This window comes from Brienomyrus brachyistius, chromosome 7 (assembly GCF_023856365.1).
Source record: "Brienomyrus brachyistius isolate T26 chromosome 7, BBRACH_0.4, whole genome shotgun sequence".
In the NCBI taxonomy this organism is placed as follows: Eukaryota; Metazoa; Chordata; class Actinopteri; order Osteoglossiformes; family Mormyridae; genus Brienomyrus; species Brienomyrus brachyistius.
Genome location: NC_064539.1, coordinates 17,758,553 through 18,335,268, shown reverse-complemented (window position 1 = coordinate 18,335,268; position 576,716 = coordinate 17,758,553). Strand labels below are relative to the sequence as shown.

At 43.1% G+C, this 576,716-nt stretch overlaps 26 protein-coding genes and 2 long non-coding RNA genes across 63 annotated transcripts; 14 read left to right on the top strand and 14 right to left on the bottom strand.

Annotated features, from left to right (window-relative positions):
• Positions 1-25,017: 25,017 nt before the first annotated feature.
• Positions 25,018-27,351, top strand: LOC125746774 (uncharacterized). Its single transcript, XR_007399048.1, has 2 exons — positions 25,018-25,261; positions 25,466-27,351. It is a non-coding gene; the product is annotated as an uncharacterized LOC125746774 (long non-coding RNA).
• Positions 27,352-31,725: 4,374 nt separating this feature from the next.
• On the bottom strand, positions 31,726-57,266 carry tmem38b (transmembrane protein 38B). Of its 2 annotated transcripts, XM_049021220.1 has the most exons (7): positions 56,853-56,940; positions 39,044-39,064; positions 36,721-36,877; positions 35,946-36,130; positions 35,161-35,248; positions 33,853-33,970; positions 31,726-32,482 (listed from the first exon to the last, which is right to left on the bottom strand). In XM_049021220.1, exons 3-7 carry the CDS (start codon positions 36,825-36,827, stop codon positions 32,168-32,170), a joined length of 813 nt encoding a protein of 270 aa, XP_048877177.1. In that variant the 5' UTR covers positions 36,828-36,877; positions 39,044-39,064; positions 56,853-56,940; the 3' UTR covers positions 31,726-32,167. The 2 variants fall into 2 exon arrangements, with proteins under 2 accessions (XP_048877177.1, XP_048877176.1); XM_049021219.1 differs by lacking the exon at positions 39,044-39,064 and having other exon boundaries at positions 56,853-57,266.
• A 39,667-nt stretch (positions 57,267-96,933) lies between these two features.
• On the top strand, positions 96,934-117,941 carry LOC125746472 (inactive tyrosine-protein kinase PRAG1). Of its 7 annotated transcripts, XM_049020480.1 has the most exons (7): positions 96,934-97,123; positions 101,383-101,740; positions 103,138-103,482; positions 103,597-104,684; positions 109,846-110,006; positions 113,505-114,223; positions 115,319-117,941. In XM_049020480.1, exons 2-7 carry the CDS (start codon positions 101,492-101,494, stop codon positions 116,354-116,356), a joined length of 3,600 nt encoding a protein of 1,199 aa, XP_048876437.1. In that variant the 5' UTR covers positions 96,934-97,123; positions 101,383-101,491; the 3' UTR covers positions 116,357-117,941. The 7 variants fall into 7 exon arrangements, with proteins under 7 accessions (XP_048876437.1, XP_048876431.1, XP_048876430.1 ...); XM_049020474.1 differs by having other exon boundaries at positions 101,386-101,740; positions 103,138-104,684; XM_049020473.1 differs by having other exon boundaries at positions 103,138-104,684.
• Positions 117,942-121,858: 3,917 nt separating this feature from the next.
• Positions 121,859-125,393, top strand: oaz1b (ornithine decarboxylase antizyme 1b). Its single transcript, XM_049018956.1, is given in 6 exon segments — positions 121,859-122,076; positions 123,375-123,426; positions 123,428-123,514; positions 123,639-123,811; positions 123,943-124,028; positions 124,219-125,393. Coding segments are annotated over 6 exon segments (654 nt in total). The 5' UTR covers positions 121,859-121,951; the 3' UTR covers positions 124,350-125,393.
• A 1,192-nt stretch (positions 125,394-126,585) lies between these two features.
• On the bottom strand, positions 126,586-176,382 carry LOC125745772 (E3 ubiquitin-protein ligase UHRF2-like). Of its 2 annotated transcripts, none has more exons than XM_049018955.1 (16): positions 176,362-176,382; positions 162,227-162,481; positions 153,052-153,335; positions 142,989-143,207; positions 141,593-141,702; positions 139,798-139,984; positions 138,986-139,109; positions 135,592-135,699; positions 134,959-135,063; positions 133,526-133,632; positions 132,990-133,152; positions 130,590-130,727; positions 129,601-129,808; positions 128,852-128,997; positions 128,428-128,526; positions 126,586-127,709 (listed from the first exon to the last, which is right to left on the bottom strand). In XM_049018955.1, exons 2-16 carry the CDS (start codon positions 162,479-162,481, stop codon positions 127,563-127,565), a joined length of 2,400 nt encoding a protein of 799 aa, XP_048874912.1. In that variant the 5' UTR covers positions 176,362-176,382; the 3' UTR covers positions 126,586-127,562. The 2 variants fall into 2 exon arrangements, with proteins under 2 accessions (XP_048874912.1, XP_048874911.1); XM_049018954.1 differs by lacking the exon at positions 176,362-176,382 and adding an exon at positions 175,618-175,932.
• A 1,869-nt stretch (positions 176,383-178,251) lies between these two features.
• Positions 178,252-193,253, top strand: LOC125746739 (uncharacterized protein KIAA2026). Of its 3 annotated transcripts, none has more exons than XM_049021114.1 (8): positions 178,252-179,899; positions 181,649-181,849; positions 182,788-184,280; positions 185,499-185,578; positions 186,715-186,804; positions 187,497-187,612; positions 187,807-187,997; positions 188,885-193,253. In XM_049021114.1, exons 1-8 carry the CDS (start codon positions 179,283-179,285, stop codon positions 192,436-192,438), a joined length of 6,342 nt encoding a protein of 2,113 aa, XP_048877071.1. In that variant the 5' UTR covers positions 178,252-179,282; the 3' UTR covers positions 192,439-193,253. The 3 variants fall into 3 exon arrangements, with proteins under 3 accessions (XP_048877071.1, XP_048877070.1, XP_048877072.1); XM_049021113.1 differs by having other exon boundaries at positions 186,715-186,849; XM_049021115.1 differs by lacking the exon at positions 188,885-193,253 and having other exon boundaries at positions 186,715-186,808; positions 187,807-187,942.
• A 396-nt stretch (positions 193,254-193,649) lies between these two features.
• Positions 193,650-196,879, bottom strand: mlana (melan-A). Of its 4 annotated transcripts, none has more exons than XM_049021122.1 (5): positions 196,799-196,879; positions 195,415-195,505; positions 195,091-195,187; positions 194,791-194,907; positions 193,650-194,033 (listed from the first exon to the last, which is right to left on the bottom strand). In XM_049021122.1, the coding sequence occupies exons 2-5, from the start codon at positions 195,480-195,482 to the stop codon at positions 193,965-193,967; spliced, it is 351 nt and encodes a 116-aa protein (XP_048877079.1). In that variant the 5' UTR covers positions 195,483-195,505; positions 196,799-196,879; the 3' UTR covers positions 193,650-193,964. The 4 variants fall into 4 exon arrangements, with proteins under 4 accessions (XP_048877079.1, XP_048877080.1, XP_048877077.1 ...); XM_049021123.1 differs by lacking the exon at positions 196,799-196,879 and adding an exon at positions 196,208-196,228; XM_049021120.1 differs by lacking the exon at positions 196,799-196,879 and adding an exon at positions 195,979-196,122.
• A 421-nt stretch (positions 196,880-197,300) lies between these two features.
• On the top strand, positions 197,301-213,626 carry LOC125746741 (endoplasmic reticulum metallopeptidase 1). 2 transcript variants are annotated; one of them, XM_049021118.1, is made up of 15 exons: positions 197,301-197,620; positions 198,654-198,958; positions 202,018-202,145; positions 203,548-203,653; positions 203,831-203,977; positions 204,358-204,450; positions 204,684-204,896; positions 205,081-205,301; positions 208,062-208,236; positions 208,630-208,820; positions 208,956-209,108; positions 209,403-209,605; positions 209,797-209,912; positions 210,070-210,233; positions 210,457-213,626. In XM_049021118.1, the coding sequence occupies exons 1-15, from the start codon at positions 197,349-197,351 to the stop codon at positions 210,631-210,633; spliced, it is 2,664 nt and encodes an 887-aa protein (XP_048877075.1). In that variant the 5' UTR covers positions 197,301-197,348; the 3' UTR covers positions 210,634-213,626. The 2 variants fall into 2 exon arrangements, 1 of the variants encoding a protein (XP_048877075.1); XR_007399041.1 differs by lacking the exon at positions 210,457-213,626 and having other exon boundaries at positions 209,403-209,531; positions 210,070-210,206.
• Positions 213,627-214,267: 641 nt separating this feature from the next.
• Positions 214,268-273,933, bottom strand: ric1 (RIC1 homolog, RAB6A GEF complex partner 1). Of its 2 annotated transcripts, none has more exons than XM_049021116.1 (26): positions 273,316-273,933; positions 256,529-256,636; positions 238,833-238,912; positions 233,040-233,150; positions 231,652-231,794; positions 230,899-231,035; positions 229,366-229,457; positions 229,076-229,164; positions 228,645-228,789; positions 227,942-227,990; positions 227,490-227,633; positions 227,190-227,387; positions 226,872-226,910; positions 226,580-226,690; positions 226,299-226,388; positions 225,857-226,017; positions 225,213-225,351; positions 224,930-225,046; positions 223,949-224,668; positions 223,244-223,402; positions 222,376-222,512; positions 221,443-221,738; positions 220,489-220,686; positions 220,012-220,189; positions 219,654-219,842; positions 214,268-217,945 (listed from the first exon to the last, which is right to left on the bottom strand). In XM_049021116.1, exons 1-26 carry the CDS (start codon positions 273,454-273,456, stop codon positions 217,660-217,662), a joined length of 4,257 nt encoding a protein of 1,418 aa, XP_048877073.1. In that variant the 5' UTR covers positions 273,457-273,933; the 3' UTR covers positions 214,268-217,659. The 2 variants fall into 2 exon arrangements, with proteins under 2 accessions (XP_048877073.1, XP_048877074.1); XM_049021117.1 differs by having other exon boundaries at positions 224,969-225,046.
• Positions 273,934-281,571: 7,638 nt separating this feature from the next.
• si:ch211-241b2.5 (uncharacterized) lies at positions 281,572-290,850 on the bottom strand. The gene is made up of 8 exons (XM_049021015.1): positions 290,717-290,850; positions 290,029-290,088; positions 289,277-289,627; positions 288,610-288,882; positions 286,600-286,713; positions 285,750-285,815; positions 283,666-283,795; positions 281,572-282,471 (listed from the first exon to the last, which is right to left on the bottom strand). The coding sequence occupies exons 2-8, from the start codon at positions 290,075-290,077 to the stop codon at positions 281,982-281,984; spliced, it is 1,473 nt and encodes a 490-aa protein (XP_048876972.1). The 5' UTR covers positions 290,078-290,088; positions 290,717-290,850; the 3' UTR covers positions 281,572-281,981.
• Positions 290,851-296,367: 5,517 nt separating this feature from the next.
• plgrkt (plasminogen receptor, C-terminal lysine transmembrane protein) lies at positions 296,368-303,241 on the top strand. Of its 2 annotated transcripts, none has more exons than XM_049019506.1 (5): positions 296,368-296,507; positions 297,426-297,512; positions 301,377-301,507; positions 301,932-302,041; positions 302,476-303,241. In XM_049019506.1, the coding sequence occupies exons 2-5, from the start codon at positions 297,432-297,434 to the stop codon at positions 302,595-302,597; spliced, it is 444 nt and encodes a 147-aa protein (XP_048875463.1). In that variant the 5' UTR covers positions 296,368-296,507; positions 297,426-297,431; the 3' UTR covers positions 302,598-303,241. The 2 variants fall into 2 exon arrangements, with proteins under 2 accessions (XP_048875463.1, XP_048875464.1); XM_049019507.1 differs by lacking the exon at positions 296,368-296,507 and adding an exon at positions 296,835-297,130.
• Positions 303,242-303,368: 127 nt separating this feature from the next.
• On the top strand, positions 303,369-305,904 carry rln1 (relaxin 1). The gene is made up of 2 exons (XM_049019505.1): positions 303,369-303,975; positions 305,154-305,904. Exons 1-2 carry the CDS (start codon positions 303,720-303,722, stop codon positions 305,486-305,488), a joined length of 591 nt encoding a protein of 196 aa, XP_048875462.1. The 5' UTR covers positions 303,369-303,719; the 3' UTR covers positions 305,489-305,904.
• Positions 305,905-306,062: 158 nt separating this feature from the next.
• Positions 306,063-343,578, bottom strand: LOC125746009 (tyrosine-protein kinase JAK2-like). 4 transcript variants are annotated; one of them, XM_049019502.1, is made up of 25 exons: positions 343,077-343,578; positions 331,021-331,135; positions 328,414-328,634; positions 324,854-324,977; positions 324,460-324,577; positions 322,067-322,212; positions 321,198-321,495; positions 320,469-320,588; positions 320,020-320,177; positions 319,291-319,402; positions 318,141-318,327; positions 316,619-316,743; positions 315,482-315,616; positions 315,119-315,206; positions 314,278-314,405; positions 313,930-314,068; positions 313,378-313,529; positions 313,075-313,225; positions 312,665-312,798; positions 311,989-312,178; positions 310,266-310,390; positions 309,117-309,289; positions 308,867-308,984; positions 308,515-308,628; positions 306,063-308,380 (listed from the first exon to the last, which is right to left on the bottom strand). In XM_049019502.1, the coding sequence occupies exons 3-25, from the start codon at positions 328,604-328,606 to the stop codon at positions 308,273-308,275; spliced, it is 3,336 nt and encodes a 1,111-aa protein (XP_048875459.1). In that variant the 5' UTR covers positions 328,607-328,634; positions 331,021-331,135; positions 343,077-343,578; the 3' UTR covers positions 306,063-308,272. The 4 variants fall into 4 exon arrangements, with proteins under 4 accessions (XP_048875459.1, XP_048875458.1, XP_048875460.1 ...); XM_049019501.1 differs by lacking the exon at positions 331,021-331,135; XM_049019503.1 differs by lacking the exon at positions 331,021-331,135 and having other exon boundaries at positions 343,278-343,578.
• A 2,280-nt stretch (positions 343,579-345,858) lies between these two features.
• rcl1 (RNA terminal phosphate cyclase-like 1) lies at positions 345,859-358,052 on the bottom strand. 3 transcript variants are annotated; one of them, XM_049018717.1, is made up of 11 exons: positions 357,974-358,040; positions 356,746-356,883; positions 354,821-354,996; positions 353,782-353,853; positions 353,163-353,338; positions 352,706-352,780; positions 352,067-352,191; positions 351,763-351,888; positions 351,407-351,563; positions 347,296-347,399; positions 345,859-346,185 (listed from the first exon to the last, which is right to left on the bottom strand). In XM_049018717.1, the coding sequence occupies exons 2-11, from the start codon at positions 356,772-356,774 to the stop codon at positions 346,032-346,034; spliced, it is 1,194 nt and encodes a 397-aa protein (XP_048874674.1). In that variant the 5' UTR covers positions 356,775-356,883; positions 357,974-358,040; the 3' UTR covers positions 345,859-346,031. The 3 variants fall into 3 exon arrangements, with proteins under 3 accessions (XP_048874674.1, XP_048874673.1, XP_048874675.1); XM_049018716.1 differs by lacking the exon at positions 357,974-358,040 and adding an exon at positions 357,177-357,388; XM_049018718.1 differs by lacking the exon at positions 356,746-356,883 and having other exon boundaries at positions 357,974-358,052.
• ak3 (adenylate kinase 3) lies at positions 358,017-365,426 on the top strand. Its single transcript, XM_049018720.1, has 5 exons — positions 358,017-358,405; positions 360,174-360,293; positions 361,168-361,340; positions 363,127-363,245; positions 363,926-365,426. Exons 1-5 carry the CDS (start codon positions 358,258-358,260, stop codon positions 364,044-364,046), a joined length of 681 nt encoding a protein of 226 aa, XP_048874677.1. The 5' UTR covers positions 358,017-358,257; the 3' UTR covers positions 364,047-365,426.
• A 1,108-nt stretch (positions 365,427-366,534) lies between these two features.
• Positions 366,535-375,556, bottom strand: cdc37l1 (cell division cycle 37-like 1). Its single transcript, XM_049018719.1, is given in 9 exon segments — positions 366,535-367,516; positions 369,744-369,815; positions 370,222-370,377; positions 371,156-371,278; positions 372,435-372,550; positions 372,760-372,853; positions 373,323-373,337; positions 373,339-373,608; positions 374,476-375,556. Coding segments are annotated over 8 exon segments (948 nt in total). The 5' UTR covers positions 373,594-373,608; positions 374,476-375,556; the 3' UTR covers positions 366,535-367,399.
• On the top strand, positions 375,532-413,398 carry exd3 (exonuclease 3'-5' domain containing 3). Of its 3 annotated transcripts, XM_049018714.1 has the most exons (21): positions 375,586-375,626; positions 379,092-379,335; positions 379,968-380,035; positions 381,524-381,588; positions 381,680-382,027; positions 382,679-382,732; positions 383,842-383,981; positions 385,449-385,555; positions 386,049-386,122; positions 386,245-386,283; positions 386,525-386,691; positions 387,653-387,800; positions 388,634-388,832; positions 389,341-389,450; positions 389,966-390,149; positions 390,630-390,793; positions 393,434-393,625; positions 394,331-394,384; positions 394,596-394,727; positions 411,743-411,809; positions 412,545-413,398. In XM_049018714.1, the coding sequence occupies exons 3-21, from the start codon at positions 380,011-380,013 to the stop codon at positions 412,895-412,897; spliced, it is 2,622 nt and encodes an 873-aa protein (XP_048874671.1). In that variant the 5' UTR covers positions 375,586-375,626; positions 379,092-379,335; positions 379,968-380,010; the 3' UTR covers positions 412,898-413,398. The 3 variants fall into 3 exon arrangements, with proteins under 3 accessions (XP_048874669.1, XP_048874671.1, XP_048874670.1); XM_049018712.1 differs by lacking the exon at positions 379,092-379,335 and having other exon boundaries at positions 375,532-375,626; XM_049018713.1 differs by lacking the exon at positions 379,092-379,335 and having other exon boundaries at positions 375,606-375,762.
• A 3,016-nt stretch (positions 413,399-416,414) lies between these two features.
• Positions 416,415-422,375, top strand: nrarpa (NOTCH regulated ankyrin repeat protein a). The gene is made up of 3 exons (XM_049020654.1): positions 416,415-417,507; positions 418,547-418,631; positions 418,759-422,375. Exon 3 carries the CDS (start codon positions 419,328-419,330, stop codon positions 419,664-419,666), a length of 339 nt encoding a protein of 112 aa, XP_048876611.1. The 5' UTR covers positions 416,415-417,507; positions 418,547-418,631; positions 418,759-419,327; the 3' UTR covers positions 419,667-422,375.
• A 14,923-nt stretch (positions 422,376-437,298) lies between these two features.
• LOC125746295 (uncharacterized) lies at positions 437,299-442,466 on the top strand. Of its 2 annotated transcripts, none has more exons than XR_007398916.1 (3): positions 437,299-437,703; positions 438,881-440,665; positions 441,230-442,466. It is a non-coding gene; the product is annotated as an uncharacterized LOC125746295 (long non-coding RNA). The 2 variants fall into 2 exon arrangements; XR_007398915.1 differs by having other exon boundaries at positions 437,424-437,703; positions 438,881-438,975.
• A 132-nt stretch (positions 442,467-442,598) lies between these two features.
• LOC125746293 (alpha-1-microglobulin/bikunin precursor) lies at positions 442,599-447,332 on the bottom strand. The gene is made up of 10 exons (XM_049020103.1): positions 447,146-447,332; positions 446,335-446,477; positions 445,988-446,064; positions 445,168-445,284; positions 444,690-444,791; positions 444,555-444,598; positions 444,385-444,460; positions 444,116-444,283; positions 443,549-443,722; positions 442,599-442,731 (listed from the first exon to the last, which is right to left on the bottom strand). Exons 1-10 carry the CDS (start codon positions 447,260-447,262, stop codon positions 442,703-442,705), a joined length of 1,047 nt encoding a protein of 348 aa, XP_048876060.1. The 5' UTR covers positions 447,263-447,332; the 3' UTR covers positions 442,599-442,702.
• Positions 447,333-448,944: 1,612 nt separating this feature from the next.
• On the bottom strand, positions 448,945-452,064 carry ptgdsa (prostaglandin D2 synthase a). The gene is made up of 7 exons (XM_049020105.1): positions 451,884-452,064; positions 450,728-450,867; positions 450,564-450,640; positions 450,310-450,420; positions 449,619-449,720; positions 449,472-449,502; positions 448,945-449,367 (listed from the first exon to the last, which is right to left on the bottom strand). Exons 1-6 carry the CDS (start codon positions 451,974-451,976, stop codon positions 449,483-449,485), a joined length of 543 nt encoding a protein of 180 aa, XP_048876062.1. The 5' UTR covers positions 451,977-452,064; the 3' UTR covers positions 448,945-449,367; positions 449,472-449,482.
• Positions 452,065-456,729: 4,665 nt separating this feature from the next.
• slc27a4 (solute carrier family 27 member 4) lies at positions 456,730-471,090 on the bottom strand. Its single transcript, XM_049019154.1, has 13 exons — positions 470,617-471,090; positions 469,036-469,197; positions 467,820-468,214; positions 466,740-466,898; positions 465,519-465,588; positions 465,337-465,428; positions 464,522-464,631; positions 464,221-464,430; positions 462,942-463,068; positions 462,670-462,807; positions 461,245-461,409; positions 460,656-460,802; positions 456,730-460,534 (listed from the first exon to the last, which is right to left on the bottom strand). Exons 2-13 carry the CDS (start codon positions 469,194-469,196, stop codon positions 460,377-460,379), a joined length of 1,932 nt encoding a protein of 643 aa, XP_048875111.1. The 5' UTR covers position 469,197; positions 470,617-471,090; the 3' UTR covers positions 456,730-460,376.
• An 889-nt stretch (positions 471,091-471,979) lies between these two features.
• swi5 (SWI5 homologous recombination repair protein) lies at positions 471,980-475,229 on the bottom strand. The gene is made up of 5 exons (XM_049019158.1): positions 475,017-475,229; positions 474,554-474,602; positions 473,754-473,875; positions 473,551-473,645; positions 471,980-472,443 (listed from the first exon to the last, which is right to left on the bottom strand). Exons 1-5 carry the CDS (start codon positions 475,088-475,090, stop codon positions 472,379-472,381), a joined length of 405 nt encoding a protein of 134 aa, XP_048875115.1. The 5' UTR covers positions 475,091-475,229; the 3' UTR covers positions 471,980-472,378.
• A 2,912-nt stretch (positions 475,230-478,141) lies between these two features.
• On the top strand, positions 478,142-495,531 carry LOC125745892 (ADAMTS-like protein 2). Of its 3 annotated transcripts, XM_049019150.1 has the most exons (19): positions 478,142-479,721; positions 481,957-482,047; positions 482,579-482,715; positions 482,886-482,961; positions 483,065-483,167; positions 483,396-483,541; positions 483,743-483,866; positions 484,135-484,215; positions 485,286-485,461; positions 486,454-486,724; positions 487,777-488,125; positions 491,192-491,283; positions 491,412-491,538; positions 491,690-491,903; positions 492,062-492,217; positions 493,149-493,319; positions 494,365-494,541; positions 494,652-494,796; positions 494,880-495,531. In XM_049019150.1, the coding sequence occupies exons 2-19, from the start codon at positions 481,958-481,960 to the stop codon at positions 494,996-494,998; spliced, it is 2,754 nt and encodes a 917-aa protein (XP_048875107.1). In that variant the 5' UTR covers positions 478,142-479,721; position 481,957; the 3' UTR covers positions 494,999-495,531. The 3 variants fall into 3 exon arrangements, with proteins under 3 accessions (XP_048875107.1, XP_048875109.1, XP_048875110.1); XM_049019152.1 differs by lacking the exon at positions 478,142-479,721 and having other exon boundaries at positions 482,890-482,961; XM_049019153.1 differs by lacking the exons at positions 478,142-479,721; positions 481,957-482,047 and having other exon boundaries at positions 482,069-482,715; positions 482,890-482,961.
• Positions 495,532-496,422: 891 nt separating this feature from the next.
• fam163ba (family with sequence similarity 163 member B, genome duplicate a) lies at positions 496,423-514,463 on the bottom strand. 3 transcript variants are annotated; one of them, XM_049019155.1, is made up of 3 exons: positions 513,196-514,463; positions 502,104-502,219; positions 496,423-499,296 (listed from the first exon to the last, which is right to left on the bottom strand). In XM_049019155.1, the coding sequence occupies exons 2-3, from the start codon at positions 502,194-502,196 to the stop codon at positions 498,895-498,897; spliced, it is 495 nt and encodes a 164-aa protein (XP_048875112.1). In that variant the 5' UTR covers positions 502,197-502,219; positions 513,196-514,463; the 3' UTR covers positions 496,423-498,894. The 3 variants fall into 3 exon arrangements, with proteins under 3 accessions (XP_048875112.1, XP_048875113.1, XP_048875114.1); XM_049019156.1 differs by lacking the exon at positions 513,196-514,463 and adding an exon at positions 502,569-509,215; XM_049019157.1 differs by lacking the exons at positions 502,104-502,219; positions 513,196-514,463 and adding an exon at positions 500,466-502,093.
• Positions 514,464-517,334: 2,871 nt separating this feature from the next.
• dbh (dopamine beta-hydroxylase (dopamine beta-monooxygenase)) lies at positions 517,335-529,321 on the top strand. Of its 2 annotated transcripts, XM_049018556.1 has the most exons (12): positions 517,335-517,845; positions 521,811-521,957; positions 522,784-523,041; positions 523,159-523,335; positions 525,626-525,728; positions 525,818-525,984; positions 526,154-526,297; positions 527,175-527,213; positions 527,438-527,497; positions 528,027-528,154; positions 528,369-528,528; positions 529,034-529,321. In XM_049018556.1, the coding sequence occupies exons 1-12, from the start codon at positions 517,522-517,524 to the stop codon at positions 529,163-529,165; spliced, it is 1,839 nt and encodes a 612-aa protein (XP_048874513.1). In that variant the 5' UTR covers positions 517,335-517,521; the 3' UTR covers positions 529,166-529,321. The 2 variants fall into 2 exon arrangements, with proteins under 2 accessions (XP_048874513.1, XP_048874512.1); XM_049018555.1 differs by lacking the exon at positions 529,034-529,321 and having other exon boundaries at positions 528,369-528,944.
• A 525-nt stretch (positions 529,322-529,846) lies between these two features.
• Positions 529,847-566,594, bottom strand: sardh (sarcosine dehydrogenase). Of its 5 annotated transcripts, none has more exons than XM_049019383.1 (21): positions 566,347-566,594; positions 563,834-564,168; positions 562,020-562,198; positions 561,474-561,653; positions 560,514-560,637; positions 560,233-560,333; positions 558,981-559,085; positions 555,400-555,529; positions 552,640-552,726; positions 549,342-549,432; positions 547,136-547,277; positions 544,869-544,952; positions 544,556-544,669; positions 541,510-541,648; positions 540,853-540,969; positions 539,441-539,588; positions 536,807-536,900; positions 534,038-534,200; positions 533,425-533,593; positions 533,202-533,337; positions 529,847-531,320 (listed from the first exon to the last, which is right to left on the bottom strand). In XM_049019383.1, exons 2-21 carry the CDS (start codon positions 564,153-564,155, stop codon positions 531,195-531,197), a joined length of 2,751 nt encoding a protein of 916 aa, XP_048875340.1. In that variant the 5' UTR covers positions 564,156-564,168; positions 566,347-566,594; the 3' UTR covers positions 529,847-531,194. The 5 variants fall into 5 exon arrangements, with proteins under 5 accessions (XP_048875340.1, XP_048875337.1, XP_048875338.1 ...); XM_049019380.1 differs by lacking the exon at positions 566,347-566,594 and adding an exon at positions 565,964-566,328; XM_049019381.1 differs by lacking the exon at positions 566,347-566,594 and adding an exon at positions 565,902-565,946.
• Positions 566,595-567,967: 1,373 nt separating this feature from the next.
• Positions 567,968-573,680, top strand: LOC125746904 (uncharacterized). Of its 3 annotated transcripts, none has more exons than XR_007399086.1 (3): positions 567,968-568,645; positions 569,312-572,404; positions 573,528-573,680. XR_007399086.1 is itself a non-coding variant. In XM_049021519.1 (2 exons), exons 1-2 carry the CDS (start codon positions 568,613-568,615, stop codon positions 570,200-570,202), a joined length of 924 nt encoding a protein of 307 aa, XP_048877476.1. In that variant the 5' UTR covers positions 567,968-568,612; the 3' UTR covers positions 570,203-572,564. The 3 variants fall into 3 exon arrangements, 1 of the variants encoding a protein (XP_048877476.1); XR_007399087.1 differs by lacking the exon at positions 573,528-573,680 and adding an exon at positions 572,576-572,723 and having other exon boundaries at positions 569,312-571,996; XM_049021519.1 differs by lacking the exon at positions 573,528-573,680 and having other exon boundaries at positions 569,312-572,564.
• Positions 573,681-576,716: the final 3,036 nt, after the last annotated feature.

Genomic DNA, 576,716 nt, shown 5'->3' with positions numbered 1-576,716 from the left:
TGAGAAAAATAGTCATTTTCACAATAAATAATACGATTCACATTTGAAAAAAGATAAAGGAAGCCTTTCCATAATAAATTGGTTCCAATCTTTTATCACATGTACTGCTTTGGGCAGAAAAATCTGAGTATGTAGCTAATGGTCATTGGGGCATACAATACACAAATTGAAGGAAAATGGGGAAAAAAATGGAATATACATTAAAATCAGTTGTTAGAATGAATTTTGGTATATGCCATATGAAAAATGCAACTGGCTAATATGGATGGGATGTCAGTCCATTGCACAGCACACATACATTAGATGCAGTGTAGATTTGTATTCTTATGTGAGCATAATACAATGACATTCTTATCTGCGTGCTTCCTGCAGACCATGGTGCAAAATTAATGCAATACCAGTGTAGCAGTAATGACAGACAGCAAATAATAGAAAATAACCATATACATTTGCAAGAAGTGCATTGGGGTAGAATCAGAATGAAAATAGAGTGTCACATTGTCAATTGTTACAGAGGTTTGTTTGGAATTAGTTTTTGCTAAGAAGCCTAAATTGCCTGTAGGTAAAAAATGTCCCTGAACATTGTGGTCTGAGTGCTCATTGTCCTATATCACATGACAGAAGGAAATAGGGAGAAAAGTGGCTGTTCATGGAGCCTGGAGTCCTTAATTATGCAGTATGCAGTTTCTAAGCCAGCGAGTTATGTATTTGTCTTGGGCTGCTGTCAGGTGTGTGTCAGTAATGCTATGAGCGGTCTGCACCATCCATTGCAGTTCTTTGTGGTCCTCTGCCAAGCAGCTGCTCTACCAAGATATTATGCAACTGCAGAGAAAAGATTCCATAGAGCATCTGAAAAAAATGGTTAACCCTGCTGGTGGCATCTAGACCTTCTTTAGATATACAAGGGGGTAGAGCGTACTGGTGGCCATTGAGGTCTCATGTGAACACGTGAGGTTGTCAGTGATGGCCACCCAAGGTAATGTGAAATACATGTGATATGGAGGACTCTATGGACTTGTGGCAACATACATACTGAAGGGGGTCCAGGTTCTTCAGGGTGGTGCATTAATAAGGCCCAGCACCAGCCTCTCAAAGCCCTTCACTACTGTGGCAGCAAATGCTACCAGGTCTGCATATTACTTCTTTCTGGTCTTTTCAAAACAGGTGCAGACAATGGAGAGACTGAAATGCAAGTAAAAACAGCCGCTAAATGTTCGCTGGAATTTTTACAATGCCAGATGGAACATACGAACAGCTGAATGTCCACTGGATATAAGAAGTCCATACAACCTTATTAAAAGTACAGATCCTTACAACATGGCAGAGACCATGACAATTTATGTCTTGCCATCCTTAATGTGACCTTGCATCCACCGAAAATCAAGCAAGACGCGAATATACAATTAGTTGGAAAGATAATCAAAATGGGGATTAAGCAGTTACAATAATGGATGGATGGATGGATGAATAATCAAAATGCCCTGGGTGTGTAAGTGTGGGTTTAATCACGAGGGCGATTGCTGTGTTTAGAGATGTCCAATGACATTTAAAATGTCCAACGGTAAGTAGCATACACCTGTCACCAATGTGTGATTCTAACTATCCTATCAGTTCCTTTTATAATATTTCTTTGCAACTTTTGTGGTTGTATGCTACTGGAGTGGCCATGGTTGGCACAGAGCTGACAAGCCATCTACAGCCTTGTTAAAAGCCACCCATCAGGAGAGGGCTATGGTAGAGCCTATCACAGACATTGGATGTACCCTATGTAGAAAAAGTATCTGGACATCAGCTTGTCCATTATCTCCCTGAATCAAAGAGTATTAATATGAAGTTGACTAACCCTTAGCTGCTGTAATAGCCTGCACTCTTCTGCGAAGGCTTTCCATTAGATGCTGGGACATTGCCGGTGGGATTTGCTGCCATTCCTGTTGGGTATTGATGCTGGGTGATCAGGTCCCTTTCTGTGAGCTTGTGGCCCCCACCTTGCAGCTGGACTTGCTCCCAGATGTTCACACTTCACAATCACTTCACTCGCGGTTGACCAGGGCAGCTCTAGCAGGACAACAATGTGGAGAATCGACCAGTGGTGTCCAGTAACAGTGCTGGGCTGACTAACCTCTTCTGCTGCTATTGCTTGATGCTGGAGGTTGCCTGACTGTCTGCTTAATTATACACCTGTATGTCAGCAGTAGGTGTGGCTTATGTGGCCCATTCCTGTAATTACTACCCGTGTCCCAATACTTTTGTCCATAAACTCTATCACTGAGCACTGTGAACAGTCACCGATAAGTGGATTAAGTGGGGCACCACAGGCACTTTGCTAAAACCTGGACGACCCTTCGATGTGGATGAAAGGACATGGATAAAACTTACAGAGTATCTACTTGCACCCGGGTGCAAATAGGAACTGCCCATCTGTTCAGCTATTTATATCTGGCCAACTCAGGCCCCGCCCCCTGGCTCCACAAAAGAACGTAAAACTGTATTGTTTGCTTGGCTACACATCACTAGAACAGCCAAAGGTGGCAAAGTTGTATACAAATATGAAAGGTATAATAATAATAATAATGATAATAATAATGATAATAATAATAATAATAATAAAGCATTATTAAATATTGACACCCGGGTGCAAATAGCCATGTTTGCTTGGCTTATCATTGTTAGCTACTGACACCTAGGTGCAAATAGCATCCACCTGCTAAAAACATCCGGGGGCAAATAGCCACATTAGCTATTCCACCCAGGGTGCAATGTTAGCTACTGACACCTAGGTGCAAATATCATTGTTAGCTACTGACACCTAGGTGCAAATAGCATCCACCTGCTAAAAACATCCGGGTGCAAATAGCCAGAAATAGCATGTGCCTAAGGGCCCGTCCACACTAATACATTTTCATTTAGAAACACACAAATTTTCATCTGATTGAGCCTTCCGTCCACACCACCACTTTTATTCCCAGAAATGGAAAAAAAATCACTGCATTCTAACAACTAATCTTTCGGTAAACACATTAGTGTGGACTCCAATAAATGTAAACGTTTTGGTACGCCTCCATCAGTGAGCTCCGATTGGTTTGTACCTTTCCTGATTAGCTCTCTTTGTTTCAATGTCTCTTTTCCTAATTGGTTATTCTTCACGGTAATGAAGAATACTCTGCCTTTCTTTTCACGGTAGTAAGCCACATGTGAACATGGAGGATGTACAGCACTTTCGCTGTCTGGAATATAAGTTTTGCTTACTCGTGTGCAGCTGAATTGTGTTTTGTGTACATTATGTGCTGTTTATAACTATTGTGGAGCTCAAAATGGGACTGTACTTGAGCCAAGTTTAAGTGCAGCTCTAGCTTATGATAAATACGTCCAGCCATCAAACATTAGAGTGCACTGAAACTGAGAGGAGGAGAGTGAGACGTGTAGTGACTGAATTTCTGGATCCCTATGTTGTTGCTGTGACGACTCCTTTTATATACAGCTTTGTGTTTGAGACGCTACAGTACTGTGATGTTTCGCTTTTGCTAAATAAAAAAACGTGCATTTACTCTAAACACATGTTTATGTTTGGGATTAATCAACATTCAAGCGTTTATAAAAACTGAACTTCATTACTAATCTAAGTCAAAATATATACTTTGCAACGTCTAGAATTACAAAAAAAAAATGTTTTTTAAAAATATATTATAAAAAGCTTTGCTTAAGTGTGCAAATGAAAAATGTCAGAAATATATACATTAACCCCCACTGTTATGGCTAGTTCATTTTACACGGAGAAGTGTGAACGCAGAAGTTTTTTTTTCAACACTAGTGATAACGGTCGGGCAGATGCAGATCTTTTCTTTTGAAAACTACCATAAAAATAATTACATATTAGTAAGGACATAGCCTACAGGGACGGATTATGGGTTGTGTGGCCCCTGGGCAAAACGTTCGCGAGGGCCCCCCCACCACCACCAGCACCACCACCACAACCACCACAATTCAAGGGCCCTTGGCAGCCAAACGCCCTCCCTATAGGGTCAGGGGCCCTTGTAGGCAGAGGATCAAAGAATGTAGGCCCTCTAAAATAGACAAACGAAAATACATTGTTGATAAGCGTTGCAAATTGTTTTGGGCTAGGGGCCCCACGGGCCCCCTGCACCCCAAGGGCCCCTGGGCAGCGGCCCCGCTGGCCCGGTCTGTAATCCATCCCTGGTAGCCTAAAACTTACCAGGGAGGCTATCAAGAGATCTACAGCAACATTAAAGGGGTTGCAGAAATTTCTACCAAGTACTGCTCCCTCCTTGCATGTGACTCTTATTCTGCACATCTGGGCTATGTGGTAAGGTGGCTAAAGCCATTTGTCACATGATACAACATCCAAGTCCCTGTACATTTTGAAGTACAATACATTCAATCACCCCAAACCATGTAGTCTGATGAGCCTCAAGTTGGCCTTCTGGCCTTCACTCTTGGAGATGTTTGGTGCATAACCAGCAAAGCTCATCTTCCAAAGAGCAGCAGGCTGACTGGGAAGCATGGCGGTGGTTGCATCGCACTGTGGGGGTGCTTCTCTTCAGCTTGGACAGAGACTCCACTCAGTATAGACAGGATAATGAGTAGCTCCAAATATCAAGAGATTTTGGGGAAAAAAAATCCCTACTGACAGAAGGATAAAAATGAAGAGGCATTTCACTTTCCAACACGATAATGACCCAAAGCACACATCCAAGTCAGCCCAGGAATGGCTTCAGAAAAGGAAGATCAAAGTGGGAATGGCCCAGTCAGAGCCTAGACTTCAATCCCCAGAAAACCTGTGGAATGACCTAAAGCAGGCTGTGTACTGGAGATCCCCTGGCAATTTGAAGGAGCTTGACATTTTTTGCAAGGAAGAGTGAGATAAAATAACAAAGCCCAGGTGTGAAAAATAGATAGAGACTTACTCCCAAAGATGTACTGCAGTAATAAATGCAAAAGGTACTTCCTCAAAGTATTAGTTTGGTGGAGGCATAACTCCACTGCGCAGCTTTTAATAACATTATAATTTCATTGGTCGCAAAGTCACATTAAAGATTAAAGTCAAAGACATACAATTTTAACAAAGGTATGTAGAGTTTTTTATATTCATTTTTCCTAAAGCATAACTAAAGATATAACTAAGAAATAACTGATCAATATGATGTGATTTTGTCTGATACAGGACTACAGTCTTCATTGGGTATATGGCAGCTAATTGAGCTCAGTAAGGTGTGAATTCATCAAGAAAAATATGACAAATGTGTTAATTAATAAAGTGATTGCAAAACCCAAAAATATCGTCCAGCCCAAAATATATACAACGGTACCTTGGTACACAAACTTAATTAGTTCCAGAAGGCTTGTACAGTTTGATTTGGTCGAGGTTCAAGTCGAATTTCCCAATAAGAAATAAAATAAATGAATTTAATCCGTTCTAAACCCCAAAATGATTGCCTATTTAAACCTTCCTACCTGACTAATGATAAACAGCATTAACAATCAATAGAAAACTAATACACACATGAAAAAGTACACATAAAAAGCAATAAACATGAAATAAATGACAATTTTTGAGCATTTGTATTGAGGTGAGCTGATGGCGTACTGGAAGCGGCAGGTGGAGAGGAGGAGGGACTGGGTGTTATGCTTTGGAATAGGAGAAACATCTCGGTCTGAACAAGTTTTAGCAGGTTTGTTTTGTTTTGTCGTGTTAAGAGTTTTTGGTCCAGTTGCCACTAGATTTTTCTCCGAATTGGTAGCGTTAAACAGGTCTCAACCCATTCAAGTTCTAACAGGAACGGTTGAGTTCCAAGAAATCTGTCGAAGTACAAATGGAAAGAAATTTGACAGACCCTTTCCACGTCGAAAGCTGGTCGAGTTAAGAGGCGTTCGAATGCCAGGGTTGTACTATATCTGTTTGTGTAAAATTTTTTGAGAAGGGGGGGGCTCTGTCACTATTGAGGGTGAACACACCCCCCCCTCTCCATTTCCCCTATTGCTTTGCTCAACAGCACAAAATAAGAGGAAACTGAACAGGCATGCTCCTCACCGTTATGTCACCTTCTGCCTGCAGAAATCACTGTAGAGAAGTTAATTGCTTACCGTAGCTTCTACAGTATGGCCACCACCTACCTATTTGCATTTCAGGGTCAGGGATGTTTCATTTTGGTCATTACTTCTGATCCCCTCTACAAAGGCTTCAACAGGAATGAAGGGATTTGGCAGAATGAATCAATCATGAAATGAGGCAATGTGACTGTGTCACCTGACATGTACCACGATAAAAAGTTTTCAGTCATCCAGGTCTTTACATCGTTAAAGCAATTAAGATAACTGAAATGTACATTTGGGTGTCGGCAACCTAGTAGTGATAATTAATATTATGTTTTCTCATTATATTACCTAATGGCAGCATGTATAGAGAAAATAATAATGGACCAAGCACTGATCCCTGTGGTACTCCATATTTGAAACATGACATAGATGCTGGAGTATAATTATTTGACTCTTGAAAATATTGATATTGATTAGTCAAATAGGATTTAAACCACTTGAATACCCTTCCACCCAACCCGACATGAGATTTAAGTCTTTGTAATAGAGTAAGATGGTCAACCTTTCAAAGGCTGCACTAGGTCCAAAAGCGTTAGCACAGTCACATTGTCTGCATAAGTTGCCATTGCCATTTCATTTACAACTTTAGCTGAGGCAGTTTCACTGCTGTATCCCGGGCAGAAGCCCGACTGGAATCTGTCCTGTATGTTGTCAGTCTCCAAGTATGTCTGTAGTTGAGCAGCGACTATCTTCTCCAGAACTTTGGACAAGAATGGTACATTAAAGATAGATCTGTAATTGCTCTGCTCCTGTGGTTCTAAGCCTGGTTTCTTCAGTAGTGGTCCGATTACAAATTGGTCAGGAACATCACCTTAGGATAGGGACAGATTCATTATGGCAGTTCGTTTTTCGCCAGAACTCCTATGGATTCTTTAAGAAGTTCAAAAGCATTAAGGGTGTGTACGCGTTCTGTTCGCATCGGACTTATTTGTGAGCCATTTGAACGTGATTGAAGTCTAATGTGTGCCATTTTATCGTACAAGAGGTCCATAAAATATTCACTACCGAAATTACTCAGTAGCAGAGGTTCAGCCCTATTTGTTAGACAAGTTATTGTCTTGAAAAGGTAGTGAGGGTTATTTCTATTGCTATCAGTAAGGTTAGAGTGATAGGCTGAACTCGCCCTGTAAAGTGCTTGCTTGCTTGTGGCAGGCTGTCAGACTATGCAGACTTGAAACCCGTAGATTTCCATTTGTGCTCTAATCTGCGGCACTGCTGTTTGTAAGAGTGTGTGTAAACATTAACCGATGGAGAATATCTGGCGGTTCTGACAATGTTATTTTTTAACGGTGCCATTTTGTATTGATGATATATATTTAATATATGCATATAATTTATGTACCTGGATAAGGGTCCAGCTGGTGTCATGAAGAACTAAAAAGAACCAACAACAACATTGAGTTTTTCTTCTTAAGGCGAATGTGATGCAGAGACTTTCCCCATGGATTTATCAGGTTGTGACCCACTGACATACGATTCACTAATATCAGCAGCCATCCCCTGGCTCGTGGAAAAGCACCACTGGCATGGAATAACGGAATAGCTGTCCTGGTCATAACGACGCAGAGCTTATTGATAGTCTTTCAATAAGCCCCTACATCTGCCAGAGAACATTCAACAGATTTTGCACCATCTTTTTTCATAATGCTTTCATCTGAGATGCAGAGATAGTGGTCCCAGGGCATATATAAATATATATATATATATATACACAACTGATCCTCGAGATTTACACTCACTGATGACTTTACTAGGAACACCTCTACTCCTGCTTATTCATACAATTATCTAATCAGCCAATCATGCAGCATCATCTAAGTGATTTTAACCGTGGCATGCTAGTTAGTGGCAGGCGGGCTGTGTGTTTTTTGTTTCTTTAACCGCTGATCTCCTGGGATTTTTATGCACAACAGACTCTATAATTTACTCAGAATGGTGCAAAAAACAAAAGAAAACATCCCTTGAGTGGCAGTTCTGCAGCGAGCAAGGTCAGAGGAGAATGGCCAGGGTGGTTCAAGCTGACAGGAAGGCTACGGTAACGGAGGTAACCACTGTACGGCTGTGGTGAACAGAAAAGCGTCTCAGAATGCACAATACGTTGAACCTTGAGGCGGATGGACTGCAGCAGCAGAAGACCATGTCGGGTTCCACTCCCGTCAGCCAAAAACATAAAACTGAGGCTGCAGTGGGTGCAGGCTCACCAAAACTGAACAGATGAAGACTGGAAAACGACGTAGCACACAGATGCTAGGGTCAGACTCTGGTGTCAACAGCATGAATCCATGGACACAACCTGCCTAATGATTTTCTGATGAGATTTCTAACCACTTATGCTAGTTGCTAAGAGCATTCAGCAAATGTTATAAATGTAAGAATTGGAAAAAATGGAAGCCCTACCCAATATTACCATAGTATTCATAATGAAGTGCTCAGTGAGTGTATTTTATAGGGTTTGAAAGTATTGGAATATACACTCCCTGGCCATTTTTTAGGTACAACTGCTCGTTGAAACAAATATCTAATCAGCCAATCATGTCAGAAGCACAGTGTATAAAATCATGCAGAATCGGTTCAGGTCTACATCCGACAAAAGAATGTGGAAAAAAGGTGATCTGAGGGACTTTGAATGTGACGTGGTTGTTGGTGCCAGACGGGCTGGTAATGAGTATTTTAGAAGCTGCTGATCTACTGGAATTTTCACGCAGTACCATCTCTAGGGATTACAGACAAAAGCATCCAATGAGCAGCGGATCTCTGGGCAAAATTGCCTTGTTGATGGCAGAGGTCAGAGATGAATGGCCTCAAGCTGATAGAAAGGCAACAGTAATTCAAGTAATCACTCGTTGCAACCAAAGTATGCAGAAGAGTGTCTCTGAACGCACTACATGTAGAGCCTTGAAGCAGATAGGCTACAGCAGCAGTAGACCACACCGCTAAGAACAGTGTCGGCTAAAAACAGGATATTGAGGCTACAGTGGGTATGGACTCACCATAACTGGACAATGGAAGACTGGAAAAACGTTGCCTGGCCAGAAGAGTCTCGATTTCTGCTGCGACATTCAGATGGTAAGGTCAGAACTTGGCATCAACAACATGAAAGCATGGATCCATCCTGCCTTGTATTCCGGGTGGTGGTGGTGTTTAGTGTGAGGGATTTTTTTCTTGGCCCACTTTGGACTCCTTAGTACTAAATGAGAATCATTTAAATGCCACAGCCTACCTGAGTATTGTTGCTGACCATGTCCATCCCTTTATGAGCACAGTGTTACCCAGCTTCTAATGGCTACTTCCAGCAGACTAACACACTATGTCACCAAGCCCATATCACCTCAGGCTGGTTTCTTGAACATGACAATGAGTTCACTGTGCTCATATGGCCTCCACCGTCACCAGATCGCAATCCAGTACAGTACCTATGGGATGTGGTGGAACAGTAGAGTCACATCATGAAAGTGCGGCCATCACATCTCCAGCAGGTGTGTGATGCTATCATGTCATCCTGGACCACAGTCTCTGAAGAATGTTTCAAGCACCTTGTTGAATCTATGCCATGAATAATTAACGCGGTTCTGAAGGCAAAAAGGGGTCCAACCAGGTACTAGCGAGACGTATCTAATAAAGTGGCCAGTGAGTGTATTTGTATTCAGCATCATTGTCATAAATCTTCTGAAGAATATGTATTAAATAAACCAGCACACCTTATGCTCTACATCCCCTCCAGAGGGCCAAACCTTGTGCTCGATGCTTCCTGGGGCAGGTTCACTGTGACCCTGTACTGTAGTGTTTCCCATCCTGGTTCTCGGGGACCCCCAGTCAGTCCACGTTTTTTCTACTGGGAGCTGGGAGGGAGCAAAAACGTGAACCATCTGGGGATCCTTGAGGACCGGGTAGGGAAACACTGATGTATTTGATAGTTAGAAGATGGATGGTTGAGTGGTAGCTACTTTTTATGTATCTGTGAGTCATTTGCAGGCTACTTATTTTAAAATAGGTTTGAAAAGTGGTTAATGTCCCAGTCCAAAAATAAAAATGGGATCCCAGAATTTACTTTGCAGCAATTAATAGACAAACAATTTTCTGCCTTCTGCCTTTTTCCTGTATTTCTTTCTTCCAAGCGGCGAATTGTTTTTCCACTTGAAGGAACTCAACGCGGTAAATTATCTTCAGAAGCATGCAATGTTATAAGCTATTAAAGGTTCTCTGGTTGCAACCATTGTTCCTCTCATTCTGAAAATGTGTATTGACAAAACGACGAATCTGGATCAAAAAGTAGCAACATTAAAATGCATAGTGTTTAACTCAAATAATCAAATCCATAGATTAAAATAACGCAGTACAATTTCAGCACATTACCGAAGAGGTAGCCAAACCCAGCTGGTAAATCAGATTAGTACTGCAGTCATACTGTTTTGTTGACAGTAGCTTAATATATTCAAAATGGCATTTCAGCATAAATCATAAACATACCTGATGAGAAATTTTATCATGGTGCATCATCAGGAGAAATGATTGCAAATCACTGATATGGCCCGCTAGCAGAATAACATGCTGAGTGTAAGTAAGCTTGGAGTTGGCTGAGATGAAACACCACTGCTCTTCATTCAAGGTGACCCTGTAATATTTCCATGCATCTCAGTCTTGGTTTTTAAAGCTGAAAAATACAACTTTCAGCTTTAGAATTGTGTATTTGAAGTTGTTGATACGGACAAGATGGTAATTGCAGCTTAAGCAAATTGCTGTCGTTGTCAAAATTGTATTCCTGTCCCAAAACATAACTCAACCATAAAATTGCTATAAATATTTAGCAGCTGGAAGACAATAGCCATTTTTGTCACTTTTTTTTGCAAATGTAAATATTAAAGAGGACTCTGCTGTTTGACTAACATAGTTTTCAGGTTGTGATAATGCTAGTTATCTCAGCAAATCTTTTTAAATGAACTGATTCTTTTAACATGCATTTTGAATGATAAAATAAATGTTTTATTGCTCTGATTGACCTATGGCTTAAAATTAAACGTGCAGGACAAAAACTACAGAGGATACAAACAATGAATGACTTTTCCTGTGCAGCAAAAGCATGAGGTCAAAGCTACTTTGATTTACGAATCATAAGGTGAACGTCCTCTACCGGCTCTGCCGGATACCTTCTCTAAGTCCTATGAAGAAGCAGTGGAAAGACTTCAGAGCTGCCATTACATCCCCGAGCAACTGGAGAGACTCACATTCCAATCAGATTTTATTTTGAAGTACAACTGCAAAGTAAATTATGTCTCAAAATGACAAACGTGAAATATGCTCATGCGTGTTTTCGTAAATAAAGGATAACTTGAATGGTTGCATAGAAAGTAGTATATTAACGTCAACCTAGAGTGGACCTGTATCATCTAGAGTTACCAATCAACTAGAGGGTGCAATAAATATGAGGTTTGTAGTCTGGCTACTTTCAGATTAGTTTTAGGTTTGTTGCTGTGGTTAATTGTGTGTTTAAGATGGAGAAAACAGTAAAACAATTTAAGGATAAGTCTCTTATTCCATTCCTTGGACACACCTGCAGCTAGGTGGTTTTGAAGCTGACTTGCTGCCTGTGAGATGCTTTGTCTGTGTGTGTGGTGCGTTTGCTGGCCATCAGTATGTTCTTTGTTTTCGGTTTCCTTCATCAAAAAACAAGCGACTAGGGTAACTTTGTGCCTTTATTTACTCGTAAATTGGCCATTCATTTGGAAACATTAAAATCAGATTTCTGTGAAGGCAGTCCCTGCATGCAGCAAGAAATAACAGGAAGTTCAGATCAACAGAACACCACCTTCAGCTAATATAAAGGCATGTAATTGTATATTCTGTATATTCTGTGTTTGTCTGAATGTTCACATTCAGTTAACTCCATGCGTGCTCAAACACATCACCACACCTTGACAAGCACAGCAATTGTTGAATGCTGTCATCTTTATAATATAAAGCATCACACATGCTTTATAACAAGAATATTCTTACCACAATGTGCAATAAAAATATCAGATATGTATAAAATATATTACAATGTATTATCAAACAGATCATATGTGTGTGTGTGTGTGTGTATGTAAAAATTCAATTTCATCTAACCAAAAATCATACCACTGCAACACATCAAGTCAGTTTAAATCTAGACAACACAGCTACAAAGAGTGGGCTTTACTTTAAAAAGAAAAAAAAAACCTTACTGAGAACATTTATTTGGCCACGTTGGTTCTGTTTGGAAAGTCCTTTCATTTGAACATTGATTTATTCCTTCTCCTGGTGTCTGACTGGCAAACCTTGGGATCAACATTCTTTTCTCAGTAAAGGACCTTGAAGTCTGCAGCAGAACTGCCCCCAGACTGTAATTGACCTCTTTTCTCAGAAACAACTATGATAAACGATTCATTGTTGCAAAACGCTGAGTCATGCACATCTTTATGCTGTCAATGAAGCAAATAATGTTACCAAAATGTGATTGTCCATTTAAATCAGGCAGGAATGTGCGTGATGGACTAAATACCACAGGACACCAAAGTGTGCCTTCAAATTCCGTATAAGGGATTTTATTTATGGCTTACAGCTTGGTTCTTTGGTCAAAGCTGCTTTATTTTCATCTTTTTCCCCCACATTTTCCAGATGCAATAATTATGTACATTCTGTCTGTGCAAGATTGAACGGGGATTACTCATCTGCTTCGAATGGAGTGCTTCAGAGCTGCATATATTTTGCAGCTGACTTAATGAGAAAGGAAGGCTTTGTTGTTGTGAATTTCTCTATTCACAGAAGGTGCCTCTATAAGGGTACTCAAACTGCTTTCCCAGTGAAGAGGAATGACATCTAATACCTAAGGCACTTTCTTATCTCCAGTCTGTCAAAAACAGACACGATGATCATTCAGAGGGGCTTTAGTCCAAGGAAAACCTCAGCCAATAGGATTTATCTGGCTTTTTTTTCTCTCAGAATCCATACAGTCATTTTCATGCAGTCTTTTTTCTAATGTAACCCTGACATATTCCTGACATTGCTAAATACTTGGTTGCTGCTACAGAAGTGCTGCTAGGAGATGAAAGGAGAAGTAATAAACATGCACAGTCAGAATTAAGGCCAGTCCCTCTTGATGGATCTGGCAATGATCAGGCTTACCACATAAATAATGTGCCTGGGCAGACATTAGTCTGCTTTTGTCCTTCAAAACTATACCAAGTTGCGGAAATGCGTAACTATGGAATATGTTTCCTTATCATCTTCTGCCAAATGTTCTTGACATGGAATGTTACTTTTTTGAGGCCTTAATCATCTCCAGTGTAAAGTGCACATATTGTAGAGTATTGGCCGCAACACGCTGATCTCTTCAATGCTTTGATCACTATGTAATCACTGCCTGTCAGTAAACTGAAAATATGACCATAATATAGCCCACGCCTCCCTACACATTCTCTCCCCATCTACAAAAATCGTCATTAAAAGCCCAGCTTTAATACAATTTCCCCCTCCTTAATATTACTCAGACACAGGTGTTGGTTCCTTCTACTCTCATGTGGGAAGGGAAAACCCCAAGATGGTGGCACTCCTTGATAGCAGGACATCCAGAACCTTTATCACTTTCCAGATTGCTTGTCAGTATGCTGTTCCTCTTGAGCCTTTCCCCTTTCTACTGGTTGTCCATGGAGTGGATAGTAAAAGGTTATCCAAATGGAACATCACCCACCGCACAGTTCTACTTCTCCTGAGGATGGGATTGGTGCATCAGGATAACATTCAGCTGCTGGTGCTGTCATCCTTCCATGGCCCACTCTTCCTGGGGTATCCCTGGTTACGGGAGCATAATCTCCACTTAGGTTAGGTCTTCAGCAAGCTTGCCTCCTGGTCTCTTCAATGCTTTGATCACTATGTAACCACTGCCTGTCTGGTGTCCTCCGTAGAGTGTTCCCCATCTTCCCCCCTTCGGGAGGATACAACTTACATCCCAGCAGAATACGCAGATTACAACAATGTGTTCAACAAACTCAAAGCCTTCACGTTGCCTCCTCATCTGTCCTCCGACTATAGCATGCCTGAAGGATGCCCCACTTGCAAAAGGTTGCCTGTTCTCCTTCTCTCGACCAGAGGAGGAAGTGGTGGCTGAGTATGTAACAGAGGCTCTGGCACAATGTGTCATGCATCCTTGCATGGTATCCATCTCCTCAGGGTTCTTTTTCATCAAGAAGGCAGATCCCAGCCTCTGACTGTGCATAGACTACCGGGTGCTGAATGACATCAAAGTTAAAAGGAGAGAGCCACAGCCTGCATCTTCACGAAGCTCAGCCGTCAAAGTGCCTACAACCTGATCCGAATCTAGAGAGGGGACAAGTGGAGGACCTCATTTATCATGAACACAGGACAATGTGAATACCATGTTATGCTTTACAGGCTTGGCAGCAGCCCAACAATTTCCCATTTCTTCATGAACGAGGTCCTGGCTGGCCTTGTTAACAATTGTGTAATCATTTACGTTGATGACATTCTGATCTATTCCACATCCCCAATGCAACACTTGCACAATATAACTTGCTCACTTTATTACTGTCTTCATACTTAACATATGCGAGCCGGATCACCCTCAGAGAAACGCGCCGCATGGCTGTAGTGCCGTGACTGGCTCTTCCTCACAATGCAGGTAAGTGCCAGTTGTCACATTGAAGTCACCTACGACCAGAGGAGTATCACTTCATGGGCACCCATTAACCACCAAGCGAAGTTGCGAATAAAATGTCTCCCTCGATGAAACATCTCTCACTGTGGTCGGAGCACACATTGAAACAACAGACAAGACACCCAAGGAATGCTTTAGCCGGAGTCTCGTAATACGCTTATTGAAAGGAGTGACATCAGGCACCATCAGAAAGAGCCGATCCGCCAGAGCAACAGCTGCCCCCTGAATATGGCAGCCATCAGACTGACCAGACCAAAAGCAGGTATTCCCACCTACAGAGACCTGGCTCTGCGTACCCCAGAGATTGTCGCTGCCGAAATGTGGAGCTTACAAAAGCTCCCCCAACAGCAGAGAAAGGAGGTCATCTTGCAGGAGAGACAAGTTCCGGCCATCCTGGCGGTGCTGCTACCACAAGGCTGATCTCCAATCAGTACTAGTGGCCTGGGTGGGACAAGGAGGTAGAGTAATTCTTGGCTGTTTGTCCCCAGTGTACCCAGATGAAGCCTTCAGCCTCTGCCCATGCCAGCCCATCCTCATTCCCTAGGTTTCATTCCCGACCTACCCTCATCCCAGGAAGACAGTGACCTGACCGTTGTTGACATATTTTCCAAAGCATGTCAGCTGGTTCCTTTGCTAAAAGCTGCCTTCCCCTCTCAAGCTTGCTAATGTGTTGTTTGACTGGGTCCTTCGATATTATGGGCTTCCAGAGGCCATCGTCTCCGTTTGGGGTTCACAGTCAACCTCACAAGTGTGTAGAGCCTTTTGTGCCCATCTTACCATCTTAGTGAACCTCTTGTCCAGCTCTCACCCGCTGTGCAATGGAAGCCTGCTCTGCACCTCCCCAAAAAAATCCTTAAAGTCTAACTTTTATATATAACTTTAAAAAATAAATTTTGCAGAGCTCCATGCAATAAATTTCACTGATCAATTACTGAACTGCTACTGATAAAATTTGCTTAGCAGTGGGCTAGCAATGAAAAAAAATGATAAACTTTACTTTCGAAAACTAAGAAAATCATCTTGTCGCCCCATAGTTTGCGAATCACTACCTGTTTAATGTTCACGGAAAGTTTGCAAAAACCAATATAATATGTTTAGATGGCAGCTTTCTTTTTTGCCCTCAGCTGCCCCATCACTGCTCTTTCTGTCCTCTGCTGCCCCTATTGCTGCTCTTTCTGTCCTCTGCTGCCCCCTATTGCTCCTCTTTCCATCCTCTGCTGCCCCCTATTGCTGCTCTTTCTGTCCTCTGCTGCCCCCTATTGCTGTTCTTTCTGTCCTCTGCTGTCCCCTATTGCTGGTCTTTCTGTCCTCTGCTGCCACCTATTGCTGCTCTTTCTGTCCTCTGCTGCCACCTATTGCTGCTCTTTCTGTCCTCTACTGCCCCCATCGCTGTTCTTTCTGTCCTCTTCTGCCCCCTGTTGCTGCTCTTTCTGTCCTGTGCTGCCCCCTATCGCTGTTCTTTCTGTCCTCTTCTGCCCCCTGTTGCTGCTCTTTCTGTCCTCTGCTGCCCCCTATCGCTGTTCTTTCTGTCCCCTTCTGCCCCCTATTGCTGCTCTTTCTGTCCTCTGCTGCCCCCTATCGCTGTTCTTTCTGTACTCTTCTGCCCCCTGTTGCTGCTCTTTCTGTCCTCTGCTGCCCCCTATCGCTGTTCTTTCTGTCCTCTTCTGCCCCCTGTTGCTGCTCTTTCTGTCCTCTGCTGCCCCCTATCGCTGTTCTTTCTGTCCTCTGCTGCCCCCTGTTAATGCTCTTTCCATCCACTGCTGCCCCCTGTTGCTGCTCTTTCCATCCACTGCTGCCCCAATCGCTGCTGTTTCTGTCCTCTACTGCCCCATCACTGCTTTTTTTCTCTGCTGCCCCTATCGCTGTAGTTTTTGTCCTCTGCTGCCCCCATCGCTGTAGTTTCTGTCCTCTGCTGCCCCCATCGCTGTAGTTTATGTTCTCTGCTGCCCTCTATTGCTGCTCTTTCTGTCCTCTGCTGCCCCCATCGCTGTAGTTTCTGTCCTCTGCTGCCCCCATCGCTGTAGTTTCTGTCCTCTGCTGCCCCCATCACTGTAGTTTCTGTCCTCTGTTGCCCCCATCGCTGTAGTTTCTGTCCTCTGCTGCCCCCTATCACTGCTGTTTCGATTTTGTTTTCTTCAGGTCTATTAGGTGTAGATATTCAAGTGTAGATTTTCATTCAAATAATGTTTTTGTGAACTGGTGCAAAGATCCATCATAGATGAAATACAGTAAATAATAATATAAGTTTAATAAAAATAAAGTTGTCGTGATCAAAAAGTTGTTTCAATTTTCATGCAATTTATATTAAAATTTGAACAGACCCAGATCTTCACCCACACGATGATTTTGCAAAGCTTGAAAAAGATCTGTGAAACATTTTCTGAGTTTTATAGAGTTGAGAAAGCACAGCATCCTAACTCATGGAGCCGTACACTCTGCCTTTGCAGCAGGTTAGGATTAGGGTTAGGGTCAGGGGTCAGGGTTAGATTATGTTCCTGTAGCTGAAAGGTCATGGCAAAATAAGGATGCCACCACTGAGCAAGGCCCTTAACCCAAAGTGGGGGTGATATATATCCCGACATCACACATATGCAATAGTCACATCATGAAAGAATATAATGTAAGATATTTTAACATATATTTTATGTTTGTTTGTTTGGGAAGGAGGGAGTGCCGATATTGGGGGCAGTGAACACTATAGCTCTGACATACATTATGTGGTGGATGATGCTTTGTATTACCAGTTTCAACATTTCTTATCTAGCAAAACTAGGCTGAATAAATCAGTAATTCTAAAACTGTGATCAAGTATGGAAAACCTTTTGTCTATTTGACTATTCCCAGAAAAAAATTGTTGATTGTACTTGCCTGGAGACCGGCATACAATTACAAATATAGCAAGACTTTTTAAAACAGAAAGCTTGATTATCTTTCACCAAATAAGACTTCTTTACTAAAAATGAATACTTTTGACTCAATACTGGAATTCTGTGGAGTAATTAACTATGCTTTGAAAGCATGTCTTATATTTAGGGTGTTTTGTATAATTGTAATAATGGTGACATATTATTCATTTGTAAATTACTTTATATAATGTGAATTTTGAAGGGTTTGATTTCTTAATGGCAAAGAGATAATTAAGGTGCGAGTTAACCATGTAGTTAGTTGACTGGAATTTTTAAATTGATCTCTCGGAAGACATCTGAGCTTGAAGCAGCAAACACTGAATGTGTGCTAATTAGTTTCTTTGATAAGAATATACAGCTAACTATTGTTCTTAATTTGGCACAAAAAGTACTTTTCCAACAGCTGAAAGAACAATAATAATTTTTAAAAACTACATGGTGAGAAAAAAAATATCATCTTCCCTTCTTTCCCTTGGCTACCATTGTTGGCGCCGCACGTTTCCCTGTCTGCTTCTCATTGGTCCTGGTTCCTGCTGAGTCACAGCTACATATCTGCCTAACCTCTTCATTGCTGTCTGCTTCTCATTGGTCCTGGTTCCTGCTGAGTCACAGCTACATATCTGCCTAACCTCTTCATTGCTGTCTGCTTTACACTCGGTCCCTGACTAGACTTCCTACTCTCAATCTCTTTCTTTCAGTCTGACTACTTCTCTTTTTGCTCCTGGGTAGAGCCCTAAAGAGCTAAATCATTGTTCCGCCTCAGAATACATCATGTTGTATTCATGTAGTAGAAGCTCTTGGTGAGTCCCTGTACTTAATTTACTCAGCTGGAAATTGTATTCTAACAATAAGAATTATAAATATATTTAATTTTCTGCGTACTGTATACAAATGTTGATTCGGTCCAGCAGGAACAAGTTCAACTCAACTCACTCAACTGTAGGTAGTTCTAGATTTAACTACAAAAGATTCATTGCTCCTATTTACTCATTCACGTTCTCAGAACGAGTCATAGGGATTATTTCTCCTAACCAACTATTTTTCTCCAAATTCAAGTGTCTTTTCTACTTGATAAAGTTTTATACCAGTTGTTATGTATCATGCGACATCCATCCCTGTGTACTTCTACCTGTCATAGTCTGTTTAGAGGCAGAAATATTTTACACCAGCCTTTGTCCACGGTGCACAGCTTAACTACCACCACTGTCTCACTTACCCGAAACCTGCTTGTTGTTGTTATTGAACAATTCAATTGTTATCGTTTTTTTGCATACAGATGAGCTCTGGTATTAATCAGTACATAATTTAGTAATGCTTGCGATCACCCAAATATTCTGGACCGCAAAGAGAATCTTGTTTTTGCCCGTGTTGTTATGCTGTCATATGGGTCCAACAATATGGAGATCTTAATACTGATGGCTGTTCTTCAGTGTCTGCAGTACTATATGCAAGGTATTCCATGAACAGCTGTGATGCCACCTCACCTTATCATTGGGCGTTTCTCAAAACAAAGAATGCGAAGATCATACTTGCAGTCTTCACACGACCGGTCTCACTAACCTGCCTCCCAAGAGCAAACTTGGGGCGCAATGAATCATGGGATTGGTCTCATTCGGCAAGGATGCAACTGATGTAGCCTTGAGGGGAGGAGCAAGAGCAACATCCAGGGACTTTTCTGTTCTTAGTATTGGAACTAGTGTTCGGCAGTGGAAGATGACAGGTATGCGGGAACGCAAGTACGGAAAAGCAGGCATATTGAGAGACACCCAGCTGCACTACATGCCCTACTACTTGCATATTGCAAAGTCTCACGCTTTGGAGGTTTATTTGAATGACGTCTTTAAGGCTGGAATCATACCCATGCGTACTTTGCCAAAGGCAGCCATATTTTTCCTTGACAACAAGTGAGATACGAGAGCCAGGCTATACAGACTGCAGGGCATTAAATGCTGTCACTATTAACTGGCGTCTTCTACTATTTATTCTGTCAGCTCAACTAAAGTCCACTCTATTGCATATGTCTATAGTGCTTACAATCTAGCTGCAGCCAGCAAGACAGAATATTACATTGCACTCCTACAGCAGCCAAAATCATGTTTTTGGGTGTGTTAAACCAGTTTGACCGGGTATATCTAGATGCTTAACATATACTGTACACACATACACCAAGATCAAAAAGATTGGGGTCATTTGCAAAATTACTTATTTACTCATCAAGTTAATCATAAATACAGTGTAACCATTGTTAATATTGTAAATGACTCTCGTAGTTGGAAATGGCTGATTTTTAATGTAATATCTACCTTGGTGAACAGAGGGCCACATTTAGGAGCCATCAGGCTAATTTCAGTGGCACATTGTGTTTGCTAATCCAAGATTCATTTTAAAAGTCAAATTTGATCATTAGAAATCCCTTTTGAAATTATGTTCGCACAGCTGAAAACTGTGGTGCCGATTAAAGAAGCAATAAAATTGCCATTCTTTAGATTAGTTGAGGGTCTGGAGCATCAGCGATTGCAGGTTTGACTGAAAGCTCAATGCGGCCAGAAACAAAGAACTTTCTTCTAAGACTCATCAGTCTATTCCTGTTCTGAGAAATGAAAGCTATTCCTTGGGACATTCCTAAGTGACCCCAATCTTTTGAATGGTGGTGTATATTCCCTCTCCATGGAGATGGATGTTCAGCACGTCTGTAAGGTCTGAGAATATGCTGTACATAAAATTAAAGAGCTCAGAGTTATGACTCTCTTTTCAAGGAGAATAAATCTCTTCACCTAAATTATTTTCGCCATGTATTCAGAATTCCAGACCGCAAGAAACAGGTCCAGACACAGTGATAGAGCATGTTCAGTTCATGTTCAGAAAAAACAGGATTTCAAAATCCAGACCAGGATTTTGTTGCAACCAGCCGACTCAGCATAAAGACTTATATTCACAGAGTACTCGGTTGGTAGAAACAAAATCTTGGTCTGGATTTGTACTTTCTGAACCTGACTTTTACACCACTGGTGTATTGTAACCAAATTACAGAAACCAAACACAACAAAGATTATTGACTTAGAGGCTGCTTGTTTTTCGTGATGAATTCATATGTGAGCATGCGTTTTTCTGGTCTGCGATGTACCTTGGATTTCACAATATCCACCTCCCTGGGGAATGTGGCAAGACTCTGTAATGACTTGCAAAGCTACTGACTCACTTTATGGTGTTCAGTGGTCTTCCTTTGTGGTTTGCTAGACTTAGTCAGTGTACAAATATTACTTTATGATTTTTCACATGGAATACCTCAAGCCCACAGTCATATTATTAATAGCATTAGGGTTCTAAAAGGCGTCTAAAACATAACTGGAATCAGTGTTGGATATAGCTTTGTGTTATTTGAAACAGAAAGGGATGCTATCCCCTATCGCCTTGCACTTCCTCTGTACTTCCCCAGAGCCCAGATCTTTATGTTTACAGGTACGTACTCTGCCTCTTAGCAATACTGTTGCCACCTAATCAGTGAAAGGTCAGCTGGTGTAATGGAATGTCCATGGAAGAAGGATCTGGTTCCAGCAATTTCAAATCAAATTTGAAATCCATTATTTCATCATCATTACATAGTCATACAAAGAGTTATTACAGTATAACAATGCCTACTGTGCAGTGAGAGGAATATATACGTCTTCATGTTTTATTGATGGTTTTGTGGATTCCATAGGTTTTTCTATACATAAAAACAAATCTGTTGTGATGAGTTCATTTTGCTTAGACTGTTTTGATTTGGAATTCTTCCTTATTTAGCAAGTCATAATCCTTCTAACAATCTATTGATGTAGCTTCCCTTTCAGAGATGTTACAAATCCATAGTAATCTAAACAGCAGGTGAAAATGGATCTTATTAAAGAAATACTATGACTAAATTTATCATATTGATCTTATGTAACTGCAGAAATACGTATGACTGCCAACCAGTCTGACTAAGAATAACTGTGTAACGCTCTTTGGACAATAGCAAAAGAGGTCTAGGTTAATTGCACTCTGAATTCCTGTGTCCCGTCTTCTTAGATCTGCTGTTCTGTTTTAGCTGGCCGAATCTTTGAAAGATAAAGCCAGCATCTCTAGTACGTTTTGGGATTAAACATACAGACATTCCAGGGCTACTGTAAGCTGTAAAATGCTCGTAACAGATGGTTGGTGGAGCAAGTCTGCACAATGGATAGGTCTGCGGTTCTCATGGTAACACTATCTGCCAAGCCTGAAGGATTCCATTTTGTCCAGGATACGTAAGCTCCACTCATTCTCTCTCTCTCTCTCTCTCTCTCTCTCTCTCTCTCTCTCTCTCTCTCTCTCTCTCTCTCCCTCTCTCTCTCTCTCTCTCACAGACACACACACACACACTCATTCTGAGATTTTATGAACACTCAAAAGAGGCTTGTGTGTGTGGATTACAAGGATAGCAAGTCCAGTATTGTGTTCAGAATGAAAGTCTACTCATCACTTAAGACAATAGAGTACAACACAATGATCATGGAAAACTGGCTGTAGGTGGGACCTGCTGTCAAATTTAGTGCACGGTAAATATTTGTCATTCCCACTGCCTGGATACACCAAGATAAGAAGCCTCTATGTATTGAAATACATGCAAACAAAATTTCAATTTATCAGAAAGGCAGCCAGTCCAGTCGCGCACTGTTGAAGGTGAGACATTTCTTTTCATCTGAAGGTATTGTAAATGGAATGAGGCTGGTTGTATTGCTGTATTACTCTGGGATAAAGTATCAGTGCTGGTAATCTTCGTGGGATTAATGGCTTCTTTTTTATCTGCTGCGGCTGTTCTGCTCAGATGTCTCGAGCCCCCTACCAGAATACTAATGACAGATCCAGCTCGCTTGAAATGAGGGAGGCGCGCCCCTCTGCTTTTGTGTGGTACATGGCATCCCAGTCACCTGTTTTGCATAGCCGAATGGGAGTATCCATGGCAAACACTGACATGAGAGTCCCCCAGGGTCCTACCTATCAGAGCGAGAGAGAGCGCACCATGTGACATTTCAGGGAAAGTGGTCCACCTCTCAAGACAGAGCAACCTGGTGGTTAAATAAATTGTGGTCACACGCATTGTGCTGGTGTCTGATGAGCTTCCACTTGGTTTTTTTTTTTTTGTCTACCCCAGTTGGAGAATAACGCTTCCTGATTTTAAAGAATCTCTATGTAAGGCTCCACCAAAGCCACATCTATCTAACCAATTCTATATATTTTTCCGTTTACTCTGGGGGTATTTTTTTTCCTACAAACAGCAATTTAAGGAAAGTCAAATATCAAGGGAACTCCAAGCTTGCTGTTGTCGTAGCCCGATCTTGCGAGTCGCAGCGTAAGCTCCGTTTTTAACGTTCTCCTTGTAGCTCTTCCTTACCTCTTACAAGTCGGATCTTGAATAGCCCCAGTCAGTGGGCTGCTTTGGCATTCTGTGGCGTAGCTTTGAAAGGAGGTGGTGTGCATCGCTGCCTCCCTGTCAGGTTGGCCTGATATGACCCAGTCAGTCTCCCCTTTATCTACAGATCCACTGCCTCATATTGTCTGCAGAGATCTGTCACAGTAATGAATCAATATTGACAACTAAAGGTACTTAAATGGCGGGAGTCGAATTGGTTTGATACATATAAATGGGCAGATAGAGAACGATTACGTACTCTTTGTAACACTCCCCTGGTCACCACCTGTACAAACTGTTGTCTCCAAACCTGCAGCTTGTCTTAACACCACATTATTTCAGGTAGGAAAAACCTATTACAGACTTACAATATGCCAGCCCACCCTGGGTGAGAGATAAGCACACACACCATCTTCTTACTCAATGTTCCCCGCGTCAGTCACTGCTCTGTGCCGACATCATCATGCTCCTCATTACAGTTACACAGCATGATAAGCAGAGTGGACATTTTTGTACACATTTCTGCTGTGGAAGCCACACTGAAGGCGCCTATTCAAAAATGCTTTTGACTGAGTTCACAATATACCCTAATCAGAGCCTTGGAATTCGGAGAATCCTCCAATCCTGCAGAAGGACAAAAGTGAAGCAGCAGAGAGCAAACAAAAAAAAGATGACTGGATATTTAACCATCAAGAATTTCAGGGCAAAAAAAAACATTAAATACCACTAACTGACACCCCCATGTTTGGCATTTAACACTCTGAAACAAATATTTTCTTGGTATTAAATGAAGCATATCCGCAGGGGTAAAATCTTATATCCTATTGTATGAAACTCACAGCACATGATTAGTTTTTCCAGCATCGAGAAACACAAAGATCCCGCACTGAAGGGGACGTACAGTGAAGTGCTGGGCATCCTCTGTGTTTTTAATGGACTCGGCTTTTGTTAGCAATGTGACACACAATGTCTGTGGGCAGCTACCATTTACACAGCAGGAATGGGGGTCTCCACATCAACCCTGCAGCTGCTAGCTGTCTGAGGATCTGGCAAACAGTGGAGAGAGACCCCACGCCCTCAAGTGGACAGCACCTGTACCTGCATCTTCAAGCCTGCCGAACTGCGGTCTGTCTTCACAGTATCCATAAAGAGGTTCTCACAATTCGCCTGACATTGAATTATCCCCTTGAGACATTTTTGTATTACTAGACCACTGTCTTCTCTAAACCACAGCTGAAATTTAATTATGACTTACATGTTATTTTTGAAAATTTTCACTTTTTGCAAATGCTTCTAGCCAAATACTTTCTATTCATACTGCTCAATATCAGCGTATGTCAACAAATTTAGGTTAAATAATTACCATTGGATTTTGTTTCTGGTTCTCTGTGCCATTAACATCCCATTATAAATTATTCTGGTTACTGTTGTAATTGCCCAAGTAATCATTAACGTGGTCAAAGTCTTAATCCATAGCAAGACATACTTTCTAGGTATCAGTTCCTTAGAAAGGGGTTTACAGAGGGCAATCTAAGCCTTTCCAGCAAGACTGAACAGTATTATTATTATGAGGCCCAGAGGTGAGATCACTAAGCCTCACTTCTGGCCATTAAAATAATCTGTTATCCTGCTAGCAGACAGCATTGTAGCACTGGCAACAACAGAGCTGCCGCCCCCATTTGACCCAACCAGAACATCAGGAAGTTTACCAAATTCATCAGTGCCAGCTTGTGAGTATTGTGAGGTCAGGCGAAGTGTTACCATGGAGACTGATCACCAGCCCTGTACCTACAAATGCCTCAGGTAATCTAACCCATCTGACCCTAATTGGATGGATCTCCTCTTGGTTTAAACAGGATCATTTAAGTGGCTTCAGCTCTGGCATGTGTGTGTTTGATCTTTGGAAAAAAAAATCTCTGTTTGACACTCATCTGCCTGCCCAGAATCCTAGATAGTACAGATGAAATAGTCTGTTAAACAATAACTAAGCTGAAGTTAATGATTATACAGCTTATTTTAAAACATCCAATAGCTTCTAGGACTATAACTGTAATTTACATGGAGCAGAAAGGATATCTGATAAATACTGGTGTGTATGACCCCAGGCTAAACAGCCTGCGTGCAGAGAGTAGGGGGACCGGGAGGGTAAGTCAGGTGACCGGGCTCATTTATGCAGATAAGTTCCACCTCGCCTGTTTTTTTCTAAATAGTAAATTCCATCAAACCCTGACGGCATCCTGATTCACATTATAGGTTTACGAAAATTATTTAATTAGTAAGGCAAACGTATGTTTTAACATTTATTTATTAAGTCTGCTCTCCTCTTACTGTTTTTTTGTGTCACTTTAGGTATTTTGTCGGACAAATAAGCAGTTTTGTGTATCGCTTGCAACCCTATCTGGAAGAACATAATGTAAGTCAAGGTGCACAGTGAGGCATGCACGCACACACACTAACCAGATAATGACAAATCAGTCAACAAAATGTATTCATAATAATGGAATTTGGAATTAACAAATGAATGTCACAATTGTTTTTGACAATAAAATGGGAAATTTTTATGAAACATAAAATAGTTAATCACCTAGCAATTCAAACATTGGGTGTTTTTCAATATGTGTACTTGACAGTACTTGTGTAATAGAAAATATATAATAACCGGTCTGATAATTCAAATGGCCTGTCTGGGTTTACCTCTGAAACCCCAAAAGTGCATGTGAGAGGTCATAGAGGTGTTAAGCCGGTTAAATAAATTATTCCTTGGTCCTCAAGGACAGTGGTGATCCATCTGCATCATTCAGAAGTACAAGCATAATCCTTTTTTCTAAAGGTACCTCTTATCTTTCTATGATTTAAAAATTCTAAATTGAAAGTCAATCATAGGTGACAGAATTGGTCTTTGAGGACAAAAACCAATATCAAGATAGATGCACTTCAATCTAAAAACTGATACATGTCAGATTTAAAGTCAAACTGAAACACAACCTTTCACTAATATTTTCTCTTCAAGTAACTGAAAAAGATGCTCAAAAAGAAAATTTGTGAATACCTGTGGTGGCTGCAATGAAAATGTCACAGTCAGCTGCTATGGTCACAGCTTTTTGCGGACATTTTTGTTCTGGTAGTTTAACTTGGATAAGACGGCACGTTCGTTTTACGGTGTAGAAATTTCAGGAGGCAGAGAAGTTACTGTAGATACTAAACCAAGGAATGAGTCAGTGTAAGTCTCCGCTTACTGCTGAGAAGCTCAGTTCCACTTAGGACTAATAGCCATAAAGAGTGGTATGCTGTACCTGTAAGAACAGAACACTTTCAAAATGTATCGCTGCGAGAGAACTGGAGAGCGGCTGTTTTGCGGCGGAGGAGGAATGAAAGAGCGTGGGTGGGCGGTCAGCCTCCGCGACTGCTGAGAATAATGCTGTGCTAAGTGCATAATGGAACCAAAGCGTATTTCTCAGCAAAATAAACTGCAAGCACTCTGTCTGGCTCCTGGCTTAACCAAATGTAGTTAACTCTTCTTAAAGAGTGGTGGGTCTCACGCCAGGGCGTATGAAAGCCTGTTGCCTTGGGGGAATCTGGTGGCCTGCCTCTGGTTTGCTCTGTGTCTATACGCCCGCAGTCAAGTGACCGGTCATCTCTACTTTGCCCTGGAAATCGAGACCAGGCCCCCCATGACCCTGCGCTGCATGCGCAGTTAAAAAAGACCCAGTGTACTTTGCTGATTTGGCCTCCAATCTGTCATATTTGAAGCATCACTTGTAAAGTCTATATTTAACTGACGTTTGGGAAAATGGTAACATAACATCTCTTCCCTGTACTGACTCGATTGAAACCTTACTGTCTACACATTTCAGGGTCTCCTCTATTTGTTTTTATTACATTTTCTTGTGAAAGAGTCCCATTTGATTTTCCGGTTTGCCGTCTACAGTATATTGTGCCGGCTTCATTCCTGCTCATTCTCTATACCCCCGTTGTCATGCCCCGCATCCCTTCCCCCTCATTCTCTCCCAGTTGCTTGTTTAATTTTACCTCTCGTTACAGTCCTCGTGTGGATCACTCCAGGTGCCTCTCATCTGCTCCCTCGTCAGTGATGTATGAAGTCCCTCCCTGTCTCGAGCTCCCCAGTCCAGTCATTGATGTTTCTGCCAGCATGCGCCCCCCCCAGTGTGCCCTGTGCCCGATCCTCCCTACCCCGATTTGGCCCCTCATGGTCCTTTAATAAAGCCCTTTTGGTTATGCTTATGCTTGTGTTTGTGATGTATAGATCATTGTACATGATAAATCTGCCTAGGTAATGAATATAAAAATCACACAGAAAACCGTATACATATCATCCTTGCTTTATGATTGAAAAGCCAGTTGTTCAATTAATGAAGTCATTGCCTCTAGTTCGTCAGGCACCGTTACCTATTAGTTAATATTTTGTTCTCTTTTTGTTACTGTAGTAACATCCACCAGTGTTTTGTTTTTTGCTTTATATTACTGGATGGATGACTTTAAGCGAGGATAATTAAGTGATGCATGTGGAAATAATTTTTAATATTCTTCTCCCCTGAGATGATAAGTGTCATGATGGTCACACCAACATGGAAACAAACCAAAAATGAGGGCAGCCAGCTTCTCCTGCTCTTCTCAGAGCAGGAGCAAATAATCCCCTTTTAGTGAAGTAATTGTGATGCTTGGATTTACATACTAGTGGTTGCGACAGTTTGCTGGATTCAGTTACACTTTCCTTACTTCTACTGACTAGTTAATTCCTGCCTTATCAGCAGTATCAGGCTGTATAAAGCTATGAATTGCTTACAGCAAGGCCAGGACAGTGACATTGCCCATCTATATGCAGATGAACGCTACAACTTTGTGTAATGCTATTCTGTCAGAATACCTGTACTGTACAAATACCCGAAAATATCAGCATTTGGCTCACAAAATGACTGACAGAATTATAATCATAACTCAAAAAGTCATAGCTTACTCAAGACATCATAAATAGGTTCATTTTCTGCTGTTCATGTAGTTTCATTGGCCTGGAAGATCCAGGCTGGAAAGGTGGGTGATTTAAAGGATCTGTCTTTGATCAAGGCCGTTAAATTGGCAAAAGAAGCTGGTTTGGGAAATGAAGACAGATGGGAAATGTCGTGATGGGTTCCCTCACTGAGCTTATAGCGGTTGTTAGCAACCAGTCTGTCCCTGTTTCATCTAAGCACCAGCTTCAATGGTTTCATCACTGAATAATCAGGAAGACATAGCCCTTAATTTATAAGGGAGTCAGTTTGAAGTCTCCAAAGTATACATAGTATTTTTGTGTCTGAATTTTGGGAGTGCAGAGTCGAGGAATTGCAGTGGTATTATTAGTAAAAACTTTTGGTAAGATGTGTCTACAAGACCTGGGGCAAAATACTGATTCTATTGATTTTACATTTCATTCCTCAATATTACTAGTTATGCAGGGTTTTTTCAGAACTGTAGGAGACTGAAAGGGCAGCTAATAAAAGTCGAAATAATAGTTACAATGGACTGACAGATAATGTAATAACTGAATTTAAATGAACAGATCTGAGAAACTCATACTGTACTTCCAGCCATCTTGGAGAGGCACAGATTTTCAGCAAAACAAAGTATTCTGACTTGCTTGACACGTGTTTTAGTCCAAGGGTCAAGAATTTGTTCAGCTTGTTTTTTTTAATTATTATTCATACACATTAATAAGGGTGGTGCAGTGGTCCAGTGGCTAGCACTGTTAGTAAATGTGTTACCTTACAGGTCCTCGACTACAGTTCTGTGTGTGAAGTTTACATATCCTCTCTGTTTCCTCCCTGTACTCTGGTTTCCCCCCATGGTCCAAGAGTATGCTGAGCTTCACTGGAGCTACCAAATCGTGTGTGTGACTGCTCCATGGCATGGGGTTGGCACCCCATCCCGAGCTGTTCCCTGCTTGGACCTATAGCCCTCCCCCTCCCGCCCTGTGACTTTGATTACAAAAAGTAGAAGTAGTGATTAGAAAAAGTAGACAGAAAATGGATGAATGGATGGAAGTGTCAATAACCCAGAGGCTGAATCATTAATTAGTACATTGATAAACAAAAAGTTCTGGGAGAGGATCTCACTGCCGTTAGGGTGGAACATAGCATTTGTTCGGGATAGAGGTTAACCTCCATTCTCTCTTTGATAAGCGGCTACATGGATAATATCATGCACCAAATATAGCAGAAAAGTGCCGTCTCTCCATCGGCTGTGGTACTTTGTTCAAGGGTTGAAAACAGCCACTTCCTCATATTATATTTTGAGCTGGAAGACAACAGGGCCTGTCTTACACCATAGCTACCATCGCTAGCTTTGCGATCGTGGTGTAACTATGCAGCCTACTGAGGAAGACGAGACAGACCGATGGAGAAAAAGAACAGTTCAAGTGCTATGGTCCCATGCAATTATCTGACTAGCAGGACAGGGTAGAGGAGAATCAAAATGCCAGCCATAAAACAGGAAGGATTATAGTGAATGTGACATATTTCTAATTCACATGATAAGGGTGACATTTTGCAGCTAAAATATTTATTACCTGACCTAAAAAGGAGAATGTTGCTTTACCACATCGTGCTATTCAAACCTGACAATGTGCATTACGATGTTTTCCCACGTAACTTCCTCGCTTGTTTATGGGGTACTCTGGGTGTTGCCATTTATGGGAGAAATCACATTAATCTGGCTGGTGCCATACAGTTCTGACTTTTTGTTAGAGTTTCTACTAGAGTCAGAGTGTGGAATAATCTCATACTGCATAGGAGAGTCTATCCTAATCACCGACAGCTGGCAGGCAGCAAACAGGGACAGATCTGTTACAAAGCTTGATGCTTCAACTAATGAATCCAGCCTGAGCCTGAAAGACAGCATGTAGCTGCAGGGATAAATCATGATTTGCTGCACTGTAGTATTCAGAGCCTGGGAACTTTGTTATATTATACATTATATTAAAAATATTCACATTATAAGTTATATAAAAGGGGCGGCACTGTGGCCTGACACCTCTGGGACCCGGGTTCGAGTCTCCAACATGGCTCCACGTGTGTAGGTCGCATGTTCTCCCCATATCGTGGTGGGGTTTCCTTCAGGTGCTCTGGCTCCCCCTACAGTCCAAAAACATACTAGGGTTAATTGGAGACAAACTTGCCCATAGGTGTGTCTGTGAGTGAATGGTGTGTGAATGCGCCCTGCGATGGGCTGGCCCCCCATCCTGGGTTCTTCCCTGTCTTGCACTCATAGCCTCCACAATAGGTTCTGGACCCCCTGTGACCTTGAATAGGACAAGTTAAGTAGTTACAGAAAATGGATAGAGGGAAACGCATTAATTATACTGTAGCAATGTTTTTTCCTCCAGGAAATGATATTTGAGATAACCCTAACCATACCCCTATGACGACCTTTACCCCCCCACCCCTAACCTTAATTACAAGTAACCAAACAAAATACAGGACTTTTGGCTTTTTCTGTTTTTTGATTGCAATCACAGATTTTTGTAAAATTGAAGTTATTCTTGTGGGGAAAATGGTCCCAACAACATCAAAATAACAGGTTTATAATCACAATTTTATTTAAGGAAGCACTTCTTTACACAGCGTGTGGTTAGAATATGGAATAGTCCTCCTGCTAGTGTAGCGCAAGATAAAACCCTGGCTTCCTTTAAATCAGAGCTAGATAAAATTTTAACAACTCTGAGCTATTAGTTAAGTTCTCCCCGAACGAGCTTATGGGCCAAATGGCCTCCTCTCATTTGTAAATTTCTCATGTTCTTATATAGACTGCATGCCCCCCCAGCCTTGGAGGTGTGACATGTGCCAGGTCCTCCCTCTGATACCATGCTGTCTTTTGTAGCCTCCTAGCTACATTTAAAACCACGAATGAGTAATATTACATGCTAAATATCAATGAGTAGTGGGTAATTTGTGGAAGCAACATTTATATTCAACATTTATATGCCACCATGTTCGCATTCATGTCAAGTTCTTAACACCTGATTGGAGTTCACTACTCGTGATATTTTGTGTAATTGTTGGCTAGATACCGAAAGCAAGGAGGAAATTGTTTGTTCTTTGTTGATATGACTGATGTGCAGGGTAGTGCTGAACTTCTAAAATCCCTACCTGCAGTTTTCACTTTTCCTAATATAACAGGAAGGAATTCAATAGACATTCATTTGCACACAGACCGGAAAATCCCCATTCAACCCTTGCGCATTACGAAATTAAATATTTCCGCAGCTATGTAGTACTTTTGGGGCGGCATGGTGGTGCAGTGGTTAGCACTGTTGCCTCACACCTCTGGGACCCGGGTTCGAGTCTCCGCCTGGGTCACATGTGTGCGGAGTTTGCATGTTCTCCCCATGTCGTCGTGGGGTTTCCTCCAGGTACTCCGGTTTCCCCCCACAGTCCAAAAACATGCTGAGGCGTGTGTGAGTGAATGGTGTGTGAGTGTGCCCTGCGATGGGCTGACCCCCCATCCTGGGTTGTTCCCTGCTTCGTGCCCATTGCTTCCGGGATAGGCTCCGGACCCCCAGCGACCCGGTAGGATAAGCGGTTTGGAAAATGGATGGATGGATGGATGGATGGATGTAGTACTTTTTTGGAAATATTTAATACAGAGAGCACAAAATGCTTCCACATTCATTGGTCACGATAAATTAATAAAACATTTCACCCATCTCTAGTGAAGCAAAATGAAAGTGTAACATAATGATTCTAAGTACCCATTAAAAATGAGCTAGTATGAGTACAATCAACCAGGAGCGAAAATAAAAATGAAACGTCTTTTTCTATTACATATAACAAATGCAAAGACAAATGTAGTATTTTAAAATGTAAAATTCTGTCATTAAATAACTAGATTAACAGATAAAAACCTGCCACACAAGACATTCCCAGTTCTGCACCTGAAAACCAGTGTTTAGAAAATGACCATCAACCTCAATAAATATGAAAATATACCTCTCATATAATGAATCATGCTACATTCAGCTTGCATTAAGGAGAACGTGGAAAAAGTTGCGGAGGGTGTTCATTAATCAGTCTTTATCCACCCTGCAGCTGTCTGCTGAACATCCCCGGCCGCCGGCTGCAGTGAATGCGCTACGGCCGCTTCCGCAGAAGGGGCTGCGTTTTGTTCCGCGTCGCAGCACACAGAGTCATTGTGCCTCAGAGTGGCAGGTTTGATGGCTTCCGCGGCTGCAGCACAGGTCTCCGAGGGCGACGTGACAGACACACCGGCCTCATTTGCAGAGGGGGGATGTGTCGACTCCGTCCCGAAGAGCACACGATAAATGGCCGTCTCCACGGGGGCGAACGGGGAAGCCGGGGCAGTCAGCATCATCCTCACCTAGTGAAAGGTACGAGGGGAAGAAACTCAGACCAAGTAAATCACACATAATGAAGAAAGACTTTTCACTGTGACAGCATCCTTGGTATATGCTGCAAATATATCAGTGGCCCGGTGTGAAAGGCGCGAGATTCATCTCCGGTCTTGTGCCTCTGCGTGTGTCTGCCTGCTTGTCCATGTTTATGCTTGTTTCTCAGCGGTGACTATGGAGGCAATATGCAGGAGCAATAGGCGCTCAAACAAGAAGGTTTTGCGACAGGATCAATTACGGCTATTTATCCATCATTTAACAAGTACAGATATGTGGGAACCCAGCCAGCAGAAGTGGGAAACCAGGCGCCACACACATAAAATGGGCAAGATAGTATTTATTACTGGATATATTTTTGTTGCAAATGCAGATATTTAGAAGTTACTGGAAACAAAATCCCAGAAATCCTTTGCCAGCCCTAAGAGGATGGGCTCCCCCTTTGAGGCTGGTTCCTCCCAATGGTTTCTTCCTTCTGGGGCAATTTTTCTTGCCACTGTCACCACTGGCTTGCTCACTGGGGGCTTTGGCCAGGGAAAATGCGCTATATACTGTAAATACATCTAAATTGAATTGAATTGATAGTTATTATAATAGTTCTATCTTAGACATATAATAAACTAAGTCAGATCGTTGACTTGCTGTGTACCGTTTTATTTGGCACTACTTAAGAACCATCAAAAAGTTATTCATACTTATATCTTTCTATTAAATAGAAACGGTTAGCTTTCTGTTTTTATATATGTTCCAGAGGTGATGGATGATGTGAATGTTTTTCTCTGCTTTCCTGCTGAAGATATGTTTTTGGAAAATATAAATGTCGCAATGCTTAAAATCTTAATCAAACATATGGTTCTACAGTCTGCTTTGTGGAGATATGACTGGGATGCCAGTGCAGTTAGGTTAGCAGCCCTGTGTCGCCTACGATGGATGGATGGATGGATGGATGGCAGACTGATAATAAATTTGGAACATCAGCTATAAAACTGTAAAATCAAATATCGCTATAACCTTTTAGTTCAGTTGAAGGCCCAACCTTTACTTTCAAAATATATTTCAACATGCCAGCTAAAGAGCAGGTATAACTCACAGCAAACATCAATACAAAGAAGCTATCATCTTAACATTTAAAATTGCAGATATTTACTAAAAAGTGTTTCACTGAGAATAATTTTCTGACCTTGCGTTTATTTTAAAAATTATATATACCTACATGAACATGGACCTGTTAGATCACTACAGTATTTGAACAGAGTCTAAATGCAACAGGAAATATAGAGAGCTGTAGAGTATGTGTCTGTGGCAGAGCCGTGAACCTCGCACATGGGCAGAGGTGACTGACCTTGTTGATGACTAGGAAGAGAGTATAGAGAAACATCAGCTGATGCTTTTGCACTGGGAGGATGTGACTCTGCTGCAGTGTGAAGACGACTGCTCCTATCAAGGTGACCTTAGTGGCACTGCAGACGCAAAAACACAGAGGTCAGCCTTGCCTTCGCAAGAATCAAATATATTCAGCTATATTTTCAATTACCATTCAGTTACCTTCTCAAGAAAGACAAATAACAGAGGAAAACGCATCTAATCATGTTTGATTAGTACCACAGAAATCGTTATGTACTGTAGCCAAAAATATCTCTATATGTGTGTTTTTTAAATCACTGGTGAATGCATTCCCCTCACGAGATCATAATGCAACTGACGTCCAGAGCAAATATAAAGGATTGGAATCAGGGCTGGAATTTTTTATTGTTCGGTATCGATTACAGCAGCCCGATCGTAAGCCCGATCTGTTTCATTTCCCACGTCCGCATAGTTTACGTCAGCTTCACGGATTGTAAAGTTCCGTCACACGCTACAGTATATCTGTGGCTTGAAACTACAAACCATTGCAACATCGGCCGTGTGGAAATTCTTCGAATTGGAAACTCAAATAAGAAATGCTTGCAATGCCATCCTTTCAAGAAGAGGCAGTAACTGAGCTTTGTAAATACAGCACATCTAGTTAGGCACTTGCAGAAACATTATAAAATGAATACTGTGAAGCGTACTCAGATGAAGAATGTACGTGTATGTATACTCAAATATTAATTGAAAGATTCAATCTGAATCAGCAGATAAAAATATTGGATTGGATTGGATTGGATTGGAGACCAAAAAAGTGGATCAGGACATCCCTACATAATACAGTTGATATAATATATAATGAATTACTTCATTGTACTTCATTATGAATTAAGATCTATACAAGTACTGTACCATTATGTAAAATGTGTAAATATTCAAGTAATATGCATAAATACATAGTAATCTAAAGGAGATGTACAATCTCAGTAATCCAAATTAGTATCCAAATACTGTGTTATTGTAAAATTTTATTTTTGAATTTTGACAAGAAAAAACAGAATAATGGTACAGAAATGGTAAATTGTTTTTTTTTTAATTCATGTTCTATTTGCCTCACTTATACCATCATTTGGACAAAAGTGTTTGTTAAATGAACAAATCTAAATAGATGTAAATGTAAATAATGCATAAGTTAGCTAACTTTATAGGTACTGATAAAATATAGAGAATTACTGAACATCTTTTTATTGAAAATCAGTCGCTTGTGTTTCAGGTTATATGTTTGTTTTTATAACTGACTCACTATGACATTTTGAGAAGCTCATTGGTCTCGGGCCTCCATACTCCACGAACCAACTGCTCAAAGTTACTGATCAGCCCATGGCCTGACCCTGGAAATGGAAGAAGACAGCATAGATGGGGTCTTCACAGTCAAAACGTCACCTACATCTCACCTGCTACCTGTGTTTGTTCACTGCCCACATTGAGACTTGTGCAGGCAAGGATCATTCTCAAAATTAATTTTAAAACCCAATGTAAGAGTATGAAATATGGGTTCATAAGACTGCTTTTTTTTTATTTATTTCAATTTCATTTTCAGACTTAAAACTAAATTAACTTTCTTTAAACGTATATGTAATAGCTTTCTTTATTCAAAATAACATTTTTTCCTGCTAGATCATCAATGATAATAAAAAGTCTTCATAATACTTCATATCTCCATACGATCAAAGGTGCTTCAATAATACTCCAAATAACTATTTGAATGCCACCTGACTGGTGTCATACGGCACTGAAGCACTGTTCCATATCAGAGAACAGCAACGTAGTGTACTGCAGTACACATACCAATAATCTATAACACCATTGTACATATACCAATAATGTAGTACATCGTCGTACATATACCAATAATGTAGTACACCATTGTACATATACCAATAATGTAGTACATCGTCGTACATATACCAATAATGTAGTACACCGTTGTACATATACCAATAATGTAGTAAACCGTTGTACGTATACTAATAATGTAGTACACCGTTATACATATAGCAATAATGTAGTACACTGTAGTATCCATACCTTTGGCCCAGCCAACAGCAATCATTACTAGCAAGCTATTCTGATACTTTTTCTGGGCTTGTACAACCCCTCCCAGAACCTTCCATGTACGAGTGACCTCCTTCATCCCGGACAAAACTAATCGCACAGGTAGGAGGGAAGCACAGCTGTAGACTAGATCCTGGGGGCAGTAGAACATCAAGTACCTGAAAAACCAAAATGAAATAGATGAATGACGGATAATGGGGCCTTTTACATACAAGAATAAATGGATTAAATTTTAAATATAATAGTACTACTATAATCTTTTAAGACTGTATCAGTAGGTAGTGCCATTTCATAAACATTCTCCTAAAATTTACATTTGAAGGGCCTGAAATTCACGTTGACAACTAAAACAGCTCAATTCAGCTATTACAATCAGAAGCACGACCATAATAGAACCGTGATAACCAGCATGACAGTACAGATATAATATCATTAAATTCATTAACTAAATGGAAACAGGAACATATACAGAAACCTTATTATTTTACCTTAGGAAATACGTAAATAGGTTCTCTTCTCTAAATGTAAAGAATACAACAGCTACCTTGTATTTTGCCAAGCTAGAGGATTAACGTTTCTCTGTGCTGGAGTTAGACATCCTTTCATTATGAGAGAGCTGTTCTCTCACATTATTGTTAAGCACAAAATCTTTGCTTGGCTACTAAATAATTCTGCCCCAACAGTAAAGTGTCCTATTTGAATTCTGTAATGCAAACTGATCACAATAAATAGAGATGAAGCAGAGTACCAGATCAGGGAGGCCACCAACACATGGCTGTTGTCGGAAAATGGTTCTACAGGTGGTTCTGCGAGCAGCACTGCAGAGAGAATGGCCCCTCCGAAGCAGTAGAGCATGGAGCTGAACCAACATGCAACGGGGCTGCGACATGCCACCTCCACTGCCCCTGCAAGCGAGCGGCCGCTGTGTCAGTCATGAGCATCGCTATCTCAATCAGCTTCCATAACACCCATCATCCAGTGCATGAACAGGCAATTCAGCACTGGCTCGCATAGCGGATATAGGCAGATGAGTATAAGTGATGCCGACATACTCAACAAGTATAGTAAGTTATAGTAAGTAGCTTCCAGGTGTCATATTTTATTTAATCTTAATACAATCAATACATCCATCATTCATCCAGTACACAATCAAACGGCCAATTAATACAAATAAGTTTAGTAATTACTGAGTAAACCAGAGTTTCAAGGTTAATGCTTCCAGAAATGTTAAAAGTTATTTGTTAATTTGTAGTGGATATTAAAAAGCAGACAGAAAAATTAGCCTTAAGCTGCCTAATAAGAATGAAGTAAATGTTTAGTGGCACAAATTACACACAAATGCTGAGTAAATGCATGTTTAGGTCTACAAATAATGTAATCAATTCTATTTTTCCAAGAAATGTAAACTATTATTTTTCTACAGAGAAGCATAAACAAAAAGAACAAAAAAAGATGGGGGAAAAAGTAATGTTCTTAAAGAATGTGAATACAGAGGTCCAGCTCAGAATGACAGCATGAGAGCGCAGCTTTGGTTTACTGCAAGCACACAGAAAGCCCATCGCTTCTTCCTGCTTTCATTTATTGTATACTTACAGTACTACTAACGGCCATTGATTATATCAAATTTTCTAATTATGCATCATTTTCTATCACACAGTTAATAATATATTGAGTTAATGATTATGTATGTGTGTCTAGCTGAAAAGGAAATACTTCTATAGCCTGGATTCATTTACTATAGTGTAAAACAGCTAACCACAACCTAAAGTAGTCCCATGGCTGAAATTATTTTTCAGTGAAAATGCCCGGAAATACATTAGCAAACACAAAAGAGATTTTTTTCTTCTAAACCTAAAGTGCCTGGAAATCACATACGTCGCCCTCACATATGTTGCCGTCTGCTCTCCTATAGCGTTCGGGTCGCATGAGTTTCTGTCACACACAGACACAGGGCCTGATTTTGCCAATACATAAGAGACTGTGTTATTTCCAGAGAACAAGCCACAATAGAATACTTAACCTGAATCGTGTCCTCTGCCACTTTGCATTAAGGCAATGTGTCAGTATACAGCTGCCACACTGCCTTCTCCATACCTACATTACTTTACCCCTAAGTTACTAGTATAATACAGAAATTAGGTTATAAAAGCTCTCTCGGTCGGATTTGCTTTGCCAATTGCCACCAACAAGTAGGGAAATTATTTAAATAGCATAATTGAATTTAATTAATATAATGATATTAGTAAAAGCCCCACCCACAGTGTTTCAAAGCCTTATTTTTCCATCACCAAATCAAAGCTCTACAAAAACAAGATGAAAATCCAAGGCAGTAAGATCCATCTAGATTTATATCTAAAATTCACCCGCTGAACAAAAATTGGTGCTTGACAATTTCAAATAAAAAAATTAAACTTCTGAAAGGAATTATTATTGTACAATCACTGAGACGATAAAAAAGAATAAAAGCACGTCAACATGCAATTCAAGAAAGGATCCATTTTATAACACTCATTATATATATCTCTCAGTTGTGATTCCCATAATACTCAATATTCCATCATGAATTTTGTATTCCAGCTGCATAAAATAACGTACCACTTTCTGTTTTCTTTGCCATTTTCTGTTACGATCCACATTTGTACGATAAACAGATCAGGCAACACAGTAACATTAACGACATCAAACACAGTATAGCTGCAGTAGACACTGCGGATGGACACTGCCACAGAACCACCAATCCGAAAAGAAAAAATAATGAATGAATACGCAAATTCTGCATCACGCCGTTTTACCTATTTAAAACCATTTAAAGCAATAATAAAAACGTGCTGTGACTTGCGAATCAAGTCCATGTCCAATATCCAAGTATATGTCAAAGATACTGAATTTATTGAAGCTTTTTTAAACTAAACTCTGTGATGACAGGAGAAGTTTGAAATAAACTTCTCAGTGCCACAAACACTTGCATAAAGCATGCATCTGACAATGGACAAAAGCTATATTCTGTAAAAGAATCAGTGATAATGAAAACATTGTACAGGAGGGAGTGAGTGGGAGAACATATAACATACCTGTCTAGCAGATGGAATAACCTGAAATATTGTTAAAAGCAATGTATTAATAATCAGAGATGTGTTAAATTAGTCGTAATATTGAAATCCATTCACTCTTTTTAACAAAGCACTTCAGTTCATTTGTTTACAGACAAACCCGTGAATATAATGACTAGGAAACAGCTCTTGGTATAAGAGAAAAAGTTTGTGGAAGTAGCTAGATTTCTGAATGTTCCTAAAAAGTAAGGTGATCTTCATTTAAGTCATAATAATGCAGCCTTGCTTAATAAACAATACTACACCTGCCATTTCACACGTTGCTGAATGAAGTGATTAAACAACCAAGACCACTGATGGAAAAAGAATATCAACCCTTATATTTAGTAACTAGTGGAACTTCACTGGTAATAAGCTCAACCAAATGTGTTCTGTAGCTGCCACTCAAACCCGTGGGCTGTTTAGGAAGTATTGTGGCCCTTTACTCTACACAAAACTATTTCAGTTCTTGTATATTTTTGGGAAGTCATGCTTCAATGGCCTGCTTCAGGTCATGTCACAACATTTCAGTGGGATTGAGGTCATGAGAATATTCTGTATTTTTTTTTGAGAACATCATCTTTCCTTGGTGGTAACCTCCCACAAACTCTACTCTTCAGTGTTGTCTTACGAAAGACCCATAAAGAAACATGTCATCAAGTATAAGACATAGCAGCAGATTAGCTGTCACTGTCTTGTGTTTTGTCACTTACTTGAGATTTCCACTGCATGCACTCGCACTGATCTTCCTCGCACACCCACTTCCAGGAAGAGTAGCAGCACTCCTGAACTTCTTCCTTTTGTAAACTATTTGCCTGACTGTGGACTGACGGAGACCTGAATCTTTGCCAGTTCTGTTGTAACCTTTTCATAATCTTACGAGCTCCAACAACTCTTTGCCCTGCGAAATCTCTTAATTCCAAATATGGCAACATAAAATGTTTTGCTTTGGTTTGTTGAATAATGCGTGCTGAATTATTTCATACATATTCTGATCTAGATGAAGATCAAATCACATTTTAGAAGTCATTCATACAAGAATCCTAGTTCCGCATCCTTTTTTTATTACAACTGTATCCAGTATCATATCCTGTCCAGTACCCTAACAGTATCAGTATACAGTATTACTGAAAGTAAAGCAGTACTCAATACATGTCTACTGCAGTGTATTAAAGGAATGAACATATAAAACAATTTACCACTATACTGATACTAAGGCACATGATGTTAGGTACACATACGTTACTCACAATTAACTGTAAAGGCTACAGCACTTTTACAAGCAAACTAAAGTTATCCGATACATTTAAAATATTGTCAAACAGTTTTCAGGATTCAAAGTACACATACAAAATAGGCAAAATAAAAGTACATGTTTGCAAACATATATGTACATATGCACACATTCAGTCTGTATTCTCACAGATCATTAGCATTTCTGAGTTATTTCCGGTGAAACTTTATTAAAGTGCAGCAAAAATGTATATTGTTTATGCTATACTTCAACTGTGTCTCCTGTCTTCATATATTTAAACACAATGGCAAATTAATTTTTATTGAGCAAAATAATCATAAGCTTATCTTCATCTTTCACTGGTGTTATCTTTACACAGCTGGCGGCCAATTGCACTGTTCATTTTGAGATACGGCATATCGGTCACTAACAATTATTTTCTCTTTCTGAGGTTTCATTATAATGACAGTAAATAATCTTGGAAAAAAAAGACGGAGGGTAACTTTGCAGCTGAACATGTATCCAAAATAGGCTATGACACTACTGAAGAAATAAAGCAAACCTTACTGACTCGCGGAAAGAAAATTTTGGGACACCAGGGAACATCAGAAATAACAAGTAAATATTTGAATTTACAGGCTTGAACAAAGAAACACAGACACAGATCAGGCAGCTCTTAGGGTGTCGGTACACAGGGCAACTTGCTGACAAATGTTGCTCAGACACATTCCCAATGATGTTGGGCAACAAAAATGTCAACTTGAAAATTGACAGTGGGCAACTTTTTGCAATCATCCAGTTCCAGATGAGTTGCCCTTTGTCTCACCTGGTTGGCTGTTGCCTGACAACATTGTTCAAAAAGTTGCCCTATGTATCTTCACCTTTATAAGCATAAGAGTCAATAAATGTTGACCTTAAAACAATATATGGTAAAAATGGACACTGTACTCCATTACATTATCCATTCATTCCCAACAGCATCCACCTGCAGAAGCCAGAGGGACCCGGATAAATGAAAGCCTGCAGTCACACTGAGGCTCCAGGCTGGTCTGCACTTCTACAGATGGAGATCCCTGATGGCAACCGGTCTGGCGGAAGAGCAAAATCAATACTGCCAAGTCATGTGACCACTTGGCATGTGACCAGAAGCACTAGTCATAAAATGCAAAGGTTTCTGGGAAAACAGACGCCGAAACATACAAGACGTTTGTGGCCATCTGCCTTTGTTGGAGATGTTTGCGATCTAAAGTCAATTATTGCTGAGTAGCAGTGCTTATTCTCATATCTTGGTTTATATTTTTTATTAAACTATAGGTTTCCTCCGGGTACTCCGGTTTCCCCCCACAGTCCAAAGCATGCTGAGGCTAATTGGAGTTGCTAAATTGCCCGTAGGTGTGCATGTGTGAGTGAATGGTGTGTGAGTGTGCCCTGCGATGGGCTGGCCCCATATCCTGGGTTGTTCCCTGCCTCGTGCCCATTGCTTCCAGGATAGGCTCCGGACCCCCCGCGACCCAGTAGGATAAGCGGTTTGGAAAATGGATGGATGGATGGATGGATGGATGGAGATTAACTATAAGGCGTGCTTCAGGTGATTCACTGTGCATTCATGAATGTATACATTTAGTTATCTGTATATATTTTAGACCTGAAACAAGTGCTGAGTCACTATCTACCTTAACAAATGAGAGATTTACAATGTTCTAAATATATATATATATATATATATATATAAACACTGTGTATCTAATTACACACCAGGAAACAAAAACAAATGGATCACACCATACTGCAGCAGTAAAGAATGGGCTAAAATTAAGATTTAGTCCATTACTCTCCTCAGTAGACTGTAATACCTTCAATTATGTATTTAATGTGCACTCTTGGATTAACATATCACGGTCTATTAAACTTCACTAAAATGGGAGGATTTTGTGTGAAATTACTTTTAGTGGGACTGTGAGGTAGAAGCTTGTAGTGGAAGATTCAAAGTTGAAGGCTACCAATGCAAGGCTCTTATGTTGAACTCCTGCAGTAATATATTCATTTGCAGAATATCTCCAAAGGCTGTGTGATTATTTCCATCATCATCATCAACATTACATACATTATTATAAACAAATCAAAATACAGAAAACACATAAACAGAAAGAAACCTACTGGATTTATTTAAAAAAAAGATACTGTAAAATATATTAAATATAAAATAAATATAGCTGCTATATACAGTTTAACTTGTGCATTACCAAGGAACGGAGTACAATTTAGTTCAACGGAACCAAGTTTTGTAAAGAAAATATTACAACCTAATAATGCTGTACTACAGTTGTAAAATAATTTAGGAAAAGCGCTACTATTTGAGCGTATATCACATAATAAAGCATTTATCTATCGTTCTCCATATCTTTCTTTGCCAAGAGCAAAAAAGCAAAGCTCCCATTGACTGTCTTAGAACAGCCATAATGTAACAGAATATTGGATACAATGTTAACTTGAAAGAGCCACACAATGATCAACAAACAATGCAGGCTATTGTGGTGTCTCTAAAATAGCTTTCAGCGGAGCTGCTGTAAGCGGCAGGAGAATGAGCGGTTTGCGGCGAAAGGTCACATGTGCAGTAAATATCCACCTGCTGCCACCATCATTATCCGGATGACAGTCACACTTCAGCTGAGTGTTTCGTCCTCCACGCTGACTCACAATGAAAAATAATTTCAATCTAGGTCATGGATGTCCCCTGGTTCCGTGATAATGTGCTTGTACTACAAAAGTAATAAGGAAGATATAGAAAACTCTGGGAGCGGCATGGTGGTGCAGTGGTTAGCAATGTATGGGGTGGCATGGTGGTGCAGTGGTTAGCACTGTTGCCTCACACCTCTGGGACCCGGGTTCGAGCATCCGCCTGGGTCACATGTGTGGAGTTTGCATGTTCTCCCCATGTCGTCGTGGGGTTTCCTCCGGGTACTCCGGTTTCCCCCCTCAGTCCAAAAACATGCTGAGGCTAATTGGACTTGCTAAATTGCCCGTAGGTGTGCATGCGTGAGTGAATGGTGTGTGAGTGTGCCCTGCGATGGGCTGGCCCCCCATCCTGGGTTGTTCCCTGCCTCGTGCCCATTGCTTCCGGGATAGGCTCCGGACCCCCCGCGACCCAGTAGGATAAGCGGTTTGGAGGATGGATGGATGGATGGATGGATGGATGGATGGATAGAAAACTCTGGAAAAAGGGATTTTATTAGAGGTGCATGGATCTGATAATCCCGCTGTGACATCATGCGCATAGCCTTTGATGAAGGGGGTGCGTAAGAACAGAGGGTGGAGACGTGGGGGGTGAAAATATTATATTTATATAGTTATATATTTATATTTATGTCGATCTCATGTGTTTTTTTTAATAACCAGAACTTATTTTGTAGAAAAGAATACACAATTCTGAACTGTAGGCCTACGTGTGAAAACAATTTTAACCATTACAAGCACCAGTGTACTTTAATACAGGCCATTTTAATAATAGTTAGTTTGTAGTAATGTTCTGTTTTACTGGCAGCTCTTTTAAATAACATAGCATTTCTGCAAATGCGTTAGCTGACATGACACTTTAACTGTGCTGTAGCTGCAGTAATAGAAACTTGTAGCGATTTTAAAATACAGTGCTGTGTATAGCGTTAAATTAATGCCAAAAGTCGCGCGCATGCGCTCGCGAGCAGAAAATCCATGCTCTCTACATGCTCGCGATTGCACAGCACTCACTCGCTCGCTCGCTCGGCGTTAAATTAGTGCCAAAAGTCGAACCACGCGAGTGTGTGCGCTCGCGAGCTGAAAACCCATCCCCTCTACGCGCTCGCGTCTGCACAGCACTCGCTCGCTCGACAGGAAGAATTTTGACACTTTGGAGGCGGGAACAGTGGCTAATGGCTCTGCTTCTTTGTTTTTTTTTTAATATTGACTACGATTGGCTATTTGCTTTGGTAGAAGATGAAGATAATTGACCAGTGGATGTGGGATTCACACTGTCATGATGTCGGAGCAAGTAAGTCTTACACTGAGTCCACATCTTTCAGAGATTCTGTTTTCATATTCCACGTTAAGGATTGGAATCGTGTGTGTCTTAATTAAAGCAGAGCTTGAAATTCAATGCGGTATAGCTGGTATCTCGTGCAATATTATTTATTCACAGTCTGCTATCATAATTTGGGAATTTCCCGCTTCGTCTTACCGTATATAAAAGAATGGGCCAATGTACGGTAAATTGCATTGTGAATAACATTTCTTAATACAACATCACAAAGCCAATTTAATACATTCAAATCCTGGGAAGAGCGCTCCTCAGATATTAGTTCTCGGGTTAGTGTTAGCAGACTATAGGCGAAACCACCTTAAGTGCTATCTGTTAATGTTTATTAAATTAGCATTAGAATGGAGAGGTTTTTAATATCTTTTGTCCTTGTAGCTGCTAAATACACTCATTATTAAAGCCATAAAATTGTCTGCCTGCTACATTGGAATCTCCACTGAGTAAGTGTTTTTGATGGATTTTATTTAACTTTATTTGACTCTGGTCCTTAGATCTAATGTCATACTTCTTCACTTATATTGTTTGTGAAAAGGTTTACCACGATCAAACAGAGCAGCCACTACATCATCATACATGAACAAGCACCTCACAAAACAAAAACATTTCATTTTCATAATTAAAACTTTTGAATGGTAGGCCTAGTGTGTGGATGAGAGACAAGATCTTGACACCTCATTAACTATAATTTGTTCTGTGAACAGCTCAGATACCACCTTCTCGAAAGTCTTCTGCATAAAATAGAAATGGGATTCAGCGCGACTCCACTAAATTTGGATTACCTGGAGTTCCTTTGTCATCAGGAGCTGTATCTTCTGCAGGCCCTGTCTAATCACATTGAAGTACCTCCTGCTATCACCCTTGCTTTGCAAGAGCTCTTTGACCTTGTGAGGGCACATCTGGAACGTCCAGCCCCATGTGTCACACAGGAAGTCACTGCCACCAAAGGACGACCCAAGATTTTGATTGAAGAACAACGTTTGAAAGAAATGCTCCATACTCAACTTCCTGTGCCTTGCATAGCCACACTGATGGGTGTTTCAAGAAGAACAATCTTAAGAAGAATGAAAGATTATGAGCTCTGTGTTAGGGACACATATAATTCCATCAGTGATGAGGAACGTGACAATTTGGTTTCTTCTGTCAAGAATGATCTACCAAAATGCAGGCTACAGGATGGTCAGAGGAGGCTGCAGTCAATGGGCTACAGGGTTCGGTGGAGAAGAGTTGCAGCCTCCATGCATAGGGTTGATTCCATGGACATCATATCAAGGTTGTCAAGTCTTGGCTGTGCTGTACGCAGAATGTACTCTGTACCAGGGCCCTTGTCTCTGTTACACGTGGACACAAACCACAAGTTGATGCGGTTTGTATTAACATCAAATTTATTTGAAGTTTGTTCATCTTCAGCCCTGGGTGGATTGGTGTGAGGTGGTGGTGGGGCTTTGCAGAAGATTTCCTGCCGATCAACACTGGCAGCTTATATCTATGTGTCATGGAGGTCTCGGGACTCACAGATATTCAGAGACGTGTGGATAGTTTACCAGTGTTTTTCAGCAGGAAATAGTTATTACTACAAATTGTCACCCTCCCCCCCCCCACAGAAACTGGATCTGGCTATAGTGGGAAAATCTTTTTTTTATTATTTGTGAGAACTTGAAAGCCCTTAAATTGCTTTCAGCAAGGTAAACAAAACTTGGAAAAAATATATGTTCATTCACCAACAGTTTCTAATCTGGGGTCTAAAGTGGTCAGGCTTGCTAGTGTATTTGGTTATTTGTGTATCCTAGCCTATTGCAGTGTATATTTCCTGTATATTTTGCATGTTAAAATGTTGTTTGTTATGTCAGTGCTTAATAATATCATGTAGTCTTCATGAACTTTGTTTTAACCCGACTTAATGGCTTTCTTCATCTTGGCCAGGGACTGCATTTGAAAAGTAGCCACTTGACTAAAATTGGCACGTTTTCAGAAATGCTAGCAACAATAGTGATAATGAACACCCCTCTAACTGACTCTTAGTTGGTTTAGAAAAAAAGACTTTTAAGAGAAAAGAAAGCCTTCCTTTGGTTTTGCATTTTTCTCTTTTTTGTTAGCTGTGCACAACATATCAGAAGAATACATTACAATTAAATTAGTTAAGAAATAGCAGATTGCTTATATACAATATTAAGGTGATAACAACAACCCTCACTGTCTCTAGGTGCTGGTTCAGACAGGGCATTCTGCAGCAGGGACATCCTGGGACATACTTTGATTTGCATCCTGCAAATCTCCCTATCACAACAGCCCACATAAGAGAATAACATTAGTGTATGATTCAGTAGGGCTAGTCCAGGTCTGGAACGTAGTTGGGCCAGATTTTCAAACCAAGAAATTTAGCTGGGCCAGACATTTTCAGCGGCCCAGTAAGCAGCAGGTAATGGCATTTTAAACAAACACAGATCAAGGTACATTATTTTAAAAAGCTACAACTGAACAGAATCTGAGAGCAATATTTATTTCCACTTCTGAAATAAGGAAAATATTTTGGTCGTATCTGACCTAGACACATCTCAAAGTGCATAAAAGAAAAAAAAAATGCCTATTAGATGTCAAACTGCCAGACATAAAGAAAAAGGGAAAAATCGGCCATAATCATCATCCGCTTATACTGTAGTGATCCATTTCACCCATACAGGCATGATCACCATAAGCGGTTTCCACATTATTGTCGAGGTGACTATTCACTTTACCTCTGCTTTCTCCGACATCTTCCTGATTCTGCCGCCAACAAGGGGCTCATAGGGTGGAGACTGAGGGTGTTAAACAGACCAATCTTACTTTTGTCACTGAATGCAACAAATAATGTTGTATTTATCTGTCAAAAGTCCAGCACCAGGAAAAGCAACAGAGCAACAATAGAAACTGCAATAATAATGGAAGTGCGCCGCCCTACAGGGAAGGAGGAGTGATGGGAGTCCAGGTGGTGGCTAAGCGTGCGTGGGGAGAGGCGTCGTACTGTGAGGCTTCATGAACTTCCGATGGGGCAGTGCTGTCATACAGCGGGGAGCCTGAGAGGGGCATGTGGCCGCATGCGAGAGCCCTGGGTAATGAGTTGTAGAGCTGCGCAGGAACTGAGAGCCCAAGCTGTTGGACATTCCACTGGACTGGGAGACTGGAGTGAGCGAGGAGGAGCTCATTGACCACAAACTGGGATACTGGCTGTGTGTGAGCAATGGGGTGGAGATTAAGAAAAGACATTAAATCAGCATGCAGTGTTGCCTAGAAACAACAACAAATATACTACAGTGTAACTGTAATAAAACAATATTAAAATAATGCCTATTTTTGATTCATTTTACTTGTAGAGTGCAAAGTACAAAGGAAAACAAAGAGTAACTATGGCGAAATAAATCAAAGCATGTCCCAGAATGCAGTGATGGGCCTGAATGGATCAGGACAGAAGAAGGTGAAAGACCTGTTAACGAGGTGAGATGATGCAGACACAGGCGAGGATGTGGGTATAGGCGAGAACAAGAGGGAAGACGGGGGCCCGAGACTCAGCATGGGGGCAGGTGGGGGAGGGGAGGCATGGGCTGACCTGGAGCTGCTCCCGGAGGTGCCACTATGACTCATGGGTAACATGCCGGAATGGGACGGCACCCGTAGGCTGGACCAGTTGTCATGAGACGGCAACATAGACAGACAGGTAGACGAGCTGTCTGAATAAGCAGCTGCAAGTATAACGCAATAAATCAAGCAGGTATGTGGTGGGCAGTGTTACAGCGTCCTTAATATGGTCAGTACAGAAAAGGCATGTCATCATGTTATGTATATACTGCATCCAGTTACTTAATGCCTAACTTTAATACATTGATTGATTTGTCTCAACTTTCCTTTCAGACAGATGTAAAGTCCTTTCTGTTTTTGTTCTGTGGAGTTTTTTTTGAACAGCATATGGCTGAATTCTGTTAAACCTCAGACTGAAGAAATAAAGCTGATTCTGATTCAGTCAGAGGGTAATCGTCGATGTGCTGTACTATCGTGGTGACCCACACAGAGAGCTTAGGACCATGATTTCAGTGTGCGCTTGTGTGAGGGGACAGGCAGGGCGGCTGCTCACTGGGTGATGCATTCCTGTGGGTATAGGGGCTGGGATAGGGTGCGGAGCGGTTACTCCTCAAGGAGGAGTAACCAGCCCGTGTTCTGTTGGATCCCACAGAAAGGAAATGGGAATCCCATTTGGATCGGATGCTGACAGATGCTGACAGTTGAAAAAAAACTCATGTCTGTGTGTAATGAAAGAATATCAATAAATGTTTCCGAAAGGGGATGACTCATTTGGTAATTATTTACGGCTTATGTTATGGCTGCCAATGTACAGTCTTTACTGAAGTCTGACTTCTTTCAGGTCACCTCTCTATGCAATGTGCAATACTTACATAGATGGTAAATGTTTACCTGCTTGTACAGGTGGTTGATTAGGTAATTAGTGTAAGTGTGTGTGTGTGTGTGTGTGTGTGTGTGTGTGTGTGTGTGTCCAATCGCATGTATGTCCAAGGTCTATAGTAAATAATGATCAAGAGATGCCCGAAAGTGGATGAAAGAGGACATTAGTGGGTGTATCACTTAGTGTAACGGGTGCAGGAAAATGAGCAGGACTGCTAGCCATATAATGACCCACTGTCCTTATCTAGCTCTTAATACAGTATGCATACAGTGATGTATATACAATGGACAGCTACTATAAGCAGATAGCACAGTACAGGTGCTTAATCTGTATGCTATTTCCATCCATCCATCCATCCATTTTCCAAACCGCTTATCCTACTGGGTCGCGGGGGGTCCGGAGCCTATCCCGGAAGCAATGGGCACGAGGCAGGGAATAACCCAGGATGGGGGGCCAGCCCATCGCAGGGCACACTTACACACCATTCACTCACACATGCACACCTACGGGCAATTTAGCAACTCCAATTAGCCTCAGCATGTTTTTGGACTGTGGGGGGAAACCGGAGTACCTGGAGGAAACCCCACGACGACATGGGGAGAACATGCAAACTCCACACACATGTGGCCCAGGCGGAGACTCGAACCCGGGTCCCAGAGGTGTGAAGCAACAGTGCTAACCACTGCACCACCATGCCGCCCCCTGTATGCTATTTCATTGTATAAAAAGAAACTTACTGTACTGTACAATAAAGTATTTCACCACTGCTTCTTCCTCAGCTCCCACTGTTTGCTAGCACATGCATCTTTTAATTTCTTAGTGCAATCTGTGCTTTATTTTTTTCGTGAAATGTAAGTGCAGTATCGGTTCATGCTCGGAATTGGCAGAATAGCCACATGTCCACAGGCTTTTGAACAAGACTTGAAAACCCTGGGGGCCTCAAGGTAGCAGTCTCTTCACTGTGACCCCCAAGCTCTTGCCTTTATGGAGAGCAAGATGGGGCAAATTATTAATCCTATGGGGCCTCAGCAGAATTACAAACCAGTACAAGGAAAATAGTTGTTAATTTTACATACTACCTTCTGCTGGCCTTATGAGAATATTCAGATTATCATTTTTCCCCATAATTGCAATTTTAACATTAAATTGATGATTTTCCCACGGTCCTGTGGCGCTTTATATGGTAATTATTGATGAAAACTTTTGTGGAAAGTGAAAAAATATTAAAATTGCTTTATTGCGTAAAAAAACTATTTTTGTTTATTAAAATTATGTTTTTTCGCTCTTTATACTGCCGTCTTGTGGCAAAATTTAAATACTGCAGTTTGAAAACAATTGAATGATTTCTTCCCGAAATTGCAGTACCTATTTTTGACCACAAGATGGCAGCAAGAAAATAGAAAAAATATTTTCCCACGGTGTACTGGCAGCTTTGTGTGATAATTGTTTGTATTAAAAATACACTCGACCAAGTCAAACTATTTTAATGAAGAATTAACATCTAAAATGGGCAAAAAAAACACAACCTGCTAGTAGACCGTGGGAAAATAATTTTTAACTTTTCTTGCTGCCATCTCGTGGTCAAACGTAGGTACTGCAATTTCGGGAAGAAATCATTTAATTGTTTTCAAACTGCAGTATTTAAATTTTGCCACAAGACGGCAATATAAAGAGCGAAAAAACATAATTTTACTAAACAAAAATAGTTTTTTTTTACGCAATAAAGCAATTTTAATATTATTTCACTTTCCAAAAAAGTTTTCATCAATAATTACAATATAAAGCGCCACAGGACCGTGGGAAATCATCAATTTAATGTTAAAATTGCAATTATGGGGAAAAATGATAATCTGAATATTCTCATAAGGCCAGCAGAAGGTAGTATGTAAAATTAACAACTATTTTCCTTATACTGGTTTGTAATTCTGCTGAGGCCCCATAGGATTAATAATTTGCCCCATCTTGCTCTCCATAAAGGCAAGAGCTTGGGGGTCACAGTGAAGAGACTGCTACCTTGAGGCCCCCAGGGTTTTCAAGTCTTGTTCAAAAGCCTGTGGACATGTGGCTATTCTGCCAATTCCGAGCACGAACCGATACTGCACTTACATTTCACGGAAAAAATAAAGCACAGATTGCACAAAGAAATCAAAAGATGCATGTGCTAGCAAATAGTGGGAGCTGTGGAAGAAGCAGTGGTGAAATACTTCATTGTACAGTACAGTGAGTTTCTTTTTATACAATGAAATAGCATACAGGGGGCGGCATGGTGGTGCAGTGGTTAGCACTGTTGCTTCACACCTCTGGGACCCAGGTTCGAGTCTCCGCCTGGGTCACATGTGTGTGGAGTTTGCATGTTCTCCTCATGTCGTCGTGGGGTTTCCTCCGGGTACTCCGGTTTCCCCCCACAGTCCAAAAACATGCTGAGGCTAATTGGAGTTGCTAAATTGCCCGTAGGTGTGCATGTGTGAGTGAATGGTGTGTGAGTGTGCCCTGCGATGTGCTGGCCCCCCATCCTGGGTTGTTCCCTGCTTCGTGCCCATTGCTTCCGGGATAGGCTCCGGACCCCCCGCGACCCAGTAGGATAAGCGGTTTGGACAATGGATGGATGGATGGATGGAAATAGCATACAGATTAAGCACCTGTACTGTGCTATCTGCTTATAGTAGCTGTCCATTGTATATACATCACTGTATGCATACTGTATTAAGAGCTAGATAAGGACAGTGGGTCATTATATGGCTAGCAGTCCTGCTCATTTTCCTGCACCCGTTACACTAAGTGATACACCCACTAATGTCCTCTTTCATCCACTTTCGGGCATCTCTTGATCAGTGTATATTATTTACTATAGACCTTGGACATACATGCGATTGGACACACACACACACACACACACACACACACTTACACTAATTACCTAATCAACCACCTGTGCAAGCAGGTAAACATATACCATCTATGTAAGTATTGCACATTGCATAGAGAGGTGACCTGAAAGAAGTCAGACTTCAGTAAAGACTGTACATTGGCAGCCATAACATAAGCCGTAAATAATTACCAAATGAGTCATCCCCTTTCGGAAACATTTATTGATATTCTTTCATTACACACAGACATGAGTTTTTTTTCAACTGTCAGCATCCGATCCAAATGGGATTCCCATTTCCTTTCTGTGGGATCCAACAGAACACGGGCTGACCATCAGTCAACATGCTTTCAACCGTGCAGGACAGGACCCAGTCCAGGCCAAACCTCACGGTGCTGGTGTTGATAAAAAAATGTAAGGAACATGCAGCTGCAGCTCACACACAAACACAGTCCACAGCATCCAGAAAAAGGTCAGGCCTTTTTCTTCTTTAGCTGACTCCGCCCAGACCGCGCCCCCTTTCTGGGCACCTCGCACTATGCCTTTGAACTGGCCCTGCAGCTTGGCCCATTTCCTGTTTCCCAATGTAAGTCATAAGATTCACCTGTAAATGATATTTTGAATCGGAACGATATTTATTACTGTTGTTTAGATTAAATATATAACTGTTTAATGATTGAATATAACTTGATATTGTTGTGTTGTTTAGTTTGAGGTTCTAGTTTCTGTCTTTATCCGCTTTCGTTTCAGTAGGCAGCTGGTTCATCCCAGGCTCAGGGTTTCTCTGCTCTTCATCAAACCCACACCCCCAGTTTGGGAGCACCCTCTCCCTCTCCTCCCCCCACGGCTGTGACTGTTACTCCTCCTTGAGGAGTAACCACTCCGCACCCTATCCCAGCCCCTATACCCACAGGAGTGCATCACCCAGTTAGCAGCCGCCCTGTCTGTCCCCTCACACAAGCGCACACTAAAATCATGGTCCTAAGCTCTCTGTGTGGGTCACCACGATAGTACAGCACATCGACGATTCCCCTCTGACTGAATCAGAATCAGCTTTATTTGACCAAGTATGTTCACACATATTGGAAATAGTCAGACATTTAATCAAAATAATTAAGACAAGACATAAACATACAGTTCTGTTGATATGCGACGCATATAACCTCTGCATTCACAGCACTGCTTCAGTTACCGATTAAAGAGCAAATTTCCAAAACTCACTCAGTCCGATAACCTAAAGTAATAAGTCATAATCCTCTTCATACATTGCAGTAATGGGAATGAAATCTCACTCAGTGTTTATGTAATCGAGCGATGGAATTTTGTGAAATTTCGAAAAGTCCACAGAAATCTTCTGAAAAACATTCCTGCAGACTGAGTTTTTGATATTTCTTTTTCAATTAACACAATTTTCTTCAGTCCGAGGTTTAACAGAATTCAGCCATATGCTGTTAAAAAAAACTCCACAGAACAAAAACAGAAAGGACTTTACATCTGTCTGAAAGGAAAGTTGACACAGGCTACAGCAGTGAACAAATCAATCAATGTATTAAAGTTAGGCATTAAGTAACTGGAGGCAGTATATACATAACATGATGACATGCCTTTTCTGTACTGACCATATTAAGGACGCTGTAACACTGCCCACCACATACCTGCTTCATTTATTGTGTTATACTTGCAGCTGCTTATTCAGACAGCTCGTCTACCTGTCTGTCCATGTTGCCGTCCCATGACAACTGGTCCAGCCTACAGGTGCCGTCCCATTCCGGCATGTTACCCATGAGTCATAGTGGCACCTCCGGGAGCAGCTCCAGGTCAGCCCATGCCTCCCCTCCCCCACCTGCCCCCATGCTGAGTCTCGGGCCCCCGTCTTCCCTCTTGTTCTCGCCTATACCCACATCCTGGCCTGTGTCTGCATCGTCTCACCTCGTTAACAGGTCTTTCGCCTTCTTCTGTCCTGATCCATTCAGGCCCATCACTGCATTCTGGGACATGCTTTGATTTATTTCGCCATAGTTACTCTTTGTTTTCCTTTGTACTTTGCACTCTACAAGTAAAATGAATCAAAAATAGGCATTATTTTGATATTGTTTTAGTACAGTGACACTGTAGTATATTTGTTGTTGTTTCCAGGCAACACTGCATGCTGATTTAACGTCTTTCCTTAATCTCCACCCCATTGCTCACACACAGCCAGTATCCCAGTTTGTGGTCAATGAGCTCCTCCTCGCTCACCCCAGTCTCCCAGTCCAGTGGAATGTCCAACAGCTTGGGCTCTCAGTTCCTGCGCAGCTCTACAACTCATTACCCAGGGCTCTCGCACCCGGCCACAGTGCCCCTCTCAGGCTCCCCCCTGTATGACAGCACTGCCCCATCGGAAGTTCATAAAGCCTCACAGTATGACGCCTCTCCCCACGTGCGCTTAGCCACCACCTGGACTCCCATCACTCCTCCTTCCCTGTAGGGCGGCGCACTTCCATTATTATTGCAGTTTCTATCATCGCTCTGTTGCTTTTCCTGGTGCTGGACTTTTGACAGATAAATACAACATTATTTGTTGCATTCAGTGACAAAAGTAAGATTGGTCTGTTTAACACCCTCAGTCTCCACCCTATGAGCCCCTTGTTGGCGGCAGAATCAGGAAGATGTCGGAGAAAGCAGAGGTAAAGTGAATAGTCACCTATAATGTGGAAACCGCTTATGGTGATCATGCCTGTGTGGGTGAAATGGATCACTACAGTATAAGCGGATGATGATTATAGCCGATTTTTCCCTTTTTCTTTATGTCTGGCAGTTTGACATCTAATAGGCATTTTTTTTCTTTTTATGCACTTTGAGGTGTGTCTAGGTCAGATACGACCAAAATGTTTTTCTTATTTCAGAAGTGGAAAAAATATTGCTTTCAGATTCTGTTCAGTTGTAGCTTTTTAAAATAATGTACCTTGATTTGTGTTTGTTTAAAATGCCATTACCTGCTGCTTACTGGGCCGCTGAATGTCTGGCCCAGCTAAATATCTTGGTTTGAAAATCTGGCCCAACTACTTTCCAGTAGCCCTACTGAATCATACACTAATGTTATTCTCTTATGTGGGCTGTTGTGATAGGGAGATTTGCAGAATGCAAATCAAAGCATGTCCCAGGATGTCCTTGCTGCAGAATGCCCTGTCTGAACCAGCACCTAGAGACAGTGAGGGTTGTTGTTATCACCTTAATATTGTATATAAGCAATCTGTTATTTCTTAACTAATTTAATTGTAATGTATTCTTCTGATATGTTGTGCACAGCTAACAAAAAAGAGAAAAATGCAAAACCAATGGAAGGCTTTCTTTTCTCTTAAAAGTCTTTTTTCTAAACCAACTGAGAGTCAGTTAGAGGGGTGTTCATTATCAGTATTGTTGCTGGCATTACTGAAAATGTGCCAATTTTACTCAAGTGGCTACTTTTCAAATGCAGTCCCTGGCCAAGATGAAGAAAGCCATCTAGTCAGGTTAAAACAAAGTTCATGAAGACTACATGATATTATTAAGCACTGACATAACAAACAACATTGTAACATGCAAAATATACAGGAAATATACACTGCAATAGGCTAGGATAGACAAATAACCAAATACACTAGCAAGCCTGACCACTTTAGACCCCAGATTAGAAACTGCTGGTGAATGAACATATATTTTTTCCAAGTTTTGTTTACTTTGCTGAAAGCAATTTAAGGGCTTTCAAGTTCTCACAAATAATAAAAAAAAGATTTTCCCACTATAGCCAGATCCAGTTTCTGTGGGGGGGGGGGGGTGACAATTTGTAGTAATAACTATTTCCTGCTGAAAAACACTGGTAAACTATCCACATGTCTCTGAATATCTGTGAGTCCCGAGATCTCCATGACACATAGATATAAGTTGCCAGTGTTGATCGGCAGGAAATCTTCTGCAAAGCCCCACCACCACCTCACACCAATCCACCCAGGGCTGAAGATGAACAAACTTCAAATAAATTTGATGTTAATATAAACTGGATCAACTTGTGATTTGTGTCCACGTGTACCAGAGACAAGGGCCCTGGTACAGAGTACATTCTGCGTACAACACAGCCAAGACTTGACAACCTTGATATGATGTCCATGGAATCAACCCTATGCATGGAGGCTGCAACTCTTCTCCACCGAACCCTGTAGCCCATTGACTGCAGCCTCCCTCTGACCATCCTGTAGCCTGCATTTGGTAGATCATTCTTGACAGAAGAAACCAAATTGTCAAGTTCCTCAACACTGATGGAATTATATGTGTCCCTAACACAGAGCTCATACTCTTTCATTCTTCTTAAGATTGTTCTTCTTGAAACACCCATCAGTGTGGCTATGCAAGGCCCAGGAAGTTGAGTATGGAGCATTTCTTTCAAACGTTGTTCTTCAATCAAAATCTTGGGTCGTCCTTTGGTGGCAGTGACTTCCTGTGTGACACATGGTGCTGGACGTTCCAGATGTGCCCTCACAAGGTCAAAGAGCTCTTGCAAAGCAAGGGTGATAGCAGGAGGTACTTCAATGTGATTAGACAGGGCCTGCAGAAGATACAGCTCCTGATGACAAAGGAACTCCAGGTAATCATGACAGTGTGAATCCCACATCCACTGGTCAGTTATCTTCATCTTCTACCAAAGCAAATAGCCAATCGTAGTCAATATTTAAAAAAAAAACAATCAAAGAAGCGGAGCCATTAGCCACTGTTCCCGCCTCCAAAGTGTCAAAATTCTTCCAGTCGAGCGAGCGAGTGCTATGCAGACGCGAGCGCGTAGAGGGGATGGGTTTTCAGCATCGAGCGCACACACGCTCGTGGTTCGACTTTTGGCACTAATTTAACGCCGAGTGAGCGAGCGAGTGAGTGCTGTGCAATCGCGAGCGCGTAGAGAGCATGGATTTTCTGCTCTCTGCGCACTAATTTGGCACTAATTTAACGCCATAGCTGTGGATTCGTCGTTTAACTAACAAATGTAACAAATGTCCCATATGAAGTCTATTATATCATATACGCCTGGGGAAACATAAATTAATTGAGATAACTATCATTAGTCAGATAATCATCATCTCTCTTAATTGTCATGCATGTGCAAAAAATACTCACACAAAAGAATGATAGGTAGTCAAAGACCACAACCTGACAAGTATGTTTAATAATAACTTTAACGTGGCTTACCTGGCTGTTCCTTTAGAGACATGACTGACACGATATAATGTGCCGATTCAAACAGCGGATACATGGACATCTGCGACATGACCAGGGCAAGTTCGTCCAAATTCAAAAATGACAACAGCTCCATTCTTCATTAAGCTCCAAATACTATCTTGCTATTGTTTTTTCTTTCTTCTTTTTTTCCCATTAAGTTTTCACAGCAGCCGTGCAGCCGTCATTCAGGTAGATTACCGTAAAAACACTCGCCTCCCGCTAACAGCTGTATTTAGCGTCTGGGTGGTAACAGAGGTTGACAGCTGCCCCGCAGCCGTCTCCGCTTACAGCCGATTGTCTCCGATTGCAGCCGGACAGCCGAAGCCCCTTCGGCCGGGGAATAAACGCAGCGTGTCCGCAGGATGTGCTCCGCCAAGATGGCGGCCGAGCGCCTCTCATTGGGCGACGCCTGCCTTGCGCAGACGGATCGCTAAACCGGGGCCCCCTTCATGTTATAGCACGTGCGCATATTTATCATACCTATAGACGCTATTTTATTAAATATGACGTGGAGTTGTATTGACAATTTTGATGCCACGTAACACAACATAGGAATCACCACATTAAGGGAAATTTTAACCAAAATCGAGACCGAATGAATTTATTTAAATAAGATATGCAGAAATGCTGATGATTCCGGAAGGACCTTAGCAATTACTGTTGTTTTTCTGTCAATTGTTTGCAAGCCTCGGCAACCACAAACCAGGCAGCCATACAATACATATTGCCATTATTAATGACGTTGTATGCATCAAAAAAAAAATCACTTCTTAAGCGTCATTACTTCTTAATTGTAATACAACAATGTTTTAATGACAGCGTAAGGAATGTTGACTGACGAAATATTTTCAAAACATTATTTTATTATTTTCAAACTGGGCGCAAGGTGCAAGCAGTCCAATGCCAAAATGAGTCCAGTCTGAATATTTCAGGCAGTAACTGTTTGACTCATAACTTAAGGTAAATACACGGTAGATTTAAAAAGGTTTTACAACTATCCTTAGTTTAGATCTGCTCTTCCAAATAGTCCTTCTTCTGTCAAGGAACATTGTATATTTTCTTATACAAACTCAATGGTTGTAAAAGATTCATTTTGTACAAAAAAGTGGATTAAAACGATCCCACAGCAGCTAATGGATGTATATGGTTGGGAGATATCTTACTAAATAAGTTCTTGTGAGGACAAAAAGTGGTAATATAGCAGACTATAAATAGTGTTGTTGTACATCTGTGTTGGAAATAATATCGTATTTCTATGGAACCCTTTTCAGTAAATCATAATCACTGTACATAATTCAGGATAATTCATAATTTAGGATATTTTACATTGTTACGGTTCTCTAAGCGTTGGTGTTTACACATTTTCAGGTTTTCCTCAGTGAGTAGCGCTGTGTCTTCAGGTTTCCATAGATACTGCTTTACTGTTTGATTCCATTGGTTGGCTCTCTGAGTGACATTTTTGGGTTAGTCCTGGTTTCCTTAGGCCAAACACATATGCATTCAGTTATGTATTTAATGTGCACTCCTAGACTAACATATCATTTATTACATATGCCTCTAAATTGCTATGTTATTTTTCCTTCCTGGTGACCCTGCACTTCCTACCACAAGGTCCAGGCTGCTTGTGAATTGGATAAGTGGTTCTGGAAGGTGAATGATGTTAAGCTTACCTGACTAAAGGACAGTGGGTTTGGCTAAGAGATACCAACTCGATTTTGCACAGCTGCATGCTAATGGCAGGATGTACATTTAAACGAGTACTCAGAAATGGATCTCTTGATGGCCTCTGGGGGGCGGCGTGTGGCTCAGTGGGTTAGGACTGACCGGAAGATCACCTGGTCAAATCGTGTGGTCGGAAGAATAGTCAAATTAGTGCCGTGTCCTTAACCAAAAAAGTGCTTTGGAATGCGGGATAAACGCCTGAGCCCCACACACTGCACTTCTCGGCTGAATGTGTGTGTGTCCAGAGCTGTGGGACATGCCATGGGCTGGTTAGTGGGATTTAAACTTATCTTGGATAATTACATTCTGTTCTGCATTTTTAAGATCCAAAAAATCCAAGTCCAGCATTCTTAGTAGTGTTTCACATGCAATGTCAGTCCTTCACAGAAGAGTTTTTCTGCGTCTTGTAATGCTGTACTGTGGCCAATAGGTGGCAACAAAAGGATATAGAGTATATTTATGATGCGTTTAAAGTCACAGTGTTTGGGTTATCAATCCATCTTCCAAGCCGCTTTTTCCTACTGGGTCGCAGGGGGTCCGGAGCCTATCCTGGAAGCAATGGGCACGAGGCAGGGAACAACCCAGGATGGGGAGCCAGCCGATCGCAGGGCACACTCACACACCATTCACTCACACATGCACACCTACGGGCAATTTAGCAACTCCAATTATCCTCAGCAACATTTGTCAGCAAGTTGCCCTGTGTACCGACACCCTAAGAGCTGCATGATCTGTGTCTGTGTTTCTTTGTTCAAGCCTGTAAATTCAAATATTTACTTGTTATTTCTGATGTTCCCTGGTGTCCCAAAATTTTAGTTCCGCGAGTCAGTAAGGTTTGCTTTATTTCTTCAGTAGTGTCATAGCCTATTTTGGATACATGTTCAGCTGCAAAGTTACCCTCCGTCTTTTTTTCCACTAAACATCTGGTCAGCAGTAGCCACTGACACAAATACTGTCCCCTAGGTGGCAATGTTTCAACTAACAATCTGATAGAGAACATACTGATATCTCATAGGCCATGATTCATTCAATTTCGACTCTTCTGTTTCCTACTTTAAAGGACTTCTAATTTTTCTGTTTAACTTCGCATCTGCAGAACTAATTATTTTGATAATAACCAAAATATTGATGCATAATTTTTATTCGCTCCGGGTAATCTTGTAGGATTTATCATATTTATATAAAATGTCCAGTAAAGTATGGCCCTGAAATATTGTTAATAATTGAAAATAACTGGTTTCCAACAGCTATACCTTTCCAAATATACAGAATATCTGAAAATGTAAACAAAAGCACTGAAAACAATGCAGTTTTTAATATACAACGAAGCTGGCATATGGTAGGGAGTGTGACTCCCAGCCGTATCCCTGTGCATTCTAAGATAGACGGGGAAGTAAAGTCTTGTTGGAGATAATTTTGTGGAATAAAGTCAAATTTAGCAGCACAAACCCTAATACCAACACTAAGCCTAACGCTAAACTTAATCCGATCTCTAACCCAATCTCTAACCCTAATGGCAAACCTAACCCTAGCAAAAAAATTCTCCCTAACCTGATATCAACCCTAACCCTAACTTTATACCTATTAGCAAGCCTAGCCCTAGTATTAATCCTAATATTAACCCTAACCCTAATCCTAGCTTCAACCTGTAAGTCAACCTAACCCTAGCTTTAACTATAAAGACAACCATAGCTGTAAGCCTTAAAACTAGCCCAAATGCTAAAAGGAACTCTAACCCCAATCCTAGCCTTAACCCTAAAGTTAACCTCAACTCTAAAAGTAGCCCTAATGCTAATGGAATCCTTAAAATAATCTCTTGTCCTAACTCAACAGACCAACGCTAATCGTTTCCATAGCCATAACCCGAGGACCAGCCTTAATTCTTACCCTAGTCTTACCCCTAAATCCAACTCCAACTTTAACCATAGGAACTCCAGTTAATCCATATGCAGGTCTTTCCGAAAGGAAACTAACACAATGGTATGATTCCTGTTAAGTATCCATTAAGCAATGGATAGTATCCATTAAGCAATGATGATCTGATATTTCCACTTCTTGTACACTGAAAGGTAAGATACATGCGGCAAAGATAAAAATGAATAAGAGAGGTTAAATGAATCATGGTATCACACAGCTTCCTGCTGGGACTTGTCAGTTCATTTACTGGAGAATGTTCAACAATTTTGTGAACCTCTACCAACTTTTTTTTTGTTATTCCCAAAAAAAAACTGAATAGCAAATTTAATGAATACGGTTATTAAAGCTAATGATAGTTCAGATGCTGGTATTTATACAACCTTGTGATGACAAATATGTTTTAGAGTGTTTAACTAGTACTACCGCTTGCTGCCCGGGATTTCTTTATACTAAAACACAAAAGAACATTTTTTTAGCCTAAAACATTTATATGACTTTAACCACAAGTGTTTTTTTTTAATATAGATGAAAATTATTTTTTTGAACTTCATAGGCATATAAGAACTATTTTTAGCAATAATACAGAAAATAAACATTAACATCTGCTAAAGATGTTCTGTCTTGCTTGATCAGTATAAGTGGGGTCCTTTTTAAAAAATACTCCACATGCATATGAAACAGCTGGAGTTTTGGTTGAGCCTTTCACACCACAAGAAAGCTACTGCACACTCCTGCGTCTTAATCGGTCCCAGGCTTGTTAAATTCCAAATGCTGAGTAAACTGCAGATAACTACAAAAATTTGTTACCAAAAAAAGCCGTTTTTAAAACTGTGAAACCATATATTTCATACATAAATAAAAGTCTAGCAATGTGTTTTATCTCCACACACTGTTCGATTACTGGCCTGTGTAAACTGAGACATACCAGAAGTACTGACATTCTGATTTCCGGTCGGGTTAATGTTTACCAAATATGATTTCTGAAATATTACAAATTAGTGTAGGTGTGCAGGAAAATGGCATTTCTTCAGAAAATGGCAAATGAATGGTTTTCATGTAAATTTAGAAAGAGGAATGATGTCCCTCTTGTAAATGGGCCATTACTGGTTTTTCCAAGTACCAAGGTGCTCATCTGATAGTGGGATATTTATCTCTCCCTGGCGCCCCTCCCTGACTGGCTTTCTTGTACTCCCTCAGGCATTTTCTACTGGTCTGATAAACCTGCTCTATACTCTGTAAGTATCAAAGGTTGAGCATACTGAAGCTACGCGAGGTCACGCTCTCCGGCTTCAAGAAGAAAGTGAATTTCGGAGCATCCATCTAATGACCTGAGTCCCGGGGAGCAGCAAGAGGCGGATTATTCCTGCTCCCATAAACATCATGAAGGGACAGACACGAGTGATTAAACACCGTACAGCTCAGAAGCAGCAAGTTGAGAGAGTGGAAAACTGTATTTGTGTCTAGAAAAATTGTCGGTCCAAGTTCCAAGGGACCCGAAACTAAGAAGGAACCCGATTGGGGTCCAATCCACCTAAATCACATGGTATTAAAGTGTCGCATAAGTAAAGCAGTATAGAATGAAAATGATGTGCATATTCAAAAATGACATATTGCTTTGTAATATGTTTAAAATGGTGCCTCAGTTTTTTTAGGCCCTGATAATTGATTTAAAATGTACAAGACTCGAACGCCACAGATAAGCCTTAAATGCGTTCCCATTAAGCAGTGTTCTTATTCATATTTAAGAAGGGTACAAATACAGGGCTTATTCTATTCTCACACCTATTGATCATTATCAGCTGCCTAACATCTCTGTCGCAAATCCTGACCAACTCAGGGCAAAACAATGCTGTATTTGTTTAATAATGGTCAAGCAAATGTGTTGGGTTTAATTTGGGAATTCCGAGTGATTCAAATCCAAGGTTGTGTTGCTTGTGTAGGGCGGAGAGAGCAGGGTGGGCAAAAACCCGGATAAACCCTCCCCTGAATGTGCTCCTTTGAAAGTGTCTTTGCCCCAGGCTGCTGAGAGCTGGGAAGGAACACTGCATTCTTTGCACTCTTACCCATTGGTTGCATTCTATCCTTTTCATTTTTTTGGGGGGTGGGGGGTGGGGTGGGGGGTAGTACTGGTTGGATTCTGGTCAAATTTAGATACTGCTATCAGAGACACATTAATTCGGGCGCTGCTATTTTCTTTGAAAACATAACTGGGGGCTGGCGTGCATCGATATGAGCCAGTGCGTTGTAAGTTCCTCTAACTGCTATCTTCGCCTTATTTGCAATATGGCCAGAGCAAGGGTCAGTTTAAATTTCATTCAGAAAGGAGAAACTACTGTGCATGATTCACTGCAACGCAGGAAGTTTCTTTCTTTGTTTAAAACTTGGCATTTGAGAAGCTGAAATGTTTCCATGCAGCCACTTCTCTGGTCCTGGGCCATGCGACGCCTGGAGCCCCAGAAGTCCAGGACGCATATTCCTCAGCTTCAGATAAAGTATTCAGCTACTTAAACATCATTTTAAAAATAATGTCTTACATTACACAGTTTCAAGTGTGAAATTTGAGTGTAGTTTTTGATGCAGATGTTCCAAAACAGTGTGATCTCAAAGTAAAAAAGTTATTGACTTCACATTATTATTATTATAATTATTGTTTTTCTAATTTATCTTATAAAATTGTCCATTTTTACCTCGGATGTCAATGATATAAATGAAACAAAGCTCCTAGATTGAAATTCTAAAAGTGTATTATGTATCACTTGCTCAAGTTAATGTTTCAAAATAGACGTCACCCTATACTATCCATACTCGGGTGCTTAAATGTTCGTTCCCACAGAGAAGGGAAGGTTCGCTGTCTATTTCTGCACACAAATCACCTGCTAGGCTGAATGATGACATGTCAATATGGAAGTGATGGCAGCCTAATGTCAGGACCTGCAGCTTACCGCCCGCAGTAAATCTGTCCCCAGGAGCACTGGCTGAGCTTCCCTTTTAGCCCGATGCTGCCATATCAAAGCATATCTTCAGTTGTGAAAATGAAATTGGACCAGGGGTTGCAGGGGAGGAGGAATCCCCACATAGACACGTGTTTGTGTCTGTGAGTGTGACATGGAGGGGGGGTTCTCACGCCTCAACGCAGGAAAGACGCCTTGATTTATACGTTGCAGGTGGCTGCAGTGACTCGAGAAGTAAGGCTGCACTTTGTCATTTGTCTTCTCGGGGAATTTATATCATTGCCCTCCCTATACGGTCTTGAAAGATTAACAAAAAACGCCATTCTTGTATACCTTAGACTGTCTTAATCTATGCAGAATCGCTTATAGACACTACTTAGAGATCTTTCAAAGTTTTTTAATTTTCTTTTTCTTTAGTTTTTTTCTACACTCTCATTTGTACCTACCCTCCTCATACACAAAATACTTTATTAACCAGTTGAATATTTTATTCAACTATTACCAATTGTCTTAGAAATGGTATAAATTGCCTTTCATTTTGAATTTTAATCAGAAATCAAAACTTAATATTACACTGAAACAATTGTTCTCTGCCATAGGAAGCAAAACTTAACAAGCTTTGCAGTTTTACTAGGGTTCCTTTTCAACGTTACTTAGTATCTGTTTTAAAAATCAGCCTAGAATTTACCCCCCCCCCCCCCCCCCCTTTATTTGCATGAGCTTTGCATGCACTCTCCGAGCCAATTATAATAATCATTTTCCTTGCTGTTTGACTAATGCTGCGTTCCATTTACCTCAGAGGTCTCAACTAGGAATGACGTCACACACAAGTTAACAACGTTCCAGCACAGGAAAGTGAGAAAGGCATTTAACAAAACCAGGGACCTGTTTCAGAAAGCAAGATTTTTCGCTTACACAGATAACTTGTCGGATTTAATTTACCGCAGTTTAAATGGCCTTTATCTTCACTTAAATTTGACCCAGACTGCCTTAAATCCGAGAAGTTAAGTAAGAAATCCTGTTTACTGAAACTGGCCCCAGTTCCAGCCCAGTTAATTGTTCACCATCGTTAACAATATCAGTGGATAACAACGCAATGTGTAGTATTTTGCCCATAAAAACACCGTAGCAACAGATAGCGGTCGGACAGTACTGTGTGTGTGACCCATTTAATGAGTCACACATAAGAAGAAGAAGTGCTAATAAAGAGTATAAAGTTACAGCTTTAACTTCTGTTGATAAAGGGCGCAGCCATCTTGGATTCTGAGCATGGGGTCGTGTCGATTTCTCCAAGTTCAAGAGTCATAATTCTGACTTCGTAGGGAGTTCTAATTGAAATTTCCGACTAAGAACTCGGAATTTCCGAGTTACGAGTTCAAATGGAAAGCAACATTACTGATAGACACTGTGGCATTGTTTGTGAGAAATTTAACGGAAATGAGTGAGGAAGAGAAAAGCAAACAAGAAGTGTTCACCAAAAGACATTCATCTTCTGCTGTGTGGAAATATTTTGGATTCCACAGAGATGGTATTTTGTAAAAGCAAATGTGTTTGTTGGCACAATTGGCAGCAATACCACCAAAGTATCTGACAGACTATTGGAAGATAATAAGAAGTTCTGTTGCGCTTTAGTTAATTTTGGGTACATTTTCCAACTCCTTTTTCATTTTATAAATATCACAGTATTTGTCACCAAAACTTCAAATATCACAATCTAAACCTTTTCTAGTGTCATTCAGCCCTACTGAATACACAAAATACATTCACAAAAAGTTAATGTTATATAGTTATTATGTACGTATGATTTATCATGTAAGATGATGCAGCTATACGATGGGGTTATCCTTCATTTTAGCAGCAACTGTCTTGAGATATAAAAGTGGAAAGTTATTCAAAATGATTAAAAGTGAAGCAATGACAAAGATAGGTTAGTCTACTCCGAGAGGCTGAAGGACACGTAGCTTAAACTGTAGTTATCCATGAGTAACCTCATATAATTAGGCGAGTCCCTCAAATCTGAAAGCTTAATAGTTTCAGTCCTTCCTGGAATGCTGTCATACAAGTCCTGAATTGTGCATAATGGGATAATAGACCGTCCTTCAATAAGCAAACCTTCTGGTCCTTTGAGGAATGTAGGAGATGGAGACCTACTTTGACCTTTGAGCTCCAGAACTTCACATAAAGCTCCAGCAATGTTTAGGTCAAGTGATATAGGCCATGGGAGACCTGTGACTTTCTGCTCTTATTGCACTGACACCCCCGGCGCGACTTTTGCATGTTAAATATATAAATACTGAGTGACCTAAGCAGATGTTTATTTATTCATTAAGTTTATTTGACTCGTGCCAAATTAGGCTGCCAATAAAGATAGCTCTGGCGGGTTTTAATGTCAAAAAATTGTGGAGAGACGACACGACACGAACGCCACAGAGAGACTGTTAGTGAAGGACATATGATACATAGTTCAAGAAAATCCTGAAAAATAATTTAAAAAAAGAAAATATATAGCTAAACACTGCTGCATGGTGTTTTTTCATAAGTGCCTTTACCCAATTATATTTAATGTCTACTATCAAACTACTACTGTGTTTACAAATTACAAGTACAAATTTCATACAAAATTAATGACTCAATAAGTATGACATAATCAAAGCTGAAGCAGAAGATAAATGCCAGAGTGGACTATTGCGACGTTAAGTGGTCAAAGCACTAATGTGATAACTGTTGACGTGTGTTTGCATGCATTTTACAGCTCATATTTTCCTAGGGGGAAACAACTTTTCCCATCGCCGATAAAGAATCTGAGGGAGGCTCTCTTACACAAGAATGGCACTGCTAAATGGCCCTTTCTCCTCACTTCCAAGACCATTAAATCACACTGGCGGTAAACACAGCAGATGATTTAAACAGATGTCGTCAAAAAAGGGTTAAGCACCTTATATCCCTGCAGTGAGGTTTGTTTATTTCCTCTTTAAAGGACCCTCACTAGCCAATTTAAGGACAAAAGTCCTCTTCAAATGCCTCACCTCTCACTCCACTTGTTTCTATACCTGTAAAACAAGAACAATATTGGATGAGTTGAACTCATGCAGAGGGGAAATAAATTAGGCAGACTCCGCCTTCATCTACACATTTATAACATTATACGGTAAAATTGCTAGAAACTAACCTTTTAGAAGGTAACAGATTATATGATAGTATTTTAGCCTGAAAGTGTGATTCTCAACCCCAGACAGTCCATGTTTTTGCTCTCTTCCAGCTCCCTGCCAGACAATCCACATTTTCACTCCCTCAGTGAGCTGGGAAGGACCAAAAACATGGACTGTCTGGGTGTGCCCAAGGGCCGGGTTGAGGAACAAGTATTTCATAATGGCCTCCATATCTCAGTAGAATGTAGTTGTCAAGCAGCAATGAGTAAGTAAGTATACAAATGACATTCTGATACGCAAACAGAACTGAAAATGGGGACCTTATAGGTGACTAATTTATATTATCTGAATCCACCTAAAACCTCAGCCCCTGCAAAGTCAGTGCCCACGGGACATTGCAGTGATTCTCAGGATATTTAGGTATCAGATTTCAGGAAACTCTCTCTTGTGGGTCACGGTGTTCAGTGTTATCTTTCTTTAAAATGAAAACTTATTTCGGCTGACGCTTGTTGATGCCTCTGAGTCCCAAAAGGGATTTCCTGGGTAGAGAGGATGAGTGCAGAAAAAATAAATAGAATTAGGTCATGATTTATCTTTCTTTCTAGGAATAAATGAATGTAACTCTGAGGATACATGCAGTGTTATTACGGCTTTGCCCTTGAAGATTAACGGTACCGCTTTACAATAAGACTATCCTTATAGCGGGTTTATAGATGATTCATAATCAGGTTATTAATTAGGTTATAACACTTTGTAAATCATTAATTGACATTATTGAATAATAAGCTAGTTATAATAGACGTTTGTTATTAATGAGTTATTGCCATTTATGTGACAAAAGGGAGCATAAATATAACATTTAAACCTTATTTACTTGAAGGTTCTTTATGGTTCTTTACTAACGTTATGTTCAAGAATTAATTATAAATATAGCATCACCCTAATAAGGGAGCTGGATCCAATCTGATACAAAACAAGGCACGGGGCTGGGGCTCACCCTGGACACGGTGCCAGTCCATTACAGGGCACGGGGCTGGGGTTCACCCTGGACGGGATGCCAGTCCATCACAGGGCACAGGGCTGGGGTTCACCCTGTATGGGATGCCAGTCAATCACAGGGCACAGGGCTGGGGTTCACCCTGGACAGGATGCCAGTCAATAACAGGGCACGGGGCTGGGGTTCACCCTGTATGGGATGCCAGTCAATCACAGGGCACAGGGCTGGGGTTCACCCTGTATGGGATGCCAGTCAATCACAGGGCACGGGGCTGGGGTTCACCCTGGACAGGATGCCAGTCAATAACATGGCCCGGGGCTGGGGTTCACCCTGGACAGGATGCCAGTCCATCACGGGGCACGGGGCTGGGGTTCACCCTGTATGGGATGCCAGTCCATCACGGGGCACAGGGCTGGGGTTCACCCTGGACGGGATGCCAGTCCATCACAGGGCACAGGGCTGGGGTTCACCCTGGACGGGATGCCAGTCCATCACAGGGCACACGCACACACACACACACACATATTATCATTCTCTATGGGTAATTTCGGCAGCAGTCATTGGGAGGAAAACCACAAAACACATGGAAAACATGCAAATTCTATACAGACAGAGAGAAGGAGGGATTTGAACCCCCAACCCTGGATATGTCAGCCACTGCGCTGCCCATAAACACAACAAGTTATATTTAACATCTCCGATGTTTGTGTCAGAAAGTCTAAAGTAAAACTGAACTCACTGAGTCTACAGACAGACAGACAGACAGGCCTTACCAGCTAATGACAGCATGACTGTTATTGTACAAGCTAATGTATTATTATTTGTCTGCAATATACTTTTATTATTTTAATCTTTATTTTATTGTACGGAGAAATTTGTTGGCCACTAGCTGTGTGCCAGAAGGCTGCGATATACAGTAAGTACATCAATATATACATAATGGAAGGTTCCAAAGATACTCCACACTGTAATAATATAGTACACTCAGTACTGGTAGCTACCAAATGACACCAAAGTCCAATTTAATTAGATTTAAAGGATTAAAGGGAAAAAAGTATTAAGAGATACAATCTAAGACCACAAAAAGAAGTTTATGCGATACCTTAAAGGTCTTACTCTTTGGTCTGTGAATTAGTATGATTAACAATATCAGATGCTGCACCGAGTCCAAAACACATGCGGTATCAAGAAACAAAAGACTGCATTAGTGTTTTGTGGACAAAATGTAGCTGGAGTTAGTTTTATTGATATAAACAGACAGAAAAGTACAAGTTGAGTGGGAATATATGGAGAAACTCAGCTAGCTGTCAATAGCTGCTCAGAAAGGACTGGAGGAGGGTCACCAGGCAAGTGGGCTGAAAGCTACCTTTAGGTTCGTCACAAGAAGAGTTACACTGGTACAACCACTGAAGTGAAATGTCAATGTGAATTTAGTGATGAGTTGTGATCTTGAAACTACGAACGGCTTTACGATGTGTTATGGAATTTCTATACAAAGATTAACATGGTTTCTGAAAATGATGCGACAAGTGAAAAGCAAATTTGTAAGACGGAAGACCTAAAAACAAGAGAACAGGAGCTATTGAAGTGATCCGATGATGGTAAGTTTTACATCACATTCGACTACAAAGTTATCAAACATAAACGTGGAAAGATCTTTCTGCAAACGTATTTTTGGTTTATGTTTTGTCTTTCAGTCTGAAGTTATTTTGGTGAATCTGATTTGCGAGGGGGACACTGTGGTGCAGGCCAACAGAAAGGGGCAGGGATCCAGTCGTGCCTGTAACCAGAGGTTTTACTGGATGCACGGGAGCGAAAGTACAGGCAGGGCAAGTGGAAGAGAGGAGTCGAGGTCGAAAAGCCGAGAGGTCTGTCCTACGAGGAGACACAAGACACGAGAACACGGGGTGCGGGAAGCAAGAGGCGCCGGTCTCAGCGGGGAAGACGGTTCAGGTACGGGAACGGGTCTGGGGAGAGGAAGAGGAAGAGGAATGGTAAGTACACGGGGAAAACAGAGCAGGGAGGAAGCAATGGGAAGACGAAGGACGATAGATCGCTCAGTAAGGCACACTCGCATGGCTCAATGCTTCGCACCGTCTCGCTCGTGCCCGGTGCCTATAACTGTTCCCCTATCAGTCTCATGTGAAACACCTGGCGAGTCCCGCCTATGGGGCGTGGTCGAGGCGGAGCCCCCGGCAGAGTCCGTCAGTGTGGGCGTGACAGACACAAAACTAAACTGTTAAAAAATCATACAACCACTAAAATAGCTGCTCCTGGCAGCAGTTTCTCCAACAACCAAGAGACCAGACACCCATGATTTCAGAGAGACAGCCTGGGAGTTTCTGGGCAGGTTTTATGGCGGCTCGTCATTGGAGGGGCTCGTCTGGGTTGCCTAGTCATAGCATGATGCACCTTCACTCGCACACCGAATGTCTAAATGTCAGGTATCGGACAGCATTTAGATGGTTCTGAAAATTTTGCTTAATTTACACACTTCAGTTAAAATATTTTATTGATCCTATGCACTTTGGTTAATTTTATATAGCTTAATTCACACCCTTCAATTAATTTTTTACTGACCTTATATAGTTCAGTTCATTTCAGAAAACTTTCCTTGACACACTAGAATAAACGTTTTTTAATGACCTTATACACTTCAGCATAGTCTTTACACAATGTCGTTCAATGTTTAATAAGGTTAGTATCCCTTTTCCAAACTCTAGGACTCTTCTGTGATGCAGTGTCTCCTAATCCGGTCCTTAGGACTTACAGTCAGTCCACTGGCTCCTTCCCAGCTCCCGGCCAGACAGTCCTACTGGGATCTGGGAGGGAGCAAAAACGTGGACTGTCTCTGGGTCACCGAAGGACTGGACTGGGAAACAGTGCTACATCTGCAGCTGCTACCCTTGCAGTACATCGTGAGAGACCGTGGTGTAGGTCATGCTGGGAGATTGATAAGGGCTGGAATGGGTGGCCCGCGACCCAGTAAAATAAGCGGTTTGGAAAATGGATGAATGGATGGATGGATGGATGGATGGATGGAATGGGTGGCTGTAATGAGTAGTGCCATTAGAGACAGGAAGGAAAATTGCTACTTTAGGACTGAGTCACCATTTCCATGGTACAGCTTGGTATGGGGGTGGCATGGTGGCTACCATTGTTGCCTCACATCTCTGTGACCTGAGGTTCGAGTCTCCACCAAGGCTTGTGTGGTGTTTGCATGTTGTCCCTGTATCATCGTGGGATTTCCGCCAGTTTCCCAGCAAACGCGTGCCGAGGTTAAGTGCAGCTGTCAGATTGTGCATGGTGTGTGTGCCCTCCCATGGGCTGCCATGCCATCCTGGGCTGTTTCCTGGATGCAGAACAGCAGAGGTTTTCTAACCCTGGGTTTGGTGTTCAGTAGGAATAGAGAGCTGGTGAGAGTGAGCATTTCCTGCGCTCTGCCAGGTCAAAGTAGGGCTGGTGATTCAAATCTTGTCCCATCACTGTGTGTGTAAAGTTTACATTTTTTTGCCTATCTTGGCATCACTGTCTTCCCACAATCTATAAACTTCCGAATTCACTCAAAACTCCAATTTGTTTTTGAATGTATGTGTGTTGGATGTACTAAATTCTCTGGGGGGTCCTATGCTGATATGGGTGGGGGAGCCCCTAAGTGGGCCATTTTAGTTATTTAAAATGGAATTTAGATGGAATTTAAAATGATGGAATATCAATAATATGCTAATCAAATGCCAGGATGCCAGTGGGAAAACTTAGCGATCAGGGTGGGGGCGAGAATGCTGTCATAAATATTCACTGATCGGGGGGAGGGATTGGCCAATTTTAAGATATATTATTTTATTATAGGCTATAATATTTTAATCAAAAGTGTTATATAAATCGTTTGAGTTGAGTGAACATTCGATCTATATGTTTTCTTACAAAAAAACAATGGAGACCAGCAAGGGGCCCCCTAGAGCATGGGGCCCGGGGCCACTCACTCCTGCTCCACCCCCCCAAGTCCCACCCCTGGTGTCCAGCAATAAACAGAAACCTCATGCAGGACCCTGCCTGTTAATCTCCAAGCTCACTGCCATAAAGTTCCAATCATCATCATCCTAAAATGTATAAAAATGAAAATGCGTGACTTTAGTAATATCTCCCAGATGGAATTAGGGTAGCCACTGAGCAGAACTGAGGTTACAAGACTACACCCAATGTTATCTATGAGCCTCCTGCTCACACTGCTTTTGGAAGGAAACCAGGTTTCAGGGTAGCTCACCTACTCAACTTCTTTCGTGCCAAATGTCAGCTGATTCATTTCCCTGGAAGGCTGGCTTACGTTCCATCCATCCATCTGTCCTCCAGTCACTCATCATAGTCAGCGTCCATGGTATTCTGCGCTAAGTCACAGTAACTCTTCACAGCTTGGTGGTTTACGTTAAACATTATAATCTAGTTGGGCTAAACCCTCACCATAGGTAAGAGTAAGTCGTCGAGTTAGCACCTGACAGGTCATCAAAGCACAATAAGCCACATTTAAACCATCTGAATTCATTTGTCTTTTCTAGGTAGGATAAAATCACTGTTACAGAAGTCTAACGATAAAGCTTAATTATTCTGAAGCTCACGAAAATGCCCTTGACTACCGAATACATTCAGCCCGCATCGTATGTGTTTTTTGATAGTGCGGTTTAGAATAATCACAACTCTGTTAGGTACCATATTGTACTGTGTGTGTGTGCAGTTTTTCCCTAAACAATGCATTAAATCAAGTACTGTACTGTTGTTACGTATAATTTACATTGTATGGGTACATTTCTGTAATCTATGCACGATTTGAAGACCCTTTTATATAAGGGTCTTGAACATACGAGGTTTTGGAGTGTCGTGCTGGGTTGTGGAACCAATTGCTTGTGGAAGCATAAGATGCAAGAGCACTGTACCCAGGAGCAGAATTTAGCAGAATTTTCTTGGCAGCTGGTCTTATGTACCAGGTGCCACGACAGGCAGGTCAGTGCGTCTCAAAGGGAGCACGAAATCCAGGGGCAGTGATTCAAGCACCATCTGGAGCTCGGCAGTTGACCCACACAGAACAGTGACGGCAGTAAAACCCACAGCACCTGGGCACCCATCACCCGCAGGCACTAAGCTCTACCTCTTCAGCACAGGTGGCTGTTGGGGGGGGTCCAAGCAGTGACGCTGGGCTCCTGTACATCACCAGATGTGTCTCAGCTCCTCTATAACCCGGTGTCCAAATAAAAACCCAGTTAAATCAAGCTAATTAGAGGTCCTCCATGCATGAAAATTATAATACTGCAGAATACTAAAAGTCAATGCAGTTCATCAGAGTTAAAAACATCCTCAAAAATACTGATTCTAAGTGCTACACAGGGCTGATGAGCCATCTGTGAAAAAGAACCTCAGCAGGTTTACACAGCTGGTGGCAAAGGATGACTCAGCCATGGCTACGTCGACACCAGCCCAATGAGGTCATGATAAGAAGGAAAATTTATTGCAGCATATTGCACTGCTTAAAGGGTGAATAAAACGTAAGCTCTGTACTATATGTGGTTGACCAAAAAAGTCGATCAGAGGAGCAACTGTCTGCATTAGACTAGTGTGATCCTTTTTATGAGGCAAGTCTTCATCAAGTTAGCTTGTAAAGAAGGACGGAGAGCAGCAATTATAGGATCATGTGGTGCCGAGTGCCTAGACAATCCCAAATATACAGCCCTACTTGCTGAAACTTGTCTCATCAATTTCGATTTCTGATGTCATTAACACCCACTGTTTTATTGCGTATGAAAACTATTCAACTACTATGTTTTGAAATAACCTTACATTCAAACCAAAAAAAATGCCCAAAAAACAAACTCAAAACTTACAATAGGTATTAAATGCAAGTGAGATAACATATTTTGGACGTCTTCAGCCCTTATCTGAAGCTGCCAATTGTGTCACAGCTTAATCGCTGTAGATTTATATGCCGATTTGCATATATAGCAAATCTACAGTGTATGGACAAAAGTACTGGGACGCCTGGTCATTACACCTACAGTGACTTTTTTGACATCTCATTCTAAATCCTTAGGCATCAACATGGAGTTGGTCCCCTCTTTGCATCTATAGCAGCTGCCACTCTTCTGGGGAGGCTTTCCACAAGATTTTGGAGCAGGTCTGTGGGACTTTTTGCCCCTTCAGCCAGAAGAGCTTTTCTGATGTTAGACGTGAAGGTTTGGCTCACATTCTCTGTTCTGGTTCATCCCAAAGGTGTTTGATGGGGTTGAGGTCAGGGCTCTGTGCCAGTCAAATTCTTCCACACCAAACTCACCCAAGCCTGTCTTTATCCATCCATGCATCCATCCATCCATCCATTTTCCAAACCCTACTGGGTCACGGGGGGGTCCGGAGCCTATCCCAGAAGCTATGGGCACGAGGCAGGGAACAACCCAGGATGGGGGGCCAGCCCATCGCAGAGCATGTCTTTATGGACCTGGCTTTTTGCACTTTAAAAAGGCTATAGAAGACTGTTCCCCCGATATTGGAAGCATAGAATTGTCCAAAATGTCTTGGTGTGCTGAAGCATTAAGAACTGCCTTCACTGGAACTAAGGGGCCTAGCCCGACCCCTGAAAAACACTCCCATACCATTATTCCTCTTCCACCAAACTTTACAGTTGGCACAATGCAGTCAGGCAGGTAACATTCTCTTGGCTAAAATATAGTCTGCATCTGGATTCATCAATCAGACTGCCAGACAGAGAAGTGTGATTCGTCCCACCGCAGAACACGTTTCCACCGCCCCAGAGCCCAGTGGCGATGTGCTTTATACCACTCCATCCAACACTTGGCATCGTGCTTGGTGACGTGAGGCTTGCATGTAGTTGCTCGGCCATGGAAGCCCATTCCATGAAGCTCCTGGTGCAGTTTTTGTGCTGCGGTTAATGCCAGAGGAAGTTTGGAACTCTGTAGTTATTGAGTCAACAGATCACTGGTGAATTTTCCACATTATGCGCCTCTGCACGGTGACCCCACTCTATGACTTTACGTGGTCGGCCACTTCCGCTTCGCAATAACACCGTAATCACAAGGTGATTAAAAGGTGTGTCCCAATACTGCCCATGTGGTGTACATGCTATTCTTTATTCACTGTGCTTTATTTGTTTATGTTTATTCACTAAAGTTAGATCCATACACAATGTAAAGAGCCGCTATACCATCCACCTACACATTCAGTTTATTATTATTGCTAATTATTTTGGTAACTCAGGCTTGTATGTTGTTGGCCAAACCATTCATCTTCTAGCCACTCACTGTCTTTGGACCATGAGAGGAAGCTGGAGGTCCCTGCACAGCACAGGAAAACCACGTACACCGAACTAACACTGAGCAGACGTGGGATCAAGCCCCCAACCCAGGACGTGTGAGGTAATGGCGCTGCGCTCCAAGCCATCTTAAATTCTACTTTGAAATAAATCATACAATGGCACTTTTTATAATGACCCCTCTACAGACAATATGATTTATCGTTAGTCATCATTACGTGTTTTTCTAGAATGAAATCTCAGACGCATCATAATTTGTAATGCAGGACTTTCAGCTGAGAATTACATAGAGAATTACGAGCTCCGGCATTACGGTGTTGATGGAATGTTTGTTGTTTTTGAGGACAAAATTAAATGTGGATCCAAAACAACCCAATAGCTCATTGGCTTTTTCAAGCTGCCTCAACCTGTATTTGAGAATATCAGCGGATAAACAAAGGATTTACAAACAATAAATTACTACGGTGGAAGTGGTCATTAGGAAGGAATGCAACTCGGATCCATTTTTAACTAGATGATGTTTTCCGATGCTTATCATTAAATGAAACAATTTAGTAAGAAACCAGTGTTCTAAGAATGAGCCTTGAATGAGCGATTGGGAGCGACGGTATTCCCGGGCAGGAAGTTGAACATTTACATCTTCCTATTCCTCTCTCCTTCTGCTGAAAACAGGATGAAGACATAATAAGGGTAAAGCTGTCAGGAACCTGCCATACTGGAGAAGAAAATACATCAGCGTAAGATAAGAATTAGCCTTTAGAAAGAGCCGCAAATTCAAGGTTGAGTCAAACTGTGCCCTTGAACAAGAACCAAGAAATGCTACACATGAGCAGCACAATGAACTTGTAATGCACTGTGTATGCGGCTGAAAACTGAAAAGGGACACTTTTCCAGCCTGCTATACTGAATCTACTTGATTTATATATTTTTTTTTATAGTTTCTCCAAAAATACTAAAATGTCTCTGAATATTTTACGGAGGAGTTTGGAAATGGAGAGTACTGGAGTAATGGAGAGTACTGGAGTAATAGAGAGTACCGGAGTAATGGAGAGTACCGGAGTAATGGAGAGTATTGGAGTAAAGAAGAGTAGGGGAGTAATGGAGAGTAGCGGAGTAATGGAGAGTACCGGAGTAATGGAGAGTCCTGGAGTAATGGAGAGTACCGGAGTAATGGAGAGTACCGGTAGGACTGCATGCGTGCTCCAGTGCCTCAAGGTTGGCTGAACCAGCAGAGTTTGTCACATGTTCTGTCCACGTGTTCAGAATAACAAAACGTGAGACATGCTTTTTTGCATTTAGTAAAAATAAATATTGAAAATATAACGTCATAACAATCATAATCCTGTGTTCTTCACTACCGGGCCCCAGTCGACTGATATGAAAAAAATTATTGTGAAAAATATTTTACCATGTCGATTGGCTGTATGCGGAGCCCTGCTGTCATGACCTGCTCGTCGGCTCCTCATGTGTGCCACGCACCCTGCTTACCCACGTGTGCTTCCCTGATTGTATCCAGCCCCGTCTGATTATGTTGCTCAGTCCTGTCCTATTTAAGTCCTGGTCTTGCTTGTCTCCCCTGTCTGTCATTGATGTTACCTGGTGTTTGTCGACCCGTGATCCCAAATAAACCCCAGTTTGCCCCGTTTTCCGCCTGCCTGCTCGTTCCTGATCGCTCGCGCTGTCTCTGATCTTCCGTCTGGCGTTTCGCGTGACAGAATGACAGACCTTAAAAAGACAAAGAGGAAGCAGAGGAGAGGAAAGCCCCTGCCTGAGCCCATCAGCCTGGGCACATGCTCCCTCGCCAACTCCTGGTCTCTCGCGGAGGACGAGAGAGAGGAGCTCGTTCGGGGCTCTGACTCTGAACCGCTCCATATGGGAGCTTACTTCCTGGCGAGGCTCGGGGCTTCCAGCGACGACGAGGAGGGCACTCCCTTCTCGTTCCCGGAGCTGTAGCCGATCGCTCTGGATCAACTACCGCCCCTGAAATGGTATGATTACCGGCCCTAACATCTGGCGAATTGGGGAGGTATCAGGGCTGTTAGGGACTCGATCCCTCGAGTGCCCCGGGGTCCCGAAGAGGACCGCGCCCGTCTCCCCTTCCCGGGACTTGCCAGTCTCGCCTCCAGCGAATGTCCCTCTACAGGCGCTCCCGTTGCCCTTGCCAGAAGAAGTGACAACTCTGGCAAACAAATTCTTCACCCTCCAAGGGCTCTATGTGAGGGTGATGGACGACACAGCGGCGCCAGAGGGACCTGAGGCTGAGCAGCTCATCACTCGACTAAACAGAGGCTTCGACACTTTCACTCCAGCCTCTGGTTGGGCGGCGCTCGAGAGCCTCACCGGGGACCTACAGCAGTTACTCCGGTTCTGGAGGGCTGCGGACCCCGCGCCGGAGCCACCGCCCCTGCCTGCGGGACCCGCTTCCGAGCATTCGCGGTCACGGCCGTCTGCGCTATACGCACAGACACCACCTCTGCAATCTGCGCAGCCGGGACAGCCGCCTTCGCTGTCCGCCACGCTTGTGCAGCTTCCTCTGCCCACGGCTGTGGACTTCGTGCTGCCGCCCAGACCCGCGGTCCCTCAGCACGTACAGCCTGCAGCTCCCGGGCCGGCGCCCCCTCCACGACCTGCCTGTGTGACTATGCCCCCTGTGACTCCTACGCCCTCATTCCGGCGGACTCGACCCCGACCGAAGGTCGTAATGTCTGTGTCCCGTAAAGGGAGGGGACACAGACGCACGGCTGGGGTCCCGCCCGCCCTGCCCCCTGGCTCGCCCTCCCTCGCCTGCACTAGGGCTCGGTTGGCGCCCGCGGGTCCTGGCCCTCCGGGTCGGACGTCGCCTGCGGGTCCCCCTCCGTGGCCTCGTCGCCCTGCCTCGCTCCCCCCCTCCAGTGCCTGGTCGGTCGCCTGCGGGCTCCCGGGCGGCGGCTCCTCCGTCGCCTGCGGGTCCACCCGCTCCTGCGCGTCGGAGGACGTTGCCGCCTGCTGCGGCTCCCCCCCTCTCCTTGCCCTCGCCAGGGTCCCCTCCTGCTCCCTCGTCCCCTTCGCTGGTCCCTCGCCCTGCCTCCTCTGCCCCTCCGAGGTCCCCTTCTGCTCCGGCCTCCCGGCCGCCTGTGGCCCCTCCGGCTGCCTCCCGTCGCCCGCTGGGGCTCCCTCGGGCTCCCCTTTCTTCCCCCTCCTTCTCTCCCTGCTCTCCTGCCCTAGTCCCTCCTTTGTTTGCTCCTCCTGCCTTTGTCCCTCCTGTGTTTCCTCCGCCTTTTGCTCCTCGTCCCCCGGTGTTCCCTCCGTTCACTCCTGCTCCTTTTGTCCCGCCTGTTCCCTCTGTTTCGCCCTTTCTAGTCTGTCTCTCGGCGTTCCCTGCCCTTTGTCACGTCCTGTCTTACGTCTTGTCCCTTGCCTTGTTCTGCGTCTCCGTCTTGTTCCCGGTCCTTCATTGATGGTTCTGTTTTTTTGGTTCCAGGTCCCGGTTCCCGTGTCCCGTCTGTCGCCTCCTCCCTGGCGTGCCCGGTGCAGCGCGCCTTTGGGGGGGGGGTTCTGTCATGACCTGCTCGTCGGCTCCTCATGTGTGCCACGCCCCCTGCTTACCCACGTGTGCTTCCCTGATTGTATCCAGCCCCGTCTGATTATGTTGCTCAGTCCTGTCCTATTTAAGTCCTGGTCTTGCTTGTCTCCCCTGTCTGTCATTGATGTTACCTGGTGTTTGTCGACCCGTGATCCCAAATAAACCCCAGTTTGCCTCGTTTTCCGCCTGCCTGCTCGTTCCTGATCGCTCGCGCTGTCTGAGCGATCTTCCGTCCGGCGTTTCGCGTGACACCTGCTCATGACCTAAAGATAAAATATAGATATTTTATATCTATATTAGATAAAGTATATATATATATATATACACACTGTTTCATGGTCACGTTTTACTAATTTGGTTCCACAATGTATTAAATCATTGCCATGTTTCACTCAATCGTTCCCTTCTTTTAGTTAAATTGTGGCCACGTTTTATTAATTCATTCTCACAATATATTACTAAATATGTCAATGGTAATTATAACTTTTTGAAAAGACAGAATATTTAACAGCATAAACAGAATTAGAACATGCTTTAACGTTATGTCTGCAGTAAATTCAACTATGATATACGTCTGAAAAAATCCAAAACCATCATTTCATATGTTACAGCGTCATTGCTGGTGAGAGTTCTACATTTCACAATGTCGTATTCATTCTCTAGATTAAAATGGATTTTCTTTCTTTGTGTCACTGTGTAAAACAGTGAATGAAAGGAGCGCTTGCTTTGATGATCCTATGAGTAAACTGAGTGTTAGTAAGCAGAGAAGATTCTTCATTAATGGATTCACCCAAGAGAAAGGGCACATTGAAATGGCACTGACTGCCTATGGATTAGAGATTGAGGAATTGTAGTAGCATTTACTCATACTTCACAATGGAGAAAACACCTTGTTTCGCGAGTCATAATTCAACTGCTCTGTGACACAGATGCCTCACGCAGGCCTGCTGGTGTAAACAAAGACTTTCCCGAATTTCCATTACCTTCCAGCAGATTCCTGCATATTACAGACTGCAGAGAGAGAACGAGGCACACAAGCAGGTCACATTCCTCAGGAGTGACACCACGACTTCTCTTAGGGCTTCCCTGACGACCCTCAGCACCAATGAAGTGAAAGCCAGCCTTTGAGAAGTGATACCATGGAAACGCCTGCACTGATTCACACAATGTAAACTTCCTGTTTTATTCTGTAAAGAAGTCACAAAGGTGAGGGAATACTCACAGTCACATTGCTAATTGGCATCTGCCTGAATGTACTGTGCCAGAAATTGTTACGCATAACTACACACACATAACACATTGTTGAAACTGATTAATAACGTAAATGGTATCTATAACCAAGTCTCGGTTTTTAAATTTCAGTTTAAAAAATTTCAGCATGGCAAAGACATTATCTGCTGTGCTCATATATTTTTGTTAAATGTTAAATTGTGTGACAGACATTCTTCACGCCAGACACAGAAATTCACAATCGGTTTCCTTCATCCATTTTCAGTCATGATGCTTTTTCATTCATTCTAAAGGTGTTTTTCTTGAACACGGCCTGTCTGCAGCTCAGAGTGTTTGCCGGCATTTGCAGGGATACGGGCAGAAGGAGCCCATAACCGTGTCTCAGTTGGTAGTTCGTAACTTCTTAGGATGGGGGTTTAAATCCTTCCTCTTCTCTGTGTAGGAGGAATTCGCATGCACCCCCCCCCCATATTATGGGGGTTTCCAGACAAAAGGCATGCCGTTAGAATTACTGGCGTCTGTAAATTGTCTGCAGTGTACTTGTCTTGTGAGAGTCTGTTCTCCAATCCTGGCCATCCACCTGTATTTTGACAACCTGTCCAGGACAAGTGGAGGGATGAACAGAAGCTACTGAAGTTCTGGGGCGAAGATCCCCTGCATTTTTTCAAATGCAATTTCTGCAAACAGCTGCCACTTGTGTGGGACAGATCATCAAAATAATCCCAGCACGACTCTCCAAAACAGGCCCCCACACTTTCGAGACATTCTGCTCCACATTCAGCGCAAGACATTTCCTGAGAGGCCACTAACCACACGTTCCCATGCTCTCACTCCCACTGCAGTGTAAATACTCTCAGACAGACACTTTAATCTCCCTGCATCTTGATTACGTGCGAGAGAATACTGCAGCCTTTCCATCTTCAGGTTATGGACAATAAGCATACAAGTCAGAGGCAAATCATTACCAGTTTCCAGTTCCTCAAGTAAAACTGGTACTGGGAACTGGTCATGGTATCATGGTGGTCTGGTCCTGCAGAGTCTTGTCCCTTCGCTGCATAACCCAGCCCAAGGACATGTTTTAGCAATAGTTGAGTCTTGGCTTTCATTTGTCATAGTGTCCCATATTTTCCATGGGCTTATTGCAAAGGAAATGTGCAACTCACCTTCCAAGAAGGATGCTTGTAATCTTAAGGTATTATATGCTTTACAGCACAATAAGCTTTGGAGCAGTCATGCTTCGCGAGACTCACACTATAGAACAGTTATAACACGCCAGTGTTTCCCAACCCGGTCCTCAGGATCCCACAGACGGTCCACATTTTTGCTCCCTCCCAGCTCCAAAAACCAAGTATGCAGGTCACACTGCCCTGAGGCAACACCAATACAGTGCACTCAGACTTGGGCACAGATTCCACTCTTTATGTTTATAACCTAATGGGATAATCAACCCTTTTCCTTCTAACCTCCGTGACTTATTACACATTATCATATAAATATATTTATAATATAAACGCTTGGTCACCTGCATTCTGTCACTGTCAAATGGAGGCCATGGATACAAGAGACAGACGAAAAGGTCTGGACAAGCAATAATTATCAAAGAATTATACTTTCAACAATTAACTGTTTATTGTCATATTTATTAGTCTGTCATTATTGCTATTAGCGACTGACTAACTTCTACCTATCAGAGAAATGTTGGCATTCATTGGGTCGCATCACTGTATCATCTACTGACCGTTCAGTGGTCTGAAAATTATGGTGCTCGACCACGTGCAAGTGCTGTGTCATGATGTTTCGGAAATGAAGAATTCACTAGGGAGAAGTGCGATGACTTCATGTTTATTTTACGGCTCCTGTTCAAATATTCTGAGCTGGATAAAATCTAGCGCAAAAATGGCTGTCTAGAAAGAAAAGTAAAATCTTCTTTGGCGTTTTTGATTATACCAATTCCAAAAGACAGACATGCAACACTAACATTATTCAGTGTAGTTTGGCACCATCTTCTTCTCTGTGATGAAAGACTGAGACTGCATGGTGCCCCCCCCCCCCCTAACAGTGGGCGTGGCCCTGTCGCATTCCAGGGGCTCCTCTGTTTGACCTGGCTCTGGCCCCTCTGAGCTTTGATTTCCTTTTCAAAGGCCTGAAACGGTGCTGTTGTCATTGTAACACCTTTCTTTGTGCTTCCATCAGCTGTCAGTGTTACACCTCATGAACTGAGGTGTCGTCCCGTGTTTAACTTCCTACTCCTTCACTGGCGCCATCAACACACACCGCAGATGTACAAGACACATCCAGCTTTGGATTTTAAATATCTCTGCATGTAAAAGAAATATTCAATGAAGTCATCTGTGAGTGTATAAATAATATTTTGCAGGCGTGTGTGGAAGGGGGGGGGGGGCGTGTGTGTGTATATATATGTGTGCGTGTGTGTGTGTGCGTGTGTGTGTGTGTGTGCGTGTGTGTGTGTGTGTATGTGTGCGTGTGTGTGTGTGTGTGTGTATGTGTGCGTGTGTGTGTGTGTGCGTGTGTGTGTATGTGTGCGTGTGTGTGTGTGTGTGTGTGTGTGTATGTGTGCGTGTGTGTGTGTGTGTGTGTGTGTGTGTGTGTGTGTGTGCGTGTGTGTGTGTGTGTGCGTGTGTGTGTGTGTGTATGTGTGCGTGTGTGTGTGTGTGTGTGTATGTGTGCGTGTGTGTGTGTGTGCGTGTGTGTGTATGTGTGCGTGTGTGTGTGTGTGTGTGTGTGTGTATGTGTGCGTGTGTGTGTGTGTGTGTGTGTTTGCGCGCCCCCTACATCAGACTGCCATGAGATAAGCTCCAGCTTCCCAGAAGGTTCGAATCCCATGACCAGCAGAGTAATAAAGTCTCCGTGTACCCCTGAGCGCGCCCCCTTCCCCCCGCCCCATTCCACAGACGCTCTCTAAAGCTGCTCTGTTACCCCAAGCTCGTTGTCCTCCTGCGTATGTCTCTTTAAACAGAGCTGTGCGCTTAATAAATAAGTGTAGTGTGAAATGCAACGCCGAGGCATATTTAGCTTGCCTAATTTTAAAACAACACTTTCTAAGTAACGAAAGCAGGTCAGTTCATGAAGTACGTGGAGAGGGACCAAGCAGCGTGTACAGTTTTATTAAGCATACTGTCCCTTCATCCATCCATTCATCTTCCAGACACAGATCCCAGGGGGAATCGCAGGGGATTCTGGGGCCTATTCCGGGCAGTGCAGGGCACACCCTAGGTGGTATGTTAAGTATAATTCCCTAAAGGAAACTTATGCAGCCCTTCCACCCCCATGGGGAAAATGGTGTCATGAGCAGGAATGCGCTGTGTTCCTTAGATACGGTCAGTGACCTTTTTGTCACGATGTGTCCCGTTGTAATTCTCCCCTGAGTCATTTTTCCTGGACATTGAACAGCATCCACAAGCCATATATAGGAACAAAGGGATCGCATTAGCGATTAGCCTGCCACAAAGCAGCAGGGCGGTCAATAAAGGCAGGTTTTACTGGAGGGGTACAAAACGTTCATGATTATCAAGCACTGCACATTGCTCCATCATCAGAAAGCAACCTGACACAAAGCCCACACCCCAGGTTTATACAGGAAAAGCCGGAAAGGGATGGTATAGGCAGCGCAGTGAAAAGACCATGGTACACTTCCCATCCTGAGCAGGGTGTATGCAGCCAGTTAACCCGATACAGCCATAATTATTCAGCATCTTCATTTCTGCCTGCTTGTATAGACAGTTGGACATTGACCTAAAGCAAAGCAGAAATCGCATGTGGAAAAGGGGAAAGAGCAAATTTCAGTCCACGGGATACATGTTCTAGAAAATTAATAGAAATTTAGCGAAAGTTCTTTGTTGGATTACGTGAGGACTGAGTGAGGATTGGTACTGTAATATGCTTGGCTTTGGGTCATTGGTGCGCTCATCTCAAAAAGGACAAAAAATAGATGGAGTGAGGTTTGCAAATTTGCATTTCGATTATTCTGTTCTTTATTTATTTGCTACGCAGTGCAAGCTTAGCATTCTGGCAATGGGGGGCTTTTAGAGGTCACCAAGTTTTTTGATGTCATTGGTTTCGCAATCCGTTTTTGTCCCTATTTCATGATTGACGGAACAAGAAGAAGATGAGACAAAAGAATGATGGGGTCCAGGTCCTCCGTGCGCTTTTTGCTTAATGTGCACCATGTTTGCAAAACAAGGCATACATGATTCTGATGAAGAGGAAGGTGAGCATTTTGCTAAGCCTGAAGAAGCATCGTGGAATTCCAGACAACCAGCTCAAGCTCATAATCAACATCTTCAGCAAGACCACTTAGACAAACCCCATATCAGCCAAGTGACAGTATAAATTAACGGTAAAGGTTGTTCTTAAAGCTACTGGCCTGGGACACTGATGTAAGGTTTCGTTTCTGCAGTCAGGAGCATCACTAGACATTTATGAAAAGGGGGCCTAAATTCTAAATGTATACTAGAGGCGTTCCCTAATGTGAACCTTATTGTATAAGCTATCACATAACAATTATTTCAACCTGAATATTTGTATAGCACATCGTCACAACATTACATTGTCTCAAAGCGATGTACATTTTCCTAGTTCCACGGCCCCCAGTGAGAACCCAGAGGCGACAATGACAGGGAAAAACTCCCTAGAAGGAAGAAACCTTGGGAGGAACCAGATTCAAAGGGGGAGCCCATCCTCCAGGGGCTGGTGGAGGAAGTCAAATGGGCAAGTCCCAATTCACACTGTCCCAATTTTAATATTTAATATGTCCCAAACAGTGTTACAGCAGCAGTGTAGGCAGGAGAGATGTCACAGGCAGTAGGGCGAGCAGGCCGAGATGAGACCACAGGTAGTAGGGCGAGCAGGCCGGGAAGAGACCACAGGTAGTAGGGCGAACAGGCCGGGATGAGACCACAGGTAGTAGGGCGAGCAGGCCGGGAAGAGACCACAGGTAGTAGGGCGAGCAGGCCGGGAAGAGACCACGGGTAGTAGGGCGAGCAGGCCGGGATGAGACCACAGGTAGTAGGGCGAGCAGGCCGGGAAGAGACCACAGGTAGTAGGGCGAGCAGGCAGGGATGAGACCACAGGTAGTAGGGCGAGCAGGCCAGGAAGAGACCACAGGTAGTAGGGCGAGCAGCCCGGGATGAGACCACAGGTAGTAGGGCGAGCAGGCCGGGAAGAGACCACAGGTAGTAGGGCGAGCAGCCCGGGATGAGACCACAGGTAGTAGGGCGAGCAGGCCGGGAAGAGACCACAGGTAGTAGGGCGAGCAGGCCGGGAAGAGACCACAGGTAGTAGGGCGAGTAGGCCGGGAAGAGACCACAGGTAGTAGGGCGAGCAGGCCGGGAAGAGACCACAGGTAATGGCGATGTTGCAGGCAGCGGGGTAGGCAGGATGTCTTGATAATTTAGAATATCCTATTCAATTTTCAAAAAAAATATGCCTAGAAAAACTGAATGTCTTATAAAACCCATCTATATTTCAGTCACTTATCTGGTCAGGGGGGGCTTGTTTTGCCTTTTTGGCAACTCTGTTAAAAAAGTGTCAGAGGCAAGATTGTATCTAACTTGGGAACGGCCAAACCACAGGGACATGTCTAAACCCAGATCTATGAGAAACTAAGGAACTGTGGGAAATGCTGCAATGTTCCGGAAGCCACTAAGTCACTGCGGCCCACATCAAGAGGAGCCTCTGTATGCGCTAATACTCAGAGCCAGCACATGGTCACAGTGCTCATTGTATGTAAGAGACAGCTCACTTCACTGTGGGATAGGGAGGACATTAGTGCTGCAGCCCAGCAGACCAGATCTGAGTCAGAAGATATGTGAGACAATGTAAACAAGCAGGGAAACATGCTGGTATCTTTCTCCCTGGAGAAATTAGATCTGCTTGGTAATTATAGATATCCTGCAGATTTTGGGGAAGAGCATGCAATTCAGAGCTGTAATATACATTGTTAATCTAAATTTTACACCGGTACTAACAGTAGATGGGGGTCAAGAATCTGAACATGTATCCATAATTCCATTGTTTTATTTTCATCGTGCATTGGCGGTGTTTGTACATCCACAGTCACGTTATTGAGCTTGACTGACTTAAACATTTCAGATGCATGTACTGTGAAGAGAATCTAAAAATGTGCCTGTTGCGAGGATGGATGATGGCTCTTCCTCTTTTTGTGCTGATTATTATTATCTCAGGGATGCTGCAGAGGAAGTGTCCACTCAGCTGCCTTTTGTTCTATTGTTCAGCGTCTGCAATGTGTGAAGCAGAGGAAGAGGGACGTGGGAGGTACAGGGCTCTGTCAATGCTCACATCTAGACAAGAGGTTGCACATTTTTCCAGTAACATGGTGGATATCTTCGCAGGTTGCAATCCCTGCTTACCAGCTTCATTTGGGTTCTGTTTATTTAAAAAGAGCATAGAATAATGCCACACAAAAATGAATGCATGGCAATGCTACTCCTTGCTAGCTTAGATTCATTCATTCCCAGTACCTGTTTGTCCTATTCAGGGTCACAACCCAGGAATGGAGTATCAACCCATTGCAAAGTACACTCACAATTTAGTACCTCCAACTCATGTTTTTGTTCTCCACTATGAGGAGAACATGCAAACTCCACCCAAACGGAGCCACGAGTGCTGCCCCCAGAGGAGTGAGACAACAGTACTAACCACTGGGCCACCACACCTCCAAGCTTAAGCTTACTGCTCTCAAAAAGAATACTGGCACTGGTTTCTGTTTCAATGGAAAGCAATGGACCGTTTCATTATGTGAAACATCTCTCCACGAAAAATGTGAAATAGTCCATCCCATGGGACTTTGCTACTATTTCAAGTAATTATTATTATAGGAGAAACTAAGGAACTGAAATAATTTTTGTGTTACATTTCCAAACGAATGATAATTAAGGTTACAGATCAGGAATTGTGGATTTTATTAGTATTTTTTCTAATCATTACCTTCCTGATTAACAGAACTAATGAAAGACCTGAGACTCTACTGCACCCGAGACTGAGTGTCTAATTCTCCAGGCGGGGGGGGGGGGGGTTTCCTGCAATGTTGATAGGAAACCCACCTGTGCCCCCTCTGTAAAAAAGTAGAAAGCATTCAAGGAACCTTCTGTCAATTATCTTCAGAGAAGAATAGCTTATCTTCAAGACTTATGCCTGTTGAGGGTCGAATCTCCCCTGTCAATGAGACCAGTGTCCTTCTTAACGTTTTAGGTCAAAAAGTCCAGCATGCTCTTCATTCCTATACCAATATTTCATGTCTTTCCTGATGCCAGGAGAGACTGCACACATAACCGTAGGATAATGTGACAGGCTCCTTGTGCTTCAGACCACCCACAGCTCAGAGATAAACCCCTAGATTAGGCCCCATTCCCTCCTTAGCGTGGTATAGTGAGTGCTAGTGGTGTCTGGTAGCTTGGTAACATGGACTGGACTGAACCTGGGCAAAACAGCTCATTAATGACTTAAGGAAGACTTAGAGAATACTACCCTACAATGCTTTGCTTTTTAAAGGCTTCTCTTGTTTAAGCAAAATGCCTAGACAGTTTATAGTCTGATGGGGCATGTTTTTTTTGTCAGGGTGTGGCAGTGTAACCTGTGGTCAGCTCTGGGAGCCACATACTCACTTCGAAGATGATTCTCTCTCACCATTTGACATACTTATAAGACAACTGGTATAATTCATTATGAATTTTCTTAAACGTGAATTCATTTTCCAATTTCCCGTGAGGGAATACAGATATATGAACCATGAAAATGTTTGTTCTTAGTGCTCGATTACTGCTTTTACTGTCCCAGAGCCTCCGCAAGGCCATGTAATATGATTTCTGGAACTACAGTAAGTTACACCATGACCTTTCAGATGGATCAAACACATGGAAGGGCAGGGTTCCACCGATGAGCTGCCTTAGAATTGTGTTAGGAATGTCACATCTTGTCACCAAGTCAATAATTTCCTTTTCATGTCAGCTATCAGCAACAAAACAATAACAAAAACAACAGTAACAATAATAGGTTGTTATTGTTCATTTAAGATGGATTTATAACGGCATATTGTCATTCTCCAAGTATCAGCTTGTTCATATCTTGTTATCTCTTCAGCTATCACATAACAATTATTTCAATCTGAATATTTTATGGATTTGAACCACAAAAAAAATTGACAGATAGAACAAACCTTAATGCGTTGAGGTGGAGATATTATGTATTAATCTGGAGGAGAGCTTGACTGAAGGGGAATTTGGAGATTTAGAGCTGTTGAGCAAGAGCTGATTGGAAGGTATCCACTTGGCTGCAGATCAATCACTTGAAGAGCTAATGCACCCACAGACCCTCCTGCTGCATAATGGATGAGAGAGCAGCTGCTCTACCTTGGGTTTGTCTCAGCAATTAGAGAAATTGTCCTCCACCTTTGCTGCTAATTTCTGACCTGACTTTCTTGCCCATTACTGTATCCTAAGTGGCACATCTGGGTCAGATTTAATGCTGCTCTGTCTAATGCCATCTTTCAGTAAATGTTTTCGGCGGAAACTGCCGCTGAATATAAACAGCTAATTAGATCATCAATTGAAGTTTACCAAATATATAATAAATAATTATATAAATGTATAATGGAACTCTCAACATATATAAACTGTTTATGGTAAATGCTACGGTTTTGATTTAGTTAGCATGTTAACTCTGGAGAACTTAAAACTATGTAGTGGGAAGTGATATTCAGTAACAGAATATGAAGCAAGTAGCAAGAGGGAGAAATGGCAAATTCCCGGCTTGCAGTGCCGTCAGATTAACACTGGAATGCCTGTTTTTATGTACATGCTACTACAAGCACTGAAATGTGATTTTCACGTGTGTGTTTTTTTTTAAGCGTGCAGGTAGAAAATAGGGCTTTATAGTCAGCCTGCATCAGCATGAATGGCCAGCTAACAACAGCCCAGAAATAGTTCAGGGGGAATTTTTGCAAGTCACACAACGTTTGTTTGTCTACAGACAAAGCCCAAAGAAGCCGGAGTGTTTTAATTATCTCGTAACGTTTTTCCTAACACCTTAAAACAAACCCAAGATTTAATTCTGCAAGAGCGGCGTTACAAGTTAACGTCAAAGTAGCTAACAATGTTACATACACTTACAAATACACAAATTAGAAACTCTGACAAGTCCGTAGGGTAGATGCCATCAGAATTCCAGGTAAAGTTTGAATGAATTTTATATGTAGATGCTTCTTTTACGCATATTTAGAGGACAAGTGATACCACTTAGTGATCTTCTGTGTTTCGGGTTTTAAGTGCTTAGTGACCTTTAGAGGTCCTTGTCGGTAAACAGAAGAGAAACTGCGATCGCATTTTTATTCGCGTGAGTCACACACAATTCATCCAAGGAAGTTCTCACGTGATCGACACGCTTTTCTCAAAATCTCAGTGATAGAGACATAGACACTCTGACCTAAGGGGCCAAAATAGTATATTTCACTCATCCCTTAAGCCATTTTTTTTTCCTGTAGCTTAGCTTATCTGCGTTCCCAGGAGTGGAGGCTCGGGGGAGACCCTGGATAACCGAAGCGCAGTGACTGTGGAGCTCACACACTTGAATGACCCCTGTGTTTCAGGCAGGGCCTTGACGGACAAACACAGGTGAATGTCCAAATGTGATACAATACATCTGTAGGAGAACAGAACATCAGAATGATATACAAGTCAATTAAAACATCTCACAAGTGGTAATAAAGTTTATTAAAGTGCTCCATGTTTAACCTTTTTATTGTTTTGTATTTCATGAATAATGTATTTCATTATTCTTCAAGGGGAATCAAGTAAAAGAATCTGAAGGGATTAAAGACTAAGCGTCACATCTCATGTAAACTACCATTAAACTTTCCATGCATTCCCAAATGTCAAGCAAATAATGAGAAACTCTACAATAACACAATCACCACATAAACGCAATACCCACTCTAACCAACTGTGATCTCATCTAGAACTGAGCTTGGCAGCTGCTTTGTTCATCTTTAAACTGTGAAATGCTCCAGGCTTACTGCCCCCCCCCCCCAAACAAAAAAATATCCCACTAATATTGTGTGATTTAGACTTGTTCCAATATGTTAAATCAGCTATAGACCTCTTGACGCACGGAATAAGCTGTTTTTTTCTTCCAGCTATTCTCTTAATTACACTTAATCGTGGTATAAAATACATTCATCACATGATTCAAATAATACAGTGAAACATTTTACTTGAGGACGTCCAGTCTGTTTGCCAGTGAACAAGCTGCATGCGATTATTCTACTGCATACTCCAAAGGCACAGAAATGTGACCTTATAAGCCAAGAAAAGAAAACCTTTTGACATTATATGGATGAATACAAGGTACATCACAAGTCGCTGCTAACCGAACTTTAGTTTTAGATTCATGCAATCAAGTGTTTTTACAAAAGTTAAAAAAGTCTTATTCTTTACGGGCAACATTGAATAACATTTCCAGGTGTACCGTATGATGCGGTCCTGGGCTCGGTCCTGGGGTCGGTCCTGGGCTCGGTCCCGGGTCCTCTTTGTGTAGAGTTCACACGCTCTCCCCGTGTTCATGTTGATTCTGGCTGTGGGCTCCGGTTTCCTCCCACGATCTGAAAGCGGGCAGGGCAGGTTGATTGGTGAGTCTTAATTGGCCCTGTAATTGTGTGAGTGTGAGTGTGTGTGTCTGTGCCCTGCGGTGTGTTGGCGACTGTCCAGGGTTGGTTCCTGCTTGTGCCTGATGTTCCCAGGATAGATTCTGGTTCCCCCCGCAACCCCGGTGGGGATTAAGAGGTTTCAGAAAATGGATGGATGGATGGATGGATGGATGGATGGATGGATGGATGGTGTATGATGCTTTTAGACCTTTGCGAGTGCTGAAATCTAAGATAGAAAAGCAGCGATCAGCACTGGACGCCACGGATCCTACACATGCATAATAAATACAGCAAATATTAAAAATATAGGGAACAATGGAAATTAGCTAATGCATTTAAAATTATCGCAAAAATGATTGACCAGTGAACATTTTGATGAATTATGGACAGAAAAACACTGCATTCATAAAACATGGGAAGACTGCAACCAAAGGGAAGACTCTTCGTTTTCGACACAGAGTTTGTTTGAACCCTATTATCTATGAGGTCTGCCAAACAAATAATGTAGTGAAAGTCATTTCTTCATAAGAAACTAAGAAGTTGTTCTTTAATTTGATCAGTTTTTCCAACACATTCACACTCTACGCAACGATTGCACAAAATAATAGATGAATAAATGAAAACTAATATGGAACAGCAGTGAAAGCAGCATAACATGTGACTCAAACATCTTCATTTTGTGTTTTTTTGGCACTGCCATGATGGGGCAGATTTCCCCCCCACCCCCGCCTCCTCTGAAATAGCCACTGAAGGGGAGGATTTGTGACCCCTGGGGCCACCCGTTCAAACTCGGGGGGGCACTTAAAGCCATTAGCAGATTCTAGGGCCCACATGGTTCTCTGGCATCCTGTCATACTGATGACTTCAGCAGATGGCGGCGTGATTAAGTGCAACACCAGAGCATCTCATAAAACATTAAGCAGGATGTGCAAAGGCAAATTATGAAGTCATGGAGCCAGGATAAGGATTACAGTCATAAGCAAACATCTCCTAGGGGACAGCTGGCCGATTATTGTAACACTGCGACTCCACAGTGGAGGTTGGGGGCTCCCAGACACAATGTTACTACTTCTGTAAATATTCCATAGTAACACTGGAATCCAGGGTCACGATTTAATGTCACAATTTAAGTCTTTTTTGTGCCAACTGTTTAAAGGAGTAGGTATGCAAAATGCTGTAGTTATATATACAGTTTTATTGTATATAAGCCAATTGTTTAAAGATTTGTAGGCCAAGGTGAATAACTTGCCTAAGCACACTTTGTGAGGACACTTTAAGAATGATGCCATGCAGTAATAAATGCTTGGGTGTCTGGGTATGTCTGTATGTACAGCCATAGCTGAGGTGTGGAACATCGGAATGTTATCTCTGCATTCCTAGCAACACCCAACCCATTTATTTTGACGCTATGCTGCCATGGAAACCCAGTCAGGAAAAAAAGGCATTGAATCTATGGCCTTCTACTCACATCCTGTCAGCCACTTGAAGGGCTTTAATTTCTGTTTTCATTCTCCTTCCACGGCACGCCATCTCGCATAAACGTGCTCATTAGGGAAGAACCTGATGCAGCAGGTGTTTCACTGCTTGCTCCTCAAAGGCTTTTCTAGCACAACGAAAGTCACCTGCATAGGTGCACTATGATAATGTAGTTTCCACAAAATAAATATTTCTATTTACATTATCAGACACTAAGGAGAACAATTGTTGAAACCTGTCTATTGGATTTGCAGTAATTGAGAAAGAAAAACATGCATCGGTTTAGTACCTACTTGTTTTTGGTTTATCAAATGATCAGAGGTGGCAATTTCAGATGCAGAAAGTAAAAATCCAGACCATGATTTTGTTGCAAGTAACCAGTTGAGTGCTCTGTGACTGTGACTCTTTATGCTCAACTGGTTGGTTGAAATCATGGTCAGGATTTTTACCTTCGGGCCCTGAAATCGCCACCTCTGCAAATGATTATTTTGATATATATGTTTTGAGTACGTATCCTGATATTGGTAAACTTTCATGTGCATAAACGCTTTTTTGTTTCAGAGTTTAATAAACTGTGTCACTGCTTAGAACAGGGCTAATGGGTCTGAAGCAGGACTTGAAAGAACTTTACACGAGATTATAGGTAATCAGAACAGTCTCTGATGTATCACCTAAAACGATTTCATGAAATCCAAAAAAAGTAAACAGTTTTAAACTAAACACATCTTCCATCTTCCAACAACGTCAGTGAATGAAATATCACGGTATGTTAATTAGCTCCATGTTTTGCTGACTGATTTGAATCGAATTACCCATTTTTTTGGTAAGAATTGCATCATCGTTCTTTTCTCAAATAATGCTGACACTGATGCATAAAGGCACCTGCTTAGCTTTTCGAAAAGGATTAGACTGTGTCTCATTGACTTTCTTTTGAAGGTCAGCCTCCTAATGTTTGCTGTTAATATCATAAAGGTCACTTTAAGTAAGTAACATCTCCAGCTACAGTAAGATAAACACACTCACATCAGCTGGAAAACATGCTGAATGTATCTGTGCTACTTTATATGAAGACATTGTTCCAACTAGTAGCACGTGAATTGTTGACGTTCGATATTCTCTCAGTGACAGATAAAGTACAGGCTATCTATAACTTTCCTTAGATTCCTCTTACTTCCCTGTTCAAGTGTGCATACGAAGCACTTTTTCCTTATTTCCCACAATCTCAGTTGTGAAGGAACTGAAACAGTTGCTCACTACAAGCAGTTCCTGTGATTAAACGACAAGTTTAATCAAAGGGTGACAACTCAGGTCCACCGGAGAAACAGTCACAGATCCGAGGCCCAGATGCATTTGTCGCGTGGACGTTATTACAGACATTAAAATCCTGCCATCAGCTTCTACACATTACATAACAGTTATACTTAAGGTAGTCATCCAACTAAGGGGAACTTGTGCCCAGGGCTCCAAGGGCTGCAACTATTTTGCCTTCATTAGTTTAACAAGAAAGGATCCACCTCACCTACTTTCTAAGGTGTCAGGTCTCACTATTGCTGCCTGCCGTTCTATTTCCCCCCTGACTCTGGCAACCCCCCCGTTCAACCGAGAGAACAAATTGAGAAATTGTGTGGTGAGAGTGGAGATAGGGGTAGGGTGTGGGGGAGGTGGTTGAGGGCAGGGCAGGCCAGGGGGGGGAGTGGCTTGTCAAGTCCCAGCAATGCTAAAATAAAAAAAAACAGACTGGTCAGGCAGATGGGTCTTGATTCGGCTCCCGCTTCAGACCCATAGACCTGTTCTGTTGTTTCCACACCATTGGGTGCATGAAGGACCACGAGTCAATGGCACTGATAAAGAAAACTAAGACAATGAAGACACTGTGCTTTCAACACGATCCAAGCCATAAAAATACAGGAAAAGTAACAGACTGAAGAATAAAGTGATTTCGGTTACTGGTCCCAGTTACAGCAGAACTGTGGGGTGGCACAGTGGATAGCATCACATCTCAGGGACCGGAGTTTGAGGTGCCGCCGTGGTTCCGTGTGTGTGGGGTTTGCATGCTCCCCCATTGTCATCAAAGGGTTTTCCTCTGGGTGCTCTGGTTTCCACCCAGAGTCCAAAAAATGTTCTGAGGTTAATTGGAGGTATCAAATTGCCCATAGGTGTGTGTGTGAGAGAGAAAGACTGGTGTCTGTGTGTGTGTATGTGTGTGTGAGAGAGAGAGAGAGAGAGAGAGACTGGTGTGTGTGTGTGTGTGTGTGTGTGTGTGTGTGTGTGTGTGTGTGTTTGTGTCAGTGGCATCAAAGCTTTTTCTGTTACAGAGCACATTCATCTTGCCCTCGTAAATGAGATTCCTTAATTTCTGATTTGCTCTGGGATCAAACAGATGTTTAATAATAATAGTTAATTGATTTTATCAAACTGAATCATGATGGAGAATTAGTATTAAAACTTCTGCCTAAAAGATTCAACCTCCCACTGTACATTCAAAAACTCTTATAAAGATTAAGCTATAAAACAGCAAAAACTACTGTGGCTGACTGGTATTCCGCCTATAATAACTGCCAATATCAGGTGCCAGGATAATCCATGTATCATCCAACTGATTATCCGCGTCTAAGTGGGGCCTGGAGCCTATTCCTGGCACAAAAACCCCCTGAATGAGATGCCATTCCATCACAGCGCGCACAGACAAACAACTGAGAGACTCCAATTAACCGAACTGCATTTATTTGGATCGTGGAAGACAACCAGAAGAAAGTCACACAAGGAGAATATCAGAACTCCACATAAATTAAGCACAGGGTTTCCAACATTGGTCAGCTGGCTGGAGTGAGATTTTCAATTCAAGACAAGTCTGCACACACAAGCACATGCATTTATAAGTATGTAACAGTTTTATTACCTTGTAAATAGTCTGTAAGGTTCGCAAACTACGGCGATGCTTTTGATGTAGCTAATTTTAGGCTTATAATGGAATAATATGCAATAGATTCGCCATAAGATTTCTTGCATGAACCTGGGAGTCTGAGAGCGTGTTACACCAGATGCATGAGAGTTGACAACCTTGAAAGCGGAGATGGGATCTGAACCCCAACTGCGGAGGCAGGAGGTGACACTGCTACCCCCTGAGCCACCAAAATAATGGACTGCTGGATGACCCGACCACAGTATTTGTGTAAATGCATAGCCTTCGAGTCTTTGGAAAGAGAGGCAAATGGGGAACACTGAAGGGAACAGGTCTCAGATAGAGTAAAACTCAGAAAACAGAAGTCAGGAAAGAAATGTGAAGCGGGAAGACTAGCTTGACGCTTGACTTGGGCAGAAACCCGCAGCTCGAAGGCCACTTAAAGGACAGACTGCTGGGGAGCTTGATGGAGTTTGGGCTGAAGTGCGGCCACTCAGTGCTCACAGCCAAATCGGGGCTGCTTAGGTAGAATGTGCAGTTGCTCTCCTCTGTGTGGGCCATGACCGTGATCTTAGCCCTTTGGGCTTCGCCAGTCACTTCCACTGGGCTCTGCTGGGTCTGCCTGTCGCCCAGTGGCGCCCTCTTCCTTTTCGTACTCTCTGCATAAATCGGCTCGGCACTCGCCGACCCGTTTCCTTTCTCCGACCACGAACTGTCTGGAGACGCCAAACTTTGGCGGCTCTCTGATGCAGATCGTCGAAAAACATCCAGTCCCTGTGAACACGTGAGTGAGTCTGTGCTGCTTCGGTAAGAGCCGGAATCTGATAGGCTGGTGGGCTTAGACAGGAAGGAAGAAGATCGTCCACAAGGACGACTGATCGGCAAGGCAGAGTCTGGAGTGAAGCTGGAAAACGCGGAAGTGCTTGATGGTTCATGTTCAGCCTTATTTGGGGCATGAGAAATAACACTGTTAGCCGGGTCCAGAGGTCCGTTCTGCTCCTGTGTTGATGGGCCTTCAGAAATATTATCATTATAGGCGTCGCTGTTTGATCTCACCTGCAGCCTCTGGGCAGAATCTCTTGGTTGGCGTGAGCCGTTTCTCAGACTAGTGATCTTGCTTTTCCCGGTGATCCGGTGGGGGTAGGCATCTCCGGTGCTGTTTTGTCCGACACTATTCAACCCACGGCCCCCAAAAATGTTGCTGACTGACTCCTTCTGCATGTCAGTTGGAGACAGAGCTCCTGGTGGAAATCTGGCAGGAGAGTCTGTCTTAGCCAGTGCAGCACTGACAATCACGGCCTCTTTCAGCACAGTGCTGCATCCATTGCTGTCCGTAGAGAAGGACGAGATGCCCATCAATTTCGTCAGGCTGATTCTGTCTGGCAAATTCTTCGGAATATACTGAAGTAAAAAGAAAATATGACCATATCTGGTTTAAAACCCCATATACAGAGTAACCCTATAATATTAATAATAATGAAGCATCACCAGGAACATTTTCAAGAATATTAAGACAGTCGCATAATAATTAAAGATATGAACTCATAAAGTTAAACCTTTTGGTTCATATCCGAGGAAAAACCCCAGTAAGGTCACTGAAGATATTCTACCGTTATAGTATTCGGTGTGGCAAACATAAATTCTGGTGAAAACTGCGTTAGTAAATTACTTGGCTAAGCTGAAGGTGTTTTGCAGCAAGTAATTCACAAGAAAATCACCTTTGATTATGTGGTACTTCGTCAGTGTCATTTTCAGCAGGAATCAAGTAGTTAGCTGCCTATAAGCAGCTGTGTATATTATTTTTTGCCCCTGCCTTTCTTCAAGCAAAGTATAGTTTAATGCGTATAACTATTCTATATTATCCAGTTATTTTACTAACCAAAGTTATGTAACTTTCTTTTTTCTATTCTCTTATTCTTTGGCATCCCATGACACCCATGTCTGTGAAACTGTGGCTATTAAGACCTCTTAAGCGTAAAACGGGATACAGAACTTTAAGATGGCTGAGGAAATAGTGTTTTGATGGTTGCTTGCTCGTCGCCCACGACATATCCAGGACATCCACATGTGAGCCCAGCCAGGCCGGGTGTACTGCCTCCGCGCCCGGCTCCTCCCCCATGCCGCCCTCCCTCTAGTCCCGACCACGTTTACTGCATCTTCCGCAGATCGTTTCGCCGAGCCCCCGGGTGGACGCCTGTGCTTCCTACCACAAGTACTTGTTTTCTCTGTAATTCTAGTATAATAGCACTGTTGGATTTTAAAAACCGAATGCCAGTTTTGGAATTGCCTGTTTCTCGCAGATCTCACTAATAAGGACGCTTTGATATTGAAAAGCTGGCGACGTGCAGGTAGGTTTTAAGCAATCGGGTTCTTTTCAAACTGTCATATATACCTTTGCTATGCTATAAATGAAGACCAGCTTCATTTTCCATCGCTGACTCGTTTTCATATGGCATGCAACATAAATGAGCCTGGGTATTTTAGCTACAGTATTCATAGCTGGTACGTATAGGTTGTGCATTTCCATAAACGTTTCTTGCGGCTCATGTGTATTTGCAGAGTATGTTGGGCTGTTTTTATGGGATTGAAGATAATGTCACAGGTGAGGCTTGCAGACGGTAATCGGCCACCACGTTGTGTCGCTTATGTTAAAACCGCAGTGCCGTTGCTGTGAAAACCTGATTTACACGCATTTACTGTAGTAACACGTGTTACGGGCTGTGCTCCAGCATAAAGCGCCTTTGAACGTTTTCGAAACGTCCCGAAAGTGAGTTTAATATGAAGAAACAGACAAACCACTGGGCTACATTAGAAATCAACATCATGTCATATGATATCTGAAAATTACCGAAGGATATTTTTAAAACGTTGATCTTGCTTTCAGACGTTAAAAGTACTTCTCCAAAATAAATCTGACAGTTTCCAGTAGTTTTAACTCGTCCAGCATCGTTTTCGGGACTCATCGTTTTTCTAAACTGTGTCTCTGTCTTCATTGTCCATATTGACGCATTAATGATGGATGGATTTCCAGCAGACTTGACCAAAGTAAATGTAACTAAAACACCTACGATGTTACTCAAAAGGCTTCATGCTGATGGAATAATTCGCCCTTCATCTCAGATAAACCGGCATTTTAACTAACTACTAACTATACCTTCACATACACGTTAGCCGCTCCTTCTAAACTTCATTTTCAGGTCTTAGACGATAATTAAGTGTATGATACCGTTTTAAAGAGCTTGTTCATTTTCCAATCCCCACTGATAGATTACGCGAAAGAGAACTATGATTGACCGTGAAAAGTATTGAGACTATAAGATCATAAGTTTTCATATATGTTAAATGTTTATGTTTTCACACCTGACTGGGTAACATGAAGTTACAGGTCACAGTATCCAAATATAACATGCGGCTTGTTTACTGTGTTATTTTCAACACAGTGAATTTTTGGTTCTTTTATCTTCATAGAAAACATTCGATTAGTTATTTTATTGACATCTATTATTGTCATTGTTTGCTCTGCATGATAAGAAAAAATTTATCTGATGGTAACTATTTTGCATTTATAGCTTATTTTGCCGCTGTGGGTGTTTGTGGAGCCGTGTTTCTGACAGTCTGACGCGCACTTTTTGCGGCGTTTTAAGAATAAATGGATCTGGGAAATGAATTCCTGTCCAGTCGGTAATGAAAACGTGCTGGAATGATCTCCCGTGTCTGTCAGTCTCGACTTGTGAGTCTGCTGTTATGGCGCAGCCTGTATTGCAGTCAGCCCACCTGATCTGGCTTGACCGTATCCTGTAGCTGCAGTTTTCCCCCTTCAAGGCAAAGGGAAGAGGAACAGGAAGGTAGTAAAGCTGAGCTCGTACTTGCCATTTAAGACAGGAATGACAAAACACCCGTTTTGGGCTTATCGCAGGAATCCCCCGTGTCGCTGAGATGAACGTTGTTCTCTGGATCATGGTGATGGATGGTTTTTCTCTTTACTGTTTTCACTTGTCATCTGATAAGTAAAAGGAACCATCTGATTGTTGTTTTATTTATTTTTTACTGCTCGGAGTGTTGCAGGTGTTGTAATTTTGTTATTCAGCTGTTTAGAAGATGTTAGAGGAATATGTGAATTTTCAGAAATCTGTTGTCCCCTTACTTTAGGTGAAACCCATTAATGAAAGCAGAATGTTATTAAACTTAATTCGCGTTTAATACGACTGGAGGCTGCAGGCACATTTACACATGAATGAGCCGCTGGTGACTGAATGGATGTTTTGAATAGAGGCTACAGTGTTTGCATCATAGCCTTTCAAAGCCCCAGTCCTTTGTCTTACACAATTATGGTTCTCAGTCCAAAAATACTTTTTAAAACGGTATGACTGAAATTTCATGTTATGAGAACCCAGATAATCAGCCAAATTGCAGGGGCTGTTGTGATTCACTTTCAGTTCTGTGTTTTGAATCCTTCATGTTCCAACTAGCTACCAAACCGTCTTGTAACTGTGAGGCAGTTACTGTTAACAATCTCTCTTAAAAAGGTCATTATGTTTTGGACAGCGGAACTGTACAGAAACTCTGGATCTTTAAGTCTACAGCCGACTACTTTCCGAAGAACTTATGATTAGGCTGAAACCAAAACGTAACACTGGTCACCTTTTACTACCTCGCCATTTAATTGCAGTGTCATCTGGTCTCTTATGTCTGATTTCACAGTTGTGGTTATTTGCTATTCGGGAGGATGTAGTCTATGATGGCTGTGCTGATTTTGGTTGCGGCTGCTTGGTATCGCTACTCGTTATGTGAAAATTCCTCGAGCGACATTGAGATATTTATTCAAAAGAAGATGAAATTACCTGTGATAAACTCTAAACAGAAGTTTATTTACCACCAGGGTGTGTCAAATAAGTTGACGGTGTTGCCACCAGTTGTGTCAACAGATACAATGCAGTGTCGCCAAATGCAATGTGATCACGGATGCGCAACACTGAATGTTTGCCGATATTTGATAAGCTGATATTTGGCCACTTTTGCCGATGTTGGTACCGATCACCTTTGGGTGATCACCACAATATTTCGTAGCTTTATCACATGGCTGAAGCAGAGGCTACTGGTAGGTTTTCGCTGGTGCTGAAGTTTGCCGTTTCCTACTTTTAGAAAGTCTTTGTGCCGTTCAGGATGGCGACTCTTAAGATCCGTCACAATATTGACCTTCCTCGCATTACTGTTTCTTTACAAGCTTTGCAAATAGCAATTTTGGGTAACACTTTACTTGACAAGCTTCGGGACACAAATAATATAGTATTATGCTATTACTTATATATTAATTAACCACAAACTAAGTCTTAGTTACATCCTGATCTCTTGTTAATTCATCATTAATGAATCGTGATGCATGTTTTATCTCAAGCAGTTACTATATTTGTTACTATATCTGGTAATTCTGTAAACCTTTACTGGAGGAACAAGTCACAAATAACACAAGTGGAATACTGATCTCATGTTTGTCCATCATTAATGAAACACGATGTATCTTTTATCACAAGTACCGATTATATTTGTTCATGATTTGTACTTCAGCAGCAACTGAGTTATTACTAAATGTTTGTGCCCTGTCAAGTAAAGTGTTACCCAATTCTGGTGTCTGTTTTAGAAGATACTTCAGAATACTTCCATACAGCCGGCATGTTGAAGCTTGCTGCTTGGGTTCATAATTGAGCATCGTTGCATTATCGGTGTATAGTTATCATGTCACCTTGACGGCCTGACTCAATGGAAAAACAATTCATATCTGCTGTACATTCCTAGATGTCATTATTGCACGTGCATGCGATATATCCCGCAGCCCTAATTTTGGTGCTAGATTAATTGCCACTTATTTAGAGAGCTTGGCTGCAAAGGAAATTTCGATATAGTTTGCACCTGTACTTGGATAGAATTTTAGGTCATTCTACCTTATGATAAACATTTTGAAACTCCCCTTAGAAACTGCTTCATTGTCACATACTGAGGTGGGGGGGGGCAGGGAATTGCATACAGTGTTATCAAAACAGTAATTGCGTTTGTATGTGTATTTCATGCTGTAGCCCATTTAGTTACAGGATTTTGGGTGTTTACAGTGACTGGAGTGTTATAGTGTGATATTGTCATTACATTTTTATTGAATGTGGATAATTTTTTTTGCTTTTACAGATTTCTGTGTTCCTCTTGCTTAAATTGGCCATTTCACAGAACCCACAAACTGGCCGATTCCCACATACTTGACTGAGGGTCAAGTATATATTGTCCACAGATTTGTGTGCACAGATGGTAACGAGTGGGTGTTTTTGATAATCATGGAACTGGACAGATCTGCTGCCTGTATTGAGTGAGGCGATGTAATGGGTTTGAAATGACAGTTGTATTTAAGTCAAAATGTATCTTAGCTGTTTTATTCTGTGTTTTGTAACAGACACTGGTTAATCATTGACACAAATGGCATTTATTTATTAGGACGCGCCGGATATCCTTCGTGCTCGCTGACTCTGTACAGCAGCATTTCTGCTGTAGCATCGATTTACTTGCATTGCATTGTACATTCTCAGGGCTGTTTTATTCTGATCTGACTCCTTTCTCTCCTCAGCAGGTCATTGCCATTGAAAATCACCTGATTTAATTTACATGCCATGTCAAGCTTAACTCTGCCCCGTGGACCTCGGCTGGTTTGGCTGTGAGACGGACGCGTTTGAAAGATGTCGGCGTGTGGCGAGTTTGCTGAACACGTGTGGAAACCAGGCTCCTGTAAAAATTGCTTTCACCCCCGCAATGCCCACGGCTCCGGCGACAACGCGGCTAACGTCAGAACCAGTACGGCAAGCGCTGAGGATGACGGTCTAACCTTCTCGTCCTACTACTGCAAGCCCACCATTGCCGTCCGGCCAACCATGATGAACCCAGAGAATTCTGACATATGGATGGATGTCAATATGAACGCGGAGCCAGTGAGTTTTTCACCTTCGAATAAAGTAAACTACTCAAGGAAAATACAAGCTGGTTCTTACTTGGATCAGAAACAAATGTATTAAGTTTCGCTTCACGTTAACTGCACCTTCATAATGCATTCATTATGCATTCAAAGCACATTCAGTGCACCTTCATAATGCATTCATAGAACATTCATAAGCAGCATGTATGTATACCTTAACATCCTAACATACCTTAGCAGCTGTAATATACGTTAATAACAAACATTATATGATAACAAACATTGTAATTAAATAATATTGTAATATTGTTTGTCATTGATGTACAGTACTGTGCAAAAATCTTAGGCAGTCCAAAGAAATGTTTAAAGCTGTTTATCTGGGTAGCAAGTGCACTTTGGCTTAGAACACAAACACAATTTAACATTAGAACATGTGCAAATTTAAAGTAACACAATAAAAACTAGTAATAATTTCTTCTGTTTTCTAAAAAGTTACTGACATCTAGTTGGATGGCTAGATGAACAGCGCTTTAGTTCCCAAACTTCTCCTCCGGGGCACCTCAGCCGTTCCATGATTTTGTTAAATTTCACCAACAGCTCAGTTAAATAATTAAATATATTGGTTTATAAAGTCAGTGACAGATTGACTAGCTGTATGAGGTGTGCTAGTGGCCAAGTCAGAAAATACATGGCTGCACTGGACGGTCGCTGCAAATACTAGGAGGATTTTAGCAGAAGTTCTGAAATGGCGAAGCTGACACACTTTGACAGGCATGATATCACAGTTTTACACCAACACGAGGATAATCTAAACCTCATTTTCTTTGCCTGCCTAAGACTTTTGCACAGTGCTGTATATTAAAGCTGTTAATGTGTTTTAGGATGTTAAAATTCAAATTTATTTGTATAGCGTATTTTCACAATACTACATTGCTCCTGTCCAGCGGTATATCAGAACAGTAGCATGTGGTGCTCTCCTCTAACTGAATTTGAGAAACACAAAGATACAGTGGATTTTATACAGATTTCTAACTTGGGCGTCACAATATGCATCTCATTATTATTGTAGGCGTACCACTATGCTTGCAAAAGGATGGAAAATTTTCTGGAAACTTTCCAGAAACTTTTGATTCCATGGGAAGTTAAGCTGCGGAATTTTGGAAATATTCCAAGTTGGGAACTTTCCATGGGAATTAATGGGAATATGAAATCTTAATATTAAATCACGATGTTTTATTGTGCAGCTCTAATGCAAAGCATCACTCCTAATTATACAGCTACTCCTGCATTCTCTTATATAAGAAACATCCTTAAGCAAGAGTGGTATATTTTATGACCAACATGAGTTAAAATGATTGTTTTATGGGTGTTTTGACTAGTCCCAAACATAGTCCTGTTTTCTTTTTACTTCAGGATATTCCGAAGAATTTGCCTGACAGAATCAGCCTGACGAAATTGATGGGCATCTCATCCTTCTCTACGGACAGCAATGGATGCAGCACTGTGCTGAAAGAGGCCGTGATTGTCAGTGCTGCACTGGCTAAGACAGACTCTCCTGCCAGATTTCCACCAGGAGCTCTGTCTCCAACTGACATGCAGAAGGAGTCAGTCAGCAACATTTTTGGGGGCCGTGGGTTGAATAGTGTCGGACAAAACAGCACCGGAGATGCCTACCCCCACCGGATCACCGGGAAAAGCAAGATCACTAGTCTGAGAAACGGCTCACGCCAACCAAGAGATTCTGCCCAGAGGCTGCAGGTGAGATCAAACAGCGACGCCTATAATGATAATATTTCTGAAGGCCCATCAACACAGGAGCAGAACGGACCTCTGGACCCGGCTAACAGTGTTATTTCTCATGCCCCAAATAAGGCTGAACATGAACCATCAAGCACTTCCGCGTTTTCCAGCTTCACTCCAGACTCTGCCTTGCCGATCAGTCGTCCTTGTGGCCGATCTTCTTCCTTCCTGTCTGAGCCCACCAGCCTATCAGATTCCGGCTCTTACCGAAGCAGCACAGACTCACTCACGTGTTCACAGGGACTGGATGTTTTTCGACGATCTGCATCAGAGAGCCGCCAAAGTTTGGCGTCTCCAGACAGTTCGTGGTCGGAGAAAGGAAACGGGTCGGCGAGTGCCGAGCCGATTTATGCAGAGAGTACGAAAAGGAAGAGGGCGCCACTGGGCGACAGGCAGACCCAGCAGAGCCCAGTGGAAGTGACTGGCGAAGCCCAAAGGGCTAAGATCACAGTCATGGCCCACACGGAGGAGAGCAACTGCACATTCTACCTAAGCAGCCCCGATTCGGCTGTGAGCACTGAGTGGCCGCACTTCAGCCCAAACTCCATCAAGCTCCCCAGCAGTCTGTCCTTTAAGTGGCCTTCGAGCTGGGGCAGCACACAGCCGGCTGTGGTTTCTACCCAAGCCAAGCGTCAAGCTAGTCCTCCCGTTCCTCCCAAGAGGATTTCAAACTCCCCAAAACTGGGGACTTCCAGCCTGGGTTCACTTCTTCCCTCAGAAGTTCAGTCCTGTGTTAACGTGAACGCAACGTCTTCTACAGCCACTCTGGAAAAGCTCCAGGAAAATGCTGTGAGTTCTTCGCCCACTATGGTCTGCTCGGAGCGGAGACACAAGCTGTACAACACCCACTGGAACTGGAAGACTTGTATCGAGGAGGAGGAGGAAGGAGGCGAGGGGACCGTGCATCAGAGCATCATCAATGAGGCTGCTGTGTCGCAGAAAGGGGCCTGGAGCCCCATGGTACCCGTCGGGGAGATCCTGCTGCCAGGCACAGCCGACAATGGTGCCAGTCAGCAGCACCAGGGCAGCGCTGTGGAGACCGACAGCCAGAGGAGGAAAATGCTGTCACAGGCCACGTCAGCCACTACAGATCTGCCAGCGGGGCTCAGTGAAAACCATGATCCCTCTCCACCTCCACCTCCACCTAAGAAACACCACAGGTAGGTGCTTCTTCTAGTTTATACTTATTAATGGAGAGCTACCATCAGAATTACTGCCATGTAAAGTCACGCTCGGTGTTAATTATTCGGACTTGTGCTAGTAGTGTAAAATGTTTTTTTGAATGTGATGTTTTTCGCCATAACAATATGGCTTCGAATCTTATACAGTGTACGAGGATGCATTCTAAATTGCGTTTTTCCTTACTGTCAGAGTGAGTATATCACCGTAACATATAAAACATGCCTGTAAATGAGTCTTCAGTTAGTTCATGTATTTTGACTTTCATTCTCTTAAACCCCTGTCTGAAGGCAGTAGCTCAGTCTGGGGTTAAATGCCATGGTGTGAGTGCTGGACCTTCTGTGTATGATCCCTTTTCATGTCTGTCCTACACCATCCTCTGTTAGGATTCTTCTCTAAAACTGTTCTGCCTTTTCTGTTAGACAAGGTCATCAGTAGGAATATGACTGAATGGATGTAAAGTGTTTCGTGGCTATTATTTAACACAAAGGGCAACTCAGGTCTGGTTTGTCAGCATTATTTTCAATTTTGACTTAAGAGCAATTTGCAGATTTCTGAGTGGTGAAATTAAATATAGTAATGCAAACTTCTGATCCTATTTAGTATCATTGTTGCATCAGTTTCATTTAATTGATTTGAGGTCAGTTATATGAATTGTGGTGAACCCCAGTTCTGCTTTCGTTGGTGCAAAAAGCCGTGGTTAATGTCCCCACGAAGTGTCAGTCCGGCGTCTCATAGCAGTCCGGGCTTAGCTGGGCTCTTACTTTTGTTAGATCTGTAATTTTAGCAAGGCAACACAACTTCCTCTTATATCTGCCCCAGCATAGCGCAGCGGTAAAAATACACTGTTTGGGCGTATGTCTGAACATGTCTGAGGCCAGAGCTGACCGTTTTGCCGCTTGTCACTGATCTTTGCTGCTGATGCTTGCTGTATTATCATTGTTTCACAGGATGAAACTCAGAAATACTCCATATTTTTATGGGCTATGCAAAATGTACTTGTTTTGTTGCCGTCATTTAAAATCCATCTCATGTGCCGGATCGTGACCAATTGGAACCACGTAATGTATTCATTATTCCTCAGTTCAATTCAATTTTATTTGTATAGCTGATTTTCACAACACTACATTGTCTCAAAGCGTTTTACATTATCCCCACCTAGAGCTCCCAGTGAGCAACCCAGGGCGGACCGTGGCACGGAAAAACTCCCCAGAGGGAAGAAACCTTGGGAGGAAGTCAAATGAACAAACTGGCAAAGTTCCAATTCGCAATTTTAACATTTGAATCTCAAAACGGGGGGGCAGGAAGGTGATGGCAGGCAGGTGCTGGTGCTGGTGCTGGCTCTAGTGCTGGTTCTGATGGCAGGACCAACAGCGTTAAAGGGGTGCGGAAAATAATAGGAGGCTGTCAATAATCATTTAGAGCACAGACGTTTTGAAATCTATCTCTTTCTAAAGCATGATCATCACCACCTATAATACATCCCATCTCAGTTTTATTTATTTATCCTTTATGTTCCACTGAGATACTGTATCCCATCTTCCAGGACGTCCTGGCCAAGACGGCAGCATGTAAGTTTCATATACATACATACAGAGATGATTAATATCAACTCAAACTAAATCACATACAAACACTCAGACTCTCCAAAAATACACAGGATAAAATCAATGAATGTGAAACAATGATACTGTTCTTTAAGCTTAGAGTTTACAGTACATTTCAAAAGCTTCACGTGGTATTTAGGGACGTGTCTGTAAGCTGGAGCCTAAACCGCTCGTTTCTGAGGGGAGCGTTGGAGGATGTGCATGGCGGCTCAGTGGAGCAGATTGTTGCCCCCAGCAACTGGCCCTCTCCTCTCAGTCAGGATAGAACATCGTCCAGATCCTCCGTTCTCCACGGCTCGGATTATTCCTGCTGGATGACCGAGAATAGATAGCATCTTGTCGACGAGTAAAAATAAAAACCGACGTGAACTGCGGTTCTCCAGGGCGCCCACGAGCTGGGTTACTTTATCCTGAGTCAGCTATTACTTGTTAACACATGAGCTTTCGTCACTGTGACCAAACAGGACAGTTGTCCAGGAGTCTTGCTGGGCTTGCTGCTGGATTGTGAAGGGACGTTCAGTGCCTACAATGTATGAGTCCTATTTATTGCATTCTTAAAGGGACCTTCATGAATGGATGTTTCGAACAGAGGTAAGGTTGTTGGAACATGTAGCTATTTTTGGTTTTAATGTTGACTCCGGTGTGAATCTTATTTTGTGTGTCCTTGGTATATTCACATCCTGTTTGTCTGTACCAGAAATCAATTATTACTTAAAAAAATATTTTGTCTCCCTTAACTTTTAACATGGGATGTTAACTCAGCGTTTTCCTCTAAGTTTGTCTGTTTTATTAATATTATTTATATGTGTGCTACCTTTATGTTGATGTTTGTGAAAAGGGGGAAAAGCACATGTAGTGCAGCTATGGACTTAAAATAGGCATCACCAAAGGATTGGCTTGTAAATGTAAAGCAAGTGCTGAGCATTGGTGGCTTTGCAGCACAATGCACTCCCTCATTAGCTCTAGAACCCAGGTAAGCAATGCAACTTCTGCCCTTATTAAACAGCCCATCCTGCATTATTTATTGACATCTGTGTTTGAAATCAGATCCTCTTGCATAAAATTGATTATGTGAGGATTCTCTGTTGCAGATGAAGCAGTTTTAGTAAAAGAGCTTAAAAGACACTGTGGGTATTGAGAAAATTAGCGTACAGTTTTAGTTTCATGCATAGCAGAGGTGGATAGTTCAGGTTCAGAAAGTAAAAATCCAGACCAAGATTTTGTTTCAAACAACCAGTTGAGTGGTTGGTTGAAACAAAATCTTGGTCTGGATTTTTCCTTTCTGGACCTGAACTGTCCACCTCTGATGCATAGCATACATAGTCGGAGCAGGTGGAATTTCAAACCCCCATGGGTTGTGTCTTTTGTGGGAGTATCTGTGCAGATGGAAATCTTGCATCCTGCAGATGTGTAAACACTGACCTGTATCACCTATGTTGATTCTCTCCTTTTATAATTTTTGTAGCTCTCTTGAAATTAGCTTACTGTGCTTTTATAAAGACAGCCAGACATCAGTTATGCTAATTGTTGTTTTTGTTGAAACCTGCAATATGTCAGATATACAAAATACATAAATATAACAGTTGTATCCAGTCACCCATGGCCTGTAGCCCTACGGATGATGTTATCTCTCTGATTTGCTAAAAACATTAGTTGGCTAAAGACCTTTAGTAACTTTTTAAAAAAATTATTTAGATTTGTCTCTGTCCTGTTTGATTAGAAGTAGTACATGCTGACCAGTGCATTATATGGCTTAAGGATGTGTAGCACATATAACAGTGCGTTGAAGTGTTAGTCCCCGTGCATTATATGGCTTAAGGATGTGTAGCACATATAACAGTGCGTTGAAGTGTTAGTCCCCGTGCATTATATGGCTTAAGGATGTGTAGCACATATAACAGTGCGTTGAAGTGTTAGTCCCCGTGCATTATATGGCTTAAGGATGTGTAGCACATATAACAGTGCGTTGAAGTGTTAGTCCCAGTGGCTGCAAACTGTCAGGCTTGGGATTTTTGGGATTTACTGCGGCCATAAGTTATAAAAGGCCCATGCCTTTGGTCTGCTGATCATGTGACTATGGATTATATGGGTCTTTAGATTTGCATTCTGCCGCATTGGGTTGTATTTGAGGAGAGGGATAGTGTTACTGCTTTGAGGGGGTGTGGAGAAGGATTTTGAAACATGAATTCGTGAAGCTGGAATCTCCGCCGTGGACCTTTGTTAAAGCCATTTGCTTTCATCGCATGGCTTTTGTTGTTCTGACATGCCAAGTTTTCTTTAACAGGAATAAATTAGTAATGTTACTTGACTGAGTGAAAGGAAAGTGGGCAGAGGAGAAGTACAATCCCAAATGTCGTTTCCACTTGGACCTTGTGTTTTGGAAAAGGGAGAGAAGAGTCAGTCATTGATGAATATTTTTCTTCCGGTGACGGATAACTTTATTTGGGCAAATGAACTTTATCTTTCAATCCTATGAAGGCCTAGTTTGAGCTGGAAGGTTTATTAAAACGGTAACTATAATTGCATATAATATGCAGTAAACTCTAAAATGAATACATTTAAATATGAGCATGAATTAATACATTTAATGTGTAAATAACATTAGGTATAAAAAATGCAATCACGGATACCATGCAGTTCCTTCTAACATGACTTCTGTTGTCTATGACAAAGTTGACAACCCATGATCTCAGTTTTATTTAAGGGAAGCTGCTGTTCAGCATTGAACAAAGATAAGTACTATGTGCTGTCTGGTACTTGCCAGTCTGCCTTTCTTTGAGATTCTGTTCATATATCTTTCTGAGAAGAAAAAAAAATGCCATTCCATTCCTATGAGTCCATGGTAAGACATGAACCAGAATCTCGGAAATATTAATACTCAGAATAAATGGCAGATTCTTTTATGGTATGTAATGCCAGGGATACCTGGGGTTGTGGTGACCCCAGCATCAGACCTGGCCTGATACACACATGGTGTCTTTCCTCACTCCAGTTGTCGGTATTAAGTGCTTCTAGTATGTAGCTTTACCTTCACGACTCCGGATAAGGGGCCCCCAGCGGCAGCAGCCCGCCAGGAAGGTCAGACCCAAGCTCTCCTTCCATGGCCTCTGGCTCGAACGCATCCTGGGTGATTCCTCCGATATTTCTATCAAGCCAGTTCTTAAAATATACTTTAAAACAGGAGTCATATATGTGCTTCCTCTTACAAATCCAGCGTTTAAACATTGAAATATTCACAGAGAAATGCTAGTTATACTTTTAAATTAGCTAACATTTAAGTAGAAGTGGCTTTTCGTATTTTGTCACATGGTCATGATAATATTTAATCACTAGGCAGGGGTATTAGTACAAAGTTAATAAATCATTCTATATAGGGGTAGTCCTGTAATTGTCACTTTTATTTCTTAACTTATGACTAGTAAGTGCAGTCAACACCCCAGTCCAAGTGTCTGATTACAAAAGGAGGGGAAAAAATCCTGGACAACTACTTCTTATGATTGGCTCAAAAGTGTTGTGTCCCCTCCCTCCTTTACAGGTCATCCAGTAAGATGAGTCAGAGCAGCTTTGACTCAGAGAGAGCCAGTCGTCAGGGGTCCATGGAGAGCCTCACCCAGTCTCTGAGGGCACTGAGCGGCAGCTTGGCCTCGGCGTCCTCCGACAGCCTGCACTGTGACTCCAAGGTTTTTCCCGACGGGGGTGAGTGTGGCCAGCGTCCTCCTCGCATGCATGTGACAGTGTGAACTGCATTCACTCAATGCCACCTGGGTGCAGTTTAATGGAACGCAGTGACAGGATTCTGCATAGACAGCTGGAAATTTTTTTAAAAAAAAACTTAATCTTAATTTCTGTAGCCTGCAGATCATATCTTGTGAAACCTGAGTATGCAGCTGTGCCTGATAGACACATTAGTTTTGGTTAATAGCTTTGACTGTTGTTTACATATAGCCCTGGGGTAGAATACAAGTTTTGCATATAATGACTTATGTAATATATTATTTATTTTACAGGTTTATTTTGCAGGTTTAATATTTGTAGCTAATTTGAAAGCAGATATTATTTGGTTTTGGTATACGTACTTAAAGGGTTACAATATTCTTATTACCATATAAAAACTGTAATTCACAGAATTATAAACGAGGAAAATACAAGCTAATTATGCCTGCTTTGCTGCAAGCGGACTCATCTCTTTAATTTAACAGACCCACTAGCTACTGTAGATATTAGGTACCAGTGTGTATCTTTGCCACCCAATCAGAGGAGAAATGTGAGTCTGTAAATCAGTGAGAAATAAAAGCCTAACCAGTGAGAAGTTAATACTTAGCTATCTAAAAGTAATAAACTTTGGCGGTACATAGTAACAACAACAGAATGTAACAATAGCAAATGCTCAAATAGCTATAGAATGTAATAAGAGCAAATGCTCAAATAGCTATAGAATGTAATAAGAGCAAATGCTCAAATAGCTATGTAATTCTCTAATGCAGGGTTCCCCAATTGTGGTCATGGAGGACCAGAATCCGAAAACCAGTTTCTGCTCAAACACACTTTAATCAGCCAATTACCAGGTATAGTAAGTATATTTGAGTGGGGAAATTTACAAACTGTTTTGGATTCTGGCCTTCCAGGACCGCAATAGGGAATCCTCCTCGGACAATACAAAGTTGTGGTAGTTACCATTCAGGTTTTTGAAAGAAACAAAAAAATCAATACAAATAATTTAAAAATGTAAATCACCTTATTCCTATGTGAGTAACATGCACATTACTCAAACTGGCATCCAGTCCAGGCTGTCCCCCAGCCTTGTATCCCACAATGCCTGCAACAGGCTCTAGGCTTCCGCGTGACCCTGACCAGGATAAACATTTAGAGGATGGATGGATGGATGGATGGATGGATGGAAAAGAAATGCAAAAATGTGAAAATATGCCAGTATCAAGGGAAATTCTGATTCTTTGCTTGTCACTGGTTTTTTTGTGTAATAGAGATTCAAACATGGACTGGAAATAAGAAATGAATACCAGTTAGGATGAGAATTCCTGCTTGTTTGAACATGTGCTGGCTTTGCTGACGCTGGCTGCTGAAGAAGACCCCAGCCTTGAAAAGTCTTTTGATGTGGGCTGCAGGTTTCTGCTTTAGCTCGAGGTTTAATTAAACCTGAAGGAGAGGCTACAAAAAGCTCTTCAAACACATTAAAGAAAAGCTGCGAGTCCTGGTGTTCAGTGCATCTCAGCTTTATTGTTATTTAAGGGTTCCCTCTTGGAAACAGACAGCTAGAAATCGTGCCATGTCTTCTGATTTGTTAGTAGCACTGTCGTTTTCATTAAAAAAAAAAACAGAGAGAACGTACGCACCATGTACTGTCATGTTGGTTTCATCAATTCAGTCACGATAAATTTCCTGAAAATGCCATGAAGTTGGGATTCTCAGTTGGTGTAATTGAAGATATTGCCAAGGAATACATCTACATTTTTAGCAGACGTGTTCATCCAAAGTGACATTTGGGGTTAAGGGTCTTGCTTTAGGGAACAGCTGTGAAATCATACTGCCAACCATGGGATTTGAACCAGCAACCTCCTGATTATAACTACAGGATCCTAATCTGCAGAGTCACACATTGTCCCTAATACCACATAGCTGGTGTACTGACTCTGCAGATCATTTACACAGAGCTCAAAAGTAGCATATGTTGAGCGACATAAATTTTTTATTAGGGAGTCTTTGCCCAGAACAAAATGTGTTGGAGGGAATTATTTTCAGGAAGGGAATGAAAAACAATGTGATATACTGACGTGGTGATTGGCTGATAGCTTTCAGGAAACCTTCTAGTCAAGGCTGTCTGCCACAAGCATGCGGCGCGCTCGTTTGACGAGACCTCGGCCGCAGCGGATGTAGGGTGGCGGAGCACAGTGGGAGTATTGTCAGAGGTTAGAGAAAAGCTGTAATTGGCTTTAGCTGTGGGTAACAGTCAATGGAGACCAGCCAGCAAGTGAAAAGGCCTAGAATGCTTAGTTGTCGTTGTTTAGCATGTGTGACAGTAGGGTGAAGCAGGGAGGCCTCTCATCGACCAGACAGTCCTCTTCCTGTTGCCCTTTACCTACTTTTCCTACTGATTTCCAGCATAAGCCTGGAAATCCCATGCAGGTATTTTCCAGGGAATATTGTCTATACAAAATATCAGTGTCGCATATAGAATTGCCAATTTTAAATATTGCCATCTCAGATCACCTAAAACCTTTTGAATTAGATTTGAAGCATTCTATACAGACGTTCCTCTACTTATGAACTTTCAGCTTACGAACTTTCAGACATACGAACAAAGAGGACTCTAAGTCCAAATTGTGTTCATTGGGCTCCCGTGTCCGCCTAGTCGCTAAAGCAGCGTAGCGTGCGTACTCCCAGCATCCCAGTTCTTAGTACTTGTGTATACCCTTAAAATGATGTTGAATAATGACTTACGAACATTTCAAGTTACGAATGGCTGTTTGGAATGTATCTCGTTCGTAAGTAAAAGAGCATCTGTATATTAATTTTAAATGTTAGCATATGCTGGCATCCATGGTTGCCTGATCTAATTTACTTTGCCAATGCCGTTCTAAGTTGATTCCTTTACCTGATTGTTCAAAAACTCCATGAATTCATTTGAGAGTTTATAGTAATCTTTTGTTTTGCAAATATTTGTGAGAGAGGACACAACAAATCAGTACTGCCGATGCAAGCACATGGTCCACTGACGCCTCTCAGAAGAATTCTTACGCAATTAAAAGTTTAGCTTGTGTTACAGGCGCCTCCAGGTAGTGAAGTTTGCCTCCATTGTATTTGGTGTTAAAGACATTTCCATGTGAAAGGGGAAATACTTTCACCGTACATGTAGATATATGAATAATTCAGAATAATTCCTGCCTTCAAGCGTGTGCTCTGCCTTACTGAATAGCTCCGATTCATCAGGACCCAAACTAGATAAGTCACAATAATTGGATGAAATGAATGCAGTTTCCACACAAATATATATGTTTACTTGCTTTTCTGACGTTTTCCCATGTTATTTTAGCCACTTTCCTTTTTTATAGGATGATCTTAGTTAACTCAATTTCTTGAAAATTTCAAAAAAGTATTGATTTCTCTTTTTTCACTGTCAAATCCCAGCTGTATAAAAAAGCAAAGTATATCTGAAGCAATGTGTATGTTTTTCTTTAGGCTATCAGGACTCTTCAAACAGTCCCCTGACCTCCTCCCCAGTGTCCCTACATCCTGAAGCTTTCCCTGGCCTGGTTCTGGATCAGATTCAGCCGCCGCCACTTCCCGAGAAGAAGCTGCTGAGTCGCGCGGTATCGGCACCTGGCGGTCCAAGCGGCAAGCCCATTCCCCGGGGACGTCCACGCTTCCCATTTGGAGGTTCCGAGACCAACGTCGCCCATCCCGAACGAGCCCAGTCTAGTCAACCCTCGAGTCCAGTTGATCCACGGCACCAGTATTCCTCCAGCGAGTCCCTGGAGTGCTACCCGTCGGTGCTCAATCGCTCCCAGACCTTGGATGAGCCACCCACTAGAGGACGGAGCCGGTTCGGGGGTTACCTACGTGGGGGTGTGACCTCGTCATCGTCCCCACAGCTGAGCCACCCCCACCACTCCCACTCTGCTGGCTCCAGTTTGCACCTGCAGACTCTACTCAGCAACATCGACAGCCGCGAAGGCATCTACTCAAAGTTGGGCGGTCTCTACGCAGAGTCGCTTCGCCGTCTGGCTCTCAAGTGTGAAGAGCACTTCACCCGAAGCCAGAGAAACCCGCTACACTTCGACGAAAGCAACTGGTCCCTGTTTAAACTCACCTGTAACAAGCCCTGCTGTGATGCAGGCGATGCTGTTTACTACTCAGCCTCCTGTGCATCTGACCCCAAGAACTCCTATGCCGTTAAGGTACAGCTACCGTTTTGTTTGAGTCTGCAGTTACCCAATGTATTGTTTCAGTTTAATTATACTTAGTGAATAGGCAAGTGAGTGGAAAGGTAGTCATGTTAATCCAAGTTATATTACATGAATACTGCTTTGAGAAGAAGACCTTAAGATAGAGGTAGAACCTTCTGATAGGATAATGTGTAACTACCCATCAGTCATAGTAAAATTTCATGTTTCTATAGACCTCTCTCAAATAATTTGAAGGAAACTGTGACGTCTATTTAACCTGTAACAATAGGTTGAAGTAAGCACATTCTTCTCGTTTTAAGTAAACTGACACAGTTCACTTTTCCCAGGGGCTTGTCCTGTGTAGTTTGTTCTAGAAGGGTGTGTATTCATGCAGAGTGACCTTTGTCCTGAAATCATTAGCATGACATACACCCTAGCCACGCCATGGAATGCCACCGAATTGGGCCGTTGCGTTCCTGACGGAACCTTACGCATTAAAAGAGGCTTTGTATAGAACTTTGTCACTGCGTTTGTAGTGTGAGTTATATATTAATCACCAGCCATAAATCTGCCATGCCATTACACTGTAGACAAACACAAACATGTTTCTCTCTTTATGAATTGTCTTTAATGCTGTGTATCGATTTTGGTTCATAGAAAAATTGAAAAAAACTGTCTTCTGTTTTGTCAGAATTACACTTCATATCCTGGAGCATCCCTGCACTTTGTGTTGTCATCTCAAAGCCCTAACTGTACTCTTTAAGGAATAACAGGGTTTAATAAAGTAATGCGTGTAATGTGAGCGAAAACATGAAGTTCTCTAAAGAGGACAAAAAAAACGGAAGTGAGGGCTGTGTAAAAATACTACAGGTTTATGCTTTTCAAACAAAATCTTTTTTATCCAAGGTTTCCAGGAAAAAAACAGCACATTGGTTGAGGAAAATGTTTTTGTTATAAAAAGGAAAATGTTTCTGTTATAAAAAGTTACACTAACATGAGTCTGTTGTCCTGGTGGAAAAAGCTCCACTCTGGAGACATTTCAGCATGGATTCTCTCAGATCTAAAACTGGGCTCATTGTGTCTATAATTCCTTTGCTCTCCTCCTAGATCTGTAAGAGTCAGACTTCAGACAGCAAACAGGGCGACATCTACGGCTTGTCGGTGCAGAAGAGCATGCCGCCGCATTTCAACCTGCAGCAGGACTGCGGGCACTTCATTGCATGCGTGCCGCAGAGCATGCTGCTGCAGGATGCGGAGCCCAGGTCCCCGGGGCCGGGCGGCCAGGAGCGCGTGGTGGTGATCACGCGGGAGGTACCCCGGCAGACCGCCGCCGACTTCGTCCGCGGGTGGGTTGACTTCCACCGGGCGCAGCCAGAGACCTACGAGCGCCGCGTCTGCTTCCTGCTGCTACAGCTGTGCAACGGCTTGGAGCACCTGAAGGAGCACGGCGTGAGCCACCGCGACCTGTGCCTGGAGAACCTGCTCCTGGTGCCTGGCCGGTCGGTCGAACCTGGCGCTGAGCAGACCCACCTGTCCCGCCTGCTCATCAGCAACTTCGCCAAGTCCAAGCAGCGCAACGCTGAGGACGCCTCCGCCGCCGACCCGCGCCTCAGGAAGGACCACGCCCGCCTGGCTCCTGAGATCGTGTCGGCCTCCCAATACCGCAAGTTCGACGAGTTCCAGACGGGCATCCTGATCTATGAGCTGCTGCACCAGCCCAACCCCTTCGAGATGAACCCCGAGCTGAAGCATCAGGACTATCGCTGCGAGGAGTTACCTCCCATCCCGCCCGTGTCCATCTACTCGCCGGGCCTGCAAAGACTGGCGCACCTGCTCCTCCAGCCCGATCCAATCAAACGGATCCCCATCCAGGAGGCGAAGCGAGTGCTGCAGTGTCTGCTCTGGGGGCCACGCCGGGACCTCATGGAGCAGCAGTGGGACCGTCCCGGGGGCCTGGCCCGCCACGACGGGCTGCTCAACTGGCTGGATGTGAAGCGCGCCCTGCTGATGATGAAGTTCGCCGAGCGCTCGCTGGAGCCCGAGCGGACCGCCGAGTTGGAGGACTGGCTGTGCTGCCAGTATTTCTCCAGCGCCCACCCGCTGTCCCTCTGCCACACCGCAGGGCAGCTGTACTCCCGCAAGTAACAGGCGGCTCGCTTCTGCTGCGTCCCACTCTCAGCGCGGCCATCCTGTTGCCAAGCCACGCGTGATCATGGCTACCGATATTTGGCGCCTCTGGTATTCCTAGATGAACGGAAGCTGGCCATCTCTGGCTGGCTCTTAAACGAAGAAGCAGGGAGTGCGTGAACAAAGATTAAAGAGGTTCATGGCACTGCCAAGAATGGAACAGTACAATTATCTATTGTTCTCCGAGATCAGACTTCTTGCTTAACTTGGATCTCAGTATTAAAGGCAGAAATGTACACTGTTGATATCCTAGCGTGCGACGTTATCTGATATGCCTGACAGGGAAGAGCAAAGCTGGGGTTTGGAAAGCATTAACCATCCTGCCATACAAGTATTTTTTATTACTTTGTATTTAATATTTTGAGGAAATATTACATCAATTGCCAGAACAAGTGCTTTGTAAAAGAATGACGTCCGGCTTTGTTTTGGGGACAAGAAAACATTTGGTACTGTAAATTCTGTGTAGCTGACAAAAAAATTAAACATTTAGGTTTATGATTCATAGATCAAACAGAAATATATTGTACTAATACCCAAATATTCTTGAGTATGACCCATATTTTTACTTATGTCGTAGGTTTCCATCTATACACATCTGTAGCAGATATATAAACTAGTCAGAACCAAAATTGACAATGAACATGTCTTTTCCTCCACTGTCCACTTGTCTAATTTGGTTACATTTAGACCATTATTGACAAACATAATGACATTGCACTAACCAGTATTTATCATATTTGCCATACAGTTATGTGAATGAAAGAAACAATTAATGTGAAAATACGGTAACATCTTAACACATTTCCAGGGAAATTTAAAGAATATATTACAATTATTTTATATTTTGAAAGCACATGTCCTCTGTGAAACGCTTGGTGTGCATAAGCGTTAAGATGTCACAGTCATCCAGTGAACCAACCAAAGCACTTTGGTCTGTTAATTAGCCCATGTGACGTCGATCGCTGGGGAACGAGGACAGAGCTTCGCTAAGCCTTCGTGCCACTCTGCTTGGGCCACTTGCATCTTGCTTCTCCTTTTTGAGTTTATAAAGCTACACTGCCTTCGGTTACTCCTGCATTTTTAAGCAGCCAATAAATTCTATAAATACACAGTTTTAATTTGAATCCTTATTGATATTTGTATGTGAAACTGGGGTTTCAAGCAAGCCCTTGTAGAATAATTAAATACTGAGCCAAGCAGGTCTAAATTGCAATGGATCTGATCCGTAGGAGAATATATTTATAGTTTTAATTAGTTTTATTAATTAGTTATATTTTTCCTGGAATTCGTTTGAAAATTTTGACAAATGCCAATCAGAAATGTTTGTTCTGTCCTTTCTTTATATATTTTGCTCGTGAACAGCTGTGTTGTCCAGGTTTGTTTCTAATAAACAATCACTGGCTCTAGCGCTGGATGGCATTTTTAATATATTCCTTTCTCGTTATCGTTTTTTTCAGTGTATATCTGTGATGATGGCTTGTGTTTCTTTTTTGTTGACTTATTTAATAACATCTAATAAAATTGTATATATGTTTTCACGTCATGGATTTTTTATTATTCTCAATCGGAGTGGTGTCTTGGTGTCATAATGAGGTTTTTGTTATTGTATCTGTCACAAAGACGGTTGTCAAAGTGTCCCTTTTTCTGTGATGAAGAAGCACCACAAAGAAAAATTGTTCAAACATATTTTCCTACAACATCTGTCTTTACAAGCAAATTTAAATATATCATGGAAAATTTTTAAAGCAATTTTAAATATGGATGTTATAAATTTAAACATGCACATACTTCAAAAAGCTACATCTGAATTGTTCTAGACAAAAGGGACATTATTGTTTGACAGTTACCTGGTCGTCCGGTGTATCCTACTTAGGGAGCGTCCAATGTTAAACGAAATGTCACCAATCATTACAAGAATACCTGATATGGGCAGAGTGCTATCTGATTATCAGAGTATCAGGTTTGCTCTACTCTAAGCATTTTAGTCTTGAAAGCCTACACTTTGCAGATGGCTTTTAAAAAGTTTCACTGCGAGGGAGAACACAGGAAGTCGACAAGCCAGTGCTGGCCTTTTTTCACCTCGCTGAGCCTCCTACAGCAACATGAGTGAGAATACAGATGTTTACCACATAAAAATAAATAGACTGACCTGCGGAGCTGTGCTATGACTGAAACCAATCGCGTTTCATTTGAACAAGTCACCCCTCACCAGTAACAAACCTTTTAGAAAAAAAAATAATGCAACAATACTAACCTTTCATGCTTTGGGGCAAAAGCTGACTTTATGTTAAGTAATATTATAAATAATGTTAGAATTATTGTATTTCACCTGCAAAGAATGAGCTTCTATTGGTAGTTTCAAAGGTAGGTGTACAGCCTGAAATCCAATATATCAATTACTTGAATTTTTGTGGACACTGAATGCTCACAATAAGCCTAGAACCTAACCCAGGAAGGAGAAGGACTCAAGGTGCCAGGTCTGTACAATAAGAGCAATCGAGAGACACCAGTCAGCTAAGCCACATTTAGGAAAGCAAACTCATACAAAGGTAAGGAGAACATCTAAGCTCCACAAAACACAGAAGCAGACGCACAACCCTGAAGGTGTGACCGCTAAGTCAGTACAACACCCACAGAAGAGGAGTATCCATTCATAATCTAACAGCTTATTCAGCACATGGACACAATGGAACCAAACCCAGGCTGCAAAGGATACAAGCCAGGGGAACAGCCCTGTATAAGATGCCAGTTCTTTGCAGACATACTCATAATCATTGTGAAATTTAGAAACACTAATTCACCTATAGGCACCTTTGGACTGCAGGGGAAAGGCAACCAACCCCAGGAGACCAGGTAAACCCCACACCTACCGAAGAGGGCTTTTGATCCACGCCCCTTGCAGGGCGAGGACTTCCTGGTAGTGCAAAGCATGCTGGGAGCAAAAAAGGTTATGTTATTTAGCAAAACTATTTGTGGTAAATGCTTGTTTTCTCTGTTGTGTTTTTTATAGTCTCTCTGGTACTAGTAGTGAGACAGCACACATAGTTATTTTTATGAGGGTAAGATTTAAACACAGTTGGTGAACAGGCTAGCAGGTCAGAGCTTGGGGGGGGGGGGTTCCACTATGCAGTCTAATTGGGTGTGTGTTACCAATGAAGTTTATTTGCTGTGTTAAGCTGTACTCTGCTTAGTACCACTGTCCTAATGAATGTTACAATGCTATGTTACAACTCTGGCGGCATCTAGTGGTCATCGGCATTTCTTACAAAAAAAGGCAACGAAATTGCAACGGAGAAAATGTTACCAAGGGGTTGTTACAAAGAACGACGAATTGCATGGCCTCGTGTTATGCGTTTCCCGAGTTTGACTGTATAGTCACTGTGACTCTGTATTAGATAAGCACTCATGCAAATGTTTTTATGAGTGGATACACACCAAGTATTGCAGGACCGCAGTGTCATCCTCCTTCTTAATGAGGAGAAGCTACTGAATTACTGGAATATGACACCACCAGAGAGTATCAAAGCTTGAAGACACCTCAACAACAGATAATCGATTTAACTATCACGTTTTAATGCAACAATACCTGGTGATGAATTTTTAAACAAAGTTAGCATTTGGTTTGTGTCTTTTGGCTATGTTATATTGCGTGATAATGCTGATATCGGCAATTTTATTTTGTGTCGTTAAACAATCCTTTATTTGTACTATTGTTTACTGTTGGCATCTATGTCTGTGTTTATTATTGTTATTGGGACATTCATGAAAAATATGCTTTAGAGGTATGACATTGTTGGTATCAATACATTTTAATCAATATAGTCATTTTACATTATGTCTAAGCATTATCCAATATGGAGAAACAAATAATCAATCAATCAATCAATCAGAATAAAATCCATCCTACTATGATCATACATGCTATTTTCTTGCCACCTTTCCTGATGCCTATGCTTGTGTTTCGCATTTATATTTACATTTGTATGTTTTGGAGTAGGAATTAGTAAAAGAAAGTTAACTAATACTTATTATTTAAATGATAAATAATATGATGCATCATAGTAGATTATGATTGAATGTTACGTTTATATAGCACTTTTAAAGAATCAGTAGGGAGCCACTTCAACCACCACTGTACTTGTAGCCCCCATCTGGATGATGTGACGGCAGCCATTCTGCACCAGTACGCTCACCACACAGCTATGGTGGTGAAGGGGGAGGAGAGAATTCACCAGTTAGACATAGGGGATGGGTCGGCATGGTGGTGCAGTGGTTAGCACTGTTGCCACACACCTCTGGGACCTGGGTTCAAGTCTCCGCCTGGGTCACATGTGTGCGGAGTTTGCATGTTCTCCCCATGTCGTCGTGGGGTTTCCTCCGGGTACTCCGGTTTCCCCCCACCGTCCAAAAACATGGTGAGGCTAATTGGAGTTGCTAAATTGTGCGTGTGAGAGTGAATGGTGTGTGAGTGTGCCCTGCGATGGGCTGGCCCCCCATCCTGGGTTGTTCCTTGCCTCGTGCCCATTGCTTCCGGGATATGCCCCAGACCCCCTGTGACCCAGTAGGATAAGCGGTTTGGAAAATGGATGGATGGATATAGGGGATGATTAGGGGGGCAGATCTGACAGGGCCACAGTGGGCAGTTTTACCCGAGAGATCTGGGTACCACCCCCCTACTCTTTTAAAAGATGACCTCAGTTTTACATCTCATCAGAAGGGCAGCATCATTTTTACAACACAGACCACAGGATGCACTAACCTGGTGGCCACACCAACACCTCTCCCATCAGCAACTCAGCTTTCCTAGTTGGTCTCCTATCGCAGTACTGGTCTGGCCCAAGCTGGCTTAGCTTCAGATGAATTACCTAGCTGGAGCAGCAGGTGGTATGGCTGCCAACCAGGAAATCATAGTTATCACTTATTACTAAATGTGGTTACAGCTTTATTCAAACTTAATATAGGCTTGCACTGCACATGTATAGTGCATTACTTATTCTCTGTAAATATTTTCACATATCAGCCGAATTTTTAAATATAGTGCTGAATTATCCATGAATATTTTCGAAATGTTTAGCAAGACTGGCTTAGTAACCCAAAAATAAAAAATCCTTTTTAAAACTAGACGAAAACAGTTTGGTTTCATTTCCATGGTACCTGCTTTATAACCGGTGTCATAGGTGTCATTCGGTAACAAAAAACAAGTTGTGTTAAAGCAGAATGTGTTATTAATGTGAGCTGGAGTATGAGGTGTGGCCTCCGCTGTTCTGGCTGGTGTTTTATTTTTCAGTAGTTGCACATTAAGCCAGACAATGCGACGGTTATAATGTAACCAAACAATCGGGAGGGCAGGCGAGCGCTCGGATCTCAGTACTTTTCCACTCGGCCCGGCTTCCTCCCCCCCCCTTTGCAGCAGCCAGTGCCGCACGCCCCCCCCCCCCGCCCTACGTAAGCGCAGCTCTCAGTTTTGTGACCGATCGCCAGCTTCCGAAGCCTCATTCTTCATCGGACGATCGCCGTGAGAAGTCAGCCCGTCGTGTACCTCTCCGAGGCCGGATGGTAAAATCCAACCTCCAGCGGATCCTGAATAGTCACTGCTTTGCTCGCGAAAAAGAAGGAAAACACCAGTGTTATACTACAATGGCTGCTTTTAGTAGTAGTATTTGTGACTTGAGTGGCAAGTAAGTGACTGCTAAAAATGTGGGGGAGGGAGACTGCATCTTTATACAGCTGATGGAAGCGCATCTGTGTCATAAATGAAACTCGGCATATTGACGCATTTGCCGATTAGCGTTATTTGATGAAGTTATTCAGTTTTATAATCGATTGCGTTTTCCTTATACGAGCTTTATTATTCGTCTTGTAGGCTAGCGGTATGTAATTACGGCCTACGTCACAGCTCGGCGTATCCCTTTTCCTGGTTTAGCAGTTAGCTTATGTAGCTAATCGCTTGCTGTAAATAATTGTCGTGTAACGCGAATAATTTTAACATTCGAGCTCTTTTGGGATACACATGTTGTTAATCCCGACGTAACCAATTCTGGCTCTTTTTTTCTAAATTATTCTGCGACTTCGTGTAAAGCTGCGTGACGCGTATGACGGGAAGGAAAAATTAAAGGCCCAAAACGACATCAAAACACAACATCGCTGAAGAAATTATCTGTATTGCCTGTACCTATGTATATTTTTAAAACATACTAATTGAAGAATACCTTTTAAATGATTTTTGGCCTAATTTTTGCTTTAAATGGCTAAATATATTGTGGTTTCTTCTCCAAAGGCCTTGCTCGTCGTAGATCCTTAAACTGCTACATCACAATGGTTAGGCCGATTTCCTATTTCTGACGTCACTCGTTTCTGGGGTGTAACAATGTAACGGTATTATTGGGAACTTTTGTTTTAATGTGAATTTGTTTTATATTTTATCTTGGAATATTGTAATTATAATATTTGCAATTGTAATATTACACGACTAAGAAAATATGTATTTTTTTTAAAGTCACAAATGCATGTGATATTACAATTGGTCGTCTTGCGTCAATAGGGCCCGATCCTGTTAGTTTCCCCCCCCCCCCCTTTCAGCTAATTTTAAATTCTCGTTTGCATTTACAAACACATTTATGGGAGAGTCAAAATGTTTCGTCTGAACTGAAGTGATCAAAACAGCACCACCATTATAATCTCCATTATAATCCCTACTCCAAAATTACAAATTCAATAAATGTTTAACACGATTTAGCAAACTGCATTCCCTGCAACTTTGTTTACTTAAAATTACTGACTTCATTGAGGTATGGCCTATTTGGTACAATTAATTTAGTGTCTTTATGTTGATTCTTTACTTTTAGGAGAGTAATCCATAGATTATACATGACAAGAAAATGAAAGCATTATGCACAGATAATTTGTGTACGCTTGTCTGGGGTATGTCCATGCTGGTTCTGCGTGTGACTGTGCTTTCTGGCTGCCGCGTACACAGGCTGCCTCTGTGCTGTAGCAGTACCCACAGCCCAGGGCCTCTGTGGTGCTCCTGATGCCCCTCTCCCACCCCTGAAGATCCCAGGTGGGCGAGGGAATGGTCAATGGGATCACACTTCTTCAGCTCGGCCGCTGCACTCAGTGAGTAGTCCTGTGCTCCAGTTAATATATAACCTTGAACGCCTTTTGGAAAAACCCTTTGGAACATGTTTTTCTGTTTTAATAAACCATGGTTGATGTGCAATACCTTGGCGGCTTCTTCCAGGACAAGAAGCTCACAGTGACGGAGGAGCCAGCAGGAAATGGACGTCCCAGGATTCTTCACTTCAAGAGCTGCCCCACAGCGTCCCGGATGATCCAATGGGACGCAGCGGTCAGTGACGGCAACCTTTATGTGGAGATTCCCCGGGACACCCTTCCTGAGGGCAGCAAAGAAAGGTGAGATTCACAGGAAGTATTGGGGGGGGGGTTCTGGACTGGCATAGGAACAGGGCAATATGAGGTTAGCAGCCAGTTGAGAGAGACATTTTTTTTGATTCGTTTTTAATTATTTACATTTCTTCCACTAGTTTTGCAGCTCTTCTGGAGTATGCTGAAGAACATCTGAACGTTGTCACAGTATTTGTCTGCTTTTACAAGAACAGAGATGACAGAGGTATGCATGAGACGCCCCTGTAATATTTTGTACCCCCTTTATTGAAATTGCATCAAATCATGGTTGTGTGTAAATGTTATTTTTAAAAGTCGTCTTGACATGTTTTGAAGAGTGCTTATGCATGTAGTGAAGTTTATTTTGAATGTATATATGTGCTGTTTTCATCTTAAAATGCCGTTCTCTCTCCTAGCTAAATTGCTGCGCACATTCAGCTTTCTGGGCTTTGAGATTGTGAAACCAGGCCATGCCCCTGTCCCACCTCGACCTGATGTGTTCTTCATGGCCTACAACTTTGACAGGGATTCCTCTGATGAAGACTAATTCAGAACGCCGCCCCCCCAGTGACCCATAAACCCTCAGCTGTCCCCTTGTGACTCAAGTGCTTACAAACACCTACGCTTTTTGTGTTCCAAGAAAGTGCATAGACTTAGGCTCCTGTGAATGAGATTCTGTGGCTTTTTATACGCATCATTTGCCGTTTTTGCTCATTTAGTTTTTAGTATATTCAGTGTTTGAGGGAAGCCAGTGGTCCTGAAATATGTAAAAATTTTCATGAGTTTTGAATAGCTGAAGGAATATGTGTGACTTTGGTGGATGTGCAAGAGTAGGTTTTACACTTGGCTATCCTGTCCGTAATTGGATATAATTGAAAGAATGAAACTGCATTACTTAATGACACTGAATGCACAAAAATAGCTACATGTGAACATTCATAATGGCTTTAGTGTTTGAAGTCCTGTTTATATGGAGCCTAAATACTTAGATCTACACTGCAAAAGTGCTCCAAAGAGATGATGAAATTGAGAAATCAAGTGAATGACTGCAGCTTGTGTGATTAGTCTTAGTTATGGAGTGGTTATACTAACCTGCCTGTCTGCTTTTTCTTCTGTTACGTGCTCACTGTCTTAGTACTGCAGTTTTTTTGGGAACTTTGTACTGATTGAGTTTTGGTCAAGCATTCCTCCACAATCTACATGCCCCCCCCCCCCAATCCCCACATAGTTTTGATGATTGATGTTCACCTGCATAGTGGTACCTTATTGTGTGTCTGTGATAATAAAAATGATTTAAAAAAACTATAGTGTGTTAATACATCCTTTGTTAGAGATTTGGAAAAGTACTTTAAAGGACTCCTGCTAACAGAAATTGAACGTGTTTGTAATTGCATGCATGCTTTGGTTATGGGAACATTTTAATGTGAGATCTAATGGTTTCTGGGTTCTGTTTCGAAGTGCAAGCCAGTACCTGCAGTCGGTTCTCTTCTCAAGTGTGGGCTGAATTCTTCTTGAAGGTTTCTACCTTGGGATACCCTTTGTCTGTCCATCCGTCTTTCAGTTCCGGCTCAGGTTGATGGGGAGGGCTGGATCCGATCCCGGGCATCTCTGGGCACAAAGTGGGCATGCACACATTCAAACTCGCATCGGATATTCTTCATAAGATGTGTGAGATACTTGCTCTGTGGATCACGTATTCTACAGGGTTTCTCCTAACAGTACTGCCCCATGTTTTCTCTAAGCAGTGAGGCTTTGAAATCTAAGGTGGGTAGAACTATGTACTGTGAACCTGTTTAACCTACTTTCCACAAAACTGCACACAAATATCAGTCCATATGAATGAAGAAGAGTGGCCATTTGTAGGAATATAAGTCCAAGTGTTTCCAATTTAGCCCTGGCCTACACGAAAAAATAGATACAACAAAAACTGTCGTACGTATGACCACACGGCTACTCTGTCTCTAGAAGTTTTTTTTTTTCCCTCTGGGGAGTGGTTTGCTAGATCATCTGCGCTAACTGGATCTTCCTGGACTCCAAAGTTTAACCCTCAGTATGGCCTGGACTGTTGCAGTAAGACCCTGCAAATCACAGAAAAGCTGTTCGAATGTCATATTTCTGTAATATAAATCATTTAATTTTATGTTTCTCATGCACTTGCCACAGACACGTAATCCTGGTATGTTACATTAAGCTTATTTAGGAATAACAGACTGTATTCACAACAGAAAGTAAAAATTTGTTTACAAAAACGAAGGCTGAAGAAAATGTATTTAAAATGTTTACACATTTTAGCCTAAAAAAAAAAATCGAGATATATCCATTTTATCCAATTAATATATCCATGGAACATGATGGCAGTGAAAGACAGGAATATTATATGGGCTGCAATGAAAATGTCCAGCGTCTCTTCAGTTCTTGGTTGAAATTGTAGGGATCAGTCAAGGGTCACCTTCAGGCCACTGGTTGAGGCTGGTCCTGTTGGGTCTTGACCATGCGTTCATATGAAGTGGAGCAGTATATACATACTGACATCTTTAATAACCGATGCTTAAAAAGCTTTAAGCAATGCAATTCACCAAATACCCACCAGATGGCTCTTTGACACACATCCCAACACCCTCAAACACGGCACAAACAGGTTTTCGCCGCTACAAAATCACTAGACTGAACTAACCGTGACCCTGTGGTTGGAAAATGGGCGGATGAATTAAGTCATGTGATCCGTGCCGCAAGTGCTACGTTTACCATCTCCGTTTTGCACGAATAAGACAGGCAAATACATGTTTTTTGGAATCAAAATATTTAATAAGTACATATCAAGTATTATACCATGTACAAAATTTCAGATCACAACATGAAGCAATGTACTTCAGACTTAAATCGCTGCAGGTAAAGCTTCTCACGTACAACAAACTAATGATTAAAATATAAGCAACTAAAAATGTATTAAAGTGGCATACTTCAATTTTTTTGGAAATTAGATTAAATTTTTTTTTCCTTTTCCATAAGTGCAATAAAACGTATAACACTCAACACGAATGCAAGAGCAAAGCGGAAATACAACTGTTAGTACTGTATAGAGCTGGAGGGTACAAGACCGAGGGACAGGGGAAGGTTCACAGAAAGGTGGGGCATCAGCTCGCCAGTCGCGGAAGGAACGGGAACACGGGTCATTAACGAAAAAAAAACAAAAGACAGGTAATATCACATCACAGTTTGCTTTATAAGCAATATAATCATTAAAACGTTTTCATTTTCGTGTTAAAAAAAAAATTCTTTACCATTTATGTCGACATCACAAAAAAAAGGGCAACAAAATGGGAAGAACAGAAGGGTTCCTGGACCAGGTCAGTACAAGAGGAGACACGAGGAGCGAGATCTTCGGCAAAGTGTGATCCTGCCCTGACTGGTACATCATGGACTTCTTCGGCTGTTTCGTTGTTGGTCTATGTCTCATCAAGACTACAGCCGCACAGTGTGGGTTAAGCAAGTCTGGTATTTACAGTCAGGAAGGGAAGGACATAGGTCAATGGACTGGCTTTATAGGAAGTGACACCTGCATTGTCCTGGGAAAAGCAAGGAGGACTGGGCTCCTCAAGACAGGAAGGTGGAATGGAATCCGGGTTGAAGGGTAGTCAGCCGTAGGATGGGGCGGGTGTTTCTGTTGGTGCGGACTAGCTGTGGCTCTGTGCTCCCGTGTACGTGTGTGATGGTCTGAGTGTGAATGTGTCTCAATGCGTATTTGTGCGACAGTGGTGCCTCACCGTCCCTTGCTGTACCCCGGAAAGAACTGGTCTAGCAGCACCTGTAGTGTTTTATTGAGAATCATCACATAGTCCTTGCCTAGGTCGTGACGGCAAGCTGGGCAAGTGTACACCTCTGCACGGAATGATCTCTGCAAGCAGGTCTGGGCGAGAACAAGGACAGCGTTACAGCCAGTTACAGGTGTCACTCAGTGTATGTCAGTGCTCGGTAATCCTGAGCTAATAGAGAAGATGCATTTTGGTAGAGTTTTGAGTAAACGTGAGAACTCTACCACGGTCTCTCAACCCGGTCCTCGGGGACCCCCCCCAGACAGCCCACATTTTTGCTCCTTTCCAGCTCCCAGAGGGAGCAAAAATGTGGACTGTCTGGCAGGGAGCTGGGAGGGCTAGGTTTAGAAACACTGCTTTAAAGAAGCAAACTCCAGACATACAGGTGATCTCATCTCTGTCACACGAAAGCCTAAATATTCACAATTTTTGCCATTCAAATACAACATCTTGAAAATTGTTCGAACATAAATACCAATCATACCGAAGCAGTATCAAAGAGGAAGACAGAAGCAGGTCTTTCTGAACAGGTTCACTACAGAATTCAATGCTTATTACTGACCAAAAAATGTCATTAATTGAATGAGCTATCAAAACCACAACTGTCCAGAACAGGATGTTTATCACATCCAACCTCTATAAGCCGTGGTGTGACGTATGAAACTGATCTGCTTTTTAACTCGACGTATGTGTTCATTGAGAAATATATGACTGTACTGTCTGTGTTTACACCACATATGTTGCCACTAGTTGCCCCCCCCCATATAATGGTGCAGGTGTAAAATGTGTGGAAATGCTCCTCTCTGTACCTACCTTGCAGACATTGTGGAGACACACAGTGGTGACGGGCTGGAAGGCCAGCTCCTGGCAGCAGACGCACATGAAGAGCTGCTCCACCTTCTTCAGGAAGTTCTGAAACAGGCAGACAACGTGCAGCCATCACCATGGAAACTGCGCGCGGCATCAATTTCTCCTCCGAAATGGACTACGGACACATTTACTCAAAGTCAAATTCAAACCATTTCCTTGTCTACTGATTCCGTTTTTTTTTTTTTTTAATCGATTAATTCCTGATATTACTCAGGTCACTTTTTCCCAGAATCCTGCTGGCTCATTATCATTTTAAAAGATGTCCACTGCTAATTTTCCCTCATTTACCAGCATGTGTGTAAACTCCCTGGGTCTACATAGTTCCTACATGACAAAAGCACAGATGAATTCTAAATGAGAACATTACAGGCCCTTCCAATAGGTAGCTCATGGCCTCCTCCCAAAGTTTCCTGTTCAGTTCGTCCTCTTGAATGAGAGCTCGCTGCTGCTCGGAGAGATGAAATGGCTCCACCCCCTTCAGCCGTTTCACCGCGGGCTCGTCCGCAGGCACCTCTGTGGAGGGGAACATAACTTTAGTACTGAGGTGATTTGGCCGCAACTGAACGTCACTTCAGTGTTTCCCAACTCGGGGATCTGCAGACAATTCACATTTTTGATCCTTCCCTGCTCCCTATCAATACATGTGTACTGCCTGGGGATCCCCGAAGACTGGGTCGAGAAACACTCCATTACTTGTATGTTTGATTTGTAAAATGTTAACTTCATGTCGGCCAACATCTAGCTGCATTCCTAAGTATCATCCTGCACTACCTTGCAAATAATTTCGTTAACGAGGGGAAACATAATGAGGCCAAAGCTGTCCCTCAGATCTAATATGAAACTGCTACCCGTGACTGTTCCCTGCTACCAGGGTAGGGGTTCCATACTACCGACCTCAGAAGAAAATGGCGTATTAAAGATCTGAGATAAATACTCCTTGTTCGTCAAGGCTTATATACCGAGACAATAATAAAAGTCTATTAAAAACCACATTAAGCATTTCCCAAGCTGCACATGTAACCAGTGTAATAGCTCATTACATGTATCGTATCTTGTCTTTCATGCAGAACGAAGCCACTCTCCCATGACAAGCCAGTATCAGCCAGGAGTGGTTACCTTTTTCCCTGGACACCTTCTGGCCCCCATTACTCTGCGGTCCTCTGTCTTTATCTGGAGCCTCACTGCCCTTTTTAACTCTCGCCTTCTTCTCCGGGCCCGATCTCGGCCGTCCTCTCCCAGAGTGCCTCTTCCCTCGTCCGCTGCCCCGAACGGCAGCCTCTTTCTTGGTCTTGTTAGCCATCGCTTCCAGGTAACCAGGTGGGTACTATGAGGTAACAGCATTCCTAAGATTTCCATTTTTCTTTTCAACACAGAACGAATTTCCCTACTCCTTACGCTCACTCGGAAAACACTTGCACCGTGCTCGAGTATAATTCTTCCCACCTCTCCCTCGTCCCTCCTCCCTCCCATTTTAGTCTGCGCTCACATTGCATTTAAGGATCCTGGCCCATGAACACCTTCATCATCACTGTGCGACTTCTTTGTGTTGAAGAAAACATAGGACAGAAAGCACTCAGCACAGAATGGAATTCATGATTAATGTTCTTACTTGGTGGCTTACTTGTGGCTGCTGAGCTCTCCCTTTCTTCACCGCCATCTCAGTACTTACAGTATTGCTTCCATGATTTACCAAAACAGTAACGTGTTCCGCTAACCAAATTTAATAATCATAAGGATACGCAGAATGTATACAGATTACTAACTTTTGGACATGACAATATGCATTTCATTAATATTTTTCCCATACTACTTATCTGCTTACCAGATCTTGGGCAAAACCAAAAGTCAGACAAATGTAAGTTATTTCTATTATTTATGTTAAACATATAACACGAATGAAAACAGGGCATAAAAAAAAACATAAATTAGTATTTCCAAGTCCGGTCGTTGGGGAGCCACAGACTGCCCGCATTTTTGGTGCAGACGTGGTATGTCTGCAGGTCACTGAGGACCGGATCAGGAGGACCGGTCACTGAGGACCGGATTTGGCATGCGAGCATAACTATTCAGGCTATCTACCTACAGAGAGCCACTGAGGGATTCACCTGCACCACGAGTCCCAGCTTCTTGCTCCGCTCGGCCCCCTCAGGCGTCCACGGTGCTGGTTCCAGGTCGTCTCGACGCAGCAGGTACCTCCACACCAGGAAGCCACACTTCCCAATCTCAGGCCAATACTTCACCACCTGCAGTGCACCAACACTGCAGCATTCACACGGTGACAAAACAACTGGGCTTCTGAACCACGGCTCGATTATCTGCATTACCTAGAGAGTCACGTGTGTTTGTCATTTATTTTTGTTGCCCTAGAGATGTGTCCCAATACATTAAGTGTGTGTAATGTATGTAAGAGTTACACTGAGTATCAACAATACAAAAATCCTAAATAAATTTTCCAGGTTCAAGTTTTATTAAATACCTATGTATTAATGTATTTTAAGACCTATTATTTAACTTATGTTAAAGAATTTTGTTTTGTTTTTTGGGTGCAGGGCAAGGGAACCAATTATGGCTCATATTCTCAGAATCTTAACACTGACATCCCTAGATGTCCTGGAACAAAACAAAGACACAGGAAGACACTGCCGCGCGTAATTCACTTCTGAGAGCGGAGAGAAGTCTAAAGCAGTATGTGATCCATTTAATTTCCCATGAAATATGGCTCCTCTGCGTTTCCTTTCCCCAAACCATCACAGTCACTCGACTGAATTCCCCCCCCCCAGCCCAAAAAGGGCCTGTGGTTACCTGCTACATGTTATCTCACCACAACTCTATCACTCTCTTCAGCCTAGAAAGAGCACTACAAAGACTGAAAGACAATGCTATGCTTGTAAGACCACAGCACATCACGCGTCTCCTCCATTCTAACTACTGCAGCACATAAAAATACATACCATAATATACACACAATATAACAGCATGAGTTAGATCCACATCAAGCATTTTTACGAGCATATACACCTCACTGTCACTCCATTTAATATTCATATGCAAATATTTACAATGGCTACCTCCAGTGTGACAGATAACTAGCTTTTAAGGTTTATTCCGATGCGGTAAATGGTGATTAGAGAGAGGGCATCTTGTTGCACATTAAACAGCAACGGCTCAATTTGCATGCAGGAGATCAAAATGAGATGGTGCCAGACAGGTCATAAAAGCAAGACGTATACAGCCGCGGGAAAAAATTAAGAGACCACTCCATAGTTTTTAAACAAAATTTGCATTTTTAAATCCCGGTTTAATCGTGGGTCTTCTTGGGAAAGGCTACGCTGAGAACAGGCTGCTCCCAGGTTCAAAATTTATGGGACAGCTGTACAAAAGAATATGGTGAAGCAGGAGACACTGGGAATGACCAGAAACCAGTAAGGTAGAGGGCAGAAGTGACTTTCTAATGCCAGAGATGACCGTCAACTTATCCGCCAGGTTCTCATGATATATATATATATGTGTGTGTGTGTGTGTGTGTATGTGTGTGTGTGTACAATGTCAAATTGTCTTTCAATGCAACGTTTTGGGCAGTGAACTCAGAAAGATCAGATAGAGAGCTTTTTCCCTCCAAATTCCACATACCATCCTACATAATGCATGTTATATAACCTCCTTCTCTGTACATTTAGTTTTGAATGACAGAAATGCAGGCATCCGAATTACCATGCAGGTGCTGTTTATTCAGACTGATTACATCACCGGAGAAACCTCCACACTCACCAGTAACCCCAACACTGCAGATCTTAACATGTCTTCCTACTGTTCACATAAATCTCCCCAGTTCTTTTGCCCACATGCACAGAAGCTCTCCTTAAAAGCATCAAAAACACCAAACTAAATGACTAAGTAAGTCTCTTTGGAAAGAATTACAGTCGGTCTGCATCGTAAGCAGTTTTCGATCTAGTGTGGTTTTGAACAATCGCGGTTCAAAAATATCTACATTTTCCCACTGATACCTGATCTATGCTGCGCCCAAAGCCAACGGCTCCCCCTGCAGGTGGTGGACCCACAGGAGGGCAGACCCAGGGTGTCTGGCTTCAGCCTTAGTAACAGGGTGAGGATCTCAGACATCTGGGAAGAGCTCTAAGTAGAGATGCTGCTTCCCTGCATCAAAAGGAGCCACTTGAGGTGGTTCGGGCAACTGAGTAGGACACCTCCTGTGGAGGAGGCCCCGGGGCAGACCCAGGACACAGTGGAGAGATTATACCTCCCAGCTGGCCTGGGAATGCCTTGGTTCCCCTCTGGGAGGAGCTGGAGGAGGTGACTGGTGAGAGGGAGGTCTGGGTGTCTCTGCTTAGACTGCTGCCCCGCGACCCCAGATAAGGGGCAGTTAAATGTATGGATGGATGGACAGACGGACGGATGGATGGATGGATGGACAGATAGATGACTTGGTTCTGTGTGGCACGGACCATCTACCTTGAGTGAGAGAATCAGAGACCCCAAGTTTAGCGCACCTTGTAGATGCCGTCATAGCGGTTCCCCTCCTCTGGCGCGTACTTGCTGATGCGGCGGCCCTTGGAGCTGCGCACCACCCGCACCGGTTTCCCCGCCCGCCAGTTCCGGGACTCCGCCCCATCCTTATCATTCAGCGGAGCGTCGCAATTCAGCGCCAGAGCCCTGTGAGAAGAGGACACTCTTCGGATTGGCCAAAACAAGGAGTCACATGACGTCACAAACGTCCCAGTAGGACTTGTGGCTGTTGGGACAGCGGACACATTCACGTGACAGTGGGAGAGGAGGATGCGGAAATTTATGGATGCCCTCGAGATTCAACATGCCCGGCAGGCGGAGCATAAATTCAGGACAGCCGTTTTGGCTGTGACAAAGAACAAAACAAAAAGGAAAACTATTGGAACTGAGATAAATCCCACAAGATTATTTATTTTCATACTGGCGGTAAAAAGGGCTGCTTTACATTCTTAATAATTAATAATCTATTACAGGGGTATTTTCTGCTGCTCAGCCACAGTTAATCATTCTCAGAAAGTACCTGTTCATGTGAGTCAGGGTCTGGTCAAAAGAATGCTCGCCGATGCGCTTGTTCCCGGAAAGGTCACGCCCCCCACTACCTGTGTATGTGAACTCGTCACCTCTGTCCTAAAGGAGAAAAAAAACGCAGGAAGTACAAGTGAACCTGACATGAATGTGCCTTAGAAATGTGTGCTTGACGTCCTGCATGGCCTTTATTTTCTAAGCTAGTTTACGCTGTTGTTTACATCGTGCTCAACAGGACGAGGCTTTAAATTACCGACGCAGGAGAAAAATACATCACGTGTCACACCTGACACGAAACGGCACCTCTCACAGGAGCTCGCCACGTGTCTTTACGGGTTTTTTTTTATTCAAGCGAATGTAATCACAAGAGAAGCTGCACACTGGGAACAGAGTCGGCGAGCCGTCAGTGCAGGTGGCTGGATTGCATTCAGGCTCATTCTCAGGAAATTCATTTTTGTACAGTTTTGGAGATAAAATCTATTAAGAGCTATTAATAGGACCTCACTCTATAACAGTGTTTGCCACCGCGGCCCTTGGGGACCCACAGACAGTCCACATTTCTGCTCCCTCCCAGCCCCGGGAAACACTGTGGGTCCCCTAGGAACGGACTGGGAAGCTTATACCATTAGTCAGCAATTTCACCAAAATTTTAAAATATTTCCATTTTCATTCTCTTTGGTGAGGAACATAGATGATTTTTGTATTTCGAGGGGATAGTGAAATTGGATTCCACTGTGGTGCAGAGGAGCCAATGAAAAGACGACAAGGACCTTCGAATAAATGAACATGAATATCTACTTTTTATACAAACATAAAATCTGACTTTGACCCCAATTTAACTTAATTTATAAATGATGTAATCAATAGTTAACATATTACTGATAGAAGAAAGGATCACTAGAAACCAAATGCGAGTGAGATAATTGTGGACCTTTTCATCATATGGGTTTGAGACCATGTGACCATCATTGTATCTAACAGAATAGATAAATTCTTTGATTTTCCATCAATAAAAATAAGTGTTCAACTTGTCAGGAGTATGTTATGCTCTCTTTGTCCTCAAGAGGGCGACTTGCTCCGCTTTACAACAGTAGCTCAGCGGAGTTGAACAGTGGGTCTCAGAGCCAGGTACAAACTCGAATACAGAGAGAGAGACTGCAGCAAAGAGAGACGACGGCGTGAACAAAGGTATGGGGAGGGGGGGGGCATTTGTCTGCCTCAGCTTCCCCAGTAACGAGCAGGCAGAACAAACAGCATAGCAGATCAGAGGACCCGGCACAGCAGCGGAGAGACGCCGGCCGCTCCCGGAGACCCGCTCCCGGAGGCCCGCTCCCGGAGACCCGCTCCCGGAGACCCGCTCCCGGAGGCCCGCTCCCGGAGACCCGCTCCCGGAGACCCGCTCCGACCGCCTCCGTCGCCAACACCCACCACTTCGTCCTCGAAGCCCCCAGCCAGCACCAGCGAGTAGGAGCCGTCGTTGCTGCGGCCGTGGATGCCCCCCACGTGGGGTCGGTGCACCCCAGCCTCGCTAACCTGATAGTACGGGAATGAGGGAGAGACACGGAAGGAGGGTAGGCCGTGCAAATGGACGGGGGGGGGGGACAATAAAAGGAAATAAAAAAAGAGCAGAGTGTAGTTTAAAAGCCAGACAATGACATGAATACGCAGATACCTACAGGGCAACAAAAACAGCGGTAAGTCAAAACCACTACACACAATATACATACACACATCATAAAACACACCGCCGATAATAGTGATATGAAAAATAAAGCCTTGAAACCCAATGCGAGTGCGATTATTATGGGCTGTCAATGCTTGGTCTAACCCAGTGGGAATCAATAGGGAATGGGTTAAATCATCCATCCATTTAATACACATAACCATCCCATCCACCAGGGGTATCAAAGCACCATTTATACATCATTACGCTCGACCAAATAAAGTCTCACCGATTCGCTTTATTATTAATATTATTAATCAATTAACTTAGACAGGGGATGCATACTTGCCAAAGGAAGAATGATTCAATTAATCAGTCACACAATCCACAGAAATCACCTGCACACGGAATTTCCAAGTGGTGCCAACGGGAATCCCCGGTACGGGCCCGTAGTGGTTGGAGGGGACGATGGTGCACTCCTTCGTACGGCCCACGCAGGCCATTCCCTGCGACACAGTGGTTCACAAATGACAGAGAAATATCACCAGTACATATATAGAGTTATGTGTCTGACTGCATTTATATCCAAGGTCCCTGAAGGTTACCCAAATCCCAATCAGCTAACTGGACACAGCAGACGTAAAGGACCGTATGTAGTGTGAAACAGAGCAAGCAGCCATCGCTGCCAGCCGTATCACGGTACAGTACACATTTATCTTATAATACCCATAAGTCACCTGATGTCCTGTGGAACAGAATGTAACCGAGATGCCAAGCGACACATACCTCTGTGTCTCTCACACACACACACACACACACACACACACACACACCATAAAAAGGGCACATGCCTATACCGGAAATTAATTTTCAACGGCAAATTCGCTTTAAATTAAACCTTAAAATGAACAAATTCCAAAAGTAAAGATTTCCCCCAAAAACCTGCAACAGGAATTCAGAAACTCACAGGAGCTACTTAAAAAGAGAGAATATGGATTTAACAAAATGCATGCTTTAATGATTAAGAACATAATTTCAACATTTGACAACATTTCTGATCCAGCTCACTGAACTTTGTAATTGCTTTCCTAAAGAGAAGTTTTAAACTGCCCTTAAATATACAAGTAGAATTTGTTTTTAATGTTAATTTTTTTCTCTTGCTGTATTTACTCATCTGTGCTCGTCTGACCTGGGATCAGCCAGTGTGCTACTACACCATGAACCCTGCATGGCAGATGTAAGCAATATACAAGTGACCTCTGCTAACTGCTAATGCATGTTCCTGTCAGGTCTGCTGCCAAATCAGACCAGAATAGCTATGTGTCACTTAAGCCTGGGCCGTAGCACTTTAGCCTGGGCCGTAGCACTTTAGCCTGGGCCGTAGCACTTTAGCCTGGGCCGTAGCACTTTAGCCTGGGCCGTAGCACTTTAGCCTGGGCCGTAGCACTTTAGCCTGGGCCGTAGCACTTAGCCTGGGCCGTAGCACTTAGCCTGGGCCGTAGCACTTTAGCCTGGGCCGTAGCACTTAGCCTGGGCCGTAGCACTTTAGCCTGGGCCGTAGCACTTTAGCCTGGGCCGTAGCACTTTAGCCTGGGCCGTAGCACTTAGCCTGGGCCGTAGCACTTTAGCCTGGGCCGTAGCACTTTAGCCTGGGCCGTAGCACTTTAGCCTGGGCCGTAGCACTTTAGCCTGGGCCGTAGCACTTAGCTTGCGCTTGGCCTTATGTTTTTAATGTTAACACATTAAACATATAATCAAGACTTACCTAAACAAACAATCTAGTGCTAAAATCACCAAAACAAAAGAAAAGCCTTAACAAAGTATATATAAATACAATACATATATTAAACAAATTAAAACACAAAATTACAAGCCTGTTTTCAATTCATTCTTCTAAGCTGTACTGTACACCTAATGAATACAGGTTTTTCTAGTTAAATACATCTTACGGAGCCTTTGAAATATTATTGTCCGAATAACGCTGCAGGAAGGTCAGCCTGAAAGGAAATGAATCAATGTGTAATCACAGCTTAGTCACTGAGACTTTCCATTCTTCATACCAGCCGTGCGTAAGTGAGCCTCTTTTTTTTTATTAAACTCCTAAATTCCCAAGGAATAACCAGACAAATGCTCAAACTGTAGCAGCACGTCTGCTACGTTCCTTTAAAATAAATCTTTGATCTCTCTACTTTATGAATCCATCTCCTGGCCACTTATCCTGGTCACAGTGACACGAGGCCCGGAGGCCGGGACAGGATGACAGTCTTTCTCGGGACACATACACACACACGCACACGCACGCAGGCACTGTGGGCAATTCAGAGATGCCAATTACCCAAACTGCATTTCTCTGGAATATGGGAGGAAACCGGGGGGGGGGGGGGGGGGGGGCAAAGGAAAACCATGCAGCAGGAAGGATTGGATGCCTGGAGGTGTGAGGCTATGCTAGTCACACGTTTCACATATATATTTATTAATATTATTTAATTTATTCATACAGACAGATAGGTCTTTTACTGATGTATGACTGTTCTTGAAAGGTATTACTACATACAGAATGCATTATTGGTATTGTAAGTCGTTAGCATGTAATCTCATAAACATAGTAGAGAACCCAAATACAAAATGTGTAACTTGTATCTGTTATGCTTAAGAGTTCATCTTTCATAGAGGAATCGAATCTTACAGCAACGCTTTGGAATTACTGAAAACGTTTTAAGTTATACCAATTACAAAAATGGATAAGATGGATGAATTGAAACTGCAAGAGTAAAATGTTTATCATAAAAGTTAAGGCACATTCACCTCATAGCATCTCGTTGAAGCTACACGTAGTGTCCCAGGTTAGAACACAGTGAAATCTGTAATATATATCAGTACTTCAATTGGCTACAATGTATTCTAAGTCTGAAATGAAATCTGTGGAGCAGGTATATAGAAAACATTACACTACAGAAGTGTCTGCTTCAGTGAAATTTAACACAACAACTAGACGGCTTCGTACATTTATTGTAATTGCACAGTATTGTACTGTGAAAAAAACAAAATGAACACAGCTGAAAGGGGCAGCTGGATAAATTATTAACTGTGGTGGAATATAAAGAATTAGCTCTGATAAGCTTCATTGCAATAATTCACGTAATAATTCACAGTGGCTTGAAGAAATGCTATTTAAACACATGCAAAAGATTATATACCCAGCTGAAAGGATGATGATATCTAAACTTCACCGTACTTAAAATTTTACATAATACTGTGTTTGACAAAATACCCTAAAAGGGGCATTATGGATCAGTGGCCAGTGCCGTGTCCTCACAGCACCTGGGCTATGAGGACCCACTGACAGCTCGGATAGTGTGGAGATATTCCTATGGGTTTCTGCCCTTAGTGTGTGACTGTATCTAGCATCCTCCTCTTTCATTGTGTCCTCTAGCTTGCACTCCGTTTTTCCCTGGATGGGCTCTAGATTCAACGTAATCCTGTATTAGATAAACAGATACAGAAGATGGACAACATATGAAGTATTTTCTAAAGAGTGCAGCTGACAGACATTAAACCTTAAATTTCAGATGGTTAAAAAAGAGTAAATGGCTTTGCCCCAGTCTCACCGCAACACACCGCACCCATGCATCGCTCACTCGCTTTGCCCCAGTCTCACCGCAACACACCGCACCCATGCATCGCTCACTCACTTTGCTCCAGTCTCGTTGCAACACACCGCACCCATGCATCGCTCACTCACTTTGCTCCAGTCTCGTTGTAACACACCGCACCCACGCATCGCTCACTCACTTTGCCCCAGTCCCGCTGGCTCTCTGTGTGCGCCGAGGGCATCTTGGCCTTCTTCTTGCTAGCCTTCAGCTTCTCCCCAGCTTTCACCACCTCACTGGTGTCGTTCTTGCAGGTGGGGCAGTACCTGCACATCAGGTAACATTGGTTCAACACATGACGTCTGTGATATAGTATGACGCAGCTTAATCAGTGACTCTGGCATCTATTAATTGCCCTGGCCATCCATCCTATAATCACTAATCCCAGCAGTAGACTCATCTGCATAGCTAGGTGTTTATTTAGGTCCTGATTGTTCCTCTAAAACTTATAGATCTTCACCTAACTAAAGTCTTTATTAAACTCACCTTTGTACCTTAATGCAACTACATTACATTTAAAGACCAATGAATTATGATTAACATGAAACTGAGTCCGTCAAAGCAAGGATTAATGGCAGAGCACATTTTCAAAACTCACTCCATTTTTTGTTATTTTTATGAAGAGACTGCTAGTGCACTGAAGTCAGACTTCCTTATTATATGTTAGATTAATGGGATACAAAACTCACTCGGAACACAAGTAATCCAATGAAGAACTTTCAATAGATTTCCAAAACCCATTAATTCCACAGACGTTTTCTGGAAAATGTATTTAAAATTGAGTGAGTTTTGGAAATGTGCTTTTCAGTTATCAAGAGGAATAACGATATCAATAGGAATAACTAAAACGCTAAAGATTTACACTAAGAAACCTCTAGATATAGCATATGTCTATATGCACGCCGCATGTCCACACCCTGTGTGCAAGCTAATGCGGCACGGCGAGCGGCGCACCAGTCCTCGTCGTCGGGGATGGCTGTGAGCGGCGGGTTCAGGCAGTAGATGTGGAAGGCCATGTTACACTCGTCACACAGCAGCTGCATGTGGGCGTCCTGCTTGCCGCCACAGACGCAGCACGAGCAGAAGCGGCACTCCGATTCCGGGTCGGCCTTGCAGTGCTTACACTCCGGCCCGGTCTTCCCTGGGTGAGCACACACACACACACACACACACACACACACACACACATCCATATACATATTTATATCCTTTCACTTCTATGGACAAAACCCTATTACCAACAATGACAACCTTAAGGTTAGGGCTGGTTGGGGTTAACTATAAGTAACCAAATAAAATACAAGACTTGACATTTTTAGTGCTTTGATTGCGGACACAGATTTTTATAAAATTTAGTTTGCCCTTGTATTTTTCCAAAAAATTAGAGCTGCTCGATTATGGCAAAAACCATCGTCTCAGTTATTTCTGAGGAATATTGAAATTGCGATAATTTAACTTGATCACTCTTTGACTTATTGAAATTTCATGCATTTATTGGACTTAAAAAAACTTATCAGTTATCTTGTTTTGATAATTGTTGAAAGCCAAAATAGGTGTGGACTCTGTGCTCAATCAGCATGGGTAACGGGACTTAACAGCACTTACGCAACTCCGGTTGACATGAGCCCACACAGTAGACGGCAGTGTTTCCCAATCCAGTCCCCACAGTCGGTCCATGTTTTTGCTTCCTCCCAGACAGTCCATGTTTTTGCTCCCTCCCAGACAGTCCATGTCTTTGCTCCCTCCCAGACAGTCCATGTTTTTGCTCCCTTCCAGACAGTCCATGTTTTTGCTCCCTTCCAGACAGTCCATGTTTTTGCTCCCTCCCAGCTCCCTGCCACAGTCCATGTTTTTGCTTCCTCCCAGCTCCCTGTCAGACAGTCCATGTTTTTGCTCCTTCCCAGATCCCTGCCTTGACAGTCCATGTTTTTGCTCCTTCCCAGCTCCCTGCCTTGACAGTCCATGTTTTTGCTCCCTCCCAGCTCCCTGCCTTGACAGTGCACATCTATTGTAGGGAGCTGAACGGGAGCAAAAACATGAACCGTCTGGGGATCCCTGAGGACTGGGCTGGGAAAGACTGCTCTAAGGGGATGGTTAAGTCAACAGTGAGATGCCAGAAGCCATCGCGTCTGCATCCTAACAGCCCTATTTAATTTGAGTTGCTTGTTCTCTCCAAATCAATGAAGTTAAACAGAAGATTTAACCTGCACAAGTTTGGCAGACGGCACATGTTTACTCGCAGTTTCATCCACAGCTGACATACATTATTTCTGGCAGATTACAAAGCAGGTAGAAGCTTTAAGTAATGACTCTATATCACACTGTACTGTGAGCTCAACCTTTCTTCGAAAAGGAATTTAATAAATTGAAAACAGAGAACATAATATTCCATTATCACTGTCATATGTAAAATAGCTCTCGCACACTGGTGTGCTGCCCATGCTGTTGCGGAATGTTAAAATACACTCTTTTGTCCTGCTTCAGTGCCCTGACTATTTCACATAAATAGCTTATCCTTCAAATTAATTTATATTTCCTAAATACTAATCTCTCTTTCCTTTCCTGGCTGCTATGTACGTGTGACTCCGTTCCTCTGTTCCTCCACATTCTGAACATATTTATGTGATGTTACTTTTGAGCAACAATACTACAACATGTCGAATTTATAGTCCCAGTGGTGAATCTGGCTGACTAGAGCGAGTGCTGGAAGGCTTTTCACAGGTCGGCGGATCAGAAAGGTAGCGCCTACGTTTAAATTGCCCGTCTATTGCTGACAAGGATGCTGCTCCTTTCTTCTCGATCTTGTATATCTCGTCAGGGAAAAGGAGCTTACAGTCGCCGATGACATCACCTGGGCCCCTGCAACAGGAAGGCGCAGAGAAAGCCTGTCATTCATCCATCCCAGCCAATCAATGACCTTTCAGGAGCACCGAAAACCCCGGGGAACCATTCCGGTAATTTCCCAGTGCTTTCTAGAAGTCCTCATGAAAGCTGCACAGCTGAAAAAACGCAAGCAACGATACCACACTCAGATACTCATCAAAAATATGCTAATTCGATTAGGCAGTGAAGAGTCTGCCTTTACAACAACTTGTAAAGGTAAAAAGAACATCTGCAAGTTCATAAAATGCATCTCTTCAAGAAATACTATACATCAGAAAAAAAAAAACGCAGACAGGGTTTCTCTAAATTTAAAATGTTTCTAAAGACATCGTTTCAAAACAGCTACATAAATAAGAAGTGCAGTATTACCTTATGTGATAGTCTACGTATCATTTTGTATTGACATGGGAGATGTCAAGGCATAAGGTCACTAATATCTAACTGAACATCAAAAATGATAGTCATCGAGATTAAGTACGACTGTTTAAAAAATAAAAATATATATTTAGCATAATCTGCACATAAAAATATTTACATTAAAAAGAAAGCAAAATTCACACCTGCCACCCAAACAGGAGATCTTGTGCCAGTAATGCATTAACCATTATTACTCTGATCATGGCGCAAATAACAGGTGTCATGTGATAAAGGCCGGTGTCATGTGATAAAGGCCGGTGTCATGTGATAAAGGCCGGTGTCATGTGATAAAGGCCGGTGTCATGTGATAAAGGCCGGTGTCATGTGATAAAGGCCGGTGTCATGTGATAGCTAGTATATCTACAGGTTAGCGTGTCGTGTCTCTGATCGGAGGGTCGGTGATTCCAGCCTCGACAAAATAGTCTTACAGCCACTGAGCCCACAGGCAAGGTCCTTAACCCCCCCAAAATGTTCCAAGTGCATGGGCTAAAACGCCCAGCCACCCCGAGCTCAAAGGCGTGTATGATGGGATATGCAAAAAGAAACATGCCAATGTAGCCGGGAAAATAATCTTTTCATTTAATTCATCACTAAACCTACAAACGCAATGATTCACACTAAAAATACCGCTGCTGCAGCCATTCTTCATGAACTTACAACAATAACATGAATCATTTTAAAATATAACTTAAAATGTACTTGAAGTCATTTCCCTAGTATTATAAAGTACAGATTATAGGAAAACTTGTAGAGAAATAAGAAAAATCATGCAGTTTTTCTGGAGAGCTCATTAAATACAGCAGGACTACTACACATGCATACTGAAGGGGACTGTCTGTTCTTACCCGAGCAGGAGCTTCACGCGAACCTCCTTATTGGTCCTGGACACCTCGTTGAGGGCAGTGATCTCCGCATCATACCAGAATCCTCGTTCCTCGGGGATCTCGATGTTGTAGTTCACCATGACGACCAGACCCACCTTCAGCTGCTCCCACTTGAGCATGGTCCGAGAGCGAGGCCGGACGTCCTCGGCGCACATCTCCACCACGCCGTTTTCAGGGTAGCTGGCGAAAGAGGGCAACTTCAAACACCAATCACAACCACACAGGACTTGCTTTAACCTAGAATGGACTAGCTAAACCAAATATCTGCAAGAAGATATGGTCGTATTTTCATGCATAATGATTTAAATATTATATGTTATAATTTCATGCTTGACACACAACCACCGCCCCCGGCTGATATAATCTTGTATCAAACACATAGCTACCCAGAAATTTTCTTTATCAAAGTAGTTTTCACTAGAAATAAGGTTGGAGACCCCGTGAACTCAATAATGTTATAAAACATCACTGAGTCCAACATGCAAAAGTTTGAGATGTTCTTTATTAAGTACATCCTTAACTGTTTTTTTTTCTAGTGCTTTCTCATGAGACTCGGCAGATGTGCTGCTGTATTTTGGACAAATGTAGGTGATGCCCACACCGAAGACCTGAGGATGGGCCTCAACTGGAGACAATGCCTTAGTTACAGTTATCTCGGACCATGTGACTGTGCCTGGCCTGGACAACCGCACACACAGCTCTGGCTAAGCTGGGAACGCTGCCAAGGTCGAGCGTCGAAGCCCCGAGCATGGATATGTCACTCAGCGGCGCTCTGCCCCGTCAGGCTAATTGGATGCAGCAGCAAGGCTGACAGAGCCAGGCGGCCGAGATCCACTTGAGGACAACCTCACACTGCAATATCACCAGCTCAAAATCACCAGGCTCCGTCAACGATTACGGGAGCCGCGCTGCACATTCCCTCGAACATGAAAACTAAACAACCGACCCCCAACAAAACAAAAGTTCTGTGCTATTTCCCTATCATACGAGTGGTGTCTGCAGGCTATTGCCGAATATCCTAGATGCACTCGTGTAAATGGAGGCCATCAGTAAATGCTTGACTGGCCATCACCGACGGAGCTGAGCAGGTGAGCACAGGAATGTGAAAACAGATATGTTTTCCGTTTCATGCAGAGACACTGCCAAGAGAAGTGCAGAGATATGGCAGAGTCGCTCCAGATTAAAAGGAGGGTCCGAAGGGCATCCAACCGGCTCAGAGCCAGTACACAAACATGCCAGACAGACCAGTGAAGCCCCATTTTAATATAAGCTGTGACTATGAATAGTGACTGTTAGCTCTTAGTGACAAAAGTAAATGAGCGTCGTTCCGCCAGAGGATTACAGTCATTGGGGTTTCTGGATTCGTGGTAGTTAATCAGTTCCACTGGCCCCAACAACACCACCTAAGCATCCATGGAGAGAAGAGAGCAGCAACCTCACACCTGAGGGACAGGCATCAAGTCAGACAACGGGATAAACAGACAAACGTCCGCAATTCCAAGGAGAATGTGAGTGACCGCCTGAGGAAATCTTTTCCGTGACCGAACAATACAACCAAAGGCATGGTGAACAAAATCCTTTCCCAATAAACAGGGAACAAACACCACGTGGGAACAGTCTGTTACATGGCACTGCTGCCTTTAGACCAATTTATCTGACCTTAAATGCATATCTATGGTTGAGGAAAACAAATGAGAATCATTGGATTTATTTCGGCGCTCAGAAACGGAGAGAAAACGGAAACTGCAAATCTGAATCTGATCAACTCTTACCTACTGAGCCGCAACGTCATCAGTTACTCACAGATAATGATACAGGAGGAACGCGAGAAGCGAAATGGGCGGTCGGGATAATTAAAGGCAGCAAAATGTGTCCGAGTTTCGTAATCTCGCCGGTATCAGATAGGCCCGGCTGGGCATCCGTACAGATCGGCGAGCATCAGAGGGTGAGGGTGACACAAGACACCTGGTCCGGGGAGAAGGCTGCGACCTCAAAAACCAGGGAATACTCAACCAGACCCTCCAAGATCTTTGAGGTGCTAAGAAACCCAGAGGTCCCCAGTGATTTATTACTGCAGCCCTGTTTTGTGTGGGAATGTAGCTAGGAAGCCATTTATTTTGGCTAATTATTTCAAAACTGGTATTTCGTTCAGGGCTACATTCCTTACTTGCTTTCACAGTATATTCTAAATTATTAATCGGCTATGCAGACATCACCACCATGCAAGTATTCGAAAAAATACTAAGCACCAGTCAAAGAGAATTTTGAGAACTGCCAAAGTCCCTTCCAACCGGAAAGATATTTCGTTCCACCCGATGCCTGCATGTGCTGAATATTAACAGGCAGCTCTCCGCAAGCCAAGAAGCACACTTCCTGTATACCCACAACCTCTGCAAAACACTGGCTTTCCCAGCAACAATGATAAAGAAGCAAGGCATTGCAACTCGCAGCAGGACATTAACGATCTACACGTATGCAGCACAACGGCAGAGAAGAGGGTTTCGGGAAGTTACTGTACACCCAGAATGAGGGAATCTGGCTCGGCTTATTTCTGAAAAAAATACCCCCTAATGGGTAGAGCTGATATCTTCAGAGATGGGGTTGGAATGCAAGTCAGCGAGCAACAGTAGGACTTTGGGAAGTCTTTGGACAGGGCAAGGGGTCACATGGGTGTTGGAGAGGCAGGAAGTGGGTGGAGTCGTGTGAGATTTATTACGGGCTAAGTCTGTGCCTGCAGGAACAACAGCTTGTGTTCGAAAGCAGACATTTTGTTTTCTTTCAGGGGAGTGAATTAAAGGTTTTCACAGAGCTTTTTCCCAGATTTAAGGATTTCAGATCTGCTTGCAGATATATCACTAAATCCCATCTAAGCAGGAGACAGTTTAACATGGAAAAAAAGTATAAAATAGCAGCAATTTACTTGTGCTTTATATTGAGACGCAGTTGAAGCGAAAACACGATCGACACCAGGTTTTACGAGCCACACGTGATCAAATTTTGAGATGAAATGTTATCGCCCTTTTTACGATGAACTACAAGAGTGTGAAAATGAATTTGTGCATGCTCACCTGAAGCTTAGCTTTCTGAAAACCTCCTCCCCCCGCCACGCTGCCAAGTCAGACAGATCGTACTGAGGCTTTTCGCAAAACCTCCCTGTCCACAGGTTTTTATTCCCCCACCGATTCCTGCAGAGTTCACCCTCATTCCCACCGCTAGTTAATGACAGCGTTTAACTTAAATATAAAAAAAAAAAAAAAAAAAAAAAATCCCTGAATCATCTGAGGAGAGGTGCTGACCTTGCCTCCTGTTTTAACCTTTGAAGCTGAGGCTCATCTAGGTACGACACAAGGGCGCTAATGTCTGCGGAGAATCACCTCATCACATTCAACAGATGAATTCAATAAATAACAACGAGGCCAAAGCCGCAGCCGACGTCGCTAAACGCCATTCTGATATTCTTATTAAGAGAATAAATGTGTCTGGTTTATGTTAATGATTATTCATTTAAAACAACTGTAACACCAATTCATCCACCCTTCCTCAACCACTTATCCTGACCAGGGTCACGGGACCACAGCCTGGGTGGAACAAATCCTAAACAAGCCCACTTTTTAACCCGAGTAAAATGTACCCCAACATGTTTTCTAGAAGTTTCTTAACAACTGTTGGGCAGCTGGACATAAAAAGCATCGCATATGCTACTATTGATAAATTTGGATTTACCAAGCTGTCAACTTCAATCATGTATCTCCTTCTATAACTATGAGTGATAACTGCATGTCGATTCTCCAGAAGAAATCTGTCCTTCCATAACATTTCTGCAGTCAAACCCCCGTTTGTAGACTTACAGCAAACCACCGACACAACCAATTTAAAAAAGTAATGAAAAGGAAATCTAGAGGGAGATCTCCGTTTGGTTTCTTAATTACTGTTCTCCATGAACACACTAAGAAATTGTATTTTGTCTGCATTATCACTCTGAATAACCACATGGGCTCGTTACTACATGACACACAAAAATCCCCAAACAAAATCAGATTATATAACGAGAGTCCAAGATGTCGAGGTGAGTAGGTCTGCATATTCTTGGCAAACTATTCTCTCTCCAGCCCAACTAATTCAAACAGGTGGTTTGCATTTATGAAAAAAAGTGTGTGTGTGTGTGTGTGTGTTTGTTGGGGGGGGGGTGCATTTTACTGCAAAGGGTCCGGAAGCCAAACATCAGAAATGCAATGCATAGGAGGAAAAGCATTCTCATATACATATGGGATGTAGCAAAAGGCATAGCTAACCATTAGAAGTGGTGTTTTTCCTTGCATTCATTCTCTCTGTGTGTGTGTGTGTGTGTGTGTGTGTGTGTGTGTGTGTGTGTGTGTGTGTGTGTGTCGGGGGGGGGCATCACCGGTACCGCTTCGTGAATTCGAGGCTGCTCCACGCCTCAAACACACGGGCCTGCTGCTCAAATTTTAAGCATTCATGACTGGGAAAGTAACGCTCTCGAGAACTCAGTAACCATGGAAACGGCTCACTCCGACTGATTTCGCCAGAAAGAGATGACTCCAAATTTCTCTCTTTGCCGCAGGCAAAATAAAGCGCACACACAGACTGCGTTTCTAAACGAGCACACTGACCCCTCCCTTTAGACTAAAGGGTTAAGGCACTCAAACGCCTGATTTTACTGCTGCTGTAGCATCCAGGAATGGTGGATTTTAAATTGTGCGAGAAAATAAAAACAGCTGTACAAAACGGTTTACAGATGCAAAGATGCAAGATGTGAGATTCTTTACGTCATAAGGGCCTGCGTTGACAATTTAAATGAATTTTTAAAATCTCGTGACATTTGTAAATATAAACTAGATGAGACTCCAGCCTTAAGCAGTCGTATCGTCCGTCAAGCACGTATAACGCTATTCCCTTCATGCTTTGGATGGAAAAAGAAACACTAGATTCCGATAATTTGAATAACTGCATCACCATGGTGAAAATTCCGCGGCCCGTACGTGAGCACAGACGTAGCCATAAACAAAGAGATTTGTCTGCCGCGATACCACCAGTCGGGCGGCGAGCGCGTGTAAATGCACAGGCAATTACGTCCCGGCAGCTTGCTGCGCGACTCCGCTGTAAAATCGCAGAGGTAGCTAGGAGCTCATCTTCTGTTCTCACCAGGTACTGCTGGAGAACACAGACATACAGGCCTTGAGCGGTGACCAATGCCCACCCCCCCCCCCCCACTGCATGAGTAACACTTTCTATTTAAAAGGTTCTGGAGCCAAGTGATTAAAAACAAGGATGAAACCACCATCCAGGAAGGGAGGGGAGGTGCTGTGACACGCGGCGTGTATCCCTCACATCCTAAGACAATGTGCCGTTACTGTTTTTTGTGGTTACAGAGTACATGGCGATGCATTCACATATGTTAATGACTGCACTATTTTCCTCAGCCCTGCCTATCATCTCATTTATATTTCAGAATCATTTTGCAAGTCGCTAAAGGTATTTATTTTACTGCCGCAACATTAACACAGAACCAGCCTTCTAAAAACAGCACATATAAGCTGGACAAGTATATTTTGTTAGCATAATAAAAATGTGGACATATCAAAGTAAAACGGGATGAATATGAGACATTCACATCAGGCTACTGTGAGACTACATTGTTTCACCTCTCATTTTTCTCTCAGTTTCCTAAAAACCAGAAAGTGACAGATAATCCTGAAAAGCAAGCCTACAGATCAAAAGCACACAAATCATTTCCTCTTATTCACGGGAAATTTTACACCCGGTATTTGAGTCTTTAACAGCAATTTACCAGAACGACAATTTAAGAAGATACCTTAATGTACAGCACATTACAGGATATTCTGCACCCTAAATCATGTGTCATATTAATTTCCCTGTGAATTTCATTATATAAATTGCACAATATTCGGTTTGTTATATATTGCCCATGTTGTGCATTCTATGTAATTACTGCTGCATACAAGCTTCCAGTTACTGTTAATACATTTGAAGAATTTGTTTTACGAATTAAGAACGAGATCTCCGATTGTTGTTATATACCACACAGAGATTTTCTACACCGCAAGTATACACAACTGAAATGTAGTATCACAATTATACTGCACCACTGTAAATCAGTGACATTATTTTAAGGTTGTATTCACTATCCATACTTTATTTCCTTTGCAAAACTATGTACTATCAAAGCATCCTAACCTCTGGGCGAAATATTACTGCTTGGGGTCCCAAGAGGAATCCCACTAATGCATCTCTTTAGCGAGGTAATTGACCTGGTAATTAAAAAAAAAAATGCAATAGAGAGAGGTAAAGTGTGATATCTACTCTAAATAAATCACTTGCCAGAAAGCTACTCCTCCCTTCTGGCTGAAAATGGCCGCTCAGCCAGGCATGCGGAGATTGTTGCTGCAATACGGGCACCCAGAGCATAAAGAGAAAATGGATGTTAAAAAGCGACACCGTCCAAGGGGTCTTTGTGCTTGTGGATGGTGCATGGAAACGATGAGGGCCGTAGGAGAGGTCTCCGTGCCTTAAAGTCGTTTTTAAAAACCGAGCCTTTATTTTGTCAGATGTGGAGGGAAAATCTGCAGAATGATGGTTGAAGGGGGCATCTTCTGAAAAATAATGATTTTATACTGTGTTTTGAATTTACAGCTAGGAGATCTGACTACCTAAATCACTATCCTCTCAGTATTATTAGTACCTGCTTTGCATTATCTGCTGGGCGAATCGGTAATTCGTGCTGCAGTTCATGTCGCACGCTGGCGAATCTTTTGTGTCTCGACTGCACGACGCGTTTTGGAGCTGATGCTCAGCAAAGGGTTGCCCTAAGACAGCACGTAAGCGTGGAGGAGGGGGAAAAGGGCCTCGCATGGAAAAAGGATGGCTTGGGATCGTCTGCTCTGTAACACAAGCTCCAGGCCGGTAGTTCGGTCTCTAGCTCACGAAAACATGTCTCCAGGTAACTTGGATACCATTTAGAAAAGCCTTAGTAACTGAAAGGTAGACGCCATCAACTTCAAAGATAAGCACCTCTCAAATATTGTCTCAGTTAAATTTCTTGGTCACCAGCAGAGGTCCAGAGGTCTGCTTTAAAAACTAAATTAACAGAAGCTAAACATTTAAATGTCTTCAGTTTTCATCCTGAAATAAAGCCAAAGGCAAGAAAATCACTTCATAGCTGTTTGATTGAGTGAATTTATATGTTTACCATCTGCTTCTCCACTCTTCATCAAATTCAATAGGAAAACTTAAACGTGGAAAATCATAATTAAAATAAGGTCATACAAAAATCGGAACGAGACAGTAACTTTGAGAAAATGCAATTGGGCATAAAGCTCTGCCAATCAGAGGCTGCGGGGAGCAAAGGAGTCGATGAGCAGAGCCCGTGAAGTTGCTACATGATACGATTCTCACCCAGCAAACGCAGCCTTGACAGGAGTCTGCAGTTAGGGGTTAGGCCTATCACTGACTGGGGGATATCGATTTACATGGGGGGGGGTTCACTAGACTCCAGCAGTCGGCAAAGTATGCATGATTCTTTCATTTAATTTCTCTTTTTTTCCATTTTCTTTGGCCAGGTCTAATTTACATCATTTAAGCAGGACAGAACAACACTACCTGATTTCACTAAAGCAGGCTATCTGTCCCAATGAGTTAGTGTGACATTTTAAATATTTCAGAGACCAATCATGTTCATAATAACATCAAAACGCTAAAGTAACAGGAATGACATGGGACAAAACATGTCTTACTATAAAATGGATTTACCAAGCTAATTAATTTTGGAAAATGTTCCGTTACACTTTTAACAAGTATCCAGTGGAATTAAAACATTACTGGTTGAAGAGCGAATCAGTGAAAATAAACCATGAAGATGTGAAAGCCAGAAGAAGTATCTGATAATAAGCGTCCACATTAACAAGATGTTACTGATCCTTTTATAAAACACAATTGATAAAAGACTCCTGGCAGCAGTGATCTGATATCCACTCTTTCACATGGTCTTTCCCTTTCAATTGAGATGTGAATATCAAATGTCAATCAGACATACATGGTTATATTTTGTAGGTTTCATAAAGCATGAGGTAAATTTATGTTTAATTCTGGTTTTGGTTTTTCGTAAACTTGCTGCAATTATGCAAAAGACAAAAATCAACTGGTGTCAACTATGTCACGTACAAGTTTTTGTTAATTACTTGGTAACGTGAGACCGATCATGATTGCCGTGCCACTGGGGAATCCCACCCAGCGACTGTGACACACATTTCATCCTGGAATAAGTGCACTGCGCAGATACCTTTAATTTGACAACTGCAAACACTCCTCCAATCTGTCACCGCCATGTGATATTTATATTTCAATTTGCGTGGGAAAGATGAATCGCTGAGCTCTCAATTATCAGTAATTGTCTGATCTTGTAAACAGCTACCGGGGATACGCCCACAATTTTTTGTCTTAATTATGCCAAAAGGCATAATGCTACTCTGTTCTTAAAATTTCCAATGACATTCAGCTTCAAAAAAATCGACTAGGCCGACAAATCAAATAAGCAACCAAATAAACAAACAAACAGGTTTTGTTCTATGCCTCTTGGAAGACAATGTTACAGACTGCATCCAGTCATCTCGTGACCTGGTGAAGTCAAAGTATCTGGCTTCATAGAGGAATCATCGCAACGGGCTCATACCCAACATCTAGCCTGCAATGTAGCCTGCAGTGTCTCCACACAAGGCAGCTCCGGTCCATAACTGCACTGTATATATTATGGATGATTCTGGAAAGACCAGAGTCTCAGACAGTAACCACTTGCTACACTGCCGTCCAATACATCAGCTTCCTTCCACGTTAAACAGACTGAGCGTGCAATTCAATACGTAACTTAATCAAACCACACGACACAAACTGTACACATAACATGCCTGAAACTATTACTGTTAACTTTAAATTTCTTCATAATTTGACAGATTTTTCTGGTCGGAATAATATGTTCTTCTGTACCTGCAGAGCTAGATGGTTATTCTCAGTTGTCCTTGACTTTATTTTCACTTTATGAAGCTGGTATTACAGACTGTCAAATTTTTTAAAGAACTGAATGAACTGTGCTACACATTTTTATATGAAAACATGCTTAAAAGATATCATATATGGTAAAAAAGTAGTTTTTCCTTAATTTCACGCAATTATCTTATTTACCCCCATGTTAACTGTCAATACTTATGATTGTATATCCATCCATCCATTTTCCAAACCACTTATCCTACTGGGTCGCGGGGGGTCCGGAGCCCATCCCGGAAGCAATGGGCACGAGGCAGGGAACAACCCAGGATGGGGGGCCAGCCCATCGCAATGACTGTATATTGAAGCCTTTAAAATATGTCATAATTTTCAGTTGACATCTGCATTATACTAAAAAAAAAAAAAAAAAAAAAACATTTACGCAGATGGTATATTATGCCGTTTCCATCAAACTTGCTCTTTTATTTTATACTATTTTGTTTTACAAATTACAGACTGTAGCACCACTTAAACAGAAGCATTCCAATATACCTGTACTTGTGCAAATTGTAAATAAAGGACAATTTCGTTTCATGTCATTGTTATATATACCTAGTTACGCCATTATTTTCCCTCTTTATGAAACTGCAATAACGTAAAAGCATTTCATACCTATTAATGTTACTGAAACAAAACACCCGTTAAAAGCAGCATCACGAGGCCCATCAGCTTCTTTTCTGCATTCCAGGCTTTTCCGGGTCTAATTAACAAAGGCCTACTTACCTTAACGAGTCCTCGCTATCCCAAGAAAGCTCAAGCCATAAAATAAAAGCATAATACTCCCTTCTCAAGTTACCGGCCGAGAAACACGTGCACGAGGAAGGCGAATATTTTGGTGATGGTAGCGAGGGTGGGGCGGGGGTTGGGTGCATTTAAGAGCATGAGTATCCACCGTATCTGGGCTGGGGGGCTCCACTGGCGTTCCATGTGACCTCTCATCGAAACTTACTCGTCATATTTGATATGATAAATGACTTCCTCACTGTCCGTGCAGTCTGTGTGAGAGGTAGACGGCCCGCAGTCTGAGTTCAACACGGCACTGCCGCGACTGTCCATGGGCGAGCGGCGCTGGTCGAGGCCCAGCTTGCCATTAGTCCTTTTGCTCGGCTTCCCGCTCTTTCCCAGTGCAGGGGCCTGGCCGTTCTGTCCCTTTGAGGCCCGGCTCACATTCTCAATGCTGGCTTCGAACCAGGCACCGATGCTGATGTCTCTACAGTCCACCAGCTCGTTGATCTGCAAACCGGAAGAGAAGAACCACGTTACTTCACCCTCGTGGGACGCTGGACATATGTGACCATCTAGAGACGCCAAATGATAATTATAGAGCCGTATTAGAACCAAATTTATCTGTTCTGATGGTATTCCATGCACAAAATGTAAATATTCCCAGTACTACAGCAGGGTCACGTTTGTTTTGTAACCTGCTCTATATTTTTCCTTGGAAAGTTGACCTGTTTAGGAAAAGGACAGACGGTGGTCCTTAAAAAAAATACACCATTCAAACGTAGGACACCCAGTCGTGACAAACAAGGCGAGATGGAAATGCAGGCTCCTGTTTGAAAAACAATGATCTAGTATGAAAAATAGAGGCGCAGTGCAGTATTAATTTTGCTATGGACGTATTATGTCTGCCAGGAACATCACCATATACACAAATGCGTCTATCCTGGCTGTGCACGGAAACGCAGGATACAGTACAGACAACTTGCTAGAACAACATGTGCAGAATCAGGAAATGCGAGAACGCGGTACGATGGCTCAAAAAGCACAAAACCACCTGTCGTTTGTTCTCAAACTGCTGACAGCCCCCCCCCTCAACTAGGCAAGCATTCATCTCCTCCTATTTACACAAAAACTGGAGAGAAATGCTGGACACGACGCCTGTCTACCGAGAACACGGATTTCTGACTCAACCAAAAAAAAAAACAAATTTAGGCCACATGCATACAAGGGCATCAGGTAACAGCCTTGATCTCGATAAAAGCTGAAACCTGTCAGTTTCTTCACCCAGAAATTACCCTGCTGTAATGTCCATCATTAAGGTACTTAAAAAGCAAAAATTGTCAAATAAATAAACAGAAAAAATGCATATATTGCATGTAACTGCACAGACAAATAAATACTCCATTGATCTTCTAAGCACTTATCCAAAACTGCTCTGTGAGATTCTGCTCCTACTGTCACTGACAACATACATATAGTCATTCGCTAGAGAAATTTCAGAAGTGCTACTTAGAGGTGGGCAATATAGACTTAAATATGCATGATGATATCTCATGGTATTTTTGCGATAGCAATATTCAGGATATGTTTATTTGTCACTGGATCGCTGTTCTCCATAGCACCATACATTGGTGAACATTGTCAATTTCACACAAATTATACATAAACAATATGCACTTTCAGTTTTAATTAACTAAACTTCAATTTAAATTTTAAAATAAACCCTTGGTTCCCAAACTGAATCACGTCGTTTACTAAACGAAAGGTGACAGCAAATGGCAATTTCACTGCACCGTTTGTCTTTTCTGTCATACGGAGTTCTGCTTGTAAATGCTTCATTATCCCAGGTTGCATCGTTTGTCCGCATGATTTAGACCTGGACATCGGCTGCTAGGCTCTTTTAATTACATGTCAGACTTTCATCATGCTCACCCAGATGCTGCTGCTTAAGGTCGTAAAAACAGGTTCATTGACTTGTTACCTTTTACACTTATACTTTCTTGCATGGTTTATAAATGATCATCATTTGATGCAAGTCTGATGTCTTGTAACCAAACGACCTTCATACAGCTGAAGTTGCTGGAACCATGTGATCCTCGGAAACTGACGCGCTAATTGCACTTTCTACCTGTGCTATCGGAGTATTTGTCAACATCACGTCCCGCAAACGTGATTTTGTTGGATTTCATATACACGACCAAACGTTACAAGCAGAGATCTCAACTGAGGGACTGTGTTGACGTTGTGTTCCAGTGTCATTAATATCGCGATATGAGTTTTTTTTTTTTAATCATGTTAAACGTTACACTGGTATTACCATGGATTATATGACAAGCCACACATGATATCATAGAAGTGTTGGTGGGGACACAACTTAATAATATAAAGGTCTGTTTATAAGGGGGGCAAATGAAGCCAAATTAAATATTGGGGGGAACACGACCCCCATCCTCCCTGGTTCCTATACCCCTGGGCTCACTCGTACTGCCACCTAACTAAACAATGTGTCTGTGAACTGTGGGGCAAAAATCAAGGTACTCGGAAGAATCCTGCATGAAACTAGAACGTACAAACTCCCCACACAAAGTGGCACCAGGATTTTAACTCCTAACCACAGAAGTGTGAGGCAAAGGAGTATTGCCCACAAATCAATTATAATAAAACTGCTAATAGCGCATAAGAAATTTTTAAATACCTGGCTGGTAGATGTTTTAATAGATCGTGTTAACTCATCATAAAATCTTTACACCATGGTTGTGGCAGAAACCACTAGGCCCCGGGAATGTGGCTGGTAGTGCAACAAAATCAGTATAACCATAACCACCAAACATACTGCGGTTGCAATAGTGTGAGCACAATCATTCCAGGGTCATCTCACTGTGGACAGGACAAGAGTAACACCTTTTACCGTATGCTAAATCAGAGACGACCATTCAAGTGCTAGGTCACTCTGTCAGCCAAAACCACAGCCAGAGAAACCTATTTGTTTAGACATTTGTTTTCGTAATGTGTTATTTACTTCAAATGTAATGTGAAAGGAATGAATGCTCCCTGAATGGGAGACCTGTTTGTTGACATAACAGTCTGCTCCCGTGTCCGAGTACGTTATGAGCTCCCACACTGACTAGGCCAAGGATTCTGTCATGCACTGTTTTCGATTAAAGCCGGAATTTAAATACGAGTACAAGTGCCAAAGGGAGTTCATCTTTAAGTTTAATGTGAAGTCATTAAATATTATGTATGCGTAAACCCTAAAGTTCATTTTTGGCACAGCACGTGTTTAATAAAATATATTTTTTATCAAGTAGGCCTCTTTTGTGGGTCGTCCGCACACACAAGTAGCCTTCAGACGTTCTGCGATGGCTGTGAAAAGCAGGCCGGTTCCTCACAGTTCCTTGCACGGATGACTGCTCTGCTCGCTACGCCCCGGGTTCCTACACCAAAGCCAAGGCTGTGCGTACCTTGCTTTCGAAATGTCTCTGTGATATGATATGGGCAACCAACAGCTTCCTCCCCTCCCTCACCACATAACCGAACACTTTGTGTTTTGTTTGGCAGCCCTTAGCTTGACTACATCCATCTATAAATTCCAGCATTTGAAATATAACAATATAAGTATATGCCATTGTATTCAACTATTTTTTAAATGACAATCTCTTTTCCTTTTTTTTTTTTTGGGGGGGGGGGGGGAATCAGTTCCTGTGAATAGTTTTGGAATTATTTGCAGAAAATTAACTTCCTCTGAAAAGAACACTACATCACTGGTAATCGGCTACTTCAGTGTGGCCTTCACACCATGTAACTTCAGGAGAACCTTAGCAGAGCTTCTGCTGGCCTTTCTGTTACGCTCATGCAGGGACGTGGCTTTGCTTCAAGAAACTGACAAATTATTACTGTACCATCCAGTGTCACCTTTGCAATGTGTTGGCAAAGTGCATTTACATTTTATTTATGAGATGTTTTTACCTAAAGTGACAAACCTTTGAAAGAACAGGATCAGTGAATCTCTGGAGTAACTGCGGTTGAGCATCTCGCTCAAGGCCCCAATGGTGAAATCACTCTACCGACCACTGACCACCGGGAAGCTTCTGAGCACGGGCACTGTGCCCACCATTCTGACAGCTAATTAAAACAGCTAAGTAATAATATTGTGCTACATTTGTCATTGGTTAAATAGTCCTGCAGGGATCAGTTCTGGGACCAGTCCTGTTCTCTCTCTATATGCTGCCAATGTTGGGAAAAACCACGCAACACCACACACCGAGTCATGACTAAATATGTCAGCTGTTGATTAGCAAGACCCAGTGTCACAATAAGACATTTCAAGTTATGCACATCCTTTATTTTTTGGTGGCTAATCAAATGCCATATTATTAATACGCGAAGCATTTCTGAAGAGCATTCACATTTTTTATCTGGACGTAATCGGCAAGAATTCAAGAATTATGCTTCCTATGCTATTTCACATTTAATGGTGTGAGAAAGATCTCTTTGCAACATTGTTAGCTGTGGCATTCAAGAACTTAAATTAGTATCCATTTTGAACTCCACATTTCCGTTAAACCCCAAAATGTAACGACTGAACAGCTGCATGTAAAATCGGGAATCAATCTGCTTGCTACCATCAGACATGCATGCAAGTTATATTGGTTATTTTGAAGAAGTTACTACCTTTATAGTGGGGAAAAAAATACAGAAATGCACAGGACACATTACGGCCAATTTAAGGTTCAACATATATTTTTGAGTTCAGTATTAATTCATGCTGGATGGCATTTAATGAAATTGGTATTTTAATAGATCAGTAGTTCTAATAAAGAAAACTATCAATCATTTTCCGGCAAGGTTGTAGAAAAATAGTCCTTCAGATGTATCTGGATGGGGAAAAAAAAAAATACGCAACAACCAGGATTTAATAAGTAAATTATTTTTCCCTGTTGGGCAGCAGCGTCACAACAAATAGCAAAGCTATTAGTTTACATATTCCAGTAATCAGGGCGTCGTGTTGCTACTTTCAAAACCGAGTAGCTCTTATATAATGAAATTGCCTATTCAGTGAAGAAGCAGGGTAGCTCAGATAAGCGTTACATTGTTAAATCTCCCCAGAATGACCTGTACTTCAATTTAAAGCAATTTCCTATGGGATAACAAAAGTCTTCTGAATCGGAATATTCAATCAACGAAATCATGTACGAAATCATGTGCTTGTTCAAATGTACGTTTTCACACAATTACTATCTATAATGTCACGCCCATGATATGCAAAAAACCAAGCCTCACTCGAGATTAATTGCCATTCATCATGTCTAAGGAAGTTAAAGCAATACTGTGACCAGGCTTCGATAAAATAATGAAATTAACAAACGTAAACGTAAATTTCATGTTATTCAAATGCTTACAGAGAACTACTGTGCGATCAAATTCATTTTTGTTATTGTGCCACTATTGTGCCTTTTCCACTTTTCTTTCAGGGCTGATTCTATTGAATTTGATGGCTTTGGTCTGTTTTATGAGGAATATGAATTTCTCTCTGCATATAGACTATGCAAGCATGAGGACTTCTTAACTTGTCCTTTCTAGGATGCTGTTTGTGTACCACTGTCATACAAATTCATTCACATTTTAATACCGTTTGCAGCTGGTACTTCAATTGGAGGCTTTTATATTTCTTTCCGTTTTTAAGATTTTAAAGATTATATGAAGTTGCCAAGTAGTGCAACTTGCTACATTTCTCGGACGTATAGCTTTCAGGTAGCCCAGTTAAATCTCCTGTAGAATAAAAATGTAGTGAGCCAAGTACTAGTTAAAGTGCCTTGCCCAACATATATTTTCATTGATTTTAATACTTGTAGCTACATGTGAAAACCTTGTCAAGGACAAGGACACCAACAACATTGTGTGCATAGGCCAGCATGATAAAACACGGTTCCATTGCTTTGCATCAGAAAGACGATTAATCCTTGATTGGTCTTCTTAAACTAGTAAATACCAGAAAAGGTCTTTCCTATAATCTCTTTAAATGCTCTTTAATCAGCAAAGTCTTTTAGTTAAGACTATTCTATTTGTTGCACACAACAAGATAAACTGTTGACCATTTATAGCTTTATTACAAGACATGCAACATTAAATTAACAAATGATACTTAACAGTCAAGACTTATAGTCCTATAACAGAATTACTCACATTGCATATGATTTATTATACCTGTAAGATGCACAATAGTGAACGAGACCTGAGAAAAGCAGCATGCATCCTACAAAAATCTTACAGAAATCAAACTTCCAAGGGGGGAAATTGTCAAGTGGCATATAAATGAATCTCACGCCAAGAAAATTATTCACTTACATACTAATCATTGCATTCTAGGAACATAATTTTGTATACAATTGTACACACGTAATAGCATATCTGTAATCACAGTGTTGTTAAAGGCACGGACACGAAAGGTTGCCGGTAGATATCCCGCTAACGGGTCGTGATTTAGACACTTACCCTGATTTACTCCAGTAAAATATCCAGTTGCAAACGGCTAAAAAACAGGATTAAACTAATTTCACCGAACTACACTGGTTTTCACCACTACTGCTATACACATTTTATTTCCTTTCAGCAAAATTCAGATTAAAATTTTGAATATATAAAACGTATTTCCCCCCCCATAGGATTATGTGACATGGCTAAAACTCAACAGTGGCTAACGAAAGAGTTCTACCAATCTTCAATAAGACTTCACTAAAAAAAATTCTATTAAAACTTCTTAAAAATAATTTTACACGTTGGGGGGGGGGGGGGGGGGGGGGTAATGTATAATTATAATTGTACATGAAAATATATGAATATATATATTACTTAATGCATATAACAAAATGACATACTGCTATAAAAGCAGTCAAGCAGCCTTGTTCATGCTAAATATTCAAGAGTTTTATGTTTAATCCTTAATTTATGTTAATGTTTAAAAGGGACTCGTCATATTTTTTGCCTCCTGAAGGATCCTGCTGAAACGAGGCAGGAGTCAGAGGGGCCGCAGTAAGTGAGCAACCCACCTCAGACACCCACACAGAGGGGAGGAACTATCTTGACAGTGGCAGCAGGCAGGGCGATAAATGGAAGGTGAGAAGAGAACTTGGATTTCAAAGGGACCAGGTGACATCTCACAGCCAAAGCTTTGCTGATTCGCGGTACGTTGTATTTAAGGAACCGAATAGACATCATAACCCTAAGCCAGAAGACGGAGAACCTGTTCAGAATGACTGCAAACAAAAGGATAACCACACAGTTTTATATTACATGGGATTCAGTTCAAAGACAGATTAAAAAAGTCATCACAAAAGATCGTACACATCAAACAGTTCACTTGTGATCAGCAGACTGTAATAAACTGGAAGTCTTGCACTTTTTTACGCTTCTCGCTCCACCTTTTGAAAAATTTTCAAACAAGCCTCAATAAAAGTTAATCGTCTCATATTTCAGCTGTACCCAAAGCAAACAGGGAAATTTTAAACGTCATTTAAAAAGTTCCAGTGAAACTGCTAGAGAGGGAATATAAAAAGGTGAAGTACAGCTGAAGCCGGCAGAAATAATAGAAATTGTATTCCAGTAAAATACGTTACATGCATTTTCCACCCACATTAAATTTTTTAAATATCGTTAACTGGTTTTATGTAAAATAGCAGTTTAGCTGTGGATTGAATTTAATAATCAGTAATGGGCACTGAAACTGACAGGCACACGATACCACCCAAAGATACCTCGATAATCACGACAGCATTGCTATCTCTCAATAACACGCCTCCCAAGGATCTACAGTGTATACATCCAGAGACTATAATCTACAGATTAACACTGATCTACAATAACTATATCACTTTGGAGTCAGATGAATTGGACTTTAGACAATGATGTCCTAAATCAAAGATGAAGGCAGGCCATCTTACCTGAATTACATCGAGGATCCTAATCAATCAGCAAGAACGGCTCCAAGCACAACCACATCATCGACCAGACCAACAAAGGTTCCCTTCACAAAGAAGCCAGATATTTCTGAATTTCTGCACAGCGGCTGAACCGAACCATGATGCTAACTGTGTTAGAATGTTTCATTTAGAAATTTAAATCATCGTTATGAGAATGACAATGATAGGTACAGACGTACTTGACTCCAAAGCACAGAAGAACTAATGTCGGCAACACCTTACATCGGCATTTGAGATAACCTCAGGTCTGACATTCCAAAACTAGCCCACATGCAACCAACAATTAATCAACGCAGATTAATAGAATGGCACCACGTGTAAAATGTAACCAGTAATAACTCCTACACTACAAAAGAAGGGAAAAGTCAGTTTATTAAAAGAGACTGCATATTCTTTTAGTAGTATTCTTTAAAAGTCCATTCACTACTTTGTTCAGGACGCAAAAAGGCAGCAGATTTATAGAAGCAGAAGCCCCTGACAAATTACATCAGAGAGAGTGGGCATCACCTCTGCAAATACACCTCGAAAGAATTTCCATTTGCCCCAGACACAGGCAGGCGTCAGCACGGGCCTGCATCATGCCACGTCTGCGCATCTGACTGAGGCCGGCCTCCCGCCAAGAGGGGCCTCGGGGTTTGGAGGATGTGACACGATACCGTCACAGTTCCCAGGACGGTCTCCAGACGCCGGCACCCATAATGCACTCCTTACCCGCCCCAAATGCTACGAGTGCTGTGTCAGCAGGTTGTCATGGAGACCGCATACAAAGCGAAGGGTGTGAGAGGGCCCAAGAAGGTCCATCCAATCAAACAACCGCAAGCATTTAGACCAAGATTTCTGCGGTGGACCGAAAAATAAAAAAAATAAAAAAGAGGTCGGAAAGCAGTCGCGTTACTAAAAAAATACAATTACTTTTCACGACGGGCCGATAAGGCTAAATATCATAATTTTTACAGTCAAACTTCAGAAAACTCATATCAGGGCAAATATCAAAAGCCAGTTGGATTAATCCCAGAGATGATTCTGAACTTCTGCAGCAGATGCTGATAATTGATGATACGAGTAATTGACAGAATCCTTCGCGCCCCAGTGGAACAGAAAAGCAGCTTTCTGACCAGACACAGAAAAAGAAAACAGCATAATTAATGCCCTGGTGATAATTTGCAATGATATGGAAGTTCTTCTTCTGTACACATCTTGTTCAGTTAAAGCATCATTTTTGCAGCTATTCTGGAGCATTCTGGGATATCTGGGATACACTGGAATATGCAAAGATGTTGCCATAGAAACCATATCTCAGCCGCAAAACCAAACTGAAACTCTCCTTCCTGCCTGTGAGTTAAGTACGAAATGCTCAGGGTTAGATCTGTATTCAATTCGCACGGCAACAGAAATAAGAGGCAGGAAAGAGAGACAAGCACTAACCTTGAAAGCTCCAATGCCTGGGTGGATAAGGAAAGAGCGGTTCGAGGTTGACGGCTGATTGTCGAGCGACTGGCTGAACGCCTTGGCCCCGTTGCTGGCAGGGGTGACGGCAGCCGGCGACGCCGAGCTGCACGCCGCGACTTCGTAGTCCTTCGGGGTGGGGCTGTCCGGGGGGTCGGCGTGAGAGCGGATGAGCAGCTGCACAATGTCGTTCAGGCCCACGTTGTAGTCAAACAGCGTCTGGCCATCTTCCATCTTGGAAAGAGAGACGGCACAGAGAGCAGAGCGGCCATTAGACAAGTGCTCGCAGACAGTTTAATGCTGCGAGAAGTCCGGACATTCACGCTAACCATCGCTAAGCCTGGAGCCTTGGCGCCGCGTGGAACTTAAACGAATTCAGTATAAACAACTGCCCTTGAAGAATGCCATGGACTGTCAGAGCAAAAACAATTCTCCCAGAGGAAGCAAAAAATATGACCAAATAATGCATGCCTGGATACTAAAAGTACATCACTTGAAGCAATTCAACAGAAATATAGTATTGTTTCAAGCTACAAAGTAACAGAAGAGCCCCATCACATTAATAGAAGGCTTGTATATCAGCTTTATTTCCTTCCTTAATAATGTATAATTTAGCATCCAAATTTTCCAAGGAAAAAATATGAGGGTTTATCATGGTGCCAGAAACAGATAGAGCCCTCATTGTATGCGATTCCAGAGTCTGGAATACTCCAGATGTCTTATAATGGAAAACAACTCGAGTGCACAAAAACATATTCCTATTAAAACTTGCACAGAACACCCACATGCAGTCACAAAGCTAATAAGTGGAAGCGAATCGTTCACATTAACGCATAATTAAAGACTAGCCGCAGCTAATGTTCTGAGAATAATAGTAAAAAACAATTTGCCAGATTATTAGCCAATTTGACACCTACTAATGTCTTCTGCTTGCCTCAATAAACTGACATGATAAAACTTGTACAAATGTGCATGTCATCCATATTTTTACTATTTCAGACCTACCCAAACATCCAGCTTTCAAAATACCAGTGAAATTAGTTATAAAATGATATAATTCTAGCTAAAATGCTAACCCTAGAGAGCTTGTTAGATGCAGGTTTGTGTGTGTAGATTCCTCACTTCTTACCAAAGCATATCTGAAGGCTATGAGTTGCCGAAGCAGAGCAAACTTGATCACTGACGCACGGCCTGCCTTCACCATATGTCCGGCGTTTGCATGTTCTGCCCCTTTTGCATGACACTCTGGTGTGGCCTCACAGCGCAGGCATGCAGTCAGGCCTCTCAACTGCCCGGAGGGGTGCTCATAGCACCGGCCCTCTGATGGTTTCTTTACCCCCCCAGGACCCTGACCAGTGGCTGGACGATGGACGGCAGGGCGGGTTCACACAGCCTGGTCCATTCAAACTCTACAATCTCCACAGTAAGGCCAGTTGGCATGGGGCCCAAAACGGACTGGTAACCGGCAGCTCAGAAATGGGCGTCGGTCACACTGCCGTACGGAATAAGGAGCACAGATAGATGGGATGAACGAAAATTCTGAACTTTATTAGAAAAAAATCCACACTGCGATTAGAAATTTTTGCGAGAAATATTGCAATATTTATTAAACAAAAAAAAGTTGAAAATTTACTTGTTACTTTGTTACCATCTACTATTAGTCTGATAAAGCTGGCAGTTCTGTGACTGAGCCAATAGACACAAAGCAGGGCAGACAAATCACTTTTGCTTTTACTCATTCTGTGGAATCCAAAATATTTCCATACAGCGGAAGACAAATGCCTTTTTGTGACCAGTTCTTGTTCGCTTTTCTCCTCTTTGTTCATTTTTGTTTAATTTCTCACAAACATGCCACACAGTCTATGACTGAGTCAAACAGCAATGATGAGAATGATTGTCAGTCTCGGAGAGCGCAAGTAAAGCTGGTGTAAAAGTATTTGCGGTAAACTTCAAACTTTAAACGTATAACAAAGGTTGCCAAATTAGTTTCCTATGACAGCGCAATTCACTGATGATCCAGGTCACAACCGCATGCGCATAACATGCGATGTCACAACTGCAAGTGCGTAACATGCGATGTCACAACTGCAAGTGCATAACATGCGATGTCACAACTGCAAGTGCATAACATGCGATGTCACAACTGCAAGTGCATAACATGCGATGTCACAACTGCAAGTGCATAACATGCAATGTCACAACTGCAAGTGCATAACATGCAATGTCACAACTGCAAGTGCATAACATGCGATGTTGATGTTAACACCACATAATGTACAGGCCAACACCCAACTCTTTGTTTATGCTCCATTTTTGTTAAAATATCAAAAAGTAAAGACAAATTAAGATGAAAGGAGATCAATTATTTAACTCCAATGTTAAATAATTGTAAATCTTATTTGTTAATATTTCCACAGTGCTTAAATTACCCCCATATTGCTTGGAAAAGGGTTAACAAACGAAAACAAAACCGCTTACTGAGAACCATCACATTTCACATAAAATGCATGCCACCACATTTTATATATATATATATATATATATATATATATATATATATATATATATATATATATATAAAAAACACAGTAAAACAGATGGTTTTTCCTCACCAACCAAAAATATTACGGTGCATGCTTATTGGTTGAGGTCAACCGGGATATAAAGGTTTTAAATGTAAACAGTAAAATTATTTAAGTATTAGAAATACAGAGACGTTATAAAACACCTGGCATGACGCATGGCTTTATGCGAGTGTCACAGCTTGAAGATTCCCACTGAAGTCACACGAAACTGAGCTCAAGTCAAATGGAAGCCGCAGAAAATACACTTGGTTTGTCGAGTCCCAGCTCCAGAATTTTTTGCAAATGTCTGTTTTTTGTTACGCCTTGTCTTCTGATTTATTGCATTGGATGTTGCAGTTCATCTTAAGTAATTTTTCCTCCTCTGTTTTCTGCTGTTATGGATAGCTCAGTTGGAAAAGAAGTATATAATTAAAATGCAACTCCCGAGTGAAAATAAAGATTGATGAGTGTATGCTAGGTTCGAGGAGTCCACGACTAGTAAATCACCTTTGTTTGCATTGGGTAACCCCGCTAAAAGCAGCATGTTATCAACTTGAACTCAATTCGAGCTCAAGTATATTTAGGATTGTACAAATTTTACTTAATGCTTAAAATCGTTCAAGACGTTTTTTCTGACATTCAGGCATTATTAAGAATTCAATGTTGTAGATCATGAAACCCAAAATGTACATTGCCAGTGTTTTTGTTTGTGTTTGTTTGACTAACCATATACACTGAGTGGCCAATTTATTAGGTACACCTGCTCCTCTAAACAGCGAATCATGTGACCGCAACTGAATATATACAGACAGGGTCATGAGGTTCAGTCACCGTTTGGCTGGGCATTCGAATGGCTAAGATGCACAATCCAAGCGATTTCGAATACTGCTGCCAAATGTGGTGGTTCCAGCATCTCGGAAACAACCACCTTTCACACATTATGGTGTCTAGAGTTTACAGAGAATGTTGCAATAAACAAAACCATCAAGTAAGAGGCAATTCTGTAGCCGAAAACAGAGGTCAAAGGAGATCAGCCAAACTCAAAGCTAACAGGCAGGCCACAAATGCAAAAAATAAATGCTCAGGGCAATAACCACGTCCAGAATGGCGTCTTGGAATGCACGAGTCATCTACCCTCAAAGCAGTTCTGAAGGATAGCGACTAGGTGGGTCTTTACAAACTGGCCAGCGAGTGCCTGCATTTTTTAGCTGAAAGTACACACACTGTGTCAACAGAGGACATTTTAGTAATTTCTTTATTCTTCCCTTTCATATTTGGCCTATTGAGCGGTATACTTCAGTGGTAAAAAGTCCACAAAACAAAAGGAAACAAAAGAAAGATATTCACCAATGGAAGAGATTGTCAGCTTAAGTATTCCACAAGCACAAATATGGAGAAAAACATGAGGGATGGGAACCACTAATTCAATACTAATACAAGTATGTCATAAAAACTAGTACTAAAAATGCTTAATATTTTTAGGATAATGATTTTAAATCATGATTGTATTGATGATAGTATTTTTTAAGATTATTATTAATAGGTAAAAGTTTATGCATACATACAAATTAAATTTGATTATACTGTTGGAGCAATATTAGATTTAATATAAATATTCTATAAGTAAAGTTAAAATTACAAACAAATATAAAACCATCCATCCACCCATCCATTTTCCAAACCACTTATCCTACTGGGTCGCGGGGGGTCCGGAGCCTATCCCAGAAGCAATGGGCACGAGGCAGGGAACAACCCAGGATGGGGGGCCAGCCCATCGCAGGGCCAAATATGAAACCACACTTTCAAAAGAATTTATTCTGCTTGTTGTAAGTAAAATAACTTCAAATAACTATTCTGGGATTCTTGCATTACACAGGGGCCAGATGTGAATGAGAATGAGCTGTTTAGGTTCACAAAGCGTGGAGGCAAACTTCAAGGCCGAGAGAATATTGTGATCAAGGAAAACAAATATTTTGTTGCTTTAACATGGTAATCAATACCAGCTGAGTAATGTTGAAGTATTGTGTTGAGTACTGAGGTACTGACCTGCCAATCACACAGCGAGAAAACAATCTGCATCACTGCTTTGAGGGGTTGGTTATACGCTTCAGATGGCGGCATGGAGCAGAGAAGACTGGACGCACTCATGACAACAAAGTAACATTTATGTAGCTATACACTTTAGTCCCCCCCACTAAAACAGCGCTGCTTTTGAAAAATAGTGAGAACGCGGTATTTGGGCGGCACTGTGAGGCCGTGGTTAGCTCTACCGCCTCTGGGACCCGGGTTCGAGTCTCCCATGTCGCCATGGCTCCATGTGTGTCGAGTTTGCATGCTCTCCCCGTGTCGTCGTGGAGTTTCCTTCTAATATTCCGATTTCCTCCCCAGTCCAAAAAACATGCTGAGGTTAATTGTAGTTACCGAAGTGCCTTTAAAAGGTGCCTGTGTGAGTGAATAGAGTGTTTTATACGCCCTGAGGTGGGTCGGCGCCCTGGGTTGCTCTCTGCCTTAGACCCGCAGCCACCAAGGTCCAGGTTCTGGATCCCCCGTGACCCTGAATTGGACAAGCAGCTACAGAAAATGGATGAATGGATGGAGGCCACATACCGCAGCCCAACGAAAAATTAGACACCATCTAATTCACATTAACTAAATAAATCTAAGAGAACACTCAAACTGTCTAATTCGTCTCAACACTCAAATATTTATTTCACTCGTCCACTGGAACTGAAAAAAAAAGTCACGCAAACTAATCCCAGTAACTTTAGCTACTGTGTGATTATCGAGTAAAATAATACCACAATGAAATGCTGTTATACCTGCAAACCAACATCAACCATGCAGCAAAGTCTACAACAACTATAAATATCAAACTTGAAAGCAAGATCCCTAGAACATCGTGGAAAATGCCGGGATGCACCGAGAAATGTCAAGCAGCGCTTCAGCAGACACGCTGCTGGCTCCCTTCCCCCACCTCCTGCATCTCGACGGAGCGAAGGGGAGCGAAGGGCGGAAAATGGGTCACATTTATACTCAAGCGACTCCCTGACGCAGAAAACAGAAACCCACGGTAAATTGCGCATCTACTAAATGATATTTATTAATATTCATCATTTCCATCAACCTCAAAACTATTAAATATTATTATGCTTATTGTCGCTATTATTTTTAAGATGAAATTAAACCGACGAGCTTCAGTTAAGCCAGTCTCACAAGGACGTGACAACTACTTGGCCAAACTTAGTATTTCTTTCGGCAAAATAAGTAATCGACAGAACTTGAACAGATTAGTCTCATGATCAGCTAAGATCATGGTTGATATTTAAAAAAAAAAAAAAAAACATTATATGACATTCAGAGTTTTTAATCATTCAAATTTTAATTGTACCACACACAAGGCACCATACTTCACTGATGTTAGAAATTAGCAAAATGTGTTCACAATTACCGAAAGGATGTGCAAAGTAAGCAATATTAAAAAAAAGACTTAAGTACCAACTGAACAGATCTCCAACTCTAACAAAATTACACATTAGGTGAGTATTTACTCGAGAAAACGAAATCCCCAATTACATTACGCAACCTGAATTACCATAGCCCAAAACGTTTAGCGTAAGAGTGATAAGTGTCATATTCTTCATAAATGTCAGAATCTGGATAATAAATATTTAAACTGTTTAACTACCTTGCCAAGACAATGTCACCTGAGTATAATCCTCCTTTACATTACATCCACATATTTAAATGCCTATAAGAATCTGGTTAGTCCTTAGGTTACCTCTGAAAGGACAGTGAGGGTTTTATCTGCACTGAAAGGCCCAACCCGGACGTATCTACTGCATAGTTTTCCTATTCCTGTCTTAAGCTCAGCCAGTTGGACAGAGCAGCTCTGGTTTCAGAGCTAAGCTTTTTTTTAAGCAACTTTATTCAGTGGCCAGCCTGATCAATTTACATGAAAAACAATTCAGTGAAGTTCCCCATTTAGGCAATTTAGTGATAATTTTTTTTAAGCAATCTGTATTTGAGGTTAACCTTCTCATCTTCCTTTATGTTCCTCTTCCAGGATATTTTTAAAGAAATAAAACAAGACTCTAAAATTTAAATATTTTGGTCTGGTAGGTACCGTACTCTTCATCATCAAGAGTGAACTGGAAATGCCAAATGGGCAAAAAAACATTATTATTTTATTTCTATAGCACTTGAACTATTTAATTTCATTTCAATTTTACATGGTTTACTAATTCTAAGGATTCCGTTAACCGGTAATTACACATCACTTAATCTTAGAAGGTTGCACTGTAAATAGATTTAAGTGGCTTATATTGACATAAATTTATTTTCTTGGGATTCTGATGTCCAAAAATGTACTTTTACAAACATAATCTCCCTAAAAACACAAACCCCCAGTAAACAAACAATTTTACCACATTGTACAAAGCATAACATTTTATATTTAGAGTAAGAAATTATTATTTTTTTTTTACTATACATCCATTTCATAACTACTTATTCAGTTGTGGTGAGCCCACAGACGGTACCAGAACCGCGAGGGAGACTCGGGATAAGCTGAAGGCCACTGCCTGGTGTATACATTTACGCTACCAACACATTGGCTGCAAAATGCCCACCGCTGGGCCATGATTCAAATCACCTGAATACAGGTGCTCCTGCAACTCACTTTCACAAGATGGTGTATTTCAAAATGCACTTAACAATGGACATGGGAATTTAAAAAAATACTTGAAACTTGTGGATATGCACCATTAAGGAGATTGGCCTGAAAATTCTCACACACTGATTGTACAGGAATAACACTGGGGGGAAATAAATGGAAAGAACGGGAAAAGGTAAAGACCACATCTTGCCAAAGGCAAAATACTCTTTTGGAAGAGCAGAAGCTAAACACTACCTGAGAGACAAGAATCCCCCGACAGGGAGACTGATTAGATTTCTCAGACCAAGAATCAGTAAGATCAAAGTTCTAGTCTCTCCACATTAACATTACATGCGGTTCTTTAAAGATTATTAATGACAACATTACAAATAAAATCAAACACTTCAGTTTGTGCACCACATTCACAGACACAACTGGACAATATCAATATCCAGGCCGATACTTGCAGTTACAATAATCACGTCTGAGAAAAGCCTTCTGCATAATCTCTTTCTTAATCATGTCTGTCAGAATCACATTTATTATTTTAATCTTAGAACATTACAATGACTTTGTTCAATAGTGTTGTGACTTGTAAGCTCTATAATTCAACAGGATATAGTTACAGACCAAGCAGCCTATATCATCATGTACAGCCAATGACTAACAAGAAAAAAAAAACTAATTACAGTAATTGTTTCAATATGACAGAATGAGTAACTGTAGGCTATGCAGTACATTTAGTGAGGGATAAGCAAACAAAACTAATTAGTTATTGTTTTAATTGTAGTCGGACAGAATCACAGCCACAATAAGCTAGCAGGTCAGTTAGTCATGTAAACCTCCCAGTTTAAAAAGACATCGTAAGTTACATTTACAAAACATAATAAACCAAATGTGTCTTATATTTATTGTAATTATGACATCGTTCATAGAAATATACATCTATTAAAAAAAACCCACTGCAGATGTACTGTTCCACCTGAAAATTTCTGCAAATCTCGAATCTCTCTCTCTCACACACACACACACACACACACACGCCAGCCAATTCCAAAGAAAGGCTTGGCTGCACACAAAACAACTGTATTAAAAATGCTTAAATATCAGGTAGGAACCAACCAAAGACCCTACAGGATGAAGACTTGCAGTGAATATTTATTAGTGAAGAATAAACAATGTTACGTTTGTAACACCTCATTTTATACTTTGTAACATGGGATTCAAAGTTTTGTACAAATTCGTCTGCTTACTAAAAACGAAAGGCAATTAAAAAGGCAGGCACAAGCACAATATACTGTGTTGCAAAGATGGCAAATAAGGTAGCAATTTACAGTTTACCGATCAGAGGAAGAAGACCTTCTGAAATGGCCTTAATGAAAATTTGGAAAATATTTCAGATGGGGGGGGGGGGGGTATTTGGTTTAAAACAAGAGCACTCAAATGTTTTCAGCTTTAGCTAATTTGAACTGTTCAATTCATGTAGTTAATAGCCCAGTGGGAAAAGAAGAAAAACAATATAGCAAATGCGTTACCAGGAAACGAAAACAGATGCTTACATGGCTAAACGACAGCTTGAGGTATTGTGCTTTTTTTGTAAATGTTGCTGTTAAACCCTTAAAACATGCCGTGCTTTTATTTTTTTTGGTGGTATACATTGTTACACATGGAAAAATTCCGTATTATAACTCCAGCTTAACAATTAACAAAGGAATTGACCATGTTCTGCATTTTGGATGACTCATCAAACCCGTGATTGATTATTTTTCTGGTAACATTTGCCCCCTAAATAAGTAAAACTACTACAGTCCATCTCCAAATAACCGATGATTTATATTTTTTATGTTTCTACTGTATATACTGGAGATCAGGGCTGAGCAATATCGCAAAATATTTTATCACGATAATTGTCATGACATAATTAACGAATTCAAAAATTATCTGTATTATTTTTACAAGGCAGTGTTATTATAGTTTGATTTCTTAATTTTATTTTAAATTTTATATTTTCAATCTTTATTTGAAATCCAATTCAGTCTTAGTTTTAAGGTGGCTTTTATTAGGTTTAATTTTGAAGAATTATTTATTAAGATTAATTTTAGGTAATTTTATTTCTTGGGACAAGCTGATTGTTGTTGAGCTATTTCAAGTTTCTGAACTTAATAATCCTAAATATGTACACAATGCATATCAGAGCCATGGATAGTCTTCAAGGGACAGACGCTCAACCCGTTCCCCACTATTAAATTTCGATTCCTGGAGTGGGTGGGTGACTGGCGCATATGAAATAGGAAAAACCATGTTCCAGGTATCATTACTGGTCTTTTGAGACAAAGAAATCAACACAAAATAATATTTAAAAACGGTAACGGAAAGCGTTTGACATTTCTTTATTTCAGTTTGTTTCAGAAACAATATTTATAGTTTTCATTTAGTTGTAGCTTATTTGTGCATTTTATTTCAGTTTACAAAAATGCTTTTCTTATAGCCAATAATTTATTATTTTAAAAATTATCTTACCAGGAAAGTATCGTTTTAAAAGGTGATGAATTTAAAATTCAGGTTTAGGAACATTTTCTTGCGGGACGGATCTCAGCACTAAAACACAGAATAACATTCACTGTTGCTGTGCGAACATTAAATGAAAATGGATTGCAAAGAAAATGTCAATGTGAGAAAAAAGTTTACTCAAATGTGACACCGTTTACTGTAACATCTTATTTAAACCCTGAGTCAGAGTCATAGGCATTAATAGTAATAGGCTTTTTTTTTGTGGCCTAGGGATATATAAATTACAGTAAACCTCAATGATGAATGACCAAGCAAGAGCACTATGCTACGACATGAATGGACACAAGTGCGATACGATCTGAAGTCATAGGTAGTGCAGTGATTCATGTCCCTGGAAGCTGCTCTAGTACCCTTGAGCTTCACATCAAGGTACTTAACTGGAAATGCTCTTGTTAAATACTGAATGTTTTTCAGGAAAATGAACCATAGATTTCGTTAGAAAAAGGAAAACTTCTAAGAAATTATAAGGTATTAAGTCAGCAGTTCTCACATGGCTAAAGAATGTTTTAGGGGATTTTTTTAAATCAAATTCTGAGCATTAAAATCCCATATTATACCACACGGTAAGTTCGTATTAAAATCTCACATAACAGCAATTCATACTGAAACAAAGACTATACTGCCGGTCTTTCCCCACAAGAGCCAACATATTCACAGCCCATGACCGTGTTTGTGCAGCAAGGGGGATGACCGTGTTTGCGGTCAGAACGACTCAACCTACAAAACCACAGGGTTCGAGGGAGATGACAAGGGAGGGTTAGGGTTTCTATTAATCACCACACGGTTCAGAAAGGTTTCCAAAATAGAACTAAACTGGGGCACGTATAATTGCGGATCGCTCCACGTACGCAGGCTGCATAGATATCACGGGGGGCTGCTTTCAATCCAAGATGCCCCCCACATGCATGTAATTTAGTTCTCTGAGCAGACAAAGCTACCCCCACCGCACCTTAAAATGTATTTCTCTAGGGACACTAAATTAAAAGGCATTTTCATTGCAATTCTTCCCTTCCTTCACCTAAGGTCAAACCAAGCTGAAATTGTATTAAATTAGTAAATGACAAATATATTGTTCTTTTAATGCCATCAAAAAAAATCATGAGGAGTAGCACATGCTTATTTAAAAATATGCTTGCTATGCTACTTCAAATACATCTGCCCAAACCAACGCGTTCACCATTAAAAACACGTGGCGATAAAGGCTGGTCGTGATAATGCTCTTTTGAACCGCACGCCCTCCTCTTCCATAGCTCTGCTTAACGGGAAACTTGTTTTTCCAACTGGCTTTTAAGATTCTGTCGGGTAAATCCTCCTCCCTTTCTGCTTTAAGCAGGAGGAGGGGGGGGTTAGGGTGGGGGATTTCCACATGCAAAGTAATGTAAAGAATGAGCTGTTTGCCACCCTCTTAGAACGAGAATGTTGATGGGAACAAAATCCCTTTCAAAATGGCGCCTTTTTTACTTTCCATGATCAGGGTACTGACTCAGGATCCTGGCATCCTTGTATTTATGAATGGCTAACAGTCACCTTTTTCTGCCTGGTGCGTCTGACGGGGTCAACCCTGAGGTTGTGGCTGAGCATTTTCCCTCCTGCGTTTTCCCCCAGTAACGAGTCACAGTATTTAGTCATAAAAATAAACAGCATCTTCTTACAACACAGCCTTTCTGCAGCGTTTCGCCATTTCGTACACTCAGGCCGGCAGTCGGCTAGTTTACAGTGTCCGTAGCTGCCGCTTCGTGCAGAGTGGGTCAAGGCAGCCCTGCATTTAGGTGGAAAACAATCACATGCAACAGCGGACATTTCCCCCCCATGCACAGGAACCACTCTGCTGGAGAAACATAACCGCCTGTTCAGACATTGTCCAGTGAGGACATCAGTCCCTAAATTTGAGATTTCACTTTCACTGACAATTAACGTCAACCAACACGCAACCTAACGTGCTGACTCAGCCGCTATTGTGTCTAAACCTGGCAGCCTTAAACAATCTGTTGTTATCAAAACATTATGCTAATTACAGTTACACATTTTAACTAATGACGAGATTCCCAAAATCTGTACACACACCAATACACAATTAACAGTAATTCTTTGGGGGGGGTGGGGGAGAAGGATGGGGTTACATAACAGTCAACCGTCTCTGAAATTTCAAAATAATCTCCATAACCAGAGTGTAAATCACATAGTGACAGTTTTATTGAAGGATAAAGTTTAAAAATAAGATAAAATGCAATAATTTATATCAGCTTTTAATACTAAAGGGCCTCCGCAATAAGCAGAACCCACTGTTGAGGGTTAACAGAGCCCGAATTGCGTCACGTCACTGAACTTTTCAAATTTCAAACAGGGAAAAAAAACAAAAATCTCCGGAACCAACATCAGGACCGTGTCCGTCTGATAATTTTACAGAGCTTGTTAGGTACTTGAACTCCTCAATTTTGAATTCTGTTGCAACTTAAAACTACAATTAATCTTAGTCGGCACTGTTTACTTATTTGATCTTTGCTTAAGTACTTTCAGTGACAGCAGAAAACCCCTCCTCAGCCTGGCCTGTGGCTATCGGATCTGAGCACCACCTACATCACGACACTCATCTGACCGACATAAATCATAAGAATTATACGCATTAGCGATAGACTTAGGATCCCGTTACACGAAACATACTTTAGCCCACTTCCAAAAATGCACACATAATACTAAGGAGCGTTTTCTTATGAGGTTGAAGCTGGTTTGTAAACACCGCACTTTCTGCTTCAGACGGGGAAAGCACGTGTACTAAATCGCCCAAGAGGTCCTGTAAACTGGCACTTAACTGGCTAATCAACTTAGGGAACAAAAAAGCAGTCCTTCAGACTCCATCAGCGTAACTAAGTTTGCAGATCAAGCCGAGATGTTTCTGCTACAACAGAAATCAACGCGTGTGACACGAACAGAGTCTTCGTGGTGTTTTATGGCTCATCAGCTGATTGGGCCTCATATAAACAAATTAAACTGTATACAGCAGATGTGGACCGTTTGATTTTTCTCTACTCGAAGAACACAACAATTAAACAGCATTAAAACTCAACGTGCAAAACAAATATGAGGCCATATAAGTCAATGTGAATTTCACACTTTCCAGGAAAACAATAAGAATACAGTTGAATAGCTACTAAAAATGTTCAGCCGTTTTCAATATATATCATGCCCAAGTGTTATAACTGCTATAACTGACAGATCGGTGAACAACTACTCAGATCTTCAAGTGACAAAATGCCTCAGAATAACGTTCCTCGTATCTGAGGAGTGTTCCTACATCCACCTCATTCATACAAATTACCCAAACCTTCCCTTGCTTCAGTACCTAAGGTGTTTATTAGTCTGTAGAGAGAAAAGCATTCACGACACGTGAAGTTACACAGTACGTCCCCCAACTTGAAATCAGAAACACTAGGTTATGTTAAAAGCGGTTTCCCAAACCCTGGCAGAGACAGCTAGCTTTAAGTCTCAGTTGCACGTTGGTAGAGATGCACGATTCTGCAGCAAAAAAAAGCACTAAGCGAAACGATCAAAATCACGGTTCCCACAAAGAAAACCCCGCTTACCTGTTTTCCCCTGTAAAACAGCCGCTGATGTTCCGGGTTTACGTTGAAAATGTCTTTAATCTTTAGCCTCAGACTCTCAATTTTAGTTAATCTGGAAAGATCCTCAATGGTCCGCGTTTCTTTGCCGTCTATGGTCCGAATTTGGATCCACATCGTTATAGTGTAAGATATCCACTGATTATGTGTCAAGTTGTTGTTTTTTTTTTTTTTAAAAAAAAAAAAAAAAAAAAAAACCTTTTCAACAACTCTGGGGATACGGGGGGAAAAGGGAAACAAAAACGAAAGTGCTCAGGGCTCCATCGCAGAGCCGCTCTGCAGAAGAGGGTGTTTATTGCAGGAGTGTCTCACATGGGGTCACGGCGCCAAGCAAATCTCGCGAAATAAAATCCGGCATAAATTTCCCTTTAAAGACACAGCGGTCATTTTTATGCGAGTCTTAAGCGTCAGCTGGAGTCATCTGGTGCGACATGAAGCTCATCAGGTGCGACCTTCGCGTTCGGCGACTCTGAACTGTGTGTAATAAGAAATGACATACTATTCTACATGAAAGAAAAAGCTACATATAACACACGTAATAGGAAGGTCAAAAATAATTTATTTTCAACAGTAATAATTTCAGCGTGGTAAAGTTTTGTTTGGTTTTACCCTTATTTGAATACCTGTGAAAAGTGTCATTCGGTTATATAATGTAATCAGCAAATGAAAAGAAAGGCTTAATCTAATACAAGTTGCTGGAGTGCTTACCTGCTTTTAACTGGATACTGTTTCTTATTTTGACAAGGCTTGGTAAGGCAATGCATCTGATACCACGGCCCTGAGATCCCCGACCAGCTGGAAGAGTGAAACGTCCCTCACTGGAAGTGATCAACAAATTGCAGTGCTTGACATTTGGAGCTGCTACAAAAGTCGGACGAGATACAATGTCTCAAAAGCCCTGCCAGTCATTCCCACTGTATTCTGACATTACAGTTAAATTATAATTCACGCTGCATTATTTTCATAATATTTCTCTTCTTTGTATCATTATTGTTTTATCAATGCTTTTATTAGCAATAGTCTGACCCATGTATTCAAAACTGTTGTGATTGTTACATTCCAAAGCTTCAAAGCAACACACATTTTCATTTTCATTTCTGTGCAAAACTAATAAATCAATCTACAGTAACACAAGGACAGTAAACATTAATATTGGTTAAAGGGGTGTATTTCAATGAAAGCTCAATTCTTATACTGCAAAGCAAATAGTTTACTAACCTGGCCAAAGACACTGAGCTTGTCACTGGATAGAAAACATGCTTCTGTATCATACATTATTGATGACTGAACAATGATACACCCAGCAACTGAAAGGGTAACAATACTGATAGAGCGCTGAAAGAGAATGAAGGCTGGTGACTAGGTAAATACAAGCAGGCATACACCTGCTTGCACATGTCTTGGCTTACTGTCATGTTTTGGGGAATAGTCAAAGTATTCATTCACTGAGTTTTGGAGCAACATTAAATGCTTCTGAGTTTCTTAGCAAGTTTTTTTTGCCTGTTTAACCTTAAAGTTCAAAAACCAGAAGACCCCTCACCCCCAGAACTTGAATTAGACAGGCAACACCATGCACTGAAAAAAACTCCCTATGGTTATAAAGTAAGCCTACTAATGCTTCCATACTGAATTCAATTTAATATATTTAATATCATTTAATATTTCACAGCTGACCTGGCAATAGAAGTTCTTATTACCATAGAGGTACACGTTATTTTAAATATTCTGTATGTGTATTCATATATACAAAATATACTTTAATTTATATGTTTATTATGGTGAAATAACATTTTTTCCGACACAAAAAAAGTTTGTATTCAACATAAAACAACTATAAGGCGCCATCTAGCGTTATATTGTAAAATGTTATTTCCATATAAACGCGACGTCTTTAGTGTTCAAAATAATCCAATACAGTAATAGTAATAAAATAAGTAATAAATAAGTAATAGCAATAAGTAATAAAAATAATCCAATACACGAATATATATATATAAATATGTTTATTCCAACTACCTGAAAACTTTACTATATGCAGTCGTAGTTTCGTATTTTTTGTGATACAATACAATACATAAAGTTATTTTTATGCACAACGGTGTACTGCATGCACTGAGGATGCCGCCACAAATTACCATTTGACATATAACATAATTACATCCATCCATCCATTTTCCAAACCGCTTATCCTATTGGGTTGCGGGGGGTCCGGAGCCTATCCCGGAAGCAATGGGCACGAGGCAGGGAACAACCCTGGATGGGGGGCCAGCCCATCGCAGGGCACACTCACACACGCACACCTACGGGCAATTTAGCAACTCCAATTAGCCTCAGCATGTTTTTGGACTGTGGGGGGAAACCGGAGTACCCGGAGGAAACCCCACGACGACATGGGGAGAACATGCAAACTCCACACACATGTGACCCAGGCGGAGACTCGAACCCGGGTCCCAGAGGTGTGAGGCGACAGTGCTAACCACTGCACCACCATGCCGCCCCATAACATAATTACAGTACATTATAAAAAAAATGTAAATTTGGACCCACGTGAACGTCTAAGGAAACTGTGACCCTGCAAACAGCCAGCAGACAGACAACTATGGGAGGCGCGTGACGCGCGCTGACGTCAGGGCGCATGAACGCAGAGGTCCGGCGCCTGGAGTTGAAAGTAACGTTCAAGGAAATTATACCCGCAAAGAGAATAAGCCTTTGCTGCATGGTATTCAGTCTGCTTTGTACATTTTAAATGATCGGAAGTTACATATATTGTTTTGTCAGCCGGATTAGTAAATACAGGCTTGCCTGCTAGCTCAGTGTTGTTAGCAAACTTGGTTGAGCGTAACTAGACAGCTAGCTCGCTAAAATAGAGGATTTGCGTTTACTAATGACTTATAGCTCTTGAACCGGTGTCTGTGTTGTTGCTGGGCTAATGGGAAAGTAAGAACTTTTTTACGTAAGGCGGAAAAAATACGTGGTCCGCTGATCTTGTTTGTTCTTCTTTCTTTATAACATGGAGGAATAAAACAGAATAGGCCCGGGGATGAAAACAATGAGCCGATCGGAAAGGCGGAGAGCAGAGAGCAGATCGCGCCGCTTTAGGAAGTAAATCGGAACCGCTGGTTCCTGGATGTATGAAGTTGGGCCCAAATGGGCTCTTGGTGAATGTTTTGGATGTAAGTGACGGGGACGTTTCTGTGGCTGGGTGATGCAGGCCCTGACCTGGAGCCTGGAGACTCGGCTCGTTTGACAAGTTCCCCCGATTTAGTAGTTAACTAAGTTTTAATGCAAGTCCTGTCGCCGGATCGTGGCGTGGAGTTAATGACAGACCCTTTTTGCCTTTGAAAAAAATATACAAACAAAAGCAGTAAAAATATTAAAAGTCATGCAATGCAACATGAATGTATTTATTTGTAGTATGGATACTGGAGACCGATATCAGTCAATAGCGTGACAAACATGTAAATGTCAGGGGCTCCTGAAATTGGATGCTGCCACAGATGATTTTATCGGCACTTGTAATCTGAGGGGAGATGCGGTCCTTATACTCCCCTCGTCTGAAAGACCGTATAATAAGCAAAGCAAATACTTGATTCTGGGTTATTGGCAAAATTTGCAGGGTGGGGGGCAAAATGAAGGTGCAGTCTGATGCAAATATGAATCTGTCCAAGGTGTCATTAAGTGAAGTTATGGAGCATAAAGAAATGACTATCAAAGCGGACAGACAAAGACATTTCATTTTGCACAGTCCCGACCGTGTGGCTTTTGAAGAAATCGACGAAGGATCGCAGCCGGATTCCACGTCTGTGCAGAATAGCGATGGGGAGACGCCAGCCGCAATCTGGGGAAATAACGCCGTGGGAGTGGAAGATACCGCGGCTGAAATATCGGAGGACAGTTCAAGCACGTTAAACGAAGATGACGATCTGAGCTACGAGCTGCAGCAGGCGCATAGGATCCTTCACGGCTTCCTGCTGGAGAAACACAAGGGAGTCACGGCTCCGTTCATGCAGCCGCTGTGTGGCGGGGAGGAAACGGGAGACGGAGATCACGGCAAGCGGCCCGTGTGCTTTCGCAGGATCGAGGAGAAGTTCCTGAACAGGGAATACGAGAGTATCACCGAGTTTGTAGCAGACTTCAGGCTGATGTTGGAGAATTGTTACAGGTACCACGGTGTGGACCACTGGATCTCCAAACAGGCGCAAAAATTAGAAATCATGCTGGAGCAGAAGCTGACTTTGCTCTCCAGGTGAGCTCTGGTCATAAGGCTCCACCAGTATGTCTCATTATATCGACCCGGTTCGAAAGTCTTGATGTGAATCGACACCAGATGTTTTACAATTTTAAGCAGCTTTTAATGTCAGCAAGCATAATTCACACTTACTTTAGGAAGCTAAGATCAGCATGCATATCCAAGTACCCTTCACTATCCAGACAATATTGTATATTTTTTTTTACTTTAAGAACCAATGCCTTTCACAGGTGTTGACTGGTACAATTGTGTAAAATGTACCTCTATATAGCAAAACAGTACAGATGCTACAAATTCCATAATAGATGCTTAAACACTAGATTAACTCCTCTTAAGATCTTCAGTGAGTCGTTGACACAGAATGGTTTGAGGCACCTCCTGTACGACACCTTCTCTGCTAAGTATCGCTCGAACTTAATTGATTCTTAAATTAATCTTTGGTGGTCAGGTTAACACGTTTATTTTTCCATATCTTTTTTCCAAAGAAGTATTTATCTAATTTCAGACTAACGTTATTGCTGTTTGAGGTGCACTGATTCCCATATTCCAGATAATCGAACATCAGTATTTTGGACTTTTCTAGAAAGGAATTTTTTCCCTCACTGCAAACTCTACTTAGAGAACTTTATTTTTAGTCCTGCACTGTCCATGCCTTGTATATGAATTGGTAGCCTCCTTAAAGCTTTCAAATGTTTTTTTTTTGATGATCAGGGCAGAGGCATGCAACTCCTTACAAATGAGAGGTCATCAGTCAGTTCCTGGGGCAGTTAAGGTTAAGGGCCTTGCTCAAGGCCTCACTCTGTCATACAGAGGATTTGAACCGATGACCTTCTGATCACTGCCTCAGGGTCCAAACCCACATTGTGACACACCACCCTAGGATGGGATGTCATCCCATTGCAAGACTCACACACTACAGGCAATTTCAAGATCTCTACTTACATATCATTACATAATGTTTTTGAGATATTACCGATGTGGTATATGAAGATAGAGTGTGTTTTAAAGCGGAATTGTTTGATATTTATGTGCAGTGAGTTGAACAGTTGCTTAGTTCAGTAAATTTCAATACTATTAATGAATAACACACTTTTATTTTAATAGTCGAAGTTTGCTCAGTGGTTTGTAAAAATGCCTTTTTTTTGGGAGGGGGGTCAAAAATTTAAGCCTTGTATGGAAATGTCATATTTTCATAAATGCAAACCACCACACCTCTACAGCCAGCCATCAGTGCCAGCCTTGCATGAGTAATCAGTAATGTCATGTATAATAATAATCCTACTGTTCGGGTATGCAACGCAAATGTTGTCCGGACCACACTGGGAAACAACAGTTTGTGGCTCCCTACGCTGTTTTCAAACACCAGCCTATTTGTTCTGCTGTTGTCCTTGTACATAAAGTATTATGAATGTTTTTTAGAAGCCTAAAGGTGATGATACACAGGGCAGCTATGAGCAGATGCTGCCAGGCAGTGTTGCTTGGGCACTTTTCCATTGATATTGGGCAACAAATTTCTACTAATCAGCAGTGGGCAACATATTGTAATCATCCAGATAAGTTACCCTTTCTCTTACCTGATGGGCTGTTGCCCGGCAACATTGCTCAAAAAGTGCGTCATCACCTTCAGAACCATTGGAATGTAAGCGTGCTCTCCGTTCCATGGTCTTAAATATTTCAGTGAACTCACAGCCATTTTAGAAAAATGTTGTCTGTTTCCCAGTTAAACATTTGTTCTTTCAATCCCAGGACTCTCAGAGAGAAGACCACTCTGGCCGTAACCTCGAAGGGTCGTTTTGGCACAGAGGAGGAGAAAGGGCCCGGCACTACCTCTACGCGACGCCGCTCCACCCCCCGTAACCTTACGCCCGTCACCGTGGGGGTCAGTGAGTCTCTCATGGTGCAGGTGCTGAGACTGGAAGAGCAGCAGAGAGCCAAGGAAGAGAAGAGGTTGGCTCGCTTCCGGTTTATTCAGGCTGATATACCTTAGCGTCTTGCTGACAATCGCTGAATTATGCCTGCAATAAAACTGATATCTCAAAACTTTTTTTATCTTTTAGATTCACAACTTTTGTCTGTATTAGTTTTAAGGGTGAACCCCTAAATTGAAATGAATGGGTATTTTGCAGTTATTGTAACACCAGTTCTCCAGTTATAATTGGAAACTATAGAGTAGGCTGCTGTGGGTTGGTTCCCCATCCTGGGTTGTTCCCTGCTGCCTGTGGCACCAAAATATGTTAATTTCTGTAGCTTTGAAGGTACATTTACCTTGAGGGTAAATATACCCCACTGACAAGTAATTGTACCCTCAAAGGTACTAATTAGTACTTTTTTCTGACCGAGTACATCTATCCCGGGCTGCTGTGTGACTCAGTAGGTTACGGAAGGTTGTGGGTTTAAATCTCGTGGTCTGCAGTGTAATGACATTGCCAGTGGGCCCTTGAGCAAGGCGATTAACCCCAATGGCTCCAGGGGTAGCTGACTCTGCTCTCTGATCCCAGCCTTGTCGCACCATAAATGCATCATAAACTATTTGGATTTTCACTAAAATTTCCAAGACTGTGAATTTTCACTGTATTTATTCCAAGAAGGAAAATCTTTTATATCGGCTTATTTTCTTGGACCTTAAGATGATGATGCACATGGAAACTGTTTGAGCAGTGATGCCGGGCAGTTGGCAGTAAGGTGAGACAAAGGGCAACTCATCTGCATCTGGATCATTGCAAAATGTCGCCCACTGCCAGTAATAGTTTTTAAAATAGAAATCTGTTGCCCAATTTCAATGGAAAAGAGTCCCGGCAACATTGCTGAAAAAGTCGCCCTGTGCAAAAGTGTTTATTTTAGGAAGGAAAATCTTTTGCTAATATTGGCTTATTCTTGAACTTTAGGCTGAGGGAGCAGGAAAAGAAGGAGGCAGAGGAGGCCAGCGCCAAAGAGCTGGATGACTGGGAGCGAAGCCTGCTGGCCAATGCCGCCCCATGGTCGGTGGAGACGCTGTGGGAGCTGCCCGCCGTCGGCCACTTCCTGTGTCTGGCACAGACTGTGCTCAACCTCCCCGAGATAGTCTTCTTCGAGCTGGAGCGCTGCCTGCTCATGCCGCGGTGCAGCACCTTCCTGGCCAAGGTCATGACGTCGCTGCTGTGTCACCCGCAGAGGCGAGCCACCCTGCACCGGCGACCTCCGTTTACCTACCGCCGCTGGGAAGCGGCCCTCCGGCACAAGGTCTCCGGCTGGTACCAGCTCATGGGGCAGTCGGAGGACACGGCGGCATGCGCCGAGCAGCTTGGCCTCTCCCCGCAGTTTTTCCAGGCGCTAGGAGAGACCAGCCCGCTGGAGGAGAAACCCTTCCACCAGCTGCCATTCGACCAGCGCGTGTGGCTGCTTAAGGGCTTGTGCGACTTCGTGTATGAAAACCAGAAGGAGGTGCAGGACGCGGTGCTTAGCCAGCCCATCCACGAGTGCCGGGAGTCCATCCTCGGGTACGACGGGCGAGAGAACGCCTATATTCATTTCCCACATTTCTGTGGGGCGGATCTGCGCATCTATTGCCAAAGTCCAAGCACCCCTCCTAAGTTCCCCCCTCCAGCCATTCGGGTTAGAAGACTGGAAAAGGTGAAAAAGGTGGAAGCCATCATGCAGCCCGAGGGACCAACGGCGCCAGTAGAAAATGAGAAGAAAGACATGAAGAATGAACCTGCCTGTTTCAACTCAGAAATGAAAGAAAGAGAGAACATGCCTGCAGTGAATTCATGGGGTCTGACGGATCACCAGTATAGGCTAGACCTACAAATTAAAGCAGAATCTGCGGAGGTAGGACAAACTGACATACACTCTCCGTGTGGAGGACATTTCGACTCTTGCGATATTAAGGGTGTTAAAATCCAGTCGATAGACGTAGGATGTAAGGCCGAGACGAAGGTGGAGCATTTGTCGTTAGTTGCGCCAGTGTCCTGTGACCCGGGCGTGCCGGTGGCAGATGCAGAAGAGGTCCCACAGACGCGGTCATCTGCACATCCAGGGGAGATCCCGCGTAACCCGGGCCTGGACCGCGTGGAAGGAAACAAGTTTCCAACCGATATCCAGGAACCCGCATGTGGCACCGACGAGGATCCACAACTGGAATACCGCCAGGGTTGCTCGATAGTCCCGCTGCACAGAACGGCTCCTTCCGAGTCTCCCCGTCCGGAAGGCTGCGCCGAGGGGAAATCGAGCCGGACGCGGACGAAGAAGAAAAAAAGGAAGAAAAAGAAAATGAAGGAAGAGGGTGGGCCCGAGAGACGCGGCAAGTCTGCTGCAACCCGACCCAAGGTGACCAAGATGGGGATTCAGAAGAGCACAGCGGCTCAGAAGAAGAAGGGAAAGCGGAAGAAGCTCAGGGCAGGTAGGGTGTGTGTTCATGGTGAAGAAGGCTGTGTGACGCATAACAAGCGATTTTACCCTTAGCTGGGAGGGAGTTAATGATGCCCCCCTCCCCCAGTGCAGCATATCCTATTGTCTGTCCCTTCATCTTCCAGCTGCTGTCCCATGACTGGGATGCAGGGGGGTAAGGCTGGGGTCTGGCATGGATGGGATGCCAGGCCGTCACAGGGCACAAACAGTGCCCGCAGGAAGTCTTGGGTCTTTGTCCAATTCAGTAAAAATACTGCAGATTAATTGGTTTTATAACAAAAACTTAATTCGTCAGTTTACAGATATACATATTACTTTAGAAACAGCCAGTACTTTTAAAGTAAAACATTCATTTAAAGTATCAGTAAATTGAAACCGAAATTGTAGTTCTAAAAGAGATGCTCCGAGGCAAAAGCTTGAAATTGAAATTGACAAGCGGTCTCATTGAGTGCTTTTTTGAATTTGTAATGCCTTTGCAATAACATAAAACAACAAACATTTGTGTTTAGTATCCCTGTGTGAGCCAGTGACTACAGTTTCAATTAACAGCGAAGTGGCAAGAACAGAACTAAATGAGACTGTCAAAAAAATTATGACACTTAAAAAGAAATGATCTGTGAGGAAGGTGTGTGAAATAAAAAAAGTTAATGGACTTTTTTTTTTATGAAACCAGTAAATTTGCAACATTATTAGAGAATTACGCAAGCATCCCAAGACTTTCTGTGAGGATGGTACATGCAAATAGCCATGCGTGGTGATACCCAATAGGCAGCCTCTTCACCTGATTGGATGTCTATGGTCTGTGGGAGGAAACCCACGTGAAATGGGCGGAGCATGCAAACTCCACACAAACGGGGATTCAAGCACACAGCCAGTGAGGCGTGAGATAAGTGCAACTCACTCAGCCACCTGGATATCCTGTTTTACTAAATAACTTATTACTGTTGATCCTCATAGTGCAGCCTGACTCATCGTGAAAATCGAGCTCCTAATTTCTCAGATACCTTGCAGCAAGAGACAAGTTTTTGGGCTTCACTCTCCTGTCAGCTCCAAGTCTGCTGTCGTCGTCTTCTGCACCATCCCAAAATGATGTACTGCGATTTACACGCTTGAGGGCCCAAGTCGAGGCTGATAGCTTTTCACTATTTAAATGAAATATATCTGTATGTTTGTGACTTAATGTTATTTTTTTTGTGTGTCTCTTTTTAAGAAAAAAAGTTTGATTCCAAAAAGTTGACGTCAAAGAAGAGAAAGACTGGTCCCAAACTACCAGCCGAGCCAAAATTTCAGGTAAGTGTGATTTATTATTATTGCATTTTATATTGTGGTGCATATATGATTATTAGGTACATTAGCAAGAATACATGAAGTCTTGCGTGAGAGTTAGTTGTTGCGTTTTATCTGTATAACACTATAGATTGCAAATTTTGAATTTACATCTGCAGGATAGCCATCCAGTTGAAATAATCTGAAGGAATTTTAGAAGTCACTATAGACTTCTAGTAGTTTGTCTTGTAGATTTGTAATTTGTTCAGATTCATAATTCTGTGCTCTTGATAAATTTGTAAATGTGTAAGGTTAAAATAATTCAGAGTAATATAATAAACTGAGATACGTCTGTCCTCCTTTTTGTAATACTCAAACTAAAAATGAGTAATCTATGTATTATTTAGTGGAAACAATACAGTATTTTTCAGTTGTGTAGTATTTCAGACACTATTTTCATAACGAAAAGTGGAGAAAACGTAACAAAACACTGACAAGAGAACACAAGAAATTCAGAGAGCTAATATATATAAACTTTATATTATTGTGTTTACAGTTGTCCCTGATAGAAAAGGCTTTTCTGTAATACTTATAAATCTGCCTCTTTGTTGAATAGCTTAGGTCATTCAGCACAGTGATGTTGACAGTGACTTTCGATAGTTATATTGCGGTGTTTGTCAGTGTATTGGGTGGTAATGATGATAAAACAAAACGTACGGTCCTGCTATACCACATTTAAAATTTCACTGTGTTTTTTCAAATAAACTTTCGCAAATGTCAGACCCTGGGATTCGCTAGACATCGCTTCAGGTTGTTCGTTAAATCCGCGATGTGCTCTATTTTGCGATTATATGCATCTTTGAGCTGGGATTTTTGTTTTTTTTTTATTTTGCTTCGGTCGCATCTCGCTGGTACCATGTGCTGGACAGTAAGTCGTTCATTCAGTGCAGCAAAGCTGCTGTTGAACAACGGAAATATCAAACACCGAAGCCAAATAAAGCATATCTTAAATTAATCAAACTTAGCATCAGTTTAACTCTAATTCTTATTAAAGGCTTACGATGTGCATTCATAATTTTTTAGCACCGTTCTAAAATAAAGGCCTGTGATCCTTTTGTAGCATCTTCCTCATCTTTCCTTCATCTTCCTGTGCCTTTCAGCTCGTGTGCTCCAGCGTGGAGGAACTCAGAGTGCTGATCAGCAAAACTGAAGATGAACTGGAAGAGCTGGAAAGCACCAGAAAGAAATCTGTTAGTAAGAGAGGGAGCGCAGAACTGCGAACATCGATCATTTCTGTGCGTCTTAATGTGTGTGAGGCTGTTGGCTATAGTGGAAATACCACCCGGAATTAATTGCTGTGGCTGTGATTATAAGAGTGATGATGGTGCACAAAATTTAAAATTTGTATGTAAATCTAGCAGATAGTAAATATTGACATGTTAAAGTGTATCCTGTGTACAGCTATGTGCATGAGGTTACATTTGCCTGTTGCTACCATTCACTGATTAATGTGATGACAGTACTACCAGGCTCACTGTTCTCTTTACTGCATGCTTTGTATGTTTACATTCCTGCCAAGTTCTCAAGTGTTCCCCCGATGAACCTTTCAGCACATTTTAATAATCCACGGTAAATCAAACATTTAATGCAGTTAAACTTAACTAAAAAGTGGATTCTAAAGCATATCCACCATTGTGAAAAAAACAGTATGTTCGCTTGGGTTTATGCTTTACTGACATTTTCTTATTTAACGTGTGTTTGAAGCTAATTTAAAGATGGATGTAATCGGTTATTACATAAGTACTCTAGGCCAGCATTCCCTTAAAAATTACTCTTGATTATACGTTTACTTTTTGTCACAAAAGACAGGATATGAAGGGGAACATGATGTGGAAAATGTAAGTAAGGCCTGGTGTGAAAATAACAATTGTGCTTCTTGCAGGGAAAGTGGTACTCGAGGAGACAGGCGGTGAAGGAGTTACACATCACCCTCATCAGGCTCCTGAATGAGCTCTCGCCCTGGGAGTCCAAGATTATTAAGGCCTTTCAGAGGAACAGGTAGGCACACTGTGCCCTGCCGGCTTTATAGCGATGGTGCTAATCATTTTCCATTTAATTACTCTCCTGATTTTGTTAATACCGCGAATTAGGAATAAATGCTGTATGCTAATCGTGTCAAACATTTAGCTACGCGGTTTTTGACCTGGCCTCTGTGACGGCAGTGCTAAAGCCCTTAAGGCGTTTCCTCTCAGGGCGCGGTTAAAAAAGGACTACGAGGATTTCAGAAAGCATCCCGAATACCACAGCTTCGTCAGGGAGGAATGGCTCGAGGATGACAGGGATGGGGTTGTGGCAAAAGACGGCCACTCCTCGGATAACCCAAAAGCGACCGAGAGAGCTGAGAAATTGGACCAGGTAGTGAAGAAGGATGCAGTGAAAACAGGTCTGTACATGGCATATATCACCTGTGACACCCTAACGTGTAACACGGACACCCCCCATGTAACTTTCCCAGATAAATCTGCTGCGCACTGCCCTGGTTCTCCCACAGCCACATAACAGTTTCCAGAAGCGTTTCTTGAAACCAAGCTTATGTACTCTAATTTTCTGTCTTGTTTTGCAATTTTCTTCTCTTCTTTGCCATACTTGGACAAACAGGACGATGCTAATAAATACATACATGCATATCCATAGATATCCTGAAGCAGGATGGTAGAGCGTCTGCATAGTGATCCTACATGCGGTATTTCATAGAAACCCAAACATGCATACTGTAGGCACAATGCAATACTTAAAATTCCATCAGCGAAGCATCTCTGTGAGGTCATTTGCTCACTGGCACAACATGGCTACTGAATATTGATTCAACATTCCCCCGATTAGGCTATATAACCCAGAATATGGTTGCATTATTCATATTTATATACTATATGGTAGATTTGTACTGTTTACCCCACATGGAGGCATACAATTTAAAATAATTTACCACAGAAACAGTTTAACTGATTAGAAGTAATATATTTATTATTTGAAATATTGACATTGCAGGACCAGTAACAATAGGCCTAACAGTTATCCCGAAAGGGACATCAGCTCCGTCTTGCTATCACTTACACATAATGGGATATGTAGTCCCAAAACCCTGAGCAAGATAAGCAGTTAGGAGATGAATGGATGGATGGTTATTGTAAATACTCTCCTACCAGGCTGGGAGAAAATATGCATTGGTAAAATGAATATGGCCTAATTTCTCCAGATTGTCTTTTGTTTCCTTTTTGCTTGTGTATCTGACCGTTTTTAGCTGTTAATCTGTTGATTTCTGTTTTCCAGAAGACACTAAGCAGCAAGCCGTGGAATCATCCCGGAGGACTCGCACTCCTAGGCAAGAAACTGTAGGCCTGGATGAGCACAGAACACCTTTTAGAATCGCGAAGCGTGCACCGAGTGGCAACGCTGATGAAGAACTGAGAAAGAAACTCAAAATTACTGGTGAGGAACAAGCCAGTCCTGCAGTGCCAGCTGAAGTCAAGGAATCAAACCCAACAGTAGAATCCTTGGTCGCAGAAACCAGCAAGGTTGCAGCACCTATGGCTGTTTTTCTAAAGGGCTCCAAGCCCATCCAGGCCTTGTTAGCTAAGAGTATCGGGAACAAGGTGACCTTAATCAGTCAGCCTGCTGCAGCTGCCATGGTCAACCAAAACAAATCAGAGATTCCCCAGAAAATGTCAAAACCCTTGGCAAGCCCCGGGAAAGCACTACAATCCTCATTCACACCAAAGAGTCTTGTGCAGAGTCCAGTGCAGGGCATCTACAAGATATCGGACGGCATGGACCTACTCGGCAAAAGCACCAGCCCAGAGAAGATTGCATTACAGCCAGTGCTGGACCAGAAAATTGGGAAGAAGGCCATGCAACAGGTGGTCATCTTACCTACGATGAAAGAGCCTCTGCATCACAATATAACGACAGTTTCTGTCTCAAAACCATCTGCTACACTCTCCGATGCCCCTGGCAAAGCTGCAGTGAATAATACAAACAAGGTCCCCATACAGCAAGTTTCTCCACTGCCTGATGCCTGTAACAGGAAGCCACTTAGTTCTGCCGTTATTTCTACTTTACCAACATCTCCAAAGACCTATTATGCTGGTAATTCTGTTTGCCAAGCAGGACCTGCCCCTAGTGACATCCAAAATAGACTCTCTCTGACGAGTTTGGCTTCAGCCAGTCCCAGCAAATCTGACTCCAAACAAGAACTGAAGACTGTATGCATAAGGGATTCGCAATCGATTCTTGTCACCACTAGAGGAGGCAACACAGGAGTGGTGAAGGTTCAAACCTCTGACCAGTCTGTTTCTGGTTTCTTAGCCTCCAGCCCTATCATCACTATCTCCCCACACCTCCAAGCCTTCCTTGTTTCCAAATCCTCACCATCGGTAGCTGCTTCTACAGTAGTTTCCAGTACAACAGAAACTACCACATCATCTGCCCCTTCTTCACTTAGCAGTTCTCTGACAAATTGTGTATCTCCATGCCCATCTGCTGTTTCCATTCCAGTCAGTGCAGGTCAGAGAGTAGGCAACATTGTCAACTTTGCCTTAAACCAGACCCAGGACAGTGTTTCTGCACCATTAACTGCATCCAAATGTAATATAACAACACAAGCTTTGACTCCCAAGAATTCTACATTGCCTGTGGTTCCACAGACCAACCTAAATTTGCCGACATCCTCAGCTAAAAGTGACTTAGTAGTCACTCAGACTTCCTCAACACTCTTTGCTACACAGCCTCTAACTACAATGGCTCAACCAGCAGAAGGACTAGCTGAAAGGCCTTCCATGCAAAGGGTCATCCTTGTTGCTCCATCATCAACCATTGCTACTTCTGCAGTAACAGCAAAAGTGCCGCCAACTTCCTCTACTGTTCCGGCACCTAGACTCATCTTTATTAGTCAGGCATCTTCCTCTGTGGAACAGCCTCTAGTTAGCATTCCAAAAAAAACAACATCTAGCGATTCCATGGCAATATCCCTCACTTCAACATCTCAAATCGCTGACATGAAGATTGGGCTCAACCTTAGTCAAGCCATTGTCAACACAACCAGCTCCTTGCAGAAAGTTCCAACCAGTGGTCTTTCAGATTTGTCCAACAAGCTACGAGCTGAGGCCTTTAGCGTTGGCCTCCCTGTAGCGGGATCAGATTCAAAATGCACACCTGTAACTGCATCCAAAGTAAGTGTTGTGGAAACTGCATCAGGTGGGAAAGCTGTCACATTCCCTGCTCTGAAAGCAGGGAATTTAGTATCCTCTACACTTCCAGTGCTTTCCCAGCAGCACAGTGCTCTTTCACCCCGAGCCTCTTTGATTCCTAGTGTGGGCAAAACAGCAACAGCCCAATCAGAGGGCAGCTCTTTAAAGAGTGTTGTGGCCTCTTCTGTGAAGAGTTTAGTCAACAAAGACTGTGCTTTGATACCTAAAGCCCCCACAGGAACTACGATACCAGGCCTCGTCTTTAATAAACCCCAGTTTCAGGCATCAGCAATGTCAAAACCCGTCCCCTTCAAAATTTCTCCTGTGATACTCCCTCCTGTCTTACAGTCTCAAGACTGCACCAGCCCAAGTAAGTCATTTAGCACTACTCCTAGTGCCCCCCAGGCAGCACAACATGCCATAGTCCCACCCCCATATGAATCCAACACCATGCAACAGAAGATTCTGATTAACACTGCAACCCCTCTGTCACCTGGGAGTCATATCGTTATCAACAACACCCGATTCATTGTCCCTGCTCAAGGACTTGGGCCAGGGAGTCATATGCTCCTCATATCCAGCCCAGTTGTGCCCCTGTCAACTCCTCAAGGACCAAGCCTTTCATCCACTTCCCAGAGGGGTCCTGCAACATCCGTTGCAGCAGCTCCTGTACTGTCTGCTGGACAGAACCCAAGAAAATACACACCAAGCACACAGCCCCTGCACGGACCTTATATACCACCGTCACCCTCTAGTGTTAAACTGGGTTCCTCTTATACATGTTCTACTCCTCAGATGACTGTTGTTGCGAACACAACTAAATCCCCACTGCCTACTGGCAACACCACATCAGTAGCACAGGTCCCACAGCTATTTGCAGTTGCATCCACACTGTGCCAAACTCTACCTAATTCTCAGACTGCCCCTTCGGCCCTCTCTGCCGAAGCGAAAGGCTCGTTGGCTACTTTGTGTCAAGCAGCAAGTAACCAAATGAAAGAAGCGATTCCACTGGCTTCCCAGATGCCAGGAAGCCCACCGGGTGCCACAAAAGCAGCACCTTGGCAAATAGGACTTGCAAATGTTGTAGCTAGCACAAAGCTCACGCCAGCTGTACCGACGGTGGGTGCCATCATTTCCAGGACACAGGTGTTACCTACATCAGCTGTTCCTCCTTTTGGGAGTACAGTATCCAGGATACAGTCTCTGCCTGTCGCCACAGTATTACCTGTAGGGAGTACATTTAATAGGAGACAGGCATCCCCAATAGCGACCGTACCACCGTCTAATAACACTGTCATAGTAGCATCAGGTCAATCGGTCAGGACGGCAATATTTGAATCTTCCAGCATGACTCCAGGTCAAACCATTCTCTCCCAGACTCCAAGCAAACCTTCATCACAGGTCTCCACTCCAGCCGCCGTGACTAGTGCTTCCATCGATAAACTAATGGTGAGTCCAGAAGGCGCTGTTTTAAATGCCATCAGAAGCCCCGCGGTTTCCAGTCTGCCAACAGCGTCTAAGACTTCGGCCACTGTGGTTGTCACCCATAGCTCTGGTACAGGCAGAGTGCTTCCTTCCTTGAAGACCGATGATCCTTTGACCCCTGCACATGCAGAAAAAGCACGTCCCAGTGACTGAGGTGTAAAACGCAAGGGTGATACAAAAACATTCAAATTGCTTATTGTCTAAAACCGATTTCTGATGTGAAAACAATTATCAGTAGTTTTCTCTGGAGGAAAATAAGCTTTCAATGACGTGTTTTGTAGCCCTGCATATAGTAAAGAGAAAATACTATATGTCATAGAAGAAATTCTCAGTCTTCGGTTATATTCAATAAGCAAGATTTGCTTATGGATTTTCTTACACAAAACAGTGATTGTAGGGTCTGATTTCACAGTAATGTCCATGGTTTACATAGAGAAAACATTTAATGGCCAGTCTACCGATCTCTATGTCATTCAAGTCTGCAGGATTTTCTTTTCCGTTAAGGTTGTATGTGTGACAGTAGCAAATGAATGTTATTCTAGCATTTATATTTAATCATTCAGTATGATTTTATTTGTGAATAATCTGCCGCGTATTTTAGGCTAGTTGTCTTAGGATTCGTTTCCCCACCTTGTAAGGCAGAAATTCACATTTAGCATTTGTCAGATGTTGCAACCGTAGTGTGTCTGTTCGATTTGCCTGTAAACTTTTCATTTGACCAGTTTTAAATTATTTATACACCCTCTGGGAATAAATAGTGACCTTTTACATTTTAGATATTCATCTGAATGATTGTGCACTTGTATACTGTTTCAAGTCACTTATTGTATAATATTTGGAAAATATTTATTTCCCGTTGTATACCATATAGGTTTTTTCAAAGTATTTTAGTAGGTATTTTGGACCATTTGCATTGGGTAAGTTATGGCAGAAATATCTGCATGGAAATAAAAGTGATTTGTACATCATGAACGATTCTGTCCTTTTTATGAAAGCCCCAGTACAGGTAAGCGTCTTGTGTTTGTCTCTTCATAAAGTTTGAATGTTTCTGTTCTTTCTTTGTGCTCAGTGTGTGCTAATATTTGTATGGATGTCTGTGGGTGGTCTTCTTCATCTCCTACTAGAGACTGTAAAGTTGCAGTGCCAGTTGATTGTTTCCCCGCGACGGACTCATGCCCTGACTATAGCTGTACCACGGTTCCCAGGGTAGGCCTTGGATCTTATCACCACACTTCTGGTTAAGCTGCTTTTGAAAATGGTTGGATTTTCTTGATAACTCTGAATGTGTGGGTATTTAAAACTCACCTATTATATATATATTACATATTTTCATGGGACAAACCATATTTCACCAGAATAACTCATTTTACATTGTTTGAAAATAAACATTTATTCTGGGGAAAAAAGGTGGGACTTAAGTTACTGTTAAAGTACAGAGAAGAGGTGCAATTTACTGAAAGCAACAGAAGATATTGTCAATAAATGATTAGTTTGTGTATGTAAATATATATATTTTTCTTCAGCTCATACGTTATTTTGCGACTGTTGCCTTGATTATTTCTAATTAAAGCCAGGAATGATCTTTGAAAGTTGGTCCCACAGATTTAATTAAAGAATATCAGTGAAAGTGAAGACTATAATGACTGTTAGGTGCTACTGCCGTTGGTCTCTGCAGCCATTCATGGTGAGTAAGGGGGGGGTGAAGGACCAGAAGAAATCTTCTCATATGCCGGGGGGGCATTGGGAATCTGAAATAAAGCAAAGGCAACTCATTATCTATCTACGGGTTCCTTTAAAACCTATTGTAACCCCCCCCACCCCAATGAATCAAAACCAGTTAATACAACCACCCACCCCCCCCCCCCCCCCCCCCAATAAACATGTTTCCACCTAAATGAGTGGAGACCTCAAACCCCCGAATGTTACAAAAACAAAGTTATGCCCTCCCCCAGTGGTATAAAAATGTTCCTCAGAGTCAATTTCTGTACCTTAAAAGGTACATTTAACTACAGCTAAGGGTGCAGCCCCAGTGACAAGTAACAGCCCCCTCAAAGGTACAGATTGTCACTTTTTTCTGACAGTGTACTGCCAAATTTATATGGATAATATGCCAGTTTAGTTGTGCCTGAAAAACAAAAGAATTTCTTATAACTTTATTTTTAAACTAGTACAAAAAAAAAAACAGGGAAAAAGACCTGTCTTTACATATTTTAACTAAAAAACTAAATTTATTACAGGTAACAAGCCTTTGTCTTGGTTAATGTCCCTTCACAGTTAACGAAAGGAACATCTCCATACAAACTACTGATTCTGATGATACGATAAAGTGCTTAACACAAGCAGTAGTAAAAAGTCAATTACCTGTTTGAAGTAATTGATATTGCCTAATATTTCTGATCCATTTATTTTAATGCCACAAGACGCTTGCTAAAATCCAACAGGAAATATTAAATCCCACATTGATCGTCTTCCTTCGGCACAGAACTGGTTTAGCCGATATCTTACCACCTGACGGAAGTTGGTGAACTCATCGAGGGCAACTTTATTCCCCCCAGCCGCACCCCCCTCGCTGTAATGGCTCGGCCTTGCAAGCGATCTCCAGGCCGGAGCGCTCCATGAACTCTGTCAACCAAAAGCCGCAGCCCGAGGTAAAAAAATCCTTATACTGAATCCAGCACATTAATGACTCTCTATGACAGGAAGCATGATGAGCTCTCCCTGTGCGCATGCGTAATAGCCTCGGCAGCCAAGTCAGACGGAGCTCTCCAGTTATTTATGGTAATTATGTGGCGCTTGACGCTTCACCTGAATCATTTTGTATCCGCTCCTCCTCCTGTAGTACCAGCATCCGATTACGAGGAGTGCTGCAAAGACCACGACCAGCACGGCTATTCCAGCTGCCCTGAAACGCACATTTTGCTCAGCCGTTCAAGTCCCTCAAATGAATGACGGAGTAAAACATAACTGAGACGCGTATTAGAAATATTGTAAAATGTGAGGCTTACATACAAAACATCCAAAAGATTCAAAATCAGCAAAAAAAAAAAAAATACATACGCCTACGATTGGCAATACTATCAAAGAAACTCCCACAGCGAATATAAATGTAATAGGTTACAAAAAGCTTACTCCTCTGCTTGAACATAGTATCCTCCGCCTTTACTCTCAAAATGGACATCAAATCCTCTGCGTGGCATGGCGATGTCTCAGTCAGTGACACCTAACGAAAGGGAAACTGGTCTGGGAAAAGTTTACAGTATATTCCATACACATTTCCCTGATGGAAACGGCATTATGCTTTTCTAGTACATTTCACTAATTAAATAGGTTTTCTCAGCTGAACTGGTTTACCTGGATGAATAACGCAGACTCCAGCAAAACAAAATCCATTCCTAATCAAGTGGTATGTCTAATGGTTTGAAGTGCCGTTCAAATTGGTATTGAAACTCACTTTGAGACGAATTTCACTGGACTACTTTGGAATATAATAATGCCATTTATATTAGTTTCTTGGCAAACCGCACCTTGCTTAATTAAAATAAACTGACGCTTAAATTTAATTCAGAAAAACCCAACGAAATGAAACGATCTCTTCTACAAGTGCCAAATGTAGCCTAATCTTAACCCAATAAACCTATCAACTATCATCTGCTTGATAAATAAGACTGCGGTTTATTTATAGGAAAATCTTACCGAAAGTGGATAACGAGATGAACAAGGATACAGCTTCTGGGGACCCAAAACGTGGCTGTGTTCAAATGAAAACCAATGCAATTGCTCTTAAATCTCAGCTTGTGAACCCGAGCTCAGTAAGACCCCTCATGACCGTCACGGGTTCGAGGCTCATGCTTTAAATCTATTCAGACGCACTAAGTAGCGTGAAAACCCAGGAGCTCTGAACAGCCCTGGAGAAAAATATTACCTCGTGAAAGTTGTCTGCTGACTGGCGTCGTTCCGCATAAGACCGCAAAGAAGACCACATTTCAACTGTAATTATTATATTTCTTATCACACAAAATCTTTTCTTTTGATATCTAAAGTCTTTTGATATGTTTATAAGTCTTACCACTTCAATTATTGTTAGATAATTGTATATCTTCCTATGATTTTCATCAGTTAAAAAACAACGCCGATTTATTAACTTTATTTATTTACAGTTTATCTCCTGTGTGTAAATCTTAATTTCACAACATTTATTCCTTATTAACCTTAAAATTTCACCATTTTCTTTTTGTTGATTCATGGTGGAAGATAATGGATGGATGGATGAATGTTTTTTGTGCGATGTTTGCATAACCCACAGATTATTTCATTTTGCTGTTCCTCCTAACAGTGAATTCTGTACGAGAAAGTAAGATGGGAAACTTTAAGATGTACACTTAAAATATTGATTTTTGTCTTGCAATACCAGAAACAATCTGTAGGCGGCGGAATCTCACAACGCCACCAAATTGTATACACACCATCCTGTACCAGTTTTTATACCTAATACTGTAAGTATAAAACGCTATACTTAGTGTAAGACTTTACGACGCTGCAGTTGGCCCGTTATGGTAAAACCACGGAGATCAGTTTGTGCGGTTAATAAGCATTTTAAAAATACTTCCGTACTTATCTTGAAAAATTTAACGGGAAACGATTTAATTTGATTTAAATTAACCTTTCTGTTGTTCAATTATAGGGAGTGTTGCACAGTAATCGATTGTTGATTAATTTGTAGTAAAAGTTTAGTTTACGTTTAGTTTAGTTAAGCATTTTTTTAGGATTATGTTAAATTTGTTAATGTACATCAACTGTCAGTCTGTTTTAAAATAACACGCTGTGAATTCATATGGCCAGTGACATCACAATAATACAGGTGATGATAATTCGTGTTCATGGCAAAGACGCTCTAAAATATGAGTAAATCATAAATCACTCATAAAATCAGTGAATCACACAAACGCGTTAGTCATCATCGCACTGTGCATTGTTTTGTGTGACGTTAATGAAGTTTGTCCCTCCGTACTACCCGTTTCGGTTTTGCCCAAGCGAAGTAGGTTAATGCATTTCCAGTATTAAAGATGGAGAATGATAGCACAGTAAGGAGAATAAAAGCTGGGGGCACGCAACAAAATGCGTCGAGAGCAAATAAGGGTTTTCAGGAGCAAAGTGGGAATAACGGGTGCGATGACACGAAAAGAAAACCCGATTTCGGGTTGTACCTGCTGAGCGAGGGGATTCTGGTTGTCTTAATTGCTACATTCATTGCTTTGGTATGGGGACTGGTGCATTTATCCGTGCAGCAGCTCGTCATAGGGAAATCTACCGGTGGGTTCAGTGCAACCAAGGCAAGGTGAGTATTCGACCGGGGAAAGTGAGTCCGATCGCGGGCTGTCCAGGCTGCTGTTACGGTAAAGGGGTAACAGAAACCTGGCTGTGCGTTTATCCCGACTGTCCAGTCGTGAAGTTTGAATATGGAGGCATGCATCCATCAGGAAATGCCCAGGCGGCAGATCCAGCTCACCGTTACAGCAGCCCGTAATGACTGTCAATGCTGACGCTTCTGGCTGTTATTCGTCATTTAAGTACTGGACAGGTTTAGGAGAACGGAAGACTTTTCGCTTGTTACCACGTGAGAGTTATATTTTGTTCATTTTCTGACGACCTGAAAGTATATGAAATCTAAATCGTAACTTTTCCTCTGTTCTTTGAGTGCAGTGCAGTTTATATGTAAATCACAACAGTGACAGTCCTTTCAGAATACGCCGATGATAAGTGGATATATCTCTAAATCGGAAAAAAAACTTCTAATCTGGAGAACTATCGTATAATAATTTGTTAAAGAAATATCGGATTAATTTGTGGCAATAGCAAAGTTGATGAGACTGTAAAGTCTTCTCGCTGTCAAAACGAGAATGAAAAGAAGAAACATTTGCCGTGAGATACGAAACAGACCCATGACTTGTATTTTCTTTTTAAGGTCATACGACCTTTAGAAAGTTAAACTGTTCACACTCGTAGTGGTATTTTAGCATATCCTATGATTGTAACATGGTGGTATGATTGGAAAGCCACTCTGACAGAAACGCAGTATAGTTTAATATTAAACTGCACGCTTTCAACCAAAACGTAAGCAGGAATGTTTTGAAGACATTTTTTGCTTGTTGTACTACGGAACTCTTTGTCTTTGCAAATTACTGGTAGGCAGAGATATATAAAGAAAGATTTACAAGTACCATGAATAAAATGACTGCTATGCCAAGCTATTTCTAATGGAATTTAAATTTCATTTTCCATGTGTTTGAATGGGATAGTTGACTTTGTTGCACGACTCTCACACCTGTACATCACTGCTGCGGTTGAGGTCTCCTTCTGTCGTTCACCAGGGGGCACCTAGACCACATCACCAGTTTGGGTCCGAGGCCCGTGGGCAGCCTGGAGAATGAGGTACAGACGGTGAACTACCTTCTGGGTCAGATTGAGCGCATTCGGGCGGAGACGGCACCGGGTCACCACCTCATCACGGTGGACGTCCAGCGTCCCACCGGCTCCTTCAGCATCGATTTCCTGGGCGGCTTCACCAGCTACTATGACAAGATCACCAACATCGCCGTCAAACTGGAACCTAAAAGTGGAGCCAAACATTTCATGCTGGCCAACTGTCACTTTGATACTGTGGCCAACAGCCCAGGTATGTGCCTCTGTATTCCTTTAGGGATTTTTTTTTTGTTTTTGTTCATTAATACACGAAGTTTTAAGCGATAATCTTGCATGCAGGCAGTCCCCAGGTTTTAAACACACACACACACATACATATAATTAATCTCAGACCCGGGCTTTTACACTGGAGCCGGGGAAATGAGTGTATGTGAGGTCACTGATAAGATAAAATCAAGGTTATGTCAAGTTAACCAATGAGTTGGGTGATGTAGGTGCTGGTACAGGTGCTGGTGTGCTGAGGGACCTGGGGTCAAGCCTGGGGTCGACTAAGTCCAAGTTTCATCTTTAGTCTGTCTACTGCAATTGTTGTATCAGTTTGACATTTTTTCATTTTTTCGGAGTTCCTGGGGGCTGGATGGTACAGCACAGGGCGAACATGCAGGCATGCTTTTCAGGAAATGTTACGCAGCACTACTGATAATCTGAATTAATAATAGACTGGTCTCTCACTTTGGAGGGAATTTGGAATTAAGCGATTGCATTGTTAGGCAACCAGACGTTCATCTGCTTCTGTGAATTTTTACTGTTCATACATTTCAAACGGAAATGAAAGTGCGTTAACAGGAAGGATGATCATGGATTAGAGGCGTAACCATCCCAAATGGCTGTGAGCGCTTGCTCTCTCACCAAAATAAATTAAGGGAACAGACTGGGTAATACAAATGATGAAATACAATTCAGTCTCGGTTTCTCAGTAAATCTGGATCATGAATCATTGCGTCTAGAGCTTCAGGGTGTGGCTTGCTGTAAACCATAAACTGGGCTGGCTTATAGATCTGGACATCAGGGACTTCAGGTCTTATAAACCAGGGAGGTAAAGGGGATTTGGTTTGTTAATGACATGGATGAAGAGAAATGTGGTCTCTTAGATTAGATGGTGCTTTGTTAAGGTTCCTGTTTTAAATGCGGAATAGGGTGGGAAAGCATTTATAACCTGGCAGGGACGACATGGTTGAAAAGCTCATGGGTTAGCAGAAGTGTGAAGACACAGTGTCCATTTTTTGGCCGATTTCCCTGAGGCTGAATCTAGTTTGCCTGAAACAAAGGACATTCTGTTAAGCTTTCGGCGAGTCTCGGCTTCCCAGCTGGTGTTGCTTGGACAGGCACCTTCCTGCCGCTGCCTCCCAGCCTGCGGCAGTCAGTGGGGAAGCCAGGGTCATATGACTCCCTTTACATGCCCTCTCAGACTCACACTTACTGCTGATTTCTCGGCGCTAAGACAGAGCTCCTTTGCAAGACGGTTTTTGCTTTGGGAAGATTTAACCTTAAACTGCCTGTTACCACCCAGAGGTGTAGCGTTAAATCCACAACAGTTTTTACTGACTCATTTAGATGTATGTGCTTAACTCACTGGCAAATTGCATTAGTGATTCGTGTGATTTAATTTCCCCATTTTCACTAGCTAGTTTACTTTGTTCTGATCCAGTTTTTCTTCTTCCCATTTCAGCCTTTTCTAACCATCAGTTTTGATGCCATGTTTCTACTTAGGTGTGCTGCTGTGTGCTCCAGTTGAACAGCTTCTCCCATAATTCTGCTGTTCAAAATATTTAGAACTGAATAGTCATTTATACGAGGCAGAGGGGCTGCATGTCCCAGGTGGTTCTTCCGCGTTACCAGCATTTCTCTGTCTCTTTGTGTTTTGAGATTCTTCTTTTGTTCAGGGGCGATAAAACTGATACGTGGAGGAGCCGTTAAGTCACAGGTGAAGGATTCAGTAGATTTATTAGTCACATTTATTCGACTCCAGTTAGAACACTGAAGGCAGTAGGAAGAGTAAAGTTATGCTGGTAATGAGACAAAGACCAGATATGTGCAACCCAGCTCCGGTGAAGTACTTGGTGTCATGACCTGCTTGTACGATCCTCCTGCGTGCCACGCCCCCTCATCAACCTTCCTGATTGTGCTCAGCTGTTCCGTCCCTTCGTTCCGTGTATTTAGTCCTTGTGCTACTCTGTCTCCCCTAGATCTGTCATTGACGTTGTCACGCTCCCTGTCCTAAGTCTGTCTCTCGTCAATAAAACCTGTCTTGCTTGCATCTACGGCTTCCGTTGCCTGCCCCGACAGAACACTTGGTGCATGAGTAGGGAAGTTCAATTATTCCTGACTATTAGTGTGAAGCAGTCTGACTGCCTGAGGGCAGAAGCTCTCACAAGTCCAGGACCGCAGAGGCCCAGCAGGACAAGTATGAAGGTTGATTGTAACGTATAACTACTCCCGTGACAGTGAGACTGCGTAGTATGAACTGCTGGCTTTGATCTCGGGGAGCTGCGGCAGTGTGCATTTTCCCCATCAAAGGTGATGCATGACATCAGCATTCCGGCAGGGGAGGTGTCTTATTGAAGAAGCTGGGGGAGAGGCTGGGATGATCTCGGTAATAGCTGGGAGACACATAACTGCTTCCATCTCTGTTGTCTGTTCTCCGTTGGTGCCGTCTGGTATTTGCTGTGATTCTGCAGGCAGTGCCAGAGAAGAGCTGTAAAACCAGTCCCTCTAAAGTGTCACACCTCCGTATTTCACTGGGCCAGTTTACGCTGTTTGCCACCACGGCCACAACCCAGCCAACGGTGCGCACACACACACACACACACACACACACACATAAAATCTCACCTGATGGTCAAGTAATGTAGTTATGATCGCAAGCCTGGCCCACCCCATGACTGATTATGACCAAACCCCATCCCCGCTCCCCCCCCGAGAATCCGAGCTGCGGCCAGGTCAGAAAGCAGCTGCTTATATATTTTCTCGGAGGATTTTATCTGTGCATCGAGGCCTTTATAGCCAGTTGTGGCTTTTCTGCTATGTAGCGTTGCAGAAAATAAAGGAAATTCCTCCCACGCATCATGCATGACAGTATATCGCTGATGTACGATGAGCACTTCCCGAGTTTTAATATTTTCTCATTTTTATAGTGCACACTTGGCAGATCTAGCTGCTGGTGATGCTTGGTACATCTCCCTGCTGTTGTCCGTGGGGCGTCGCCCCGAACGCACTGATGCCTCGCGGCGGTCTGTCCCCCCCCGGCTGCAGGTGCGAGCGACGATGCGGTCAGCTGTGCGGTCATGCTGGAGGTGCTTCGCTGCCTGGCTAACCTGTCCACCCCCCTTCAGCATGGGGTGGTCTTCCTGTTTAATGGAGCGGAGGAGAACGTGCTTCAGGTACATCACCAGAGGGGGCAACAGTGCTCGGCCTACTGAAAACTTCCAATTGACTTTAGTTTACTGCATTGTATACTTGTATATCCGAGGCTCGCTGTAGACCTTTTCTAAAAGCTTCGGCTTATTGTTATTTTTAAATTCTACTCAGCAATCGGTTCGAACCAATGAGAAAGAGGGTCAATCAGTCCCTGGAGCGATTGGGGTTAAGGACCTTGCTCAAGGACCTAATGGTAGAATCACTGTGCCAAGCACGGGATTTGAACCAGCAACCTTCCGATCACAGGCACACAGTCCTAACCTGAGTCACGGGCCACTAAAAGTATTTAAAAATGCTGCTGCTCGTACTGCTTGTGTATTTTGAAATGTAATAACTCTCACTGCAAGTAACCATGCTGATAACTTTATGGGTGATTTTTCCAAATCGCTCACCTAAGGATTATGCTAATTTGGGCCCCTCCCAGCCTGCAGTGACTCACGAGGGAAAGCTGACATCCAGGATGGGGAGGCATTCGCATGAAAAGGCCTTTCTTCTGTTTACTGCCTCACCTGTGCCTGTGAGGTTTCGGAGGAAATGCTGGCTGACGCAGGGCTTGTATGAAAAGATCAGACAGGCACTGTTGGAAATGAACTCAGGATTATGGAACTGACCGATAACATTTGTTTTTACTCATGTCACAACAGTGCGTCCCCTTGGTTGGCATTTACCTTCCTTTCACAGGTAGATGAACTATTTTTAGACGAGTCGACTAAAAATAATAATGATGATAAACAGTGTACCACAGCCGAATGGATCACAGCACGTGTGGTTTATGAATGAATTCCTGTGCAGTAAACTTCAGTTGCTGAAGATGTGTGTGTGTGTGTGTTTGTGTGTGTGCACCATCTGTGTATTCTTTCTCTAAATTTATTAAAAAAAATCTTTGAGTGTATAGCTAAGACACTGCTGACATGCAGTTGCACATGCAATTAATGTGGTGATGTCATATGATGAAGACTGATTGGTTAAAGATGTGGAATGCAATCCCCTCCCTTGCTGAACCAGGAACTCTTTGAACTCGGCAAAATAAGGACGTCCTGGTGCTGAGCACTGAAATTCATTATCGTCTTGTGGAGTATAAAGGCATTTCAGTGTAGCAAGTTGAAGGAGAGAGGAGGGTGGCTCTGCAGGTTTGTACTCTGTGCTCGTCAGCAGAACATCATCTGTTCAAATCCCATTGGTCGACTGAGTGAATCCACCAATGGGCCCTTTAATAAGGCCCCTAACCCCCCAATTCCCCCAGGCTGGTTGACCTTCCTTCTCAGCTGCGTTGGTTAAAACAGTCTGCTGAATAAATAAAGCCGTCTGTTACATTTCATGGTTTGGCTCAGGTTTTTGTCGTATCCGTTGCCTTGCCGCCTTTAGGCCAGTCACGGCTTCATCACACAGCACCCCTGGGCATCGCTGATCAGGGCCTTCATCAACCTGGAGGCGGCGGGAGTCGGCGGGAAGGAGGTGGTCTTCCAGACAGGTACCAGCCGTGGGTGATCTCCTGGGAGAGGAACCATCCGAAACGGAGGCAGCAAATGAACATCTGCATGTAAATGTACCGGCACGCTGCTCTCCGCGCTGTACTGGCATGTGCTGTGTGTTCATCAGCAGTACTGAAATGCTTCTCTCTCGCGTAAATCCTTGCCGACCTCCTCAGGACCCGAAAACCCCTGGCTGGTGCAGGCCTATGTCCGTGCGGCCAGGCACCCCTTCGCCTCCGTGGTTGGCCAGGAGGTCTTTCAAAGCGGCATCATCCCGTCAGACACAGATTTTCGAATTTACCGCGACTTTGGGAATATTCCAGGTGATCATTTCACTCACTCACTTTTTTAACCATCTTCAATAAAGTCCCTTGAATTCGGTCTACTTCCTAGAATTTATTTTGTTTTTTATCTATTAAAATATAAAGCATAATATTGATATACAAGTACGTATTTGGTAATTAAGGTTTGTGAAAGAAAGTATTAACCACTTGTTTTTAAAATTGAGGAATTTTGAGTGATATACCAGAAATGATATTTATCATTAATCGTTTCAGCAGATCAGCGCATATCGTCCTTTAGGCTTGTCCCTGACCCCCCCCCCCCCCCCCCGCCATTATTATTGATTTTGTTCTTTGTCAGCATGTCTCACTCTGTTTCACCTGCCTGGATTAATTTAATTGGAGCTGATGTCCCACTGCAGGTATCGACCTGGCCTTCATCGAAAATGGTTACATTTACCACACTAAGTACGATACCCCAGATAGGATTCTGACTGATTCCATACAGCGCGCCGGTAGGTTCCCTACATGCTCCCTGCCAGCAGCTGATTGGTCCGCTTGCATACATATAGCCATTATGGTAGATGGCCAGGCAATTTAAATGTCAGTTGGCTTTGTTTGCAGTAAGGATTAAATTACAGAGGGATGTGTGCACTCACTTCCACTCATCTGGCAATAAGTAACTTACTTTATTAGTATATTTATTTAAATGAATTTAGCTTAATATCCTCCTGTTTCCGTCCCCAAGGTGATAACATCCTCGCCGTACTGAAACACCTGGTCATGTCTGAGAAGCTGGCGGACTCGTCAGAGTATCGCCATGGCAACATGGTATTTTTTGACCTCCTGGGTGTGTTCATGGTGGCCTACCCAGCTCGCGTCGGCACCATAATCAACTACATGACAGCAGTGGTGGCCCTCTTCTATTTGGGGAAACGCTGCTCTCTGCCCAGCAATGGCGGTAAGTTCACACGCAGGGTACCACCCCCTGGGAGCCTCTCACCCCTCATCCCTCACCCAGTGTGTCTTTGTTCCACCATAAGCAACCTTACAACTGGAAGGTCTCGTGTTGCTGAACACTCCTTGAGTTTTGAAGGTTAAATGCGATTGGTCTGGCTGAGAGACTCTTTCTTTGTTCCCGACAGGTGGCCGATATGTCCGTGAGCTGGCATATGCCACTGGAGTGACCATCGTTAGCTGGTTTGTCACCATGCTTTCCGTGCTCATTGTGGCGCTGCTGGTGTCCCTGTTGGGCCAGTCCATGTTCTGGTACAACCATTTCTACATGTCGGTTATTCTCTACGGCTCTGCCGCCGTCGGAAAGCTCATTCTCGTCCACAGTCTGGCTAAGAACTTATATTATGGGGTCAGTACTTCATTGTATTTGGCATAAAACTTGACGATCTTTCAACTGTAACATATTCAAAGAGATTTATGATTTAGCGCTTATTTTACAGGAGTCACTTGTGCTGCCTGCAGGTTTTTGAGATGTTTCCAGTATATTTTTGCCTCTAGACATGATTTTAAATTATTTTTTTGTGTGGTTTTTGTCCTAATTCAGTTCAACATTTTTCTTATTGACAGCAGCAAGCAATTTATAATTGGTGTTGGTTTGCAATTTTTTATCTGAAGTCTTTTATTCTCACAGTGATCATTTGCCACAGAGTTATGGTTAAAAAAAAACTGAATCTGCAGATTTCTTTGTCTCCATGGATTGGACAACCAAGGTGTTGCTTTACAACAGTGCTCACAAATTCGGGCTCACGCCTATACAGGAGCAGCATATGTGGGGTGGAGGTAATGGTTCAGTGTCCCCCAAAGCAGGATTTCATGCTTAGCCATCACTCACATTTAGTTCAGAATACCTTAAATCCAGTTAAGCAAGAAATCTTGCTTCAAGGAGCACCCCTTGTGGTATAAGTTGCAACAAAAACAAGGATTTAACCAGGATTTTAATCCAATTCCTTCTGGTGCCACCAGAAGGCCTAAATCCAGCTGCCAAAGAAAGACTTTGCTGAGCCATTCTTCACGCACGTTCAGGCATCAGGCCCGGATCCACAGCTTGCCTTTCGGCAGCCGGGACATGCTTGCTCACCTCAGCAGGCCAATGTCTTTGCGTATCTCCTATCCTTATCAAGTTGGTTATTAACTCCATTCCTTGTATTTACAGCAGAGCTAAACAAATTGTAGCCTAGGGCTGATTATAGGTCAAAGGATGTTGCTACGGAAACCAGGCCTTCGAACGATCAACGAAACGGACGTTAGCTTTTCCTCCTGTTCTTTGTACATAATTCCGAGCTTGACATCGTGGTCGTTTGTTTACATGGTGCATAATTAACAGTGGATATTCTGTGATCTGTGCCCAATCAACACGTATTTTTCTTTATACGTTTTTAAAAATAAAACCATTAGTCAGTGATCATGAAATATCTTAGCAGTTCGAAGAGGGGAAATGCACTCTATGTCTGACACGTAATAACAACCAATGAGCTTTGGTTTGTCCTCATATAATTTGATGAGTCTGCAGTGAGCGATATGCTTATGTCATCATGGGATTCTGAAATGTCTGTTTAAAGCACAGTGTCACCTTTTCTATGTATCTGTCTGATTTAGCAGATTTTTTTAAAAGAGGAAAAAATCGCATATGCGTGTATACTGTCACTGTGTCCATATTTATATATTTATATATATATATATATATATATATATATATATATATATATATATATATATATATATATATTTATATATATATATATATATATATATATATATATATATGGACACAGTGACAGTTTACACGCATATGTGAATGAATGATACGGTGCTGGTCCGAGCCCATGTGGTGCCCTAGATGGGAATCAAGCTCTCGTTCCCCAAATACATTTACAGCTTAACATCACAAACACAAAGGAATTGGTTGTGGACTCAGGTGGGCTCCTCCCACCCCCATCACCATCAGAGGAACGGATGTTGAGGTGGTTGAGGACTGCAGGTACCTGGGGGTACGCATTGACAGTAATCTGGACTGGTCCAAGAACACCGACATTGTTTTCAGGAAAGGGCAGAGCCGGCTTTACCTAGTGAGGAGGCTCAGGTCTTTCGATGTCTGTAGGAAAATGCTGAATATGTTCTATCACTCTGTAGTAGAGAGTGTGGTGTTTTTTGTACACGTGTGCTGGGGCAGTGCGGTGAAGACAGCTGATGCCAACAGGCTGAACAAGCTGATTAGAAAGGCTGGTTCTGTCCTGGGTGTCAGACTGGAGAACCTGGCGGAGATGTCTGAGAGGAGAATGCTGAAAAAGTTTCTCAGTATCATGGACAACCCCTCCCACCCCATGCACGCCTCCAGGATGAGTCATAAGAGCACACACAGCAAAAGACTCATTGCTGCAAATGCAGAACCGAAACGCCACAGGAAAACCTTCCTACCTGTGGCAAGAGTGTAGGACTCTTCCCCTTTCTGTAGGTGAACTTTTCCAGCATGTAGGTCATTAGGTTCTCATTCGGATTGTACAATAGTACTCATCTGCTTTTTATTTACTCACCTGTATGCTATTGAATGTTTTTCATCCCCTCATCACAAGCTGCTATTTCATTTTATTCATGGCACTAAGTCACTTTTCATAACCACTTGCACTAATTATGACATTTTATTATATCTGTTATAGTAATCAGTTACTTTGTTAGATTTATTTAGTTATTCTGTTTTGCACTATTACTGCTCTTCTTTTAAAGCTCTTTACTGTCTCATCTTCTTTCCTCGTGTTGCACTGAGCATGTGTAAGACAAAAGGATTTCCCTTGGGATAAATAAAGTTTCTTATCTTATACTAGCAGTGGCCCTAACAGGGCAGCAGGAAGTGTCCTTAAGGATGTGGATGACTTGATGGTTGCCAGTAGCACCTTTTGAGTATGATTTCCTCTAGTAAAAGTTTATAGCTATTTAGTACAATCATATAGTTTTTCCCAACCCGGTCCTTGGGGACACACAGTTGGTCCACGTTTTTGCTCCTAAGCAAAACAAAAATGTGGACTGTCTGTGGGTTCCGGAGGACGGGATTGGGACACAGTGGTATGTGGAGCACTCCTCCTGTAACGTAACGTGCATGCGCTGTGCCCTGCAGAGCGTTCGGCGTCTGGAGCTCGGAGAGCTCTTCTTTGACGTTAACCTGCTGCTGTGGTGCTGTGCCCTGGTGTCCCTCAACCAGCAGGGCCTCTGCTCGGCCTACGTGCCGCTGCTCATGGTGGCCTTCCCGCTGGCCGTCAAAATGATGCTGACTGCGGAGTTCAGGCAGAGAGGTGAGATGTTCCGGTGGCCCCCTTCACTCTCCCGCTTTCATCACTCATCTGTTCTACAGGCTGCATCATTATGTCAGTTGCCATTGCGTTAGTCATGCTTCCTGTCTTCATGCTTGCTTTTTTTATGTAAAAGGGCAGTTATATAGCCATGGTGCCCAGCCCATGTCCTGAGCGCTGCAGTTTTTCACTCAGCCAGACTGGTGAATTTTTTTTTTCTGCAAAAACATTAAACCAGTCAGGTAAAAATAGTGCATACTTTGAAACTGGGTAGACCTCGCTCCCACCTCTGTCGTACTTTCATTGATATACTGACCCCTTGTGGAGTCCGGTGATCTCGTAAAGGTTATCAGTAATTCACCTGACAATGCATCCTGCTGAAATGTTCTATTAAAGGAGCATCACTGAAGTACTCCGTGCTGTACCTGCTGGGCCTGGCACTGCCATACTTGCACAGCGCATTCCTCATCTGGGTAGTGTTTGAGATCTTCACCCCGATTCTGGGACGTAGTGGCACAGAAATACCCCCTGATGTAGTTCTGGCTTCTCTTATCACCCTCGGCTCCATTTTCCTGTTCTCGTATTTGGTGAGTGTTGTGGCACGACGTCGCATTAGCACGATGACTGAGGCCACCTCTGTGTTGTACTTCACGGAGCCACTAATAACTGTTTCTAGCAGATCGTTCTAGAATTTTCTCTGAATGTTGCTCTTGTCTTTGCAGCTGCATTTAATCTACCTGGCCAAGAGCACCAAGTGGATTTTGGCCTCCCTAGGAAGTGTCTTTATTGTCATGCTCATACTGGTTTCTTGCGGCATGTTCTTCCCATACACGGCGAATCCGGCTAGTCCACGACCCAAAAGGGTCTTTGTCCAGGTAGGAATAACAAAACAAATAACAAAAACTCAATGCTGGAAGTAATACTAAGCATAGGAGTTAGCTAGATGTGCATGCAAATCTGTCAATAACGAAATTCCTATTTTGTTTTATAAGCAGCATCGACAGGACTGGCTGCACAGGAATTGTCCTGGCATGTTGCCATCATGAATATTGAGTAGCATCTCTTGCAGGTCGTCTTTGTCTTGAAATCTTCAGACGACAGGCCATTGAGAATGTAGCTTTCGGTGTTTTGCGTGAATGTGACCTTCAGACTAATCTGCTGTCCTTCAGCACACCACGCGCACTTTTCATGGACTCAACGGAGAGGTGGAGGGGAAGGACTCTGGCCTTTGGATTAACAGCTTCGACTACACTGGCATGCGCTACATCACGCCACATGTACCAGAGATCAACGACACGGTGCGCATAAAATGCCAGGAGCAGCTGCCCTTTTGCGGATACCCGTGGTTCCTGCCTGTAAAGTTCTTAGTCAAGTAAGCCACCATATTGCCTGTGTTGGCTGTCTGACTCCCCAACAGATATGGAATGATTATACGCACTGCCTATGTAACTGAACAAGTACTGAGATGATGATCTGTGAGACGCTGGCAAAGCAACAAATCTGACAGCTTCTCATTTAGTCTATTTGTTGATGTGCCTTTTTCTATTCTCGCTATGTCTCTAGGAAAAATTGGTATGTCCCAGCTTCTGACGTGTCACCAAAATCACCCGTCGTGTTCCAATTGGTCTCCAAGCAAGAGACAGAATGGGGAACAACAAAATTGTCTTTTGAAGTTAAAGGTATACAACCTTTTCATGTAATCGAGATAACCAAATTACTCGTGCTATTAATGCGTACAGTCTGCCTGTACTCTTCTTATGGGCAGGTAATTAAAGCCTTTACCTGCTAGGTAAGGTGACATATGAACACAGGCGGTAACTGTTTTCCTGACTGCAGGACCCAGCCACATGTCCCTCTACCTCAAGCCTCATGCCAACACGCTCTTGTCCAGCTGGTCTTTCGGCAATGGCACCCCACAGTTTGACCTTAACGGAGAGTATTTTATCTTCTACTCCCACGGTCTTGATGCCCCAGCTTGGAACTTCTGGCTTGAAATACAGGTAGATCTTTTTTAGTTGTCCGTATCTCCTATCAAAGTTATATATGCATGCACTTTCACCATTGGATGATTTTTGTATGCAGAAAGCAAGTCTTTTAATCATATAGGTAGACCTCTTGACATTATCTATAAAGTTGCTGTATTATTCTGTGATGTTAACACAGAAGTTCAGCTCACACATTCTTTTTCAAGCCTGCAAAATATGTAACTGTGACTTTCACCAGAGTACCTCCCCTGAACACCCCTCTGAGGCAGAAGAAATGATCTTGCTAGCAATTGCATCACACTACATTTTTGGGGAAGACCACAAAACGCCGGAGCTGAGTGATCTGCTTAAGAGGTTCCCTGCCTGGGTCTTCGCCTCGTCTTGGGTCAGCACGTACGACATGTACAGATTCTAAATTCCTGTGACATGCACCACTCCCCTCCCTGTACATACATCTCCCACAACTGCTCAGTTAGACTGAGGAGGAGGGGGCTTCCTTTATCTATTAATTTGTAATAATGAGTCTTCAATGCCAAGGCAAACTAATCTTATTTATAAGACTAACAGATAGCAATCACCTGTTTGGTTTATCATTTCACTCCGAGTCCTCTTGATGGTCAGATATAGCATGGTTCCTCTTGCATGTCTACCTCTCTTCATCTGTGTCAGCATGCAGTAGAAGATGCAGCTGCTGTTCATTTTTAAATGGCAATGACTCACCTCTTCGGTGGTGGGGTCTCGTTTTTAACCCTACAGCAATTCAAGAAATTAAGGTCTTAATCTGTCGCTGCTTTTTTTTTTTTTGCTTGATGTGAGGATGCAGTTTTTAGCATCCCCCAGGACCGATAATGATTAAACTGTATTTATTGAAATTCTTAAAGATGATAATCTGTTATAAGCTTAAGGGTTGTTATTCTGTCAATGGCAAAGGTGGTCGTAGAGGAGCGATTAAAGTATTTATACAGTTAAAGCATTCTTCATTTCCAGTGGTGAAGAAGTTCTTGCCAACAACATCAACTGATTGCGAACTGACTGAGGCCTCATTAGCGCAAAGCATTATAAGGGAAATGCGCTGGATGCCACTTCATATCAGCGATATGGCAATACTTTGTGTGAAATGGGAAGCCTGTTTCAGCAAAGCAGTGGCCTCCCGACTGACTCTGAAGCAGGGGGTGCTAATGCTAGATTACCTAGACAGCATCTAGGGAGTCAAACAGTTCAGATTCAGTCTGACCTCCGGAAAAAGCTGAGAGCTGGAAATGCTCGGGGCCACCGTTTCCGTCTCAGGTGCCCTTCTCCAAAGGCATCCTCAGCACCACAAACCGAGGACTACCTGAAAGCCAAACCAAGCAGCAATAGTTCACGGAGAAGGTATTGATATTTTTGTTTATAAAGCACTCCCTTCCTGCTTAACTTGACTTAGATGGTGAACTTGAGGGTGGAAAGGTTGAGAAAGCGTAGTTTGCATTTCGCTCTTTAAGTGTTCCTCAGGAACCCTTTTTTTTTTTTAGCGTGTCACCTTTTTAGGTTGATCTTAGGTTCTATGTGTATGACTTTGTCAGACGCCCAGATCCCTCTGTGCGCCTCTGTTTTTTTGGTCCTTTACTGTTGTAACTGGTGCAGGTAAATGGTTTGTCACAATTCATAGGCACCTAAACCAATATTATTCCTGACACAGCTGCCATCCTGTATTTAATTAAAATTACAGTATTTATCCTAACTATGCAAATGATCAGTCAGATTTGGGAGTATGAGGTAACCAGCCAGTGCAAGATGGGCGATGTACAGATACACTGTATGGCCAAAAGTATGTGGGCGCCACGTTTAATTAGAGGAATTGCCTAATGAAGCCACGTTCTATTTGGCAACAGTATAGGATGCTATCTGTCCAACAAGTCAGTTTCTGTCCTGGTCAATTACAAGTGAAGTGATTGTGAAGATCAGAATAACTGGGAGTAATTTCATTCCAAAGCATTTGGCTACTCAAGCTCACAGAAAAGAACCAGGTATCCCAACATCAATATGCAACTTAAATGGCAGCAAATGCCACCAGCAATGTTCCATCTTATGGAAAGCTGTCCCAGAAGATTAGAGACTATAATAGCAACATAGGGTGGGACCCACTTCATATTAAAGTCCTTGGTTTTGGAATGATGTTGGAAACGAACCGATGTCCACATACTCTTGGGCATATAGTGCAAGAGCATAATTATATTAATTGGGGACTGATATGTATTTGGTTACTTAAAACAAAAATAAACCCCGAAAGATCAATAAAATGACCATTTGTTCGCACATTGTATGCATTGCCCTTGGCTAATATGTGCCAGTCCTTCTGTGACATACCATAAAAGGTCAAACTGTACTTGATGGCAAGGTTGTTAAACACACAGGTATTACATTCCAGCTTGTTCTCATTAGCTTGTGGTTTTATGTACTTCATTAAATGTTAGAAATATGAAAGATTTTATATATTGTAAAATAGAGGTTCAAGCCTCCAGCACATCATCTGTTACTGCACTTACAATGCAATATCCCAACAAACTACATTATGCATATTAAGAAAATTATGAAATTTATGCAATAAACCTCAGTCAATAGAGGAAGTAGTAATGGAGGACTCATCCATGTTTATTTCATAAGACTCACTCTAAACAATATTAACTGGCTTGCAATTTTAAATGCATTTAATCTTTTTAATGAGTAATAATGTCTGGAAACAAAGGAACTAGTCATCAGAATGTTACAAAGTTATAATGGTACTATTCACTTTATCAAACCCATTATTTCAGTTTAATAAGTTGAATTGTATTTTAATGAAAAATTATTTTATTGAAAAAATATATTTGATTTGTAGAGCACCATACACAGAGGTCAATACACACTGGTTCACTGATTGTAGCTGATTCTGGGGCTGGGTGACTATGCTGGATTAAGTTAATACTGTGAAATTACTTATTCTCTTACTTGGAAGTTTTTTTTTCCCTCAAGGTGAAAATGTTAATGTCACATGTCGTTATTTGTCCGCAATGTTAAACTTTCCTTGAGGGTCCAGTTTAAGCCATCAAAGCTAAAGCTACGGTTTAACAGCTGTGCTGCAGTGTCACGATGCCTCTCTAACAAATGCCACCGTAGGTACAGATGGTGAACTGGTACCAAAGGTTTATAACTCAAGTTAAGATTTAAACTGAAACTTGCATGTATAATAGTTTGAAAATAGTTTGTATAAAATCTCAGTTTCTTAATGTACCTACTATTGCAATTTGAAATGAGAGCAATATTGGAAATCATTGGTCCTAAATCACCCCCCACTAAATGTCAGTTTGTCTGTCAGTCATGCACTTATGCCTTTCTGCTCTGTGTATCACAATATTCCGATTAAATAAAATGTGGTTTGGAATTATAAAAGCAGAGTACTGAAATATTTGCTTGCACAGAAAAGCAGGATAGAGCATGTAAAGACAGAGCAAACACATTGGCTAGTACCAATCCCACACAGTCCTAGAGACAGGAATGCTGCTGGTTACTTAATACTAAAACCTCCAGAGCTCAGGGGCAGCCAGTCTTACTCGCGATGGGCTGGTGTTTGTGCAGGGATTTGGGGTAACCTTTAGGTCAGCTGCTGAAACCCAGATGTAAGGACTCTTTAGCCAATCAGTCTTCTAATTACTAATGAATTCGATGGAAAAAGGGTAAATGGCGACAAGGCTGGGGTTCATGCTGGACAGAGTGCTGGGGGAACACCCTGGACAGGATGCCTGTCCATCACTCTCACGCGCACGCGCGCGCACACACACGCACACGCACGCACACACACACACACACACACACGCACACACGCACACACACACACACACGCACACACACACACACACACACACACACACAATCTAAAGCTGCATTCAAGAAGCTGAAATGCCCAGACACACACAGAAAATCCTAGAAGTGTAAAATAACAGTGCTATATACTACATTTCCTGCCATATTTCCAGGCAACAGCCTTAAGTTATAATGTAAAGTACATGAAAATGAAAAAATCATACCACAGATGCTTTAAAAAATAATTTATTGCTCCTTATATACAGGAAAATAGAAAAACAGGAAGTAGAAAAAATTATTGTACAAGAACCCATATTTATACACTGCATTGTCATCGGCTCTCTGACCCAAGACTTCCCAGCCCAGCGATAAACTGTACACAGAAAGATAAATTAGTTTGCTCCACATTCAAATGTACAAAAACACAGCCTCTTTGCCAAAGACCTGCACCTCTGTGCAGCACATCTCTCCAAGCATCCTTAGTTTTCTGCATCATTTGACCTCAGATGGAACAATGAAGACGGGACATAGTCCGTTTGCAAGGCTCTGGTCACCTGACCACAGGTAACACTACACACCCTGCTGAGAAGCGGCATCTGCCCAGAGGAGAGCTCCTCCTATGCACGTCCCTTTACATTCACGCACAGACGATGATCTCACAGGAACATTTACAGAAGGCGCCAGATCATCTTTGGTTCGCAAAGTAATATCATACGTAAACTCATTACACAGTTCAACTGCCTCAGAGTGTCATCACCGTGGAAATATGCAAGCTTTGGCTGTGTATGTGTATATATGGACACACACACACACATACGCAGCACATGAGGTGAGGAACATATAGCAATCATCAGAACCATCCAATCCATGCTAAATGTATTCAACGTCATGCACAGAAAGCTTAATATCACCTCCACACATGCATTTAAAATGGCAAAAATTTAAACAAAAAGAAATGTATGGGAGCTATTTAACACCCAGTGGAGTATTAAGCTTGTGGAGAGGAAAGTAAAAAAAAAAAAAAAAAACATAATAAAATATATTTTAAAAATCCAAACATCAATACTAAAGTTTTGGTCCTTGTCAAGGTAGCAGAAAAGGGAAAAAAAATGTTTTAAACATATACCTAGCTGATTAATATACCTATATTTTTGCAAGAATTTATATCATAAGTTTACAAAGGTTGTGTGTGTCACTTTAATACTGCTTAAGGTAAAACTATTATTAGAGAATGGGAAAGTTATTGTACATTAACTGCCAAAGTCTAAAGCATGCGCTTCTAATATAAAGCAAACGCCAGAAGGTTAGCTGGTTTACTCTACGCCACCTCAGCAATGAAAGGTCATGCTGCTATGGAAACCGAAGGCTCTCTTTCCGTTGGTAAACCCTTTGCGAATGATGATTTCAATTACTGCCTCCTGGGCTTACAAATTAAATAAAACATTGAATGTTTAAAACTTTCAGGCATAAACACAAATACGCGGATGAAATGAATACAGAGATTCGGACAATAACAACAAAGCTGACGTTAGCAAGAATAGCAGGCATTGTTGAAATTAACACAAATTTTCCATAGTTCCCAGTCCCAAACAGGGGTTTGGCTCGACAGACACAAACTTTCCATTGTGCAAGAGATTTGGTTGAAGATGCAACACAAGCTAGCTGGAGCTCACTAATGCTTCCCATTTATCATCACACTGTAATGGGCGACACACATTTCCCTTGCTGAGGAGACACCAGCCTGCTCTCAAAAAACTCTCCTTCCAAAGCACCACCAGCATCCACTAGGGCTACACATCTGCCTGGGAGGTAACCGTTTACTGGTCTTCTCCAAGGAAATCTTTTCATTCTTGGCAGCATTTTACCAGTCAACCACTTAAGTAAAATGCAAAGGTGGAAGATGGGGGCGGGGGGGGGATTAAAACAGTTTCTCCTTAAGTCTGCAGTCACTGCTCATCTGCCTGAACATGTAGTTTTTTAAGCAAGTAAAACTTAAGCAGTGACTGGGAGGTTTTTTTGTTCGTAGGTAAGGTTTGTCCTAACAGTTCACCGTCGGTTTCTGCTAGGCTTGAATCTCGAACCATGCAACATGAATGTGGAGGTAGAACAATGGTAGCACTCAGCCCACTGCTAAATGCTCATTTCCTGTCACAACCACCAGTCTTCCTTTACATGTTGTGAAAATGAAGATCAGACTGAGTCTCTAAGCCGTGATGAATATGAATAAAATAACCGGTTTTCAGAGCCACGGGGAAAGACACTGTCACGTTTTATTTTTTGCGATGATTTTAAAGTTAAGGGAGTTCAAAACTCGAAACGCTGACAAGCGAATCGTCTTCACTAAAAGTAAAGCGTTGCTTCTAAGGGATTTAAACTGTGGAAATACATCACAGCAATTTTTTTTAAATGAAGACGATCAATTTACTATAACTACTGCCTAATTGTAGTATGTATTTAAAAAAAACACTTAAACACATGACTGCATTTCCACATTTTTGGCATTTGTTCAGTTATTTTTTTTACTTGAGTGTTAATGAATACCAATCGAACAGCCAATACAAATCACAAGTGATAGATGACAATATTACTGAATTTAATAGGCTGCTTGTGTGTAAACTCTTTAATTTATCATTATATTATTTTCATGTGGCTACTAACTCTCCATATTGCTAGGTCTTCAAAATCACTGTAGAATATGGGAGATGGAGGTGTGAACCCCACGCCCAGCAGCAAACCAGGCCGCATCTCAAACGAGAAACATTTGCTGTGGATTTCTCCATCACATTCAGAGCGAGTCAAAAAATCCAAATATATTAAAAAAGTCCTATTTATGCCATAGAATTACCTAAATGTTTCTGTACATCAGTATTCACAAAAGTACAGTACACCATGTATATGTACATTATATAAAATATCGATGGGAGTAAAATCCCAATAAAAGTGTAAATAGCCACTCATGATCATCCTCCAAAGACTCAAATTATCTGGACAGTTTCTGAGAAAGCAGTTAAACCAGAGAGGCAAGGCAGGTGTCAGAAATAAGCCACGTACCTTTATACCTGCACTTCTCTTTGGGATTAACCTAAAGTAAAACACACCTTCGCTTGACAACCAAAACGCAACGTTAAAAACCCATCTGTGCATTGTGCTCATCACATCCACCTAGGCCAGAATGCCAGGAACAAACCATCGGGGAAATTCAGTGTAAGGATGCAGTGTCTGGATGTGTTACCCTTCCAAAGACATGATTCCTGCCGTCTTAGGATACTGCCCACTTATGAATACAACGATTATAATAGTTATCTATTGCCAAACCCAATTAGAACAGTGTCAAAGGGTTCATATCAATGTGCGGGGTGTGTATTTCACTGAAAGGTAATACTGACAACATGACCATAAATACCAGCAGCATTACCTCATGCTTGGAGATGTCCAAGAGCCCTAATGCTGTGTATTTATACAGACTATCAACGAATCGATACTCACGATTATACAACTTGAAGGCAGACACGCATAACCTGAGCAGCAGAAGGATGGCATTAGTTGCCCTGGGCTCATGGTGGCTCTCTTCTGATTCTCATCATTCGTTGGTGGCACCTCCCGGCTTCTCCAAGAAGCCACGTCAGGACAAGGTGCAGTCGTACGCCCCCTCCTCCACAGTCTTCTCCTCCTGCTCCTGCACAGGACAATCCTCAGCGGGTCGCACCAACCCACCGGGAGCCTCTGTGGGCAGGCTGGTGCCCAGGGGGGCCACCCCACGACTGTCCTCTGCCCTGGGGCTCGCCGGCTCCATCAGCTTGGAGGTGCTGGCAGGCTGGAAGGCCTCTGGCTGGACAGGGTCTGCAGCAGCGCTCACCAGCTTCTGCAGCTGGGGTCGGATCAGGTTGAGGAAGGGCTTGTAGCCAAGGCTACAGGTTATGGTTAAGTGGAAGAGAAAATGCAAAATACATGTCATAGGTAGGGACATTGCCGAATATTAATACATCAGCATATTTGGTCCGTCCACAATACTTGTACAGTCAAACCTCGGATTCGAGTAACTTGCAATACGAGTATTACGTATACGCTTTGTGTGCCGAGCGTCACGTAAATTACAACTGTATTGCGGTTTCCTTTGTTACTTTTTTCCCCTTTTCATCCACTTAATTTTCCAATTTGATTTGCCTCACATTAGCAAGCAGGTAAGGCAGGGCTGGGGGGCTGGTATACAGCCATGACTGCAGTCAGTCTACTGTTACTGCCGGAGGAATAAACACAAAAAGAAGCAGCTGACAGAACCAGATAGGTGAGAGAGAGGTCAGCGAGTGGTTGTTTTTTTTCAGAGATATTACAGTTTACCTGACAGCGGTGTGTCATAAGGTAAGTGCTGCATATAAATATTGCTTAGGATTTTCCATCAGGTGGCTCCATTTGGAGCAGACAGCACAGCAGAGTCGATACGGCCGTTTTCAGCGTTCATCATGCCCAAGTGTTTTTACAATCTGCTACTATCATTAGCTCTTCTAAAATGCCTAGTGTCACATTTGAGTTCTATTTACTCTCCCTTGTTGAAAAATGCTTCTGTCTATTTACTAGCATCAGTTAGGCACTGAAAATGCAGCATGTACTGTTCTTTGGGCCTCGGGTTTGTCACTGCGCTGCATTAGCAGCATGCGTGCAAGAAGATATCTAGTCAGCCGGTTCATTCTGCAGCTGCCACAAAGCTGAAATAAACAAGCGCATTAGCTGCGAGCACTTTAGCGTCAGTTCCCACCCCAGCAGCCACGGCAGCAAGCAAAACATGCAAAGATTATCAATCAGCATTTCTAAACCTCCGTCGTGCATAATCACTTCCTTTCTGGGCACACCACCAATTTGACTAAGCAAACCACCAGAGGTGCATTAACCACGACACAATCACAGCCTGATCCCTCTTCAGCTCCCTCCCTCTTAGCGATTTGAAGGGCAAGACATCAGGCCCCTGAAACCACCCTACGGCGAAGGAAACCGCCGGTTCTGTATGACTGAACACGGCCTTCCCATGCATGTTTCTAGGTTTTCCACACTCATGTGCCGCAGCTGTACTAGAAGTTTAAAGCAATGTTTCCCAATCCAGTCGTGGGGGACCCACAGAAGGTCCACCTATCACTCTCTCCCAGCTCCTGGTTTGAAGCACAGGTCATACAAATACAGAAGAGGACTTTATGCACTGCATATCAGTAAGTCCATGAACGTAAACCTCTCCCTCTGGACAGAATGTGAGAACAAAGCACACTGGGTGCACTGAGTCACATGAATGTGACAGTTGTTCTTTACATAGAAGTGTTAAATGCTGATCACATTCCTCTAACTTCATAACCTTCCGAGAGACTGGAAAGGGGAAGTTCAGTTTTTTTGACAGCCAGTGCTTTTAGGACAGCAAGGGCCAGGCGTAACTGCAACCTCACATCACTCATTCCTATGAGTGCTTTGGAGCACAATGTGTCCAACAGGTGGAATTACACATCCTACAGGCTTTAAAATATCTTGCAGTCAGCTACCCCTGTACACACAGTGAAGCAGCGACACTTTCAGAGGCTTGGAGAGGATTGGAAACAGTCAGACAGAAGGACGGCTAATGTTATTGGAGAATCTCACCAGTCTGAGGAGGCCCAGGCATCTACAGCCAGCAGGCCGTCGCAGACGTTCTGGACGGTGTCCGACGGGACCTCAGGACTGTCCAGCAGGGCGAACACTTGCTTAATGACGTTGGCCTCTCTCAGGATGAGCCCTATAACCACACACCACTCAAGGCAGCCGGCCTCCATGAAAATGTGAAGCAGGTACCTGAGATGCCAGCAAGAAGAGAATAAAATCAGGAGCCGAGGGCCAAAAAGTACACGTCGGTCATAGAAGATTAATCGTTCACGATTTACCTACTGGTGTCCATGCCAATTTACTAATAAAACTAACGGTAGTTTCTCCAGTAGACGCACTGAACTGCGTCCTGCCTCACCTCAGCTGCACTTGAGACTTGTGTGGCCCCTTGTTGGCCAGCTCCATGGAAATGTGCTCCAACTCCGACTGCGACAGGCTCACACCTGAAAGGTTCTCGTCTACCATAGTCCAGTCCCCATCCACCATGGAGCTGGTCTCCGTTAGATCTGTGGCAGACCCAATACTGCACTCTTCGCCTGGATGAAAAAAACACAGGGAGAAACAACTAATGAAACCCACAGACCACTTCAACCAAACAGCAGAGAAACTAAGATCATGGACATTTCAAGAGAAAGACAAAGGAGCCAACAACTCCGATATCGTAGCAGTCTTCATATTGGATGAGATTTAAAGACAATTTCAAATCTTCGGAAAGATATATTCCACAAGGCATTTACTGAAGTAATACACATACATTTCTCTAGGTTATGCCACCAACAATCACTGTTCAATAACTTGCATTTATTTGCTAAGTATCTGTATAGAAGCCACTGACCTTTGCTGGTGAGAGGTGAGAGAAAAGCCTCCTGGGTCTGAGGCCCGTGTGACGAAGCGATCTCCATCTCTTTCTGCTCTGCCCTCAGGCTTTCCAGCCAGCTGTCGCTACGCAGCGCCGCCTGGTGGGGAGCCGAGTCCATCTCGCTGTTCAGGATGCTGTCCGCCGACTGCGACTTTAGCAGCTGAGTGCTCAACACTGAGAGGGGAGCCAAAGCAAGCAGACTCAAACCACAAGTCCATTACACCGCGTGCGGTAAAATTATAGGCCATGAAACTCAAAAGTAACTAACTTATACCTGTGTAATAAAAATTAAAATGGCAAAAACATACGCTGCCTCTTCATACGTTCTTAAATAAGTCTATAAAAACCAGCATGAAGAAACAAGAAACCATGTCATGCTAGATTTCTTTTTAAAACCCAGGGCTGTACGACATAAAAAGTCACAGCAGTATAGTAGCATCACTGTAACCGAGAAGCTTTGCTTTGATTTTGATCGCCACTGCAAAATGTATCCCACAAAGCATTAAAGCCATTCTAGCTTATATCCCTCAAGATGCCAGTCTGTACTTCATGTAATGCTGGTGAGTAGAGGAACAAAGGGATATAACTACACCGCATGGTTTTATTTAATCAATTATTTCGGATTTAAAATGTGGTGGCGATCAGTGTAATATCAGGCCAGGCGATTCAACGCATTTACAAATGCAGGCCTGTAAAAATTTAAATTTAAATTAACAAAATTTAAAAATTACGCCATTAAATGAAAAATCCTGAAATGGTTTTGAAAAATCTTAGGCTAAGAGAAACACAACACAAACGTTACCATACTGAGAGGTGAAGTTTCACCAATCGGGTCTTATGTCTATTATTTCTGCTAGAGTTGACCTTGAGCCATGCGGGAATTGAAACATGACGGGGGGTGAAAAGAGCCCCTCAGCAGGGCCGGCCCACCTGTGCGGTAATGCCCGTTCTTGAAGGGGGAGTTGATGGAGCAGGCGGGCATAACAGGAAATGGCCACAGGAAGTCCTTGTGCAGCCTCTTGAGGGCGGTGATGAAGTCGTCGACGCGGGCGACCCGCGTGCGCTCCCTGCAGAGCCAGCCGATGAGCTCGAAGCCCAGCTGTGCCGAGAAGTAGCCCAGGTCCTTGAGACGGACCTGCTCCAGCAGGCGGCGTGCATGCCTCCACAGCATCATGTCGATGTAGGTGCTCTCCGTGCACTCCCCATCCTTACTCCACCGCTCTCCGCTGCCGCAGGCGCAGGGAGACACACGCAACATTAAATGCCTGATTGATATCTGACAACATCACAGACCAGTGTGTGACTGAGAAGACGGCCTTCACAGCCTGGAGCTGTTTCTTTAAGCTGCCATTACGCTCTACACCAGGGCTTCTCAAAGTTTTTGATTAAAGGTCCACAACAATTTTCGCTAACAAAACTTTAAAGAATTAACAATAACTTTCGATACAGACATCAACGTATAACAAAAATAGGGATTTTTAATCCTTGATGATCGTTTCGAGACTCTGCAGGGGATTATGATAAGTTACGTGTGCAAAGTTTGGTTGTTTTATATAATATTTTTGTACTTCAACCCACGCTGAGCCTTCCTACATTACCAAGTTGCTTCAAAGGTACATAATCAGCTGGGTCCGCTTTAACTTGCAGTTCGGTCTGGACTTTCAGAACCCCTGGCTTGTTCTTAATGAACAAGCTTAATGACACATTTTGCCTGCCAGCTGACCCGGGCCTCTCAAATAAACAGGCACACATTTCTGTATAGTAATAACCCTCTATGAGGCTGTAAGTTTAATGGGCTCGTTAGCAGAGGGCCACGTGTCACCCGAAGGCCTTCAAAGCTGTGATCCCCTGAAAGCTAAGTACCTCTTGGCTGAGGGGCCTGACGGCATGCTGAGCGTCTTCTGCAGGCTGAACTTCCCAGTGAGCACGCTGTCCGCCGACTGTGACAGGCTGATGCTGCGGTGGCGGAAGAATTCAAAGCCTCCAGTGGAGCTCGCTTCCTGTTTGACGGCAGATTCGGGGTTAGGTTCAGGCTCTTAGATTCAAGCTGGAACCAACAAAACTGTTTGTCTTGATAAGAGGTTAATTAAATGTCAACTATACAATAAATAGCCATATAAAAATGTAACCAATGCTCTCAGTATTAATTCAAGTTGGATGTGGAGATTCAGATTAAAAGCATTTCAGTTATATGTTATATAACATCTACAATATGACCTGTGAGTCTTGATGTTATTTACATATTCTAGGGAGAAAGTAATAGCCTTGCTCTGGTTCTAGGACGATGGGCTTTTGATTTAAAATTAGATTATGTAACCGGCAAATACAGCAATATTTCAATGAACAGAAGAATGATGAGATGGCCTTGCACTAAACTGACACTTACTTGAAACCAGGGACGGATTACGGACCGGGCCAGCAGGGCCGCTGCCCAGGGGCTCTTGGGGTGCAGGGGGCCCATGGGGCCCCTAGCCCAAAACAATTTGCAACGCTTATCAACAATGTATTTTCGTTTGTCTATTTTAGAGGGCCTACATTCTTTGATCCTCTGCCTACAAGGGCCCCTGACCCTATAGGGAGGGCGTTTGGCTGCCAAGGGCCCTTGAATTGTGGTGGTTGTGGTGGTGGTGCTGGTGGTGGGGGGTGGGGGGGCCCTCGCGAACGTTTTGCCCAGGGGCCCACACAACCCATAATCCATCCCTGCTTGAAACAAATACCAGAGTTTGCATACCTGAGTGGTTGGTGTTGGGGGTGGAGTTTCAGACTCTCCTGAGCCAATGGCCTTGAGGAACCTGATCATGTGACGGCAGAGATCCCACTTCCCCTGTTCCAGGGCAGTGTTGAACAGGAGTGTGGCATGTTGTCTGCTTACTGCTGGAACCTCCATGTTCTGGAAGGACATTTTAGACAATACAAAAACTGAAGTATAACACAAAGAGATATAACCATGCAATGGAAACATGCATAAAAGTTACAAAATCATAAAAAAAATAAAAAATAAAAAAAAACATACATCAAGAAACATTAATACACAATTTACTAAGATTTGTGAGACGTTCTGAAATTTATGGGAGACGCACAGAGGGGAATGACAGAAATACACTTGGAAAAATTTATGGCTAAATTAACACGAATCTTACTTATAGTCAAAGGCCAGTTTCACAGCTGTTACCATTTAAAGATGATTGCAAGAGAAGAGTTTGTCAAAGTTTTGCGTCTGACATAATTCAAATTCGCTACTGCCAGCTACAACCAAGCATGAATTACCACTGGTGCAAAGGCTCGGAAAGAGAGAGAGAAACACAAACTCTTCATAAGAGCCAAAACAAAATAAAGAACAGCCGTGCATGCTATCCCAAATGCTTGTCGTGCAACAACAATTGTACAAATGAAACAAAAGCAAAAGGTAGGTTATTATTCCTGGAGCACAGCTCACCTGCAGGATGATGAGATAAGAAGCAGCCGTGTCCAGATCCTGAGCCATGAGGCACTCCTCAAACAGGTCCTTGGGGTTGCCAACAGCAGCAAACAGATAGTTCCAGAGTGCGTACTCAGTCTTGCGGGCGCAGTGCACGATGGTCTGGAGGAACAGGGGGAACTCCGTGATAAACTTGGCCACGGTGGGCAGCAGTGGGTCAGGGATGGGCTCCCGGGAAGTGGCCTCCTCCTCCAGAACGACGTGCACCATGAGCTCGAGGACGTGCGGGAAGTAGGGGAGGCCGGCGCAGGACTGGGCTAGCAGGAGGGCCTGCTCGCCCAGATTGCGCACCAACAGCTGCCGCAGGATGTGATGGAGGTAGATCTGGGAGGTGCGCTCCACCGTGCAGAAGGGGAAGAGCCCCTCGGGCGGCTGGCGGGGGCCCCCCAGTCCGTCATACAGCACCGTCTCGTTGGTGGCGCCCAGCACCAGGGCGTCCTCGAAGAGCACGGCCAGCGGGTAGATGTTGATGTGGAAAGGCAACATGATGCGCCGTGACAGGAAGGAGTGCGGCTTGCGGTGGTCCCGCGGGAAGAGAGGCAGCCACACCTTCATGCCCGCCTCCCCGCACGCCAACCACAGCGCCTCCAGCAGGTGCCGCTTCTTACGGTTGGTGCGGCACGTCGTCCACACGTTCTCCACGCAATGTGCGAGAACCACGGGCGGGCAGAACGGCAGCTGAGAGGAATTAAAGATGAGACAGATACTAAGTTACATTTACTAAAGTGGACAACGAAGGATTTAACAAGCAAAACTACAATTTTCAATTCATTTTAGAAGTTAGCAGATCAAATTCGCAAATGCAAAATGTGCTAGAAAGCCCCTTGAACTGCACGAGTATTTACATCAGAATATATGGTGTCTTAAACAGTGTTAATTTCCCTGCAGTAATAGCTTAGTGGAAGGATAAACAATCCCATGCTAGGTGGAATCTCTCACCAGTTTCTTCTGGCTGGACAGAGATTCCTTCTCTCGTACCTGCGGTCCAGAGCGGTCCCTCTGCAGCATGATAAGCTGGCCTGCTAGGTTCAGCATGATGCTCTCTGCCACGCAGGCCTGCGGGATAACAAGCAGCTCAGCCATTAGCTGTTTAGCAGATGCTCCTATATCAACAAACTTGTAACTTGCAATTCACCAGTTCATACAAACATCTCTGTAATATTTAAGTCCCTTTCATGTGGGGTTTACTGCCTTAGCATTGGCGAGTTTATTCACACGGTACCTGCTGTGGCGCTTTGAGCGTGATGCCCGTCTCTGTCCGTACGGAGGTGAGCGTGACCGAAACCACCAGGGCAGGATGGGGGATGTAGCGAGACATGGGCACCTCCTGCAGGAGCTCAATACTGGCAAATGGATTTGGACTGGGAGAGGAGGAAACGCAGTTTGGTAATCAGAGAACACGACATTCAGATGAATCAACACATCAATCAGCCAATCATGCAGAACACCCTGATAGATCAGTACTGCAATAGAGCCATGCGGAGGAGCAATGACGGACGAGGCTGCATGACATGATATTGCGACGTAATTGCAGTTACATGCCGCATGCACAATAATCACCGGCTTTAGACGTACTAGACGACGGGTGTCAAACTCCAGTCCTGGGGGTCTGGAGTCCTGCATATTTTTGGGTTTCCCCTCATTTAACACACCTGACTCAACTCCTTGTGTTAATTACCACACAGCCCCAGAGCGCCAATCATTTATGGTGGAACAGGAAAAGAACTAAGCTACACAGGGCTCCGCCCCCCAGGACGATTCAGTACTAGACGAATCAGTATTATACGGACTATAACCACGATTATACCATAAAGTGATACGGTGCCGCCCTAGACGACTGGCACAGTCGGGCACAGCTGCTCCCACCTGTCCTGCTTCCTCTCGATGCTGTAGAGGCAGATGCAGCAGTCGGCCCGGAACAAAATGACCATGTCGCGAAACACGTTCAGCAGCAGCGTATCCGACTGCAGTTTGGTAACGCTGGAGAAGGTGTTGTCCAGGTTTGACGACCGCAGGTACAGCCTCAGCTGCATGGAGAGACCGACGTGGCATCACTCCAGTGCAAACCAGAAAAGTAAATGCATTGGGCCCCATTACTCTGCAAACCCCCCTTAGCATCCTTTCATTTGAATAAAGCCACAATGACGTGGAGCTGCATCGAACAGAGACTCACTGCGGGGAGCGGGAAGGCTGCGGACATCATTTAGCTACAGGGCTGCTACGCAGAGACAAATCACGGCACTAAGGCGGGTAACTCGTTATATTCTCGTCTCTTGGTCAGTAACTACAATCTGCCGGGAAGGCTCACCTCCTCCTGCTGGGCGATAAAATTGTAACAGGCCAAGACAATGAAGTCGTTCCACCAGGCCAGGCCTCCAGTCACTGTCATGTTCTGCTCCTTCAATGACAGAGGGCAGGGAAAGGAGACATTAAACCAAAGGCAAGCGCGACAGGACTTCTGTTAAAACAATATGGCTCGTTATACGGTGAGCGGCCAAACGCGGCCCTTGTACGCCGCATTTCATCTGACACCCAGCTCTGCTTCATATAGAAACCGCGAGTTGCCATGAAAATGCGTGTGACGGGCACCTGAGTGATGTTCCCGAAGAGCTTCCACTTGCGGGTGAACATGGTGTAGTGTGCAAAGCCACGCCTCCCTGCCACTGCCACACACTGGCCCGGCGTGTCGATGGCTGCAAACTGCGCAAAGGAGATGGGAAAGACAGCGTGCAGTCAGCGGCCCGCAGGAAGAGCTCAGGCTGAGCTCGTGCATGATCACAATCAGACTGAAAACTCATTCCAGCAAATACACATCATTTCTGTACCTGGTAATTCAAATACTACTGATATCTCAGACAAACACACACACATATATACATACCCGTATTGGCCAATTGCACTCCAAGTATGTGCTCTGAGTCTAGAGGAAATAGACCATTGTTAGCCCAGGAATTTCCCTATTCTCACATTCTAACACTGGCTCTCCATACTGCTGTACTTAAAGTGTCTCTTGGGATGTACATGCTAACCGGAAACATTTCCAGGTAAAGGTGTAACCAGTGAGGCGTGGAAAAGCGTAATGGAGCCAACAGAAGCGGTGGAGCGGCTTCCTTCATGGAGAGATTAGCATTTAAAATGAGCGCCTGCTGGGTGCTCCTCCTCCCTGGGGAGGTGGCAGGAGAGGCGTGCGACACAGTACCTGGACCACATGCCAGTGCTTGTGTCCGAGTAAAGTGCTTAGTCCCTGAGAGGCGGATAACGAGGACGGGGGGAGCGAGTGCAGGGGGCTGTGGTCCCGGTGCAGGTGCTGGTCCGGGGAGCTGTGAGCCTGGGTGGGGTCCCCGCAGGCCAGGTACAGACGATCCTCCCCCACCAGAAGCACCTGCTCCTGGTTGCTCTAACAAGAACAATCAAGCCACATCAAAGACCGTTAAGCTCAATTTAAATCCAAAGCCAGGCAGTGCAGGGGTGCGGCGGCTGCATATGAGCGGATCCTCACTGTGCAGGGGTTCACGGTCAAGGCGCTCTTGATGAACTGGAACTGAAGGATGACCGCCTGCTTGGAGGAGGAGCCGCCCTCCCCTTGGCAATTCCCCTCGCTGCTGGCAATCGCCCAAAGATGGTACCCCTCCGCACCCCAGCTCTGAGGGAGAACGAGGGACGATGCAGCAGGAACTCACACCAGCCTCAAAATCCACACGTGGGATGTCAGCAGTCAAACCAATAATTCAACCTCACTGTCTACTGAAAAAGGTTTGATGAAGGTATGTGGCTCAGCGGGTTAAGATGCTGTGCCAGTGATCTGAAGGTCCCAGGTTCAAATCCCGGGGTCATTACCGGCCCTTCAGCAAGGCCCTTAAGCCTCACTGCTTCAAGGACTGGCTCAGCCCTCATTCTCAGCTGTACCTCACTTTGGATAACGCAAATGAGACAGATGAAGTTGTCACTTACCATAGAGCTGATCTTAATAGGATCCTTCTTCGTGCCATCTGATCGATAGCTGCAGTCGGGAGAGAACAAGCATCATAAGGAGGAGTAGAGAAACTACATCATGCTTTTTGAACAAATAATACTAAAGTAAGCCTGGCACAGCAAGTAACACTACTGCCTCACACCTCCAGGGTTGTGGGGTCCTAAACCACCCCTGTCCTGCATGGAGTTTGCATGTGTGAGTGAATGCCCTGCGCAGCCTGGCCTTGTGCCCTAAGCTCCCTGGGATACGCTTTTGGAAAACGCTGTGACCTCATACTGAAAAAGCAGTTTGAAGATAGATGGATGGTCGTACCGCACTGCAGCACCAAAGGCAAACATGAGAGGTGACATCAAGCATAATTACCCACAGACTAGCATTACCACAAAAACACACACACACACACATAAAAACTGGCTGTGGTTGTGCCTTGAGCTGTAGGATCTAGAAAACATTGTTTCTATACTTTAACAAACAGGCAGTGTTTGACAACATAACAAAACGGGTCAGTATGACTTTTATAAAACTGAAAATAAAAACATACCCAGCTTTACAAGAAAAAAGATCCTTCTAATCTCTTACATGAAGAATAACATACATGCCCAGAGCTGCTGTCGCGTGGCGAAAATGTTGTTGTATATTCATAAGGCAGTGCCAAGTTTTGCAGTGTACAGCAGCACTCACGCAAAGTCCTCTCCCAGCGTGCAGATGAGGTGAGCCCCAAAGACACTCCACAAAGACAAACCACCGCATTCCCACGTCACCATGACGACGCTGTAGTCCGGTGACCACCTGATCAGCTTCACTGGGCCTGTCTTGTTCCAGATGTCTGCAGCAATCAAACAATCACATGCAAACTTTTTAGTATAAACTTGACAGAAATAAATGTAACTTTCCAGCTAGCATATAAAGCTCTTTACAGCGCAGTCTAAACAGATCCACTCGAAATAACCACTTCTAACCCCAACTTCATTTTAAGATTGATAAAATTTACTAATTTTGTGCCTGTTACTTACACTAGGTGGCAGCACAATACAAGACATTAAGTTGAGGATCATTTCACTCAGTTCTAAGCTGCCATGGAATGTAAGACAGAGGCATACACGCATACATACCAGGGTAGTGTTTTGGAGTCAGCTCCAGCTTGTGAGATAGCTGCATCGATCCCGTGGTGCTGTCTATCGTATAAACCAGCACTAAACCACTGCCGGAAACAGGGAGACCGAGAGCTGAAGGTGAGTTTCCTGCACGTCCCATTAATTCTGTGCCTCTTCCATTCTCTTCCCGAGTCTTTCCCACAAGATGCAGGATTACCGCTGCATGGCAGGCCAGGTGCCGCACTGCGCGTGTGCAGCTTGCGATGAGGTGAGGTGCATCATGGGAAATGGCCGAGAGGCGGGCCTACCTGGCACAGCCGAAGGCCATGAGTCTGTACTTGTTGTTCACCGCCACGCAGGTCCCATCAGTCACATCTGCGGCCCAGACGCCCTGCAGCTGCTGCAGGACGACACACATTTAGAGGCAGCCTGACCTCCAGCCCACTGTGAGCTGAACTCATCCCCACCGATTGCACAAGATCTCCCAGCGGTTCCATTACAGGGTATCAGCTACTTTGTTGCGTAACAACATACTGCCAAGGCTACACAGTGCTATATGTCTCCCAAATGAACGCTAAACAAAAATAGTTTTTTATAGCACTAGGGTGGGTGGTTGAGCAGTTTCTCTGTGAAATAAAGCAGTCTCTCGAAGACCACAAACTCAAAGCAAACAACCCATCCCCCAAAATCTGAGGGACCCCTGTTTCAACTTGAATGTCACTACCAATCAAAATACTGCCAACAAAGCAAGCATGGCGAGACAATTACTGCTAGAGGATGATTAGAAATATCAGATTTTTCAAATTAAACAATCAGTGGTAAATTCAGCATTGTTTAATTTTAGCCATGATATTCACACATTCTTGGTTCAAACACTTGCATAGTTTCTTAGTATATAAAGCAGTTTTTTTTTTTACAGGGGACACCAGCTTAAACTGAATGACAGAGGGCAGAGTAACGCACACCAAAAGGCAGAATGGCTTTGTGACACCCGAGACAAAATTGCTTTTTAAATTATGCAATAGTGATACCGCACAATGAAATATTCAGTAAATATACCAGCTCCCACCAACTTCCCATACAAATACAAATGTCAATAAAATCATTATTTTTGCAGTGTCTGGTTGAGCAAGATCAGCCTCTTACTTGAGCAAATAAGGTCACCTTTCCATAGGTTCTCTCAAAAAATAGCACTTTATAGTGCTGTCTGGTTTAAAATCTGACATCACAGTTGGCATCACTTTAAAAACACATCAAGTAAGCCGGTTAGTTTGAGCTTAGCTGCTGCCACAGAAATGCAGAGATTCACTGCCAGGAGGCCAAGCTCAGTGCTTTAAATTCAAATTATAATGCAGCATTTTTTTCAAGTGTATCCCAAGGAATAGGGGAGAAAAGTATATATCAACTTGGTAAATTCAGTCAGTTCATCACAAATCAATCGCATCTGGGGAATTCAAGTAAGAGCAAACTGTACATTTTTTGTAGTATGCCCTACTCTGAAGAACATGGAATTCCAGTGCCACAAATCTGTCTCATTGTCTCCCGCATTCTGACAACCTGCAACAGGACTACATTCCAAATTACAATTAATCATGTTTCCATTTTATTTAATGATTCGATTAAAGAGAAGTTAAGAAGAAAAATGCACATTTGTACAGAAGGTTATTAATTTTGTCTCTGCACACATTTTGGTATTTTATGCAAAACTTTCCATGTTATCTATAATTCAAGACAGCTGCAAAAATAGCAGACAAAATAGCTGTAAGGATATTATAACCTACGAAATGAAATTGTGCAAATCCAGAGATACGACATCGGCGCAAAACACAGCAGCATCTTACATCTGTGGTGAACCTGTTGGCCACCGGGGTGATGAAGCCCAGCTGACCGTCGTCAAAGACCACGGCGAAGCCGTCCAGCGTCACGCAGTACTCCATATCCACGATGTGCACCCTGTCGAAGTCTAGGGAGGGGCCACCTGGACACACAGTGGGGGGACGGGAGGGGTTAGGCCAATTTCCTGACCCTCACTGTCAAGCAACCGCTAAAAGGTCTTCCGCTAAAACAATCAGATCGCGACTTTGAAAACTTTTAAAATACTATCTATTGTCATAAATGACACACAGTCTTATTTTCTTCGCTCTTCTTTAAAAATAATGCATGATGCGATATTTCCATTGCTGACTGTAATCTGGTTAAAGGAATAGTTTTCTGAGGGCATTCGTGGCCTGCGACAGTGGCGTAAACACATGCAAACATGACGGGCTGCACTGAGACATGGCACTGATAAGCCACACAGCAGGAATGTTCAGTCCGTGGGGCAGTACTGCAGTTGCTGCTGGCTGAACTAGACAGAATGCGAGTGGGTGCTAGCAATACTGATACAGACACAAACTTAAATGACTCATCCTGACTGCATTATCGTCATCCAACACCCAGACACTCAATGACAATTAATGCACCTCGCAATATAAATTAAGCATTGAAATATTTTGACTACCCTCATTAAAATGTGCTGAGGCCTAAAGCGAGAAAGCCTACCCCAAGGAGCCCAGTGAGCAGTGCCTGGAGACATGATCTGAGCCAATTCTCACCTCGTGACGACTGCAGGTCTAGGGAAAAGGGTACGGTGCAGAGGTTGATGGTCTTGCGGCCGTTGCTCACGCCATCCCAGTGCAAGATGTGCAAGAATCCATCTGCTGTGGACACTACCAGGTCCTCTTGCATCGACTGCAGGCTGCATGAGACAGGCAAGGCGGTTGAACATTTGAGTCCTTCAAGCAAAGAAAGTCTTTTTTATGGAAAATCTCTCAGCTGAGTCAGGTCAACGTTTCCATTCATTTTCATCTGTGCCGCTATTAGTTCCACTGCCCAAGAAGCTGCCTCTGATATTTACTACAGCTGTCATGTCCCTGCGATTAGTCACAAAGCAGGTTAGCAAACAAATTGTTATAAACTAATGAGCATAACATTTTCTGATTTGCCTGCTGGCCTTGCATGATGAATAGACACTCTACACCATTACTACTAGACAATCGTAGCTGCAGATCTCCTCAATATTCTCAGCCAGTTCTATACCTCAGACACAATGCTAAATCCTTTGTTGTGTGATGTGAATGCTGCTTACCCACAATCCACAAACCTGAAGCCTATGTATAATATCTTTGTGCTGTAGGAGAAATAACCTGAAATTGCATATGGCAGGACTGAAGGGATCAAACAAAATTAGCTGTGTTTCATCTTCAGTCCAGAGCAGTGAACTGTTTTTAATTAAATATATAGAAGACTAAAATTCTAACGACAGCAGACTTCAGCGGTAATAATTTTATAACCTGAAATTTGCTAGTTCAAGGGAAGTGTCAGGAAGGGAACTAAAATGTTTCACTGTGGTTAGCGTGCCGTGTGGAGAAACTGGTGATCTTCCCCCCCCCCCCATCTCAGTCGCTAAACTGGATGAGCTGTTCTTTACAATGGCCTACATAAGGTTTACATAACAGTACAGTGTTTACAAGCAGCTACAATGACTTCTGAATATAGTCCACATGACTACAGCACGGATGTAAATAAAACGAGAACAGCAGGTCTAACTGAGGCAGCTGCTTTGCTTAGGATCACTGCGGGATGTGGGTATGATCACAACGCAGGCGGCCTGCGGCAGCCCACTCTGCATGGGAGCACGTTTTGGTGATTAATCCAGCAGCCAGGTGTGCAATTCGGTTTGCTCAACAGTGTGGCAGCTTTTCACCAGAAGATGCATAAGCTGCGCTAAGCGTTAAATAAGCACAAAGCCAGACTGCTCTGGGAAACCTGATAACACACTGGTCCACATTCATTCTTTTCAGTTTCAGATTCAGCGCATTTTATTTTAAGACTTAAGGATACAAGCGTGCCTTATTTAAGCTACGTTGGGACTGATGATGCTGATCTGCTAAGCTGTGAGGCTAGAGCCCCTCGCGTAAGGATGAGGGCAGTGTGTTCATACCTGGTGATGGGAGCCTCCAGGTCCACCGGCTTCTTCATCTCCAGGCTCAGAGCAGGAGCACACTGCTCCTCCTTGTACCCTGGTGTCACCCTGGTTACACGGGGATTCCCCCTAGAGAAACGACCAAAGCAGCCAGGGTTATTTCACCCTGACCCCATAAAACCCGCAACAGTCAGCCTTATTGCGGCTGCCTCTGGTGGCTCTATAGTGCAGAACATACATCTCTAATTTTCACCAGTGTATGCACATCTGCTTGTAAATCTCTGGATCCCTTTAGCAGCCGATTTTCCACAAGAATTTCCTGTGCAACTCCTTCACGTTAACAACTGGAATAAAACCCCTTGTTATTTTTTTTTTCCTTTGGCACAAATATTTAACCTGCAAGACCTTAACTTGTAGCCATTAGACTTGACCTTAAAAAACAAAGCGGTATTTGTCTCTCTACCCTGCACAGAATGTCTGTGCTGTACATCTTGTCCTCCAAGGAGAAAAATCTCAATCCAAGGCAACGTTCTCTATCCCCAGATCAATCAAGCAGGTCCTGAATTCACTCACAAGACTGCAGGGTCTGTGCACAATTTTAGTAATATGAGAAATTCCTACACAGACATATATGCCAGGCTATACCTAGATCTAAATTAAAAAATCCAATGAATAAATGTAAGATTATGACTCCATGCTTCCTCATATGGGGCTAGTAATGTGGGTATAACACAAAGCTTCTCCACAGCAGTATTTTGGTAGCTAATTGGTCGTCGACAACGTAGCATGTCAAACATCACAAACATAAACAAAGAGCAGCAGCTGGACCTTAGTTAAAAATGGAGCCAAGCGTGGGCAGCAGAACAGAGTGCAAATATACACAAACACCCCAAAGGGAAAAAGGAAAGAAGGACAGGATAGAAATTCTCCCAAAAGTTAAAGCCCATGCGAGACAGTGCAAAGATAAGCTTCAGGCAACTCGGCTTAAAATACACCTGTGGCTAGAAATGAGCTGTAGGGCTTTGCCGAATACGGCAGTGCGCTATTTACTACATGATAGAAAATGTCAACATTATTTCAGCACCCAGGCTGTGTTTGGCATTCAGCGGCACTAGAGAGAAAGAGAGAGAGAGAGAGAGAGAAACAGCACAGAGGGCTACAGCAAGTCCGATGGAGACGGCACAGCTGCAGTCAAGATATAAAGGCGCTACTTAAAACAGTCAACATCCTAGCATTTATAATGGCTAAATTCAAAGTTTAATAAGATTTATGAAGGACAGATTGTCCATCTTTCAAAGAGCTTAGAATAGACACATCAGTCTATAAAAACCACCCCAATGAGGATCAGAAATGCACCAAACCACCTCAAACAGACTTATAACCTTGGCATGGCTCTCCTAAAGTGTCCAGTGTTTTCTGTAATACTGGTGGAGTAAGAGCAGCACGCGTACACTGCCTGTCAAATGCTTCTGAATATTTCTCTCTCTCAGTGGGATTAGGGTCAGGTGATTGGCAGGGCCCATCAGCTTCAATTTTCATTCACCTTGCATCTTACTGAAATAGTTCTGACAGGATATTTACAGTGAATGCAATGCTAAAGTTTAACCACTAACGTTAAAATAAAGGACGCTGACTGGCGCTGTATGTGAGCTATATTGAAGACTCTTCAAAAACTCTGAAACCGTGGATGGTAGAACAGACACCCAGAATAAAATAAGAGATAGTTAAAAAAAATTGTTAAAACCTTTCTTTGGGGCAGCAGGGGGGTTATGATAGGATATTGCCAAGGATCTTTTTATGTAGAGAGGAACTCGATTGAGAATTAGTGGAAGTTCACTGTACTGCTCCCAGCCCATCTCTGTAGGTCAGTGAAACTGACAAATCTATGCAAGAAGTGAAAGGGCATCAGATTTGGGAGAATTTCTTGTTTTTGGTGAACTGCTGAGAGAAGCAACAAGCTCTAAGAATTACAGAAGCAACTGGATGAGGCCAGTGTGAAGTTTCCTCAGTTCCCCACAGTGAGGCAGCTGTCAATTCACAGCACAGTGCCAGTGGCGTGCAGATCACTGAAAGCACTGAAAGATGTCCTTTCATGGCCAAGTGCGGCACGCAGGACGTTGACAAAGCCAAATGCTTACTGTCTTTGTGACACTGTCACATGAAGGATGAACTTACACATGTAATACTTTAAGGATCATTTAGAGAAAAGTCTTGGATTTCCCCACAGTTCAACTAATGGTTCATGGTACTGAGGAAAATAGTCCAGAGAGGCCCAAAAGGATCTTTCATGAGGAACTTTCTGACCAGTGTTCAGCAACCTGGGGTCTGGTTCTAAGTTCCAGGGCTGCCTCAACTGGGAACTTTCATAGTTTCTGGCCACTTTCATGTGTTTCTCTCTGTCTCTGTATAGAATACCAGGTGAAACTACTCCCATTTAATCTGAGTATACTGCAAGCTGGGTCGTTAGGAAACCCCTTTAGACAGCCATGATCATGCTGGAAGCAAGTGTGTCATCCGTCTCATGAATGGGATTCCCAACCAAACTGTATCAATCCCCTTAAAGCATTTGAGAGGAATTCCCCTCCACTCACAAAAAAATGAATGAAAAATGAATTTCAGGCCAAAAGAGAACAGTACAAAGAGAGGTACTGTGGTATTTCTGGAAAAAGTCATGATTAATAAAATATGTACATTCCTCTAATGTCTATTTTTCCAAGTAATCATTTTGTAACACACTGCTTTGTTTTGCATTTGCTTTCTCTTTTGTTTTTCAGTAAGCGTCTCACTTCGGCTTAAACAGCAAGCCTCACAAGGACTCAGCTGACAATGCTAAGCATTCGGCGTACGCGTTAAAAATGGATTTCAGTTTACTATATCCATCATACTTATTTTAATAACATTTAAAAAAATAACTTCTAAAATGTTCTCTACAGAAATCCACAGCCTGCATGAATGAAAACATGTTGTGTCTAAAAACCAGCTGTTAAGGCCAATGTTTTTCTCATATCAAAAAAACTAGCTGGACAAACATTTGAGTCAGCACTATATTAAATGACTGTGCAGTAATTTAGCTACTGATTAGAGGATTTTGTCATTTACAGCTTTATACAGAAATAATTCATGTTCACTCAAACAAAAACTGCAAAACCATATTTTGTATACAGCACTTTAGAGCAGGCAGTTAGGTTAAGCGAAGCTCAGTGACCCTGTAATGTCATAATGTATCCTCATGTTTTTAGTAACAGCACAACACGGCCTAAGTGAAGGACAAACGCTGAAGCAGCAAATGAATCCACACTGTTGACAGGGATGTGAGAGGAGGCGGAGCCTGTGAGGTCACTGCAGGCACATTCCTCTGAGGCGCTGACCCTCACTTACAGCTGGCCCATTGTGACGTACCTCGCCACCAGCCCTGATGCTGTGCTGTTCAATGCAATCAACGCTCTGCAAAGTTTCTCTGGCATAAAAGTCACTTTATGGAGGTAAAAGTGTTTTTCTGATCACTGATAACTGATTTATCTGGTACTATGTACAAGTTTAAACAGATGGACACTCAATACATCAGGCCCTGCCTGTTCATAATGCATACAGCATATTAGCGCAGGCAGTCATAGAGAACTTCCATTATAAACAGATTCAACAATGTGCGGCTTGCGCACAGGCCTCTCCCAGGGGCGGAAGAGCAGGACTGCGCCGGGACACAGAGCTTCCATCTGACACAGCGAAAGAGCTGTTGCTCATTTGATATGCTCTTCAAAGCGTGAACTTATCTGCAAGCAGAAGCTACGTGTTCCCCTGGAGGGTGCAAAAGGAAAGTGGAACGCATGAAACGGGAAACGCTGAATGTCACAGCAGAGTGTGAATTTCACAGACAGCTTTATGCTGGATTTGTGTGAGCAGATTAAAATACAGATACGGAATCCCTTACCTATTACCTTCAATGCACCACCCTATCGTACACGAGTGACAACAGCGACTGCTCCACTGAGTTGTAGAAGCAGACGCACAGGCCCCAGTACAGAGTGTGATGTCTGCAGTCGTGACAATCAGCATGAAAGAAATTCTAAGGTTGATACACTAGAGGGAAAGTCAGTCTCCAAGCCGAGAATAAGGACACGAAAGCAGAAAGGCCACTAAAAGAAATTTTATGTTTGAAACACCACAGAAAGCAGAAACAAATATTTAAAAGAAGCTACAACTGCTTCCAAAACCTTAAAGGCACTTCCCTCATTTAATTTATATGCCACAATCACAGCTCATCCAAATCAAGACCCATTCTCACAAGAATATGCTCAAAAGCAAGACTAAGACAGTTATAAGACAGCTTTATTTTCCAAGAAAACTATAAAATCCGACTTTCTAATACAAAACCTACCTGACCATTTAAATTACATTTAAATAACAGTATTAATACTCCAATAACATAAGACATCAACGCATAATGACATCAAGGACATTGCTTTGTTTGCATGAACAGTATTTACTTTCTCTTTTGTTTTTCAATAAACAGCTGTTACATCCTTAGGAGGGCAAAGAACAACCTTAGATGTGAAATTCAGGTGAGATCTCAGAGCTGAGTAATGCTCCAGCACTGTCCAAATCACTGTGCACTTGGTGTCAGTGTTACACTTGCTGCACTGTGACATTCAGTGTTGCAGAACCAGATGCTGCTCCTTTGTAAAAAGGCTTTCAACAAGTACATCGACAAACTGTGCAAATGGACACCCAAGGGGCCAGACACCCACACACAATCAACAAGGGATCTCAGCTTGTTACATCGAAAAATGAAGTTAAGAACTGAACTGAATATGCCAGCTAAGCAGTTATTTTTCATGAAATGGGAAGAGTTTGGCCAGCCTGAAATTTTGCCGTGACATGCATTACCAGAAAGTAAAATGGGAAGGAAGCTAACCCAGTGCCATTTAAGCCAGCTTGTACGTTTGTGTTAAAAGTCAGAGGCTTACGCCTCACAGCCACTGCCCGCCGCTACACCCTGAAAAATGCTCTGCTGCCAAAATCTTTACCACAGCAAGACACAAAGAAGACAGAACTATGGGAGAGCAGGTGGATCAACCAAAAAAGATTGAGCAGCACAGAGACGAGCCATGTGAAAGCCCAACAAGAGGCACATGACATTTATTGTATGAGCGGGAAACTAGTGTAACGGCAGAGCTCTCAGATAACCTCCCGCTAAGGAGTGCGACCCGGGCCTCCAGCAGCCAGTCACCCTGCAGATAGTGTTACAGCTTAACAGGCATGCAGACTCTCTTACACCACTACCAAAAATCAGTGACAGCACACAAAAGCTTCTGTGAACAAAACAATAAAATGCAACAATGATTACAATGGAATTGAAAGCACAGTTTACCAAGGCCATTATAGAAGTAAGTCAAAGGTTAAATCAACATTTGCCCATATATATCTATCTATCAAGCCAGTTCACATTTACAGGCTCATTTTCAAACAGAGTTTGCATTGTCCCTTCTTCATTATATTAGGCTTGTGAAACACCACTCAAAGGCTGCATGGGCTGCAAGATTTTTATAAAATCACATTTAAAAATGAAAAACCTACATCAACTACAGCAGGGGAACTTTGTCCCTATGCAAATAGTTAAGTTCATATTGCATCCCCTGCGGCGCCCATGTCAGATGTTCTGGTTTGATGTATGCTCAAAGCACCTCTAAGAGTACCTCACGCACATCCGCTTCACAATACGAGGTGGACCACGGGGCCCAGGTTCAGAAATCTCACAATCTTCACAGCAAGTCACATTCCAGGAAGACGGGCTGTTTGGGACGAGGAACTCACTTGGGATACACCGGCTCATAGAGGCACTTGTCCTCGCCCCCACACACGACATCAAACAGAAGGATGTATCCATTGGCAGCCTGGAAAGAGAAGGCAAGGGGGAAGAGATTAATCACTGTGTAACAAATCAGTGCAGTCTCTCAACAAGACAGTAACATCTCATAACAGCATCTCGGATTCAGAGTTGTTAAAGCATGAAAGTGAAGAATCAGATGAAAATTGGGACATTTAAAGCGGACTCATAGTACAACACAAGCCACAACTTGCTAGGCCAGGGTGTGAATAAGGCGCACCCAATGAATGTATCTTAGGCCCTGCGGCAGATGACATCATTACCAGCTCACAGTTTTGTTAAATATGCTCGTTATAATCGAAGAGGACACACCCTGCTTTGAAATGTACACCTGGGTGACACTTGAGGACTGAACATAATTATACTTAAGAATACAACAGTAACCGACAGACTGAGCAGACAAGTCTGCTCCTCATAAATCTGCAAAATCATATCAGAATTACCCAGTTGTAGCAATAAATTGATCTGAATAATGAATGATTTATCAAAAATGACCAAATTCAACGCAGGCCAATAACAGTCCGCCAACTCCAGCTGAGCAAACTGAGCATGTAAATCATTATATTTCCCCCTATATTCTTATCCTGAACAGTTTGCCATACATCAAAAATGGACTACAAGAAAACAAAGTTAGAAATTAGTCAATAACTGGTAATATAACCTCAAAACACATTTCCTATCTTAACTATAATTAAAATTCAGTGCTGGGCACTTAATCATACACCCTATTCTGTGCCAGTGATTTATTGTACTCTGAAAGGGTGTTCCAATTAAAGATGGCTTGGTTATTATATATCCACTCAACTACACAAAACAATTTTACTACATTGCTGTTACACTCTAAGAAATATTTAACAAATGCAAAAACATTTTATTTTTCTAGGTTTGAAGACATCTCTCTCAATCTTCTAGCATCAGATCCTGGAAGGAGTACTGGTGGGTCCTGGAAACTGTCGCAGGCAATGTAGGGCACAAAGCACCAGTACACCCTGGATGGGATGCCAGTCTATATGTATTCATACACCATGAGAAACTTAGAGAAGCCAAGTGACTGAAGTGCATGTCTGAGTGCTGGAGGAAACTCTTCACAAAATGGGGAGAACATGCAAACTCCATGCATACAGACTGAAGGCAGGATTTGAAACCCAACCCTGGAAGTAGCAGCAGAGCGGCCCACTGACCCATCACACCACCCAGTCAACTAAAAAATAACAATGTTTCCAATTCAGAAAAACACAGGGTAAAAAATATCCCCAAAGAAACCATGGCAAAAAATAGTTTGAGTTGCATAAACAATAATTACATGGAATCTCTACCAAAATTTAGAACTGTGGGTTCTCTCAAAGTGCAGGGATATAACAGTGGTACACTACACTTTCTGCAAGTAACTTCAAAGTGCAGCCTGAAGAGAAATGGGGGGGGGGGGGGGTTAGGGTAAACCCACTCACACATATAAAAGAGAGATTTACGGTTGTACTTGGACAAGGGAACTGCCAAGACCTATAATGGTCCAGGCAACGACAGCCAATTGCCACAGCGCATGCAGAAATAGACCGACTGAAAATAAGGTATGAGCAAGTCTGGCAGCACAAGCAGTGGAAAACAGGAATAAAATGTGGGACATAAAAAGAGAAATGCATCTTCAAAAGTTCAGTTTTTGCACAGAGTTGTCTAGTGTGAATGGCTATAATATCTGAATGGGCTAGAATACCTGTTTCCATTAAAAATGAGGGAAATGGTGCGTTATAGTTGAAATGTATTATACATTACCATTTAGTCAAGCTCTGTGTTAAAATAATGTGCAAGTCCCGAGTTCCATCCATCCAATTCCTAAATGTTGGAATAAAATTACAGATTTAAACTGTGCTTTGAAAGGAATATTGGGAGCTGATGTTTTTTTTTATTATTACTGACACCACAGATCACCTAGAAGAGGCTGGAATACTTCAAACAAGCATCAAGGATTCATAGACAGTCGGCCTTAGTAAACATGAAAACGACTCAAAGAATCTCCAGAAAGAAGCAGCTAAAATTCACTTAGCTAGCAGTCTGACTTAATGACTGGTTTAATGAAGAATCATGAATTCAAAACTCCAAACGAGCTGCCCCCAACCCCAGCTTTTCATTAAAAAGTTAATCCCTTCATCGGTTTCACAGAGCAAAATGAGTTAGACGCACGAGACAGCGCAGCAGCATGTTATCAGGCTGTCTACATACTAATCCTACATACCAATTCTAATCCTACATACAGATAACAGCCAACCTCGTTATGTATGCATGCTGCCACACTGAGTTGAGCTGTGAGTGCCGTTACCAGGGTGACAGGAAACAAGAGGAAGAGGACATATTAGTGAATCATTTTTACACATTATCTATACCTATACTTTTCTCAGATCGTTGCTCATACCCAGCAGATTAGCATTAAATCCTTTAGATGTGTCATAAGGCTCACATATGACAACCTATTATGAAAATAGTAGGTTTCAGAGACAGGCCAGTACTGCCCCATAACGATACTAAAGGTGGTGTCTGAAAAAATGATGATGAAATCTGAAAGACTGAGAAAATTGATTTAACATATTAAAGTCTGTCCGTCCATCCATCCATCCATCCATCCATCCATCCATCCATCCAACAGTTTATCAAAGACGAGCCTATAGGGGTCTTGAACACAATCCCAGGCAACAGACAGCATACGGTAGGGTTACAGCTTCCTTCCACAATCTCCAGGCTGGACACGGACTGTCCGTTTATGTACCCTGCAACAAATCACCAGTCTGTCTAGGGAGTACCCTTACCTTGTGCTTTATGCAATAAAGAACTGCTTATGACACGTTCAGCTTGTGTCATTACCATCATTTAAATACACCCAAAACTTTACTGTTATTAGAGAATATTAAGGTCAAACATGTCCATGTAAGGTAGCATTGCCGCTAGTTGCTCACAGCTGCATTCATGCAGAAGGAAAACTTGAACAAGCTCCAGTCATGTGGTCTGTTTGCAGGAGACATTTCAGATCTGATGACTTCGTGGGCCGTGCATCCTTTGGTTCTGCATTAGCCCATTTCTAGCACTGTACTTATATCTTCTCTGTGCTTATTATATTCCCAATGCAACCTAAAAACTGAAAAGTGTTGATGTTTCCTGTATTCAGTTCAAAATGTAGAGTAGTTCACCAAGTGCACTGATATTACTCACCTCCGAAAGCAGCTGTTTGTCTTGATTAGACTTCAGTCATATTCCCTACAAAAACCTGCCCCAATTTCTTTCCACAGCACTGTCATTCATGGTTGGCTTGCAGAAGAAACACTTCTCAGAAGTTAAATAAATACCATCCGTGAAGTTCTGGCAAAGTTAACTTCTGGAAAAACATGGTTTGCTTTCAATACAACTATTTGCCATTGGTTGTTACAATACAGCCTTTGTTATGGGTTAACAGAAACAAACTTATGACCAGAGGGGTGGGTGTTCTACAAAGCAAGATTTCACAGTTACCTGGGTTAACTTAAGCTAGAAATCATGATTGTCTAACAGGGATGCTCCTTACTTAAACTCTTACTAGACAATCATGATTTCTCCAGAGGTACCAAGGAACAGGAGAGGGCTGTCCAGATTGCTCATGGGATTGCTGCAGGTAACCATACAACAATCATGTCTTCTGAAGTTGGGCTGAATGAGGGCCCAGAAACAAATTTGCTACAAACGAGGCTTTAACAGTAGTGCTGATAGTTAGGGAGGACACTTCAGGCCACAAGCCCTTAAGGCGATTCTCCAAGCAGCAAGATTCTCCATAAGGGCAACATCTGACAAATGACTATTTGCCTGTTTATGGACAGCGAAAATCCAGACCGCGAGGGCCAAGACAGTCTAAAGTTCCTGCTTTTCTTAGTGGGTTTGGATGATGAAGACATGTGCTGCCCCCTTCAACTCTGGCTAGAAGGTGCAAACGGACAACAAGCTTATTTCGTGTTTACATGCAAAAAGTAACTCAATGTTGTCAAATGTTAAGCATAGGCTCAAAACCCACAGCCTCAACTCTGGCCAATACATCTGATAAATCTATTGTCGAATACAAACGTTTTGGCTGTGAGGAAGAACAAAATATATATAATTTTTTGCCACCTCACTGCAATTGTTTTAGACACTCAAGCAGCTACTAATTAGTAATACTCTTCCAGAAAAAATATTATACATCCAGTTGTCAGATCATTAGGTACCCTGCTCATTAGTGCAACCAGCCTGTTACTCTAACAGCAAATCATGTGGCGGTAAGTAAATACAGGCAGGATCACAATGTTCAGTTAAGGTTTGGATAGGGATTAAAAACAGCCAAGACGCAAAGCTAAGATTTAAATGATTTTACGCATGGTGTGATTGTTGGTGTTGTTAGCCTTGTTGTGATGTTAGCCTTTCAGAAACTACCACCAACACGCGATTTTCACACATTACATAGTTTCTAGAGTTTACCGAGAATAGTGCAATAAACACAAAAAATCCAGTCCAGAGCAGATCTGTGGCTGAAAACACAATGTTAATGAGAGAGGTCAGAGGCGAATGGCCAGACTCCTTAAAGCCAACAGGAAGGTTACGAGTACAAAAACAGCGGCAAAGTCACAGAAAGCCTTCTCTGAACAAAAAACAGTGAGAGACAAAAGGGGCATACCTGATACAACACAGCTACAGAGCACATGTGAGAAAAATTATTACTTTTACGGGCATATTTAGCTCTGTCCACTTGTGATCGGATCACCCAGGATAAATGTTAATGCCAGGTGTGAACAGGGCCGAAGTAAAGTCAGGGGAAAAGGCATGTTTAGCTAAAAATTTGTCACCTCAGGGTTAAAGCCCTCGCTCTCCATGTAACAAGGGACTGAAGTATGGGTGTGTGCTTGCTTTACCCTCGGGGTAAAAGGGGTTCTCATCACAATTAAAGATTCATAGCCGAATATCATCATATCGAAATTATAAAGTGCATGAGTAATAATCAGCAGGGCTTTAGAAGACAGGCGAAAACATCTGCCTGGACATATCTGCCCGAATTTATTATTAATTTTTTAACTTAAGGAAGTCCCGTATTTATATAGATTAACTTTTGGGTGTCACAATATGCCTCTCATTAACATTTTAGGTGTACAACTAATCTGTTTGCCAAATTGTGGCCGTAAGTAAACTTCTGCATAGTGGCCAAAAGCTGGCGTCCGAACAAATGCTTACATCCGTTACCAAAATTCCTCGTGATTATTGCACATGTGCACATTTTGCGATTGTATCATGGTGTGATATTGTGCAGCTCTAATGCATACCGATCAATTTCTTGTGCAGCACTGACATTACAACCCATAATAAACCGCCTCACCCCTAACAACTGGCAAAAATGAAAATCTGACAGTTGTATTGTATAGAGTTAGAAAAAATGGAGCGGTGAAGCCATGGAAAAGCAGCAGAGCCATTTTGACTGCGAAGTCAGATATTTTCAGGGCTGCATCCAGCAACCTAGTCAAAAACAGACATGGTGACATCATACTGTTCAGCAAAGTACGATACCCCTACAAGCTCCAGGGACATTTACATCAATGACAAGCCATAGTCTACAGCAAATCTCAGTACCTTTGTGGGGCAAAAAAGGAACCCAACAGGAATGGGGATAATAGCCTCTTCAAGACTGCCAAGTACAGACTAGGGACGGGGACTAGGGTAACCAAGGAAAGGTACCCTGAAAATCTGAAAAGAGTTCTCAGCCAAGAACCCATCTTAAGGGTGGAAGGGCATGTAGGACGTCACCGACTACACAAAGAGGGGGACCACCTGCTGCATGGACGACGGCTGTCATTTGGTTAACGAAGTAAAGAGATTCGACTGTAGAGCTGAAAGGCCTAAAGCTAACCCAGAACCCGCCCATTATTCACCCTTCATCTTGCCTTCCGCCCCGCCACCCTTAGCGATCTGTGAACAGGATGTCAAGACTAAGAGACAAAAAAAACGAAAAAAGCTCCAGACTCCGTCTCTCTTGCCTCCTTGAAACACTGAGCAAATCAACTGGCACTGGTGTTGCCAACCAATTCAAATCAAGCTCTAGACCCGTGCACTGTCCCGGCTTGCTTCAAAGATGTCACCATTGTGCAAGGACCCAAATCTAAATAACTACAGAGCAGTTGCTCTCACCACTGGTGTGGTGAAGACCTTTGAGACATGTAAAATTGCCTGCCTCAAAACAATCACACCCTTAACTATCTTTCCATATCCTTACTGGTCTAATAGTTCTGCAGATGAGGCAAGACATGGGCCTTCAGTACATCCTGCAGTGCTTATGTTACCCATATTCCTATATACAGATAGTTTGTAGACTTCAGCTCTGTGATCAATACTATAATTCCAGAACTCCTTCAAACAAACTCTCCCAGCTTAGTGTGATTGACTCCACACTGTTGGGCAATCACTGACTTCTTGACAGCCACGAGATAGTACAGGAGGCAGAGAAAATACACAAAGGACACTCTGTCCCTTAGTATTAGAGCCCCAACATGGCATGGTGCCATTTCTTATGCTCAACTGTCTCACTACAAATTACTACATCTCAGATGACCAATTACACACATAAAATTTGTAGACAACACAAACTGAACTGGCTGGTGTCCAGGTACAGTCAATCTGGGGCCTAAGGCTGCAGAGCTGGATACAGACTTCAGGAGAAAACCAGCCACTATGCCCCTTAAACATCCATGACTCGACAGTTAATATAGTTCAGCTTTTCAGATTTCTGGGAACTAAAAATTCCTTAAGACCTTAAATAGGAGAAAAATACTTCATCACTATGAAAGCAAAACAGAGGATGTACTTTCTGCGGCAGCTAAGGAACTTCACAAAGAGCCAATCACTGAGTATATCACCACATCGACTGGTTCTGATAACTACAACACAGGACAAGATCAAAGTCCAACACATCATGTCTGCACAGATGATCAGCTGTGACCTGACCTCTTTCCCCAACCCACACACACACACACACACTGCACTTCAATGTTTTGGCAGCCAAAAGAAAAATGTGATACACTTGCTGATAATCTACTTAAAACATAAACAAAAAAATTTGCGTGTGTGTGGGGGGGGGGGGGGGGGTTTGGTTTAAATCAGCATGATTTTCATTTTTAAGTCTCCATGGAAAACAACTGATCAGTGTACCAGATTAAATACAGATTTAAAAACATGTCACGGCCCGTCAAACAGTCTAAAGCACTGCTTCACTAACTTATAGTAAGCCCAAGCTTCATACCACCATTATTAACTACATTTAAACAGGTTTACATGCCATACAAGGAGTTAAAAACAAGACCTGTGTGGATTTTTAAATTGCATTGGAAATGTATGCTAGAAGGACAAACTAAACTGAAAGCCAAAACAAATTGTCATCTTTCTTTGTGTGTAGCCCAAGCCTACTTCCCTACCAAAGGCAATAATCGTGTTTAGTTACTGTCAGATACCGACGCCGGGTAACTTGTCCGATATCGTAGATTACGACATCGTCGTATCACCCAGCCATAGTATGAAGTAGAACTTCATCACAGCTTTGCAGCTTTTATCACAGTATGAGGTGAAAGGTAAGGTGCTGTCACTCCAAATAAAGCATAAGTAACAAACTGCAGAGGCTAATAATCAACATGAAACTCACTTCACCCATCGCAATTTTGTGCACCTTAATTGTATTCAGCATGATGCTAAGTAACTGCAGGGTCCTGTATAGCCATCTGAGCTCTGGCCCAGCTTATGGATCACAGTGTAATTCATCATCTCATCGAATCAAACGCAACATTAAAGGTCTAATTTAAAATAATATGACTGGCGCTGACTCTGAATCACACTTTGTGAGTAGCAGTTGAGCAGCTGAAAGAGCACAGTGGTTAATTAGTGCAAAGCGTGCCATGAGATTCTCTTTAACCATTCTTTGTGTGCCCTGAATGTCCCATGTTTAAGAAAGCTAACACTACACTGAATGAGGGCCTGTTCTGCAAGCAGTAAAATGTTGACTGAGCACTTACATCACACAAGGTCTCTAAGTTTTTCACTGTGGGTCTGGGGCAGTAAGAGAGAAAATAAGTAAATAATTGTCTTGCTTATGTTATTTGTTGCAATGACAAAAGTGGGGAAGCACAGCCCCAATATTCAGATTGGTATCAAGACCGATCCTATTTCACGGATCGGGTATCGGCCATACATGACCGATCCACGTTTGATACCTGCTAATTTAGATTTTAGCGGTTTCTAAAAAAAGATTTCACACACAATTGTAGCTATTTGTACAATCGCACAACAGCTCTACCCCATTTTAGATGTGTTACTTGCAGCACTCAAGCTGAATACTGACGCTGCCTCTCAGTGGGTGAGAGCGCAGTGACTTCCACCTGCAGTGACGTCACACACATACAGTTTGCAGCACAAGGAGAATAAGAACATCAGATAAGAGGGTAACGGTCTGGGGATATTTTACGCTTTTACAACAACCATTAGCACAGCAATTTGCAATCTTTGTAAAAACAAAGTGTTGAAAGGTGGGAGTAGCGTTTAGTGGAAAATCCCACTAAAAGCGCACGCACTTGTGCGAGACAACGCGAGTAATATGAAAAAGGCAATGGGTGATTTCCGAGTCACTAGCTCGGGTTGTTTGCTCACACGCTTGTGATACACAAGGGGCTGCAATCACAGTGAAGTGTAAGTGACGCTGTTGCCAGTGGGAGAAACATTGTGGGCCATTTTAAGCATTCGCCTCTTGTGTATACTCGCTTGAAAGATATTCAAATGTAACTGCAAATGCCCCAAAAATGCTTAAAACAAGATGAATAAAGAAGGTGGAACAGTACGCTGTGTATGTTTCTAGTAGCCTGGTTGAAGATTTTTTTGGCATATATTAAATACAGATGGAAAAAATGTATCAATATTATTAAAATAGTAAGTATAAATGTATATTATAAAAACTGCTCTTGTATCGAATCTGTATCAGTACTGACAGTCGTGCATCGGAATTGGATCAGAACTGAAAAAACTCCACGTCACATGGCTTTTATTGATGTCATCATACTAGCAACTAAGTCCTGAAAACACAAGAAAAACAGAACATTTTTTCTCATTTGTGTTATTCACAAATTAATTTTAAATAATATACAATTTAATGTGTGATGAAGATTAGCATTTTCACAGACACAGCTGTTCGTTGACTGTCACTTAGCGCTGTCTGCTAGTTGTCACACAGAAGGCTTTACAAACAACCCTTATTTTTTCCAAGCGCCCGAAGACCGGCAATCGTCTTCACATCAGCAGGACTGCTGTCAAATGCAGGGAATCTCAGCTGGAGACCTGTGTACCGAGGGCTTTCATCTCCGCTTAACCGGGCACTGCTGGCACTGGAAACGGACAGGCTGCCCAGCGGCAATGGACTAAAACAATGCAACACTCAACTCATTTAGCATTCCACTGTACACTGCATGTGCTGTGAACCATATCCTGCTGGTGGGAGGAAAGGATTTAGCAGGAAAAGTGACTTTGGTGAACAAGTGCTTGTTTATAGTCCTCTGCATAGCCTTGCATACATCTGTACTGGTGTTGATGCACTGGTTCACTGTCTAAAGTGGTTATTGTTATCACTGCTCTGTTATGGTTCAATGGGTTTGTGGGGGGGGGGTGCTTCCTCTCACCCCTAGAACTGAGATTCCTTGCTAAGTGAGAGGTTACACACCACTAATACTTAAGCAGTTTGTTGTTTAAAGTGTTCAGTTGCCCAATGTCAGAACTAGTCGCACTGCAGATGGTGCATTACTCTACAGAGAGAGGTGGTTTGATGGAGGGCATGATTAATTTGCATGGCATAACTGAATATGTTTAAGGCTCTATTTGTCAATGCATCCCATTTCATAGTTTTTCAATATCAATGCGTAGGGTGCATCAAAAATTACAATAACTATTATACTTTTCCAAAATACGGTCACAGGGGGCCTGGAACCTATCCCATTCAGCAAAGAGGAAGCAGAGGAACACCCAGGAGAGGATGCCAGCCCATGGCAGGCCACACACACTGTGGGAATAGACTGGAAACCTGAGAACATGCCAGCTCCATACACTGAGTGGGATTTGAACTGGCAGCCCTGGAAGAGTGAGGTGCTACCCACTGAGCCCACTTGCTGATCCCACCAGTCTTTTAATTAAAATTACTTAAAAAGTATTTTAATACATTCTTAAGAATCCCAAATGCACAAACAACAATGGGTAACAAGGTCTTTCTGTAATATTCCAGTCCAACCCACATTACTCAATTTATCCTTAAACAGGTTTGAACACAGATTGATACCTACACAGTAAGTCAACTGGGAAAAATGTAAACATAGCATAAGTGATAAACATGCTACTAGTGCAGGTGCTGAAATTAACCAAATGGCTAAAGCTAAACTAAATTCAAATTTAACACACAATTCTTACCCAATCCGTGAACAAATCCAAGTACAACCAAATGGTAACAATAACACTCGTTAAGACTGTTGCACATATGTAAAGAGTAGTCTTATTACCTCCAACATGGTAGTATATTTTTAAAAAGATATTTCGTTTTGCTGGGCTCAAAGTGCAAGAGTAATAGTCGCCACCCTTATGGCATTCATGAAGAATGTCCGGGCCTCCCATGGATATTAAAATTGCCAGCTATAGCAAATACGTTTGTTGGTCAAAATAGAAAGTAGCCATTTAGAAATACTTAATGTCGGTTTTATTGCAAATATTTGTGCGAGGTATCGTGACCATCGTTTCTTTGCTTGAACTAGCAGCACACCGATTTAAACACTGAGCGAACTTCCGGCTGATTGTCCGATTTCTCTCCTCGCTTCCCCCTAGAGGTAAGGAAAGAGCCGCTGGGAGTGTTGAAAGTGGCGATCATTTTAATCTAAACATCAAAGAAACAGCTATGTCTGTGAAAATGCTAATCTGCACCACACAGACTGAAGATAACTTTCTGCATTTCTGGAAGACCAAGCTGAGCACAAGATGACCAGGACCTGTCCCATTATGTACTTCACAACAAGAATGTAATGCGAAGTTTAGGTTACACTAAATCAACTTTGCTTTTTCATCACAAATCCTGAGACAATAATTGTAGATAACTCGGCGGGCACATAATACCGAAGCAAGGACAGTAACAGTCACTGGATACACAGTCATTGGGGGAAGTGCAGAAAAATTTGACCTCGGGAAATTTCAATATTAAACAAAAGCTATTAGATAAACATCAAAATGCGATTTACACCACACACAGCTGCGTATGTAACTCAGTTAAACATAGCAAGTGACAGGTGTTGTGTATGCCTAACTGATATCAATGTACAAACGCCGTAATCTATTACGGTTTCACACTGGCACTGGAGTCGTGTCAGAAAGTTACCGCTAATGTTAATAGGTCGCCAGAGGGTGTATTAGTGGGTAGACTTTATCGTTTTGCTCCCATTTCCACACAACGCCGTAAAGGTGAAATACGGATAATTGAGCAGGTTTCAGTGTAGGTGTAAGAATGAGAGAGAGAGAGAGAGAGAGAGAGAGAGAGAGATGCTCTGTTTACCTACCTCGTTTGTTTTTCTTTTCCTGGGAAAATAGCTAAGGAAGTCATTTTATTAAAGCTTTGTGAAAGTGTCGGTTAATGATAGCATAATTTAGCCTATTAGTGCCGGTAACCAGCTGAATTCCATAACATGTTTACCAGTGGTTGGGGAGGGTATCAGGCTTCCCAGGCGAGTCACCGAGTTGTTGAATTAGATGACTGATTGGTTGGATAGGTTTTTAGGAGGCAATGATTTTAGCATGGCAAGCCACCTTGGAAAAATATTACCAGCAGAAACACTGCATCCTATTATGACAATGAGCATTACATACGACATGGACATGCGGCAGAACGTAGCAGAGGGGTAAAAGGCACTATCCCCTTGCCCTCATTGGCAGAAACATCCTTTGTTACTGCTCCACTGATCAAAAAACAGCTGATTTGATTTAAAAAAAAAAAAAAAACCTGATTGGGAAAAAAAAGCATGACAGCCAAGGTCCCAAGAAACTGCGACACCATGACTCTACAAGCCAATGAAACAAACAAGCACGGAAGAAGCACTGTGACAGAAAGGGGCGTTCAATGCTGACAGCGAGTAGGAGGATAAATCAATGGAGTAGAGGCGAAACTTAACAATGATTGATTTCCAGAAGCTAAACAATTTGAGGTGTCGACACATCACTTCGGATAGCTACTTATAAAGATGCAGCACTAAAGCAATGATTAGTTTACCAGCTTGTAAAGTAGCTAAATAATAGCCGACAGTAAAATATTTACTGTGTTTCTTAGCAACCGGTTGTAGGAACACTGCTTAAATGAAGCCTTCACTGTCAAGCTGGGCCGTCAGACAGGAAACAGTACACCTGCAGGTCTGGCAAAATGCAGTTCTTACACATTTTAAATTTTTCTTCCTGATCCCATGTAATGTAAGTCTTCTGTTCTTTTATAGCTTAAATTGCCTACTATGCAATATCTAGGCTCCTTTGCGTTTTCCTTAAAATGATGGGAACAAATTCGAACTATACAAAACCATTAGCTACACAGTTGAATGCTATGTAGTGACATTACAATTCCATGACTAATATTCTGACAGGCTTAATTGTGATACTTTCTTGTAACAGTTACTCAACCTATGTAGAAGCCTAAACAGTTTCCTATTATATTACATAATTCCAATCTCACTGACCTACCAGAAAACTGCAACAAATCAAATTTGTTGTGACCAAAAACGGACAGAAGTTGTGGAGAGCAGAACTGCAGATTCAAAACTGCAACATTACTTTTGCTACTTCACTGCACAAAAGCAGCAATAATAATTCTAAACCGGATATGAATGCATGGTTATAGGCCTAGTTTTTGTGTAGTTTGGCTACTGGGAGGAGGGGGGTAGATTCAGTGCCTCTCATTTGGACCTTACAAATGCTATTCCTTTATTGTCCCAGAACTGCTTATCCACCACAATATCGCACATTATTCAAATCTTAGACAAGATGTCAATCCATCACAAGATAATTACAAGCCACTGTGTTCGCCATATACACTATTGTATATACTAAGAACTGTCAAATAAGGAAGAAAAAAAAACATGTAAAATCAACACTAATTCAGCACAAATTAAACATCTAATACAGTCAATAGCACTTGTCTCTCACAATCAAGACAAAATAGAAATGTAGACTGAAAACTAAATTGTAATGCTTCCATCCTCACACTAATCTTCATTCAACCAAATATCCCCAGTGCCCAGAAAAAAAGATCCATGCATCTTGCAATCACTTACACAAAAGGGCCGCAGGAAACTGGACCCTTTCCCAGGCAGCACAGGGCAAAAAGCAGGGGCATGTGCCACACACAATGGCGACCCCATACAAGGCACGAAGGCACGCAACAAGTCATACCAATTAGGAAAGGAACGAGCTAACCAAGCCCAGAGGTATGAGGCAAGTGTTACTCACTGAGTCACTGTGAAAGAACAGCTTTTCTATATAATTCACAGGTTAAAATACTTCCTTAATTGGCTAGGATTTCTTGTGAATTATTTACAGAAAGCCTTACAGTGTATTTCAAAAAGAATTTGAGCATTTTGTTCTTTCCCAGTTTAATGTTAAAGAAATTTCAGATTAAAATAAACTAAACTAAAACCTAAAACAAATTAAATTAGGAAATTGAAAGCTGCCGTGCATTTCTCACAAATCTCTACGAAAGATGAAAGTCATGGAGACGAACGGAACAGAACACCAGTACAAACACGGTAGTGGAAGCACAAATATATATTACTATATATTAACAAATATTAAGAACACCAAATCGTGAAATATTTGTTTTGCTTAAACAGAAGTGAAATCATAGTAGTACTGAAAAGGTCTTCCAAAAAAATGGTTGTGCTTTGAGCGATTAAATATATTTGTGTTACTTTCTCGTAGAAATTGTTTTTTGACAGTTTACAGTTAGCTCCACATTGTTCGATATCTTGCTTGCTGAAGCCAAAAATGCGACCAAGCAAATCAATACGGCATCCTTTACAAGTACCAAATCTTCATCTTTGCCCGACTCAAGTTCAACACTGGCATGTTGCTTTGGTTTTGAAGGTGAAGAGTAATGTCTGGATGACATGGTAGCATGTGACTGAATATTGCTCATAGGTGCTGTAGTATGTAAGGGGACAGCTTGAATATGACATGTGGGTTTTGTAGTTTTTACAGGGAGAGCTTACAAAAGTGAATAGTGTGGGAAGAAAATTACCAAGAATGCTGACATAAGCAAAATTGGGTTGATAAGGCTGTTTAATAATCAGTACAGGGTCCAGCCACAGCAGACACCAGACATCAAGGAGTTTCCCCCTCCCCCCAGGTTCTTCTGGGAGAGGGGGAAGGAAAAAACAATTCAGGTTGATGTGGACTGGGAACATCTAATGGCAACAGAACAGCCATGCTTAACTTTGGACATAACGCAAATTTAACATTGTTAATCTGCCACTTACTGTAAATACCAGCTGCAATTTAAAAGCAATAGTATGCTAACTAATGCTAAAAACTAGTGTTCCAAGCAGGCCAGAGATTGAGCCTGTACATAGATAGTTTACTCATCTACAGAGAAACAAGACTGTGAACTGCAGAGCAAATGCTTTTCATTAAATGGTAACCTCAAAATTCTGCTCCCAAATACGGCTACCACATGCCCTGTGTGGTTTTAAATGCCACATGAAAACAATACAACTCCTTAGTGATGTCAGAAAGGGACGTGGAGCCTAAGATATTTATTTGTACCAGATCCTCCAACCACATCCTTTATTAACAGGACTGCCATAAAACACACACAGAAAATACACCATCTGCTTTAGCTCCTATCGTGAGTGAATAATACAGAGAGGAAAATTTTAAAGTCGTGACTTTCATGGCCTGAACCCGCAGAGTTTGGCATACAGCCAGATATACTGGGGAACAGGGTTTTAATGAGAGAGGTCATGACCTGCACCAGCAAAGACCGACTGTCCTACAGCCAAAAATAGAACACCATGTGTTATGAGGGAACAGACATTGCATCATGACTTTCACAGATTCCTTCCAGACATAAAAATCTATACAAAATAAAGATGCTAATTTAAAACACAAAATTGGAATTTTATTGCAATTTTGACTTAAGGGAAAGCTAAAAGGTTTTATGAAATGGTGTTATGGAGTATTCTAATTTCCTAAGAAGGAAAAAAAGAAAATGGTAGATTTGTTTAAAATGCCATTTCAGTCAACCCAAAAGTATTGTAAAAACAGAAATGGTTTTTAAAGTGTGTTCAACTCTCAGTTTCTACAGTAACACAGAAGCTCACTGGGATGTATAAACTAGGGCCGCATGCGCAATAATCACATCGCCTCTGTTGGCTGTTGTCAGTAACTAGTAATGTCAAGAAATTATCCACGTGCAATGTTTGCCTGTTCAGTACATCTCCTGGGACAGGGGACTTCTGTGTGAGGGAGTGACATTTAGTTCTGCACAAAGCAGTTGCAACAAAAAATTTGAAATTTGTTTTTATGCAATTACCAGTGAGAATAGCCAGATGGCAGACAATCTGACAAAAGTAAATCTGTATCTCACCCATCAAACAGTAAGGGACCATATATATATATACACACACACACACCATATATATCACGACACCCTTAGCCCCTAACCTGCCCTAACCTTAACCATAAATAACCAACCAAAATACAAGACTTTTGGCACTTTTACTTTTTCACAGATTCATTCACGCATGGATACATCCACACGCATTCACAGATTTTTATAAAACTGAGGTTATTCAAATGGGAATCTGAAGAGTGTCCCCAAAAGTAAAGAAGTTTCAGGTTTTACCACACTTTGGGGACATTTTGGTCCCCAAATGTGATCTATGCACCCCCCCCCCCCCACACACACACACACACACACACACACACACACACACACTTTTTCCATATTTATGTGACATTAATACTTGGAAAAACCTGTTCCCATGGTGGCGTTCTGGTACAGAGCTCATTTCTCAAAACTGAAAACCGGATGAAGCGGACCGAGTGGAAAACAAGCACCCAGATGCACTAACCATACTGAAGGAAACTCCAGCCAGAACGTGTGTTGGACTATTTCAATGATCCAGACAGAAACATGAGAAAAGCACTAGCATTGTGATTATGGGGGGGGGGGCAGCTCTGGTAAAAGGAGGAGGAGGAGGAACAATGAGGTGACAGGCTATGAACTAAAAATCCCTCTATATTCCAGGACTTGAGAACATTAAATAGCAACCTAGAGCACTATAGAGAACTAGTCATAAAACAAGTCCTCAGACTCCAATCCCAAGGAGGAGAAGTCAGAAGAACAGGAACTATCCTTCCTTGGTGCACACTACCAGGACTTTTTTCTTCAGATTTCTTAAAAATTAAATACAAAATATGCATATCAAAGCGGAAATAATCTCAGCGGGATATCCTCTGCCGTTATACAAGACGCACAGCATTTCCAGCCAGCAGAACAGATAGCCACCACATGTTCTTTACCTAGCAGACTAACTAGAAAAATCATCATCGCACATAATTGAGAAGTCTCAAAGTCTGAAGATTAGTCACTTCGACAGTTCAAAGAGAAAATACACACACACACACACACACACACACACACACACACACACACACACACACACACAGAGGATACATAGAATGTAAGAGTACTGCTCAAGAACATATGTGATCAACATAATTGTGATTTATCTTTAATACACACACCGAAGCTTAACAAAAAAAACTGCATACATAGATTGAAATCTGTCAGCCACCGATTCTTAAAAACCAAACAGGAAGGCAAGGCTGACACGTACCAGACTGGGCGACAAAGGCTGCCCTATTTAGTCATACTCCTCAGTACAGCAAGAACAAAACCGCTTACATAATTGACAAAAGCCGAACACACTTTTTAGCCTCCATTTGCTGCCTCCAGATTACTGAGGTAGCCGAAACCATTTAATCCACCTAATACTTCACAGGCTTTGCTTCAACAAGCCAAAGACCAGGTTTTGTGTGATGGTGAGCCTTGACAATTTTTTCCCCATAATAATGAGAGGACCGACTGCAATTAGTAATGCGAGTACAACATGGAACTGCATTTACAAGCTCCCAGAATAAAGACGCATACATGCATGCAATACAAAAGGACTGAAATGCTGGTGGCCGTGAGCTGCTGCCCACCGCCTGCTCTACACATAGCCCAGTCAGTGCAACCATGGCAACCATAACACACTGGGATATAGTATGAAAATGACGAGCACCGGAAATCTAACTTGCTTTCAACAATATCATACAATGGAAGTATTCAGGAAAAATGAGCAATGAGGACAGTAAAAAACAAGCACAGGTACAAAGACACATAATTTCTCTTATTTTCACTGCAGGATTTCAGGCAGTAATCAATTTCTGAACCTGTAACCCCTCCTTCATATGCAATTAGCAGGAATATAGCATCCAGCTACAACATGAGGTGGTTCTTTTAAATAAGGCCCAGGCCCTCATCTTCAAACACAAAAAAAAACCTCACCACCACTGCAATCATGGAGTCATCTGGCTTCCATTCTGCCTGCTGATAGGATCCGAACTGGGCTGCAGCTTTCGTCGACTCGATGTAGCTCACTATGAGAACACTGGGCTGCAGAGGGAAGGCAGAGAAGAACAGCGAGGTGAGGAGGGTCAGCACTGCACTTCATCAGCCTGCTTATGACAGATTTTATTTGAAAGCCAAGTCTTAATAGTATTTCAGCTTCTTTTTACATTATATGCCGTTCTGTCATTTAAAATACAATGTGACAACAGGACCCAATACAAAAGCTCTGTGTATTCCAAAAACTCAGGCTATTTTAATTATACATTATTTGACAGCAGAACAATGTTAGAATGCTCAAATAAGGAAGATGTACTCAGCTTTGGCAGATCCATTTGTTGACAGCCCTAATGGCCAGTGATGTAATCATATGATCGCATAATTTTATTATCATTGCAGCAGCAACTGTAATCTTGATTAAAAACACACTATAAACTAAGTCGACAGAGCAATAAATTTTATATAAGATTATATATTGGATCTTTAGTATTATTTTAGCAAAAGAAAAAAGTTTTAAAAACTAATGTAAACGATACAAACTTGTTGCAAGTGGATTAACAGGTGAGACTTAAGCGTTTTAATACATCATATATAATGGAGAAAGAATGTATAGGAATCAACAGTAATAAAATGTGGATTGAAACACCAGCCCAATAAGCACCAAAACTGTACCATGAAAACCCATAATATTACCACAGTTAATGCTAAAGTGGCCGGACAACACACATAGCTGTCAAATGGGTTGTGGGCAGAGCAGGGGTCTGCCTGCTTATTCAGAATCCAAAGGCTTTGGAGATGTCAATGAAGTTCTTAGTTCGGTGTCAAGTTCCAACTGCCACGGATCATTTCAGCTCACTGTACTTTGTCCTGCGGCTTTCCATATAGCATTTTATGCTCTCTAAATATTTAATTTACGCAAATACAATGAACCCCACCCATTTATGTTCCAACTGCTCCACAAGATACCATTCAGGGCAACATACACAATGTACCAGTGATGTCACAATGACAGAAATTTTGTAAATCAATACCAATTCCAGTGAAATTCCAAAATTCTTGATTCCCAGTCCAATAGCACTGTAAAAAAAAATAAACCTCAAGCCTGATTGGCAGTGGTCATGTGTCGTCACAGCCACACAAGAACAGTGTGTCAAACGTGTTTGGAATTTCTTTCTAAAGACAGGATATTAAGCCAGACATGGAAAGCAGAAGAATAAACAATAATGAAAGACTGGCATTTATTTAAACATTTACAGTTTTCAAGACTGGGGCAACTGAATGGGAAAATCAAAGGCAAAGATCACAATCACAACAAGCTTAAAAACAAATGTAACGTAGGTCACCATCTCTGAAAGGAGCATTGCTAAGGTATGCAAAATGTTTTTAATAAAATAAGCCAAAAAATACACTTAAAACTTCACAGTAAAGGTATTTTTCATCTATATGTGTAACACTTTTCGAAACTGGTTTGTGATCTGTTACATCATGACTGTCAGGATTTAAAGCAGACCGTGTTTATGAATGCAGTACAAGTGCTTCAAGAGTAATAAGCATTTCATTTTGGGTACGTTCTATATGCTTTAGAGGTGGACAGGAACACTCGTAGGCGTATATGCCGTTCCCATCATGTCCAGAAGAATCACATCCCCAATACAGTGCTGCAGAGAAACCATCATGTTTTCAGAATAGACTTGGTACCGAAGTATCGGTCCTTGTCACATTTGCACATTGTACCTATTAAATACTGCAGACAGAAGTAAAAAGTGAAGGTACACATGCAGGTAAGTGTTTTTTTTTTAAGTTACATCCATAAACAGAAGCCCCCAGTACATAACTTGCACTGCCATTGTAAGCATCTTTTGAAATGGGCTTTGAATAAAACTGTTCACTGAACATGATGATTGGGGCATGTGCTGTTTGTGTGCTATGTGCACAGTGTGTATTATTTTTAGAGTTTATATCTGTATGCTTCATGCCATTGATGTATGCAAAAGAATTTCCCCCAGGAATCAACAAAGTATATCTTATCATATATGGGGCTTTTGAAATGTTGTGAAATAATATTCACAGGTTATGATTTCCAATCAGTAGAAAGTGTACAGAATGAAAAAGGGAAAAAATAAGCCCTGATTGTGTTATGCACCTTGAAATGGTAATCTTGAGGGAAGCAAACCAAGAGTAATCACCAGTTGTACATCAGAACAAGAAGGACAAGGCCAAAGCAAATTATGTGCATCTACACACACTGGGGACAGACTGCGAAACTGCTGTCAAGCTAAAAAACATCCAAGCTCAGCTGATAACATCAGAAAATGTCATAACAGCAGAGAATGGGTTAAAAACAGACCTGCGTGCATCAGCAAGTAAATGCCATCGGTATGCATGTTTGTATCTATCACGGGGCTTGTCAGAAAGGCATGAAAAAGTATCATTAGATGAGCTGTTGTGTGTCTGCTTCGTAAGTCACTTGATGCTTTCTTTTCTACATCCAGCAACAAAATGCACACTGGAAAGACCATTCGCTTCATTCTGCAGGCACTCAAGCAACGTTGCGCTGGGCTCTGCAGCGGAGTGAAAATGGACCATAGACAAAGCAGTTCATTTGCATTCTCTGGGTCTCTGCTATAGATGTTTAATGGGTTACAAACCAAGAAAAACGCACAATACAATGATTAACATATTTATATCAGTTGACATTCATTAAAAATCTTGCATTATATGATGTGGTTTTTAAGACTTTGGTGAACATGGAAGTCAGAAGAGGATGTTCTGATAGCAAGAGCAGACACATGCGGACAATGCATATCCATCAAGGCGTATTGATGACTCACTGGTGCATTTGTTTGACATTTTAGTGGCATTCAGAGCTGACACGGATCATAGGAAAAGACATTCAACATGTTTCTTATACGCTACATGACATCTACTGAATAAAAGGCTCCCGTTTCCTAGTTAGGTACTGAGGCAGCACAATTATCACACTTTTCAGAAAGCTGTAGATGACATGTTTAAAAAAAATGCAACTGGCTGACAAAAGATGAATGCAACAGACAGCAAGAAAAGAAAAGAACAAAAAGAGATGGGAGGAGAAGTGTGGAGAAGTCCATGCCAAAAAACGAACAATTCCATAAGCGTATCCTCAGAGTACCCAAGCATGTGAGCCACCTCCACACAGTATTTACATGAATCATGTCTGATAGAAACAGGGAACAAAATACTCATTTGACTAAAAGAAGCAGCTTTCAAAACGGCAAAGATTTTTACCACAACTACAGAAAAACAAGTTTCTTGTAATTTGAGAGTGTTTTTGCAGATTTTGTACAAAAACCCCATGAATAAATTAAATAGCCTGAGCCATTTACCATTCATTTAAAGAGACATTATTGCTAAACAGAGAGAAGATCCAATATTATATTCAATGGGAAGTTATGGTTCATTTCTGATTTAGAACCATGACCAAGAGGCCGGGGTATTGATTATTATCATGCAAACATGACATCTCAGAGAGCACCCTTAAAACACCATTCCAGACCCATATATTTATGATGATTATAAGACCAATACACAAAGAGGGGGGAAAATGCACAGAATAGGGATTAATCCAATAGCTGTACTAGCCACTCATCCATCCGAGTGCTTACTCTATACATAAAAGGACAAGGCCTGCAGCCTGTCCCAGGTACCACAGGGCTGGGGTTCACCTTGTACAGAATCCCAGTCCATCACAGGGCTCACCCTGGACAGGATGCCAGTCCAACGTAGGGCACACACACACACACACACACACACACACACACACACACACACACACACACACACACACACACACACACACACACACACACACACACACACACACACACACACACACACACACACACACACACACACACACACACACACACACACACACACACACACACACACACACACACACACACTACAGGAAAGGAACACATCTGAATGCTTGTAACCCATCCTTTCATAATGTTGTCAGCAATAATGACTGGCTGGTTAACATGTGAACACACTATTTCACAATTGAGTGAACTACAAGTCCACATTTCTAAATGTTTCTCAACTTTTAATAAGAATCCAAAAATGACAGACGTTATTTTAAAGGATTGCTATAAATTATAGAGAACAGACGTTTGATTGCTGTACAATGCAATGATCATGAGATACTTCAAAAGGAACCGCTTTACACAGAAGACTGCTTCACTGTGGAGAATGACTAATACAAAATGCGACAGATCAGATCCCCTTTTGACATATACGCACCAGCTAATTAGGAACATTGGCACCGCAGAAACCCTGCTGAGTGAGAGCCACTTGCTCTGGAAAAGTACCTTGCTGAAGCGAGTACCGTGCCAATATGTTTTAAGGGTGACACACCACATAATTGATGGTAGTTCTTTTTTGAGATGGTATGTTTCGAACAGACTGCTTCCTCTTCAGATAATAATATGCTCAGTAGTTACACTGGACTGAGGGTAAAGGGCAGTGTTGGGACTGCTGGCACTGTCTCCTAGGCCAGTGTTTCCCCATCCGCTCCTCAAGCACCCGCAAACATTCCAGTTTGGCTCCCTACTGGGAGCTGGATGGCAGCAAAAAAATGGACCATCTAGCAGGGGGCTGGGAGAGAGCAAAAACGAGGACCATCTGTGGGTCCCCAAGGACCGGGTTGGGAAACACTGACCTAGGCTCTCCCAAGGGTTTCCCAAGCCATGTTACTGCCAGGGGGTTGAAGGCTATGTGATGCTATTATTGTTACCACTGAAAGAGGTAAAAGGAGAGACCACAGTGCCAACAAACAAGGCTCTGACACACAAGTTTCATCTCACAGTGCTACCTCCTATACAAAATACATGCCGTATTTTTCGGACCATCACTTTTTCTCTCCCAAAAGTGGGGAGAGAAAGTCACTGCGTCTTATGGTCCGAATATTGTTCTGCTCACATGCTTTAAAGAAGAAGATATGCAGTAAAGTGCTGCCCCCTATGCTAGGGCTAACCCACCTTTTATGTGCATACATATTCCGGAAGTGACGTTTTCATCTGAGTTTCGAGTCAGAGAGAAATAATTGAACGCACCATTATTTTCAGAGCGCCCTCTCACATCACATAGCCACGCCCCCTCTCCCTCCTTTCTTCCTGACAGACAGCTCCATCAGGAAGGCAGGAGGGAGAGACGCATGCAGCATGCCGAAATCGCCTCCACCCACATCCTGCCCGATTGGTCTATCCTAGTTTGTTACTAATGTGTCTCCTTGTTTTTTGTACTTGTATTAGTTTTTACTGACTATTTGTTAATGACAGTGATAATGGTTCTTAATGCTGCTGTTGACTACTGTTCACTTTACATGGTTGACAAAAAATATTTTAGGACACTACTTGGTTCAGAATAAAAAAAAAAAAATGTAGACAATTTACAATTAAAAACAACAAATGTTGACCAAAGTGCCATACAATGAAGAATGGAAGACAGGAATAAAAAAAATAATAAAAACCGTAAAAGCTGAAACAGAAAATAACAGACATACACACATGCGCACACACATGAAACAAAAGCCAGGGAGAAGAGATGAGTTTTCAAACTGGTTTGTTCTAAAAGTGTTCAAAGTCTAAGTATAGACCTAACGTGGAGGGGGAAGCCATCATGACGGCGTGGCCAGCGCTGAGCTCAAGTCCACAGAACGGGATTGCTAACGTGACTCAGAGCAGGGCTGTGCAATATTACGATATACGATAGGAAACAAATACCATTTCATATTATGTCATGGAGCCTCTTGGAGTAGCCTAGCCTGTCTTTGTCATCACTGACTTCAAATCATTTTGCTTAATCTGCTTTACACTTCCTCTATGTCAAAATAAATCACTGCTAAAACAAAAGTCAGCCCTGTCACTTAGCCACATCTTACATAATACAGTATATATTAACCATATAACATTTTTGTGAACACATTGTGCGTTGTAAGGATGAATGATATTTGATGTTTTTGCAATGTGTAAGAACTGACTCTATAGCCAAATATAGCTTATTATCTACCAATAAAAGTCTTAAATAAGTTGGTGGTATTGCCATTAGATGTGCCAGACACAAAGCAGTGCTGACAAACCACTGCTAGTCAAATCGCTTTTGCTCAATATCCATCCATCCATCCATTTTCCAAACCGCTTATCCAACTGGGTCGCGGGGGATCCGGAGCCTATCCCGGAAGCAATGGGCACGAGGCAGGGAACAACCCAGGATGGGGGGCCAGCCTATTGCAGGGCACACTCACACACCATGCACTCCTAAGGGCAATTTAGTAACTTCAATTAGCCTCAGCATGTTTTTGGACTGTGGGGGGAAACCGGAGTACCCAGAGGAAACCCCACGACGACATGTGGAGAACATGCAAACTCCGCACATGTGGCCCAGGCGGAGACTCGAACTCGGGTCCCAGAGGTGTGAGGCAACAGTGCTATCCACTGCACCACCATGCCGCCCCCTTTGCTCAATATCCTCCCTATGAAATACAAAATATTTCCATATGACAGAAGACAAATGTCTTTTTGTGACCTCTTTTTCCACTTTTCTCCTCTGCTCAATTTTTGTTTAAATATCAACAAATTTATTTCTGTATAGCGCGTTCACACACCATTACATTGTCTCAAAGCGCTTTACAGCATACCCACCCAAAGCCCCCAGTGAGTAAGTCATAGGCGACAGTGGCAAGGAAAAACTTTTGTTTTAGCAGTCTTGACTTTGCTGAAGCATAAACAGTGGCAGCTGTCAGGGACATACGGTCACTGCAATGTGGCTGAGGTACCTAGAGAGACCCATAAACATACAAACACTAGTGCGGGTGCTATGCAGAACTTTTATTAAACAGACAGAACACAAAGGATCCAAAAATCGGAATATTTGGCTGAATATCCCATTCGGGGGTGGTGGAGATGACTAATAAGCAGTCCGTAAATTAACCTGATGTCATGAAAAGAAATTTCAATGGGATCAGGTTGGGTCATGAAACAAACTGGTACAAATCAGGCACCATTGTAAAATATGCCATAAAGTGTAATACTGTGCACATGTAATGTGCTAATGGGGAAAGGGGTATGGCCCATACTTTGCAAACTGGCCCCGGCAACAGACAAACCTGTGCGCGCGCGTGCGTGCGTGCGTGTGTGTGTAAACTCTCACATAAATTCCATCAAATAGTTTAAAGCAAATAAGGTAATAAACATGAGTTTAAATAGCTGGTTTATATCAAGTATACAGACACCTTAACGAGTTATGATGATGTTGAAGCTGGTTTGCAGACCTCAGCAGCAAGGACATGTGCTAGCAAAGAACTACTTCCCTCTAAAAAATGACCCCAAAAAGACCTAGCTGATGCAAACTCCTTATGGCAGTAAAGAGCAAGAAGTTTCCACACTGAAATACTGACCTCTAAAAAGTGATTAACACTTACAGTATTTTTTGAAAACATTGTTCAAGAAATGTACATAAACTGTCCTCCCCTTAAACATGCATTTTTCTAAAAGTCAAATACCTAGGTACATATTACTAGGGGCAGCAACTTTAAAAGTGCTTGTAAATTTCTTTGAAGCCAAAAGCAAACGTATTTCACATTATAAAACTTGAGACCTGCAGATTCCTTTCTATTACAGACATTTACAGAAAACAAAATTTTAACACAGCAATCTCCAGTAAATGTTACAATAATCTTGCACTGAAGCTTTACACATTTCCCAAAATTCACTAGTCAGTCTGAAATATGCATGTGTATTTACAGATTTCATGCATTACCTGCACTAACAAAACACACAGACCTTGACCTCAGGTCCAATAAGCAGCACACATTAAGGCTACACGATCATTTTTAGTAATTTTCTGAAACTTGCCGAGCTTGCCGGTGCAGTTTAAGAGAATGACGTTACAATGTTTTTTTGCCATGGGGGAAAAAAAACGTATGCAGGGCCAGATTTAAAAATGAGTTATGTACTTTGAGACCTCTTCTAAGTGGTAAATAAGCTGACGAAATCCCTCGTCCTCCAGTAGTTGTGCCTTTAGTTCTGGCTGTGCTACCATTGAATGCAGATAAAGTAGGGTAAGTGTGTGATTTGATATTAGCCTGTGAAAATGTCTCACAATCTACCGTTACAGAGAGACAGTATCACACTACAGTGTACATTCTATCGGTTACAGTTCCATGGCTCATACACAAATCTAAAGTTGTTTTGTCAGCCAAATCAGCTTCACCAACAAACCGGTAATAGCAAACAGTACTAAAAGTGCCTTGAATTTCTTCCTCGTCCCAACATGCAATGCACAACATGCACCATATTCCCCATCAATGACATGCAATAGTAGGTACCTAAAAAAATTTCACATTGGTAATATCGAACTTGCTTTAATTTTCCAAAACTGACACGGCACAAAAAGTTATTTGTTAAATTTGCAGCGAACTTACGAACGATGCAGTGTTAAGAAACTCACCCCAGAATTACACGCTGAATGGCAGCACAAAGTACCTTTTTAACCACCTGAAAAGAAAGCCCCCGAATGAGCATGCAGAGTACGTTTGTCTTTTATGTTTTGTTACCTTACAGGGCTATAGAGGGTATGCACTGATGTCACTTTCTCACCAGAACACACCCCAGCAGATGGACTGAGTGGTGAAATTAAAAAGTGCCATGTCACTGCCTGTCAGGGAAACTGCAAAGCAAACAATTATCTGCTAAAACTGAAAGCAGATGGACTTGACAGGAAACTGTACAACTTATCAAAGCACCAGTGGACCACGGACATTGAAATGTAGCCAGGAAATTAAATGAATCTGCACATGGTGAAAGGTCAGGTGACTATCACAATGATTATAATATCAGATCAAACAGACAGAGTTGCTAGTATGGGCACATTGCTGGTCCCATGCCAGTAAGGTGTGGCACTCCCCGGGCCTGGATGCATGTGGCGATACGGTGTGGAAGGAATTGTACAACCATTGTATCCTGTTCCTGCAGCAAGTCAGCCCCAGATGTTGTAACTGGCCCTCAAGATCCTGCAGATTGGATGTCAACTCAGACCCAGCGCCAAACTGATCCCACACATGTTCAATTGGGGAAAGATCGGGGGGCCTGGCTGGCCACAGGAGGACCTCAACATGACGTAGGCAGTCCGTAGACACACGTGGCATGTGTGCACAGGCGCTGTCTAGTTGAAAGACTGTACCAGGGTGCTGTCTCAGGAGGGATAAGACATACGGATGCAGGATGTCACTGACGCTGTACTGTCAGGGTCCCCTGAATGGCTACCAGAAATGACCTGAAGTCATACCCTATGACTCCCCACACCATCATATTACACTGATATGTATCTCCATGGCACTGGCAGGATTGATTCTCTCCCCTCAGTGCCACCATATACGCACACAACATTCATTGGGGCTAATGCAGAACCGAGATTCATCGCTGGATATGGTACGACGCTACTCGTCATCAGTCCATGCCTCCCGGTTATAGCACCACTCCGAATGCAGCCATCTCTGCGCTACTGTCCCCATTTTGCCCCAGCTTAGCCTGCATGTTATTTCAGTGTTCTTACAGAATGTCTAGTTTCCTCACACAATCAAAAAAAAAAAAAAAAAAACACACACACACACACACACACACACACACACACACACACACACACACAATAGTTGACTCATATCCTATAGCGACTGTCTTGCAGTCTTGCAACGATGCAGCATCCTCTTCAGTGTGTTTGGCAGACTGAGTAGGAAATGGCACCCCAGAGATATGTTCCATTGATGGAAGATACACCTCAGTAAATCAGAATCACCTTCAATGAGAAGAATAAGGTTTTCATCAGTCATTTAGATTACTGCTGGGTGTTTTACACAGCCTTTGTGCCACTGAGGATCCATTAGTGATGCAAATATAATATGGAAACAGTTTTGACTAGTTCAACAGTGCGAAACAAATACATGCAACAGATATTTAAACACTTTTGCACGCAGAAAAGAAGAAAAAAAAAAAAAAAAACTTGCTGTGCAGTACAGTTAACACTGAACAAACTGTATATTCATCAATTTTCCCTAAAGCATAAATCACAGCATCCCAAAAGCTATAAGTCAATTTTGAGGTTGAATTGGCAATTATGTACCCAATAAATCGCGGACAGCTTACTCTACATGGAGCAAGCTGAGGGAGGCGTAAAGACAATTTCCCCACAGAGGGATCAATAAAGTATCAATTGAATAAAAAGGAAAAAGAATAACAATATCGTTCTGTTGAAGTTCACAGCTATATGAACGAATTTCCCCCTGTTTGCTCCAAAGACAGGTGAGGTACTTTTCACAGTGCAAAACAGAAAACAAACATACTTACAATTCAGCTGTTCAAAGTTTGCCTAACTTCTACACTATCTTTATTAAACAAAAAAAATCTTTAATATATCCCAGCTTGCAATACACTGGGACCAATATGACAAGTGCACATGCTGATTATGAAATTAAAAAGATCGTGGAAGGAGATTTTAATGACTTTTCAGGAAGTTTATTGATTAGCCAGCAATTCAAAAATTTAAGTTGCTGATAAACAACACACATTTCTCTAGTTGTTTGTCCTATTGGCATAATCTACCGACTTTGCTTAAGCATAAACAGTGGCATGATGCTGTGAAAAGAAAGAAGTCATGAACCGAAGTGGTACAAATCAGGCAACACCAGAAAACATGCCATGAAATGTAAGACTGAGCATAGGCAGACATGCAAGGCACAAATAAAGCAGATGGTACTTGTTGCCAAGTGCAATGTAATGACATCATTAAATAAGCGCCAGACAAACACTACGATAGAAAACCACATGGAAACAATGATAGAAATAAGACATGCGTTTCATCCAGGTATTCATACCTATGAATAGAAATGATTTTAGTGATTATGCAAAATAATTGCGGTCAGATCAAATAATCTCAAATCAGGCAATTATGCATGAATCTGAGACAGGCCTACTTCCAAATAGTATGACGGCAGCAGCCTACAGGAATACTAAACTATGCATAAAAGCACCAGCCCTGTTTAAATGCAAATTATGCAAATTATTAAAGTAATGACGGATCCCCTGGTTGTTATAACATCAGAAGTGAAAAGGTTACTGAAAGGTATGAGATTAGAGATAATTTGTTTGTTTGCAGGGCCATTAAGAATTTACATACCAATGTCAGTCACACACCTGTCAGGAATGTGGACAATAATTGTTAAACACATTAAAAGATCTGTCACTTCTGCGACAAGGCACACCTGTTATAAGGCTTCAATAACCAGTAGTATACCAGAGCACAGCACTAGCTGTACAAGGAACAGGATAAACGGAGAAATACCTTGTCTTAGCATGTACAGGGAATGACACTTTATGAGGGTGGTAGTATACAATGCAAAACAATAGTCAAAAAGAGTTGTCTATAGCATTTTAAATATGGTATGAAGGATCTGAACATTTCCACAATTCTGTAATGTACAAGGCATAAAGAGAAATCATCCAGGAACAAGCTGCAATGTTTAAAATAAGGATTCATAGTAATGCTTAATAGTAATGACTAATGCATGGGCACTCAGGCAGATCTGTATCCCAAGACATCTTTGCTCAAAAATAAGCAAAATCATACCAAATAAAACATTAACCACTTATAAATGTTAACACATTTACAAGATAGATGTAAGGAAATTCTGGTTTCACAATAAGGCTGATAAAAACAAGTAGTTGCCGTACTTGTGTATGACTGCATCATAAGTGACCAAACAAATAAATAAATAGCCTGGGATGAAGAAAATGTTTTGTCTTTTAATTGACTGTCCAAATCACTCCCAGTACCTCCCTTGACACATTAAAGTCAAGGGACATGACCTTCCCTGCCCAGCTTGTGTGTCAGACTTTGGCTATTTTACAAAGCCATATTTGGTACATATTTTTATGTCATTTTTGGAGGTCATTGAAGTATAGCTTAGTATTCTCCAAGCTGAAGAATTCTCCCCTTGAAACAAGGCCACCAAAATCCACAGACACGCAATGCCAAATTGTCCCTGCTGTTGATGATCTTGGCTCAAAAGGGCGCCTGAATTTGGTCTGAAAACAGTGCCTACATGCACGTCTATTATTCTGGGAATGATCACAGCCTGGGAAGGTACTGCATCTGCTCCAAGTGACAGATGACAAATACAGACCCTCTTAGTGAATACAAGTATAAGAAATGGTTTAGAAATATTTTCATGCCAATTTTTCTGCACCATTATTCATATCCAGCACAATACTGAACTTCAGATATACTTTCCAGCCACACAACTGATGGGAGCTCCTTCCATTCACAACACTGCGCAAATTATTCTAGTTTCATACTGCAAAAAAACAACCTCCAGCTGAAAGACTGATGCAACACCCCAATGGCAGCCAACTCCAAGCCCGACAGGCCAGTGCATCTAAGTTGTTTTAGAGATTTAGATGTAGAAATCAACCAAGTTCATGCTTGTGGTGGAAATCCTTAAAACATTAACATGTCAAATGGAAATATTCAAAGTGCAATGGTAAACAAAATTCCTGGTCCCGTACGAACTCAGTTTTGGGTTCATGGTTCAGTGCCATTTCGGTATAGCAGAGAAAACAATTTCCTTTTTGTTTAAAAATTATTAAAACTTTAAATACAAACAATTAAGAATTTAAGACACATTTATATATTGTAAAAATAAAATTTAGAAATTAAAAATATAAAATCATAAAACTAAATCTTATGTAAATATTATGTAAATACTACTGAGTATGGTCTCATATATGTAGTGATAAACAGCCCTATAGCCATGCTTTATTTTTCAGCCTGGTCTGAATTTTCAGACAAAAGCATCTCAAATGTCACCGGAAAAGTAGCAGAGGTCGTTTCTGTCCTGCTCTGGTCATACACATATTCGGATATTGCCGTCTCAAATGAGTTAGCATGATGAATTAGTAGTATAGCCGAGTTCAGGTACAGAGCTGACAGTCAGTTCGGTCTTAACCGCTTTCTCCACTGTTGGTGTAATTTACTGGGAAGCCAAAAAGTTTCCAAACTACCAATTTAAGTGACGTGGGAGGGTCTTTAAGCTCTCCGGTACGGGCCATAACCAACTCACAGCCACAATTAACATTGTTTTAAGTGATGAATATCTATTCGAGTATTTAGGATTCAATCCATTCATCGAGTGCACCAAACCAAAAATGATGTACTGAATGGTAATGAATGATACACAATAAATACACATATTGTTAAACCAATGATGTCCCAAGCCAATATGAAAGATCAGAATCAGGGCCAATCTAGGCTTGATCAATTTCGGCTACTAGAGCACAATCTGTTTAACTTCCCACATCCACCTAATTTATGTCAGTTGCACAGATTCCAGGCATAAGCTTCTGTTACACACCACAATGAACCTGAGGGACGTGGCCTGAAACTACGAGCTATCGAGATATCACCTGTGTGGAAATTACTCAGATGAAGAATGCACCACTAGCTATTGCATGTGTATGTATATTTACACGTTTATTAAAAGATCAGATTGAGATTTGAAAATCGGGAAATATTAATATTGAATAAACTGGATCGGGGTACCAAAAAGATCAAACCATCCCAAGTTACAGCCCAAGGAAATATAATTACTATAGTGTCAGAAATTTTCTTGGCTGCATTCAGAATGGGCTGAAGAAAAAGGGAATCAAGCATAAAATTTACTCAGCGTACAAGATTTAGTTTAGACATTTGCCTTCTAACCCCTGGAGACTGCTGTAAGAATTTTTTTTTAACAATCACAATGCTTCACCTTTATACAGATTACAGATAGCATCGGCACTTCCAAGGATAACAGCTAGTAAGCGGATGGTAGATAAGTCAGACGGAAGGGAACACAATTTAGTTATGTTGTGCTTGCGGGGGGTTGGGGAGCAATGAAACCAGTTAAGAATGCTTCAAAAATACTCTGCTGGGGGGGAACCTATTATTCTCCCATCCTAGAATTCAGACACTAATTGATGAAGACTTTGTAAATTGGAGATCTTTGACACAATGACCTACAGAGAAATCAATTACGCGTAAACAGGCACACGCGTACAAAAAACTTTGCACTGGGGCCAAAAGACCAGAAACTTACAAGCAGAGCGATTGCACAAGCAGACTTTGTATTAGAAAGCACCTAGCTCATCAGCAGCATTCCCCCTGCCCGGGACACTGTTCAGACATGCCCTAAAGCTGCTACTACCCTTCTCTGGCTCACATTCACGTGCCTGTGCGTTTAACAGCCAAAAAACTTCCTGCTTTCATGATACATAAGCGCACATGATCTGACAGGTTGCAGAGCTGGAAATAGATGTGAAACTGCACAAAAATGATAGAGAAAATGCACCATATCAGCACAGGAACCCACATATTGCCACATTAGAGAGAATCAGTGACAATGTCACATGGGATGTTTTTGATTAGTAAATATGATAACCATTAAAAAGAAAAAATATCATTATTGTAAGGATTTGTTTTAATTAGTTCAATGTTTTAATATAATTCAACAAAAGGGATCAAACATTTGAACAATAATTAGACCTGATATTGTCCAATCCTGAACAGTATCAATTTGTAAACTTCCTAGGAATACTTGCCCTGCCGGAATCATTCCAAGAGCAAAGCACAAGATCATCCAGGGTGTCATAAATGATTGGAGAGCATGATCTTCTCTAGGCCTCACATCAGATGCATTTATTGTTCATGACTCCAGGACCAGACCGCAGCTGACCAAGAACATAAATCCTCTCATCTCAAGTAGGCCACCTGCATGATCCTCAATGGTCCCTAGTCTGTTTTTGAACAGATTCCAACTCCAGCAGTTAAGCATGGTGGTGGTAGTGTCACGTTTACAAATGTTTTGCCAATACTGTGCTGTGAAAAATTTAAACCAAGAATTTCATAGATACTGATCACTTCAGGGCTGCTATACGTCAAGTAACCAGTTTGAAGTATAACAAAGCAATTGCCTTTTCCACTTTTGGGCATACAGTATGTTGTCAAAAATATAGGGTCAGTTTGATTCTATAGAGGAAAATTAATCAGATTAATCGACTAATCTGTAAAATAGTCGTTAGTGGCAGTTCTAAGCAGTGCCTTAGAGGTACAAATTAGTACTTTCTTGATAGTTTGGAGGCCAGGCTCTCTTTCATACTTCAGCCAGCAAGAATACGAAATACCAACACTTGAATTTTCTTTTAAAATTTTGCTAAATATTTTTCATAAAGAAAACCACTAAAGCATAAACACCCATCACAAAGAACTACCACATTTCAACAATACAGGCGTTCATCACAAATTCAGCCCTTGAAAATAAGTATTCTGCAACACAGGACCAGGGCATTCTTTACTGTTATATTGAATTACTGTACCACTGGGATGCATAGTCAACTAAGACAATAAAAGCCTGGGAATCATAACTGAAAAAAATCTATGGTGAAAACATGAGGTCAAAATTCTAGTTTTAGTCCTGATACTGCATTGCGAGCCATCAAATTAGTACAAAGAATTGCAGGAGCAGCATAGCTAGCTAATGTAAATAGCTAAACAACTAGCATTATTATTATGGTATGTCCAATAGCTGAATACACATAACCTGACATTTGATAACCTGTATGTTTTGCAAAGTACGGTTTATTTTTTACTTTGTAATGATCTTTTTGCTAATATTGTATTTGGTGTCATACCTTGACCTCAAATCATTTAACAGGAAAACGACAATACGGTGTAGAATTTTTTTTATGACAGGTAATTCGTAAATTAGGACATCTAGCAAAATTTGACCCTACCCTTTTCAGTTAATACTGTTTAGGCATATGGGCTCCCCTCCACAGTCCCGCTAGATAATCCCCATAATATTAATAATACGCTTCACACTAAATAAAGCTGCTATAACAAATGAAATCAAATGAATAACTTTATATTTACAAATATCCATGCAGTAAACATCCGGTAAATTGGCAAACATCAATATTGTTACAACAAGAAGCCTACAAGTCATATGTACAACAGATCTATAGCCGAGTCAAACACTTATTTTATAAAATTAGAGTTCCCTGACAGTCCTTATATTAGGTGGTATCGCTCACTGTGTAAAGCCGTCAAAAAATGACTGACCGTACTGTAATACTAACCTTTTCTTTTCGCTAAGGGGATATGAGAAGGGTGGCTATGTATAGTACGATGGTCAAATAAAGCTTTTCTCAGTTTATTCAGAAGCTTAACGTATGGTACGATTACGCTGAATACGTGACAGCTAAACAATAGCGATATAGATGTTATCTAATACATTAATCAATCACTGTCACATAAATCAAGAGTGTTTTTCGGACAAAAAACAAGTCAGCCCTAATCAACCGCTTACGATGTAAAAGCGAGACTGGGGCACACTCGTATGCCAAAGAAAAAGTTATACGCAGCAAAGTGAACACGATACAAAATCAAAACAAGCAGCAGACATTTACATGACAACAGGTTACGCTATGTTAGCTTCATGGTCTGAACTGTAACCTCACTCTCCGCCACCTTTCCTTCTCTGATCGGCTCGGGCTGGGCTGTCGAGCCACAGCTAACCGAGATGCCGACGACCAGCTGGTCGGAAGCTAATCCGCTAGCCGAGTCTCTCCCCCCGGTCCCCCTCGAATCCCCACTCCACTTACCCGACTGAACCAGATGCTCAGCTGAGTTTCCGACAGCACGGCGAAGTAGAACCTCTGCGAGCTCGGTCGGATGTGGAACGGTTCCTCCCCACTTTTTAGGGGGCAAAGTAGCCTCCGAGGCCAACCGGTTAAAAAATACATGACTGATCCCCTCTTGACGGTACGCCGCGGAGCAGGCTAAACGGCTATATTCCCGGCGCAGTCAAAAGTGAAATAGTTACACCGAAGCATTAACCGTCCGTACTCGCTCTCGGCTGCTACTTGCACTCCGGCTCGTACCGAGCTGGCTGGGCTGCTGGCCGCAGTTAGCGCGCTAACTGCCGCGCAACTAGCTAGACAGCCTCGCTGAATCTGGGGCTCCTCGAGCGGCGATAACGGCTGCGCTCGAGCTACGTTCGCAGTGTTAGCAGGTCAGCGCTATACGGAGCCACGGGAATCACTTCTCTACCGCACGGCCATCGCCAAACAACTTCATCGCTTCAATGCCGCGCTGTACTGTTCGATCAATGTCGCACACGACAGTGAGCCCTTCGCCGCCGCCGCCATGTTTTCTCTCTGTATTTATCTTCCATCCCATTCGCCATCCCTGGAAGGGGCCCCTTCCGCCCCGCGTGGCGTGGACAGCTTCGCAGCTGACGTCATTGACCGCGAAATGCGCAGCTGGTGGCTTGTCGGCGTCCCCTGGCGCTCGCGGTTATTTTTAGTGGTGCAGTACACGCGTGTGTTCAAGTTTGCTGCTTTTTAAAACCAACATGCTCCTTAACTCGGGAGGCCAAATTACATTATCCATGTCAGTGATGTGGTAAGTCCATTAAGTACAACAGGGTACAAATGAAAGCTGTACGTATTTAATATTCTCACTACACGTTAAGGTACTTCAACACAAAAATAAGACTCCAGATAATAACAAAAAAAGTTTAAATTTCGATCTAGCACAATTAGATACATCGATTTTAGATCAAATGATATGGTAAAAGAAATGACATGTATGTATTACTAACTTTCCATGTGGGGGTGTCGTTCTCGTATTATAAGGGACGCGATTTAAAGGGGGGGTTTAAAGTCTGGTTACCATTCACACTAAGTATTAATTTGCTTGAAATATATATTTATCCTTCTCCTACGCTACACATTTAATACAGGGACTTGAAAACGCCGTATGGTCAAGGGTGGTATTCAGTCCTGCTACCGTACAATTTTCTACTGAAGATTCGGTGTGTTGGTCCGTGTATGTTTCATTTCCAGGACTGGAACATTATTTCGATATTTTGCGACAGTTGGTGTGGGCGCACACTATTCATTTATGAATAAATGAATGAATGAAACTTATTGTCATTATACATTCAGTACAACGAAATGCTGTTTTGTTGCTCTCTGAACATTAACAAGAACACAAAAATAAGATCTCAGATAAACAGCATAAAACTGAACACGGACTAAAATATTACTGTTACTGGATGTGTAGAGTTTGAACGGACAGCATGTCCTTCACCACCCATTTAATATAATGTGCGAGTTGCCTCACTTGTACGTCACTTTGGATAAGAGTTTGCTAAATCAAAATTAGTGTAAGTGTAGATGTAAATAAAAACTGACCATATTCCTTGAGAGCACCATTCCTTGAGAGCACCACCAAATTTGGTAAGTAGCATCTTCATCTTCATCATCCAGTGAATTTTACGGCAAAACGACCAAACAGGAAGCGAGGTCATATCTCAGCAACTGAATGTTATGAAAAATTTCACAGACCACAAATTTTGTGCAGTCTTAATGATATTTAGTACCGATGATCTTCAGACCAAGCCTCACAAAAGGAATCAGATGGATTTTTGAAACTGTTCGTCCGTCACCGCCAAACGAATTTGATGGCAAAGTTGGCGTATAGGAAGTGTGGTCATATCTCAGCAATGCTTACTTGTTTTGACATTAAATTGGTAAAAGAGTAACAACGGCTTCCTGGGAATGTGCAAGAAATGTTATGTAATTTGACCACTAGGGGGCGCTGCATTAAGCAAAATCACATTTTTTCAAATACTTTTTCATGAATAGGCATTATATATAGTGGTTGTTATGCATGATGAATCTGCCAGTCCCATCATGCTCCCATTTTGCTAGAAGATGTCTCTGGCCATCTTATGTGCTCCTAATGATTCCCTGCGTAGTGTCACGATTACTCACACCTGTCACCCATTAGTAGCTTATTACCTATGTATTTATGTGCCTGATAGTGTCCTGCTACTCCACTGGTCGGCCCTCTTCTCTCCTGATTTAACCTCCCTGCCTCTTTTTTTGACCCTTCACTGTCCCTTTGTTGGTGATCCAGTGTCAGTTTGATAATAAAGTCCCTTTCAGTGTATTAAAGGCTGCATATGGATTGTCACTCCTTCGCTATGTTCAGATGTGACAGTCATCTTAAGAGATCCCAAGGACAGTGCCTGACAACATATCAACCTGTCAAGGCCATCATTTTGAATTTAATGAAAACTTTAACATTTTTGGAGGCCACAAATCTTGTTGAATCTTCACCCAATTTTGCACAGATGATCCTCAGACAGATTACCAGATTTGGCAGTGAATATGCCAAGCATGAAGGCGGCTCATTTGGCCAATCTTTGGTTAATTGCAGTGAAACTTGCGATGAGGGAATATAACCATACCCTTGACAAAACTGCATGAAGTTGGTAGCTATGCTCTGGTAGCCTGCCTGGCCCCATTACTGCTGCTTGCATTAAGGTGTTGGATTGTAGTTTGTTGTTTTTCGTGGGAACAATCATAGGATTATTACGTAGCTGCAAAGGCCGACTTCAGACTTTTTTGTACTTTTGTGCTACTGTAGTGTTGTTTGACCAGCCCTCTTCCCAGCAGCTTATTCAGTTAACAAAACACAGCTGGCCCTAAAGGGACTGCAGGTCTGCCGGCACCTGGGAAATGTCGGTCTGGATTTTCGGCCAGATGCCCCAGCTGCTGTCTGTGCTCTTGTCTCTCTTGGTTGTGTCGTTTTTATGTGTTTTGGACAAAATTTCACATTTCAGACCCTGAATTTCCCAGTGATTAAATAGACTTGGGAGGTTGTACTGCAAATAGGAATACATCTTCACATTCATGAGGGTTAGGGATGGAAGATACCCGTGAATCTGAAAATTCATGAAAAATATTTGGGCATCCCTAACCTCAAGCCGTAACACTTTACTAGCCTGAACGATAACATTAAATGTCTTTTTATTGCTAATTTCTAAACAAACTAAACTATACTATCTAACTAAGCCTTTTTAATATCATTTACAAACTAGGGATGGTAAGATTCACCAATTCTATTCAGGACATCAGCTTAAAAGTTCACTATGCAACTGTCTCGGGATGCATCATTTCTAACATATTTGAATGGGCAAAATCTGATTTATTAATATATCAATTTATTTAGGGAGTAACTGGCATCAATAATGTTTTCAGGGGTCATTATGCCTCCAGACCATGTTAGAACGTGTCTGTCTGCAAAAGCAAACTTTCTTTTGTGTCTGAGTTTGAGACGGTACAATAAAGCTCCTAGCTCATCCAGCTTTTAGGGGAATAAAATTCAGTCTTTGTTTTGTTCAAATTATGAAGCACATTTAGTAATGAGCTGGCTGGGAAGCACCAATGCCTTCCCTTCACTACTGCTTCTCTGCTGCCTGCAGGTGTGCCAGGCTGGAGCGGACTTTCCGGATGATGGTGTGAAGAGTTTGCTTTAGAAGCGTCAGTGGACCAGCTTCTAGCATCCCAGCGTAATGCCAGACAGACCAATATCAGATTATTTCCATTTGTGTTGCGTGGTACACACCCCCCTATCCCCAAAAAATGCAGTGATGTAAACTGATGTCTCTGAATTACCCATAATGCATGTGTGAGCATGTACTCTCTGATGCATTAACAACCCGTGCAGGGTGCACTGCTGCCTTGTTCCCTACGCCGGCTAGGACAGGCTCCAGGTCTCCCTGCTGTGAAACCTACACTGCAGAAAGTTAGATGGAAAAACATTTGTTGCTCCAAGGACCCCATCTGTCTTCCAAATAGTGAATTTAACGTGGGGAGAAAGCAGAGTTACAGCTTGGATGGGATGTCAACACATCACAGGGTGCTACACAAAGAAACACACACACTAAAGGAAATTTAGAGATGTCACGTTGCTTAACTGCATGCATTTGGACTATGTGGGGGAAACTGGAGCATCCAGAGAAAACCCACACTGCAAAAGGGGAACATGCATATTTCACATTCACAGAGTGAGATTCAAACCTCCAGCTCGGGAGGGAGGAGGGAATTGTACAAGGACCGTGCTGCTTTGAGTCTGCTGCTGGGAAATGCAGAGATTTATGTGTTTGGGTTACACACTATTCCTGGTAAGCCAAGTGTAATGCATTGCATGGGCTATTGCAATTAAATGTGAAGGAGAATGATATACTGTCGTCCCACAAGGCCTAGAAGGTCTTGAAGGTGTTGAATTTTTTTTTTGAGCAAAATAACCTGCAGTCCTGTCCAGGATAAGAAGTCAGAAGATGGATAGATAAAGTGACTTCATGTTCATATTGATTAGTTATTCTTGCTCTGATTAATTTTATTTATATGGTTAAAGTTGGAAATATGTAGCATTTTCAATATTTGTAAAATCATTTGTAGGATTTCAAAAAACGCCAGAAATGATTAAATACGATTAAGCTTGTAGGATGGTTTAAAAAATGGAAATTAGCACAGCTCTGCCTTTATTGTCAAATTAAAATTACCCTTGAAATTAAAAATATCATTAAGAAGCTTTTTATTTCTCCAAGGGAATTGTTTTACCCCCAACGTTAAACCACTATTTTAAAAACAAACACATAACTCACGTGACACTTTAACTGTAAGACCATCCACTGGAAGTCCCCTGTGGAACCAGTGGAAATTACTGGAAGTAGCTGTTTCAGCGATGTAGCTGTTAAAGCGTTTATGGTGCATTTTCACTATGCAACTACACATATAGCTACAGTGTGAAATAAAAATACTGTGCATGCTGTGACCCTGCATGGTAGCAGATCTGGACAACGCATGGATTCATAAAGATTAAATAATAATGTTAATGATGTTTTATGGGTCTTAATTATAAAAGAAATGGTGCATTATGGATCTTATATTTTTAAATTTCTTCTATGCATCTGTGATGAGGTCTATGGAACTATGAAACAAATAAATATTAATATGGCATGTTTTGCATATTAATTGAATATTAAAATTTAACACACTGGATGGCATGTGGCACACTGGATGCCATGTGTTGCAGTGGTTAGCACTGCTGTCTCACCCCTTTGGGACAGTGATTTGAGTCTCCACCATGCTTCTGTGTGTGTGGAGCTTGTATGTTCTCCCTGTGAGGTTGCCTTCAGGTTTTCTGCCCCCCCAGCAATCCAAAAGCACGCTGAAGTGAATTGCAGTTGCCAAAGCATGTGTGCAGACCCAGTGATGGGTTGGCAGCCCTCAAGGCTTATTCTCTGCTTTGTGTCCTTAGCTTCCAGGAAAGGCTTCAAACACTGGGACTCTGTACAAGACAAGTGCGTATAGAAGATGGATGGCTTTTACATGCATATTTAATTTCTACTACACAATGTATGTGATTGTCATACTGTCATGCATTGATATGATCCGTGATTTAATTATACTGAATGGATGGAGGGGAATATTAATTCTTTGCTGCCTGAACCTCCTGTTACATTTGGTCCTGAGTTTTATTCCTATCCACTGTCCACCCCACACTCGTCCACAGAGCCCTTCTATGAATACATATTTGCCTTCGGTTTCAGCTCATTTTGTTTATTGACAAATTGGCGCAATGTTTGGTTCACTTTGTTGTTCTAGTGCTGTTTAAACATGCAGTAAATCTGTATGATGGAAGCCACTGGACACTGCCGTGGCTACATGAGTTGAAAACAAAAGGGACATCTGTTTGTGAAACAGAAAGTGTGATGAGTGAAGAGAAAAGTAATGCAAGGTTCCTGTTTCTCGAAATAGCAATGGTATGCTATCTGCATAATGTTAGTATTGGATGTTGTATTTTCCTCATTACAAAGGTTCTTTTTTAGCATCCAAGCGCAACTAGATGATCCTGCTTTTCTGTTTAGGTTGCCAAGAAAGTATGTAAGGGTAAAACCTTCTGAAAACCCAAACTACTATCAGTTATAATATCTTTGCAACTCATACGTCGTGAATGTTCTTCGCTTCAGTTTTAACTGGCATGGCTTACTGGCAAACAAGCTTTAAAACACACATTTTAAGTTGAAATTTTAAGAATACGGTACAAATAGATTCAGTGATGACAATATTGTTTAAACTCGTGATATTAAACAGAATAACCGGCAAACAGCTGTGAGAAGAGCAGAGCTAATAGTGTGAAATAGCGGCCCTGTGGTGGAATGGCCGAGATCGGGGGGCCTGCAGGAGGGAACACAGGGGGGGCATGAATAACATAGTAGTACAGGCTTACTTAATGCATTAATTAACCCATAAGTATGTGTTTATGTTGTCTGGTCCCATGTATTTCATGGGGAAACTTATAAGCCACCTTCTGCAGGCTCGGGACCCCAGAGAGCTGACTGGCGCAGCAATTTTGCTCATACTGTCCTGCACCCATGTACACGTCTATTACTTCCATTGTTGCTGTCATTGTTGTGGTCTGTTGTTTATTTGTATTTTTATTCTTTTATTTACCCCCCAGAATTTCTTATCCAGTGTTTATTGCCTGCAGCTCTTGTTCTAGCTGATGCTCCATAGAATCACAAAAATGCGTGTGACATGAAATACAGTGCCTTGACTCTGCATGTAAGTTGTGTGGCAGGTAGGTTAATTCAAAATTTTTAATAGAACCCTTCAGCATCAGAATCCATCAATTTTAAGTTCATCCACAGAGTGCAAAATTCCTTCACTACTGATTATATTTTTACTTCTTTATTATTGAAAGGGAGTAAAATTTTTATACAGCTGTAGGCTATAGTGCCTCTTCAATCATCTTTAACCCCAGTTGCTCCAGGGTCCGGTTGACCCAGCTATCTGATCATTACCTGTAGATCGTTTTGGACTGAAGGTTCCGCGTGAGACCCTGTCCAGAATAAGCTTGGACGTCTGCAACTGTGCTTTGTAGGTAAGTCGCATCTCACCAGCTAAACAGCAGTGACCTTGGCAGCAGGCTGGTAGGTTACTGGGAAATACACAGTGACACGAATGAAGGAACTTAACACAGAAGCGCTATAGTTACTTGATTAATAGGATACAGCTACGTTTCTTCTCCCTAACTGGCTCGCACACATTCCTCCTATAATCCCCCAAGGTGATTCCAGCCAAATAGGTTTTTTTGTACTTTGGCACAAGCTGAAAATAACAAAAATCAAGATTAGAAAAATAAAAATATTCATTCATTTATGAACACTATTTATTAGTTACTACAGACTTCATATATTAATTCACACAGCTGTTCATTCAGTAATGCAATGCAGGTCAAGTGTTTTCAAGGATTCAACAGTCCGACATGCGTCTGAATCTATATCATGTTGAATCTACAGGAGTCATCAAACAAACAGCTTACTACGCTTGCTATAGCCCAGTAGATTCATATCCCCAGTATCAATGTACATGTTTGGCTGATTCATAAGCATCCATAATAGCAATCATTACAATGATTATGAAATAAATTATCGGTAAAGGGAAACTCTGCCATCAGCTACATTACATTCTGCTCCCTTTCCCCAGCTATCGATGACTGATCCCCAGTCTTTTGGCTCCTGCTTTACATTCCCTTATTTCATCAGACACTTTTATCCATAGCAGTAGACGGAAAAGCTGTAGTTCATGTGTTTCAAACCCACAACCTTTGTGTTGCTAGCTTAATGCACTGCTGGTTAAGCTCCAAGAAAGTGTTTTGACTGATTCACTTCTCATTTCCTTGCTGAAAACTGCCTATAGAAATTCTATATACTGCTATTGGAGTATTGCATTTGTCTGGAATGACCCTCAGCTAAAGGCTCCCAATTAGCACTCTACTTACCCAATATATATAATCAACTGGAATATCTGCCTGACTTTTTGTGTGCACAGCTAGGATTACTCTCCTCTCCTTTGCAGCCACATTTTTCTCAGGACTAGTATTTAATGCAGTTTGTGATGTCTCAGTCCAATTTAACAAACCCCGTGCAGGGTGTTTTCACTGCACATCAGTTGCGCACTATTTGTAAGCAGTGAATCTCACGATGTCCATGTAACTCATTTTAGATAATCATAGATACTTTATTGATCCCCGTGGGGAAATTGTCTTTACGCCTCCCTCAACTTGCTCCTTGTAGAGTAAGCTGTCCGCGAAGGGCAGCCACCTGTTGGCGCCCAGGGAGCTGGGGGGGTTAAGGGCCTTGCTCAAGGACCCGCAGACATGGTAAAGCTGGGTTCGAGCTGGGTTAGCCTGGTGAGCCACACGCCCCAATAAGAGCTTCAGTAACAGGACGATGTAAATATATTGATGCTCGAAGTCTGCTTCTCTCATAGTCTTGTGTGTGAAGTGTGTCATACACAGAAAAATGTTTTTGCATTCAGCACTCAGACATGCATGTCAAAGGCACTATGGGAAAGCAAAATTCCACGGCATCCCTTCAGTTCATCAGTTTATCCTTTGCTGACTTTCAGGAGAGTCCTTGGTTTTCAGGTTCCATACTGGGGAGCTGAAGAATGGTCCTGCAGCTCTTTTCCAGAATGCCGCATTGTCCAGGCTGTGCTGTGATCAGGACGCGGCATATCTGCCTGTCCCTCAGAAAGCTGGCCAGGGACTCATCTAGTTCCTTGCTGCCTTCTCTGTACCCGTCCAGGATTAACAGCCCCTCGACTGGCCCTGCCATGAGCGACCGGAGACTCTCAGCTGTGCACTGGCCCCCCAGGTTGAGCTGCGACGTTGCCTCTTGGAAGAGGTCGCCCATTATTCCTTTGCAGGTCACGAGGATCAGCAGCAGGAGGTGTCTGACACCAAAGGGGTCCCACTCAAAGTCACGAGCCCAGATGGAGGCTAAACTGAGAGCCACAGACGATTTTCCACATCCGGTCTCGGTCATCCCTTCCAGGAGCACCGTCTCCTTCACGTCAGGCAGAAGAGAAGCGACTTCGACCGCCACGCCCTCCCTGAAACAATGGCAGTGTAATGCAGTGGTCGCATTCACCCCCCCTACACACCCTTTCACACAGTAACATGACTAAACCGAAATATTTATAATGTACCCAAGGAAAAAAGCACGACTGTACAAAACATAAATGTGAACTGAAAGCCAATTTTAAAGTGATATTACCTGCTTACCTATGCCAGACATGCGCATAAAGCCACAACTGATTTTTTTTAGATTTACATATGAAATATGCAAAATATGATAAATATGCAAAATACTTAACTGTGGGCCCTCAGAAGGGATACTCTGGCAGATTCAGGGGGGGGCACTTTAAAGTGTCCCCAAAATATACTATATAAACAAAAGTACTGGAACACACCACTTAATTATTTGATTCAGGTGTATAAAACCAGGCACCTAGTCATGCAGTCAAGGGTTACAAACATGTATGAAAGAATGAGTCATTCTGGACTCTGGAGCAGTGGAAACACGTTCTGTGGAGTGACGAATCACGCTTCTCTGTCTGGCAGTCTGATGGATGAGTCTGGGTCTGGCGGATGCCAGGAGAACGTAACCTGCCTGCCTGTATTGTGCCAACTGTAAAGTTTGGTAGAGGAGGGATAATGATATGGGGGTGTTTTTCAGGGGTCGGTCTCGGCCCCTTAGTTCCAGTGAAGGGAACTCTTAATGCTTCAGCACACCAAGACATTTTGGATAATTCTATGTTTCCACTTTCATGGGAACAGTTTGTGGAAGGTCCATTCCTGTTCCAGCATGACTGTGCCCCAGTGCACAAAGCAGGGTACATAAAGACTTAAAAAACAAAAGCTCTTCTGGATGAATGGGCAAAAAATCCCACCTACTTCCCAGAAGAGAGGCAGCTGTTATAGCTGCAATCGGGGGACCAACTCCATACTGATGTCTATGAATTTCAAATGGGATGTCAAAAGTTCCTGTGGGTGTAATGGCCTGGTGTCCATATGATCTATGAGGGCTCAACTGGGAAAATTGGGCCCAATATACCATTTTATAGGGAGCCCCGAATTTCTAGTTACTCCTGTGACTGCAGGTATATATCGTTACCTGCCCTATCCTTTGCATCTTCTCTGTCAGTTGGTTTAGAATTATCACAAGCCTGATTAAATCAGAGATTGCTGATAATGGATTAATGGATAGATTAAAGATATTTTAGCGCACTGTGCTTCGGTCATACCTGCTGCGAAGCCTGTGAGGCAGCTCACTGTCACAAAGGGCCCGGAGCTGCCCTTCCTCCGCCTCTGCCAAAAGCCCCCGGTGTCTGTTTTTCAGCACCTTCCTCAGTTCTCCCACTTGTCCTCCTTCCACTGCAAATACAGAATAAACACACATTCTCACAGGGCCAGTGATGAAACGCAAACATCTGCGATGTCAAAAATCATAAATAATGTTCCAGTGGCCTGTTTTTCAGCACGTTAACCATCAGTGGCTGCTCACTGGTGCGTGCTTTAGTCTCTTTTCAGTCTGTCGATCATCTGAGCTCATGTGACGAGATCAACTGGAAGTCACATGCAGTCACATGCTCTGACCAGCTGCTGCAGAACAACTAGTCAGACAAAAATAGCCAGTGCACCACAGAGGGAGCTCTCAAATGTCATGCTACTTGATTTATCTAAGATTTGATATAAAAACACTAATTATTCTGAACATATGACTTTGCAAAATAATGATGGTATTGCATTAGAGGAGTGGCTGTAGTCTTCTGATAAATGCAATTACCCAGTAAAGTTTCAGGATATGCACAAGCAGTTTATAGATGTTTCTGTGATTAGTGAGTAATAAAACGCTTTCCAGAAGTCACACACAACAGGAAAAGAAACTAAGCAACCCTACTTAGTTACAGGAATTTGATCAAAGACACAATTCACAGCAGTTCTAAATATAATGTATTAAATAAAATACAGTACTGTATTAAATGTAGCATTAAATATAGTAAACCGACTTCGAGAAATGGAATTTAATTTCAGGAAGTGAGTTTCTGAGATTTTATTTTGTTGTGCTAGAGGTTCTGCTTTTTTGTGAAAATATAACAGTAAATTATATTTACTGTAAATCATAATTAAAAGTACTGATTACAAGTGATTATTACTGACAAACAGCTATTTAAATGTTCAAGGCTCTTAAGAAATGTATTGAATCAAAGACTAGTAAATATTAATTAGATAGACAATTTTGTTTTAATGATTATGAAATATGTTTGTGACATCTGTGCTTGTTCCTAACAGCTCACTCAACACAATATTACTTGAATAACTTCACTCTAAAAAGACCTAAAAGAAAACATTCAAACACAAAACTGTGCAAAAATCTTAGGCAGTCAAAGGGAACTTCATGATCTTCATGGTGTATTATGGATGTGTCTGTCATAGTGTGTCAGGGTAGCCAATTGAAAACTTCTCCTAAAATCACCCCAGTATTTGCATTTGATTGAGTTAATTAATGAATTGAGATTATGGTAAAATTTAACAAAAACATGGAACGGCTGAGGTGCCCCTGAGGAGATGTTAGGGAATCGAACCGGTGTTCATCTAGCCGTCCAACAAGATATCAGCGACTTGAAGAAGAAATTCTTGTTTATTTTTATGTTACTGTTAATTTGCATATATTCTAATTCTTGGTAACACTTTAATTGTGGGGGGCACAAATATATAATGTAGCCGTACATTCTTAATGTATTAATTAACCAGAAACTAAATGTTAGTCATGATGGTCCATGTATTTTGTGCTGTTAGTATATTTGTTCATGACTTGTACCTTAGTAGTAACTGAGTTACCAAGTTATTTGTGCCTCCTCAAGTAAAGTATTACAGTATTTTTTTGAGCACTTATAAACTTTTACTGGCAGCTTTAAACATTTTCGTTGTCTGCCTAAGTCTTTTGCACAGTACTGTATAACAGGGTTGCTATATTGAATGCTACAGTATGTGTGATGCAATTATATAAATCGAACTGTATGTCATGTTTACTTCCAGTGTTTTGCTTTCAGCATTTATAAAGACTGTTGTGATGCAGTGGCACTATGGAAGCCTGATGCATTTAACTGGTTAACTTCTCCTCCCAGTTTGGTAATGAATGCAGCTCTATGCATGTATATGTTTATCGAACACAGCATTTACGATAAGAGGCATTGTAGCAGTTTCTATTGTTTCGGGAAGAAATATATGTGGCTGGCAAGAAAAAAAACTGGAGAATGAAACCAGTAGTTTTTTCTCACAGGGAAAAATGCGAGTTCATAGCTTTGGGAAAAAAATCAACACTCACGTGCAGCAGCAATGTTTTCTTGAATTAGATACTCATTGTTCCTCACAGCATAATGTTGTTTGTGACCTAAGAAAGAAAACGAAGATATTTAGCTAACAGGCCAGAATTGTTAATGGAATTAATTTCTCAATTCAAACACAAGGACGGCCCCAACATTTAGATGCCTAGATAAAAATAATAGTTTCACTAGGAAGCTTTTGAATCACGTATGAAGCCGGTATGCCCTGCTACCAAGACACAGGACACAGTCACAGGTACACATTCATTCACACGCTACAGGAGGCTGTGGGGGAAATCCACTGCAAGAACATGTGATGCACATGACCAATACCCCAGTGCGTGGCTGCATTCACACTCACTCAGCAACTGAGCCACGGGAAAAGACAGACCCCTGCTTAACCACCGTTCAACCTCAAAAACACCCACGTTATCTCCAAGATTATTTTCATTTCCCTTGATGAATATAGCTACAATAAGGGACGTTTAGCCCAATGTATGACAGTCAGATTTTGCTGATTCATGTTGTTCAGGAAAAGAATTATGTCAATAATGATGAATTCTTAACAAAAATCCAACTTCGGCTTACGCTCACTCATGGAAATGAAACGGCCTCCGTGGGTGACAGACATCCCCACACTTGAACCCAGCCAGCTTTCTCTTTTTAATGACAATGACTTCCAGTGTTAAAACAATTACATAATTCAGTAGACGGCAGCTTTGCAGAATACTTTCCTCTACTTCTACGTCCCTTATTGAACGTCAGACTTTCAGTTCTCAATCAAGTTAAAGGCGCAAAATAAACACACAAGAACAGGGACTCTCAAGGGGATGAACAAGATGAGGACGATACCTTTCTGTCTGTGATATAAGACCAAGGCTACAGCCATTATCACAGCCATAACAAAGACTGCCAGAAACACAAGACCAATTGGGGGTTTTCCTGATAGACTTTCAGGTATTTCCTCTGTGAAGAAAAGACAGGTTATTAAAGTTCACATGAAGGCATTCCTGATTAAAGATTATATAATGAGGGGGAAAAAATCATTACAACTTCTTAAATGTATTTATAGCTGTCAATCATTAACTAGACATTGGCAATAAAGGAAATTTGCAGGTCAAACCCCTCTCTGTATATATAGAGAAATAATGTAAAGTGAACATTCTGGACTTATATGAACAGAATAATAACAATGCTGAGTATAGTGAATTATAATACATGTACACTCCCGGGTGTATGTAATAATAATAGATAGGTTATTGATCCCCGTGGGATCGAAGCCGGGTTCAAACTGGCGATCTTCTGATCACAGGCACACAGGTTTAGCCCACTGTCTCTACCAATATATGTATACAGAAATATTTTCATGTAGTTAAGGTGAATGATGGGAAGTCAGAGCTTTAGGTTATATTAACGTTATTTCTAGATTATATTTTAGTAGCAACAATATCTATCTAAAAACTATGATGGCATTTTAAAAACTACACTTTAATCATCTGTACTACTTTCGTGCTCTAAGTACATAGCATTTAGTTAATAACTAAATATTCAGCTTGATATTGTTCTCATGCAACTAAGAATAATCTTCTGGTCGTTACTCAGTAAAAACTGTTTAAGGATGCAGACATGAGACGGAAATAACCTTGTTATACGCCAAACATTCCTAACATGGTTCACTTCTCTAAACTGGATTAATTTGTACCAAACATGTCTCCATGTGTAGTGACAGGCCTGGGTAAACATTTATCCAGATTCAAATTGTAAAAAAGAAATGCATGATTTTATTTGATTTCAGTACTTCCTGCCGTTTTTAGGGTTTTGCTACTGAATCTACTTAAACTGGGGCATATGACTGTGAGTCCAACACTAAGACAATAGCTGATAACAAAACCACAGGCTATATGATACAAGGAATACAGGGAAAGAACCCAAGTTTTTACCAAACGCAAGGGGAAATGTCTGAGCAGCACCTATTACCATGGAGAGAGCAGCTCTCCCCTGAGATAAGACTCACAAACCCTGCTACACGTTAGAGATTTTTTCTGTGCAATAACAATGAACATTTATACATATCCTGGCACTATTGCACTTTTCTTAATACTCATCTGCACCTTTATTTACATTATTTAGGGTTTTTTTATTTATTGTATTTATTATTGGAGTGAATGTCTGTTTTCATAGCGCTGTTTCATGGGACCATGGGTGCTTTATTTCGTTCCCTTTCATCCCATGTTTTCAAAATGACAATAAACCATCTCGAATCTTCATAAAATTGTCCATCAAGCAACGACAGAATTACATAGAATCAGCCAATCCACAATGACATATGAAGGTAACATCCGTCCATCATTAACCTGGTCCCTACCCCCCAAGGCAGCATCAGGCTTGGTTTATGCTGGGTTACACCCTGGATGTAATTCTAGTCTATTATAGTGCGCATACAAACTATGGGAAATTTAATGACTTTAAAAAGCCTGAACTGTGTCTCAGTTATGATATCACATGATGCAGATATGATGCAATACTAAGGGTGGCACCATCGCTTCGTACTTTCAGGGTCGAGGGGTTGAACCCTGCCTCCACTTTGTGTGTGTAATCATGTATATATGACATCATGCAGACTAAATGTCCTTACAATGTAATAAAAACCTGCCTATTTTGACGATGTGGAAAAATGTTTGGTCCCCAGGAAAGGAAATTCCTGAACCCCTATGGGACGCAGCACAGCCTTCTGCCCCATGCTACTTAGGATGGGTTTCAGATGACCCTAACAAGGGTTGGTTATTATAATATTGAATATTATATCATTCATAACTCGTCAGCGCTCTCCACGGCCATAATCATGAAGATAAACAACCGTACCTGGAATAATAAATGTAGCAGATGGATGTGGCTGTCTTTCCCCCATGATGGTACAGGTGTAGTTGTTGCTGAAGGTTTTTATGGTGACTTGGCTGGTGATGTGGATGAGCTGGGTTGAAGATGTGAAATTGGTGAAACTATCATTCTCAAGTTTTCTGCCTCTCCCGTCCGTCCAAACAACTTTGGCTAGCGGGTAGCCTTCTGTTTGGCAGGACAACTGCACCTCATTTCTCCCAGTACTTCTTATGCTCTTCTTAACTGGCTGATATGTGGCTACAAAGTGACATAAAATGAAAACGCATGTTTGTTGATCCACTTCTACACAGCAACCATTACGTCTGTCCTTTGCACGTCTGTCACGGTCTGGTTCGGATCAGCTACCCAACGTGACAAGCACAGACTACAGAGGAGAGCGGACAACTACCTAAGTCAATTCCCTTGTATGCGTGAGCGAACTCGGCCAATAAATTTAATTCTTATTCTAATATCATTAGGAGCGATGCTTAAAATGCAGATAACTACACCTGCAGTTCTCAGCCAAATGACTGTGTTTAAATATTAATGGATGGCATATGCATGACATAAGAACAAATTCCTTGTATGATTCATACATGGCAAAATCAAGCTGATCTTGATGTATTTCACAATATTTGGCCTCATGACTCACCTTTTACAGTGAGGGTTGTCTGTTTGTAGTCAGCACCCACCATCTCCACAAGACACTGGTATGTACCAGAGTCATTTATTCTCAGTTTGTTGATATTAAGCAGAGCTTTTCCACTCCTTAAGCTATCTTTCAGGAGTTCTACTCTGCCACTGAAGTGTGGGTCTGGGAAGCTGAGGTCCTCCTGCCCGTTCTGTAAGCTGTAGACGCCCAGCGGAGGTCTCGGAAGGATGCGGTGCCAGAATACAGACAAATTAGAGGTTCTGTCCACCGGTGCAAATCTGCACTCCATACTGACAGAACCATCAAATTCTGCCTGGTAGGATGGACTAGCCACTTCCACTGTGAACAGACCTAAGAGGACAGCATGCTTCAGTCAGCAATGTTAGTAACGTTAAATGTGTCAACTCGTACTCTAAAGCAGTGTTTCCCAATCCGGTCCACGGGGACTCACAGACGGTCCACGTTTTTGCTCCTTCCCAGCTCCCTGCTAGATAGCCCACATTTTTGATCAAAAGTAGAGAGCTGGGAGGGAGCAAAAACGTGGACCGTCTGTGAGTCCCTGTGGACCGGATTGGGAAGCACCACACTAAAGAATGCAAATCATTACACATTGTAATATTTATGAATAATGATGCAGGTTCTGCTGTTCTTTCCAAAACTGGAAGGATTACATATTTTACTCAAGTTTCTATAGTACTGTATATTACAGAAGCAGTATTATATCAAAAGAATAAACCAGTATCATAACATACCCTGAATACTTGGCAACAAGACCACTTGTAATAATAAGAGATGGGCCATGTTAATTTCACCTAGAAAAAAAAAACATTTAAATATTAAACATTACTTGAGTTGCTAAAGAATTATATACTGGGAATTCTAACGAAATGTGCAATTTAACAATACAAAAACAATATGAAAATTTCCTTCACTTGAAATATTAAAAATACACACCACCTAAAGCGTAGCATAACATTTTGTTAACGTAGCTAAACAATTAACTAAAGCACTAAATAATAATCATTAGAACACAGGAAGTTTAACACGGAGATTGGAGAGGCACCTTGCATCTTAACCAAACCATCCCCTTCCACATGTAATGCAATATGTAACACTTTCACTACATTGTGGGTAGATGCACCACCTCTACACCCGCTAATTAGTGACCATGACTACATCAGGGCTCCTGCAGGAACTTCTAATTCCAAAATAATAATTATAAATTGTAATGTAAAATTTCACTTGATTTGTCCTAGGTTAATATGAAATTTCAATAACACTTTACCCGAAAGTAAACAAATATTTAGTAGTGGCTCGGTTACTACTGAAGAACAAATCAAGAACAAAAACATTCGCTACTTAGGATGAAAGATGTCATGATTCATTAATGATGAACAAACGGGAGATCAGTATTTCACTTATGTTACTTATTGCCTTTACCTTCAATAGTTCCTGCAGTACTTTCTTCAGTGGCTCCTTCAGTAGTTCACTAAGATTTGCGAAATTAACAGATATAGTAACAAATATGGTAACGACTTGGAATACAAGTTGTATCTTAATTCATTAATGAGGAACAAACATGGCATCAATTTGTAACTAACACTTTTATTAATATACAAGTAACGAGTATATTACTACATTATTTGTGTACCCTCAAGTAGCCTACAGTGTGACCGAAATTTCAATAAAAAGGCTATATGTATGTTTTAAAACACATTGTGAATATGAAAACCGGAAAAAGCTTCAAAAGCGTAATTCACAGGATTCCATCTCAAACTGTCAATCGCGGCACTCAGTAACTAGCGCTTTAATGGCAGAACAGAAACCTTATTAAAATATTCATTACAACAATTCGCCCCTACAGGAATTACATGAAGAAAACGAGGCATGATGCTTCCCATTCAAAAAAATGGTTAATATTTAACGAATTGTTGAAAAAAGCGTTAGATGGTAGGTCTGTGAAACAATGACTGTCCCACTGCCCCTGTTACAGTGTCCGCGTCGCGAAAGTAAGTGCGCTACTGTACCTCACCGGGCGCCGGCCGGGGCTGCCGTCTCAATGCCTGCACTCGGGTTAAATAACAATAATGACACGCAGTACGCAAGCACTTCCTCTTCCAATTAATTCCTGAGCTTGGAAAATACATCCTATCTTGAGGCTTGATTGTGATTTAGGTTTCGAAATCCACCCAACCACCTTATGACCATTTATCGGGTACAGCGAAGCGGGAATGGACTAAGGTTTTCAAATGATATATTCGGTTTAGTGTTTTATATATATTTTATGCTTATATTACGTTACAACAGTATGTTTATGTAGTCTTCCAGCCATTCCAATTCTACAGCACACGAAAATGTTACTACATAATGTGCCAATAAATACGTCGTTGCCTTTATTTGATGTTTCTGCTACTTCGTCGACAATATAAGGTTAAACCAGAAATGACTAGTCACGTTATCTATAACAAATAAAACTGTTCCAGTACGGCTGCATAATAATTCAATTGTGTTTGATGTTTACTATGCAGTTTTGCAGATAAGTAACAGAAAAAACGACCGTACGTTTATCTTTTTTAAAGATCTCATATGCAAGTCAAAGCAATACTAAAGCGTTTAATGTACAACTTTCAGTTTCACATTCTCAAATCACATATAAAGCCATATGTAGTAAATCGTTCCAGGAAAAAGTAGTTCGCGTTTATTTTCATTGCATTAATCTGGAACTAACCAGAAGCTGACTCGTCATTTATGGCTGTAACCGTAAGGTGGCGGATGTGGGAGGATCACCCTGCAGCAATGCGATTCAAGGTAATCAAACCATTTTTGCGTGGTGGTGAGGTTTATCTAGGAAAGGGAGGCACCACGCATAAATCCAAATAAAACCTCTACACAGCTTTTATCCTTTTATCTTGATTAATTAAAAATGATTGTCATGCGCAGATCGTCCTGATCCCCCGTGCCACGCTCCTCTTTGTACCTCGTATGGAATCCCAGTATTCCCAGCTGTTTCGAGTCATATTGAATACTTAGATGTGTATCTAAATCAGCGTCAGATCACGTTTCCCTGGTCCAGTTATTGACGTCGTACCGTGCTCCATGTAGTGCATGTGTTTATTCCGAAAAAATCCTGCGTTCACCCGATTTCCCCCGCTCTTGTGCTGCTTCCCCGCTTCGTGACAAAGACAATTATACAGAACTGAATAATTTCAACTAAAACAAAAACCAAAGTCAAAGGAATAGATGGACAATATACTGTTAAGAAGATTCATCACAGTAGCACCAGACTGCCCATCTACATTTTCCAAACTGCCATTTTTATGGAAAAAGTTGGAAGTAACTGACAGCTAACGTTGGTCTGGAGCCACTTTGTACAGCGATCACGCCATAGCATCTGACCTGTAAAACCTCTGTTATGGATGGTATAGGATGATTATTATTAGTGCTGGTCAGGATCCCAGCTGGTAGTTGGTGGTTTGAGGGGTCTGGAGCCAAGCCCACGCAGAGTAGGACACAAGGCTGGAGTAAAACGATGGGGTGGGATGCCAGTCAATCACAGGCAAGTTCGTCGCCGCCATTAAATATGAGGCGGACGTGTCGTCCTCTCATTTCATAATTATTCGTTTGCCCCCCCCCCCCCCCCCACACACACACACACACACACACACACACATATTTATCATAAAATATTAGTTTTATGCCATTTTTAATGCCCCACATTAAAAATGCTTCTGACGCCCCAAATCACAGGAACTCTCGCTTGAAGGGCAAATCAGTTTTTGTCGTTTTATCCTTTTATTAAAATGCATTCTGATTAGGAGAACACCTGCTTCGTCTCAGACAACGGAACGGCAAACTTTTGATATTTTATGAAAACCGAAAAACTGTTGGGAAAACTATCTTCCATATCCCCGTTCCAATCACACACACACACACACACACACACATTTAAATACACACACACAATTAAGATGATTAATGTGTTCTGAAATTACCCAACATCGTATTTTTCCGTCGGAAGTGACTTATTTTTTGTTCCTACTTTCCCAGAAAAAATCCCTACTAACAGTAATAATCTTGTCTGCATTACTTCCTTGATCTTCTGTCAAGAGGTTCATGCCAAAAATTCTTTGAAATGAGTCTTCAGCTCTACTTCTTACCATTCTTATATACCTATCAGATAGAGATACCAGGAGAAGCCCTAGTGCAAGGAAATATATATCAGTTTCGGACGGGAAGCCACCCATTCAAGGCATGCAGGGAAACCCCGGGATGGGGCGCCAGATCATTACAGTCAGTTTAGCACTGAATCAGTAAACCTACAAGAGGCAATAAAGGTAAACCTAGAAAATATGCAGCTGTAGAAGAGGGTGGAAATTATGTGTCGCTTTTCATGGCAGCGTCAGCTGAAGATGACTTTCCTTTTTGATGCCAGAAAAGATTTATATACCTGCAGGGCTACAGGTGCGTCACGCGCATATGCGGTGGTTTTGCCGAGTTTTCCCCCAGCCTCGTGCCGACGGCGGCAGTAAAATCTAACGAAAGTTCGAGCTGCCCTCTGAAATACTGATTTTCCCAATACGTCCATTTAAAATATTAGATCAATAACATGTCAGACTAGTGGAATGATGTATATGCCTGTAACGTGACCATAAAACAATGACGCACCCTGGACAGATTGGCAGTGTATCTCAGATCTCGTACACATAGGCATCTACAGCCATACACTATACGGGCAATTTAGAGATGAAAGCATGCAAACTCCACAACCCAGAAACATCCATGCATCCATCTATCTTCTAACTTCTTGTCTAGCTGCATATACCCATAGCATAATACCGAAGATCCTGTAAGTGCGATACCACAGTACTACGTAATTCACTAATTTGCGCAATGTCATACTCTGGTATATATGCGGAAGCCAACGTCTGTCCGGAAAGTGTCAGATCGCTTCATAAGCATGCGTAATTTCCCACACAGCTGGACTTCGTTTCCTCTTGTTCTTTATATAGGCTTATGTTTCTTTTCCGTTGCTGTTAAACGAGGATCCAAAGAACGGGTGTCGCTCTTGATCGGGCGTATATGACAATCAGTTTGGTTCGGTTCTCCCATCTTGGTGACTTGAGGCTTGCATGCCCATTCTATAAGGCTCACATTCGTTATGCTGGGGTTAATGCCAGAGGAACTTCGGGACTCTGAAGTTACCGAGACTGAGATCATTGGTGGCATTCACGCACTGTGCGCCTCAGCACTCGGCAGCTTTACGTGGACTGTCACTTTGTGGCTGCGTTTCTTACATAGTGGTTGGACCTACAGTACCGAGACTGCCCTAGTCCCAAACACTTCATTGGTTATATGGGTGATCGAGCTAAGAAACATAGCGTGCAGTGAAAAAAATGACTCGTTGGTAGAACGTATTACTCACATAAACTGAACTCGCATAATTGTCAGTTTCACAATTTGTGTCACCATAGGGCACCAGGACCCTCCAATTTGGTTCCAACTGGTTGTGCTGGTATGAGTTGCTCCACAGACACCCAAGGGTTGGTATTTTACCAATTTATTTTACATAAAAAGTAAAAACACACTTTAAAACGCCAAGGCTAGCCGATGGCATACAAAAACGTCATAAAAATTTAGTCCGTTCAGGGCCCACTGTCAGATCAGCGGGGCCAGGCGATGTCCGTGCAACAGATGATCCCCACAAGCCCGGTTCCGTCCGCCCCAGCCTATAAGGGTGACAAACACAAGGCGAGCAAACAGATTCTACCACAGCACGACCCACAATCGCCGTATAGGGATACCGAGGGTATCGCGACAAAGGCACACTACCGCACACTTATCACCCCCACAGGGCACCGCAATAATCACACACACACACACAAATCGAAACACCCGTACACACCCACTACAAACGACACCATATCACGGTATCCACTACAGGGAGGATTGGTAACCTGGTTTCGAACACCCGCCACTATATCAGCCTAAACCAGACCCCAGATCCGACGCCGACCCGATATTTGGCTCTGTCCAAGCGAACAGAGTTTCCACTTAACTCGCTGCGGGGGGGAATGCCCAGTTACTCTCCCCCGCTCCGGCGTCCCAGCGACTCCTCCCCCGACAGAGCGTCTCGAGACGCGATCGCCACTCGGGGTGCTCCGCTCTCCAGTATCGGCTCCCCTGTCCACTCTCCGGTGCGTCTTCTCCCGATGCCTCGTCCGGTGTTTCTTCTGTCCTTTCCCTGGTGCACCTTCTTCCGGTCTCGCCTCCGGGTCTCTGCTGTCCACTCCCTGGTGCGCCTTTTTCCGGTCTCTCCTCCGGGTCTCTTGTCCTAACTTCCAGGGTGCCTTTTCTGTAATGCGATCCTCCCCCTTCACTTTCCCAACCAATCCCAACCATTGTTCCAGCGCCGCAATTGTCAAGGCAATTAATTAGTCCCGCGATCCCGGCTGACGTACCAAAGGCACAAGGATATAAACAAAACCCACATGCCCATAATACCCACGTGACATTTGTAAAGCAGACCAGTTTATGGTCTACACCTGCCCCTCATGCAGGGTTGTTAGCTTTGGTCAGCGGACTGTACCTTGTTAATAGTCTGTAGGACTTGAACACTACCCCATCCATCCATTTTATGTAACTGCATGTCCTATATTCGGGGTTGCGGGTCTGGAGCCTATCCCGGAGGCTACGGGCGCAAGGCAGCAAACAACCCAGGATGGGACACCAACCCATCCCAGGGCACAATCACACACACCATTCACTCATGATGATAATTTACTCATAGGTAATTTCAAAATATAAATTAAATACATTAAAAAAGGCAGAAATCTCTATACTGATTTTGAAGACGCCTGAAATAGTTGAAGTACACGATAAACAAGTGAGCACATTTATTTCAGATCACTGGTGTGATAGAAAAGCTTGCAGATTTTTGAAAGAAAAGAAATTACCGAAAGACAACTTTTCTGTAAGATGCAACTTAACTCCAAAACCATATCAAGATTGTAGATTTTAAACACAGTTGAAAACAAACTGCTATATATACACCGTGCTGAACGAGGAAACAGCGCCTGGTTTAAAGCCCCGCCCACCGTGACCCAGGAACCCCCCATAGCAACCTGCAAGTCCGTGTAATCGATTATCGATACGGCCTGTTCTCGGATACAGAGCGTTTGTTTCAACGGTTCCTTAGGAAACATATTTTTTCAATAACTAAGAAAACCAAAAGGTACGTTATTACCCACAAATTAAATTATCGTAAATATAGGTAAGAACTCAGTTAGGTTACTGATATAGTGCTGATGTCTTTCTGTCATTTACACAGACGGCCTGTGCACAAAGAGCAGAAATATCACATTTTGTCGTTGTATTGCTATCTTTACAGCTAACTAGCTAGCGGTTTAGTAGGGACACAGCATTGGTGTATATATTAGGCGGATTTTATAGGCATTTATCTCAATGTGAAACTGTCACTTTAACAGTCCTAGCAGCAACGGCGACCCAGTTGTCTGTACAGAATTTAAAGTTTAACTCCTTTATTTGACCTCACTAGTTATGCACCGATTAGCCGTTTTGCTGTCAAGGTCCACCATTAGTTCTCTCTTCACTCTTCTACTTTTGTCTTTTGTTGAGACAAGTCCAACATTGATGCCAAGTTCAAAACTGTAGCCCGGTGTCAGGAAGTAGTTTTAGGTGCAGAAAAAAGTAATTCGGGGAATCTAGGTGTTTCGTTTGTGTTAGCCTTCGAATTGTCATCTTTCCCCTTGTCAAACGATTGTGTTCCTTGATGCATTTGAGAGGCTGAAGAAACAAACGGACCAATACAGCGCCAATACTAAAACCCCCATTAATGTAATTATTTTAGAAGCATGACCCCAAAGAACACCGACCATTATGGAAAAAGATCACAGTTGCTTTTAATTTGGAGGTTTATAGATGGACAGTTGACTGTATTCCTAGTTCTGGCTTATTCATTTAAATTTTCTGAGACTTTGCATTACCTATAGCATTCTGGACGGTGCAAGATACTGAACCGTGGGCAATATAGGAAAACTAAATGTTTGTGTTATTGTATTACACTGGCAGTGATTTTGTTTGAATTATGTCAGATTGATCTGTGCAATTTTTCTTTTTTTCAATTCTGAAGAGAACAATGGGATTCCTCATGTCTAAATCCATGGACCAGAGTATGAAAAAACAGCAGGAGTTTATGCTGCTCAATGGTAGACTTCAGGTAAGAAGCCTGAAATGTGCTGAAATGTATATGATCAGTCCGCATTCATTAATGGTCATTAATGGTAATACAATCTACAGGTGTCCAGGCAACACTAAATTAATTTTAGTATACCTTTTGTGAAAAATTATAGGTATAGATTTACCAAGGCTGGTGAAAAGTTTCATTTTATATTTAAAGATACAGTGTGAATTATTTTGTGACTCTAGATGCTTGTGGATTATTAGATTGCCAGTTTACGTAAATGCACATGTGAGTCTGAAATTGTATCCTTACTGCAGCTATGTTGGCAGGGAAAAAATATTAATTAAGGATTTTACTCTACTGCCTCTGCGGCTTCCTCCACTGGTTAAACCGCTTCATATCAGTCTGCTGATGACATCCTCCTCCTTTTTAGCTACCTTAGTGAAATTTGTAATATTCTGTTCAAAATAATTCAAAGAAATCCAAGTGAAGAAGCTTTAATGGTCCAACAGCCTCAGGGCCAGAATCAATCATCCATCCATCCATCCATCCATCCATCCATCCATGCCATTAATCTAGTACGGAGTCTAAGTGACTCTGGAGCCTGTTGCAGTAGCGTTAGGGCTAAAAAGGCTGTGATCGGGCTCACATACTGTGGGGGAATTTAGAGGCACCAGTTACCTTTTAGCAGTGTTTTCCAACCCAGTCCTCGGGGACCCCGAACAGTCCACGTTTTTGCTCCCAGCCAATCAGGAACATCGAATACCTGGTACACGTGCACTAGGAGCTGAGAGGAAGCAAAAACGTGGACTGTCCTGAGTCCCCGAAGACTGGGTTGGGAAATGCTGGTTTATAGCATGTTTCTTGGAGGGTGTGATGCCCTAGCTAAGCACAGAGAGCCCATGCTGCGCATTATCCACTTGTGACACAGACGGAATTAGTTTTGCTTTATGCTTCCTTATGCATTCATTAAAGTTGTAACTTGCATGGATCTTCTGAAAGCAACTAATCCAATCCGTTAATCATGTGTAGCTGTCATTCCTAATAAAGTTACAAGCTTTAAATCTTGTATTGGAGTTACACTTGTTGAAGAAGGAGGGAGAAAAAGAAAGGGAGACGTTTGCAAACAAGCTTGCTGTTAGAATTTTATCTTTGATTAATAAGGAAATGTATATCCTGTTAACTTTGTGTCCAGTTAATTGCACACTGGCTACAATATTGGAATGAGGATTGCAGAAAAAAAATCTAATTATGTACAGGAGTCTAGATGATGCAGTATTCAAGGTATGGTTTTCATAGTTGTCATTCTTAATTAGACTGACATTTCTGCCTCACTCATTATTTGTTTCATTGCTGTTGCAATTATCAATACCTGGATAATGGATAAAATATCTGCTTTGTCTTTGCTTGGCTGGATCGTGAGTAAAATGTGAGTTTTATCAGAAGTTTTAGACAGTGCTACTCTGTACCAAACAAAAGATATTTCCTCATTTTGTGGGTTGTGCATTTTTGATTTATCTTTGCCCGTGAGACACTTACCACTGATAATCTATATTACATCGCTGCTCTCGAGGCAGAGAACCTGACAGACTTATTAAATGCCTCTAAGGTGTTGCTCCACTTTTCTTCCTTTCCTCCATAAATCGAGCAAATAATGATTAATACTTTTTGGTCCCTTTTATAAGCCCTGCTTCACGTGTCAGTGGTGCTTTGCTGAGGTCATACTGTATGTGTGAGTCAGGCTGTTTTTAAATCCTGATGATTATCTTTATTCATGAGATCAGCAAAGACACTAAAATGTAATGGATATGGCTCTGTGACATGTATAAGAACTTTACATTATAAACATGATTTTAGAAAGATAATGTTCCGCTGATAAAGTCAGCGCCTTCTGCTCCCAATTTGGACTGAAATTTCTGATGTTGTGATGTGGCCAGTGGTTAATCTTTAGCATCAATGAGCATAATTAAAATTAATTTGACGTTTTTAAATGGCCCTGGTTGCGTATGCCAGCCAGCCCCCTCTCACATTACCCTGTCACACAAACTGCTTTTGGGGACATTTTCTTTCAGTTCGCATCAGTCAAAGTCCAATCATTGTCAGCTATTTGCCTGAATGAGATCCCATCTCGACAGCACTTTGGAGAGGCGGTGCGCTTAACACCAGCCCTCTGCAGTGTCAGTGGTGGGACCGAGACTGACGCATCCCGCGGATACGTCTGGGCACAGTGCCGCGTGATGGCATATTAATGCACCCTCTTAGGGGCTCTTGAAAATTGTATGGTGTGCAGAGTGCCCTCGCATCGGCTTCTATGGGTTTCGTCAGCAGTCAGCAAGCGAACGGCCATCATCCACTGACAACCGGGAAAAAAGATCCACTTGCAGTGCAAAGTGAAATGTGGTGATGATGGGTAATTTCTGTTATTAATGAAAAATACACTCTTAAACTTGAAGAATAATTGTCATATTTGTTGTTCGTCACTAATGAAAATAACTTAAAACACTGGTCTGTAATACAATATACACTAAATTAATAAAACATTAGATATGTATTCTTCAGCTTTATTAATTCTGCCCCAGTCTTTGTGTATTATACAAGTTATCAGGCACCTTTGCATATCACATCTTGCGAAAAGTAGAGCATGTTTACAGATGCGATGTAGCAGAGGTCTGCAGGAAGCAGGGGCTGGTTCATCCATGGAAATGGGGGCCAGCTGACCTTTGTATTGTGTGAATTATGGACTGACATCCACGCTGTACCTCTACTTTTTGCTCTGTACTTTCCTGGGGTGGATTTCTTTCAATCTTTGACTGATAGGTACCCACTGGAAGAGTCTGCTTGGTGACCTTTGACCTTCCCAGAAACATAGTTGTTGCATCTTTGACACCAGCCATTTGCATAAGGCTCATTTGCATGCATGCCTGGCTAGAGTTTTATTTTCACTTTCTTAACCGTTATTCATTTTTTTAACCTTTCTACGTCATATTTCTTCACACGCTTTGTACCTGGGACACACCTCGATAACCGAAGACCTGTGAGACAATGTGCCGGTTAATGCATTCTCTTACTTACGAGAATGATGGATGAACCGTCCGAACCTTAAATGATAAACAGGAAACTCGCTTAACAAAAGCCCACTTGAACTTTCACTGGTTCATTAAAAATGAGCAAAAACATCTAAATGTCTGAATATGACCAGGGTGTGTGACCCCAGGACTCCATCCCAACTTCTCACAGCGAGGAATGACTATTTAATCACAAATACAAGAATGAAGGATGTCTTTCCACTAACTTGTGCATGTGGCTGTTAACTTCTACTATAGAACTGACTCACGTTGTAATAAATTAGCACTATGTAAGGACATATATTTGGAAACACTAGTGGAACACAATTCCTCTTTTAAAAAGTATATTTAAGTTTTATATCACAGCAATAATTCTCGCAGTATAATCATAGGTCAAATAAACAAAAGATTGTTTGAAAGGCATCACTTTACCGTTGATTTGTGTTCAATATTACTGCAACAAGCTTGACACATCAGCAAAGGCTGTGAAAGATAAGATACAGCATTAGCTCTTCGTGTGCGATAATTCACAGGTGCTATAAGGCACATGGTCATTTGAATGTATATTGGTATCATCCCTTTATACAAGGTTCCTGCGTCAATATAAATGCCTTAGGATGTATGTAGCTGCACAGCTCTGTCTTCCTAATCTCTTTAAAAGATGGCATGATTTCTTCTGGTATTTGAACAAATGTTGTTCATAAAAGAGGTATTAAGGTCTTTGTTAACTTGTTAGATTACAGAGATCTGTGATAAAGTAAGATTCTGAAATCTCGCTTTAGTGGTTCTTCTGTTTGGGAAGTTTTGAGGTGATGCACGACGTGTTTTATTCCAGCTGGAACGCCAGATTCTGATGCAGAACCAGATGAGAGAGAGGCAGATGGCCATGCAGATCGCCTGGTCCAGGGAATTCCTCAAGTACTATGGCAGTTTCTTTGGCCTTGCTGCCTTTGGCCTCTCCGTCGGGTGAGCACATCAAATAGTGGGAAAGATCAAAATGTGTGCGGTACAGCTAACACAGATTATGAAACTTCTGCAAAATACAAATAAATATTTTAATAATGACTCTCAAGTCTGTGGTTTGTACCTACAGTACGTTTAATGGATGAGATTCTATATCATGCCTTCATAAGGCGCGCTGAGGTAGAGTTAAGATGGTCTTAATATTGGCCAGATAATTGATAATTATCTGGCTGCGTCTCCGTCCCGATGTTAGCGGATATGGGATCTTTTACTGTACCACGTCATTCAGCGTTACCTGCTTTGTTCATCTCTTTCCTGTCCAGATGATGTGCCGTTCATACTTCCGAATAAAATGGTTACATACACAACAGTGCGTCGTAGGTTTGCTGCATAGACATGCTGTAAGGTATCCGCCTCTTGTCCGCAGTGCCATGAAGCGGAAGAGGCCTGGTTTCTTCGTCCCGATTATTCCGCTGAGCTTCATCTTGGCCTACCAGCTGGACATGGCCTACGGAACCCTGCTGCAGCGCATGAAGAGTGAGTGCAGGGATATGTAACCTACTGCATGTCAGCAAGTAATGCAACTACGAAAAGTGTATAATCTCTAAAATCTCACTAACAGACATGTGTGATGGTCATTCTATGGCTTCCAGAATGTTGAAGGATCTAATGCTGAAGATCCTTCATCGGTTGACCCCTTCCCTCGCTCTCTGACTCCAGTTAGCCCCAAGAAATAGTGTAATATTATTGTGCCTTAAAGTTATGGGCAGGAAATAATCTTGTTTGGGTCATTTTATATAGTTTCCATTAGTCTCCATTACCTGTTGTTTCATTGTACACTGACCATATCCCCAGAGAAAGTACTGGCAGTTTTAAACTACCTTAAGCAGTAGGTCTGTTACTCTGGTTTCAGATGAGTTCTTTGTATACTTGAGGATAAAGGATGTTCGAGCCTCCATGTATCTTTCCAGGTGAAGCGGAGGACATTATGGTGACAGAGCATGACCGCTTGGAGCTTCCGCATGGAACGCCCACCTTTGAGGCCATCGAGAAAGCCCGGAGAGCCCAAAGCACCTTCTTCCTGGAGAAGTGAGCTGCTCACAGACGTCGCCAGCTCTCCCGTGGGTTTGCGATCAGGCAGAATGTCGGGAACCACGTAACACTAACTTATTCGTAATTATGGACGTGTACATTTCTCATCGTCTCTGTGTCAGAGGCGGCATTGGGGGGTTCAGTGTCACCCTGGGAAATAAATAAAAGCTGAGCTGCCCATCTTTCTGTCATCAGCATCCATGGAATACACAGTCTGTCAGTCCGAACCAGCAGGAGTCATCCTTCATACTCATCTGCTCATTTACTTTTTTCACTAGTGTCTACCTAAAAATTGATGTATATGTATTTTAAAATTTGTACAATGAATCAGTCCAATCTGTCATTTGTCAGTTTTGTTATCATAACAACCCCCCCCCCCCCCCCCAATATATACTGACGTTGAACTTTTTTGAAGAGCACGTATTAATTTTATTTTTTTTAATTATTGTGGCCAAACTTCATGCAGGTGTTAATGGTTTCTGAGATGATCCCAGTAAATCACTTCATGCTATAGGCATGTATGTATGCGATGTAAAAGAGTGTTTTGAACCAGTAATGATGCGCATGTCTTGCTCTTATTATGTGAATTACGTTGAGATTTGCCTGGAGCTTTACATGTCAAGTAAAATTGTCTTTGAGACTTAAGCAAGAGTGAAGTGTCACATGTCTTTATAAGATACTTTTTTTTAAGGACTTAAGCACAAAACTGAAATCCGAGTATTGCAAGAATTCCTCGTCGTCGGGTAGCAGCAATACTATGAATATGAAATAAATATACTGACGTAAACCCAATTTTAACTCCATACGTCATTTTACACTTTTTTCTATTAGAAACCTATATTGTATATGGTAAGTAAACGTGTTCCACTGTAATTAGTAAATGCTGATGGTAATGCAAGGCGGTTCTTGTTCAAGTTCAGATGGGGGCATTTTTGAAGTGGTCATTAAAGAGGAGGCGGGGGTTCCGGTCATTTTTACACCAGGCTAAAGTGACTCACGGGACTGCGAATGAAGACCTATATAAGGTGCTGAGTATAGCGGAGGGAAGACGGAGCAGCCAAAGCGCGGTATTTACACGATAAGGTCTTTCATTTCTGTAGGCCTATAGAGCTGGAAAACTTGCATGCAAATCAAGTATAATTGCACTGCACCGCATCTGACTCTAAGACAGGACACAAGTATCCCTGAAGTAGGAACCATGCAGAGGTTCATGTCTATGATTCTCCTGAGTCTGTGCCTGAGCAGCGGCGCGCAGGCTGCCGGCGGCGGGGCTCTGCTTCCAGGCTACGGGGTGAAGCTGTGCGGACGGGAGTTTATCAGAGCCGTGATATTCACCTGCGGAGGGTCCCGGTGGAGACGCACGGGCGCCGGCGGCGGGGGTAAGCGCGGAGCCGCCTTAGGAGCAGCAGGAGAAGGAGCTAAAACCCTCCCCTTTATTTGACTAATAACGAAAAAAACTAATAATATTATTTAAGTAATATGACTAGAATTTTTGAACCTGAACTTTCTTTTAATAAAATGTTATCTAAGGACATATGGTAAATTATACCAATTCACCCATCCATTCGTCCATGCCTGTCCGTGTTCGCCGTTATTTCTTTCAAAAATTATGAAACGCGAAAAAGGTCATAAATGATCGCGTGGTTTCGAAACTACATAAAATACTAATTAAACGATTGAGTATAAGTAAGCGGATTACTGACACGTGGAACAATTGTGCTGCTACACAGTAATTCATTATGGCCATGTTATATAAAACTTGCTTATGGATTTCCGTAGAAATACTTTAATATTAAAGTCACCTTTACTTATACAAAATCCGGTGTTATGAAAATCTGTGTCGAGAAAACCGAAAGCAGTAATGGAGAAATTTGCCAGCAATTTTCCCCTAAAATAAACAGCGAGATTTTGTTTTTCGAAATTCACCATCTTAAGTGAGATCTGCAAAACTGATAATTAATATTATATTGATGGTATTATTATTGCTGTGTTTTAATTGTATGATTGCAATTTGTGTGTGTGTGTGTGTGTGTGTATTAGGTGACACCACTCTGCACTCTCTCACCCTCCCATGCTATCTCCATAATATCCCGATATCCTGATGAAAGTTTGTAATATACGTGTGTGTGTATCTGTGTGTAAAAATGTGCGGCCAAATCAGAGGATTAATCAACAGGAGCTTAATTAATATGAAATGATGAAGGAGCCCAAACGTTTTCAAAGTGAGAGGTTTGGTGCTGGACAGTGATTTGTTCTATGTATCTGTATACTTGGGGAAGGTTTTGCCATTTGTCTTGTTTTCCAGTTCGGTTTTGAATGCTGGATCGGTGGGTTTTGTTATTGAATGACCTCCCAGTAAGCAGGGAGATAGAGATGGTGGAATACTACAGTACAGAAATTCTGTTAATGACTTTTTGCCAGAAATGTTGAATAGGAGGGCAGAGCCAGGTGGAGTGATAATAGGTATAGTGTTTGATAGTTGGATACTTGCATGCATACTTCATTAATAGTTCATCCAGCTAATCAATGAAACTTTTACATTTTTTGCTCTCTGTAGCTCCCTTCCCGGAGAGACCATACGGTGAGCCATCAGACACTGAAGGGACCCCACCCTGGCCTCAGGCCGTATCGGTGGAGCACCCAAATAGGCCACCCTTCTCCCTCCTGGATGTTCTCAATGGGCTGGGAATCTCAAATGACCGTGAGCCCGAGGGAGCACTGGACTCAAACGAGATTGGTGTGAGCGGCTGGCAGGCTGAGATCGGCCAAGCGAGGAGCCGCGGTACACCCTGGGCGTACCCTAACAGACGGAAAAGGAACTTTTCCTTGGGCTTGGCGGGGGTGTGCTGCAACCTGGGCTGTACCAAAAATGACATCGGCCGTTTGTGCTGAAGCGGGACATGATGGCGCGGTGGGACCCTGTGCCAGGAAGCCATTCTTACGCTCTCAATATCATTCATTCTTCTTCAGGGAAGATTGTAGTATTAATCCAATGTCTTCAGAATGTATCCAATTTAGACATTTTTTTTGTTTAGTTAACAAATATCAAATGAACAACTGTAATTCTTCAGTTGTAATTTATAGTATAAATATCAAATGTATTATTAAGACATCGGAGTGTCAGAGAGCTGAAGCACCCCTCCTCTTCTGTACAGACGAATAAAAACCTTTGTCCTGTAAAGCCTGCCACATTGTGTCTGGATGACTAATGTCACACTGCCTTGGGGAGCGTCTGAACGAATTACGATGAGTAAGCAAACCCAAAATGATGATAAATGTAAACATTTATGATTATTAAATATCAACAAGAAAAGGCTCCTGAGAATGTACGGCTTTCTGTTGCCTCCCACTGTACAAAAAGACCACTGCCAAAAACGAAAACTGGCTCCGTTGTTGAGATTCATGACATAAAGGCTTAGTTCTTAATTTACAAGGCTTGCAAGAAGTGATCTTTACCAGCTTTGGCTCAGTACTTAGGAAAAGGTATTTTATACAGATTAAAGATATATTTACTGAAACAGTTCTTCCACCATAACACTTGTAAAATCACTATACCACTGATAACCTGATGAAATTAAGATTTTGACAAACAAAAGAGAAACACAGATATAGAGGTAAACATGGCTTAGCGTAAAGGTCATGTTCCGTCCAGTAGGATGCTAGGCTACCTGGATGTGATACGTACACCACATACATCACCAGTCTAAAGCTTCTACACACCACAGCTTTCACTTTTCCATTTATTTCATAAACTGCAGGCTTTTCATTCTTAAGCATTGGAAAGTTGAGTGAACACCTATAAATGAAAATATAAGTAAAATAAAACGTGTCCTTCATAACATGGAAAGACTCAAGTCAAACTCTAGACTGTCCTTTAACTTTAAATGCACTAGTTATCTGTTTCATCCCATGAAGACAGAGCAGAATTTAATGTCCCTTATAGAAACAATTTGTACTGCACTGGAATCAGGTACATTACTCTATATTATCCAGCTACACCTAAGTTTCTGCAACTAGACAATATTACAAAATTAATAGAAATCAGCCATCCTTGGCTAATATCAGAATGTATATAGCTGTAACTATGTTTTCCCTCTTAACTAAGTTAACCACCATCATCACCCTCACCACCATCACCCTCACCACCATCATCACCCTCACCATCATCATCATCACCCTCACCATCACCCTCACCATCATCACCCTCACCATCATCACCCTCACCACCATCATCACCCTCACCACCATCATCATCATCATCACCCTCACCACCATCATCACCCTCACCACCATCATCATCATCATCACCCTCACCACCATCACCACCCTCACCACCATCATCATCATCATCACCCTCACCATCACCCTCACCACCATCATCACCCTCACCACCACCATCATCATCACCCTCACCATCATCACCATCCACAGCAACATCTTTAACATCTACCTTGTTGAAACTACAGAAACGCCCATTGATATGCAGGGTAGTCGTCACGTGCAGATTATACAGATGAACAAAATTGTACCCTTTAAAAATGACCATTTTTTAATCTGAAATTTTCCATATTACAATTAAGATATTACAAAATTAGAGATGAATATTTTTACAAGCAAAACATTTTTTTCCATTTACACAAACTGCCTAAATATCAGATGAAACCAGTGTCTTATTTTGTTTACAAAAAATAAAGCTTCCTCTTTATATATTATCTGTAGAAAAAAGTATAGATATATATATTTTTCCCTGTAAATCTTAAGAGATGGGTGATGTAAAGGTCAGCACTGCTGCCATAAATGTGCTGAAAATTATGAGAGTTATAATTCCCCTGAAGTTTCCATACATCTCCTTATATATGTCACAGCACATTTCCTGCAGAAGTTCTCCTTTCGCTTCTTGTATCTTGCTTCAGCTGCGGGAAACGGCACAGCAGAGGGGCAGGCATATATACTCAGCCACACCCATTAGCATTTCAATGCAGGCAACAGGAAGTCCATCCCTCTTCGCTGAACTCCTGCACAGTTTCTAACTCGCATCTAATCTGTAGCAGTGCTCAAAAACAAGACCTATATGGCACGATTGCCATTCCATGCTCATAAAAAACAATTCTGATGCTCTAACTAGTCAGACCACAATCTTTTTTTGTTTGGATATCAGACATGCAGCCAAATTAGCCATTTAACAAAGCTTTGGCTGCATAAAAGATTAATAAAAAGAGCAGAAAATAAATCATTTTACAGAAAAACATATCATCATTGTCATCACATAATCCATTCCCTGCCTCCAGGTGTCGTGTGTGAAATTCCTCCCTCTCCTAAGACAGAGGTTAGCTCAGCAGGTTACCATAGTTATCTCAGTAGGTTTGGTGAGTTTTTCCTTTGCAGCCCACGTTAATAAAACTAACTCCACGAAGTTCTTAATTTTCTTCAATCTTCGCTTCCTTCCTGTGAAATAAATGTCTAGCGAGATCCAGACATCACACAGCTTCTCAAGGACGTGTGACTTTCTCTAACACACTTCGACCCAGTGTTATAAAACGCAGGCAGTCTGGTGACCTCCTAAGGTCGGCCTCGACGACGTTCCGAAGCTCAGGAGACGCCACATCAGGGGGCGCTATACACAAGCAGGCAACAGCCATCTGCTCTGTGACCCTTCAGAGCTCTCGAGAGACAAGCTCAGCTCTCTTTGCTGTCCCGAATGACATCTACACTCTGAGCAAGCTTCTTGAAGGTCGGTCTTAGGCAGGGGTCACTGTTCCAGCACTCCGTCATGATCCGGTGGATCTAGAGGCAGGCACACAAGATTGAGAAGGATAATTCAGCGCCTTTGTCCATTTTAGGTCTGTTTTTATAGCATGTTTACATCCTTGGATGGGCGACGGCAGCTAACAGAACTGCGCTGGTTATGAATGGCTTACCTCTGTGGGGCACCCATCCGGCAAGGGCAGCCTGCTGCCTTGTTTGAGGAGCTCAATCAGGTGGTACACAATCATTTGGCCTTGCTTATCGCTGCCCATCATTCTCATGAACACCTGGAGCAAAGCCAACACAGGATGGACTTACACTCGCAACCCAGAAGATGAATGGCAGAGTGAAATTATGCCACACAGAACGATCTATCCCACTAATGGTCAGGAGCGAACTACAAACACTATTGGAAAAAAACATACATTAAGAAACACCAGTTTCATTAAGGCAATCACATGTTTGTTCTGGTTGTCTTATGGAAATTAGATGGGAAGAAATGCTTCACAGAAGCTCAAAACCTACAGCTGGTGGGCTGTTGTTCTTGTTGCTGTGGGTGAAGAGCTCGTACAGGACAACTCCGAAACTCCAGATATCAGAGGGCACTGAGAATTTGCTCTCTGTAAGAGATTCGGGGGCATACCTGTAGTAAGACAAACACGAGGTCAGGACCTTAACACACCAGCTGGAGACATTAAAGGAACCATCACACATCGGTGCCGAAAATTCTAATGTATATAACGTAACAGAATAGACAGCAGTAAGGCCTCCTCACCAGAAGATGGGGCTCTCGCCAGGCTCCTTCACTGTATAATACTCCTTGTCTTGGGGCAGCACTTTGGTCAGACCGAAATCCCCAATTTTCACCCTCAGTTCACTCTCCACAAGGATGTTGCGTGTGGCCAGGTCCCTGTGGATGTACCGCTTACTGGCCAGGTAGTCCATGCCCTGTATGCAAAGGGGAAATCATAACGCTTTATCTATTTAGTAGACACTTTTATTCAAAGTAACATATGTTCTGGAGGGAAAGCAGGGTTAGGGCTGATTTACAGCTGATGCTGACAATTCATACACATCAACGCATTTTCTGCATTCATTTCAAGCATCGTAGGTGCACCTACGCCAGGAGTTAACGTGACGCGCACACGAGATGCAGTACCATCCAAAAATTGAGGTGGCAGTATGGTCACCTTTTGTCACGGGACTATGTGTTTATACACGGTAGCTAAAATTAGATTTTTTTAAGAAGAAATGGCCTGAAGAACTATATATTTTCAAAGGCAAGAGAGAAAATATTGCGAGCACTATTGTAAAACCTTTCGTTTCGCTACAACATTTTTATTGTGTTACAGGAAACAACACTTAGCAAGGTGTAAAATTTTAATGACCTTTTCTAGTATATGTTTAACATTAAAATTTACTGGTACTACTTTTGCATGAATGAGTGTACATCATTTCATGTCACAACCTCATACAAAACAAGTGAGACTAGAAAGGATTGAGCCGACCAAGATGCTATTCTTGCACTGCCCCCTGGTGGACATGACCTTACGTATGCGCCACCTCACATGAAGCATATCGCGGCCCTTAGACAGTCCCTAGAGCAACTAGGGCCGGCTCTGGGGCCCAACTAGGGCAAAGGGCCTCGCTCTGGGGCCCAAAGGTGAGGCCAGCTCTCAGATTTGAACCAGCGACCTTCCAATCACAGGCTGAGTGTCAAAGTCCAGGGAAACCAGAGTAGAGGTGAATGTAGATCACACAACAATACTGGCTCTTCCTACCACTCTCAGTATCCATACAAAACACGAACGTAAAAAATATATCACTATAATCAGACAAAATTGTATACGGCAATCGGTTTTTCTAGATTTTTCTAGAGCATAAAACAAGATTTACTGAAACATAAATGGTGACAGTATCATGCCTTGCATATTTGGGAGGCGTAGTGGAGAAGCTTCGTGTGGTCCATGCGGTCTTTATTCTTGCTGAGGTAATCTCGCAGGCTCCCAAACGGCAGGTACTCCATGACTAATCTCAGGTTCCTCCGCCCTGAAACAACAACAAAAAAAGAACGATGATTTGAGGATTCAGGTACAGGCCTGAGGAAAAGGTTTATTTTCCTTTCATTGGAAGGGGGGGGGAACCAACTCATTGTCACAAGTTCAACGGGTCAATGAAACCTTAAAAAATGTTTTCCCAGCTGAAGCTCTGCCTTCAGCAAAAGCACCGGGAAGAACAGGGAGGAAATATGAAGACTAAAAAAACAGGAAGACCTTTCCTGTGGCACACAAGGGAGAAATGTCTGGCAGGATTCATTTTGAGGTTTAACCCTGAAATGACAAACTCTGGGCTCATTTCTTGTTCCAGTGGAGCCGGGTTGTGTCAGCTTTCACATTAAATATGCTTAACGGACATGTAACGACGCATTAGGTGTAACAAATCTATGTCTACGTTATAATTATGTACTGCAACATTAACATTAATCGTCATCATCGTTACATTGTCCAAAAAGAGCATTGGTGTTTTACTCCATCGATAATCCATTTCATGCTACTTGTGTGCCTCTGTGACAGAATAGCAGGCAAAAGATCAAATACAGAATGACAAAGACATTAATGAGTGAGTCAGATCATTCGTTGACTTTCGAATGAGGTTACAGACTCTATTAGTTACAAAAGGTTTCGAGAAACACCCATTAATCAATGAATGATCTTAAGAACAAGATAACAAAATGCTTAGCGTCACAAAGTTTTCGGAGAACGTTCCCCTGAAAATTTACCTATATTTTTTAAATGAAAATTTGTTACATTTTGTCGAGTTATTACATAATGCAGGGTTATTACAAAATACGATGTTTCAAAGCATTGTAAAAATAAGCCCTATACTAAAGAATGAATCCGTAGAGCAATGGAATGAGAATAAATCATTGTAAGTCTTCACTTTATTGTCTGGAATTAAGATGGACAGTAGGGTTTAATGTCCCTTGTAGAAAGAACACCTCAAATTTTCACTGGTGTAATAGAGAAGGTTACTTTGATGAATCAAAGATATACGATTTTCCTGCTAATAAATGTACTGAAATGGTGAACAGACTTTAAATATATTTGTTAGCAAAGAATGTTACGTGTATTTTTAGTAAATGTTAAGTAACTGACATGGAAACGTAGAAAATCTCAGCGTGTGCAAATACTTTTGACCGGTACTGAAAAATTTATCAAGGGAAGATGAAAATCGTGCTTTTAATAGATTTTTTATAACACAGACACTGCGATAATGCAACAAAGAATGTGATTAGTGAGAACGCTAAAGACAGACTGGGCGGCAGTCCTGCTGGGAAGCGTGGCCATGGGGACAATGGGAGATGAGTCACGTACTGGGTGCAACTGGGCTGGTGGATTTCACCATGTATTTTCTGGGGAGTGGTTTGAAATTTTGAATAGTTTATTTCAGGAATTTTCCAAAAAAAATTTTTTGGACTGGGTTAATTCACAGAAAACTGAAACTAAAATTACCGAAATCATGGATATGGGGCTCCCACTGTATTTTAAAATGATCCAGCATTATGAGCAATGTAAACAGGTTGTAAGGCTTGAGTCTAACACGTATTCTCCCCTGCTAAGAATTATGGGAAAGTGTTTTCCTAGTACCTGCACTGTAGCACACTCCCTTGTACTTGACAATGTTTTCATGCTGGAGTGATTTGAGGATCTCGATCTCCCTCTCAAAGTCACGCAGGTGCTCAGCTGTGCTGTGCTGCAGTTTCTTCACTGCTACCACCTCGCCGGTGTTGTCCTGCAGAGGGTCGTACCTGCACATCTCCACACTTCCAAAGTTACCCTGGGAATCAGAAGCAGGAAATTTGAGGATTCATGAATGGTGTCACCAAAATCCTTATGCTACCACCTAAACCTGCTTTCAAATGTGCAGAAATCCATCAGGCCAGGCGACATTCTTCTTAGAGAAGAAAAGAAAAAAAAACTCTACAAGAATATGGATGCCGTAAAATCCTGTTAATACTAAAACAATCAGTTAATTCTGCTTTAGAATACACAAGTTCCAAATTCCAAGCTTCTCCTCAGATATGATGAGAGGGAATGATAGCAAGCGCCCATGAACACATGAACACATGCATACATGAACACATGAACCCATGAACACATGAACCCATGAACACATGAACCCATGAACCCATGAACACATGAACCCATGAACACATGAACCCATGAACACATGAACACATGAACCCATGAACACATGAACACATGAACACATGAACACATGAACACATGCATACATAACAGACACGTGCTCGGAATTACCCACCTTGCCAAGCTGCTGTAGGAAAATCAGGTGCCTCTCTTCAAACTCAGCTGGCTCATGGTTCTCAAAAGCACCAGAGAACCCAAACCCTCGGCTTCGGTTCGGCAGCATATCGCTCTCAGCCAGTAGCTCATAGTCTAGGTATGATGGGGAAATTTGGGGGGGGGGGCACAACATGAAAAAGTTAAATAGAGGAACTCTTGGTGAGGGAGGGGCAGGGGGAGCAGAAATGATTAGTGCAAGTAATTCCTTTTCTGTGTGTATGTTCAGTCCCGGCTGTTGTGTCTCCATGACCACAACTAAGAAGAGCCCCCCCCCCCCCCTCCCCACCTCCCACCTCATGTGTGACATTCTAAATGTTCCGCATCCCCAACACAATCAGAGGGTGGGCTGCAGAGGTGAGTCCTGCTCACCGGGAGTGAAGAGGCTGTTCAGGTCACGGATGATGGCTTGGAAAGACGGCCGGAAGAGCGGCTCGTAGTCCATACAGTTGTTGATCAGGTTTGCCAGCTCTGTCCACTTCGGTGCAGGTAACTGGTGTCGATCCTCATAGAAGAGATTTTTCTGCAGCAGGGAATAGATCATTTGCTACCCAATGTGGACCTAGAATGTCCAAAATATTCTTGAAAATGCCCTTGAAAATGTCAGATATTCAGGAGGACAGAGAACTAATTCTGGACACAAAGACGTCGGGGACATTTGTGGACCCTCCTCACCTTGGAAGAATCGAGGGTGCTGAGAGGTTTGTCTCCCCCGCTGCAGATCTCCCATAGGGTCGTACCAAAGGCCCACTTGTCTGTCGCCAGGCTCAAGTTCCTAGGGTCTTCTACGCACTCAGGTGGTACCCATGGAATTCGCTCCATCAGAACTGGGGCACATTTAATGTGATGTTTAAGTACTTTCTGTATAGCACAGAAACTCAAGGTGAGACGGCTACTTTGACGTCTGTGTCTTTACTGTTTCACTGTCCATCTGACAAACTGCTGTGATAAGCTTCAGGACCCCCTGTGACCCTTGACCAGAATAAGTAGTGCATAAAAATACCATGTTGACTAATAAACACAATCCTTTAGTACCGTTCAACTGTTACAAGGTAGGAAATCCACAGATACCACAGTAATAGAGTGAGAGTAATGTGGGTTTCTCCCCGCTTCCTGATACAGTTTGATAACCTCGTACGATTATTAACCTCCTACGTGACCAACAGAAGGTAAAAGAACATTCATTCTGTGGCACTGAGTGAAGAGCAGGAGTAAAAAGACACTCACTCTCCTTGGGCAGCACCAAGATGCTGATACCAGGGTCGCTCAGCTTGATGAAGGGCTGGCTCCCCGACTTTCGGTCCTCTTCCCTGATCAGCAGGATGTTTTTGGCACAGACGTTGCCATGGATCAGGTTCTTGCCCTCCTGTGAGAAAGACAGACCAGGAGGTAAGTTTTGCTTAACTCATGTAAAGTTTTTCTTAAAGAATGAATCCAACACACCAATTTAAACATTGAGATAAACATCTGTGTGACGCCCACAATGCGTGGTCACATTTGTGTTTGCATGTTGTTGATGTTTGACTATCCTCGGCATTATATTATCACCCTATCAGCAGACATGGGGTCTCCTACCAGGAAATGCATGGCCCATGCTAGCTGCTTGGCCACCTCCAGCTTCCATGTGATGTTCACAGAATTCTTATTCTTCTTCAGGTAGGTATCCAGCGATCCAAACCGAACATACTCCTGGACCATGATGTCTGCAAACACACAGGATCATCAGGACCTTCACCAAACGAATTAACTCTGTATTTTCACTAAAAGCTTCACAAGATCAAAATTACGGGCAGCAACGGTGCCCCAGAAAGACCTGATGCTGTCAGCCACGGCTGCCATAATGAGTACCACAATGAGTACCATAATGAGTACCACAATGAGTACCATAATGAGTACCACAATGAGTACCACAATGAGTACCACAATGAGTACCCATGAGCATGGGAGAATTTTATTACGATCACACTGCCAAGCTGAAGTAGTTCAAATCCGATTCTTTTGACTGAACGTGACTCAGATCTGTTTTTTCAGGGCTGTGCGGACACACAAATCCGATCTTTTCAAATCAGATTTGAGTCACTTTCACACGTGGTCCAATATCAGATACATATCTGGTTTGTGTCCAGGCGATATAAATGAGAATGTTCAGATCGGAATTCATGTGTTTTTTTTTTTTTTGCCTATAAACATATGCTGAGAGATTTCTGTTGTTGGTGCTACAGATGGCCCTTGCAAAAATGTACCACTGTGTGCATGCAAACCGTTTCATAGGACAGATGTGTTCACATTACAGTTAGATACCGGTCACTTGTAATTATGCACGTGACAGGCAAATCTGATCTGAGCAAAAACTGGAACTGGATGACGAAGAGTGTAATGTGAAGAGTTTGCTTGGTGACACACGGTAGACACTTACTCTCCTCCCCACACACACAAACACCGTAGTTCAGCAGTAAGTGTTTATGTGAGAGCTGACTCATTATGCTGGCCGCCTCAAAGAAAGACTGCAGGACAGAAGACAGACCGTGAATACAGCCGTTTATCTACAAAAGCAAGTCAGATTCCCATGACTGACCAGCAGCGCACCTTTTCGGCTACAGCTACAATGCTATCAAACGTTGTTATATAGCTGAAAGTTTTTTCCAAAGTGACTTCATTCGTACCCTCTACACAGCTGAATATTTTATGGAATCAAATCAAGTTAAGTACCTTGCCAAACTGCCACTTTGCCTGGATTGGAGTTCGAACCAAAAACCTTTATAGTTGCTTTCCGACTGACCTCAGAGTAATTCCGGTGCGCTTTATCCAGAATCTTCACGACGACATCTGTCTCGTACATTTTTTCGTAGTCTCCGAGCTCCTTGCGGATACCTTTGAAGATCTTCGTGAATGTTCCCTGCCCCAAGCTTTCGTGCTGCGAAAACACAAACGCACAAAGGCAATTTAGGTGCTACCAAATACTATTCATACACAAACACAGACCTTCTATCCATTGCGTACAATATGAAAACACACATTCACACATGAATTCCACTTATCAGTTTATTAATAAAATGATGCACTTATCAAAAATCTGGCATTAAATCAAATGCACAATAATAATAATATTTATCATTATTATGATCATAGTTTGACAACTTCAAGCATTATAATATTATTATTATTACTACTTGTATTGGTATATTAATATTGCTTGAAGTTGTTCTGCTGGATAATGGATAATAATCACATATGTTAGCCTGGAATCTGAGAAAGCCGTTGAGGAACATTAATATTTTCCTGGAATGTTCTGCCACACCGGCATGGTGGTGCAGTGGTTAGCACGGTTGCCTCACACCTCTGGGACCCGGGTTCGAGTCTCCGCCTGGGTCACATGTGTGTGGAGTTTGCATGTTCTCCCCATGTCGTCGTGGGGTTTCCTCCGGGTACTCCGGTTTCCCCCCACAGTCCAAAAACATGCTGAGGCTAATTGGAGTCGCTAAATTGCCCATAGGTGTGCATGTGTGAGTGAATGGTGTGTGAGTGTGCCCTGCGATGGGCTGGCCCCCCATCCTGGGTTGTTCCCTGCCTCGTGCCCATTGCTACCGGGATAGGCTCCGGACCCCCCGCGACCCAATAGGATTAGCGGTTTGGAAAATGGATGGATGTTCTGCCACACTAACTAAATACTTGGGAAATGGTTGGAATATGCTAGCATGTGTTCAGCATTGCTGACAGGTGGGACCGCTTGAATATAGTCTTTACTGGAACACAAGACCAACATCCAAGATCAAGTCAACGTGTAGATGCTAGATTTTTAAAAAAATCTGGCATAAAAGGTATAGACAACTTGAGCTAATAAAAAGAATGGAAAAAGCGAAGGGATCTGTGCGGAAGAGAGTCGATGCCAGCGGATCAACACATCAGAGGCCCTTACGATCTCTATGTCCTCCTTCTTGATCTTGTGGAACACCATCTGGCTGATGTTGCGCCTCTGAATGGAAGATGAGAGTGGTACCTCCGTAACTGGCTCATTCCTGCACACCAGCAAGTTAGACTTTTCTGTAGAAGCAACAAAAACGACACTGTGAAGAACGACACCGCGAAAAATGACACTGTGAGATGAGCCATATACTGACAAAAAGCTTAGTCAAAATTTCTACAATTTTGACTAATGCCGACAACATAAAAAAAACTGTTACTTCACTCAGACTAAAAAACACATTTGTATTCATTCAAAACATAACTGCATGCTGTGAGAATGACAAGAATGTATTCCCTGGGCGGCCCGGTCACACCCACCCCCCATTTAACCTCTACTCTGCCCATACCCCCCACCTCTAAAATCTCTAGTCTCCCTACACTAGTTTTGGACAGTATCTAATTTCTAATACTGTCATACCATTCATATGTTATACCATGGTATAAGGTGATTTGACAGAATTTTCAAGTGCAACACGACTCTAATATCTTGGTAGGGAGTCCTTCACTATAGAATTCAATGGGGGGGGGGGGGGGACGTTCACCCAGAACACATTTCTTCGAATCAAAACACTGCGGTGCACCCCCTACTGTAAACCACCCAGACCATCCCTACACACTCTCCCCAACTCCCCAAAAAACCCAAGCTTGGGTGACTTAATGTATTAATGTAATCAGGTTCACCAAGTCTGTCCCAGTGGCTGTTCCTTCATGCGTCACCATGGAGCAGGACAAGGGCTCAGCGACGCAATTAAAATCCTCCATTTATCCCACGATAAATTTCATGGAGGCCACCATCCTCTGCTAACACCTATTGGTGATATTTCAACTTTGAGATGAAATCAGGTATAGATTTTTCATCCATATATCACCTTTGTGGAGTGGTAATACAATATATCAAAGGGTCAACACTCACTTTGCTGCAATTAAGTCACATTGCTTCAGTACTGCTCAGGTCAAGATTATCCCCCGTTAAACGCGTCAGCTAAGGTTGGAAAAGATCCAGCTAATAATTCTAAGAACTCATGCTGACAGCACATGTTTGAGGTTGCCCTTCTCTTTGCTATCACTATGAGGTGCTCCTTCACTTTTGGTGCAAATCATTTCAAAATAAGAAGAGTTCCAGATCTTCCCCATATAATGTGTTTGCAGAGTTTGAAAAAGATCTGCGAAATATTGCTAGAATGTATCTTCTACAATCGTTCTTTCCTTCCTTTATTGCCACTCAGCATGGCTGCTTTAATTTTGCCGTTATATGCCTCAAAATGAAATCAGGTGCAGATCTTCCTCCATGTGATAAGACCCCTCAAATACTCCTAGATTTTCCACAAGGTCAAACGTCTCATGCAATCGCTCTTGCCTTTGCTGTCACTGAGAATTGTTACTTTAATTTTGGGACAACAGGTCTTAAAATTTGACCAGGTCTAGACAATTACCTATGCAATGTTTCAAAAAAGTTTGAAAAAGATGTGCCAAACCTTTGGCCTTGGGAGGACAGCACTTGGTGAACTGGAAGATATGTCCATCAGAGCGCACGGTCTCCTTCTGGTAGCAGTGCAGCAGCTCCAGCAAGCTTCTGAAGGTCTTCTTGGCCCCACTCAGGCTGTACTCCCCCACTGACGCCTTGGTGATCTGGCAGTGCTTGTACTCCACAGCTCCATCCAACTGAGTGCCAGAGACAAGGAGGGAGGGCATGACACACCCACAGAGAGCCAGGCAACGTCCTCAGCTCAGAAAGAAGTGCAAAGTTTCTGCAAGGAAGCTCAAGATCTGAGAGAGACTAATGCTGTCAGGTGCAGCGAGAACACGATTACGTGTGAATGAAGACCTTATCTGATGTGTGCAAGACAATTAATTTAGCCAGTTAACGTTTAGAAGTGTTACAAAACCTGCTTTATGGCATTCTTTATTAGTATGTTCACAATTTAAGGGCATTGAGCATTCCCAATTACCAGCTGGGCATTTAGTAAGATTTGGAGAAGACAGAAACTCACAAGAAAAAACATTTGTATCAATGACCTTCATTGTTTAAACCATTGTTTGCAATAAAATATTGTAAAGGAAAAGGCAAAAGTACAGTCTGTCGGAATTTTTTAAATTTAGATTAAAAAAAGTAATCGCATCTCAGTGGCTATTCATGCAGAAATGCAAAAAATTCATAAACTTTCTTACAACTGGGTATTTTTTAACCCGTTACAAAATCCACTGCCAAAATGTATGTTCACTTGTACTTCAACAGAAATCTGCAGCATATCACTTCAGTTTTGTGCATGTAATATAGTGTATAATGTCTCATAGATGCTCTTCAGACTGTTCCTCTGGGGGGTCCAGAATGTACCTGCAGTACTTTAGATCAGCGTTTCCCAATCTGGACTTTGGGGACCCAAAGCCAGTTCATGTTTCTGCTCCCTCCCAGCTCCCTGCCAGACAGTTCATGTTTCTGCTCCCTCCCAGCTCCCTGCCAGACAGTTCATGTTTTTGCTCCCTCCCAGCTCTCTGACAGACATTTTTGCTCAGTAGGGAGCTGGGAGGGAGCAAGAACGTGAACTGTCTGCAGTTCGCTAGGGACTGGATTGTGAAACGCTGCTTTATGTAACAAAATGTACCGCACTGCCGTGCTAAACTCACCCCCACTGCAAAAGACAGGAAGTATTTGTCATAGTCTTTGGGGCTGCAGCGCAGGATGTAAAGGCCCCTCTGGTTCCCAGACCTCCGTAACTTGTTGATGGCAAACTCCATCCTGTGGCCGGAAAGAGGCATTGCAGTCTACATTAGAAAACCACAATATGTCAATAAATGAAGCTCGAATCGAGGGAACAAAACAGATGTGTCACACAATCAAAATAAAAACATAAATGTCTAGAGATAAGCTGAGGTAAAGTTCACAGCAGATTCAACCAGGAGTAGCTTCAAATCAGACAGATCTTATTGCAAAACATCTATGAAACCACAGGTCCTCTCTTTTCGGAAGAGCAGCATGCAAACCACATAGTCACAAACGCAAACACATTTTTCCTGGAATTTATAGCTACTACGCCTTTTACAAAATACTTGAATGTAGGTCTGTGAGGTGATAAGACTGCCGTCCAGAGGTAAAACACCACAAATGCATATTTTATTAAAACACATACGACCGAAATTGGGTTTTTTAAACTCTGAATTATCTCGTGACAAAACATCTTAGTTCAGCTATGTTCAGTTTTGGAGGAAAGACTACTATCATTCCTGCTAAGACATCAGGGTGAATAGTCAAAAAATCTTTTTCTCAGATTCAGTGTCAGTATAGTTATCGTCTTTTCTAATGATGGCTAAAAACTTTACACTTTAGTCTATAACTGGAGACGAAGAAGTACTTACAACATTGGGCCATGACAGTGACTGTGAATGGCCTCCAACAAGCTAGGGGGAGCCACCTCTTTACAGAGGTAGTGGTGGGCGTCTGTGGTGAGTCGATAATACCCATCAATCAAGGACACAAAAGACAGAGCCTCTGCTAGCGAATGGAACTCCAGCTCCTGCAGGATATTTCAAATGTATATTTTCATTAAACAGATTCTCTCGTATTTTTCACACAAAACACAAGCTTCTATCATTCTATCGTATTCAATATTACTCTGTGCCGAGAGGAAAACTCACAAAAACATGAATAAATATAAAAATATCCAACGTTAAAATTGGATACAATGCAAGTCATTTGAGGAAGCTAGCTTTAGTTGTGCAATGATGGTAAATGAGAACATAGTCTATTTTTAAAAGCAAGCAAACAAAAGGCTGAAGGCCAGCTAAGGGTGGGGTGGGGGACATACCAACGTCTTGCCATCCTGTTTGTTGATGGTGACAATCCGACTCTCACTGGAACCATCTTTATTTGCCTGCTTGATGCTGATGTCGATGACTTCAGGGAAATTGCAATACGTCTGCAGCTCCTGACACAAAACATGGGGAACTATACTTTCGTAAAAGAAACACTGGCATTTAGACCATTTGCATACATCCAAGGTAGGCAGATAGTACTCAAGCATCAAGTTAACGTTATGCTTTATGACTAAGCAAACCAACATAGGTCTCTATCTGGTTATAACCTGCCTTATACTACTTGGACACTTCTTTGGAAGAGAACTTCCTTCATGTGAAGCAAATTGCTCTTTAATCGTCACACCCACTGGTCTGGAAAAATCATATGATGAATGACGTCTTAATTTTAATTAGGAGAGAGAGACACCGATAATGACTCATATAACCATTTGCTTATCTGCGATGTTTACTCTGCAGGTCAGAACTTGGACAGCCACAGAACTTGGACCAAGCACCACGACTGCTAGTTTTTCAAGCCAATTTTCTGATTCTACTGCAAAGCTCTTGACAGTGCCGGTGAACAACACAGCTCTGACTGACAGCATGGCTGGGACTGAGAAGAGATGTCTCTGCTTGGACAGAGGCTTTTAAGTAGCTTCAGACCTAGTCTTCCGAAAATTCTAACAAGTCTGTTAAGGTGCCCATTGCAGAGAGACGTGGATGGAGAAGAAAAGATGCACCTGGTCAGAGGCAGAGTTTTTGAGTTTCTCACAGGACCACTGGATGCCGTTGTTGCCAGTGACAACGATGGTGACGGGCCCTACGGTGGGCTCCTCGACCCCGAAGTGCTCCGAGTAGAGGGTAGACTGCAGCGTCTCCAGGTTCATCAGATACTTCAGCTTCAGGTCACGCGCAGTCGCTTTGCACTGGCTGAACTGCTGGATGAACTTCCGGAAACGGTACCGGATTCGCTTGCGGGTCACAATGTTGTAGTCTTGGATACAGGTCCGCATATCCTTGGGCAGGAAAGACTTGTAGCTTTGAGGAGGGGGGGGGGGACAAGGGTTTACAAATGTTCTCAAAGTTGCTAATAAAACTAAAACGGTGGGGGGAAAAAACATGGCACAATTAATCTTTCTTTTGTAGTTCCCATCAGTTATACTGCACTCATCCCACTTATTTGTCATTGGATGTTTCACGTTTAGGTGACTATTGAAGGAGCAAGTAATGAATAACACAGGTGAAATACTGATCTCACGTTTGTTCATCATTAATGAATCATGACATGTTTTTAACTCAAGTAGCTCAACTATATTTGTTCATGGTTTGTCATTATTCAAGTACCCGTCAAGGCAAGTGTTACAGCAGTTTGTAAATGACAACTGTAACAGTTCCAGTAAGTTTGGTTTGGTTTAAAACACTGGAAATAGTCATTAGAACAAACAGCCCATAGTTAACTGGAAAAAGAACAGACAAACAAACCATAGTCAACTGGGAAACGAACAAACAGACAAACAAGCCACCGTCAACTGGAAGGAAAACAAACAAAACAAGCCAACCAAGTGGGGATGAAACATCCCTGACGAACGTCTTCTCGCAGCTCCCTCACCTCATTCCATGGTAGACTTCCAGAGGAGACACCTCTCTCTCCTTGGCTATCCTCATCATGTCTAACACCGCCATACCTAAGCACTCCTCCTGGGTCTCGTGACTGATGGCAAGCTCAAACAAGCCGCTCACAAAGTCAGTCCGCCACTACGATGAGAAAAGATTCAGAACAGTATTACATCATAAGGAAAGCGGATTCCTTTTAATTCACTGGAAAACCAGACTCAAGAACATTCACTTAATGCAAATGTAAGGCTTTAGATCATTTTAGTTTCAGTGGTGTTCCCTTTGAGTCTCGTATTTTTTTCCTTATCACTGACACTTGGCAAGAAAATCCATATAATTACCTTTTCCACTGTATTAACGAGGAAAACATGTTAAATGCCAGAGTTAATGTGAAGGGAAAAAAAACATCTGATAAAACCACAAGATCACCCACTTATCTTTTAAAGCCACCAGTACAATAAAACACACAAAACCAGTCAGCCCATTCAGAGATGTACAGAGATTATGGGTCATTCTGTGAAGAAATATCAATGGCTACAGAGATATTTGTCAAAAATAATATGATCCCCTTTCAAAGAATTAACTAAACTTAATAAGAAAAGGAATCCATCCTTTGCAATATCATACTTCTCTATTACTTAGTAATTCGTCATGGAGGCCAAATATTACTCAAGAAGAGAAAGGCGTCACAGAAGAGACTCACTGCCTTCCACAGACTTTAATAAGATTCTCTTAACTTGCCCCAAACTGACTTAATTTAAGCCATAGTGTAGATAAATTAAATTATGCAATCCTTTCTTCTGCTGGTATTGCAAGCTGTACGCGTTAGCAAATTATTCATTACATATAACTAAAACAAGTCTTGTGAATGAAGTGGCTTGGTATTTTGGGACTTACCAATATGGGCAATATCATATGAAAAATATAACATAAAAAATATGCTTTAATCCTCTTGAGCTTGTTAGTGCTTTAATCTAAACGTTCATCTTACTGAATGGTGTTAGTGAGTCATTCTCCAAATCCAAAAAAAAAAGGAAAATCCTGAAGTGCTCATCTCCGTTATTTTGGCCTGTGGCGGCAATAAGACCTTCTACCGTGCGAGTACTTTTCCGGTTTTTATAGCTTAGAGACCTTCTCCCCAACGGCAACAACGTTACTGGTTTCCACATAGCTGATAAGGTTATGATTACAGAAGATTCCAACATTCATATAAAAAATGCAAATCATAATCTTGGCTCCACAATGCAGTTCAATTTGTTGGCTTTGTTCAAAATGCAATAGGTCCTACTCATTAGGCTCCGATGCAACTAGTATGTACCGAAGCGTACGGCAATGAAGGATTTGCTGCTTCATCGTGGTGCCACTTAAATGCCTGAGCTGTCGACTGACATAACGGGGGAACCACGTTAAATTTAATGAAGCGTCTGGTGACGCACAGGATATACCTGAAAGTAGAGGGATGCACCATCGTATTTTGCCAGATAAAACAAATCTGTTAATATTTCTGCAAAAAACTGCTATACTTAGAAGTGGGTGCTTATTATTACTATAATTTTAATTACTGTTATGCGTTTTGTATTTATATATTTAAGGTGTCACGTTAAAATATTGTTCAATGTGAAGTTTAAATTTGCCTTATAAATAAAAAGGTTTCTATAAATGCTCTGTCATATAATAAGCAAACTTATTATAATGGTTTAATACCGTTAACATTTATACATGTATCAGCTGTAAAGTGTATTGCCTGATATCCAGCATGCATGTTAAAAACAACGTGAAGTGCGTATGGACTTGATGAATAGTAATAAACTGAAAAATATGTAACAGAAAATCTGCACGACTCTGTCAAGGTGAACACAGTGTTGCTGTTAACGTCCATGACAGAAAACACGACAGTGAAAAAATTATGCAAATGATGGCATAGAGAGTCTCGTCACGCATCATTGCTGGTACTTTCTTAAACTCTTTCCGACAGTTTAAGTCAGTGACCCCATGTTTACACCAAACTGAAAGCAAATTATGCAAATGCGTGCTGGAGACCATTTATCTAACTGAGAACATGGACCAGAGGCCCCATTTGATTTTTTGAGCAACAGAGGCTTGACCTTCACAAGTAATTGAAATCTATATCAAGCCCACAGCATAAACAAACTCAGAGAGGGCAGTATTAAGTACGTCATATAATTCAAACAATTCAGTCATTCTGCCGTCTGTCTAGCTGTATTTTAAACCATTGAAATGGAATTCAGATTTTCTAAACTCACTACTTTTCTGCAAGCAAGGCACACAAATCACAGGCAAGCACCAGGTTCTGCAACAGATCATGGGCAGAATTTATGTTTCCTTGACTGCAGGAGAAGCCGTTTGAAATCCGGCCAGATCTCTCACCTGGGCGAACAGGTAGGCCATGACACAGTCGTCCAACACTGGCGTCTCCAAGCCCTTGCTGGCTCCATATCGACACGCACTGGAGGGGTCATTAGTATACCAACCAGGGAAGTAGTACCTGTGTGGAAGAGGGATGAAGGATTATAGACGTTGACCCGTTGACGGCGTTGTGTTTTGACTTCATACGGACCATAATGAGCCAAAAAATACCTGAAGCAACGCTTCAAATTTTTAGGAAAACAGTGACATACGACTGTATCGATTTCTGTTTTATTCTGAAGTCCTCAGAATAAAAACAACTAAAAACGTTGCTTCAATTCCCTGCCATAAACTCCCCCCAAAGTGTAACATTATTCATGTAATATTTTTCCAGTTTTCCTCAGATTATCCTCACCGGATTCTGAACACCAGATCCTCACAAGCTGCATCATCGACGTGGAAGACGTGATTCGGCGCAAACCACATTTGGTCAGTCTCTCTCATCAGCGCGAACATGTTGCAGTACATGGGCGCCACATCTAGGGGTAAAGAGACTCAGATCCGTGATCGCTCCCAGAATCCCGTTCGGCTTTGCCCCGCTTGGGTGAGAATGAGACCATCGAGCAGGGAAAGTGTGAACACTGGTTACTGTAATGCGGTACCTGCAGGGGCGTAGATTTAGGGTGGACGGAGGGGATGTGTCCCCACCAATATCCTCCGACCATTGAAATGTCCCCACCAATAATTTAATCCACTTAAAAAAAAAACAATCGTGCTGTCAACATTAACCTAGACACGCAGAAAGGGATAAATCACGTTCTCTCCTTGAGTCCTCCCGCCCCCAAAACACATATGAACATTTTGATTGGCTGTGCATTTCCCTGCTATCATGTGAGAGGCTGTGGCTGCGTTCAGATACAATCAGCGCCAAATGCAGTGGATTTTTTTCCCCGTGCAAGAAGGTGTGTTGGGTATGGTGACACATGTGAGGATGGCGGCAGCAAAAAAAAAGAAGCTGGACATAAGGAGCTTTTTTTCAAAGAAAAGTGTAAGTCACGTCAAGTTCGCTAGTGAATCCATCAAAGTCCATCAAAGTAACGACAACAGTTAACGTTAATGCTAGTGGGGGTTTTTTTTTTACCGCTTTGACGCACATTCATTATAGCAGGGCAGGCTATAGTCTGTGAATACGGACTTAAAACTAACATCAGATTAAACAGCTAAATGTAAAAGTATAAATATGATCCCTGTCAGTTCTTCTAATCTAATGACGACTATTTGTCAGAAATCAGTCTTGTGAAAGAAATTGATATGCTACATAATAATATTGCCATGGCTAGAATTTTATTGACAGTTCACCAATAGACAATCCACTTTGCACAAATAGTTTTTAAAATGCATTCACTGACTTGGCAAACATTAATGATTTGATTCGAGATTTGCACACTAAGACTCAGAAAAAGTGAAATAAAATGATTGCTGTTTAAATGGCATGTGTTTATCCTGTTTTGTCAGGTGACAGAACCTAAACAACTGTGCTGTGTATCAGACAGTGATGGAGAGAAGGGGTCGCAGGTGATGTTGAACGATGACTTGATATTATTATACCTAGTTGTCCTGAGATTTAACATTGTTACCAATAATAGGCTGAGGCATTCTCTGTCAATGCTCATAAGGAATCCCTCAATGTTTTTTTATTAGGGGACAGAAGCAGATCAGCCATGTTGTAGTTCAGGTGAAGAGGCAAGGTCACAGGAGGTGAATCTGAATGTTCTGTTAACGAGAGGCGAAGGCATGTTTTTGGCTCCTTCATATAGGAGCAATAGGCATTGAGGGGGTGGAGTCATAGGTCCCCACCAATGTCCAGAGCAAATCTACGCCCTTGGGTACCTGTACTGAGCTGAAAGAGTCGTGGACTGGAAGTCCAGGCGTAAGTCACACTTAAAAGGATTGCAAAGGGTTTACAAATGGAATTATGGTTCCCAGTGCTGATATTTACAAAAGACATACACTGATACATTTGGTTGTTAAGAGGCAACAGAAAGAGAGGAGAATGTTTGTGATGCTCCTTTAGCATTAGCTATAAAAACGTTAGGACACGCAATATGAAGATATGTGTTCATTAAAACAGGTTGGTGCATTTTTAACAGTAAATATTAATCAACACAGCAATGAACAATAGTAAGATTGAAACTCCCATTTTCTCAGATGAACAACCCAGGATGGGGGGCCAGCCCATCGCAGGACACACTCACACACCATTCACTCACACATGCACTCCTACGGGCAATTTAGCAAGTCCAATTAGCCTCAGCATGTTTTTGGACTGTGGGGGGAAACCGGAGTACCCGGAGGAAACCCCACGATGACATGTGGAGAACATGCAAACTCCGCACACGTGTGACCCAGGCGGAGATTCGAACCCAGGTCCCAGAGGTGTGAGGCAACAATGCTAACCACTGCACCACCATGCCACCCCCATAAAGTGGACATTTTTATCAAAATCTTTCTCACTCTGGATCAGGGGTATGAAATGAAAATGGATTTTTGTAATGACCATTGTATTTCGCAAATGGTTGCTAATCAGGGTTGGTGGTAAAGCGGTCAGATGGGTTGGACAGATCATCTTTGTGTCTATCAAATATTACGACATCAGAAAAGTTAAAGAACTGGCACTCTTGTTGCCAGAATTACTATTATGTAATCAGCGACTGCTGTCGAGATCATCTGATTAGCACAGTATCTTGGGTCCCTGGATACACAGTGCATTACATCAGCCTGTACGGGTCGTTTTGTACAGACAGGCAAGTCATGGGGACAAGCCCGTGCAGCTTAAATAGAGACGAAGCTGCAACACTTCAGCACAATGTTTTTTTTTCCCATAATGCCTTTCCTGGGGGGTGGGGCTACAGAAATACACGGGAACAGAACAAAAAAGGCAGTTATCGGGCAGCAGGGTGCAGAAGTGCACAGCAGCACATGACAGTGAGAAGCAAGAGAAAAAGAGGATCCAAAACAGGATGTGGTGGCAAAACTGCACAGGAAGCGGAGAGCGACCTGAGAGCAGCCTGACAGCAGCCTGAGAGCAGCCCCACGACATCAGGGCATGAACCACGCAAACAGCGAAAAAAATTAAGGTTTCGGGCCGACATAACGTATCAAGTGCGTGCCGAAACTGATGGAGTGGGCAGCTGAAGATGGAGCAAAAAAATAGAAAATTAAATGACAATGGGGTGGGGGGGAAATGCCCAAATTCACTCCTTAGAAAAGGTCAGGGTGAAGCCGTGCCGATGTCTTTATTTTAGCTAACCACTGCACCACCACTGCACCTGTACAGTCAGGACTAAATCGGGCTACTTTCACCTCCGAAACTGTCCTTGTTTTATACTGAGCACAGCATCTATATCTAAAGCATGTTTTCTTCCCAGCTCTGTGACGACATGCAACCTCGAGAGAATATACCCCACCCATGGGTGACAAACATAAAAAGTAAAAAAAAAAAAAAAAAAAAAACATATATTAAACGCACTGATAATAGATCAGCTGAAACACAAAGAAGTACTGTGTTCACTCATGTTCTGTTACTGCGGTTATTTGTGGTTATTTCTCGCTGGACACACCTGAGTTGGCAGTGTACTTAGGGGCTTCATAGCTTGGCCTTAAGTAGTCGGTTTTTGTTCGTTAACCCAAAGTACAAAATCAAAAACTAGAGAGGGTCAGATTCCGTCACCAATAGACTCACAGTAACACAGGTTGACAGAGCTAACCATGAATTTCACAGGAACCCAGAATAACTTGCAGGAGGTGTGCTCTACCAGTGGTATCTAAATCCATTGATTTGGCAAGATTTTGCGTTTATGGATCTAAATGTGTCACAATTTTTTTTTACTTGATACAGTCTGCCACAAACAGAGCACGACGGCGATATTTCACTCGCCAAATCGCCATGCCATCCCTCCCGTAGCGGCTACCTACCACACTCCTTGGCTGCGTCGATGCAGAGATCCTCAGCCACATATTTCCCGGGGGGGTATGAAAGGGGGGTGCGTTCTGCCTCAGCCTGGCTGCTGTAGTAGAGGTACACCTTCAACGCCACCCCACCCTGCTTCGGGTCGCAGGGACTGCTGGAGACGCCACCATTCTGATGGAACAGGAAGCCCGTCGACATCTCCACGTCAATCAGCGGTTACATCCACCTGCGGAGGGAGTCCAGGGCGGAGGTCAGAGTTCTAGCTTTAAGGTTCAGGCGCAGAAACGGGCCAATCAGCAAATGGCTGGTAGCATTTCATTCCCGCACATCTTTGCACCAACTTCCAAAGTAAGAACCTCTAGAATAGAAAGATTTTATGCTTCAGGTATACAAATTATAAGTGACTGATATCCTATGCAGGTGCACTCCAGCCTAGGGCCCTGCACTCAGTGAAAAAAGCCAAGAGGTATGGAAGAAGGAAACAAAAGTAACAGCTAAAATGTTCAGGATGAGTAATTATGGTCAGGAGTTTTGTAAATATAGAAATGCATGTGAACATCTAACTGTTTCATGTACATAAATAGACACACACACACACACAGGTTTGTAATTATATCTTTGTGGGGACTCTCCATTCATGATGACCTTAACCCTAACCCTAACCCTAACCCTAACCCAGCCCTAAGCCCATGCATCTGGTGCTTCTAGTCAAACTATTAGCACCATTAAAACCTGTGAAGGAACTCTTATCTGTATCCTGCGGACTGGAGTTCTCCCTTCTCGTAGATGGACACCCTGCAAACATCTCTCACTTACAGCTTTTCTGAACTGCTAAAACACTGAACCCAATTCTGGGAATAAAACCGTCAAATGCAAGAACTCTAAACACATTCTCATTCATCAAAATACACTTGCTGCGGTGGCGAGCGTTCCGGCAAAAATGGAAAACACAGACCGCAGAAGTAGCACACAATATCCTCATTAAAACACAGTGACTGAAAGTTAGCACAAGTTTCTAAGCGTGTCAGAACGCCAATGAGAGACTATAACAAAGAAAAAGTGCCGGAGGGGAGGGGAGGGGGATTTCAGTACCAGGGTGTGAATGTGTCACAGCAGAAGATTCCTCCCCCATCGCCTAGCAAGGGAGAACATTGTCTGTGATGTAGATGACACTCTAAACCCTGACTGAGACACGATGATGAGGCAGAATTCCTATTCTTCTGTACATTTGTCCTTCACAGTACCTTATTGGGAGACGTGGAATTTATGTATACAGACTAACAATGACTTGCAGATACAACCAAAAAAAAAAAATTTACGTAAAAAAAATTTTGGCCGGCCACAGACTTATCAGGGCTGTGCTACCTAAGGCACAGTGTGGTGTTACGATATCGGCGCAGCAAAGTACAGGATTGTATGGTGGGCTGACCATCCCAGCTTCTCACACATCTCAGTCTCAGCCTCACACCTAAAAGGCTCGATTGTCTCGTTCTGATATAAGTTCATTTCGACGTACCACCTGTCTGTCGGAGGACGTGGGAAACACTCTGCAGTTGCAAACAAACATTTTTGCTAAACAAACATTTTTTTTCCCCCTCAACATGCAAAACCTTCCATATCCACCGTAAACATATTTCTCTACGAGGGGGGATCAGTTTTGGCTTGGAGTATTTTCTATTTTCTGCTGTAGCGTGTATTGAATTCTCAGTGGTGTTTATGTATTGACTAGCTTTGTGTGTGATATAGCGCAGTGACTGGTTTTGGGCAAAGACTGAATAGTTTTGAGTGGAGCCAAAGGTTTTGTGTATGTAGTTTGAAAATTGGGTTTTGTGTTTATTGTTTTGAAAAAAAAACATGGAAGGTTTCAAGGAAAGTGCTTCAGCAATTCGGCTAAGTGCAATTACCCTCATTTGCGTGAATTTGTGTTGGTTTAGAAAAAGCAGTAATTTTTCCCATGTCATGTAATGCGAACAGTGTCTCCAGTTACAAATGTTCACTTTCCACCCAAAATTTAGGGAACAATATCTTTCCCTTAATATGGTGTTAGAAAAATTACCACTCAATCCAGACCAATATGAATTCACTCAAAAGAAACATTAATAACGATGCAGATCCATGCGTTCTGAAGAGCATCATTCAAGCCAACTAGCAAACTAGTTGCAAAGTAAAGTCAATCGTCCATCCATCCATTTTGGGCAAAGGGTATCACTATCACCTCATCAGGCCTGAAGCCTGATCCTCTCAGTATTCACACTTACACAAAATCAATGAAACATTAAGGGAAATTCAGAGATGCTAATTAGCTTAAATACTTATCACTCGACTGGGAGTGGAAAATTGAAGTACACTGAAGATGCCCACATCATAGGGTAAAAAGCAAACTCCCCACACACAGAGTGGATTCAAACCCCCACCCTGCCTTGCTGCCCCCGCCATACTGCCCGGGGGCTGACTAGTGGGGCACAGTAAAACATGCCCTTTCTGTGCAAAATCATTCAAGATACTCATCATACACCAGTATGATAAGCATTTTGGTGTTGATGTTGTTTACAATAGCATGCATTATAAATCTGGCCAATATAATAGGATAAAGAAGGCTGCTATTCACTTACCATTAGAAGAGCAAAATTTGCATAGGGATTAAGCGTGAGAAGCCAAAGGCAGGCAGGCGGTAAGAGGAGAGTGTGGGACGCGTCTATGTGGGAGGTTAGGAAGCTTTGAAGAGGTCTGAAAAATAAGTGCCAAACATGGGAAAGGCTATGCGAACCTTCACTCACCACGCGATTGCAACAAAATGCCAAGCATGTAAGATACATCAATTACATCATAACGCATACAGGAAGTCGCTGATGACAAATGCAGAAAAATACTGATCATTCAAAAAGCACAGAGACGCTCATTTATTTAGCAGATCAGTGTGGGTCAGCCAGTCGTTTAGCGTGGATCAGCCAGTCGTTTAGCGAGGGTCAGCCAGTCGTTTAGCATGGATCAGCCAGTCGTTTGCCGTGGATCGGCCAGTCGTTTAACGTGGGTCAGCCAGTCGTTTAGCGTGGATCAGCCAGTCATTTAGCATGGGTCAGCCAGTCGTTTAGCGAGGGTCAGCCAGTCCTTTAGCGTGGGTCAGCCAGTCGTTTAGCGAGGGTCAGCCAGTCGTTTAGCGTGGATCAACCAGTCGTTTAGCGTGGGTCAGCCAGTCGTTTAGCGTGGGTCAGCCAGTCGTTTAGCGTGGGTCAGCCAGTTGTTTAGCGAGGGTCAGCCAGTCCTTTAGCGTGGGTCAGCCAGTCGTTTAGCGAGGGTCAGCCAGTCGTTTAGCGTGGATCAACCAGTCGTTTAGCGTGGGTCAGCCAGTCGTTTAGCGTGGGTCAGCCAGTCGTTTAGCGAGGGTCAGCCAGTCCTTTAGCGTGGGTCAGCCAGTCGTTTAGCGTGGGTCAGCCAGTCGTTTAGCGAGGGTCAGCCAGTCGTTTAGCGTGGGTCAGTCAGTCGTTTAGCGTGGGTCAGCCAGTCGTTTAGCGTGGATCAGCCAGTTGCTGGAGTAACTGGGAATAAGGGCCTAGCTCTAGGGCCCAATGGCAAAATCGCACTGTTGACTACAGGATTAGACCCAGTGACAAACTGCTCACAGGCATGGCGAGCTGCACACTGCACTGTAGATTAACAAGCCATGGGAATTTAAGATATTTAACAAAAGGCCAAAGATATGTCTAAAATTTTCTAAATGAAAAGGAATATAGAAATTTATTTATTTAACAGATGTTTTTGTCGACAACATACAAGTCAGGCAGACAGAGCATTACAATCACACAGCTGTCGGCCAGACGGAGGTGCACCCGGCCGAGCTTCCAGTGAATACCCAGGTCCAAGTGTAAATGGTACTGGGTCAAGAGCTGTACAACATCTTCCAAACAAACCGAATAGGAGTATTATTCGAATGCTCAAAGTGCAATGTATTAATCCAGGGAACATGAGGCGCAACGAAAGATGAAGAAAATTCCCAGCAACTATTTGCAGCTATATGCTAATTTTACATATATAAAATGACATGAATATGAAACTCACGTCCACCCTAACCTCATGACTCACTTCAAAAGCTGTGACGTTATTGCCAAATCACAGAATAATGCATAGCCCTGCCCACATGCTTAAAAAACATTTTAAGATTGACGTTTCAGCTGTCATTTTTAAAAATTACGCAAACAAAACACAGAATTAAGTTAAATTTTTTAAAGCGACACAAATTCCCAGAATTTTCAGAGAAATGCAGACAAACTACCTGCCAGTATGTTGAAAGTGCGTTAATCCATTGTCCATTGATTTTTCTGCAAGTTGTGTTAATATTGCAATTACCTGTAAAAGTTTTGCTGCCCTGTGGTGTTTAAGAGGTCAGTAGGAAGCACTGTCGCCGCAAACCCCCCAGGTTAGGGCTGTCAACCCACCTCCAGCGTCATCCCGCACATTCTCCCCACGTCATGTGACTTTCTTCCCAGTGTCGGGCTAACAGGTGTCTCAAAGCTGCCACTAGTGTGCGTGTTTGTGTGTGTGTATATTGCATGGCGGGGACCAAATGTCCCACAAATGTAATACCATTTTTCAGGTCCCCACAAAGTCCAGTGCCTCTCCTTTGTGCCCTATGCTGCAGGTGATATTGAAACATCACCTGAAGGTAAAATATAATAATTAGTTTAGACGAGATTAAATACCAGGTTAATCCCAGAGGGAACATCTTAAAGGAGCTTTCAATACTCTCAGGTGTTTCCTTTTTTTGCGGTTAACCAATAAAATAAAATAAAATAAAATAAAACTTCCTTATTTCATGCCTGACTGAATAAAATGCATTTTCTGAAGCTTATACATCAAAGTCACAATGAAACAGACAGGGGAACCAGGGGAATTCTGGAAAATTACTGGGAAATTTCCACCAGTGAGCTGGCCATTAACCCACAGCCGTATGATTAACAGAACCTACCCAGGCGTCTCCTGTACGTCAACACCAGCTCACTGGCGATTACTTATAAACTCTACACACTCCAACGACGCTGCAGCCTTTCTGAAGATTTTATTCATTAGATCAATCGTTTTAACTTCCATTGGCTCACTCAACGTCACAAGACATTATGTTCAGCAAATACCCATTAATAGAGTTCATACATTTACCTGAGTATAATTATTAGTTAAATTTACTTATATAACGCTTAAAACAAAAAATGCACAATATATTTAAAAATGTGGAAGCTGTAATTGGTGACCAAAGCTTTAAAGGCACAGGCAGATAAGAAGGGTTCTAGCGCCATAGCGACATCAGCATTCACTCTCTGCTTTTCCTGTTACTTTACCTGTGACAAATGGCACTCAGATGGTCCACATGCTTTTGTAAAGTGTCATATTTACTCTCTTGGTTGCGCACCGCTGCCCCGACGTGCACCATCCAAACGTTATTCCTGCCTCTGTCTCCTACACAATCCCCACAGCTGGGAGGATATCCCGGGCAGTGATGTAAGACGCCTCCCCCAAAGCAAGATCCTTTCGCTGCTGGATCGGTGTCTTATTATCTCTCTAACGTTCCATCTAGCAGGGCGTCAGGATCTCAGAACTGCCCCAGAACAGCTCTGTAACCAACTGCTCCATTAACTAAACTTCAAATCCATTCTTCAAGCTTCTGCTTGAGTAACCAGTGAATGGATGTAGGACCTCCAAGGGAGTGTTGTAGGTATACCTACACAACACAACGGGCATTACTACTCAAATCACTTCCTCCTATTCAACATGAACCTCAAACCCCGCCTTACCACCCTGCTGCCTGTTCACGCCGGTGGTTTGGCTCCCATTCAGCTACTTGCCGACCTGCGGTTTGCATATGTATCCGGGGAGGGGTTGAGGTCACACCCATTGAGGTACGGAGTCAGGTGACAGATGCACTGCATTACCATTGGCTTTGCCGACTTTCACCCGTCCCCCATGCTGGTTATTTCATTGACCTGTCCCTTCACTTGGTTTCCCGGTAACCAGACCAGGGGAAGCCCTGCAAGCTGGTAAGTTAAAGCAGAGCAAACACCCCCCACCCCCCCCAAAGAAGCTTGCCCACCCTGCGACTGTCATACTATCACCATTCAAATAGCTCCATCACCCATAACACATGCAACTCTTCAGTGCGCTGAGTCCCCCCCCCCCCAGACTTACAGCCTATCAAGGACATTACTGGGTGTATCGCTTAGTGCAACCAGTGCAGGAGAACGGGCAGCACTGCCAGCTGTATAATGACCCCACTGTCCATATCTAACTGGTAATACAGTATGCATGCAGTAATGTATATGGACAGCTACAATAAGCAGACGATACAGATATAGTACCTGTACTGTGTCATTTCCTTACACAAACGTAAACACACTGCACTGTACAATAAAATTTCCCAGCAGCTTCAGATGCTGTCTTTCTCGATTCCCATTGTTTGTGCCTTATTTACTGCGGGGTACTGGGTGTCCGTTACAGTAGTGTTTCCCATCCCAGTCCTCAGGGAACCCCGGGGAGCTGGGAGGGAGCAAAAACGTGGACTGTCCGGGGTTCCCCCGAGGACTGGACTGGGAAACACTGTGTTACAGTACTGTACTTAATGTCTCGCTACTCCTTTATATTTACCAAGATATGTTCAAATTGACTTGTATCCGGTGGTCCTGGTCCCAAATGCGGACGCAAGCTGATGGATTCCTGAACCTTCATGGAAGCTACTATGCGCAAAACGTCTGTTTGCTTCTAGGCACCAAGTAGCTGAATGACTCTGTTGGTAAAAATGTTCTACCAAATGAATGACTTTCAGATCCAAAGGTTCGTGTCTATGTTCCCACACACTAACTTTCCTGCTTATACACTAGAGGACACACAGATGCGCCTGAGTGGTGATATTGTACAGGAACCTAAAATAACATGATCCACCACCAAGCATTAACGTCAAATCCCTATGTCCTCTTTCTTTGCAAGGATTTAGCTCTTCAAATTTTTATACATTTATGCTTGTACACTTGTAACAAAATTCAATAAGCAAATTTGTAGGGTTATGAGTCAAAGGCAGGATGAGACCTTATTTGCACTAACTGAAGTTTCTTTTGTTTTTCCATTAATGTCACATTTCATTTAAACTTAGCTGTTCCGTTGAAACTAGAGCGTGCCACTCATGCCCCACACCCCCGGTCCGCTCGCAGGCCCCTTATCGCTGGTCTGTGATGCTCCAGCTCCTATTCACTCGCTTATCAGGTTGCTGGAGACGGTTGACAGCAGCGCTATCAACGTCCCCAGATGACATCCACTCCGCGCTGCGGCCGCCCGCTTCGGTACATCTCCTGCTGCACCGGCACACTTTAAATTCACCAAGAAGCTCACAAACATATCAAATCACCAGCCAATCGCACGGCATATGCGCCGCTACCCACCAATCAGCCGCTGCGTCGATGCACGACAGACCAATCATTAACCAGATGAAGACATTTATCCAGCCCCCACACTCATGTCCTTCACGTTCAAATTGCTCTTTCTTACCCCAAGTCATTCTCCAGTTAGATCTCAAATACCAGTTTTCGGTTTTATACATTTTTGCTTTTTTATTTGTTTGCTTGATTGGTTTTCTGTTGGGGTAGTTATGGGGCAGTTCTGTTCATCTTTACTGTTTGCTCAGTCACTGTACACCATTTAAATGAACTGCACCACTTAGGAGTGTGAGATGAAACCAGAATACCCACAGGAAACTCACTGCTCAAGATGAACATGAAAGCCCTATGCACACACACACACACTCACACACACACGCACACTCACACGCACACGCACACACACTCACACGCACACGCACACTCACACGCACACACACACACACCCACACCTGTACTCGTATCTTTGTGGGGACTCTCCATTCATTTCTTTGGGCAAAACCCTAATCCCAACAATGACGACCTTAACTCCCACCCAGCCCTAACCTTAACCATAAGTAAGCAAAGAAAATACAAGACTTCTAGCATGTTAAAATAACAGGTTTTTATCACAGAGGCTTCAGTGGGATTATTTTCCAGTTACTAAATTATCAACTTTTAGTACATTAAGAATGGAAAATCGATTATGTCACTGGCAGCTGTGAGATTATCTGCAGATATTAAAGCACTAAGAGAGCAGAAAATTCCAATGTCAGATCTTTGGTTTTCCTCAATGCGTAGAGAACCCAGGACCCTCATCTGCGTGAGAAACAAGGTGATGGATCCACACCTGCTCCATACGTCCCACCCCACTAATGACAAGGGCCAGAGGTACGAGCTCATTCTCACCTTGAAACACAAGGCTGGTTACACACTTTGGCGTCATATATTCTCACTGAATATTTTGCAGGGCAAACGTGGCTTAAAATTTCAACTTCCGCAAAAATACTTCATGGTGATCATCATATTAAAATAAGAGTTTAAGTACAAGTACAAGTCAGTGGTCGAGACATTTCCTAGACATCCCAGATGGATGGATGCACATGATTTATTCACACATCTTTGTGTTGACACAAATATATGACAGACTCCATCGACGTATTTATTGTAAATATTTTGTTTTATAAATATTAAAAGAAAATTCTCCCCCCCATATCATTCAGCCCTAGTTCATAGTCTACAGCTAAATCTATGGCTTAAACCCTAGTTATATGATACGCATATTTAAAATCAAACGTTTTTATTCCACGTAAGCCTGGTGAATGGGCTCATCAGGTTGTGCTAAATTTATCAAATATCTTTTAATTACATCCATTTTAAATTCCACCTTTATCCATCTAATAAATTCACATCCAATAAATGAGTCGTTTCTCTAAAAACAGAAGGAAGTGCTGTGATATTCTGGCAGCTACCCAAAGTACCAAAAGAGACCCAGGTCATATTGAAAGAAATGGTCTTATAGAAAGGTGATGGACAGAACAGACTGCAGTATGTAAACAGCCATAAATCTTGGACCGACAATCAGTGGCTGAGGGTCTTGGGCGGTCGTCTCGAAAGTAAACAGCCAACAAATATTGTTTACACCTGCGTCTATTCATGTATATCCAAGGTGTCCAGCTGATTGCCTGCGTTCAGATTTCATTACTGCACCACACACACTTATCCTTTAAGTCCTTGTCAGGGCACATCAGTACACATTATCACTTATAGTATAAAAGATATGTGGTCAAACATGTCCCAGACCGTCTCCGTGATTCCTCAGAGTGATCGGATCACGATGCGTCTTGGCGGTCCGTCATCTTTACTTGCTGAATACTTGCAATCCGAACGCCCGAGACGGATTTTAAGACCAAGCGTAACCAAGGGTCTTAGACAGTGACATGAAGGGCCCCAGCATGTCGGAAGGAGAGCTGAGAAGCCTGTCATTGGCCTTCTGTGAATCACCAGACACCAGAAGTGTCAGGGTCTCGGGGAACCGGCCAAAGTCAAGGAATTATTACGAAACAAAAAGATTTTGATTTATCATGATGTACCTCAAGGAAAATGACACACTAGCAAAGAAACTCATCTTTCAAGACAATAACAGCCCCAAACACAGCAAAGACAATGAAGAGCTCTACTTGGTCTGATGGAACAGATAAAACAAGATCCGTCAAAGACTATTTCTTCTTTCTAGACGTCCCGCAAGAACCCTGGAGAAATGAATCAGACTATTACAAAAAATGTTTACAGCAACTTACCAATACGGACCGGACGGGTTTTGTCTTCTATGGAAAACCACACAAAATTTATTTAATGATCTATTTGAAAAGCACAATAGATTCTTGTTTGTTTTTATTCTGTTTGTTTGGCATGTTTGTTTTGTGCGCTCACAATCGCCGCCCCCAGCAGAGACCTCAGCCAATCTTTTCTTAAATCTGCAACTGACAAGCGCTACACTTTGAAGTTCTTTGCTCATACAGCAAACAGCATCATTTCCACATCCACCTTACTGATTATCCAGGACACGGTTTTTTTCTATTTTCTTACACCTGTGCAACAGTAAGCAGTTATAGAAGATTAATGATTCTTTGTAACTCCCTTCTGGGTAGGAATTAAACTGAAATTTATATTGGTACACTGATGTTCCGATTATTACCGACCTACATTACACAGGTATATTATTGTATACAGAGCAATTATTAGAGAAATTCCAGAGTCCCTAAATCACTTTATTCTACACAATTACCATAGAACTGCAATAAAACAAAAAAAAAAAAACCATGAGTAACAGAGTGACTTGCCAAGAATATTCTACAGTGGAGAACCAAGTTTGACTACCACTGCGGCAAGGAGCCTCTGAGAATGCAAACTCCATTAGTTCAAACTTTTTCCATCCAGTACATGTTTGGTAACATCCATCCATCCACCCATCTAGTTGCATAAGACTATTAGCAGGGAGCGTTTTGCAACAGATCTTGACTGCTGATGTGATTTTATGCATTTTGCTCAAAGGTGACAGCTGGAAAAGGATGATCTGATCCACTATTACCCTTCCATCTATGGCCTTATAAAATGATGCCATGTGCATTTTCTTTTTGTTTAGTAGATTGCAGCTAGTTACTAAAAATATATAATAAGAAGCAAGAATGCAAACGCAGTTAGTTTTTTTTTTACAATGGGGCTGAGCTGCCACTCTGCTCTTAACAAACTGGGGTCAGATGAACGAAGCTCTTTATCGACATGTTACATCACTCAGGTGGCCTGACTGGTGGTGCCGGCCAGAGTGACCCTAATGATACGTGCAGGTCGTCACATCCCAGCTCATTCCATGCACACATCCATTTGATGTCACATCCATAATGCTGATAAAATGCTATGTATCTCTAACATGTAAATTAATGATCGTGCGTCAAATCTGCGCACATCTGGACCTCATGACATATTACATAACATAAAATCATTTTTCATTTTGGCAACAGAGCCGGAAAACAACTTTAAAGTGATATGAGAACCATTCCTGCGCAACTTGTATTAAGGGGGATATAGCCAGTCAAAATCATAGCCCCCCCCCCCCCCCAATTACTTCAAACTTAAGTTAGCTTAAATCTCCCTTAATATTGATCCAAGGCACGTGCTATTTCAGTTCCATGGGTTACTCATGTGACCAAATCAGCACATCAAGTTTCGTTAAAATTTGTGACGATGAAGTCCAAGAGTGCCAAAGAGGTTATATACCGTAGAAAGGTATGCAAACTGACTCACTGACACTGTAGATGGCCTTGCCCTGAGCATCTTCCTACCCAGTTTGGGTCTAAATGTCGAATCCAAAGTGCCCTAAAATTAAAATGATTCTGACAGCCAGATAAAAGGCTCTTCGAGGGGATCCAGCACGGCATGTTAGGAAGCGCCCAAAGGCACAGTAATAAGAAGCTGCTGCCCGGTGATTAACAGGTCGCTGACTCTATTAGCGGTTGGAGACTGGGGACCCAGGATACCGGCGCGAGGCGAAACGACAGTCAGCTCACATATCTCACACAAACACGCGAACAGAAGCCTAGCTTACGTTTTCCAATCAGAAACCCAAACCATAAGCTTCTGAGACACAGCTGGTGACGAAGGTGCGAGAGAGTCGCTTTAATACGGTGAAAGGAAAACCATCAACAAGGCATCGCTAAGCAACTGGGGACCTGAAACATTAGTTTCCTTATACACGTTATCATTCATAAATCATACAAAGCTACGTAAGCTCGCATTTCTGCAGCAAAGTGATAATATGTACACAATACACCGTAATACAATACATGCCAATGAATGCATGCTATATACTCAGTGGCCATTTTATTAGATACACCTAGTTAATACCAGGTAAGACTCATTTTTACCTCCAGAACCTCTTCAAGGGCAGAAGAGTTCAGTTCAGTTGAGTTCTGTTGAGTTCAGTTCATTTCAATTCAATTCAATTTGTATACTAGACTCAGGGGGTGTTAGAGGAAGTCAAACGAGCAAGATATGGAGATGAACTAAGTGTTTCTGCTCACAACTGTTGTTTTTGGCTGCTGTTTTGCAATTGTGCCCTTCCTGTGTGTTTTAAAGAGTCTGGTCAGCTCTCTGACCTGTCATTAACAAAGGGTTTTTGGTGGCAGGAATCCCAATGTCTAGATGTTCGCCACACAATTCTCTATAAACTTCAGACATTGTAGTGCGTGAAAATCAGGGCTCTTTCTACTCTGGAAGAACAACTTACAGCACATCAATCACACCACACTCTAAACTCACAGAGTTAGCTGTGCTAACGTTTAGGCGAGCAGTAAGTGAACCTCGACCCCGTGTGCATGCTGTATGCGTAAGTTGCTGTGTGGAGGTGCACGCTATTTGCATTAGGAAGCAGGCATAGCAAAAAAAAAAACTAGGCACTGACTGCACATACTGTAATTCTAATGTTACTAGTTGCTTAAATAAAACTGTTTAAAGTTCAGAGTAAGAATTAATTATACTGAATGCAAGGTACGGGACAGTGACAAAAGAAGGCAACGTTTTCAAAGTTCTACAAGGTAAACAAGCTGGAAACTCTCCTGAATCACCCCATGATAACCCCCCCCCACCCCCACCCCGCCCAGTGATGACTGAAAAGGAAACTCTGCTCTTCTGTTTTTGCGAAAGCCAACCTTTCCCATCAGTGACTGAATTGCAGGAAACAGTGTCTGTAGACCAGAGCTGGCCAGGTTATTTTCCTTCAGAAACAGTTACGACAATTCTGCGAGTAACTGTGCCTTGATAAATTACACAGGAATTCATTAAACCACAATAAAAACAAACCCTTACCACAAGTAGCTTTCAATACTGGGATACGTAATACCCGGTGAATCCAGTCCAAATAAACTCAATTCTGTTCCTTAAATCTATGCCACGATTCCATTATTTGGACATATTAAGGACAAACACTTCAAATTCAGGAGGAACACCGACTACCCGCTGTTTATTGTAAATACACGTGCAGTTCTCTAATACCATCCATCCATTTTCCAAACCGCTTATCCTACTGGGTCGCGGGGGGTCCGGAGCCTATCCCGGAATCAATGGTCACGAGGCAGGGAACAACCCAGGATGGGGGGCCAGCCCATCGCAGGACACACTCACACACCATTCACTCACACATACACACCTACGGGCAATTTAGCAACTCCAATTAGCCTCAGCATGTTTTTGGACTGTGTGGGGAAACCGGAGTACCCGGAGGAAACCCCACGACGACATGGGGAGAACATGCAAACTCCACACACATGTGACCCAGACAGAGACTCGAACCCGGGTCCCAGAGGTGTGAGGCAACAGTGTTAACCGTTCTCTAATACCTTTAGACAAAAGATGGAATAAGGTCTTAAACTGTCAATTGTATCAAATTACTGCACACTGGATCGAACCTTTAATACTGATTGTAAAAGTCAATAGTTGAGCTAAAGGGGAAAGTGCCGTTTTAAAAAGTGTAACTCGTACAACTTTAGGGACAAAGACCAATCTGAAATAAAATCCGAATTAATGACTATGCTCTGCTAACTGGATGGTTATCAAAGTTAAAGTTAACCCAAAAAAGATAACTGTGAAATCAAGACATGCTGACAGAACTAAACGTTTGACCTTTCGTAAATAATTGCAGAATTAATTAGCAAATGCGAAAATGGAAGTACTAGTGCCAGGCAGATGAGATATGATTTTCCGTACAAGATTTCTATTTCATCGATTTGTATTATTTTTGTTGTAATTACAAGGTGTATTCATATAATTGAAAGGTAAACCTTGTGTCTTAAACGCTTCCTTTTCGGTTACTCTAACTGAAAGCTCTCCCGATTATAACGGAAACAGGTGGCAAAAGGCGAAAAACCTACAAACTCGGTTGGTGTAACGTTCGTAAAATGTTTAAAAGACAATGGTTTCTCCACGTCATGTTGTTTCTTATCTAAATGAAGATCATCTTTGTGTAGCTGATGTCAGAGTAGGTAGAACCAACAAAAACACCTTAAGAAGTGCTTCTGCAATAAACCTTAAGCACAATCCGCTGCATGAAACCAAACCTTTTAATCATTTACCTTTGTATCAAAAGGACCAAAGAAGCCAAAACAGCTTGACCTGGCTGAAAAAAAGCCAAATCAATAAATGCAACCAAAACTTTATAATTCACCAAAAAAAATTAAAAAGTATGAAATACATTTCAGTAGACACTTTCTTCCATTCCCCCGTATCATAGATGTAAAATAACATGAACGAATATTAACCAGATCCAGTTAAACATCACAGACACCGATGATGTATTATGTATTCGATAAACTATAATTGCTGAATAGGGGTGCATAACATTAAAATGTCCAAAAACTAATTTAATTAAAACTATTTCAGAGAATGTATTGGATAATTATCAATGTAGGTCTGCACGCGCAGCTTCGTGACAGGTAAACAAAAACATGTGCGAATGCAGCCAAGTCAGCGCGCACTAGTGCTGCCCTAGTCAACTACCATTAATCACCTACCATTAGTAATGGCTGGTTAACTGTCTGCCCGTAACCCAGCGGGATATACAGCTCCGATCGAAAGGGTATTTATGAATTAACCGATCGTAGTGATTTACTCGCAGCAATAGCGATATAAACCCCGGTATATGCACTCAAGGTGAGAGGGGAGCGACATGCTTGGCTACTGTACGACACCTACATAAGCATATATCATATATAGTCACTTGGTACCTGTTTTCAGATCCTCAATGAAATCGGTGTCCGATCGATGCCAAATTTATGACCAGGCATAAACAGCCGTAGATTAGTCAATTTCCACGTATCTTAGCAAATGTCCTGGAACGTTCATATGAACCCTGGTCCTCGATCCATTTTTTTTCTCTCCCCGACGATAAATGGTGAAAACTGGCGATCGATTCCCCCGGATCTCACATTCAGCGTTAAGGCTCGTCCGTTCCGTGATCGTAAGCCATGGTCCCGGTTAGCACCGGTTCGTGTGGCCGTCTCTCTCCCCCTTTCCCTCCGGATTGGCTGCCAGCACGCCGCCGCCGCACAGCAGGTCGCCGGAGTTCGCTGGCCAGCTAGCGAGCTAACTTCCGCGACTCCGAGGCGCGAACACCCGCCCCCCTCCGCCCGCCTGCACGTGACCGATATCGGGCTCTGAAGAAAGCGGAGACCAACTTTTACATGCCAGGCGTATGCGGTGCTTTAAACGGCCAGGCGCCACCACTCAAGCTACGGCTGGGGAATCGGGAAGCATCGGGGCGTTAATGGTGACGGGGAAGCGTGTGGACGGCGGCTGATGTCACTGCGAGTCCCACGTATTCTGGCAGTCTGCATAACACCGGCACCCAGAGGGTTCCTAACCGGGCTTTCCGCGGTCTGTGACACCCTGCAGCACAAAGTCGAGTGCATCCCCGGGATAATGGGCCCCGCACCCCGCATCCTCCTCACCCTGTAACGATCTACCAGAAAATGCAATATTCACTTTCAGTTATTATGCAATTGCATGCATCTGTAAGGTTACTTGGTGTGTTTCTGTATGTTTGCGGTTTCCTGGATTTCTTCTATTTGAGACTATTCCTTTATTCCAAAAGTTGTCCAATACAATCAAATGGGAGATTACATTAGTTTTACGGAATTGTTTAGGATTTTTTTCAGTTGCACACATACCGGCGCTAGTGTAACGCATCCGCCTCCAGGTGGCGTATTACCGCTTCTGCCCGACACGTATTAAAATAATATAGCACCGCTATAATATAATGCCTGTCTGAGATACTATATTTAGCAATGTTCCTAACTGATTAAATAATATCACAGATGATTTAATAACAGCGGTCGAACATGAATGGTAGCGATAAGGTATCATCAGATCAGATTAGATACATTTTATTGAACCCAGGAGAAGATTCAAACATGAAATGTTGCACTGAATCAGTACCGCTGATCATGGCGGTCTGATTGTATTAAGAGCAGACAAACGGAGGACGTGCCTATAGACCTACATGCAACGTACAAGCATAGTACCAAAATATATGTATTTCACTAGGACATACTTTTTAAAAACGAAAAGGGAATTGTGTCAAAGTATGTGATTCACTAAAGTGCACCGCACTATTAGCTCTAGCGAGTATATTCAGAAACATAGCAACAGATTTTCATGACACAGGGAGGACATGCCAACTCTACACACATGGAGCGACAGCGGCGACTCAAACGCTGCCCCTAGAGGTGTGAGGGGACAGTGCAAACCGCCACAACACCATACCGCCCCTTTAGAGCACCATAACCCGTTATTGGATAGGACAGCTATAGACAATTGATGAATTTCTTGGTAGATATAAGAAACTATTCATGTATCATAGATAACCAGTTTCCAAATTACTAAGTAGTTCTCGGCAGAATTTAAAACCAATTCTCAGAGCATCTCTGGGACTGCACACACTACTCAATTATATTTTGTACTTTTCAGTCCTTTTCTTCCCCTATTAACTAGCACCAATCAGGACAATTAACCTTAATCGAGTTGTACTGCAGTACAATGACAATAAAGCCTTTTTTTCTATTTTCAAATCTCATTTCATACACGAACTCTCACACCAACCGTTTCCTTAATATATTACAATTCAGAATATGTGTTCAGGGAGCTGCCCTTGATGAATTAATGACTAACTGTGGTTGAAGGAATTTCTTTACTGCTTTGAGCTTTAGTGCTGCAAAAAGCAGCACTAACCCTACAGGAATACCCCAATCTATGCATTGAAATATTTTCCACATATGCTAACATATGAAGTAGCCAAAAACAATCAAGGTTAGATTTCATTTGGTGTGTATATCAAGAAATTTTCCTATTTTCGATTCTTGTACCGAAACCCCAGTTTTAGGGAAAAGGGCATTGGCATTGTGTGTTACTTCAGTTTCAAATTCTCCCACAAAGTAGCTTTTCATGCATGCCGGTCTAGTTGAACGGTTTCAAAGTCCAGTTCTGTTCGTCTATCTTGAGAAACATTAAATAACCCAAAGAAGTTACAATTAGCAGGTTCATGCGGTACGACCCCTTCTGACTACGCGAGACAGTTAACTGCATTCTGCCTTTCTGCTCTTTTTCTTTTTTGTGTTATTTAGCAACTGCTTTTTAATGTTAGCAGAGCATGACACATTAGCTATGCAGCCAACACTAATACTTTCAAACCACAGTAACTTGTCTTCATATACTGTACTAAAGATTAAAAAAACTCAGTCCGGAAAGAGCTGCTTAATATCAGCATACAGGCTGATTCAAACTGTTAAATATGCTACTATGGGCTATTAAACGGCATATCTAGCACAATCCAGAATTCCAGAAGCAGGGAGGAAGGTGCAGCCACCTCCCCGCTATGGGCAATTTAGAGACACCAGTTCACCCAGCTACATTGGATGGACTGGTGTCCTGTGCAGGGTGTTTGACTGCACATGCTTCACTAAATCAGACACTTGAAAAGTGTTCAATGAATTTCACAGGAAGCTACAAAAGTGCCAAAATATCTTAATTTTATTACACTGTTTATTTAGGGATGGTGGTACAAAGGTCTTCAATAAAACGTTTCTGTACTAAGCAACAAAATATCTAAAGTGATGGCTCACAGATTCAGAGCTTCCAGACGCTTTACACATTGGATTTTTTAAAAACTATGCTGACATGAAGTCTTATTTGAGGGTTTTGCTGATGTTAGCAAAGCCAGCTCCCACGCAGGCCACCAGCACTTTGCTTCCTCCTTTACGGCTGTCCTCCTCTGGCATCTGAGTTTCGATCTTAAACATGATCTGGAAGAAGTCCCTGACGTGCCGGAGGAACTCGATTCTGGAAGGGGGAGGAGGAGACAGGGATAAGCGGAGTTTAACTGCGTCAGAGTGTGCGAGCCACAGGACGCGAGGAATGCGGCATGTCTGGCTCGTACTAATAAAACATCAACGCTTAAGCCATTTTATAGAGACAAGGAAGAAAACCTCACAAGCCCCACCTTTCAAATAACATTCATATCCAAGTTCCAGTGTGTTTTTTCCCAAGCCGGTCCTTGGGGACCCCCAGACAGTCCACGTTTTTGCTCCCTCTCAACTACTAACACAGCCAGACCGGGTATTTCATGTTCTTGATTGGCTGGGGGCTGGGAGGGAGCAAAAACATGGACTGTCTGGGAGGTCCCCAAGGGCTGGGAAGGGAAATTGAAAGGCAGAACCATTCAGCCACACAAGCGTCCCTATGCAGAGGCCTGTGTAGTACAGGCAGAGTGAAAGTCCTTTGAGGCAAAGTTTACTACAATCACTAGACTATGCAGACAAGAGGTAAGTCTGACCTACTACATGAAAACAAACACCGAAAAATTAACCCTTGTGAAAGGCTTTCAGTAAAAAGCTTACACGATGAAATATTCAGTTCAGTTCCTGCGAGGGAGGGGGCTGAATACATCTGCACCCCAAGCATTAAAGGCTGAGGTCTACCTGGAGATGCGGCACTGGCTACTGCGCTAAGCCTGCCAATATTCAGTTATCATAGTACTGTACTTTACAAGGACACAGCACCGGTACCATGATAACTGAAAATGGACAGTTCAGGTTCTTTAGATGTGGAGAACCAGCTCCTCGGCAGCAATGAACGGAGTGAGAAAACAATGGCGAATCGAGAGGAAGCTGGTACTGACACGACTGGGCGACACTCCAAGAGGAACACCTGCTTTTACAGGGGAAGTCCAGTATATATTTTATCATTTGTTGTTTCCAGTAGGAACTGTTTTTTTGTATGTCAATGACTGTTCCAATGAAGAGAGGTAAACGTTAGCTGGATATTCAACATACGATGTTTTCCAAGTAACGCCGTTTATCAACCACGGGCAGAATTTCCTGCGAAGGGAAGCGAACTTTAGTTTGGTTTGCTGGTAGTGCCAAGTCAGAAGAGGGCGGGGGAATGACTTACGTGTAGGGCGACAATGGGCCCAGGACAGCTTTAGACACGTCCTGCTGTCCCAGCGTCATGTAGAGGAGTGCCAGAGTCTGATTGGTCGAGTCCACACAGCCGCCCTGAAACACAGCAAAGCGATTGGTTAGCGCCAGCGATTGGTTAGCACCAGCTGCTTTGAATTACTCATTCATTAGTATTCCAGTGTTATACAAAAACTGTTGCTGTTATTCAATAATTAGCTTGAATACACCAGGAAATTTCTTAAAATGTAACATTTTAAAGAAAAAGTCTTAAGCAAACTAGGCAATTTAACGTCTTACGTCTTTTTGTATTTTGTTGCCTGTTATTCACATCAGGTGTTAGATCCCCCCCCCCCCCATTCCAGTCATAATGCATTTGGCTGGAGTGAAAGATTCAGAAAAGTGCAAACACAGATTTAGAAAAGGTTTAGATTTGGATGTGCTGTCTTTCCTCACCATTCAGTAACTGATTCAAATTAATGAGAACAGGAGCATGCAAAGGAGTAGCAATGTGCTGCCAGACCATGTATATTATGGGATACAAAACGCAAGTTAAAAGTCAAGTAAGATTTTGTCTTAAAGCACCATGAGGAAAAAATGATTGCACAGAATTACAAAGAATATATGGTGCAATTTTGCACAAATGTCAAACCGAAATTATGTATTACATAAACAGATTTTAGAAGCCAAAAACAACTCCATGATTCAAAAGTGAAGGGAGTCTTTATCAGATAAGTCGAGAGGCTGAACTATTCATGGAAGCATTTCTCTGTGCAGTGCGGAGGACACGTTTCATACTGGAGGGGCCCATTATTACTTTGTCTGATGAGGATCCTAAGCCCAGTCGCTTAGCCTGAAATTTCAAGAATGCTGATTCTCTGTGACGGTCGAGAAAAAAAAAAACTTTCTAAATATGCAGACGGGGCTCGTCGAGTCAGCGTTTCCTGCGGGATTATCAACATCGTTCGCGTCTGAGCTCACCTCGGAAAAATACGTCAAACAAAATTTTAATAAAAACCATGTCATCCAGCCCCTAAAACACAATTCAAGAAATTATCCAGTACTTACAAGTGCAGTGCGTTCGTTCACTCCTGAAGGACTAACAAAAATGTCAGAAGAGTCACTAGTGATAGTGAACTGAACAAGGATGGCTTTATAAATTCAGGATGGGCTCCCTTGAGGCGAGGGGACGCGAGGGGGGGGAGACAGAAGGTAAATCTAGCTGAGACACAATCTTAAATTCCAAACAGCCAAAACGTCTCTTGGAAAAGTCCCCAGAATCCAAAAGGACAAAAACCTCTAACAGAAGAGCTTATTCTCCAAATGTCAGTTGCTGTGATCACTGCGTAAGCAGATCATATCACGTCGCTGCTATTTCAAGGCTCCGAAAACGTCAAATATCAAAAGTTTGATATTCCTTGTGTCATTTTCATCTCAGGAACACACTAAACTGGAAAAGTAAACTTGCAATACTAATAGTAAACTTCATACCAAATTCTTACAGCTATCCAGAGCACAAGAACGAGTGTATTCAAATACCAAAAGTGTCCTATAGTCTAGTACAGGCTGTCTGACATGTTTAATTCAACCCGACATAAAATCGATGGTGCTTGAGCACCTCATCCATATTATGCTTGTATTTCCAAGTCTCCTGCATCTCTGATAGTTGACTTTGGTTGCCTGAAATCAATTTTCTCCACACTGCTGGAGGACATTTTGGAGCTTAATTTAGTAGAAAGGCTGTGGGAAGGGCAACAAGCTATGCAAGACTCTTTCTATGCATCCATCCATCCATCCATCCATACCTGACCTGAATGAAAACACCGAACAAATGTGCGTTACTGCCTCAAAGTGAGTGAGGAAATATCACTGTGTAAGCAAAAAAAAAAAAAAAAGTCTGAAGGTTACAAGAAAAGCATTACAGCGGCAGACGAAACACTGCATCTCAGCTCTCAGCTAACGTTCTTCTTTAAACTTAAAGGCAACTTAACGGAAAACAATCCAGCTTGAATATACAGCACTTACGTCGAATTCTACTTTGCTACATGCTTCTTCGACAGGTTCCGTCAGCCCTTTGCTCCTGTCTACTACGACGACGGCTAGTAGCTACTGATTAACCATAAACCAAATATAGTAGCTAGCCATCTACTAGGGCACGTCGGCACCCATCTGCAGCATTAACAGGTCTCAGCACGGCCTGTTATCTCTTCCTGTCTCCCACCGCACGCCCTGGTCATCTACCAACCAATGCCAAGCAGTTTCCAGAGGAGCATAACACTGCTCCACATTCAAAAATTCATGAAATTTCACTAAGAGGATTCACATGGTCTTCATGACCTGGGAACCCAGTGTGAGCACACAGCGCTGAACGCTAACTTAATATGACGCCTGCATTTTTGTTCGGGAGCTTTCAGTCCCTTAGCGTCGTCACACAAGACCTGAAGCACATTATACTTTAATAAGACCTCATTTCTCCCTCGTTTGCATTCCAGACCTACGAGAATCAGTAGAAATGTAACCCACATGTTTAATATTAATGTGAGATATGGTATTACGTAGCCTAACTGTAGGTAATACTCACGCGTGACAAGGCACAGTTATGTCGGCGTTGCTTTTAGGATTCACGTATTTTGCATGCCGATTCAGTAGCTGCCATTATTGCCTCAGTTCTGTAAGGGTGTCCAGCCTGGACCAGGTGAACAGGTAACTCTAAAAGGTCTTTGTGCTTGTGTGTGTGTGTGTGTGTGTGTGTGTGTGTGTGTGTGTGTGTGTGTGTGTGTGTGAGAGAGAGAGAGAGAGAGAGTGATCTCCTTCATGCCCTTTGTTTTCTGGAACAGGACCCAGATCAACATTACCCTGGGTAAACATTTATCAAAAAATGGTTTGATGTACAAATGCAAGAAAATTTGACTCCCACGCAACTGGAAAAAAAAAACAGCAATACAATTACACTGCAGCAAAAACAAGCAATTAAATCAAAGGCTTTTCTGCCTACTGTTTGTAGCCGCATGAGAACTACGGATAAAATCTAGCGGCTTAACTGTCATCGATAGCACTAACTTCCGTGTCCCTGCAGCTTGCTGCTCTCTCAGGTCAGTAAGAGGGCTTACTTCTCACGGCGACCTCTTACTCAAAGTATGCTGACCCTGCAACGTGACACAACAGCCACGTCTGATAAGACATGCATTCAGTCGTGATTACCGGCTTGTTCCATTTAGCTAGCATTTAAGGCATTCAGCACAGGGCTAAGAAATTCCAGATTCCAGACCCGATACAAACCTTAAACCGTTTCCACGCACGAACTCTGGACATTGTCTGGAGAATTAGGTCCGGACTTTTTTTTCCAGAGTCGCCCTTTCACACATGTGGCGCACAACCAGAGACAGTACGTGTCAGATGTGTTCACACCTACAAGAAATACTCTGGTTTGTTTAATTGAGGGGTAGAGTTTGGGTAGAGCGTGCTGGACGCAGGACTTGCAAAAAGAACACTGCGAAAATCACAGTCTTGTTTGCAGCATTATTAACAGAAGTTGCAGAATTTCGTCATCTCTCCAGCTAGCCATGTCTGTTGGGGGGGGGGGGTCTTTCGCTCATGAATGTTTTTATTTTTCCATATTTGCACGACAAACGTCACTAGCACAACCACTCGCTCGCGGTGAATTCTCCCTGCTCCATTCACACATAGGGGTCAATCTGAAATTACCTGGACTTTGTATTAGGGAGCTTGCGGGGTAAAGTCCGTTTACTGTCTGATACGATTGATTGAGAGGTTCGCGTTCACTCATACGGACCTTCCGGGTAACGTCTTGAAAAGTACAGGGTGGCAGTGCGTGTCTGAAAGGGGCTTTAATCCGCGAAAACGATCCGGACACATAGGCAACAATACACACCAACATCAGCTGCAGTACGGTGACAACAGTCACGGGAAACCCAAGCAGGAATTCAGAGTGCAAAATCCCTCAAACACAACACATGACCAAAATAGCAGGTCATTGGCCGAAATGTTCATGGCGCAAACAGCCATTGGATAAACCCGTGAGGCCAACGGCAGATTCACAGTGAGCAACCTTCAGTGGTGACCGGCAGTGAGCCAGGACTGCTTACCCTGTAAATCTCCTCCAGCAGCAGCCTGGCACAGTTCCTCCCGAGGTCCTCTGGGAGCATCGGGCTGCCCTGTCCCTGGGGGTTGGAGACGAGCTCCGCGCTTAGGAACGTGCCATTTGTTGTCTCGGCCACAAGCGTAAGGCCAAAACCTGGCGACCTAAGAGATAAACCAGGACCAGACAGTTACCCTTTACAAGGACACTTGTGGGAAATGATGATTGTTACTGTAAAGAAATTTATGCGACTGGAGATGGATGGGGGGGAATGATCCGAAAACCACGCAGAACTGAAGCCTCTTTGAATGACTACATCTAGAGAACATCGAGAGAATAAATGGCAGCTGCGGAGGAACTTACTTCCCAGCATTCGCGCCCTTCATGTGGTCTGTGTGTATGTAAATATCCGGAATAAATTTGTTGAGAATGTTCCGGGCAGAGTCCACTATTCTGTTTGCCATTTGTGGGGAAACTCTTACTGAATATCTGAACAGACACATCAAGGAATAAAATCAAGTTATGCAAGTGTTACACAACAGCCCTTCCCAGAAAAAAAAACACAACCTAACACAATTTTTCTGGAAACAGGTAAAATTTACATATAAGACGGATTTTTTCAGGACTGTCTGGATTACGAAGACGACAACATCAGTGATAAGGATACGCCGTCCCGCGGATGCGCTTGATTTTCCCAGGGTCGGTCAGCTGGACGGGTCGAACCGTCCGCCGGACTGGACAGGAGAAAAACACCTCGCCTCCACCACCAGGGGGCATCCCCCGTTTTACAATCTGCACACAAGAGACATTCCTCAAGATCGCTGGTGATATTTGCAGTGAGTGGCAGAGTGAAGTCACAGAGTTTGAATCTAAGTTTATTACAGATATTATAAGAGCCGTTACGGACCTGACATAGTACCTTCACAAACACAGCATTGCAGGACCAATAAAGAAAAGCAAATAACACAAGCAAATTTCAAAATATGCAATATGCAAAAATGTAACGTTTTAATAACTGGAAGCAATGCACATTGCCAACAATGTTTACTGTATATCACTGTGCAGATTTTTTTTATATTTTACTTTATTTCTATAATATATCATTTATGTTACATATCTTATTGTATGCACCAATTAAGGTATTGAAATCAAGACATTGTTCTGGTACTGAAAAAAAAAAAATTCAAACGATGTCCAGCCCTAGTTATACAACATTACTTAAAAGCAACTAGGTATGATTATGCCAAAGGACAGCTTTCAACAGATGAACATGACACAATCATAAGCAAGACCCCACAAATCCAACCTTCAACTCAAGACCCTCGCCATCAAGTCCAAAGTGCTTCATCAGGGGAATGGAGGTGGCCTTCAATGTATCCACCTAGAAGCCAAAACATTAATTTATGTTACACACTGGAAAAATCCTCTCACTTCATTGAAATCAGAGGTTCAGTTTCTTTAATGGTGCCTTTCCCAAGAGCGCCCCCTAAGGGAAGAAATCATTTTGGACCCAAAGTCATTATGGATCCACATGACTGTTAATGTACAGATCTGAGTGACAAAAGCACCGAAACAAATCACTCCAGAATTATTATGGAGGGGTGTTACATTTTAAGTTTAATTACTTTATACTAATCATCATTTCTGCTATGTGTGCTGTGATAATATAAACCTGCAAATTCCTACGGCATTAAGGCGGGAGGCGGGGCTAACAGAGGGGTCTCTCTGTTCATTGGACAATGCAGGTGGGAGGCGGGGCTTACGGAGGGGTCTCGCTGGTCATTGGTGACGCCCTTGAGAGTGGCTCGCAGTGGACTCTTCATGAAGGGGGCCAGCATCAAAAGGGCCTCCAGGTAGTAACCCACTGAGCGCTGCGGGTTGCAGTCGTGCTCCACAGCGCCCCCGTAGAGCAGGCCCGGCTGGTAGAAAAGAACAGTACCTATGGGATTGAACAAACACCATACCGTATATCGTGAGGCAAAGCATAAGGCACTAGCAGCAGGGAAAGTGAGCTGCAAATACACGCACTGGGACTCATCGGCAAATCAATATCTAAGAAATCGTCAATAACCACTCAAAGTGAAGCAATACTCACACATTACTTATTATCAATGGTTATATTTGTCTCAACAATCTACTTAAAAGCCTTCATTGTGAAAAGAGCCATGAAGAGCAACACTTATGCACCTACTGAGCAAAAGCATTAAATGTTAGATCAATACCATTGTATTCAGCACCTATGCGGGCTGAACACGACTCCGAGGTGAAATATTATACAGCATGGTAGTTAGTGTTATTGGTAAGCAGGGTCTCAGCTGATAAACAGCACTTCACCAAAGTAGAGTGTCAGTGATGATACAGGTTCATTTAATTTCATCTTACCTGTTTGATTAATTTCAATTCGGGTGCCATTTGTTATTTTGTCCAAAAGTCTAATGAAGCTGGCCTCAAAATCTGTACAATGTACACAAAAAAGCAAGATGATTAAAAAGAAAATTATTTATTCTAAAATACCCATTCCTCACCTGGCGAACAGTGGCGCTTAAAACATTATAGATACCAACTGATTGAAATAAATTAAATCCACGATTCCAGTCAATAAACCAATAACCAGGCAGCTATCAGCAAGGAATTCAAACAAATAATATCTAATAATAAACCAAAAACCATCGCCCACGCCTGAAACACTGGTATGTATTCACAGTAAACAGTACGTATTCACATTGAGATGTTACAGGACACAAAGCTGACCTGTTTCACGCTGTAATAACACATTAATATTATCGTCGTTTATTCTCAAGTTATGTAACTACGTACTCAACCAGTTTAAATATAATGTGAACCATACAGTACTGTTTAAAGACGCATATCGTGCTATTATTTACACAAGAATCAGATATGAGGTACACTCTACTCTCGCTTTTCCTGATCCATCTACAAACTGCAAATTAAGTTACACAAATCAAACCATAAAACTTGGTGCGCAATACTGAAATGGGAGACGACCAGCATGGATCCGTTTCCGAATCTAAGCGCGCACTTTGTATAGAAAAATAATGCTTAATATAGCATGCAAACAAATAGACTGCATGTCTACAGTGAACGAATGATGCGGTTTGGAACTGGGCAAGTTACGTTTTAAAAACAAAGTCACAGCCAGTCCTTTCTTCGCAAAAGGATCAATGAATAAAGATTAAAATAGAATTGCAAATAAGCAGCTAATACATGAACCATGGCTGTTCAACAAAATGACATATGTTAAAGATGCGTTTAAATAAACCTGTCGAAATAGTTGCTTTATACTTATAAACTCTTTCACGTACAGCTACAAAACTATGACAATCTCAGTCGACTATGTTTCAAGTCATCCAGATGCCAACCTGTAAATATAAACACTGCTGACTGCGATTCCGTTACCTACCTTGAAGTCCGGGATTATCATCACTTGAACGAATGTTTTTGATTTTGACCCATTTTCCAGTCAGTGTGGATAAAATGAGCCTTTGCCTAAAGAAATTACACCCTTCATATGTGAGCCCCAGGCTCGCCATGTTGTTGTTGCTCTCGGGGCTGCCTGCATGCACGTGGTTTGAATGCCTAGGCAAGATATACATGGAAAAGGTGAAGGGTCACAGCGGTACGGGTCGCCAAGAGGGACAAACTGAACCGAATGCCCCCCCAGTATTCAACACCGTACTCGTATTAGAAAAATGTCAACAAAAGCGATTACAAAATGAAATAAAATGCTCAAATATATACATTTCTTGGAAAGTGAAAGAAGTACAAGAAAAACCGAAGATTAAAATAATAAAATTGTACTATTTGCGGTTGAATGCTGAAAACATCTACACTCAATCTCGTCTGTAACTACTGGAATCTAACTTGCGCTGTTGCTACAAAAAATAAACTGAAACTACAATTGGATTGAAAGAGGAGATTAACATGGTGCAGTTGACGTGATAAGGGGTCATGAACAAGGATCAACTTTGTTTGTCATGTTACGTACTGAAATGGAATTAATTGGGGATGAATTGTATGAACTGAATGAAGTTAACATCATAAAGATGGAAATATGTTACACATAAGTTCACTGTCATGAAGTGGCCCTAAGAGTTTCCAAGACAAGCACAGCTGCCTGACTCACAGAGTGACACACACCTGAAGCGTTACACAATAACAAACGCACATCCACTTATACTTCAGCCTGGTGAAAATAATTGTTTATCTACAGTTTGGAGGAATGCAGTTACCCCACAAAATGGCTTCTGCATAGATCACTAAAGCTTGATCTATGCATGTCCTGCAGCTGCTTATGCCATTCTGGGTCATAAGGGATTCTGGAGCCTATGGGTGAAAGGCAAGAAACAACCCAGGATGGAGCACTAGCCCATCGTAGGGTACAATCACATGCAGTTTGGTTACTCCAGTTAAGCTCAGCATGGGGAGAAGATGCAAACTCCACACACAGAGCCATAGTGGAGGGTCAAACCCCGGTCGCAGAGGTCACACCAAATCTATATATTCAGCTCCAGTCTGTTACAGTAGACATCTGTGCATTTTTTTGTTCTACCAAAAGCATTTTTCATTGTATGACTGAGTAAATAATGTTGACTGCTTACATGTTCAGGGCTTTGGATCTGAATATAGCTACAGCTGGGAGTGCGATGAGGTGGCATTTTCATCGATAACAGCTACTGAACAATTCAGTCTTAAGGGTGAATCATCCTTCAACACCAAGCCTATACCCTAACCATATAGATGCAGATTAAATCATGCTGGGTCAGCGTTCAATGGCATGTAAGACCGGTGAACATGATGAGACACAGGGAGGTGATTTTCCATGCTGAAACAACAACTGATTGCAATGGACAGAGAGATACATGTCAGATATTTTCAATTGTCAGCACATAGATTTAATCATTTGGTTTGTCGTGCCCAGTTATTGCAGACCAGTCTATGTACAGTACGCCTGCCGAAATTCCCATGAGACTAACAATCACGGTTCATGTCCCAGCTTTAAGTAGAAGTCAACAACCAGTTACAGCTTAGCTACAAAGTAGCCCCAAGGACAGTGTCCTCCATAATGTCGTGAATCTGTTAAGGCCAGTGGAAAGCAACGCCCACCAGCATTTCTACACCATGTCTATCAAGCTCACCAATCACAATCGTAGGGGTCTACATGAACACGACCTGTAGCTGCATTTTAGGGAGATGCTCATCAGCTTCAGCCCTACATATACCATAGGTTTGTCACAGACGTATAAACCAGTCTTTATCCTGTGACTGGACTTGCATCACACACACAGCTGTGCACCGTTCCTTGGCCAGAACAGAATCCACACTGACCATAGTGAATTCAAAAACGGTGACGGCATCTGATCCACAAAAGCCTTCAGCCCTCCATCAGTCTGAGGTGATATTCCAGATGTCGCTCCAGCTATTCAACAATCCATCCAGGTCGGCACCTCTTTACCTTCACCACACCTGAAGAGAAACCTCACATGTCGTTAACCACAATATTTTTGAAGTCTCTCCAAACTAATCCCTGTCTCTGCTCAGACCTGCCGTCGTCATCTGGGCCAGACGGTACTACTCGACTAAATCGGCAGATCCCTCCTTAAGGATCGTTCTGAAAGCCACCTTCTTCAACTTCCCTCTCTGCTATGACAGGTCTGTGTGTTATGATAGAAACCAGCAGCCCACTAACTAGACTCAGTGTCCCTGAAGTGACTCTGGATACCAAAAAAAAAAAGATTTTTCAAAGGTAGGAGATGAACCTGCAGTGGTTATTCCCAAGAAAGCCTTAATATTCCTCTGTATATCCGTTGCCCTGAATGATGAATCCAAATTCACCAGCAAGCGATGATCAGTTGCACCCTCTTTACAACATACAGATTCCATTCAAAAGTCAATCATCTGCCCAGGGAGCTCAGTTATCGGGGTTACTGTGTCTGAACATGGCGTTTATTCCAGACACCCAAAGACTAGCACAGAAACCAAATTTAAAACTAACCAGTCAGGTTCTGTTCAATTACACCCTTAAGGTACCAGCCATTCAATACGTGCGCATTTCAGTCTCCCGGCAGGACGAGTTAAGGCGGTGTCCGCTTGGTTTGTCTTTTTTTTTTTAAGGTGGTACCCCTTTTAGCCACAATATGTTACACACACACATGCATATTTGCACCTGTGTGTGTGTGTGTTTTTGTGTGCGTGCGCCTTTTTGTCTAATACAGACAATCCAGCAAAAAAACCTCCTTACATTATAATACAAGACATCGACTCCAGTTTAACTATTCAGTTCACCATCGGGAGAACTTTAATACATTTAAATATATACGAATGATTTTCCAAAAATAGCTACTGATCACGGCCGCATTACAATGAAAATAAGACAGACGATGCAAATCCAACAGGTGAAGTATGAACCTCAAATTCCCACGACAGCTGTCCCGAGTACCAGGACAACAAACGTAACCTCACATAAGCATATTATGAAATGAAAAGGGTGCACGTTTCCTCGTTTCTGCACAGTGCCGCACACTGTAGGCTGTCTGATGGGCGATCGCCGCCTTACCCCCCAGCACAGGGTCCCGTATCTGCTTTCAACTTCCTGCATTGCAGCCGTTCCTCCTCCTCCGTCCGTCCGCCCGCGTCAGGCGTTTAAAAAACAGCCTTTTTTCTCAGGGACGTCTGCCAACAAAGCGGCATCTAGGCATTCAGACGCCCAGACTCATTATTATTTTGTAATATATTTTATTCTTTTATTTAGCTGCTTATTTTTATGCCGGGCGTCGCCACAGGGAAGATCTTTTTAATATATTTAATAGTTAATCACTTATTTTGTAAATAGTGTGGAATATGGGTCTGCGCGTGCTGTTCCGGGCGATTATCATGGGACCACCGGGCTCAGGAAAAGGGACCATATCGGATCGCATAAGTAAAAGCTTCGGACTGACACACCTTTCAAGCGGAGACGTCCTCAGAGCCAATATAAAAGCAAAGACCGGTAGGATCCTTCTCCAAACGTGCATTGCAAGGGAAACGGTTTTCCTTTGTAGCCGTCGGCGATGAGTGTGACACAAAGCAGTGTTTTGATGAATGCGATCTTGATGCATCTGATAGTTGCTTGCATTTCCACTAACTTTCCTAGCTGCAGAAAACTTTCGGAGGGCTGCCTTCGAAATCCCCTGTTTGACTGCGTGGTGGGATCCAGTCATGTAAAGTGCAATTACAATCGGGGCTTTCGGATATAGACGTGGTACCGAGGTCCAAGACGAAGAATTTATTTATTTATTTATTTATTTATTACCTTCAGCACGTTCATCTTTATACATTGTACAATGGTAAAATAATTAGTATTGTAGCAATGAACTTGCTACCATACTAACCATTTCACCACTGCACGATGCATAAAAATGTTACTAGTAACACTTCTTAACTTTCTAAATACTTTTTAAACATTGTTGTACGCATGTATGCAATGTATTTATTATTTATGAATGACGTGACCGCTCTGGAATAGTTGATATTCATTTATTTACCATTTTACTGCCGTGATCTTGCATACAGCCTATTGTCTACTGGCGCTGTCATTTGGCTGCTTCAGGTTTAAAGTCCAAAAAGGCGGCAGTATCTTGAAGTAAAAATGCACCGTGGCCGAAAATAATCTCCTCCGAAGCGATAATGATACTTTCCGAAAGGAATACTTTCGTATGAGGAAAGAACATTTCCTTGTAAACAAGACAACAGGGTGTGTTTTATTTTTCTGACAACAAGCTCAACATAAAAATCCAATGATAGTAAAAATAATAACAAAGTGCTGTCTTTTAGGACTGCATATTCCAACATGTTGATTTAATAGAGTTGACTCCTAAATTCTGGATTAGAATATTAGCCATTTCAGTGACGCTATATTTATCGACATGTTAGAACACGTTAGATGTGTTGTAATATAGCACTATACTTATTTCACCCATCTAGTAGGATCATGATGATGATGATGATGATACTCCCAACGTAATCGCACACTTATTTACTACGAGACTGTAAACTTGAAAGGAGTTGAACTTGAGCAGTTGAACAGTGGCTGATAATGATGGTCTATAAAAACCAGACGAAGCCATTTGATTGAGCTTAAAAGGGCAACTAGAGTTAATGTTAGAGTGCCTTTAAATGTGGGGGTCATTTGCTACGTGGGTGCTGTCAGCCCTGTGCGGATAACGCTGTACAAGTGAACATGTGTCGCAGAAGTTCTTAAATCATTCTTTTGAAATATCTTTATCGATTTCTAAGCAAATGTTTAAATCCTGTATAGTGAGACTTTAACGTCTGTGAGCCTTTTTTTTCTCAGCCTGGCCTCGTCTTTCTGGACGATCACGCTTTTGTGAGACGTTGCGTGTTATGAAGAAGGGCAGGGGATCAGTAATCAGATCTCATTCTCAGAATCCGCTGTTCTTCGTGCTTAGTTTGGAAAAAAACAATCCCTTGATTTGTCTTTCTGGGGGAACGCTGGGGCATAGAAGTCGTCAGTATTATAACACGATAATGGTGATTATATGTTAAAAAAAGTTAATCACAGCTTAAACTTAGTAGCTGAGCTCTTGACTAATAGTGGTTTTGTGTTACAAGCACTCCAACGCTGATTTGGCAAATTGTGTATTGATTTTGAGATTGTGGCCCCAAGACTGGCAAACCCCTTGCTGAAGATGTGCAGATTCTGATGCGTTATCAGTGCGTTATTTCCCTCCCCTCCCTTTATTGCTGTTCCATGACAGAGATCGGCCTGCTGATGAAATCCTGCATAGACCAGGGTCAGCTGGTCCCGGATGATGTCATCTCCCGCCTCATCCTAGGAGAGCTGCGGCAGATGGGGAGCGGCGGCTGGCTGCTTGATGGTAAACGGGCTCAATGCAAATCGCAGTGGCGCTGCTCACAGACGGCTGGGGAGGGGCTAACGCACTGCAGCCAGGGATCCTTAGGTTGGACCATTGAACCCTGTACCTTGCCTCACCACTGTAATTAAACTAACTAGTATGTTAAAGTGTGAGAAGAATCACTCACCCTTATATAACCCCCCATATACTGAGATAGATTGCAGGAAGAGAAACAGAGTTAATCTTAATCTGATGCACAGAAACTGAATCATTAACCCTTTAGTCTTTGCTAAATCGTATTGAGCCAGCGCTGGTCTGTAAATGATCCAACAAAAACACTGTAGATTTGTATCAGACTCACTCTTTATGCTAAAGTATGACAAGGTGTGTAGTTCATTAGATTTCTTCATTGGATTTGTATTGGGTAGCTTTTTCCGGAACCTACTGCTCACAAATACTGAAGTCAGACTTGATCTTTAGTTTATATTTTTAATCAGGTTACAGTGGTATACATTTCCTAAGGAACCAACAAGTCTTGCTTCCCATAACTGACCAGGGTCAAGTGCAGGATATTTACATGGAAATATAATATAGCATGCTAGAAACTTCTCATTAGGTGGGCAGACACCACATGCAATCAGTAAATAGCAACGTGCAGGGCTTTGAAATACACACACACACACACTTTAGATTTTTTTAGTATAGGAAGCTTTAAAAGTGAGAGTTTGATTTGCTTTGCAAAGACACCAGCAAGTTTACTTGGGGTCTTGCTTTGAAAGCGGTGTGTGTGTGTGCGTGTGTGTGTGTGTGTGTGTGTGTGTGTGTGTGTGTGTGTGTGAGGCCCCCTCCCCATGTGCTCCTGAAAAGACGCCACATCCCGTTTCCTGTCAGCCAGGCTTCCCCCGGACCGTCCTGCAGGCAGACGCCCTAGACGGCGCCTACAACGTCGACACCGTCATCAACCTAGACGTCCCTTTCCAGACCATCCAGGAGCGCCTGACCTCTCGCTGGCTTCACCTGCCCAGTGGCAGAGTTTACAACACCAGCTTCAACCCCCCCAAAGTCCCTGTGAGTGAGCAGGGGGGAGCATGCTGGCAATGTTTGCCTGCCGTGGCGCTTGATGTATTACCTCATTTTTATATTTATTCAAATGTATAAATGGAAAATCTCCCCTTATAGTCTTAAGATTTAAGTGAGGGTTACTTTTTGCTGCATCACACTTGCTGGTCACACATTCAGTCTGGCCGATTTAGTAAAGCTCATTCCATAAAAACATGCTATTTACATAGTGGAGATGGATGTCGGTGGGAGGAGATAAGACAGTGACAATGTTTGATTACTATTCAAGACTAAGTTGAGACCTTTGTTCTCTCCTAGACAATGAATCCTGCAAAGGGCTGACTTGTAATAAGCCAACAAACAGGCTGTTCTGTGTCTGCATACAGAGGACGGGAGAAAATTGAAGCAGTTCCAGGCCATTCAGATACACTGTTGAATTTGGTCCCTTTTCTGTTTGCTAAATCAACAACTGTTGAGTTCAATATTTATCCTCTTTACCGTCAGGAACTAATAGTGTACTAAAGGAGACTCTGGCAAACTTGTCCTACACGCACAGATACGAACATGACGGTACTTGCTCTTCGAATGAAAATGGCGGTGTCTTTTTGCGCTCATGTTCGTGCCTGACTGCACAGAGATTTAGATCTTGAGTTTCTCGGAGGTCATGGTGGATCATATCGTGTGTTCACTGCGGGGGTGGGGGCGTGTTCCTCATGCGTCTGAGGCTTAATATGCAAATGAGACTGTAGGAAAACCCAAGACATAGAGAAGGTAGTGAGCTTATCAACGTTATGTAGATCAGTGATTCTCAACCCATGGCTCGCTATCCAAATTTTGGTCGCCACATGTTCTGAAAGGGTCGCGAGGCAGAGTTGGAAATGTAAGCATTTTAAAACCAGTAAGCTCCTATGCTGGTGCACGATCAGATTTCCCAACCCTAGAATTATCCTATATGAATGGGCCTCGGGTCAGCAAAACTAGAGAACACTCAACCAATCCAAGAAGGCAAACCACAAGTGCTTAATTTAAAATTCACTGGCACATCCAATCAGATTCGTGTGATAGGCATTGCTTGGTGTAAATTTCAGTAGTTCACTGCGCACTTGATCATAGTGATAATATAAACCTACACTGGATACAGGTTCGCGACCCTCTGGCAAAGTCAAACTTGGGTTGCGGTGCAAAAACCACTGCTGTAGGTCACACTCACAAGGTGCATGGAATGGCCTGGAATTACATGGTAACATTATATCCTGTCACTGCTCAACTGCATCTTCTGTGATTAATGATACATTTTATGGGGTCAGCCATAGAGTTTTGTTCACTTTGGGTCACAGCAATGTGGTTTCTGGAAACTGATGTATTCTGTTTGTTTATATGCTCTACTCTCTGCTCAAACTGACCTCCCTTTGCATGCAGCAGACATACAGTATGTCTGTGACTGTAGATGTGGGGGTGAAACATGAAACAGTCCTGTGGAGGCATATGACAGATATTCTCTGGAGTTCCTTAAAAATGCTTAAAAAATGTTTAAGCATTGATTCAAATTTTTCTATTTTAGATAAGAGTGGAATGTACAGTACGATGAGCATGATGTCATTCTATCTACAGAACTCAAAAATACATTTCTGGATGTTGGGAGGTTACAGATTGACATGCATGTACTGTAATACTACGTGTGTCAGTGAAGCATTCTGTTTATCTTTATATAACATACGTCTATGTGTTGCATTACACTGCATGAATCTCTGTTTCGCATGAGGTAATAAGAGATGCACCTCTTTGGTATGTGTAGGGTCTTGATGATGTCACTGGGGAACCCCTGACACAAAGGTCTGATGACACGCCAGACACCGTTGCCAGGAGACTGAAGGCCTATGAGACCCAGACACAGCCGGTGCTCGAGTACTACAGGTAAAACGTTATAGCCTCACAGATTCTTAGACCATTTATTACATGTATTACGGCAGTAAAGTCAATCAGGAGTGCAGATCTTCCACGTGTTCGTGATGTTCTTTGGGATGATGATTCCATCTCAGAAGCCTACAATCATTCTATATATCACACATAGTATATATCATATGTAAGCTGTATATAAAATATAATGGCTTTGATAAAATGTTGGAACGGAACAGAAATAACACACTATCAGTTGTTTTGACGTTCGCCCAAGGGAAACGCAAGAAACCAAATGTCCATCATGGATTTTGGAAAGGTTATAATGTGCTGTGAGATTTAGACATCTGGGTTTGGGCCTGTTATCAGAGTGCTTGACACCTGACATCATCTGTATAACTTTTCTTTATGAATGAAATGAGAAATAAAATATTTGTCTGTTGTATTGCTTGAGGAATGAGAGGCATACCACCCATTTACCTGTGCTGACCCGGTACTGGGTGACAGGCAGCGTAGCGGAACAGCCTAAGCGGGGGAACAGCCTAAGCGTGGTCTCAGTCCATCACGGGGCATGTAGGAATCTCTAAATTGTCAACATTAATGGTTAAGCCAAGAAATACGAGCGGTCCAGTATGAGACATGTTATAGATGCATCTTCAGTTTCCCACTGACTCCTGTCATTGTTCTTTTACCTACAGGAGCAAAGGGATGCTGGAAACCTTTTCAGGAACTGAAACCAACAAGATCTGGCCTCACGTTCATGCTTTCCTGTCTCGGAAACTGAGTCCCGGATCCCATAAGGCTGCTGGGAATGTGTAGGAGCCGCAGTCTGTTAGGGGACTGAGGACGGTTCTCCTAGCTTAGGTGCAGAACCCGAAGGGAACTCCGGAACTCTGAACACTTCCTGTAGCTCAGGCTGTGCATTGTTATAGTGGGAAAAATTAAATGTAGCCGAGTAACTTTATAAGTGACAAGAAGGGAAAGGCGACTGGTCGAATGTGGAAGGTGACTTAAAAAAATTTTGTATCACTGGTAATAGTATCGAATGAGTGCCGTATTTGTGGCCAGGCTGGGTGTGATTTTGTAGAATGTCGAGCTGGGTTGGTCTGGTATGCCCTGCTTGGTGCTCTGTGCTGCCTTAATCGTGTGTTCAGGAGTGAAGGGGTGCCTGTGTGTGCTGTCATTGATGCTGAGCCGAGCGAACCAAGCTACGCTTACAGAGAAGAAAGACATGATATCTAATAATGACATGCACTTTAAACAATTAGCGAATCACAAATTTGTAATTGATATTAATGTTGCTCTTGGATATAATATAGACCTTTGTAAACCACTAAAATATATTTTAAATGGTAGCGTAGCTATATTTTAAGTATTTCATACTAAAAGACATTGATTTTGCTAGTTGATAGTGGATAGATGGTAAAGCTAAATTTTGAATGGCTTAACATTTTAAATGTCATCTTCACTCATCTTGGAAAGGTTATTTTTTTACATTTTTGAAAAAAATGTTAATTTTTGTACATAACTCTACAATAACTATTTAAAATTCTCAGAGTGAATTAGTAACATTCCAATAGAAACTAGTATTTGTTGCCTTAGTTGGAGTAACATTTTAAAATTGAAATACTCCAGTAATGAGCTGCAGGAAATGGGTTAATGGTCTGTAGTTTATAAGAAGGTTTTAATTTTTGTTCAATAATTTTGACATTCACCCTTACCTTCTTATCGCCTTACTCATTATTCTAAAGCCCGACTTGTCCATTTTATAAGAATTAAGACCGTCAATTAAAAAAAAATTGGCTGGACTTGGACCAACTTCTCTTTATCTTTTTGTTACCATTATATCAAGGTTGGTGTCATTTGTCTTTTCCCATAGTTACCCACAGTTGATTGGTATCCAGAAATATCTCATTAACCTAACCTTGCCTTAAATACAGATTTCTGTATTACTCTACATTTTACATACCACATCCGATGCTATTTTCCATTATTTTTCTAGGAAATCTTATGTTAACGAGTAGGTAAAAATAGCATTTCTTGATGAAATTAAGAAACCTTTTTGACAATAAACATTTAACTGATGCGACCAAAAACTATGCCTTTAGTATTCTCTGAGGCAGTAAAAGTGAGCCTTTGTAAATAAAATGTGTTCCAATCAAAAATAAATCGCTTTAGTAAATCAACTTGGTAAATCAACTTGACTCTTCGGTCTTATGTGTCAGCATGAACTTCAGCCAAGCTGGTTAACAAGACTCCGGGCAGAAATGAATCCTTCCGTCCATCAATCTTCTGTAACTGCTAGTCCAGTACAGGGAGGACTGGAGCCCAGCACAGGGGAACAAGCAAACCGCACATGCAGGACTGGGATGGGATTTGAACCCTGGAGGTGCAGACCCACCCTCTCAGCTCATGATTAATAAGAATCAAACAAGACCGATCTTCATCGTACCTTCTGCTTTTTCCAATACATGATGGTAAAGGCTACACACACACACACCGTCTACCACAAACGGCTTGCCTTCTATGGGAAATTATCGTCTCTGTTCTGCTTAGTTGGTTGTGGCAAACATTGGGTGTGTAGTGCTTGCTACTGCTTGCGGCCAGTTATCAGGAACCAGCTACTGCAAAGGTCTACAACCTTATATACAGTGAGAGCTACTTCTGCAAACAAAATTATCTGCAGAGCTCAGATCAAAGTTGTTGACCAGGGGTTGGTCTCGGTTAAATTAATCTGATTTCTAATGCACATTTCCCAAACCAGTCATTGGCTCCCTGCAGGCTACTAGTAGTTCGCAGTCTATGTGTTGACCACTGCTGACACGACGACACTTTGCTAAAAGTTTTACGGACTTGTGATATACTCGCAATAGCAGTGTGTGACTCTAGGCAGGAGTAAGACCTCTACTGGCCACCAAACTCTTATTGCCTGTTATGCTGTCCAAACATTTCACATGCTGTGAATTATTTCAAGTCAGTCCTGCAGCATTATTTTCCCCCTACAGGTTTCAGGTTCACACAGGTTGCAAGACAGTAGCACAGATTCATCTGTATTCTATTAGCAATGCTCAGAATGTGTTTGAAAATAAATTACCCACAAGTCACTGGGAAAAAAATATCTAAAAATTGGTACCCAAAAATTTACCAATTCAAGTTTGCCCATGTCATTCAGTAAGTGCCATTTAAAGAGAATGTAGTGTCACAGCTTTTACATACTTAACACTGCTTCTTCTATACACCTGTCAGGAAGCTGATGTCTCTTAAAAACACAGGAAGCAATACAGAAATAGAGAAACCTTCAATGGTACATTGTTACTAAAAACGTCGCTTTATTGGTCAGTATCAGCATGCAGTTTGCTTCATCACAAAGCTTTTTTTTTGTGTAGCAACCATACAGCACATCAGAATGCAAGACGCTGCAGCTTTTGTCCTGTCGTCATGGTAACCACGAGCTCTACCGCCCCTCCCCCCAGGTATGACAGGATGGCGCGAGAAACAGGGCAGTAGAAACTTCAGAACTACAAGTCGATGCGCATGAGAAGTTTGCATAGGTTTTGAGTCAGCATAGCAATGCAATGCACAACACTAAGTACCCACAATGCTAGCCGTACTTTGAGAGTTTTTTTAATTTATTTTTTTAATTAGCCTCAGACAGCAAACCATTCTGAAACCTTATTGGAGTAGAAGCAATTCCCCAGATTGATATATCAGATGAAGTTCTCTCATACACAAGGGATTCCCTGGGCCACCAGCGAGGGCCTCTTTAAAACCGGACTACTTAAAACAGAAATCTAAAAATTAAATTATCCCAGTTAAAAAAGGAAACAAGAAAAATCAAAGCAAAGAGTAATAGAATTTCTAACCTCCTAAGTTCTTCAGTTGCTAATGCTACAGCTGATACAGAGGTCATGATCGCAGCACTACTGAAAGGGCAAAATCTAAAACTCCAGAGCTTGTTTTGTTCCTATAAGCCCAAAAAAAGCCAACAAAACAAAAACACAGGAAAATAAAACAATAAGTACTCCGAAAGAGTTGTTTGTTTATTCTTTCCGAACATATATAAAGTGCAGCACACATTCAAACGCAGTTTCTGCATACAAAAATAATCTCTGTTTGGGTCTCAGCCCTTTCATTCCCACCCCCTGACCCCCCTAACTTAGGCCCCCTCGCTTCTACGAGATCTCCATTGTCCGCGGCTCCTCCGTGTCGCTGGCCTCCTCTTTCGCTCCCCTCATCGCGTGGTTCCACAGTCCGGCCTCCAAACAGCGTTTTACATGATACTCTGCCACCTGCCAAAACATAGAATGACTTTCTGAATGACCCCACTCAGCACGTTTGGAAGCGTTACAGTTGCCACTATCAGCGCATACATGCCCGTTTCTCTCGCACCTCTGAAAAAGTTTACTTAAGTTGGTCTACAGATAAGAACTCTGCACTGAGAGCTCAGGACAAAAATTTGCCCAATAACAGGCCTCTCAACTATGACTGGCTCCACCAGTAGCAGCCAGTGCTAATAACACTGAGCACTGCAATAATGTTTTATGTACCATTCATATTCTTTGCTCTGCGCTCTGTAACACTGCCACGCAAAGAATTCACACAATGTCCCATCTGAGCCGATGCTGCACGTCTTTCATTTCATAACTGCATGTTTGATGTTGTCCCTGTTTGCAACTTAATCTCCCTTCTGGTATTAATAACATCTAATAAACCGTTACAGCTAATGCTGGTTAGTTAGTCAATCTGTGGTTTGGGAAGATCTTGGTTTGCCAATAAATTACACCAGCACTGGAGAAAGCCTAGCTGGTATGACTAAGACTGTCTGCTGGTTCTGTTTCACCGAACTTGAATATGTTGTGGAGACATTCCAAAGTGCCAAGTCGTTTGAGATGACATCATCTGACTGTGTGGCAGAAACAGCTTCGCCATGTCTCTCCACGTCTCCACACACAATTTGGGTTTTAGTAATAACAAAATTTCAAAACAAAATCTGTTCTCCCAGCTGTAACAAAACTGCACTGAACCCAAAACAGAGGTTTGTACCATACCAAACCCCCCCCCCCCCCCCAATTGAAATACTGCTTTATGTTGGATAAGAGCAGAGCGAGAGTGAATCCAAAGCCGTTTCTCGTGCCAAATTGCCATTTCTTCAGCTTCCGTTTAAAGCGATGCTGACAATGACTACAATCCACAGTAAACAAATCTGCAGCAACACACAGCAGAATTACAAAAAAAGTGACAGGTTTTTTAATCAGTTACTCAAGTTTAATTGAGCAATCATGGTTTCTCTGAACACTAACAAAATCACCCTTTCAGGAGATACATATCGCTGAAGCCAATTCCTTCACAAAACTAGAAATTCAATGTATTTAGTAGGCGGTGAAAGCCCCCTAATACTTACGGAGTGATTACGACAGAATTCTGTAGTTGTGTAAAATAGATTTGCATAGTTTGTACGCCCACATTCGTACAGCGTAACCCAAACAGTAACCAAATTGGTACCAAATTTGAAAGCATAAAAAAATAAACATAAAAATCTGCTAAACAGCTAGCAGTAAAACCTGCCTATAGTGTAATATAAATTTTCATAGCGTTGAGACATTATACCACGGTATACAGTATTCGCAAAAGCACCGCTTTTCCAGCACTTCGAAATCTTGCCGATAAAATTCGGCAATGGTAGGGTGGGGGTGGGGGGGGGGTGGGCTGAAGACTAGTAGCAACCTTCAAACTGTTCATAAATGTTTTCATCTTGCGCTACACTGTTTGCACTTGTAGTACTTGCAATACATCTGCTGGTCTGGTGGAATATCACTGCTGCATGCAGCACAGACCGCCACTGTCCACGGACAAATGTAGCTTGGACACAAGTCTGCGCGTACCATCACGCATGCACCTTAAATCACATGTGGGAAAGAAGTATGAACTAGACTTTACACTCTTCCACGTACCACCATTAGGACATTACACCTGATCGTCAGTAACAATATACAGGGTAACATCGTCTTTTGACTGCACAAGAGTCATTTGACATTTTCTCTCTCCAGGCTGCCGTTTGCGGCATGCTGAGTGCTAATGGAAGCAATTTTGTCATCCTCTTTTCAGGGTTCCGAGCAGCAAAGCCGATGGAACTCTATTGTTCTTATGTTCTAAGATGTTTAATGAGATTGTGTCGTATGGACTTGTATGGGATGTACCTCCTCATTATATTTTAGCAGAGCACGGTCTGCAATACATTTTACTTTGGTTTTGTTCACTAATGTTTAAGTACGTTTCCCTTCCCCCCCTGCAGACATTCTGTGGTCCCGCTTTTGCTCGCTGATGACATGTCACCACGTGGTATCAGTCATGGGTATCGGCGCATTGTCGCAAGAACAACGAGTACATGAGTACTGTGTTACACCCCTAAACAACTTATAATAAGCAGAGCTATGTGCTGAAGATTAGAAAATGTCCAAGAACCAGAGAGAGCAATGCCTGTGGACTTCTAGAAAATACACAAACCTAGCTGGGTACCTGTGGATTCATGTTGCGAAGGACATTCTGCAGAGTCTGCATATCCTGCATCTGCAGTCCTGCCTTTAGGTCCTGAAAGGGGAAAAGGCCGTTTTTAAGGTTTCTACCGTCCCCGTAATCAATTCATAATATATATCTCTCATTTCATCACAAACGTCATATTGTAGTCTTCCAGTAACTATTTCATGTGTGGCTTTTGTGCCAGTCACTGGCATATTTACAAGAAACAGCTTGTACGACACACAATACTAATATAACTCACCAAGCATATATCTACTCACCTTAGCTATGCGAGTTAATATTTTTCCAGAGTTCCATTAACATTTACATTTCAAAGGACTAACATGCACAGAAATGCTATTAAATGCAGAGACAATGTAACACAGTTCCAGGAAAACAGACTTTGTCCTGGTGTAAAATTAGGGCTTAATTTAAAGGCATGTAATGTCCACTTAAGTAAGCAAAGAAAACTGCTGACAGGGGGCAGCGATTCCAGGACTTCTTTGGGGTCCAAACGGCAGCAGCCGGGGGCTCTCTGCGTCTCCCCTTTGCTGTTCAGTGTGAACTCCTTCACCCGCTGCCTGAAGGCCTCCAGCTCTTTCTGGAAGACATCCAAATAGCCCTCCTGCCCTGCCTGAGGGAGACAACAATTACCTTAGACAGGCGTAGGGGCGCAACCTTGGATTATAAACAAAAAGCAGATTTTAAACAATTTCTTTTGTATATATAAGCACTTGGAATATGTGTTTATAGCTTAAATAGCAGAGCCGCCATAAAGAGTTTGTAGTCGTTAAATTAACGACAGGTACTGCGATGTTATGGAATGTCGCACCCTAGTGGTCAAACAACAGAACATGTTTCAACATGTACAGTGTAGAAGTTCCCAAAATGCATGCATTTCCCACAACTTCTACTTTGATTTAATAATTTATTGGTACATATTAGGCACTGAGGATATATTATCTATTCTCCCCATTACCTGCTGGAAATTCTTTTAAATCAGATAATGTAAAGCCAGAAAAACTGAATTCTTACCTGTATCAACTTTGTTCAGACCATTAAGTCATTTTGCAATGAACTACCTTGCAATACAATGTTTTGACACGAGATTAACAAATGGAAAGTCTGTATCAAAAGACCACCATTATAATGCAACCCAGGCTCCTTGGGGAGCGGAATGTGGCGTAGTGTGCTAAACCTCTGATCAGAAGGTTGCTGGTTCTCGCCCGGCCTATGCAGAATCGTCACATGTCCGTGTGCCCTTAAGGCCCTTAAAACCCCAGCTGGACGCCTCTGCAGGTGGCTGCCCTTTGCTGCCAAGTTTGCTCTCACCTACAAATGTTCCTGTGTGTCATGGACAGTAAAACGAGGTAGGCGAGAGGAGAATTTCCTTACGGGGAAATGTGCCTTACCTTGGCCTTCTGGAAGAACTGCCGGAAACAGCCTCGGGGGTCCCTCTGAGAGGTGTGGGCCATTTCCAGGATGAACTGCATGACGACCGCCTGGTGAGCTACCTGCTCCATCAGGGCCTCTTTCTGGGAGAGAGAGGAGCAGAGAGGGAGGCATGTCCGTCAGCAGCCCGGACACCGGGGAACGGAGCCGCTGTCGCCGCATGGGCTCCTGCAGGAAGCGCCGCAGCTAGACAGCGATTCGGCGCCTGCAGAATCCCAGCGTGTAGGAAACTCTTTATATAAAAAAATGACTCATTGTCATTTCAGTGATCATCAAAAAATTATTCACTATTACTTCTAGAATCTTGGACAATCTTGGAATTAGTGGACAAGCCGCTTGGACAATTGAAAAATAGCTGAAACAATGAGTTTCATGCAAGGAACTTAATGGTGAGATAAATGTAACATGTGAGGCATTAGCTTGTAAAAGGTAAAGTCACCCAACTTTTGAACTGAATTTGAAGGAAGTCACTGACAGACAAAACATAGAGTCTCTTTCTCTGTCCCCATGTTGTCCGTGTGTGAAACAACAAGATCATCTTCCTCAGTATAATTAAGCATTTAGTACTTTCAGCATTCAGGCATTATGGGTGAGGAGAGCTAAGAGGTGCCACCATGACTGGAAGCATTAACACACATTTGCTTTAAAAGGTCAGTCACTCAGTACTTTGTGGAATCTTCCAGAAGTGCCATTCAACACACATTATGGTCAGACAAGGACCAACGCATCACCTACTATGCATTAATTCAGCCTTCCGAGATTAGATTTTGAGCGAGGTGTCTACAACCATTCAGTGACTTAAAATACTTCAATGCTTTGCTATGGAAACATAACGCGTTGCCTTTTATAATGCAATAAAGACATTTTGAATGCTTGCAAATTAGAATCGTTCAAAAATCTAACAAAAACAACATTTTTGGAGATGGGGAAAAAATGGCAGATGAAGAACATTTTTAAAATTAACTAATATCTAGCCGTTAGACTTCTTTTCTTGTCTTTTTCCTGATTCACACCCTTCGGGGTCTGTTCCTTTCTAAACAGGCCATTAGACCCCAATGCTAAATCAGACAACACAAGGTCAAACAGACACTTCTTTATGACACTCTGACTCAGTTCTTCAAGGCCTGATGTTCAGGGGCCATTGGCAACTTCAGTGACCTAAGCGACATCACGCCAGTGTGAGGCACGACGCAGGCGAGCATGAGGGGTGATGCGTCCTGCCGAGCGGCGTGATCTGACCTCCTCGGCCTGTAGCCGGAAACACCACAGGATCAGGAAGTTGGCCGTCTCCTCGCAGATGATGTGGGAGTGATCTGAGAGGAAGTGCTGGCTGTCGTCCCACCTTCTCAGCATTCCTGCACAGACAAGCACGTGGAGAGGAGAGGAGTCTCAGGGCCGTTATTTTGGCACATTTTTCATGTCTCCACATTGAAATGCATCTGTACAATGGGCAATATAATAAAATAAACTATGTATGTTTGTGTTTAAGGTGCAGTGTGCCAGTTATAACAGATATACATACATAGTTTATTTTATTATGGAGAAATGGCCGCCTTTCACTTACCAAAGTGTCTAAGCTGCTGGTCGTACTTCTGAACGAAGGTTTTACTCCTGTCATTTTCCATCTCCATAGTCCTACTCTGAACATTAATAATACTCTTAAAACATAAGAGAAAGAAAAACAAAACAGAATGTAATGCGCAAGTAACTACAGTATCCGCTTACACAGCAAATCATTCTAAACGGCAGGCATTAAAACATCACTGGAGTATAGACACTTTACAATGATTAATTATAAGTGTATCAAATGTAACATGTTTTTAAGACACAGTAAATAATCCACATTTTCCATATATAATTCAATCACAAGGGATCACAGTAGATGCAGCAAAAAAGCTCGTTTCAGGCTTGCTGATGCCCCCCGAGGAAACCTAAACAGAATCTAAACAGATTCAGTACAAAAACATCGATATATAAATGTGATAAGCATACAGTCAAGTGCAGTAAAGCGGACAGTATACAGGCTGCTTTACATAAAGCGGATCAGCTATACGACTTTAATTAAATGCATTGAAATCACGCAGACGATGCGCTGCTGGGGTGCGAGGCTGCAGCTGACCTCCGTACCTTGTTAAAAACGTCCCCGACTGCAGTCCGGGTCCAACACGGGGCTCCGGCTGAGGTCACCGCCGCCCAGCATGCGCTCCTTACGCCGCCACTCGCGCTCCGTCTGGAAGAGCTCGGCGGATCCTGCCTGGGCGCGGGCGTGTTCTTGCTCCGCCGACTCGGAGCCGTGCAGCTCCAGGCCGCACAGCTGGTCCTGCGCCTCCGCCAGCTGCCAGCCGGACACGATGGAGGCCTTGACGCACTGCTGCTGGCTCCGGCACAGCGAGGCCATGCTGTCCGCGCTCGGCTGCAGGACACGGACAGAGTCATTGTCCGTCCGTCCGGTGCAGCGCCACGGTGCCGCCCGGGGCTCGGAAACCAGGGACCGGGGCTCGTCTGCCTGCTTTTCAGACGTCTAGCCTGAGTTTTAAAGACGATGCAACCCGCCGGAGTTTTGGGACTACAGTGATTAATCCAAGTTGCATTAAAGCGCTTTACAGCTTCTGATGGTGATTAATTTAGACGAAAGTGACACTAACAGCTATACTACTGCCCCCCCAGTAGTAGACAGTCACTATAAAACCTCTGTTAGGTTCACAGTCATGAAATAATAACGTGGTCCGGCCTGCTTCTGTTCACACGCAACAGCAAATAAGGAAACTTAATTTAAAATAAACTATTCATAGCCAATGCATCAGTATACACAAATAGAAATTCCTTGATGGGCAAAATATTTTGGCACATGGGGACACTTCATCTTTACTGGGGGGGGGGGGGGGGGGACTTTGCATTGTCTTTCACGGCTTAAACAAACATAAACGGTGTGTGACAGCTACCGTATCACATAAGCGAACAAAAAACTTGCCGTTATTTTTAGGGAAACCGAGATGGAAATACACTGGGAAAAAAACTTCAAAACTAATGAAAAGTAATAAAAGATATTAAACGTTACAAGATGCACCACACGACTGTAGGTAAAAGTATTTTTACTCGTTTGTTTACATCACATTTAAAGAACCAGCTAAGCAGCTAGACATCCAGCAATATATACGCCGGATTTCCATTTTAAAAGGTATAATTTTATTATAAATATTATGGATGTGTTCCGTTATAACACACGGGGAAAATGCTTCAGATGATGCGGCATTTCAGAAAGTCTGACAGTAGCTAATACCTGCTGATACAGAGGGTGCGGGGCTTCGGGCGCCGCGGCTCACGTCCTCCTCGGGAAACACAGAACCCTCGCCGACCAGCCACTCCATCGCTTTGCGCTTCACCCTCGATATTAAGATGCAGCGTAACACACCACTGTACGGAAGGGGAATCAGCGAGCCGGCTAGCGAGCCAGCCGTACAAACCCACTCGAGGCAACGTCTCGGTGCATCAGATGCCGTTTTCAGGCATGACAACTTCCATGCTGCTGACTCACATTCTCACGTGATCAAGCTGCGGTCACATGACCGGCCCGCTGCCACTAACGTGGAGGCCTCCGCTAGGGCCCGGTTCACCTGCTCCGTTGACTTCAGTCTATTTTTTTTTTTTTTTTTTTTTTACAGCATTGTGCCATCAAATCAAAAAGATATTTAAGTAAGCATAACAATGCATAAACGCTCCAAATAAGATTATACATTTTGATGTTGTGTAAAGGTTAACATGCTACGTTCAATTGGATGACTGATGTCAGAGCTGTTACTGTCTGTTATAAACATTAATGTTATGATTTTTTAAAAATCATTCTATGGAATACGACTCCTGCATTGTGCATCCTGAGATGCTCTTCACGGTCCGTGTTGGATAAGCCCTCATGGAAGATGGATGGACGGATGGATGGAATTTGACTCTCTTGATTTACTGACATATTATCGGTGCAATTTACGAGAGAAATACAATGGGTTTAACTGTACAATATATGTACAATTCAAAACTGAAACGAACAATTAAAATGTCATTTGACAAGCACATTTGTCCACCTCTTCTTGATTTATAATTTTTACATAAGACCGGGCTTTGTTCTCCTTCCCAACTCAAATACAGCGCATGCTGCTCCAGAAACTCGTGTTCAGTTTTTGTATGTTTCTCCACGTGCTGACTCCCAAATCACACACAGAAATAAGAAATACCGCAAACTTGTACTCATACTGCGTGCCGTAAATGCTGAATACGACGTTACGGCGATTTGCAACCATAATTGGCTCCGCCGGAAACATCGATCTCCTGTACAAAAGTTCCGATTTCCGCGAAACGGAAGAATAGCAATTGATTCAGATACGGAAGCCGTGCGGTGTTTGTACTTGTTCTCTCAACGAGGTTGAGGCAGAACAGCGCGTGAGTCACTGTGTTTAACTTTATGATTTTCACTGAAGTATCGTGTAACATAACTTTATTATAATGGATACCTTTTAAATAAATTTACACCGCTAAAGAAGGCGGTCTGAACTGAAAATTGGGTTACTTGAAAAAGGTAGTGCAACGTCCAGTCTTTTCGTACTTGCTAATGGTCTGTGTGTGTGTTGATTTGCTTACTGTGATTTCTAAATCTCCTGGCTAACAAGCAATACTTTGTATGAAGGTCTTACTGTGAGGCCTGTTCAGGTATATCGCAGGCTGATTTTACCCCGTAACTGCGATTCCTCGCTTTCGATGGTATTCCCAACTTCTAAAACGGAAAGCTGGCACTGACCGGGCTTATTGGTGGAATTAAAGCACGGCACACAGCCCTTCCTTGTCGTGACACTTCATACGGGCATTGATAAGTCCCTCCTCCTCCTATCTGGAAAGCACCACTTGTCAAACATACATTCATGCGTATAGGAGTAAAGGTCGTGTAATGTGTTTCTGCAATCTATTACAGATATGCTAGACATTACAAAATCAGCTGTCTATCACAATAATTAGTTTCTCCTGCTAGATCATGAATAGCTCCTTTAGTAAAGGTATATACAATGTATATTTTAAAAATGATACTTAGCGGGAATTATTCGTATATTAAGCCCATTGAATCATTCGGCACCTGGCCAGACGGTCCATGAGTAATGTTTGTAACCGCGGTAACAGTAAATAAATCTTTGCAGAACGTGAAAGCGCAGTAACGCGAGTATGCTGGAAATTAGGGGATAATGTGTTAAACGGAGGAGTGCAGAGGAGCGTCCTGATGCTGCGGGGCGGGGGGCTCGGCGCGCGCCTCCATTGTCCCGCTGATGGCGAGCCATTATAATGACAAAGGCCGGCATCACGCCCTGAAACAAGTGCAAGGGGCCTGTCCAGCGTCCAGCTTGTAATTAAGACCACGACCGTTGCTTCTCCCCCCCCCCCCCCCCCCCCCCCCTTCATCTGGACCTTTTGACGGATGTTGTTCCGTTAGCTCATCCTCTCAAAGGCAATTATCAATGCAGTTCTTATACTGGAAACTTAAATTGCTGAGGTGTTCACTGAGTGGAGGCAACAGCTTCTAAATTAGTATTAGACATTGCAGTAACTTGGGTTTAAATATTTAAAGCCATATAGGTTGGATTGTCTCTTATCTTAAGCATATTTAACTGGCCTGCTTTTTATAGTGTGTTTCATTTCCTTTACATTCATTGATTTTGAGCCAGAAACTATAACAATATTGAATATTATAACAATATAATCAGAGTCAGAGTATTTCTAATGACTTGTAACATTTTTACTATCACCACTATATGGCTGAGCTGCGTTCGAAGCAGGCAAAGATGACTTACTTCCCTATTATTTAAAATTTTTTACCCTTTCCGTCACATTTTTTGAGGCTTAAATTGGCATTTTTGGACAACATTTTACATGTTTAGGGTGCATTTAATGAAGGAGACCAAGGAACAGGTCAGTGTTTGTATACAAGTATACAACTGCAGTTTGAAGGTTAACTTTGACCCTGAAAAATGACACTTATGTAATCTTTGACCTCTTTCTTAGTTGTTTAACTGGCTGTAACTGAGCAATACAGCGACGTTAAATGAAGTTACATGTCGTTAGAAAATGTTTTGAATTATCATCTTTTGCTCCGCCCATTATAGGAAAGACACTATAGCTCAAAGGGAATTAAAAATAATGTATATTCTGAGCGGGCGGCATGGTGGTGCAGTGGTTAGCACTGTCGCCTCACACCTCTGGGACCCGGGTTACAGTCTCCGTCTGGGTCACGTGTGTGTGGAGTTTGCATGTTCTCCCCATGTTGTCGTGGGGTTTCCTCCGGGTACTCCGGTTTCCCCCCACAGTCCAAAGACATGCTGAGGCTAATTGGAGTTACTAAATTGCCAGTAGGTGTGCATGCATGACTGAATGGTGTGTGAGTGTGCCCTGCGATGGGCTGGCCCCCCATCCTGGGTTGTTCCCTGCCTCGTGCCCATTGCTTCCGGGATAGGCTCCGGACTCCCCGCGACCCAGTAGAATAAGAGGTTTGGAAAATGGATGGATGGATTGATATATTCTGAGCTCGGGAAGGTGTGTCTAATTCACAAACCAGATTTTATCTGAAATAGTGATGCAAAAAGGGTTTTTGGAAATTCGTTGGTTTCAAATGTAGTGACCCAGTATTGATGCATTGGTAGGGAGACACCAAACTTCTTATGTCTCAAATCCCCGAAATTTACTAATTTGACACAATACAATTTTCTTGTAAAAAAATTAATAAAAAAAACTTTTCTGCTGCAATTTTTCCATCACAAAGGCGATTTCTTTCAATGAAATGAAAGTAATTAGTCTGATTTGTCAGTTTTAACTACTTTTGCTAACCTGGGCCAGTTAGCTTATTTAGCCTCCTCGTAGGCCCCATATGGGAGATCGGATACAGTTGTTGAATGGATTTTTAACACATTTTGAACATCTAACTGCTACAATACATCCCTTCACTTCTGCTAGCTTTAGAAGAAAGAATGTGATTCGTTGTTGTTGTTGACACCCCCATGCACAACAACGAAATGTGTCCTCTGCACTTAAGTCATATGCAGGGACGGATTATGGGTTGTGTGGGCCCCTGGGAAAAACGTTTGCGAGGTCCGTAATCCGTCCCCTGGCCATATGTGACACTGTGACATAGCAGGGGGCAGCTCTATATTCTGTAATTTGTTTTTGAGAAAGCATCCGCTAATTAACTAAATACAAATAAAATAATTGTGTTTCTTTAGTCCATTTTCTAACTGTGTATAGTGGTTTGGGTCACGGCGTAATTTGTCTTTTTACTGTAAAACATATCTATACCTGGATCAGATTGTTTTGAGTAGTAATTAAAAATGATGTATGTTGTGTCTTCCTTTTTGATCCATTCATGAGTGACACAGTTGTGTGACGAGTTCAAGCCTGTAACTCTCCCTTGTGTCCACTGGGTGGCAGTAGGGCATAGAGGAGAGCACGCCGCAGTCTGTGAGCTGTAAACTTCGGAGCTGCGTGCCAAGTGCCTCCCACTGGGGTTGCAAAGAGAGGCAGAGAAACAACTCCAGACTCAGACCTAAAAAAAAACATCGTCAGGCTGAGAAGCATGTTTGTCTAGCCAGCTGGCTGCCTGCCCCTGCCTTGAGCTGCTGTTCCCACAGGGAGGGGTGTGTGTGTGGTCTGAGCTGCGTGTGTGCGAGCTGGGGCCTGGGGGGGCAGTGTGAGCCTTGACACCTCCGGCCCAGCTCTACCACATGCGCGACACGGCGGTATTATGGGCTCTTACCGAATCCGTTTCATTAGTTTTATGTTTCTGTTTACTTTGTCTTAGTTTCTTCTTCTCAGGATTTTTCTCTTAGCTAAACTTTATTTTTTTCAAGTTTTTTTTTTGTTTTTGTCTTTAAGCATTTGTGACAGCGTACATGTAGATGTAACACAGTCCTCACTCACTCGGAGATTTATGAACCTGCCACAAAATAGCCGTACGGAAACTCAAACGAGCGAAGTAGGTGGCCCTAAACGCAGCCTGAGTCTATATGAACAAGAGGTGAAAAAACGTCTGAAATGGCCTGAAGCTTATCGTGACTTCACTGTTAAAACCAGCAAGGACCATTTAATGGAGGAAAATCTGACATTGCTCAACCTCAAGGTATTTCTCCTTGCTAAGTGCTCAGACATTAAATCAACAGCCTTTTTCCCAGCCCAACTGTTAACGGGCGACTTTATTGTTGAGGTTCATTAATTTTAGTGGTAATTTAAGCTTTTCTTAGGCTGCCTTATTTTAACAACAGTCTTTGTTGGGCGCACTGAAATTAGATTACATTGTAATCTGGCTATTTGTTTTCTATTAATAATCCTTGATCTTATCAAAGGGCAGTATTTTTCTTAATGACGCAGGTATACCTTCCAACAATACAATGCATAGTGGCAGGAAGTGGTCATGAAGTCACATGATGGGCAGAACTGTGGGATTCTTAAAGGGACCATACAAGAATTAGCTGGAAATAACTCAGGCATTAATGTCGTAATGCTGTGTGTGAAAATAGCAGTGTGAATACTTAATAAACAGAATTTTTATATTTTTGCTTTCTGCTGGTAAAAATTCGCATTACTTGGGGAGATGGGCAGCTATCTAATTAAAATTTAAATTTGAATGAAAAACTATGTTACTGAGTGATGCGGGATAATCTGAAATCTATGTGCCTTAAGAAGGGTTTTCCATTAGATGCTTTATACATTGATGGTCTGTTCGCCAGTAATAATGAAGCACCTCTTTTTCAGGCCAGTGTGACCCGCTAACTGGCAGTAGCAGCAGAGGACAATAATGGTTGACATTTCACAAGATCGGGGTGAGATGAACCCGTCGTACTCCTGTTCACCACAGCACAAACGCATTGTGTTCAGCTATGGAGATCGTGGCCTAGTAATCATTGAATGCAGGGCTAGCGAAGGGGAATACTGTGCTTTATCCATCTCCTAACATGTATACCCAGTAAGGAAGTTTATGGTGGTTCTGTGAGACCATAGGAATTATGGTGCCTAGTACTTAGTAAATATGGCTTTCATTGATGTATTGTATTAGAAGGCCAGGGATATATTCTAGTGTGTTGTTGCGCTTAAGAATTTTGTTAGCATGTTTAGCGTCTTATGTGCCAGGTGAAGGTTAAATGTGCTTCACTGTTGTTTCTCCCTGAACACTAAATGAACCAGAAATGGGTATATGACAGGATTGCCCGTCTGGGGGCGCTGTACGGTATCGCACCCGCGGGTGCCGTCGATCTGCCACCCCCCGCCCCAGAGCCCCCCTTACCTGTGTCTCTCTGAGTGCCGCGGCATTGCCCCCCGTTCTGCCCCCCCACCTCTCCCTCATGGAGGGGGAGGGGAGCAGGGAGGAATTCGGAGGAGGCCGGTGGAAAGGTCTAGAGCTTTGTTGTGCTGTAACGCCGGTCACAGCCAGGCATGGAGAAAGTGACCCCCCCCCCCCCCCCCCCCCAAAGCCTTCGTTCCCAGGCTGTTCGTCAGGAAGGTTGGATTTTTTACACTGTGACAACCGTGCTGCCATTTCCTGAGGAAATGCGAGACAAACACGGACCGGCTGAGAGAGGGGAACAGGAAAGCTGTGCTTGGCAGGGAGGGAGCGAGCCGGCCCGTGGGGGGGGGCAGCCTCGCACTTAAACACACTGAGAGCCAAAGCCTGAGGAAAGTATTTAGCCAGCGGTGTGGCCTCGCTATTCTGAAGCTTCTGCCGCTCTGCCGCAGCCCCCAGGAACCTCGGTGTGTTGCACACAGATGGGCTCAGTGCTCGGTCAGGACCAGCAGAGCCAGGCAGTGCTGCTATTCAGCCCTTGCTTGCTGGTTTTTTTTTGTGCTTTGCTTTCTGCTCCAGCATGCAGCATAAACCCCATAATGTATTGACCTACCGATCAGCTTTCTGTAAACTGGCAGTCGCACCGTTTTAATCTCTGCCTTTTGGCGAGGTGTGACACTCGCCTGAAAGTGGATGGACGATGCAAATCAAAGTCGCACATTAATAGCAACAAGGAGAGTTGAAAATATGGTGTGTGGGGGGTGCTGTTGTGTAGTTGGCACTGAGTAGTTACATAAATGTACAGTTAAGAACTTTGAGTATGCTGGTATGATGCCCGGTTATACCTGAGGCTGGTTATTATTCCAGGAAGCCAGGCTTCCAGATTCGCCATGTAGCCTAGTCACAGTTAAGCAGTCAATGCAGAGATTTGTTTTTCCCAGCGGGGGAAACAATGGTCTTTAAAGAGGAGTATTTGTGGCTCCGGGGTAATGGGATGCCTGCCTATAGCCTCATAAAGCCTGTGCCCCAGGTGTTGACCCTGCCGACCTTCGTGATCACCTCCTGGAGCTCTGGGCAAAGAGGGAGCTCTCCCAGGTGAGGGAACCTTCTCGCTAGCTGTTTGTATCGTGGGGAGGATGTGCTAGTAGACAAACACGGTGTTTAAATTCAGCTTGCGTTCCCTCAGCTGCGCGCAGAGGCCCGTAGGGGCTTCTCTGGCCTGCAGGACCCCCTGAGCGGCCTTTTGTGCATCCTGGAGGGCTGCCTGGAGTTACAGAGGGCTAAGGCTAACTCGCTCAGCCAGTGCGTCCTAGCGGAATTCCAGATCTGGAGGCAGGGCCGCCCCCAGGTCTGTCTGCAGCAGGAACAAGCAGGGCGGGCGAGAGAACTGCAGCTCAGGGCGCTGGGTCTGCTCAGCGACCCCCAGCCCAGCTTCATTGACCCCCTGCTGGACGTATACCATCTGCACTGCCTGGACCGAGGCCTGTTGCTGGCACATATGAGAAAACTGCAGGCCGCTGGCTGCCACAGAGAGGTGGGTGTGGGATTTCTAAATCAGATGAGGGGGAAATGAGGGCTTTTACTTATACAGAAATGTTCTGAGGGCAGAATGAAAATGATTGGTTCAGAGAGAGAACCAATCAGATTGTAGAGGAGGCGGGCCCAAGCAATCAGATGTCTTGCCCCATTTCCTCTAGTTGCTTGCTACATTTCTGAGCCAAATAACTTTTTACGTTGATACATTCTGCACAAGACCACCATTATGCGCCCAATAATAAAAAACATACATATATACTATTTGCAAAATAACATGCAACACACCTAAGTGTAGGGCTGCATGATTTAGGGTAAAATATGAATCATGAGTTTTTCACTCAGAATCCAGATTGAGATTTTTTTTCTCTTGATTATTGAGCAATATATTTCTCTCTTTATTATTGTTAAAGACACAACTAGTGAAATAATTAAGACAATTGCATTGGAGAGTCACTTTCTATACTGCAAGAGGTTTCAAAGTATCAGATATATCCTTTTAACTCATTATAAAATGTGACCTGTAGAATAAAAATGTTCTACAGAATAAAAAAAGATGCAACGTCATTCTGAAAATCCGCCTGTTTCGCTTTGCACTGTTCCTGTTCGGCTCAGACTGAAGCACGTTCTTTACTCCTTCTCCTCCTCAAAGGCAGTGTTGCTGAGCACCAAGCTGGAGCTGCAGGCCGATCTGGATGTGGAGGAGGTGAGGGTGATACCATCGCGTGACTCTCCATCTGCGGCTCTCTGGTAGCCTGGTCTGGGAGCTTCGCTGCGTATGCCTTGCTGCGGATGCACTATAGCTTTTAACATATTAAACATTGACCTACCTAAATGTACACATAAGATCAACATTGGACAACTAACAATCACATACTATGAAATGTTAATATAATCCTTTGTATTGCATCCTGATAATAGGAATTTGAGGTTCGTAATAAATTTATAATATAGTACAATTATAAATACTAGACAAATTGATGAGCTCATAAAACATCTTTTCTTTGGTCAGTTAGATGTCGAACGCTATCAGTAAATGGAGGACAATGGGTAATGGCACTAATGTTTTATGGCAATTGATGATGGGTTTCCAAAAGCTATTACTGTTGTTAACTGTTGCATTACAACAGTATTATGTTCAGTGGCTCTTTGTCTTATTATGAGTCCATCACAAGTGGAAAGTATCGTAAGTCAAATATGAGTATGATATGGTAAATAAGTAAATAATGAACTGTCACTGAATAAGTAAATTAGTAATTACGTAACTAAACAGCTATAATTGAAAAGCAAACTAATACAAATTTATTCAGTTAAACACAGAAAAAAATCTTTGTATCATACGTTGTCAAACACTGTATGAGATGTTTAAGCTCGTGATCGCTTCAGAGGCTGGAAACGTGACCACGTGGATGCTGCCGTCAGTAGAAAGTATCGCACGACGTGTCACTAGCCTGGGAACAGATCAAAATTCAAAGTTGACTACTGACTGTGCATCACTGTCACACTATCGCAAAGTTGAAATATTGTAGCCCTAACCATTGTAAAGTTACGAGCACGGTGACTATCTCTGTCTCGCAGCGCAGCAAGCCGCCCGTGCTCTGTACGGAGTTTCCACGTTGTCCAGTGTATATTTGAGAATGTGTTTGTGGATGTATGCGTGTTGGTGTCCCTGCTTTGTATTGGGTGTTCCTCTGCCTTGTGCTTCTGGAATCCAGAGCTGGAAGATGGTTGGGTAGTTATTTACATGTGTGGCATTGACGGTTTGGAGATAACAACCATTTGAGCGTGAGGGTTCTGTCGTGTGTCTCCCTGCAGATGTGCGTGCCCCTCATCCTGCAGGACAAGCTGCAGTTGGCTGAATCATACGTGCGGGGACACCGTCATCTAGAGGAGTGGCTGGTTAAGCTCCTGGACTCGTGGTGTCACCCGGATTTCAGCGTGGCCCAGTTAGAAAGGTACCGACACCTGAGCTGGCCACGGACATGCTAAGCGAACCTTCAAAGGCAAAATGGCGTCACTGCAGTCTGTATCAAAACTTACTCTTTTTTATCTTGTGCAAAAGATTGTTAGTAGGGGCGGCATGGTGGTGCAGTGGTTAGCACTGTTGCCTCAGACCTCTGGGACCCGGGTTCGAGTCTCCGCCTGGGTTACATGTGTGTGGAGTTTGCAGGTTTCCTCCAGGTACTCCAGTTTCCCCCCACAGTCCAAAAACATGCAGAGGCTAATTGGAGTCGCTAAATTGCCAGTAGGTGTGCATGCGTGAGTGAATGGTGTGTGAGTGTGCCCTGCGATGGGCTGGCCCCCCATCCTAGGTTATTCCCTGCCTCGTGCCCATTGATTCCGGGATAGGCTCCGGACCCCCGCGACCCAGTAGGATAAGCGGTTTGGAAAATGGATGGATGGATGGATGGAAAAGCGGGTGGACAGTGAGGGGACTCTGAAGCCCTGTTTTGGTAGTTTGCTTCGTAGAGCAGTGAGGTCATAATTAGCTCCCCGATTGTGCAGCTCTTCATAGCCATAATCCGCTCTGGCTTTCACAGCGTCCCACTGTCCTCCACATTCCTCCCTTAAACTGTCTCTCTTGGACCAAGATCAAGCTCATTGTAATTAGGAACCTGAATTAGGGCATTATGTAGGTTGCATAGTAAATTAAAATGAATGGTCTCCTGGATAACCTGTGAACCGCTTTAGGGATTTAGCTTCCGGCTGAAAAGCGCAGCATTTTGTACAAATTTGCTAAGTATCTAATATTGCTGGCTATTAAGGCATTGTATATTAAGCAACATTTTTAGTTTCAGACTACTCTGCAGTACGTGTTTAGGCTGAGAATACTCTAAGCTGATCTTTTAATTTTAGGTTATTCTTTTAGAGTATTTTAGACTGATCTTTAAGTTTTAGAATACTCTAGTCTACTCTAGGTCCCAGAGAAGAGGGCTTCAACAGAGAAGGCATTCGATTTGATTGGGTACGTACTAAAGACTTAAATTTTCTGAGCAAGAAATATTTTGGACATTGACAATTTCAATCGTTCTTTTACCGAATTCTTGGACGTGACCACATAGCATTTAATCAGTCACAGAATGCAGTGCTGCCGCCGGCCACTTGTAGGCAATCTTTGGCTCTGCTTGGTCATGCTGTAGAGGAGAAGTGGAGAATTAATGTTTGCCATGCAGTGATGGAAGGAAAAAGGGGAACGATGCAGGCTCAGGCCTGGACTGGCTTGCTAACGTAAAGCTGTGTTAAATGGACATTAACAAGCCAGCATCACATATGTGCAATGTCCAAGTTATCAGAGTGTCCCCGAATTCTTCATGGCCACAGTAACCCGTTTCATGGTGCCACACGGAAGCTGGGGAGGGGTTTGCACCCGCTTGTCGCGGGCATGACGGCCCCCCGTCAGCTGACTGCTCTTTATCTTGCAGGCGGTATCCTGACCTGTGTCTGTCTCAGCACCAAGCCCAACGCATTCAGCCCAAGATTCTCAGCAAGCAGGTGTTCCGGCTAATGCAGCAGTTCAACCTTGACTCAGGTGACTCGGATAGTGAGCACTCGCATAAGAGAATGCGTTGACGTTGGGGACCAGCGTGTGGCTCAGCGGGCTAAACCGATGTGTCTGGGCTCCGACGGTCCCTGGTTCGAGCCCAGCCTCAGCAGAATAGTCACATGTCCGTGGGCCCTTGGGAGAGGCCCTTAACCGCCGGCTCCATGGGCACCTCTGCAAACGGCTGCCCTTCGCTGCAACCGACATATGTGTCATAAAGCGTTATTTTTATCGTTATTGCTTTTATGTATTTAGTAGATGCTTTTATCTAAAGCAGCATGCAATACGGAAAGCAGGGTCACACAGTCCGTGGAGCAATTAGGGCCAGTCTGTCGACCACAGGATTTGAACTGGTGACCTTCTGATTGCGGGCGAGATGTCCTGCCCCGCAGAGCCACGTACCACCCCTCGTCTAGACACAAACCAAGCATTGTCATCTTCCCCGGCAACCTTCACGATAAACCGTCCCCCTCCGTTACAGCCCTGTGTCCCAATTCTGTCACCAAGAGGAAGCTGGATTCTCTGAAGTTTCTCATGTACAAGAAGTTTATTGAGGTGAGGAAGTCTGAGCTAGACGTTGCCGGATTAAAAAATTTTTTTTGTCTCTAGTGCCGTTTCCGTCAGTTATCTCAGCCCCGTCAGTTTCATGAAGGTTTCTTCCTTCTGTGTCTCTTCAGAAGACCATGTCTGAAGAGAACTGGAGTGACCATGTTGAGGTAGGAGGCCCAGGTTTCTGGTGAACCACGAGTAACATAAGCATCTCCCATAATAAAAACTTCAAAATAACAACCTTTGTTCATATCTGTATGTTACTGCAATAATATGAATATTGACAACCATTTTTTTTTGGTGTTTAATTTTTTATTGTCTTCGTTATACTGCGCATACCAGATTGTCTTCTAAATCTGCTAATGTACATTGGCATGAACTGCCGTGCTGGTCTTTGCGCATTACCAGGCGACAGTAGGGGACAGTCCAGCACTGCAGGCTCGCCTTCTGGAGCTCCTGGTTAAGTACAGCGGCCTGAAGACGGCGGCATGGTGGTCACTGCACCACGGCGTCCCCAAGGAGAACGTGCCTCCTGAGGTGTGGGAGGCGCAGCAGAGTCTACCTCCCCCACATCGGTGAGCATGACTTACGGAGTCTTTATTTAGCTAGTTAACGGCAGTAAGGAACTTAACTTATAGTGTGGGTGTCTGACTCAAATTACCCGGGGGGCCACTTGCTAGCGTTCTTTCCCCAGGGGGGCACTCGAGCTATTTTTTATGACCTGGAAGATAAATGAGAGAGAGAGAAAAAAAACGATACGACGTCTTTATTCCACTAATCTGTAAGAAAACCAAGTCTATGCAGATCAGTTAAATGAAAAAATACAAAGTGGAAAATGATTCAGTAATGGATTAAAAAAGTGTAACGGGTTATATAAAACATCTGGCGACCCAGAAGTGTGAGACCTCTGACTTATGGCGTTGCTTGTTATGAGAAATTCCTTGATGGAATACTGATTAGCGAGTAAGCAAGCATGTTTCTCTGTGGTTTTGGGCTGCTATCCTGGACCGACCTTGGAACCCATTTGTCCACCAGTCTGGGTCCATATCCGTGCCAGTTGCCGAATTATTTCTATGTGTGCGTGTCCTGCCATTTGTCTGAGGTCATCGTCTGCCTTCCGGTCTCTCTCTCTTTTTTTTATTTATTTTTTTGACTTGTGGTGGGACACACACACATTCCCGGCTCGTAAAGTTGTTGCAAATGGTGGTCCATTCTGCTCCAGATGAAGTGCCTTAACGACTTGAGTGTGACGGCACCTAGTTGCAAATGAGTGCCCTTGATAAGCCCCTTACATGGTCACGCTGGTCTCTCTCTCTCTCTCACACACACATACACACACACACTCAGCTGGCTTCAGATGAAGATCTTCCTCTTCACACCTCCCTTTAGATCAAACACTCCCCTTTGTCCTGTTTCCACTTCATGGCATTCTTGAGTTCAAAGTGCATCTCTGAACGCTCCTTATCACATTCTGTCCTGCTTCTAAGGGGGGCGGGAGACTTTTCTCTTTAAGATAACATCTTCTCTCAATGGCAGATCTGAGGACGCCTGTCTGTCGCCAGAGCCCTGGGACCTCCCTGGGACTGAGCGAGATCGGTATTACCAGCTTCCTGTTTCCAAGGAACACGTCCATTTCGTCAACACCCTGGAGCTGCTGGATCTGTGCAGAGAGGTGGCACTGCAGGTACCACAGGCTCTGTGTGCATCTGCTCATGTGTACGAGTTAATTCCTGTGTTTCTCTCTGTCTGTTGGTGTTTTTCCACTGCAACCCAGAACCGACCTTTACCCCAACCGTACTGCCATCTGACGTTTTTCCACTGTAAAGTACCCGACCCGTATCCACGTTGACATGGTCCTGCTTACTAGCTGGGTGGAAAGCGTGACCAGACTGAACCGTTTTCAGGGGAAAACGAAAGCGAGCTGGAACCGTGCTGTAACTAGTGTGTCTTCGCAGTATGGCTCGGGTACGGCTCGGTTCCAGTATGCCAGTGGAAAACCAAAGTGAGCTGGAACCGTGCTGTAACTAGTGTGTCTTCGCAGTATGGCTCGGGTACGGCTCGGTTCCAGTATGCCAGTGGAAAACCGCCATCAATGTGCTGGGGCCGGGGATATGGAGGACTCAGAGGGTTACACTTCTGTGCCTGTCACCAGAAGATCGTCAGTTCAAATCCTGTCCTTCGCAGAATAGCCCCGCCTCCACTGGGCCCTTGAGCAAGTTCCCCAACCCCCCCAAAAATGATCCTCGGGTGCCTTTTGGCATTTTTCAGTTTTTTTAATTGCAGTCACAGTTTTTTTTGTTCAGTTCTGTAAAAGTTGTTGGTTCAATTGTAAAAATGGTTCCCACAATGCAAAATAACAGGTTTTTATCACTTTGTGGTCCCCACAATGTAATGCATAAGTAGACCACACACACACACACGCACACACTGTACAATGTACCTGTACTTGTACTAATTGCACAAGCTTCATTTTATTAATGAAGCCCCATCTCGCCCCCCCTTGCCACCCCCCTTTAGCCCGGCTCCCTGGTCGGAGTGGACATGGAGTGGCGTGCACGCTTCGGCTGTGTCGCCCCGCAGAAGGTGGCTCTCATCCAGCTGGCGACGCCGGGCCACGTCTTCCTGTTGGACCTGTGTGCCGCGGACTTCTCCCGGCACCTTTCCATGGTCCAGGCCGTCCGGCAGCTTTTTGCCGATCCCTCCATCCTCAAGCTGGGTGAGCTGGGTCTCTGTCCTCCTTGTTATCCAGGCCTTTGTTCCATCTAGTGTCTCCCTCTTTGACTTATTTCGGTAGTGAGAGCAGAGGGGGGGTCGACCAATGTTACGGGGCTATTTGTTTGTTTGTTTTTCTTAAAACATTTTATTAATTGACCAAAAGACTAATTGGCAGATGCACATTTTGACAGAATAGTCAAAATTATATTTAAATAATTTAAATCATATTTACAAATAGGGGAGGGGTAATAGGGTTATGTCAATAATAATATACAGATTTAGACATCAATAACAGAAACACGGGGGCTTTGAGATCAGAAAATAGACCTAAGGAAGGGGGAAGGGTTAGCCTTAAAAAATAAACTGGAATCTGTTGTGCAAAGATGGGAACCTGTTATCTGTTTTCTAAATCTGCCTGTCAGTTAGGGAGCTACTCGAATGATCAAAGCCGTTATCGGTTATATCGGCCTCCCGCTGACGTCTGCTGGCACCTGTTCCCGCCACTCCAGGCTACAGCATGTCCGGCGACCTCAGCAGCCTCTTGGCGACGTGGTCTGAGTTTGTCGATGAGCCTCTGAAGGTGGATGGAGTCCTGGACCTGCTCCCCATCCACAAACAGGTTCACCCCCCCCCCCCTCATTTCCATCTTCCATCCACCCAACATTTAATGGTTTATTCCTGGCAGAGTGTCGGGGGCCTTGGAGCCGCAAGGCTTGGGGACACAACAGAGGAGGCATCTCGCAGGTTTCATGCATTTCATTTTGCACGCTCAGGGTGTTTGTGGTATGCTTTCAGCCGAGCTGTCTGACTAATCTATGAATATGTGACTGAAAACATTTAAAAAACTCTCACACCTGTATATACTTCTGATAAATAGGTATAGGAAGTTATTACTGGAATACCCTGGGCGTAAAGTGGTGCTTCATGATTGGCGTTTTGGGTGTATCGTCATGGCCATTTTTTGGTGCTTCGTCATGGACAATTTGGTTTGTTGTGACGTCCGTTTTGGTTCTTTGTCATATTTGCTTTGATGCTTCACTATGGCAATTTTGATGCTTCATTATGGCCGTTTTGATGCTTCACTATGGCCATTTTCAGTGCTTTGCAACTGCTCTTTCCTCTGCCATCTGACAGATTCAGCGGAGTTACCGGGGTTCTTTGGCCGGGGGGCCTCGGGAGGTGGACGTGATGGAGGGGGCCGGGGAGAAGGGGCTCAGCCTGCTGGTGAAGCAAGTGCTGGGGAAGCCCTTGAACAAAGCGGAGCAGCTTTCCAACTGGGAGAGGCGGCCGCTGAGGAACAGCCAGCTGCGCTATGCCGGTAAGCGGCCGTGATGGGAGGGCAGCTCAGCACAGACCGCATGTGCGTGTTAAAACACCAGCAGGATCACTCAGCTTGGACAAACTACTGGCACGTCAGACCTGCACTATGTCTTAACCTTTGCACCGACGAGTAGAGAAACAGAACTGCTTTTGATCTTCCAAATAAAAGATTGGCTTGAGATATCTGCGAATAGCGTAAATGCCCTCGTTGATGTATAAGGTTCCTCTTCCTTGATCTGATGTGGTTTGCTGCGTACAGAACGCAGTAGATTTGCACGGATGTGAAGGAGCACCTTCTGTCCCTCGCAGACACTGAGGTGTTGCTGACGGCCTCGCGTGACGGGGGAGGGTTTGCGAGACGCGTTACGGGATATCATGGACGCCCAGTAAACCAAGAAAAGGATATGTTGGTTTCTCTTGTTCTCTCCGGCTCCCTGAGTTTCTGCCTCACTGCCTATCTGTCTTCCCATCTCTCCAGCCAATGATGCGTACTGTCTGCTAGATGTCTACCTCGCTCTGTCCCAAGAGCCAGCACGCTACGGCCTACCCGCCAACCTCTGCTGCGCCCCCGCAGGTCAGGCTGGGAACTGCAAAGAGGCGAAGAAGCCGAGAGAGAAAAGAAAGCAAGCCCGACCTCCCAGGGTCAGCTAATTGCCATATAACAACTCGGCAGCTAACGAGTCTCAGTGAATTAGCAGCTGGTGGCGAGTCCTGGTAGCAGCAACATAGGGTGGCAGGTAGCTTAATGTACTGTCAGCGGAGGGAGCCCGCCTTTCCACGTAGGTGCTGCCTGAATAATCTCTCAATGTACAGCTGAAATCTCTCCACGAAGAATACCCAGCCATGTACGTGGGCATAGTTATGCACTCATCCATCCAGCCATTCATCATGTAGGGTCGCAGTCAAGGCCAAAGCTGGACAGAATGCCAGTACACACACACACACAGACATGTATCTTTGTGGGGACCATCCAATCATTTCTATGGGCATAACCCTAATCCCAGCAATGACCACCTTAATCCTAACCAGCCCTAACCTTAACCATAAGTAACCAAACGAAATACTTTTGGGTTTTCTAGTTTTTTGATTGCAGTCACAGATTTTTATAAACATGAAAAAATGGCCCTCACAGCGTTAAAATAACAAGTTTGTAATCACTTTGTAGGGACATTTGGTCCCCGCAATGTAATGCATACCTAAACCACATACCACTCCCTCATACACATACACACAGACACATTCTCACCCACACACACTCAAAAATCACAACATAATACTGTGTGTAGCTAAAGTTTCAAACCATAAGTCACAGAGTTTGGGTGTAATTGCTGACCCCCCCCCCCCCCCCCCCCAAAAAAAAAAAAATGTTTGGTGTATTATTACTTTTGGCATGAAGACAAAACTTGAGCCAGCTTCTTGAAATATGCAAAATATTTCACATCCTTATATGTTAAAGACTGGCCAGGATGCTATGTGATATTTCTAAGGAAATTAAAATAAAGCCCTGTTTGTGTGTATAAACATTTTAAATGAGATTGTGTGTTTATAAATGCTTGTTTGGAATTAATGATTAGCTGGTCACATGGGGCACTGGGCAGCCGGTAGCTTTGCAGTGATAGCCAGAAGTATAACTCTTATTTGCCAGTTTGAGGACCCTCAAGGGGACTCACTCTGAACTGCAGCAGTGAAGCACGTGGCTTTGTAAATAGGCAAAACTGTGAAACCTTCGGAAAAGTGACACGGTGGCAATAAAACAATAATTGTTTGTGCAATTATCTGTTACGCAGAAGGAGTGGTTCCCAGATTTTAGATCGGGATAGTTTTCCATGCGGAAAGGGATGCGAGGTGATTATTTGATGCAAATCGTTGGTGTCGTAGGTGGGAAACTTGCAGTTGTTTTGACAAGTAAGGATCTGTAGGTGAAGGAATGTTAGATGAAGTAAATCACCGTGGCTGAGGATAATCCCGATTGCGAGAGCTGATTGCTGACAAGCGTTGTTTTCGTGTCCGAGGTACTGCTCTCTCTGGTGGATTCAAAGTGAAAAGAAATGCCTCTATATGTCTTCTGCATTTACCAGTGGTGCCGAGAGAGGAGAGTGTTCGTTGCTGGGAGAAATAACAGACTTTCTCAATAATACAGTTTATTTGTGAAGCAGTACAGAGGTCCACTTTGCAGGTATGCAGGGCTAATAAAGGTCTGCTCATTTTATATTTGTGTGGACATTTCTGAAAGAAATCACATCCCTAACATTTAAGTTTATCCTGTTGTCTGCTCTTAAAAATCTCCACAGGAAAATGTACTACAGGAATTTTCTGTGATAATTGTGAGCCTAAATGCAAATCCATGGTTGCATGAGGAAATGTGAAAATCTAACTCGTTTGACAGCTTGCGATCTTTTGTCTGCCGCCGAAACCTTATTTGAACCATATTTGTGCGAGGAACACGGATTCCTACAGTCTGTCCGTGCTCGTTCGACTTGTACTATTTGGACACGAGTGATAGTTGGGGTTTTAGGCCTCGAATGGGCTTTTCTCCAGCTGATTGAGACAGGGAGGCTCTGAGATGGTTTGTGGCTGTGTGGTTTTGTGGTGAGGCGGATCGTCTTGTTCCAAGCATCTGGGTCCAGTTCCCATGAGATGCGTGTCTGACGCGCGCTTTGGCTCAGCTACAGCTGATGCATTGATGTAAGTGTGTTTTTTTTTACAGCTAATTAAGCCTGTGATGTTACGAAGTTCTACATGCTAGCTGTAACACAGGCTGGATGTGTCTTTTGATTGTATAACACGTTTGTGATGATGCTGTTAGCATGTTCATTGAAAAAAAGCAAAGAGAGGCTGTAATACTTACCATGTACCATGTTTTGTTTTTATTGTATTTTTATGTTCTGTTTGACCTTCTTAAACCCTCCGTCTTTTAAAAAAAAAATCTTTTGTGCCTGTTAATCTTCTGTGAGGGCTTTCAAACTACATATATATGTATGTCAGGCAGCTGAGTGGTGAGTTTGGGTCCTTCGAAGTCGAACCTTGGATTTGCTTTGCACGTTCTGGTCACGTCACAGTTTTCGTAACCCGGTCCTGCTTGGACTGTGGGGATTTCGTTCTTCCGTGTCATTTAGAGTGTTAAAACGCCACTGTTTTAAGGGGCCAGCTTCAAACCCGCCTTGTGATAGGCCATTCGATCGGGGGAACAGAGTAACGACCAATGAGATGGGTGGGATTTTAGATTTGATTGACGTTAGCCTGGGGATCGGCAGTCGAACTAAACAAACGGCTCCTCGGCAGGTGACCCCTGGTGACCCTGGCGCGGTGGGCAGCGTCCTGGCCTCCGCCGTGCAGCTGGGCCCCCCCATGGAACCCCGCCAGCTGCGCGTGGTGTGTGACAACATGCTCCAGGGACTGGGCCGCTACCTGCGCTGCCTGGGGGTGGACGTGCTCATGTTGGAGAACACCGACGACCACAGAGTCGCAGCCAAAGTTAGACCCCCGCCATCGCTCCACCCCCCACCCCGAAAGGGAAATAAAGCACATTCTGCCCTTGTCATTCTTCTGCCCTGCCTGGGTGGGCAGTCTCGTTTCTCTAGGGTCACAAGCTTCTTTACCGAAGCCATTATTTATGCTTTACCTGTTATGTTATTAAGTACCTCAGAAGGACGATGAGGTTGAGGATGAAGATGAGGATCGCTTGCCTTTCAAAACATGCTGCTTTACACGGTATCTGGTCACAGAGAATAAGCTGTCCAGTATACATATATGTATATATAAAAATGCTGACTGCAAGATTTTTAGCCATTCTTTATTTTCATTCCTTGACCAATGTGCTTATTTGTGACATTTTAAAATAATGAAGTCTGTCCCCCCGGCCAATCTCCGCGACCTCTGACACGATGATGTGGCTTCAGAGGCAGAGACTTGCAAATCCAGAAGTAGCTTCTGACTCAAAGCCCTGTGCTTTGTTCCTTTGGACTATTTGAACATTGCCATGGGATTTAAAGCTGTATAAGCGAGCCCTTGCCACATCTGGCCTCCTATACACTGCTGCTACTGGCAACAAGCATCAAGTTAGTATTTAGCATTGTGTTGCGGCCCAGTTGCTACATGGCATAGTAAGAGTGTTGTTGGTGTTTTAATTGCGAAAGGGAGCGCAAACTGGCTAAGACGGCCTGTGGTTCTCTCCTACAGCTCGCCCGAGCGGAGGGTCGTGTCATTCTCACCTGCGGCCAGCCGTACCAGACCGTAAGTGTGTGCTCGACCCTCGGTGACCCCTCTTCTTCAGCTTACGTGGCCCCACAGATCCTGTGTGAAAGCCAAAACGTGTATGGCTGTGGGGGATAGGACGCTGCTGCCGCGATCGTGGTCATGGGTTCGAATCCCATGGCTAACGGAATGCAGTGTGCATTCATCTGATGTCCTCCCTTTTTTCTGTCTCTTGCTCCCTCCCCCCAAGTTGAAGTCACAGGTGGGTGAGGGTCGCTGCCTGCTGTTGGACTGCTCAGAGAAGGCCCGGGACCAGGCCGTCAGGGTCCTCAGGCACTTCCGCATCCGCCTGACGCCTGATGACATCTTCAGCCGCTGCCAGGTCAGCTCAGCCCTCCTGCGCCTCACCCGAGTCGCACCCAAGACGATGACTGTATGGGGCTTTTGTCTCTAGCTATTAAATAAAAACTGTGTAAAAGCCCTCAAAATGGTTAAAAAGGCAGATTTCCCATTTCCTCCTGCGTTTCCCTTTCACCCCTGAACTGTCACTGTGGTATTCGGCCAAACAATGGGGTCGCTGGTATGCGCTGTAAACAGGAGGGCGAGGCCACTGGGAACTCACCAAGATACTGGCCTTAAGCACATCTCTGCCCTGGCCTCCTCTTCCGTCGTCGTTCGTTATTTTTCTTTTTCTTTACTATTTCAGAATGAATTTGTTATACTGGAAAACAGCTGTTGCATTGTATTCTTTTTTTGTCCTGTTTTATGTATTTCAAGCATTGCAAGCTATATGTGCCACTTTGTGATGCATTAGCTTGCATGAGGTTATGTAACGTTAGACTCGGGGCAGGGCGTTCGGTTGAGGTTCAAGCTGAGCTTTTGATGCCGAGTCCCTGTTCTTTGTCTCGTGACCGGCGCAGTGCCGCGACTCCCGTGACCGGCGCAGTGCCGCGACTCCCGTGACCGGCGCAGTGCCGCGACTCCCGTGACCGGCGCAGTGCCGCGACTCCCGTGACCGGCGCAGTGCCGCGACTCCCGTGACCGGCGCAGTGCCGCGACTCCCGTGACCGGCGCAGTGCCGCGACTCCCGTGACCGGCGCAGTGCCGCGACTCCCGTGACCGGCGCAGTGCCGCGACTCCCGTGACCGGCGCCGTGCCGCGACTCCCGTGACCGGCGCCGTGCCGCGACTCCCGTGACCGGCGCCGTGCCGCGACAATCGTGACCGGCGCCGTGCCGCGACTCTCGTGACCGGCGCCGTGCCGCGACTCCCGTGACCGGCGCAGTGCCGCGACAATCGTGACCGGCGCAGTGCCGCGACTCTCGTGACCGGCGCCGTGCCGCGACTCTCGTGACCGGCGCCGTGCCGCGACTCTCGTGACCGGCGCCGTGCCGCGACACTCACGTAGTGTCGTGCTGCTTACAGGCCAATCGAGACACGGCATCTGCTGCTGAGCGAAGATAGGCCTAAGATAAGATGAACTTTATTAATCCCACCAAGGGAAATTTCGGTGTTACAGCAGTAGTTACAGAAAGGCTCAGACAATACACAGAACTCAAGAGTGCGGTATGGAAGGACACAAACATATGAATACAAACAGAATGCTGTGTACAAACGAAATGCCGATGTAGGTAAGTCAGTGAGCAGGAATGCGGGACATGAGGCGGGGGAAGGACTAGGGTCCATGGCCGGCTTCTCCAAAGGCCACCCAGGCGAGGTTAACCCTTTTGTTATCCCATTGTAAAAGTCCTTTGATTAACAGAGGATGGGTGGCTTGACCAATGTCCCCCCCCCACACCACCCTTTTGGCTCTTGCTACACTTTAAGTGGACATTGGGAACTGGGCATTCCCAAACCTCCCCCCAGCCCACTGTGTGGCCCATTGATGATGATTGACAGTCATTAACCCTTTGGTTGCCGGGGGGGCCACCAGCTCCTGGCATTCGCATTCATGACCCCCTCCTCATTCCGGGCCTTTCCTTTCTGTCTTCCCCTTGTCTTGGTGGTTTCTGGCCGAACTCCAGGACATCATTTACACCGTGTGCTTCTGGACCTGCCTCTGGGTCCTGCAGTGATCTTCTTCATTAGATCTGTGTTCTGTGGTCCCCAGACCCATGAACGACAGCAGAACCATGATCTTACCGTACGTCTCGCTCCATTATAAGCTACAGATTCCCCTTGAAAAGTGTAAAACATCATTTAGTAGTATCAGCTGGAAGGACGCCCGCCCTCCCTGAAGTAAAGTTTCTTTTTAACTGACTGCTTCTATAAATTCAAGTAGAGGGATTTAGTATTTAAACAGACTGCAGATGCAGGCAATGCTCTTTGTCTTTTTGTGATGTGTGGAATTATGCTTTGTTATGCATCAGCCCTCTGTATGCCTGAGTTTCTTTAACTCAATGGATGCTTTCTCAGGAGAATATTGCTGTCAAACTCTTGATTCGTCCCCTCAGGATCTCACTGGGCTTTCACGGCCCTCATGGTGTTCCGAAGAGCATTTTTTTCCTTTACCTTTAGAGTGTCTGCCTGCTGATCTGTTAAAGGGCTTCATTGAGACAGATAGCCATTGAGATGGCTGCAATGGAGGTCATTGTGCAGTTTTATGTTCCCATGATTGGGGACGGAGAGCAGCGGAGGGTGAATGAGAGGGACAGGGTGAGGGTGAGGGGGAACGGGGACAGGAAGCAGGAGGGGTACAGGGGAAGCCTGGGACAGTACAGTCTTTGATCTCCTAAGGATGCGTAAGAGGAACGTGTAAGAATGCAATGCGAGACCGGGGGTGGAGGGGGGGGTCACGCCTGAGCAGCCGCCCGTGTGCCGACGTGCGACCGCGGGGCCATAAACTGGGCGCCGCGCTCGGAGGAAGCGTCTGCCGACGTTTCCCGGCACATGTCCTGCCCAGCCGACCTGGAGGTAGTGGAGAGACCCAGCGTAGAGTAAAGGTGAAACATGACCAGGGTGTCCTGCTGAACTCCGGGGGCTCGCAGAGCTGAAATGCGGGCTCTCGTTTTTCATTTGTCACGCTTATCGGCCTCTGGGGGACTACTGAGGGACTAATGGAGCTGGATCTGGCGGGGGGTGGGGGTCCTTCTAAAGACATGCTAAAGCATTCCAGAGCATTCCAAGGGAAGCAATCCCAAACACAGGAGAGGCCCCCAACAGGAGAGACGAAAGAGTCACACGTGATTCGCTGAGGGCATTCCAACCCATTCCCGAAATCTGATACGCATCTTTTTTTTTCCGAAAACTTTGTCCAGGTGTTACTTCTGCTTAGAGCATAGAGGGATGACCTGCAGATGTAGGTCTTTCCCACAATGCACTATAATTTCTGTTTTTTGTTGTATGAGTCAAGTACAAAAGATACGAATCTCCTGTAGGGGAAAAAAAAGAAAAATCCCAGGAAAATTCTTCCACTGGAAATGTGGAAGTTGGTTATTAGGTGGATACGACAATAATATATTTGGAAGTATTTAGCAAGGCTAATGTGTCTGACCTCCACGTCTGAGTCCCGAGTTTGAGCACAGAAGTTATCGGAGGGGCACCTTATCTTATTGGAAATGGTGTTTGGTGCTGTGCTTAAGCAGCCTGACCAGGAGGCTGTAGGGTTAAATCTCCCCAGAGGGAAGTCGCTTCTATGCCTTTCAAGTAAATATGTAGCTGCGTAACGGAAATGTTCCATCCGTGTGATAAACATTGTTGCTAAGCAGTTACACAATATTAGTAATTCCTCAGTAGTTATTAATCCATTGCTGTCTCTCCAGCCGTTTCTACTCTGTCAGTAAGTTTTTCAATGCACACCTTTCTAAGACCCCGATGACTTGGAGTTGTGTGTATAATGGTGCGTCATTCAAGACCAGGTTCTCTTCAGGACCCTAATAATGCGGCTTGCTTCCCTGTGCTCCTGCTCACCCATATCCCAGCTCCCTGGGTGCTGCCCTCTCTCCATCTCTGAGATCCCGATTAGTCGGGCTCAGGATTCCAGCTTTGCCCGGCAGCAGGAATGTCCTGTTTGTCTTGCGCTGTTGTTTATGCACTCTGAGCCGTGTTTTGATTGGCCGGCTGGCATTTGTGTGTTAGAGCCGGTGAGACTGTGAGGGCTTGGAGGGGAGGCGGAGGGGGGGTGGGGGGTTGTTTGATGTGTCCCATTGTCTAGGAGCCAATCTGCTTCCTGCCCCTGCTGTAGTCACTGGGCTGGAGGGCTAGAGAAAGCGAACGCACGAGTGAGAGAGAGGGGGAGAAAGAGAGGGAGAAAGAGGGAGGGAACAAAATAGAGACCCTGTACAAGGCTTTTCTTCCAAACATTAATACAGTGAATTTAAGCGTGATCCCCCTGCGTGATCCCAAACACCCCCGCTGTTCTCCCTGCGTGATCCCCCACCCCCTGCTATTCTCCCTGCGTGATTCCCCCCTCCCCCTGCTATCCCCCCTGCATGATCAGTTCTCCCACTATTCCCCCTGTGTCATTCCCCGCACTATTCCCCCTGCATGATCCCCCTCCCCCGCTATTCCCCCTGTGTCATTCCCCCCATTATACCCCCTGCGTGATCCCTCTCCCCCTGCTATTCCCCCTGCATGATCCTCTCCCCCCGCTATTCCCCCTGTGTCATTCCCCCCGCTATTCCCCCTGTGTCATTCCCCCCACTATTCCCCTTGCATGATCCCCTGCTATTCCCCCTGTGTCATTCCCCCCGCTATTCCCCCTGTGTCATTTCCCCCGCTATTTCCCCTGTGTCATTCCCCCCGCTATTCCCCCTGCATGATCCCCCGCTATTCCCCCTGTGTCATTCCCCCCGCTATTCCCCCTGCATGATCCCCTGCTATTTCCCCTGTGTCATTCCCCCCACTATTCCCCCTGTGTCATTTCCCCTGCTATTTCCCCTGTGTCATTCCCCCCACTATTCCCCTGCGTGATCCCCTCCCCCCCGCTATTCCCCCTGTGTCATTCCCCCCGCGATTCCCCCTCTGTCATTCCCCCCGCTATTTCCCCTGTGTCATTCCCCCCGCTATTCCCCCTGCATGATCCCCCGCTATTCCCCCTGTGTCATTCCCCCCGCTATTCCCCCTGCATGATCCCCTGCTATTTCCCCTGTGTCATTCCCCCCACTATTCCCCCTGTGTCATTTCCCCTGCTATTTCCCCTGTGTCATTCCCCCCACTATTCCCCTGCGTGATCCCCTCCCCCCGCTATTCCCCCTGTGTCATTCCCCCCGCGATTCCCCCTCTGTCATTCCCCCCGCTATTCCCCCTGTGTCATTCCCCCCGCGATTCCCCCTCTGTCATTCCCCCCGCTATTTCCCCTGTGTCATTCCCCCCACTATTCCCCTGCGTGATCCCCTCCCCCCGCTATTCCCCCTGTGTCATTCCCCCCACGATTCCCCCTCTGTCATTCCCCCCGCTATTTCCCCTGTGTCATTCCCCCCGCTATTCCCCCTGCATGATCCCCCGCTATTTCCCCTGTGTCATTCCCCCCGCTATTCCTCCTGTGTCATTCCCCCCGCTATTCCCCCTGTGTCATTCCCCCCGCGATTCCCCCTCTGTCATTCCCCCCGCTATTTCCCCTGTGTGATCCCCTCCCCCCACTATTCTCTGTGTGTGTCTCATGACCTCTCCCGCTCTCCCTGCTTATCCTAAAGGCACAAACGCAGAGGTAAAAAGTTAGAGCACTGATCTGTCTGTAAGCCACCCGTCAAATTGACTTTCTCCACTTAAGCAGCATATTGTGTGGTCTCATTCTGGCCTCTGTCTATAAAAACAGTGCGGGGCAGGAGAGAGAGAGGTCTTCCTTTTACTGGAACTGGTTTATGGTTTTGACAAAGCATTCCTGCAGTGGTGTGATGTCATGAGAACTGGCCCTAGCCAGACAGAGCTGTTTATATTCTCTGGAGCAGGAGCTAGTAGAGGAGGAATGGGGATCATGGGGGTACCACCAGGGGTCTGCCTCTCGCCGGGCAGCATTGGGGAGTGGGGGATTGTGGGGATACTGCCAGGGGTCCTGCCAGGGGTTCGCTATACCCATGCTTGGGAGCGGGGGATTGTGGAGGATACCACCAGGGGTCTGCTGTGCCAGTGCTGGGAAGCGGGGGATCATGGGGGTCCTGGCCCGGGGTCTGCTACGCCTGTGCTGGGGAGCGGGGGATCGTGGGGGTACCGCCAGAGGTCCGCTGTGCCAGAATGTGACTTCTGCAGAATATACTGTATTCCTTTGTTTTTCTTTCATTTGAGTCATATGACCTTCATTGTGTTATGTTCTGTGGGGTCTGCAGGATGGTTTATGCGAATGTAAGTATGGTTTGATGATGCAAGTGAAAGTTAGATTAACGGTGTGCAGTTTAAAACAGATGGAGATGGAGAAAGCCCTCTGCTTGTGCAGATGCTGCGTTTTTAGGGAACTTGTACTGGCAGCAGTTTGCAGCAGCCGGACATGAATAAAACCCAGGAAAAGGCTCTGGTTACCTCACGGTCTGCTCACAGGAAAAAATGCACAGATTACAGTAAATCACACGTGTGTTGGGTCGTATTTGGTACAAGAACGACGCTTAATTGTAGATGTGTCATCTAAAATTTTCCCCTGCGGTTTTTTATTGTCTGTATCTAATTACAAAATATTGTATTTGAATGAGTGCACTATTCAGCTAAATGGACAGGCAGCCACAGGGCAAAATGAATCGCCTTATTTTCACCCCATGTTTCCTCTCTGAACCCTTTTATTGCAAAAAGTCGCATTTAAGGGAAAGCAATTCCATTATCCGCTTCTCTCGTGCTTCACTACGTTTCTGACCGTCTTCGTACCATTGCCAAGGTGGCATGTGCATGCAGCCATATTTTCCTTCATTGCCGTGATTATCCTGTTTTAAGGGCAAATGTATTGGTGATTTATGACAAACTCTGCACTTTGTAAAATAAGGAACGAATGTCCAAAGCTGTAGCTTACAAAGGCAGGGTTGGAAAATAATTTTCCAGACGTAAAATATGGTTTCATGTTGCATTGCTCTCCACAGATAAAATAATGTAATCTTCTGTTATTGTCCAAACACCCATCTATCCATCCATCTTCGAACTGCTTATCCTTGCCACAGTCACAGATAATTATCATCATTTTTCAGTTTTTGCAGTTTGTTTATTAGTTTGTTACTCAGTTCTTGACTTGTCAGGGTTTGCCCAGATAGTAATTATTTGAAGTGTACATACTGTGCAACAGTCTGCCTTCTCACTGAAATGGAACAAATAATTAAAATGATTTAGGTATGGGGTTAAAAATCTTAATGCTTTTAAGAGCCTGGCGATTTTGGTTTTGTTTGGGATATGAACAAAAGCATGTTGCTGTAGTGTAGAGTATGTTTGTTTAAATGGCAGTTTTCACCCTCGTCTGTTTTGTTTTGTTCTCTCTACATTCACTCGTCAGCATTTGCCAGATCTGCGATTGCTTAATGCTTGTCATGATACTCTTTAATGATTATTGCGTGTATCACTCTCGTTAATTAGCTACTTTGTCCCAAGCAGGCATCCCGACGTGCCAGCTTTCCCCCCGGCGTTTACAAGCCCGCAGGCCACCAAACATTCGCGCCAACCTGCCAGGGACATCAGTGAATGGAGCCTTAGTCATACTGCAATTAATTAAATATAACTGGTTTTAGTGTCGTAAATGAAGACGTGTGTGAACCTCCCCCAAGGTATTTTTTTGACCTGCTGCACCAAATTGCAAATTACTGTCAACAAAGGGATATATGTTGATTATTGATTGGCGTGATATTGGAAAATTAGTGATGGTTCGCTTCCAACAAGTAATCACCATCGACAATTCCACCGTAATGTTGCAATGCAGTATAAGCGGTTTGTAAAATGGATGGATGTTGCAATGCTCGGCTATAACATCTGTGAGAACACACATCATTGGAGCTGTCAGTCACGGTTGAGCAGACGCATGCATGGCCGATTTAACCAAATTACAGCCTTGGTGAGTTGTTTCCTGGAAGATGAATGTGGGATATCGCGATCGACAGCTGCCTGAACGTGACTGCGTGCAGGTACCCGCGTGTGTCCTGTGAGGAAGAGTCTTTTTGGTAAATAAGATGACAGCATATGTCTGTGCCTTCACAGACAAACAGTGCAGTTTGGTGCACGCATTTGCGTGATGAACTCATGCCTGGGAACCAGCACAATCCTTCACGCTGTTATGAAACATGTCTCCACAGTGCAGCACAGCTCTGTGATCTTAAACACGCAGCCTGCAGAGCCAACAATGTGATGTGCTGAGCTTTTATGCTCAACACGGCATGTGAGACCCAGCCCGTCTTTAGAGCTTTCAGCTCAAGTCAAACTTCATTGTCAAGATTCAAGAGATCCTTGCTGTTAACCCATCAATATATCAATGTTCTGCCCTCCGGGTACTCCAGTTCTCCCCCCCCAGTCCAAAACCATGCTGAGGTTAATTGGAGTTACCAAATTGACAATAGGTGTGAATGGTGTGTGTGTGAGATGATACACTTCACGTGCTACATTTACACAGTGACTGGACAGTACACTTCACGTGCTACATTTACACAGTGACTGGACAGTACACTTCACGTGCTACATTTACACAGTGACTGGACAGTACACTTCACGTGCTACATTTACACAGTGACTGGACAGTACACTTCACGTGCTACATTTACACGGTGACTGGACAGTACACTTCACGTGCTACATTTACACAGTGACTGGACAGTACACTTCACGTGCTACATTTACACAGTGACTGGACAGTACACTTCACGTGCTACATTTACAAAGTGACTGGACAGTACACTTCACGTACTACATTTACACAGTGACTGGACAGTACACTTCACGTACTACATTTACACAGTGACTGGACAGTATACTTCACGTACTACATTTACACAGTGACTGGACAGTACACTTCACGTACTACATTTAAACAGTGACTGGACAGTATACTTCACGTACTACATTTACATTTGAAAAAAAGGCAGCAAAAGCATGTAAAATACACAGTGGAAGGAAATTCCTTCATTGGTTTGTGACAAGTGCAGGTGACTAATAAATCAGTTTAGCGATTCAAAAGTCCAGTGGATTCCACACAGGAATGCTGAAGCTGGGGTGTGGTGAGGACTCATCAGGCTGCCTTTCGAGCCATTAGCAAGGAGCGTCTCCCGGTTACTGACGTTCCGCACTTCTGGGTCTCGCGGTCACTGATATGCCGCGCTTCTGGGTCTCCATTTACTGATGCGTCCTGCTTCTGGGTCTCCCGTTTACTGACGTGCTGCGCTTCAGTGGTCTCCCGGTTACTGACGCGTCGTGCTTCTGGGTCTCCCGGTTACTGACGCACCACGCTTCTGAGTCCCTAGGTCCCCTGGTCTGTGAGCCGCTTTTAGACCTTGAGCTGTGTCGGGCCTGGGAATCACTAGTACATTTAGCCTGGCAGTATTTCCGCCAGTCTCCGTGATGCTATCAGGGTCGTGAGTCTGTTTGTTTTGGGAGCACTGGCCAGTCAGGGGTGGGAAGGATCGAACAAGAACAACCCCCCCCCCCTCCCAACGGGACTTGTCGGGGTGGGTGACAACGGAGCTTTAGGAACAGAGAGGTCACAAAGTGTGGCTTGGGAACAGCCTGGGAGAACCAGTATCGGTGAAAGACGCTGGATAAAAATGGAATGGAAAAACCGAGGTTGAAAAGTAAGAGAAGTGTTCCTGGATCCATCACGTAGCTCCTGTTCTCACAAGAATGGTTAATGTAGGCTGCAGCTCCTGCATTTGGGGAGGTGAGGGTACGGCACTCTGACTGGACCCCGGAAAACCAGCAGTGGGCATGTGGAGCTGTCCTGCCCTGGGACTCCTCCTGCGTAGACATCACACCCTCCGCACAAGTGCAAGATTAGCTCGGCGCTAATTCGTGTCGGGGCAAGTACCAAGTGTGGGACGTCCCGCGGGAGATCTCATTGGACATCTGTCTACCTGTCTGTCTAGATAAATCTGCCCAGGATAAATTTCCCCCTGCTCTTCCCTTGGCCCCTCTTTCTATTTTTGTGAACTTGTGGCTGGTTCCCACAGTGCAGTTCCCATGGTTATCAGTGCTGAGATAGTGGGGGGGGGGGGCAGACGGAGGGCTTGATGGAGAGAGGCAGAGACAGTGCTGCGCTGTGAGATAATGAGGAAGGGGGCTGGGGGGGCGGGGGTCCTGGGGGTGTGGTGAGATAGTGGGTTGGGGTGGGTTTGTGGCCAGAGGCGGCGGGGGGGTTGGTGGCTTAGGGGGCACTGAAAGAGGGACAGATTCAGTTCCCACACTTGTAATTACCGTGTCACAGGAGCCCAAAAGTACTGCCCTGGGCCGGCCCTGGGGAATTTGCCGGGGCCCTGACACAGCACCTCTCCTGGGCTGGGCTGGGCCAGGCTGCTCCCCCCCCCCCCCCCCCCCCCCGGCATTACCCACCAGAGGTCACCCCCCATAACCGGCTCCGTCTCCACCCCACCCTAAGCCCCCTAACCTGCCTCTGCTCCTCTTTTTCGCCGATCCCTCTCTTCCTTCCCTTCCTTCCATCTCCAGGCTACAGGCTCTGCTTTGAAGTCCTTCCTCGCCCCCCCACAATGACCATGTCCCATGGCATTAACCCCCTACTCCCGCCTCTCCTTCAGTCCCTCTTTATCTCTCCACTATCGCGCTCCTGCTTCTGAGGAGTTGCCGGACGACTGGGCTGATTTTATGTGCGATCTTGACCCGCAGCCACTGTACAGAACACTGGGCCGTCACTGCGGAATCCCATGCAATACTTTGGTGACATTCTTTGCACAGTTACAGTTTACTGTTGTCTATTATTTATCATTACTGTCTATTAATTTGGTAATGTGTATATTGTGCTGCTGTAAAGCTATGATTTCCTTTGGTATCAATAAAGTGTCTATCTACATAGAAATCTAGTTTTAGAGTTAGAAATCTATCTATCTAGAAATGAATCCTTGCCATCTAATTAGGGTTCTTGACTCAAAACGTTTGGTAGATTACTACAGAAGCCGTCTTGGAGTTACAGAAATAATTAAGGGCCTGACTCAATGTGTCGTATATTTTAATAGACTAGACAGTATGCTCTGGGGTTCACAAATTGGCAGAGAAATCTTTTGAAGATTTTATGCTCTTGATCTCTTTCTTTTCTCTTTTTTGGAGATACCACTTGAAAGGAGCACGCAAAGCGGCATCGGTTAAAGGAATGACTATCAAAATAAACACACCTGCATATGCCCCCCCCCCCCCCCCGATTAAAGGGAAGGCTGGAAAATGACTGTTTGATGTGTGTTGTGCAACACTGAGTGTAAAGAAGGCGGGGGCCTGTGTCCTTGTGCATCGCTTGGCGTGTCAGCGGTTAACATGTCCTCCCTATGTTACTCAGGTTCCCCTCCGACTCTGGTTTCCTCCTGCTGTCCAAAGACGGCCAGTCAGGTGGTATCTCTAAATTGAGCACCAGTATGTGCTTGTGGATGAGAGGCTGCTCCTGCATGTGTCCTGCAGTGCAGCTGCTTCAGATGGGCTCCAGGCCCCCCGGCCCAGGGCAGGATGGATGGATTTGTGGTATTAATCTGCATCAATCCATGAATTGAACCTTTGCGAAAAATATTATTCGTTTACATGGGGTGATTCGGAGACAATCAATTTTTTTATTGAATTTATTTTTGTTTTTAAGTTTGCTTGAACAGGTTGATATGTTGTTACAATACACCCATATGTCTAAGTCACCCTATCTGTGCTTGTGTGTATGTACTGTATGTGCCTGTGATCACACACACTATGTGAAAACTACTTAGAGCTCTGGATACCAGATCTTCAGGGATCTGAGTATAGCTCTGTGCTGCACTGTGCCAGATCTTCAGGGATCTGGGTATAGCTTGTGCTGTGCTTGATCTTCAGGGATCTGGGCATAGCTCTGTGCTGTGCCTGTTCCTCAGGGATCTGGGTATAGCTCTGTGCTGTGCCTGATCTTCGGGGATCTGTGTATATCTCTGTGCTAAGTGCTGTGCTTGTTCCTCAGGGATCTGGGTATAGGTCTGTGCTGTGCCTGATCTTCAGGGATCTGTGTATATCTCTGTGCTAAGTGCTGTGCTGTGCCTGTTCCTCAGGGATCTGTGTATAGCTCTGTGCTGTGCCTGATCTTCGGGGATCTGTGTATATCTCTGTGCTAAGTGCTGTGCTGTGCCTGTTCCTCAGGGATCTGGGTATAGGTCTGTGCTGTGCCTGATCTTCAGGGATCTGTGTATATCTCTGTGCTAAGTGCTGTGCTGTGCCTGTTCCTCAGGGATCTGGGTATAGCTCTGTGTTGGGCTCTGCAAGTTCTGCTCTTCTTATGTATTTTTTAACACTTGCTGACGCATGTAATTTGGTTCAAAGCCTACTGTCTGTGTACTAGTTGTTCCACAGGCTGCTTAGCTCTGCTCTGCCCGGTCAGTGTGTGGCCTGGCCAGCAGCCCCTCCCCCCACTTTCCCACCGAGCTCTTTGAGCCCCTAACCCCCACCCCAAGTGCGATGCTCTGTCCCTTAGATCAGGGGCACAAACGCCTTTCTTCCTTCCTCCCTTTTCTCCCTCAGATTTCTATCACAGCCCCAGAATCACCCAACACTCTTTTTCATCTTTTCCTCCATGTAAAAGTAGGTAACCTTTTGCAAATTCACTCCCTACACATATTGCTTATGGCAAAGCCCTCTAGGGTTTGGATAAGACCTGACTTTGGCAACTGAACATAAGAAGATAAGAAATTTACAAACGAGAGGAGGCCATTCGGCCCATCAAGCTTGTTTACGGGGAACTTAACTAATATCTCAGAGTTGTTAAAATCTTATCTAGCTCTGATTTAAAGGAACCCAAGATTTTAGCTTGCGCTACACTAACCGGAAGACTATTCCATACTCTAACCACACGCTGTATAAAGAAGTGCTTCCTCAAATTCAGTTTAAAATGTTCTCCCGCTAATTTCCACCTATGGCCACGACTTCTAGTATTTAAATTAATAATGAAGTAGCCATTTGGCTGAACAGCATGCAGACCTGTTAGAACCTTATATACCTCGATCATGTCCCCCCTTAGTCTCCTTTGCTCGAGGCTGAACAGATTCAGCCCAGCTAACCTCTCATCATAAGACATTCCTCTAAGACCAGGAATCATTCTCGTAGCCCTACGTTACACCCTTTCCAAGGCAGCAATATTCTAGGTGGGGTCTTACCTATTGGCCTTTTTATTGCTTCCCCACACTGGCGAGAGTGGGACATGGAAGCGTCAACATTCACACCGAGGTCTTTCTCGTAATCAGCTACCTTTATTTCAGTGGAACCCATGAAATATCTGCACTTTACATTTCTGCTCCCTAGAGAGTCGGTTGGACCATTTAGTGGATTTATTTAGGATTTATTGGATTTATTTAGTTGAGACAACAGCAGGACCAGACAGTTCCTGGAGCAGTTGGGAGTTAAAGGCTTTGCTCAAGGGCTCGATGGTGAAACCACTGCAATGATCTTTGGGTTTGAGCTGGCAATACAGACACAGCATCCTAACCTGCTGAAGAAGAAATTCTCTACTAGCCAGCTACACATGGGCTTATCTGGGATGCACACCCCATTTGGAGACCGAAGCTTGGGTCCATGGCGTGAGCTGAAGTCGCCCCCCAGTAGCTACGAGGAAGGACATGGCTCAGCCCTTGGGGGGGGGGCTCCCACCTCACCTCACCATGCATCCCCTTGCCAAAACGTGTCACCCCCCCCAGGACCGGTCAGTCCCACATGGTTCCCAGGGAGAGAGTTCTCCTGCAGTTGGTGTCAATATTTACGGTTAGGATGAATCACGGAGCATTACAATAACATTCCGCAGATGCCTGTGCATGCCTGTGGGAGAAGGTGTGAGATATGCGATGTTGCGCAACGGTGGCGCGGCGCTCCCATGCGGCCGAGGAGCTGGGAAAGTGTGGCGGGTATGGCGGGGGCCGCTGCTGCTCTGTGACTCGCCAAGACTTACATCCTTCTCAAGCGTTCCCAAGTTTCGTTTAGGTACTGTCAAAGTCCGAGTCCAGCTTCACAACCAAGCCACCCCACTAATATCACCTGGCATGCAGGTCTAGGGGTCTGTATGAGCGACTCGGCGGTTTAGGGCCCTCCCCCCATGGAACAGAAGGTTGTCTCCTCAAATCCTATGACTGGCAGAGTGATCTCACTGTTGAACCCTTGAGGAAGGCCCTTAACCCTAATCGCTCCAGGAACCACCTGACCCTAAGACAAAAGCATTTGCTCAATGAATGGAAATTTAATGTCAAATGTCAGCATACCAAGTGTGGCGCTGACTAGAGATTCACCTCGCTTTGCCACGACCTGCACGACTTACCTGGCAAGAAGCTTAGCACCCGGTAACCTAATGACCCAGACTCCCAGCTCAGGGAACCAGCTAATCTCTTGCCGTGAATCCAGGAGCTGAATCCAATAGTGAGCTGCACTGTCTGACGCTGGGTGTCCTAGCATGTGTGCCTCCAGCAGCAGCAGATGGTAGGGAAGGTGAGGCGTGTCGAGCCTCCGAAGGGAAATGCTGCCCAGAGCTGCTTGGCAAATTAACTCAGTCGCATCTTTTTACAGAAAAATGACAGAAATGTGTGTCATGCAGTCCGACTAAAACTTGACGTTGCTGGACTGTCGACACGCCTGTGCTTCCAGTGAGTTACAGCTGTTTTGCCCCAGCTGGGCGTTCTTGAAAGGCGTACATGTTCATTTACCCAAAGAAGTATGTGGTCAGAGGTCAAAGTTTAAAGGAAGGTGATGGGAGGGTGTGACTAGAAGCATACATGCAGAGCGAAGTAATCTTATACTAGTTATAATCTAGTTATGATGACCTTGCTTAATCAGGGCAGGAATGTGATGGACAGAAACACAATGAAGATCCCATGATGCCCGGGGAGCTCGCTGGGAGGCATCCTCAATCCATCCAGCTAAAGACGGATGGTTTGCTTATGCTAATCCTGACGCATTCAACTTGAAATTGGAGGTGCTGACTTCCCCAAAGGGGTGGCATGGTGGTGCAGTACTAAAACTACTGTTGCCTTTTTCACCTCTGGAACCAGCTTTGGAGTCTCCATGGTTGCATGTGTGTGGAGTATGCATGTTCTCCCCATGTCGTCGTGGGGTTTCCTTCAGGTACTCCGTTTTCACCCCACAGTCCAAAGACATCCTGAGGTTAATTGGAATTACCAAATTGCCATTAGGTGTGTGTGTGTGTGAGTGTGACCTGCGATGGGTTGGCGCCCCTACCTTGCGTCCGTAGCCTCTGGGATACGCGCCAAACCCCCTGCTACCCTGAAGCAGTTACAGAAAGTGGATAAATGGATGTACTTCTCCAAAAAAACAGGACAAGTAACATTTTGAAGCATTATTTCTTTAGAAAAAAAATTCCTTGCAGAATTACTTCAAAATGACAGTCAGAATAGTAATAAATTGGATCAGATTTCATGACACACTGGTGAATTTTGAGGAATCGGTTTAAAAATTCAGTTTTTAGTGCTACCATGCCCCACCATTGATTAATCTACAGTACAATCATACGCAGGACAAATTTCCTCATAGGCGCATCCAGTCTTGGTATAGAAATTGTGGCTGATACTATATAATAGTTACAGGGTATTATACATGTTATATAGCTTCCTATTAACTGTCTAACCACACTTTATATAGATATGAACTATATTGAAAAATAATTCCAGTACCTTGATGTGAATGTCCTGCATCCTCATATCTGTGTGAAATCTAATAAGAGAATATGAGCAGTGGGTCAAAGCGCCAAATCTCTTTCTGCGCCCTGATTTCAGAGATTGCGTTTGTTGAGGTTAAAGAGAGAGAAATCTGATTCTGTGCCCCCTCCCCCTCTTCCCACACTAGCTCGCATCATTTCTTACCTGACATGTCCACTTTTTGAATCAAATCACTCACGGTTCATTGGCTGGCTGGGTCCCATGTGACCCAGCCGTCTGAGAGCCCGTCCTCCTGCATGTAGGCCTGGATTTTCCCATGGGACCAGCCTGGGGAGATTGAAGCTTCATGCTCTGGGAATGTACTTTCTCCCCTCGTTCCCTTCCCCCGTTCCCTCTCTTCTCTTTATCGCTTCTCACCCCCCCTTCCTTCCCCTCAACCCCCCCCCCCCCCCCCAGCACACCCTCATATTCAAACACGCTTTGTTGTCACATCAAGAGTGGCTTCCTGCTGTCTTGTCAGTGCAGTGCACAGGCTCCAAGACACGGCAGATCTACATATCATGTAACGGTATAAAAGTCACCTTTCTGAAAAAGAAAAACAGAATAGCTGGAGATAGTAACTGGGCATGTGTGTTTACACAATAAATAGCTATGTCTTAGGGGTCTGATTTCACAGCTTACAGCTTCTGAGGACTCATCCTGAAGTTTAATGCTTTAAGCAAGGTTAGACCTGAGATATTGATTCACTTTTCAACAGGATGTAACAGGTCCAAAGACACTAACTTTGATTGATTGTGCTTCTTTGCCTAAGAACATTAATAGGATTTGAGTGCATTAGTATCATTGTGACAGTTACAGTATTACTGCATGTGTTGTAGTACCTACCTGTCTCAGCACCATAGACTGACTATTGCCAGTTTGGTTTGTTATCATTATTACTGCCGTTAATTGTAGTTGATGTCAATTTTGATACCAAATTGCTCTTGTGATACATTTTTTTAAGAATAACCACCCAGCTCTGCAAGTGTCATTCTCGAGACAAAAGAGCGCGGTGTTGGATCAGAAGGCACAACAGTCATTCCTGAAAATGTGAGAAGGGCTCATGACTCATGGGCTTTTCAGTTTGCTTGAAGAGGCTGTCGAACATATTTGCGCTACAGGTTTGTTAAAACAAACTGTGGCACGGTGGTGTGACAGAACTCAGAAACCTCTGTACGTTAAACACAAGTAATCCTCTTGCTGGGGGAAAGTGGCGTGCGGGGGTGAGGGGACGGCCACTGTGTGCAAGAGCGAGACGGCTACATGTGCAAGTGCGTCGAGCAGGTTTTTACCTGTTCCGTGCCCATGGGAAACTTCGCTCGAGTAAATAGTCGCCCCGTCGATTTGACTTTCCCATGCATATTCCAGCATTTTCTGCTCTGAGAATGAGGCGTGTGGGACAGAGGTCATCCTGAATGAGAGGGACGACTCGCCCTGAGGGTGGGACACCGGCGATGTGTCTCATTCGCCTTGCCCTCTCTTATCTTGATAGTATGTTGGGTGACCTTGTTTGAGTTACGGATGCGTTCGCTATTCTGCCGCTAATGGCTGGAAACTGCTTGTTTTAAATGCGGTCTCATAAGTGGCCTGTTTGTTGTCCGAGCGCATCTCGCCGTTAAAATCTCAGCGAGTGGCCGCGTCTGATGTCTTTTCAGGCATGTAATGGGGACCAGTACATGAAGCTTCCCAGGGAGGAGATGGCACGCATGCTGAAAGAGAGAGGTCAGTCTCAACACATCACCGTCTGATGCCCCAGGCCTTCTAAGACATTATGACACAGTCTCACCAGACGAGAACATCGCAGAACAAGACAGACGTGGGAGACACTGATTTGCTTTTCCATCACAATCAGAAACACCACCTCTGTGTGTTAATTTAAAGTTAATCTCAATAGGATTCAGATACTGTAAAATAAAAACCCTACATGTGTGAGATTTAAGTGTTAACTCGCAAAAATAGCAAAACTAAGCTATACCCTGGACACACCTCGATTGCAGAGAATTGGGTATTTAGTATATAAGTACCTGTCTGTACTGATGTAAAGCATTAAGGGCTACAGACTATACTGTACACTTGATTAAAGATCAACTTCTACTTGGAGACTGTTATTTAATTAACTGTTGGTTTAATTATCAGGAAAGTTTAAGGGTAAAACCATGCAAAGCCTTCTTCTATAAGGTCCTGGAGATCAGAGATCTGATATGGAGCTGGAGCAAAACCTTCACAACTTAGCGTGGATTGTCACACGGTCGATGGTAATTGGGAAGACACCCTCGGACACGGTATTTTGATAGAGCTTGACCCCAAGCGAACCACTACATTCCCTCTGTGCGTAAATCGGTTAAATCTGCGTTAAATGTTTACATGACAACAATACAGTAAATCTGCTCTGGCGAAGGATTTTCCGTTGTCACGTCGGCTGCTTGTTGGTGACGGCTGAGTGCGTCCTTTCTGTAGGGCTCATGGAGGAGCAGTTGGAGCCTGCTGAGGACTGGGAGGAGGAGTATGAGCCATCGAACCTCCCAGCCACGTCACCTGGCAGAGAACGAGTGAGCACCAGGTACGCGCCTCACTGTCGCTGGGCCCCCGCCTCAGACCTGGACCCAGACACTTTGACTTTCCCCAGCGGGGCCCAGCTGCAGATCCACACAGTGCCAGTGGGGCTGCTTTCCAACGTGGCCTTGTTCTTCATCTGCACTACGTGTGGAAAAGTGTTCTGGGAGGGCTCCCATTTTGACCGGGTTCTGAACCAGTTCCAAGAGGTGCTGAGCATCAGTGAAGATTCAGGCACCTCCAGCGGTTCCATTTAGCCTGGTCTGGTAGGGAGCTTGAAGGTGCAGTTTGTTGGGACACCACTACTGTCCCGTAGAATTTCACGGAAAGTGATTCGGTTAGATGTACATGGGAAACCTCAGGCATCATTTACTTCCTCTCTCTTTAATTATCCTTTATACCTTGATTTATTCAGTTGCTGGGTTGCTTCATTTCCCCATTTAAAAATATACTGTTTCATCATACATTTTTAAAATCCATTGTTTAGTGATATGTACTGTTTCATCATACATTTTTAAAATCCACTGTTTAGTGTTTTTTTTTTTAAGATATTATTTTCCAGTGCCCTCCTTTGAATACTGTTGGAGATTGAAATTGAAATTTACGAACTAACCTCACTAACTTACTATTAATGAAATCTCTTCCGGTAGGCAGAGAGTTTTTTTTTTTTTTTAATTGGATAAATGGATCTGTGGTTGGCTGTAATAGCATGTTTTATGGACAACACAAAAATTATTAAATTTGCTGTGCAAATGCAACATCGTCATTAGTGTCTATGTGTTTTATATACACGCAAACAGATGATATTAAAAATGCGGTGGTTGTGCAATGGGTTAGCTCTGTGTGTGTGTGTGTGTGTGTGTGTGTGTGTGTGTGTGTGTGTGTGTGTGTGTGTGTATAAATTGGCTGATGAGGATATGTTTGAGCAGAGAAAACTGCAAACTGCGTTGGATTCTGGGCCTCCAGGACCGGAACTGGGGAGCTGTGATTTATGAGACTAGAAGCTTTATTATGTTAATGCTCTGTGATTACAGACCTGCACTTTCTCGCAAGCCGTGTCCATACAGAATGACACTTCAAATAAAAAGTGTTCATGTAATCTCAATCAGCACCTTAAGCATGTATGTCTAAATTAGTTCAGTGTATAAGTGCTTTTAGCTTTCAAAATTGGTGCTATTGTCCCATATTATGGAAAGAGTGGGTACTATCTGGGAAAGAACTGTATTCTTTTGTGGTCCATCCTCAAGGTTCTTCTTTGTCAATTTGTGAATTTCTCATGCAATTCTCATGCAAAAAAAAGTTTGCAGTTAATAGACAACTTCCATAAAAACTGAAACATCCCGTTTCGTTTATTCTTCTGCATACCATTACATTTTGTTCTTTGCTGAATCTGTGAATATTTTGTTGCACTTTTATACTAAACCAAAATGCAAATAAACTTAGAGGGTGTCCTATAACACAAGCCCTTCAGTACTGGGGACTGGGGAACCACATGTGTGTAAATTCCATGGCTGTGTGTCTGTGGACCTATTACAATTTGTTTTATAATTTGTATAGTTTTATCTTTTAGATGTCTGATCACCTTACTTTAATAGTTCATGTCACATGGACAATTGGTTGAATTATCAATATATCACAATGATCATTAAATAAAGCAGATCGTCACTTTTTCCACCATTGCATATTAATTATATTCTGTTATCATTCAAAAGTGATCTTGTAGCACCACATCTCATTATGAGAAATCACTGAAGTAACTGGCTAGTTTTCATTTAAATCTAATCTCTTAGGCCTCATCCACAATCATTAAATTTTGACCAACACCACAGCACGGATAGCTACAGATGTGTATAAAATTACCAGCAACAGACTGCAAACATTAAATGCTATTCATTTTTCCCCAACAACTCCAAGTACTTTTGGGAAAATCTTCCAAATTAATGTCTGAATTCGGTATTTCACGCCGCATTATTTTACTTTTACAATATTTACTGGAATCCATGTTCAAGATGGTTCAGCTCAAGACACCCAATGGTTCCAGTTGGCATTTGGTTTGAAGCATGTTCCAAACCATAATGGTTTTTCGTTCAAACTTTGGTTATGGAAAAATTTCCCGACACAATACATTTTGGTAAAGACAAACAATAGGAAAATGACATAGTAATCTAGAAGCCTTCTGCTTTGTAAGTGGTAGTGGTTGAAATAGCTGTATTATATTGTGTAAGTGCTTGGTTGGGGTACAGTGGAATTCATTGAAATACAGTGCCCCCCCCCCTCCCCCCAGTAGGGCAGGTTCTCATTTTATTTTATTTTACAAATTTTTCTACCTACGTTTCTAAGGAAGTTCAAATGCATTTGTTTATTTCAGTATTATACTACACATCCGTGAAAATTAATTAGATGAAGAATACAAAAACAATAATTTGTTTTTGTTAAATTATTCTACATAAAGTAAATTCAAGTCTTCAAATGAATGTCAGATAAAATTCCTCTTAGTAATTTGCTTAAATATTACGGCTTTTGCCAACCGTGAAATGCTAACCTAAGATTAAGATGTTTTTCCCTACTTTCCGTATATTACCCTTCCGTCTTCACTTCACTTCAAGTTTTCTTTCCTCGCTCGGGTATATTACACAAACGCTTCCAATTTCAATACAACCAATAAATCTATGTAAATCTACTTCACAGTTACAATGCATTGTATATCCAGCATATCCGCGACCGAACTTTTATTTATTAAGACCCTCGAAATATTTCACCACTTTTTTCTTCTTGACGGTGCAAATTTCCTACAGCGTTCTTTTTATAAATAACGATAAATATATACACATACCACATGTGCCACACAAATAACCTGTAAATGGTGTTAAGACGAAGCTGTTGCTGAGTTGCATTTTGCTATTTGCAGTGTTTTATTTGGAATTCAAATAATTTTGTCATTTCTTTTGAAATCATAACGCAAATAAAACATAACGCCTTAAAATCCAAACATTTAAATTTTACTAGGCGTCAGACGAACATTTCATAATGTAAGCTTCGTGTGAACGAGGTTTTACTACAGTTTTCTCAGTTAATTTTTACATTAGATATGCAAATAAAACGGCTTGAAGCATTTACTATTTTGAAATGATGAGCACTTAATATTTCTGAGCACTAAATGGTTTATAATGCATTTAAAATAGTGTAATTTTGTTGGACAGGTCGGAAGAGCAACAAGTGAAATAAAGACGTCAAATGGGAACCCTGACATTATACCGAAGTCAGTAAATTGAGTAATGGTAGAAGGTGTGATCGCAAGTCATCTGCTACTTTCCATCTTGCATGTTTCCGTAGCCTTGACTGCCTAAATTCGGTCAAAGTATTTTTTAACAAGCACATAAGATATCGTGCACGGTTGCTTGTCCAAAAAGCGAAGTCCTTGCGTGTTGATTTATGGGATGTGAATATTAAACGTTAGAATAAATGTAACGAGCTGGCAAGATTGTTATTTTTCTGTTTCTGCCATTTCGAAATAACGTCTCGATTTTCTTGCGTTGGGACGGTACCTTAGCCGAGCATGCCGTACTTTTGCTGCACTGTGTTATTTGATCTCTCTCTCTTAGCGCTGGGAAGAAAGGCTCGCTTCTTTCCCACGCTCCTTAAACGCGATTCCCAAATCCCGCCTCCTCCATTGTAACGTCACGCTCCCCGCAGGATCCCGAAGGCGGCGCCCCGTCCGCCCCGCTCGGGGGTCTGCATGCTGCGGGCGCCACAAAGCAACGTGGGCTGCTTTCTACTTACAGTTTAAAATCCTATCTGATCGCCGGGATATTAATGTATATCGAACGAAAAAAAAGCAATGGAATAATAACTTAGAATTAAGACTGTATGTGAGTCAATAAGAACAATGAGAAGACTTTTAGGAAAGGTTTAGAGATACTCATGAAAATTCATGAATTCAGTAAAACCTAGTACAGGAAAACCAAACAAGCAGCAAGCAAAGTATTGCATGACTAAACGCCTTTTGCTGCTGTAATCAAAGTTATGAACTGAAGGGCTTTGCATGACGGATGGTGCGAGCAAATGTACCTGAATGTCGCGAACTGATATTACGATCTTTGAATTCAGTGTATACGTTCATTGCCCTTATTTCATTCTATTGGGGTCCCAAGCGGTAGAAATACGTCAATATGGACCTATTAGACATAGTTGTAGTGGTTTAGGCTCCAGACATCAAATTGCACATTTTTATTTATATGATGACATTCAGTATTTAGCACTATCTAATGTTTGTATGTGTCCGTATAATGGAGCTAATGTCAAGACAACTGACTGCAAATACTTTCAAGGCAATGTTAAGAAGGACATGTAGTCGACTGTAACCTTTCCAAGGACTGACTCTTCGTTATTTTATGGAAAATGGTGAAGGAATTGGGGCCCATTTGACAGGCAGTCAATGTTCTATTTTTTAATCTGTTATTAACAACAAATGGTAATTAGGCTGAAAGAGATTCCATTTTCCGACTATATTTGCGTCCCAAAATGAATTTTAAAATTACTCGTATTATAAGGCTTCGGTCTGATAACCGATTGTCCGTCTGTTCAGCAATAAATAGCGTGTTTCTTTATCTTGAAGGTTTCCACGCCGAAAGTGCGGCATGGTTACAACGCGCGGTTCCCACGGTGCTGCGCGCGGCACTGCGCCTCCTTCTCCTCGCCCTGCGCTCCTCTCAGCCCGCACAGGCTTTGTTATCTGAAGCACCATTGCCTGTCACTTGAAACAACTGGAATGTCCGCTCAAAATATTCAACAAATCGTTTGAGCAGCTAAGAACTGCAGATTATATGCAACTCGAGCCAACTACGTCGTATTGGAACGCATCTTATAGGTATTTCATTGCTAGTGTATAAAGTTTATTACTTAACTTTACCTTCAGCCGTCAGTGATGGTCCTTCCTACTGTCAACAGACAAAATGCGTAAAACATAATGCGAAAAAGTTAAGTAAATGCAGTGAACAGTTGGTGCGGATTTAACACCACCTCCACCTTGCACAGCTCATGCACGCTGTCGCCTGTTGCATTGTTCGCCAGTAAATACTGGGGGAAAAAACTCGAGGGCTTTTTCCCGAAAAGAATAATACCAGTGCACTTTTTATAGGCTATAGATATCATATTTTGCATGCTATTGATTTGTACAGGTTAATTTGTCTTGGATTAATAGCACTCGACTTTTGATGTGTAGGATACATTTAGATTTAGGGAACTGTTTCCCCTATGATTTGGAGAAAATTATAGTTATTACACGACAAAACCTCGATAAACCTTAAATACGTTGCATAATCTTGTATTTTTGTGCTGTACATTCCAACGATTATTTAAAAAGTGCAAAATATGTCATTTACGTTCTGACTCAAATGCAGCACGGAGTAAACCAGTTTTCAGCAATCCGCTTTCATTTTTAATACGTGAAGGCCGCTGTCTTACAGCTACTCCGAGGTTTAGCTCACACACCAGTAAATAACCATGACTCAACACACACTCCGCTTTATAGCGCACTAACTTCGTTTTATATGATGACACGTTTCAAAGCAATGAGGATTGTATGATTTCATGCATTAAACTTGAGAATATTGGTAAGACATATATTTGCAATACATCCTTCAGTTATTTTGGGTATTTCATTCCTTAACATCAGTTTTTGTGTTTTAAGATTGGTAATAAGATTGACCGTTTGGTACTGCGCGTTTCTACATTAAAAATTGAAAACCCGCCTCTTTCCATGGCTTGGAGCATCTGGACCCTCCCCAAACGGCCCAAGCAGCCTATTGCATACCTCGGTCACCGCCCGTATCACATGAGATAGTTTTATGGGGCTTTATTGTTATGCAAATATGAGAGACGTGAAAAAGCCCCCTCGTGCGCTGCAGGGCAGAGAGCCGCGCGGACTGTACGGAGGGCACGCGACGGAGTTCTATAGTTCATCGCCGAGACCCGTCCAGGAGAGATAGGCAGGTAAAAATGCATTTAAGCAGCCCGAATCCAACATGAACTAGTTATGTGCCGTAATGCTCATTTATGCCGTGAAATGCTGCACTTTTCACAGAACTGATTTTTTTTCTCCTATTCCTGTCTCCCGCAGTCACCATTTGTCACAGACCGCGGCAGCTCCTGGGGATTTACGGAGGGAAAGTCGGGAGGTAAATATCAAGAAGAATCCTGACTTGTTAATCCACGGGTTGCGGACATACTGCCTTTGAGATATATACATATATTTTTAACGCTCGCCATTTTAGCATACTCTTTTTTTGCCGAAAGCTAGATGTTTCCAGATTATCGTTTGCAATAACCTCAGTGCTGCTAACAGGACGAAAGGAGGCGTAAAGGGGAAAGTACATCATACGTTTTGTTTGGAAGGTCTAACAAAGACATCTGGTAGGCGTTTTGGATTTCTGTGACACTGACCACTTTTTTTACACACTGAGTGTGTTCGATCATCCCTGTCCTTTTTTTGGATACCCACTTTGTGTCATTTCTCATTCCCTCAAACCTGAAAGTCCAAATTGCGCTGCCCTGGTCCCTTAGACCTTTCCAGCGGCCACATCTTAACGAAAGAAAGATCCCAAGGCGATCAGCGCGCCGGAAAGCAGGATTCCCCTTATTATTATTATTATCATTATTAACTTTAGTGTCTAGTTGTAAGAATAAAGCATGAGCCAGGCGGAGATCTCGACGTGCTCGGCGCCGCAGAGGGTTTTCCAGGAGGCGGTGAAGAAGGGCAACACGAAGGAGCTGCACTCGCTCCTGCAGAACATGACAAACTGCGAGTTCAACGTGAACTCCTTCGGCCCCGAGGGGCAGACGGCCCTGCACCAGTCCGTCATCGACGGCAACCTGGAACTGGTCAAGCTGCTGGTTAAATTCGGGGCCGACATCCGTCTGGCCAACAGAGAAGGCTGGAGCGCTTTACATATCGCCGCTTTCGGGGGACACCAAGACATAGTGCTATACCTCATCACCAAGGCCAAGTATGCCTCCGGCGCACGGTGATCTCAATGTGCCCCCCCCCCCCCCCAGGTAAAACACTGAGAACCCGGCTCTTGTAAAACTGCCTTTCAAATTACCCAGTTATGTCAAAAAATCCGGCCCTGATTCGTTATATTTAAGACGAGGTTTTGCTCTGCCTGGCTCATTAAATGGAACACTATACTATCTGTATGCATCTTACCATAAGTATTGGAAAAATATCCGTCTCCTTTGCTGGTACTTTAATTGTTTATTTGAATGTGTAACTAATCTGATAGCGAAACTTGGCCGGGAAGGAAGATCGTCTTTCGTTACCGGTGCCGTTTTTTCGGTCGCTGTTGAAATCAGGCGCCTCTTTATTGGGCTCCGAATGAAGTGTTAAACCCGCTTGGCCCTTTATAAATTATTATGATTTGTTAAAAAATAGAAAAGATGGCACTTGATGCTATGGCTGCATGCTGGAATATATGAAAGGGGAGAGGTGAACACGGTAATGAAGTCCATCTTCTGGCTATATGCTGATTATTATTATTTTTTTAAACCCATTGGGTATGTTTCGATTAACAGTTTCTTGGTTTTAAAAAGCGGCATTATGAAATTACTTTTGCATTGTAAAGGGGTTCATAATAATCATAATAACACATGCCTAAAGATTCCTAAGTACTGTATAAAATAGCTTTACCTTTTTCTTTAAAGTAGCTGAATGCGCTCTGCCTTCGCCAAGCAGACATCTAGCAGCACCTTCAGGTCGGAAAGACCAGAGTTAAAGGTTAATGTTACTAAATCGCTGCTTTCGCTTTGTATCAAAACGTCAGGAGAATCGCATTTGGTTGATGTTTTTAAAAATTCACTTTTCAGTATTTCTTAAAACTGCCCTGCTCGTCACTGTGAATGCAGACTGGGTTTTATTTATGAAGGTACAATGAGAAAATACGTTTGAATGATGTGGTGTTTCTGATCAATCGGTCTCAAACGTTAATGGTGACTTTCCAAGCTGCTTCGTAATCTGATATTCTGTCCCCTATGGAGATCCGACATCACCAGTCTGATTCTTAACCCGATCCTTATCTAAAGTCATGATTTCTTTGTATTTGCCAGCTACCTCGGATGTAGAATTCAACGGAGAAATGGCATAGATTTGGTCTGTATTCCCAAGGAGAGAAAACTCAAGTCTGGTTACATCGATAAATTTATCTGAATTGTGTTCGCTCAGCCGATTTAACCTAAATGCAAATTAATAACCGATCGCCCACGCACTCTAAACATTACAGTAAACGCTTGGTCTTCAACCAGACCCGTCATTTCCCCTCTGCAAGTTTTTTATTAATCGGTCAAACTTTTTTTCAGGATTTGGTCATTTGATCGCAAATGCTTATTTGAAGCTAAACATATGTGTTACCTTTCAGCTTTCGTTTTTCGCGTTAAATGCTGATTTAGCTACATAAAAGAAAAGGAAAAATATTAACGCATGACTTAAAAATGCAGGGAGTTTTGTTGCACAAAAAGCGGAGCCTTTCACGCCCCTTTAAGGCCTGTTCGGGTAACTGCAGACGGGGCAAACGAATAGTTACTACTGAGCAGGACTATGACCATATGAACATTGATATGCTAATGGTTATCTCATCATCACTGTGTAATTACGATGATTATTACTACTACATGACTACAGCAGGAAAATCGAGAGATGTCAATACAGACTGCCTGTTTCATTTTAAGGTCATGGCACCCTGTTTGTTTTAATGCTGCTTATAATGTTTTTTTTTATTTTTGTTTATTTTGTTTTGAATTAAATGCCAACAGTAAGAGACTTTGGGGGGAAATCTGATCACATCACTGTCATTTAAAAAAAAGCCCAGTATGTGCAGATTTGTGTGCTTGTGTGCGTGTGGAGTTTTTGTTTTGCATGCGTTTGCTGTTGTGTCATATTTAGGCGTCAGCCTCGTTCCCTCTGTCGTCTTCTGCGTCTGGGTATCGCAGAGTGTGACCCCAGGGACTGTGGACTGTACATGAACCTGGAAAAACTAAAGGGAAAACGAAATTGAGAACCCAATTAATATAAAGAGAAAAAAAATATGCATCGCTTGACTTAAACTTGATCGTTTTATTATTTTTTTTAAATATTGCACTGATAACTGTTGTTAATTGTTGGTTTTATGCCAACATTTTTATTTTTTCTAAAGAGAAAAAAGGAACACGACATAATACTATTGTATGAAACTCCAGGTAATTTTGTCTTTTTTTGTGCATCACTTTGTGAAACGTAATGTTTGCAAAGCCAGTTGTTTCCGTGACTGGGTGTGTGAGTGTGTGTGTATATAAAAGCTGAAATAAACCGTGGAGCACTTTCTTTTCTGAAGTGCTGTCCTCCTGTTGTTATGAAAGGGGAACAATACCTTTGATGGTAAGATCATTGTAACAATTGCACGATGCGTAGTTGTTTTACTCGTCAGTGTCATAACATTTATGACACAAGTGTAAAATAGCTAGATAGGTTTAAATGAATGAGAAGTGCTGAAATTGTTTTAGGACCAAGTTCTGTTTGTTTTGCTTTGTTTGCAAACAAAAGATTGTGTCTCATAAGTGAGGTGGATGTTCCATTGTGTCAATAATGAGTTTTTTTTTTTTATTATTATTTTTGAATGTTGTAACACTGTGATCTTGTGTGGAGAGGAATCGCGTGCTGTAATTTTGTACGTTTGTGTACAAGCCAGTAAAGAAAATCATTAAACTTTCTCTCCCGCTTTCATGTGAATTTGTTTCTCCCACCAAACCTGATGCCCCCCCCCCACCCCGCTTGAAATAATGCCTGGGCCCTTGGGCCCCCTCCCTTCGCATTTCTGCAGACAGTTCTTCCTGGGATGCTGTTCTCCTCCTTCCTTTTCTCCCTCCACTGGCCCTTTCACTCGCTGAATAATGGAGTACACAGAGCGTTGGTGCATGGACTCTTCATGGGATTCCTTTCACGTCTCCAGGGCTGTCCTCTCCTGCTCCCTTGCACTCTCAGACGGTTCAGTCTTTCGCGTTCTTGCCCAAACACCCCTGCACCTTGTTTTCTCGTAGTCCGCACCCCTCCCCCCCCAGGCCTAGTACACCTGTTAATTCACTTTGTCTCTTGACATTTTTGCGCAAAAGGTTTCATGCCGAGTGAGTGAAAGAGATTTGGGAGTGTGTTGCTTCTGGCTTGCATTCCCCCCTCCCATTTTGCACGCATAGTTCTATTAGACTTCCTCAACATATAACTTAAACAGCTGTTGTTAACTAGAGCTGACAAGTCCACAGGACTTGTGGAAACACTGAAATTAACCTTGCAATCCTGGGTGCTATTTAAATAATTCCGATTTCCTCTGGTCATCAGGGAAAGGCTCCGTATGTTTTGCGCTCGCAGTGTTACGTTTAGAAAGTAAAGCCACGAGGGTGGCAGCGCTGAGGTGCTGAATGTCTGATACGTGAGAAGAATGTATTATCGGCCTCTCAGCGGCTGATCTCGCAGTCCTGCAGGATGTGTTTGTTGAGTTGGATTTCCATTGTCCAGCAGTAGGATTGGCAGAAGTCCTAACGCCGCAACAGAGAGGCCCCTTAATAGATTCTTCATGTGCCTGCAGCACATTAGTGCAGGAATTTGGAAATGATTTTCAGAGTCGAACCCGGAGGGAGAAAAACGGCAGAGGCTGAAACCGGAGAAAGTTGGCCATGTGTGTTCATGTGTATGTGAGGCTTGTTCTTTACCTGTGTCTTCAGCAAAGAATTCAACACTTCTTATTATATATGGGGCTTTTTTTCAGGTGGGGTGTGGCACTGGGGTTTGGAATAAATGAGGTCTTCACTGTCGAAAGTAGGAGTTTGGGTCCAGAGAGTATTCTGACGCATATTTTAACAAGGTTAAGACCTGATCTGCCAGGATACGTTTCGATTCTAACTATATTTTTGGACTTCAGAACTGGTTTTAATATATCGTTTCTAGTTTCCAGCTAACATGTATTGATGTGAATCTTGGTAAATATATTTATGTTGTGTGTAATGGTATGTGAGAGTAATCGTTCATAGCGTTGGTGAAGCTGTTTATGTTTTGCTTGTGTGCTTTTCTTCTATAGAAAAGGACACCAATTTTCATGACTTGAGAAGATAGCTTGTTTTTTTTCTTTATATGTTTCGGCGTAACCATGACGTTAATTTTGTTCGTTTGTCTTGTTCATGGAGAAATAATCAGTAACATACAATCTATCTGTACTGTATAAGTACTGTACTACGATAACCTGAAAACTCAATGAGGCTGGTGAATGAAGCCATTAGTAACTAAATATGAAACGTCTCTCTACCGGTTGAAACCGAGCTGCTCTTTGACTATAATAGAATATAGGATTCAGTCATAAAACACTTTAAAAACCGTTTCTCTGCAGATGTCAGCCCCTCTCATGGTAACTCTTAGATCATATGTAATTCAAAACAAGCAAGAAGAATGTGGCACTTCCAGGAAGATGCAATTTCAGTGGAATGTGAAGTTTGGGTCTCTGGCTCGGTTCTGCTTTGAGTGCTTCACACTTCTGTGTTCAGCTGTCGCCCGCAGTGTCTGACCCAAGAATAAACCCACATTCTGCCTTAGAAAAGGCCTGTAGCAAAGCAGCCCAGCTCAAATCGCTGTGGGCTCTTTTTAGTGATTTTGGTGATCACCACTCTTATAAGATTCAATACAAAAATATGAACCTTACTACAAATTTGCAGTATTTTCACTTTACAGAAACAAACTCATTATTTATTTATTGCCTCCTAATCAGAGGATCTTTCGTTGTGCCTCTGTTTGCCCCCCCCCCCCCCCCCTTGCTCTCATGCACCAGTCTTCATGCTGTGTGTATCCGTCCGTCCCAAACCGTTTGGGAGCAGTTTCACTTGAGAGTAGAAAAATGTGCTTAGAGAGCAACAGGTCTGCATCTCATCAGCGACCATAATTCAGTCATAAACCAAAGTAATAGCATTAACACCTCTGCATACCCAATTAACCCCGACACGTTAACTTTAAGACAGGAGAGGCCCTCGGAAATGTCCGGAACCCGTTAGACACTAAGGCAGGAAGACAGGTAAAAAAAACATGTTTCTGACTTAAACTGGGTTTAAGTTGCTGCTGTGGTTTAAAGCACAGTGAACTTCTCTTGAGTTCCCCATCTTAACTATCCTTCACACTGCTCCGAGAGAGAGAGAGAGAGAGAGGGAGAGAGAGACAGGTGGCCGAGCCGTTCCCCGCATGCCCTTTGCTGCTTTTAACTTTCTTTCATTCTTTCACTCCATTCTGCGCCCTCCGGTGGACTCTGACAAGCTGGCCCATTCACTTTCTCATTCTTCCACCCTTCTTCTCTTTTGTTCGGGCCACAGAGCCCCCGTTCAGGCTTTATTCACATCCCAGACATCCCCGCCATTGACTGGAGCCCCTGTGCCCCAAAGCCCACCCCCCCCGATTCCACCCAGTCCCTGCCCTGCACACAGCAGCTGCTATGCTAATGAGCGAGGGACTGGGAGGGGCGGAGCTGAGCGCGGTAGCGCCGCTGCTGACAGGGGAGGGGAGACCCTGGTACACAAAGGGAGAAGAAGCTCATGCCCCCCCCCCCCCCAGGGCCCGTGCTGCACTGCCCCCCCCCCCCCCCTTTCTCATTCAAATCCATTTTATGCCCAAAGTTCAGGGGGGAAGCCGACATACCGGCGTGTAAAGTAATCCTACTCTGGCCCCAAAACAGCTCTCTCTGCACACCGATCTGTGAGTGAGTGTGTGTGTGAGTGTTTGTCTCTGTGTCTGTGCATATATCTTTGCGTGTTCATGTGTACATGTACATGTGTATGTCTGTATGTGTGTGTGCATATTTGCTCGTGTGTGTGTCTGTGAGTATGCGTGCGCATGTGTGCGTGTGTTTGTGCGCGTGTACACTTAGGATCACTATTCTGTACGGCAAAGCGCCCCCCCCATCACCAACCTGGTAAGGGACACCTCACACGCCCCCATTAAACACTCTGCGGGTCTCACCCCCCCCATTCACTGTGTTGCTGGCCGACTGCTGCTTCCTCTGACTGTCGATGTTATGGCAACATCTGGAACCCTGCAGGACACCCCCGACACAGGAGTCTCCTTGACAACAACCAAGGTAAAAAAGTGTGGCGAGACGTAAATAAACAAGCCCCAACAGGCCAGGGATGGAGGTGGCCGCCCATGAGATTGCGAGTCCTTTGGGTGGGGTAATGGCTGGCAGCTGGGAGAGGGCGGTAGCTGCTCTCTCTGCTTCAGACATTTACCCTGTGTCTCTGCTGTGTGACCCGCTGGCCCATTTGACATCTGCCTGCCTGTGAAGACAGGACCGAGGGAGTGCCCATATGGACCCCCCCTGCCCCCACCCCCACCACCTTCCCCGCAACTGCCACATTGCTGCACTCTCTCACTGCCCTCGCCGGCACTTTTGACCCCTCTCCCCCCTATTTGGGGCCGTGACGTTCATTCCTGCACAGAGGTGGGCGGGGCCAGTGTACCAGGCACAGCCCTGGAACCGGCCTCGGGGGTCGTGACATCAGACCCTAGGCTCGCCTGCTGGGAGCTGATTGTGCGCGAGGGAGAAGGGTGTTACCAGGAGGGACCCGTTGATCTGGGCCAGCCCGCCTTTGTCCTGGCCTCCATGCTCTTGTTAAAACTTCTCGGGAGAATGGACCCCCCTGTCTGAGCCGGGCGGCCTCTTACATGGTCATCGCGAGTTTAACCGGAAGAGCCTGGATCTGAACCCTGCACTAGCATGCAATCAGCACAGTTTATTTCTAGTCATTATTTATTTTGATTTAGGAATACCAACTGCCAGATTAACTGCCAGATTAAATGACAGATTAACTGCCAGATTAAACAGAAAACAAAACTATGTTGATAGATTTCTGGTGATTTCTTCTTCTTCTTCTTATTATTATTATTATTTTCACATTTTTCAAATTCCAAGTTTGCCCACTTCAGGTACTTAAAGTCCTTTAGCAGTGTGATGACATAACTTGCAGATGTCTATGATTTGTGCAATCACAGCATTAAAGCTATACACACACACACAGTTGCTATTCATCTTATCGCCTTCACCCTGTCAGGAGGACCAACTGCAATTTATTGTAACGCATTTAATTTTATCGCTGTACGCTTGGTCTCGACTTCACGCAAACAAAACAAACGGCAGCCCGAAGAGAATCTGCTAGCGTGACGGGGGAAGCATCCAGCAGTATGAATAGGTAACATCATACGTCATTATGGATATAAGTGCTGGCCAGACAAAGTGGAAAAAATAACAGCACCTGAACATGTCAATGTAAGTGTTTATTCTAGATAAAGCTTTAAATTGGCTGAAGGCCTAATCAGGTTAGGATAAAGTCAACACAACTGGATATATTAAGTTGAGGGTATTATAGAAGCAGTCGATTTAACATGATCCCTTAATTTGACACAGCTTAAAATAAGACTGTAGAGAAACCTGTATGTTCAAGTGCAAACCTTCAGATTTTCTGCGGGATAAGACATAAGTTATTTAACAGTTAATCCTTTGTTGGGAAGGGCTCGTATAAAAATCAAGTGAAGTCAATTAAACTAAATTAATTCTGAGACGCTCCATTTCTTCAGGGTAATTTAAGTAGCTTTGCCCCACTGGTAAGCATCAGGCATCAAAAAGAAATGTATGATCTGATGTATATCTCAAAGGTGTCGTTATGCAGTCGGTTTTATCATTGTTTGAGCCTGTATTACTGCTTTAGGCCTAGGATGTCCAAGAGTGGATGGCAGCCAGTGCAGGCATGCAGTGCAGTGTGGGGGCCTCTGGTCGCTGAGAGGGGGCAGGAGAGCCAAGGAAGCATCTTAAGGCATCCGTCCGTCAAACACACTGCGCTACCCCACCCTGTTCCCTTCTGCCTCTATTTCTGCTGCCTCTACTTCTGATGGCACTGATGTGCCAGTGATTTAAAATAACACTTTAATGGACACTCTTGCTGTTTAAACGTTTTATATACGTGCCACGGTTGAGGACACAACTAGGAGCATGGACACGGCTGGGGTAAAGGACTGGGACTGGGACTAGGACTGGGACCGGGACCGAGTGGAGCGCTTCGGCCGCTCGCTTTGTGCGCCGCCGCGATCCCCCTTTATAAGCCGGTAGCGCTGAAGAGCGACTGCGGGGAATAAAGACACGGTTGTGTGGAGTGAAGCTCGGCGTTTTAAAGTGAGAGCGGAGCTGCTTTTCTGTTTGGCTGGGCAGACTGAATGGGGCTATTCAGCAGCTCTCTCTCCGCATGCTTTCATTCTCGCCATTGTCATCCGCTGCCCCCCCCCTCCGCACCCAGCTCCCAATCCCTCTCCCCATCACCCTCCGATGAAGTTTGCTGGGAGGAACCGTGGGTGGAGTGATGCAAAAGGACACAAACCCACCAGTCCTGGAAAAGGGGGTGTGGGGGGAGCGCGAGGGCGCGGTGGGAGCTGGGGACCGCGGAGGGTGACAGCCATTTAAAGCAGCCGGGTTCTCTGCATTTTTATTAACCAAATATCCTGTAACACGAATTTTGACTACGATGTCATAAGACAACCACATGCACGCACTGCACGTTTAATTTGCCGTGGACAATCGGGGGAACCCGGGGAGGGGCGTTCGCCTCGCCGCCCTCAGACTTACCGGTACGCCAGCGCTGCCCAGCTCGGCTCCCAGGTGGCAGTAATACATTTGGGTTTTTGTGCCAGCCCCCATCAGGGGCCCGGCCGTGCTGTAAAAAAAATAAATTGTTTCTTTCTGGGTATGAAAAATTAAACTGCAATCAACTCGGCTCATGCATGGCAGATCCAGCAATGCCTTTATAAATGCAGGAGTGTGTTTCATAGTTAGTTCTGCAAACTTTGCAAAGCGAAACCTTTTTATTTATTTTGGCATTGTGTACCATCGGTGTCGATTCCTGGCCACCAAACGGACGACATTCCTCCAGGATGTCCTGTCTTCCATCATTTTTGTGATTTTTTACTTGAGTAGCTTTATTCTTATTCTGTTTTTATTCTGAGTTTCGTTCCCCTCTCGGCAGGGCTGTCCGTTGAGTTAAATAACTGTACATTCCTGCGGAACATTTGTCTTGCACTTGATTTTACAGTCCCGTTTGTCTTTTACAATAATGCTTAAATGAGGCTAATATAATGAACGCAACACTCCCCTGTAGTGTGAAAAATAATAATGTACTATTCACTGTCTGTCATACTGATTATATAATATGCTTTTCATTTGCACTGGCCTCCTGTCCCAGCTGCCCCCTGCTTTGCCCCCCAGCTTCCCGAGACTGGGCTCCACTCCCGTCCCGACTCTGTACCAGATAAGCAGCCCTGGAAGCCAGATCCCCCGATATCATTTCTGATTACAGCACCACACCATCAGTTTTACTGTGCAACTTGCCGATTCGGCAGCAAAGACCTTCCGCTCGTCGTTGTCAGTGTTGTTGAATAAACAGCTGAGGACGGTTTAGATTTCCAGACTGCAAATATTATCTTAAAAATGAAACTAACACCAAAAGCATCTGTTTTCTTCACAGTTTCTCGTCCCATTGTTTGGGGACAAGGTGGAGGGGCCCTGCATGTCTGCGGGCTGCAGTTATATGCAGAGTTATGGAGATCATGCCACTTCTCCTGATGGGGGGGGGCATGAGGGGGACGGACGGCTTCAATAATATAAACAGAACTGCTGGCATTGGCGTCCGTGGCGATCAGCTGAGCACTCAGTCTGTACCATAAAACAACTTCATTTATCATTTAAAATCACCATAAAACAACAACATAATTGATGAGACTTGGAATCATTTATATTCTATTTCAGTTAAATGCAATGGCATAGTAATGGCAATGAAAGTTAAGTAACAAAAATGTGCCTTTTCAGCTGGAAAATTATCGACCGGCGTTTGTGACCCACAAGCTTGTGACATGTGGCCTTATTCAGGAACCTGATGCTCCTCTCTCCTGTCTGGCATTGATACTGCGATATCATTAACACTAGTACTGCTTTCATACACTGTGGATTCTTTGTTCCAGTTTTTAATATTGTATTTGATCTGTACTTTTGTTCCTACATTTCATTCAGCTGGGCTTCTATATACTAACTTCCTTTTTTGCTTTTAATGTTCTGATTAGGCTGTTTTCTGTCGCCTCTGTGTCTCGTGCCCATTAAAGCCCTTTCCCACATACAGTAGGACTGTGTTCTGTTACAGCCCGTGTTAGATTGTCTACATTTACACCTGGTTGAACATCAAGCCTGTGTAATGACACAAAATGACTGAACCACAAAACCATTACAACAATCTGAAATGAGGACCTGTAACACAAACAGGCAACAGCACATAAAACGACGTCACACTTTCTGCCTGGTTGTCCAGGTTATCAGCCACTTATATCACCCATATTTTACGTTATCGCAGTGACGCCCAAACCAACACTTTCCCCATGACCTTACATACCAATCAGGCCGTCCTTCATCACACCTGGAATGGGAGATGGCATTAATCTTTCTTAAGTTGCGAACGAATTAATCTGAACCCTTCTTCTCTATTCTGCAAGTTAACAAAAAACGTTAATTTGTATGTCCTTATAAAAATTAATCTGAAAACAAATTAAAGGCTTTATCTGACCTCTAGTGGATTGTGGTATCAGTTTATCATTTGTTTATAGTATATTTTACATGCATTTAATGTTTCACGCCTGTAGAAACGGACCAGACGCAGATACAAGCGTCATCTCTGACTTTCCTGTTATTATACATTTTTTGCCCAACTTTGGTTCCTGTGGGAGACGCTTCTAATGCAGGATCAGCGCTGAGAGGGATTGTTCTGCATGTGCAGACACTCGGGCCAGCAAATTAATTTGGAAAGGACCACATCCCTCCAGGACCAGGTGATATGCCCCTGAACGGAAGGTCACCGCAGCAGTCCTCAGTTCCGTTTTCCTCTACGGATATTCCCAGAATTCTCTGGCCAACACTGCAAAGCAGGAACTGTGTGAACTATGTAGACAACAGAATTCTGCTATAAACAGGGCGGTGAGTGTAGGAATTGGTGAACTCTAGGGTAACAGCGCCCTCTAGTGGCCATGACTCAGATTGCAACCATGGTAAATTCAAGACAGCGGAAAAGAACAGAAGAAGAAGGAGAAACAAAATCTCAACACCACTATCAGCTCGGAGTTGGACACGATAGCCGTCGGTCTAGTTTTAACGTTGATCTCTACTCAGAAAGCAGCAACTCTGTCGAAACATGTGCAAGTCACGACCCGCCGCATGTAAAGGAAAGACCTTAAAGAAAAAAAGTACATTTAGCACATTTCATATTTTTGAACATCGCTTCGACTGCGGAATGCGGGCGCTTTTACTGATGATTCTTCTGCTTAGCTTTGCTGACTGAAAAGGGCTCAGCACATTTGCACATTTGCATGACTTTCATTAAATTCTCTCCCAGTGTGATAAGCACAGGATTCTGTCATAAATTATCTAAATAAATGCGCTACGACACAATATTAGAACAGATATTAAGACATATCAAATCCATTTGAAATGGCTGTTTTGAGGCATCGTTTATAAAGACGTTGCCTACTGAAACTCAGGACTGTCCTTCTCCTAGTCTCTCCTGCTTTATATCTATTCACAGCAGAATGAATACTGGCCAATTTTTGGGTGGTGTGTGGATCCGTACCTTAGACTCCTATCCCCAGTGGTGAAGAGAAGACAAAGAACATGAACATTACATTTATATGGACCCTTAAAGAATCAATCCTTCTGGATGATGTGACGGCAGCCATTCTGCACCAGTTCGCTCGCCACACTGCAGCTAAGGTGGTGAAGGGGGAGGAGAGAATTCACCAGTTAGATATAGGGGATGATTAGGGGGGGCAGATCCAAAAGGGATATCAGGATATCACCTTTCGAACTTAGAGAGTCAGGTCCTTGGTTTTGTGTCTCATCCAAAGATCAGCACCATTTTTACAGCACAGTGTCCCATTACTGCACTGGGATTCACACAGACCACAGGATGCACTAACCTGGTGGCCACACCAACACCTCTCCCAACAGCCACCCAGCTTTCCTACTTGGTCTCTCATCCCAGGACCTTAGCTTAGCTTCAGATGAAATACCTAGTCTGTGCTACAGGGGGGATGGCTGCCACATCAAACAGGATGTCGCTTCAATAGTCCATCATTCAACACCAGGGTGCCGGGGGAGGGGAGGGGGGGGGAGGGGGGGGGGGGCCTGCGATTCGATTAGCCAGTGAAAACGTTCCATGGGGTCTGGCTGGGCCTCTGATTTTGTTGGGGTACCTAGAAGTAACTTTTGACCTTGAAGGGGTTAAGGTTGTCATTTTAGGTATTAGGGTTATGTCCATACACATGGAGAGTCCCCACAAAGGAATGAATAGAAATGTGTGTGTGTGTCTGTGTGTATAAATGGGAGATCAAAGTACCATCGTTCACTTCTTCATCCGTGAAGAGAGTCATGTAGGATCAAAGCCGCTCACCCTAAACATTTGCATGCTGTACTTGTCTTCAGGATGAGGATGAAATCCCCTCTCACCTTGCTTTTCCAATTTATCGTTTATTTATCATTTAGCAGATGCTGTCCAAAACAGCGCACAAACGAGGAAGTTAGATCCACCAGCATCCAGCATTCTGCAGCATGTGGGGTCGCAGGTCCTGCTCCAGAGCCCAGCAGGGATGCAATTAGCCAGCGAGCCCCGGGATTCGACCCCAATGGGCCGAGCTACACGGCACCCACCTGGGAGGAACCTGACATGAGACTCGTGCGGCGACTTGTCCTGCATGGTAAAGGACACACTTGGTTTTCCTCAGTCGCACATTTATGATCTGGTGTCTTGGCATAGATCTTCAGTGTGGCTGTCTAGTGACCATCCTGCGTCTGAATGATCACAGTCACTGTGGTATATTCATCACGATAAGTGGGGTATCGTTCTTGACCTGGGGAATGTCTGTAGTAAGATCTATGGGGTAGCTACTCACTAACAAACAAACAAATGAATGAATAAAAATGTAAATAAATAAAATAAAAATGTATTATATCATATTTTATTATATTATGTATTGTTTTATACAGTGGAGAACTGTGTAGTGGGTCTTGTGTGTGTGTGTATATATATATATATATATATACACACACACACACACACACACACACCCTCAGAGTCTCACACCTCCACTCCATTAACTGTCATTAACGTGAACATGTTGGTTGTACTTCACCTCAGTCCTCCTCAGGCTGATTGGACGCTGATGCCCCAGTGCCGATTTTTCCTCACTGTTTCACCCTCTTTACCTTGTTGTAACCTGAGGTTAATGGTTTCTGTGATGACTGAGACCCAGAAAGGTCCCAGATGACAGGAGAACACATTTTGAATGGTGATGAACATCCATCCATCCATCAACAATTTTCCATACCCACTTGTCCTATGTGGGGTCGTGGGAGGGTCAGAGTCTATCTCAGAAGCTACAGGTACATGGTGACCTATTCAATTCGGGTTGTGGTGCAGCTACATCCTGAGAAGCACAGGATACAAAGGAAGGAGCCCCAGGGCGGGATGGTCACATTCAACGGTCACATGCTTCATGGAGAAACGTGCACACTCCACACACTCACAGCCCACGCCTCTGGAGAGGTGATGAAATCCCATGAGCTGACGATCAGCCAGACTAAAGAGAAATCATTATTTTCATTATGCTTGATAAAATGTATCACCAAAAGCTCCGGAAATAATAAATAAAGCATTAAAGCCATGTCCTTTTCAGAATAACATTTGCCCATTTTTGTGAAACCACAGGAAGTATATTTCCGATCGCAGTGCTCGGCACCCAGTCGATACCTTTGTATTCCAACGGGGGGACACCCCCCACCCCCTGGGTTGCGATGTGGTAGCTCACCAGATTACTGTCTTTGACCACAGTCCTAAAGTAATCACATAGTGAGAATCATTCCTGTTCTGCCTGAAGTACTCATTTCCGAAACAGATGGTTTTTATAATAGATATCGAGGAATGCCATCAATAATTAACATTTTTCAACATACAGTTGAGTTCACTGCTAAAGAGAGTCTTAGAGCCCCTTTTCAGAAGATACCTTTCTTTGAATTAAAACACTGTGTCTGATGGTGTAATTATTCAATACATAGTCAAAGACAGTCAACTTTATTGTACAAGGAAAAGGTAGCAGGCTGTCTTCGTGCAAGCACCACTCGGAGGAACGGTGTTAATTCAGTCGCTATGGTGACAATTATTGTTGCTTCTTTCAAGTATGCAGAGGAAAGTCATTTTATTTATGATATATTCACTTTCCATATCCTGTTGCGCATGAAGACATCAATGCAGAGTGTCTGTTTTTCACTGCGAAAGAGGAGCTTAGCCCTGACTGGGATGAGGGGTTGGGATCTGTGATGGATAAAAATGATGGGGGACGTGAAAGACGACATGTCGATCTAACGTGGCATCTAAGAGATAAAGTCTTTTTTTCTAATGAGGGTGTGTGACAGGTAAACATTATAATTCCACGCTAGGGACAGGGTTTCCGAAAATTTTGGAGGCAGGTTTGGGCTGGTCATGTTGCATACCGGGCATTTTCCTGGTGGGTTAAAGGGTTAGGGGACCAGCAAAAATCTTACTGTACACACTATACTGGGCTTGTATATGTAGTGGGCCAATCTAGGCACAAGTCCAGGGCTTGATTTTTAATCCCAGTCCAGTCCTGTATCGGGGTGTTTCTGGAGAACAGACTGCAAGAATGTTGGTTCTCCAAAACCACAAGATGTGATGTGGAATTGACTGAAAGAAAGGAGGAAATCGCTGAGAGGAAGACGATGAAATTAGGGACCTGGCAGGCGAGTGCCTGAGGTCACACTGCTCACCCATTAAGGTGGGCTGCAGGGTCTTCACAGGCCTGTATCTCCATAGGGCCCTCAAGCTCCTTGGTTTCACATGTCTGCACTGCAGGAAAGCCACCAAGGGCATCACAGAGGTCATGGAGAGAACCTCAAGATGGCTGTAGATCCAGAGGGACAGCTAATCGACTTGGACACAAGCTGGGTTCCGATTGACCCGATAGCTAATGATGTGTCCAAATGCAAGATATACGAAAGCGCTTCAGCAGAATGATCAAGGGAGTCTCACATTAAGTAAGGTGGTGGCTTTTGGCCTGAAACAACCTCATTTCAAAACACAGGGACATGGGCAAATCAGGAAGGGCAGGACCAAGATAGGAAAATAAAAAAAAAAACAACCGTTGCGTAAGTTGTTGGCTGAACAGGAAACTCTAGGGGAGAGCTGAGGGAAACAGGAGGTAGGGGGCTGAGAGCAGAAGGCATGGGACAGATGTAATCAGCAGGGCCAGGAGGTGGAAGCAACAGACACCTTGTCAGGGAATAAAGTGAGACTGGAAGGGGAAAGGTGCTAATGCTATGGTGAGACCAACAAGGTAAGTGCATCACAGCACTGAAGGACTGCCCTCTCCTCTCCTGCCCTCTCCTCTCCTCTCTTCTCCTCTCCTGCCCACTCCTCTCTCCTCTCTCCTTTCCTCTGTTCTCTCCTCTATTCTCTTCTCCTCTCCTGTACTCTCTGCTCCTCTCCTCTCCTGCTCCTCTCCTCTCCTCGCCATTAAGCCCTGCACAATTAGATTAGATCTGTATAAGGAGTTCAACTGATAATAGTTTCACTGCTGTAACAACATGGCTCTCCCACACCCAGGTTTTTAAACACAGGCAGCCCCCAGGTTATGATCAAGATCCGTTTCCTAAATCTGTCTTTAAGTCAAATTCATAAGTAAGCTGAAAAAACATGAATGCAGTACATAATAATAATAATAATAATAATAATAACAACAACAATAATAATAATAATAATCATACAGGAATAATAACAGTAAGTACATGCAGTGCTGTACTGTGCTGACACACCACTGAAGCTGCGCAATGTTATCATGCGATTCACAAAGCGTTCGTTATTACAATACATTGTATTTAAATGGAATTTTTAAGGGAATCGGCTTTATGACAGTCTGTGTGCAAGTACAAGTCAGGCATCTTTAACCCTTAACTGGCTGTAACTGCCATGCACACCTTCAGTGTGGTATCAGCAATTCACATTAATTCTGCATTTACGTGCTTATTGCAGAAAAACAGAAGTCAGAGCGCACAAGCAATATCAAAAAATGTTTTCTGTCTTTCTCACTTTCCTTCTTCATCGCAGATGAGACCAGCCTTGTACACTTACCATCCTCATTTATTCTGGTTAAGACACTCTGCTGTATATTTTAATATATATCTGACGCTCTCATCAACTCTGTGGCATAAATGACCCACCATAAACAGCTCATATAGTCATTAAATAACATCCCAGAAGTCAGGGGGCGGTGCTAATTGTCAGTGTCCCCCATGGTGGAATATGCAGAGTGGGGGTATGATGTACCTCGAGCCTATAAATTATACATTATTTTACATGATGAGGGCCCCCTGCAAAGTCATCCCACAGGGGTATCCATGGCCCCCAGTTACAGTCCTTTTCACCTTGGGGATTTGTCACACCCACCTCTGATTCTTTTGACATTCAGCAATTTGAAATCTTTTTAAATTAAGGGCAAGGTGCGGTGGTTGGTTACAAGGATATTTGCAGCAAGCAGTATTAAGAATTCTGTTACCACTTCGATTCTTGTTTCCCATAAACAATCTGTTCCTTTTTTCGTGAAGCAGTGTTGTCCCAATTTGCTTGGGATTACCCAGAGCTTTCTGGTTTCTGCAAACTGCCTGTGAGTTTGTGCGCCTAGTGATGGACCAGCATCTTGTGCAGGCTGTACCACAGCCTTGTGCCCGACACTGCCTGGGATCGGCTTCAGGCCACCATGATCAAATCGCGGGTACCTAGCTGGACTCAAGGTCATAGGCTTTTTTCAATATTGGTAGGGAGCAAATCAGCCTCGAACCCCCTAAACACACAGCACTCCCACGTTATTGGTTGGGAAACATGCCTAACATCCTCATCGAAATCTACACCCTTGGTTTTACAAGACAAATTATTTAGCTGGAAATGCAAAGCAGAGAAATTGTCAGCAAGAGGCAGGGTGATGCAATGCTTAGAACTCCTGGAGACCTGACCATGTGTACCTGACCTGACTTTGGCTCTACATGGGGGGAGTTTGCATGTCTCCCCCACAATCCAAAAACACGCCAAGGTGAACAGGAGTTATCAAATTGCCTGGATGTTCGTGCCCTTGCAGGACCTGTTCCCTGCTTTGCCCCTACAGCGTCTGGAATCGGCTCTGGACGCCGCGACCCTACACTGGACGAGCAGCTATGGAAAATGGATGCTAGCTAACAGAAAGATGGTTGAAATTTCTTATTTACACCTGGACTTTGATTGTGTTCAGCAATTCTTCATGCACTCCTGTTCTTCTGTACTACACATCCATCATCTGAAACTGCTTATTCTGTTCAGGGTCACAGGGGGCCCAGAGCCTACAGGTGCAAGGCAGGGAATAACCCTGGGTGGGGCACCAACCCATCACAGGGCACATTCACACCTACAGGCAATTTGGCAACAACAGTTAACCTCAGCATGTTTTTGGACCGCGAGGGGAAACCCCACGACAGCACAGGGAGAACAAGCAAACTCTAGAAACACAGAACTCTGGCAGAGACTCAAACCCAGACCCCACCGGTGTAAGGCGACAGTCCTAACCACTGCGCCACCAGGCTGCTCCCATTTCTATACTCTATCACTAAAGTCGGTACTTTTCTATCTCAAAATCAGCCTTCTATCATTCAGTTTCACACAGAATTCCTGAAGCACATCCTCTCTGAGTCTACATGTGAAAACTTGAGCAATTATTGCGTCATCCCTGTTAGGTAATTGTTAAATGTACAATCAAGCTCTTCAAACAAAGCTGCCTTTCTGACTGCACTCAAGAATAAAACCCGGAGAGAAACATCCTGGAATCCACACACCTTAATATTCATCAGGAACATTCCCGATGTTTGGGATCCACTAGCGTCCTCGAGCTCGCTGCCCCTTAAAGGTGCGTAATGTCTAACCTGGAAACATAGAAACGCTTTTTCCTAACTGTAACCCAGCATTTCTGAGTCATAAGCTGCTACTCCAACTGAGGCTGAATGTGAAAAATTCGGCAATTATTGCATCAGTGCTGTTAGAAAATTGTTAAACATACAAGTAAACTCTCTGAACAAAGATGCATTACTAACTGCAATCATAAAAAAAAACTTCTTTTTTATGGCAAGAGAAACTGTGTATCTGCTTGATCAACTGACTTCAGCAGACCACCCTCAAACCAGCCATAAATCCAGTGAAGGCTTGTAAAAAGACATGCTGCAAACTCTGTCTTATCCCGGGACAGATCAGGATAGCGCACTGACAAAGACGTATGGAGCACACACTTTCCCACAGAGTAAATAAAACCATGAAAAAGAACTAAATAAAAAGTCGTTTTATATTTTAATGCATTGTCAAGTTGCCATTGCCAAAAAACTTATCAGGAGTAAATACTTGGGCCAGACCACCATTTAATGATCTCAGCTGGATATTAATGGGGTACAGTGAGATTTTCAGGGGGAGGTTTAATGCACGCAGAGTCTATGCTTTCTGCCTCATTAGAATTATAGGTAATGCTTTACATTCAGTGCACCTTCATAATGCATTCATAATGCATTCATAGATCATTCATAAGCAGCATGCAAGTACAGCTTAACATCCTAATATCCCTTAACAGCTTTAATATACATTAATAACAAACATTACATGATTACACTAGTATAATGTTTGTTATTATTATATAATATTTGTTATTAATGTATATTACAGCTGTTAAGAGATGTTAAGGTATACATGCATGATGTTTATGAATAATTTCTGAATACTTAATGAATACATTATGAAGCTGTACTGAACGTTCTATGAATGCAATATAAAAGCATTCTGAAGGTGCAGTTAATGTAAAACGTTACCGAATTATCACAGACTTCACAGTGATACGTACAAACGGGTACTTCTGCAATCTTTCAACGCTGGTAATAATTTCAGGTAACAGGTTTGCAGGATCAGTAATGTCTATTGAACGCACTGTCAGCCTAAAGCATGTCGCTGTGTTGTGTATCACCCAGCAGATCACTTAGTATCTTTTACCCTTAAAACACATTTGCATATAGAGCCATGCGGTAAATAGCTTCTCTTTGTTTAAGCACCCACACTTGACTTCAGTTACTTCGATGAAAGTGGTGTGAAGCAGTACAGACAGAAGAAAACATCAACATCCCAGGGATGGAAAGCTTGAAACGTGGGTAAACACCACGATCCCTTCCCTCGAGCAGCATATTCAGCATATTCATTGTTTAGGTATTCGCAATAAAAATTATCCTTCAAAATGACCCATGTTCACAGAACCAACTGGGAGCCACTTCATAAACAACCACTGGGGGGCTCCCACCTAGACAATGTGACGGCAGCCATTCTGCACCAGTACACTCACCACACAGTGGCTATGGTAGTGATGGAGCGGGAGAGAATTCACTAGTTAGATATAGGGGATGATTAGGAAGCCAGATCTGAAAGGCAGTGGGTAATTTAGCCAGGACATCGGGGTACCACCCCCATTCATTGGAAAGAGGCCAAGGGGACTTATGATTTAGAAAGTCAGGATCTCAGATTTACATCCAAAGTATCGCCCCTTTTTTACAGCAGAGGGTCCCCATTATTGCACTGCAGTCCATTATATGGTGTAACCTGCTGGTCACACGAACACCTCATCCAACAGCACCCCAACTCTTCTAGCTGATCTCCCACCCAGGTACTGGCCAGGCCCAGACACGCTTAGCTCTAGGTGGATTACCTGGTCGGAACTGCAGGTGGTACGACTGCTCACAATTGACGTTTTGACACGCTTGACATTTAAAGCACACAGATTATTTGCACAGTAACCAAAAGAAGAATGTCAGTAAAAATATCTTGTCAGCAATAATCTTGACATAGAAGCAGTTGTGTATGGCTTCTGCAGCCAGCAGGTGTTGGGAATAATGTATTACACTCATCGACTGTCCCTTCGCCTGATTTTCACCATGGAAACAATGGCTTATCCCCCAGTAGTGTTTGTAATTCCAGAGCAGATTTTGGGAGGGTTCGAATGAGGTCTTACCTTGGATGTTAGATATATCATGGAATGCACAGAATCGCCAGCTATGCTTTGATCTACACATTTTGATTTGGCACATGTATTTTTCAGAGTAGCATCAACATATTTCAGAGCAGAATTCTCCTGAGATTCTCTTCACAATCTGCTGGGCAAATCAAGGCTTCCTAAGGTCACAGAAATGTATTCGATGGATGCTTTATGTGAAGGTCTATCAGACTCCCGCGCTGCCAATGGCACTGGACAAGAGTGAAGATCTAAAACGTGCCTCTCGCTGTCACACTCATCACAGTGAATGATAGCCTGCAGTCTTGTATGCGTTGATGGATCACAGTGTTTTTAGTATGTAGAGTGGCTATTCAGGAAACTGAAGTGGAAGCTAAAGTGGATTTTCCCTGAAGCCCCAGGACTTCTTAAGCAAATGAGGTGACTTGTGGATGGGGAATTGCCTGTTTGGGTCCTCAGAAGACCTTCTACAGGAAGCTGAACAAGAGGACCTTTTAATCCCTGTTTTATTAGCTGTGATAAGGGCTTCATTTTCCACTCCTTGGATGGGAATTTCTCGCACTTGAAGGAAATTCTGGAGAAGATTGAGAGGCAAAAGCAGGGATCAGCTTCTCCTCAGCATGAGAATGTGGTATATGGGACATAAAGTTCTCTTTTGTATCTCGAACCCAGAGTTCTCCATTTTTCTTGGAGATTGTGGGGAAGCTTCTCCACAATGCGACTGATTGCTCTTCTGTGAAGAAGACTGATACTGGAGGTAAACGGCCCTTGAGCTGTTTACGAAGGAAATCTCCAGACTCCACCAATCGCTGATAGTTTTTACGTGAAACTATCGGTAAGTCTGGTGCAAAGAGAGGCTTCAATGGCATCTATTCAGTCCCTGCCGACTCACACATGCCTACCGATGACTAATTGCTGTGATCCTTTTAACATGTTAGCATGACGCCCTCCTAAGCCATGTCATGACAGCATCCTCATTGGATTTGAGGTTCTGTCTATCTGAGGCAAAAGTGGATTTTTATGATAGATAACTTGTTGCTTGGTAATTAAATATTCGGAGACCCACTGTATCGATTACAGCAAGATGGGCGTTATGCAAGGTCAGATGGAGTATGGAGCTTTCTGAAGATGTTCCTGCTGACTAGTCTTTATTGCCGTTGAGTTTTGAGTAGTAGGCTGCTGGACGGGGTTGAAGCAGGCCTTATTTCTCATGCTGGATGATAGCGTGTGACCTGCAGAGAGTAAGAAGTCTCTGCCCCGTGATAATGGTCCTGACCAGCGATGTTGTATTGACGAAGGGCAAACTGTGCTTGAATATAGCGATGAGTACCGAGCGCCGACTGCTACCGTGCTAAAGAGGCGCTGATGTCACTCACTCTATTCTCTCTATTTTTAACAGGACTGCATCGGCTCTGATCTTTAAATGCACGCAGCAGAGCGTGTCTGCCGGCTTCGCGTATGACGAGGCTGCGAATCTGCACGTTTTACCCCATCAGGCCCAGAAATGTCTTTCTGGTTGTTCATTTTGATGTGACTCTGGCATTTATACTGTACCACCCCAAGTATGGATTTTCCTTCTTGGACTGGGGGTTTGCAGCAAAAAACGCACAAGAAAAATAACAGAGCATCAAATACACAAGTGCATTCAATTATTCGCTTCAGTGGAGATGTATCTAGTGAGACGCTGAATCACCAATATTAATGTTTTGTGTTTGCAGTCTGTTTCACAAAATTCTAATGCGTTATACAGCTTTTTTGTTACAGATTGAAATGTCTGTATTGCATCCATCCATCCATCCATCTTCCATTCAATCACTCTTTGCAAGGCTTGAAGCACAAGATAACAGCACAATGTAAGGACACACCTTAGATGAGTGTGTGTACTGCCTGTAGTGAGTTATTGTCAGGGGTGCACATAACCGGTACGCAAGTACGCATTCACCTTTAAGAACGATACGTGCGTTGTTACTAACGATTGTTAGTAAAAGCACAAACACGTACTTATTTTATGTGCTTTCGCGCTGCTATGACAAGAAAATACCTTGTATTTTAACCCGTATACCGCAAATTAAGTCGAGTTAGCATACAAAGATTAAAATACATTATATTTTGTTTTCATACATATATCTATATCCAGCTACTGAATTATCTTGTACTGAATACTAACGATTGTTTATTGCTGTGTTTGTCTGCCAGTATTTAGACATGACATCATGAAATTGGTTTGTGGCAGCACCATAAAATATTTTAATAATGCACAAGGTTTACCTTGTGACTTTTATAGTACGAACGTGCTTACACCGCTCTGCGGTGAACGGGCTAATTCTTTTTACCGATTGTAATAGAAAAAAATCGGCTCCACCGTGGTTCATCACCGGTTCAGCATTTCTCTTACCCGATATGACAGTGAGAAAAAATGTGATAAGGAGAAAACTAGGTCTGGTAATAAGAAGGGGATGGCGTTCACTGGCTCGTTCGTTCTCTAATATAGCGGCGCAAACAGCCGAAGGGCACAGTCAGGAGAAACACAGCTCAGCACAGGCAGTTCCTAACACAGTCTAGGCGCATCAGCTGTGTTCCTGCTTTTAACCTCGTTATCGTGTTCGGGTCGGCACCGACCCCTTTCTAAGTTTAAAATGCATAAAAGCACCACATAGATTTGTGTACAGTTGAATGTTGTTGCACCTTTAATGTAACGTTTCACTTCAGAAAAGAGCCTCAGATTCACTAATAAAATAAGCAGAAAGGAAAAAGAATGGTAATACTGGTTTCCATATTATACTGCATAGTTTAATCATGACTCCATTATTGCCAAACCGCTGTATTTGCTGGTCGGTTGATTTGTTCTGCTGCCTAGTCATTTAGCTGACTTTCAGTTGACCTTCATCAGATCCTCATCTCCTGTTGTATAGAAGAATAGAAGATTGTATGATTACTCACTCCTTTCACAGCCTGACTTACCTGTAAGCATGTGTTTCTGTGTAGCAACAAAATAAAAATAAATTCACAACATAAATATGATCAGACAGTGATAAAACATGAATTATATTATATTATATTATATTATATTATATAATATTATATTATATTATATTATATTATATTATATTATACCAGGATCGGCATGGTGGCGCAGTGGTTAGCACTGTTGTCTCACACCTCTGGCACCCGGGTTCGAGTCTCCGCCTGGGTCACATGTGTGTGGAGTTTGCATGTTCTCCCCATGTCGTCGTGGGGTTTCCTCCGGTTTCCCCCCACAGTCCAAAAACATGCTAAGGCTAATTGGAGTTGCTAAATTGACCATAGGTGTGAGTGAATGGTGTGTGAGTGTGCCCTGCGATGGGCTGACCCCCCATCCTGGGTTGTTCCCTGCCTCGTGCCCATTGCTTCCGGGATAGGCTCCGGACCACCCGCGACCCAGTAGGATAAGCGGTTTGGAAAATGGATGGATGGATATATTATATCATTTTCCAGCATGTATTATTAAGGTGTTTGATGACTGGATTAAACTAAAAAATTTTACAGACTCAAAGTTTTCAGTGGACAGTTTTTTGTTGCTTATCATAATGCAATTGCTGGGCAATAATGATAATGACGAGCAGAACAGAGATACCTTTCCTTGATGTTTCATCATCAGAATTCTCTTTACTCCTTTATAATACCTTAGGGTATCTGTTGGTATCTGTACCTGAACACTCCAATGCCTTTGCGGCCTTACCGTCCTTGATCACGCCACAGTACTCCTCGCACTCCCTCTGGCTGTAGAACTTGTTGCCGTTTCCCTTACAGCCGCCATATTTGAAGGACACGCACTTTCCGCTTATGGAATCAAAGGCCCAGAGCTGCTCCTGGCCAGTGCACTTCCCAGGGGCAATAGGCAGCCTGCAGGCCGCTGGAAAGCGGAAGATACAGTGAAATAAAGTGGAAAATGAAATGAAAAAATGAAATGACACATGAAATGACACATGAAATGACACATGAAATGAAAAAGATGCACACAATAAAAGGCCGATTCTGTAACTTAAGTGAATTGTATGATCATGATTTGTATGATTTGTATGATTAGATGTTCAAATTGGATTATACAGTATGCAAGACCACCACTGCATCTTGGAAACTGACTCAGTGAAATATTGTTCCATGCTGCACATTATCATAAATGTTTTAATGTAGTATAAGCCTTTTATGAATGCTGATGTATATGTGTCCCGTATGTGTCGTCACACTGTGAAAAGCAGCCTTCATCAGATCCTGAACTTTACATTTATGATGTTCCTTGCGGTACCTTCAGTGCGGCATGTCTGAAGGCAGGCCTTTTCAGTCAAGAAGTTGTTCTGGTTGCCCAGGCAACCACCAAAGATGAACTCCTGGCAGGCCATGAGGGTGGAGTTGTAGAAATAGCGTGAAAACATGGCGAAACATGGACCTGCATCTGGGGGGCTCATGCAGGAGTCTGAGAAAAGGCACCAGTGAGTTAGGGGAGAAAAGCTTGTGATTCTGAGTTGAAATCCAGTCACTTGCCCCCTGCCCCCTATTCACAGGATACTGAAATACCTTCATTTATAAACATGGGCGTGTCTACGGCTGAACCTTCCTCAGGTGAGGGCAGGACAACGTTTCTTTTGAGTCTCTGTTTGTGGACAGGGTTGGAGATAAGTGAGCATGGGCAATAGGAGAGACAGGTGAAGACAAGATCGAGTGTAATCAAGTTTAATCTTGTGTACCTGAATTTCTGGCAACTGGGCTGGATTTCCAGGAACACATTCCTCTGCAGAGAGAAACAAGTAAGTTCAAAGGGTTAGTTCTGGCCTCTGCTTACAGATGTGAGTATGTTATGGCTGAAGACAGAGGGGGAGTACTTGTCTTCGTCAGAATGATGATGGCGTCGTCGTTCAGTCCTTGCTCTTTGGCCAGCTGGGTAAACTCTTCCACAAGGCTGGAGCGCAGGTCCGGGCTGCGACCTGATAAACCGTGAGATCCGCACGTCTCATGACAATCACTTTCGTCGTACATTTACTTGGTGATATAAGCAATATTCAAACAAATTTACCTTTGGAAATCCCGCAAAAATAAGATAAAGAGCAGAAGGAGAGTCACCATAGCACAGTAACCCCCCTTTCTATAGTTTTCGACATTATTTGAACCTGCAGCATTTTTATTGAGTTATACAATATGATTTAATAATATCATTCATTTAAACGCAGATACATTAAACTTAGGAAACAGCTGCATGTAGGTCTTCTATACACACATGCAATCTCTACACAGCAGTACAGTGATACTGACAGAAAACTTGATGTTTTTCTCTCGCCCATGTGACTCCATGTCAGTCATTACCATAGAGCTTCAGTGTGGTGGTCTTGTTGCCACCCTGCTTCTGCGTTCTCATGACCACGATGGCATATTCGTGGTAATTAGTGCGGACCACGTATGCATCCACGTCAGCCTTCCACTCTGCAGGCCAGAACACAGCATCACAAACGTTCCGTAATCGCGCTTGATAATGCTACCCAACATGCTATGCCAACATCTGTGGGCTCAGTATTGTTCAGGTTGAGGGACCATTCCATTCACTGTGTCATATACAGTGCCAGTCAAAAGTTTGGACACACCCATCCGTGGGAAGGTATTATTGTACTATAATCTACATTTTAGAATTATTATAAAGACATCAAAACTATAAAATAACATATATGGAATTATGCACTAGCCAAAAACATTATTTGTTGGGGGGACAGCACTGTGTGTTGGGACTCAGAAGGTTGCTGGTTCGAATCCCGTGATTGGCAGATTCATCCCACCATTGGGCCCTTGAGCAAGGCCCTTAACCCCAACTGCTCCAGCGACTGGCTGAACCTACTGTCTCCTGTAGGCCAGTTCCATGAGGTGGCCTCCTGTGATGCTTTCCCAGCTGGCCTGAAGGAGGTCCCACTGAGAGCTGAGCTCTCATTGGCCGCTTTTCTTCACTATCTAGTCAAACTCCTCCAAAACCAATTCATACTGATGCCATCACTCTCCTTTGTACGCAGCTCGGTGAGTCCAAACTTTTGACTGGTATCGTACCTTTGCATATCTTTTTCTGTCATCTACATATTGGGTCGGCCCGATAGGCAGGAATTCCAAACCCAACAGGCAAGCATCATCTGTAGCGACTCACTTGCATTGTGATACGACAGCTTCCCAGAAGTGTCCGTTACCTCGTAGGACATAAATTTTTGTTTGCACTCTCCACGCCTGCACACAAACATACAAGAACAAAAACATTATACCATCAGAGTATGAGCAGAGTGTCAAATGTGCACTACTGGAACACAAAACGTCATTCATATTGCTTTAATACTGTTGGGATTATATAAATATGGATTGATTTTGGTGTTTGTTATTCATTAATGATCCATATTGTAGGCTATATGTACATGTTCATGTTAATGCTGCCAGAGGGGCGGCTACAAGGAGATAGCGTGTAGTGAGTGGGGAGAGCTCCCCTAGTGGTGGCAGTGGCACCTGATGGCAGTTCTCGTCAGGTTGAGGGTATTGCTGGTAACCCCCTGATTTATTTCTATGGTTCCCGCTGATAGGTGGTCTTTGTGCTTTTGTATCCAGGGGCAATTGGACGCTACGGCGATGTCGTGCCACTTCCCCATAAACTAGAAGACAGGGACAGGGACTGAGATGCAGAAGGGAACAAGGAGTAGAGATACGCTGCGTTCCATTTACCTCAGAGGTCGGAATGACGTCACACGCCATTTAGCAACATCAGTACTAGCCATGTTCATTGTTAGCCATTGTTAGCAATACTAGTAGATAATGCATTACCTGATGTTTTGCACATACAAACACCATAGCAAGAAGTCCACCGATAGCGATTGAACAGTACTGTGTGTACGACTTGTTTAATGAAACAGAAATAATACGTAAGCGCTACGAAACAGTATATAACTATGGCTTCCAATGATGAAGGGGGCAGTTGTCTTGAATTCTGAGGTCGGGGGATGCAGAGGCTCCTCAGACTTTCCAAACCAGAATTCCAGCTTCAGGGGCTATTCCAGTTGAAATTTCCAATGAGAAAATTCCGTCTTCCGAGTTCAAACGGAACGCAACGATAACAGCAAGGAAATGGAGGAAAGCGAGGAAAAGGCGAGGACTACTGCTCCATACCGTGTCAAGTCAATGTCAAGTATCAGTCAATCACCCGGCACAACGGATACGTCATACAGAAAAAGCAGTAACTGGTGCTAATCTTATAGTACCTGAACATGCGATGCTAGCACTCCGCAAACCTTCAGAAGGACAGAGGGAGACTGTGGTTCCTTACCCGGGTTAGGTCGAAGTTTTCCTGAGGCTGGAGCGCAGGTTCCGAAGGCAGGGGCCCCCCAAAGGCTGGGGTGCCGACAGCCAGGAGCAGAAACGGCAGCAGCACTGTGATGTGCATGGCGGCTGTGTCCAGTCAGACTGTTGTCCTGAGCCACTGTGTCGTTATTTAAAAATCAGTCCTCCCCAGCCTGTGCTGACCACCACAGCAGGACATTGACCCAAGGGGATGTGTGCTTTAAGTAAACGGCCTCCCTGAAATACAAACACCGCAACTAGACCAAAGGCTGCCTTATCAGTTCCTCTGGGTATCTCTTTCTGTCTTAATTCACCGTTGACTCTCGCTTTACAGAAAGATTTTCTTGATATTTGTGATGCATATTATTTTTAAAGGGTGGCACGGGTAATCTGATCTAATTGTAGCACGACAGTCTGATTTGCTGGCAATATACCGTTGATCAATTACTTATATTCATGTTAAACTGAAATGTCTCGCTATGTGTTGTGGCATTTAGCAACTTCAATTGATTTTTTTGGGGGGAGGATCGTCGCATTGATGATTTCGTTTTTCCGTGCCTGAGCAGGAGAGATTTATAATGGAAATAAAACCCAAGGACTGGTTGCAGAGCAGAGCCCAGTACGACGACTCTAATGGGTGTTAGGGGGCCTGGTGCTGGTGTTTGGGGGGAGTCTGGGGCGTCTCAGCGTGTTTCCACAAGCAACGCGCCGGTGGGGGAAGGTGTGTCTGAACTTGTTACGCACTCCAGCTGGCTGGGTCCCCATAGCAGCAGCACCTGACAGTAAAGGCCATTTCCTTTGATATGCCTGTCAAGCCCGTATTTGGTGAATTTAATCATATGCGTGTGGTTAGGCGTCCTGCTCTCTAAGAGACTCGTATTCTAGCTGCATCGACTCTGGTTTGCTTCCCTGTTTATAAAGTCATTTTACTTCACATTGGAAAAAAATAAAGCAAAAAATGCAACACTGGGGTCAAAATACCCTGGAGCAGTAGGAAAGTAATCATGGTTACATTTTACTTGAGGGGGGACACAAGTAACTTGGTAACTCGGTTACTACTCAAGAACATATCATGAACAAATATAGTAACTAGATGAAACGAACTGTTAGGATCGATTAATAATGAACTAGCATAGGATCAGCGTGTGACTAACACGTAGTTTCTAGTTAATTGACACATTAAGTATTAAGTACGGTATTATACTGTATTGTTTGTGACCCCTGAAGTGTAATAATTTTTAACGTAACAAGAAAATAGCTAAAGTGAAATGATTTAAGCGACAGTAGTACAATAGTGGTTCTCTGCTGATCAAGAGGTCTGTGTATAACACTGAGCTTTTGGTAGGGTTAGTATTTGTATTGCTATCGGTAATAGTTAATAGCAAAAAAAGTGGTTGTAGCAGCAGTTATACCAACTGCAACAAGTTTCTGTTACCTGTTTGATGTGACCGGTTGTGACTCCAGAAATAACCAGAAAATGTGACGCGGTGAAATGAAATGACCTCCTCACTTCTAACCCTCTATTTGCCTGTTAATGTGAAATATGATGATGACGATGTTCTGGTACTAGAAAATTCAACAGCGTGAAGAGTATATGAGCCATGGAAACTAGACGATAGAAAGTGTGATTGTGGCACCAGGCATTTCGGAAGGGAGCAGCGGGTTTTGCGGCAGGTTTTGCAGATTGCTAAATCTCTTTGTGACCCAGCGCGTGTCTCTAACGGTATCCTGGAACGAACCGGAAGCGCGTGATGTGCAGCTTTCGCAAATAAACAGGCACGTCAATTCATCACAAGCACGGGATTCAGCTTTTATTCATTCACAGTGGTGCTACAGGCTTGTCCCATGTTCATCAGACACCTAAATATAAGTGCTTATCGGTGTCGGTTCGGTGGCCAGTGAAAGAAATACATGCACCTGACTGGTAACCTCAGTGGCACTGAGACAAAGAGAACTGTGCAAATGTGTGCAGGTACAAACAGGTAGCTTGATGCAGGTGTCTTATTGCTCTAATGTGTTTCGACCTAACTTGGCAGAATAAATTGGCCGACTGCAGTGTGCAGTGTTAGTGAGTCTAGCAGCTATACTGTAGTCCAGAGCACAATACTATGGTTAGATGCTGCAAAGCTTTTTAAGTATAATGGTGCTGTGCTGAGAGTGCAGGAGAGCAGTTCTTTGATCTGGGGAACAGGATCCAGAAAGGATTCCCTGAAACAAAAAGAAATACATGCCATGATAAATGCAGTCTAAGAAATTTCTGTGCGCTGGGACTAAATCACAGTAAATAGATTTTATTGGTGCGAATATCTCACCTTCCCTGGAATTAAGCTGGGCCACAATCATCTGGTGAGAACAAAGAGATCATTTCTCTTAGTTTGCAAAGCTATATAATATGGGTCCAGTTCATTACACAGAATGGCCCATAATTAGAATATACGACATTCAGCTCCTCTGCTTACCTGTAGCAGACGGTGTCAAAATAGACTCCCTAGAAAATCCAAGAGACAAAGAAAATTCCCTGAACTTCTCCACCAGCTCTGGCCTTAACTTTTGTGAGCGACCTGCGAAAAAGTAAAGAAAGTAAAGAAAAGGAATTATAGCAGAGACAATTAAAATGCAATTAGAGAAAAATAAATGCATTGGTACTTTCACTTTATTGGCTTATCAGTGTTTTATCAGTTGCTTGTCATGTCCAGTAACTGTACAGAAATAATAATATATATGTATATAATTATTGTATTAGGTATTTCCTGCCACATTTTTCAGTGTTAAATGGACTGCATTTATACAGCGCTTTTCTACTCCTACAAGTACTCAAAGCGACTTTACATTTCACAACACACACACTCCAGTGGCGAAGGCTGCCATGCAAGGTGCCAACCTGCACACCGGGAGCAACTTGGGGTTCAGCGTCTTGCTCAAGGACACTGATGGGGTCAGGAGGAACCAGGGCAAAAACCTGCAACCCTCGGCTTGCCGAAGGACAGCACTACCTCCTGCGCCACCATCTTCCCCAGTGTTCCAGAATGCTAACGTGTGTGAGCTCAGATTTAAGTTGCAAATGTTCAGGTGCAGAGTCTGGTTCTTAGCCCAGCATCACGACTTGTTACCAGTGTGCACTTAGTCATAATAATTCTTCCATATCCTCACCATATAGAGCCACCTGTGTCAATTCCTTATCTATCTTCTTGTTTTTCAGAACCAGGGCATATTCATTGTAATTGGTTTCCACCACCATGATGTCCTTGACTCTGCTGTGGCCTAAAGGAACACAGCAAAACACTCAACTGCTCATTGTCGACATGCTTTTACCCACCTCATTGATAGCTACCTCACACCAAGAGCTCTACCACACATTTATCTAATTATCTCATCCCATTGGTCTAACGGGCCGCAAAACTCACGTGTGCTGAAGTACTTGAACATCCCAGGCACAGCTGTCTTCTCATACACATAGGAGATGGTCTGGCATCCTGTCAACCTGTATCAGCGGAGGAGCACATAGACCATCCTCAATGTTCTGAGGTTCCCCTGTGGAACATCAGTAGTAGGTGGCGGTTTCACTCACCCCATCTCATACATGGTGAGCTCGGCGTCGCCGCTCGATAGTGGCGTCAGGGTGCCCACGGAGATGCGGAACCTGTTTCGATAGCGCGCAAACCCCGGGGAGTCATAGGCCAGTCCGACCCGGTACCACTTTCCCCCAAACTGAGCATGTAAAAGATTAACAGATTGACAATAAGAGACAAGACTGATTTGGGGCAAAAAAAAAGGAATATCTGACCAACCAGTGCATACACAGATGCACAAATGAAGACAGAAAACAGGAAATGACGTCTAAAACGCAAAGAAATCAGGGATATACAATGCAGAGAAAACAACTCAATCAGGGACATTAACACTTAATACTAAAAAAGCCTGGAGAAGATTCTATTCGCTTTCCCTCGCACAAATAGGTTTGGAAAATATTTTTAGAATATTACAAAAATATATAGTTTTTGCGTTCATCATATTTAGCAAACAACAAACAGCTAGTGGCAAGTATTACGCTTTGCAACATGCAAGAAAGGAAGGTTAGGAGATCAATGGGAAGGAAGGGTGGTGTATTAAAGCAGCGTAAAGCGAACGGAGAGTGTGCTGATAGGCTGCTCAGGAGACTAACCAGGCAGTCAGAAGCTAGGTGATCTGAAAGAGCACAGCTTATGGGAGCCGGGGAGTCTGCTGACTAGTCAGGCACTGTTATTAACGTTGATATATGGATGCTGTTTCCTGTAAACTGCTAAATGGCACCAGCACAATGCAGAACAACCCTGCCGATTCTAATTTGTGTGTCAAAGAGAGAACCTTGGCTCCTTGTTGCTAAGATGATGTCGCAACCTGGGAACTGTGATTTTCGAACTCTGCTGTTTACATTCTGTAGATATTTAACATTTGTGCGGACAAGTAAACAGCACGGTACCTAAAGAACAAACAATTTATAAAAAGAAAATCTCATTTCAACAGTGATGAAAAAGCACATCATCACATTACATAAGAAGCTTACCCCACTCTCAATTTGCCGCAAATGTTATCTAGTAAAGAAATATTTATTGCCTATGTTACATAATTGATGAGATATTTTGTCGCCTTTGTGTGTATCTCTCAGTGATGCAGCGGCTGTCCGCCTTAGAAAAAACAACAGCACTGCAGGACATAATAGAGTCTGGAATCTGCGATGTTCTCACCTTCCGCAGGTCAAAGTCTTTCTGAGGCTGGACATCGGCGAGGACACCGAATGCCAGGAGCATCAGGGACGCAATCGCTGCTGTGGTCCTCATTGTCCCAGAAGTGTGGAAGTCACTATGCCCAGATGTTACGCAAGCGCTTCGGTAAACACTGAGCTAGCTGTCCTTCCTCTAACTCTTAATTTTATACTGCCGACCCCCCCCCCCCCACCATGCTGTTTACATTACACATCCTTGACAAAGACACGCCCCCATTCCTGTACCTATCATCATCTCCAGACAGAGAGCAGGACTGATGTTACACTAAGATACCATGACCCATAAGAACTAGTTTAATCTGGTTTTACAACAAGCTGGTTTCATTACTAATATTATTATTACTATTATCATTATTATTATTATTATTATTATTATTATTATTAAACAGTGACTCATTGTGATGACTGAATGATTTTTGTGCAGGAATGTTTTAGGACACACTCTGTAATACTCATTGCTTTCTGCTATTTTATACTTTATTTTACCTCAGCTTGGTGCTGAAGAAAATGTCTTTTTTAAGGAACTCAAGCAGTTCATTTATTGTTCTTGTAGCCTCAGGAAAATTCCAAGCACATCAATTGCCTCAACTTGTTGTCAGCTACTGACAGTACTTGATACCGTGGTGATGAAGCCTGGCTTCCATATCGGTGCGTACGCGCCACCCATGCCTGGAATGTGGAGCACTGCGCAGTGCGCTGTCCAACGAGACTGAAGAAAGCAGCGGGATTTGGCTGGCAGATATTGTTCGATGGGCGAACAGAAAAGTAAGTCGTCCGATTAGAGTGAAGAAAGCATCAGAACTTGGCTGGCACACACTGCCAGGTGGGCAAACAGAAAAGACTCCAAGTTCCTGCAAACACTGCACGAGTACGTCCAAGCATAACACTGGACTGTGCTTTTGTGTTTTGTTTTCGTTGGGTACAAGTACAAGGTGGGACGATTTCTTGTTGATGAGGTAAGAAACAAGCCTTTGTTAGCAGCTTGTACCAATATCTACTGCACTGAATTTGCTTAAGGACATTTGAAGTTATCAGTTTTTTTGAAGGAAAGAGGCTGTTATCAGAACCAACAAGCAGTAAACACTGATAGGTCACGCTGGCTTTTATATTGGATATTGAAGCAAGCTGCTCTTTATTGCTTTCCAACAAGCAATGAAACACAGCAATAAAAGCTGGGCGGTGGCAGTTAAATTTAGAAAGACTAAACTGGAGGCCAACTATTTCAGTTCCTTCCACAATGGAAACAAATCCACAGTGAACAATCCTAAAGCATTAGGAATTTCTAATTTTTCAGAAAGAACAGCAACACAGAAAGCACGTGGTCTCCACTCTGATGTCAAATAAAAGAAAAAAAACTAAATACATCTCTACTCTATTATGCAATAGAGCCGTCAGACTAATTGTAAATTAGTTAGAAATCATTCTATTGGAATTCACATATTCTGGGAATGTTAAAGTAACCCCACCATCTATGACATCAACCTGGTCCGCATGTAGCTATTCTGTATAGCTACACATAAAAGATAAATTAGGTTTCCCATGAAGATACTTGCTGTTGTGTTCTTGAATGTCAGCTGCTGAATTTTTGTGCATTTCCCCGAGTTCATTAATCCCCAATAAAACACAACAGTCACCCTCTCGTTGGACAGTTTCAGTACTCAGTACACCCTTAATACAGCCCCTGCAACTTGAAAACGCCAATTTGATTTTCATTCTGGCAGCTACTTTCTCTCAACAGCCAGCCATCTGTTATTTTTCCATAAACAATCCTAGCATACATACCAAATGGCTTTTATTTCCAACATAGTCACAATGTTATCACAAATAATATTAAAACATAAGTACAGAAATGTTCCTCAACAGCAGGACAGCAGAGCAGAGCTGTTGTGTAATTTGAAGGACTAAAAGATCCAAAATATTAAGTAACACATCTGGTGTTGTTAAGATCCCTCCGTTTTCCAACCAGCTGTCCTTGACGGGGTCATGGGGGGTGGGGTGGGAGGTCTACCCCAGGCAGCACAGGGCACAAGGCCAGGCTAAAGCCTAGACAGGATGCCAGTCCATTGCTGGGCAGATGCACGCACAGATGATATGGGGACCACCCACTCATTTCGATGGATGTAACCCTAATCCCAACTCTGGTTACTTATCTTAACCATAATTAACCAAACAAAAAACGAGACACATTTTTAGCTTTTTGATTGCAGTCACAGGTTTTTATCAAATTGAGTTTCCCCTTGCAGTGACCATTTAAATGTCTCCACAAAGTCAAAATAACAGGTTTTTTATTTTCCTTATTTACTTGGTCCCCAGCATGTAATACATACACAACCACTAGAGTGATAACCGCATGTCTTTGGACTGCAGGTGTAAGACGGGGTACTGTGACCTGTGACTGAACCCCAGTACAAGAACTGGGAGTAAACCTGAGTGCTGAGTGACACTGGGATAGTGGGGGGGGTGGTTAGGGTCACAGAGCAGTGTTGGGGGATAACAGGGCTGCCCACAGAGGCATAGTTCCAGCTGCCAATATCTCCCCACACTTACATAAAGGTCAATATGTCACATTGTCAGAAAATGGCCCATTGGGGGTATATTAATGTTGTTTGCACTTTATTCCTCAGAGTCCATTTCTGTACCTTAAAAGGTACAATTATTTACAGCTATAGGGTACAATTGGCAGACCCTTTAGGGAACAGCCCAAGTGACAAGCAAAGGTACAAATCGGTACTCTTTTTTTCTGAAGGTATATCAGAGTTTGCATCTTTGTCAGCCGGCTGGTGAGATTTTCAATTCGAGAAATATCTGCACACGCACTCACATACACCTAAGTTTCAGTGAAACCTTGGAAATTATCTGCATCGTTTGCGAACTACCCCAACGCTTTTGATGTAGCTAGTTTTAGGATTGTAACGGAATAACATAGATTTGCCCTGGTGGATCCATGCAGGAGGCTTACATCGATGCGACTGTATGACACACACCCGCTGTTTTGTCGTTCAAGCCAGTACATTCAATTACACATTTTTTGTCATATAGTTTAGCTGCATCCAGCAAATGTATGTTGGCATTGCTGTAATACTGAAACGGTGATTTATCTGGAAAAATGGTCAGTCTGTTACCCAGCTCCAGCACACCCTTAGAGATCACCCACAGAATCTGCACCCGACTCTGAACAGAACCATCCTCTCACAGCACTTTGCTTACTCGGAAGTGCATGAAAATTAATGGGGCAGCCGTGCAGATGGACCACGACTGTCCATTCGGAGATATCACGCCAGGGGTATTTCTCCAAGGGTAGTCCCATCTCTGTGGATGAAGAAGTTACTGCAGGCATCCAATTAAATAGTGGCTCGAGCCCAAAAATATAAACAGACCCATCTCCAAGGCCCATGTAGACTTTCTGCATCCCAGAAAGCATCTCCTAGGTTTTGTTGGTTTCCACGCGGCAGTAAACAGGGAAAATTGGGGGTGGGTCTTGGTAGGGACTCTTGAGAGGCTCCCTAAACTTCTCACCTCTTGACAGCTGTGACGAGAGTCAGGGCGAGGGAAGAGTCACCTACAGGGAGTCACAGGCTTGGTCCAAGTCAAAAAACTCTAGGCCCTGTAGGGCACTGGGGCACCAACGAACGATAACCAGGTATTAGAAACACTTACATGGTTAGGAAGACCAAAGGTATAGGTGCCGTAAACCAGCAGGGGGTGACCAGCTGAAACCCTTACACTGACCAGTGTATGATAGGATCATTACTGAGACAGTGACCAGATATCGAATGTGCGCTTCAAAGACCGTCTGGAGTGGCTTTGGTCTGTACAGGCGCTCTGTCTACATCCCAAGAAATGCCTTCAAGGAAGAACAACTCAGGAAGGAAACCCAGCTTTTTGTCTATAGACTGTCGCATCCAAGCATCTCATTCCTATACTCTATATTTATTGTTCTCGGGCAATGAACGGTAAGAACCGTTGCGTATATGTATACATCTTGAGATAAAACATTGCGTTCTTGTGTAGAAAGCTCCATATGCACTGCCATCTTGGAGCAGAACCACACCTTCTTTCAAAAACTCATCCTGAGGTCACACCTTGACATTCTCCTACCTTCTTGTGAGGGATCACGCGGCAGCTGCTGCTGTGGGCCTCACGCCATTTCGGTAGTTCGGTGTTGACGTCTCCGTTTGCTCCTCTGATTCACACTTCTGGTTGTATAGCTGACTGCTGCAGGCCTACCTTGCAGCTTCTGGGAGAAGCTGGCCTGCCTGCACACTGCCGACTAGACAAAAACAGCACTCTCTCCGCGTCTCAGCTAATACCCCAAACATCTGACTCAGACCTTCCAGGAAACATTCCTTAGAAATTAATGACCTCTGACCTTAGTAAATATACTGCAACAGTCACGACCCAAACCACTCAGGCTCAGGATATCTTTAGGTTTTTCAAGAGCCTCTGCAGTATAAGCAGCTAGAGCATGCATGGATGGATGGATGGATGATGTTTTTTATGCTACCTCATATTTCTTTGTTAGTTGTAATTATCGATCATCCAGCACCCGTGTCTCCAAGTTTTTAAATGATCTGTTAACAGAATTTTAAATATCTAAAAAAAAAAAAAAATCTTAGTTTTACAAATTAACATAAAAAGGTTTTGGGACTTCAAGTACCATTTGATGACATCTCCTTTAATTTATGTCCATATTCTAGACAGTGGATCTGATATGATTAGCTGGCTGATTATATGTATATCATCATTGCTTCTACTGTAATTAACCCCTTTATGTCCACCTTTATAAATTTACTGAAGATAATGGCCCATTGTAATTACAAGCCACTGTGATTTATTTCTAACGTAGGTCAGTTCCACAGAAGGTTGAAAAGACATCCTCATCATTTCAACTGAATGAAAAGTTTGCAGCCAAGTGTTTCGCCGTTAATATGATTAAATTTCCGAAGCCTAAAACGACCCACAAATAAAATACGCACCACACCTTCCAGTTTGCTTTTTTTGAACATCAAAATCTTTTTTTTTTTTTTTAATCGTATGGATTCTCAGGTGTAGTTTTAGAGCAGGATTTACAGCTGGCCTTTGATGAGAGGATATCATTGTGGCTTCTGCGCGTCTCCACCGACACAAGCGACACCTCCACCCTCATTAACACACGCACCACCCGTTCTCTTTCACTGCATAAGTTGTTCCTGAGTACGACAAACAAAATAGTGCATTTATGGATAAGAACATGGGAGAACAGGGAAGGGACAAGGTTGATGGACAGACAGACAGAGTGCGTCGTTTCTCAGTGGTCAGAATCGTGATGCGGATCTCCAGCATCCACTGTTTTTTTTTTTTTTTAAACAGCAAAAGACAAAGTGGATTGGCGCATGTGGACCAATCATGACTGAGTACAGAGCAAGAGAAAGACAGTGCAGTTCATGCCAGCAAATGAAAGCCCACCATGTTTCTGAAGACCGGCCACACCTCACTGTGTCATCCACATTGTACAAAGTTTGTTTATACACATGACCTTAAATCATTGTGCTGACATTTCATTTCTCCATCTTCATTTCAAAACCCAGCTACCCATAAAAAGCATGGCTTAAAACATGTTAAAATCATATTTAAAGAAAATAATGGAAGCTTCACACACTGCCAAACAACCCTGAGAGATTACTGGTCCAGCGAAACGTAGCAGGATAGAGTGGTGAATCACACACTGGTGCCACAAGCTGGCAAATCAGAGGCAAGCAGGCGTGCAGACGCTTGTTACAACGACACATTTTGGCTTGAGAGTCTGAAAATAAACGCTGGTGTTTCAGTAAATAGCAAAGCTAAAATTCAGGCTGTTTTTAAGGTGGATTTTCCTGGCTGACGATTTTATGTCATTATGTTTGGGTTAAGAAAAGTGATCTTAACATAATTTGTCTTTCAAGTAAGAAAAATAATAATAAATAATAAAACTATTTTAAAGCTAATATTAAGATGCCTGGTTTATTTTATTTTATTTTTTTCCCCAATTTAAGCGATAAAACTGTGATGCCTTAGTTGTCAAAAAGAATTATGGGGGAATTATGGGGGAAACCCAGACACGTTCAGGGCACCTGGTATGACTTCAGTAAAAGAGGAATTGAGGCCATAAAGTTGTCTACAAAACCACCACCTTGCACAGCAACCCCCTCTAGAATTAAAACACACCTATACAATGTAAATTGCTGGTTTTAAAATATACCAGAAAGGAAAACAAACAATCAACCAACCGCAAAATAAAAAGGGGACTGGTATAGAACAGCTTTTTCAGACCAGGGGATGACGGAACCATCACCCGAACCCTTAGGGTGGTTTTGTCGCTCTGCTTTCGTCCCTGAAAACCTTTCCTGCTAGCAGAGCAGCAAAGAGAACCTGTTCATTGCATACCTTCCCTTTAAAATACTCAAAATTCACACACACACACAAACAAAAACTTCAGTTACACAAAAAAAAATAATTTAAAAACATTTGTTCAGTGATGATAACATAATTCAAAACAAATCAAAGATGTCCTCTGAAAACCACACAGAGACACACAGACACAAACGCTTCGCCTCATCCATCCCTAGACCTCTGGTCAGACAATATTAAAGCATATTTACAAACCCCTTGAGACAAGGAGTAAACATCTCAGTCATATCCCTTAACATTACCACTAACTCTACTACTTCTACCAATGCTAATTCAATTACTTTCCCGTTTGTTCAACGAAACCTGAAGACAAAACCTAGCAATGGCCTTCGATGCCTACACAACAAGACCTCCAATGCCTTATAAATCGACAGAAAAACGAACAAACAGGAAATGTAGGGGGAGGGTGGATCCGAAAGCCATTGCTAGTTCAGAGAGAATATTCATAATCAGTTAAATATAATGTCACTTTCTGCATGACACAATTTGCAGACATACGGAAATAAAGAAAGTCCATATTATCTGATCAAGGCAGTTCCCTGGAAAACCTCCCACCTCATGGTGCCTTGACCAGTACAAACGAAATGCACAGTGCCTGGCGGAGCGGGGGGGGGGGGGGGGGGGGGGGGGGGATGTTTTTAAAAATAAAATGAAACAAAAAGTGCAGAGGAAAAAAGTAATGAGATTAGGGACTAAGTGAGAACAAAGGTAAACAAGATCCAAGCAGAATAACAGTAAAATAAAGGAAAACACCACAGAACATGTGTAGTCATATAAATATGAGCAGTAGGGGTCACTAAACTCACAGTAAGGCACAGTGCTCTGTTAGTGTTGATCATTCATGCCGCCAAATGATAAACAGAAATGATGAGCGAAACGTCTTTCCCTTTTCTTCATGGGTCCCAACATACCGGTACGCTCTCTGGCTCGGTCGGCCGTGGAGGGAGCCCATTAGCACCAGAATGTCACACCAGTCGCTCCACCGAAGCCCCAGACCCAGTGTCCCCACAAAGGTAGGTGACGAGGGCAGGAGCTCACGGCTTCCGTTCGGTCTTCGAAACATCATAGCCGGTCAGAGGTCCTCAAAGCCTTCCAGCCAAGCTCTCCCAAACTGCAGTCCCCATGGTCCTCATTCCCTGCGTAGCTAATGCTGTGACTCCCAGCAGCTGACCTCCAGCCTCGTACGGAGGAATGTATACTTAAGCACAGAGCTGAGCACAGTATTTAAACTTCAATTCGTGTAGATAAACTAGCTTCAAACCAGACAAGGTCTTCTGTAGTTTAAAGCAGCGTTTCCTAACCCGGTCCTCTAGGGACCTGGAAACGGTCCACATTTGTACTACGGGGAGCTGGGAAGGAGCAAAAATGTGGACCGTCTGGGCAGGGAGCAAAAATGTGGAACGTCAGGGGGTCCCTGAGGACTGGTTTGAGAAAAACTGCTTTAAAGTACAACGAGGCTACAATATAATTTATGGTCCACAATTTTACTTCTACTCCTACTTTGATAGGAATTGTACTTGGATGTTTTTCTGAATAATTACACAGGTGGAACTCATCTCATATTGCACATTTTCAAATTTCAAATTTTTTCCAAAAATCTTCCTGCCTTCAGAAACAGAAGCCCCATGCAGATCATATGCAGCTAGACGCGGACACAGAGCCCATCGCTGTTCCCAGCCAATAGGCCAAATCGCCATCTTGGGGTGAAAGGCTTTTGGGTCGCTTTTTACTTCCGGGACGCCACACAGTCCTGTAATTCCCGTCCTTATAATGGCTGGCCCTCAAATGCAGAATCGGTGGCTGTTTATCTCTGTTTTACTGAGAAGATCCACCAGTTCCTTACTGAGGGGGGGGGGGGGGTGTGCTCAACGAGGTAATGAGAGGCTGAGCCTTTCAGAGTTGGGAAATGCGAGGGGTTGGGGGGGAAATCAGGGTGCATTGGGGGGTGGGGGTGGTCAATATAGTGTATGTGCTTTGAAGAAAAAGGTGCACAGGGGTAGGGTGGGGCGGGGGGTGCTGGGGATTGGTGTCACACTTTCTGTTGCCCCGAAACGATGTTACGGTAGACCTCCGTGGTCAACTCCACATATCGCCCCCGGGTAACATCCAGGAAGTAGAGTTTGTCGGACATGACTTGAGGATTGTAGCCGTCTCGCCGCATGTCGGATTTCTGGAACTTGTAGGTGCCTATCGAACAAAGAGTCAGAATCAAAGGGAGGCATTTAAGGAGGGAGGAACAAAGCAGCGCGATAAAGCTCACGGCAGGCGAGGCGTCCCGCCGGCGAGCGGCAGGCGTTCGCGGACTCACCCGTCTTGTCTACCTCCCGCAGGAAGCGCAGGAACACGGGCCGGGCGTACGTCGGCAGCACCTTCTCAAGCTCCTTGGAAAACTTCTCCAGATCCGTTTCATGGGCGGGGTCAGCTATCGCAGCCATTCCGGCCTTTCCCTCAGACCCTGGCCATGAATAAAGACAAAGTCGTATATGTGTAATTAAGAGAATGACCGTACATATTAATGTCTAATCAGGAGTTCTAGCGGTTACAGGGCGCTTTCCAGAAGGCCATCGCAATGTACTTTGATCAGACTCTCTGCAAGCAGTCACAACCTTTTTTCGGCTTTTTCATTATTCCAGCGAATCTGTCGAGCATTTTAGCGGAGACTGGAAATCAGTGTCAAACAATGAGGGGAAAAAAACAACAATAAAAATCATACTGATCCAAGACTTTCCACCAGAAAACTTGCACAAATAGATCAAGACAAATGCTACTCCAAAGCCGCGACTAATGAGTAGAGCTTTGGGTTTTCATCATATGAACAATTCAAGTCAATCGCACTGATACAGTCGGCGCTCAGCTCATTCATCGCAGATGAGGTCACGGAGGGAGGCGGCCCCTACTTGGAATCTCCACGCCGTACACAACTACGTCCTTCATGTCCAGGAGACGGCTGAGGGTCCCCTCTACCTCTGTGGTCGACACGTTCTCCCCTTTCCAGCGGAAGGTGTCACCGGTGCGATCCTTAAAGAACATGTGGCCATACTGGTCCATCACCAGCACATCACCTGCGGAAACAGCTGCCTCAATTAGTACGTGAAAGTCTACGGCAAACTGGGCACGTGTTCACTTAAGTCCTCAGAATTGCTGATAGGCCGTTTTTGAAGTATCACTATACTACTACGATACTGCCATCCATATTAAAAAAAACTTCCAAAAATTAACCCACATTCATTTGGTTACATGGTACAAAATATACACACATGCCTCAATTTGTGGAAATATAATCAAGTGAAGTCATTTGTTTCTGCATTCATGAAGTCTACAAATGTGATGTTACTTATAACAGAACATCACGAAATGTGTATTTCAAGGTTGCAATCTTAATAGCTTAAAAGCGCAATTATTTTAATGGGGTTATTTCTACAGGGAGCAACTAATGGCTAAGCATCAGACAGGCTCTCTCCACTCGGGGAACAGCTTGTCTGGAGACACTTTGCCTACAGTTGGAGTTTCAGATGAGCTGTGCTCTAAATTCACGATGGACCACATGTCCGTTGTCGGTGCGAGGTAATCGACCTTTCCAGTACTTGTGTCTACCTTGAGCGAACACTGTTGCAGTAACTTGGGATGGTACTTTTTGCAAAGTACTCCAGGCTTGGGACCACAAATTGGTGCTCAAATATATGAAGCACATTTCTGAGAGAGATTTTCTCCCTGGCGTGCAAGCAAACCATTTATTTGCACAACATGTTGTGACTGCATTTGTGTGTTATTCCCATCTGACAATAATCTTGGTGCTTTTCACGAACTCTCCAGCAATGGTTGCCTACATCTCAGTCTGACTTGTGGACACCCCATTGGAAACATCTGGCGTGGAAACTGACAGGGAAGAAGCTTTGCTTATCTTTGCGGATTCTGCTGAATGATGAACTGGGGCGAGTGCGGATTTGTGGCGTCACCCTTCCTCGTCGTTACATCTCAGCAGAAGTGACTCTGCTGGATCCCCCCTTTTTACAGTTTGGCAAGACACTGGAAAAACTGCCAAATAACTGCAGCAGTCGGCGTCATCGCGAGCCCATCGATCAGCTTTGTCGTACAAATCGTTAGGCTAGCTGCAGGGCTAATTAGTGAAATGAAAATGTGCTTTTACAGGCCTAGGAGTAGGCAATTTTTTAGTTCCATTAAACATGCGTGCAATTAAACAACAAAGCAACTAATTATCATTTCAAAGCTCAATTAACCTGCATCAGCGGTGCTGCTATTGCAACAACAGAACCGTATCACCCAAGCCAGACGCCAAAAGCGCACCGTCACCAATCGCTTGCCTGAGAGATATGCACTGTCTCCCTTCTTGAAGACATCGTGGGCAATCTTCTTGTTGGTGGCTGTCTGGTTCACATAACCATCAAACCTCCGCAGTGGGTCATTCTGAATAATTCGGCCCACTAGTTGTCCTGGCTCACCTGAAAACAATGAACAGTGAACTTTGCATCTCTCCTTAGATATTTCTTATTCCTGGCGCAAATAAGCCTAGAGAACTTATCTGGCGATAACTACGATGCAGGAAACGAACAACAAATTGGGCGAAAGGACTCACCAGGCTTACAAGGGATACAGACACCATCAGGACCACGGACCAACTCCATGGTGTCTTCGTCCACCTTTACCAGCCGGATGGGGTAGACGCCCGGGAGAATGCGGCTGTTGAACCCACAGGCACCTACCTGAAAGCCCAAAGTCCAAACAGAAACCAAAGTATTTCTTTGCACATGAGCAGAACCACGGAATTCTGAGCACAGAGGATAATCTTGCGTTCAGCCAGCTAGCAGGGCTACAAGAAACACCTGACGCTGTTAGATGAACCGCTGGAGCCTGAAAATCAGATCCTGAACATGTAACAAAAATGCACAGAAACAGCTTCCCTGCAGATTGCTGGATTTTAATATCCCGGTACTGATAATATTGTCTGATGGCAGGTAGGTGATGCTTAATGTCATCTTAGCATCTAAGGCTCTCTCAAAGGTTCAGTCAAAAAAATATTAATATAGGAATCAAATCAAACTGGATATACATACATATATAAAAATGAAAATGTGAAAATATAAATGCTTAAAAAATAATATACTTTCGTGACACATTAAAAACGGTATCGGACAAGAACCATTATCTATGGCCAGACATGTAGTGAGATTCATTTACAGTCCAGGAACTTTACGCCCAAAAGCAGCCCATTCTGTCCTCATTTTGGGGGAACTTAAATGATGCCACATTTCAGGTCTTATTACACTGATAAGTCTATTACTGACATTTTAAGATGAAAATACATAATAAAATAGCACACTGAGCTGTTCAAGCAGTCTGACTTTTTCAGTCCTGCCTGGTCTCTTTCTAACATGCTTCATCTGAGAAACTTCCAGTGATTAGCGATAGGAAGCGATTAGCTGTAGCACCTCTGCAGTTGCGCACTGCACTCGCGCAGCTCTAAAGGAGACGTGATCAGACTGCAGCGCATGCCGTGCATTGGCACGTTTCCCTATGCAGAGCAATCGTGGTCAAGTGTGTGTGTGAGAGACAGACCATGTATATATTATATTATGGATTATATTATGATAATCTTTTACTTTCATTTTGCGGGAACCATTTTTACGGCCCCCACCAGCAGAAACTCAATTTTACAAGAATCTGTGACAGCGATCAAAGCCGAAAATGCCACGTCTTGTATTTCGGGGCTAAGGTCGTCATTTTTGGGATTAGGGACGCAATAACTTTGTTCTCTACTGGCTTCCAGAGCCACAAGCTCATTGGTTATCCCAAGCCAAACTCCCACTCAGGACAAGGAGGAGGCCTTGTCTGTCCCGAAAATCGTCGCCCCTCACCTTGTTATCGAAGTTGCCCAAGCTGCAGTTGCACTCGGTGGCGCCATAGAACTCAGCGATCTGAGGTACGCTGAAGCGGGTCATGAACTCCATCCAGATGGAGAGACGCAGGCCGTTGCCCAGGGCCATTCGCACACGGTGCTGCCTCTCCGCGTCCCGGACCGGCTGGTTCAGCAGGTACCGGCAGATCTCCCCGATGTACTGCACAATCTGAAGAGCAAGCACATGGCAGCCGGTGACCCGCTTCCAGCGGTGACGACACTCATATTCACGTTCCACATTCCACGTGCAGATTACTCACAGTGCAGTTGTACTTGATGCAGTCATCCCAAAACCGAGAGGCAGAAAACTTTCGTTTGATAACGACAGTCATGCCGTGGATGAGGCACTGCCCAACCCCTACGATGTTTCCTGTCGGTGAGAAGCGTCGTCGCCATCACACAGCGAAATGAAATGATTTTCCTCACGAACCATAATGCAACATTCAGAATGGTGAAGGACTTCATTAGGGAGGGGCCAAACCACATTTTTTTCAGTTCCGATCAGATTCCGAAACACAACTGCAGATACTGATACAGCTTCCGATACAAGAGCTCTTTTTACTGTAATATTTTACTGTAATAAATATATTTATATTTATGCTACATCCACTGAGAGGGAAAAGACTAAGTGGCAGCTGTAGTGTTCGGCTAGAGTTCTGCAAAAACATCGAAAATAGGAAAGATCTGTGGTGCGATTGCTGGTACAAATAGATTTAAGAAATAGGAGTCGTCTTTTTGCAGACTCCGGAAAACAAAATAAGTATCAGACGTGGATTGGTCACATATGGCTGATACCCGATCCATCTAATAGGTCTGGATCAGTGCCGATACCGATCCGATGCACCTCTACCTCTCACTGAATGCTTGTTGGATCCTGTCACGAACATGACAAAGTAATGAACTTAAGTAACTTGGGGTAAGCTTTGCAAGTGATTTCGAACTAAAAACAGCCAGTTTTGAACGTGATGAAATACTAACTGAACCGCATTGGGGCAAAATGGGCGGAGAGATGAAACGAAACACAACCTGCAGAAGTACCCCTACCCAAAAAGCCCACATCAACGCGCCAGGTTACCTGCAGAGTGGTAGAGTGGCAGACAGTCATATAATATGTCATCTGAAGTCATCTTGAAACCATAGTAGACCAGTGCAGCCATGCGATAGTACCTGAGACAGGAAGCATTGGAGCCAGAAGCATCAATATCATCCCGATGCATGAGGAAGCCTCCTCTGATAGTCGGGCCCGGACATGCTCACCTGCTGTGAACGACGATTGCAGCTTTGGGCATCCCAGTGGTCCCAGACGTATAGATGTAGAAGAGCCGATCTGAGGAAACGATTTCAAAATCAATCATTTCTAGGGGTTTGAATTGTTGGCCCCAAAGTGATTACAATCGAGGGAAGAATGTTATGCACCAGAAATCTTTCATTTCCATCAAAATGTGATTTGATTAAAAGGATTATTTGCTTAAATTTTGATAACCTAAATTAAAACATTTTAACTTGACTTACACACATTGATGCAACGCACAGAAAGCAGAATCTCAGAACGTTCAATTTCATTGTTACAATTAAATGGGGAGAATACAGATTAGTGGGATGACTTTACATAATTTTTTTTTTTATTTTGTGAACGAAAGATCAATCTGCAGGCCTGATTAGATAATGAGCTATAAATTGATGGACTGTGTTATGAAGTGGTAGTCTGAGACCTCTTCCGAGCAGAAAATGGCTGATGCTCCAATGCAATCATCTCCATTATTTTAACAGCTGCATCTTTAGCTCTGGTGCTGCTGACTTTGAATACTATTAAGTTTAAAAATTGGCCAGCAAAATCAACTAAGACTGACATCGAACCAATGGCGAAATCTTGATCTTTAATAAATATTGGCCAATACGTTAATCAATATATTACGCATCTCTGAGGCTAACACTGCTTTTACTCAGCTAGCTAGTCAGCTACCTCAGAATCTTGACGGCACCGTATCCTGCAAAAAGAATGACTTCTGCACTACAAAACAAACGTATTTCCAAACGTATTGTAGCACAAAGAGTATCTTAAGCATTAGAAAGCTTTCTGTGCTACAAAACAGGGATGGTCTCCTAAGAGTATCGTAGCGCAACGATCATCAGGTGGCGTTTCCATCATAAATATTAATGAGCCTCCCCCCCCCCCCCCCCCCAACAATTTGAAAATTTGTGTATCGTGCTGCTACTTTGCGCATCTACCTGCAGCACATAAACATAAGTGCCTGCAACCCAGACGCAGGAGTCTCTTTTACCAACCCAAAAAAAAAATCAATTCTGACAATTACATATCAATGCATTGAGTCTGCATCTTAATTATCGATTCACAACGATGCATCAATTTATCTTTAAACCTATGAACTTTTCCCCTTCTGTGCATGATTAAAGGTCTTCAACGCAGGACACCGGAGATGGTATTGGAGATCCATGCAAAGCACGTAGCAGCCAAACCTGTGAAGCTGCGCTGGGGTGGGCTGGGGAGTTGTGTGGGCATGTCCTTCAGCAGCAGCTCCAGACTTTCGGTTCCTTCGGGAACCAGCTTCTGATCCCACTCCCCGGAGCAGAACACCTTCAGCGTCCTCCCCAGAGAGGCATGAACTTCACATACAGCTGGAAGGGGGGCAGAGGAGAGCAGAGGGCACCTTGTGTAAGTGTGGACCCCCTTTCCAGTTTGCTCACCAGCAACAATTGTGAGATTTACCATCTGCTGTCAGCATGCAAAAAATAAAGAAATTTAAAAAATCAAAATTGCCTAAACTAAACAGGGGAGGGGATCCCTGCGGGCGTTCAGGTGCACCCCAGATTCTGTGGCGCTTGGTAACAAAGACGTGATATCGTAACTCAGTCAGACCAGGCACTTGGGATAATAATGTGAGCACAAAGAAGGTCTTCAGGCAATTAAAGGAATTGCATCCAAAAATGTTTAAGATCGTTTTGGGAAGAATACAACAGCCAATCAAAATGTTTCACAGTCACTGATAAAAATTAGACACATTCCCAATATACAAAATATATCACGAAAGCCTCCTCCCAGTATCATACACTCCGATTCCCATGAACACCTGGTGATACTGGGATTTCATTCCCCTCCCGCTACTTGTTCACTCTGTCTGGAAGGGCACATGAATGACATAATTGTCTTAACGGCACAATGGCCAAGACGATTTGGGTGAGGATCAATGTCTAGCTGAGCTCCGTCGGCTCCCATCGTGCATGTGCTTCTTTTTCACCCCGACGCAACACAATACGCCAAGTGGAGAGCGTCATTTAGCTGTATGCACCTAGGAGACATCAGTGCTTAACAGCTGTAGTGCTCTACATCATTATATTATGCTTTCTACGATACAGTTACAGCCTAACAAAGGGCGGATTCTGCCTTAATACATGGAGTGAGCGGCGCGCTTCAAGTCTTACTTCGGTCTGGTGAAGTCTTACTTCAATCCAACAGGTCTCCTCGCCGTGATAGTGACCTCACTCTTGCCTAATTCCACAATTGGGCCTAAATCCAAAAACCCAAGCCGCTCCACTCACCTTCCATCAACTCGCTGCCAAAGACGATGGCCTTGGCGTTCGAGATGGTGACGCAGTGCAGTAGGGCATCCATGCGCAGGTTGAAGTTTATGAGCGCTGCCTCCACGCCGATCTTGGCCATCCCCAGCCAGAGGCCCACGTACTGCGGCCGGTTCTCCATGAAGAGGGCCACCACATCACCCTCCTTGAAGCCCCTCTGCAGCAGGAGGTTGGCCACGCGGTTGGAGTAGATGTCCAGCTGCCGGAATGTCCATGCCTCACCGGTGGCCTCGTATATCAACGCCGTCTTGTCCGGGTGCCGCTGCAGGGTCTCCGCGAAGATCTTGGGGATGGTGTTGCGCTGGCGCAGGTGCCTCCTGACGTTGAGCTTCACCCTCAGCAGGAGGAGAGCGGCGCTGCGGGAACACGGACAGGTCGGAACACGCCGAGGAGGCCGGTGCCGTGCAACTCGTTGACAATTCAGCCGTTAAACCTGAGGACTTCAGCCTGAAGACTAGTTGGCTTGAAGCGCAAAGACCGGATCCCAAACTCTCAATTAGTATCATTGCAAAATGGACAGTGTCAGTCAAGCAGACATAGCGGATTCAGTGACACTACGTCTCCAGTACCGGAGAAATCATACTTCCTTTTTTACTTCTCTTCCATTCATTGTGCAAGATTAGCCTGAAACCACAAGCCGCAATGCACTTCACAGTCACGGCAGCCCCGCCCATTTCCTACTTCAGTGCTGATCTTTCAGTTTGAAGACTCATGCAAAAGCAGGCCAAAGGTGACTCTGTAACCTCCGTGACTACAATGGGGCACTCTAGTGCCACATTCTGACTCTGCCTCCCTTTATTCAGGGCTGACCACTGACAGTTACTCAGGACTCTAATTTATTAAAGTTCTCATACTGGAACTTCAGGAAAGACACCCTGTTGTGACAGGTAATTCTACCTCTGACTAAGCAATCACACGGTTTTATTTCTGAGCTCAAAATTGCCAAATACGTTGAATTTTTCCCCAGTATAAAGTTCTCTAATTGAAACTTAACTACAGTGTTCAGGCAACACGCCCCCGTTATCACCCTAAAGCTTGTTTTACCGGATGAGACAGAATTTCTGGTTTGAGGGAAGCTCAAAAATTAATACAATCCTAACAAGACAGCCAACTCATGCGGAGACTGGACCGACCCACCCCAGCCACCGGCCTGCCCCGGTCCACGCATTCTACTCACTGGAGGTCTCTTCCCAGGGTCTTCACCACGACGTCGACGAATCGCCAGCCCCCGGAGCTCAAGTAGAAAATGATGATGCTGGTGACGACCTGCCACCACGGCAGGTCCATGATTAGCCTCAACAAGAAGAGTAAGCCGGCACAGCAGGCCAGTCGCAACATCCTGCAAGATCAGACAAATAAAAGCTGCACAAACTCATAATCGCAACGTTCCCAGGCGAGTAAAAATAGGAGGCCATAAAAACATCGATGAGGACAGAAACCGGTCACATGGTCCAGCGGTGCAAGGACAAACGTATCCAATTGGCTGTTGGACAGGCGTAGACATGACCCTGCCGCATTGTAGAAGTGGAATATTCACCTTTGGGCTGTAGAAAGTTACATTGCAAACATACCTGGCACTTACAGGTCATTTAAACAAAACACATTGCAACAACTGTTCAGTGGTGTCCAAAATGGATTTGCTGCTTCTGTGGGGGGATTTTGTGTAGATCCAAACAATAAAAGCTTTAGAAATAAAAGATTCATGATCTTTACAAGTATATGCAGATACTGATGAACCATGTCACAGTACAGGATCTTGCGATATACTCTATTAGCCTATCAGCTGTCTGACAACAGACAGGGACATTTGAAGGGGCAGGAATAAAATGATAAACCTTATCCGTTCAGAACCGACAAAAAAAACGTAACGATTGCACTACACAGCATTCAAAGTTTTCATCAAACAACAATAAAGCGTGCAATGTTAACACTATGGCGGCATGTCTTTTATAGAGATAAAAAAAGAAAGTTGTGCTTAATTTAGTTATTGACAGATATATGCGACTGCGGCGTAATGAATTATAATGGCACTCTTTAGTAAAGGCGAGGCTCTTCCTGCGGCGGCGCGCGTCAGGTGCGGCTCGGCTCGGCGTTAAAACCCTGATCAGATGACTGCTAGCCGACATTAACATAACGTTTAGACACCTTGGCTACTGCCATTTTCCAATATAAAGGCGTCAGTTCATCAACAACGGCGTTTTGTCTATGGGGAGGGGGGAGAATAACATCACGAGCGGCGGCAGGTTGCCGACATGAAGGAAAACGCAGAAACCACCTTACCCAGCAAAACCATGTGCTCGGGGAGGGAAAAAAAACACACATCCGCATAACTTAGATCACGCCATCATTCGGACCAGAGCGGCTGAGATGCAGTCACGTAAATGGAGGGTGGATGCGCGAAGCTACGGGCACGTTTGATCCATACATGCGGTGCCAAGTGGCGGGTTCAGCGTCTCTGTTCCGGGACACACGGGCATGACGACCCTCCGTCCACGATTCATGGATTTAACCGGACAGACAGTATATGGCGGCCAATCCCGCCTAACAGATGTCGCCATATGACAGACGACCGCAGCCAAACCGAGCACTGGTCCATTTGGCGCATCCTACATCGGCAAGGTTGTTAAAGGACAGTCGCGGGAGCCACCGTTCCTATATTATCCTTCACGTTTTGGTCTGTTTCCGGCCTGTCCGTTACACTTCAATAAAACTCAATCAACAGCAGCATCAAAATGAATACCAGGATTTGGAGACATACCTTGATCGCACGCCCCGGTATCCAGCCAATATTCCGGCGAAATGATAACAGATGAAGACCCCCCCCCAGCCGCACACAGTTCCCCCTTCGATCGGCTTAGCTAAAGCGCCTGCCCTGGCTAACTAGCCAGCTACTGCATGCGTTTTAACGCACCCGGCGATATCACCAGCTACTCCGCGCCACTACTCCCCAAGGTGAGATCACATCCCGGTCTTCGCCTTTTTAATTCATTGACTCATTCTTATCTACGTCTTTGTTTCATTGACTTTATTAAAAAAAAAAAAAAAACAGTGGGTTGGTTTTTAGCTGGAGTTAATTCAAATGACCTTATAATTTCCCTTCCCTGCTCCCGCCCCTTCGGCGCTCGTGATGGACATGCGCTGAGCCAATGGGCTCTCTGATCGCCCCTCGTTACGTCACCGCAGGCGGGACCTGACGTTGAGGAACAGCGCTGTCAAGGAGATGCGGACCCAGAGCTGCGGTAATGCGGCCGACGGCAGAGTAGCCTTACTACACCCTGCAGGGGGGGGCGAAAGGCACTGCGTACAAGCGACAAATAAAAACCTTCGGGAATAATGATTCATTTCGCGCATGATAGAACCAAGACTGTTGGGGGAAAATGTTATTCCTTCTCTAATAATTCCAAATCTATACAGTATGATATTCCGCATTTCTATTCAGCTATTCAATCCTTAGTAAATAACAGCTCAAGCTAAATATTAATTAAAAATAACCATTCGGCTATTCCGATAGTAGGCAAAGTGGTAAAATAGACACAAACCAGAGATTACTTTGTTAGTCCATTTTAATGTCCCAGTTTCCAGTTATAGCTTTGTCTTACATAAAAGTATTGGAAAGTATTCTGTTGCATGTTAAAATGAGTTATGTTTTATGGCTTCTCATTTGCTTTTTGTAATTACTACAAGGGTAGAATACTGATAAGATTACAAAATTAGCAATATTATCATTTGGCAATGACAGTGTACACCTCAGATAACCATTTTTATCGCTAGATGTTGATATGACTGCTTGTATTAAACTCCAAAAGAGAATGTGGCCTGTTTTATAGCCTGGTGGATATATCTGAGATTAGGCTCATTCAGAGATTAACACGGGGACAAAGTTCTTGCATGAAGGCAGTCAGGGTCTTCACTGATTGCATTTGTGAGATATCTCCTGCTTGGAGGGGGAGATTACAAAAAGACTATGCTCCTCCATTTAGCCGTCAAAGATAGGAGCTGAGAACACAGCTATCAGCTGGGAAATCGAATGACATAGCAATTCTGTAACCTTTTTAATGTGTTTCTTATGCATTTATACATAGACAGCAACTTGACGCTGATGTACAATAAAAAACACAATATATCTGGTCATTTTTATTTAACTGCATGGCTGGGTGTAATCATACCATACATCTATAATCAGGAAAATCAATGTATGTGCATCAATCCTCCAACTCTTTTAGAAAATAAACTGTTTAAATAAACATAACATTAAAATGCAAAACTCATAACTATTACACAAGGCAGGTGCAGCTCACTGCTCCAACACGCTCAGTTATGTAACTTTACCGAAAAGTGCATTATAATTACTATGAAAAGACACACAATTCATGCTGTATTGTACAGAAGTTTTACCTCCAAGTCGTCATACAGAAGATCACCAATTGAGCAGAATTAGACCGAGTGGCAGAACTGGGTGAATAGGTGTAACAAGCAGTTTACCATCACTCCAGCACGTTAGAGTTCATGAAGGCGACACCTTAGTCATCTAGCTGAAGTCCAAAGTGCTCATACAAGTCGCGTGTGGTCACACCTCGAGCCGTCGCTGCAGACGGAGAAGCATGGTCAGTCAAACGTCGCTCATTAAACACGAACCCTAGAAAATACAAATGCAACCGTGCAGCACTGAACAGCTTAAGGCTGGTTCATACTTTTCCGCACAGGTACTAACTGCTGAAACGTCTAGGACACATTTGATGTCACTGTGCGACTCCGTGGACAAACGCCCGCTGCACTCCACATTTGTGTCTGCGCAGTGCTGTGCACGCAGCTCTGGGCTCACTGCACAAGATCGATTCGCTAGCATCCACCTTGGATGCTTTTGACGAGCGTTGGGGCAGTTTGCAAACCCTACAGACTATGTACAAGGTAATCAGATTGTCACATACATGTAAATGCGTGTGCATGTGCGCGCAGACCTGTCCCGAATTGGAAATCTCACGCCAAAGATGGTAACCGTGTGAGCTGCCTCTGAATTTGCAAAACATGGACACAAACACCACTGCCGTGGTACGTGTGCAGGGAATATCAGAATAATAATTTATATTATTAACAAAAATATAAACACAACACGTTTCCGTGCACACATACGCAGAGTGGATACACGAGTGTTACCCTTGTGTGGAGAGGTATGAACCAGCCTTTAGGGACACGTGTCCACGTCCAGATGTGCATTCAAATCCCGTGGCCGACACAGTAATACAACTGCTGGGCCTGGAACTCTTAATTATAGGAAACTCTGTGCTGTCATCCTCAACTGTATAGCCCTTTGGACAAAACAGCCTGATAAATATCTAAAGATTCAAGATTCGAGCAATTTATTCTCACATATGCGCTACATAATTCAATTATTATTCTGTTCACTCCAGATGCTGTAAAAAAAAAAAAAAAAAAGTAAAATGAAAAAAGTAGGTAGAATATAAAAGGTACATATCTACTGGAGATTAAAAAAATATACATCACAGTGAAAACAAAAATGAAACAGAAATATTCATGTAAAATATACGCAAATAGATAAATATACATAAAAATACATAATATATGGGTAAAACATGTATGGTGCAGGAAACAAAAAAACGTACTGCAAAACAATGCAAACGACGTATCTCAGTGAAATAATGTAGCGCAAAGTAATGACATAAAATAAACTTACCAAGTTTGCCCAACAGGGTCTGACCAATGTCCTTTATGTCATTGTACTCATGCAGCAGGTCAATATGCTGTTCCAATTCCTGCACTCCTACACCCCTGTAAAAAGCAAATAACATTTACTGGAGAAAATGCAGCGTGTTATGATTGAGGTCACTGTGCAGACCTGCATCCTCAACGATCTATGAACAGACAACGTCTACACACTCGCTTTCCAGGAGGGCGATCTCAGAATCCAGTTCTGTACGCTTTCTCCTCAGCTCCTCAATCTCTTCTTCAAGGCTGGGCTGGACCAGGGAAGTATGGTGCAGGATGCTGGGAGACTGAAGCTTGTAGAAGGTGAAGGAGAGACAAAAAAAAAGTAAAAATGGAGGAGAGCAATCGTTAAATTCCATAAATGTGCCCTTGAGAGGTAAAGTGAGCTATCCCACATGTCACTCAAAAATGAGTTTAGTGTCCAATATTAATTATTGAGGGTCTATCTATCTTTTAAATATACCGAGGTCTGTGCTACCTATGATACATATCAATTGTAGGGTATAGGCACACTGATTTTTTTGAAAAAATTTCAACTTCGGAGCTCATTTTCTCAAAACTTTGTTTTTGTGGGATAGCCCACTTTACCTCTCAAGGGCACAAATGTATTGAACAAATGATTCCCAGAAAAAGGTCTATTCCAGACTAAGGAGGAGTAAAGGTGATACAATCCACACACACAAAATCCAGAAAAGGACAGTTGAAGTTAACCTTGAAAACCAACTAAATGGACATCAATTTAGGTGAAAGAAAAATATATACAAAGGATAGTCCGAATTTGTAATAAAAAACACATGAAATTGTAATACACACAACAGTGAAATGTGTTCTTCAGCACTAGGTAAACACTTTTACGGACAATCAGGTTCATACCATCTTAACAGTTTTATCCGAAAAGTTGTTGTACAGCCAATATTTACTAGAATAGAATTTCTTAAATAGAACAGACTGTGGAAAACTGACAAACTTACAGGAGATTTGAATTTGGAATTGATATTTTTAGATCCGGAGTAAGGCATCCTAAAGAAAAAGAAATATAAAAAAATTAACATGGTATGTTTTTTTTATCTGACAAATGTGTTTGTACTGCATAACGAGACGCACGTTATTTAACATCAAACTATACTAGACAGGGACCAAAAGCGCCTCTGAAATGAAAATCTTTAACCCCATAATTAACATTTACCAAAATACAATGAACAGTAAAGAATGGATTTGAATATTAATTCACACCAGGCCGAGAAACGCCATTGACTCCGCTACCAACACCGTGTTACTGTATGTATGCAACCCCACAACGTTTATTTAGTGGTAATTGAATACTGTCGAAACAAAAGATACAAATTACGTCGTAATAAGTGTATGGCGACGTGCATGGAAATGAAATAAAAATGTACTACGTGGAAAAGTGAGCACTTTATTCAATAGAAATACCTTCTTTTCGGGGTTGATTTCAGGGGTTTATTTGAGACCTTGCTAGCAACAGTAGCTTTCCTCTCTGAATCCATTACAAGTCACGCAAACGCCTTCTATGTAATTCTAGAAACTGTTCTTAAATACTTTAAACAGTTCACGGTAACTGAGAAGCAGCCATAAGGCATGAAGCAACCCGCCATGAACTCTTTGAAAACCAGAGCATTTCCGGTTCCTTCCGTTGCGTAAACGTCCGAGTTAGACAATCACAGAGTGCAGTTTACCATTTCACATTTTAATTGGTTAAAAGTAAGACATGTGATGTGTTTATCGCGTATGTTTAAAATTTTGTTAGGCTATAATCACTTTTAATATCTTGTTGTACGTTAATGGTTGTGGCTTGCAGTTTCTTTTTGTACATGCCAATAAATGGCAGCTTAACGCATAGTATGCTACTAGAGAAATTGATATGAATTTAAATCAAACCCATCATCTTACACAAATGTTTACAAGACATGCCGTGAGCATGCTGATCTGCCGTGAGTAGCTACATGCCAAAAAGGAGATCCTGCAAATGCAAATATGCCAGTGTTTTACACAGCTTCACTTATTTAAACACATAGACGTGGAGATTCTGAAGTTTATCCCAAAAAGCACAGGGCTTGAAGTTGGACACGCTGTGGGCGTGGCGTCAGTTCATCGCAAGGCACACACTCACACAAGAGTTACTGCAGAAACATCAGCCCACCTAACAGCATGCAAAGGATAACTGGGCTACCCGGAAAAAGCCCGTAGGCAAAATTAACTCTAAACATGCAGGCGAGTCACCACAAACTTACTGCATCGCCCAATTTAACTTATTTCAATGCTGTTCTACTTGAACTGCACAACATATCATTCTCATCCAATGAAGAAAGTCATTTCTAAATGCTAATAGCAATAAATTTAGCAGATTATTTTTGTACGGCAACAGATGTGCGTGTATTTTCTGCGATGGCCTTTTTTTTAATAAACGAAGAGACGTGAAGGGGTATATACCGCCACCTATTGTTGGGAAGGAGGATCGGGCATGCAATGTATCTTTCAATTATTTTCTTGTATATGATTAACCAATAACAACTATTTGCATTTAAACCGCAAAATAATTCAAGAAGATGAAATATCCTTGAACGTTTAGTACCAATTGAAAACAAAAACCGGAACTCTTGCTGTAAAAAACCTGGAGCAGATTTTAAATATAGACGGGCGGAGTGAAAAATCGAAAAGACAACGCGAAAAATTGAGCTTCAACACCGGTAAGTGGCGACAGAATCCAGTAAAGAGAAAAAACAACTGTTCGAGTGTGCAATACCGATAAAACCAGCAGAAAATACTGTTTGTGAAGAAAAGGATGTCTTTGAAAAGATACACAGATAATAATTACATTAATCCAAGGAAATTGTACATATATGTTTTGCTTGAGAACATGGTGGGAAATTGGGGTGTTATTTGTGAATGCAACTTCAAAATGGAACAAATTTGATAACTGATCTTTATTTTTGACATGTATAAAAAGGAGGAGCACAGAGCGTCTGTAGTCAAAAAGTAGTTCTATCGAGCATATTATTTGTGTATGACACATGTGGTTACTATATAACATGCAAAAGTTATATTTTTATATATATATATATGGGTAATATTTATTACTGGCATATGAAAAACGCAAATATCTTCAAGCAGCCCTTCCATTAGGCATGGATTAGCAGGCTTCATCTCAAGCCTGGTATTATGAAATCTGGGAGGGCATGAGCGAGTGAGAGTGCGGCTGTGCAGAGACTTCGAATGGATTGTAACTGTTATCTGCATCTTTGTATCTGTGTCATGCACGCAGAAATGTTGATCAAACTGCTAATAAAAAGCAGAAGGGACTCTTGGGTGAGTCCTCGCTGTCTTGGGAAAAACATCGGAGGTTGAGGAGTTACCGATATATGTTACTAACGAATGTGATCATGAGAAAAATCCTTTTTACAAAGTGTTAACAGACATAAACTGCCTTACATTTTCCAATAACCTGAACTCAACTACAACAACACATTTGGGACTGTTTTCAGGGGTATTTAGAAGAGTTTTTCCCTGCTGTCAACTTTTATTGTATATTAATTTCTTAAAAAGAATATGACTTATCAAGATCCCTAGTTGACTCCATAACACAGGTATTCATACCAACAGGGTAGCAAACAGCAGCCCATTAGTGCTCGGGGAAATCACGGTGTTTTTAAACTTGTTGGCTATATTGTTAGAGGTCAGTAGAATTTTATTAGGATTTTCCCAGAATGTAGACAATTTCTGTTCCTTGTTGTTGGTCTCCGTGTATCGGTAGTGCATCCGCATGCTTTTCCAAATTAATCTTGGCGTCAGATCACTGACAGAGCCGCGTCCCTTCTGTTTTATTTGAATATTTTTCTGTTCAGCCTCTGTGTCCTTTAAACAAATCTGATGCGTACCACAGAGTAGCGCTTTGTTAGTAAAAGGTAGAGATAAAACAACGAATGAGAAAGTAATGCAAAATAATGTATACATCAAATACACAGGCCTTATAATACTGTAGTTCACACAGGGTAGGCCTGACAATCTGAGGATCGCTGCCTGCTTGACAGTAGAGGGCAGTGCTGAGTACACCATCGGGTAACAAAAACACATTCTCACTTAAAAGCATTTGCACGCAAACTCTCTCACGAAGATAGGCTCTTAAATAGGCTTACACACGCACACAAACACTTACATACTCACCCAGGCACTCTAAAAAGCTGAAACGCACACAGAGTCATTCTGTCAGGGGTCCAGTACATACGCACTGCCCAGGTGTCTTCCGTTGCACCGTCATTTAACCTCAACGGTTCATTTGAGCTCAAATACTTTTCTCCAAAAACAACATCATTAACTCCATTTCTTAATAATTCCGTTCCCTAGCTTTTAGTAAAAAATGTCTGTATTTGTTTATTCTCATTAATGCTTAAGAATAGTTGGCTATACAACTATTCTTATATACATCCTAATATATATTCATTATATATCATATATGAATATAAATTTATTCTTATATAAGTATATTTTTATAATATACAATAACTCTGTATGAGAAACAACAATGTTTGTATGTGAAACTACATTTAAATCTGCCATCAAACCCGAAGAGGAGAAGCCCAACCCCCCCTTTTTGAAGTTTATACTTGTGCGGAGTGGGTGGTTATCTAGCTGTTAAAACCCACCATGTTATTTTGGGTCAGAACCTCTAGAACAAAACACTAAAAAAGAAAAGAACACTTTGCAGTCTCACTGGCGTTTCTTTGATCGCTTGAGTCGGACTTCTCGCTGCGGCTGTCGCTGAGATCTGCTCATATTTATCCCTGAGAATTTGCAGGGTGGCAGATTCCACACTCTTTGAGTGTTTAACTGTGCTTCTCCTCCTAGTCTGAAATGGCTTCAGTACAACCCAGGCAGCAGTATCCTCCAAATCTGGGATAGCGAATCCAGCTATATGCAAAGCAAGTGAGTCCAAAAACACTGATGATCCACCCAAACTACCAGTGTGTTTCTCATAGGTCCTGACTGCTAATTACATAGATAAAACTCATCCATCCATCTCCCAACCACTTATTCTCAGGGTTGCAGGGATAAAATTTCTCATTTGGGCAAAATGTCCAACTTCATTGTCCATCATTCCTCCATAGCAGCACCTCCAGTACAGGTTACTAGTGACCAAACTACTCAGAACTGACAGAAAAAAATAATTAGATGCATATGTAACTCTTGGCTTGAGAGACTGTATCCATTGCATCATTCTTCTCATTCCTCAGTGTTAAATGGAAGCCTTCCATCTTGATCTGATAACCATCTGGGGATCTCGTACAAAACATGTCCTGTTTAAGAACCCAAGTGAATATGGGGAAAACACGTTGTCTATGTAACATTGTCATAACTCAACTGGCGTAACTGATGACACAGTCTGCTGCTTCTTAGTTGCTCTGCTTTGGGGGGGTGGATGGGATTGAGGAGGACCAGAAGCACTAACTGATGATCGGAACAGACTCTTAGGTAGCCTGTTCATTCCTTGTGGACAAAAAACAAACAGGAGCCCTGGGTCGGCTCCCCACACCTCTCACACCGAGGCTCATCGATCCCACACTTTCTTCCTGTGTGTGTGTCTACTTGGGGGAACATGTTTCTGTCTGTTTACTGGGTTACTCTGCATTATCGGCGTCACTCTCAGTGTCTCTGTGCCGTAGATCTGCTGCGTGCTGTGGACCATCTTGCCACCCTTCTTGGCATGGTTTTGGGATCCATGCCAGCGGGGTAGAGCTTGGTGGGGGAGGGAGAGCAGGGCACCGGCAGGCTTCAAGGGAACTGGCCATTTTCCATTGTGTGCATTTTTTTGTGCTTGTCTCTGTGCGCTTGGGGAGAAAAGGGTAGGGGTGGAGGGGCGGCTGCTTGCTGGGAAACGACTCCCTCCCTATCCGTCTGACTGGGAGCCGCCAGCCTGGCTGCGAGGCTGACGACTGCACAGCGGCAGCAGCCCTGCGTTTCCACAGCCTCTCCTCCCCCGTCACCTCCTGCCGATCTCCTCCTGCTGTGATTTGGGGGCCTGGGGAAGGGAGGGGATGCAGGCACACACCTTACCGCCGAGCGGAGCACGTCGGCCCTGAACCCTGGACGCCGATTGACCCCGATGCTCCAGGACCGCAGTCAGGTAAGTAGAGGGAGATTTCCATCGTGTCGTTTATCCGGCGTGCTGTCATGTCAGCTAGCTGGGTTGCTTGTCCCAGAGCAAAACTAAAAAACTCAGACACAACAACAACAGTCATCTCAGGCAGACAAGTTGACTTTCTCCAGCATGTGGCTTGTGCTAAGACATGGACTGGAGTTTAGGGGTCTGGATTCAGGAGTTATGAACCAATAAAGTGCCGTGGTGAGAACTCTGCTGTCTAAGTGGGGGTTTCCCATCCTGGCCCAGTCAACCCAAGGAAAATGCAGATTTTAATCAAGTGATTCGAATCAGATTTGGCAAAACACTGTGGAGAACTGATTTTAAGAAGCATTGCAGTCATTACTATATTTTGTAATTTAACTAAATACCGCATCTGTCTAAATTAAGTACGTGGAACCAGTTGCTGTAGTTTAAATGTTGAACAATAAAGTAATAATCGACTAATGTAATGCTTATCATTCCTTTTAAGAAGCAAAAACATATATATTTTTATAGTTTTCTTTGCATTTCTTTGCAAGTTTTTCATCTATTCGTCCACAAATGAATATTTAACGTAACTGTCAAAATAGCTATGTTAAGCTTATTGTAATGCATACTTTATAATTTAAACAATCGTTAACTCAATAAAAGTTAAACAATAAGGCTGTGGAATAAAAGTCAGCAAACATAATGATTTTTTTTTCCAGCATATAACATATTTTGGAAGCAAGGAATACAAAAAACAACCAAAGTATTGCTATATAGTGCACTGTTACTAAACAGTTGTGTAAATTGCCAGGCAGTTGTGTTATGCAGACAGTGAAAAGTTGTTGTTCTGCATGATATGGACAAGCATTTTAGTTTGTTATTAAAATTTTCAGCTAAAATTGAGCTAATTAAACATCCTTGGCCATTGGCCTTCAATGATTCCTTGATAGAATGTCAAGTTGTCCTCACAGCTAAATGACCATCTCATATAAACATGATGATTCATGCACTGATAAAGAAAATATTTTTGAATGACTACAGAGCAAATTGTATTCTAAGTATACATACAGTAATTCAAACCCATTTCCGCAGCTAAAAATACATTTGTAATATAACTGCCAATATATATTTTTAAATAATAATCTGTCCAACAGCTGTAAAGTATGATATATGTCAAATATACAGTTAGACGAATGGATTTTTGTCTCATGAAGTTATGCACTCATAATAATCTTGAAATTGACTGAATACATGCTAATGTTAAAAATGCTCATTTTGACTGATGCAAACTATGATAAACACAACACTGGAAAATACCGATCTCCTTGCTGTGAAAATAAGGGGGTTTATGTAACCCACTTCAGAAGGCTAGACCAACCTCTCCAGGTTTCCAGGCTCAGGGCCTTGGAAGGGCAATAAGGGGGTGCGACCTTTGATATGGACAGCACTGCATGAGGTCGGTGGGGGAAATCTGTGCGGTGGAGCCTGCGTTTGCTCCGTGGGAGACTCAGCCTGCATGCTGGCTGCGTTTCAGCTGTGTGGGAGCATGATACACCCCAGTGTTCAGGCACGGAGCGTAGATTAAGACACCTGCCAGCAGCCCCCGAGAACCAGAACAGATCCAGGAGTAGCGATCCGGATAATCCAGATTTTCTCTTTTCTTTTAACATAACATGCAGAACTAAGGCATGCTTGTACACAACTGGACCCAACGCATAACAGAATGTAATATAAGGTATACATTTTCCATAGGCATGTAGATATACAGTGAAGCCATGTAAGCATTACAGATAATGTACTAGGGTGGATGTGTTCATAATGCCAGCTGCTACAGATTGATATGACCGATGTTTTTATTAAAATGAAACAAAACACTTTGTTTATTGATGGAATAATTTTCCCAGCTAAGAGGATTATTTAAATATTAAGCATAGTCTGCAGCTAAGCTTTCAAATTGGCAGCCTCTTGACTGTACAACCCGAATGACAAGTAATAATTGTACCTTCAAAAGGTACAAAATAGTACTTTTTTCTGATTGTGTATTGCACTGTAATTTGTCTTGCGTTGTCTCGTATTTTACTACACTGCTGTTTTGTCCTTTATTTGCCCTGTTTTTTGTCCTGTTGTCCCTTCATGCACCTGTCCCCTTGTCAACTGTGACGATAAAACATGATGTGGAGCAAAGCACTGAAGACTGAACACAGAAGAGCAGCGACTGAATCACTCATCTGTCTTCTTTGCTTTCCCAAGGATGAGGTTCTGGCTACAGGGGGGGACCAGCCTGGTGGTGCTGGGCGTCTTAACTCTCTCACTCTGTGGGAACCTCAATGCAAGTAAACAGGTATGAGGCAGAGTCGTATAGCCAGACAACCTTTGTAACACTTTCGCTATTATAGGGTCTATTTTTATCAGGGCGGTGCGGTGGTCCTAGGAGGCCGCACTGCAGCCTCACACCTCCGGCTGCGAGGGTTTGTATCCTGGCTCTGCGCTTTGTGTGTGTGTGTGTGTGTGTGTGTGTGTGTGTGAAGTTTCCAGATTTCTTCTGGGTACTCTGGTCTCCTGCCACAGTCGAAAGACATGCACTTTTGTGAACTTGTGTCTCTAAAGTACCCTTAAGGTGCAGATGTGTGTACCCTGTGATTCCGGGATGTGCAGGCCTTCCGGCAACCCTGTACGACGAGCGGAGTAATTGCTTATTTTTATCACTACAGTATAATGTTGACTTATAGCCCATATAAAACTTGTATGTCACTCTTTAACTTTTGGCGCTAAGAGGATTTTTCGATCAAAAAGTCAGGTAAGCGCATATATGCATCCATTACCATGTTTTATACCTGACGGTAAAGTAAACTAGCTTTTCACATTCCGGAAGGGGGGCGTGGCTTCCAACAGTGTGGAGGAATCCATGGTGACTGCGTATTGGTGGGGGGAGTGGTCTAAATGGACAGCCTGTACACGCACCTGTGGAGGAGGGATCACGTCGCAGGAAAGGCATTGCTTAAAGCAGAGGTCAGTCATGTGACCAAGAGCAACATTATTTAAAGTTGTGTACTTCAACATCCTAGACCTGTGTTATACTGAATCTACGTGCCAAACCGTGCAACAGATATATGTTATTAAACGTTCGGAATCTGCGGAAGACCACGGCTCAGCACGGTTTTCCATGTGTTCATTGAAAGGAAGAAAGTTGCTATGGAAAAATGCAATATGACCTGCACTGGCAACGCAAGGCAATATCTCCTGTGCAACACAAAGGTAAATTCAGAAGTAGCAGCCAAGCATTTGTCAAAGAAAAACCACATTGTTTCTGAACTCACTATTCAGTGTGGGATAAAATACTAACGCCTGTGTATTGCAGGAGTGTCCTTCCTCTCGGCGAAGTTTTCGAGAGGAGCAGTGCTGGTCCTTCAACTCACAAATCTACGATGGAAGGAGGTTCCGCTGGAAGCCCCTCTATTCTGGTAATCGGAAGGCTGGAACCAGAACCTACCCCACCAAACTCAAAAAACACGGGGTCCGACATTGGGGTGGATGTGGGGCAACAGGGGGCAATTTCTTCCCCGATGTTCAGAGTTTCCAGATGGTGCATGTTGTAGATGAAGGATTTGCAGAAACACTGTCCACCAGAAATCCTGTATGTACATGAAATATACCCAGCCTCTTTTGTTTTGGCCTGTGCTGCCTTGCAGAAGATTATGTCCACATCTCCAGCAACCCATGTGACCTTCACTGCTCCACCCTCGACGGTCAGAGGCAGCTCATGGTTCCTGCCCGTGATGGAACATCGTGCAAATACAGAGATTACCGAGGAATCTGTGTCAACGGCAAGTGTGAGGTTAGCGTGTCATTCGTGGCTTTGAAATCTGGCTGCTCTACGTTTCCTCTTTAGGAAATAAGAAATCTGATGCCTGCATTCATGTATCTTTAGGATTAGGGCTTCATTGTTTGGTTATGAAATCGTCGTTGCTAATGGGAATCACCACAGGTGCACCCATGGGTACAGACGAGGATTGAGTCTCACGTTGTCTCGTTGCAGCCAGTCGGCTGTGATGGGGTTCTCTTTTCATCCCACACGCTTGATAAATGTGGGGTCTGTCAGGGTGATGGGAGCCGCTGCAGGAGAGTTACTGGAAGCTTCCACCAGAATGCTTCCAGTGCAGGTAACTTGAGTCATATTCAGCACTGCCTCAATCTTCTATAATTGTAAGCAGTGCCACTTGAAGCTCCTGTGGAGTTCTAGTCAAGCTTAACTGCCTGCAACCCCCTCAACACCACACAACCCCCCCAGCAGATGGCGCCTTTGACAGCCACCTATGTCATCTTATTAGTTGACTGGCACTGGTTACAAGGTCTTGTTAGTAGTAAAGAGATATGAGACATTCACCATGAGACTCAAAGGTAAAGTTGCATCTGTGCTTTTCCCCTCAGGCTATGCCTTCATCACTCAGATCCCACAGGGTTCTTGGGACATCCAGGTCATTGAGAGAAGGAAGTCCGCAGATATTTTGGGTGGGTGGCTCCTGTTTTTTGTTGTTCTTGCAAGGGATGCATGTCGGGAGTGAACACGAGTGTAGCTCAGTTTGCTGAGGATATGAGTTTGTGCTCAGCTGGTCCAGCAGAGTGATGACATCATTTTTGGGCTCCCCCATGCTATGCAGTGGACCCCACTCTCTGACTCCAAGCTTTCTTCACTTGTTCACTTGGGCAAAAGCATTTACTAAATAAAAAAATGTATATATACACCAAAGAAAAAAATTCAGTCTTGAGGGGGCACAAGTAGTGTAGTAGTAAACTATAACTTGTGCCTAAATGAACCACAATCTAAGTCTGAGTTAGACACTGATCTCATGTTCGTTCGTCATTATCGAATCTTATCGTTACTATATTTGTTACTATATCTGTTAATTCTGTAAACCTTTGTCAGCTACTGAAGGGGCAAGTAACAAATAGCATAAGTGAAATATTGATCTCATGTTTGTTCATCATTAATGAATCATGAGATTCTTTTATAAAGTAGTTTGTGTATTTGTTTGTGATTTGTTCATGATTTATTCTCCAGTAGTAACTGAGATACTGCTAAGTATTTGTGCTGCCTCAAATAAAGTGTTACCGAAACGTTCTTTTGCACAGTAGCCAAGGACAACATAGATTTGCCTAAAGTAAATGTCTTTGAAATTCTGGTTTTGGTTTGGAAATAGTGAGACTTCAATAAACATGGGAAGAATTCTGGAGTTTTTAACTTAATTTAAGTCAGATGTGAGGCAAGGGTGCTATAGTTTGAGTTACTGTGGCACAGTGCCGAGTCTGTGTTTCCAATTCCATAGTAGTTGGACCTACAATAATTCTGCAAAGTTAACAGTCTTAACTTCATTTATTGACATTAAGATTGACTGATTCTGTAAGAGTGATTAATCATATTAAATGAAAAAAAATCCTGAAAAAATTAAAAGCAAAGTATGATGTCTACTGAAGTGCTGAACTGACAGATACTGTCGGGGTAAATGCAACAATATCCTTTTTATATTTCTAGTCATTTTCTAAGGGATTCAGGGATGATTCTGTGTCTCTGTGCTGTACAGCTGTGACCGACCAGGCTGGAAAATTCTTCTTTAATGGGCCCTACAGGATGGACAACCCACAGAACTTTCAGGCTGCTGGGACAATCTTCAAGTACCGACGTCCCATGAACATGCATGAAACTGGAATTGAGTACATTGTGGTGAAGGGGCCCATAAATCAACCCATCAATGTTCTGGTACTGTCACCTTTTACCAATGTAGGGTCACAGGATTTGTGGGAAAGCAGTGATAGTTTGTGGGTCCACCCACATTCCATCCACTACATTTAACATGAGTATAGTGAAGGTACCACAGACCCATGCTGTACTTCTCCAGAGTCTAAAAAATAATAATGATGTAAATATAAAACTATATGCTGCAAAACACCAAATTTTATTCACTCTTGTACTTATGATGATTTCTACACTACCATTCAAAAGTTTGAGGTCACTTAGAAATGTCCTTGTTTTCCATGAAAACATACATAAAATGAGTTTGAATAGGAAATATGGCTAAATAAATAGAAAATAGTCATTAACAAAGTTAAAAATAATCATTTTTGAAATTAAAGTAATTTTTGCATTCTTCAGACATTGCTTTCATCAGAATCTTCAAGCAGTGATTACAGCCTTGTAGACCTTAGCCACTCTAGATGTCAGTTTGTTGAGGTAATCTGATGAGATTTCACCCCGTGCTTCCGGAAGCATCTCAAACAACTTGGATTGGCTTGATGGGCACTTCCATTCTGTCCAGCTGCTCCCAGAAGAGCTCAGTAGAGTTGAGATCTGGTGACTGTGCTGGCCACTCCATTATACACAGAATACACAACATTCCGCTGGAACATAGGACTAACCGTTACTGATAATAGACCTCTGTACACCCATGTAGATATGCCGTTTCCACTTGTAATAGTAATTTACAGCATTACCAATGTCTACACAGTATATCTGATCAATCTATTGTTATTTTAATGGATGAAAAAAAGGTCAAAGTAACCCCAAACTTTTGAAAGGTAGTCTAGGCAGGGATGGGCGATTCAGGTCCAGAGAGTAAAAATCCAGACCAAGTTTTTGTTTCAACCAATCTGTTGAGTACTAAGAGTCATAGTCAAAGAGCATTCAACTGGTTGGTTGAAACAAAATCTTAGTGTAGACTTAGATTAAGCTGAATAACCCATCTCTGCTTCTAGGTGTGGAACCAGAATGGTGGAAGCCCCTATATCACCTATGAATACACAGAGTGGCAAATCCCTCCTGCCCTGCTAATGGAAGGTCCACTGGCCAACGTTGGACCTGTAACGCATAAGGGTCTTTCTGAAACTGACCAGAAGCAAGTTGTGGGGCAGGAGCCCAGGGCAGAGCAAGTGGGAGAGCTGAAGGGCCAGGTGACTAATGAAGTATACGAGGGGACAGCGGTTATCCACTCCAAGCAAGAGCTCTTGACCCCGCCTCACAAACCAGGTGACATGCCTCATGACATCACATCTTGATAACATCACAACAATTGCACATCCCTTCTTCTTCCACGTCTCAATACACACTCAATCTCTAAACACATTACTTGTGCGATGACTTCATCCCCTTAACCTGGTTAATTTATATGGGCAGTATTTAAGCTTATCCCTCTAGGAAGTCGTCAGTTCCTTTATGATGAATGTCCGAGACTCTCTGAAAGAGACATTAGAAATCCCATCTAAGACTAACACTGCAACCTGCTTGACAATCCAATTGCCCTAAAATATAACTCTCCATTGCAGGATGCTGCAGTTTTTAAGGTTTTTAGGCAGCCTGGGAGAAAACTATAATTTCACCATGGTTCACTAGACAGATTTCAAGCTTTCTGTGCAAAGAACACACTTTACCATTCTTTATTCATGGTCAGCCTTACAAAGAGCAGTACGCAAATGAAAAATTGAAAGGCCCTTGCATTTTGTCCTTTCATAATCAGAGGATCTCCGATGTGAGTGGTCGTAGCTTAACAGTAGAACCTCTGGTCCTGTATCTGAGGTCTGAGGTCTTTGTGCTGAAAAGGATAACCTTTGTGGAGCTACCTTTAGGTACATCTGTTCCGAACTTTCTCAAAGGCTCACCTGCACATGCTACAGGAAAGTCTTCATCACTCAGATAGCTGGTATTGTGTTGGAAGGCCAAGGCGAAATTTGGAATGTAGTTGTTGGAGGTTTCTTCCCTGTTACTGAAAACTGTATATTGTTAAGAAAGAATTTTTTAAAAAGCTTTTGATTATACTTCTTCAAGTAGTTTATTTTCCTCATGAATGGACACATGATGATTTTTTGCTTCATGGAAAAAAGATTTCAACACTTGTGTTGAGTTGGATCAGTTTGGACAGCTACCCCACATGTTTAAACCATCAGTTTATCAAAAACTCCAATAAGATGTTCAGTGCAAGATAATCACATTCACCACATCATTCATCAAGGGATTCAAACCCTTGTTTTCTCCTCAATACTACATTCACTTGCTTTTTTTTTTCTTTTCTTGTGACTTTGTAGGGAAGAACAGCACCCACTCAGGTGACATGGGTGCCGGTGAAGACCCAGTGGCCAACAAGCCAAGTTCAGAGAATCTCATCTGGAATATGTTTCAGGGGAAGTCAATTGCTTCAGGGATGCTTCACATCAATTTCTCCACCAATCAGCTGCTCACTACAGGACAGAAGTTACATTCAACAAAAGTGGAACCGCCAGGACGACATGCCACCAGTCTGGATGGTGGTGCTCCCTTTGGACACAATAGCTCACTGCAAGAGCGTATTCACAATAATGACACAGGACACCTGCTTCTTCTCAACGGGACACTGCTGCCCAGCTTTCACAGTGATAACAGAACCAACCACACAAGGTATAAATACTCATATCGTCCTGCTGAACCTCTCTCCTTCTTCATGTCATTTATGGTCTTGCCTCATGTGGAGATTACAGACAGGACATTCTGATCTTGCAGAGTTTGATGTGATCCTGGGTCAACAAGGGATGTGCTTGTGCTTCACTTCTTTAACCAATCACAGTCTTCATCGTATGACATCAGCACATTGGTCCATTTTTTTTCATTTTCAATCTCAGGGCTGGGGCGGCATGGTGGTGCAGTGGTTAGCACTGTTGCCTCACACCTCTGGTACCTGGGTTCGAATCTCCGCCTGGGTCACATGTGTGTGGAGTTTGCATGTTCTCCCCATGTCGTCGTGGGGTTTCCTCCGGGTACTCCGGTTTCCCCCCACAGTCCAAAAACATGCTGAGGCTAATTGGAGTTGCGAAATTGCCCATAGGTGTGTATGTGTGAGTGAATGGTGTGTGAGTGTGCCCTGCGATGGGCTGGCCCCCCATCCTGGGTTGTTCCCAGCCTCGTGCCCATTGCTTCTGGGATAGGCTCCGGACCCCCCGCGACCCAATAGGATAAGCGGATTGGAAAATGGATGGATGGATGGATCTCAGGGCTTCCAGCCATTAGGTTTAGGGGCAGTGTGCGTCTCAGCAGGCTAAGCCTCTGTGCGTCTCACCACAAGGTTGCTGGTTCGAGCCTCGTTTGTTGTTGTTGTTTTGACTGTTATCAGCATGAAATAGACACCCTTACAGTTCATTGCTCTGTAGGGCCTCTGCAGGTTTGCATATTCCTGCTTAGTTTGTTTATCCATGACATGCCCCTTAACAAAAGGCATCCACAGTAAAACGGGTACTTTAGAAATCTGTGCACCTTGCCACTTAACACAAAGCATTTTTTTTTTATTAATGTGGTGAGGAAGACTGTGATTGGTTAAAGTGCAATGCTAGCCCCTCCCTTTTTTGACCCAGGGACACATTGAATTCGGTAAAATCAGGACGTGCTTATAGACAGGACAGGATGGATATCCAGCTTTTGACAACGGGACAGTAAGGGGGGGGGGGGGCACATGTGTCTCCCGACAGCTGTGCAAAGATTTGAAAAGCACTTCATAACCTGGGCACATTCAGAAAGTGCCCAGCCTTTGGAGATGGCAAGCTGAGGACAGGTTTGCATTTCATCATATTTATAATTCATATACACGTCTCTGTATAACATCCAAACGCTATTTTAGTGGTATGACTGTCTGGAGATGATAAACAGGAAAGAGAGCCTCATTTTAATTGCAGGAAGGACTGAAGCGTCTTTACAAAAGTAGAAATATAATTTATATATTAGATGGCTACAGCTTATCTTGGTATACCATGCTAATTTGATGAGAAAAAAAAATAATTTTCGCCTTTATATATTTTTTATACTGAGCGAAGATTTAATGTCCTTTTGAAAGTCAGGCCTGGATCTGCAGCTTATTATTTGACTGCAGGAGAGGAAAAAAACATTTGAATTTTGGTCTTTGAAACCTCATCAGTTTTGTGAAAACAGCTGCGACCAGTTTAGCTGTAAAATCAAGTATCTTAATTAGCTTATTGAATAACTGACTTTTTAATGAGGAAATGTGAGATGGGAGACATCTGAAATCCTGAGACCTTACTCTGGAAATAAGGGCCAAGTGTAATGCTTTTTCATGCAGTTTATTAAACTCTGACACCCATATGTTCACCACTGAATCCATTAGTGTAAAAAACAACTTCCTTTATGTGACAGCATGGTGACCTGGTACAGCATTCCCCCCTAATTTTGGGATTGCTGGTGTGAGATAAAGTTCTATCTATAGAAGCTTAGGAATGCCTTCCCATATGTGTCACAAGCTATGGGTGTGCTAGGTATTACAGAGTAGGTGTTTCCTGTCATCCCACATAAACTTTGTATGTAAGTAATATATTTTAGATGTAGCCGGTGTGTTCTGAAACTGGTTGCATGAGACACCAATCATGACTGGTGAATTTCTGTCTTTTTTTTTAACTAAAGGTTATTATAATAGTGGTGCACAAAATGACGCTACTTGAACCATTTGCTGTAGTTTTTGACCCCACTAGATGGGGTTCTCTGTCCAAAAAATAGGCACAAAGCAGGTCCCAAAGCAAACCAAGAGCACCATCTAGTGGAGTCAGAAAATACAGCAAATGGTTCATGAGGTATCACTTTGTCCATCACTAGCACACATATAGCAACCTTAACTATTACTGGGCGTTACCTAGGCTAGGCTAGGCTAGGAGTTTACCAGCTGTAAACTGGATATACCCGAGACTGTCCTGTGCATGTCACACTTTAGTCTGGTCTCTAATTAAGAGATAATTAAATAATTAAGTGATTTATTTATTCCATGACACTGGAAATATTTGTGTTACAATTTACTCAACTGGAAGGACAAACTGTCTTCTCTGTCTCTCCAGGATTTCAGATAATAACAACATAGCCAAACAGTTGTGATTAAGACGTCATCTTGTGTGAATGGGCGACTTTTTGAATTACTAATGTTTTAATAAATTTTGTGGTATGTCTGTATTGAAGCTGGTTCTTTTTGCAAACTTGAAAGTTTCATCTAATCTTAAAAGGAGTTGTGATGAAAAACCTAATTTCTTTAGTAGCCACTAGCCACGTCTTTGCTCTGATGTAGCCGCATGAATTGGTACAGTCACAAGCTTCTGTCATTCCCTGGGGCTGCCATGCTTACAAAGCAATGTGGGTGTGGATGCCTGTTTCTATATCATGCACTTGTTTTGTTGTGGTCACTTGCATCTTTACATATAGTAGACGTACAGGTGTGGTGCCAGGTGATCAAATTGTGGGGGATCTTGGGGGTCCTTGGAGCCCCCGTAAGAAAGAACATATACGTATCTGTGTACCATAGCTACACTTCCATATTACTAACCCTTCCCCCAGTCCTGCCCCCCCCAAATCAGTCTCCACATGGGGACTCCCCAGGTTGTCTGTCACAGTTCTCACACTTGTGTCCGGATTCCATACGCTGACTTGCTTATAGGGCTCATTGGGTTTGGTGCAGAAATTCGGTTCTCTTTGTGTTGGCAGGAGCCACCGGAAGAACTCTGGGCTGAGCACAGCAGACATGTACCGCTGGAAGCTCTCCTCTCAGGAGCCCTGCAGCAAGTCCTGCTCCATAGGCACTGTATCGTTCACACCCGCATGCACACACAGGCACAAAATGAAAGATCTGAAATCCGGAACGATAATCCTTAAGTCATTTTCCATATATGATAGCCTTGCTTCTCTGGTTCTGATTGGACGACAGGTGTGGCCAGATCCTTTGTCACCTGTGTGCGCTATGATGGAGCAGAGGTAGACAATACCTACTGTGATAACCTGACCCGTCCAGAACCCGTCCATGATTTCTGCATAGGAAGGGAATGTCAGCCCAGGTAAGCTTGGCGTCAATGTGCAAGTTTACTCAGATCTAGTGAAAGTTGACGAATGAACAAATCTCCTGCCTGAAGCAGATTGTACCATTGCTTCTTCTGGCATTGTTGCAGTAGCTTCATATCATGGTTGGCTGGAGGGTACTCTTTATAGGTGGGAAGCGAGCAGCTGGAGTGAGTGCACCCGTACCTGTGGTGAGGGGTTCCAGTTCCGGCTTGTCCGTTGCTGGAAGATGCTGGCCCCTGGCCTCGACAGCTCAGTCTACGGTGACCTCTGTGACCTGGCACATGTGGAGCGACCAGTGGAACGACGCACCTGCCAAAACCCCACCTGTGGGCCCCAGTGGGAGGTGGCTCAGTGGTCTGAGGTGAGTTTAACAGTGGGTTGGGATACCAGCCTGGGGGGTCGGACGCAGTTTCCCGTCATGTAAACTTGCAGTCTTTTTTTATAATCAGGCCGGGTGGATTTGGGACACTTGTTTTGGACTGTGAAGGTTGATAAAACAAAGACTTGGATCACTGTCAGTGTACAGCCAAGTGTGGCCACTGGAGTCAAGTGACCAGAGACGTCAGATGTTCTGATGAAATGAACACATGTGACGAATCGACTCGGCCGCCGTCCATCAAAAACTGCACCGGCCCGTCTTGTGAGAGGCAGTGGGCTGCATCTGAATGGGGGCCAGTGAGTATCGTGGGGGAGCAGGGGCCTCAGGTCCAGTGAGTACCATGGGGGAGTGGGGAGTCCAGGTCCAGTGAGTACCATGGGGGGGTGGGGAGTCCAGGTCCAGTGAGTACCATGGGGGGGTGGGGTGCCCAGGTCCAGTGAGTACCATGGGGGGTGGAGGGTCCCGGTCCAGTGAGTATCATGGGGGAGTAGAGGGCCCAGGTCCAGTGAGTACGTTGGGGGGTGCAGATCCACTGAGTACTGTTGGGGAGGGGGGTCCAGGTCCAGTGAGTACCATGGGGGCGGGGGCAGTAGGTCTGTGACACTCAGATTTGTCAGCAGGAAATCCCATCAAATGCTTCATATAATTATAATGAATCACCATGTAGCTTTGCTTTTCTATTTAAGTAAAGCTTATTTTAATCTGAAGTACACAACAACAAGGAAGTATTTTGGTAACTGACTAGAGCAAGTGTTTGCAGCAGCACCGTTTGAAATGTAAAGCATGTACATTTTTCAATAAGAGTACAAATAATTGGTAATGCTTTACATTAACTGCACCTCCAAAATGCATTCATAGAACATTCATTAGCAGTATATAAGTATATCATAACATCCTATCATACCTTAACAACTTTAATATACATTAGTGACAGACACTGAATGATAATAATAAACATTATAAATCTATAATTGTATAATATTTGTTGTTAACAGGTTTAAACCTGTTAAGGTATGTCAGGATGTTAAGGTATATAGTTGCATACTGATTATGAATGTTGTATGAAAGCATCATGATGATGCACTGAATATTCTGTGAATGCATTATAAAGGCATCATGAAGTCTTTCATGTAAAGCACTACCAAACAATCATCGCTATAACTCTAAGCCCTTTTATCTCCTGGCTCAGTGCTGAATGCCTAACCTCTTGACATGCTCTCGGTCCAGTGCTCCGGCTCGTGTGGACAGGGCATGATGATCCGGCACGTCTACTGCAAGGCCTCAGATGGACATGTGGTGCCTGATGCTCAGTGTCCTGCTGAAGATCGCCCCCTGGCCATACACCCCTGTGGAAGCCAGGACTGCCCCCCACACTGGATAGTGCAAGACTGGGACATGGTGAGGAGAATAAGGGCCAGAAGGAGGGTGGAAAAGGGATCAGGCTGCGAAAAGGGTTCTACGATGGGGAAAGGGTAGCAATGGGAAAAAAGATGCTACATGAACCATTGGCAGTATTTTTGGGCCCCACTAGATGGTGCTCTCTGTTTAAAAAAAGGGCACAAATAATGCCTCAGAGTCATTTTGTCCATCATTAGCTTAGGCACATATATGGTAACCTTAACTACAGTAAAATCCCGTCATAACGTACTTCAAGGGGCCTGGCAAAACAGTCCGTTATATCCAGAGTTGTTGGATGCCCAGAACACAACTACAGGACAACATTTACTAATGCCACACCCCAGCAGACACACTTGTGGTATAGATTATTATATTGTACATGTAGTAATCCAGCTTCACCTGATCAGATGCGTGACTATTAATGATCCCGACTATCCCGGCTCTGCTGGATATCACCAGCAAGCATGCACCTTGAAGGCGGAGACTGCGTGCGAATAAAGCTACAGCTAATTTGGCCCTGGGGACCAAATTGTTTGTCCGTTATAAGAAAAATTCCATTATATGCGAGTCCGCCATATCTGATGCTTTTTCTACATGTTCTTCAAGGCACAAGGCCGGAACCAGCTGGCCTCATCCGTTGCAGACGATATTCCGTTATAAGCAAGTCCGATATAACGAGATTTTACTGTATTATGGAACGATGTTACCTAGCCTTGTTACATTATCGCTAAGATACTCTTTGGTATAAAGGCTAGGAGTTTACCAGCTGAAAGTTGGAAATGTCTGAGGCTTTCCTTCTGTCCATGTTACACTTTGGCCTGGTCTTTAATTAAATGATAGAATTAAATTATTACGTTGTGATTAATTTATTCAGTGACACTGGAAATATTTGCGTTGCAATTTACTTAACTGGAAGGACAAACTGTCTTCTCCGTCTCTCCAGGAATTCAGATAATAACATTGGCAGATGGTTGTGACTGAGATGTCATCTTGTCTATCACTAGGAAAGAGTATTCATAGTCAGGGCAAACTCTTTCTCTCAAAGTGTAACACGACATGTGGCCGCGGTATCAGGCGAAGAATGATCCTGTGTGCTGGGATCACTGCCGGCCTCTTTCAAGTCCATGAGGACAGCGAATGTGCTGCAGAAGTGCGACCGGACGGCGAGAGCACCTGCTTTGAGAGGCCATGCTTCAAGTGGTACACCACACCATGGTCAGAGGTCAAATAAGCCACGTCTGACTTCACATTGTTTTCCTTTATTGGCCGTCTGATAATGATCCTACCCACTTTACTGCATTTTTGCCAATAGTCTCTTCTTGCTCTCCGTAGTGCACCAAGACCTGCGGCACTGGCACTCGCTCAAGAGACGTGAAGTGCTACCAAGGAAGGGAGCCTGTCAAGGGGTGCGACCCCCTAACCAAGCCCACCAATAAGCAGGTTTGCCCCTTGGATCCCTGCCCAACACAGCCCCCAGGTACAACCAGCCTCATGGGTAAAAATGAATTTGATTGCAAGGGGTGAGAATAACAGATCGGTGTTTGGTGTCCCTTGTTCCAGATGAGAATTGTAAGGACCAGCCGGACACCAACTGCTCCCTGGCCTTGACGGTTAACTTGTGCAGCCATTGGTACTACAGCAAGGCTTGCTGCCTGTCCTGCAGGGGCACATACTTCTGACACTGGAAAGACCTGCTTCCTACTAATCTGCCTCGCTATTGTGGCAGGAAGGAACAATTTTCGGTGGAGCGTCAAGGTCCCGCGATGATGCGTCCATCCAGTGCTGCAATGACTTCACTGTGTGTCCTGGTCACTTAAAGTTCAAGTGAAGGTGAAATTTAATTGCTAGCATAAACCGCTTACATTAGCCATAATGTGCTGAGATGCATAACCAAGATGTGAGGGTGAGGGTAGGCTGTGCTTCGCTGTACAAAACTCCATTCTCATTACATTAATATAAACTATACTGCCAATGAACTTTTGCACATGGAGGACATGATGCATTAATTATCTATGCAAGGTATTACACATCTATGAGGTGCCTGTAGATTGATGAATGGCAGTGAAGTTCTTTGAAGTCACTAATTATGTGCCACTAAATGAAACCATATAGGACAAATGCAATATTACACTACGACTGTAACTATATCACTTTTATGTATATTTGCCATATTACCATTTCTCAAAAAATAAAATGCAGAATGCTGTCTTTAGCTAAGGAAATCCTGCCACTTCCAAAGGAAAAACACTGTAACATCCTATGAGACCAATGTTTGTAGCTCTCACTTCTTTACTTCAAACATGTTTAAATGTGCTGGTAGTAGATTTCTTTCTTGACTTTCTTTGAACTTAAGTATGCTCAGTAACACTTATGAACTAAGCATGCATTTGTTTATAACTTAGCGTCTAGTAGGGTTTAATATTTATTTAGAAATTAAATAGCATTTTTCTTATTATACTATACATATATATATATATATATATATATATATATACATATATATATATATATATATATATATATACATATATATATATATATATATATATATATATATACATATATATCTATATATATCATATGTGTGTATATATATACATATATAACATATAAACATTTATAGAACAAAGAATTTCACATATTATTAGGCTGAATAAGGAATGCATATTCTTCTTGTTAATTCATAATTCTTTCTTATCCAAACATATAAACAAATAATGTAATGAACAATATAAAGACAAAATGATAGAATGGCAAAAAGCTGACAAGCACGTGAGCCTTGGACTCACAATTAAACAAATTACATTAAAGCCACATTCTGGTGTCATACACAAAACAGAACATCCCAAATCACCAAGGTTATATGGTACAAAGCCAGCATAAAATGGTCCCTTCGGCCTGTTAAATCTCAGTTTGCAAATAATTCTGTCGAATACAGTATTTAATTAAGAATATTCTAACTTATGGAGTAAAGATTAATCTTAAAAAATATTTTAAAATCTTAAAAAAGATTTTTTTTTTGATTATGAAACTTCCACAAACAATTCCGCTCCAGTAAAAACATTCAATGAAACTGAAACGCAATACGTCACAGAGTCAAATCTGCACAAAAGATTTAAACTGTATTTTATTACCCACCAAGTGTTTAGCCTCACAGATTTAACCACGTCAGTAACATGTCGGAATTACTGAACAGCAGCAACACTGGGACAGGAAGCCTTGTAAAGTTGAGCACAATGATTTGAAAAACACCAATACAGAGAGAAAGCAGCATCCGGCAAGAATCAAGAACATCAAACAATAATTGTAAATATTAGTAATTAATAGTATCAACAATGACGGTATGATGGTAAGAGCAATAACAATAATGTCTCTTACATAATCCCCTTTCAGCTGAAGTCTATAACACATAGCCCCCACTCATCAGATACAACCAATTAATTAGCACTCTCTCTAACAGCTGTACTCTACTACAGAAATTTCAAGTGCATATGCTTGTGTGAAGGGACTCGGTTGGTGCAGCAGGGACATAAGAGGATTATTCTGGCTACGACACACAGCGACATCATCCCTGGATGCCGGAAACACTCACTAAGACAAGGCCACCAGGCCAACCACAAGCCGTCCAATGATGAAATGGCACATGCAGAGTACCCAAGACTGTCGCCTACCCAAAACCATTCCTCCAATGGCCTGTCCTTCAGCTGGCGGAGAGAGGGATGAGCAGGAGGGGGTAGATAAAAATCGTTGAATAGCATTACTAGGTTCTTACTTTGTTGGAAGATGTTGCGTAGCTCCTGCTCCAATGCTGCTAGTAACTGTATTCGTTGGAAGCTCAGCCTAGCCGCGCTTACGCCTAGTCGACTCTTCAGTGGCACATATGTATGTGATGTGCTATTTGCCCCACTTGTATGTCCGCAAAATGAATGTGAATGAAAGTGAATGTAAAAAGAAAGACACAACGAAACGAAAAAGTCAGCTTTCAGCTTTCCGTTCTCCTGTGATGAGAATTTCACTTTGCGACTAGAAAAATACAACAAACTCACAGAAGGTAACAACAAATTAGCACAGCTTGGGCCCCACTGACAGAGGCCAGTGTTGAAATGCTCTTTCTATAAAATGATATGATATAAAGATATAACGCGAGAAAATCTTCAGCTTCTTTCTGCCGCTAGAGTGCAGACGTTTGAGAGGCACTCATCCAGACAGATGTGTAAACCAATGAGCTTCCAGACTAAACATAACTAATCTGAGTGACAAAACAAAATAGGGGATTTGGTCGGAAAGGGACAGCTGGTGGCAGAGATGATTGTCACCATTCACACTTATATTCCTGCACATCAACAACGGACACACCCTCTGCAGAGTGGCCCAAAGCCGAAGACAGGGATCCCACTGGATAGCAGGCCAGGCTGAGCGAAGGAGACACTCCCTGGGTTCGTCTGTAATACAACGCTGGTAAATAGAAGGTGATCAGTCATGAATACAAGGTGTTCACCTCAATGAAAAAAACTAATAAACCGCAAAAATAAAAAGCTTTTTCCCCATGTTCCTCTGTTTTAAATATACTTTGTAGAGTAACATCTTACTAAAAAGTCTTACACAATAGTACCTATACACCATAAAATAATAAAGTTGTACAGTCAAATATCATGTAGTTCTTAGGCCACACAATTCACTTGAAAATGAAAAGTTTTCACAGAGGTTTACAATTTCAAAACAATAAGAAAAGTTCTTGCACTGGCATGGTTCGTCCCTGGTGCATTACTGCGGCTCACTGGCGTGACATCAGCGTGTAAGACTGAGCATTTTGGGCACGTCGACGGTACATTTCTGCAGCCGATGGTCCATTCAATTCCACAGCTGCTCCAGCTAATTTTCAAAGCCACACCTCAGTACTTCAGCCCAAAGGTGAAATACCTGGTATCTAAAAAAAAACAACAACATTTGTACCCCTACAGGTATCAAAAAGGGATCGGGTACTTTTACAGGCAGCAGGTAGAAATAGAAACCGAACATATTTCCTGTAATCAAATGTATTCAGCGCTAGGTAATGGCTTTCTTTTTAGTGGCTGGGAAACTCTATAATAAGTATGTATTTCCTAAAATCGTTTAAGCCCTTAATTTTAGATGTATGGCTGGATTATACCTCTGACAGACAGACCTAAGCGTTGCTTCATTCAGAAAACCGTCAGTGCTTACTCATAAATACAGGTCATAGTCTGCATGGTGCTAAGCTCACGAGTGTGAGTAAGGGGTATTTATTTTGTGGGGGTGCGGGAGAGCCATGTCAAGGGTGGGAGGTTGGACTTGTAAGGAGAGCCTTCAGAGTTCTGGTTATGTCTGTTTTTTTAGGCTCTTTTAACATGAAAAATAAGGAGGGAATTTAAAAAACAGATATAGATCAGAAGCTTTTCTGTGATTAGCATCCCAAGCTGGGTAACTGTGCATGAGGATCATGGGAAAATGCCTCTGAATGTGCAGGAGGACGTGTCAGGGGTGTCCACGTGAGGGGGCATGGCTTAACAGTACATCCCTGCTGGGGCAGCGCCGCCCTGCTGGCAGCGAGAGGGAACTACACGTCGGTGCTAATGCTGCAGCTGCGCGTGAACATCTCCCTCATGGTGACGGAGCGGGTGAGGTTGAGCTTGTGGTAGTTTGGTAGTTCGGTGGGCAGCTCCAGGTCCCGCCGCGTTGGCGCCCCCCGGAGGCTGAGGCGCTGGCCACCATTGCGGAGGCCTTCGGGCTGCTGCAGGTAGAAGGGCATCTCGTAGTGAGTGCAGGACGGACAGAAGGTCTGCGAGCGCGTCAGCTTGCGGGCCAACGGCGGCGTGAAGAGCGCAGGCCCGTTGGCGTTCGCCGATGCCGTCGCTGCAATGATGTTGTGGTTGGAGTGAACGGGCGGCAGGTGTGATGTCACCGCAAAGTCAGGCTCCTCCTCCTCCGACTCCGACTCCTCCTTTTTGCAGCAATAATACTGCAGGCGGGAGAGAATGTCAGTTAGTTGGTTATATTAGTCATATTTAATTTAATTTATTCAATTTAAGTTTTAGCTAGCTAATTTATTTTTTGTCGTACATCTTATTACAAAAACAGACCGTGTCCGATATACTGTACTATGCAAATGTCTTAACCAGTCAAAGAAAAGTGATGTTAAATTATGTTTCTGTTGGTATAAAACTATGATTTTATGTGTGCCAAAGTGTGTTAGCTTAATAATTTCAAAATCACTCCAAAAATCACCTCACTCTTAGCAACTACCATCTAATGTACCCATGAATGTGTTGACTCATGCTAATGTGTTGACACCATTAGCACACCTTGCTTGGCTAATCAATGCTTCACTGAGCTAATTACATAAATGACTTAATTGAATTGTGGTGGTGAAAATGAACCTATACATGAAACGGCTGAGATGACCCTAAGGAGAGGTGTTCATCTAGACGTCCAGCAAGATATCTGTGACGTTTTGCAGAACAGAAGAAATTCTTGTTCGTTTGTTATGTTACTCGCATATTTTATAATGTTAAATACTTTTCCCTGAAGAAATGTACACTTACTACCCAGATGAATAGCTGTAAACATTTTCGCTGACTGCTTAAAACTTTTGCAAAGTACAGTACATCTTACTACGAAAAAACAAGGCCCCATCAAATAAAATTCTCAAAGGATCCAGATTCAGAGGCATATTTCTATACTACGTGGGGGAAATCAATAATTGATGAAAGTTTTAATGGAAAAATGGGAGCCTCCTTTAAAAGCCCCCCCCTCGTTCCTGTCGTAAGTTACACTTACATTCTGCCCCATAACCGAAGGGTCTTCAGGAGAGGTTAATGGGAGAATCTGTTGAACGGGAATATATAGGATCCCAAAGCAACCTGACAGAAGCTGAGCAAATCTGAACTATTGCACAATTTCATCAGTATAGTTGCTTCTATCAAGTACTGAGTCCAGGGCTCTGAATTAAATCGAATTGCTCTCATCTTACAATCCCAAATGACAGAAGTATAAGGGCCCCTTGAAACGTTTGATGTCAGAATTCCGGTTGATACATTCAAAGACAGATGAGTTGCACATTCAAATAAAGCTTTCTGCAAACCACTGTAGTATTAGGTGTTAGTTTTGCACTTGTCATCATCCTGTTACCTTTAATGAGCCTCCCCATTCTGCTCTGACCTCTCGTTGAGGTGATTTTGGCCACTGAAATCCGTGAGAGCAGTGCATGTTCAGTTTCAAATTAACTCAAACACTGTTTTTTGTCCATCGCGCCATCCTCCATCAACTCGACAATCCCCGGACCGCGGCTCTTTCTGACGTTTTTGAGCCACCAGGTCTGATGCCAACACTCACAGCATATTGTGTAAGCTGTACAGACCAGGCCTTGTAATTGTTACCATGCTTAGCTGAACAGTGAGTAAACCTCTCGACCCAGTTTGGATGCTCTATGCATTCAGTTGCGTTTGATTCAGCCACATGACTCATTATTTGTGCTAACGAGCAGGTGTACCTGATAAGCTGGTCACTGAGTGTGCATATCATTAATTATAAACGTATTGATTTGGAGTGGGGGCGGCATGGTGGTGCAGTGATTAGCACTGTTGCCTCACACCTCTGGGACCCGGGTTCGAGTCTCCGCCTGGGTCACATGTGTGCGGAGTTTGCATGTTCTCCCCATGTCGTTGTGGGGTTTCCTCCGGGTACTCCGGTTTCCCCCCACAGTCCAAAAACATGCTGAGGCTAATTGGAGTTGCTAAATTGCCCATAGGTGTGCCTGTGTGAGTGAATGGTGTGTGAATGTGCCCTGCAATGGGCTGGCCCCCCATCCCGGGGTGTTCCCTGCCTCGTGCCCATTCCTCCCGGGATGGGCTCCGGATCCCCCGCAGCCCAGTAGGATAAGCAGTTTGGAAAATGGATGGATGGATGATTTCAAGTGCCCCCCTCCTCCTTTCCCAGTCTTGTCAAAACGTGTTTCTGTTAAACTGGACATTTACTCAATGCTGAAGAGCAGCTCTCTAAGCAGCAAAATACTGCCCTGAGCACAAACAGGTCATTTAGAAAGGACAGCCTGCCACAGCAAAACGAGAGCCTTCTTAACTGACATCCAGAGGCGAAAAACCTTTCATGCTCAAGTTTCTCTGTTTATTATTTTTTTTTCCTTCCCTCTGCTCTCACAACCAATTTTTGTTATGTCATGCCAATAAAGGGAACTGTGTAGGTAGCAATATCACTGACAGGGAAACAGCTCTGCTTTTATCTGGCGTTCAGCAGAAGTGTCGGGCCAGTGTTAGCACAGAACAACAGAATACATACTCGTGGGAATAAAGCTTATCTTTTTGTCTGTGCATAAAGAGCCAGAAACCCAATAAAAATATCCATTATCTATGTCACAATGTGTACAGCCACACATAATATGGAACCCTGAAAGTGTGTGACAGCCAGACATGGGACACATTACTGACAATGCCTTATCTCCACTGGAGGGTGTAGAAAAATGTCAATTCATTGGCTACAGTGTTTCTGGAGGACAAATGATATCTACTCTGTACTGCTAGAGATCCTTCCATTCATGCATCCATTTTCCATAACCGTTTATCCAGCACAGTCTTGTGTTGGGTCTGGATATTATCCTAAGAACAACAGATCAGAAGACAGCCCAGCTTAAATGAAATTACACTTCATTACAGGACATACATACACACATATGTGAATGCAGACACAAGTACACACCAAGAACAACTCAGTGACAATAGTTATAAAAACCTTTAAAATTCCCATAGCACTTACCTGTAGCCTACAGTAACACAATACTGCAATGATGCACAGTAAAATTACTGTAGCTAAAATTCCACCTGTGATGACCACTGTCCCGGCTGTCATTCGAAATCCTCTCCATCAACACCCTGCGTGCACACAAACGTGTGGCAGACAGAAAGAAGAAGCATCAGTACACACTCATTGTCAGCATCCTCTGCAACCAGCAGTAGATCATTTAGTAATCGGACCCCATTTCGCCTCCTGCAGCTTTTACGTGCCACGTTCAGTCACTACTGCAGTCTCACTTCAGCCTGGGCAGGACTATACAGAAAAGCCCTCCTCTGTTCACACAGCGCAGATGATAACATGCTACAGTAAGTCATAAGCGACTGGTCAGTCACACACCCACATTACCATTAAGTGGACGTTCTGATAAAAAAAAAAAAATATATCACATTGCCCTGTGAAAAATCTGAGGTTTCGTCGAAGTTGTACCTGTGCCAGACCTTCACATGTCCCCTTCCCTCCTGGTTACAGCAGGACTGTCAGCTGATGATGTACCATTCGGCTGCTGGATTTTATTACACCTCATTTGTCTGAATTAATCAGTCAATTTGTGACATATTATCTAAATAATTTATACCAACAAACTCCCCTGAAAAACTGCGATGTCAAGTATTTTCTGAATATACAGTGAAATATTTGTATTTATTGAATGAGTTAATTAAGTACTAATTAAACGACTAAGATTATTAAGTAACAGGGATGTAATTGACTCAAACAGCTGCGAAGCTGGGCTCTGATAAACCCTGAGATTTTTCCACGTATCTTGTCATTTTCTATGGCCAGTTATTCAGTACAGGGGTGTCGGGTCAGGAGTCGACCCCAGAAAGCATCGGCCGGGAGGACAGGGACTTTCTGGCTGGGGAGTCAGTCTCTGAGTGCGAGAACCTGTACACACACCCACAAACGTGGGGAAACCCACAGGCTTGGAAGTGAGAGGCAACAGTGTCAAGCAGTGAGTCTCTGTGTTACCCCTATTTTACAACATCTACACATAATATTTATTTTTAATGGAACTGGCTTCTGTATCTGTTTCCCACTGAAAAAAAATGGAAATGAAGTATTTTCGAGCAATTTGAAACAGAAATGCACAAATGTTACATCTCATGTCTTCTGGGAATGTCGTAATTAAATTGGCAATGTTTCAGTATTACAAGTTATGTGGCACTGCACATCAGCGACAAGCACTCGCTGTCATATAGGTTGACACATCTATGACAGGTTGACACATCTATGACAGGTTGACATATCTATGACAGGTTGACATATCTACAAAACCTACAGGATGAACATTCACTGAAGTCCTAGATGAGGGCATATCACCTACAAAACGATCCAAGGAGTCACTATGTGAAGTGCAAATGCACTGGTCTGAGAAACATTAACTCTGTGTCATATAAGTACACTCACCCATGAGATTTCATTAATCACTCACCTAGCTAAAGCTGTAGTGATCCAAACCCTTTTTTGGGAACATGGAAGTTATGGATACCAAGATACACATACCAAAGAAGGTTTAGAGCAGGGGTGTCCAATCTTATCTGCAAAGGGCCGATGTGTATGCGGGTTTTCACTGCAACTCCCTAATTAGATTACTAATTAGAGGACTGATTGGCTGGGTTTGAACAGCTGACCTAAAGGTTGTCCCAAAAAGCTGCATACACACAGGCCCTTTGCGGATATGATTGGACACCCCTGGTTTAGAGTCACTGACTCCTGAAATTCATGTTGATATATTCCTTTTTTATTCTGCAATTAATTTACCTAGCAGACATCCAAAGGGACAGGCGACTGGGAAAGCAGGGTTAGTCAGTCCTTGGAGCAATATGAGAACAAGGGCCTCCAAAGGTGAAACCACTCTGCCGAGTCTGGGATTTGAACCAATGACCTTCTGTTCACAGACAGTGCATCCCAACCCACTGAGCCACACCTCTCCCCCAAGCTTAAACTAGGGACCCCCAAAGGGAAATACAGCACAGCTAGCCCCCCGCCCCCACCACCATTAATGCATGAAAGCAACAAAGAGCTAAGAACTAGGAGGGGCTTTAATATATATTTCCTCCGGGCGGCCCATTTCAATATTTTTAATGATACATAAACCGGCTGAAAAAAATGTAATTCTGTCAACGTATGAGATGACACTGTGGACCCCCTACAGCTCCTCTCCGGATCCCAGGTTGAAAAGCGCCACCGAGTGTGGAGAGATGAGGCACACCAGGAGCCCCTTAATAGCTCTTTAATTGGTATCCTGTTGATTATTAAGCCCAAGTAAGCTGAGAGGCCCAGCCTCCCCATGTATGCGAGCACGTCGCCTAAGCATTAGCAAAACACCTGCCTTGTTCTGTTTTTCAGGAAACGAAGAACGGAGTTTATTGGTTACATGCTAATTTTTGCATGGCTACATCCAATAATATCGTGCTCCCTGGTTCTGACACACTACATTTCTCACTATCAACTACTAATAATAAATCTAGGAAATGAGTCTCCACTTCCAAGGCCAGAATAGAAAGATACCAGTCTGTTTATGACACTCGCTTTCTACTGCACACGGACTAGATAAACCACAAGTCGAAAAGGTGCAAATACATTAACACCTTTCACGTTTCACACACATTGCCAGCTTCACGCGTGTCTGTTCCGCTTCATCTCTCTCACAGACCAGTAGCTGTAAGCGAGTGTTCGGAGATTCACCTGGTTCTAAATAAGCCCCAAGTCACAGAGCAGGATATTGGGCATCGAGCCAAACATGGAAGACTCGATTGGGTAACTTAATTGCAGATTCTGTGAGTGGAGAGAGAGAGAAAGCAGGAAAGACTACACAGTGGGGCTGGCAGGAAACAGAAACAAAGAGAACAGCACTGCAGTCAGGAAGCACGATACTGTGTTGGGGCCAGTGTGCTAAGTTTAACCCTTTGTGTTTCCATGGCAACTGATCACCGCCACTATACCCATGTACTCTTCAATTAATGTGACCTGATCATGGTTGGCCTAAGTGCCTTAAAAAGCTTGGAGGAAACACAGACAACAGTGCTGGATTTTGGTCTGCCGGATTTTTCCTTATTTTTGCTTTGGGTAAAGATACCTTGACTAATTTTAAGTCAGACTTTAACTAAGTCAGACTTTAACTAAGTCAGACTTTAACTAAGCATTAATGTCGCTTTTGCAAGATTAGCACGAATGATGGAAAAACTATCATTTGTGTTTGTGAGGGAGGGGGTGCAAAGAGAGGAGGGGAGCAGGGTATGGATTTGTTTCTGAACAACATGTGGACATTGCTGTCTTCTGTTTTGTTTGGCTCCCGATATACAGAGCAGTGGTTTGACACCAGTCCCAGGAGCTGTAATCCTCTGACATTTGTCCAGTTCCCTCTTCAGCCCTGACACATCAGCTCTGCATCCTTCCCACTCCAATCAGCCTGTTCCTCACTGCAGAGGGTCTGTGCTACGCAGCTCAAGTACCCATCCAAACCAGGGATGTTCTCGCGATGATGTCATTCACATTGCATCATAGATCCTAATGCTCACCAGTGGTTTTCTGCCAAAACCCCAAGCAGTGGATGTTCAGCTTCAAATTCAAATCACACATTCGGTTAATAACTACCAGTGTCTTGTGATTTAACAAATCGTGATCTAATGAGAACATACTAATGAAACGGCCAAAGATGAATTCATGCTGCTTAATACAGAAATCAACATGCTGCTGAATTTCAGTTAAAGTCACACTAAGTCATAGTTGATCCTTTTCTGTAAAACAACGTAGGCTATTTTGTACAAGTACCCATCATACTGAATGGTTAAAATGTTATATTTGGCTCTTCACAATGACTTCATTTGTTATTCCATTTCCGTAACTACTCATCTGGTTTTCATAAATAGAAAAGCTGGCTGCAAATTCATTAGATAATAATAAGTATAAATTCAGATGTTCATAAATTGACAGCAATTGTGTTTGTAAAGGTCACTTTGACCAAAAATTTCATAACTAAGGTTATATTTCTGAGCCTTAATTTGACTGTTCAGGGGTGAAGAATGACAGACGTGTTTTAATCAGAGGATCTTTGGGTTAACATGGCATCCTTCAACATAAAAGGGTCAAAATGTCTTTAAAGTTTAATAGTTTACTCAAAGAGAATTCAGTGTTCATTTGTAGAATGAAAACGCACATGAAGTATATAGCAATTTGCAAGGACCTGGATTATTTAACCCTGTTTAAAAAAATTCAGTCACACTTTACAGCAGGAAGCTGACAAGCAGGTCAGCTGACCATCCAGTAGCGTGATCTCGGCTGTTATTTTCCATGGGGGGTCAAATCTCAGCTTCGCCATGCCTGCAGGGGCCATTATTTAATGATTATTTTCACGTACTTTGTATGCTACAACAACAGAATTGTTAGATTTTCTATATATTCATTTTTAATTGAAAGAAAGATTTGTGGGCAAAAAATCTGTTTATCTGCATAGACTTTACATAAAACTTGACAGTTTTGTTAAAGATGGGATTTGGCCCCCAGACCAGCTGCTTCCCAGAGATACACAGTCTCTCAGGGCTGCTGAAGTGCCACTTGGAACAGAGTTGTAAGCGGGTGATTGGACAACAGCGAATCACTGCCTTTTGGTTACATACTTCACAATACTTTGTAACACACTGATATGTTAGCAGGGCGTCAGAGCGGGAGGACTTTCCAGATTCAGGAAACTGGCCCCAAAACCCACTGTTGGAGGCCCCTTGCTTGGTAAAATACACCGTGGGCTTAAGCAGGGGCCCCAAGGTGAAATTTCACTGTATGTCAGTCACTCTGTGTTCTGTGCCATTCTGGGAACCCGAACAGCAGTACAGACATTCTTTCAATTACGTGAAAATTAAATGTCATTTTATACAATTTGTTTTTAGAAAAAGTCCTATCAATCAACTAACCAGGTCAATATTTTTTTTTAAAGTCTGAAAAAATTTTTGTGACGATTTCCAGGGCACTGAGAAATTTATCGTGACGTTTTTCCCCTTCACACGCCAGATATTTACAGAATATTTACATAAATTACATAACTGAAGCTTGGATTTTCCCGTTATTAAGATGGGAACCTTTAATGACCTAAACTAATGCCAACCAAGCTTATTTTCCAGTTCACCCTCATCTGGGTCATTTCAAAGGTACAGTCTGAATTTGACAAAGTGCTTATCAATAAAAATTCAGGTGGACCCTTAACCATAAGAGCCGGTGTTAAATTCTGGACCCCAGCTGGGCGTCCTGACAGCAAATGAGAGTCCCAGCCCCAGAGAACAGAGGACTGCATGCCCTTTCAGCTAGGACCCCACAGTTAGAGGATAAGAGCTATTCCAAGGGCATTCTGGGAAATGTTGCTCTGCGGGAATCTAAGCCGAAAATAGTATGTACTGCAATAGGAGCGAGTATCCCTGTGAATTCTAATTAGGCAATTATCTAGCATGCTGGGAAATACGCATCCAAAAATCGCCTCCAGATTCCCATACACTTAAAATGACACCATAGTTGTAGCTGTTGGAACGCAACAGTAAACTTTGAAGGGAAAAACAAATGAATTTAGCAAATGTGCATATTATTGTGCCTATGGTGGCTGTAGCTGGGCCTTTTCATTACTGTAAAAACCATATTTATAAGTCAAGGGGTCAGGTGTGGTTTCAAAACTGCTATAGACTAAATCAGCCCTGAATGCCCTGCCCTCCTCGACATACCCGGTGCCTCCACAACACTGGCAGGGCCGCGTCCCCACATTCTGCACCCACATCTACACCATTGTTCTGATACCATAATATTAGCTTTATGAAGACATGCAAAGATAGACAGATCGGTGGCTGGGTTTCCACACAATAGCCCCAAGTCATCGTGTCACCGGAGCCTCTTAAGCGCGTGTTTGCTGCACCTTACCTGCATGCAGGCTATTACTGATTACGAGATTCACAAAGTATTTTGCTGATATACTCTATTAATATCTTACGTGAATCAGATATATTGCATGTATTAAAATCTCTCATGCATGTGCATGTATAACTTTACAGTAATTTAAATTCCACACTCGAGTCACTGTTAGTTAAAGTACAATGGATTGTATTTGAAAGCAAGAGGTACAGTGAACAGGATATTGGACTAAACCAATCATGCTAGATAAAGAGTTATTTTCGGAGACAAACTGCACTCACTGCCAGTACAATGAAGTGACACGTAATTAGCATCTAGATGCTAAAGCATTGGTTTGGCCCGTCCCGGTGTGGCGAGCTTCCTGTCGGCCATCTCAGCGCTAAGCTAGAAGGCGCGTTTGGTTTAATTACTGTAATAATAATTGCAACCAAGTGCTCAAGCAGACTGGAAATCAGCAGACAATACAATGACAGGAGCAGGGTCCAGATCCACAGCTGCACAAAGAACCAGGCTTCATGGGGATTTGCTCAGAGCTGCATTTAAAGCATTACATCCGATGAAACAGAGAGGATGAAGAGAAACTCAGTGAATTTCACTTGAAATTCTTCTGACGTAACACACACATGATGACCTTTCCCTAAACCACCACTGCATGATAAAACAACATAACAGTTCTTTTCTGAATATCTCCCACAAAGCCACAAATGACAGAGACGGGTTATTGGATGTCATTTCAGTACCGTTTCAGTCACTGCATATTACGACCACCTGCAACATCGAAAACTACAGTTCCCACGGCAACAGCGAGTGGACACACTTTTTCAGGTTCTCCTGAATCTGATTCACACAATTAAGTCAACGATGATTTACACCAAACAAACCCTTTAAGATTAAAAAAAAATAAATCACAAGAAACAACTTCTATTTTTTAAGTCAGGTAAATACAGGACAGATCTGGAGTCTCTAACATCCAATAAGAAACCGCCAGGACATTTTAGCCTCACTAACTCTTTGCTGAGGCGGGCACATGAAACTCCACATATACACAGCAGGAGCAATATTTGATCTCCCAGTGCAGGAGATACGAGGCGACAGAACAACCCACTGAGCCACCAGCTGCTCGGCACAGAGGGAAGCCAGTGTCTGACAAATGACAATGTGGAGGATCCGCTCCATTGATAAGTAATGTTAATCAGCTACACTTTAAAGATATTCTAATCCTTAACATGTGAAATATTTTCCATTAAAATATTTCAACATAATAGTTTTTATAACATCATTTATTCCCTATAATAAATTGTTGTCACCTTGGATCTAGTCTCTATGTGTCCCTGTATTATGTCATTATTACCTAGACGTGCAGATTGTTTTTTCCTCTATTACCTATTGTGTCTTTGCATTTCTACAAAGCACTATATAATAACAACAATAATAATACTGCTACTACTAATAATAATAATAATATACATTTACACAGGTGAGTTGACAACAGATGTGCTATTCAGATGAAGCAAGATTATTTAATTGCTCATTGACTAAGAAAATGATAGAAAACTGTGATAATTATGTGGATCGTTCAATGAGCTTTGCAAACAAGACTAATGACCAAAAACAGCACACATGGTTTATCTGAAGGACGATTTACACCCAACTGCTCAGCAGCAACGACACGGAGTTTACAAGTTTATAAGTGTAGACGTCCTTCACCTGAATGTACCAGTGTAACATTCAGTGTAAACCTGTGCACTGCAAGACAAGCAGGCATGAAGCAAAAGTCAGCACTGTACAGCTGCTCTCACTGCGGTGAGAAAGACACATTGTGTAGTTCATGAAAATGCTTTTGAATCCATTAATTACAGTGGAATACATTTTTAACTCATAAGCAGGTCTATTATACTAATTTCCTCACAAAACATTTTGCAGGAAAGACACTGGACTGGAGCATTTTGGCAAAGCTAATTCCCGTTTTACACAAACTCAGACAGCATTGCATCTGCATTCAATGAAACTACTTTAAACGAAGATATAGGTTCATCAGAGCAATACCTGTAATAGTCCATCAGTCCAGTGGAAGTACACTGCCCAGAACGATTTACCCCCAAAGAATTTAGCGTTGTAGGTAAGGGCCAGAAACTACCGGAAATCTGGTCCACTGACAAAGAATCTGCACGTAGTGCCAAATAGCTGAGATGGAGGTGATGTTTGCCTTGAAATAATGCAGGGGGCTTCCATGTCCCGCTGGGGGGGACCTCTGCTGACTCTGGTATTCAGTATGGAAGGTGAGACGCCGAATGTGGAGGAAACAGGCCCAAAGGCATCAGGGCCGTGGGGAACGTGGGAACCTGTCTGAGAAAAACCAACTGTTCTTCTCACAAGCTATCGGTGCATTTTGTGTTTGTTTATTTTAATTTTTTTTGGCAGTGGTTACATTAGGTCAAAAGGTTGCTGGTTCTAACCCAGCCTCAGCACGTCTGTGGGTCCTTGTGCAAGGTCCTTAACCCCCCCCCCCCCCCAGCTCCCTGGGTGCCCCAACAGGTGGCTGCCCTTCGCAGACAGCTTACTCCACAAAGAGCAAGTTGAGAGAGGCGTAAAGACAATTTCCCCACAGGGATCAATAAAGCATCGATTATTATTATTATTATTAAACTAGAGAAATAATACGGCAGAGTAAACATGTTCCAGTGGATAACATGTTCCAGTGGATAACATGTTCCAGTGGATAAGTTCAGGTTCTTGCTGAAGGAAGCTGCACCCCAGGTTGCTCCTGAAATTGGATCATCAGTGCAGCTTATAGCTGCACCACCTTAGACCCAACAACAGCCTGCTTGCCCAGGTGTCTTTCCATAAGACCGTGGCATTAATGGGACGTGAACTTCAGAGACGTATGACACCTAAGCCAGCATCTTGGTCAGTACTGAGCCCATGTGTCTTTGCTTACCTTCAGTTTTGTCTCCTGTGTCAGGATCTCAGGGCAGTTTCCACCACATCCATGGTCTCCACAGTGAAAATATTCTTTCCCTACCATTTAACTCAGAATGTACAGGGGTGCTGTGGGGCTCTTTGGGTTAGGATGTCATACCTGTGATAGGAAGGTTGCTGGTTTAAATTCTGGACCCCAGAAAGTGATGTCACCATTGGGCCCCTGAGCAAGACCCTTAACCCCCCAGCGGGCCCAGGGACTGGCTGACCCGGCTCTCTTAAAAGAATACTTTACTTTGGATAAAAATGCCTGCTAAAGAATTAAAATAGAGTCTATATTCAGATGAAATATTCACACTATTTTAGCATATAATGTCACATATACGGCTCTATTGGCGGATCACAGACGTCTTGGATAAATCGCCAATTTCCCCTCTAAGGGCGAGAGAGACACACCAGCAGAATGGCATGTGATTGATACAGCTTCACAACTGATGCAAGTAAACTAGACGCTTGTGTTTAAACGGGACAGACAAATTATGATGGGGGAGCGGGGGGGCGGTGGAGGCTTAACAAGAAGGAAATGACAAAGGGGGAGGGGCTATGCAGATGGTGGTTTTTGCACCAACAGGATGATTACTGATCAGGGGGTGAAAGGATCAACCCCGGGGTGGGGGCAGGGAGGACCAGAGGGCTGCCACAGAGGGCCAATCCACAGCACAAAGGACATTCCTCACAAGGGGGGGTGCATCTTTCTTTAGCTTTGATAATATACCAAATACTTAAGCTAACAGCAATTACATTGGTTCCAGTTATTAACTTGACCTTTTTTTTTGTCATGGCAATACATGCTATTTTTAACATTAAAAAACCATGTGACTCGCTGACTACCGACAGAAGAAGGTTGCTACGTACATTTCCCTCAAAGGCTTTGGAAAAGGAATGCAAACCTATTCAGGACGGCAGACGTATGACATCACAGCGACTGGCCACGCTCTAAAAGCCCAGGGTATCCAACCGGGGTCCTCGTAGGGAAGCCTGAGCTATGCCTCTCCATTTAATCTCAGCATCCAGTCCTGAGACTGGAGATACAGCATTATGCAGTAAGTAAAGTCATCCGGTAGTGCTGCAGAAAGGCAAAGCAAGGACGTCCAGGATCTAATCCCAGCGAGACGAGCGGCTTCCAGCCTGCTGCTGTACAGCCGTGACATAACGTTACACGAACATTATTCATAGACTTCAAACTTCAAGCACCATTCTGCACTGTAATCATTTCATTTTCAAACTAGACACCTTCAATGGCCGGTACAGCTTGGTTGAAGATGAAATAAATGAATTAGCTGTCATTGTGACACGTGCACTGCGATGAGGACAGCAGACGGTCCCTGGGGGAATCAGCAGATAGGCTGGGACCATGAGAGCCTGGGCTGTGGGGGATCCCAGCGCAGAGAGCCTGGGCTGTGGGGGATCCCAGCGCAGAGAGGCTGGGCTGAGCCGTCCTGATTGGTGGGCACAGGGGCACAGGGCAGGTCAGGCAGCACCAGGAGCAGTGGAGAATAAGCAAGTAGCAGTGTTGATGAATTTTCATTTGGGAATTTTCATTGGGAATTTTCATTTCCATTTTTCTCTGCACCTCTACCCCTCCACAAACTGTCTGACACACCTTCTCAATTCTCCACTTTTGTGGATGTTTGCACCATAAATTCCAGCTTGAAAGCCAAACCATCCGTTTATATGTGAGCATAAAATTGGTCTTCAAGCTGTCAAATCAAGACGCTGAAAGAATTTGTACTCCACTGCTGTATATGTCCTAATGTCGCTATTTCACGCTCTGAACACCTTCTGTAACTTAGTTCATTCTCATAAATATGAATGCAAATGAACAAGGGCCTAGGCACGGGACAAATTCCCACGTGTTCCATAGGCTGCCTGCTTGTGACAAGGTGGCGACAGATCACGGTGCTCTGCGCTTTTTGGAAGTGAATATGGTAAAATAAAAACGATCGTACTCACACAACGCGTTAACTCACTGTGCTTCAAGATTTCCATCGTAAACCCTTAGGAACACTATCAGACATGTATTACTTTGTCCGATCGGGCATCCCTTACGTGGATCAAAATATTTAGGAAAAGGAGTGCAGATTATTTGAAAAGTGAAAATGCTGTTGCAAGTTGCAAGAGACTTAATCAAGGTAAAACTTACTGCACAGTCCAAGTCTTATGGAAAAGAAGAGAAAGTATACTTCACCTTTATAAACGTTAGAGTCGTACAGGATTGCATGAGCGATGCTGCAGGTTCATGAGTACAGTCCGCAGCATTAGTGATGCTGGCGCTTAATCCCAAATGGCAGCAACCACGTTATGATGATCGACGATAGTTTCAGAAGGTAAAAAGTAACGCTGCCAGCCGCTCTCAGTTGTCAATATTATTTTTTTCACACGTTTTTCAATTATGCTTTTCCCAGTGCTCAGGTACAATTATTTCCCGAATCAAAACGATTCAAAACACTGTTCTTCTTAGTAGCTTTTTATAGAAGACTATAGTACTTTCCTTGCAGCAGACGTGTATTTGTTGTTATATAGACTATATGATTAGTGCATGACTGCATAAATTGTTTGTGTTTGAAAATGTGTCACTTCAAAATATGTTAAATTTTACAGATTATATAACCTTTCCCCAAAGGCATCCATTCTCTTCTTTCATTTTCAGGTAGTTGTAAAATGATCTTCAGATTATAATACTAATTCATGCCGACATATACAAAATATTTGCAAGTTTAATGGCATCACTCGGTGCTTCCGTTCAAACAGCCAAGAGAAGCGGTTTACGAATATATAGGTGTATATATATATCTATTAAATTCCAGGTGTTTATTAAAAATCCGGACGCATGCGCTGAATCGCATTAAAAATCATCTTACTGGTAAAATGTCTTTCGCGTTTTTAACTGTTTTCGGTGACTTTGAAGAAGAAAATTGCTTTAAAACAAACAAACAAGGCGCACTTCTACTCCTTCTCTACAACAATGAAGAAAATCACAGAAGATCCATAACACGAAGGAGTCTCTCTTTTTTTTACCATTCACCAGCGGTCCGCATTTCTCACATCTCAACGCATCTTCGGTGAAACCTTTAAGCAAATCGCACGATCGCCGGCGGATCCATGAGGTCGCAGTTTGTTAAGCCCAATCTCCGAGCAGAGTGAAGGTTGCTGCTGATATGACGGACGATGCCAGTGCTTTATCCCACACGCGTACGATCGTGGACGCCAGCAAGGACAGGTCTGCACTCATTGTCCTATAATAGCCAATGTGCTCCGCAATAACGCCTTACACTGATCAAAACGAACATTTCAGAAAAGATGTGACCACAACCCTAATGCACCCCAATGCATGCATGCTCCTGGCCAACGACGATGTCACCATAAAATAAATACGTTTATCATTGCGTAGATACTTGCACTCATTACAATGCAACGGTAAAGACTGGTATCTCGTATAATGGAAATGCACTGATAAGTTAGCCGATTAATGGACATCAAATAGGCTATACGTGAATTTATTGTATATGAGGGTGTATATGTGCAAAAAATGCCACTTCCTGTAAGCTACATTGCTTTATGTTTGTGACATATTATGTGACATAACAAGCATTATTTTAGACATAAACAAAAAACAGGCGTATATATAGAAAGGGCATAACTTGTTCATACATGAAATAACGTGTCATTTTTTAAGTAATTTTCAAAATTGAATGTTAACAAATGAGCAATAAAAAATTAATTGTTATTATCTATGGGATTTTATTTGATTCAAAGGGTCTATATACACCTCTTACTCATTTGATAAATAAATGCATATTTTACTTTGCCTTTTTACTTCAGTCCATCTTGCATCGCCCAGACCCAGAGAGCGCGGTTTACTTCAGGAAGGGCGAGCTAACGCATCTTTTCCTTCCATCCATTATTTAACCTTAAAATAATAAAACGGACCGTGATTCCACCGCCTTGTGCCGACAAGGTTGTTAAATATACATAAAGGGAAAGAAAGGTAAGGCTATTCCCCCCCCCCCCATTCCTGGCGTACTCAGTCCTCTCGCTGTCGGATAAATGAGCAGTTATGTGTCCAACTTCGCAAAAGAAACGCGCACGGCGTAAAGCGTGCGGATAACGGAGAGTCAGCGGGCTGTTCTCTTCGGTGCGGTGAAACGGCAAAGAGTAAAATACAGACCAATCAATCTACTTCCAGGGACACCCAAGGCAGCGACACCCACAACACGCCAGCGACACCAAACAAAAGCACAATTCAAATAACTGCCAAACCTTCTCAAAGTAACAGAGGTATCTCGGGCACAGTGATGAGTTACACTGCGGATAAAACAACAACAGGCAGGTAAGAAAAAAGGAATGACAGGCAAAGACACTGTTTAGGAAAAGACAAGCTACATCACAAGCAAATTGGAGGCTTTTGAGACAAATTACTGCAATAATAATAATAATGTAATATGCAAGAATTTGCCTTTTCACTGAACAGCTTTCTTTGTTCAAAAGTTTAAAGAGGAATAAGCAAATGAACTATCACTTTCTCTTGGACTCTCATTTATAGCCTGATACTGGTGCAGCCGAGCATGATGGGAAGCCATTAAGCATGACTGAATGTTCCAGGCTGGAGAATGTCAGTATAGACCTAGGGCAGTCTGCTCTGCGCGTCTCTGCTATTTGTCTGCTCTATAGCTTTCTATAAATCTCTTTGCACGTCCTCCCTCATAGAGAGAGCGTGCATCCCAGCACGGCCCAGGTCCCCAAAACACACGCCTTAACCCTCGAAGGTCCCTCCTTCCCGTCCTCCGCCCTGCCATCACGACCCTGTCCTCCGCCATCGCACCTTTTATTTGGGCTCTTTTGTGCGTCCGATGCATTAATGCGGTGCTGCTTCGAGTGCAGCGTACAAAAGCCCCCAGGATTCGCAGTAAAACCCGGTGCATTGTCACATTAGACGTGACATAAATCCCACCGCCCGCCTGGGGGGGGACCTCCATCATTTCATTAGCCGTCCCTGTCCAAACCGGCAGCTGGTCCCTTCTTAACCTCATCCTCATCTCCTCTGCCCCCACTCCTGCCTTTCCACCCTCCCTCCCTAAAAACCCCAGCCTGAGGTACGAGGTCCACTCACCTTTCTGACAAACGGGACACTATCCGGCCTCTTTAATTGCTGCCGCAGCATGAGACTCTCATCCCCCATTTGTCTTCCTCGCTGATGAAGGGCGCTTCTGTCTAAGGATATTGCTTTGAATTCATCACCTTCAAACACACCTGAAGGCATATTTTTCACATTTATTTTCACCAGTTATAGTTTATATCTAAGAAAATCCATAAAAAATAACCGTAAACTTGATATTAATGGCAATATGCAATATGCAGCAGCTGAGCTTGAGTTTTTATATACTGCAGTTTCAGTGACTATTTGCTTTCTTACATTTCTGTAGTGTTTCCTCTATCATCTGAAAATGAACCGAAACAAGTTAAACTTAAAAAAATTAATAAAGTGAAAAGGTGAAAGGGATGGCCTGCAACCCATTGGTTAGTGCTGCAACCTTGCAGATTCATAGTGGTGGGTTTTATTCCTCTGTGTGTGTGTGTGTGTGTGTGTGTGTGTGTGCGTGCTTACTCTGCGTACTCTGAGCTCATACCGTAATCCAAAGGCAGTCAGGCAGAGTGCTCACTCTACATTGCCAATTGAGCACAAATAGAATATGACAGGAGAGTTAGAATGTGGGGTCTGTTAAATTTTAACACTCAGTATAAATCGAGTCCATATGCAAAGACAGTAATATTTTCAGATTGAATGTGTGGATGGTCCTTCTACTGTAAAGCATTTTAATTGCACCATATCTTGTTTTGTTGTGGTAGCTGTGTATTCTGATGAATTTTAAGAATTGACCTCAGTGACTGACGTTGACGTTTATGCTTATTTTGATTGTTTTTACGGTTCTGCTTCATAGCCAGCTGATCAAATTCTATACTTTCACTACCTGAGGTGCCGGTCACAAGGATCACTGGTGATTGTGCCACTTGATATGAAAACAGACACTTTAAACGAAAATTCGCAGCACACACTTTCTCTAATTTAGTCAATGAATCCTACTGTTCCAGCCAGCCAAAACCTACCAAAGATTAAATAGGCAATAACCCTCACTTAGCCTGGCTGAATTGCCGTTGATAATGTCCATGGTCAATTAGGGTCAATTAGAGACTGGCAGATGTCGAAAAAGTGCCTGACCAGAGGGCTAAAGGAACAATGAAATTTCGTCAACCGAAATAATGCAATTAGGCTGGACAGATAACTGGGTGCCATGAGCTAAAGCTCTTAAAGTCTTGGGGTAAGGAGATCAGCAGAGTCAGTGAAACGGAACCAAAGGGGAAAGAACCAAGAAAAGAGAGCGTGGATAAGAACGTCGAGACGCGGAAGACCGAGGTCCGGACCAAGCCGAAGAGAGAGGCGACGCGACAAAGCCATCCTTCCACTCTCCCGTCTCCCACCTGCGCATCCGGTTCAGGGCCGCTGGCCAGCCAGAAGATGAGATTGCTAAACCGAGACCTTAATCTCCAGGATGTGACGGTGATGTATCTGACCACGGTGGTCACTCTGGTGGTGATCCTGGTGGCATCCTTCCAGGCGGGCAGTGCTCCGGGTGCAGCCCTCCCCTACCGTGTCCCTCTGGACCCCAATGGAAACCTGCAGTTGTCCTGGAACATAAACTACACACAGCAGGAGCTCTACCTCAAGTTGAGAGTGAGCCACTTGCACTACGGCGTGGTGCTTGGGATGTCCGACAGGGGGGAGATCTTCAATGCGGATCTGGTCGTGCTCTGGAGCGATGGGGAGAGGTCGTACTTTGGGGTAAGCTCTGATACCACTTCAATTTGTGTCACTCATAACACTACAAACAGCTACGTCGAAGACCTTGGCGCTCCTTAAATAACCAAGGAAATATTTATCTAATCTCCAAGTCTCTAATACTTATTGTGAAAAAAATTCAAGACAAACCCTTTACAGTTCATAGTAGCATGAGAACGAGCTGTGAAATCTGCAATGAGTCGCCCTGAAACCTGACAAATTTCGCCTTTGTACCAAACAGGACGTGTTTTTACATGAATTTATTTAACGACTGGAAACATATACTTGTAATTGTTAACAACAGTCTATTAAAAGGTAATGCAGAGACTGCAGATATGGGGCGTTTCCCTAGATTTTCATTGTTATCGCATTTTTAATAGCCGAGGTTCCTCTAAGAGAAATTTAAGCGACAAATTTAAACACCTGCTTTACTAGCATTTAAAGTCCACAGTGAAAGTCATACAATACAAATAGAGCCTTTTTATACTGTTAAGCTGAATTTATCAGGCTTAAATAAGCATTCAGTCAAACCTAAGGCAAAATAATCGGAAACAGGAAACAGGTCATTTTAAAAAAATATTTTATAAATCTTTTCATAACCTTTCATATTTGGCATGCAAATAAAACTTGGATATGTTGGCACCAGATATTCTAGTAATTGAAAAATATTTGTGTGATAATTGTCAGTGAAAGGGACTTGCACTCTGCATCTCTCGTTTGATTTCAGAATTTCTGTCTGACTCATAAATTCATGGAAATGAGGCTGTGTTGATGCTCATCTTTTTGCAGAGTCCATGCCAAGGTGCCTGCTTGTTCATGCCAGTCACCAGAAATAGCTGCGAATTCCTCAGAATCGTTCAATGCAATGATAATTCATCCCTTGGCATGAAAACAGATGTAAGAAACCAGTAAATGTTCTTAACTTTGAACAAGTTATCATCCCTTTCCAATGATTTTTAGCAGGTTAGTCACTGCTCTTATGCAAAGACTTTTTTCAACTTAATTCTATGCAGCTTGAAATTTTTACTAGAGCAATTTAGAAGTCTTCTGAGCCGGAAGAGACACAAACCTGCACCCCCTGGACACACGCATTCTTAACCAGTTCCGTTAGCTATCCCCTCCCAATGGTTACAAATATTTTTTTTCTACATATTTTTTTGCTAATTTTGACTACAGTCTTGGGGTTTCTGAAAGCAGGAATTTATAGAGCTTAAGTCACATTTCCCACAAGAATATCAAATGGCTGTCAGCTTAAATCATGCAGAAAACACTTAAATCAGTTTATGTCCAAATTACAGAACAACTAGGCACTGAACAAACTACACAACACATGATCTCCAATACAACTTCAAGCACACTAAAGTTTTGAGTCTACAGACAAAACCAATAGACTGACATAGATTTTTCTAAATGAAGCATCACTCTCTATACTATACTGAAAGTTAAACGGATTAGTTAATTCTTTGCTGTGACAAGAAATTAAATGGAGAGTTCTGTTTATGTTACATGAAAGGTATCAATGACTTGACTTGCTGATTGATCTAGCAAAGCCTCAGTATGCTGAAATTAGTATTAGTTGACAGTTTCTGATCTGGGGAGGCAATTATTGTATTTAAATATACATTTTAACAGCAGCACATTATGCTATTAAATGCATTTTGCATTCTATAAATTGATTAGTTGATTTCTGAAATATATTTATGGATTATTCCAAAAAGCCTAATATTTAAAATGAATGATGCTGATAGTGTGTACTTTTATAGAGGAGTAGAGGGTGACATCGGCAGAAGCATACTGTAAGTAATGTAAGGAAAAGGGCTAGTGAGAGGTTCTATTGCTAAAAGGAATGAATCGCATACAAATCAACAAATAACATTAATGCTGCCCTGAATTTAGAGTCAAAATGCAAATGAAAAATCCCTATTCTGAGTCGCCGTCTAAGGCTCAGTTCACATGGCATCTGGGCTGCATTCAGAAATATACACACACTCACTCACGCACACACACCCACACACAAACTGTTTATTGTTTAATTGAGAAATGTCTTGGGCCGATCTTAAACCAAAACGAATTAGACATCTCATCCTATCTTTTATTTACATATTGTAACAAAGATCTATGTTTAAAACAGTTGTTCTGATTTTCCAAAAATTGAATGAAAAGAAAAAGAGAAGTAAAAATACAGTTTGGATAAGCATTCTTTTTTATTGAAATACTGCCTAGTATCTTCAGCTGGGGTCCACCGGTGTAACACGCCTAGATTAGGACACATATGCCGCTTCTTGCTTGTAGAGCTTTTCTCCGGGACATTTTGGGTGGATCCTCAGTGGGCTGCTTCTCCCAGAGTCGTTCCGCCGGCTTCCCTTCACAGCTAATCGTACATCTCCAGGAGATTCTAATTCTTCTGCCAATCCACCGCTGCTCCGACTGTGTAGCGATTGGCTTTCGGCTTTCATATAAATGATGTTGTTACCATCTTTAAAAGCAAAACCAATCCAAACACGTCAGCATGGGATACTAAATACCTTAAAATGTTTCAATATTGGAACCCGAATGTAACAAAACCACTGAATTTCAGAGGGTGATTCGATCCTCCTTAGGCTCTGGGACCATTTGCTTCATCTAATGCCAAAAATAATTTCAAAAGGGGGAAAGCAAAACCACTATTTTTAAAACGTTTGTTTTCGTTGTTATGTTGTAAATATTCTGTAATGTTTACATACTTTGGAACTATATATATGAAACAGAGGCTTTACCTGTGACAAACCGCATGGGCAGAGGTACAGCATTAGTTGCCATTATTCAAAAACGGTGCCGTTCGCTCGACTTGCATCGTGACCGCGGCGTTTCTTTAAATGGATTCCTTATTTTCCTGCCCAGATTGACACCACGGGGCTATATTTATACCAGTCGGCACACAGACACTCTCTGCATGGATTCTATTTCAGAGAACAAAGCCGATGAACCCTGTAGTGATTGTGCTGTCAAGAACAGCCCACCTCACCCACATCCATGCCAGCTCCGTGAGAAAAGCGTCAGCGTCGAGAGCCAAACTAAGTTTCCACTTCCAACTTTATCTGTGCATAACAGGTCTGTCTCTTCCCCTGAGCTCACTTTCCTTGAAATTAATCAAAAATGGGCCCCAGTCGTTACCCTCCGTCTAACGAGAGGAAGTAAACATTCAGCTCAAACGTGGATTATGAGACCAAAGCTAATTCATCCCGACAAACGGCCTCCTTGGCTAACGAGGCTTGTGTCAGGGAGGCTTTACAGTTTTAATACATTGACCTGAACTATTAGTAGAAAAAACTAGGAAATTATGTGTAATTACATGTATAATCTTGTGTCTGGTGATTAGATGCGACAGGACCAGCTGTTGCAGTGACTCCTGAGATTACCCTCTGGGCCATCCACACTGCTAGTTTCTTGCACATATTGTTCAATTTCCAGTGAACTACAAATTAAAACTAAGCAGGAAGCCTAAACACTGGGGATAGCCCTGGTATAGTTTTGTTCCCCAAGGTACAAAAAAACTCCTGACTCCAATTCTGTACTTAGAAGGTACAATTAGTTACAGCTAGGGTACAACTGGCAGACCCCTGAGGGAACAGCCCCAGTGACAAGTAATTGTACCCTCAAAGGTACAAATCGGTACTCGTTTTTCTGACAATTCAATTCAATTTATTTTTATATAGCGCCTTTCACAACAGAGTCGTCCCAAGGCATTTTACATGGATGTGTTGTGATACATTAAACATTATCAGAGAGAGTAATACTGAAGAGGAAAAAGGAAGAAAAAAAATGAAATAAATAAAGCCAGATGACAACAGAGAAGAAACCTTCTACTGGCCATTAATTCAACCGCTGGAGAATAACCATCATGTTCTCCTAACGTCAGCTAGGTGAGACTTGCATAGTCAATGTGCTTTAAGTTCCACATGATCCCAGATGTGTGTGCCCCTGCCAAGGATGCCTGGAGTGACGGCAGTGGTCATGTGACCCTGGACAGCCAGCAGGACTACCAGCTGCTAGAGGTGCAGGACACACAGGATGGATTTTACCTGCTGTTCAGGAGGCCCTTCAGCACGTGTGACCCCAGGGATTACGTCATAGAGGTGAGAGCAGCAAACAGGCTACGAACTGATCACCAGATTCATCAGCATCATCTTTTTCATCAAAGATTATTTTCATAATTCCACTACTTAGCAGGTGGTTGTATTGAAACCTGTGACATCTTATTAGACATTTTATCCATTTTAAAACTATTAAACCAATGTAATTACTCTATCTTGCACTCTTCTCAAAACCTCCCAAGCTACAAGCCTCCACATAGCTTACCTTCACAGGGGGAGGTGTGCGGCTCGGTGGGCTAAGCCTCTGTACCTGTCATCAGTAGGTTGTTGGTTCAATCCCAGCCTTGATAGGACAATTACATGCCCCTGGGCTGTGTAGCTGAAGCCCATGTTGAGCAAAACGCTTAACCCCCAGCTCACTGAATGCCGGAAGGTACTGCCCTCCCCCTCCCCTTACCTTTACGGAAAGCAAGATGGGGCAAAGCAAAAAAGGGATTAATAAAGTATCACTGTCCTATTATCCCAGGGGAGGCAAACCTGATCCATGGAGAGTGTAAAGGTTTTTTTGGAGAACTTCTCCATTGGCCAATAATAAAGCAGTGGTTCTCAACTGCAGTCCTGGGGACCCACTCTTATTGGCTGATTGAGGGCTCATCTTAAAAAGCTGCACCCACAGCGGTTCTCCATGGATCAGGTTCGCCACCCCTGTATTATTCTATTCTAACCAGACGCTACCCACCATGTGTGATGCAATGTGTGATGCAATGTGTGATGCAATGTGTGATGCAATGTGTGATGCAATGCACGCCATGATGTCGGCTGTAATTCACGTGCCTCACGTCGCGCCCCTTCCATGTGGGCTGCGCAGGAGGGCACGGTGCATCTCATTTACGGCCTGCTGGAGGAGCCGCTCCCCGCCCTGCAGAAGCTCAACCTGTCCCTCATCCACCCGGGGGTGCAGCGCGTTCTCCTGCTCCGCCCAGACAGCCCCACCCCTCCACTGCCCCCAGACGTCCGTACCCTGGAGATCCTGGCTCCTGGCGTTACCATTCCAGAGCAGGAGACCACATACTGGTGCCATATCTACCAGCTTCCCGCCGACATGCCAAAGAACCACATCGTCATGGTGACCTTCTACACCCTTCCATTCCAAGCATGACTTTGCATGTTCCCAACCACTGTACCATCTGAAAGGACCTTCTAAAGCGAGTAAGAGAGAAACAAGCAGGTTCTGTCTTCTCAGTACGAGTCGGTGGTAACCCGCGGCAACGAGGCCATCGTCCACCACATGGAGGTCTTTGAGTGTGCCCCCCAGCTGGAGAACATACCCCAGTACAGCGGCTCCTGCGACTCCAAGATGAAGCCAAGGAAGCTCAACTACTGCAGACACGTGCTGGCGGCTTGGGCCATGGGGGCCGAGGTAACTAGCAGAACAACCAGCTCACACACAAGCTAATCAGTCTAATGGGCAAGGAAGGTGAATTTGTGACCGAGCTGTAAATGTAACTTAGCGGACAGCGATGCTTTAATCACTCCTGTGGGGAAACTGTCTTTTTTGCCCATAAGGATGTAACCAGCTAAGTAAAGTTTATTTAAATAGCACTTTTTCACAGACACTGGTCACAAAGTGCTTTACAATAGTAAGGGCAAATAAGAAGGCTGGGGGTTCAAAAGGAGAAACATGGCAATTGATACACTTATAAAAATAATAATAAAATAATGGAATACACCATAAAACAGTAAGAATAAGAAGCAGTGAAACAATGAAGAAGACAGACACATGTAGAGGTGAGAGAGGGTCTCAGGGCTGGCTGCCCCCCTGCCCCCCTGCAGAAATCGGGCTTAAGGGCCTTTGCTCTGGGGCCCAAAGGCAGCATCACGCTGCCAGGCCTGAGATTTGAACTGGCCGCCTTCTAATTATGGCCAAAAGGCACGTCCAGATCCAGAGAGTACAAATCCAGACCAAGATTTTGTTTCAACCAGCCAGCTGACTATAAAGAGTCACAGTCACAGAGGACTCAACTTGTAGGTGGGAACAAAATCTTGGATTTTGTACTTTCTGAACCTGAACGTTCCAAGATAAAAATAACTGCATGAAAGTATGAAACTGCAGGAACGCCAGTGACTTTTCAAAGGAATGCTGCGAGGCGGCTGTATGAACGCAGAATGACGACGGCGCGGCTTCCTGCTCAGCCCAGCCTCTTGAACTTTCCGCAGCAGTCCGACGTTCCACTAGGGTCAATAACAGGCTTCGTGAAGCATGAACATAATGCAACATAAATATTCACGGGGGCCTTAATCAGGCCCTGGGTTATGGTCAAAGCACGAGATGAGTTCCCTCGTTAGTTTACAACTCTCATAATAAAATTTAATTCAGAAGGTTTTGTATCTTCAATTCTTATTCTCTCGTGTGGGAAGAGAGGCCGTTCTAGAAATGTACCTTAAATTGCTTCATGAAAAATTTACGGGAGTTAGATCAAATACAGCTGGCAAGAGGCTGGCCTGAGTGCGAAAATAAATCACATGTGATGCTGGGGAGGGCTGTCAGAGGAGATGATCTTTGGTGAACACGGTCACTTAGCTAAGGAAGCTTCCCCTTTCCGCAAGTCAGTCAGCCAAAGTGCCGCAGAAAGAGCCACCGATATACGGGACCAAAACACACAGCCCCTGGGAGAATAAGACAACAAACAAGATAAAACACACGGAGCGTCCAAAGACACGACAGTGAAGCCCGTGTGGAGCACTCTCGTGTTCGAGTGGGGCCTATTTTTAACGGGGCTGATGCCAGCCTGTACCACACAGAGGCGGCTCGATGGACGAGGACCGCGGCCAAGAACTGCTAGCGAACAAGCGTCCTCCGATTGGATTACCAGAGAGCTAAATAAATGCAAATCGTGTTTGCTGGGTGGGAAACAGAGCTGGGGAGAAGAGATTAGGTGGAAAACAGGGAAGCCTTTTTTCAGGACTTCTTGTGTTTATATTTGTCAACAAATGTGGGCATTATAAAACTATGGACAGTATGGAGGTGGAAGTGGAACAGTTACATAAACCTTCCCTATCAACCAAAAGCTCCAGATTCAAGGTCTGGACTAGATCTGAAGTAATAGCCATTACCGAGTATTGTCAGAATAGACCTACTGCTTTAAACTAGTTAGTATGTTTTAGGGTGACAGCTGGTCTATTTGGGTATGAACTGAAACATCTACTTGCCTCACGTGTATGATAAACGTACCCGCCATTCCTAAGAAATAACACAATTAGTGCTATTTAATTTATAAAAATGTCAGTCCTGACAACTTGGAGTATTAGGACAGGTCTAAATTACATGGCCAGGATTAATAAGGAGACCAACAATAGAAATCAAGTGAATGTCTGGAGGATATCTAAGCTTAAAAAGGATAAAAATGAATAAAAACATTAAAAGATGGCATCATCTTTATATGGCATCTATATAACAGGTCATCCTAGATAGTCTGCATGCCAAAATTCATATAAACCAAACAAAATATGAGCAATGCTTTACAGACCTCTGGCTATGATTACATAAAACACAGCTGCATGCATGACTGGAGCCTTGCTCTAGGTTACTGATCCTCTTTGGCTCTCCACAGCATTTGTTGACACTGTTATAAAATTACAGTGGATGATTCACTCATTCCCATGCTGAGAATGACATTTTTTTGTTTGTTTACGAAAACCTCCACGTTCAGGCATTCTACTACCCTTCAGATGCAGGCCTCTCTCTCGGGGGACCAGGATCTTCCAGGTTCCTGCGTCTGGAGGTGCACTATCATAACCCCCTGCTTACGACAGGTATGGAAGGTCCACCTTCCTCTGCTCCTTGACCCCTTCACTTCTGATGTCCTCTCCTCATTACCGCTCATTACGCTGCTCTGCCGCAGGCCGTCAGGACTGGTCTGGGATCCGCCTGTACTACACCCCAACCCTGAGGAAGTATGATGCTGGTATCATGGAGCTGGGCCTGGTCTACACACCAGTGATGGCCATTCCCCCTGGCATGACAGATTTCCAGCTGACAGGATACTGCACTGCCAAGTGCACACAGACGGTGAGGCCATTGACAGATCGCTTCCATGGCCAAAGAACTGGCCTAACCCTCCAAGGTCCAAATGAGCAGAAAAAGAGCCGGAAGTCAGATAATTCCCACTCCAGCCTACAGGCCACAGCATGCCCCCCCACTCCGCCCAGCTGACAATCGCCCCATGTCCCACCCCCAGGCTCTGCCGCCCAGAGGGATAAATATCTTCGCCTCACAGCTGCACACGCACCTGGCAGGGTATAGTGTGAGGACTGTGCTGGTGAGGGGGGGGCAGGAGGTGGAGATTGTGCAAGAGGACAAACATTTCAGCACCCACTACCAGGTAAATACTATACATTCACTATACTACACAATACTATTCAAACATTTCAGCACCCGCTACCAGGTAAATACTATACATTCACTATACTACACAATACTATTCAAACATTTCAGCACCCGCTACCAGCTGAATACTATACATTCACTATACTACACAATACTATTCAAACATTTCAGCACCCGCTACCAGGTAAATACTATACATTCACTATACTACACAATACTATTCAAACATTTCAGCGCCCGCTACCAGGTAAATACTATACATTCACTATACTACACAATACTATTCAGACATTTCAACACACATTACCAGGTAAATACTATACATTTACAATACTATACAATGCTATACAAACATTTCAGCACACATTACCAGGTAAAAATGCGGTAATTAACTGACCTGACTAAGGTCCAGTAATCCCACAATGTAATGGGATGCCAAGCAACCAGCTTTAAACGTCTTGTGAATTTTCATATCATGCCTAGTCCCATTGCCTTACTTCATTTCCGTTTTTCCAGAATTGAAATAGCAACTAAACAGGCAAAAGAAAATTCTGATGCACCACTTAGCCCTCATTCTAATGCATTGTTTCCCAATCAGGTCCTCAAAGACCCGCAGACAGTCCGTATTTTTGCACCCTCCAAGCTCCCTGCCAGACAGTCCACATTTTTGCTTCAAACTACTGGGAACTGGGAGCAAAAACGCGGACTGTCAGGTTCCCAGAGGACCAGATTGGGAAACACTTTTCTAATGTATCTAAGAATTTAATTTTCATTAAAAATAAAATTAACCCCATTCAAATCAATTTCCCATCCACTGCAGTTCTCAGTTGAGCACAATAATATTTACAAATGCATCTACTCTCATCCCCCAGATTATCAGGACATTAAAGAAGATAGTAAACGTGTTACCTGTAAGTATTTGTTCTACACTAAATTACATTAATTAAATTACACTGACAGAAGAAGAGTTTATAAATATTGTGCCTTCTGCTACAGTGTAGTGTGTCAGAATATTACCTGTCAATCATCTTGGGTTACCTGTCAACCAGCTCAGGGATAGTAAAACAAAAAGTGCAGGAAATACACAACATCCAGAAGACTGATCCTTGGTATCTCTGTTGTCTGTCCTACAAAGGGTGACGTGCTTCTCACTCGATGTATGTACAACACTGAAGAGAGAAAACGTGCCACAGTGGTGAGTACTTCATACTCTCGAGCACACAATCCCTCACACACACAAACACGCAGTGCTCCTGTTCAGAGCATAATGGACAGCGCACTGCACCGTGGCCCCTATCTCCCAGTGGTTTGAAAACGGCCGGTTTGTACTCGTTCGGGTAGGAAAAGCAGACTGACGTTTCTGTTCTATCAGAATCCCAGACTGACGCCCATTTACAACAGCGCCCCCTGGATTGGGAGAGTGCACACTGGGTTGATATCACATCCTTGCTGCACAGACACAGAACTGACCTCACAGTCATCCCAAAACCAGGTCATTGTCACCTGCTGAGCTGAAAATGGGAAGGGACAATTCTCACAGCCATGTCTGAGCTCTCTACACTGATGCAGGGGGGATATAGTGTGTAGCAAATGGTAGGTTCTGCTAAACTGAATTATATTAAAGAGTATTGTGCATAGAGAGGTCCTAACCTTTCTGGGCACTATGCAGATAGTCTTGTTTACACCAGAGCAGCTTTACCAAGGTCCATATCTGTCCTTAACAGGGAGGATTTGGAATTATGGAGGAGATGTGTGTGAATTATGTTCACTATTATCCGCGCACTCAACTGGAGCTGTGCAAGAGTCACGTGGACCCAGAGTACCTGCAAAAGTACTTCTCCTTCATTAACAGGTAATGCTGCACTTTGTTCTTTCTACCTGCTTACTTACACATCTCTGAAGTTTTAACCAGCATGTTCTATACCTTCTTCCAAAAGGGTGTCCATTCAGTTCCATCCAATCAACTTCCACCCTATAATCCAGTCGTGGAATATTGGGCCAATCAGAAAGTCACTTTCTTAAAAATGAAATAATGTCATCCAATGAGTGACATTGTATCACACTAGGTTTCAGGGGAGGGAGACCTGTAGCTGTGGGCAGGCCGATGTGACAGAGCAGTTCACCTCCCTGGCCTGGGACAATTTCAGCAGCCAGGTTCTCAGCTCCCTCTACAACACGGCGCCCATCACCATGCACTGCAACCAGTCCACAGCTGAGCTCTTCCCCGTGAGTAGGGGCACCAAGCGCCCCCCCCTTTTCATCTGCGAATCTTCTGCAAGGGCCTGCATGCCTCTAGCTTCCAAAGGAATCATAAGTACTTCAATAAATAAACACGGAAAACACAATTTCAAATCCATGCATAAGCAACAGAACAGAGAAGTCTGTTTCCTCAAGGATTTGACAGCAACATTGCTGTTGATGGGCTTAACAAAGTGGACAAAAACAAGCCGTCTATACAGATAGAACTGGAAGGCTTATACTGGCATTGTGTCCCAGAATGCATGACGATCTCACTTGGCGGCTCTTCCTTTTTAAGCAAACTACATGTTGCAGTCGAGAGCTTTAGACGACTCTCGCCGTGATGCATCTCTGGCTTGTGGGGAGGAAAATGAATGTGTTTGGAAGGAATACAAAGGAACAAACTGAAGTCTATCTGATGTGGCTTGGAGACACGCAAAACAGGCCCTGACCAAGCTTACCTTCCTCAACTAAGTCTTTCCTTCCCCGACAGGGATTCTGGGAGAAACAAGAACTGCCGCAAGTCACCAGCTTCCTCCCAAAGACCAAGTATCCTTGTGAAAGTTGCAGACTGTCTTCGGGCCAATCAGAATCTCCCACTGTTGTCCGGCCCCATGCTGCCTGAGGATGGGTAAGAGGGCGGCTCCTCCTAGATAGAGGCTAGATGACTTCCCTCCAAAGCCTCTGGTCATCGTTCACACTCCCCTTATTGTTCATTCGCTCCTCTAAACAATTATTATTAAATTCACAACAGTTTTAATCAAACCTGTGTCTGTCCTGATTTCAGAACTATTAGGGCTTTCCGAAAATTAAATAACCAACAGTTTTTTTTGACTGCCTCAAGTTGCTAAAAGAAAAGTACCCTTGGATAGATTCTGCAAAAGTATGAAATTCTATTAAAGCACTGCAGCAATACTCTATGAGAAATCCCATAGATTAGCATGTTCATGGCGTCCTCCACCAACGTTCTGCAACAGTTTAAGAAGTTCGATGGAAGACGTAGGTGTGAAGAAAGCCAGTATTTACATTGTTGAAATGCTGCACTGTAGAATGAACGCGATTTCGTTGTATCCATTGCCATTTTCTTTTTTTGCTGCATAAAAGGTGTTGGGTGGACCCATGAACTTATAAAATTACTTCCTGCATCATACCAGATGCAACCCTCCATGATATAAACTGAGGCGCCCCCCAAAGGTGCCTCCAGGTACTACCCTCCCCCTCTACATCAAAGAAATCTTTTCTTCTAGCTATTTAGCCAATATAATGGGAAACTGGGTCAATCAATTTTCATAAATGACCCAAAGCATTATGGGACGAAAAGCATCTAGGGTTTGCTTTATTTTAGCAGTTACCTACAAGCTGTTGTTACACTGTGATATTCAACGTCATCGGGACGCCATTACAAAATTAAAGGTTCATAACATATACATGTATGTTTATATAATAAACCCCTGAATATGACATGTACTGCCATGATGTTTACAAGACATGAAAATGCAGGACTCAGAGAGAGATTCATTGATATTATTAGCAGTACCAAGAATTTCCTGGTTCTAGACAGCACTGATTACTACTGTTACCACACTTACAATGACCCACACAGGCAATGGGAAAAGCAAGTTTCAATGAAGTGTACTGAAAATAATTCATGTTAGGGTCACACAAATTCTTCTCAGATGTTTCAGACTCCTGTGACTGACACAAATGGGTCTACAACACACTGAAATAGAACTTAACTGTGTGACAGTAAAGAACAGTGACTTCAGTGAGATCACCAAAAAGTGACAACGCTGTCCTTAGGCATTTTCTTGAGGACACTCAACAGTGGAAGAGGATATGGAATTCATGGAATTGGCTCCAGAAGTTCACAATCTGTTCTTCTCAAGATGATAACCACACAAAATCATTTTGTTTTGTAAATCAGCTAGTACTGAGAAATGGTTTATTCAGACAACAAATAACCTCCATAATTAATTATCTAGAACATTCAAAAACAGAAACAAAAATATCGCCTCAGTAATGATATAAATGCTCGGTATGGTTTTGGATGACAGGATATAGTGGTTTCTGGAATTAAAATGGCTTCAGAAATGCAATTAATACTATGAAATAAACATTTTAACATTTAATTATGCCTAGTCTTAGTTCACCCATGCAAACACTAATCAAGTTAAGATGAGATTCCATACCCCATGAATTTATGAAAATATTAAACAGCTTCCAGGATGTCCACCTTTACAATTAAGACGATATTAAAATATTTATATGGCATCTGACGCAGTAAACAGGAATAGCTGCTTAGTAACTCATTATCAGTTTATTATTACAAGAACACAATTAATTGTAGAAAAATCTAAGATCTTCACAGTGAACATCTTTTGGTTGTCCTCGCGTGGCTTCAACATGGAAAACTTCAAGCACCATTTCAGATCAGCATGTTTTTTTTTCTTTTTTGAGGCTAATGAATTATGCAATACGGTCAACGATCACATTGGCTTTGAGGGGGGTTGAGCTGAGTCCATTCAACAATCAGCGCAAACCAGCTACACCGTAAAGTGCGCGCGGTCACAACGAACCATGTGATCAAGGCGTCTCCAGGCGCTCCTAACAAGATAACGCTGGCTGTAGTGGCAGTGCCTCATCCTGTCAGGTAATCAATAGATCCCCTTCACACGCTTGTTTTCCGGGTCAAAGGGCGACTTCAGATGGGCTGTAGCATCGTACACAACACCCATCCTTTCTATGGTGAACTTCCCACTTTTAACAAAATCAGCATTTACCTGCAAAAAGAGGGAAAAAAACTAAAATTTTTTTACAGTGGTACCATCTCAACCATATTTCTACTTCTTTTACAAACAGCAGCAAATAATTTAAATGTGTGCTCTTTAAACAGCAGAATACGTGAATGTCAATGCGACACCTATAGAGGAACATATACTCTATAAAGTATTGGGACACCTGGCCTTTACACCCACAGGTTAATGTGTTGAAAGCATAGAAGTTAGAGGCACAGAATTGTCCAAAATGTCTTGGTTTGCATACATTTTGGACAATTATGTACTTGCTACTGTGTGGGAACAGTTTGAGGAAGAGCCCCTTCTGTTCCAGCACGACTGTGCCACAGTGCACAAAGCAAGGTTCATAAAGACGTGGTTGGGTGAGAACTTGTCTGGCCCACACAGAGCCCTGACCTCAACCCCAATGATCATCTTTGAGATGAACTAGGCGGAGATTGAATTGACCTTCTGGATGAATGGGCAAAAATTCCCGCAGAAACACTCCAAACTCCTGTGGAAAGCCTTCCCAGAAGAGAGGCAGCTGTTCTAGCTGCAAAGGGGGGGCCAACTCCATGTTGAGACGTGTGGCTTTAGTGTGGGATGTCAGAAAAATTGCTGTGGGTGTAACGACCTCCTGTCCCAATACTTTCATCCATATCTACCCTTTAGATTTTTTCTCTTCCACCGTAATATCTTTATGTTGTTTTCATTTACCCATTTAAATACTAGCGCAGGAATGATATAAGGGGAGGGGGTGTGCTTCCACAGTCATGGACCACTGGAACCAGTTCACCAGTGTCAGTGTCATACAGATGGAATGAGAGTTTCCAGGATACCCCTCCTAGCAGCAGTCCTGAGAGGCTCACACAGCACTGGGGTGAAGCTTCAGGTATTTGTCCCTCAGGGACAAATAAAGTTTTTTGAATTGAATTGAATTGAATTGAAAGCACAGGCAGACAAATGACCTTGGCCTTGAGTCTTGGTTCTCTTGTATCTTTCAGCCAGATTCTGAACAGTCCCTTTTCTCCATTGGTCTCCTCACAGCTTTGGAGGAGAGACAGGCTGACTGTATGGCTATAAGCCCTAAACACGCCGCGCCCTAACCTCGCATGTCGAACGCGACGTGCCGCCTGGTCTCACTCCCTGTTTGGCTGCTCGGGTTTGGAGCTGTTCTTTGGGAGCAAAGTGTATTTGTTTTGAAACAGACCACTGAACTGGATCAATGCTGTTCGGAAAAAAAAACTGATATAAAATATGTTTAAAATGGATACAAATCACCAGGAAAATACAATCTCTCTGCCCCCCAGGAAGGAGCCAGATTATAAGAGAGACATGGGACAGAACGTTCAGCTACGTCCAGCTTTTTAATCGGTAGGTCTGGGCACAGGGCTACATTTGGCTTGTGACCCATGTCGAACATTAATATTCCAGCCACCCCTTTACATCCCATTAAAGCGCGGTGGAGATCCCAGTGCACATAAATGACCAACAAACACGCAGAGCAGATCTTGGATTCTTCCCAGTTAAATGAGAAATTGCGAGCACTCTGATGAGCTCTGCCTACCGCCCCTTAAACATGCGGTGATAGGGGCGTTCACACAAAAATGACATTCTAAAAACATGCATTTCCAGGGTTTCCTGGCTGTGAGATATATGACATTGCCTTTTGAGTACTCTTGAGTACAGTTGAGTATGACTATTAATACTCAGCTAGTTGGACCTGATCTACCCCACTGCTTTTAATGGTCCTGTCAGGATGTATGCAGGCCCTCCCATAACTGGGAGAGTAATGACGATGGTGGGAAACAAAGCCAGCAGGTCAGCCAGACACGCAGCCAGCCCCCCCCCCACAATGAAACGCAGTGGCCAAAGCACTGTACTTACCAGTCCCCCATCCGGGTCGCGGATGTAGCCGTAGCCAATGGTCTTATCGAGAGCGAAGCCGAAGTCGGATCGCCGCAGGTGGCCAATGGGTGTCCCGTTCCGGAAGATGGCCTCCAGGCCAAACATCGGCACCTTCCTGCAACGGGCAGCAGCTTCAGTGCCACCACACAGACCCTCATCACATGCCTCTCCCACAGCTGGGGAGGTCAGTGCGGACACTCACTCGCCGACAGTGAAGCAGAGGATGCGGCGTCGCAGCCCGCAGGCCTGCCGGGCTTCCAGCGCCTCGCGGCCCAGGAAGGGGGTGGAGCTGCGGAGCTTGCAGGTGAAGGCGAGGCCAGCTTCCAGCGGCGAGTCGTCGGGACGCAGGTCCGCATGCCAGTGCCGGTATCCTGCGCGGCGGCAAGCAGCGAGAACGACAAGAGCAGTTAAAAAAAATTGCATTACATGAGGAAGTCCGCCTGATCACTTTCATACATTCCAACATTTGCTTTCCTCATAATATACTTAAACAAAATTACATTAATTGTCAATTGGAGCCACCAGAATATAAAAACCTACAGTTAACACGATAATATACTTTTATTAGAAATTAAAATCATACTGTCTTGTCTGAGGACTTGTCTCTCCCTTCCGTCTGATCAGTCAGGGTAGCCAATTGTTTTTAGTGGCTCAATGAGTCATGTGACCTAATCACATGGGTTTAGTTCAGCACTCGTGAGCCTAAGCCTGACCACAGCTGCAACGCTTCAGACACTGAAGCTCGTAACCTAGGTGGCAGCCGACCCAAAATGATGGCCTCCTTCAGGAGGCTTGCAGTTTAGATTCTGGCTGACCTTTCTCGATGCTCAGGGAGTCGATGGCTCGGTAGCCGGCATTACAGACACCGTACTTGGCACCAGCTGCCATAACGGCCTGGTACACGGGCACACAGGAGTCCCGGGGGATGTGCAACTCCCATCCCATCTCACCGACAAATGAGAGACGCATAGCGCGCACCTAGGGGGGCAGAGAGGGGTCAGAGGTCATACAGACACAGACTCGACAAGGCTGGACTTCATGATTAAATACACTAAGGAGCAACATTCATACCATCTACTGCAGGGGTTCCCAGAACACTGGGGGTTCGGGGGAGGGGTTGGTTTCCAAAAATAAGCTAAATATTGTCAAAACATGCCTTTTTATTTTTCAGTTTTTCCCCTGATGTTCTGCACTTTTGATTGCTGGTCTGCTGTAAACCCCTAATCTATGGGAGTCATTGGCTTTTTTAAAATGCTACATCAGCAATTTGAACACAAAAGCGACGATCTCGCCAGACGGCATCAGCCAGGCTTTCAGTCGCCCGGATCCGAACCACATTTACACGGCAGGGAGTAGGGAACAGCAATGGAAGGTGCCAACAGAACTCACGCCCTTCGTTCGGGTTTAAGCTGGTCCCGATGGCCTGCGGCTTCCAGACTGCCCATTTGCCAGAGTGAGCCAGCAAGTCAAAGGTAGCGGGGAGGGCAGACACACATATATCTGTGACACCGACGAACAAAAACTCAGTAAGAGAACCATCTGGTTGCACAGTTGGCGCCAAAACCGTTCATCAGGGCAGCTTCCTTTATAAGACTGTCCGTGATTGGCTGAAGGCCCAGAACGATGTTTTACAGCTTTGTATCGGAGGGCGCCAGCAAGCTATCGATTTCTGATCACTCTGCTATATTTCTCCAGCTCCTGCTTAACCCAAACCCTTCACATCGAGCCGAGGGGAGAGAGAGACAGCGGCAGCTCGGTGGGGCTCAAGGAAGCGTCGTCTAGCAGGCCATCTGTCCGGCAGACGCACACATGCCACCATGCACGGGTCTCCGTGCACGGGTCCCCATGCGCCCAGCGGGAAGCCGCAGCGCTCCATCCGAAAGCATGCTGGTATTTACACACTCAGGAAAACCCCCGTCCAACAGCAGAGTGTGACAGTCAACATATATCCCAGGCAGCCTTTGCATATGCATTATGTAAAAACTATATAAAATTATACACACATAATTAAATAAATATACATAAATGAGTATACAGATGTTTATTATTGAGTACTGGCTTCTATAATATAATTTATTGCCCCCAGGTGAAAAGTGTTTTTAGAGTATTAAAAAACTGAATAGAAACAAACAACACAGACACACACAGACACACACGCAGAGACACAATATAAATGTGGGAATTGACAATATATTATGGGCTCCATAATTCACATGCATAATGAATGAATCAAATAAAACGCATTTTTGCTATTAACACTTGCAGGTCACTTCATGCAAAGCCAGAAGAGGAATAATGAGAGAGAGGGACCAGCAGACAAAAGCGAGCAAGCGGAGGGAGTAGGACGGCTGTGAGCACCCCCTCTGCCTGTCAGGCAGGCCATCTGTCCAGCAGAAAGGCACACGGCGGCGCCCTTGCCAGCACGCTCTGGGGTGCTATTACACCCCCAGTTAAATACTCATGGCTGAAGCAGGTCACTGCTGAATGATTCTTCAGACTTACACATCCCAGTTCCCAGTCCTGGACCTTTTACGTTTAAAAATAATTCTGAAATAATGGTAAAGCTCTAATTGTTCAGTCGATTCTGTGTGCAGCTGTTACACCACCATCTCTATTGTACGTCAGGTTACACTGTCATCTCCGTTACACCACCATCTCTATTGTACGTCAGGTTACACTGTCATCTCCGTTACACCACCATCTCTATTGTACGTCAGGTTACACTGTCATCTCCGTTACACCACCATCTCTATTGTACGTCAGGTTACACTGTCATCTCCGTTACACCACCATCTCTATTGTACGTCAGGTTACACTGTCATCTCCGTTACACCACCATCTCTATTGTACGTCAGGTCACACTGTCATCTCCGTTACACCACCATCTCTATTGTACGTCAGGTTACACTGTCATCTCCGTTACACCACCATCTCTATTGTACGTCAGGTCACACTGTCATCTCCGTTACACCACCATCTCAGGCGTGCCTGAAGGAATCCTGAATGACACAGGGAGAACATGCAAGCTCCTCACAGAACGGGGTGGGATCTGAACACACAGCCCTGGAGGTGTAACACACTGAGCCACTGCCCCCCACCGCATGTCACATATGCAATATAGAACATGAAACCCCATTTTACTAAGTGTCAGACATTTGCTCTTTTCCACTGCATGACTGGATCCTTCAAGGTTTGATTTTGCTGGAAGAGCATGCAGATAGTACTGCTGCTGGTTTTTGGTTCTTTTGATAAATATTGCCTTTTTTTGTTTCTGCACTTTTTATATTTTAAGATGAAATTTTTTCACTTGATTATGAAGATATTTGGCACGTGGCTTTGCCATGAGTCAATACTTTATGTAAGGAATCACAATCAAGGTTCTCTTCGCATTCTCTAAAATCCAAAAAATTTAAGGGTAACACAAAATGTAATACTTTGCTTTCTTGAGACAATTTCTTGTAAATAAAAAGTCTGAAGCACAATGTACCTCTTGGAATCTTGACTTCATGTACAAAAATAAGTAAAGTGTGCGTGCAAGTACTTGTATATATGCTACCCCGGTACTGGAGCTCTGAGACCCTCACCTGGTGTCCTGCAGCTTGCACCACCTTGTGGGTGGAGAACGGAAAGGCCTCGTTGCTGAGGTCCGCGTCCAAGACATCCTGCAGCAGATGACGACTGCGGGCGAACAAAAGCCCTCACATGTCAATCTATCCCACACACAATTAGTATTCTTTCATAATAACACCCCACAAAACTTCACGCCCCCCAACAGCAAAGCTATTTTAAACATGGCACACAAATGTCGTGACGTTTCCGGAGCTACACTAAACTAAAATCTTCAAAAATTTCACAAGCATATAAAATGTGATGGATTTAACACACAGAGTCCCGGAAGACAAGGAAATGGATGCGACCAAGATGACGTGTTCCTATCGACAGGAGGACTCGGTAGCCGCAGTATGCTCTGCGACTGCAGGCTCTCCTGCTTCCCATCTCTCAAGATGGAGGACGACATCCGCTAATCTGCAGGCAGCACCTGTGCCTCACTGAGCCGGGCAGGGGCACCTCATGTTCTCTGCATCTGCAAATTGCTCCGTGCTGACCGCCTTGGCCTAAGTAATGGGCGCTTCAGAGAAACATCTGCAAAGGTCACGTGACACTAATAACAATCTTCTGTGTCACGATAGCAGGGATACTAACCGAGCTAATAAAGCCAGCACAGCTCAAAGTAACGTCACACCTACTACAGTGGGATAAAACAGGCCCAGACAGAGCAGGACGACTGCGTGGGAAAAATACCCTGTTCACTGGCTTAAAACCAATTATTAGTGTTAAATATTCAACAGGGACACAGGTTAGTGAACGTGAGTCAGGACGGGCTGCTAAAGGCGCAGACAAACAGGTGTGAGGAGCGTCTACGGTGCGGCGTGAAGGTGTGGGAGGTTGCGGCGGGAAAGTCAAAGAGTGCGAGAGCTGCGAAGGGACGGAGGCTGCGGACTATTTGCGGATTTCTGAGCTCAGATAACTGGGGAGACGATGCCTGCAGCGCTTCAGGGTGGCAGGGAGGGGGGGGGTGTGCATTTTCGCACCTGTAATGAATTTTCTTCACACTGGAAAGTATATTACTTTAGCGCTCACATATCGTATACGACCAGAATTCCACCGATTCAGTTTGATTTGGTTAGACAGGCAATAAATTCCCAGCAACAATAACCCCCCCCCCCCCCACTGCAGTTTGGAAACACTACAGTTGAGCTGTAATTTGAGAATCGTAATTTTAAATAATCATATGAAAACAGTTATTTAATAATGTACGCATAAAAATCTATTAAAGGATAAATGAGGCATAGCAAACATGACATTGTGAGGGAACGGCATACATTACATCATATCTGTGAAGCGATACTCCGAGGTAAATGACTGTGAACTATGAATACATAAAGTGACAATTGCAAAAGATATACTGAAACGTACAGAAACCTGTACTGCTCTACACATATTGCTGCTCAAAACCTACCTTGGGCAGATTTTAAAGCAGGTGCAACACCTTTACATAAACTCAAATAACACCAATATCCATCACTGTCTCACCACTCCATTTAGAGATAATCAAAGACATGCTATAGGTAGGCACAAGATATAAAATAAAACCGACTTGTGCTATGCCTGGATTTTCCAGAGGAGAAACAAACAAATTAAGATCATTACTACTGACCATTAAACTGACTGAACTAAATGAGGATCTATCCCAGAATCCTTCATGCCCCTGACCAGAAGCCAATCCGGACAAGTCGTCGGAGGTGGGGGCGGAGCCATGACTACACAGGCTGTGACAGAATTAAGCCATCGCCTTCGATGGGTCTCCATACAACATTTAAAAATAGGATCAATAACAAAGCGACCGAGCTCCAGCATCCCTCATGCATAACGAGGGATCTGCCCGGCGCAGGGGCGTTAATGAGCTGTGAAGACGGGCCGGGCCGAGCTAGCGGGGCCGAGCCAGCGAGGCCGCCAGATTCCCCGCCAGGGTCTGAAACACCTCCTGATGGAAGAGGCATTTTCCAGGGTTCTCCTCTCTCTCCCTGGATTAAACCACCATTCAGTATCAACACATGCAGCGTTCGAAGGGGGACGCGCAGAAATCGAGCGTAACAATGCCTGCGACAATGCTAGTATCACGTAGGGATAAAGCATGCATTCTGCATGCATCAGACTCGGCCCGATTCCCTGCTGTAGGACACGTGTGCCTGTTTCCGCTAAATCGAGTGGCGGTAGCCATCATGAAATCCCCTCTTCTACACACATGTGGCCTTTCAGTTCGCCAAAAATGAAATAAATCACCCGGATGCGTTACGGCCGACCACGGCTCCCCTTGACCACGCGTGTTCATGCGACCGCACGCCTCATTAATATGCATTAGATTAGCCACTTCAGCGTTGCAGGGCGGCCGCATGGAGAGCACGCGGTGAATCACGCTGCAGCGGGATGGGAGAGACATTAAAAGGCCGGCGGAGGGGAATTCATCACGGGTGCCGTTGGAGAGCGGTGTCGCGAGGTCACCACACTGGGAGGGATTGGCAGGACGGAGCCTATGGCTGATCAGAGAGCAGAGCCGCACGTTAAAAACTGCGGGACGTTAAGGGTACGGCAAGCGAGACGGCTTCACGCCTCAGCTGAAGTCCTTCCCCAGTAGACGGCATCCGGGAGTTGGACACCTTTTGGGCCCCTGGATGCTGATCATGCCGATGTCTTCCGAGTGGTCCAGCAACGTGCAGCGGAAGCCTCTGTCCTGCAAGACGGCCTGAATGTGGCTCCAGTTGTGCTGGGCCACGGCCCCTCCCACTGCCAGGTAATAGCCATGGCCTGAATAAAAGCAAAGGAATGAAGAGGAAGGACGTGATTATGAAGCTAGAGCAGCCCACGACTCTTAGGAACAAGGCTGGATAAGAAAGCCTCTTCCACCACCTCCTACTGTCCACCAGGCCACAGCCCCCAGAGCCAATCAGCCGGCGAGGCACGGAGGGCCTGTAAATCAGCACAGGGTGCCCCTGGAGGCGTGATAAAATTGATTTCTGACAGGCGCCCTCAGCAGCAGCACTGTGTGCCGTGCGCGGGTGTGAGCGGCAATCAGCCAGGCAGCCCCAGATCCCACACGGAGGCTCGTATAACGATGTGCCAGTCAGGGGGGGGGACATCTCACAAACCCCGCCCACCATCGCCGCCACCTGCCCGCCCACACACAGAAGCACGCTGTGGACAGAAAGGTGGCTCTTTCTCAGGAGGTGGAAAGTTCAGGTCCAGAAAGTAAAAATCCAGACCAAGATTTTGCTTCAGCCAACCAGTTGAGTCCTCTGTGACTGTGACTCTTTACGCACAACTGGTTGGTTGTAACAAAATCTTGGTCTGGATTTTTGTTCTCTGGATCTGAACTATCCATCTCTGCTCTTTCTTCCTTTGATAATGTTTTTCCTGCTCTTCTTATCACTCATTAGATACACAAACACCACAAGTTCAGTCTTCAACAGTCCGTGGGAACCTGCTGAGACTCCAAGCCAATCTACACTTTACTGGAAATGACCACATGCACGTTGGAGCTCCGACTACCCTGTGAAATCGGCATCAGTCTTCTTTTCCTGCATATCTAGCAGGCATAGAACCACTAAAAACATCTGTCCCCCCCTCCCTCGGCTCCCTCCAGCAGAAGAAAACATTCACTCACAGCAACCTGCATCTGCTCACTGCTCCGCCTAATTGGCAGCCGGTTACCATAACAACCCCTTTAAAGGGATGCTACTTCAATAGTTTGGTGGCTCCACTAAGAGCAGAGCCAAGCAGGTGAAGCCAAGCCTACAGGCCAGCACCTGCCTACATGCGTACAAACACACCAGACCTGCCGCGGTTGCACTCCACGACACAAAAATAATGTTTGCATTTGCAGATCCTGCCCAATGCTTAAAACACAGGTTACTCTCCTTGATAATTAATTAACTACGAGTCATTCCATAGTACAGACCGAGAAACTGAGTGTGCAGGATGTAGGGAACACAGAGAAGAACGTGCAGTGGAGATGTAGCTACAGGGTTAGTGATTCAGCGGCTCAACTGTTTGAATCCATCCCATAACTGACCTTCAAACGCAGGCGCTAACGGCGACTGGCCGGCGGCCGGTGGCTCGATGCGGCTGACCGTGAGGTCGCTCTCCACTCCGCCTTCCTTATTCAGCATGCAAGTGTAGATCGTGGACCCTGAAAGTCACACAACCGGGGATCATCGGTGACCATCCAGGATTTTTAATTTGAAGGCCAGGGAACCGGGGACGAGCACGGCACCCTGGGAAATTGACACAGATGATTTTACACAGGGATCATGGGAGCCTGGGAGCTCTGAATATGAATGCCCCGAGAAAGGCATCTTAGCTATAGAGGCAGTCAGGGGCATCTTCTCCGACTCAAATTCACCACTCCTACACGGTGCATCCTACTTCATACGCTGTCTGTGTGTCACTCAGCCCTCCAGTGAGGCCCTTAAGCCCCCCGGGAAAACGACTGATCCTGTGCCCTGACCCCAAGCTACACCCTTACAGAACAGCAAGATGGGACCTGCAAAGACCAGAGACTTCCCAAGGACTCCTACAAGAAGATAAATACAGTATCACTGTCATTTAATGCATATATCATTTTCTAATCTCGCATGACAGCATCCCATAGGTAAACGCACAGGCACACAGTACATATAACACATGTTCTCACTCACACACACACACAAGGATGGTCTGCCAGACTCACCCACAGCCTTGTTGACGTCTGCGGAAAAGAGCCAATCCGCAGCCTGCTTGGCGTCCGGACCAATCAGAAAGAACTTGCCGAAATAGGACATGTTAAAGACAGCCACCGCGTTCCTGCAGGTCAGACACTCGTCTTTGATCTGGAAGAGAGGAGCAGCTGCTGGTTGAGAAAGGGCACTGTGAACACACCCCCATCTAGATGCTCACTACAACTTCCTCTGTGCCCTCACCGTCCAGCTCATTCCCTCTGCGGGAAACACAGTCCGCAATGTGTCCGCTCTGTACAATCAGCCTAATCAGCCACATGAGATAAAACCAAACCTATGCTGATGAAAATTAAACCAAACAAAAATGTTACACACAGATAACTGGACAGTGAGCAATGTAAAGCTCTTTACGTTACATGTATGCTAATGATTACATGCCCAACATTCCCAGTATGATTTTAAAAGCATTCGTCTTAGTTTTCATCATTAAAATCGCCCTTTTATTTAGTTTTTTGTTCCATTTTCGTCACAGAAAAAATGTTGTTGACGAGTATTTTTCTTCTCAACAAAATTAACACTGCCACGCAGCCCTAATGTTGACAATAAATAACCAGACAAAACACAAGAAACTCTTGGCATTTTTAGTTTTTTGATTTCATTCATAGATTTGTATAAATTTTGAGGTAAATATCGTGGGAAAAATGTTCCGACAACCCAAAGCATAAAAGTTTTTATCACACTGGTAAATACAAACACACACATGCTCACGCAGGCTCGCTCGTGCACACACACACTCATACTTGATGATAATCCTTTGTTCCGGCTCTTCCCAAGGCTGACTGCAGATCCTCTCTTCATATTAAAGCCAAGGTACAGCCCTTCTACTCTGACTGTATCGTAATATAATCTACACCGCAGTGACAAAGAAGCCCTTCTTATGCACGATGTCTCTTACCTAGAAGCACTGCTAACCTCACAAAGCTTTCTATAGTAGTACATTCCTGCCTGTCTGTCTTCCATCCTGAACACCCACACACTCGTGATCGTATTTGCTGCACGCCAAATGCCAGTGGTTCACAGTGCACTTACATGCTCACAACTCCACTCACGCCATCACATGCTGAGGGCACGGAAGTCACCGATTTACTTGGAGAACATTTTGAACTGAATGACAAGCACCGAGAGTCATGAGTGATCTGACAGACAAAATGGCAGCAGAGGGCAAGGTGGAATTGAGCAAACTACTAACTGTTTCACAGTACAGCATGACGACCTACACCTTGCAGAGTGCAAGGCGGGAAATGCAAACCTATAGACAATTTGGCAACAAAAATCCTCACCCTATCTCTAAGCCTGAGTCCAGCCACCCTGCAGGGGAAAGCCCATTTCAGCTGCTTGCATCCACAATCTCGTTCTTTCAGACACTACCCAGAGCTCATGACCATAGGTGAGGGTAGGAACGTAGATCGACTGGTAAATTGAGAGCTTTGCCTTCTGGCTCAGCTCCCTCTTCACCACCACAGAACGACACAGCGTCTGCATTACTGCTGATGCTGCACCAATCTGTCTGTCAATCTCCTGCTCCCTTTTCCCCTCACTTGTGAACAAGACCCTGAGATACTTAAACTCCTCTGCTTGAGGCAGTAACTCATTCTCAACCTGGAGGGGGCAAATCCACCCCTTTCCTCTCGGGAACCATGACATCAGACATGGAGGTGCTGATCCTCACCCCGGCCACCTCACACTCAGCATGCACACTCCCCAGTTCATGCTGAAGGTCACATGCGCCATGATGCCAACAGGACCACATCGCCTACAAAAAGCAAAGACGCAATCCTAAGCCCCCCGAACCAGACCCCCTCCGCCCCTTGGCTATGCCTAAAATCCCATCCATAAAATTTCTGAACAGAATCGGCGACAAAGGGCAGCCCTAGTGGAGTCCAACACCCACCGGTAATGAGTGTGCCTTACTGCTGGCAATGCGAACCAAACTCTCACACCGTTTGTACAGGGACTTGATGGCCCACAACAACGGACCCCATACCTCATACTCATAAAGTACCCCACACAGGACCCCTGAGGGACATGGTTGTATGCCTTTTCCAAGCCACAAAACACATGTAGACTAGTTGGGCAAACTCCCAACAGTATCCTTGTGAGGGTGAAGAGCTGGTCCAGTATTCCAGGATGGAATCTGCATTGTTCCTCCTGGATCTGAGGTTCGACCAGCGGATGGACCGTCCTCTCCAGTACTCCAGCATAGACCTTCCCAGGGAGGCTGAGGACTGTGATCACCCTAAAGCTGGAACACATCCTCCAGTCCCCTTTCTTAAAGACTGGGTCCACCACCCCAGCCTGCCGATCCAAAGGCGCTGTCCCCAACCTCCAACCTCCAACCGTGTCAGTCAAGGCAGCCCAATAACATCAAGAGCTTTTAGGAACACAGGGTGAACCTCATCCAGCCCCGGAGCCCCACCACCGAGATATATTCACATTATCTAAAAGGTTTGCCATCATAGATGTAAACTGGAGGAGAAAAAAGAACAATTAGACCAATAACAGATACTTTTCTAATCTATTAATTAATCAATGAAATGCTTGAACATTATGTATTCTTTTAATTGTGCAAGTATTATAAAATAATGAGTCAAAATTCAAAAAGATGCGGAGAGATTTGGCACATCTGCCTGCCTGTGTCATGCATGCAGCAGACACATTTAGAGTTTGCACTAGCATCGTACTTTGCATTTACCAGAAATTTACAGCCTTTTCATTTTGTCTTGTGGGGCCAGCTGTGTCATTTCAGCTCTCATGCTATATCCTGATCGATCACAGCAGATCAGGTCATTTAAACACTGTGTGGGGTTAGTGACCCGAATCAGTTACACTTTTGCGTAACATTTCCAGTCAAAGGTCTGCGGAAAAAAAAAAAACTTCAAATTCCCACCCCCTGATTAAGACCCAGCACGATCGCTTCACACCCACACTCCTTAATGCACGTGGATTTCGCTCCTTTGCCGACTGTGACGAGACAGGGAGGAGGCGAAGGAGAAGGCTCACCACGTGGTGATGTGCAGGGAAGTCGAAGGTGTACTCCTTTCCAAGAAGGTCGTTGTATTTGTAGATGGAATTCCGGGAGGTCCCGTAGGCCCCATAATAATCATAGTCCAGCACCTTCCAAATAAAAAAAAATTAAATTAAAACAACACACAAAAACTGCCACGGCAGATGAGATTACAAACGAGGGGGCAGTCAAGATATCTGCATTGATAGTGTCTGCATTAAACTGACTTAATTAATCAAAGGATCACTCCTGTGCTACGCCCTTGGGAACAACTGGATCACCTGACAAACCACAAAAGAGGCCTCTTACTGGAGCAGGACCATCCCGACTGAAGTACCCTGGTCGCTCCCAGCCATGTCTTTCCTGAAAGATACAGCCTTTCTCCAGCAGCACCTATAAAAACAGTCACACAGAAGCATCTTTAGCAGGATGCAGCCCAGCCAGCCAAAGGACACTGAACCGTTACGTTATCCGCCTTAGTTACTGCTTTATTTCCCATTGCACAAATACAGGAATATAGGATTTCTTTTTTTTTTTACATATCCCACTGTGCTCACCTGAGAGACATAAGCAGCTAAGAGAGAAGCTTGGAAGTCAGAGTGCAGGGTCACTGTTTACATGTGTATTACCACAGAATCATTTCCAATACGCCATGTCTAAAAAATGCATGAAATGTCCAAGCAAACATAATGCATTGTTACACTGTGTACTTTTGCAAAATATTAATACTTTGGTTATAGAAAGAGCCAATATAATGTTCTGGAAAAAGACTCGCAAGATTACTGCACGCCACAATGCAATTATATCCCAGTTCTGGCCCCGGGGAATAACAGAATTATTAATAACATTTACATGGACTTTTTCCTTCCATGGGGACAGAGTGTACATAATATGGATGTGTTTTCACAATAGTGGAAAAAGAGAAAGAAATACATGCAGTGACTGTAAGTCAAAGCGACGACTTCCTCACAATGGCGAATGAGCTGTCTCCAGGGAAACACACACATTTCTCGGCCAAAATGGTACCCTTTAGCCTTCATGATTTCCAGAAAGGTAATACTGCCAATCGTTTACAGCTTGCGATGAATTAAAGAAGGCAGATGGGTGAACATTGTACTATTTAAGTGTGCTCTAATACTGGGCAGGGACAAATGTCGGAATAATTAGTAATTCTTTCAGTACGAGCTACTTAAGGTGTCGAATAGGAAAGACTTTACATTAGCAGTGCGATGGTTAAAGGACGCCACCGATGTCCGGAACATTGGGCAATAATTTGCTTGAGGCCACAGCCTAGGAAAGGCTGGTATTCATCATCTGATGACAGGGTTGAAAAATTTAGCATAAGAGGAGAGAATGCTTAGCTGGACCAGCAGTCATGAACACTCAGCTAATGCCCCCATTACCAACAATGTTTAATTCAAGAGGCCTTAATCTTCTAGCATTTTCCCCCTTCTGCTTTTCTGCAGTGAATGGGGAACCCTAATGCTAATCTACCTGTCAGTCCAAAGACGACCAGTGCTCAAGCTTTCCATATTTCCATAAACCTTTGCTACATTGAACAATAAGGAAAAATACAGTCGCTCCTCTACTTACGAACGAGATACGTTCAGAAAGGCCGCTCGCAACTAGAAATGTTTGTAAGTCGTTATTCAACATCATTTTAAGGGCATACGCAAGTACTAAGAACCATGATGCTGGGAGTAGGCACGCTACGCTGCTGGAGTAGCGGGCAGAAGTCCTACTAGGCAGAATTTCCACGCAGAAAAAAAAATTATGTTGCGGACAGGAAACGGGAGCCCAACAAATACAATTTAGACTCCGTATGTCTGAAAGTTCGTAAGTTGAAAGTTTGTAAGTAGAGGAGCATCTGGCAGTCTTTAAAAAAACTAGTTGAAATAAATATTTAAAATGTTTGTATTACTTTATTATTCATATGAAATGGGTTATTTTATATTCTGATACACAATTAGGACCCCATTCTTGTACGAAATGCAAAAATTTAGATACAGCATGATCTCACAAGGCGTTAAAAGGACGTGTTAGTCACAAACTCATTTGTGTTTCAATAAGCCAGTTAATTTTTCTGGCAGCAGTTAAAGGTTCCAAGTCTGACTTGTCTTGATATCCTGAACCTTAACCTCAATCTGAGGACATGGCGGAGAATCCCACAGGCGGTGAGCACGAGGTTAATGCCGGATCCTTTAAATTCCCCATTTGCTACTTGGCTCCATCTCTCTTTCATTTACACAAACAAGGACTGCAGCTGTGAGAGAGTAATGGAATAAAAACTCCCAAAACGCCATCATACATCCTCAGAAAATTATTTTTTATGGGTTTATATCTTAATAAGATCCTTTTCAGGATCCATATATTCATAACCTTTAAAAATGGAAAATGTCATGGTGGACGTGAACTTTCTGTTGACATCCAGTCTGAATGCAATTCTTCACAGTCAGCATGTTAAACAAATTTTAAGTAATTTTTTAAAAAGCCCAGTGAACTCGGATGGAATTTCAATGAGTGGGGGGGATGAGAGGCAGGGAACTGGGCACGAACCCACGGGGAGGCGTGCAAACCTGGTGCAGGGGGTCTCTCCTCATGTTACGGCTGGCCAGGGGCTCATCGTAAGGGAAGACCACGGAGTAATTCTTGGCGTACGACTCGTGGCTGCGCTCCCGGATCCAGCGGTTGCTGTTGGTGAGCGAGTGATGGAATCTCCTGCGAATCACAGCAGCGCCATGAAAGCCAAGCCGGCCACAGCCGACGCTGCGGAATGCGCCCTGGATCGCATTCAGATGGCCATGCTGCCCCTTGTCCATACAGCACTCACTCACATACAGTCCCACGCCGTCTGGCGGCCCGTACGTGTGGAACGCAGCCATGCGCAACAATGAAACCAAACCCCACCCGTGCCTTAACATTTCCCAGAAGCACATTCCGAGTGTGGCTGGGGTCCGAACCCCATCCCAAGAAATAAAGGGAATTGGTGCACTGTGAGCGAGATGCCAGTTGCACACCAAAGGGTTTTACCACATGCTGTTGATCAGCTGAAGAGAACTGGAGAACACTCAGACATCCAGCCACTTTCCAGCTGTATGTCAGGAATGAGCCTGACGTCTATCCAAGGGACGGGCCAGTCCACAATTTTTCAGTTCTGATCTGATTCTGATACAGATTCCATTAATATATAAATATATGTATCTATATAGCCTTTGTATGTCTTGTTTTAAGCGTTTTAGAGGCTGTTCAATTTGTATCTTTTCCAAGAGATAAATCCAAGAGGCGAATGCTTAAAATGCCCCAGAATGTTTCCCCCACTGGCAACAGCATCACTTACACTTCGCTGCGATCGCAGCCCCTCGTGTGTCACCAGCTGTACTGAGTGAGTAAAACAGCCCAAGCCGGCGACTCCCAAACCATCCACTGCTTTTTCATAATTGCATTGTCTCACACAAGTGCGTGCGATTCGTTTAGTGGGATTTTTCACTAAACGTTACTCCCACCTCTCAAAACTTTGTTTTCACAAAGATTGCAAACTACAGTGCCACTGGTTGTTAAGTGTAACATACTCCCAGATTGTAACCCTCCTATCTGATGTTCCTACGCTCCCCCTACTGCAAAGTGTATGCGTGTGACGTCACAGCGGGCGGAAATAGACTGAGAGACAGCGTTAACGTTCAACATGAATGGCGCATAAAAACAATTTAAAATAGGAAGTTGTCATGCGATTGATTATGCAAACCGATTTAATGAGAAATAAGAGCTCTCTTCTTACAGACTGCCGAAAACTAAATAAGTAAGTATCGGACGTGGATCGGTCTCATATGGCCGATACCCGATTCGTCTAGTAGATATGGATCAGTTCCGATACCGATACGAATATTGGCATCTCTAATCTATCCTATACAGCAATGGGCACAAGGCAAGGGCACCCTTCAAAAAAAGGGCAGCACCCTATCAGAGAGAACATGCCCTGTGTCCAAGTAACCCACCGAAATGTGAGGAAGGCACGCAAAACAACCCTTTTACTGAGTGTATTTATTAACAGTTTGTATTATTTCCGATTTCCATCAATCCGTCCATCTTATGTAACCATTTATGCTATTAAGCATCGTGGGGGGGTCCGGAGCACATCCCGGGGCTGCAGGTGCAAGGCAGGGAACACTCAGGATGGGACACCAACCCATGTTCGATTTATTAAAGTTAAATAACACAATTTCAGATTGCCATAATAAGCAGATACTTTTACAAGTATGTGAAAGACTAACAGTGACCGGCAGTGGTTCCTGCACTGTCCAGCTACGGCCAGAAAGGCAGCCGAGGGGCAGCTTTGGGCACCGGGTGAAGGACTCGGGAAACTGGCTCATTGGCCTCATTATCATTCAGGACATGGAGGCTGAGGAGGACAGGGCGCCCGCAGACAGACGCGGCAAAGATCCACCAGCCGACGGCTGAGAGACATCCCCATCCGCCGCCTGCCGCCATCCGTCACCCGCTGGGCAGGAGCGACCCGGGACCGAGCCGGAGCCAGCCGAGCTGGGGGTGCATATGGTGCGAGCAGAGGGCCAAAAGGCACCAGCAAGGTGGGGCTAATGGGGCAGGAACATGTCAGGCCTCACATCTCCGGACGGCAGGCACTGGCGGGGGTGCAGTCCTCCCCATCTCTCAGAACACAACACAGAAGGGACTAATTGGGACGGGGGAGGAGGGAAGGTGTGGCCCAATAACACAACAGCAGTTCCCAGAGCAAACTAAGACAGACACGTGTAGAGCGGGACCCACCTGATGTCATAACCGTACATGTCCTTCTCCGGGCGGCCGTGGATGATCCAGTGCGCAAGCTCCCTCCCGCAGCCTCCACCGAGCATCATCCCTGTAAGGGGGGGGTCATGTGACACGAACAGATGATGGACAGAAGAAGGGTGGAGGGTAAGAGGAGGCTGTAACAGGAAAGTGAGAGAGCTCAGAAAATGCATGAAGTGACACAGCAGAGAGAGACTAGGAGGTTAAGGGAGGTGTAGTGGGGGGATATGGGGGGGAGGATTAATTTAAATTGAAATCCTGCCCTCCCCAGGGGGGTGTGTCCTCATGAAGCATTCACCAGCGACGCAGGATCTGAGATTAGTCACTCGTTAAAATTAGCATGATTATGCAATAATAATACAAGTAATTGCAGACGGAGTGTCCCCGTGCGCAGAGTCACTCCCGGCCTCCCGCCCCCAGCCATCGCGGCTCTGAAGCTTCATGAGAGCATCAGCAGTGGAGATATTATTTATAGCCTCCGATTGGCTCCACGGAGGGCTGGTAAAAGCAGCAACCGCATTGGCGTCACAGCCTTCGGGCAACAAAGGGCCCTTAAGTCACGCCACGGCGACGCAGACTCACACCCAGGATCGCTCCTGATTGGCCGTGAGACTGACAGCCTGCAGCCTGGAGCGCAGCCCTCGTTACGGGACGTCGCGTGGGTGCGAGAGCTTCGGCTCGCCCCCCACTCCCCATTCTGCCCCCCAATGGCAGCTCCCCGGCTGCCCCTACTAAAGGTGCGCTGAGTCACCGCAGGTATTTCTGGATCATAAATGTGAGGGTGGAGGAGGGCGAACAGGGAGCTGAAAGGCTGCTTGCGCAGACTCCCCATGACGGCAAATAGCTGCCTGCGCAGACTGCACGTGATGCAGAAAGGCTGCCTGCGCAGACTCCCCATCACGGCAAAAAGCTGCCTGCGCAGACTCCACGCAACGCAGAAAGGCTGCCTGCGCAGACTCCACGCAACGCCGAAAGGCTACCTGCGCAGACTCCATGCGACGCCGAAAGGCTGCCTGCGCAGACACTCTGCAGTCCTCTGCTCACTCACTTGCCCATCTCATCTGGATGATGCTGGAGCCACTGTGTGGCTCTTTGGATTTGGACACTGAACCTGTGACTGGGATTTGAACCTGCGACTTCCAACAGAACTTCGCCATTGGGTCCTTGACTGACCAACTGCTCCAGGAACCAGCTGGTTCTGCTTTCTCAAAAATGTCATGTAAAAATTCAAGCTAATCAAGGGACAGGAGCAAATCCCGTACAAGGCCTAGCCCCCCCCCCCCAATTAAGGAGCACAAGACCCCAGTACAGAAAAAGGGGGTTGCAGCCCTCATGCTTTATAAAGGCAGGGTATGCTTTTGGTTTAAAAATCAGCTCTTAATCAATGCCTATTTATACCTGGACGTAAATTTAGTGGTTTTCTTTCCAAATTTTGCCTTCAGCAATGAATATGCAGCTTCACCTGATTTCATTTAGAGACACAGAGCAATTCATTCTTTCAAATAGGAAAAATGTTACCCCTCTATGACAGAAGCCACGCAATGCTGTGTTACACCTGGGGGGGGGCTCTGCCTATTCCTCACTATTATTACTCTTGGGAATGACGGTGATCTGCACACGGCCTCCAAGCAGAGCAGCGCTGTTAAACTTGGCATCACACAGCCATGGTGCCAGCGATGGACTGGGCCAGTCATGCCGGGGTATAACGATACACACTCCTACACACCAAACGGCTGATGGGCCTGACAGGTGAAAATGAATAAGTGTGCAGGGACCCTAGAGGACAAAGCTGAATGGCTGAGAAGCCCTTTGTGGGAGAAGGCAGCCAAAGAACGAACCACACCTGGGAGGAACAGCTCCACAGATCAGTCGACAACTTGTGTTTTCATGCAATCTATGAATTCTGAAGAAAAAGACTGCTTGCGTTTTCATACAGACAGAATCAATGGCATATCTGCTGATGCACCCTCGTGTTGTGGAAGGCAGATACCGGGCCAGAAGGACAGAAGGTGACCATGAGGTGTGCTGAACGCTGGCAGATGCCACAGGAGGCCAGGTCAGCAGAACTCAGGAAGGGAGCCCAGCCTGACCTTGGCATGGAGCTTGGTGTCGGGTGACAAATGGAGTACGTCTCTCACATTTCGATGTGGGACGTCCCCATTGGTTAGCTGGACCATTCTTACTAACAGTTAGCTATTTTTAAAAATATATATATAAAAATATGACAACAAAATACCAACTAACTAATTAATCAATTCGACAAGACAATTTTTACAATAGTGCTACCCTTTATTGTCAAAGTGCTATCGTTTGTTTGTTCTTAAAGATGCAAATATTACCGATACATTATATGTCGATAAATTATTTAAGCCACTACATAAATCACCATGTCACATTTCCACATGTAAGCATTTCGGAGGATAATTCTGTAAGCGACTGATACTTCATAAACGCAGCTGGGAGTTTATGGTAAAATAAAGCACATAGCTGTTGCTGATGGAAGCGATATATATTCACAGCAGGTAACCGACCCAGCGATGGTACAAACGCGAATATATAATGCAGTGTAAAGTGCTTTGGTAGTTTAACACAATAGCCTGACAGCCTCCTGAAGGGGCCCTTCATTTCTGAGAAGGGGCCCTTCATTTCTGAGAAGGGGCCCCAGTGCTGTCTATAGCTCCGTCAGTGGGCTCTTGCATATCACCTAACCCAGAAGTTTACTCACAACGCAGCTCACCTCCCGTGAAAGTCAAAAAACTGTTAGAAACTATAAACAAAACAAAAAAATACATATTCAGGTCAACTTATGTAACTGGGTGTTCTTTTCTACATAAATTTGTAGAGATGTTACTTCCTTCGCCATCCTGACACAAATTGCTAAGGGAGTGACATTCTCCATCTCTTGCTGCAGCTCCTGCGGCCTTATGGGACAGCGTAGTGTACAACGATTGCACACGTCGGAATCTCGCAGAATGCAGTACGGCATCCAGCTACCGTTTGCATACTGTCTAATCCATACTGAGAATACTGCTCACTTTGCAATTATATTAATTAAAAGTATGCAATTTTAGACGCACTTAAGAATTTTTTAAGTAATTCACAACAGTCCTGTACAATTATCAATAATGTATGAGGAAGCAGACAGAGGACAGGCTACGAGCTACATTTTCTACGTAACATATCGAACATTCCACATTAGCCAAATAATGCTCAACCACACTAACACCGTTAAATTAGCGCATGCAAGTACTGTCCATGCTTGAAGTGTCGTCCTCACCTGCACTGTTGAAGCCGCAGCCCAGGAAGAAGCCTCTCACCTCTGGAGCTTCTCCCATCAATGGCTTGTGATCTGGTGTGAAGGATTCTGAGGAAAAATAAAGTTAAACAACACATCGCTTTAGAATCAAGGAAAGCCTGGTATGTGACACGTCACTGCCGACTGAAGGAACAGCACAAAAAAATTCACAGAAATTAGCATTGTTCACATATTGGTAATAAAAACAGAGTGAAGCATTTTTAAATTCTGGATCATTAAGTACTTCGCCATGGTGACAGTCCATCCTCTGAATGCGGGGAGGGCATGACCCCATAAGGCGCCCGTTGATGTCATCAGTGAGGAAATGGTTAGCGGGCGGACGCTGAGCATACCTTCATTCCTCGTGCGGGAAATTACTGGAACATCCTGTCTCAGTACTATTAAGAGCATCCTTTATTCGTCTGTCCTGAAGAGCGCAGGAAAGAATTTCTCATGCTTGCTGACCACCAGGCCGACAGCCTGGGGCTAAAGTCGAGCCCAAAGCCCTGCTTAGCCGGAGCAGCCTAGGGCACTGTTCAGCTGGGTCTACAATGCAGCTCCCTTACATTAGTCTTACCTTTTTTTTTAATTTCTTTACCTTCTCCCCTTCCCCTTTATCAATATTTCTGAGGCATGTGTGTGTATTTGTGACTGTAAGTGAGATTGTTCGAGCCTCATAAGTGTTTCATTGTACAAATGCCTCCATCATACTATTCGCGTGACAAATACATACTTTGACAGTTCAATTAGGTACCGGCAGGTAAGTGGACTGACTGGAGCAAAGTGTAACACTGGCTCAAAGGCTTCAGGTTCAACTTATTTCTCTGTCTTGAAATGTCACATTTAAATAATTTTAAACATCCCGTGCCTTGTTACTATTTAAAAAATAAAAAAACTTTTTATTTATCCATCGAAATGCAAGGATTTTTCAGCTAAGCTATTGCTCAATTTCACTCTCAATTTTCGCAGATAATCCTACAAAAGCTGCACTGAAACAGGGCTTGAAAAACAAAGTTTTTCAGAAGGTCCAGTCGCAGTGGATTCCACAATCAATGGCAGAAACACACCATGGAAACGAAGGGGAGCTTCGCGCTCATCAGGTCAAGGCGCATCCCAGAAGCTGGTTCAAGATGATGAATTGATTTTTTTTGTGCCTGTATTTGGCATCAAAGTAAAACATTCTGACTTCTTAAATCTTACTTCCCAGAACCTAGTTCAATGGACCTTTTGTCCAAAGGACCACATGCCTTCTTCTCCATCTAGATCTAGAGTGTAGCCCAAGTCTACATGCACTTGGGATGCAGAAAATCCTCAACAAACCGAAGACTCAGATCCATATAAAGGTACAATTTTAGGTTAGGAGGAGGAAGCACCTAATTGGTTCATCTAATTACCTTCACAGCTTTATGTGCTGCCTGTGACTCTCAACCATCAACCTTATTCGCGAAAACAGCATATCTACAAATACATATACAAAAAGAAACGACAAAAAACTGTTAAACAAAGGGTTTAAGATTAGACTGATTAGTCACTGATGATCACATATCTGACATTTTAATGCTAGAGAACCTTAGAATCTGCAGACACCATCAATAAATGCAGCCCGGGGGAATCCTGAGGAAAATAGAGAAAACAAAGCGATGGAAGCCAATTCGCCCCGCAGCTGTCCTTGGCGAAGAGGCATTCGTCCGCATGGGGTAATTTAATCCTCATGGGGAACAGTACGCAAAAGGGAATCATCATTCATTCCCTAAGCACCTTATTCTTCATGACTGGGAGCACCTGAAATCCCACACTCCAATTAGTCCTCTTTAGGATAGTGTTCCTTTGATTTTATTTATTCTTCTTTGAATTAATTAATTATGTAGCACCATAGCATCTTTTCACTATTTAAATGGGCCTATTGCTTCCATCCAAGTGCAAGCCATTATTCTGATTTATACTGTTGAAGCACATCTAAAAAACACTTCCCACCATTTCTAACCAATACAAGGAACGACAGCAGTCTAACGATACTGTTCACGATTGTGTGCACTGCATGACAAAGGCTGTAAGACACTCAATTGCTCCCTAGTTTCCAACAGAGCATGAAGAGTTATTGGGGCTGACCTGGTCGTTTACGTTTGTTCTCTAGCTAATGTACTAAAGGAAGGAAAAAGGATCATAATGCTCTTCTCTGGAAAACCCAGTAATTCCCAGTAATGGCCCATAATTTACACACACTCATGTCTTCTGCTTACTCGAGAGAGACCTCAGTCCTCAGGAGTAGCATATACCATCCATCCATCCAAGTTCCCTAGAATCATCAGGGATATCCGACCACCAGAACTAGATGATTCACTACGACAGTGAACAAAACACCCCTATGAAATCCAAGGTCCTTATTCAAAATATTCAGGCAGAGTGGTGATGCACGTCTTCACAGTGCACGTGTGTCACGATGCTTCAGTCCTGTACACATACACCATAAACCGTACCAGAGGATGGGGCCAAAGTTCAGCCTGTGCTGCCGGACGTCCCAGAGTCCTTGTCCAGGTTTGGGCTTCTCCAATCATTCAGTGTCTCTAGCGCCCCCTAATCCTCACTATCTGCGTTGCCACAGTCACCTCCATTACCTCTTCAATATGTGTCACCAAAATTATTAGGGACTGAGGACAAGTTCATATGGGCAGCTTCCGGATCGTTCCTTCTGAACACGACATAGCAGCACACAGCCAGGGCAGCCCTAAGCCGTACAGGTACCTGGTCCACATACGGTGGACTTGATGCCGGTCCGTTCCAGCACTGGAATGCGGTTGATGGCTCCCTCGATGTGCTGCATGAAGACGTCCCAGTCCAGGTCAAACAGACTGAAAGCAAACTTGTCCGAAACCTGTAAAAGCCAAAATAACCCTAGTCACATAGTTTTACCATCTCAACAAAAATACATGAGGCGTCTACAGCAGTTATCAGATCTATAAGCAAACAGCCTTCCACTGCACGTTTTCCCCAAAGTCCAGCAACTTTGGAGAACTGACAGCCAGCGTTTACTTATTTATTATGATTTTTGCGATCGGAAGGTTGCAGGTTCAAATCCTATGGCTAAGAGTGATTTCAACATTTGGGCTCTTGAGTGAGGTCCTTATTCCCAATTGCTCCAGCGACTAGGTGACCATGAGGTTCAGGTAAGCCGACGAGATACTGCACACGCGCTGCCTGGCTTATGAGACAAATGCTGAATGCAAACAAATCTTCAAAAATTGCTAATGTGGTTTTTAGGTATCCAGTGCTGGGGGTTTAAAAATAGAAAGCTGTGGAGACAGCAGGTATTTGTGACCTTCTTGTTAGAAACACATCAGTAGAACATTAACTGTCATGCTTAGAAAACAGAGCGAATTGTTATAGTTCCCTATTTCGCTTTGTCAGGGTTTTATCCAGTATCACATCAGATTTTTTTAACAACTATTATTTCACTTATGTAAAGGATCTGAAAGAAACAATCAGAATGCATTACAACTTTAGTTCCAATCCACAATCTTCTTGGACTGAGGAGGACGATTCAAATGAGAACTGGAATTGTCTTCCTGAATACTTCAGACAGGCTACAGGTTCCAGCAGGAGCTAATGTTGTACCTCTTTGCGGAAGGAACTTGAAGCTATGGCTACAATCCAGGACCTGCCCCACAGTTAAATTTAATGCACACTGCCGGGAACGCGCACTGCCGGGAACGCGCACTGCCGGGAACGCGCACTGCCGGGAACGCGCACTGCCGGGAACGCGCACTGCCGGGAACGCGCACTGCCGGGAATGCGCACTGCCAGGAACGTACATTGCGGGGAAGCGCGTGCTGACAGTGTAAACAGGGTTCCTGTGGCACTTTCTGGTTACTGTGACCTCTTGGGCAGAAATGGGAGAGAGATTAAGGGGGGAAAAAACCCACTACTCCCTACCGCCTCCCCCAGGATTTGTGAGGTACCGCACAAACTCTCGCTCCCAGACCACAGACACTCTCAGACCCTGACACGACCCTCCACTCTCACGATGTGTGGCCTCCCCATGTAAGATTGCCATTTCGTCCTGCTGATCTTTCCTCTGGTCTTCCTTGGCTAACGGCTGGAGACACAGCTGGGGTGGTATAATGACTGAGTGAGAGCGAAGGGCCGACGATTCCAAAAGCCAAAAAGAGAAATGCCACGTGCTCAGAAGAGCTACCAGCAGGTGCGAAACTCTCAGTGTACCACCTGGCAGGCAAAGGGTAAAACGTACGACGACCCTGAGGAAAGCAGACGTCGCTGGGTTCGAGAATTCCTCATAAAAAGACCAAAGGTACAGTGAGAGCTTTTTTGAGCCAATTAAGCTTTGCGGACCGCAGAATGCCGAATGAGATGAAATTATTCCGTTGCCGGCCTTAGGTTGTGTGAAATATTTAGCTAATTATTTGTCTTTGGCAATGAGGATCAATTAAACTGTTTCCAACCACATCTGACTGAATTACCATTAATGCAAGAAACGTTGAATTATTATTCGGTATGATTAGGCAGAATGAAGATTTCGGCAGCCAAGGAGTCTGGGCAACAGTGAGCACAATTTAAACGCAGTCAGTACCAAGTACTAAGACATAACCAGAAACAAATAAGTAACCAAAAATACCGAGTTACACATATCATACATATAATCATTTATATAATACATAAAAGACACTGGATTCTTAGCAACAGAAAGGCAGTTTTATAGAACAGCCATCCATCCATTCATCTTCTAAACCCGCATGTCCTATGCAGGGTCACTGAGGTCCGGAGCCTGTCCTGGAGGCTATGGGCACAAGGCAGGACATAACCCAGGCGGGGGAGTCGGCCCATCGCAGGCTAAGATGCTTCCTTAGCACGTATTTCAGATCTTTTCAGAGTCCTCACATAGACATACAAGCAGCCCACACATACCAGTAAGACAGCATGCAGCAGACACTAAACAGTGTTGTAGATTCCGGAAAATCCGAACGCAGGCTGTTAAAGTTCCTTTCAACCATGCTGGTCGAGTCACTACGTGGCATTAATACACGTGAAAGCGCTTTCTGCGGCTGACTTTATATTCGCTACGCTGGCTTCTATCGCCATATTTACCTGCTTTTCCATGTGCATCGTGCGGCTGAAATTAGATGCCACCTGAAGCATTTCCAGCAGTCACATAAGTCTCTCGTTCACTCTAGTGTTTACCCCCCAACCTGACACCCCCCCCCCCCCACTGAAAACAGAAGCACAACTATATGACTAAAGCTTCAATACACCCGCATATCACATACGGCAATGATGGGTCACTGGTTTAAATCCCTGTGGTTCCTTGTCCATGAGTGATATTCACAGATCCATTCTTATACTAGTCCTGTGATGTCAGTTTCCTCTGGTTTCTTTTGAATCACCGATATATAATACGAATATTAATCATTGATAAAGAATATAATATTGTCTTGCCATATAACTTTTCAAGGCAGAGCTGATGTATTGAGTTTCCCCCTTTGGATCAACACTGTATCCGATCATCAACAGTCTACTTCCTGTTCACGTTGGGTTTTGAATTTCTGTTGAATACTGGGATTATGTATATTTTCTGCACGTATTGCAGCTGTAAGTGATTTAGGCACAAAAAAAATGCTGCTGTAAACACCAAGCCACTCCGGTAGCAGTATGCAAAGTCAGTCAGGTAAAAATTTCAAGGAACCGCCATGAGATGCGGAATCACCTAACATTATCGCCTGATAATGTTTTCAGATATGCTGCATTCACCATTGCAGTGCACCTTCATCTTTGTCATTAAAACGCTCATTCTGGATGTGGATCAGCTCTGCAGATCGACAGGACACTGCCGAGAGAAGCTGTAGTTTGCACACTTAACAAGACGTGCATCACGCTGGAGTTTTACTGTCGTTCAACAGCTCAGAACATTAATTTAAATATGCATAACAGATTGTGCTGTATAATAGATAATGCTATTTTTTTAGCCTAACTGTTATCTAACAATTCCATACGAAGATACACAGATCTGCGCTTCCATCCTACTAACATTCCTTAGCATTATAAAGGTCAGGACTCCTGCGCAGCAGAAAATGATCCTGTTGATTTTTACCTGGGAGTTGCGAGTCTTACAGCTTTAAAAAGCTTTCTTATAAATAAAAACCCCATTTTACTTTTACAGGCACACCCTGACTTGCAGGCCTACTGCCAAACACAAAAGCAGGCACAACCTGACTTGCAGGCCTATTACCAAACACAAAAGCAGGCACACCCTGACAAACACGACAAATGGAAACATCACATATCTCACGTATATGTGGCTGTAGATGTCTTACCTCATCCCAAAAAATTGGATTCTGCTCGTAGCCGCCCACTGACAAGGCATCACCTTGGAGACGCAGGTAGACAGATGCATCATGGTCCCGCACATTGGGCATGTTCTGATGAAGAGACGAGACAAACACCTTGTGATTCTCTCTGCAGCAGGCAGTCGGCAGGCCTACTACACAGGCGGCCATAGGACCCCTCCTCGTGACTTTGCTGCGTTTTGCTGTGATTTTAACCCTGACCTGCGACCGCGTTTTAAAGCAGACGACCTGCGGAAGCTTTTGGGGCTGCGATGTTGAGGGAAACGCCCTCTGGGATTTCAGAATTTAGGGAAAAAGGTCATTTGCAGCATTAAGAAACAGCTGAATGTGACCGTGGGGTGTCCAGCACCAGGACTTCTCAGTCTCCTTTTCATTACTTATACAACCAGAGCGTGCCAAGTACGCATTTCTTCTGTGCCCATAATATATCAGGCTTCGAGACGGGAGCCTGATGGGTAGCCCCTCTATCTCTCTGAAGGACCAGCCTGCCTTTTGACCTGGTGGGTTGCGTAATCCGATGATCCATCTGCTCTAAAAACAGCTCTGCACCGCAATAGTTTTTGCCCCAGCGCAGCGCAGCCCAGCCTCCTGACACCATGGGCTGAAGGCTGTGACACCTGACCACGCTCAAGGCTTTTGAGAGGCTTGGCTGAATCTCAGCTTGGTTAATGCAGACATACTCCCACGCCAGCACAGTCCCATCGTAAGTGTAATAACAGTGACCTCAGCTGGTCACTTATGGTACTACATATATACATTCTGCTGCAATAAATACATAGCCTTTCTAAGACATGGGACAGGTTAATAAAATATTCAGATGATTTAATCTCATAATAGCTGTTTGTGTGTTAATTCTTTGATTCCCAGGTACCGTGTGGGCCATTTCGCAAGGAGCAGCTAGAGACGGTTTGTCTGTCATGTTCAGCCAAGTGCTGTGTGAGGGTCAGGAATTTTTTAACCTTCAAAATCTACAGAAATAACAGGCAAATAAATTTATAAAACAATCAACTAACCTATTCCTACATTTCAGACAGTGTTCAGGTTGCGAACGAGATCCATTCCCTAAGTCTGTCTTTAAGTCGAAGTTGTAGGTAAGTCAGTAAAACCATAGTTATGTACTGTATTATTGTACAGTAACAGAAGTAATTACATACGGAGGTCAAAGCGGGTCTCTTCGACGTACGAGGCAGGCGTCACCATCCATGGAAGACCGCCTTACCTGGATGCCCTCGATCCTCTCTGTCACCACGTAGGCATGGTGCATGGCGATGAGCGGCACGTTGACCCCCGCCATCCGGCCCAGCTTCTCTGCCCACACGCCTGTAGACACAATGATCACACTGCCAACAGTGCTGCAGACGTGTACAGGAGAGCACACCCATTCAGTTTCAGACCTACAACAACAAGCCTGCAGCGTATAAAGCAAAAGGCTGTCCTTCACTTTTGGGCATGCACCCCCCCCACCCCCATACAGGCACAATGTGAGGTAGGCAGCATCACCTGCGCAGTTGACGACGCAGGGCGTCTGGATAGTCCCGTGTGGGGTCTCCACCGCCCGCACCCTGTGGACGCCCAGGTCATCCGTCTGCACGTGGATTCCCGACACCGGACAGTTCTCGATAACCTGAGGATTCGTCAGACACGCCGGCATGGCAGGCAGGAGGGTAATGGCTACTGATCACCGCAGGTACTCCTGAGTGAGCCAATATCCACCAGGGTTTCTGATTCTACATGAAACCATCAAGGCTGAAAACGGTGACCTGTACGAATTCTAAAACCTACAGTATTTTCCGCCTTCACGCATGGTGCACATAGGGCACAAAGTCGATTTTCCTGCAGTTTCAGTTGAACTGACCTTGTGCCCCAATAAAAAACAATAATAATAATAATAAATAACTAAATCAAACAACAAAACATTCTGTGGAGCAGCCAGTAGACTCTGACCTTGGACAAGTGCACCTACTGTTAGCCTTATGGCCAAGTGACAGGCTACTATACAGGACAATAAAATATATGACTTAATAACAATAAAACGGACAACAAATAAAGGTGCACAAATTAAATTAGCACCTGTAATACAAGCTTGTATAACACCATTTAGGTCAGACTGCCTTAAATTAACAGCTGTTTACTTAAGGGTACTTATTAAGAGCAGATTGAGAGATTATCACTAAAGCTATTTGTGTACAACCCAAAGTTGAGAGCATGAGTCTGCTTGCTTAACAATGCAAACCACCATAAACTTATAGTTGATTAATCAGCAGACGCTTTTGTCTTAAGTGACATAAATGAGGATCAGAGAGCAGGATCAGACAGTGCCTGAAGCAGTTAGGCTTAAGGGCCTTGCTCAGGGAGCTGGAGGCAATGTCACTCTGCCAACCGTGGGATATGAACTAGCAACATACTGGTTCACAGACATAGAGGCCTAACCCACAGAACCACACTGGCCACATGGTTTACCGTGGCTCCGCGGGCAGTGGCAGCCCTGGCCAGAGTGGAGCAGGTGCCAGCAGGGTCCATGGTCCCATCTTTAGGTACATAGAGAGTACCGTACAGGTCCTCAACATTCATCAGGGGGTACAGGTCCTTGGTTTCGGAGGGGGACAGGACGTACGACTCGATCCCATACACCTTCCCCAGCTGCAGGGAACAAACGGCACCCATTAGCACAGAGCAAATACAAAGGACGCAAACTATGGTAACAAGATAATCCATTTCTGGGGGGGGGGGGGGGGGGGGGGCACTTTAAGCCACTTCAGCTTTTACAAACTGCTTTAGAACTGAAAGGCTCCCATTCAGCGTTATCTGGTCAGTCCGCAGAAACGGGATCAAACGTTGCTCACAACATGAGCACAGATGAATATGAAAGATCTGCGTTGGACCCCTAACTTCACCAGAATGATACAGCTGCCCCCCACCCACCCCGCACTGTTAATGAAGAAACAGCATCTCTGAAAAAAGCGTCTTTCAGATCCGCTGCTCAGACAGTCCCAGCCGCTACCCCACCGACATGAGCCGCTTGTACTCGTCCAGCCGTTGCTTGTTGGAGGCGATGAAAAGGCCGCCGTTCTGGATCCAGCCTGTGTGCAAGCCCGTCTCCTGCTCCAGGTCGCTGCTCACCACCTGCCGGGTGTGGGCCAGCAGCTCCACCTCCACGTCGCTGGGCCTCAGCTGCCACAGCAGGCCTGGGGAGGCCGAAGACGGGCCGGTCAACATCACCCACACTTACTGACCAGCTAAATCCCAGCTAAAACACAAAGAGCGCAAGCAGCCCGAAGGTACAAGGAACCCAAACTGACACTAACCAACAGTAGACAGTAAGTGCTTTCCCACTGCAGGGACCTCTTTCAGGAACCAAGAACATCATTCACATCCCCACCACAGGCACACGGCCCGACTGTAGCTACTCAGAGGTAGTTACTGAACCCTTTTTTAGTCTTTACTCCCGAGTAGTGTGTGGGGCTGATAGTGAGAAACTTTGCTGATTGGTTGACCACAAACACTGACACCAACTTGGAAGTCACACAGAAGCGAGGGGCAAAGAGAGAGAAGCAGCGGAGCATAAATTGAGCAGATGGACTTATTTTTTGTAGCTCAGTTACATTAAATGCATTCATGAATACATTTTTTGCTTGTATCTCCACATTTCTGCATCAGAAAATTTGGTCAATAACCAACATACTTCTGACTGATATTGCTGGTGTCTGCGGTGAAATTTGCCAAGACTTATTAGTGGAGTTACATTACACCGTTTTTTAATTCTGTGGAAAACGAAAGATCAATCTGCAGGCCAGATTTAATGATGAATTTTAAACATTTTGTAGGCTGTATAAATAAAATGTGTTTTGTCCTGTATTTTCCGAATTGCAAGATCAATCCCCCAATAACTAACAAAACGACTTGTTCATCCTCCGTTGTTTTCAGGTGGCCGTGTAGTTTGGCATTAAATTATGTATGAATGCAAGTGGCCAGGAACTACAAAAGTTGAGACAGGTCCTGGGTCCAAGTTCCTGGGCTAAGTTCCTGAACTTCAGTGGGAAAACGCCTACTGGTCATTCATCAGATGTTCAGAGTAGATGCATTCATGTAGATGCATACTCCTTGACATCTGTATGCCTGTGATATACTCTAAGGGGTCTCAAGGGGCCGAGGTGAGACCCAGTGGGTGAAACCTCTGTCCCTGTGATCAAGGGGTCTCGACAGAATGGGCCTTAACCCCCCAAAATGGTGCAGGTGCCAAACGACCTGCTGACCCTGTACTCAGATTCCAGGCTTCACTCACCACTGTATATATGTGTGTTGGTCTCAAAGGAGAGCCGCATGGTATATGCAAGAGGAAGCACTACAGTGTACCTGTACTTGTGCAAATGGCAAATAAAGCAGCAATCAGCGTCAGATAAATAAACGTAAATGTAAAAAACACCCCAGAAGACACTAAAGCACCTGGCTTTCTCTGATTTGGTCAGCTGTCAATCTTAGGCAGAGAGACCACTACAGCGTCACAATCAGCCAATGCTCTGCCACCCCAATAGGGCACACAGATCATAGTAAAGGCTTATACACACAGAACAGGATCCAGGCACAGAGAAACACAGCAAACGCTTATACACAGAGAACAGGATCCAGACACAAAGAAACACAGGGAACGCTTATACACAGAGAACAGGATCCAGGCACAAAGAAACACAGGGAACGCTTATACACAGAGAACAGGATCCAGGCACAGAGAAACACAGGGAATGCTTATACACAGAGAACAGGATCCAGGCACAAAGAAACACAGTGAATGGCACAGAGCGAGTCGGACGGCCCAGCAGTACCAGCTGTGTGCCAGGTGGTCCCCGCAGTCAGCCTGTCCCTTTCCAGCAGAACAGCATTCTTCATGCCCATCTTAGCGAGGTGGTACAGGGTCTGGCAGCCCAGACTGCCTCCGCCAATAACCACAACGTCCGCAGATCTGGGCAGTGGCTTGCTGGGGCCGCTGGGACCCCCCTCCTGCTTCAGCGTCGTCCCGTAGGGGACGCTCTTCAGTGAGGTGTGCTCTGGGGCACTGCTGTACGAGCGAAACGCCACAGGGCGGCGAAAGGCTGGGCCCAGCCAGCACACTGCTGCCCGTATCATGGCCGCTCCCACGAAGGACATGCTCACCGGCAGCCTGGAACACAGCAGACCTGCAGTCAGCTTGTCCACCATCACGAGGATCCAACCACCTTGACTTTAAGTAACCACTCAACTGTTTTTTTCATAGAATATACACCGTAACAAGCTGGAAATTATGCAGTCTACTTTCTACAGCTACATCTATTCAGGCGATATTATTTTACTTCTAATGCAGTTGAAATCAGTAAGAAAAATAGAAAGATCGATTAACTGTCGACTGCAGCTTAGTGCGAAGGATGTGCCCGATTTCTTGCACAGAGCTTGTCAAAGTACAGGGAAATTTTGAAGTCTCACTATTTTTAATATTTATAAAAGTTGCAATTTCAACAGGTCCCACCTCAAACCCCCACACAGTTCTGATTTTTTTACTCTACAAACCGGGCAGTTTTCTAGTGTTGAAGTTATTGTTTATTTTATATGATTTATTTACTACAATTACATTTCAGTATGCAGTCCATTCAAATCGTCGCCTTTTTAATGCTCTGATTCTATGGCTGATTCTAATGGAATTTGAAAAAAATATATAGCCTGGAAGTACAAAAAGAAAGACACAAATTATATCGTGATAATTATGGATATCGACTTATAAGAAAAAAAACACTATATATTTATTTAGCACACTATTTTGTTCAAAAAGATGTGCAAGTGTCGCAAACAGCACATTACATACATTACATGCACTGTTGAGAATTCGACATATTATAGGCATATTATCCCGATAAAATATTTTGCCATATCGCCTAGCCGACGATATGCTCTATATAAGTTGTTTAGGTACAGGATGGCTAAACAACTATTAAAGGCATTAAAAGTCAAAATGGAACTTTTGAATGAGTCAGTCATAGGCGTTTTAATATTTTACATTTCCAGTCCTCTCACTGTTTCGTATGTTAATCGGAGACTCGCACGCGCTTCCGGGTAGGGGCACGGTCACGTTGCACGCCCTTGCGTACCAGCCAATCAGAAAGCGCGAGCCCGTCCGACACCCACGGGTCACGACAGTCACTGTATGTACGGTCAATTTGCTAAAAACGTGTCAAAATTAATATTAAATATCATCTCGTTATACTGTGATAGCAGTGTGAAATTTGTCTGATAATATAAAATAAACAGTAAGATAAGCCTATATTTTATTTATTGCATAAAACACCAATGTGATACTATGGTCGCTTATGGGGACAGCAGGAACATGTTAAAGCAAAAATATTAAATGCATGAAGTACAAAATAAACCCGACGTCTTGTGAAACTTATCGACTGCACATCAGTTTCCCCTGTACTAATGGTACCACCGAAAAGGAAACTCAAAGTACGTTAGTATGTTTTCACATTAAATGTTGAATATAGCTCTACATCTATCGAAACACGTTTAATCTCTACGAAAAAAAAACAGCGCCACAGTTTAACATTATAAGACCACGTGTCGACTTAACATTCGTAGACCGGTAACCGTTAACGCCGTTATCCCCAAACTAACATATTTTGTTGGTGCCACCAAAATCCGATCATTAGATTACAGCCGTCTTCGTATTTAATCATTAACTGCGCCTCCACTAACTTGCACATTCATTAACTTGAGTCCATATGCGATATTTTATCCAAAAATACTTTTGCACTCAAAAAGGCATACGAAAAATATGCAAGAAATTGCTAAATAACTAAACACTGCCACTAACTGCTATATGGCACCTTAAAACTAATTCCGGAAAACTAGGCGCTTTATACTTGCATAACAAACATGTCGCTTTTCGACACACGTCAGCCATGTCCTCTTTAAGCAGAAATACTCACAAACTGTTCTTAATTCCGGGATCCGCGCCCTTAAAATCGTATAAGAAATAAGAGAAACCACACGTAATAAGAATGAAAGCAACGAGAACGTGGCTGTGTGCAGCGATCTGAACGTGCCTCCATAAACAGAAGTAGCGGAGTGGATGAAACTTAATCTGCCGTGTGCATACGCTTATATGCATGTGAAAAATACAATACAAAATGTGCAATTCTCCGAGAATAAGCGGCATGTTGTACTTTCCGGTGATCAGAACAAAGTCGCAGTACATGCACGCTACTTTACAGTCTTAAGTGATTCTCTCTAACTTTCAGAAGCAGGTTGATCGATACTTCGCTTTTGTCTTGCCACTTGTGTTTAAAAGTAATTCAAGCCCGAAACTTACTGTGACGGCGGAGGCCCTGTTTCATTAGGCTGCAGCGCAAAGCGGATTAGTGGACCGGAGTTGATCTTCGTGCTTTGGGATTTTTCCTGTTTCGTATCCACCTGCGTGCGGGCGAGAATTTACGGCAGATGGCAACACGCCAGTCTGTCAACACACAGTCACTTTGTTCACTTCAATTATCCAAAAATCAAACAAACCCGTTCCTCTCTCCACAAAACACGTATCACTGCCAGTCTTCGTGGAACCTTAACAAATGACGCGTTTCTCAATACCAATGATAAAAAAATTATAATAATTCAACCTGTAGAGCTCATGTGAATGTCTTTGTGAAAATCTACCCAGCTGAACATATTAGGAACAGGTGGCCGTTTAATGTCTAACCCCTACAAAGATATAATCATGTCAATATGATTGTACTTTCAATGTTGTTCTGTATTGTGCATGGTACAATTATACCATATGCATGTCATCGTATCATATGTCCCTTCCTAGGATTTGTGAACAGTATTTTATATTATATTATGGTATTTTGTTCTTGATGCCATAGTATTCTGTTATGTGCCATGGTATTTATTTCCAACCTACTGTATATTGGTACTATGGTGTTTAGTATTTATTTTGATGGAATCTGAGAATTTCACCTAAACAGCTCACAGAAATCAGTCATTGTAATGTTGATTTTATTTTAGCCCTTTTCATATGACACAATTTGAAATGTTAACAGTTTTATTTCAATTTTTTTAACGTGTCTTAAAAATGATTCCTTCAGTTTTTGCCATTGAAACACTTATATTAGCATGCAGCTATTAAACTGTTAAAGTGTTTTCTTCACCAAACCAAAACTGATACATTTCATGCATGGTAGGTCTATATTTAATGTAATTATGAAGTATAATTTCAATGCTGTATCATTACAATACCATGGTAAACATTAAGTAAAATACTACTGAAAATAAGATTGTCACCATAGTATGTAGTATATTTAAAATATGTTTTTACCATGGTACAATACAAAAAGCTTAGCCGATTATCATTGTATTTTAGCTATAGATAAATTGTAATACTGCATAGTATATCATCATATATAGGAGGCCAAATTACAACCGTTTTTGTCAAAGTTGCACTGCCATGCTGTTACTTTGAGGATAATACCGTAAAAGTTTTTGTAAGGGAGAATATCCCAATTTCTTTGTAATACTTTTCATTGTAATGTCTTCCTGTTCCATTGACCATGCTGATAGCGGTTTACATGTGATATTTAAATACATACGTATTTTTACAAAGTGTTGTAAAGACACACGGCACTGCAATTTTATAAGTATAGCTTTGAAAATAACTTTAATTTTTAAAGTTAGATAAAATGGGAACACATTTATTAGATATTTACCAGAGATGGCTGGGTGAATTAAACACACACACTCGGTTTTCTATGAGATAACTTTGTAATTCTTGAAGCAGGGTCTGCCTAAGCTCAGCGTGGCCGGGCTCAAGGGGTTAACCCTGCAGCTGCAACATTTGCGAAATGGAGCAGAAATTCAGCATCTGTGATTCTACTCCATATATTAGGCACTGTGATTTCTCTGCATCTTATTATAACAGAAACATATAGGCCGCACCAGAGGTGAGTAGTAGGTAAATGAACCATTCTGCCCCTGGCGGAGGTGTTGGTGACAGATACTAAAGGGGCTGTTTTCCTCCTCTGAGTAGCGGAGAAGCAGCTACGGCCTGTAACTCAATCTCCGCAGAGGGCGGGGGAAGGCCCTGTACCGCCAGGCACAACCCTGGCTGAAATCTGCCCTCTTTGCAAATTCCACGCAAAGGCTGTAGCCACGTGGGCATTCCATTGCTCCTCTACATTCTCCGCCTATAAAAGCTGAACGGACTCTTTTCCGCAGTGTTTTTCACCGTGCTAACTTTATGGTGTTAAAATAGTGCCAAAAGTCGCGCGCGTATGCGCTCGCGAGCAGAAAATCCATGCTGTCTACGCGCTCGCGATTGCACAGCGCTCGCTCGCTCGCTCGGCGTTAAATTAGTGCCAAAAGTCGAACCACGCGCTTGTGTGCACTCGCGTGCTGAAAACCCATCCCCTCTACGCGCGCGTTCGCTGGACCCTATCTACGCGCTCGCGTCTGCACAGCGCTCGCTCGCTAGGAAGAATTTTGACACTTTGTAGGCGGGAACAGTGGCTAATGCCTCCGCTTCTTTGATTGTTTTTTTTTTTTTTTTTTAAATATTGACTACGATTGGCTATTTGCTTTGGTAGAAGATGAAGATAATTGACCAATGGATGTCGGAGCAAGTAAGTCTTACACTGAGTTCACATCTTTTAGAGATTCTGTTTTCATATTCCACGTTGAGGATTGGAATCGCGTGTGTTTTAATTAAAGCAGAGCTTCAAATTCAATGCGGTATAGCTGGTATCTCGTGCAATATTATTTATTCACAGTCTGCTATCATAATTTGGGAATTTCCCACTTCGTCTTACCGTATATAAAAGAATGGGCCAATGTACGGTAAATTGCATTGTGAATAGCATTTCTTAATACAACATCACAAAGCCAATTTAATACATTCAAATCCTGGGAAGAGCGCTCCTCAGATATTAGTTCTCGGGTTAGTGTTAGCAGACTATAGGCGAAACCACCTTAAGTGCTATCTGTTAATGTTTATTAAATTAGCATTAGAATGGAGAGGTTTTTAATATCTTTTGTCCTTGTAGCTGCTAAATACACTCATTATTAAAGCCATAAAGTTGTCTGCCTGCTACATTGGAATCTCCACTGAGTAAGTGTTTTTGGTGGATTTTATTTAACTTTATATAAAATGTATCATCATACATGAACAAGCACCTCACAAAACAAAAACATTTCATTTTCATAATTAAAACTTTTGAATGGTAGGCCTAGTGTGTGGATGAGAGACAAGATCTCGACACCTCATTAACTATAATTTGTTCTGTGAACAGCTCAGATACCACCTTCTCGAAAGTCTTTTGCATAAAATAGAAATGGGATTCAGCGCGACTCCACTAAATTTGGATTACCTGGAGTTCCTTTGTCATCAGGAGCTGTATCTTCTGCAGGCCCTGTCTAATCACATTGAAGTACCTCCTGCTATCACCCTGGCTTTGCAAGAGCTCTTTGACCTTGTGAGGGCACATCTGGAACGTCCAGCCCCATGTGTCACACAGGAAGTCACTGCCACCAATGGCCGACCCAAGATTTTGATTGAAGAACAACGTTTGAAAGAAATGCTCCATACTCAACTTCCTGTACCTTGCATAGCCACACTGATGGGTGTTTCAAGAAGAACAATCTTAAGAAGAATGAAAGAGTATGAGCTCTGTGTTAGGGACACATATAATTCCATCAGTGATGAGGAACTTGACAATTTGGTTTCTTCTGTCAAGAATGATCTACCAAATGCAGGCTACAGGATGGTCAGAGGGAGGCTGCAGTCAATGGGCTGCAGGGTTCGGTGGAGAAGAGTTGCAGCCTCCATGCATAGGGTTGATTCCATGGGCATCATATCAAGGTTGTCAAGTCTTGGCTGTGCTGTACGCAGAATGTACTCTGTACCAGGGCCCTTGTCTCTGGTACATGTGGACACAAATCACAAGTTGATCCAGTTTATATTAACATCAAATTTATTTGAAGTTTGTTCATACAAGCCCTGGGTGGATTGGTGTGGGGTGGATTGGTGTGAGGTGGTGGTGGGGCTTTGGAGAAGATTTCCTGCCGATCAACACTGGCAGCTTATATCTATGTGTCATGGAGGTCTCAGGACTCACAGATATTCAGAGACGTGGATAGTTTACCAGTGTTTTTCAGCAGGAAATTTATTTGTAAGAACTTGAAAGCCCTTAAATTGCTTTCAGCAAAGTAAACAAAACTTGGAAAAAATATATGCTCATTCACCAGCAGTTTCTAATCTGGGGTCTAAAGTGGTCAGGCTTGCTAGTGTATTTGGTTATTTGTGTATCCTAGCCTGTTGCAGTGTATATTTCCTGTATATTTTGCATGTAAAAATGTTGTTTATGTCAGTGCTTAATATTATCATGTAGTCTTCATGAACTTTGTTTTAACCCGACTTAATGGCTTTCTTCATCTTGGCCAGGGACTGCATTTGAAAAGTAGCCACTTGACTAAAATTGGCGCGTTTTCAGAAATGCCAGCAACAATAGTGATAATGAACACCCCTCTAACTGACTCTCAGTTGGTTTAGAAAAAAGACTTTTAAGAGAAAAGAAAGCCTTCCATTGGTTTTGCATTTTTCTCTTTTTTGTTAGCTGTGCACAACATATCAGAAGAATACATCACAATTAAATTAGTTAAGAAATAACAGATTACGTATATACAATATTAAGGTGATAACAACAACCCTCACTGTCTGTAGGTGCTGGTTCAGACAGGTCATTCTGCAGCAGGGACACCACCCGTCGTGCAGCATCCTACAAATCTCCCTATCACAACAGCCCACACAACAGAATAACATTAGTGTATGATTCAGTAGGGCTAGTCCGGGTCTGGAAAGTAGTTGGGCTAGATTTTCAAACCAAGAAATTTAGCTGGGCCAGACATTTTCAGCGGCCCAGTAAGCAGCAGGTAATGGCATTTTAAACAAACACAAATCAAGGTACATTATTTTAAAAAGCTACAACTGAACAGAATCTGAGAGCAATATTTTTTTTCCACTTCTACAATAAGAAAATATTTTGGTCGTATCTGACCTAGACACAGCTCAAAGTGCATAAAAGGAAAAAAAATGCCTATTAGATGGTAAACTGCCAGACATAAAGAAAAAGGGAAAAATCGGCTATAATCATCATCCGCTTATACTGTAGTGATCCATTTCACCCACACAGGCATGTTCACCATAAGCGGTTTCCACATTATTGTCGAGGTGACTATTCACTTTACCTCTGCTTTCTCTGACGTCTTCCTGATTCTGCCGCCAACAAGGGGCTCATAGGGTGGAGACTGAGGGTGTTAAATAGACCCATCTTACTTTTGTCACTGAATGCAACAAATAATGTTGTATTTATCTGTCAAAAGTCCAGCACCAAGAAAAGCAACAGAGCGACAATAGAAACTGCAATAATAATGGAAGTGCGCCGCCCTACAGGGAAGGAGGAGTGATGGGAGTCCAGGTGGTGGCTAAGCGCGCGTGGGGAGAGGCGTTGTACTGTGAGGCTTTATGAACTTCCGATGGGGCAGTGCTGTCATACAGCGGGGAGCCTGAGAGGGGCACTGTGGCCGCATGCAAGAGCCCTGGGTAATGAGTTGTAGAGCTGCGCAGGAACTGAGAGCCCAAGCTGTTGGACATTCCACTGGACTAGGAGACTGGAGTGAGCGAGGAGGAGCTCATTGACCACAAACTGGGATACTGGCTGTGTGTGAGCAATGGGGTGGAGATTAAGGAAAGACGTTAAATCAGCATGCAGTGTTCCCTGGAAACAACAACAAATAGTGTCACTGTAACTAAAACAATATCAAAATAATGCCTATTTTTTATTCATTTTACTTGTAGAGTGCAAAGTACAAAGGAAAACAAAGAGTAACTATGCTGAAATAAATCAAAGCATGTCCCAGAATGCAGTGATGGGCCTGAATGGATCAGGACAGAAGAAGGTGAAAGACCTGTTAACGAGGTGAGACGATGCAGACACAGGCCGGGATGTGGGTATAGGCGAGAACAAGAGGGAAGACGGGGGCCCGAGACTCAGCATGGGGGCAGGTGGGGGAGGGGGGCACGGGCTCACCTCAACCAGCTGCCTACTGAAACGAAAGCGGATAAAGACAGAAACTAGAACCTCAAACTAAACAACACAAACAACAATATCAAGTTATATTCAATCATTAAACAGTTATATATTTAATCTAAACAATAGTAATAAATATCGCTCCGGGCAATTTAGCAACTCCAATTAGCCTCAGCATGTTTTTGGACTGTGGGGGGAAACCGGAGTACCCGGAGGAAACCCCACGACGACATGGGGAGAACATGCAAACTCCACACCCATGTGACCCAGGCGGAGACTCGAACCCGGGTCCCAGAGGTGTGAGGCAACAGTGCTATCCACTGCACCACCATGCCACCCCCTGTATGCTATTTCATTGTATAAAAAGAAACTTACTGTACTGTACAATAAAGTATTTCAGGATGCTGTGGACTGTGTTTGTGTGTGAGCAGCAGCTGCATGTTCCTTACATTTTTTTATCAACACCAGCACCGTGAGGTTTGGCCTGGACTGGGTCCTGTCCTGCACGGTTGAAGGCATGTTGACTGATGGACAGCCCGTGTTCTGTTGGATCCCACAGAAAGGAAATGGGAATCCCATTTGGATTGGATGCTGACAGTTGGAAAAAAAACTTATGTCTGTGTGTTATGAAAGAATATCAATAAATGTTTCCGAAAGGGGATGACTCATTTGGTAATTTTTTACGGCTTATGTTATGGCTGCCAATGTACAGTCTTTACTGAAGTCTGACTTCTTTCGGGTCACCTTTAATATAGATTGGACACTCTCTATGCAATGTGCAATACTTATATAGATGGTAAATGTTTACCTGCTTGCACAGATGGTTGATTAGGTAATTAGTGTAAGTGTGTGTGTGTCCAATCGCATGTATGTCCAAGGTCCATAGTAAATAATATACACTGATCAAGAGATGCCCGAAAGTGGATGAAAGAGGACATTAGTGGGTGTATCACTTAATGTAACGGGTGCAGGAAAATGAGCAGGACTGCAAGCCATATAATGACCCACTGTCCTTATCTAGCTCTTAATACAGTATGCATACAGTGATGTATATACAATGGACAGTTACTATAAGCAGATAGCACAGTACAGGTGCTTAATCTGTATGCTATTTCCATCCATTGTCCAAACCGCTTATCCTACTGGGTCGCGGGGGTCCGGAGCCTATCCCGGAATCTATGGGCACGAGGCAGGGAATAACCCAGGATGGGGGGCCAGCCCATCGCAGGGCACACTCACACACCATTCACTCACACATGCACACCTACAAGCAATTTAGCAACTCCAATTAGCCTCAGCATGTTTTTGGACTGTGGGGGGAAACCGGAGTACCCGGAGGAAACCCCACGACGACATGGGTAGAACATGCAAACTCCACACACATGTGACCCAGGCGGAGACTCGAACCCAGGTCCCAGAGGTGTGAGGCAACAGTGCTAACCACTGCACCACCATGCCGCCCCCTGTATGCTATTTCATTGTATAAAAAGAAACTTACTGTACTGTACAATAAAGTATTTCACCACTGCTTCTTCCTCAGCTCCCACTGTTTGCTAGCACATGCATCTTTTGATTTCTTAGTGCAATCTGTGCTTTATTTTTTTCGTGAAATGTAAGTGCAGTATCGGTTTATTAAGTGCTGTGGTTTAATATGTACATTATTATTTCAGTACTGTGTATACTGTCCTTAATGTCTTGCCTCTCTCGTATAACTTGAAATACGCCCAAATTGACTTGCAACAAGTGGTCCTGGTTCCAAATGCGGAAGTCGATGGATACTTGTATTTTATATGCTGTAGTGTGCTGGGTGTCAGACATTGCAATGCACCTTGCTTTAATTTTTACCCGTTAGATCAGAAGGAGGTAATCTTATCCAGAAAGGGCCGCTGTGTATGATGGTTTTCACTGCAACTCTCTGAACAGCGAACCTAACGGTTATCCCAATACCTTGATTTTGCTAGCATATTTAAATGTGTACCTATTCAGGAATAGAATGGTGAAGGCATTCAGAGGAGGACTGATGATTATCAGAGGGAACAAAGGGGCTGGGTACTTGTCAGTATCCAGTAGAACCATCAGACTCCTACACTGAATGGTTCTGGATGTGGCACAGACGTTAATCCCTCTGTAATAGGGGATCCGTCTCCAGTTTGTACTCTTCCAGTTAATAGGTAGATTATCAGACAGATTTTCGCCCTAGTCCAGTACTCATTGACAGCCTAATACACCGTGTTTCAGTTTCTCTTGATAGTCAATACATGTGACAGGATGTACATTACTCTGATGGGCAGGCCCTCTTACATATGATGGAAACACTACAACAACTTAAGAATAAGGGTCAGAAGAGTGAAATACATATAATGATTGATTGATTGATTGATTGATGAAACCCTTTATTGCTGTTGCAATATACCATGTGACTAGTCACGAGTACCAGCGAAAAAACTGGCCATCAACCCGACCATACATATATACAAACATCACAGTAGGGGGTAGACAGGTCGGGAGACAGGGGAAGAGAGAGAAAAGGGGTGGTGGAGGTAGTCCAGCAGAGACAGACAGCCATCCGGTCCTGCAGCCATGGAGGCGCTGGTCAACAGACCCGCCTGTTCACGCTGGGGGTATGAAGCGGCAAAGGCGTTGGAGAAGAAAAGAAACAGAGTAACATGAGGAGAGAGGAGGAGAATAAAAAAACAGCCCCCAGACTGTACTCCAGTGGGGAGGACATTGTGGGAACCGAAAAAAAACACCTCAGCAACATAAGCACATGGTCACTACGCCTTACAACATAAAAATGACACGACTTGCAACGGGTAAGTATAAGACAGTAGACTAGACGAGACGAGAGGAGTGAAGCAGGGAAGATAAGGGGAGGGAGAGGGAGAGAAGTGCGACCGCCTCCGCTGAGAGCCAAACGAGAGTGTGTAATGAGTGTGTAATGAGTGTGTAATGAGTGTGTAGCTCAGCAGACTAAGACTCTGTGGCTGTGATCAGAAGGTCGACGGTTCGTGCTTGGAATTGGCAGAATAGCCACATGTCCACAGGCTTTTGAACAAGACCTGAAAACCCTGGGGGCCTCAAGGTAGCAGTCTCTTCACTGTGACCCCCAAGCTTGTTCTTGCCTTTATGGAGAGCAAGATGGGGCAAATTATTAATCCCATGGGGCCTCAGCAGAATTACAAACCAGTACAAGAAAAATAGTTGTTAATTTTACATACTACCTTCTGCTGGCCTTATGAGAATATTCAGATTATCATTTTTCCCCATAATTGCAATTTTAACATTAAATTGATGATTTTCCCACGGTCATGTGGCCGCTTTATATGGTAATTATTGATGAAAACTTTTTTGGAAAGTGAAACAATATTAAAATTGCTTTATTGCGTTAAAAAACCCTGTTTTTGTTTAGTAAAATAATGTTTTTTCGCTCTTTATACTGCCGTCTTGTGGTAAAATTTGAATACTGCAGTTTAAAAACAATTAAATGATTTCTTCCCTAAATTGCAGTACCTACTTTTGGCCACGAGATGGCAGCAAGAAAATTAAAAAATTATTTTCCCACGGTCTACTAGCAGGTTGTGTTTTTTTGCCCGTTTTTGGTGTTAATTCTTCATTAAAATAGTTTGACTTGGTCCAATGTATTTTTAATATAAACAATTGCCACACAAAGCTGCTAGTACACCGTGGGAAAATAATTTTGCCATGTGTTTTGCTAAATCGAACAGAGCGAAATACTCTCTGTTTATGCAAAAGAACCATACAGTTGCGCTGGAGAGGCTGTTAGGCATAGACTGCACAGTACCAGGCTGCTGACTAATAAGGCAGCAGCCATAACAGCATGTGTGTCAACAACATCTGAGTCCGTACTTATTAGCACCTTAAATCAGGGTGTACTCACACTGGATGATCCAAATTATGACCCCTACAGTACATAGAAAGTACATGGTGTGATTGATTCGGCTCAAAGGTCGATTCTTAAAAAAGGAAAAAAAAAAAAGTAAGTTTCCTTTAATTTCCTCTATTATAATGTGTTAGATTTTAGGGCACGTGCAATGAACATTCACGCATTGATGAGAAGGGGTACTTTTTCTTACTATCATACTTTAGTAATTTACATTATTAATTTGCTCAGATGTGTTTCTGTAAATGAAGGAACACTTTTTTTAAATTTTGTTAATACATGAAAGAAATTCTGCTGGTTCTTCGAAGCACCCGATAGTCTCCTGCCGCGCCTGACCTTATAAAACTTGTGCGTTTCTGCCAGCCAATCAGAGCAGACATTGGACTCCCCGCCCCTGCGCTCTGGTGCTGACTGCTCAAGCGGCGCGAGCACATCCCCTTTGCACTTTTCATTCTTCTGCCATTCACCTAATTAGGTGCACTAGACACACTAGAACCGCACCATTATTAATCAACACAAGACTATATATTCAGCCTGAATATACAAAATGTACATTTAAAATTTAATTGAATTTTTTTGGCAGCTGTTGGATTTTAGTCTTGTATTTCTCAGCACAGCGTATATTATTGGCATTATTCTAAACAAAAGTAAATGGAATTTACAATATTTAATGTATATATGACTTATTCCGCACTTTTTTTTAGAAAC

Coding starts and splice junctions, on each gene's coding strand:
- exd3 (XM_049018712.1), top strand. CDS start 380,011: ATGGTTGACATTTCACAAGATCGGG. Junction 386,123..386,244: donor TGTACAAGAAGTTTATTGAG/GTGAGGAAGTCT, acceptor GTGTCTCTTCAG/AAGACCATGTCTGAAGAGAA. Junction 387,801..388,633: donor GCAGAGAGGTGGCACTGCAG/GTACCACAGGCT, acceptor ACCCCCCTTTAG/CCCGGCTCCCTGGTCGGAGT.
- slc27a4 (XM_049019154.1), bottom strand. CDS start 469,196: ATGTTGCGACTGGCCTGCTGTGCCGGCTTACTCTTCTTGTTGAGGCTA. Junction 464,431..464,521: donor GCATCAAGTACAACTGCACT/GTGAGTAATCTG, acceptor CTTGCTCTTCAG/ATTGTGCAGTACATCGGGGA. Junction 462,808..462,941: donor CTGTATCCCTTGTAAGCCTG/GTGAGTCCTTTC, acceptor CATTGTTTTCAG/GTGAGCCAGGACAACTAGTG.
- ptgdsa (XM_049020105.1), bottom strand. CDS start 451,976: ATGAGGACCACAGCAGCGATTGCGTCCCTGATGCTCCTGGCATTCGGT. Junction 450,868..451,883: donor AAGACTTTGACCTGCGGAAG/GTGAGAACATCG, acceptor TTACATGCTCAG/TTTGGGGGAAAGTGGTACCG. Junction 450,421..450,563: donor GTTCAAGTACTTCAGCACAC/GTGAGTTTTGCG, acceptor GTGTTCCTTTAG/GCCACAGCAGAGTCAAGGAC.
- LOC125746741 (XM_049021118.1), top strand. CDS start 197,349: ATGGAGAATGATAGCACAGTAAGGAGAATAAAAGCTGGGGGCACGCAA. Junction 208,237..208,629: donor TGCGGAGTTCAGGCAGAGAG/GTGAGATGTTCC, acceptor GTTCTATTAAAG/GAGCATCACTGAAGTACTCC. Junction 208,821..208,955: donor TTTTCCTGTTCTCGTATTTG/GTGAGTGTTGTG, acceptor TTGTCTTTGCAG/CTGCATTTAATCTACCTGGC.
- si:ch211-241b2.5 (XM_049021015.1), bottom strand. CDS start 290,077: ATGGCCCATCTCTTATTATTACAAGTGGTCTTGTTGCCAAGTATTCAG. Junction 286,714..288,609: donor TGCTACATTTATTATTCCAG/GTACGGTTGTTT, acceptor TTTTCTTCACAG/AGGAAATACCTGAAAGTCTA. Junction 282,472..283,665: donor CCTCACAGGCTTCGCAGCAG/GTATGACCGAAG, acceptor CCATTGTTTCAG/GGAGGGCGTGGCGGTCGAAG.
- dbh (XM_049018555.1), top strand. CDS start 517,522: ATGAGATTGCTAAACCGAGACCTTAATCTCCAGGATGTGACGGTGATG. Junction 525,985..526,153: donor CTGCCAAGTGCACACAGACG/GTGAGGCCATTG, acceptor TCCCACCCCCAG/GCTCTGCCGCCCAGAGGGAT. Junction 528,155..528,368: donor TACTTCTCCTTCATTAACAG/GTAATGCTGCAC, acceptor GTATCACACTAG/GTTTCAGGGGAGGGAGACCT.
- LOC125746739 (XM_049021113.1), top strand. CDS start 179,283: ATGAAGGTGCAGTCTGATGCAAATATGAATCTGTCCAAGGTGTCATTA. Junction 179,900..181,648: donor AAGCTGACTTTGCTCTCCAG/GTGAGCTCTGGT, acceptor TTTCAATCCCAG/GACTCTCAGAGAGAAGACCA. Junction 187,613..187,806: donor AAGGCCTTTCAGAGGAACAG/GTAGGCACACTG, acceptor GTTTCCTCTCAG/GGCGCGGTTAAAAAAGGACT.
- nrarpa (XM_049020654.1), top strand. CDS start 419,328: ATGAGCCAGGCGGAGATCTCGACGTGCTCGGCGCCGCAGAGGGTTTTC.
- ak3 (XM_049018720.1), top strand. CDS start 358,258: ATGGGTCTGCGCGTGCTGTTCCGGGCGATTATCATGGGACCACCGGGC. Junction 360,294..361,167: donor CGGCGGCTGGCTGCTTGATG/GTAAACGGGCTC, acceptor CCTGTCAGCCAG/GCTTCCCCCGGACCGTCCTG. Junction 363,246..363,925: donor CCGGTGCTCGAGTACTACAG/GTAAAACGTTAT, acceptor TTTTACCTACAG/GAGCAAAGGGATGCTGGAAA.
- LOC125746472 (XM_049020474.1), top strand. CDS start 101,492: ATGTCGGCGTGTGGCGAGTTTGCTGAACACGTGTGGAAACCAGGCTCC. Junction 104,685..109,845: donor CCACCTAAGAAACACCACAG/GTAGGTGCTTCT, acceptor CCTCCTTTACAG/GTCATCCAGTAAGATGAGTC. Junction 110,007..113,504: donor CAAGGTTTTTCCCGACGGGG/GTGAGTGTGGCC, acceptor GTTTTTCTTTAG/GCTATCAGGACTCTTCAAAC.
- rln1 (XM_049019505.1), top strand. CDS start 303,720: ATGCAAATCAAGTATAATTGCACTGCACCGCATCTGACTCTAAGACAG. Junction 303,976..305,153: donor CACGGGCGCCGGCGGCGGGG/GTAAGCGCGGAG, acceptor TGCTCTCTGTAG/CTCCCTTCCCGGAGAGACCA.
- LOC125746904 (XM_049021519.1), top strand. CDS start 568,613: ATGAAGATAATTGACCAATGGATGTCGGAGCAA. Junction 568,646..569,311: donor ACCAATGGATGTCGGAGCAA/GTAAGTCTTACA, acceptor TTCTGTGAACAG/CTCAGATACCACCTTCTCGA.
- rcl1 (XM_049018717.1), bottom strand. CDS start 356,774: ATGCCGTCACCGTTTTTGAATTCACTATG. Junction 353,339..353,781: donor AATTGAAATTAATCAAACAG/GTAAGATGAAAT, acceptor TCAATCCCATAG/GTACTGTTCTTTTCTACCAG. Junction 347,400..351,406: donor TGCTGGAGGAGATTTACAGG/GTAAGCAGTCCT, acceptor GCTGTGTTTCAG/GGCGGCTGTGTGGACTCGAC.
- mlana (XM_049021122.1), bottom strand. CDS start 195,482: ATGCCACGCAGAGGATTTGATGTCCATTTTGAGAGTAAAGGCGGAGGA. Junction 194,908..195,090: donor GCGGATACAAAATGATTCAG/GTGAAGCGTCAA, acceptor TTTGGTTGACAG/AGTTCATGGAGCGCTCCGGC. Junction 194,034..194,790: donor TCACCAACTTCCGTCAGGTG/GTAAGATATCGG, acceptor GCTTTATTTCAG/ATTCCCAATGCCCCCCCGGC.
- tmem38b (XM_049021219.1), bottom strand. CDS start 56,976: ATGGAGCTGTTGTCATTTTTGAATTTGGACGAACTTGCCCTGGTCATG. Junction 33,971..35,160: donor GAGCTTCTCAAAATGTCATA/GTGAGTCAGTTA, acceptor TTGCGTCTGCAG/TGCCACTAAGGTCACCTTGA. Junction 32,483..33,852: donor TCTTCCTAGTCATCAACAAG/GTCAGTCACCTC, acceptor ACCTTTCACTAG/GTGAGGATGATGCTGACTGC.
- ric1 (XM_049021116.1), bottom strand. CDS start 273,456: ATGTATTTTTTAACCGGTTGGCCTCGGAGGCTACTTTGCCCCCTAAAA. Junction 226,018..226,298: donor TTATCGCCCAGCAGGAGGAG/GTGAGCCTTCCC, acceptor CTCTCCATGCAG/CTGAGGCTGTACCTGCGGTC. Junction 219,843..220,011: donor AAGTCTCAAGTGCAGCTGAG/GTGAGGCAGGAC, acceptor CTGGCATCTCAG/GTACCTGCTTCACATTTTCA.
- sardh (XM_049019380.1), bottom strand. CDS start 566,232: ATGTACTGCGACTTTGTTCTGATCACCGGAAAGTACAACATGCCGCTT. Junction 549,433..552,639: donor CTGCGGCTTCAACAGTGCAG/GTGAGGACGACA, acceptor CCCCCCTTACAG/GGATGATGCTCGGTGGAGGC. Junction 533,338..533,424: donor CTCTGCTTCACTGTCGGCGA/GTGAGTGTCCGC, acceptor TGCCCGTTGCAG/GAAGGTGCCGATGTTTGGCC.
- fam163ba (XM_049019155.1), bottom strand. CDS start 502,196: ATGACAGCCGGGACAGTGGTCATCACAGGTGGAATTTTAGCTACAGTA. Junction 499,297..502,103: donor TGTGTTACTGTAGGCTACAG/GTAAGTGCTATG, acceptor TCCCGCCTGCAG/TATTATTGCTGCAAAAAGGA.
- plgrkt (XM_049019506.1), top strand. CDS start 297,432: ATGGGATTCCTCATGTCTAAATCCATGGACCAGAGTATGAAAAAACAG. Junction 297,513..301,376: donor TGCTCAATGGTAGACTTCAG/GTAAGAAGCCTG, acceptor GTTTTATTCCAG/CTGGAACGCCAGATTCTGAT. Junction 302,042..302,475: donor CCTGCTGCAGCGCATGAAGA/GTGAGTGCAGGG, acceptor GTATCTTTCCAG/GTGAAGCGGAGGACATTATG.
- swi5 (XM_049019158.1), bottom strand. CDS start 475,090: ATGGATTCAGAGAGGAAAGCTACTGTTGCTAGCAAGGTCTCAAATAAA. Junction 474,603..475,016: donor AAATCAACCCCGAAAAGAAG/GTATTTCTATTG, acceptor CTTTTTCTTTAG/GATGCCTTACTCCGGATCTA. Junction 473,646..473,753: donor ATCGCCCTCCTGGAAAGCGA/GTGTGTAGACGT, acceptor TGCTTTTTACAG/GGGTGTAGGAGTGCAGGAAT.
- LOC125746009 (XM_049019502.1), bottom strand. CDS start 328,606: ATGTCGACGGGCTTCCTGTTCCATCAGAATGGTGGCGTCTCCAGCAGT. Junction 320,178..320,468: donor AACAGGATGGCAAGACGTTG/GTATGTCCCCCA, acceptor AATATCCTGCAG/GAGCTGGAGTTCCATTCGCT. Junction 318,328..319,290: donor TCCTGTCTTTTGCAGTGGGG/GTGAGTTTAGCA, acceptor TCTGGCACTCAG/TTGGATGGAGCTGTGGAGTA.
- LOC125745772 (XM_049018954.1), bottom strand. CDS start 175,770: ATGTGGATCCAAATTCGGACCATAGACGGCAAAGAAACGCGGACCATT. Junction 130,728..132,989: donor GCTATGACGGCATCTACAAG/GTGCGCTAAACT, acceptor GGTGCACTGCAG/GTGGTGAAGTATTGGCCTGA. Junction 128,527..128,851: donor GCTACCTATTGGAAGGGCCT/GTAATGTTCTCA, acceptor TGCCTGTTTCAG/AACTTCCTGAAGAAGGTGGA.
- LOC125745892 (XM_049019150.1), top strand. CDS start 481,958: ATGAGGTTCTGGCTACAGGGGGGGACCAGCCTGGTGGTGCTGGGCGTC. Junction 482,962..483,064: donor ATCTCCTGTGCAACACAAAG/GTAAATTCAGAA, acceptor TGTGTATTGCAG/GAGTGTCCTTCCTCTCGGCG. Junction 486,725..487,776: donor GACCCCGCCTCACAAACCAG/GTGACATGCCTC, acceptor GTGACTTTGTAG/GGAAGAACAGCACCCACTCA.
- LOC125746293 (XM_049020103.1), bottom strand. CDS start 447,262: ATGCACATCACAGTGCTGCTGCCGTTTCTGCTCCTGGCTGTCGGCACC. Junction 444,599..444,689: donor CATCATTCTGACGAAGACAA/GTACTCCCCCTC, acceptor TTCTCTCTGCAG/AGGAATGTGTTCCTGGAAAT. Junction 444,284..444,384: donor GCCCATGTTTATAAATGAAG/GTATTTCAGTAT, acceptor GCCTTTTCTCAG/ACTCCTGCATGAGCCCCCCA.